The following is a 465210-nucleotide window of genomic DNA, read 5'->3' as shown; positions in this document are numbered from 1 at the left end:
ATGTCTCTGGACGGAGGGAGGAAGCCGGGTACTCGGAGCGAACCCACGCATACACGCGGAGAACATGCAAACTCCATATTTTCCATCACATGGTCAAATGTCTCAGTTTCATCTTCTAGCATGTTGTTTATCTTCTACTGGGAATAAATGAATTGTGTTTTATTATCATCATAATAAAAATGAACTTAAACTGAAACCTTCTTAGTTCCAGGATGATATTAGAAGTTAATAAATTCTGTGTGAACCTTTCCGGTTGTCTAACGAAGCAAACAGTCTTGTGTTTGTCCTCTTTGGGACAGCGACCTGCCTCAAGGCTACAGTTTCCCTCCAAGCTGACACCCTCCTCTCCTGTTTCCTTCTTGTGCAGAGAGCCAAGTGTAATGGAACAGCATGACTCAGAAAGTACATACATATACGGAGCCCCTGGGGATGAGCTCCTCGCTGCAGAGGAAGCCAGGACATTCAGGGACATTCATAAAGATGGACACAGACTATTTCAAGAGAATTCACATTCATCATTAAATAAATAAACTGAATCCTGATTTTTCCCTGGATTTTTCATGTTTCCTTACAGGACTCTGTTCTTTTTATTATATTTCTTGTTTTTGGCTATTTCCATTGACCTGGGGATGCTGTAGACAGATGAATCTCTAGTAAAGGACACGGCCCATCATCAGCATGTGGAGAACATCACAATGAAAATAATTTAACTAGTTCAGACACTGGAATCATGTAATAAGCATGAGCAGGGGCTAGAATAGGATGTGTAAGGGAGCAGTTTCAGGGTTGCGTTGGGTGTGCAAAGACAACAAAATATCACTGGATGGAGGAAATAAAAGAGATGACGCACCCATCTGGTCTAAACGCCAACCAGAATGATTCAGGGAGCAGCTGATAACAACACAGCTCGCTCATGTTCGAGGAACATTCATCGTTGTCGTACTTGGACGTTTCTGTGGCGCCCCCCATGGGTCTTTATTAGGTCCAAAACTGTTTATACTTTATACAAATGGCATATACAGAGTTTCAAAAATATAAATATTTGTGTTATTCACAGACGGAAGTTGTAGTTTTTGTTCGGGGGGGATTTACACGAACTACTGGGGAGGATCACTTCTGATGTACAAACTGAAAATGTGGTTTGACAGAAACAAATGATCGTTAAATTTAAGTAAAACTAAATTCATGTCATTCTGCAGTTGCAATAGGAGTACACAAGTACAGATACAGACGTTTTTCCATCCAGAGCTGTTGCAATCCGAAACCTTTCAGATCATCTGATCCACCTTGGTCATTGTGCAGGATGTGAGAAGTCAAACGGTGTTTCGTCTGTTAAGTCTTTACACTCTAAAAACTGCAGCAGGTAGGTAAACGCTACTGCACCTGAAATATCACGGCTTGCAGTTCGACGCTTCTGACACCATGCATCATGATGACACGAGACCAAGTAGACTCTTTTGAGAACTCCTTTACTCTGCTTGTTACGGAGTCTTCCCAAGGTCTTATGGGAACCAAGCATCATGAGAACAGTAGTCCTACCGCTACACCACCGAATGCAGTGGATAACAGGACATCAGGACGACCTGCACTAACAGCCTGTGACCTGCTGGTTGACCAATAGGTGAGGATCTGCCCCAGACACATAAATACGTTGGAAATATAGAGAAAAAAAATGCTAAATTTCTGTCTTACTTTAGTCTCTGGAAGTGAGAACAGCTGCAAAAGCACATTAAAGGACCTTTTTACCCTCCTGCTGGATCCGTCACCATAAAACCGCACTCTAGGGTCCAACACCAGGGGCTGAGATGTTCCTAGATGGAAACAGGGTTTATATGAGGAACTGTTCTAAGCTAAAAGGGAGTTCTACATTTATCTGTCAACCCTTGTGTTCAGACACTTTGGCCACAGTTACATGTTGTTTAACTCAGAATGAATTATTCAGAGTTCAATAGTTTGATATTAGATAGATAGAACCTTATTGTCTGTCCCTAGTGGTTTAAAATGGAAATAGTAATTACAAACTGAGGTTTACATTGAAAACCTTCGTTTTATTGGGCTTTAGATGGGGGGGTAGGGAAGGGTTCTGATTGGACGGGCGGACGTGACATAGTTACGTCTACCAGAAGAAAACAAACGCCAGTTTCTGCTTCTTTTCTTTTTGTCTACAACATGGAAGACCTCATAATAGGAACCATTTTCGCTCTGATTGTGATTCTAGTTTTGAAGTAGCAGCTCAACACCAGCATCCTGCTTCTCTTTGGTCAGCTGAAGAAGAGAAGGGGGGAAGAGGACCATATCGTCATGGCGACAGGACAAGGGCATGAGCATGCTCAGAACGAACGGAATTAATTTAAAGCGGATTGAATGTTTATGTGGTTGAGGAATTATATAATTCAGATTTATAATTAGAATAAAACAGCCATTTAATTTAGATTTAAGTGTAATTTTGAATGGCCATTTTCATTGAGAATTAGGTGTTTACAAGGTCATTTTAAAGCGGGTTAAAGTTTTATTGGCACATCAACTTGTTTACTGATCCAATGTTATATTGCTGTATTTATTTTTAATTTGGACAGTTTTGGTCCTCCATATATGTTGATCCATGTCATGGTGAAGAGAGAACTTTTGTTCTGGAATTACAAAGGGCTTAAAAACAAGAACTTATTTTTATTTAATAAACTGTAATTTGTATGGAGTTGAGCTGGCTGGTGTTCTGGTTGTGGAACAGTACAGGTGTAATGTCCCATTGTCCTGGATAATTCCTACATTTGATGGCAGCGATTGCTGCCCCTCATCGTAGTTCATGTCCATCTTTGAATGAGCCAAATGAGTACAGACTATGTGAGAGAGCGAAGTGAGTAGTAACCTTTAGAGCTAACAGCTTATGGAGCTGCAGTGAAAAATGCTGCCAATTATCACATCGACCCTCTCAAAAGAGGTCATTCTGAGTGGCTGGATGATGATTACTGTGCTGATTATAGTGGTTTAGCCATTTCAAGCTACGTAGTCTCTGAACCACTGTAACACATGAAAATCCAAGCACTGAAGGTCGGTACATACTCCGTGAGAAGCGAAAACTTTTTTCTTGCTCTTAATGGGGACAGTTCTCAACACATCAGCTGAGCAGAACTTTCTTCTCATGAGGCTCCGAGAAATATTGTGAGATTGGTCGACATTTGAGGTGGGCGTGGTTAACATGGAAAAGAATGACACGGAAAGTTGTGGCTTCCATACTTTCCCTGATACGAGGCTGAAGGTCCATCCATCCATCCGTCCATCATCCATCCATCATCCATCCGTTCATCTGTCCATCCATCCATCCATCCATCCATCCATCCGTCCATCCGTTCATCTGTCCATCCATCCATCCATCATCCATCCATCCGTCCATCCGTTCATCTGTTCATCCGTTCATCCATCCATCCATCCATCCATCCATCCATCCATCCATCCAACCATCCATCCACCATCCATCCGTTCATCTGTCCATCCATCCATCCATCCATCCATCCATCCATCCGTCCATCCGTTCATCTGTCCATCCATCCATCCATCCATCCATCCATCCATCTATCCGTCCATCCGTTCATCTGTCCATCCATCCATCCATCATCCATCCATCCGTCCATCCGTTCATCTGTTCATCCGTTCATCCATCCATCCATCCATCCATCCATCCAACCATCCATCCACCATCCATCCGTTCATCTGTCCATCCATCCATCCATCCATCCATCCATCCGTCCATCCGTTCATCTGTCCATCCATCCATCCATCCATCCATCCATCTATCCGTCCATCCGTTCATCTGTCCATCCGTTCATCCATCCATCCATCCATCCATCCATCCATCCAACCATCCATCCACCATCCATCCGTTCATCTGTCCATCCATCCATCCATCCATCCATCCATCCATCCGTCCATCCGTTCATCTGTCCATCCATCCATCCATCCATCTATCCGTCCATCCGTTCATCTGTCCATCCATCCATCCATCCGTCCATCCGTTCATCTGTTCATCCGTTCATCCATCCATCCATCCATCCAACCATCCATCCACCATCCACCCGTTCATCTGTCCATCCATCCATCCATCCATCCATCCATCCATCCGTTCATCTGTCCATCCATCCATCCATCCATCCATCCATCTATCCGTCCATCCGTTCATCTGTCCATCCATCCATCCATCATCCATCCATCCGTCCATCCGTTCATCTGTTCATCCGTTCATCCATCCATCCATCCATCCATCCAACCATCCATCCATCATCCATCCGTTCATCTGTCCATCCATCCAACCATCTATCCTTGCATCCATCCGTCCATCCATCCATGTATAGCTGTCCGTCCGTTCATCCATTTTTTTGCTTAGTCCAATTCAGGGTCACAGGGAAGCTGGAGCCTATCCGGAAATTAGCGGGCAAGAGGCAGGTACACCTGGATAGGTCACCACTCCATCACTGGGCGTGAGGCTGAACTGACATTTTTAATGACCTGATCGAGGTGGAGAGAAAGTACATAACTGTAAACAACATGTGGGATTTAAAGACATGGACCAGAATGCGTTGCAGGTGAAGATCCGGTAGCCAAGGAAACAGGCACGCCCACCGCTGCCCCACACCAGAGCCGGTATCACAACAAATTTATTTCTCGGCACTCATTAAATGAATGTGTGTGACTGTACGGATGTATTAGTGGAGTAAACTGGTGGCCTGTTAGTTTACAACAACAAATGTAATGGTGTTTGGACCAAGCGAATACTGTGTTTGTCCTAATAAACCCTTTAAATGACTATCAAATTCATTTATTAAGTGAGAACACTCACAGAACAAGTGAGAAAACTGCTGCTGCATGGTATTTGTTGATTAATGTAGCTTTTGTTTACATTATGTTATGCTAACGAAAATTAGCACTAGCATTACAAAGTATAGCAACTTACTGTGTGTGTGAATCATCTTCACTCGTCATCATGATGTTTGCTGGCGCTTTGTTCTCCATCCTTCATAGACTGTATAAAAGAACTGTCCGCTCACAAACCGCCAACCTACAGAAACTCTCCGAAGAGGAGGAAGAACATTTTTCTCTTTCGACTGCAGGTCTGATTAGAAACACTAGGTCTCAATGCTACTTATTTTGCTTTTAAACTGTCTACATTTCAACTTCAAGCTTCATTCAAAGAGAGAAAAGTTGTGCCCGTGTGTGTGATGTGTGTGTATCACGGTGTTTGCATGCATGTTTTCAGAGGTGGGTGGAGGTGAGTTCACTGCAAGTCTGCAAGCTTTCCAGCAACACTTGCAGCACAAAATGTGGTGAATTCGGTACACCTGATGCAGCATTTGGAAACTTTTCTTCTGTTGAGGGATCCAACACCATAGCAGGAGTGGCTGGTGCATTGAGGAGGGGCTTTCTCCTCATGACATCAAGGATTTCCCTAACTCCTCCAAGAAAAGTCTTCTCCTGTATGGCTTGTTATGGTACCAGGAGGGATCAACAGCGGTAAAGAGGATGAAGAAGTTGAAGGCAGAGACATCAATCATGTTTTGGAAGATGAAGTGACCTGTGTGTGAATGGCAGCGATTGCCTACTGAGTCATGGATATCATGACCAGATATCCCTCCGCACTGACAGTATTGTCTCAAACCAAGCCACCAATCTCAGGCTGCATGCTGCTTCTGGGGTCTTCTTCTCAATGATTGGGATAAAATCTGTAAAAGTCTCTACAGATCTAATGTAGGCCACAGCGTAATGCACCTCTGAATTATTTGTCAGTGTCTTGATCTTTCTGAACGAGACAACTTTTGCATTTCCAGTGTGCATCATTTAATTATTGAAAATAGCTATTTGAATAATTCAGTATGTACTTGACATGACTCTGTGCTTGATGACTGGATGGTTTGAAAGCACTCTGGTAAGCTTTATATACATACATGGCAACTTTGATTAAAATAGACTTTTAAAGGCTTATGTCAGTTTTTAACAGAATATATAAAAACATACTGCACTAAAACAATCAGACCCCCACTTTCACTTTTTGTAGTTTATTTTCAGGGACAAGCAGCTGCAGGTTTTTGGGGGTTTATATAAATTGACACAAGTACACTAAAACTCTGAATAATGACAAGGAAGTCTCTGATTATTGTTGGTGACATCTAAACATGTTTTTGTTTCTTTCTTTAGACAATGACAGCTTTTCTACAAACACAGTCTCTGTAGAGTGGATGATTTAAAGAGATCTGGCGGACAGACAGTCCGGTCCTGAGGATCATTGCAGATCTCTTTGGCCTCTTCGTTATTTCTCCTAAACCCTAAAATGAGCTCTGCAGACTCATGTATTCATGAACTTTGACCGGTAGTCTGTTACATCGTTACAGTGTGAATATGACACGTATGATAACAGAAGATTATTCAAACATCATGTGACAGCTGCACTCTGCTGGTAGGTCACATTTTCAAACCTCATCATGGATTAATTTCTATAAATGACTGAAGGACCTAGAAAAGTCCACAAGCCTCATTTATCAACTGTGTGTAGAAAACGTTCTAAATTCTTGCGTAGGACTGAAATGTAGAAGTACAAAAAAATCTATGTGCGTATGAACTCTGTGTTGATTAATCCCACCCGTTCTAAATAACCCATGTTCATGCATGTTCAGGCTCATTTGCATTCAGGAACGCCTCCCACTGACCGTATATAAAAAGAGAAATCCCTTTAAGGATGCGTGAATGGACAGTTTTTGTCTCTTACTGCAGAGAGTGAAGAAGAGGAATTTCTTCAACACCCAAATTAAGGTACTTGTAGGACAAGTAGAAAGAAGCAGAAATTCTAGTTTAAAACACTTAATGCAGGTGTGACCAACAAAAGAAAATCAACAGCTTGGTAGAAGGTAACAGCTGTTGTTAACTGTTGGATCAGAGGAAAGAGTTGTCTCAGAAATAAAAAAGAAATGGTTTGACATCAAAGTCAAAGTGTGCTCCTGCAGGGTCCTTGGGTTGGCTACGGGGGCCACTAGCCACGGCTTCAGTGGATATCCCCGATCACCTGTAGACATGCTGTAATAAACCATATGAAGCACAGAAATGAATCTTGAAATGCTGTAACACCAATCACCCTCAGCAGCTCCTGCTTGGAGGCAAACGAAGAATTGAGCTGTGCTTCCTCCAGACCAGGGGTGTCAAACTCTGGTCCTCGAGGGCTACGGGGTTTTTATTTCCTTGTTCCAACACACCTGAATGAAATGGATCCAACAGCTTCTTGTCAATTTCTTCAAAATAACCCATTCATTTCAGTCAGGTGTGTTAGATCAGGGAAACAATGAAAACCTGCAGGACTCCGGCCCTTGAGGACCGGAGTTTGACACCCCTGCTCCAAACCATTGGGAAACAACATTTAACAGAAACTTTGGGGATCGCAGATTAGTTGGACATTAATGAAATAAAACTTTCCTGTTCGTGGAGCTGAATTCATTGTTTGATAGTGCTTTTATTTAGCTGTGGGTGCAATCTATGGCTCCAGTTATGTTTGGGAATCCGGCAATGGCTGAAATCCTTGTTTAATTTCAGCTTCTTGGTGAGGTCTGTGGGGGAAATGGATGTTAAGTTGGGGCCAGAGAAATGTTTGCATCCAACACTGCCAGCATAGTTTTGCTTAGTGCCGGCTGTGAAATGCCGCATATGTCTCTAATCTCCTGTTGAAATGTACCGGAGGCCAAGAATCCCAGAGCAGACAGGAGCTGGACGAGCACTGGAATGGCTGTGGTGCGTTTTGTCTCGCTCCAACATGGGTTTTGTGCTTAAGCATGGTAAGAATTGTGCTTAAATTCACACATTTTCCTACACACAAGTACAAGTTGATAAATCCCATACTTTGCTTGGGAATGTTCATACGCATACACTACGCACACTTCTGTATGTACACATAATTGATCAATGAGGTCCCAGTGATGAAGTGAATAAAGGCGGGTTTACTGAGGTTTTTCTTCCTCTCCATCCTCTTCCTCTTAGCCGGTGTTCAGGACCTGCAGACTTTCCTGCTTATCTTCCTTTGTTAACAACAGGAGCAGAACACTCTTCCTCTCCTCCCTCTAATGTAGCTGGTCCTCTCTGGCCTCTATCGCTCGTCTGAGAGGCACCTAACCAAGAGGCATTGTCTCCATCTCAAAACTGAGATTGGCATCAGGCTGCAATAAGCAATACATTTTAAAAAGTGTTGTCCAAGCTAGTGAACAGGTGAATGGCTAAAGAAGTTAATGAAGGCTAACGTTACAGGACTGCAGTACTGATTTGAAACACTGGATGTCGTTACATAGATTGTCTTTAGTTACAAAAAAATTAATGCATTAAAAAATGCATTTTATCGCAGTTTGAATTCCAAACAAGGCGGAACGGGCCAGTAATCATTCAGCCCTGTGATGGCAGTTGTTTTGGGGACAGGGATTATGGTGGCAGTTTTCAGACAGGTGGGAACTTTGGCTCGTAGCAAGCAGTTGAAGATGTTAGTGAATACTGCAGCAAGCTGATGAGGGCATGATTTCTAAACCCTCCCTGATACTCCAGCTGTTCCTGGTGCTTTGCTCTGCTGGTGGTCACTGCTACGCAGGGCCTGCAGTACCTGGTAGTGTTGGAGAGTGAGGGGTTTGTCATGCTCTGTTAGGGTCAGGTGGGTGTCCTTTGCCTGTCTGCTGTCCTCCTCAAAGCCTGAAAAAAAAAGGTGTTAAGCTGGTCAAGGAGAGAGGTGTCTGCAGGGGGGAGGGGATTGTGGTATTGTTTGTAGTCTGTCATGTTTTGGAAACCCTGCCACATGGAGCAGGGATTGTTTTTCCCTGAAGTTGGCCTCTATCTGCTCTTTGTACTTTACTTTAGCAGCCTTGATGCCATTGTTCAGGTCCACCCTAACCTTCTTGTAGGCCTCCCTATCTCTCTGACCTCAGAGCTGAATCCCTGGTCCGGAGCAGTGCTCTGATAGTTGTGTTGAATCAGTGTTTCTAGTTGGGGAATAGTTTGACCTGTTTCGTTGTTACATTGTCCATGCAGAAGCTGATGTATGTACAGCACAAAGGTGGAGCTCAATGTCTGGATGTTCAGAGCTTCCATGTGGTGTCATCAAAACGGTCTTGCAAGGACAGCCTGGCCTCCTCAGTCTAGCACTGCACTGACCTGTGCTGTGACTTGGACCTGCAGATGTGGGGCTTGTAAGCTGGTTGTAACGAAGCAGAGGTTCGTTACCTGGACTGTAGAATAATTATTGTAATAAGTCTGTTTATGCACCTTTATGGACTTTAATTCACAGTTTGGCATTCAAAGAATCAGTCACACACAGAATGTTTATATATTGAAGGGAGTACTAATATATCTGATTTTTGTCTTGCAGATACCTGTGAAAGACAATTATTAATTAAGGAACATCGTGTGTAGATGTGAAGTGTTTTTAAAGGTAAATTAATAGTGTAATGGTGTTGACTCACCTGACTCATGTTCTCTCCAGGGCAAATGGGTTTCCGGTGGCCTGGACACTCTTTTATGGTTTGGGAGAGACCATGAGACCAGGGAGTTAAAAGCAGGTTATTTGTATTGGTTTTGGGTTTACTTTGTTTTTGGGTTATTAAATACTTAGGGATGTAAATATTGTTAGGATTTTGTATGGGATAGTTTTAGCAGAAGAGGTTTGTTTTTATAATTGAAGAAACACCTGTTGGAAGTGGTTCAGTCCAATCAGCAGCAGGAGATAAATTTGGGTGTGGCTGGTGGTGGTGACGTAACTGCTCTGCAAAAGGAAGGAGTGAGTTCCTGTCAATCTATGTCTGGTAAAAATAAAAAAAAACTTTTTGTATTGGATACTGTGGTCATTGTGTCACTGTTTCCAGCCGCTCACACAGGCCAGGGCAAGGTGGTCAAGAGGTCCATTTATGCTTCCTTACATACGTAAAGAGCAATGTCCGTTTCAGATGGTGTCATATGTCACCATCCTCATACTTCCATGCGTCTTTTGCATAGCCATGGTTGTTTAGTCAGTTCCTCCACTAGTGGGCAGTGCTGAGTTCACTCTTGTGAGCTGACGTCCGTTTTAGACACCATTTAGCGGAGTTAATGCATTGCTATAAAGTTGTTTCCAACCACCCAACACGCCCTAAAAACTTGCATATATTCTTTCTTCAAAAGCTCTTCTTCTTCTTCTCTGGTTTGTTTCTTTTGGTTGCATGTCAGCTATTCTGCTCAGCACTGCCCCCAAAGTAACGGATAGCTAAGCTCCCTGAAAACAGACCAAATTACACATGTAACCAACACTGAAGATGGATGAAACTGTCTGTCTGTTTGCATATCCGTCTTCTGTGTCGAGCATAAATGGACCTTAAGTGTCTGAGGTGGGGGGAGGGTCAGGCTTTGTAGGCTCCAGAGATGATCGTGTAGACCTGATCTACTAGTGTTCTGCCCTCTCTGGTTTTATTGACCATGCTCTTGTCAAATCTGGGAAGCACAGTCTTCAGAAGTTTGCTGTTTGCTGATGCTGTCTTGTAGCTTACGCATTAGCTCGTGGGTGGATGTACACAGTAGCTACAAACACAATTGTGATTTCTCTTGGCAGAAAGATCTACCCTTAAACAGTAGAAAATCCTGGTCTGGACAACAATGTCTCTCAATGACAACAGGGTCTGTGCACCAGCTATTGTTGATATCGACACACACACACACACACACACACACCTCCTCCTCTTGTCTTACCAGAGTCTGATGTCTGATTTTACTGGACGATTATAGCTCCACAGCTTTGTCCAGGATGTTTAGGTGCAGCCAGGTTATTTGTTTGCTAGGCAACGGGTATTGGTGAGGAAAATGCTAGAGATGCTAGGGGACACAGTTAGCCTAGCTCTGATGCTTGCTAGCCCCACTTCTTTCACAGCACCATCGTCGTTTTCTCTCCATTTGTTCTCCTCTGCGTATTGTCTCCGGGAACAAACCCTTCTGGGTCCAGTCAGTCAGTTTCAGGGTGACAAGTTTGGTTTGAGTGTAAGTCCTTCTCAATAAGTCACTGCTAACTGAAGAAGAGCGCCGGGTCACTGCATCTACGCGCGCTGATTAGATTCAGGTGAGATGACTACATTTAGCGTTCAGCCAATGGCTGCACGGTGCCCCTCACATATATGATTATGTTGTTGCAGTAATGTCGGGCTCGCTCTGCAATTGCTTTGGCATTGGAAACCGAAGGGGAACCTGCCAAAAGATCTCCTCCTGCCCTGGTATCTAGAAACGTTGGCTTGACTGGTAACTGCAGTCAGTGGGTTGTGGCCAAAAGCTTCCTTCCAGGTGGAACCCTGTTCTGATCGACACAGAGGACCCAGGTGGACACCTGCTCCAGTAGTACCAACAATCCATTCTGCCTTCGGCTCCCACAAGTCAGTTGCTGCCCTATGTCGCCCTGCCTACATGAGATTTGCTGCTTTGCCCTGTTGACGGTCTGGCAGGTGGTCCGTTTGTCTGTTATGTCCTGGCGATCAGCTGGCAGGCTACTCTAAGGACAGCACTGGAGTTTTGGACTTGCCGGACGTGGCTTTTAAAGGCTGCTGTTTTTATATACTTTTTTGTGGAAGTTGTTTTAATTTTATTGACCATGTTCTGTTAATTTTTTGCAGCTGGGTTTTCTCTCCAGGTGGTGGACAGGCCTTCCTGGTGGTGGCATCTCCTTTTTGCTGTGAGCATTTGAACGACACGAACTGGTGTTGGTGGCACTGAGTGGTTTATTGTGGGGTGAGTTTGTTTTGTTATTTTTCCTTTTTGTCATTCATTCAGTTAGTTATTTGTTGGATGCCCTTAATTTTTTGCCTGCTCCACAACCAGCAAGCCTGGCTGCATTTTATCCTGGTTTTGTTTCACGATAAATTAATATATATATTTTTACACAGAACTTGTCTCCAAAGTCTTGTAAACAAACCTGAATACCGTTGAGGTAGATTTCCTTCGGTGAAAGTCCCAAGGTGGTCTTGTCTGACAACTGCTCACTGGACACGTCACTTACCACACAGTCAAACCCTCATTGACCTTCAGCATCTTTCTCCACCACTCTGGGCCTAAAACCAGCTGTAACATGTCAGGAAAACGTAAAGTACTATATGAACCTCATAAATATAGCCCAAATGCTTCATGCTCTAGCCAATATGGCAAAAACTCAAATATCTTATATAAAACAATGATCTTTCCATCACTTTTCAAGACATGTGAATCTATGGTAAGAGAGATTAACAGAAAAGTGTCCTGCTGAAACCCGTCACAAGTATCCTCGACATATTTTCTGATCCAATCCCTTTTTATTTATCTGTTTTAACCAGCCTCTCCTCTGTTGTAATTTCAATCTTTCATCTTTTAGGTTTCCATAGCAACAGGGTCCATGTCTCAAAGTACATGGTGGCAAAAAAAAAAACAAAAAAAAAAACTCCAAAGCTCTGTGCCTCACATCCAGCAGCCAAACAGGAACAGCTGTTGGAGAAAATAGACAATGCCTGAATTTTAAGTACAACAGAGGTAAAACCGAGTTCGTTTCTGTTCTCACATCCCAGCAATCTATAAATAAATAATGAAAATACACAATGTTGGCTTCTTTTGTTGTAACCTTGGTATTGGAACTGTGAGCTTAATGGGACATTTATATAACCTGCAGGTTTAACTTTTAGCATAAATGGATAAGAAATGTGCTCGTCTTCCTCTCCTGTTCTTCCTCTCTGGCTGAAATGCTGAATAAAAACAACTCAAAACATTTTATTTGCTTGTGGAAATGGACAGACTTGTGTCTGTCTTTCCTTCTTTCTGACACAAAGCACAGCAATCCTAATGAAATCTTTCTTTCATGTCTGCACCAGGTTTTGTGTCAGATGGATCAGGACTAAGTTCCAACAACATCTTGCTTTCTAGCAAAGTACAGTATACCAAATAAAGGAAGTCATTTATTTGCATTGATCCATACGACACAAGTTAATATCCAGCTTTAGATGCTGTATTTAACACAAACGTGCAATCTGTAGTGTGCTTTGTAGATATTCTGTATTTCCAGAGTCTGAACGCTTCTTGGTGTCTCAGTTTGACCCAAAGCTCAGAGCTTCAGTCGCCTCAGGTCGTCCATGTGGACCAATGCTGACATCTGGTGGTCCAAGCTTGTACGGAGCGAATCAGGTGAAATCAGCACTGACATCTTTACTTTATGTTCATAAATTATTCAATCCCCAAAATTGTATGCATGTATAAAATTGCCGGTCAGAAGTGATGTTTGTTCTCTGTTTATAACTATTAATATAACTATTTTAAATCTATTTTAATTTTTATTTGGATATATGCTAAAGTTTTTATTTTTATTTTTCCTGTCTGAAGGTTTGGTATTTTTTGGTAAAACAGGACTTGGTAGTATTGAAGTACATGTTTGGTCAGAATGGTGATGATCCAGTTATTCATCTTTGTTCCTACTCAGCTACTCCTTATCTGTGGTTGAACTGGAAAGAAAAACTTTAAATAATTTTTACAGCTTTTTAAAATGTTAGCAGAATACAATGAGAAATAAACTTTTTTACCTTAATAAAAATAAATATAAACACTGCCTGCTCTGCACACCACGAACATCTACTATTACAGGTGTAACCCAAGTGGAAGATGTTTTTACAGAGCTGAAAGTCAAAAGGAAATGCCGAGGAGAATCCGGTATGGTCTCCCTCCCATCTCTTTTCTGGGATCTCACCTTTTTTTTAACTTGCCCTGTCCAGCCTCATAGCGGCAAAATGGGCACCTCCCCCTATAATCCCCCGAACCCCACTCAGCCCCCCTTCAAACGCCTACACGCCTCCTGCCCTCGGGCCATACCCTGGGTCCCAGGGCGGCAACCAGACACCAGGTCATGCACCAACCCATACCATGGCAGCACATCCGGGCCGGCCCAGGCCCCTGGCACATACGGACCCCACCACCTAACAACGGCTAATCCGACATAATCTTCATCCTGTTTTACCTCTGAGATCACCTCTAATGATGTCTATTTCGGCATCATCTTCAAAAAGTGATGCTCCAGGATAGGAAAAAGTAGTGAAGTGTGGTTTCTGAGTCTTGGCACGCTGCAACACAACGGCAACTCCAGTAATGTACATAAAGGATGTCAGTGTGTCATCGAAAATAAGTCAGAAACTCAGAGTTTTAACGTCAGAAAGTTAACTAGTGCTACTGTGACAGTTTTTAACATTTTGAATTCCTATGCTGATTAGTTTGACTGTTTATGCATCAGATGGAGACAGCTAGCAGAGGCTGCTGTATGCTTTGCTTGTGTTAATCTATGTTACATTTTCCCTCACTTATTACAGATGACCAGAACTGAGCGCTGGTGTTTCATTCTTTCAGTATACCCCAATATACACTGTGAAAAACATCTAACGTGTTATTTGTAGCTTCGTTTCCTTTGTTTAACTTATTGCATGTTCTAGAAAATGTGTGATTTATACTGTTGTGTTATTAATCTGTTTGGCTTGTTCTGTAAAAACTTTTTTTCTGTGGCTGCATATGTTTTTTATGTCATCAGACACACACACACACACGCATATGTATATGTATATATATATATATATATATATATATATACATATATATATATAATTTATATTCTGATGAACTGGGGTGCCAAAAAGGGGGTGTAAAGGAAGATTCTAGGGCTCCCCCTCCTCTATATTTCCCTTAAATGGTTCAGTCCACCTGCTCCATCACCTGCTCCATCAGCTGCTCCATCAGCTGCAGCAACAGACAGACAGCAAGTGGATGGTAAAACGTCAGGATGCCTCAAAAATGGGGAAGTTTGAAAAGAATAGAAGAAGCTGAGACTGGAGAGAGAACAGAGGGATGGACAGTACGTCACCCAGTTCTTTCAGAGGCGAGGTGGTCCGTTAGCTCGTCTGATGGAAAGTTGTGGAACAGCTTGTTGTCTCTTCTAAACTTTGACCATATAAGCTAGCTCACTTTACTCCATATTAGCTCATATTCCTGAAGAAAACTCTGGATTTTATTCATTTCACTGTTTTAATCAAATAATCAACGCAGGTAAACGATTAGCAAGCTGCTAAAAAACATCACGCATGTTCGAACAGACACGAGAGCAGCTGAAGCAGATGCTGCCTGACCCCTCCCCCCCGCCCCACCTAAACATGTCTCCCCCCTCCCCTCCCCACCTCACCTAAGAGGTGAGCAGCTGAGTGCAGAATTAATTGATGATTGTAGAGAAAAACATGATATAATAGAAAAATTGTTCTGAATTATTAATATTAAATAAAAATAGTTTGCATTTATTTTCCAGGTTTTCTAGGTCAGGTCAGTAGTTTGGACTCATCCTCCTGCTTTGCAGTAGGAACAGAGACATTTCTAGTGCAGCAGACTGGGTGACTGCTTTCAATCCAACCAAAGAAATATTTACATTTTCTAGATATCAGAAGATTAACTAGCAACAACCATATACCATCATATATGTTTCCCCACTAATGCTTCACCTGTGCGTCTACAGATCTGGAGATAAGTTAGACTTCATGGGTTGCTACATGAGGAGACGATGACGTGGAGGATTGGTAGTCAGATCAGTTTCCCTTCACATTGTTGGTGAAACCACTGAAAGCACCTTTAAGTAAAACAAATAGTGGGAGGCCCCCAGAAATAATGATTGTGATTTTGTTACACATGACATTACATGATTGGAGATACTATATGATAGAACAGCTGATAGAACAGAAAGCTGGACTTCAGGACTTGATAAGTGGTTTTCCAGGGAGAAAACTCCACGTTGGGCTCTTGGTTAAAAAGGCTGAGCAATGAGATTGCAAAAGCTTGACTCAGCAATAGTGCACCTTTACCACTCCTTGATATCTTACACAAAGTTCTATCTTTTAAAATGTGATTATTTAATTTTAAAGATGCTCCCAGCCGTTGTTCGGCTGTAAATCTCCACAGAGGTTTGCTTGTGACCGTTTTACATTCAGTTCATATAAAACAATAAACCATGTGAGGTCCTGCTAGTTTTTGTTTATGAGCCTACCTAATTTATTTTACCATTGGCTTCTGATTTAATTAATAATTTATTTTTATTAATTTTTTGTTGCCTCTTGTTCAGTGATAATGTTCAATGATAACACTCACAATACAATAAATCATAAAAAATGAGCTGCCATTTTGTTTTTGATGGTGTTTTAGTTGAGATTTGATTTGTTTCTCCACAGATTATAAATGCATTTCATTTTCATGGAAGAGGTTATTTTGTATTTAAGTTTTGTATTTTAAGTAATTGATCTTGAGATAATTAATTGTTTAAGTATTTAAAAAAAGAGAGATGGGTTTTTAAATATAAAGTAGTAAAGTGCAGCAAATAACTGAATCTAAATGAACTTCATTGTATTTTTAGTAGAGATGGGATTTATGGCTCTTTGAAGGGAGCCGGATCTTGAGGAGCCGTTCCTTTCAAAGAGCCATTCAAAAGACTGGCTCGTTCTCACAATATCTTACAAAATTTCACAATATATAAGAATGACAAATAATCAAAATATGTACCTATATGAAAGCTACTATGCAAGATTAAATAATTATAGGAAAATATATATTAAAAAAGGATAAACCTGAGCAGTCAGTGTAAATTCTAGTAAATGTTTTGGATAGAACTCACAGTATTTGTTTCCAAACAATACTATCTGCCCATAGATGCTTCACATGAATGGAGCGTGTTGGACATCAGACTTCTATGATGTCACAAATGTTATTTATTTTATTTTCATTTTACTCAACTGTACTACTTCTTATTTACTTATTTATTCATTCATTCATTTTTAGCTCAAAGGGGGGTGGGGTGGGGTTGGGCTTGGTGTGTGTGTGTGTATACGTGTGTGCGTGTGACTGTGTGAAAGATTTATTGAGTGTTTTTATTCTTATGTTTTTAATCATGTAAAGAACTTTGTGTTGCATATAGCATGAAAAGCGCTTTATAAATAAAGTTTTATTTGATTTCATTTGATGAAGGCAGTGTAAAAAAATTGTATTTAAAAAGAATGGTTCACAAATGAACGGCTCACAGAATCGGTTCCCATCGTTCATTTAAAAGAGCCTTTCAAAAGAATCGATTCGTTCATGAACATCACATCTCTAATTTTTAGTGCTTCTCCTACCAAGTAGCCTCACTGTCATGTTTTTCTTTTCACAAATATAGGTATGATGGTCAAAATATCATTAAAATTGCTAATTTATGTATTACAGTATCAAAATTTTCAGAGGAGGGGCCCACTTCAGTTTCTCTTCATGGGGCCCAAAATCTCTGGCAGCGCCCCTGCTGATGAATACTATATATACTGTATATAAAGTCATAGTTCATAGTGAAAGTACAAACTGAAGAAGCAATTAATGACAATTTAAGGTTACAAGACTGGAACACTAAATGCAAAGAAACAGAGAAAGAAATAGCTTAAAATAACTTTATTGAAATATTTACTTCTCTATATAATAAGCACTGTCCCGTCAGATTATTCATACTCCCTGATATCTGCTTTTTATTTTATTGTTTAAAAAATACACTTAACAAAAATTGATAATAAATAAATTTAAAGCTTATTGATCTGATCCATGACAAATCCATAACATTGAATATAAATAGCTTATTAATCATCATAAAAGCTGATATAATAATAATAATGAACTTAATAACTGATCAATACAATAATAATAAGTATCATTATTATTATACTGATAAGCTAATCAGTTGACCTGTTCCTAGTCTCACGGAGTCATGTCAGCCCCATTATGCAGCTGTCGTCACCCTTCAGGTTGTAAACAGCTAAGCTAAGCTAACAGGCTAACATCACTTCCAACAGAGTGCTGCTGTGCTGACAGTGCGGCTCGCGCAGGTGTGTTACCGCCTACAGTCTGCACGCGCAGGTGTGTTACCGTCTACAGTCTGCACGCGCAGGTGTGTTACCGTCTACAGTCGGCACGCGCAGGTGTGTTACAGTCTACAGTCGGCTCGCGCAGGTGTGTTACCGCCTACAGTCGGCACGCGCAGGTGTGTTACCGTCTACAGTCGGCTCGCGCAGGTGTGTTACCGTCTACAGTCGGCTCGCGCAGGTGTGTTACCGTCTACAGTCGGCTCGCGCAGGTGTGTTACCGTCTACAGTCGGCTTGCGCAGGTGTGTTACCGTCTACAGTCGGCTCGCGCAGGTGTGTTACCGTCTACAGTCGGCTTGCGCAGGTGTGTTACCGCCTACAGTCGGCAGGTGTGTTACAGTCTACAGTCGGCTCGCGCAGGTGTGTTACCGTCTACAGTCGGCTCGCGCAGGCGTGTTACCGCCTACAGTCGGCAGGTGTGTTACAGTCTACAGTCGGCTCGCGCAGATGTGTTACCGTCTACAGTCGGCTCGCGCAGGTGTGTTACCGCCTACAGTCGGCTCGCGCAGGTGTGTTACCATCTACAGTCGGCACACGCAGTTGTGTTACCGCCTACAGTCGGCGTGCGCAGGTGTGTTACCGCCTACAGTCGGCAGGTGTGTTACCGTCTACAGTGGGCTCGCGCAGGTGTGTTACCGTCTACAGTCGGCACGCGCAGGTGTGTTACCGTCTACAGTCGGCTCGTGCAGGTGTGTTACCGTCTACAGTCGGCACGTGCAGGTGTGTTACCGCCTACAGTCGGCTCGCGCAGGTGTGTTACCGCCTACAGTCAGCTCGAGCAGGCGTGTTACCGCCTACAGTCGGCTCGCGCAGGCGTGTTACCGCCTACAGTCGGCTCGAGCAGGCGTGTTACCGCCTACAGTCGGCTCGAGCAGGCGTGTTACCGCCTACAGTCGGCACGCGCAGGCGTGTTACCGTCTACAGTCGGCTCGCGCAGGCGTGTTACCGCCTACAGTCGGCTCGAGCAGGCGTGTTACCGCCTACAGTCGGCTCGAGCAGGCGTGTTACCGCCTACAGTCGGCACGCGCAGGCGTGTTACAGTCTACAGTCGGCTCGCGCAGGCGTGTTACCGCCTACAGTCGGCTCGAGCAGGCGTGTTACCGCCTACAGTCGGCTCGAGCAGGCGTGTTACCGCCTACAGTCGGCTGTCGCAGGTGTGTTACCGCCTACATTCAGCTCGCGCAGGTGTGTTACTGCCTACAGGCGTGTGAGAAGCAAGTGGAACTGGGCCGTGAAGCAGACAGAAGGAGCCGCTATATCCAAACCATCACTTTTCACTGAACTTTCTGGTTGGGGCTGTAACCTGCTGATTTATCCTCCAGTTCACCATGTTTTCTTTTGGAAAGCTGGTCGACTCCTGCTAAAAATCTCCACATATTTACCTACTTCATTAGCTTTAGCTAAACAGTAAACAGAACTAAAACAGTGCAGCGCATTCTCGTGTCACATGCGAGTGTTTGCGTCAGTGCCTGTTTGTGTACGTGCGTGTTGTTCATACATGCAGACAGCAGAGGAACATAAAGAAGAAATCCACCAAAAGGAGACTGAAAAACATGGCTAATTTGATACAAACATTTACTCGCCATTTGGCGGATACCCTCTGAGATTTACTCGCCAAACAAAAAATTTACTCACATTTTGCACCTGGCAAGTGTTAATTTTGAACCCTGATAACACCTCTAACACGCTTCAAAGTGGTTTTATTCCAAGAAAAATGAAAAATTTTAGTGTCATACCAGTGTATAAAAATGGAAATAAGCATGAATTCACAAATTACAGACCTGTTTCACTTTTTCATCAGTTTTTTAAAATCCTTGAAAAAGTATTTGACTGCTTGTTAAAAAAAAAGAAATGTAAATAAGCACAATTTAAATAGTGAAGACCAGGACCAATAGATTCACCTCAATGGCCATAACTGATGCTTCAGAAGAAATATCTAAAGCCCTGGACAATAAAAAATATGTTATAGGAATTTTTATTGATCAATCAATCATAGATGTTACTTAAGAAATTAAAACAATATGAAATACGGGGGCTGGCTGGGAAATGGGTAAAAAGTTATTTAAGCGACAGAATACAATATGTTCAAATTGAAGATCTCTCTTCCAGACGTCTTGACATTGCTGGTGGTGTCCCCGGGGGTCTGTATAGACCCTAAGCTAAGCTAAGTATTAAATTGAGAAACACAATTTTGACTGACTCATTAACACTGTAAATTAGTAAAATTAAAAAAAGGTTAGAAAGTAATAAAATTATCCTTAAATTTAAATAAAACTAAAGTGATGTTATTTGGAAATTATAAATCAAACACACACACAAACCAGTTGATATAGATGGAGAGCAAATTGAAAATGTTTCAGAAATAAAAGTTTTAGGTTTAATGATAGATCTTCAGCTAAGCTAATACTCATCTGGCCATTTCCTCCAGAAAAACTGAGAGAAATGGCCAGACAAGCTGGAAGGAAGTGGCAGGTGAAAGGGAAAGTCTGCCACCTCCGTAACCCAAACTTAGATTAACGGAGGAATGTAGATGGATATCAGTGGTGAAAGGACACATGCACACAAAATTATGTTATTAGAGAGCAAAACTTTCATAGTTTAGCAAGAAATTGTAACTTTTTTTCTCATAAACTTTGTCAGTTGAATCCACATTTTACAAAGTTTTCTGACTAAATAGACAGGAAGAAGGAATGCGCTGGCATGATCATTGGATTTGCTACAAATAGGTGATGAGAATACATTATGTTTAAAGAAAAAAGCAACTTATTGCAGGCCAGTGAACAGGACAACTGTGTGCTGGTGTTCATTATTTAACTCTTCCCATTATTACCCTTTTTAAGGGCACAGCACTACTTTGATGAATACCTTGTACAAACTTCAATCATTTGATCTAATAAATGACACAAACAGCAGAACCAGCTGTTTTCAGAGAAGATCTGGACAGTTTTACCATGAACACAACCCACATACTCACCCTGCTGCTTACACACATACATTTTCCTTCTACATGTGGCTCCATTTAAAAGGGGTATACAACCCACCAAACACTCATTTACTGAGTTTCTGATAAGTTTAGGAGTGCTGAGGTCAGCTCTGGGAACCACCTGAGCACTGGAAGGTCACAACTGGTGACACATCATATGTCTTTTTCTGATGTCTCAGACTGGAAGAGGTTACTGTTTTTAGGGGGGACACAGGGGACATGTCTCCTGCACTTTTTCAAAAGGCCGTTTTGGTCCTCTGCACTTTTTACTGTCCAAAAACAATGTTTCGCTATAGTAAACAGAGACCGGTCAAGCACCAGGACCAAGCGAAAAAACGGCTGCTCAAGCTGAAGCCTGTTTTCCTTAGTTTAGACCGCCCACAAGCTCCTCCATTCTTCTTGTGTGATTGGCTGTCCCCGCTGTCACTCCACCTTGCTTGCACACCTAGTCTGCGGTCAGGAGTCCGCATGCTGCTGGAAGTTGTGTGTTTGTTCTGCCTGGATCACGTCAGCTGGAAGGATGTAATATCAGAAGTTTCGTTTACAATCTGTGTCCATGTGTGCATGTGTTTGTGTGCATATGTGTGTTTGGTAATTAGGTGCAGCCAGGATGTCTAAAAACAGAAAAGTGGACGTACAAGACTTTTTTAAAAGTCAAAGTGTAAGTTACTCAGAGAAATGTGTTACACCCATTCTGCAAAACCTTCATTGCCTCCATAAAGCAGCAGATCCACTTTAAGATCCTCCTCATCATTTACAAAGCTCACAATAATCTTGTAAAGTGTATTCTTTCATTGGAAGTTCTGATAAATAAAATGTATTGTTATTTTTATTATTTAAAAGGGAAAAATATAATATATACAAATGGGATTTTTATACATCCAAACTAATGATAATTGTGAAGTTTTTCCTCTTTAACTGTATCATCAAAATTGGTGATTGTTGCTGCTCAAGTTGTCCCACTGTTCATGTCGGCAACATTATATTTTTGTCAGGAGACGGATAGTAGAGATGCAGCAGTAGATGCAGGAGGAAATGCTGGAGGGGGGAGAGTAGGAGAAGCTGGAGGAGATGGAGGAGAAGAAGCTGGAGATGAAGAAGAGGCTGGAGGCTCAGAGTTGAGGTTGAATGAATGAACATGTTAGTCATGACATTAAACGTTCTGACAAATTAAAGTGATGATAATCTGGATCAGAGCTTCCAAAGTTCAAACACCAGACATCCTTAGAGGTATGCTGCCTAAAGTTGGAGGTCTTTTTGACCAGGTGGAGGTCCTTGTTAACCAGGTGGAGGTCTATGTTTACCAGGTGGAGGTCCTTGTTGATCGGGTGGAGGTCCTTGTTAACCAGGTGGAGGTCTATGTTTACCAGGTGGAGGTCCTTGACCAGGTGGAGATCCTTGTTGATTGGGTGGAGGTCTATGTTTACCAGGTGTAGGTCCTTGTTGATGGGGTGAAGGTCTATGTTTACAAGGTGGAGGTCCTTGTTGATTGGGTGGAGGTCCTTGTCAACGCGGTGGAGGTTGATATTTACCAGGTGGAGGTTTATGTTTACCAGGTGGAGGTCCTTGTTTACCAGATGGAGGTCTATGTTTACCAGGTGGTGGTCCTTGTTGATCGGGTGGAGGTCCTTGCTAACCAGGTGGAGGTCCTTGTTGACCAGGTGGAGGTCCTTGTTAACCAGGTGGAGGTCTATGTTTACCAGGGGGAGGTCCTTGTTTACCAGGTGGAGGTCCTTGTTAACCAGGTGGAGGTCCTTGTTGACCAGGTGGAGGTCCTTGTTAACCAGGCGGAGGTCTATGTTTACCAGTTGGAGGTCCTTGTTGACCAGGTGGAGGTCCTTGTTAACCAAGTGGAGGTCTATGTTTACCAGGTGGAGGTCCTTGTTAAGTAGGTGGAGGTCCTTGTTGACCACGTGGAGGTCCTTGTTTACCAGGTGGAGGTCCTTGTTAACCAGGTGGAGGTCTATGTTTACCAGCTGGAGGTCCTTGATTACCAGGTGTAGGTCCTTGTTAACCAGGCAGAGGTCTATGTTTACCAGGTGGAGGTTCTTGTTAACCAGGTGGAGGTCTGTGTTTACCAGGAGGAGGTTCTTGTTGACCAGGTGGAGGTCCTTTTTTACCAGGTGGAGGTCCTTGTTGATCGGGTGGAGGTCCTTGTTAACCAGGTGGAGGTCCTTGTTTACCATGCGGAGGTCTATGTTTACCAGGTGGAGGTTCTTGTTGACCAGATGGAGGTCCTTGTTAACCAGGTGGAGGTCCTTGTTTACCAGGTGGAGGTCCTTGTTTACCAGGTGGAGGTTCTTGTTGACCAGATGGAGGTCCTTGTTGATCGGATGGAGGTCCTTGTTAACCAGGTGGAGGTCCTTGTTGATCGGGTGGAGGTCCTTGTTAACCAGGTGGAGGTCCTTGTTAACCGGGTGGAGGTCCTTGTTGATCGGATGGAGGTCCTTGTTAACCAGGTGGAGGTCCTTGTTTACCAGGTGGAGGTCCTTGTTAACCAGGTGGAGGTCCTTGTTGATCGGGTGGAGGTCCTTGTTAACCAGGTGGAGGTCCTTGTTGATCGAGTGGAGGTCCTTGTTAACCAGGTGGAGGTTCTTGTTGACCAGATGGAGGTCCTTGTTTACCAGGTGGAGGTCCTTGTTGACCAGGTGGAGGTCCTTGTTTACCAGGTGGAGGTCCTTGTTGACCAGGTGGAGGTTCTTGTTTACCAGGTGGAGGTCCTTGTTAACCATGTGGAGGTCCTTGTTGATCGGGTGGAGGTCCTTGTTAACCAGGTGGAGGTCCTTGTTAACCAGGTGGAGGTTCTTGTTGACCAGATGGAGGTTCTTGTTGACCAGATGGAGGTCCATGTTTACCAGGTGGAGGTCCTTGTTGACCAGGTGGAGGTCCTTGTTTACCAGGTGGAGGTCCTTGTTAACCAGGTGGAGGTCCTTGTTGATCGGGTGGAGGTCCTTGTTGACCAGGTGGACGTCCTTGTTGATCGGGTGGAGGTCCTTGTTAACCAGGTGGAGGCTCTTGTTAACCAGGTGGAGGTCCTTGTTGATCGGGTGGAGGTCCTTGTTAACCAGGTGGAGGTCCTTGTTTACCAGGTGGAGGTCCTTGTTAACCAGGTGGAGGTCCTTGTTGATCGGGTGGAGGTCCTTGTTAACCAGGTGGAGGTCCTTGTTGATCGGGTGGAGGTCCTTGTTAACCAGGTGGAGGTCCTTGTTAACCAGGTGGAGGTCTATGTTTACCAGGTGGAGGTCCTTGTTTACCAGGTGGAGGTCCTTGTTAACCAGGTGGAGGTCTATGTTTACCAGGTGGAAGTACTTGTTGATCGGGTGGAGGTCCTTGTTGATCGGGTGGAGGTTCTTGTTAACCAGGTGGAGGTCCTTGTTAACCAGGCGGAGGTCTATGTTCACCAGGTGGAGGTCCTTGTTAACCAGGTGGAGGTCTATGTTTACCAGGTGGAGGTTCTTTTTGACCAGATGGAGGTCCTTGTTTACCAGGTGGAGGTCCTTGTTGACCAGGTGGAGGTACTTGTTTACCAGGTGGAGGTCCTTGTTAACCAGGTGGAGGTCCTTGTTGATCGGGTGGAGGTCCTTGTTAACCAGGTGGAGGTCCTTGTTGATCGGGTGGAGGTCCTTGTTAACCAGGTGGAGGTCCTTGTTATCCAGGTGGAGGCCCTTGTTAACCAGGTGGAGGTCCTTGTTGATCGGGTGGAGGTCCTTGTTGACCAGGTGGAGGTCCTTGTTTACCAGGTGGAGGTCCTTGTTAACCAGGTGGAGGTCCTTGTTGATCGGGTGGAGGTCCTTGTTAACCAGGTGGAGGTCCTTGTTGATCGGGTGGAGGTCCTTCTTAACCAGGTGGAGGTCCTTGTTTACCAGGTGGAGGTCCTTGTTAACCAGGTGGAGGTCTATGTTTACCAGGTGGAGGTCCTTGTTTACCGGGTGGAGGTCCTTGTTAACCAGGTGGAGGTCTATGTTTACCAGGTGGAGGTCCTTGTTAACCAGGCAGAGGTCTGTGTTTACCAGGTGGAGGTTCTTGTTAACCAGGTGGAGGTCCTTGTTAACCAGGCGGAGGTCTATGTTCACCAGGTGGAGGTCCTTGTTAACCAGGCGGAGGTCTATGTTTACCAGGTGGAGGTCCTTGTTGACCAGATGGAGGTCCTTGTTAACCAGGTGGAGGTCCTTGTTGACCAGGTGGAGGTCCTTGTTAACCAGGCGGAGGTCTATGTTCACCAGGTGGAGGTCCTTGTTAACCAGGAGGAGGTCTATGTTTACCAGGTGGAGGTTCTTGTTCACCAGGTGGAGGTCCTTGTTAACCAGGAGGAGGTCTATGTTTACCAGGTGGAGGTTCTTGTTGACCAGATGGAGGTCCTTGTTTACCAGGTGGAGGTCCTTGTTTACCAGGTGGAGGTACTTGTTGATCGGGTGGAGGTCCTTTTTGATCGGGTGAAGGTCCTTGTTAAGCAGGTGAATGTCCTTGTTGATCGGGTGGAGGTTCTTGTTGATCGGGTGGAGGTTCTTGTTGATCGGGTGGAGGTCCTTGTTAACCAGGTGGAGGTCCTTGTTGATCGGGTGGAGGTCCTTGTTGACCAGGTGGAGGTCCTTGTTAACCAGGTGGAGGTCCTTGTTTATCAGGTGGAGGTTCTTGTTAACCAGGCGGAGGTCCTTGTCGACCAGGTGGAGGTCCTTGCTAACCAGGTGGAGGTCCTTGTGAGGCTGTTGTTAAAGCTGAGAGGAGCTCCAGCACTGAGGAGGTTAAAGACCTGCTTCACACCTGCATGAGGCAGAAACACCTTAACGTGGCCGTTGGTCACCAACATGAAGAGTTGATCCTTGAAGACGAAGAACCTGCCAGGAATTTATTTCTGCCAATGATCGCAGACAATATGTGTTTGGAAACTTTGGTTGAGGTCATCATGTTGACCCTTATGTGGTTTGCTGTTCACTTTTCATTTACAAAAAAAAAATAAATAAATATTTCAATGGTTCTGTGTTACACCTTTTTAAAATAAAATTTAATACTTGACTACTTACACTGAATACTGGACATTTTATTAAATTTCTTCCCTCCTGTGATGCCAGTTTGACCGGCCCACCATCGGGTGGAGCTCTGTAAATGATAATATTCCATAAACAGGTAGAACTGGAGGTACTGAGTTGGTGTGAAGTTGACTATCAAGGTGAAACATTGAACTGGGTGATATAGTTTTGCCACATGCTTTACAACCAGTCAAACCAAAAAAGGAACATTAAGCTTAAAAGTAGCAACAGAAAACTAGAAGAACCAGTAGAAAACACGGTGAGCTGAAAGATTAGTTTAATAAAAAACACTTCTGTTCTCCCCTGAAATCAATTCTTCGTCCCTGCTGCTGACGTCTCTCACTGACGGGGAAACACTGACGTAGATGACGTTCTTCATGATGATAATATTTGCGACAGTGTAAGAAGGTGGAGGAGGGGTTTATGGAGCGTAGTGTATCTTTGCATCTATCTGTAGATTTACAGGCGGGCTGAAGCTGTGGGCTCCCTGACAGCCCAGGATGAGACATTTTATGACCATGGTGATTGGGTTTGTACAGCTGAGCGTGGAGCTGCTCTTCAGGCACCAGGTGTAGCTTAATGCTGGTCAGAAATGTGTTTGTGGTGGAGCATTTTTCTGCTTCTATCTTGAGACACGACTGACATGTGAAAGTGACGACTGTGGCCCTTCATTTGGTCTGATGCTCCTCTTCCTGTCTTTGATGAATGTGATGACTGTGGTTGGGGTGCCCAACTGTTGTTTTGTAAGGGCTCTATCTTTAGACTGTAGCAGCTAAAACACTTCGTTTCACTTCAGTTGTTGCCATAGGAACAGGACTGCCAGACCAACTGCTCTGTACAGCAGTTCTACTGGTGATGATGAGAGTGAGAATGGTGATGAAAAAGACTGAAGAATGAGTGAAGCAGGGTCACTTTTCAGGGTTTTATGAGAACAGGTTAATAATATACCATAATGAACCCTGAAACTTCAGTATGTGGCTTTGAAGAGAATTTAAAATTCTGCACATGTACTTAAACAACATTTTAAGGACAAGGATGCAGAAATGTTGATGGATTCTCTGATTCCTTCGCATTTATTCATAAACTCAGCATTAAAAAAAGCAAACTACTTCAAACCGTTCCAATGCCATGAGCTGCATTTATATTAGAGTACGTTGGATTTCCTGCTCGGCCCTCCTGCGTGGGGCCGTGGGCGACTTGGAGAAGAACTTTTGACAGAAAGACATCTTCAGCAAATCTGCCTCCACACAAAACAGGCCACACCAACTTTCTATGGCAATGAAAAGAAAGCTAAAAACACAAATACAAGCCAGTTTAGAAGAAATTGGTATAGATTATTTTTGGCTATATATTTATATATATTTGCCTATTTATCTCTCTTATTGCTTTTAGTTTTTACTCATCATGGATTCATTGATTGTGTTCTCAGTTTTGCAATTTGTGACCACAGATTTGTAAATTGTCGTCTTAAGTAGTAAAAATTGTGCACTGATGAGAGACTACAGTAAAGCCAGCCGTCCAGCAGGCAAATACTGAACGCTGTTCTTTTTAACAGCAGTTTCTTAAAGCAAAAACACCATGTCTCTTATATTATTTCAGATTTTAAAAGTAAAATTCACAATAGAAAATGTTGAAGCAGTAAAAAGAAATAAAACAATATTGACTTCAAATTTTTTAAAAGTTTGTTCATGACAGACCAAATGAAGTCATTTTATCTGCTTTCAACGTCAAAAATCAGTTCGTCTTGGCCCTTTAACTCAGAGTGTTGGAGGATGAGCGGTGATCTGTAAGGGTGTCCACCAGGTTCCTCTTTTCTACAATGCAAGGATCATTTTCTAACATTTTCTGTTTCCTTGGTTACCGCGGCCATCCGAACCACCACGCCCCTACCCACATGCACACACAGCTTCATTTGACAGAGCAACAGTCCTAATGCTCACAAATAACCATCCTTTATTAGTCCCACAGTGGAAAAAATTCTTTCTCTGCATTTAACCCATCCTAGTTGCTAGGCTGCCAGATTCCGGCGCCCTGGGAGCCGTTGGAGGTTAAAGACCTTGCTCAGGGACCCACAGTGCTTTTTACCCAGTTGCCATCCTGGGGACTTGAACCCAGGTTCTTGATCACACCTCTGTAACCACTGGGTTCAATTTATTCAACAGTTTTTCTGCAAATACAGTCTATTTAGTGCGATGCAGGCCGGCAGACAGATAGATAGATCGCTGGGCCTGCACCGACCCACCCCACTGCGGCACATTCAGGCAATGCCAGCTAGCGTGGACTCTCCAGCTAGCATGGACTCTCCAGCTAGCATGGACTCCCCAGCTAGCGTGGACTCCCCAGCTAGCGTGGACTCTCCAGCTAGCGTGGACTCTCCAGCTAGCGTGGACTCCCCAGCTAGCGTGGACTCTCCAGCTAGCGTAACAAAAGCAGAGGCCAATGGCCCATCTGCTACCGGGCCAGGGCAACTGGTGGGCGGGGTCAAAACTCCAAATGACCACACATGATAAACCGGGACAGCCTAATACCTAAATTTGTTTGTCACAACATAGCTGCCAGACCATGATTCTGCTGCCACCATGCTGGACAGGATAAGTTAGGAAAAAACAAACAAGAAACAAACAAACAATATAGTACCAACGATAGCAGGACATCCGGGGCATTATTGGAGCATTTGGGAGCAATATACAAAACTACTTATTATTTTGTCCATGGATTCTGGCTTAAGTCATTATTTTGACACCTCAGCTTTTATATTACATATAAATTTCTTTCTTATCCACCTGCAATAAATAAAGAGAAATAGAATAGAATAGAATAGAATAGAATATGATTTATTGCTATTGTAAAATACAACAGTACAATGAGAGAATATTAGCAGCTCTACCATATGACATGGTGTTTAGCTGTAGTGTGAGAAAATAGCCCCGATCTTTAAACTCCAGTGCAACCAGTTCAGCTCCGTTACAATAAAAGCCGCCTACCAGCACAGTTAGATGCCATAGTTATCCTGAATGCTGTCATGTATGTCTGAGATTTCTGGTCTGGCCTACAGGAACTACCAGATCTTCAGTATCCGGCAGACCCTGAAACACTGCACTCTGATTTAAAGTTAAAGGCATATCTGAGAGGTTCCTGTGGGTTGAATAAATTATGCAATGGGACAGAACCCAGGAAACCCAGATTTGGTGAAAGGAATCCAGAAGTTGGAACATTTTTTTCTAAACAGTTAAGGTAAAAAAAGGAGAGTACTCTGATTTGTTCCTCTTCAGGATGTACTCTCTCAAAAATTAGATCTGGTAGGCATGTTGTCTCGCTGGGATAACAATGAGCAAATTTCAAAGTAATGTTGCTATGGCAACAGCAGCCTCTCCAATTAAAGCTTTTATGGGAAGCATTAGAGAGGGAACCCGACAGGAGAGAAGCTTTTCTATCGTTGTTGGACTGATGGGCTCAGCTATAAGGAGCCCAGAACTTCCAGTGAGGCTGCTGACTTCATGAAAGCAGGAATGTTTCACCTGTTTTAAGACTGAAAGAGGATGACAAGCAGACGAGTGGACATCCACACTTCTCTGCTATATCCAGTAATGTGTTTCAGTAATTATAAGTCAAACCTGACATCTATGCACGTCTATCTGAGCCATGGGAAGCTAAACTTACACACAGTTATTCACTTCTGATCATATACTGATCAATATTTTGTCTAGTGATGCAAACTCAAATAAAATAATTTGCATATAGTGCTTGTCCTCATTTACAGATGCTAAATGAGTGCTTAGAATCACTAATACTGATAGAAATATCAAAGCATACATAGAAAAAGAAAATAATATGACTACATATATGAATTTCCCTCCAGGCCTACACTCCCACACAGCACACCATGCATGGCTGTAATATGACTCCATGGTGGAGGTGCAGCTGGCTAAAAACTAAAAACTTAACTTTACCTTTTTTTACTCGCTGCACACACAAATTCTGCTGTCATATGAGCTCATTTCAAAATGTGTGGATCACCAGAGAAAAGCTTCCATGAGTCGTAGTAACAACTGTAATTGTGCCAAGAAGAGAACCACAGGGGTAAGTTACACTCTACAGATTCAGGTAGCCTTACTTAGCAGTGAGGCTACAAGCTCCTCAGGCAGATATTTGTAGTTCCTAAGAGATTTCATCTTTCAGGTGAAGTAAACAGAAGGTAGCTGCATATAACCTTCAGGATTTAAACCTCACTTTTTCTGACTCATGATGCCACACTGAAATTTATTATGTACATTCATGGAGCCATCATTAGGTGCGTTCCTTTACCCCTAGAACAGCATAAATATCGCAATAAAAAACGTAGCAGAAACACCTACATTTCCAAAAACCTCTCAAATATGATCAAAAAGATATACGCTCTCATGAGGTGGTTTTTCAGGTGTGTCGATATAAAAGTATCTCGCAAAAGTGTAATGAAAACTCTTTTAATGCATTTACACGTTCCTGGACGTTTCCAATTAGAAAATCTCCTTCCTCCTTAAAGTGGAGCCTTGCGGGACGAGATTTTTTACCAGAATAACAGCGCTAAACGCTGTTCAGTGGACACGCCATAATTGCACTTTGTCAAAATTTAGAAATGTTGCTTTTATTTTGTGAAATACTGTAAATAAAATGCAGCTTTTGTTCTGCAGCATCCCGAGGTTGAGAAAGCCTGGAGCATCACTCTGCTGCAGCATGTTGTGTTACGGCTCCAACTGGAAATCAACACGCCTCCCAGTTTGAGCGCGCTGTGGCTGATTCAGCAAAGAAACACATAAAGCCATGATCAGAGGAAGAGAGGAAAAGAAAGACAGCAAGAGATCAGACGAGAGGCGACACCAGACTGGTTTGTTTTGGGTTTTATATCTTGTTATTTTGAGTTTTGTCTTTCGAGTTTTATTTTGTAGGTATTTTCTGTTTTGCTTGCTTCCTGTTTGTCAGCACACTTGGTTTAATCAGCAAACTCACTTCACCTGTTTCTTGTTAGTCGTCCTCAGTATATTTATACCCCCTGGTTTCAGTTTCCTTTGGCAGATCAGCTGTGTTTTCCCAGGGTTTGTCCTGAGTAAGGTCTGTTCTCGGAATTAAAACTTTGTTTCTACAGTCCGGATCAACCATGGACCCAGCAGACTGTAATCTGGAGCTGGACCCCGTGGTCCTCCTTTCTTCTGAGGACTTCATGGCAACACAAAGCGTAGTCAAAGCCTTTCTCGACACTCTCGCAGAGGACATTGTGCCCTGGGAAAGATGGCATGAGGCCGAACACTTCATCAAACTGCTTCTTACAAGACCTATGCTTCTGTGTTCTCTGGATGCTGCTGAGCTTGTGGAAGAGGTGAGGGTGGAGCGCAGCACTGCTCTGACAGAGATCCAGCTCCTCTCTCCCCGGCCTCTGTCTCCATCGCCCCGGCCCACGTCTCCTGTCATCTCCAGTGCTCCAGCGTTCCATGCCGGCACCTAGGTCCTGTCCGGTGCTCCAGCAGCCTGCGTCCAAGCCCTGGTCCACTTTGCCTCCTGAGCTTCCTGTTCGCTCAGGGACAGGAAGTTCCTGAGCTTCCTGTTTCTGAGGGGATTCTGGGATGGGATGGTCCTCCAAGCTTTAAAGGGTTAATCAGTCCTGGCTTCCAGCATCAGTCCCGGCTCCCAGCATCAGTCCCGGCTTCCAGCATCAGTCCCGGCTCCCAGCATTAGTCCACGCCTTTGTTTTTGTTAATCTGAGCAAAACAGAAAGTGAGGTCACTTTCCATTAGGCCACTTCCTCCAAAGCATCATTTTCCTTGAGATCCAGACAGGAGCAGCCACATGTGCCCATCTGTTGCCATCCATACCTTCACAAGTTAGTAACATCGTCTGTAAGTTCCATCTTCATTGGAACAACATGTTTGTTGGGATATTTGTTCAGGAAAGTGCTGCATTTTGTAGTGTAAATCTCACTTGGAGAAATGTGTAACCTAAGATAATTCTGCTTCATTTAACTCACATGCCATGTAATTAGGCCCGAGCACCGAAGGCGGTACGAAGGCCTGTTGTAATTGTAGCTTTTTTTTTCCATATTCTTATTATTTTTCTCCTTAAAAGTTGATAGCATTTTAGGGGACCTGAACATGCACAAAAACTCACCAAATTTTTCCTAACCCCCCCTGAAGCAATGCAAAAATTTACGTATTTTGCGGTGCTCGGGACTGTTCGGGCACAACTGAATCATCCGCCACCTACTTATGATGCTCCGCTACTGCATGTCATCAATCTTTATAAAATTCACAACACATATTCTAAATGCTGTGGGGAACAAAAAATCCTCATGGAGTATTAGCCAAAAACCAAAAGGAAGTCGGCCATTTTGGGTCAAAGTCGCCATTTTGGCATTTTACTGACGTCGTTTAAAATCTACCTCCTCCTAGAGATTTCATCATACCGCCACCAAAATTGCTCAGGATGTTCAGAAGGCATGTGTCTTAAAAAGTTATCAAAAGTTTTCCAATAGGAGAAAAGGCATAGAGGGGGCACTATCAACAGGAAGTGCTTTTTTTTCAGACACCAGGGTCCTTCTGCTCAGGAATGAAACTTACACATTTGAAAGTGCTTCACAACAGGTCAAACCATTTCATGATAGCACAATAAAAAACTCAAGTTCCTTCACCAAACGTAACCATGGCGAATAGTGGTCCGGTGCCATGACTGTCAGTTACAAGTCCTTGTAACTGACCCATTGTAATGTTGATCTCCACCAAACTCGCCAGGGAGGAGTGTGGTCCGGCCAGGAACTCAGCTACATTGACATATTGCTGGACAAATTGCAATATGGCTCTATAGCGCACCCTGCAAATATTTAATTGATCAGAACCGCCCACAACATTGACCGATATGGCTGAAATCCGGCATATTGATAGAACTTGGAAGGATGTACAAAACGCCTCTTGGACCTATATGATAACTTCAACAGAAAGTCGGCCATTTTGAAAAAAGTGTCACATTTGGAATCATTTTTGCATGTTTCTTTGCCTTGCATTTAATCTAACTCCTCCTACAGATTTTATCATATTTACCTCAAAATCAGTCTGAACACTTCAGAGGCATGTATGGTCAAAAGTTATCAAAAACTGTGTAATAGGATGTGGCGTTCATCAGCGGCGCCTCATCAAGTTTTCATGTTTCTGCATCAAGCACCAAATCCATTATTTCTGAAATACAACACTCATTCCGCACCAAACTGCACATGTTTCACTTCTGTTCCATGTCGACCACATCTACATGTCCAGATGTTGTCACCTGGACATTGCTCAACGCTGCATGGCGAGACCGTGGCGCCATGACAAGGTTGGAAGGGATGCCGTGACATCATTAATCAGTTTAAATCCCTCAATTTTCATCCAATCACCATCACACTTACTGTGATTAATAAAGGTCTGCTCCTGAACAGATACATACAACTACTTCTGGTCTTGTCCTAAGCCCCGCCCCCTGGAAACAGGAAGTCCCATCATTTTAATTCTTTAATACCTGTAAAACCAATTCAAACTCATTAATATCATCCTTCATGAACTCATGGTTGAAAATATGACTGACCTCTTGCACCGTCATTATTAAAATGGCTTCCTGTGATGGTTATATCATTCGCCATGAAACAGGAAGTGGCTCTAGCCCTGCCGTCTGTTCTCATTAGAGTTCCAACCTGAACATGGTTGTACATGAAAAACGAGCATAGCGCCACCTAGTGGCCATGTGGAATTTTCCTCTTTATAAAATCATGCTGTGGTTTGTGAGAATTCAACACAGTTTGTAAGAAACAAGGTCATGAATGCTTCAGATATCATCACTGGTCAGACTGAGGTGCAAGTTGATCCTCTCATGAGGAAAATCACCGTTAATGCATAAAACCTCTGGAAGAATGGGCATACATCTGAGGGCGAGAGCGGTGGTGCTGTGGGAGGGAGGTTGCCGGCTGATGGGGCGGTACAATAGGCCGGAGCGGCACCAGAGATGCGAGGGCCTTCATCGCTGCTTGCAGCTTAAATTTTTTTATGTTTGATTGTATGTTGCATGTTGTCAGAACATTTTGATGCGATACTTCAATGGAAGAGTTTTTAACCAAAGAAACATTATATTGTATATTGTTGCAACTTTTGTTTCTGCTTTGTTGGCAATGTAACACTTTGACTGATTAAACCATCCAGCTTAAGACATCAGCGTTAGCTGTCTGCCATGTTCAGGGGAACAACACTTAGTGAAGACTGTTGGTTTTTGTTGCAAATATTGTTATGCAATACAACTTTGATCAATTGAGATGAATTAATTACAAAGCCCTAATTAATAAGATACATGTTTTTTTAATCGAGTTCCACCCCTAATCTTTACATAAAAAGTCTGATATTTTTAACCAAATGTAACCAGTTAAAGCCAATCATTGTCTAAGACATGGGTTGTTGGGTTAGTTCCGCCTTTGTAATATATTTTTTGAACCAGGTAAATCAGTTGAGAACTAAGTGCAATTTAAAACAACGGCTGCACCAAGAAGCTGCAGCAAAGGGCAGATTATACAAATTATACATTAACATAAATCATTTTTAATAAAACATCAAAAGCAATTAAACAATTAAAAACTATGATAAAACATAAAACACATGACATATTTTCCATTCAGAAGGGAAATCGATTGAATAGATTATAGAATGTAAACAGGAACGAAGGTTTGAAGTTTGTCCAGTTGGTGGAGGTGGGTTTTTTGTTTGTTTTGTACCAGTGATATGTATGTAAATGAACTGGTAACAATGAAACAATCAATCAAACATGTTTGATATTGTCGCAGATCCAAGAGAAAGACTGACGTTAAACAGCCAGATTACCAGCTTACACCCAACGACTGAGATGACGGGGGCGCTGGGACTCCAGTAAAACTCCTAAGATTTTCTAAAGACTTCCGTTTTTAGTCTGCGATCGTGAAAATCGTTTGGTGTGAGCCCAGCATTAGTTGGCAACACTGCACACACCGTGTCGGTGTGAGTGCGCCCCCTTGAGGTGAGGCAGTACTGTTTACTGTTTGCCTCACCTGCTGAATTTTCTCTGCACCTTATTGTACGATAAGCAGGAATATTTCCCTCACAAATACATTAACTATGCTAAAGCAACCCGACTCTGGATAAATGGTAGAAGATGGATGGATGGATGGATGCTATAGCACTATAGTCCACTCGCTCCACTCGAAGCTGCTCAACCTGTGTGCCTGGATCCTGACTTCCTGTCAAACAGAACTCAGGTGGTGCAGGTGGGTAGACCCACCTCCAGCCACCGAGCCCTCAACACCGGACCTCCACCCAGGTGAAGAAGGCAAGGCAGCGCCTCTATCACCTCAGACAGCTGAGGAAGTCTTTCTGTCCATCATGAGGAAGTGCTACATCATCTATAACATCCTGCAGCTCCATCCATCCCTCCATCATCTATAACAACCTGCAGCTCCACCCCTCCATTATTTATAAATTATCTTCCAGGTTGGTAATCGTCTAAATTCTTCCTGGGAAACTTTAGAATCACCAGTAAACCCAACATGTATGTTTTTGGACTGGGAGAAATCCAGGCTGAGGGTTGGACCAGAAAGACCCCAAACCTGGAGGTCACCACTTGTTAAGTTAGACGCTTCATTGTCTGGACGGCATTTTTAATGACACAGGCCATATAAATTAGCTTTTATAATGGGAACAGTTTGAGATTGTTGTCTTTATGTGAGGCTAGTGTCAGAAATCTCACCAGAAATAGAAATCTTTGTAGACGTGTTGAAACAGCAGCGTGTGCATGAACTGTGCTTGCGTGTGTGAGCGTGGGGAGTGGTCGCAGCATTTGTTTGGCAGCGGTATTTCAGGCACATGGCCTGGCATCACAGAGAGAGAGAGAGAGAGAAAGTGAGAGAGGGAGGGGGGAAGGAGAGAGTCTTCCCAGTCAGTCTCAATGTGTCTCAGCCTACACAATCTCCCGGTGCAACCTCAGTATGTTGGATAAGCTGTGAGAGTGAGCTCTACCTCCAAACCACTCCACTGCTTGAGGAAAAACCACCAACTGGGTGAGTACACCTTCATTTCCCTGCTGCTGTTTGCTTCATCTCCAGAGAAATGAGGAGATATAAAATGTCAGATTCACAGACAGATTTTCTCTTGTTTCAGACAAAGCTCACAGTACAGTAAACTACTGTCAGTACATAGTCGGTACCGTCCGTCAGTAATCCAGACATTACTTGTTCATTTGGAGATAACATAAGGAACAAGGGTCTCTCCATTCCATAATCTTTTAATTCCTTTAAGCTGCTAGCTGTTTGCATCATCCCAGCAGGGGTCTGGTTTTAACTAACAAGTATTTTTACTCATGGATGGACAACATGTCATCGTTTCCCCTTTAGACATTAGAGTTAGGAAGATATTTGAACCTGACAGGAAGGTAAGCAGGGCATGTCTGTGGGTGTGATTAATACATGTACATCGACACAAACGGGCTCCCACGCACACTCTGCTGCGTTTGGCTGCCTTCAGAGAAGCAGTCACCCACTACCCTTTCCTTCTCGCTTATCATCGTCAGATAAACATTTCAGCACATGTGGCAGAGCAGGGAGCAAAGATGCTAATGAGGCTCCTTCATCAGCACCTGAGCTCACACGGCTGCTCTTCAACAAGATGAAGTAGTTTCAATAACTTCAGATTTCATTCAGATTTACACAATCCAGCGAATACTTCCTGTAAAAGAAAAGGTTTCTCTTTCTGAGTTAGATACACTCCTGTGGTTAAAAGGTATGAGTAGCCTAGCTTAATAAAGACTGAAAACATGGCAAGCGGTAAATTAATGGTTTTAAAAATGCTCAAAGTTACCTAACAATGAATAAAGAAGACACCTGTCTGTATATTATCCCCATCTTGAAACTAGATTTGTACACTCAGACGTCCTGAAGTCAGCTCTGTTTCATACTATTTACACTGGAAATGGAGAGTCAAGAAAAACCAGAGTGACAATTCATCATTTACAGTTTGTCTGTTGCTCTAAAGAGGAAAAAATAGAAATAATAAGCGAAATATCCACTTAGTACTCCTCTACTTTAATCTGTGTTGCTAGATGACATGCTAATCAGTAGCATATTACCCAGTCCAAGCTTTGGTTATAAGTCTAAATTAGTTTACTTTGTCCCCGTCTCCACATGTTGCATCACCATCAGCTGACTCGCCACGCCGCTGACATCCAGTGTCCTGGCAGCAGCACTTGTGCAGATATTCAGGAAGTCAACTTATTAATGACTCTGACGGGACTGAGTTAACAGCACGTGGTCATCTGGATGGAAAAACAAGAAGAGTTATGTTTGTTACTTCACTGTGAAGGATGCTGTCGGAGGGAACAATAAAACCAGCCTGAGTGGTTTCCATTTTAGGATTTACTGCAGGCTGTATGTTAATCAGGCTAATTTCACCTTGATAAACTGGTGTTTAGCAGACAGAGCGAAGACATATGCTGTAGTCTGTGAACTGTTAATCCATAAGAGATGGGATTAAGGCAGGAGGAGCAGGGATTAGAAGTCAGGAGGACGTCGGCTGAATGGCCAGACATGCTGGAAGGTAACAGGGTCATGGCTGTGCTACTAGGGTGTGGGATCATAACAAAACCAGTGAGAGGAAAATCTGTCAGGATTTTACCCGAACTCTGCAGGAAACTATGGGGAAAGACTTGTGAGGTTGTATTTATTATTCTGTGTGGACGAACATATGAAGGCAGAAATCATGTTCATACCAAGAGGGGGTTACTGGAACTAAAGAAAGAAGGAAACATCAGGGTCTCACGTCATCCAGTGGCACGGTCCTGAGACATTTCCAGTCTGCAGGACAATGACTGTAACTCTGAGATGCATCACTCAGTGTTACACAGTAACTCACAGACAATGTACAACATGCTTTCAGTGAAGAAGGAATCTCACGCTTGTGAAGTTGCTGCATATTATTATAACTAGTCAAATCTTCCTTCAGAGACACCTGGATTATCATGAAATTTTCAGTCTCAGAGTCAGTTGAAGAATGACTGTTGCATCTAATCAGAAAACATTAGTTTAGCAACAGTCAGATCAGAGCAGGAGGGGAATTCATCACTAAAAAAATAACAAAGAAGAAGAACTGTCCCTTTTCCTGCTCCAGCCTTGAAAAGCGTTTGGTTTTACCAGGAGGTATGATTTCGTTGTGATTGGTTGAAGGCAGCCGGGGATGGACGGTCATTGACAGATGGTTCAGCCAATCACATGCCAAGTATTTTCTGAAAGTGAAAGCTTCCCAGATGGCTCAGAATGAACCATCTGGCTTGTGGGGTTAAGTCATTAAAATGATTAAAATGCAGCCGGAGTTACAGTTTTCTACAGTTTCTGTTAGGGTTGTTCCTCCACACACATGAACATTTGGAAGCAGTAAAAGCAACAACTACTTCTCAGTTGTTGTATTTTTAATTCCCCACAGATATTTCTGTACAAGCTGAGATTTTAACTATAAATACATTTCAGAAGTTGAAAATTATCATTGATTGGGGTCACAGCAATTTGGTCTCAAAGCCAGACCAGTCGAGAACCACTGATGTAGACCTCATCATCTGCACTACATTCAGGCCAACGAAATGATGGAAACAACCCAAACGGCTGCTGCTTGCCTGCCACCGAGCTTTTGGCCGTCTTGAGAGCTGAAATTAACAGTTGTACAGTAAAGCGTCCACCAGAGCTGGCTTTGCCATATGCCAGTTTTATTTATTTATTTACCTGCTTGTGTTCTTTTTTTTATTATTTATTTATTTACCTGCTTGTGTTCTTTTTTTTTATTATTTATTTATTTACCTGCTTGTGTTCTTTTTTTATTATTTATTTATTTATTTACCTGCTGGTGTTCTTGATTCAGGCATTGCATCAGTCAGACTTCCCAGGATTACTGGCGTTTTCTAAACCAGACCTTTACCTTCGGACTCTTCTTTTAACCATTGGAGTTAACTTTAAATTCATCTTCATGCTTGGTAAAATGTGTTTGTGGTGTGTTGAAGGATTTTCTCTCCCCATCATTTCTTTTTAAGGAACAATATGTGACCTACTAGAGAGATACAAGCAGGCTGCTCATGCATGTGTTGTCAGGCTGGTCCAGCTGTGAGCCAGGCAGTGACTCTATTTTCAGCCATGCAGGATCAGACCTCCATAGTGTCAACAGGTGGGAAAACTAACCAGCAGTGTGACCTTCAGATTGCTATCCCCACCTCTCCTTCCTTCTTTCATGCAGTTTGAAGTTTTATGTCATCTTAGATCATGCATAGTCCTCAGATGTTTCACACAAACAGAATTATAGAAGAATCCTCCTTACAGTGGAAAACAGTCCCACAGTTTAAACTGTAGTTGAATAATATTATCAATCTCTTAAAATTATTCATTAATATTACAACCCGGTACCAAACTTACCTTTAAGAAAAACTTAATTTGAGGGTTAATAAAATATATTTTCTTTTTCTCATAATTAAAATGATTTTATTTCTACATATGGTACATATGGTTAGCGTTAGTGTAGATGGATGGACGGACGGATGGGTGGATGGATGGACGAACTGTGACATATAGACTCTGGACCTTTTTCCATGCATTGAAGTCAATCTTGTAAAATAAACTGAAATTTACACCTGACACAATAAAAATGGGAAAAGAATCATTTCTTTAATCTGAACATTTCATTTGGTATTTTAAAAAGAAAAGAAATTTATTTTCATGCGTTATGTCAAAATTATTGTAGTGCCAAAGGCATCCACAAGGGGGCAGAATACAAGTATCAGATTGTATACAGCAGGATTTGGAGCAAAGTATTTATTATAAAATGATGCAGTAGGTCTCAGAAACTGTGTGGATGATGCATAAGGCTTTAAGGGTTAAAGCCAAGGTCACAATAAGATGTATTTAAGTTGTAATTTACAGAAAAAGAGAGACCTAAAAAATCGAATATGTTGTTGGACCACCTTTAGTTTTGATTACAGCACAAATTTTCCCCACATTTTTTGGATAAGCTTATTTAATGTCACAGTGTTCATGTCCATCCAGGTTTGCATTTTCTTGTGTGGATGATAGGAAAGTGAGATATGTCGTCTTCTGCAGTGCAACCCAAACATCCCCAGTAGGGTTAGTCTGGACTAAGTCAGGAATACAAGGTAAAGGTCTTACTGAGACAGAACTGAAGGAGTCGGTTGGAGGGACAGGAACCGGGAACAGAGAAGGGGTGAGTCCATGAAGTGCGTAGGTTTAAGGTCTGACAGGGAGTGACTGAGGTGCTGGTGTATATGAGGACCAGGAGACAGGTGTGACTGGTTGGGCTTGATTATGGTGAGCGGATCAAGACCAGGTGTGGAGAATCTGAGATGAGTTGCCGGAGGCCTACCAGCCCTGGCCAGGTGAGGTTGTAACAGTACCCCCCAAAAAGGCCGGATTCCAGACGGCCCAGGAGGACGGACGGAAGTCCGAGACCAACAAGATGCAGAAGGGGAAGATCACTGCAGATTTGGCACGGGCAGTCATCCAGGAGGACGGGCAGATGTGGGCCGGGTCTCTGGAGGACGGGCAGACGTGGGCCGAGTCATGGAAGGAGGACCCGGAGGACGAGCTGACCTGGACCGGATCTCCAGAGGGCGACCAGGAGGACGAGCAGACTTGGGCCGGGTCATGGAAGGAGGACCCGGACCGGGTGGCATGCTGACAGGAGCTGGATCTTGGGAAGGCGCGCTGACTGGAGCTGGAACACAGGGATGCGCGATGGGAGCACTGACTGGAGCTCTGGAAGACATAGATGTTAATATGATGCCCGGAGGGCAACCAGACAGTCGCTGTATGAGGCCCAGAGCCACTGGGAGGCGTGCTGACTGGAGCTGGAGCTCAGGGAGGTGCGCTGACTGAGGCTGGAGCGCTGGAAGACAGGCACAATTTATTAATTCTGGCGGCCGACCAGGAGGTTGCACAGACAGAAGCAAAGTCTCTGGCGGGCGACCGGGAGGTCGCACGGACATGAGCAAATTGTCTAGTGGGCAACCGGGCTGCTGTATGGACGGAAGCTCTGGGAAGCTCAGTAACGCCTCATAGCGAGCCCAGGTGCCAGAGGCCGAAGAGAAGCCATCTTCTCGGCAGGGTGAACCACAGACCACAGTAGAGGAGCGTCTCTCGCCGAGACCCCCTCAGGGCCGGAATCCAAGGCTGGAGGCTGTGGAGTAGGACAAGACTGGGGGGCAGGCATAGGAGGCTGCAGGACCGGAGCTGACCGTGGCTGTGGTGTCGGACGCTATAGAGGCGGGCTGGACCGGGGAGCAGGCGTAGGAGGCTGCAGGACAGGCGCTGACCATGGCTGTGGCGTCGGACGCTGTAGAGCCGGACAGGACCGAGGAACCTGAGGCGACCCTGGGGACGTGAGCCTGGGAGCAGGGGGCGACCCTGGAATGAGGCCTGGCTTCCAGGTTAGGTGACTAGGTCCACAGCCACACGTAACCTCTCAGTGAGCCCAGGGTACTTAGCCATCTTGTCCACATAGGCTTTTAATGCGGTGTGGACCACCCTGTAGTCCTTCGGGAAAAGGAGGACCTCCAGGTCCAGCAGCAAGTCCTCAAAGATTTGTTTTCTCTAGCACATTTCAGTTGTGGTCTGACCTTCTGTTACGTAGGGACTCCACAGAGACATAGGCAGGTTAATGATACTTTATTCTCAACCAGGAATACAAGGTAAAAGTCTTACTGAGACAGAACTGAAGGAGTCGGTTGGAGGGACAGGAACCGGGAACAGAGAAGGGGTGAGTCCATGAAGTGCGTAGGTTTAAGGTCTGACAGGGAGTGACTGAGGTGCTGGTGTATATGAGGACCAGGAGACAGGTGTGACTGGTTGGGCTTGATTATGGTGAGCGGATCAAGACCAGGTGTGGAGAATCTGAGATGAGTTGCCGGAGGCCTACCAGCCCTGGCCAGGTGAGGTTGTAACAGTGGTGGCCGGTCCATCGTCCTTCAGCTCTGCAGTCTATCTGACATCTGTTTACCATCATTAAATTTCTAAACATTTATTATTGTACATTTTTTCTTTGCATAAAATAAGCAAAGAAAATCAGCTGAAGCTGTTCTGGAAAAATGAGATCATGTGGTATGATTTTTTTTTTTCTTTTTAATAACAAAACTAAAATATGTCTTTTAAATTCTTATTACTCAAAGGAAAGCTTTTCACCTTAAGGGAAATTTAGAAAGGTGTGTTACAATCATGAGTCTCATGACTAAAATAAAAATATTACTGCTGTCAGAAGCGGTGTGAGCAAAATATCCACGCTTCTGTAATTTCATGATGCACTTTAAAGAGGCGCTAATTGCAAAATTCCCTGGAGCTTTAATGAAGAATAATAATGTGGCAACAAGCTGAGCAGGCTGGTATTTTGTTGTGGGAATGAAACATGTCAGATCCTCCCTGAGAGCCGTGAATGATGCTGCTGTGTTGGCCGTGGAGTGAAAGGCGGCTTTGAGTCAGGCTGTGTGGGAGTGTGGGGGGGCTGAGCATGATGGGAAAAATGTAAGCTCCTCCGTGTACAGAAAAGCTCTGCATTCAGCTGGAGAGGATTCCTCGTAGATAATAACACTGTGGTCTCTGTTGATGACATTTCTTATGATCCTGCATGTTTTATTGGTCCTGTAGAGGCATACTTGTTTTCTTTTTACAATGCTTGTAGATTCATAGAAAAACCAGACTGAGCAGAAATCCACCCATCAGTTTTCTATTCATGAGTACAGCCACATTAAAATCTAAGTTGAAGTGCTTTGGGTACTTAAAAATAAAAGTTTTATCTTTAGCTGTCATGGTTTGCGGGTTTTGCTTCAGCTGTTTGATTTTTATGTTTATTTCCTGTTCAATATACATTCTCTCTCTCTCTCTCTCTCTCTCTCTCTCTCTCTCTCTCTCTCTCTCTCTCATATATATATCATATATGTATATATATATCATATATGTATGTATATATATATATATATATATATATATATATGTATATATATATATATGTATATATACATATATATATATATATATATATATATGTATATATATATGATGGTTATTTTAATCAGATTAATTACAGCTTACAAATGAATCATGATTAACGTCCATGTGTGACTCTGCCTGAAATCTGCTTGTTTTTACTGCATCGTATCACCAGAACGAGCCGATGCTACAAATATTTACTGTTAACTGAGCTTCTCTTGGGTAAATGTCAGATGTCCAAAGGTCAGTAAATGCAGCATGTAATGTTCTTCTATATGTTCTAAATCATCTCTACCATGTTCTAGATCATAATTCAGAACTTATATAACATCATCTCACCAACCGTCTCCATGGTGATAATTTCTGTCCTAAATGCAGCAGATGTGACGACTGAAGTTAAACAGCCGACATTGATGAAGAAACTCTGATAAAACTGATGATCTGGATAAAAACAGCTTTTTCTTTTATCATTAAAGTGTGAGTGTTTGTGCAGCAGTGATAAAAGTCCTACAGCAGCATCACCCAAAGTAAACACCTGCTGGTAAAACACATCATTGGCTGTTTGTTTTACTAGATGATCACTTTAGTTGTAATAATCGGTTCAATATTTCATAAAATCTAAACCTTAAAACAAGTCTCATATGCGCCCCCCTTTTCCTGGTCAGTGCTCCTGGCCCCCCATCAGAACTTTTCCAGACCCGCCCCTGCATAGCTGAAGTTTAAACCCTACCACCAGCAGCTACTGTGTTAGAGAAGGTCCTGCCAACAAGACTTTGTTGGTGAATATGTGACGGTGTGAACCATGAACGCTAGTTTTCTCCTTCTCAGCTGATCCATAAACACACGCAGCAAGAGAGAAAAGCCGATCAGCTGATCACCGTCAGCTGTCATGGTTCACAGAACAACATGAGAGGAGATATATACATTTTTTAACATGGCTAATCCAGCATTGTCTTCATTCTGTCCCTCTGAGCTCTCTCTAGTCAGTCTGATGTTGTCCATCTCTTCCTTTCCTCCCTTTCCTCTTTACCTCTGATGACATCTTCTTGGTTTTCTGATAAATCAGCCATGTTGTGCGTTCAGAACGGCCAGTGTGTTGATACTGAATTCTTACCATGTGACGCAGCACCGTAAAGCAAAGCACAGATGTAAGGTGACGCAGCGTTTGAGACAAATAAGTAGTGAAATGATTTCTCAGCCTCAGGAGGCTTCAGTAACGTCCATAATAAAAGTCGCTGCAGCTTCGTCGGAAATGAGTTTTAAGGCCAGAAAGTCACATTGCGCTGCTTCCAGGCTTCTGTTTTGTTTTGTAACAGCAGAGGCTCCTCACAAGCAAACCTATATGATGGTATAGTGAGAACGGGCTGCTCGGAGGATTGTAGTTTTGCAGATTTGCAGTAAAGATTTCACTAATATACAACACGGATAAAATCGACAGAATAACTAGTACTGTAATATTCTCTGATGAGAATAAACGGAGAAGATCAGTGACTCCAGTCTGGGTTGGAATGGGACCAATGTCTTTTTTCTTACTTAAGTTTCTTAGAGAAGTGATGGGTCAGGATCTTTAATCTTAGACCCAACCGGCTGTGGATCAGGTGAGAGTCTGAAACAGCTTTGTGATACCAAATATCTAGAACCCAACTTAATCTTCCCACGACCGCTTCGGCTCAAGTCTACGTGGAAAAATGAAAGATTTTCACTGTACTTTCAGACCCGTTTGTACGAGTATTTATGTACAATTAACATGTGGGAGGAGCAGGCATCATAGATGCAACAGAAACAGATGTTTCTAGGGGAGATGCCAGAGTCTAAAAATATGAGGTCATTCACATCTACCAGAATACTGAAACATAAGAGAGATTTTCACAGGGACATGCTGAAAATTCCAGACATAGTTTACTTGATGTAGTCACCACCATGTTGTACTTGGACTGGACATAAACCCCAGTGACCCTTTACAGAAACAGGAAGACTGAACACCAACAGATTTCCAGTTACCTGCTGGGATCATGTCCTGGACGTTTAGCACGTCTGTAGACTCTCTATACCCCACTCACTTGATAAGGTGCTACAGAATGAACCAGTCACTGCAGCTACATCCTGGATCTAGAACTGCTTCATCCCAGCATGGCAGGAGCTTCTGCTTCCACGTGCTGCTTCATGTTTACTGAAAATCATTTTATTCCTCTGGATCTGGACAAACTCTGTTGCTATTTGCCGCATTAGTGAGGACTTTAAAACATTGTGAGTCATTGAATTCGGGACTTGGGTGAAGTGGGAGTCATCCCATCTGATGGAAGGCTGCTGCCTGTTCTTTATGGCTCTTTGATGATCACATCTCCCTGATGGTGCTACAGTATAAACTAGTTATCATACCTTTAATGAACCCAAATTTAAACATGGAAATGAGTCCTCGTCCAGCTGAATATGTAACAGCCTGGTGCACATTTACATTTTTAAACAAGAGAAAATGAAAGCAAAAATAAACCAAACAAAGTGTTTAAAATGATGTTTTTTCCCCGATGATAGCTTCTATATAGATAGGGGTAAATGGGGGCTTCTGCCATCAGTGTGTGAATGTGTGTGGAAATCCATAATATAAAACGATTGGGCATCATTCCAGGTACAGAAAAGCACATAATAAACACAGACCAGTTACCATTCTCCTAAATAAAGTCTGCAGGTTAGGGTTACGCGCGTTAGCTTGCAGCTAGAGGACACATTAGCATCATAGCTGTCTAAGCAGGGAAACCCAGACTTCCCTCTCCCCGGCCACATTCACCAGCTCATCCGGAGGGATCCCGAGGCGTTCCCAGGCCAGCCGAGAGATGTAGTCTGTCCAGCGTGTCCTGGGTCTGCCCCGGGGCCTCTTTCCGGTGAGACGTGCCCGGAACACCTCACCAGGGAGGCGTCCAGGAGGCATCCTAACCAGATGCCCGAGCCACCTCATCTGGCTCCTCTCGATGTGGAGGAGCAGTGGCTCTACTCTGAGCCCCTCCCGGATCACCGAGCTTCTCACCCTATCTCTAAGGGAGAGCCCGACCACCCTGCGGAGAAAACTCATTTCGGCCGCTTGTATTCGCGATCTTGTTCTTTCGGTCACTACCCACAGCTCATGGCCATACGTGAGGGTAGGAACGTAGATCGACCGGTAAATCGAGAGCTTTGCCTTTTGGCTCAGCTCCTTCTTCACCACGACAGACCGATGCAGAGTCCTCATCACTGCAGACGCCACAAGAGCCAAAGATGCTGATATTAAATACAACTGTAGTGCATTCACTGTAAACAATATCAGAGGTTTGTTAGCTGCGTAGGACTGCTGGGTAACTGTACCACATGTATGAACATGTCATCTCTTCCTTCACATGCAGTTCTTGCTCGTTGCATGGTGGGAAAAGCCCACTGCAGGAAAAAAACAGGAAAACAAACATTTTTATTTTAGTTTTAGAGAAGTGTTATTGTTTGATGAGGCCAGGTGCATCTCTACCTCCAGTACTACTGTGATTTATTGGCTTGGCTTAGACCTGAGAGCCAGCACTATCATGTTACAGTCATTGTTCCATTCCTGAGACAGAGATCCATCATTCCTCTGACATGTGACACAAACGTGACACTTCTCCAGCCGACCCCCCTGACATGGCACAAACATGTAAACCTATATTGTGTGTATAATGTACATAGTAAATCATGTGTGGCAGGACCAGACCCTGCTCACGTAGCTGCTTCCAGTGACTAAACCATCCTATTATTATCTGACCAGTGACAGTTTGACTCATCATCTCTAACTTTCTCTGGAGCACGTTTTGTCTCCACCAGACTCCATGTGCTGCTGGAAAATGTATAAATTCATATCTAAACAACTTTTTTAGTCCCACATGGATCAGTTAAAGGCACAATGAACAGTTGGTAACACACATTTCAAGATTTTAGGTAGGTTTAAAATGTAATTATTCATTTTTTTTTTTTTTTTTTTTTTTTTTTTTTTTTAACCTGTCTTGTCCAGCATTGTTGCAAACAGAATGATTGTCTGGCTGCTGTCTGGTGCTGGGCAATTTTACTCTATCAAGCAGGGATTTATACTACATGTATAAAGTCCCTCTTGATGAAAAACTTTATTAAATCAGACTCTTAATGCTGGACTCGACCGGAGGGGACAGAGAGAGAGAAAAGAAAGTAGAGAGAAGAGGGAGGGGAGAGAGAGGGACAGAAAGGGTGTGGGGAGTGCGGGTGGGGACTTGAAACATCATACAGAAGACCATGTAATCCATACTACTTACAACATATATAGCTACGATCATCCTAGCCAGTAGGTCATTACACAACTAGTTGATAATAGTAACAATAATAATAATAAGAGTAAGAGTAATAATAATAATAAGAACAGAAATAATAAAAAAAAGAAAAAAAAATATGATAATAGATATAAGTGAAACTGCTGTATTCAAGAACACGCGCAGAGAAACCTGTGTGGATGTGTTGGAGAACTCGGCCACACGGCGACGCAAAGACTGTGTGGAGACGTTCAGGAAGGAGTGACCATGCAGAGTGATCATGCAGATGCCACCTCACTTGAACAGAGGCCAGAGTCAGGCCAGCGGTCCCGAGACCCAGGCCACCAGCCCCCCCGCAGGCAACAGATCCCGACCGGTCCACAGAGACGACCACTCGCCTGCCCAGGAAGGCAGCAGCAGGAGACCCCAGCAGGAGCCGCCCCGCGGACCCAGGGCACTGGCCCCGGCGGGCCGAGGCCAGCAGTCCCCGACCCCCCCGGGCACCGGCCGCCCGGGACAGACGGGGCAGAGGGCCCGGGCCCAGGAGCGCAGGGACACCCCCCCCCCCCCCACAGGCCGAGGGCCAGCACGCCACCCGGGGGGACCCGGCCCGCCCAGACGGCCACCACCAGAGGCCAGCCCCTCACCCCAGCGCCCAGCCGCACACCCCGAGAACCAGTCCTGCCCCCCCCCAGACCAACACACACACACAAACACACACACTCTCCTTCCACTCCTCCATTTATCCTCCCACGCATACACCATTCAACCCTCACATACTCTGTCCTCCCACACACACACACCATCCTTCCACCATCCATCCTTCCACACACACACCATCCTTCCTCCCACACACTCACCATCCTTCCACCATACACTCTCCCACACCTACCCCATCCTCCCACACACACATCATCCCTCCACCACTCATCCTCCCACACATACACCATCCTCCCTCTCACACACCATTCATCCACCTTCACACCTCCCATACACACACACACACACACACACCTTCCTTCCACTACCCATCCTCCCACACATACATCATTCTCCTACACCAAACATCCACCTTCACGTACCCCATCCTCCCACACACACACACCACCCCTCCATCACCCACTCTCCCAAACATACACCACTCCCCCACACACACACCATCCTCCCTCCCATACACCATCCATCCTTCCGCACACACACCATCCTTCCACCATCCATCCTCCCACACACTCCCCCATCCCTGCACCATACATTCTCCCACACATACCCCATCCTCCCACACATACATCATCCCTCCACCATTCATCCTCCCACACCCACACCACCCCCCCTCCCACACACCACGCATCCACCTCCACACACCCCACCCTCCCACACACCATCCCTCCACCACCCATCCCCCCACACCCACACCACTCTCCCACCCCCCCCCCCCCCACCCCCCATGTAATTATTCATTATTAATCAGTCATCTAAAAACAGTTGTGAGGCTCACTCAGATGTCCTGAACTTCACACTGTGTGGATTTATTATCTATACATCAACATGTAAACCTAGCACAAAAAGAAAGGTAATGAGTGTTTGGTGGGTTATTTCTGTCCTTTAATAAAACCAGCTGCTGTTGTCTTATACACGGACGAAAAGCCTGATCAGTCACCATGACAACCAGGTAGAGCTGCTGAGGATGGCACTCCGGTGAAATGAGCAGCACAGCTAAACGTGTGGGTAGACCCCTCCACACACACAAAAAGTATTAAAATCTCTGTTTAGTTTTGTTCAGTCACCTGGTTGTCATGGTGACCAGTCAGGCTTTCCATGCGTGTATAATACACCATCAGCTGGGATTATTACAGGGGAGAACCCCCCCCCCAAAAAAATAAATAAATATATCTATATGTGTGTGTGTGTGTGTGTGTGTGTGTGTGTGTGTGTTAGGCCCAAATATAAACCATATCTGCTTAAATGATATGATTGTTCTTCTTTTCTGAGCTTAATTTCTCTTTTATTCTCAGGTTTGTGAACACGCTGCAGAAACAGTCTTCTATTAAAAAAAAGTCTGCGTGATCTCATTTTGAGAGATAAACTTGCCATGAGCAGAGTGTGTGCAGAGTATATGTCTTTTATGTCTTACTTAGATACTTTATCTTAAAAATAGTCATTTTACATGCATATTAAGTAAAATCATCTCACTGAGACTCTGTTTGAGAACTTCTTTTCATCTTTTTTTTTTTTGTTTTTAAGATCTTTGCTGCCAAAGTGTGAAAGAAACACTGAAAAGAAGCATCAACAGGCTGGTTTTCCACTTTTAAAGAACTTGAAGTGACTGTTTCATGGCTGCTTTTAAGCTGCTTCTCATCTGTCTACAGGCCGTTTTCTTATTCTGGTGTGATTGTCCTGCACTGGGAGATTATTTCACTTGTGTTCAGAACGTTTCCCAGTTTAGGTCTTTTTTTACTCACATGACCATAGATTATTTTTGCCGTGCACATTCACACACGTGCACAACGTTTCTGGTGTTAGAGCCTGTTTAATAAAATCCTTCAGTTTTCACTTAAAATTTTTTTTCTGGATAAAAAGCTTGTTGTAGAGCAACTATTTTACTGGACACCTTCTACTGGACCTTTGCTGATGTAACAGGGCAGCACCATCTGCTGCTGGAGAACAGCATGGCTTCAAAGATAAACTGCACTGGCAACTGGTCAGAAATAAGCCTGGACTGGTTTCCCTCATTCACATCCCAAGAATCTTAGCTTCCCAGTGGTGTATGACATGTGGCGGCACTGGGAAGTCATGTCCCGCCCACGGGGCGTCTGGTACGCGGAGTTAAATGACACTGGATGTTGGGTGGAGCTGGAGATGATCATCCATCCATCATGTGTGATGAAATCGTGCACTTATGCCCAAGATGATATTGTTTGATGAAATCCTGATCTTGTATTTATGACTTACACAAAACTAAAAAAAAAAAAAAAAAAAAAAAAAAATAAAACAATTAAAACAAATTATATGTACAGCCTCTAGAACTACATGACAGCACCTGGTCCACCTGGTCCACCTGGTCCACCTGGTCCACCTGGACTCCAGCAGTCTGACTACAACTAAATGATGACGTCCATCTTGTTTGAATTCTTGCTTGTGTTGTTCTTGCTCTCAAATGTAAGTCGCTTTGGATAAAAGCGTCTGCTAAATGACTGTAGAATAGAATAGAATAGAATAGAATAGAATAGAATCCATCCATCAACCATCATGTGTTGTGTCTGTGTGCAGGTCGTCATGGAGGAGGCTGACCTGCTGAAGGAGCGGCTCCAGGCAATCACGGTAAGAATCACATCTGTGTTTCTATACAGCAGGTTGTAGATGTTATCCGTGTTTATCTGTCGGAGGTGAGCTCAGATTTTATAAACTGGTTAAAGATTTTAATCTTTGGTAAGAGAACACAGTGAATAAAAGAGATTATTTGCTTCATGCATTTTTCCATAATATTTTGAATACATCTCCAGAAACACAGCTGAGTTTCTTCAAACCCTAAACACGATCCCAGAAGAGTAAAATCCTCTTCCAGACTAATACTTTCCTAAAGAGACTGGTTTGCTTCATGTTAGAAAGCAGTTTATTGTCTGTGAAATTAATGTCTTATATTCAGATAAATAAGTGATGAAATAAAGTTATGGTTTAAAAAAGAAAGAAACTCACTGTGTATTGTAATGGAAAATTTTATACACATGCACTTTGTATTGTTACAAAACCTTGTCTTGTGTTTTACTGAGGAAGGAGGATGACTTGTACCCAGATAAGAATTGAGTGAGCGCTCCACTTCCCCTTCCAATCTCCTAACATTCCTTTGAAACAGAGGACTAATGATTTACCTTGATGTGATCAGCTCATGCTGGCCTTTATAAACCAAACCCAAATGCATCTGTTCAGACTCGTGCAGCCAAAACTTCGTTGACTGTGGGATTCTCATTGCTGATCAGCTCTTATTAAAATACTTTGTTTGAGTCTCACTTAGTGTGTGATCTTTGATAAATAAAATTCCACTACAGTATTCACACTTCAACATCTGTGAACTAAAAGTTTACTCTTATAATCACCCTGAGCATAATCTTATTTTCCTAAAGTAAACACTTTCTCCTGGATGGATTTATGTTTGAGGTGTGAAGCATCAGATAAGGATGGTCAGGGCTTTTCCCATTACTGATGACAAGGAGGAAGTTCCTGTGTGAGACTGTGAGACTGTGTGAGGAATAATTTATCCATTTAAAACCTCTATAAAAGTCAGGACGCTGTGACGTCCTCTTTAAGATCATTTTTCTGAAATTGTTCCAGTTTTAGATCCAGTTTGTCTCAGATTGGTGAAGCTCTGTCCATCTTTCCCTCTGAGAGACTCTGCCTCTCTGAAATGCTCCTTTTATACCAGTCATGTTACTGACCTGGTACCAGGTAACCTGGTTAGTTGTTAAATGCTCCTCCAGGTGTTTCTGGGTTGTATCAGGTACTTTTCCAGCCTTTTGTTGCTCCTGTTCCAACTTTTTCCAGACGTGTTGCTGCATCAGATTCACTATCAGCTCATATTTCCATCACATGGTGAAACGTCTCAGTTTCATCCTCTGATATGTTTATTTTCTACTGGGAATAAAATATAGATTGATGGGGTTTATAAATCATTATATTGTGTTTATATCTACATTTTAAACTGTACCAACGTTTTGGGGAATTTGGGTTATAAAATGAAAGAAGACATTTTATACAGTGACACTGATGATGAGCTATTAGCTGAAAAGTGGTTTATATACAAAGTGAAGCAACACGTTCAGCAAATAATCTTGTTTCATGTAATTCATGTTTAATATTCCTTTATTCCAGACTTGGTTCAGAGCTGTGATGTTTGTCTGATATGATGCAGCACAGACTCAGGAGTTACCAGGCGGGGTTTAGCTGCTCAGTTGCAAAATAACAGTTGATGGAAAGAGGAAACCTTCTCAGTTTTGTGTGTCCAGGAAGGTCAGTTTGGAACACAATCCAAACAAAAACACAAACTGAAGGTCCCGAGTTAGGAATGTCGGTCAGCACATTCACTCCCATCTGTCACACATCTGGTTTCCTTCACCAGGCTTCTGTCTTCGCTGTCCTTTATATCTTTACTCTATATGTCATCAGTTCTACATTCCTTTCTTTCCACATTAATGACAACCTGAACTAGTCTGCTCCTCCTGAGCCGCCACCTTACCGGAGTTTGTGTCCTGAAGATCCTCGGAGCTATACGATGCTAAAGGAAAATATGTCAAATTTTACTCTGTTAAACTCCAATATACCCCACATACTTTCTAACACAATAGACATTGTTCTTAATTCTCCTAAGATTCTGCATTGAATCTTCATTTGAGGCTTGTAAAAAACTTCTAAACTTCTTTGTAGATGAACATGAGGACTCAAATATCTTCTCCTATCCCCGATCCATCAGCCTCTGTCTCTGCTTCTGCTGTCTTTCATGCGTTTGAACCGGTGTCAGAGCTGACCAGCGGCTCTGGACGTGCCGAGGACGCGGCGTCAGCTCAGAGGGGACCGGCCTTTTGCAGTGGCAGCTGCTCGGTTCTGGGACTTGCTGCAGCTGCATGTTAAACAGACCTCCTCACTTCCATCTTTAAATCTCTGCTTAAAACCCATTTCTTGTCTTAGGCCTTTGACCCAGTGTAAGAGTTGATTTAATTATTATTTTAACAAATATTTTTAGGTTTTCAACTATTTTTATTTTAGCCTTGGTCTTATTTTACAGTGTTTTATTATTGATTTATACTTTTATCTTACCTCTTTCTAATCATTTTTAGTCTTCACCATTTTTATGTATTTTATTATTTTTGCGTATGTTCCTCAGAGGGAGCCCTCTGAGCCGGGGTCGTGTCGGCCATGCCTGGGGGGGGCACCTTCCCTGGTTTTGGTCTTTTAGCTCCTCATGCAGATGGCTCCTGTGATAGTTTCCTTACCTGGCTCCTCTGTGCTTGGCCACATGTTAATCCGAGCGTATGTGTGTGTGGTGATGAAGAAGTGGTGTTGAGATGGGTGGAGGGTGTATAGTGGGAGGGCTGCTTTTTTTAAATCTGTAAAGCATTTTGTGCTACATTTTGTTTATGAAAAGTGCTTCAAAAATAAAGTTTGATTGACTGATTGTAGTCAAACTGATCAACAGGCAGCTGTCATAGAAAAGTACAGGAAATTTTAGGGAATTTCAAGGCTTTTACAAACTTAGACAATCTCTCCGTCTCCAACAGTTTATTGCTGAGAAAAACGTTTATTAGATTCTAGTTGTTAGTAGATTTTTCTGCAAATATTTCATAACAATAAAACAACTTTATTCTGCTTATCTTTGATATCTGGACATAAGAGCCTTAATTCTGCAGCATGATGCTGATAGGAGACACAGAGACATAAAGAAAATATTAATGAAGTGATTTTAAGTTTAATTTAAAAACATAATAATAATAGGAGGTTTTTAAGAGAATTTGGAGATTGAGACTCCTCTGTCTCACCACTCTGTCCAGCAGAAATGAGGGAAAACAAACCCAGTACACTCCTCTCAGTTATCAGGATGCCATCCGTCTTAGTAAAAGGATTTTCAAGGTCCAGACATTTCAGCATACTGACGTAGCCGAGTCTGACAGAGGGGGTTATAAATACCAGCAGACATCATCAGGGAGATCCACTTTCACTGGGCTAAGAGCCCAGCTGACCCTGGATCCTGCATGGAGCTAACATTAGCCAACAGTGACCCCCCTCAGAGTGACATCCAGGAACACACTTTACTCTGAATTACTGGCTTAAAACAAGGTGTCGTCTGTTACTATCAGGGAATTAAATATAAATGAGTTAACCTTTAATTCTTCTGACTTTTATAAAGAAAATAAATAAACTGATTGTGTTTTCTGCAGGAAATGTTTGTGCTGACACACACTGAGGACAGGTAGAGTCAGGTCGCATCACCTGTGGCATTTCAGCTGTTTGTGGCTTTTGGTGGGAGGCTGCCAGCTGAAGGTCGAAGCGTCAACAGGTGGAAAACTTTCCGTGCAGTAAAAGCTACACATGCTGGAAACATGTCCTCTGTCCCCACAGGACAAAAGACGAATCCAGGAAGACATCGCCAAGAAAAGGAGGCAGATCGAAGAGGAGAAATTAAAGCTCCAGTATATAAAGGTATTTTCATTATCTTTATTAAAGCCTGAGCTGGTGGAGCGTCCACACTCCTATAAACTGAAGGACAACGAGACAGTTTGTGGAGCTGATATGAGATGAAAATGATGCATTTTACAAGATGACCAATAAGCATCTTTATTTATTCTATTATACTACAACACAAGTTTCTTTTTGGCAGTTATTAACTATTTTATGTAGTTTCAACCCCATTCATTTATTATGAGTAACTATTTAAGATTAGAAATACAGATTTTTTTACCACTCAGTCTCAGCAGCTGGTTTTTATTAACGTGGCGGCTGCTGAACTTCAGGGCGGTTAGCAGCCACGTCGTCCACGTCATGACGGAGGAATTATTGGGAGGTTCACCTCTGTCGGGACTCAGTTTTCTAAATGAAACCCTTACAACATCTTTCTGTGGTAGTAGTTTGAAGCCTGTTGCCTGAACATTAATAGGTTAAAAAAAACACATTTATTAAATATTTAACAGAAGAAACACTAAAAGAAAAAAAAAACAAAGGAAAAATACCACAGAGTTGTTTTCAGGCCACTGTAGTCAGAAGATGTTAAAACTGACAAGGCGGGAGGCAGACGGGTGCAGGAACAAGATTTAATAACAAAAAACTCAACTAGACTACGAGGATGGAAAATAGCATGAAGGCTACAACGAACTGGCAAGATGAAGCCAAGGAGGGTAAATACACGACGAGGAACAGAAGGAGCAAATCAAACCAGGTGCAGTAAAGACAGAAAACAGAAAACACAAAGAAAGAACTACAAACCGAGACCAGGAACAGCCTAACATGACTAAAAGATGCAGATTAAGTATATGACATAATAGATAATGAAACTATCTATTTCATCCTAAGCACATGTTAGGATGCAGGGTTAAACGTGTCGTATGTGTGCTTCTTCCTCAGCAGGAATGTGTCTGACCGAACGGCCAGTCTGCAGACTCCCATGAGGAACTCTAGTGTGGGAGTTTTTATATTTCATTTACTTTCTCAGAGCTAAAAACACCACATCCATCTGACATGATGGGAATTATCCTTTAATCTTCCTCCTTTGTCATTTCAAAGACATTAAGTTGTTTTATTCTGCTGTTCCAGTCCAACCCAAAGAAAAACAGGTGTTTTAACTTATTATCTACATTACTGTCAGAGTGAAGCTCAGATTTTCTCTCTATACGTCATCAGACTGAACACTCTGTAAACAGCAGCTTTCCACAAGCTTCCAGATACGAAGACTAAACTAAACTCTGCTTTTCTGTGTGACCGACAGAAGAAAGCCCTGAGGGAGCAATGGCTGATGGACGGCCTGAGTCAGCAGTCGGAGGAGGAGCAGGAGGCCATGAGGCTTCAGGCTCGAGACGAGCAGCAGCAGAGCGATCAGCTGCAGAGCAACATCCTCAGGTGACCTGAAACCCACAGAGTCCCTCCAGAAACCCTCCAGTCCCACGGCAGACCCGGCATGTGGGTGGAGACTGAAGCTGGTAGAGCATCAGAGATCCGGGCTGCGAGCAGCTTCATTTCTGTTGTACAGCTGGATCTTTTTTTAATTAAAACAGCCGATATCGAGCTGTGTGAAGCAGTCCAGACTCAGCTCCCCCGAGACAACTTCGACTATCTTCTGTAGTGTATAGAAAGTCTGTGAAGCATGAAATCTTTCATTTGCTGTCTCAGTTGATCAATTAGCAAATATCCTGTCGCTGGCCTTCACCTTTCTGCCTGAGCCGTGTAATAAAAACTAAAGCTGAGAAATAACCTAAATGTCCATCATCCAAACTAAAATCTCTCAGTTTCTCTTTATTTTGATTTGAGAAAAAACATCTGGAATCATGAAAACACTACAGCCCAGCAGTAAATGATAAACAGCTTCACCCGGCGGACTCGTCATGGACCGTTTTCTCCGGTTTCCTCCACAGTTTGAACTGGATAAAGATCTGGGCTGTTTGCAGGCATTGATTTTAGGCGTCTTTCTGCAAGGAAAGTTTTCAGTTTTTGCTCTATGACAAGATTCATTATCATCCTTAAATTATCAGCCCCTTTCAGCTGATGGAACAAGAAGTGTCCAAAACATCAATGTAAACTAGTATTTACTGCAGATGTAATGGCAGCCATCTCCCCGGTGCTTTCACCTGACACACTGCCCATATCACCAATGCCTGTGGAAATTTGCATGTTTTCTTCAGGCTGGAACGGCACCAAACAAGAGTTCCAGCATCACCTGCCCATTTCCAGCCCCTTTCCCAGTCCCACTGTAACCTTGTTTAGTCATGTTTAGACGGTTTCTTAAAGCTCGGCTGGAGGGCCAGGACTCGACCTGGATGAGCTGCTCAACCAGCGGAGCTACACGCTGCCTGAACATAGCGGCCTTACCCTCCATACCATAACTAATCCCTGTCTGGTTACGTTAATCTGGACACGGAGAAAAACGGATGCGTCTTCATTAATTAACCCGGTTCGTTACTGTCTTTTACAGAATAGAGAAAGAGGTGGAAGAGTTGGAAACACAAGAACTCAACATCTCTGCCAAAGAGGAGGTGGTGCTGAAGCGCTTGAAAGAAGTGGAGAGGACGGCTGAGGACATCATCAAGGTAGGTCCCCTCCCTGCAAGCCGCATGTCCTACTTACGCCCATCTGATCGTACTGATTGATTAGCAGCAGTATTAATAATGAAGGCTTTCACCTCAGCACAATGAATGATGATGAAAATAAAAATCAGGTGGGACTCAGACTAAGCCGTTTCTTTAACTCTGCTGTAAATGCAATGAATGGACAGGCGAGCATAACGCCACATTTCTACTGAATACATGAAAGAATTATTCATCGTCTGTACTGAAAAATAAACTCAGAGCTTTGCCTTGTTCATGAAGACACGTGAGTTTAGAGATGGTAGACAAATACGTTCTTATCTGATTAAAATGCTGGTTGGTTTGAGGACAGTTCAGTTCAGCTTCATTGGTTCAGCACCTGTTCGACACAACGTCGTCTTAAAGGACCTTAATAAACAGTTCATTCCAGTCCAGTTATAATCCATTAAAACAAACCGTATGATCCACATTAGTCCAATTCATAATAACTGTGTGTATAAAGCAGTTCATAGTTCAGGAAGCCAAACTGGGATCCAGTTCCACAGAGAGGGGTCTGATAACTCAGGTTCTGTTTCCTTTTGTCCACTTTAAACGAACCCTGGTCCACTTTCACAAAGAGTACGAAGCTACGATTTACACTCTGGTTCGGACCAAAGAAGTGAACTTTGGTCCTCTTAGAAGCCAGAGGTCTCCTTGTTTGACACTCTTCCAGTGTGAAAGCAAACAGAGCATCCAGTGGACCAAAGACAGGAAGTGATGTAGATCAACATGGCGGATGTCTGGCTGCTCATGCTGGATAGATTCTGGTGAAAACTGGATCAGGTGTGAGCACTAAAGTAAAACCAGACTGTAGACATTTATTGTTGTCCATTGTTTACTGCTACTGGGATATTTTCAGTCCTGGCCAATCAGTGAACTGGATCTTCTTCGTTCCTCCTGGTCAGTGGTTGTTCCAGGGAACATCTCCCCCTGGTGAGCAGATGTTGTAACTGCATGACACTGACCCGGTGGTTTGGTCTGTTTTAGCAGGATGAAAGCCAAACCAAAGGAAGATGGGACATTTGTCAGAATTCCCCGGACTGTCCTGGTGTGAAAGCACCGAGATCCAACAGATCTTTGTCAGCGATGTTTGCTCTGGAGTGGAAACACTGCAGCCATGTGTATTTGTACAACACTTTTCTCATCTTTTTGCCACTCATCGTACTCTGTGACTACACTTCACATCCACCCATTCATGCACGCTCTCACACAGCACTTATTAGTAATTATCTGTGTGGAGATGACTACGTCAGGGTGATGGTGTAGATGGTGCCTCTGCAGGTCGTATTTAAGGGTTTAAACTTTACAATATTTAATTTTTACTGTCAGATTATCAAAGCCAAAAGCCTTCAGAATAAAATGTTATCATGATATCTACAGAAAAGTGAAATCTGTTTAGTGTTATCAGAGTAACTCTCTGCTTTCTGAGTTTTTTTGCCTCCTTTTTGGCAGTTGAGTTATGATTACACACAGAGAGGAAGGAAACAGGAAAACATGTTCTGGTCTGCATATTGATTTCATATGAGCAATAATCCACCTTTCACCATAGTTTCAGTGTCTACACAACATGTTCTAGACTTAAACCCAAAACGGCCCCACGGCATCCAGAGCCTTAAGGAACTCCAGGTGGATCGCGTCCACCCCCGAGGCCCTGCCACTGAGGAGCTTTTTAACCACCTCGGTGACCTCAGATTCCTATCAGAGAGAGCAGAGCCCACACCAGGGTTCCCTGAATCTGCTTCCTCGTCGGAAGAAATGTGTGTGGGATTGATGAGGTCTTTGCTGTATTCCTTCTACCAACCCACAACGTCCTGAGTCGAGGTCAGCAGCCCCCCATCCTCAGTGTACACAGTGTTGATAGTGCCCCCCCCAAGCTGCCTGATGGTGGGCCAGAATCTCCTCAAAGCCATCCAAAGCCATTCTCCATGGCCTCTCCAAACTCCCATGCCTAAATCCTTGCTTTGCCGACTGCTGAAGCCGCGTTCCGTTTAGCCTGTCCGACACCCATCAGCTTCTGATAGGACTTCATCAGCATCCCTCACTGCCAGCATCCACCCACAATTCCGGGGTTTACCCCTGTAACAGGCAACAATGACCTCAAGGCCAGAGACCTTCTCAGACCCTCACACCATGTTTGGGTCTGCCAGGACTGACCGGCATCCTCCCCCACCATCTGAGCCAACTTACCACCAGGTGAGCTGACAGCTCCGCCCCTCTCTTAACCCGAGTGTCCAAGACATGCGGCCGCAAGTCCGACGATACGACTACAAAGTCGATCCAACTGCAGCCTGGAGTGTCCTGGTGCCAAGTGTACATGTGGAAACTCTTGTGCTTCTTATCCAGGTCTCACACTCCAGAAAGGGTGGGTGTTCTTAACTGGAGTTTGGTGCATAAACACAAACAATAGTCAGGACCCACCCCCACCCGAAGGCGGAGGGTGGCTACCCTCTTGTCCACCAGGATAAAGCCCAACGTCGGGGGGGATGAGTATGGCCACACCTGGTCAGCAGGAGCAACTCCAGAGCAGAAGAGGGTCCATCCCTTCTTATTATTTATAATTGACTTTATATATATTTATTGTTATTAATTTATTTAATATTAAATTATATTATATTCCAGCATATTTATTCATACTTTTCTCCCTCATTTTTACTGTATTGATTTTGTTTTAATATAATTGTAAATAAATGTGGGCGTTAGGGGGTTAATTAGAAATGTGTGTGGTGTTAAATACAGCTGTAAACATAGACTTGTTCATATTTGAGTTTTCACATGCACATTTTATTTATTTAATATAAAAATGATTTATTATAAAAACATAATGAACTTGAGGAAACTTCGATTAACTTATGTGGAGAAGCTGCAACAATTTGGGAGAATTTCCCTCCAGAAACTTTGATGATGAATCTGAATCGAAGCAGATTTCATGTGTTACCGTGGTGACTAAATACTGAAGCTCTGCAGTGTTCTTTAACATGGAGGTGCTGCTGGTCGGTAGAGGAAGTTTTATTTTTTCTACTGCTTTCTATCAAAGTAATCTACAGAGTCAGTGCTTCCTGTAGCTCTGCCTCTAATCTCCACTTGTTTCTAACAACGTGCATTCAGTGTGCGGTGGGCTTTGTTTCTGCAGAGGCTGCTTCACCTGTGCAGGTAAACACACTCCTGGCTGTGCGGTGCCACGACTAACATGCATGATTTCATTTTGGTTGCTGTCTGGATCAAGGACTTCTTTTTCTAAACATCTCTAACACGAAGCTCTGTCATCTTGACTTCTTGCTTTGACCCACAACTACTCTGTCTTCACCTGTAGGACCTGAACGCCGAGTACCAGGCAGGTAAAATCCACTTCAGCATTTCTTTCTGTTATGCTTGTTTTTTTTAGTTGCTTCATATCTTATTCTATTTTTATTAACCTTTTGGTGAGAATGGAAATGTGTAAGACCACACTGTGTTGAGATATTTACGATTTTAATCATGTATTATTTATTATTAACGTGGACATACTGACCTTTAAGCCTTTGCTGATGTAATTAGACACTAACGAGGGTAAGTAGCTGCTTCGTGTATTTAGGGTCATTAATTTCAGATCATGAAAATATGTTAATAAATAAATAAATACTCCATCCTCATTACAGCACACCTGAACAAGTTGAATAGCTACCTTGTAGGTGATCTACGGAGGTTTTCAGGCATTTCTATCCCGTCCAGCAGGTTTACAATCCAGCCACTAAATGTAGTTTTATTCAGAGACTCTATCTGGTAAATCCACAATGATCCATGATAACAGCATTATTTATCACATTTCATCATAAAAACATCACCATCACTACTATGTTGCTAAGAGACCTCTATTTAGACCTGGACATGATGATGAAGCCACTTCCTGTCAGACTTTCCACCAATCAGAGAGCTTAGATTGACGGTAACGTCCAATCAGGAGCAGCCAAAGATCAACCAGTGAGCAGAAAGTTCTATGTGTGTGTGAAAAGAAGAAAAATAATGCTCCTCTATGGCTGGAATAAAGCCAAGAAGACGTTTCTGATGCACGGTGGCGCCACAAAGCAGCTGAGCTGGAGCTGGTTTAGTGAGGATAGCAGGTAAATAGTAGCAGGAATAACTGGAAATGAGGAAAAAGTGGAAACATGGAAATAGTTTCTGTTGTGCGTTTGTTTCAATAACAATATTTTTTCTCCTGAAAGCCAAGACTTGAGAGAACGATGAGATGAGAAAAGGTTTGGTCACTGTTGATCTGTGTGTTATTTCTACAAAGTTCTGTTAGTAATAAATTCTGCTTTCTTCTTCTGGTCGACCTTTATGCTGCTAAATCTATTCATACATTCATTTTACATCATACAGACCAAAAATAGCAAATGGCTCGTAGTTTTAAGGGTTAATAAATGGCAGAATAAAACTATTGTCAGTTTTAATCAGCAGAGCCGAGCTGTTAAATGTTTAACAGCTTTTCCAGTTCAGTCTGATAACAAACAAACATGTTAATGGTAAACAGTTTCCAGATGTGGCTGCTGGTCGTGCAGAAGGCTTTTTACTGTGTGAGCAGGGCAGGAGCACCGTGGTCTTATCTCACTGTAAACACAAAAGTAACTTCTAATTTTCCAACTTTCCTCATTAAGCTAAAGTTCCTGTAATGAAATGAAGGGCTGAAAGTAAACAATAATAAATTAAAGGACTAACATCATGTTACTGACATCTTTAAAAACTACCCAACTCTTTTTATTTCTTTTCTTTTATCTGCTTGGCTGCTCTTTGCTTTCTACAACTTAAATTCACGCCTATATTTTGCAGATGTGATGCATCCCTCTTCCTCGGCATTCCCAGACATCCCGTTGTTCTTCCCACAGACCCAAGCTAAAACCCGTCCGGTCCGGGAGCCTGGTAGTGATGCAGCAAAACGAGGTACGACAGCTGGATACGCTGAAGAACAGAACGTGTTTCATCTGAAGAATTTCTTTAGAGGAAATTACTTAAAAGCAAAAGACAGGGAAGAAGTGGAAGCTGCTTGTTACGCCATCAGTCTGTCGTTATCCAGACATCCGACGCAGCAGGTGACCAGTCGCTCTGCCTGAAAATGCCTCTCGCTTCCAGTATATTCCTTTAAGAGCTGTAATTCTCTCCAGGATGTAAATGATAAAGCAGCAGGTTTTTATCAATAGAACAGAACAGAACAAGCAAAGTTTTAATAAGTGAGAAGAAAAAACTGGAGCACGCCAGGAGATCTGCAGCTTCTGTAGAGCAAACTCACATTTAGAGAAATTATACACGAAAAATCTGTTTCTTATTAAGGTAAACTAGTTTAGCTGAGGTAAAAATCTCATCAGTCATGAGTTATTTGCAAAGCCGCTGAGCTTTAGTGGGACATTGTGCAAGAGCCTCAACTAAACATATCAGAAACAGTCAGTAAATGAGTGTTTGGTGGATTTTATCTTTATTGTAACAAAGCTTCTTGGTAATAAATCTGATAAAGCTGAAAAGTCTGTTTATTTCCTTTTAAATGGAGCCACATCGGTGTTTCTAGCAGCACAGGTGAGTTTGTGTGTCCAGATCTTCTCTGACAAACAGCTGATGTGGACTCTTGTCTGGAGCGTTTAACCAGTAGTGATCCTATTCCTCCCCAGTCTGGGACTGAACTCTGTCCTCCAAGATGGAACAGGTTTATCAGAGACTGCCTCCAGAGGATGGAGGACCTGCCTGCAGTCCTGATCTCAACTCCACTAAACATTAGTGGAATAATCTTGGGCTGCTGTTGGTACCAGAGAGACCAACACAACCATACTGGCTGACTGATGACAGATGTGGGTTGAAGAATAGGATGCCATCCCCCAGCAGTGTGGGACCAAGCTGATGACCAGCATGAGGAGGAGGAGGTACCAGGATGTTGTGGCTGCTCTGGCTAATCCAGCATCGTCTTCCTCCCGTCTCTTCTCCGAGATCTCTCCAGCCAATAAAAGTCAGTCTGATGTTGACTCTTGTCTGATCTCTTGCTTTGTCATTTTCTTTCTTTTCTTCTCTTCCTGTGATAATGTCTTCTTGGCTGTCTTTGATAAATCAGCCATGGCACATGCGTTGATATCCAGTTGCTGGCGTGTGGTGTGGTGCTGTAAAGAGAAATGCTGCTGTAAAGTGATGCAGTGATTTAGAAGTGTGCTTTTCAGCCTCAGAATGCTGCTGGGCAACAACAGCTTCAGGAATGTACGTAACGAATGTCGCTGTGGCATCACAATGTGTCAGAAACAGAGTTTTAAGGTCCAAAGTCACGTAGGAAACTGTTAAATTACAAACATGTCCTGTTTCTTCAAACTTCAATCATCCAATAAACCTTAAACATGAGTCAACAGAGGAAGATCTGGACAGTTTTTCATGGAAACAACCTACTCAACTCTGCTGCTCACCCTAGAAGTTTTCCTTACAAATGTGGCTCCTTTTAAAAGGGAAATAAACAGACTTTCCATCAGTATCAGATTTATTACCAAAAAGCTTTGTTACAATAAAGAAATAATCCACCAAACACTCAATGCAGTGTTTAAAGCTGTCTCTTCTGACCCTCTGCTTTCCGCAGGACAAGAAAAAATCGGTTATTTTCTCCCAGATTAGTTAATAAACTAGTTAAATGTCTCATTTCTAATTTTATGCTTAACAAATATTTACATTTGAAGTCTTTGTCTTCAGGGTTAATCTGTGTCTTTTCTTCATTTCAGCAACTTTTGCTATTGAGATCAGTGTAGAACACAATAAGAGAACAGGTAAAAGTCAGGTGGTGTCTACCGCAACCATAAGCCCAGAAACCATCCAGGAGAAGGGTTTAAAGGTGTATGACGATGGCCGCAAGTCTGTATATGCCCTGCAGTCAGAAGACGACCAAATACCCAACGGAGTAGTTGGAGAAATGACACCCACAGAGGTGGAGGAGCTTCTGCATCAGGCCACAGAGGACAGGGTGCCCACAGAGGTGCAGTACCATCCACCCGTCTACTCTGTTCCCTACACAGGTAGCAGCAGACCGTCCACACCTGGGACACCGACTAAAACACCCAGACAGAGTGCAAATTCACTTAAAAATGGCGCTCAGCTTCTCAAAGAGGAAAACCAGCAAATTCAAGACCTGCAGGAACAGAAATCTTCACAAAAGATTCAGGCCAAGGATGAAACTCCAAGCTCAAACCTGATGAATAAGAATGCCACAAACTCAGCAGCTCCCGTCTCCGTTACAGTCAGGACCGAAGGAATGCCTGCTCCCATGCAGCCAGTTTACAAAGCTCTGGAAAGACATGGTCCTCCATCAGGTAACCTTACACCTGAAGCCGATGTCTCACTGCAGAGTTCAGGAGATTTTAGCAGACACCGGAGTAATGGCTCTATTAACCTGGTCAGCACACTGCCAGAGGAGAAAGAGTCAGAATCCATCACCATGATCTTCATGGGCTATGAGAACGCTGTGGAAGAAGAGGAAGATGGCATTCAAGCTGAGCTGGTTGTTATAGGCAACAGTGATGATGAGGATGAAGGTGAAGCAGAGGGATATCTCTCCTACCATCCAGAGGGGTACACAAGCAAAGTCTTCCAGCCCAAAGTGGGTTTAGCCAAGGTTACAAGCAACAGAGATGTTTCTGAAGACATCTACACAAACTGGGAGGAGTTAGTGCTCCACAAGCCAACGTTCACCCACAAGCCTGGCAAGCACAGCCCCCACCTGCAGAGGCCAGGGGGGGGCGAGTCTGCAGACACAGGAAGCATCAATCTGGAGAAGATGAATCTCTGTTCCACCATCAGATGAGATTTCTTTCTTTCTTTCTTCAATCCTTGTGCCTTTGACATTCAAACAGCTTTATGGCCCCCTGCTGGTCAATTACGTTCATTACATGCTCTGATGAACTTCAGTCAGTTTTAAATAACAGCTAACACTTTCTAAACTCTGACTCTACAGATGATTCAATGGTTTATGTATGGTGATATATGGACAATAATAGGTTAAAATGAATAATGTTATTAATGATTATTAAACTATTTGATTCAACTCGGATGAGTTGCACACAGTGATGTTTTAGAAAATAGTTTTTCTTTTACCCAGAGTGAGATCTAACCCTGAACCACAGCCTGGACGTGTCCTGGAGAGCCTGGCGATGTTTGTAAACCAGCATGGTAACACAGATGGTGTCAGAATGAGTTGTTCATGTATTTTATTTAACATCGGTGAAGCATGTAGAAGATGTTTGAGGTGAAGCTTTATGAGTCATGATTCTTGTCCAGATAAAGCACTGTGAGCAAATTTCAGCTCTAATAGTCAAAATTAACTGATCTCGCTTTAAAATAAAGAAATAAAATACATTATCTAACTGTGACTGCATTTTTTATATCAATTTTTTGTCAGTTTCATATAATCTTATTAATACTACTTCATAAACAGACCCAACAGCTAACTCCATCAGTAGGCTGCAAGGTAACGGTACAGTAACGCCACAATCTGAGAGTTTGCTTGTGTATAACTAGATGAATGATTACGTTTAGCAGCTATCAGCTGTAAAGTGGGAGCTTTAAATCTGGTTGGTGACGTGTGATGTTCTAGAGCAGCATCCTGCCTGTAGGACCCGACAGCTGGAGAACACAGTGTTTCTACCGTCCTTGCTGGCTTTGTCTTCCTCTCTGCAGCATTATGAGGCTACATAGAGAGCAGGGAAAATATACGGTTATGTAACAGCAATTTCTTATTCAGGAAGGAAGAAACCATGGCCATCATTATTATTACCATCACCAAACTCAACGTTCAAACTGAGTCTCTGCTTTCTGTTCTCCTGAAACGCTGTATGAATATATTCTTTTCTCTTTTTTATCTTTTCTTTTCTATAGTGTATATTTTTTCCTGAAGAGAAAAGAAAAATTCAGCCCTTTACTGCTCCACCTTCAAGCCCTTTACTGCTCCACCTTCACACCCTTTACTGCTCCACCTTCACACCCTTTACTGCTCCACCTTCACACCCTTTACTGCTCCACCTTCCAAACTATCTATTTTCCGCCATCCAACCCTTTACTACTTCATCTTCCAACCCGTCACTGTTCTGCCTTCAAACCCTTTACTGCTCCACCTTCAAACCCTTTACTGCTCCACCTTCAAACCCTTTACTGCTCCACCTTCAAACCCTTTACTGCTCCACCTTCTAACCCTTTACTGCTCCACCTTCAAACCCTTTACTGCTCCACCTTCAAACCCTTTACTGCTCCACCTTCAAACCCTTTACTGCTCCACCTTCCAAACTATCTATTTTCCGCCATCCAACCCTTTACTACTTCATCTTCCAACCCGTCACTGTTCTGCCTTCAAACCCTTTACTGCTCCACCTTCAAACCCTTTACTGCTCCACCTTCAAACCCTTTACTGCTCCACCTTCAAACCCTTTACTGCTCCACCTTCAAACCCTTTACTGCTCCACCTTCAAACCCTTTACTGCTCCACCTTCAAACCCTTTACTGCTCCACCTTCAAACCCTTTACTGCTCCACCTTCAAACCCTTTACTGCTCCACCTTCAAACCCTTTACTGCTCCACCTTCTAACCCTTTACTGCTCCACCTTCAAACCCTTTACTGCTCCACCTTCAAACCCTTTACTGCTCCACCTTCCAAACTATCTATTTTCCGCCATCCAACCCTTTACTACTTCATCTTCCAACCCGTCACTGTTCTGCCTTCAAACCCTTTACTGCTCCACCTTCAAACCCTTTACTGCTCCACCTTCAAACCCTTTACTGCTCCACCTTCAAACCCTTTACTGCTCCACCTTCACACCCTTTACTGCTCCACCTTCACACCCTTTACTGCTCCACCTTCACACCCTTTACTGCTCCACCTTCTAACCCTTTACTGCTCCACCTTCACACCCTTTACTGCTCCACCTTCCAAACTATCTATTTTCCGCCATCCAACCCTTTACTACTTCATCTTCCAACCCGTCACTGTTCTGCCTTCAAACCCTTTACTGCTCCACCTTCAAACCCTTTACTGCTCCACCTTCAAACCCTTTACTGCTCCACCTTCTAACCCTTTACTGCTCCACCTTCAAACCCTTTACTGCTCCACCTTCAAACCCTTTACTGCTCCACCTTCCAAACTATCTATTTTCCGCCATCCAACCCTTTACTACTTCATCTTCCAACCCGTCACTGCTCTGCCTTCCAACTCTTTACTTCTCCACCTTCAAATATGTTACTGCTCCACCTTTCTGTTACCCAGCAGTGGTGCGTGGATTAAAGGTGTCCCCGGTTGGTCTTGGGGCTTTCGTGAGTTCCGGGGGATGAACCTCATAGTTGAATAACGTTCCACCGTTTTGGTTATTTATTGGTTGGGTTATTTAGTTTGATTATTTGAGAAATTTGGGTTTGTGTAAATATATTTATAGTCTCTGTAAAAATTGTAATCTAAATATTTTTATTATTTCTTTGTATAAAGCTGTCTTTGGGAACCTGTGGGAATGGTATGGTCCAGTTAAGCTGGTCTATAAGAGCAGTCAGTTTTGGTCCTCGGGCTGGTTGGTGGTGACATCAAAGTAATGGAAAGGTCATGTCCAGTGGTTTTGCTTCTTTCGTGCTTTCTTCATGAACATTTTGTCCATCCTCTACATTCAGAGCAAATAAAAGCTATAAACTACAGTACTTAGGAAAATTCTAATCTGGGTCCAGATGGAATTTTGTTATTTTATATGCCAGGAGCATATTTATTAATCTGAATAAATTTCCATGTTCATCTCCAGATTTTCAGTAACAGTGGAGAGGGACAGAGCATTTATCTACTGATGATCAGTAATGTTGGAGAGCGGAGAAGAACAGATTTTAAATTGCTTGGATGTGTCCTGAGCAGGCCAGGAGGCAGATTACTCATCACAACGAAAACTCATTTACGGATCTAAAACATCTCAAACGTGATTCCAGGCAGAACAAAACAAATGAACGTGTTTTCATACAACTCTTAAAATTTTAAATGATCTTTTATGTATGAACCAAACTGTAACTGGAAGAGTTTGAACTTATAAAACCGTCTCTGCTCCTCCAATTTCTCCACATTGAGACGGAAGCAGGTGGCAGAAATCAGCCTCTCCGTGGAGCTGTGAGCATGAGAACATGATTAGCTTGTATGAGTGTGTATTCATCTCAGAAAGCCCAAGTATTGGCTGCCTGAGCTAAACCCCCCCTTTGCACCCATCCAATCAGAACAAGCAGCATCCAGGCAGAGCTGCCAGTACAAAGCTGCAGTCAGAAACCCAGCAGAGTCCTGTGCATCAGCTGTCTCAGGTAGGTCTATTAACACACACACATCCAAAGTTTACAGATTTTCCTCTGTTGCGCATCGATCTGCTTGGCGTTCCCGGCTGCAGCTGCTGAAATGGAAATGACATCATGTGTTTAGTATTGATTTGGATGGAGGGATGCTGCAGAGCTCAGAGTGGAGCAGTTACTGGGCTGATAATATGCTGTGAATCGACTATCTGAACATGTGTGTGTATGAGTGTGTGAGGTTAAACTGTCTGTTTGCAGAGGAGAATGAAAGACATGATATTTTCAGTTTGGATGTGAAGGTCGACATCGGCTGATTAAAGTAGCTTTGAAGGTCAGAAAGAATTCAACATTTAACCTCACAGTTATTATAATTTCACTGCAAATGTTTGAGCTGGATTTAATTTCATATAATCAGTCTGTGAGGGTCGACATTCCAGTTTTTCTTAATCTGTGGAGTTCAGGATGAGCGATGAAGGTAGAAATTTCAAATTAAGAAGCTGTTTTTGTTTTTTATGATCTTTTTTAATCCTGATGGGATTACCAGAAAGCTTCACCTTGCACATTGAAATGTGACATGTGATATGAATAGCTGGAGACTTAAACTCTTTAATGCCCAACCCAAGAAACAATTCTATTCTATTTTTATTAATCTGACATTTTCATTTGACCCTTTAACAAAATTTTATTTTTACCTTTTTTCTGTGCAGTCAGAATTGTTGTAGTGCAAAGGGTGTCCACCAGGGGGCATCAGATTGTGTACGACAGGATTTTGAGCAGTTTTTACCATAAATTGATGTAAAAGGTCTCAGAAACTATTTATCAAGTATGATCATGCAGCATTAAAGGATTAAACAACATTATCCTTACTGGTTAGTTTTGTTAGAATCCATTAACCAGAACACCGTGTCCAAAGATACCAATCATTATCCACATCAATCAGCTTCGTCCAGTCCAAAGTGCTTCACATACAGAAACAAGATTAAACTCTAAGTCAATTGATCATGTTCAGGATCACAAAGATGTCACCAGCCACTCACTCCTGAGTGGGCTGTATTACCATGGCAACTTAACCTGTAACAGGTTTTCAGATGAGAGATCTACATTTAAAGAGCACCGTCTTAAATAATAAAAACCATAAAATACTAAAAACTATAAAAAGATATGACCGAGTGGACAGAGAGAGACACTTACATGTGTTTTTGCTGAGGTGTGTCAGCAGATTGCTCATTTAACCTGAAACAGAAACTTTTATTGCTCTAAATCTCATCTGTGATCATTTTAAAACATGTAAAATTAAACAGAAATGATTTCCAGCTTTTTTTCGTCTACAAATGCTCTTTTCAGACAATCAAACTCACACATTGCATCAACTTATGTGTAAATATTATTCTTCTTCATACCCAGTCAGTATCAACTAAAAGCCTTTTAAATCATAAATCTGACAGAAATGAACTTACAGTAAGCCCTCTGACTGGTTTGAATGGCCTTGATCCCACATAGACCAGATCTGTTCATGTTTAATGACCCGTTTGGCTGCAGCTGTGTAGCTTTTCGTTTTTCACCCAGCTAGAAATATATGAATGGGATTGGAAATCTGCTACCAGTTCCACCCACGTCACAACCCAGATTCTCCATATCCAGACTGGGAAATCTGATCTGACTTATCAGCGTGATAACTGGCTTCATACCACAGTATAAGATCTCCATTGTTAGAGTTAGTTAAGCCAGATGAAGATGATAAGAATACCCTGGATATGTTAAACTGCTCTGTAGTGCAGGCTACAGCTTTGTAACATAAGAGAAAAACACAAAGCAGCATGTTTCTGTTGTCTTAGGCTGAGAATATTACCTTTAATTACATACACATTTGTTTATCAGGGCTGATTTGTGTATTCTGTTTGTTTGAAGCATCATTTGTGCATGTAACCAGATATTAACGCAACACTAAGAAGCTGTAATATGAGAGTAACCAGTAGGGGGCAGTGTAGGGACCGGTTAGACTAGATGTGAGGTCACAGGGTTGAGAGATGATGGAAAGTTTCTAAGACAACGCAATGTTCTTGGTTTAGGATCCTTACGCACAATCTATGACACCACAGCTAGTGTTTTTTCTGCTGTGATCTTGAAATAAATCAAATACTAACCTCCTCAGTTATCACTATGGTTACGGTTTGGTTTCCATCTTTCAAACTCAGCATCTCTATTTGGTTTGAGTTCTCTAATGTGCCCTCTAGTGGAAACATCTAGTAACAACTGTAGTACACCCGTAGCACATGTCCGTGAAAGTCCAATACCTGGAAGCAATCAGATTACTGTAACAATCAGATCTGTCTACATCCAGGTCTGAAATGCCATATTCTAGAAATCCTGATCTACATTTTCCAGTCAATTATCAGATTTTTTTTCAGATTATGCTACGTTAGTTAATGCTAATGTAACAGGTAATGTTTGTTGTGGTAGGTAATGCTAACGAACTGGGTAATGTTTGTTAGCTAGTTATTGTTAAAGCGATGGGAAATGTTTGTTATCCTAGTTAATACTAATGCAGTGGGTAACATTTGTTGTACTATTCAATGCTAACACAATAGGTAATGTTTCTTATGCTAGTAAATGCTAACGCAAAGGGTTTGTTATGCTAGTTAATGCTAGACGCGCCGCGAATATATTTAGCAGAGAACTGCAACAAGGTGCTTCTGGGATGCTTCTGATACACACCGTGGCGCCCGGTGGGAATCAAACTATTGACTAAAATGGCTGCGAATAGCTGTGGAGGCCGCAGCACAGCCATAATGCGGCGTTTACAAACTGGTGGAAATTGGCCTCAAAAGGCCAGTACCAAAGGACCTCAGGGTCCATAAGGGCTCATAATTTAAAAGATAAATAAGGAGGCCATATGAAGGCCCAAGACCATTAAAACATTTAAAAACCAGTAACAGAACCTTGAAATCAATCCTGAAACACACAGTGAGCCAATGCAGTGATTTTAAAACTGAAGTAATGTGTTCCCACATTATCTTAGTCCTTCTCAGTTCTTCTGGAGACATTCCTGGGCTGCTGGGCTGAAAATCTCCATCAGTAACTATTGCAGACATCTGCACATTTCTATGGTGGCTGTGTAGAATCTCAGGAAGATTTCAGAGCTGCATTACTTGCATGGAAATGTCTTCAAGTTATGAACACCCACAGAAAATGGCAGCGTTAAAGTGCTGCCTATAGATTACTGTCACCTTCACCTCAACTTTTTGCAGACTTACTTTTTTGCTGCAAAAAGGAGGCAGTTTTATAGAATGTGAATGTGCAAACATTTGCTTCAACAGCAGCAGTATAAGCACACACACACACACACACACACACACACACACACACACATACACACACAGATGTCTGTCAACCTCCAGAAAATGTATTCTGCTGAAGTTTTTGCATTACCTCCATTATTCTAGCTCCTGACTTTGAGACTGGAGTGGAGGAAGGAGCAGAGTCGTCGTCTGCATCCCATGGTGGTTTCTGTGTGATGCGTTCTGTGTTTATGAGTGAGTGGGTGTGTGTGTGGGTGGGTAAGTGAGGTCGTTATGAGGAATTTTCTACTTGTGGCTGCTGTGAAAACAAAGGAAGAGCTGACAGCTCAAAGGGAAGAAGAGCATTTTAAGAAAATGATGTTTTTATTGGTGAAATCCAGTTTGTGTTCCCCTTAGTTTAACCTTATGTTAACCTTAATGAGTCAGGTAGAGAAACTGACGTTCGGAAGTCCTTCCTCCATTCCCGATTTATCACTGATTACATTTCATCTGCATTTGATGTTTGATCTGGTGCAAAAATTTTCCTGCTGCATGTTTTCAACATCAATCTTCTACAAATAAAATATTTCCAAAGAAGATACAAGAGATTAATTAAAACCCGAACAAACTAGTAGATATGTGTAGCTGATGTCTATCAAGATTCCAACTAGAGAGAAATCCACTGTAACACTTCCAGGAAATTCTCATTTTGATCCAACGTGCCACAATACTGAACAGACTATTAAAATGCACCTTTTTTTTATACCTTTGGAAGAGATTCTTTTAGAAAAACATCAGCTGTTTGTGAGTATTAACCTTTTGATGCAAGAATAATTGAAAAATGAAGTAGTAAGTAAGTAAGTAATTATTAATTCTTTTTCATTTAAGCAGGATTTAACAAAGCAAGTAGGTGAACACCTCCCACTAGAAAAGCCATTTAACTCTGAACTGATGCAGTGAATATCTCCTCATTCCTTAAACATTTCTGAAGACAAATCTTGAGAGCAAGGTGTTCCTCCATCTCAGAAGGGTCAGGTCGTTAAAGGTCATTAAAACTCCAGCTTTTATCTGGACTGTTACCTGAAGGATAAAACAGAAACATCTGACTCTTGATTAAGAGACCTTCATGGCAGTTTTCATTTCACTGGTTCCCGCCTCACCATCAACAACCAGAGGCAAGGTGGGGTTCACACTGGTCTTCTGTTTGGATTATCATGACCTGGATGAAGGAAAATCTACACCAACATAACGAGGAGTTCAGTATCTTGCCCAAGGCTACTTTGACATGTGCCAGGATCGAACCACCAACCTTTCTCTTATGCAGATGGGTCCAACGGTCAGCTGAGTAAAACTAATCCTCCAGACTAGGCGGGTTTACTAAAGTTATCTTTATGCAGTAAGCTACCAGCTGAAGTGGTGGATATGAGTAAGTCCTACTAATGGCTAGAGAGGGCTGGACTGAAGGACAGCACAGAGGTGCTAATCATGGCAGCACAGGAGCAAGCCTCAGGTACCAGGGCTATCAAGGCCCAGATCTACCACACCAGGCAGGACCCCAGATCAGGGATGCCCACAGAGATTTTTTTAGGGGTGGCCATATGGTGGCCAGAGGAAATAGCAGGGTGGCCAAAGGTTATTAAGTCTATGATGTGTAACTACACAAGTCCATGTAGTCTGCTGAACAAAAACATGAAATGGGTCAGTTTGAGTTTATGGCACATAAGAGCTCCTGATCAGACGTGTTCCTAGAAAAAGACTAAATGAAATTATCTGCCATTATCTAGGGACTGCTATTTTCATTTATTACAGCCTTGGTTGTGTGGGTGGGGGACCAAATTCAGCTAGGGGGTCTGGGGGCATGCCATATGGGATAATATAATATTATTATATTATCCCATAATGGCATGTTGGGAGGGACATTTTGGGCATATCTGAACAGACTTGTTCCTCTTAATGTATATGGCGACCACAACGTTGAACTACTCAAACAACCTAAATAAACATTAGCACACTGACTCTTCTCTCCATTAGATTGTACATTTATTATCAATTTGCATTTATTTACATTCTCGTGTGTTTATTTCATCGATATTTGTGACCAAAGACAAAATTACAGGGGCAAAATGGCAGAGAGAGGGCAAAAACTCACTCACTCACTCACTCAGGGATCTGGGTGACCAACAAGCAGTAAACATGGAAATTATTATACTCTAACCACTTATGAATGGAGAACTACTTGTAGTTGAAGCCCCATCTCCTGTTGTTGTACACAGTCCAAAGGGTAAACCTTTAGATATGGCTGTTTTGGTCCATCTGCTCGTGACTGGGACATGTCTAGAATAACAGCGAAAAGCAGTCATAAAAAATATAATGACAGGACCTTCTTTCAGAACTGATCTTCTAAACATCAATTAAACTACCACCAGGAAAACATCATCCTCACCTGCTAGTCCATAAGCAGGTCCACTACCTGGAGGCCTGGGCTGGTTGGGAGCCAGCTGTTCTGAGCCCTCTACTGTAAAAGATATCGTTCATCAAATACAAATAAACAGAGCCTGCTGTTTCTATAAGATGATTTAGTCTCCGAGTGTTTACACATCAGGATATCGTTTTTAACTATTACTATTCATCCCCAGAGGAGAAATTCTTGTCATCACAGCACTACACTCTAAAGTTAACTATCATTAAAGACAAGCTGACAAGGTTGTTAGAAATGTTCTCCATCTAACGAAGATAAGGTTAATAATGTTATTAACTACCTAACCTGTGCAAACGTTAACTTGTGAATGGCTTGATTTGCTGAACATTGGCTAACGTTAGCTTCGTAGGATTAGCGCATGTAACCAGAACTATATTGCCATTCATTCCAGGTCATCTACATCCACATGTTAGTACTAGCCATCATCCCTGTGATTATTTAAACCCCACCAACAGCTGGCAGAAAACCATTAAACTTAAGTACTTGTGGTTTTATCATATACTTACTGACGAGCCTTTTGAGCTGATTGCGTCCATTCTATTACCAATGGCAACATCGCTATTTGATCTTCCCGCTTCAGTGTCCTTGCTCTAAGGCCCTTTCAGTAGGCCCTCTGTATGCCTAATTAAAATACTTTTTATTTACTTTTTTATTAGCTTTTGAAATAGTTTGACATTCAAATATAAACAAAGTGTGCTGTGCCGTGTTAATAGTAAAAAAATAACTAAAAATAAAAATAGAATATTTTCTGGGGTGGCCAGTGGGGTGGCCAGCTTTTTGTTCAGGGTGGCACTGGCCACCACTTGGGGGCGTCCCTGCCCCAGATCCACCACACTAGGCAGGACCCCAGATCCACCACACTAGGCAGGACCTCAAATTCACCACACCAGGCAGGACCCCAGATCTACCACACCAGGCAGGACCCCAGATCTACCACACCAGGCAGAACCCCAGATCCACCACACCAGGCAGGACCCCAGATCTACCACACCAGGCAGGACACCAGATCCACCACACTAGGCAGGACCCCAGATCCACCACACTAGGCAGGACCTCAGATTCACCACACCAGGCAGGACCCCAGATCTACCACACCAGGCAGGACCCCAGATCTGCCACACCAGGCAGAACCCCAGATCCACCACACCAGGCAGGACCCCAGATCTACCACACTAGGCAGGACCCCAAATCCACCAAACTGGGCAGGACCCCAGATCTACCACACCAGGCAGGACCCCAGATCTACCACACCAGACAGGACCCCAGATCTGCCACACCAGACAGGAGCTCAGATCCACCACACCAGGCAGGACCCCAGATCTACCACACCAGGCAGGACCCCAGATCCACCACACTAGGCAGGACCCCAGATCTACAACACTAGGCAGGACCCCAGATCTACCACACCAGGCAGGACCCCAGATCTGCCACACCAGACAGGACCCCAGATCCACCACACCAGGCAGGACCCCAGATCTACCACACTAGGCAGGACCCCAGATCTGCCACACTAGGCAGGACCTCAGATTCACCACACCAGGCAGGACCCCAGATCCACCACACTAGGCAGGACCCCAGATCTACCACACCAGGCAGGACCCCAGATCTACCACACCAGGCAGGACCCCAGATCTACCACGCCAGGCAGGACCCCAGATCTACCACACCAGGCAGGACCCCAGATCTGCCACACCAGACAGGATCCACCACACTAGGCAGGACCCCAGATCTACCACACTAGGCAGGACCCCAGATCTACCACACTAGGCAGGACCTCAGATCTACCACACCAGGCAGGACCCCAGATCTACCACAGCAGGCAGGACCCCAGGTGCAGGCTGTGCAAAGAGGCCCCTGAAACAATCCAGCACCTCATAGCAGGGTGCAAGATACTGGCAGTTAAAGAATACATGAAACGCCATAACCAAGTAGCCGGCATAGTGTACAGAAACATCTGTGCAGAATATGGACTGGAGACTCCTAGGTCACAATGGAAACACCTCCCAAGGGGGTGGCGAATGAGAGGCCTAAAATTCTGTGGGACTTCCAGATACAGACCGACAACATGGTGGTGGCCAACCAACCGGATATAAGCAGCAACGTAAAGCTGTAGGGATGGATGTAGCATCCCCAACAATGGAAATATCAGGAAAAAGGAACATGAGAAACTAGCGAAATACCAAGGACTCAAGAAAGAGCTGGAGAAAGCCTGGAAGGTGAAGGCAACAGTAGTAACAGTGGTCATCGGAGCACTGGGGGCCGTGTCCCCCACACTGGAGAAGTGGCTCCAACAGATACCTGGAGAACCATCAGACATCTCCATCCAGAACCCAGCCCACTCAGGGAAGATGGGAGGTTGGGTGAGGGAAGGGTTTTATATATATATATAGCCGGTTACTTACTTACTGGCAAAAAACAACATTAACGCATGAATAATTTATTTAATATTTTTTTCTTTCTTAATGGACCATGGTATAAGCGGAATAATGACTGACGAGGTGGCCATTATCACAAATTAATGGACGACGCAGAGGCAACCTTCCTCCGCTTCGAGTTGGACGGTTCACACCTCTGCGTCGTCCATTATTCCAGCTGTTTCAGAACAGTAATGTGCAACCTGAGCCTATGGACCATTCACAGTGACATTGCACTGTTCATTTCTGCCACCATGTTCGGTGGTAAAAAGTGAGCTGGGACCCGCTTCTACTGATTATTAACTGTTTCTCATCAGGGATGACGCTAGCGGACTGAACATTTTCCAAACCAGTTCCGCTCTAATGTGGTCAGACAGGGATATTTAGAAAAACATGCGCTTGTTGGTGCTGAAAATCAGTATGATTTTCCAAATTCCTGGTTAAAAAAAACTCCAAAACATCCAGCTGACAGAGAAATTGCTACCTGAGTTACCTTACCTTGACATTAACAGCTACCTGGTCAATGGACAGTCGCACTTCACTAGGGCAGAATTTGTCCAGCTTTTCATTACCACTGAAAGCTGCCGTCACCATGGTGATCCGCGGTGGAGGTCAGATTATTGGAACGTCCACCCGTCATGGTGGTGATCCGCGGTGGTGGTCGGATTATTGGCATATCCAACCAGTTTCACCGCAGTCACACGTCCACTGGGAGAAACTGGAGAATGTTTTGTTCATTTGCTGCTTCACATAAAACATGACTTCATAAACTTCTTTTTTGACCGTCCTCCGGGTTACACATGAACAACGTTTTTGGATTTCTGGGTGAATGAACCGGAATCTGGTCAAGAATTAAACGTATGAACGAGACCATCTTTATAAACTTAAATGCAATTTGTGCTCTTCTTTATTTTGCTTGCTGTCGTCCTTCAAACTTTTCCAGATCATCTTTTTGCCTTCTTTTCTCAGGAGTGGAGACAAACAGGAAGATGGACGGGACATAGGCTTCCAGTTTCCTTTCTTGGAGCTGGATTTGTGATTCCAGAACAGGGAACACAGTCTAATCCAGGCTCTGGGGATGTTATGTTTTTGCAAAGCAATCTGGGTAAATGTGTCTGATAAGACTCAGAGAAAGTTATTAGAAGTATTTTCAGTCCAGCTGCTAATAAACACGTTGCAGTTCAGGTTGCGGGTTATAAATCAACGGGTTGGGTCCAGACATGGCTGAGAGAAAACCGTGGGTAATGGGTTGCTTGGTGCATGAGGCGTGGGTTCGGGTTGAAAGAACTGGACCTATGCTGAAATCTGGTGGAAGCTGGAGGTTTCTTCCATTTAGCTTTCCAGCTGCGTGGCTGAGATGGAGCAGTTTAACATCATTCATAACCTCCTCTAGTTCAGGGCTGACTTGTCTTTTTATTTAGCTGCAATTCCTGCTGGCGGGAACCAGGCAGGTTTTCATCTTTCATCTTAAAAGTTTTATCTTTTAAGATTATCATTTACTGTTATACCAAGAGCAAGTTATCTGCCTAGTTACCCATTTCTCTGTCTCTCTCTCTTTTCTCCCTATGAAGTGGTTTGGTTCAGTAAACTCTGATCTCTGGGCTGCAGTTTTTCTTCTTCTTTGGTTTTGGCTGTTGGCAAACAAGTTGGTGCGTTACTGCCATCAAGTGGTCTGGAGTGTGGACCAGAATGTTTCCAAGAGCCCACATTGTCATAACATTAGTTTGTCCCAATCCCATGCCCCCCCCCCCCCCCCCCCCCCCCCCCGTCATGTTGCTGAGCCCTCCCTGGGAGGCCCATCCCCCAGTTTGAGAACCACTGAAATGAACTCATTTTTCTAGCCTGAAACATGAAGAGGTGAAAATAGTGCAACATGTAGGTGATGGAGGAAATAAAGGAACATTGATAAATACTCTTTAGGAGATCTAATGATAAAACTGATGTTTTTAAGGATCTGTTTATCATGTGTGATACAGCAGCAGAGAACACGAACATTACGCCGCATGTCAGTAAAATGCATTGCTGAGGTTTCTATCAGACTCCGGCTGCTTAGAGGTGACACACTTTTTGTTGTGTGTGGGTCATCAGGACGCAGCCTGAGGGGAGCTTCATTTCCACCCAGACTCATCCTAGTGGCAGATCTGCCGATACTTTCTCTCTGTGTGAGTTTAACACACAACGCTGTCAGACATCCAGCTGAGACGGAGCTGCTGTTTATCAGCAGGGTCAGAGCAGGTTGTTACCTGGAAGCTGGACATGATTTCTGCCTGGATTATCTTCCACATGCTGACCGTAAGTACAACTGAGCTTCTCTCTGGGCTGGGCTGGTTGTCGGGGCACAGTTAAATGATCAGGAGCTCAGGGTCAGGACTTCTGCGGGTTGACGGGCTGTGGTTGGAGTTCAACTGAAGGTCAGCACAGGTCGCTATCATCATCCTCATCTTCATCAGCATCATCTGAAAAAATCTGGAAACTCCACATTTCTTTCTTCAATAAAATCCAAAGTTTCGATGCTGGAAAATATTTGGGAATTTAGTCTCTGCTACACAGTTTGCTTGTATTTCCTCTCTGATCATCAATCAGTCAAGTGGATTTGACATATTTAGAGAAAATGTTAAATTTTATTGTGCTGCGTCTGGAAAACTGAGCACGATGTAATTAAGTTTGTTCCAAGGTTATAATAGTTTTGGATTTTTTATTAGTTTGAGTTTTTATTTCGTTTTGACTTTTATTTTCAAATTCAGTTAGTTTTCATTAGTTTTTAGAGCAAATTTTCTAGTTTTTATTAGCTTTCGTTTTTTATAATGCTTAGTTTTAGTTTAGTTTATATTAGTTTTAGTTTTTTGCTGTTTTTTCTAAATTTGGGTATTTGTGCAAAATTCAAAACAATCAGAATAAGCACTGTATAATAAAAACTTACAATTTTTAAAAACTGGATCAGGAGGAAACATGAACAGCATCAACAAATCAAACACAACAGCCCAGAAAACAGCAGCCTTAAGTAAAAAATGTGTCTGGCTGTGGTCCCTGAATGGCCCGGTCATGGGGGGCGGCCTCTCCTGGCCTCTCCTGCCCTGGGGGGCCTCCTGGGGAGCAGGGGTGCCTAATGCCACTAGAGGCTCATCATCCAGAGGGAAGTTTGCTTCCCTCTGGACGTACATCCCCGGACCCCTCTTACTTCCCGCTCTCTCTGTCTCACACACACACGTAGGGAGTTGGGAGGCGTGGAGCCATGCGGGGTGGAACGGAGGAGACCATTCAGTGGTCTCCTTGGATGCACCCCGTGGCTACTCGCCTCTCAGTTTTAATTGCACCGAGACACCAAAACACAAGAAACACAACACACAAACAACACCTGGGGGGCATGGCATGCGGTGCATGGCGGGCGGGGCCACTTAGGTGGCCCGGCTCCCGGCTCATTGCAGTCACTGCCCCTCAATTTTAATTGCACACAATGCACACTACATAAACAGTCAGGAGCGGGGAGGGAGAAGGTATTGGGGACCTCTTACACCCCTGTTCCCCCTGTGTGTGGCTGGGGGCGGGGGGTTGGCCCGGGGTCGGCTGCGCTGGTGGGCTGCTGGCTCTGTGGGTGTTGGGTCAAGGGGGGGTGCTTGGGGCTCGCTGTCCTCTGGTCCGCCTGGGGTGTCCCCCACGGGGCATGGTGGGTGGGTTGTGTGTGGCGTGACTGTGTGGTGGGGAGTGCTTGTGGGTGCGGCGCGGGGGAGGGTGTGAATGTTGGGTTATATGGGGTGCAGATTGGCGTAGGTGGGGAGTGGGGGGAGGGGGTCAATGGCGCCCTGGTTCCCGGGGTGTGCGGCTGGAACATCAGGGTGTGTGCTGGCCTACGCCGGGTGGCTGTCTGGGGGGGCCTGGTCCTCCTAGGCATGTTGCAGGCCCTCTGCCTTTGGGGGGTGGGGCGGCTGCCTCTGGGCTCCTGGGGCCCTGGGCCCTTCGCTTGGGCTGCCCTGGGTGGCCGGTCCCTGGTGGGGCCGGCGGCTGCTGATCTTGGCCCACTGTGCCCCGGGACCGTGGGGGGCTCTTGCTGGGGCTCTCCTCTGCTGCCCTTCGGGTGGGGCTGGAGTCGTCTTCGTGGTGGGGTGGCTTGGGTTGGTGCTCCGGGTCTGCTGCTGGGGGCCCAGGCCTCTGGCCCTGGTCTGCCTCTGGCCTCCGTGGAGGCGTGGTCGCATTTGCATGATCTCACTCACCACTCTTCATCACTGATCACTCCTCTTCCTCATGCTCTGCATGCTGACACAGTCACTGAGTTGTCCAGTTGTTTAGAGATAATTTTTTTTTGTATTTTTCCTGTGAGTTAGTATCTGGTCGCTGTTATGTCTTTTTGATTTCGTTATTATTTAAAAACTCTTAATGACTAGTGTTTTTTCTGTGTGTGTGTTTTTGCTTTTGTAAAAGTTGTATGAAATTTTCTGGTGTGTTCATGTACAGGTGTAACAGTTTGTTGTCTGGTGATGGTGTGGATTGAAGGGTCGTTTCCTTCTGTCTGTGATCTTTTTGTCTCCTTTCTTCTTTCCCTTTTGCTCTTTTTGCTATTTTCCATCTTTTTCTGTCCCCTCCGGTCAGGTCCAGCAAGATTACAAAGATTCGGTGATTCAAAATAAATAAATAAATAAATTAATCACATTATCAAGAGGAGCCTTACCCATAGGCCTCCCCTTGGCAGAGCAAATTTGTTCAGCATGATACAGCAATCAGATTATCATTTTGCTGCTATGATGCTGGACAGGACAGGTTAAAAAAAAAAAAAAAAAAAAGTAAAAAATGTGTGCAATGCTGCTTCTGAGATAGTGTGCTTGGTAAAAATCAACATAACCAATATACTAAAGACACGCATCAACATAACATGACTCCATTCAAGAGACAGTTGGGAGTCTAAAGGAGCTCAATCTGACTTATCATGAACCTCAACAACCCAACAACCTCTAGACCAGGGCTTTAATTCATTCAGATTAAACAACTCATAGTTAACTACATAAAGAATTTCACTAGAGTTGCAGCAGCTTTAGTACAAATCACTGCAGCTGATTAACAGAACCTCACATGTTATACTGGACATGGTAAAGCTGCAAATATTTTACACACTGAAAATGAACGTGTCTGGTAGAACACAGAACCAGCAGCTGGTTAACATACTGATGGATCTCAGCAGAATTAAAAGTTTAATCTCCCAGAAAGACCAAGAGAAACTCATCCATGCATTCATCTCCAGTAGGCTGGATTACTGTAATGGTCTTTTAACAGGACTTCCTAAAAAGAACATTAAACATCTGCAGCTCATCCAGAACGCTGCTGCTAGAGTTTTAACCAGGACTAAGAGATCTGAACACATCACACCAGTTTTAAAATCTTTACACTGGTTTCCAGTTTATACTGGTTTCCAGTCACAGAATAGATTTTAAAACCCTTCTGATTGTTTACATCCCAGAATGGTTTAGGCCCAGAATACATCTGTGATATGTTCAGAGAATATAAACCTAGCAGAACTCTTAGATCCAAAGACTCTGGTCAACTAGTCCAGACCAGAGTCCAGACCAGAGACCAGACCAGGGTCCAGACTAAACATTTATTATTTCTTAATATCTTTAAAGCTTTTGTTTTTTGTAAAGCACTTTGAATGGTCCTGTTCATGAAATGTGTTTTACAAATAAACTGCCTTCTATTCTAAACATACTGTAAACAAAAACTAATTTAAGCCTCTCAAATTCAGCTTTTCAAGATTGTGTGTGACTGCGTGTGTAAGTCTGTTTGTGTGTGTGTGTCTGTGTGTGTGTATGCGAGACTCTGTGTGTGTGTAACTGACAGTGTGTGTGTGACTTCCCTGACTCAGTGTGTTCCCTCCCCATCCTACTTGGCCTGGCTGAAGCTTCTCTTTCCTGGTAGGGGGGCAGAGAGGCTACCTGGTCCAGGTGCTCCTGGTTAACCTTCATGTGCAGCTTTTCAAATGGACTTTCAGATTTGTGGTTTTCCTTCCACATATTGAACCACCTGCTTCTTCGACAAGGCACTTTTATCTTTGACATGGTCATAATGAAAGAAATCCCAAACAGGACTCTTTCTCTTAACTTTCTCCGTAGCTTCAAGCTAGCCGGCGCGGGCGTCACGCTGTTGACACGTGACGTCACGAACCTTCAGATACGACGCAGACACCTGGCGTAAATCCTGCAGAGCGAAGTAAACAGATTTCATATCAACCCCGAGGCCTTATGTATGAAATAAATGTACAAAAACAAAAACGAAGGACATTTTTGCTAAAATTTTAGTTTGTTTTGTAAACACACAACACTGTTTCAGTTAGTCTCTGTTTTTTTTTAAACTCTCGTCTTTATTTTTATTTTAGTTAACGAGAATGTTTTTTTAATTTTAGTTTTCATTTTTTCGTTAGTTTTCATTAACGATAACAACCTCGGTTTGTTCACACCACCCCATTTCCACCGCAATCACAAGATTCTCCAATTCTCCTGTGATGTTGTGGATCTAGCTAGGCAGTCTGCAGTCATGGACGCTCTGCACCTGACACGCTCCCGGTGGAAATGAGTCATAATGCTCTGCAACAGAAAACAAAGACCAACACTAACTGGCTGGTTTTCACTTTTATAGGAGTCTAAGACCTAAACAGTCAGCATGAACATCGACATCCTTATACTTGTTAGATTCAGTCACGTTAACATGATTCAGTCTAACCAGACGGGTCATGTGATATCATGAGATTATACAAAATCCCAAACCACCACAGAAACGGGGCAGCAGGCCTGAAATGTAAAACAAATCTGTCATCGTCTGTCTGAATGAAAGGTCACTTATGAGCAGAAAGTTGTCACTATTTATTATTTTCAGCAATGTTTGTTTACTGTCATTTGTTTATAAGCCAGCTGTTTACTGTATACTGTATAACACCTGAAATGAAAGGAAAAATACTTCATTAATCCCAGAGGGAACACACAATGTGGGGGAAATTTTTATAAAACGTCTTTGAATAAACATAGAATCATGGAAAGAATTTAAAAGTTTTATCTTAAAAGTGGAGACGTGAGGAAGATGTATTTAGAAACACATATACTCTTAAACCAAGAGCAACATATCTGCCCTCTTTCATCCCAGTTACCTGTTGCTCCACGTTGTGGTGAATGTGTGCTCAGACAAGGCTCTTCTTTCTGAGGAAACTTAGATCTTTTAATGCGAGCAGAAACCTTCTTTCTGTGTTTTATCAGGGAACTTTAGCCAGGGTTATTCCCTGACTCTCTGGACCTCACTCTGGCTACAAGAACCAGGTCCAAAATAGAACAATTCCTTGAAAACCGTCCTCTACATGATGTTTTTAATAGTCTGAAAAGCTGTTTAGTGAACGTCTTTTCATGCCTCAGTGTTCTACTGAACGCTTCAGAGGGTCTTTTGTGCCTGCAGATGGCAGATTTTTCAATGAACTGTATTTATTTCTTTCTAACCATGTTTTTAGTATATATGCATACTTAAGGTTTTTGTCATGTTTTTTCTCATTATGAATGTATGAGATGTTTAGTGCAATGAAATGACCCGTTTAGGGGATGAATAAAGCTTATCTTATCTTATCTTATCTTATCTTCTCCTATCTTATCTTATCTTATCTTATCTTATCTTATCTTATCTTATCTTCTCCTATCTTATCTTATCTTATCTTATCTTATCTTCTCCTATCTTATCTTCTCCTATCTTATCTTATCTTATCTTATCTTATCTTATCTTATCTTGTCTTATCTTCTCCTATCTTATCTTCTCCTATCTTATCTTATCTTATCTTATCTTATCTTATCTTATCTTATCTTATCTTCTCCTATCTTATCTTATCTTATCTTATCTTATCTTATCTTATCTTCTCCTATCTTATTGAGAGAACGTAGGAGATGAGAAAAGGTTTGGTCACTGTTGATCTGTGTGTTATTTCTACAAAGTTCTGTTAGTAATAAATTCTGCTTTCTTCTTCTGGTCGACCTTTATGCTGCTACATCTATTCATACATTCATTTTACATCATTTACCTCCCAGTCTGACAGCTGCTACACGCTGGTTTATACTGGGATTAAAAGCTGTTACACACTGGTTTATACTGGGATTAAAAGCTGTTACAGACTGGTTTATACTGGGATTAAAAGCTGTTACACTCTGGTTTATACTGGTATTAAAAGTTGCTACAGACTGGTTTATACTGGGATTAAAAGTTGCTACAGACTGGTTTATACTGGGATTAAAAGCTGCTACAGACTGGTTTATACTGGGATTAAAAGTTGCTACAGACTGGTTTATACTGGGATTAAAAGCTGCTACACACTGGTTTATACTGGGATTAAAAGCTGCTACACACTGGTTTATACTGGGATTAAAAGCTGCTACACACTGGTTTATACTGGAATTAAAAGTTGCTACAGACTGGTTTATACTGGGATTAAAAGCTGCTACACACTGGTTTATACTGGGATTAAAAGCTGCTACAGACTGGTTTATACTGGGATTAATAGCTGCTACAGACTGGTTTATACTGGGATTAAAAGCTGCTACACACTGGTTTATACTGGGATTAAAAGCTGCTACACACTGGTTTATACTGGGATTAAAAGCTGCTACAGACTGGTTTATACTGGGATTAAAAGTTGCTACAGACTGGTTTATACTGGGATTAAAAGCTGCTACAGACTGGTTTATACTGGGATTAAAAACTGCTACAAACTGGATTATACTGGGATTAAAAGCTGCTACAGACTGGTTTATACTGGGATTAAAAGCTGCTACAGACTGGTTTATACTGGCATTAAAAGTTGCTACAGACTGGTTTATACTGGGATTAAAAGCTGTTACAGACTGGTTTATACTGGGATTAAAAGCTGCTACAGACTGGTTTATACTGGGATTAAAAGCTGTTACAGACTGGTTTATACTGAGATTAAAAGCTGCTACAGACTGGTTTATACTGGGATTAAAAGCTGCTACAGACTGGTTTATACTGGGATTAAAAGCTGTTACAGACTGGTTTATACTGGCATTAAAAGCTGCTACAGACTGGTTTATACTGGGATTAAAAGCTGTTACAGACTGGTTTATACTGGGATTAAAAGCTGCTACAGACTGGTTTATACTGGGATTAAAAGCTGTTACAGACTGGTTTATACTGGGATTAAAAGCTGCTACACACTGGTTTATACTGGGATTAAAAGCTGCTACAGACTGGTTTATACTGGGATTAAAAGCTGTTACAGACTGGTTTATACTGGGATTAAAAGCTGCTACAGACTGGTTTATACTGGGATTAAAAGCTGTTACAGACTGGTTTATACTGGGATTAAAAGCTGCTACACACTGGTTTATACTGGGATTAAAAGCTGCTACAGACTGGTTTATACTGGGATTAAAAGCTGCTACAGACTGGTTTATACTGGGATTAAAAGCTGCTACAGACTGGTTTATACTGGGATTAAAAGCTGCTACACACTGGTTTATACTGGGATTAAAAGCTGTTACAGACTGGTTTATACTGGGATTAAAAGCTGCTACAGACTGGTTTATACTGGGATTCAAAGCTGCTACAGACCGGTTTATACTGGGATTAAAAGCTGTTACAGACCGGTTTATACTGGGATTCAAAGCTGCTACAGACTGGTTTATACTGGGATTAAAAGTTGCTACAGACTGGTTTATACTGGGATTAAAAGCTGCTACAGACTGGTTTATACTGGGATTAAAAGCTGCTACAGACTGGTTTATACTGGGATTAATAGCTGCTACAGACTGGTTTATACTGGGATTAAAAGCTGTTACAGACTGGTTTATACTGGGATTAAAAGCTGCTACAGACTGGTTTATACTGGGATTAATAGCTGCTACAGACTGGTTTATACTGGGATTAAAAGCTGTTACAGACTGGTTTATACTGGGATTAAAAGCTGCTACAGACTGGTTTATACTGGGATTAATAGCTGCTACAGACTGGTTTATACTGGGATTAAAAGCTGCTACAGACTGGTTTATACTGGGATTAAAAGCTGTTACAGACTGGTTTATACTGGGATTAAATGCTGTTACAGACTGGTTTATACTTTGATTAAAAGCTGCTACAGACTGGTTTATACTAGGATTAAAAGCTGCTACAGACTGGTTTATACTGGGATTAAATGCTGTAACAGACTGGTTTATACTGGGATTAAAAGCTGCTACAGACTGGTTTATACTGGGATTAAAAGCTGCTACAGACTGGTTTATACTGGGATTAAAAACTGTTACAGACTGGTTTATACTGGGATTAAAAGCTGCTACACACTGGTTTATACTGGGATTAAAAGCTGTTACAGACTGGTTTATACTGGGATTAAAAGCTGCTACAGACTGGTTTATACGTTGATTAAAAGCTTCTACACACTGGTTTATACTGGGATTAAAAGCTGCTACACACTGGTTTATACTGGGATTAAAAGCTGCTACAGACTGGTTTATACTGGGATTAAAAGCTGCTACAGACTGGTTTATACTGTGATTAAAGGCTACTACAGACTGGTTTATACTCGGATTAAAAGCTGTTACAGACTGGTTTTTATTGGGATTAAAAGCTTCTACAGACTGGTTTATACTGGGATTCAAAGCTGCTACTGACTGGTTTATACTGGGATTAAAAGTTGCTACAGACTGGTTTATACTGGGATTAAAAGCTGCTACAGACTGGTTTATACTGGGATTAAAAGCTGCTACAGACTGGTTTATACTAGGATTAAAAGGTGCTACAGACTGGTTTATACTGGGATTAAAAGCTGTTACAGACTGGTTTATACTGGGATTAAAAGCTGTTACAGACTGGTTTATACTTTGATTAAAAGCTGCTACAGACTGGTTTATACTGGGATTAAAAGCTGCTACAGACTGGTTTATACTGGGATTAATAGCTGCTACAGACTGGTTTATACTGGGATTAAAAGCTGTTACAGACTGGTTTATACTGGGATTAAAAGCTGCTACAGACTGGTTTATACTAGGATTAAAAGCTGCTACAGACTGGTTTATACTGGGATTAAAAGCTGTTACAGACTGGTTTATACTGGGATTAAAAGCTGTCACAGACTGGTTTATACTTTGATTAAAAGCTGCTACAGACTGGTTTATACTGGGATTAAAAGCTGGTACAGACTGGTTTATACTGGGATTAAAAACTGTTACAGACTGGTTTATACTTTGATTAAAAGCTTCTACACACTGGTTTATACTGGGATTAAAAGCTGCTACAGACTGGATTATACTGGGATTAAAAGCTTCTACAGACTGGTTTATACTGGGATTAAAAGCTGTTACAGACTGGTTTTATTGGGATTAAAGGCTACTACAGACTGGTTTATACTGGGATTAAAAGCTATTACAGGCTGGTTTATACTGTGATTAAAGGCTACTACGGACTGGTTTATACTGGGATTAAAAGCTGTTACAAACTGGTTTATTCTGGGATTAAAAGTTTCTACAGACTGGTTTTTATTGGGATTAAAGGCTACTATAGACTGGTTTATACTGGGATTAAAAGCTTCTACAGACTGGTTTTTATTGGGATTAAAAGCTGTTACAGACTGGTTTTTATTGGGATTAAAGGCTACTACAGACTGGTTTATACTGGAATTAAAAGCTGTTACAGACTGGTTTATACTGGGATTAAAGGCTACTACAGACTGGTTTTATTGGGATTAAAGCCTACTACAGACTGGTTTATATTGGGATTAAAAGCTATTACACACTGGTTTATACTGTGATTAAAGGCTACTACAGACTGGTTTATACTGGGATTAAAAGCTGTTACAGACTGGTTTTTATTGGGATTAAAAGCTTCTACAGACTGGTTTTTATTGGGATTAAAAGCTGTTACAGACTGGTTCATACTGGGATTAAAAGCTGTTACAGACTGGTTTATACTGGGATTAAAGGCTACTACAGACTGGTTTATAGTGGGATTAAAAGCTTCTACAGACTGGTTTATACTGGGATTAAAAGCTGTTACAGACTGGTTTATACTGGGATTAAAAGCTGTTACAGACTGGTTTATACTGGGATTAAAGGCTACTACAGACTGGTTTTCATTGGGATTAAAGGCTACTACAGACTGGTTTATACTGGGATTAAGAGCTCCAGCTGCAGACTGGTTTAGATTTAAGAAAAGACAGGTGGACCAAAACGAGCAAAAAAAACTTTCTTGACATTTTGAGGGTTACATTTTTTTTTCTTTTAGTATTAAACACGTTTGTTGGATTAAATTAATAATATTAGGATTAATTATTTTTCTCCAATACAATTACATTATTGTAGAACTTTTGGGATCAGATGTAGTACAGTAGTTAAAAAACTTGACTGAGCTGGACCGAAACATTTTACGTTTAAAAGACTAAAATATATAACATTTCATAAAGTCCTAGTAAAAAAAGTTGAATCAACTTCACTCAATGAAGTTGGAAAATCCAAGTTGTTCAATGTTGAAATAAATTAATCAAGTGGAAATAGATACTTGTTAGAATTCATAGTTGAATTGAATTGAAGTTTTTTATTTTGAATGTGCAAGAGAAAAGAAATACAAAAAAGAGAAAAAAATACAAATATATATTCAAAAAGGAGTGAGAAGTAGAACTTTTAAACTCCCACCACTTCTCCTTAAATAATAATTAACAATAATAAATTTAAACCTGTCTAGATGCTAATTTTAGATACTTACAGTTAAATAAGATTTATTTCTAGCCGTGTATTGAAAACAAAGAAAGTAAATGTACTCAGATGTAAGTAAGAAAGTGTATTTTTCTTTTTACAAGCGTTTTGTAATCCTTTAGTCACCCATGGCCACCTGCTATGCATCTTTTATATTTCACAATTGGACAATACTTTTTATGTAATCTGGAAAATATTTTTAGAAACTCGTTGCAGGTCGACATCTTTTTCTCTGTGTATTATGTCCCAGTCGTAATAATTCAAATAACTCCTTTTTTTAGTCCTTTAATGGATCCCTCAGTTACAGTCTGAATCCAAGTCCTGAGCCAAATCAAGTCCATCATGGTGTGATCCGTGTATTGGAATACTTCCAGCTCCAACTGCTGATATTCACTTATCCTCTGTATGAAGTGTCTATTCCCCAGATGTAGAGTTAATTCTGTCTTCCTTTGTCATGTTCTTGTTCTGGTGGTTACCTCACGAGTCCAGTTCAGTTACCCATGGCGATCATTGGTCCAGTAGTTGTAGTCCAGATCCTTCCAGTCTTTGAAATTTGTCCAGTTCAGCGATGTTCCTGATGCTGTGGCTTCCTCAGGGGTCCCCATAAGTTTTCTGAAGATTTGACTGTTTTGTGTTTTCCTCTGCTTCCTGAGCTGACTTGCTTTTCTGGCTGTCAGCATTGTCTCTGGTGCTCATTCATGAAGACATCTGTTCCCTTTAGTTTTTTTTTTGTTTTGTTTTAGAAGTGCGACCTTGTGCTTTCTGTTTATAAATCTCAGTATTACTATTGTCTATCACTGGCATTTCTCTTGTGCAGAGGGTGGCATGCCTTAATGTAATTACTGTCCAGCTTGATTCCCTTTGACTGTAGGAAATCAGTCTCCTGATGCTCTGCAGAATCCTCGTCCAGCTCATCAGACTCCCTCCGTCTCCCGTGGTCGAGTGTATGACCAGGGCTTTATTTTGAGGCCGGGGATGATCACATCATTGACCTGAGTCTGCTGTTCCAGGTCTGCAACTCTGCTTTCCAGATATGTGATGCACTTATTGTTTTCGGTGTTAACCACAGAGCCGTCACCTCCTGAAGCTGTTCCAGTATGTTCTCCTGCTGCAGCTGAACAGCACACACTCCCTCCATTATGAAGTCAAGCGATTTTTTAATATTGCCGACTTCTTCAGCTGTCGGACTCTTCTTGGGCCCATATCACCAGTTTTCTTGGCACAATAAAGTTGTTTTGCCAAATGTTTGTCAGTAAATCTGCTGGCAACGGGTCAACAGGAACAGAGTACAAGGTTAAGAGTCAGTAGTGCAACAGGACAGTAGAACAGTCCCAGTGGAAAACCTCATGTAGGATGGATCTCAGACTTGGTTCTCCAGAAGAGAAGCTATCATCTCAAACCCCTCAGACTATCTGTACAAAGATCTGTGGACAAACCGCTGAACAGGCTGAACTGGCTGCTGAATGTTGATGTTGTGATGGAGGTAGATGAAGATGCTGAGGATCGACTTCAGCTGGCAGAGAAGCTTCTGATGTGGACATAATGGAGGTCTGAACCCTTCTGCCCTCCTAAAATTTACTCCCTCTGGACACCTTTGTGGCCAGACTGTCCAGCAGGGATCAGCAACTCTTGTCCTGCAGGTTTTAGATGTTTCCCTGCGGCAGATGAACCGCCTGTGGACCATAGACTGTATATTAGAGATGGACAGAGCCTCTCTGACGTCACTCGTAGGTTTCTGAAGAGCTGAATTATAGCTCATTGGGCGGTTCCCACCATCACCATCTTGGGAGTGTCACGTGTGTCATTATTCCAGGAAGATCCAAACATGGGCAAAGAGGTGGAGCTGAGAGGGGGACTGTGAAGGTGGGGGTGGATGATTAACACCCATCAAACTCCGAGCTGCCTGTAGCTAAGAGCTAAACGAGCTAACGGTAGCTAACCAGCTAATGGAGGTTGGTGGGCTAAAACTAAGGCGCACTGCAGTTGTGCTGCACTCTCCGGTCTTGCCAGGGATATTTGATACCTATCAATCAAAAGGACACGCCCCTAATTATGCCTAATTTCAAGATTAAATTACATCCAAACAGATGAGTTAGAAAAAAATTCATCCCCTCACAGTTGTCATGAAGGTAAACTTGACCTAATAATCCTAAAATAGATTTTTGTACCAGGCTTTAAACATGTTTATTTCTACTGTGATGTTGTTCTTTTTAACATGGGAGTCTATCTTTTATGTACATGCATAAAATTCAGCAACAAAATCCTCAAACATCAGGATTTTTATCAAATATTCAGTCATTTTTAAGATTTGCCAGTTTAATTGTTCAAATGATCTGTTCATTACCAAAAAACACAAAAAAAAAACTTTTTTATTGTAATAAAATAATAAATGGGGGACGGGGCTGTGGTGGGGATTAAAGTCTTAGATTTCTTAAAGACTAACAACAAAAATGATCTGATGTCTTTAGTATTTTCTCTGTAGTGTGAGATCCTCCTTCAGTTATATCCAGTTATATTATGGAGTCATGTGACCACCGGGAGGCCCCTTAGAGTCATTTGTTTCTGTTGGTATCAAGGTTGAAGTTGTTTAACAGATTAATAACAAAAAAATAATAATAATAAAAAAAGATTTGATAGCAGTACATGTACATTTTTACCATGAAGGTGTCCAGAGTGTGAAAAATACATTAACAGAGTGAAAGAAGCTTAAAAGCGAAAAAGACTGGATCTTTTAATCACTAAAAAGAAGAGATGTTTCAGAAATTCCTGCTGCAAGCTGTAAAAGACCATATTGCCCCTGAAGAAAAGGCTGAGGAGGGTCAATGCGTGAGTCACTGTAGCCCTGCAACGTAGTAAAAAAAAAAAATTTATATATATATATATAAACTGTGTAGCTAATATACTTAATATGCACAGTTTAGACAAACGTACATGCTTCTCATAATTATTTAATTAAACTCCAGTTGAAATGAGTGGATTAATTAGGGCGGCGTGGCTCAGTGAATAGTGGTCATCTTATAGCCTGTGGGTCGCTGGTTCGATCCTCGGCCAGGAGAGCTCATGTTGAGGTGTCCCTGAGCAAGACCCCGAACCCCAAATTGCTCCTGATTGGTCGTGGTTAGCACCTTGCATGGCGGCTTCCGCCATCAGTGTGTGAATGCGATGTATATTGTAAAGTGCTTTGGGTAAAAGCGCCATATAAATACAGACCATTTAAAATGACTGGGCTTTAATTGTTGCTTTGGTACAGAAAAGTGGAACAGATTATCCGTTTTCCTACATGATTCAGTTTCCTGAAGGAGTGAAACTTCTTACTCTGGCAGAATTTGACTCTGACTTGGCTTGGATCATTATCTCTGTCTGGAATCTTCTGGTGCAAACACAACTATTTAGCTGGATCTTTAGTCGTTACTGGTGGACTGAATCAGTTGTCTCATCTCCAGCGTTTCAGACTATGTGCATGTTTAAGTGTTTTCTCATTTAAAGAGTCGGTAAACTACATTTCCAGTCTCACTAACGTCCCTGGACTGCAGCAGACATTCATCACGCCAAGAAAATTTAGAAGTAATGTTATTTGAAACTCCTGCCTGATTTTACCCACACATGTGATTTCATTTGCTTTTAATCAATATTTAAATTGTTTACTGGTTTGCTGTGTACTTGCAGCCCTGCTCCCCTCTCATGTAGCAGTCTGCTGATGAGGTGGTGAGGAGGAGGTAGAGGAGGTGACAGCTGAGCAGTGCACTAAGTGTCAGGCCTGCTGACGGTTACCATGGTGATCAGTCTGTTGCAAGCACGTGTCTCCGTAGGAGTTTGTGTGTGTAAATTTATTTGTGTGATAAATCAACATTATCTAGAAGAATCCTCTGAGATGAAGCCCGGTCGTAAATGTGAAGAATGTTTTATGGGCTCCTGTTAAGGCTAGAAAATGAGGTGTGTGTGTTCATAGATGCCTTAGTGAAAGCATCTCCACTGGCAACATGTTGAGGATTAAAAGAGATGGAAAAAACATGAAGTGTGTTAGTGAAGAAATATCACTAACACACACTTTCTCATCAACAGCTGGTTAATCTGCTGGTTTAGGGCTCGTTTCTGCTCATTTTATGTATGTAAATATCATAGACTGTATATTAGAGATGGACAGAGCCTCCCTGACGTCACTCGTAGGTTTCTGAAGAGCTGAATTGAAGCTCATTGGTCGGTTCCCACCATCGCCATCTTAGGAGTGTCACGCGTGTCGTTATTCCCAGAAGATCCAAACATGGGCAAAGAGGTGGAGCTGAGAGGGAGACTGTGAAGGTGGGGGTGGATGATTAACACCCATCAAACTCCAAGCTGCCTGTAGCTAAGAGCTAAACGAGCTAACGGTAGCTAACCAGCTAATGGAGGTTGGTGGGCTAAAACTAAGGCGCACTGCAGTTGTGCTGCACTCTCCGGTCTTGCCAGGGATATTTGATACCTATCAATCAAAAGGACACGCCCCTAATTATGCCTAATTTCAAGATTAAATTACATGTTATGACATACTCCCCATACATGCTGAACGTTGGCATGGTTGTTAGTACATCCCAGAAAAGTTCACAAGTCGTTCTTCGCAAGTCCAAGTCTAATCTCAAGTCACTTTTAGTTGTAATGAGTAATCTGCTGACTTGACTAAAAGATGCATTATAGCATCCCAGGAATTTAAAATGTTTCACTGCCACATCACACCTGGTCCACATCATACCTGGTCCACATCATACCTGGTCCACATCACACCTGGTCCACATCATACCTGGTCCACATCACACCTGGTCCACATCATACCTAGTCTACATCACACCTGGTCCACATCATACCTGGTCCACATCATACCTGTTCCACATCATACCTGTTCCCCATCATACCTGATCCACATCATACCTGGTCCACATCATACCTGGTCCACATCACACCTGGTCCACATCATACCTGGTCCACTTTACACCTGGTCCACATCATACCTGGTCCACATCACACCTGGTCCACATCACACCTGGTCCACATCATACCTGTTCCCCATCATACCTGATCCACATCATACCTGGTCCACATCATACCTGGTCCACATCATACCTGGTCTACATCACACCTGTTCCCCATCATACCTGATCCACATCATACATGGTCCACATATACCTGGTCTACATCACACCTGATCTGCATCACACCAGATCTGCATCAAACCTGATCCACATCACACCTGGTCTACATCACACCTGTTCCCCATCATACCTGGTCTACATCACACCTGATCCACATCATACTTGGTCCACATATACCTGGTCTACATCACACCTGATCTGCATCACACCTGATCCACATCACACCTGGTCCCCATCATACCTGGTCTACATCACACTTGATCCGCATCACACCTGGTCCACATCACACCTGATCCACATCATACCTGGTCCACATCACACCTGATCTGTATCACACCTGATCTACATCACACCTGATCCACATCACACATGATCCGCATCACACGTGATCTGCATCACACTTGTTCCACATCACACCTGGTCTACATCACACCTGGTCCACATCACACCTGGTCTACATCACACCTGTTCCCCATCATACCTGATCCACATCATACATGGTCCACATATACCTGGTCTACATCACACCTGATCTGCATCACACCAGATCTGCATCAAACCTGATCCACATCACACCTGGTCTACATCACACCTGTTCCCCATCATACCTGGTCTACATCACACCTGATCCACATCATACTTGGTCCACATATACCTGGTCTACATCACACCTGATCTGCATCACACCTGATCCACATCACACCTGGTCCCCATCATACCTGGTCTACATCACACTTGATCCGCATCACACCTGGTCCACATCACACCTGATCCACATCATACCTGGTCCACATCACACCTGATCTGTATCACACCTGATCTACATCACACCTGATCCACATCACACATGATCCGCATCACACGTGATCTGCATCACACTTGTTCCACATCACACCTGGTCTACATCACACCTGGTCCACATCACACCTGATCCACATCACACCTGATCTGCATCACACCTGATCTGCATCACACCTGATCCACGTCACACCTGGTCCACATCACACCTGGTCTACATCACACCTGGTCCACATCACACCTGGTCCACATCACACCTGATCCACATCACACCTGGTCTACATCACACCTGATCCACATCATACTTGGTCCACATATACCTGGTCTACATCACACCTGATCTGCATCACACCCGATCCACATCACACCTGGTTCACATCCCACCAGACTCACATCACACCTGATCTGCATCACACCTGATCCACATCACACCTGGTCCACATCACACCTGGTCCCCATCACACCTGATCTGCATCACTTCTGATCTACATCACACCTGGTCCACATCACACCTGGTCTACATCACACCTGGTCCACATCACACCTGATCCACATCACACCTGATCTGCATAACACCTGGTCTACATCACACCTGATCCACATGACAGCTAGTTGTGTTGCAGCAAGTCAACATGTAAAACCTGCAGGACAGGTGGCTCAGCAGGTCCATAGATGGTGATCCTGCACGAGTGCATCAGAAAAAACCTATTTTTTTTAAAAAAAGGGCGTCAAACAGCTGTGTGAGATGAGGACAGAAAATGTTCATTCTAAACTTTTTAAAACTGAATGAAAGCTTAATATTTTAATTAATTTAGATCCAATACTTGCAGTCCAAATAATATTCCTCACGTTCCTAAATCACAAGAGCTGAACTTGTCTAAAAAAATAGACCCATTAAAACCGCATTGTTTACACTGGGTCTGGTCCCAGGTTGGTTCCAGGTTAACGTCATTTTGATGTTTACACTGGGTCTGGTCTCGGTTTGTTCCCAGCTTAACGTCGTCACGGTGTTTATGGTGGGTCTGGTCCCAGTTTAACATCATCATGGTGTTTACAGTGGGTCTGGTCCCAGTTTGGTCCCAGCTGAATGACATCACGGTGTTTACGGCGAGTCTGGTCCTAGTTTGGTCCCAGTTTAATGTCATCACGGGGTTTGGGGTGGGTCTGGTCCCACTTTGGTCCCAGTTTAACATCATTGTGGTGTTTATGGCAGGTCTGGTCCCATATTGGTTCCAGCTTAACGTCATCATAGTGTTTACACTGGGTCTGGTCCTAGTTTCGTCCCAGTTTAACGTCGTCACGGTGTTTACGGCAGGTCTGGTCCCAGTTTGGTTCCAGCTTAACTTCATCATAGTGTTTACACTGGGTCTGGTCCTAGTTTTGTCCCAGTTTAATGTCGTCATGGTGTTTACGGCAGGTCTGGTCCCAGTTTGGTCCCAGATTAATTTCATCATTGTGTTTATGGTGGCTCTGGTCCCATATTGGTTCCAGCTTAACGTCATCATAGTGTTTACACCGGGTCTGGTCCTAGTTTCGTCTCAGTTTAACGTCATCACGGTGTTTACGGCAGGTCTGGTCCCAGTTTGGTCCCAGATTAATTTCATCATTGTGTTTATGGTGGCTCTGGTCCCAGTTTGGTCCCAGCTTAACGTCTTCTTTTATTGGAGCAGGTCTGATGGTGTTAACATTATTTTACTACAAGACAGTCACAAGCTACCGTTTACACCACTGTGGCTCTATCTCGTTGCTAACATAGGTGCTAACATAGATGCTAAGACAGAGGCTAACATTAGCTTCATATTAGCCCTTTAATGTTCTCTCCAAGAAAAAAACATTGTAAAATTCTCTTTTGTGTACTTTTTATGTTATTGGGTCACTAATAACAAAAATTAAAATAAACATTTTTGATAGACCCTTCTGTTTTTTAAATATAGGTCTCTACCAAATGGTTGAGATGTAGCTTTATGGTAAAAATAACTTAAACATTATTATAAATGTATAATAGACATTATATGATCTTTTAATACCTACAAATATTATATTATTTCTAAATATCTGTAATGTCTTTGTTTTATGTAAAGCACTTTGAATTGTCCTGTACATGAAATGTGCTATACAAATAAACTTCTATCTAAGTTGAAACGAGATCCAGGGTGCCAGTAGTCTTCCATGGCCGGGAAGTCGAAAACACCCATCAAAAGTAGCATAGCCAGGAAGTCTTCAATATCATTAGGGTTAGTCTTGATTGGATCCCCCAACTTCTGGGCAGAGTACAGATTGGTTTGATGAGCAATATGTTGAATCATCTCATCAGTGAAGAGCATTTTGAAATACTGAAAGGGTGTCTTGACAGCATCAGGGGGTGCAAAACTGGAATCAGGAACCTGGAATTCCTCAATATCTACATGCTTCCAGATTCTCCAGGCATGTTTTTCTTTCTTTTCTGACATTTTCTTCTTCTTTGAGCCTGGGGGTGACCTAGGCGTGTCATCCAGCTCTTCCATGACTATTTTTAGGGTATTTTTTACCTTTTTTCTTCCTCTTAGCAGATGTGCTCATGGAGGGCATCTCTTCCTCATCTATAGATTCAGTGGAAAGATTCCCAACCACCTCTGCTTGTTTGGGCAGATCAAATCAGGATCCCCAATCATGTCATCATCATTATCGCTCAAATCAGCCTCAGAGTCTGAGGATCTTCTGGTACAAGGGCCAGGAAATTCCATGGCCTTGAACCATAAAATGATTTAGTATCCATCTTTTATTTGTAAAACACAAAATAAGAAAAAGGGGGAAAAAGATACACCATTATATATAAATGTCAGCATGTTTGTTAGATAAATGCAACAATCATACTGTAGCTCAGAGGAAGAGCAGTCGTCTTTCAACTGGAAGGTAGGCGGCTCGATTCCAGGCTTCCACTAACTACATGTCGAAATGTCCTTGGACAAGATACTTAACCCCATGTTGCCTCCCGATGTGCCTGTCGGGGTGTGTGTGTGTGTGTGTGTGTGTGTGTGGGTGAATGTGATAAGTAATGTAAAGCACTTTAAGTGGTTAAACTGACTGGAAAAGCACTATATAAGTACAAGTCCATTTACCATATTAAAAAATTTACGTGTAATAAATCTATAATTGTAACATAACAGTGTATAAACAGAAGTGTTTTTATTCCATAGAAACTAGTTCATTTTATTGAAATTAGCATAATTTCACTAAACTGTTACCAAACGGTTGAGTTGTCACTCCACGCCAAAGTTTACCATAAAGTGACAACTCAACCGTCTGGTCGAACACATTTTTAAAAAATTATTTGACTCTTATAGGTTGTTTTCTTGTTGCAGCAAGTTACACTTTTTCTTTAAGTAACATGTTAGATGATATAATATGTTAGAAAACTAAGATTACCTTTTAAATTGTAGCCCAAAACAGTCCACATGTGAGGAGTGATTTTTCAGTTTCCAACTTGCTAGTAGCAGGATGAGTGAGAAGTCCTAACGCCAAAAAATAGAGTGCCCTCTAGTGGATGTTTTAAGCATTACATACCTCAACCAAGTTGTAGAGATGTCCCAAACAGGTTGAGTCGAGTTCAGCGCATTTTCCATTAAGATATAGTAACTCAAAATGTGCTCTACCAAATGGTTGAGCAGGACATTTAGAGTGACTAACCTCTCCGGGGGCCTTATTTATAAAGCTGGTGTAGGTACAAAAACCGGTGTACACCAAACATAATCAACTTTTGGGATTTATAAAAACCAAACTTGCCGGGAAAATGTTCCTGCCTCCACGGAAATTCTGAACCAAAATCTGGGAAAACTGAAAACTGCAACACCAACGGTTCAGAATAAAATCAAGAAATGATGAGGTGGAGAGTCCGCTGCTACATTTACCAGTCAGTAAGAGAAAACGCAAAAAGTAAGCTTTGGTCATTTATTCTGAGATCCAGCAGAGTGGGACAGACTGGAGCATTTAGAAGTGATGCAACACTTATGAAACACACAAGAGGTAGATTTCCTTTATTTATTTATTCTTACACAATGCTTTTATTTCCGTCAAGACCGTCTCCATTTCGACAGCTCCTTCTCCACCTGGTTGATAGCGGTGATGGTGTCCCTCTGCACCTGCAGGACTTCCTCTGAGGACACGGCTGCTGCGGTGCTGCAAGTCTCTCCAACCACAGCTGCAGCACCGCCGAACCAGTCTGAACACCCAGTAACTATAAATAAAGAAACATTATTTAACACTAAATTAACTGCTACCAGTCTCACATGTATCTGTACATGTTTATTTTATACATTAAAACCAAAGACCACATTACCGGCATCATTACTGTCATCTAGCAGCTTTTCTCCAGAACATCTACTGTGGGCTGCAGCGTCTTGCTTAAGGTCCCAGATTTAAAATTCAGTCACCTGCATGGCAGACGGATGCTCTACCGACTGAGAAATCCAGCTGTATGGTCTGATTCCTCTGGCGTGTCTTCCTTCTGACACTGTGATGACAGCATCTCCACCTGCTGCCACTATTCTGCCTTTCTGACACCAGTACCGTCCACGCCGTGTCCACCAATTAAACATTTTTACATTTTTCACTGTGGCCCATCAGGATCTCTGTCTCACACCCCCAAAAATTCTTCCCTCTTTTTCCCTCCGGAGCCATCATGCAAATGATGTGATGAATGTGTATTACATGCGTCTAACTGACCATTTATAGCCACCATGAAGGCGTGGGAAGGCGTTCCCTCATGTGCGCCCGCTTTAGAGTTGATTCTGATTTATGAACAGAAACAGTGCGTGCGCACTCTTTCATAAATCTGAACGTAGAAGTGCGCAGCATTTCCTTTTTTGTGCAGCAGACGCTGTCTGTAGTTTGCTTTGCTACGTACAGTTTTATAAATGTGGCCCCTTTTGTCTTTTATGGTGGATGTGGTGGACTCCTGGATTTTTATACCACAGATGTTCCAGTTTGCTGATCTTGTTTTGGTCCCTTTTCATTAAGGTTTTTAATACTTAAAAGTAGGGCTGGGCGATTGATTAATCGATAAAACTGATAAATCAAATTTTCCACTTCTGAAGATTTATTTGTATGAAGATCTGGATTTTTTTCCATAGTTAGTTAGCAGCAGACTTAGCCCTCCCTCCACACCAGAACGGTGTTTGTCTGACAGATTTTCAGTGAAGTGGTCCTTCACTCACGCCTGGGATTTAGCTGTGTGTATACCTGCAGCAAGAAATGCTGCTCTCTACGAGATGCAGAAGTCAACTTAACCCACAAAGAGACGACCTTCATCAGGGGAATTATTCCTGCAGTGGATCCTGTATGAAAAGGATCCAGATGGAAAGAGATCACGGATGCATTGTGTCTCATATTTCAATGTAAGATATGAAGTCATTTTTATGGTGGAAAAGCTATGACATTATATGCTTTATTTTTGCTGGCTTTCATCTATATAAACAAATAAATGTTTTTAATAAGTTTATTTATGTTTTGTAAAAGAAAAGAAAAAAAATGATTAAAATCAGACATCATATTTGGCTATAAAAAAATCTGAGATTTTATTTTTAGGCCATATCGCCCAGCCCTACTTAAAAGTTACAGCGGTGCTGTTCACCGGTGCGTGCACCGTGGGCGTGCATGTGTGACGTTACGTCAGAGTTACGTCTGGGAAAATGACAACAGACCAGAGATCGAACAGAGAGGAAATCATGAAAATTTAAAAGATTGTTTATTGTTTAGGTCTCAAATCTCACAGTTTGAGTTGAATCTCAAGTCTTTTGATCATGAGTCCGTGTCGAGTCTCAAGTCACTGGAAATGCAACTTCAGTGCTACTTGAGTCGGAGTCCCAGTTCGAGTCCCCATTTCTGGTACATCCACTAGAGGGCAGTACAGAGTCCTTAGTTTCAAATAGCAATATACAACAGCAAACATGGCAGCAGGGGAGGATGTCATGGTCAGAAAATAAAGTACCTATTTGTCCCTTTAAGGAACTGTTGTACCCTCCTCATTTATACTCTTGCAGTTTTCCTGCCTGTCACCTCGTAGCAGCAGGGAGAGACTCCACCAACACTAAACATTAATAAGTTCGATCGTTACAATCAGCTGAACAATGAATGAAGCTCAGGTTTAGATGTTTCCACCTGTTTCAGTCTCAGACGTCTGTGTTTACGACGTGTTTGGTTGAAGTTCCCACACATTGTCATAATTTTAAAAACTAGCGATCATTAAATGTTCATACAGACATTTTACAGCCAGATGGATTAAAACCTGCGATTCCACAAACTCTCGGCTGCAGCTTCACCATCAGATCCATCATTTATAGGTTCATTACATGTTTATTGTTCTGATATTTTGATTCTGATAACAATTAAATTATCTGTTCATCTGTGTGGATTAATTTCTGATCAATTAATTTATTCTGGTATTTGTAAGGAAAAAATCATCATTTAATCTGCTCAGATTAGCATAGAATAAGCCCACCAGAGCATATTTTTACGTTTTTGCGTGCTGTAGTTTCAAAATTTGGAGCATTTTAACTTGCTATACTTCAATACAACCCGTATACTCCATATTTGAACAATCTAAATAAGTTAAGTCCATAATAACCAATAAAACTGCTAAGAAAGCGAAGAAAACCACCAACAAAAGAATTAAAAATCAGCAGTTTATTTTACATAATATAACATTACATTACATATAATTTTCTAAATAGAGGTTTCAAAGCTCTCTCTCTGCATCCTTCCTCTCTCTCTGCATCCTTCCTCTCTCTCTGCATCCTTCCTCTCTCTCTGCATCCTTCCTCTCTCTCTACATCCTTCCTCTCTCTCTGCATCCTTCCTCTCCCTCTGCATCCTTCCTCTCTCTCTGCATCCTTCCTCTCTCTCTGCATCCTTCCTCTCTCTCTACATCCTTCCTCTCTCTCTGCATCCTTCCTCTCCCTCTGCATCCTTCCTCTCTCTCTGCATCCTTCCTCTCTCTCTACATCCTTCCTCTCTCTCTGCATCCTTCCTCTCCCTCTACATCCTTCCTCTCTCTCTGCATCCTTCCTCTCTCTCTACAACCTTCCTCTCTCTCTGCATCCTTCCTCTCTCTCTGCATCCTTCCTCTCTCTCTGCATCCTTCCTCTCCCTCTACATCCTTCCTCTCTCTCTGCATCCTTCCTCTCTCTCTACATCCTTCCTCTCTCTCTACATCCTTCCTCTCTCTCTACATCCTTCCTCTCCCTCTACATCCTTCCTCTCCCTCTACATCCTTCCTCTCTCTCTGCATCCTTCCTCTCTCTCTGCATCATTCCTCTCACTCTGCATCCTCCTTCTCTCTCTGCATCCTTCCTCTCTCTCTGCATCCTTCCTCTCCCTCTGCATCCTCCCTCTCCCTCTGCATCCTTCCTCTCCCTCTACATCCTCCCTCTCCCTGTGCATCATTCCTCTCACTCTGCATCCTCCTTCTCTCTCTGCATCCTTCCTCTCTCTCTGCATCCTTCCTCTCTCTCTGCATCCTTCCTCTCTCTCTGCATCCTTCCTCTCCCTCTGCATCCTTCCTCTCTCTCTGCATCCTTCCTCTCCCTCTGCATCCTCCCTCTCCCTCTGCATCCTTCCTCTCTCTCTGCATCCTCCCTCTCCCTCTGCATCCTTCCTCTCTCTCTGCATCCTTCCTCTCCCTTCGCATCCTTCCTCTCTCTCTGCATCCTTCCTCTCCCTCTGCATCCTTCCTCTCTCTCTGCATCCTTCCTCTCCCTCTGCATCATTCCTCTCTCTGCATCCTTCCTCTCTCTCTGCATCCTTCCTCTCCCTCTACATCCTTCCTCTTCCTCTGCATCCTTCCTCTCCCTTCGCATCCTTCCTCTCACTCTGCATCCTCCCTCTCTCTCTACATCCTTCCTCTCCCTCTGCATCCTTCCTCTCTCTCTGCATCCTTCCTCTCTCTCTGCATCCTTCCTCTCCCTCTGCATCCTTCCTCTCACTCTGCATCCTTCCTCTCTCTCTGCATCCTTCCTCTCTCTCTGCATCCTTCCTCTCCCTCTACATCCTTCCTCTCTCTCTGCATCCTTCCTCTCCCTCTGCATCCTTCCTCTCCCTCTACATCCTTCCTCTCTCTCTGCATCCTTCCTCTCCCTCTGCATCCTTCCTCTCTCTCTACATCCTTCCTCTCTCTCTGCATCCTTCCTCTCCCTCTGCATCCTTCCTCTCACTCTGCATCCTTCCTCTCTCTCTGCATCCTTCCTCTCTCTCTGCATCCTTCCTCTCCCTCTGCATCCTTCCTCTCCCTCTACATCCTTCCTCTCTCTCTGCATCCTTCCTCTCCCTCTGCATCCTTCCTCTCTCTCTACATCCTTCCTCTCTCTCTGCATCCTTCCTCTCCCTCTACATCCTTCCTCTCTCTCTGCATCCTTCCTCTCCCTCTGCATCCTTCCTCTCCCTCTACATCCTTCCTCTCTCTCTGCATCCTTCCTCTCCCTCTGCATCCTTCCTCTCCCTCTACATCCTTCCTCTCCCTCTGCATCCTTCCTCTCTCTCTGCATCCTTCCTCTCTCTCTGCATCCTTCCTCTCTCTCTGCATCCTTCCTCTCCCTCTGCATCCTTCCTCTCTCTCTGCATCCTTCCTCTCCCTTCGCATCCTCCCTCTCCCTCTGCATCATTACTCTCCCTCTGCATCCTTCCTCTCTCTCTGCATCCTTCCTCTCCCTCTGCATCCTTCCTCTCTCTCTGCATCCTTCCTCTCCCTCCGCATCCTTCCTCTCTCTCTGCATCCTTCCTCTCCCTCTGCATCCTTCCTCTTCCTCTGCATCCTTCCTCTCCCTCTGCATCCTTCCTCTCTCTCTGCATCCTTCCTCTCCCTCTGCATCATTCCTCTCTCTCTGCATCCTTCCTCTCTCTCTGCATCCTTCCTCTCCCTTCGCATCCTTCCTCTCACTCTGCATCCTCCCTCTCCCTCTGCATCCTTCCTCTCTCTCTGCATCCTTCCTCTCCCTTCGCATCCTTCCTCTCACTCTGCATCCTTCCTCTACCTCTGCATCCTTCCTCTCTCTCTGCATCCTTCCTCTCCCTCTGCATCATTCCTCTCTCTCTGCATCCTCCCTCTCTCTCTGCATCCTTCCTCTCCCTTCGCATCCTTCCTCTCTCTCTACATCCTTCTTCTCCCTCTGCATCCTTCCTCTCTCTCTGCATCCTTCCTCTCTCTCTGCATCCTTCCTCTCCCTCTGAATCCTTCTTCTCTCTCTGCATCCTTCCTCTCCCTCTGCATCCTTCTTCTCCCTTCGCATCCTTCCTCTCCCTCTGCATACTTCTTCTCCCTCTGCATCCTTCCTCTCCCTCTGCATCCTTCCTCTCTCTCTACATCCTTCCTCTCTCTCTACATCCTTCCTCTCTCTCTGCATGCTTCCTCTCCCTCTGAATCCTTCTTCTCTGTCTGCATCCTTCCTCTCCCTCTGCATCCTTCTTCTCCCTTCGCATCCTTCCTCTCCCTCTGCATCCTTCCTCTCTCTCTGCATCCTTCCTCTCTCACTGCATCCTTCCTTTCCCTCTGCATCCTCCCTCTCCCTCTGCATCCTTCCTCTCTCTCTACATCCTTCCTCTCTCTCTACATCCTTCCTCTCTCTCTGCATCCTTCCTCTCCCTCTGCATCCTTCCTCTCTCTCTGCATCCTTCCTTTCTCTCTGCATCCTTCCTCTCTCTCTGCATCCTTCCTCTCTCACTGCATCCTTCCTCTCCCTCTGCATCCTCCCTCTCCCTCTGCATCCTTCCTCTCTCTCTACATCCTTCCTCTCTCTCTACATCCTTCCTCTCTCTCTGCATCCTTCCTCTCCCTCTGCATCCTTCCTCTCTCTCTGCATCCTTCCTCTCTCTCTAGATCCTTCCTCTCTCTCTACATCCTTCTTCTCTCTCTGCATCCTTCCTCTCTCTCTGCATCCTTCCTCTCTCTCTAGATCCTTCCTCTCTCTCTACATCCTTCTTCTCTCTCTGCATCCTTCCTCTCTCTCTGCATCCTTCCTCTCTCTCTACATCCTTCCTCTCTCTCTACATCCTTCTTCTCTCTCTGCATCCTTCCTCTCTCTCTACATCCTTCTTCTCTCTCTGCATCCTTCCTCTCTCTCTACATCCTTCCTCTCTCTCTACATCCTTCCTCTCTCTCTGCATCCTTCCTCTCTCTCTACATCCTTCCTCTCTCTCTACATCCTTCTTCTCTCTCTGCATCCTTCCTCTCTCTCTACATCCTTCCTCTCTCTCTGCATCCTTCCTCTCTCTCTGCATCCTTCCTCTCTCTCTACATCCTTCCTCTCTCTCTACACCCTTCTTCTCTCTCTACATCCTTCCTCTCTCTCTGCATCCTTCCTCTCTCTCTGCATCCTTCCTCTCTCTCTGCATCCTTCCTCTCCCTCTGCATCCTTCCTCTCTCTCTGCATCCTTCCTCTCCCTCTGCATCCTCCCTCTCCCTCTGCATCATTCCTCTCACTCTGCATCCTCCTTCTCTCTCTGCATCCTTCCTCTCTCTCTGCATCCTTCCTCTCTCTCTGCATCCTTCCTCTCCCTTCGCATCCTCCCTCTCCCTCTGCATCCTTCCTCTCTCTCTGCATCCTCCCTCTCCCTCTGCATCCTTCCTCTCTCTCTGCATCCTTCCTCTCCCTCTGCATCCTTCCTCTCTCTCTGCATCCTTCCTCTCCCTTCGCATCCTTCCTCTCTCTCTGCATCCTTCCTCTCCCTCTGCATCCTTCCTCTTCCTCTGCATCCTTCCTCTCCCTCTGCATCCTTCCTCTCTCTCTGCGTCCTCCCTCTCCCTCTGCATCCTTCCTCTCTCTCTGCATCCTCCCTCTCCCTCTGCATCCTTCCTCTCTCTCTGCATCCTTCCTCTCCCTCTGCATCCTTCCTCTCTCTCTGCATCCTCCCTCTCTCTCTGCATCCTTCCTCTCCCTTCGCATCCTCCCTCTCCCTCTGCATCCTTCCTCTCCCTCTTCATCCTTCCTCTCTCTCTGCATCCTTCCTCTCTCTCTGCATCCTTCCTCTCCCTTCGCATCCTTCCTCTCACTCTGCATCCTTCCTCTCCCTCTGCATCCTTCCTCTCTCTCTGCATCCTTCCTCTCTCTCTGCATCCTTCCTCTCTCTCTGCATCCTTCCTCTCCCTTCGCATCCTTCCTCTCTCTCTGCATCCTTCCTCTCCCTCTGCATCCTTCCTCTCTCTCTGCATCCTTCCTCTCCCTTCGCATCCTTCCTCTCTCTCTGCATCCTTCCTCTCCCTCTGCATCCTTCCTCTTCCTCTGCATACTTCCTCTCCCTCTGCATCCTTCCTCTCTCTCTGCATCCTTCCTCTCCCTCTGCATCATTCCTCTCTCTCTGCATCCTCCCTCTCCCTCTGCATCCTTCCTCTCTCTCTGCATCCTCCCTCTCCCTCTGCATCCTTCCTCTCTCTCTGCATCCTTCCTCTCCCTCTGCATCCTTCCTCTCTCTCTGCATCCTCCCTCTCTCTCTGCATCCTTCCTCTCCCTTCGCATCCTCCCTCTCCCTCTGCATCCTTCCTCTCCCTCTTCATCCTTCCTCTCTCTCTGCATCCTTCCTCTCTCTCTGCATCCTTCCTCTCCCTTCGCATCCTTCCTCTCACTCTGCATCCTTCCTCTCCCTCTGCATCCTTCCTCTCTCTCTGCATCCTTCCTCTCCCTCTGCATCATTCCTCTCTCTCTGCATCCTCCCTCTCCCTCTGAATCCTTCTTCTCTCTCTGCATCCTTCTTCTCCCTTCGCATCCTTCCTCTCCCTCTGCATACTTCTTCTCTCTCTGCATCCTTCTTCTCCCTCTGCATCCTTCCTCTCTCTCTACATCCTTCCTCTCTCTCTACATCCTTCCTCTCTCTCTGCATCCTTCCTCTCCCTCTGCATCATTCCTCTCACTCTGCATCCTCCTTCTCTCTCTGCATCCTTCTTCTCCCTCTGCATCCTTCCTCTCTCTCTACATCCTTCCTCTCTCTCTACATCCTTCCTCTCTCTCTGCATCCTTCCTCTCCCTCTGCATCATTCCTCTCCCTCTGCATCCTTCCTCTCACTCTGCATCCTTCCTCTCTCTCTGCATCCTTCCTCTCTCTCTGCATCCTTCCTCTCACTCTGCATCCTTCCTCTCTCTCTGCATCCTTCCTCTCTCTCTGCATCCTTCCTCTCTCACTGCATCCTTCCTCTCACTCTGCATCCTCCCTGTCTCTCTGCATCCTTCCTCTCCCTCCGCATCCTTCCTCTCACTCTGCATCCTTCCTCTCTCTCTGCATCCTTCCTCTCCTTCGCATCCTTCCTCTCTCTCTGCATCCTTCCTCTCTCTCTACATCCTTCTTCTCCCTTCGCATCCTTCCTCTCCCTCTGCATCCTTCTTCTCTCTCTGCATCCTTCCTCTCCCTTCGCATCCTTCCTCTCTCTCTGCATCCTTCTTCTCCCTCCGCATCCTTCCTCTCCCTCTGCATCCTTCTTCTCGCTGCATCACTCCTCTCTCTCTGCATCACTCCTCTCTCTCTGCATCACTCCAGGGTACAGGGGGCTTCAGAAGAGCAGGAGACCTCAGTTTTCTTCTCATCAACATCTTCATCACTGCACACAGCAGTTTCATGCTGTGTTAGATGTTCAGCATGACAATAATAATGACGTGTATTTGGTACATTTTTTCTTAACTTTTCTGTAAAAAACAAACAACCCAACAACAAAAACCATTATGTAAGAGACCAAATGAAGTCAGCCAGAAGCTAATCAGAAGTTAATGTACACGTCCATCGGTCTGTGGAGCATCCGCCGGTCTCTACAACATGTCCACTGGTCTCAGGGACGCATCCACTGGTGTCTACGACATGTCCGCCTGTCTCAGCGACATGTCTGCCGGTCTGTGGGATGCATCTGCCAGTAGATATGGGATGTTCATGAACGAATGAACCCCCCTTCCAGCTAAAAATGACTGAATGAATAAATAAATGAATAAATAAGTAAATAAGAAGTAGTACAGTTGAGTAAAATGAAAATAAAATAAATATTTGTGACATCATAGAAGTCTGATGTCCAACACGCTCCATTCATGTGAAGCATCGATGGACAGAGAGAATTGTTTGGAAACAAATACTGTGAGTTCTATTTAAAACATTTACTAGAATTTGCTGTGACTGCTCAGGTTTATCCTTTTTTATTTATATTTTTCCTATAATGTTTTTAATCTTGTATAGTAGATTTCATATAGGTACATATTTTGATTGTTTGTCATTCTTATATATTGTGAAATTTTGTAAGATATTGTGAGAACGAGCCAGTCTTTTTAATGGCTCTTTGAAAGGACTGGCTCCTCAAGATCCGGCTCTCTTCAAAGAGCCATAAATCCCATCTCTATCTGCCAGTCTCTAGGACATGTCCGCCGGTCTCTAGGACATGTCCGCCGGTCTCTAGGACATGTCTGCCGGTCTCTATGACGTGTCCACTGGTCTCTGGGACGTGTCACTGGTCTCTACGACATGTCCACTAGTCTCTGGTGTAAGATACCAACCCACTGACAATCCTTTTTGTGCCCAAAGGTACAATCAGGTACTTTATTTTACCTTAGCTATGCTCTGTGTTGTCATTAAATACATTAAATTCTTCTTTGTTCCTTTCGCTGGATGAACGTCAGCTATTCTGCTCAATACTGCCCCCCATGGTTTCCGGTGGTACTGCTCTGTTTGCTGTGTTTGAGGAAGGACAGAAAAGCCCTGTTCGTTTAACATTGAGCATAAATCTACCCTTACGAGTTAAAGCAGACCCTAGTTGGATGGTAATGTCAGACATTTTTTCCAGAATGAAAAAAAAAGTGTTTCACTTTTGTTGACTTACATTCACGTTCCTTCCATCATCTTAGATCTGTGAAACATAAGAAGTTACATTGGAATTTATTAGAAAAAGAAATAAATATTATGAAAAGAAAGACTGCTACAATTATTAATGCGTTTACATTCAGGTTTTCCTTGTTGCTGCAGCAAAACTGCCAGTTCGCTGTGTGAAGAGACATACTCTCTGCACTCATTTATCCTACTAGAGATAACCAGCCAACAACTTAATTAATTTACCTGCATCTCAATCACATGCTTCACTAAACTGGGTCAGAGTTATCAGAAGCAGACTTAATGTAGGGAATGTGTCTACTCTGGCTGTTTTAAAGAGATGTGTGGAGAAAGAGGAAGGCTGAGGGATCAGACACTCAGTGGAAGGGGACCGGCATTGTAGAATTTGATTTTTGGAGTCAGCAGCCGTGGGTATCCCGTTAAGTACTCTGAGCTTAGGACTCAAAAAAGCGACTGAGCTGCTGGGCCGAGACTTGGCAGCAGGAGAACATGACCTCAGCTGCAGGACGATGTAGCTCCAACCACAGGTTTCTGTACAGAAGAATAACACATACAAAACATGCAACATAAAAATGATGCAAACAACTGAATCTCTATGATAATAAAAACAAAGAAATCCTATAAATATTACAGCTAAAAGGCATTTTTAATTTGAGGCCAAAAATATGTAAAAAAAATAATAAATCCTGAGACATGAAAAGAATATTTTTTAAAAATTAAGTTTTTTTAATGCTCAAAAACTTGTGAGAAATTTGTGAAAAACTAGATTTACTGGAAGGAGGTACGTAAGTAAACATCCCAGAGCCGCTGAGTCCTTCAGGCTAAGACCCTGTGTACAAATAATAAAACTATGTGAATTTTTCATTTTAGGATTTTATCATCTGCGATAAATAGAACGAGATGATGAGAATCTGAAGATGTCCCTCTACACAAGGCTTAAACCAAAGCTTGATAACCTTTAATGTTTAATTTTATTCAAATGAATGAAATATTGAAATAAAGCCTGCTGCTTGCACAAGTTTACTTCAGAAGAGCAATTGGGGTGGATCATTACGTTCTTAGTTTTTGTCAGGCCTCTGCATGGCTTTTCCGAACACGGATCTGCTCCATCCTAGCGATGGAGATCATCTTGTAAAACTAGGGGTTGAAGGAGACTTCCAGTTCAATAAAATCGTTTTTTTTTTTTTTAGCTCAAGCATTTTGAAAGCCTTCCTTCGATAGAAGGGCAAAGTTATTGTTAATTCTCAACATCCACATATGGTTAAAGTCCAGTCAGGTTACAAGTTTAATTTGTAGTGATGGAACCTCCTTAGTATCTCATGTCAGAAGATGTGCAGAACTGGAAGATGCCAAAAAAAGATGTGAAGGATCCTTCGTCAGTTAAAGGAGATACTAAGTCAAATATTCTACTAAGTTTAAGTTTAGAATAATGCATTCTGTGTACTGAGGGAGATGGTATTTCTTCTGAAGGTGAGGTAAAGAGGCAAGGGTGTCACGAATATAAAGATCTTCAATCTTCAGTCCTTTCTCGCTCCATTTAAAAAAAACACTGTCCATAATTCCTGGTTTAAAATGAATATTTTACCCTAATGGAGCGGGTAATAAGATAAGAGTTTTCCCTATTTGATTAAATATTTTCAGTTTCTCAAAGTTTTTAATTTAAAAGTAGGCTTTATTTTAGCAAAGAGCAACACTGTAATGTTCCTACAACCACTTTTTAGAAAGCTTATTTGGCCAATCATAGAAAGAAGAAGCAGCTTCTATTTCCTGATATCAGCCCTAAACTTATCCATCGCATCCAAAACATTTAGTTTGAATAAAAGATTAGAGTTTTTGGAAATCTTGAGACTGAGGTAAGTAGATAAGACTTATATTTACTTTACTAAATGTAATAGAGTTAAGAAATGTATGAGTAAGTTATTTGTTAGGGGCATAAAGTCAGATTTGTCCCAGTTTATTGTAAATCCTGACAGTTCTTCTAAATGAGTCAGTGTAGTTTTTAAAGATTGGGAACTGAAACTTCTGGATCTGAGATGGATATCAATAAATCATCTGCATATAAATTAACAAGGTTCTCATTAATCTGGATGATGGGATGGTTTCTTATACTCTCAATAGAGTTCCTCCCCAGCCCCAATTGTCTGAGAGTCTCAAACATGTAAGGCCTTTCAATCTGGTCATATGCTTTTTGAGCGTCAAGCGATAAAGCAGCAATTTGTGTATCATTTTCAAGAGACTAACGGGTCTGTAACATGCAGGGTTACTCTTCCCTCCCAGCCTTCAGAAGCCGTCTGGGCCAGCAGCCTTCCCGGACCCTGACTTGCACTCAAAAGGTCTGCCCTTGGGATTGGGGTATCTATTTCAACCTTTAATGCAGTGTCCAACTGAGGAATATATAAATGGTCCAAAAAGATTTAAGAGGAGATTGCTAACACATTTAACCCGTAAGAGTAACATTTTGGTTGAATTTATGGTATAAACTTTGCTCAAAATTCTGTTGAACACAATCTGATACTTGTCTTCTGTCCCCTAATAGAAACCCAGAAACAAAAAACCATTTTATAATATTTTTAATATGTCACATGGTAATAAATGGTAGATATGCCCCCCCCCCCTAAAAAAAAAAAAATTGTTAATTTCTGTGTTACATTTTGTTAAAAGGGCCAAATAAAGACCTCATATTTACAAAATTGGACTTTTCTTACCATTTTTTTCATGGGCCGGGCCCTAACAGCATATGATAGTATTATATTTAGTTCATATTTCCCTTTCAAAATCTTTTTTATAGCCAGTCTGTCAAAGGGAGGACTTTTATGTTTCTGGTAGCATCCTTTCAATACTAAACTCTTATCTAGTTTCTTCTTCTTAGAAGATTCAAATGACCTTTTATTACAACGTTGAATGTTTCCCAGAGGGTGGAGTCAGAGACTTCCCCCTTATCATTAGTGATGATAAAATCTATGTATAACTTTAAATGTTTAATAAAAGCCTGATGCTGCAGGAATGGATTGGACAGAAGCGCCAGCTATATTTTATATCAAGAAGGTAATTTTAAAATGACTGAGACTGGACAATGGTCAGACTCAACAATATTAAGTAGAGTTAGTTCAAAGTTCAAAGGATATCAGAAAATAATCAATTCTACTATAAGTTTTATGAACATGAGAGTCAAATGAGTATTCCTTATCAGTAGGATGCTGTAGTCACCATACATCTACTAAATTTTAAGTTTTTATCAGATTGTTCAGATTGTTGACGTATAGCTGGAGGGGGTTTTGTTGAATCTAAATAGCAATGGCAATATTAGAAGAAGATGTTGGTATTAAGCTGAAAACCTTCAGAAAAACATCAGGATTGCTAGTATTTGATTCATATATATTAAGCATTGCTACTGGAAGGGAGTGTAGCTTGAAATCATTAGATGTCTACCTTGTGGATGTGCAGTCATAGAAGCTAGATGGAATGGTGAAGTTTGTTCTTTCTAAACAGAATGGCACCACCTCTGGCTTTACTAGTGAATGCTGCTTGATAAACCTGGAAAATCCAATTTGCTCTCGGCCTTCGTTGATGATTGACATTGATGAGCGTTTCCTGGGGGCAGAATGATGTCAGGTCTCAATGATTTAAGATGTGAAAAGACCCAACCTCTCTTAATTATATGTCCTAAGCCCTTTACATTCCAGGAGATCACTGTTAAATTATTCGTGCTACTACATGCATTACTGTGCTATACTGACTTCGTACCTCAAATGATGACGCTCTGATATCCACCTCAAACAACACAGAATCAACTGGAAACTAAATATAACACAACTTACGAGATACACATAAAAACACACAAGAGCCAACCCATGAATAACACACCCCACCCACCAAGCACTTCCCCAAACGAAGCACTGACGTCCGTCTAGACCCGGGAACACTGTGCACGTGACTTGTGACTTAGCCAACTCGCTATAAGAATGATAAGAAGCGAGCTGCTCTACTTCGTGGCTAAACATCACAGCCCCCAAAAAGTGAACTAATATGACAGTCTCTCTTAATAGGAAATAATAATAATATTAATATTAATAACAACAACAATAATAATAATAATAATAACAACAGCAACAACATCAACAACAACAGCAATAATAATAATAATAATAATAACAACAATTATTATTATTATTATTAAAGACAAAACAATCAATAATATATAATAACATAATAATATATAATCCTGCTCCCTCCGCAGATGTATTTTCCTTTTCCTGGTAGAAGTGAACTCGAGCAATGACTGGTCTAGACCTGGCTCCCTCATGGGGTGGCGGTGTACCCTCTCAGTGGTCACCGGTGATTTGAAATTAATGCCTCGATGAATTTTGCAGGTCTGAAACTTCCTTCCTTTTCTGAGATCCCAATTATCTTAATGTTATTACTTTGCGACCGGCTTTTCAAGTCATCCACCTTGAGCTTGAGCACACCAGTTTCATCCTCCAGGTCGGAAACTACCTTCTCAAAGCGGCTTAAGTGGCTATCCTGGTCTACGACTTGCTTTTCCATTGATTTGACCTTCTCTAACTGTTCTCTTTGGGAGCTCTGTAGCCCCTGAAGAATTTGCTCCAATTTAATCAATCGTTAATATGTTTCAAAATCTTATCAGGGACTTTTTCCCAGCGGTAGATCCTCCATATCGCTGTTGCTCCAATCACATTTGGGGAAGTTAGCATTAGCTCTGCCGCTATTAGCTTCAGCTGAAGCTGTGGACCGTGGAGGGGGGTTGACAGATTTCGATGATTTCTTCGGTGTGTCGTGATGTGAGCCTGGTCACTGAAATTATATTAAAGTCAACTATTTTCTCAAGACAACAAAAGTATAAAGTTGGCATGGAGGAGCGTCCAAGAACAGGTCTACTCCGAGTGATGCTCACTATATCTCAGCATTTAAAAATTCTTAAAACAGTGTTGTAAGTAGCTCATTCATCGAAGACAAGTCAGCTCAAGTTTTAGCAAATTCAGTGAAAATCATTAACTGGACAGGTTTCAGCACCATGAACATCCACATGCTTTCTTTAGACAAATAAAATCCTGTAGATCTGTTAAGTTTATGACAACAGTTATTCACAATAATCTTGTAGAAATGTATGTGGCATTAAGGAAGCGTGTGATAAAGCTTAGAAATTACAGAATAAATATAAACATCTGTGTGCGACATGCATGTATGCAGTTGTGTCCAAGACTGAATAAGAAGTGGGGGCTCAGTTCATCTCTTAGCAGGGACAGTCATGTTGCAGTGTGTAGGAGTCTGACCCAGTCCTGCAGCCTTACATAAGAGCAGACATAATGTCTTTTAATCCGGCCTTTGATGTTCTGCCTCTTTCTGCTCATAACCCACTTAGAGAAACATTCAGTCAGCATAGCAACAGCACTCAGAAACATCACCCCCCTCATTTACTAATAAGAATTCTCTGCCTGGCAGATTATGTAAGTGATGTCCATGAACACCTTTAAGTGCTCAATGCATTTCTAGAAGACTTGGCAAAGTCGCACTGTTATGATTGTTCTCACAGTAACAAGCAAGCGTTAATGAACCGGTCCAATGTTCCCGTCAATGATGACAAGCCTGATGATCACTGACCAAGATTACTGCAACAATCCAAAGTTTCACTCTAGCATTTCAGGGTCCAAGCGGTTTCCGGATTGTTTGACAATAAATATCAATACTGTATATATAAAGTAGTTAAGTGGTCCACAGACAGTAATACTGAATAATGTCCAACACCCTCGGCCTGTTGACAATAGAATGATTTATTTTTTTGTTTTGTTTTAATATAATATAATTGTCATAATATATATATGTTCTAATATTGAAATGAAGGTATATAGTGAATACCGTCATCCTATCTCAGCTGTATAAATGAAAATGGCAGCAGAGTAATTATTCTTCCCCCTCCCTGAAATAAATGTCTTTTTCTTTTTTCTCTTTTTTCTCAGAAAGCTACCTTGGTGAATACAGAGGCAGATGAAAAAGAGCTGAAAGAAGGCAGCAGCACAACTGAGAGTCACAGCTTCATCTCTGTCACCATGGAAACCATTGAACAATCAAAGTTGGTGATGGACTGTGAAGTGGAGGTCGTGGCTGATTCACCTGAGTGCAGGAAAAATAACAATGATGAGCTAGTATGGTTAGAGAAAGACGTATCAGCTCCCCAGGGGGAGGCGGGTAGCTCTTCATCAACCGACATGAGTGAGATTGACAAGCGTGACAGCTCTGAGACCAGCGTTTGCTCTGAGACGCCTCCTCAGGATCAAAAAGAAGCTTTGATAACAGAACAAGGACGTGAAGAGCTCAACAGGAATGAATCAGTCACGTCTTCAGTGTCTGATACCCCCTCCAGTGTTGACAGCGTATATGAGAACGAGGCCCACCGAAAGAGACGGGAAACACCAGAACAGGATCCTGAGCATGGACCTGAACCAGAACAGGATCCTGAGCATGGACCTGAACCAGAACAGGATCCTGAGCATGGACCTGAACCAGAACAGGATCTTGAGCATGGACCTGAACCAGAACAGGATCTTGAGCATGGACCTGAATCAGAACAGGATGCTGAACCCAGAAAGGACCTAGAACCAGAACCTTATCCAGAGCCCAAAGAAGATTATGAGACGGAGCACTACCCTAGCCCAGAGGAAGAACCTGAACCAGAACACAAGAACAGCTTTGGAATGGAACATTACTCTGACCCAGAGCAAGACCCTGAACTGGAGCAATACTCTGAGCCAGACCCCGATCTAGAGTGGTGCATTGAGCCAGAACCCGAGGCAGGTGACAATTTCCTCAATCCGGAAGAAGATGCTTATCAAACTCTAGAAATGTTTCCAGATGAAGGCCCCGAGGCCGATGAAATCATGTTTGAACCTCCTTTTAAAGAGGAGTCGATATTGGAGCAGTGCATCAGAGAGGAAGTAATGTCCGATGTGTCGAACGAGTCCTGCCATCAGGACCCCAATGAAATGGATGAATGCCTGAGGGTTGAGATTGCAGCAACTTTGTCAGATAGTGAGGCAGATGAGAAATGGAGAACAATATTCTCCTCCTCTATAAATAAAGAAGATGATGATTCGTATCTGGACAGTCTTCAGCTGAGTGCCCAGGACCTCTTTGTACAGAAAGTTGACATGACAGACTTTGATGAACAAGACGGCAACAACTTTGAGGAGGTTCGTTTTGAGGTCCCTCAGGTAGAAGAAATCCTGGAACAACCTGAGGACATCATTTCCTTTCCCACACCTCCACATGAGGTTAAATACAATCCTTTAGGTCTTCAAGGTTTATCCAAAATTTCTGAAGATGAGAGTGAAAATTGCAGAGATGCTAATTACAACCACCAACAGAACATCAACGCTGATCCAGCCAAGAAGCTGCCTAAAGACTTCTGTGTTATACAGGAGACAAAGAGCGAGAATGTCAGTACAGAGCATGTGGACTTCCAGCTGGCTCGTAAACAGTGGAGAGAAATGGAAGAACAAATGAAAAACAAGATTATCATACCAACAACCAAGCAGCCGAGTTTCCGTGGCAGCCACAGCTTCATGTACACACCAGTTCGTAACATTGACAGGACGCACAAGAAAGCACACGATCTAGAGAGTTTAAATCTGGTTGGAGATTACCCTCACACCCAGTTCAGCCCTTGCTCGGAGGATTCTGGGCTGGATGACTCCAGTTACAGGTCCCCAAACGATGACCTAGAAACACCCATCGAAAGGGAGATCCGTATATCAATGGAAAGGGAGGAAATCTTCAAAAGAGAGAGGGGGCTCTCCAGAATGGGCAAATCCACTGACTGTGCTCCATCACGAAGTATCCCCAGATCCATCAGCACTCCACTGACACCATCATTTATTATCACCTCCTCGCCCAGTAAAGAACCACTGAAACACGAAGTGTCAGCAAACAACGTCATCATTCTCGAACCGAGGAATGACTTTACCTCCAGCCCCAAGCACGGCAAAGACAAGCCACCAACTCGGTCTGGTGAGTGGTGCTCTGAAGACAGCTCTTCCAACCTCATCATCCTCGAGACATCCAACCTGATTATTCGCAGTGCCTCGGATTTCTCTCTCAACAAAGCCTGTGACCAGCCTCAAGAGAAAATGTTCCTCAACAACCCATTTTTCAAACTGCGCTCCAGAAGCTCAGTATCACTGGTGGACGAAGAGATAAAGATGGTGAAGAAGAGAGAGGAAGAGCTGAGGAAAGAGAGAGCTAATCTGTATGGAAAAGACAGTTTTGGTGCAGAGAAGATGTCAACCCACATGGACACTTTGGCGTTTGATAATTCAGGTAAATCAGCACAAAGTCTGCATGAGGCTGTTCTGTGTTTACAGCAGTAATCAAGCTAATCAGGTGTGTTTTTGTTTTCAGCTGATGCACCAGTGAAGTGTAAGTCGTCCCCCTCATCACCAATGAAAACAGCCTACAGGATGGATCGATCTGTTTTATCCTGTGATCACCGAGTAAGTTTCTCCTCAAACTCTTTAAAAAAGACTAAATTAACTAATTACACTCAAAACATGCAACCAGAATTATGTAAGTTCTGTATTTTAGAACAAAAATGGCAGCATGTCTGGTTGTGTGAAACATCCTGGAGAGTATAGGACAGGGATCACGTCTTGGACCAGGTCCAGTTTCCCTGCTCCAACACACCTGATTAAAATGAAATTAATCCAACAGCCTATGACATACGGGACCCCTCACAGGAAGAAGAAGAGAAAAGGAAGATAAAAGGGAGTAAGGAATGGGGAGGAAGGCTGGAAAGATAAGGAGGGTGGAAGGCTTGACGAAAAGACAGCAAATAGGAGCAATAGTGAAGGCAGAATGGAAGATGTTGAGAACAGGGAAAGGGTAGGGTTGAAAGAAGTGGGTATAAGAAGGCTCGCCAGATGATTAGGTGATGTAAAGTGCTTTGGGTATCATTCCAGGTACAGTAAGGTGCTATATAAATACAGACCATTTACCATTACAGGTGTGGTTGAGACATGGCCCCAGTCATGAACCTAAGTTAACTTATTAGCGTCATTAAATTAATTGCACTATGCCCTTTCCCCTTCCAGCACATGTAAGAGGGAAAGATGGAATATTCAGTTCTTCCAGGAGTTTGCCATGTTATTACTGGAACTATTAATGCAACATCAGCCAATGCTCATGAATTCAGCATGTCTGTAAAAATTTCAGAACTGCAGCTTTAATGCAGCTTTAACAAACCACAGGTCTCTGCGTTATCTGACAAGCATAAACATCGCATCCCCGACCCAGAGAGGACCCCCTTCTCTTGCTGGGTTGCAGATTTGGAGGTACTGATCCTAATCCCAGCTGCCTCATTCTCGGCTTTGAAACACTTTGGTGAGAGTTTAGGATCACAGCAAACACCAGAAACCCAAATGAGTCCACCAAACTGGACCCTCTCAACAGCCCAGCTGCCCCTAACAATTCTGTTGTGGTGGTGTGCATCGATTGGCTCAGCTGTAGGTGGGAGGGTGTGGTTAAGGGAGCAGTAGCAGGTGGAACATCTGACAGCTGTAGCTACTTGCTAATCGCTGTGCTTTTATACTGGCAGTAGCGGGCTGAGCCTGGTCCATACAAGAAGAAGATGCTGGTAAAGCCAGTGAGAGGCTGGCTGTCTTGGAAAGACACTGAAAATATTGAAAAAAAAACATTAAACTTATTTACTGTGTGTTTGGTGCTGGTCTGCTGAAGCGAATCCTGGAGAGCAGCAACAATGCTACGTTCGCCATAAAAGTTACGAACAAATTCTGTGACAAAGAGGAGCCTTGTGGAGTCCAACCCGCACTGGAAACAGATCTGACATACTGTTGGGGGACTGAACCACCCTTAGCAGAAGGGCTGGTACCTCATACTCCTGAAGCACCTCCAAATCTGAGACCATGGTTTTCAGCTGGAGAAGGGTATAGTGTTTTCTCTTGGTCGGGAATGAGGTCCTGCCCCAAGTGGAGGGGTTCAAGTATCTCAGGGTCTTGTTCTAGAGTGAGGAATGGATGGAGCAGGAGATCTACAGGTGGATCGGTGAGGGGTCTGCAGTGATGTGGACTCTGCATCCGTCTGTCGCAGTAAAAAAAAAGCTTAACTGAAAGGAGAAGCTCTCGAACCTCACCTATGGTCACCAGCTGTTGGTAGTGACTGAAAGAACGAGATCACGGATTCAAGCGGCTGAAATGACTTTCCTCCACAGGGTGGCCGGGCTCTCCCTTAGAGATAGGGTGAGAAGCTCAGTCATCTGAGAGGGGCTCAGAGTAGAGTCGCTGCTCCTCCACACAAAGAAGATTCAGATGAGGTGGATTGTGAAGCCAGTCAGGATGCCTCCCAGGGAGGTGTTCTTCCCAGGGGAGGCATGTCCCACTTGGAGGAGATCCTGGGCAAGACCCAGGACAAGCTGGAGAGACTACATCTCTCGGCTGGACTGGGAACACCTCAGGATGGATGGATGGGTGGATGGGTGGATGGATGGATGGATGGACTTTACTTTTTTTCTGATGCTGTATATGCAGATGTTTGTTTGAGAAATGTGAGCTGGACCACATCAAATGGTACATGGCAGCAACACGCCATAGACATGTCTAACCTTTGGCTCAACCCAAAGAAGAAGAAGAGAAGCGTGAAGCATCTGTTGTCTAGAATCATCACCAAAGACTGTCCACTACATAAGCCCAGAGTCCTCCATGAAAGTATAGGTCGAAGATAAATGAAAGCAGTCACCTGACAAACATTTTTCTATGGAAAAACCTGTCCAGAGATGAGAGGACAGACGAGACTCATCATCATGACGGAGGTTAGATTGTCCAGTTCTGCTGAAGACCATCAAAGAATCTGAATTTTATTCATTTATAAAATAACTTTTAGAAAAGCAGCCACAAATTCAAGAATTTCAGGTTGCAACTCTCACAAAAATATAGCAGTGAAATCCTGGAGGGACTGGATATTACCCTGATTTCCAAGCTGTGGATTAGATTCATAACCAACCTTGATGCTGTTATTCTGAAAAACAGAAATAACACATTTTAACTAGAGTGTTTTACCAACATTTCACCAACTGCCAGCTTCTACGTTATTCACCCTTTATGGCTTAAATTGCAGCTTTAGAGTTACCCTGCTCTTCAGAAACTGACACAGCAGGCTCAGCATCAAGCATCAGTATGTTTAGGCTCCCTCTGGTTAGTTTTTGTAGAAGAGGAGCAGCTGCAGTATAGTAACACAAACATTAAGAAAAGTTGTTTTCTAGTAAATTTGCAGTCCTCCTTCCATTCAGTAATGGTACGGTTACCTTCTTTAGTGTTCTCGTGAAGATTTGCTCTCAGAGAAATGGACAGCAGAGTCTCAGAGGTCTCAACCTAACATTGTTTTTCAGTTTCCTGAGGCCTACGCTGGAGGAAGACGCAAGAGTGCCATGGCTCTGCGCTGGGAGGCGGGAGAGTTTACAAAAAATGACTGAGGTGGTGCAAGTCAACAGTTCATCAGCTGTCAGTGCTGTTTTCGTCCCAGTTTGAAGCAATGTTGCTGTTAGTTGTTTCCTGTGGTGGCATAACCTGATTTCAGCTTCTGTGATGCTTACGGAAAAACTGTGGGAATGTTTGTGCCACATACGTTTCCACCCGGCCATTTACAACTGAAACACAGTGTTTTACAGAGTGGATATGATTAATGATAGAAGTGAATGTGGGAACAGGCTGAGCATTACCACAGCCTGACAGCCACGAGGATTTGACCTTTTTCAGTCAGCTCCAGCTCTTTCAGGGCTACAACCTCAGCACACACACACACACACACACACAAACTTTCTATTCATACAAAATAACCAATAAAATGCTTTTATTTGACTGTCACTATGAGTCTTGGTATTAAACGAGATAATCCTCTATGATCTGTGCGTGTACTAAAGTCATAGATGTTACAGAGTCCAGGGGCTGTCGGCTTATGTGTAATGCAATAATTTCCAATGACTTTAAGCCCGTGTAGGCTATCTCTTCTCTCCTGACAATCTCCTCAAGCCAGAAGCCCAGAAACTTAAAAAATGCACCTGGAAAACAAAGAAGTGAAATTATTTTAAGTGATAGAAATATTTCACAAAGCTGTATGTGAGCTGAAAGAGTTCTTGATCCTTTTAAGAAAGAAAGTGCAGTTGAAACGATGAGCAAACCTCAGCCCTTTAACATGTCTACTGGCCACCAGGTGTGAGTTTTTCTCTGTGTAAATAGATGTTGTTGCTCTGGTTTTATTGTTAGCTTTTCCTCAGTGTTTCTGTGCAGAAAAGTTGAAGATTAGGCTTAAATTTGGTCCTTGTTAGTTGATGATTTGATGCCACAGAGGCTGCTGATGTGGTGGGCTTGGCCTCTGCTTTTACATCAACATAGAGTCCGCTCTGCAACCTGTGCACATGACTTGCATTTGCATGCATTTCTACCTATGCAACAATGTGTGCAGCCATGCAGTTAGACAATAAGTTAGCTGGTGGAGGGATTTTTATGCCAGTGTTTTCAGCTTCTTCAACACACAACATTCTTCTAAATTCAACATATGTTTGTGCGTGCCTTATCATGCATGAGTGTGTGTTGTAATAACCTGCAATTCCACTCCATATAAGGAGGATTACAAGGAATGGAGGAAAGTTTAGGTACTTTAATTGGGGAGACCTCTGTTCAATTTCAGCATGAAACTTTTTTTTCTATGGATGATTAGCAAGTCCTAGGGTTTTCTACATTCTTTTTCATTTATATACCTTGGCACCAAACTACCTTGGCTAAGCTTTAACAGGAAGAAGAGTCAGGAAAAGATCATTGTTTGGAGTTGCTGCATATTTTCACCAAAAGGCAGCATGTGAGGAGGCGGCAGTGACACCTCTGCATGTGCCGAATGAGCTGATTTGTTATCATGTTTGTGTATCCATTCAACTTCTGGTTTGCTCTTAGAAGTTTATTACTGCTCTGCTGGGTGTAGATGAGCAGGTAAGGCGGGGGTCCCTAAGTCCGGTCCTCCAGATCTACTTACCCGCAACTTTTACATGCATCGCTTCTCCAACATACCTGGAGTAAAGGCTCGTTATGCTCTACGCTACATGTGCATGCAAACAGACAGTCTTCTGCCCATATAATCCTTTTTATGTGTATTTTGGTCAGTTTTCAGACAGCTTGCGGATGCGAACCCCAACATACACTGTGAAAACAGAATAGTTAAAACCACTTAAATGAAGTGACTGAATTATGTTTATCTAAGCTCATTTAGAACAGACCAAAAAACCAAAACACCAAGAAGCTAAAATAATGAGAGCTGAGGGGAGCTGAAGACCTCTGATGATTACAGGCTATGATGGTTTATCATTTTCATTACCCTTGATGTTATTTTATGTTGTAAATAAGACAGACGACTTATCTCTGTGTGACTGCAGCAGGGACACACCAGGATAAATTTAGCTTTTAACACCGTTTTAACTGCACTCTAATAGATTTTTAAGCTAGCGTGTGGATTTCGTTGCAGCGTGGCCAGTAGGAAGGATTCTGGGCTAAGAACTGCTTCAGCAGAGCATACATGTGATATTATTAGAGATGAAACTTGAATGTATCTGACTGCTGTAATGTAGATTCACTTTTTGCTAAATTTTCTTGACAATACAGATGAAAGCATATTTGAAATGATATTTTTGGTGTTTCTGTGAGTCTTAATGAAAAGAAAAAGCTCCCACATGTTGCTTGGTGTATATATGCTTTTCTGTTGTAACTGCAGGGTGGGCTGGGTGGACATAAACATACAAATTATATACACACATTTCATAGAAAAAAAATACTGCTTAATTTAAAAGGGAATAAAAACAAACACTTATTTAATTTTGTAGTTGTATCAGAGATTATACGTATGGGTACTTCTTTATTGTCTGAGCTGGTGTCGCATCATTCAGGGCCAGCAAATAAAGATATTTTTCAACAGGGAACTCGTTCGGATCAAAATGTCCATGTCAAGATTAAAAGCATGAATATTCCTAATAACACAGATTTTCAGACATTTATTTACTTGATATTTGCTATAAATAAAAGATATGAAAGAGAAGTCAAATGCAGACTATTTAATAAAGAACATGACCACGTTTTCCAACAGGAATGAAAACTATTTTAATACAAGAAAAAAAAAAGATGCGTATTATTGTTATTTACATGACCTCGATGTTTCTTACTTCTCTAAAAAGCTGTTAATCAAAGCTCGGTAGTTTCTGGACCATAGATTCTTTAAACTGCTTCCTTTTGCATTTCCTGTTTGTATGCCTGTTGAAGTAGAGCTTACTGCTACTACTACTACTACTACTACTACTGCTACTTCTACTACTACTACTACTACTACTACTACCACTGCTGCTGCTGCTGCTTGCTGGTGTTTTGTGGATCGTCCCTAGCGTGGCTTTTGGGGGGATAATTGGGCTCTTTAAGACTAAATATGCAGGGGCTTTTCACTGTGTATTCTTTTGTGTATTAAAGAGGTGAGTGCAACAATAAAAGTATATATGAAGGAAACTGACTGCCTTTTTTTCTGATCTGCTGAGGCGCTTTATTTAGGTGCAAATATAGTATTTAGCTTGTAGGTTGCACAAGACGATCCTTTGGAGATAAGCCATTTGAAAAAAGAAATGTGAATAAAAACTGTTTTCTTTAGCTGCTGGTGATGAGAAGAAAGCATGCTAACAGAGCGTAACTCAGGCTCATGCAACACTCAGTAATTACATTATCATGACTGTTAACCCTACAGTACAGAAATATATAAATCACAGATACAAGACAAAGATAAAAACTGCTGGTCATAATCACACATTTGCAATGAAATTCACAAATGCAGCCCAGAAAGCTGTATTTCCAATCAGGAACACAAGCAGCACCATCTTCTGGACTTTAGCGATCTAAAAGAAGCAACAGTGAGGAATCAGGCACACGAGGAACAAATGGAAATAAAAGCCAGAACTGAATAAAACCAGAGAGCAAAGTGAAGTTCGGGGTATCACCTCTTCACGCTGCTGCCTCTCCATCATAATAATGTCTGTTTCATCTGTGTCGCTGCTTCCTGTGGACACAAATCTAATGTTTAGTTTAAAATGTACAATAAAAATCATATAACGACATCATTTTAAAAGACTAGTATGTAAAAGGCTTAATTTAGTGATGGTATTCTGAGATTACCCTTTTCTTTCCTTCCTCAATGGACACATAATATTAATATATGGACACGTAAGAAGCTTTTTTGTCCAGGCCTGTTCCATGAGTTTATTTTTTTAAATAATTCTGTTGACGCATGTTTGAAAAGCAATGTCTTTCACTGGCTAAATTTCATAGAATTTTTATTTATTATTACTTTTTTCAGATTCAAGTTATTTCTGTGACCATTGTGAGTTTTTCTTTCATTAACCGAAGGGTACCAACACTTTTATCCACGTCTGTATCACGGACGCAGCCAATAAGAGACTATATAATAATCTCACATTTGCAGCCAGGAAAAATATCCTGTTACAGGGGTCAGCGATGAAAGTCCCTCGACTAGTGGATGGCGTAAAATAATATTTGTGCTGACTCTCCTGGAATATCTTACTAACAGTTACTAGCTCAGTTTTACAAAGTGTGGCGTCCTTTCCTGGATAAGATTGGACTCGGCCTCTCTTCATTACTGTTGGATGGCTTCATGATTCATCAAATGAGGTTCGGATTTCCCAGCTGTCCCCGAACGCATCACCCTTTCACCCAACCTGATTACTGATGCACTCCACCTGCACGGTGCTCTTTAAATACCTGTGTGTGACAACTTCTCTCTGCCAGATCGTCTTGGTTCATCCCTGCACATATCCAGCCTTTGTTTTTCTGCCTGCCATCGACCTTGTATTTCTGGACCTGGATATTCATTTCTGCCCGCTCCCTGACTGGTAACTCTGCCTTGTTTATTGATTGGATCTCCTTGATTACTAACCTCTGGATTGCTCTCAGGATTTGGATTCTGGATCACGGACTTGGCTTTTCTGCCCCGACGGAGAAACACGAAAGTGCCCTAGGACTCCCTGATCTCCACCTGTGACATCATCACTAACCTCTTCTTTATTAAGCAGTTGTCAACCCCAATCCAGTGGGATCCCTCCAGGTTCCTCTGGTCCTGTGCCCGGTTCTCACTCACCACCTTACGCTGGACGCAAAATGACACCTGGTATGTGGAATCATATTGTCCTGCATCCATAGCCACAGACTTCCTGCCTCCTAACACCTGTTCTTGTACCCCCACAAAGAAGCTGACCAAGAGTGACAGGATTTCACATCTTATCATATTCACATTGTTCAATAAAACTCCTTTACCTATCCCTGGGTTCCTGATATTTAATGAGTCCAATCTCCGGGTCTGTGACAGATGGATTGACATCCCCTTGATTTAACTTGTATTTGTTAACTCTGTGAACTTGCTCTCCCACTCCTGTTTGTTGATGGTATTTATATCTAAACTGTAACTTTTTTTATGTTCATTTATGTGTATCATTGTTTTAGTTCCGTTATTTTATAACAAGCTACTATCTTCCATCTGTGAGGACGTGTCTGCTCTGAACTTCATGACCAGGTGAACTAACTTCACCAGTAGTATCAAGGTGTTCAGAGTGGAGGTCTGACTCTCCTTACTCCTTAAGAAGCATAAAAAAGGACTGTTGACAGAGTCACTGTTACTGTTTAATGTTTGCATTGTGAGGTATTCGTGTAGACTTGTAATGTCCCGAACACTTGGTAATGGATTAAACTGGATGTTACTTTGTCTTGCCATAAGATCACTGGATGCCCCTACTACCAACAAGGATTACGTACCTTTACTCCTGATTCTGTAGGTGTGGATTAGTAGCAGGAGGTCTGCCAGTAAGATCCACAGTAACCAGCCAGCCAGCACTGCAGGGGACCAAGGACTGGGTAAAAGTAGGAGCTGCTGATTAAAAGCCAGGAACACGCACACCACTGGGAGACATACATAACTCTGTTAGTATATAATCATTCATGTAGCTCCATGCTTCCATTGTTACTCTATTTGCATGCATAGCTATGAACTCAAAAAGTGTGAAAAGGGTAAGGAACCAAACGCCCAGAACCCACTAAAGGCAATCAGCAAGACCACCCTTATAAAGGAACTGTCTCTCGGTTTCTCTGTCTCCATCCTTTCTGGCTGGTTTTACTCATGTTTGCACTCTGCCAGTGTCCTCACCACTAGAGGTAACATGAGGCGTGTGTGCAACCCACAGCTGTTGCTCAGGTAGATGCTTACCATGAGACAGGCCAGTACACCAGGAGATGGGCCAGAACACCAAGAGCCGGGCCAATACACCAGGAGACGGGCCAGTAATCCAGGAGACGGGCCAGTATAGGAGATGGGCTAGAATAACAGGAGATGGGCCAGTAATACCAGAAGATGGGCTGGAATACCAGGAGACGGGCCAGTATACCAGGAGATGGGCAAGTAATCCAGGAGACGGGCCAGTATACCAGGATACGGGCCAGTATACCAGGAGATGGGTCAGTACTCCAGGAGATGGGCCAGTACACCACGAGACGGGCCAATACACCAGGAGACGGGCCAATACACCAAGAGACAGGCCAATATACCAGGAGACGGGCAAGTACACCACGAGACGGGCCAATACACCAGGAGACGGGCCAATACACCAAGAGACAGGCCAATATACCAGGAGACGGGCAAGTACACCAAGAGACGGGCCAGTAGTCCAGGAGACGGGCCAGTACACCAGGAGATGGGCCAGTATGCCAGATAGGCCATTATACCAGCAGATGGGCCGTTATACCAGGAGATGGGCCAGTAATCCAGGAGATGGGCCAGTATAGGAGATGGGCCAGAATACCAGGAGATGGGCCAGTAATACCAGGAGATGGGCTGGAATACCAGGAGACAGGCCAGTATAGCAGGAGATGGGCAAGTAATCCAGGAGACAGGCTAGTATGCCAGGAGATGGGCCCAGAATAACAGGAGACGGGCCAGAATACCAGGAGACAGGCCAGTATACCAGGAGATGGGCCAGTAATCCAGGAGACAGGCCCGTAATCTAGGAGACGAGCCTGTATACCAGGGGACGGGCCAGAATACCAGGAGACAGGCCAGAATACCAGGGGATGAGCCAGTCTACCAGGAGATGGGCCAGTATACTAGGAGATGTGGAGGGGGTTGTAGGAGGACAACAACCCAGCAGCAGGATCTCTATCCGCTCCTTTGTGCATGAGGAACAGGAGGACTGTTCGTTCTGCTGCCTGCAACATCCTCCAGCATGGCTAGTTTGGCAGTGGGTCGGTGGGTCTGCGGAAGCAGATCCTTGGAGGGCAGCACAGACCTCCATGTTCTAGCCAGAAACAGCCTGACTGCCATTAGGGACTGGGATGAGATCCTCGGACCTATTATCAGACCAGATGCTGCTACAGTGGGACCTGAATCCTTCTGATGCAGGACAATTCACGGCCTCGGCATTTCCTGCTTAAAGAAGCCATTTACTGCGATGGACTGGCCTGCATGTTCACCAGATCTGAATCTAGTCCAGCACCTCTGGGACATTTTGTCTCATTCCATCCACAGCCGCCACACCTACCACAGACTGTCCAGGGGTTGACTGAAGCCCTAGTCCAGATCTGGGAGGAGATCCCTCAGGAGAACATTGGTGGTCTCATCAGGAGCCCAGATATTGTAGAGAGTGCATATGGGCAGGTGGAGACCACACCCACTACTGAGCCTTATTCTGATTGGTCAGAAGGAATTTCCACAGAAGTTGGGTCAGACTATGATCTGATGTTTTATCCTGAGTCTGAATCCAGACCTTCATGGGTTCATGATTCTGATTTCTATTCATCATTCAACACATTCCACTATGTATGAATTAGGGTTTTCAACTGAAATATTTCATTTGAACTCATTTCATTTTGAACTGAGTATGACATCGAATGACGTGTTTATGTTTTGTATTATACACTTATCCATTCTTTTGTTTTGCAGGATTTTATCAGAATTGTTCCAGATGGGTGTCAGCTTGCATGGAATGAGTGAATTATTCCACCAGGCTGTCAGAGAGCTGAGCTCATGTTCCTGAATATTTGAACTAATAAATGACAGCTCAGAGATCCCAAATCACTGCACTTAAACAAGTATTTTTTTGTGGGGTGATCTGCACCGGTAGGGGCTCTAACGTCTAGGAGGAAGGTGTGATGGGTGTCACTGAGTGAAGATAATTGACTTTAGGTAGAAACACCATCTTTATGTTGACAGCTCTCCCCATGCGTGATCTCGGTAAGGACCGTGACAGATCACCCTCTACCATTTTTATAAACTGGAGATTATTTAGCTTAGGAAATCCTGTAACGTCTCATGTTTCCTGAGTGGAGTATTACTAATGTACTATTACTTTATCATCATAATCAAATTTAACCAAATTCTGTGCTATCATCACCTAATTTGGATTTTAATATTATTCACAACAATATCTACAATATTGAGTTATTTTGCCAATGATACTTATAACATAATTCTCTCTCATCATAGTTTTGACTTAAATACGTCCCTGTATTTACAAAAAATGCTAAATAATAATTGTAGATATGTAAAGGAATGTTGGTGGAAAACAGGTGGATCTCCACTTAATGAGAACCTTTCTAATCAATCCTCTCACCAGCGAGAATCTGAGTAATAGTGCCCACTGCCAAGTGCATCCTGGTGAAGATGATCCTTCTGCAGTTGTAGAGACACAGAACATGGTATGATTTAAGTAAATGAAAACATTTATATTAAGAGCTAGTGTTACTCTTTGAATGTGGTAGTATTTGGTTTCAGGACCTACCTGGAGGATCGTGGAGACGGTCTAAGAACTGCCATACCTGCCTGGATGACAGACAGTGTGATGACAGCACAGCCGATGTAGGGATGAGAACCTGCAGACTACAAGAATTACAAGAATTAAAGGACTACTTTACTCATTATATGCTTTATAAGGTAATATATATACAGTATATATATATATATATATATATATATATATACATTATATACATTCTTAATTAATTACAAAAACAACTGATGCTCTTTATCACAGTTTGCGTTCCAATTAACGCGGAATGTTTGTGCACGGTTTCTGGTGCACAGATTAAATTGAGACACATCAGAGATCGGCTAAATTAGTGTTGCTAATTTAGCCACTTTGAACCTATGCTTAGCAAGTTTTCAGACACATCAAGTGAGTTTATTTCAAAGAAGCAACCAGCAACAAATCTAGAGACTTTTTCTGGTGTTATTTGCAACTTTTGAAAACTGAAAGTAGTGCTTCAATAGGCCCCTCCCCCTTTCACAGGCCCCTCCCCCTTTAACAGGCCCCTCCCCCATCCGTTAGCTTCCAGCTCCAGTCAGAGCAGATGTTCCCCTCTGCTCCAGGACCAGACTGGAAGCTGCTGCTGGCTGATCCCGTCCTGGCTTACGGTCACATATTAATGCCTGTTAATGAAGCGTGTGGAGGAAAACATGTAGAAGGCTCTGTAGCATGTTGTAGACTCCTAACCAGAGAACAGCTGGAGCTGCTGTTTAAAGGACTTAAAATGTCACTTTAACTTTAGGTCAGTTCAGTTTTGACAAGGGATATTTTCTATTTCTTTTTCTACTGTTTTAAATTGAAATGCAATTAAATGCATTTTTCCAGACATCACTAGAGCTGAGTTTACAATATTCAGTCGTCCACTAAAATCCATTTAAATAAAACAAAGTTGCTTTTTTTGTGATAATAATGTCATGCGATCAAAATGTGATTAATCAAGATTATTGATCAGTAAGCCTGTAATTAATTATATTAATTATTTTTAATCGAGTCCCACCCAAATTATATTTTATACACACAGGCAAATTAAAATAAAATAAGTTCAACTGTTTTATATGAGAAGTAAGGTCATTAAGTGTTTTTTTAACTGTGTTTAATTATTAATTATGAACAAAATATGAAGTTTTTCAGCATGTTCATTGTTTTTCCTGACTCAGGCTCAGCCTGTGGTGAGTCAGTTTGACTAAATTTAACAGAGTGAGCATCTTCCTGCATGTGACCAACACGACTGAGTCATTCACACAAACACAAGCAGAACAGAGAAACACATAAAACACAAGAAGAAGCTGCTTAACAGGAACACGATGCAGGTTAGGGAAACTTCTAAAATGCAGCAGCGAGTCCAAGTCATGTTTTAATAATTACCACCTTATTTTCAGAAATGAAGATTTTGCATAATTCAGTGAGTAAGAATCTCCTGCTATGTACGCCGTCACTGCTGGTGTATGAGCCATCGTTTTACCGTTCGTGCTTTCACTGAACATTTTGTATGCAAACTAAACGAACCGTACAGAAAGCTGGCTCCATCCTGAGGACTCCTCTGCAGCCCTCAGAGATGACAAGCATCCCAATGTAAAGAACAGCATTCCACACCTTCTCCCTAACAGAGTCATTCCTGCCCACCACGTTTACCTTCCAGTTCACACTGCATCGCTACTGCTACTGTTCATTTAACATAAGCTGAGATTATATCTTCCCTGCAAGTATTAATGAAAAATTCATCAGTTTAGTTCAACATAAGGGTAAAATCAGCTATTAATAATTACAGACCAAAAAATGTCCATTTTTTTAGGTTCTTTTCATCCAGATTTTTATTTCCTTTCCAAACACACTTTATCCAGATCAGAGGAGCAGAGGGAGCTGGAGCCTATTCCTGTACCCTGACCAGGAAACCGGTCTAACAGGACCAAAACAGAGACAAACAAGATGATGCATGCTCACACTCACTCCTGTCACCACCTTAGAATCACTGATAAACCTAAGATGAATGTTTGTGGACGTAGGAAAGACTTGCGAGGAAGTGGGGTACTTTGAAAGGTTCCATGCTGGCAGAGGGAGAATTTCAGTTTTTATAGAAAAATATGTTTTGTCCTGAACTAAATGAGCCTACTGCCAGCTTCAGTCCTCAGACAGGACGCCCCACTGATGTGGAGCACAGAGTCTTTGGCTCAAACACTGTCCGTCCGAGCCGTACCAGTGATGAAACCACAAATATAGAATCCCTTGTTTATTGTTGGCACTCCAGGAAAGACCGCTGAGGTTTCTAATAGGTCCTAAACAAAACCGTAGGCGGTGTGCATCTCTTTGGGTTTGGAGAGGTTACTGAAATCAATACTACTAACCTCTCCATCACGTAACACCTCACCAGAAAGATGCCCATTATTTTTTATTATTATTATTATTATTAATATTATCCCATCCAGCCTCCACCCCTCACCAACCTCTGAGGAAGCAGCCCAAGTGGGCCAGAGGGCAGGGAGCCCCAGACAGCCACATCAACAGACAACCATACACACTTCCACTTCATCCATTTTGTCCATCCATACCCACATCCAGATATATTTACCCCAAACTAGTGTTCAAAACAGACGCCCACACAGACACAGTATTTACAGGGTCCCTCGGGGATTGCACGCCATTTAAGTGACAGTACAATATATCATATATCATATATCATATTCACAATCTAGGATATTCATATCACTGTGAAATGTTGGATTTAGGGTCAGCAAACAGTCTTTGTGTCGGAGTCAGTTAGGTAACATTATTAAATATATACATGTGCACTGGCTATAACTTCAATAAACATTGAGAAGTAATGTAAAAAAAAAAAAAGAAAGAAAAGTTACAAAGTCTTAAGCAACAGTTCCACCGGGTGCGTGTTCGCCACGTTATGGCTGCACCACGGTTTTGTTCTGGCCTCTGTGGCGTGTCAGTCCACACTAGGGGCGTGTCACCTCTCACCCGCTGCACCAGACTGTGGAGGGGCTGAGCAGCTCCTTCAGCAGCAGACTGAGACACCCTCAGTGTAGGAAGGAGCGCTACCGCAGGTCCTTCATCCCCACTGCTGTCAGACTGTACAACTTGTCTGTATAGTCATAATACTGTGTAATATTTATTTATATTTTACTGTGCAATACCCCCCATTATCAATGTCATCATATTCTTCATATCCCACCATCACCATGTAAATATGTATATAGTCTGTGAGGTTGTTGTTATATTTTATTTTATTTTATGTATGAATGTAGTGTGTGTGTGTGTATGTATATATATGTATGTATATATATATATATGTATATATATATATATATATATATATATATCTTTATATTATAATGGTACATATTTTTGCTTTTCTTAGACTTGTAAATAATTTCTATTGCACTTTCTTGCTGTGATGCATGTTCACCTTATTTTGCCTCTCTGTACTTTATTCTATAACAAGAGCTGCTGTAACAAGTGAATTTCTCCACTGTGAGATAATAAAGTCTAATCTAATCTAATCTAATCTAATCTAATCTAATGTGTGGAGCGCCCATGAAAGCAGTCTCCCTACTTTACTCATTTCTAGGATTACTTTACTCATTCCTAGGATTACTTTACTCATTTCTAGGACTACTTTTCTCATTTTTAGGATTACTTTACTCATTCCTAGGATTACTTTACTCGTTTTTAGGATTACTTTACTCATTTTTAGGATTACTTTACTCATTTCTAGGATTACTTTACTCATTCCTAGGATTACTTTACTCATTTTTAGGATTACTTTACTCATTCCTAGGATTACTTTACTCATTTTTAGGATTACTTTACTCATTTCTAGGATTACTTTACTCATTTCTAGGACTACTTTACTCATTTTTAGGATTACTTTACTCATTTCTAGGATTACTTTGCTCATTTTTAGGATTACTTTACTCATTTCTAGGATTACTTTACTCATTTCTAGGACTACTTTACTCATTTTTAGGATTACTTTACTCATTTTTAGGATTACTTTACTCATTCCTAGGATTACTTTACTCATTCCTAGGATTACTTTACTCATTTTTAGGATTACTTTACTCATTTCTAGGATTACTTTACTCATTTCTAGGACTACTTTACTCATTTTTAGGATTACTTTACTCATTCCTAGGATTACTTTACTCATTTTTAGGATTACTTTACTCATTTCTAGGATTACTTTACTCATTTCTAGGACTACTTTACTCATTTTTAGGATTACTTTACTCATTTCTAGGACTACTTTACTCATTTTTAGGATTACTTTACTCATTCCTAGGATTACTTTACTCGTTTTTAGGATTACTTTACTCATTCCTAGGATTACTTTACTCATTCCTAGGATTACTTTACTCATTTTTAGGATTACTTTACTCATTTCTAGGATTACTTTACTCATTTCTAGGATTACTTTACTCATTTTTAGGATTACTTTACTCATTTCTAGGATTACTTTACTCATTTTTAGGATTACTTTACTCATTTCTAGGATTACTTTACTCATTTCTAGGACTACTTTACTCATTTTTAGGATTACTTTACTCATTTCTAGGATTACTTTGTTCATTTTTAGGATTACTTTACTCATTTCTAGGATTACTTTACTCATTTCTAGGACTACTTTACTCATTTTTAGGATTACTTTACTCATTTTTAGGATTACTTTACTCATTCCTAGGATTACTTTACTCATTCCTAGGATTACTTTACTCATTTTTAGGATTACTTTACTCATTTCTAGGATTACTTTACTCATTTCTAGGACTACTTTACTCATTTTTAGGATTACTTTACTCATTCCTAGGATTACTTTACTCATTTTTAGGATTACTTTACTCATTTCTAGGATTACTTTACTCATTTCTAGGACTACTTTACTCATTTTTAGGATTACTTTACTCATTTCTAGGACTACTTTACTCATTTTTAGGATTACTTTACTCATTCCTAGGATTACTTTACTCGTTTTTAGGATTACTTTACTCATTCCTAGGATTACTTTACTCATTTTTAGGATTACTTTACTCATTTCTAGGATTACTTTACTCATTTCTAGGACTACTTTACTCATTTTTAGGATTACTTTACTCATTTCTAGGATTACTTTGCTCATTCCTAGGATTACTTTACTCATTTCTAGGACTACTTTACTCATTTTTAGGATTACTTTACTCATTTCTAGGACTACTTTACTCATTTTTAGGATTACGTTACTCATTCCTAGGATTACATTACTCATTCCTAGGATTACTCTACTCATTTTTAGGATTACTTTACTCATTCCTAGGATTACTTTACTAATTTTTAGGATTACTTTACTCATTTTTAGGATTACTTTACTCATTTCTAGGACTACTTTACTCATTTTTAGGATTACTTTACTCATTCCTAGGATTACTTTACTCGTTTTTAGGATTACTTTACTCATTCCTAGGATTACTTTACTCATTCCTAGGATTACTTTACTCATTTCTAGGATTACTTTAGTCATTTCTAGGACTACTTTACTCATTTTTAGGATTACTTTACTCATTCCTAGGATTACTTTACTCGTTTTTAGGATTACATTACTCATTCCTAGGATTACTTTACTCATTTTTAGGATTACTTTACTCATTCCTAGGATTACTTTACTCATTTTTAGGATTACTTTACTCATTCCAAGGATTACTTTACTCATTCCTGGAATTACTTTACTCATTTTTAGGATTACTTTACTCATTTCTAGGATTACTTTACTCATTTCTAGGACTACTTTACTCATTCCTGGAATTACTTTACTCATTTTTAGGATTACTTTACTCATTTCTAGGATTACTTTACTCATTTCTAGGACTACTTTACTCATTCCTGGAATTACTTTACTCATTTTTAGGATTACTTTACTCATTTCTAGGATTACTTTACTCATTTCTAGGACTACTTTACTCATTCCTGGAATTACTTTACTCATTTCTTTTATGAGGAGTTAACATTTACATTTTCTACTGTGTTGCAGGTAAATTTACTCTCATGTCTATAGTGATGTCACACGTCTCAGCTTTCTGCAGAGATAAAAATTAAACATATATCGCTTGTAGTTGTGATGACATGTACATTTATTTTTGGTGTGTCGTTTCTGACTAGAGGCTGAAAAAAGAGACCTTTTAAAGAAGAGGTTAATGCTATTACTGTTGTACCAAAACAACAAATCTGCAGGATAAAATAACTTGTGGCGCTTGATGTTCTAGTTTCTGATCCAGTTTCAATATAAATCTTCACAGTTTGTATAAAAAAGAAGAAACAGCTCTGACCCGTGAGGTGGAGCTGTGATTGTTAAGGACAAACATGAAGTTAGGGATTCAGAGATGTCAGACATCTGGACAGATGGTGGGACAGGTGGACAGGCATGAAGGAAGGAAGCAAACATAATTACCTTGCTCCAGCCCCTCCTGTATATGAAAGGCAAGATGAAAGCCACACCAGTCAGGACTACAGACAGCACCATCATGGTCCGATGAAGCTTCAGGGAGGAGAGAGAGGGATGAATTATTTGTAACCCTGGCTAGCATCCCTATAACACAGCCAGTGATGGTGACGTAACCTCAGCAACATTTACCAGATAACTACTTTCAGTTTGATGTTTTAAACTGGTAAATGTAAATGAATTTAGCTCCACAGTTAGTCGGCTGAACCAAACAAGGAAGTAAAGAGTTGCGGAAGCAGTGGGTACCAGAAGAATTATAGTAAATATTTAGTAAATAATGATACCTACAGATCCAGTAAACTGGAAAAGAAATCATTTAAATAATTTAAAAAGATATTTCTACCTGGTTGAGGATATAAAGAAACCCTTGGAGTACCTTGACTGGTGGTTTATGTAAATGTTCAATTATTCTTCAGTTATTACCTCCGCCTTGGCCGAGGTTATGTTTTCATTCTTTTGATTATTAGTAGGCAGACAGCTGTGACAGTTAGTTCAGTTTTAATTCAATTCAGCTTTATTTGTACAGCCCAATTCACAACAAAGTGCCTACAGGCACTTTAAATATCCAGCCCAAGAAAACTAGCAAACCTAGTTATCTAGACTGCCATTGTTGTTTTCTAGTTTTAAATCAAAACTCAAAACCCTTCCGTTTAAAATGTTACTCCCTGTTACCAGTTGCTTTATATATTAGTTTAAAATGTCTTATGTTAATGGATTTTAGGGTTAGGGTTGTCATTGTATTTTATTCTGTTTCTGGACAGTGACCTTGAATATGAGAGGCGCTCAGAAATAAAATGTAAAATTATTATATTTAGCAAAATGAAAATAGTTTCAGAACTTCTGTGGAAGCTGAACTTTGCAAATAAACTTTAAAGACATGGATCAAGTCCCAAACGCAACTACTGCTGCAGGATTTATGGCAACTTAATGACATGGAGACGAATCATTCATTAAAATGTTGAAGCATCTATTCTTGGACTTAAAGGTGAAATTGTACAGAAAATTAGAGACATGTCCCTCTCTGCAAAGACCGTCAAGGGCAGGACCACTAAAATGACAACGAACATCACAACCCAGCAAACAGATCCAGCTCAGTGGTTCAGGGAACAGGAGCCATCATGTTCACACATGGATTGGCCACCACAGAGTCCAGACCTGAACCCCATGGAGGATCTTTGGGATGTGCTGGAGAAGGCTTTGTGCAGTGGTCGGACTCTCCATCATCAATACAAGATGTTGGTGAAAAATAAATGTTGTGGCCAAATATTAGTGTGTGACCTTTTTTTGGTCAGACGGTGTGTTGGTCTACGGTTGCCGTTGCCTTTATTGCCATATTTCTAACTATGGTAATGCCAGTTATGAGGATCTTTCCCCAGCAGATGAGTCACTGAGGAAAAACAGTTAGAAATGTGGACATGTTGGTGGGGAACCACAGGCTGAAGTTTATGGCTGTTTCCTTCTGATATCCTAGAAGCTGCTGAGCGAACCCAGTATGTGTCTGGTAGTCTTTATTAACCACACAGTGTCAGTGTTCTCACCTGAAACCAGAGCCTTTGTCCCAGCAGAATCGCATCGAGCTGTTTGTAGTGGCGAGCGATGAAGACAGCTGTGTTTACAGTCCACATCCAGGCAGTCAGCATCAACACACCTGAGGGGATAGACCTCTGGTTCAATGGACCAGAGAGATGTGGGAGCACATATTGTATTTTCACAGCTTATAAAGTATGTTGTCTGAGGTATTCTATCTGTTTAGGTACAGTTTTCAGTTGGTCCCAGGTTTGTTTTTGGTAGGTCATTCTCTGAACGTCCATTTAGATAAATAGAGGTTAAACTGTAAAAGATGTAATCATCGTAGAGTTTGTAAATTTCCAGGCTGAGCAGCTGTTTAGTCTGATTTATACAATCAGCAAATAAAACCAAAATGGGTGAGTAGGAGTGTCTGAAGTTAAGTTTTTCATAGCTACAGCGATTATACAGATGTGTCCTTAGTCATTAGTCTTAACTCTTAGATCTATGTCAGTAGATGTGAACTAACCATGAATCTTGATCAGCAGAGGGGAGCGGGAGCCTCGTAAATCCTCTGGAAATCCAGTAATCACCTTCTGACTGGAGGAGATAAGGGGCTGACGCTCATGTCGGTGAATAAAGCCTGAAGGAATCAGAGTTTTTATAACTGCAATGGTTTTATGCAGGGTTTGAGTTACGGGGGAGTTAAGGGTCCCTCTGATAACACTCACCTGAGATTCTAAGGAGGAGCTCTGAAAAACAGTCTATATTTAATTTAATCTTCTTTAAGAATCAGTTGCATACAGTCAGCTCAGTGGTCACCAAGTCCAGTCCACCAGATCCACCATCATGCAGGTTTTAGTGTTTCTCTGTGGAAACACACCTGACTTAAATCAACAGCTTCTTGACAGGCTGGTGCAGAAGTTGACAGGTTGTTGGGGAACCTTTTCATTTGAACCAGGTGTGTTGTACCAGAGAAACACTCAAACCTACAGAATGGTAGATCTAGTTGGTGACCACTGGTGTAGCTGAATGTTTTTGACCACACTTTCGTGCACTAATGTATATGCATTTGCACGTGACTTGTGCAGTTGTGGTGCACGCCCAAAAATAAGACTACCCCAAAAGCGTCTGTGTAATTCAAGCCCTGATTTTATGACGTACAAGAACAACAAGGCTGAGGTATGGAAGCAACTTTACCACTGTTTTTTAATTTATCCAAACACTTTTTCAGGAGGGCCCCCTTTTCATTGACAACAATAATGTCAAGTCCCCCCACCACCACTGCCATGTCCACCCCAACACTTACATTGAAAGCTATTCAGAAATGCACCACAGAATAGTATAGTTTAGAAGAGAAATAGTCTCCTAGGCTCCATATATAGCGTTTTTCAGTGGTCAGCTTAGGAATGGTTTTTGTAAACATATATAAGGAGGGCTGATACAGACAGCAAGGGGGATTCTCGACATTGGCTTAGAGACCTTACAGATGCTGCAGATCTGTTTAAGATGTCACTTTTTGTAATAAAATCTTTTTAAAATGAATCAAGCTGGAGTCCGGAGTTCTTTTTACCTCCAGCTTTTTTTGCCACTACACCTGATTCGAGTAGTTGAGATCTAAATGTTGTCATGAACCAGAAAAAAGGTTCATGATGACAACAGTATCATTAGTTTACTGGCTGCTACTTCAGTTAAAGCCATATCATTAGTGGAGGAAATTATTAATTCCTTGGCTTTAGTGTGAGGATTCTCAGACCAGGAAACTTCATGTGAGGTAAGTTTGATAGACGCTGCTTTAGTGAAACAACAGCTATTTACCACAGCTGAGTTTATTATGAGTAATCAAGAGGATTTTCTCCAAGTGGTGTAACTTGTTTGGTTTCACACCATCAGATGCTGAAGTATTAAAACAACACTGATCTTTCTTCATTACCCACCATGGTGAAGCCCAGGAACAGATGTGTCTTGCCTTGTCACAATCTTCATCACAGCAAGTGTGATGGGTTGATATAACATAGGCATACCCCCCTCCTCATAACCACAATTTGTATTTTCTTAAGATGGGGTAAATAATTCATAAGGCGATTTCATTTTAAAAGAGGTAAAAAAAGTTAAAGAGTAACAAGGTTTTCAATAAATAGTGAAACATAAATAATTCATTTAAGAGTTAAATAGTAGTTAAAAATCTGTTCATCTCATATTTCGTTTATAAGGATTTTGTCATTTGTTCAATGTAATCTATTATGCATGGGTGAGCAGCTAAAAGGCCTTAAATCCTGTTGCTCTGGGATCAATTGGTTCACCTACCACTAGGGGGAATTGCAGCGCTGTTTCCTAATTGCAATAAACCCACCGTGTGAGGGAAGGAGTATTAATCACTCTCGTGATTCTTTCTACCCTAATTCAGGTAATGGTGAATAATATAAATGTCTTCATGGTAATTACATTGTTTAAACTTGTTATAGCTTGTTTCATGCTAGTTGGATGAAGTGAAATTAAGGTTTTATATTGTTTTGGGACATAATTGCTTTACCTCGACACGTGCCTTTGCCTCGAGGGATATAGCAGCCGCCTACTTTTTTTTTGTAGTCTTTATGCAACATATCTTGTTTTTGTAACATTCTCTTCTGTTGATTTCATGGTATATTTGTTCAATATTGTCTACTTGTACAGTGATTGCAATAAACCCACCGCGTGAGGGAAGGAGTATTAATCACTCTCGTGATTCTTTCTACCCTTATTCAGGGGTATAACACAAGCGCTAGCTTTAACATATTTGGGGTAAACATTAGCCCAGGCAGGAAACACAACTAGGGCCAATTTAGAATAATGAGCTGGGATTTAAACCTGGAACTTTCCTGCTGTGAGGCATCCGTGCTTACCACCGCACCACATCCATCCCTGTATTTTCTGTATCTGCCTGGTTCCGTCAATTATAATTAAAACAAAGTGATTTTATTCAACCATTTCTAATGTTCTACAGAAGATGGACATAGATTTATTCCATCTTATGATTAATATAAATATTTCTTACACGTATAATTGTGTTTTTAATGAAAGTAATAGTAAAATAACGTTTTCCTCTCATGGTTCAGAAAGTATTTTTTGGTCTGATCATCTGGAAGTATTGTGTTAAATAAAATCTTACAGCTCTTTCTCTTGTCATGTTCTCGCCTCTTCAGTTCATCATATGACTGGTGGATACATGACTGACTCATTCTAGTAAAGGAACATTTTCACCACTGTCTCCAGATATGAAAAGCCCCTCCCATTTTACCTTGGTGAGATCTGCCATGTGCAAGAAATATGTAGTAGCTCTGGTTCAAGTTAAATCTGTTAGGAAGGATGCTGTTTCTATGGAAACGGCATTGGATGACTCCTTCAGCCATCCTCGAGGTTTGACCCCACAGATTGTCCTGAAAACAGAGGACAGTGGCAGATTATGTGTCTGATAAGTGATTGAGCTGATGGTTTACATGACCATCGTCTGAGTTTACCTCTGCTTCTAACTCAGGGTATGTTCGTCCGGAGGAGTATGCAGCACTGATGGTAACTCTGCCTCCGTTATTTATGCACAGATACATGTCATCATTCCCCTGCAATGACAGAAACACATCTTAAAGTTAAATTTTTATCATGTTCAGCCTCTAAACATCAATGTAGTTGTAATGGGAAAGGATTCTGATAGTCCTCAGTAAGAAGACAAACATGCATCACTGCCAGCATCACAAGAAATAACTGCAAGGAAAATCTAAAATTTCCCAAACCAATAAGTGATACATTTCAGGCAGCTTGAGTTATTTAACATGTGCTCTGTTTGGTCTGGTCAGACAGTGAGATGTTGCTTATTGCTGAAAAGGTTTAATATTGGCACTCTATCTTGCTCTTTTGGTCACTACCTGCAGCTGGTGACCACGGTGAGGGTGGGAACGTAGATCGACCGGTAAATCGAGAGCATCTCTTTTCAGCTCACCTCGTTCTTCGTCATGACAGATGTATACAGAGTCCAGATCACTGCAGGCGCAACACCGATCCACCTGTAGGTCTCCTGCTTCATCCTTCCTGAACGAGACCCAGAGATACTTGAACTCCTCCACTTGGGGCAGGACGTCATTCCCGACCCCGAGAGGACACTCAACCCGTTTCCAGCTGAGGACCATGGTCTTGAATTTGGAGGTGCTGATTCTCATCTCAACCGCTTCACACTGAACCGCTCCAGTGAGAGCTGAAGATCACGGCCTGATGAAGCCAACAGAACCACATCATCTGCAAAGAGCAGAGACCCAATCCTGAGGCCACCAAACCAGATCCCCTCAACACCTCAGCTGCACCTAGAAATTCTCTCCATAAAAGTTATGAACAGAGCAGCCTCGGCGGAGTCCAACCCGCACTGGACACTACTCTGACTTACTTCAGCAATGTGGACCAAACTCTGGCACCGGCCATACAAGGACATAACGGCCCTGTCGCGTGGTACTACAACCAACCATCGAGGGGTTCATTGACTGACCAATGAGCTGAGAGCAGGCTAGATAGCACAGTCTGCAAACACTTCCAACATGGAGGATCAGCTGTGTCTGACTTCCCAGATTTTGCACATAGATTATAGAGATTTAAATAAAAAGGCAGCCGCATGGCGCCAGCATGACTTTGTCTGAATGTAGGTCCTCATTATCTGGATCAGGATATTCACCAATAGAGTCAACATCAGGATTTCTGTCAGTTCGAGCTAAATCTTTTGCTTCTTCATCCTTCACACCTTGTCTGTCACGGACTGCTGTGAAAATGTCAAAATTCCCTCCAATATCATAACCAATCACATTTCTTGGAGAAATGCAATCTCAGAGCGTAATGCCCCTGCTGCATGACCCGTCCCACGAGTTCGATTTCACTTTGGTGGCGATGAGTTTTACCTGTCGTTGTCTTGGTCGCCTCCCGTGTGTTGAGCCCATAAGTCCACAAAGCACACGCAGACTAGATGCTTGAAGATCCATAAACTCTCCAGGATTCTGATGAGAGTGTAGAGCTGGTCCACTGTCCCACAACCATGAAGTAAACCACACTACTCTTCGTTAATCAAATGTTGGAATCCAGGACTCTGCTGAGAGTAGCTGGTCCATGACCAGGACTCCCATCACACTGCTCCTCCTTAAACAAATGTTGGACTATTTGAAGGACCCTCCTTTCCAGGTTTCTGTTGCGACTGTAGAGCTGGTCAACTGTCACTATTTTACATTTTTTAAATGCATGCAGTGTGTATGTTAAGCATTTTATAAATGCACCCTCATTGTATTTAAATGGTAAATTTCCTGCAAACTCTATTTGATATTAGAGCCCCTGTCCAGTCTCATTTGTTTCTCAACCCCGACATAGGAAACCAGTTGGGACAGGTATTATACTAGACCATATGGTGCTGGTTTGTATGTGATATGGAAAATATTTTCACAAAGTAGAGGAGAACAGCTGTGTGTTTACCAAAGCTTGAAACAGTGGTCATGATGGTTAAACAACTAGAAATGAACTATTTCCTGCTTTAAACAGCAGGGAATTATTAGGAGGCTGTCAGTCCCACATCTACCTCCTCCATATAAGAATGAGCGCAGTCTATTCAAAAGATCTAAAAATATATGAATAATGCATTTAAACACAAGATTCATCCACTCGGAAAAAATAAATAAATAAGGAACATAAAAAGTTTGGTTTTGTGGTTTGTAGGAACTTAAAATGGCAAAATATTTTCTTAATATCTGGTTTTAAAAATCAAAGATTATCTCTTCTCCCCAAAATGCTCCTTTTATGACATTTGTGAATGCAGGCAGATATTTGTTCTGTATAGTCTATAACCAGTGTTGGGCACGTTACTTTGAAAAAGTAATTAGTTACAGTTACTAGTTACTTCTCCCAAAAAGTAACTGAGTTAGTAACTGAGTTACTCCACTATAAAAATAACTAGTTACCAGGGAAAGTAACTATTTCATTACTTTTTTAAAGTTTAAAAATGTCAAAGAAGTTTGATTTTTTTCAGAAGAGGTTTCACAGGCCAGGTGCATAGAGTAGAACAGCAAAGACTGGTACCTGAACAGAGGTTTTAATATTTATTGCACCTCAAAAGACCACAACTGGTACAACTGTACTTCAAGAATTTTCTTCATCATTTCCACCTCGAAAACGCCGTCTTTCCCTGAGACTCCGGACTCGCCATCTCTGATTTTTTGTGTGTGTGCTTCTATGTGCTGGGTTTGTGTGTAAACATCCGCCCACCTGGTGTCTCTGATTGGCTTATAAAATTTTCCTCCAATCATCATTACTTAATCGCTTACCCCTGTTTTCACTACAGGGGAAAACACACACACATTTGGAGCTCCTGTGTCTGTGAGCCAAGCTAGCGTTAAACCAAGTGGGACGACCACTTCGTAGCTTCACTCAGTAACTTGTAGTAACGGCATTTTGGTAATGGTAACGGCGTTGTAACGATAGAAAAAGTAATTAATTAGATTACTCGTTACTAAAAAAGGCAACGGCGTTAGTAACGGCGTTTATTTTAACTCCGTTATTCCCATCACTGTCTATAACTAATTTGAAAGAATATACAAATTTAAAATTCTTTTTGTAAATTATTGATTTATTTTTTGTCTTAAATTTCTTTTTAGATGACTGAAATAATCACAGCTAATGATGAAGAGACAGCATGTGTCACTCAAATTGTTGTCATAATATTAATTACATAGAAATTATGCACACACAGTTTTTCTTAATAAACAAATCATTAATAAAAGCAAATATATTGGTTCAATATATTTGTAAATTGCAATGTATACAGCAGATAAATAGGTAAGCTTTATTTCTGTTTAGTGTTGTAGAAATCCTGTTTTTTAAATGTGTTGATGATGAAACTCACCATCCATTTGTCCAGAGACAGGGCAAATGAGAGATAACCTTCTGCAGGCCCGCTGAGTTCAAACATCCCACTGTGTCCGGATCCATCAGTGGTAAATGACAGGAAGAAACAGTGGGGGTCTGACTCAGGGTGACAGTCCACGGGGTCTCTGAGGCAGGATTTACTGTGGCCACATCCCACAGAGCTGAACTGGGGAAGAACAAGACAACTAGTGGCTGTCATTACTTTTCTGAGTTACACTTGTTATCCTGGACTACAGATGCTTACCGGAGAAGACAAAGCAGTGGTGGTTTCTGCAGGAGCAACAGTGGGGAGACAAGGAGTGGCGCCTCTTAAAGACACCACAGGATCTGCAGTCCACACCCAGTAAACCTTATACTCCTGCACCACGGTCACTCTGCAGCAACAAACCAAACACACATGGAAATATGACACGGAGGGAAATAATCTAAACAGTGGTTCCCAACCTGGGGTCCGGGACCCCCCAAGGGGGTCCCCCAAAGAGCACAGGGGATCCCTGAGGCTTTGAACATTAGAGCAATTGTAAAAAATTGTCCACAAATTGTCCCTATTTTTTTAAAAAAAGTAAAGCTATATGTTGCTCATTTAACTTTGGCTTTATCAAAGGACAGGACTCAACTAGAACACATTATTCATGGTGTGAATCTCACTTTTGAAAGCCTAAAACCAGCATGGTTTCAGCACAGGGTGGGGCAGGGGGTCCATGGCTTTATAGTATATGGATGAAGGGGGTCCCCAAGGAAAAAAGGTTGGGAACCAGTGCTCAAGAACAAGGCCAGAGCGTCAAAATAAGAGGAAACAAACCTATAGGGAAAGGATTTAAATAAATAAGTAAAGTTTATATATACAGCACCAACCATAAACACTTGTCACGAAGTGCTTCACAGAGAAGATAAGCCAATAAAATTTACAACATACATTAAATAAAATAGAAAAATAAACTATAAAAGTGGCCATAAGCATCCAGGTCAAACTACAAGCTTATTGGAAGAAAAATGTCTTCAGCTGCTTTTTAAAAACATCCACAGGTAAACTAGGTAAAGGTAGAGTCTGATCATTTCAGTCTGGGAGCTACCTCTGGGAAGGTTCGTACTTCTCGAGTCCTAAAGCAAGTGCGAGGACCATTAAAAGGTTCTGATTGGACAACCTCAGACTGGGGCAGGGAATGTACGGCTGAAGCAGCTCCGCAATGTAAAGAGTCTGACCATGAACAGCTCTGGAGGTTAACTCACCAAGAGCCTAAAATAGATTCTAAGATGAACTGGTAACCAGTGAAGTGATAACAGGTCACAGGTTGAGGTGGAGGTAAGGACCCAAACACAGGCTGACGAGGGTGGAGCCAAACGTGTGCAGAATAAAGGTTATAATTACATGAACAAACCAGAGGACACACGGCGGTAGTAGGACATAAAGTCTACATGACATAAAGACTACAATGAAATGGCAGATATAAGTGAAACCAGGGGGTACAGAGGTGAATTAACAGGGGGCAGGTAAAAACAAATCAGGTGTACTAATGATCAGGAAGCAGAAAACAAAACTGAATACAAAAGGGAAGGAACTTCAAAAATTAAGCAGGGAAACAGAACTAAACTTGACATGGGCTTTTGTGTTTGGGTCAGAAGTCTCTTTGCAGAGTTTTGGACCACCTGAAGACGGGCGAGCTCCTTCTGACTGAGACAAGTGAATGCACTATGACGGTAACCTAATCTTGATGAGATTAAAGCATGTATTATCACCTCTAGCTCATTTTTTTGACACCATTGTTCTTAGTTTTCAGATGTTCCTCAGATGAAAGAAGCAGTTTCTTATTAAATGTTGTGAGTGATGTTCTAAAGATAAAAACTACAGCCAGGTTTCTGAGACTAAGCTTCTGTGATGCTCTTTAAACACCCAGCTTGTGTCTAATGTCAGGGATGGCATTGCATGGTGCACTAATTAAAGTTTCAGTTGAAGACGGTTGTTGCTCCGACTCCGCTTAATACTCATCAGGAGTTTACCTCAGTTTTTGAACCTCACAGGGTTTAAATGAGCAGTACAGGTGTATATAGTCATAGTCAGTCAGCACATAGTCACAGAACCGTTAAATTATGCGTAATTTCGTTGCACTTTTTGTTACAATGACAATAAAGTTCTATTCTATTCTAAGCATATGAAAAACAGAATAGGTCCCAGAACGGAGCCCTGAGGAACTCCACATGAGATGATCCAGACATCCCTACCAGATCCCTCAGTGTGTTTATCACTGAGGAGAGGTCTAACAAAACCAGGACTCTTTATTCTCCAGAATCCACTGATATCTTAACGTTACTGGAAACGTTTAGTCATGCTGTCTTACAGAAAGCAGACTGGAAGATATCATGGATGCCATTTTCCTCAAAGTAGGATGTTTTGTGATGTTTGATTCATTCTGGGTTTTTAAGCTTTGGTTCAACCGTAACATGTTTAAAAAAGCAGTCAAAGACTTTGATAAAGAACTTAGGGAGTACGACAGAAGGGCTGAAGAAGACTTCACTTTGGCTATGAGAGCAGATCTAATGTCCTCTGATCTGCGCTAGAAAAGGAAACTGTGTTCAGACTGTTTCAGCCTACATGTGAACTAAACTGGCCTGAGACTAACTCAGCATGAGTACTCACAGAAACTGAACCACTGGCGGAGGGTTTTGTGGAGACACCCAAACTGCCTGAATGTACGTTTTTCTGGAGCTTCCCTTGTGGCTCAGAGCAGATCCCTTCAGAGAAACAAAGAACATCCATCAAACACATTATCTTCATTCTTTATATTTACTAAGATGGCATAATAAGATCAGCTGCTTTAATTAGTGTGTAAAAGTTAAAAACATGAGAGTAAGTGACGTCATGAGGTAAGTGACACTGGTGAGTGAGAGACGGCAGATTGAGACAAGGCCCTAAATAACAAATTCATTTATTCAATTCTGTACCATCGCCAATTCACTAACCCTGTAAAAACATTGTTTTTTCTAAAGAAGGAAAAAGGAACTTATTAAGAGATACTCTGGAGCACAGCGGGGAGGATTTGGCTAGCCTGACAAGTTACATAGATCAGTGCTACGAATTAATAGTTATGGGGAAGTCAAACAAAACTTCGACTCCGTCCACCTCTTCAGCGGCGAAGCGACAGCGCGATGAGGAATCACCTGGATCCATCTCTCCTCCGAGCAAAGACTCAACGGATGTATTAATATCAATAGATAACAAGCTCTCCAGCTTTGACGCCCGTCTGAGCTTGTTGGAGATTCTCCACCGAGAGTTCCAGGCCGTCCGAGAATCGCTGGAGTTTAGCCAGAAGCAGGTGGAGGCGCTAGCGACAGAGAACGTCAACCTTAGGGAGTCGGTGAAATCCCTCACGGAGGGAGTGACCCGACTCACAGTAGAAAATAGAAAAATGAAAGAAACGGTAATAGACCTACAGGCCAGGAGTATGCGGGACAATCTGGTGTTTATGGGAATCCCAGAACAGACGGATGAGGACCCTGAAGCCACTGTAAGAAGCTTTATATCCACCAAACTTAAACTTCCTGCAGAAGTTACAAATGATATACAGTTTCACCGAGTCCATCGTCTGGGAGGAAAGAAGCCCGGAGCCCGAAGACCGCGGCCTATTGTTGCAAAGTTCGGGGATTTTAAGCAAAAGGAAAGACTTAAACGCCAGGGCCGAGAACTAAGGGGAACCAACTTTGGAGTAAACGACCAGTTTCCAAAGGAAATTCTTGACCGGAGAAGAATCCTTTTCCCGATTAGACGAAAATTCATCACGGAAGGATCCCGAGCAGTCATCGCAGTGGACAAATTATTTATTGACGGCCAGCTCTACCGGGACCCCAACATCACGCCGTGGCTCTTCTGATCCCAGGTGCTGTAAGTCAATCTCTCCAAATGATCACTCTTAACTCGCCATTATAGATCACTGACAGTAGAACACACCGCTCGTCCTCACCACAGCCTCTACACCTAGATCGATGTATTTTTTTTCTGTTTTGTTTTTCTCTTACACACAACCACTCTCACTTTTCACTCTCTTTCTATTTCACGCCTTCACTGTTAATTGTAATCCAGCTCGTAATATCAGCAGCGCACGCAGCCGGTCGAACACCGTCAGGACGCACAGCCGCACCATACATGATACATATAAATACTCGCGTTTTATGTATGAGAGAACACGCATTAAGGTACATATACGGACATTTAACATACGGACAAACGCGCGCAGTCAGGCTGCACGCAAACACGCGTGAACACGCAGAGGGGCGCACAAAGACACACGCGTCAGTAACACGCATGAAGCATTAAACCGTTCACAATAACCATGTTAAAAATCGTCTGTTGGAATGTACATGGAGCCGGTTCCAGGGAGAAGAGGTTGAAGATCTTTAATAAATTACAGGAGCTGCAGGCTGACATTGTCTTACTACAAGAGACTCATTTAACAAACTCAACCATAGATCTTCTTAAAACAGCTCAGTTTCCTCATGTTTACTCAGCTTGTTACAATTCTAGGCAGAGAGGAGTAGCTACTCTTATTAATAAGAGACTAAATTTTGACATAGATAGCACAGTAGTGGATCCGGAAGGCAGATTTCTGATAACTTTATTATCTATTTGCAATATCAAATTATGTATTACCAATGTGTACGGCCCCAATGCAGATGATCCCTCCTTTTTCCACTCCCTGTTTGCTACACTCCAGAATTATTCAGATAACAGAATAGTGTTAGCTGGTGATTTTAATGTAGTCTTGACTGAACAAGATCGCAGCAGCACATCAGGCAGTCATCGAGTCTGGCAGTCGTCAGAAACTATCAAACAGTACATGAAGGATTTTGGTCTTTGCGATGCTTGGCGCTCTCACCATCCTAAACTAAGAGAATACACCTTCTTCTCTTCAGTTCACCACTCCTTCTCTAGAATAGATTATATTTTAAATAGTAACTCACTAATGGGCGACATTTCAGAGACTCAGATACATCCAATCAGCATCAGCGATCACGCACCAGTTTCATTCACTCTGAGAAACAAAAATAATAAACCGATTGGTAAAAGCTGGAGATTTAACACCTCTTTATTGAAAGATCCTGAGTTTACTGATTATTTTAAAAAAGAATGGTCAATTTATATAGAAAAAAATGACATGCCTGAAACTTCAGCGTGTCTCCTTTGGGAAGCAGGAAAAGCAGTAATGCGAGGGAAAATAATTTCCTTCTCCTCACATAAGAAGAAGAAGGAAACAGCAAGAGTTTTAGAATTAGAACTCAGGATTAAATCATTGGAGGAGGCTTACCGCATTTCCCCCGTAGAGCACACAATGAATAATATAAGGAAAACTAAATTGCAACTTAAAGAAATTATAGATAAAAAAACACAATTTTTAGTGCAAAGACTTCGCTTGGAGATCTTTGAACATAGTAACAAATCTGGAAAGTTTTTAGCAAATCAACTAAAAACAAACAAGGAGAAAACAACAATCTCCTCTGTTAAAGATCAAGACGGAAACATCAGCCATGACCCAGACAAGATAAATGACACGTTTAGAAGCTTCTATAAAACATTATATGAATCACAGATTAATCCAACAGATGAACATATTGAACAATTTTTAAACAACATTAATCTACCAAAACTAAAAAATGAAAATAAAATAACTTTAGATGCACCTATTACTGTAGATGAACTCCACGAAGCTCTCCAACATATGCCCAACAATAAAGCCCCGGGTCCAGATGGTTACTCAGCAGAATTTTACAAGGAATTCTGGACAACGCTAGCTCCTACATTTTATAATATGTTGTTAGAAATACAGGAAAAACAAAAGATACGGCAAAATATGAACTTAGCTAATATAACACTATTGCTAAAACCAGGCAAAGACCCCACACTTCCATCCAGTTACCGTCCCATATCTTTAATAAATCTAGACCTGAAAATAATTAGTAAAGCTCTTGCCAGAAGGATAGAAAAAATAACCCCTCTTATAATACATCCGGACCAGACAGGTTTTATAAAAGGTCGACATTCATCTACTAACACGCGTAGACTAATTAACCTCATAGATTACTCTACTTTACATAATCTAGAATCCACAATCATTTCTCTAGATGCAGAAAAAGCCTTCGACGGGGTAAACTGGAAGTTTCTATTTGCAACACTAGACAAATTTGGGTTTGGACCTGCTTTCATAGAGTGGATTAAAATATTATATAATAACCCAAATGCATGTGTGAAAACCAACGATCAAACTTCTCCAAGCTTCCGCTTACAGAGAGGCACCAGACAGGGCTGTCCACTCTCCCCCTCACTTTTTGCCATTTTCATAGAGCCGTTAGCAGCTGCTATTAGACAAAATATAGAAATTAAAGGAATCCAGGGCAAAAACACAGAACATAAAATAAGTCTTTATGCAGATGATGTATTACTCTTCCTTCAGAACTCACAAACATCACTCTCTCAGACAATCACGGTTATTAATAAGTTCTCATCAATATCTGATTATTCCATTAACTGGGCTAAGACTACAGCCATGTCCATCAACTGTGACCTACAAAACATCCCTAATATCAAAATACAGACAGGAAACATTAGATATTTAGGTATAAATATTTCCCCCAGATTATCAGATTTAACAAAATTAAACTATGTTCAGCTACTAAAAACAATAGAAGATGATCTCTTACGGTGGAGGCGCCTACCCATCTCACTAATGGGGAGAGTTGCCACCATTAAGATGATGATCCTACCTAAAGTTAATTACTTATTTTCAATGATAACCACTAAACCCTCCACCAGTTGGTTTAAATCTCTGGACTCTTTCATATCCAAGTTTCTTTGGAAAAACAAGCCATCACGTATCAGTCTTAAAACCTTACAGCAGACTAAAGATAGAGGAGGACTGGACCTACCAAACTTTAGTCACTACTTTATAGCTAACAGGCTGCAGTACATCTCCAAGTGGCTCAAACCCAGTTATCTGGATGAGCCGTGGCTAGATGTGGAGCAGGCTTTGTGTGAGGATGTGTTTATCTCTGACCTGCCGTTCATCAGCTCAACCATTAAACCATATAAGTGCTTTAAAAGCCTTAACATCCGTTTTTCCTTAATGGCTTGGTGGGAATTCTGTAAGATAACCAGATCTTCCCTCTTTCCATGTAGACTTACACCCATCTGGAACAACCCTGACATCCTGCAGAACAAAAAGATGATAAACTTCACTCAGTGGAAGACTAAAGGAATACAACAGTTAGGACAGATAATAGAAAATGGAAACTTGGTATCTTTCAGCACAATAATCTCACAGTATGGAATCATCAGTAATAAATTCTTAGAGTACCACCAACTAAAATCAATTATATATAAGAAGTATACCCCTGTACAGTTAGACTTGCAGCTTCCTGTCAGAATAGCAGAATTCATGAATCTTAATACTCCAAAATTATTATCAAAAATATATAGATTACTTGCAAAGCTAGAAGACAGGATATCTCTCCCAACTTCAAAATGGGAAGATGATTTATCTAATAACTTTGATCAGAAAAGATGGTCACAAATATGTTTAAACACGTTTAAAATGACTCAGAATTCAAATATACAACTAATACAATTCAAAATTCTCCATAGAACTCATTATACAGGACACAGGATGTTCAGGATGGGCCTTTCACCATCAGATATCTGCCCACACTGCTCTGAGAACACTTCTGATAGCTACATCCATGCGCTGTGGTCCTGCACACCTGTCCAAAGGTTCTGGATTAAGGTGTGTGAAGATCTCTCAAAATGGTTTAAAACCAGTTTTTCTGCAAACCCCACACTTTGCCTACTGGGCGACCTGGGTGACACTAACATAGGAATACACTCCATAAACTTGGTCCTCGCAGCCTTATGCATCGCAAAGAAAACTATTCTTGTGAACTGGAAAGATAAGAATAATTTGTCTATCCAGCAGTTTAGAAATCTCCTGTTAGATCACATCAGCATTGAGACAATGTCTGCCTCCTCCAGGAACCAATCAGATGACTTTCATTCCCTCTGGTCCCCTGTGACTGGCTACATCACTTAATGTAGGTGGAGGATTGCGGCTTCGCTGGGATGACGGTGGATGTGGGTGGGGGGGTCCCTGGTGGCTTCGGGTCTCCGGTTGTCTCCTGGGTGGGGATCTCGGCTGCTCCACTGTTGGGTCGGCTGGGGATTCCGATCTGGGCGGGCGGCATTGGGTGGGCCCCGGGGTGGGGCTGCCTCGTGGCGGTGGGGGGTGGCTGCCGGGGTGCCTGGGTCGGTGTCCGTCGGCCCCTGGCCGGGTGGCCGGTCGGGCCCGGGGTGGGCCGGGTGGGGGCCCCGGGCTCTGGGGCGTCGGGTCTCCCCCCACTTCTGGGGGTGGGGGGTCTGCCACTACTGGGGGGGGCTGGGCCCGTCCGGATGTGCCGTACCGGGGGCTGGTTGGTCCGTGCCCTGGTGCTTGGTCGCAGCCCCAGAACCTGGGTGGGGGTGTGTGTATATATAGGTGGGTGTGTGTGTGTGTGTCTGTAGGTATGCTTGTGTGTGGGTGGGTGTAGAGGGATGTGTGTGCTGTACGTGTGTGTAGGTGTGTATGAAGGTCTGGGTGTGTGCGTCTATGTGTGTGTGTGTGAGGGGTGTGCGGGTGTATGTGTGGAGGTCTATGTGGGTTGTATGTGTGTGTGTGTGTGAAGGTGTGTATATGTGAGTGTGTGCATGTGGAGGTCGACGTGTGTGTGGAGGAGTGAAGGTGTGGGTGGAGGCGTGAGTATGTATGGAGGTGTTTGTGTGTATATGCAGGTATGTATGTGAGTGTGTGTGTAGTGGTGTATGTGTATGGAGGGGTATGAGAGTGTGTGTGCGTGTGTGTATGAAAGTTTCCATGTGTGTGTATGGAGGCACCGGTGTGTGTGTTTATAGGTATGTGCCTGAGGTGTGTGTGTGGAGGTATGTGCACGTTTTGAGGTGTTTGTGTATAGAGGTGTGTGAGAGGGTGTGTGAGTGGCTGGAGGAAAATAAAAAAAAAAAAAAAAAAGGGTGTGTGTGTTTGCAGGGCTTAGGACGTGTCCTCTGGGGGGCGCCCTGGCCGGGTGTCGGGGGCGTGGGCCTGGGGTTCCCTTCCTTCGCCTCGCCCCCCTCCCACTCAGAAAGAGGAAAGTGGCCCTTTGGGCTGGTGGCTGGCCCCTGGGGGGGTTCGTGGCGTGCCTGGGTTGGGTGGCTGCTCCGGGCCTGTGACGCCCTTCGGGGCCGGCGGAGGACGGGGGCGCCCTAAGCCGCTGGCGGGTCGTCTTCCAGGGGGGAGGTTTACTCCCCTCTGGACCTACATCTCCTGACCCCTCCCCTCCCCCACTCTTCACTACATACACAGGTAGGGCTGTGGGAGGTGTGCTTGTTGCGCTGGGCGGGGCAGGGGGGTCATCATAGTGGCCCCATTGCTTCGCCAAGCGGCAGCATGCCTCCCAGCTTTTAATTCCACTTAGTCACTGAGCACAAATAACATTTGCAACATACAAACACGTTTTGGGGGGTGGAACATGCGAGGTCAGGTGGGTGGGACTGCTCAGGTGGCCCCACCCCCTCCTCAATGCAGTTACTGCCCCCCAATTTTAACTCTTTTAATTGCAAACAGCACATAATATATTCCCTCACTAGTGGGGGAGGGAAGGGGGATGGGGTCTTTAAGCGCCCCTGTCTCCATGGATGGCCCGGGGGCGGGGCGGGCCGGGTGGCCTGTCGCATCGGCCCGGGGCGTGGGCGGGCTGTCCCGAGGGATTCTGGCTGCTGGCCCTGGGGGGAAGGTGCTGTTTTGGGGGTGGGGAGTGGGGGGCTGGGGCGGTGTGGGGGGGTGGGGGCCTGGCTCATGTCTCCTCGCCTCCTGGCTGAGGCTGTCCCCCCGGGACATAAGGTGGCGGGAGGATGATGGGGAAAGGATGTTGATTGTGTGGGAGGAAGGTGTATGTGAGGGAGGATGGTGTATGGGTAGGAGAATGGTGTGAGGATGGGTAGTGGAAGGATAGTGTGTGTGTGTGTGGGAGGATGGGGTATGTGTTGGAGGATGAATGGTGGAAGTATGATGTATGTGTGGGAGGATGGGGTATGTGTGGGAGGATGGATGGTGGAAGGATGGTGTGTGTGTGGGAGGATGGATGGTGTATGAGAGGGAGGATGGTGTATGGGTAGGAGAATGGTGTATGTGTGGGAGGATGGGTAGTGGAAGGATAGTGTGTGTGTGGGGGGGAGAATGGGGTATGTGAAGGTGGATGTATGGTGTAGAAGAGGGAGGATGGTGTATGTGTGGGAGAATGGTGTATGTGTGGGAGGATGGGTAGTGGAAGGATAGTGTGTGTCTGTGTGGGAGGATGGGGTATGTGAAGGTGGATGTATGGTGTATGAGAGGGAGGATGGTGTATGTGTGGGAGGATGGATGGTGGAAGGATGATGTATGTGTGGGAGGATGGGGTATGTGTGGGAGAATGTATGGTGGAAGGATGGTGTGTGTGTGGGAGGATGGATGGTGGAAGGATGGTGTGTGTGTGTGGGAGGAAAGAGTATGTGAGGGATGGATGGTGTATGCGTGGGAGGATGAATGGAGGAGTGGAAGGAGAGTGTGTGTGTGTTTGTTTGTGTGTGTGTTGGTCTGGGGGGGGCAGGATTAGTTCTCGGGGTGTGCGGCTGGGCACTGGGGTGTGGGGCTGGCCTCTGGCGGTGGCCGTCTGGGCGGGCCGGGTCCCCCCGGGTGGCGTGCTGGCCCTCGGCCTGTGGGGGTGGGGGGTGTCCCTGCGCTCCTGGGCCCGGGCCCTCTGCCCCGTCTGTCCCGGGCGGCCGGTGCTCGGGGGGGGGGGTCGGGGACTGCTGGCCTCGGCCTGCCGGGGCCGGTGCCCTGTGTCCGCGGGGGGGCTCCTGCTGGGGTCTCCTGCTGCTGTCTTCCTGGGCGGACGAGTGGTCGTCTCTGTGGACCGGTCGGGGTCTGTTGCCTACGGGGGGGCTGGTGGCCTGGGTCTCGGGACCGCTGGCCTGACTCTGGCCTCTGTTCAGGTGAGGTGGCATCTGCATGATCACTCTGCATGGTCACTCCTTCCTGAACGTCTCCACTCCGTATATTCGGTAAGTTGACACAGTCTCTGCGTCGCCGTGTAGCCGAGTCCTCCAACACATCCACACAGGTTTCTCTGCGCGTGTTCTTGAATACAGCAGTTTGACTTATATCTATTATCATATTTTTTTCTTCAATATACCTTTTCTCTCTATTCTTATAATTATTCTTAAAATTTTATTATTATTTCTGTTATTATTATTATTATTATTACTCTTATTATTATTATTATTACTATTATTATTATTATTATTATTATTGTGATTATTATTATTGTTACTATTATCAACTAGTAGTGTAATGACCTACTGGCTAGGATGATCTTAGCTATATATGTTGTAAGTAGTATGGATTACATGGTCTTTTGTATGATGTCTGAAGTCCCCACCTGCACTCCCCACACCCTTTCTGTCCCTCTCCCTCCCCTCCCTCTTCTCTCTCCCTTCTTTTCTCTCTCTCTCTCTCTGTCCCCTCCGGTCGAGTCCAGCATTAAGAGTTTGATTTAATAAAGTTTTTCATATCATCAAGAGGGACTTTATACATGTAGTATAAATCCCTGCTTGATAGAGTAAAATTGCCCGGCATCAGACGGCAGCCAGACATTCATTAAAAAAAAAAAAAAAAAAAAAAAACATGAGAGTTTACAAGCAACATTAAACTACTAGTGGACTCTTCTGCACCTGTTTGGTTTTCTGTGAAGACTTTTTCCTGAGCTGTTCGCAGCTGTTCGAGCTGAACTGCACAAAGAAGAAAGTACAGCATGTGATGAAGACAAGGACCTGGTACGATTTCATTTTGCTTTATTTGCTCTACAACTCGACCTCCATAAACGAAAGCACGGTTGTTCAGTAGTACACTAACACTACCCTGGAGGTGACTGTGGGAACATTTTGGTCTCTGAGGCACTTTGCAGGTGGTGTTGGGGTGGGTGTTGACCCACAGTGGGTTGTTGTTCGGGAGACCCAGTCGGTCCTTTCAGGTGCTGACCGAGGCCTCTGTCGAGGAAGTGGGTGGTTCTCGAGTTCTTGGTCCTGGGTCTATAGCTGGTGCCTGATGGTGCTGGCGGAGTGTCGTCTCTGGTCCCCTGGGGCTTGTGCTCCATGGCCATGGGGCCCAGGTTCCATGCTGCCCAGGCCTTGGGGCCGTCTTTGTCTGTTTCTGATCCGTGGAGAGGGTGGCTTTGCATGTGCACAGCTGCACCCATCAACACAACTCAGGCATACTGATATGCTTTCTATATACTCACTGTGTGGTCCTGCAGATTTAATAAAAAAAAACATCTAAATTTTGGTTTTCATGTACTTTATTGTACTTTCTTCTTGTTTTTCTCATTTTGTCTTCCTGTAGGTGCTCCTGGTGATTGTCTGCTTTGTTTTGAGGCTGTAAGATGTTTTCTATTTCTTCACAGTGTGTCAACGGCTTGTTGTCTTTTCTATCTTTTTTTTTATCTTTGTCTCCTTTTCTCTCCTGTTCATTCTTTGCTTTGTTTTGTTCCTTTTTTCAGGTCCAGCATTAATATAAAACTCACCAATAAACAAGAAATAAACAAATAAATAAATCATAATGCTTAAGTATCAAGGGGTGCCTTATATATATAAAATTGCATTTCCTTTTATCCATAAACCTTCTCTTGGTAAAGCAAACAAGTTTGGCCTCAACATGTCAGCCAACCATCAATTTGCTGCTAGGACGCATTAACAATATTAGTAAGTATGTAAAGTTTATTCATATAACATCCAGTTATATAACAGTGAAGCAGCAATGGCAACTTTTCTAAGTCATAATTTAAGATCTGCATCATCATTGTATTAAAGTGTGAAATACTGTGAACGTAACATGTTTGATGTAAAACCTCTTTCTACCTGAGTGTGGTCGCACGTCAGCAGCCGAGCTTCATGTGAGTCTGTCAGCTTGAAGAATCCTACTGCTGGGGAGTTGAGGTTAGCAGCATCCCGAGCTTCTATCAGGAATCCCCGGAAGAATATGGGCCTGGAGGAGGCTGTTTGTAGGGACACTGTGAAGGATTTAATGTGAGGAAAGAAAATTCATCCACAAGGAAAAATAAAGTTTATAGTTTAAATGACTTGCTCTAACTTACCTGTAATGCGGTCACCTGGACTAAAAGTGGATTTATCCAGAGAGAAGCGGTAAGGAGGAGAATCTTGTCTGGGTTTATAACCATGTTGAGGTACCATATTTCCACAAGCAACGCTCACTTTCCCACTACTGTAGCATCTAACTGAGTCAATCAACGCTAGCAGAAAGTATACACACAGCATGGTTGATGCTACACCACGAGAAGAGAGGAAACACGTCCACCTGGCATGAAATGTACGATTTAACTCATCCAAACATATTCTATGTCCCTCCAGGGTCACGGGGAGTTACCAGAAGAAAGGCAGGGTCCACCTGGACAGGTCACCAGCCCATCACAGGTCCAACACACTGAGACAAACAGCTATTCACTCCTAGAGAGAATGTAGAGTGATCAAATAACCTAGCATCTAAAGCTGAATACGATATTTAAAAAGATGTCTGTTTGGACTCACCAGAGAGGAATCAGAGACTCACTGATCCAACCAAATCTCCTGAGAAAGAGCTGTAAAACAAGACTGTAAAATAAGTCAGACATGCAGCTGACTCAGACTAAAATAATCTATTTCAGGGTAGACAGACTGACACACAGTCAGCAGCTCCGAAGAGTGATCAGCTGATTTTAGAAAAACTTATGACTGCTACAGCTGGAGTTCTAGGATCTACTTTTCTGGTCTTAGTGAGGCCTGGAGTTCTAGGATCTACTTTCCTGGTCTTAGTGAGGACTGGAGTTCTAGGATCTACTTTCCTGGTCTTAGTGAGGACTGGAGGTCTAGGATCTACTTTCCTGGTCTCAGTGAGGACTGGAGGTCTAGGATCTACTTTCCTGGTCTTACTGAGGACTGGAGCAGCAGTATTCTGGACTAACTGCAGGTGTCTGATGGACTTTTTAGGGAGACCTGGGAGGACAGCATTACAGTAGTCCAGTCTACTAAAGATAAATCCATGGACCAGTTTTTTCTAAATCATGCTGAGTCATCAGTCCTTTAATCCTTCAGATGTTCTTTAAGTGATAACAGGCCGACTTCACAGCTGTCTTAATATAACTGCTAAAATCCAGGTCTGAGTCCAGGACTACTCCCAGGTCTGAGTCCAGCACTACTCCCAGGTCTGAGTCCAGGACTACTCCCAGGTTTCTGGCTTGGTTGTTGGTTTTGAACTTTGCTGTTTGAAGCTGAGAGCTGACTTTTAATCTTTCTTCCTTTGGCTCCAAAAACTATTATTTCAGTTTTTTCTTCATTTAACTGAAGGAAGTTCTGGTACATCCAATATTTAATTTGATCCACGCAGGTGATCAGAGTCTGAATGGGACTGTAGTCTCCTGGTGAGATGGTTATGTAGATATGTGTGTCATCAGCATAACTGTGGTAACATATTTAGTTGTTTCCAAAACATGAGGAAGTGGCAGCATGTAGACGTTGAACAGCAGTGGTTCCTTCCGGTATTTTTTACGTTTCTATTGAAATGTATTTCACCTCAATAGAGATAACATCATCAGAAGCTGAGTTACCTCTGATGTTTTTATGATTTCATCATCTAAAACCAGACAAATTCATTACAGAAGATAAATTCTGGCTAACACTTCTCTGGGAAACTCCAACATATTCTGTGACAGCTCAGATACCAACTCTACCCTCAGTGCTCTTTAATCTTCACCCGGAATGCTGTTAACACTGAACTTCTACAGAATAATCTGGAAAGTTGTCTCATTGTACTTTTTTTACAGCAAGTAAATGTGCTGACGAGACATCATCCAATAAGGAGAAATCAACCTGACAACTTTTCATGAGCATCAGATGTAAACGTGATGTTTGACGTCATCCAGACACTCACATTTCCACTAAACTCTCAACAGGAAGGTTAAACCACTTCTAGAACCTTCCGCTGTTCCTCATTAAAGCATCAGATTTTTACTTTAGGTTTTGTGAATATTTGGTTTACAGTTATGAGTCATTTTCCTTACAATGATGGTATTTCCTCCTCCTGCAGCTTTTTTGGTTTAGGAGAATATGAGTGAATATTCTGGAATAAATTCAGGCTAAAGCATTTTCTTCAGGTAGTCTCTTCTTTGTTCTTTATTTACTTTTTTCTTACTCAGTGAGCCTTGTACACCCGCCCTGAATAAAACCACTACAGATAGTAGTGTAGTAATGTTAAAGAGCTCATCCTAACTCATTTTATCTGTTAGACATTAGCAGCAGGTACGATTGTTATTATCTGTGCGGCTGGAAAAAGATCTGCTTGGGATCATCTCTGCACTGCAGGTGAACCATCAGGACATCTTTCATTTTACTAAGTGATCCATGGTGGTTGACTTCAGGAGGGAGAGGAGTTAAGTAAAGCTCTGTTTCCATCCTGGGAGAAGAGGTGGAGGAATACAAGTACAGAGCAGACTTCTGGAGGAAGCTGAGATCTTTCTACATCTGCACCATGATGTTTCATATCTTAACTTGGAAGTCAGAATAATAATGTTTAGGATGTTGGTAAAGTGTGTTCTGGAGCTTAGCTCTGCTGATGCTGCTTCCGGCAAACATCCAGATTACTTTCACTGAAACCAATAAAATACAAAAGATATATCCTAAGTGATTTCCAGTTCCAGATTTTCCAATGAAAAAAAAGAAGAAATTAAAAACTCTGTGAAAATTCAGGAAAATACTGTGATCTAGAGAATCATTCTAGAAGTGTCTCCGGGCCAGGGCGTCAGTCTTTCCTTCAGCTTTTTTTAAACCAAATTATTTGATGATACCCAGACTAGTAACGTTCAGGCTGTACATATTGATACTAATATTTATATAGTGTCCTCACGTTTCATTGTAAAAGGTCTGTAACAGGAACAGGAATTAATGTTCATGTTAAATGATTAAAATGTTCGTTCTGAGGAAAAGGAATGTCTCAGATTACATAATTATTACATATTATACATATTATCCTCAGTGACATGAAACTTTCCTTCACTTCTTTTTCAAAGTGACCATAAATATTTTGTCCTCTAGCTTCATCTGAGTTATTGATACTGTTTAATAATTTCTAACTGATGAGGCTTAAAGTCTGCAAGAAGGACTTTACTGAATTCAAAAACTAACTTGAGTAACATGAAGCTATTAAATGTCTCATCCCACTTTATCCATGTCTGTCCTTATCTGCTGTGTGTGGAAGCAGCTCTGTTACTGGACACGTCTCTGACCAGGTAAAACTCCTCCTCCCGGTGGGAGGACCGATCGGCACATCCTCTGCTCTAATCACCTCATGGGATAATAAAACTCTGCTGCCATCATGTGGCCATCAACAAACCTGCCTCATCACTGTTGTGTTGTTGGTGTTGCCATGGCAACAGTCCCTTGTTGCCTTGCACAGGTCACCAGGTAAAGCAAACAACAGAGCTGAGGAGAAACAGGGAGGAAAGCAGCTGGAATATGGACAGGTACTGTTTCTATGCTTCACTTCATCATTGAGGTGTTTTACATGGTATCATTTCTCTGAGTCGGGTCTTCTGGCTGATGAGGCTCAACATTTCTATAACAACACATCCTGCATACGTCCTCATCGTCTGAATGCTTGATGTTTCTCAGGAACGAGACCCAGATGAAGAACATGGAGCAGACTATAAAACATGCAGAGAAGAACCTGGGAGAGATGTGCTCCCTCCTGGCCTCCTACGCCAGGAAGACGGCGAAGCTCAGAGACAAGGCAGACCTGCTGGTAGCTCAGCTCTTCGACTTCTCCAGCACAGAGGGCCCCGAGCTTCAGACTGGTCTCAAACATCTGGCTGAAGATATGGCCATGGTTCAAGACTACAGGCAGGCTCAGGTCAGAACTTTCTAGAGCTTCATGTGTCAGCATGCTCCATCTTCTGAAATAATCTGTGATCAAACACTTTCATTACAGGTAGAGAGATTAGAGACAAGAGTTGTGGCTCCTTTAAAGGACTATGGAGACATAGTGAAGAATAAAAAGGTGAGTTTGTACCACATGTGTGTGCACCAAGTAAACAAGGTTAACTGTGAAATCTTCTCATCAAGAAAAACAACTACAGAAAAAATGTTTCTCTGTGTACGAAAATAATACAAATTGTTTTATGTTAAATGTTTGAGATAATGTGTCGCTTGACCAAACAGCAGAACGGGTCATTAAAAAAGCTTCAACAGTTCTTCCATCATTACTTGATACGGTGGGTTATGACTCTTTTTTTTTTTTACCTTGTCCTGTCCAGAATGATGGTCTGGCTGCTGTGTTGTGCCAAACAAATTTGCTTTCCAAAGAGAAGTTTTGTGTGTACAAGGCTGCTCTTGATACCATGATATTTTTATTTTTTAAAAGTTTTTTTATTTATTTGGAAATATGGAATTGATGTAATCTTGCTGGACCTGGCTGGAGGGGACAGAAAAAAGGAGAATAATGAAGAGAAGTAAAAAGGAAAGTAGAAAAAAGAAGAGGAGACAAAGCTCCAGTAGATAGAAGCAACAAGCTTTAATCCAACCTAACATCAGACAAGCAGCTGCTACACCTGTTCAGAAACACAACAGAGAATTTCCTACAGCTTTTACAGGTAAACTAAGCTGACAATCATCAGGAGTTCCTAAAAAAAATAAGCAAGACAACAACAACAACTAAAATAAATTAAATAAATAAATAAACAAACATGTATAGCAACAACCAAAGTACCAGAAACAAAGAAACCTGAACCAAAGTATCTTAGTGTATAAACCAAGTGGACACCTCAGTGACTGAGTGATCAGAGATGAGTGTGATCCTGCAGATGTGACCACGCATCTACGGAGGCTAGAGGCAGACTAGGGCGGCCCAGAGACTCGGACCATTAGCAGCAATGCTGGAGCACCAACTCAAGCCCCCCACCACAAAGACCACTCCTGACCCACCCAGAGGGCAGCAGAGCAAGGCCCCAGCCAGAGTCTCCCACGGTCATGGGGCACAGGCCCCGGTGGGCCAAGCTCAGCAGCCGCCAACCCCACCAGCCACCGGCCATCCAGGACAGCCAGAGTGCCCTGGCCACCCCAGACAACCACCCAGTGTGGGCTAGCACCCACCCCAGCTGCATACCCAGGAGCCAGGGCACCATCACCCACTCCTCCCTTCCTTTCTTCATCCACCTCCTGGATTAAAAGTAATCAAATGAATAACAGGCCTACCATAACGTTTACCTTAATATGCTGATTTAATTTTACCAAGTACTTGAATATTGCTTCTTTTTATTTTTTATTCTTATGTACTGTATGTTGTTGTGTTGACCTGCCAAGAGACTACAGATGAAAATTAGCTCATTTGCTAAATGGTACATTTTTATTTTGAATTCAAATTGAAATGTTGATTAATGGGCATTGTCCATCGTGAATGAACTGAATGAATGTTGGATGTTGGAGTCTCTGCTGATGTCTTCGTACCTCACATCACAGATGAGGCGAGCATTGTTTTTGGCTAACATTGCAGCATATTTTCTGCTCAGACTCATCTAAAGAAGCTCATTGTTGACCTGAATAAAGAACAAAAGGAGTTACAGAAACTTGAGAAAATTCGACTGAAGAACCCAGCAGATGGACAGAGCATTGTATCCTTTACTTATATTGAGATTTTTTGGTCACCAGTATACTGATCCGTGGGGCTAAAGTTACTGACATGTGGAAATTAATAAAATTTTTGTCATGTAAATAACTGTGTGGAATAAAATGGGTGTTTTTAATGTTAGAAACTTGAAAATACAACAATATTTCCCTGACCACACCTTTCAGTCTCAGGTAACGTAGTCTCATTACTAACATCGTTAGTGATGTTTCTGCAGCTTCTCAAGTAAACATGGTCCAACTTCCACTCTGTTTGACAGGCAGAGTTATTGGCTCAGAAAGCCTCCACCAATGCCCAACGCAGCATCAGACAGCTAGAAGAGACCATCACAGATTTCCAGAGACAGAAACTGGAGGACGTCAAGGTTTGTATCACACATGGACTCTTCTGCACACACGTGCACGGGTCTTTTTATGTTGTCTTTTTTTCTTTTTTCTTTTTTTTTTGCAGAAGATCTTCACAGACTTCATCACAGTGGAGATGGTCTTCCATGCTAAAGCACTGGAAGTTTACTCACATACATATCACAGCCTGGAGGACGTGGATACGCAGAAAGATCTGGAGGTAGGTTATATAAGTAAAGTAGTTTATATAACACACCAAAGGTTGGTTCACTGTGTAACAACATAATAGATAAATCTTTATTTGTATAGCGCTTTTAAAAAACAAGGTTTACAATATGCTGAACAGCACACAGCAAAGTAAGGTAATAAAATCAACAATGAAAAGGCACATGCACGAGTACATTTTGAAAATAAATAAGTAAATAAAAAGGTTATAAAAAGGCCAGTCGATAAAAGTGTGTTTTAAGAAGTGACTTAAAAGATGAAACTGATGGTGCCAGCCTTATCTCCTCAGGCAGGTCGTTCCAGAGTCGAGGGGCTCGGAGCCAAAAAGCTCGGTCACTTCTGGTCTTGAGTTTGGACCCTGGCACAGCTAAAAGGGACCTGCCTGAGGATCTAAGGCTGCGGGGAGGCTCGTAGGGTGTCAGTAACTGTCATGTAGCCGGGTGCCAGACCTAAATTAGCTTTAAAAGTAATCAGTAAAACCTTAAAATCAATTCTAAAGCGTACAGGGAGCCAGTGCAGGGAGGCTGAAACAGGGTCATATGTTGTCTTCTGCTAACACCAGTGAGAAGCCGAGCTGCTGCATTTTCAACAAGTTGGAGGCAAGAGAGGGATATATTGTCAAGACCGGAGAGAAGGGAGTTGCAGTAGTCGAGTCTGGAGAAAATGAGAGCATTGATAACTTTTCTAAATCGGTCTGAGATGCCAACCCAGGTTTTAAGATGATCAATTAAAATATTGTGATCAACGGTATCAAATGCAGCACTCAAATCTAAAAGAATTAAAATGCTGCTCTCTCCTCTATCTGAGGCTAAAAGAAGCTCATTAGAGACTTTGAGGAGAGCTGTTTCAGTGCTGTGTAGAGCTTTAAAACCAGACTGAAATTTCTCAAAGATGTCATTTTCATTTATAAAACCTAAAATCTGATTAGAAACAACTTTCTCTAAAACTTTGGATAAAAAGGGAAGCTTTGAGATCGGTCTAAAGTTGTTAAAATCATTGATGCTTAAATTAAGCTTTTTTGAAAGAGGTTGAACCACAGCATGTTTAAAACAAGGAGGGGACAACACCTTCTAACAAGGACAGGTTAATGATGGATAAAATGCTGGGCCCAACTGTGCTAAAAACATCTTAGAGGAATTTGGTGGGTTTGAAATCAAGACTGCACTTGATTGTTTTTTAATGTGAGATAAAACATCAGCTAAAGAGGAGAGAGATGAAGGAGTAAAATTAGTAAAACAATTAAAACACTTGGGAAATTCTCTTCTTACAGTAATGGTGTGACTCGGAGATACTATTTGATTTCTTATGTCATTGACTTTTTTAACAAAGTGATTTAAAAACAGTTCACACAGTTCTGCAGATGCATCATTAAAATTACAGGGCTTTGGGTTAGTAATTGAGTCTAAAACCTTAAATAAAACTCTAGGATTGGACTGATTTTGTGTAATAATGTTAGAATAAAAAGCTGTTCTTGCTTCTTTGACTGCTTGTTGATAGGATTTAAGACTTTCTTTCCAGAGTCTTTGGATCTAAGCACTCTCCTAGGTTTATATTCTATGAATATATAACAGATGTATTCTGGGCCTAAACCATTCTGGGATTTGTAAACCATCAGAAGGGTTTCAAAAATCTATTCTGTGACTGACTGGAAGCCAGTGTAAAGATTTCAGAACTGGTGTGATGTGTTCAGATCTCTTAGTCCTGGTTAAAACTCTAGCAGCAGCGTTCTGGATGAGCTGCAGATGTTTAATGCTCTTTTTAGGAAGTCCTGTTAAAAGACCATTACAGTAATCCAGCCTACTGGAGATGAATGCATGGATGAGTTTCTCTTACTCTTACTCGGAGACTAAACTTTTAATTCTGTTGATGTTTCTGAGCTGGTAAAAAGCTTCTTAGTGAAGCTTTGATATGGCTGCTGAAAGTCAGATCTGAGTCTATCAACACTCCCAGGTTACCAACTTGGTTGGTGGTTTTAAGAGCCCGAGTCTCCAGGTGTTTACCAATGCTGACCCTCTTCTCTTTGCTACCAAACAGAATAATCTCAGTTTTGTCTTCATTTAATTGTAGAAAATTCTCCTTCATCCAGGTGTTTATTTTCTCCAGACTCTGACACATTAAGTCTATTAGACTGCTGTCATCTGGTGACAGAGACACATAAAGTTGTGTATCATCAGCATAACTTTGATAACTAATGCTATAGTTCTGTAATATTTGACCCAAAGGGAGCATATACAAGTTGAACAGAAGAGGTCCAAGGACTGACCCCTGGGGGACTCCACAAGTCATGGCCACTCGCTCGGATTCATAGCTGCTGATCGGAACTAAATAACTCCGGCCTTCTAAATAGGACCTGAACCAGCAAAGAACCGCTCCAGAAAGTCCAACCCAGTTTTCCAGCCTGTGCAACAGGATTCTGTCATCTACAGTGTCAAACGCAGCACTGAGATCCAGCAGAACCAGGACTGATACTAGACCAGAATCAGTATTCAACCTAATGTCGTTTAACACTTTAACCAGAGCTGTTTCAGGGCTGTGATTTCTTGGTAGATGGTGGTCGCTGGGGTTCAGACCGGGACAGAGACATCCTTTGAAGACCTTGGGTGATGTGGAGAAGAGGGTCTGGTGAAGGGGGGAGAGCTGGGAGTTGATCGCTTCTCTGCTGTGTCCTTCGCTCTTATCTGTACATCATGTTTGGGTTTGCCGTCCCAACAGCATGACGCAAGTGTGCACCAAGTAATCTGCATCCAGTTAGATTTGGATGCACACCATCAGGTCTGAATCGCTCCTTACAGTTCCAAAAGATATTGAAGTTATCAATGAACTTTATCCCATGGGTGATACATGCGTTTGATAACCATGTGTTCAGGCCAAGAAGTCTACTGAAAAGTTCAATTCCTTTACCCGCTGTAGGAAGGGGTCCTGAAATGTAAACATGGTGCTCCAAACTGACACAGTCTCTCCAACAGCAGAGAAAAGTCTTTCTTCAGGATCTCGGAGCCAGTTTTCTTCCTCAGAATATCAAAAGACCCTGTGTGGACAATAATCTTCATACCATCTGGATGTGAAGACAGAATGGTCGGCAACATCTCTGTCAGTTCCCTGACTGATGTATCAAAAAATGTTAGATTTTCCGTCTTTGCCATCCTCACATGTTGTTATAGAGTCCCCAATCAGAATTGTGTCTATTTGTTTTTGTATGGAGGCGCACATCATATTTATTATGCAGTGAGACTTCAGGTGGTGGAGTGAGTGCTGGAGCTTTAAATTTCCTGCTGGATTTACCTCTGCCACGAACAACATCAGACCAGGTTCTGGCCGGGGTTGATGACTTTGGTCTGGCACCAACACTGTTCCAGAAGGAGAGATCAGTCTGATGGTCCGGTTTGGGATTTTCCCAGCTATTCCAGTATCATTTGAACACATCCAAGGAAGGGTATCAGCCAGGTCTGTAGCGGGAGGCTCCACGTATGAAGATTTGACTCAATCCATTTGATAACTCAGTAACTTGTACAGAAGCTACTACAGAGTCAATAAATTCTTCATTCACACGAATGTCTTGCAGTGTTTCAATCCTCTTCTCCAGCTGTGTTATCCTCAAAGAAAGTTGCTCACACTCAGTGCAGCTCACTGATACTGCAGGGTTAGGAGACATCATTCCACTAGTTCTCCGATGGCAATAAACTAAATTTATCAAAACATATATTCGTCCCAGTGATTTATAAGTGACCAGGAGTCCTTGTTCCTAAATTTCTTGCCGGTAAAGATAAGAAAAAAAGAAGAAAAAAAAGAAGAAAATGCAAGCAGAAAGGAGAGCAAAGCAGGAAGCGTCTGCACAGCAGCAAAGCAGGAAGTAGTAGTGCCAACGTTTTTGGAAATGAGGTTGTACATCGTCATTGCCAGAAGTCTATTGTGTTTCCAGATTACTTCTGTGTTTGTGTTTAGATTGTTTTTTCTTTACCCTCTGTAAGTGCTAAAAGAACCGTATAGTTTTTAGGTTCTTTGTTAAAGAATTCTCAGTGGAAATCAGCGTTTTAATCATTTTGAGTGTCTGGATGCTCATTCTAGTATGACACTGTCTCCATGTTTCTTCCAGTTGTTCATCAGTCGAATTACAACGTCTGAGTCCCACGCTGTGAATCTGGACAGCCCTCTCAGCAACCACTTCTCTCCTCTCAGAAACCATTTCTCCAGCTCTCATTTGGCCTCCTCAAAAAGCCAAGGCCTCAGTTCAGTTCAGACCTCTACTGCAGGTCAAAGCCACAGACAGCGACATAGCCATTTTAAAGACGTAGCTAGGAGGGTAGGTTTTGTTTATTCCATGCTGTTAAAATGAGAATGCTAGCCAAAGGTTAGCTTTAACTGTGCTCTGGTCTGTCTTAAACTGTTGTCTTCAGTTTTAACTTGGCTTTATCTGCAGTTTCACAGCACATTAAAACATCAGAGAGGTGTGGAGGCAGAGCTGGAACCGCAAGAAGAGGATGAAGATGAAGAGGAAGAGGAAGAAGAAGATGATGAAGAAGAGGAAGAACAGGAGGAATCTGAATTAGAGATGGAAAAGAGTGGACATGCCAGCCGGCAATCTTATGCCACTAGATATGCCCTGCTGCACAGATAGCATGAAGTCCAGTCGTCTCTGGTCTGATCAAGTTAATCTGATTCTATTCTGATCCACCAACATACAAACATATACATACGGCTGGAATATTACATTAGAATTAATATAAATAAACATTTAAATGTCTAGTGTATGTTTTTATTATTTAAATGCAAGTTATCCTGGAGGCATGGGCTGGGTCTGAGGCATGCGTTTCAGAGGGATTGGTGAGTTGGGGATTAGGGTCATCGTGGTTACTCAAGTGCTTGGTCAGGGACACTGGGGTGGGCGCCAACCCATCTGCCCAACACCTGCCCTCTCAGGTGACCACTGCCCTCCTGGTTGGGCTCTGGCTGTAGCCTTCCTCTGCCTCCTTCTGGATGGGTGCATGGCCATCCCTGTGGTGGACTGTCTCGGTTCTGCTCTCTGTGGTCTTTGCTGGCTGTCTGGTACTTGGGACCCTCTCGGTCTGCTTCTGATCCTTTCCTCTGTATTTGCATGGTCATTCAGCACAACCCACCACTAATGTTTAGTACACACACCTACACACACCCACGACCCTGCACCCCCCAACATAAAATTTAAGATTCAAGGGGGACCCCAATCCAAAAGGCTTCTTTTGACAAAGTAAATATGTTCGGCACAGTACGGCAGCCAGATTCTGCTGTCCTGATGCTGGACGGGACAGGTCAAAGAAAAAAAAAAGGGAAAAAAACCTGGAAAATTTAGACTATTCTTAACAGAATTCAGTAACCTGTGACGTTAACTCGTTAACTTAGGTTCAGAAGTAAGGCCATACCCCTGATCACCTTTTGAGTCTTCTTATACCTGGTCCACACCTTCTGTGACTCTTCAGATGAATTACTAACTATATTCAAACTGTTGACCTTAATTCAGAAAATTTAAAATTCCCATTATGATGTAAACATGAGTTTTAGACTCACTGAATGTGAATTTATTCAGGTTAAAGTGATCAGAAAACACTGTTTCTTTTGGTAATCTTTCATTTTTTGCAACTGACTATCTATCTATCTATCTATCTATCTATCTATCTATCTATCTATCTATCCATCCATCCATCCATCCATCCATCCATCCATCCATCGCCTAACTAACTAACTAGCTATTATCAATAGAGTATGGGATTGAAATGCTTGTTAACAATAAATGGCACGTTCTGCCATTCATTATAAATGAGACAGGAGTGGCTGCAAGTGATTTTTTTTCTCCCAAACTATATTTATTAATTCAACAGTTAAGACCTGGTCTGTGGACCCTTCAGAGAAAATGGACCCCATTAGGAACCTGCTAGTTTGGGATCCTGATAAGCATTATTACAGGTATATGTGTGTATGTGTGTGCTTTGTTGTTTGAAGAAAAGATGCAAAGTGTGAGCAAATTAAGGAGGCGGAGGTATAACTAGTGGAAATGACCTGTAGTATCAGCTGGAGAGGTGCTGGTCAAACCGGGATTACTTAATATTTTTCTTCCTCAGTGTTACATGATGGTGAGTAAGACTTCTATGTTCAGAACATTTTATAGAAGCATAAGAAGCTGTTTCTGTGTTCATTCGATAAATGTGCCACAAAATACAAAATGAATGCCTGAGTTTATTGTTGCAAACCATAAAGTTGTTGAAATACATGTATGGGGGTTAAAATGCTCACTTATGTAAAACTTTTTTTTACACTCTCATTAATTCTGTATCAAATACACTTATTTGATCCTAACATCCTAACCTCTGAATGGTTAAGAAAATAGAGGCATCTGCTGGATGTATTTGTGTTTTAAGAATCTACTGTTGATGAGGCTGTCCTGTTCGTTTAGAAATGAGGATGGGGTAGGAGTTAATAAGATTAATTCTTCTTCCTACTCCAATTCTCTCTGTTTTTTTTTTTTTTTTTTTTGTTTTTTTTTTTGTTTTTTTCTCTCTTTCTATGGAATGTATTACAATTGTTGTATTTAAAATTAAAAACATCCCGGAGAATATATTTCTACACTCTACCTCACAGTTTTGTTATTTTGGCTTCTTTTTCTTCCAGCTTCAGTTTTAGTCCAACTGATTTGAAATCTTTGTGAGTTAATGAGAATTAAAATCTGCTGGTTGAACATTAGAAGCCATATTTTGCCATACTTACCAATGAGGTTGTTTTCCAGTGTGCACCATCCAATTCAAGTGTTTCTGCCTGCACCATCATAGTGAAAGCCCATGCAAATTGCATGCAAATAGTGGTTGAGAAAATCATGGGCAACGCAAATTGTCCATTTTGCCTCTGCCCACTCCTTTGCCTTTACCCTCAACTAAAACGATCTATATTACCTTATTGTCAGTAAACAGAAGCCATGATAAGGTTAGTCAGTCAGTGTAACAGCATTAAATTTGGGCTGTTTGTCAATATCAACTGCAAAAAGAACAGACCTGCATACCTGGTAGTATGGACTCTTGTGTACTTACGGGTAAGTTTGACTCATGAGTTTGCATGGAGATGATTACAGGTAATACGAAGCATGTTTTGTATGATTGTTGTGATTCTAAAACTTGCTGCACAAGTTACAGCAAGCTGCAGTAGGTTTGATCATATTGTGATAATATTTATATCATTTTCATATATGGTGTAGTTGGATATTTTTTTATTTAAAACACTTAAGATAATTATTTTCTTATTTGTTTTAACATTAAACTGGTTTAGAAGACATGCTACTAGAGATATTTGTACCTTGGACACTTGTAAAAACACCAAATTCTCGGCATGTTGATTTGGAAATGTAGAGGATGCAGCACAGGAGCAAATCAGAGAGAAGTGGAGGAAATTTAAGCTAATGCCTCCCTCCATTATCTTGGTAAACATAAGATCTTTAGAAAATAAAACTGACAAGCTTGAAATGCTGGTGAGGACACAAGAAAAAATGAGAATGTAGTATTATGTGTTTCAATGAAAATCTCCCTACACTGCTTAGAGACAATATATCAGATTAGGACTTAATTAGGAGAAGAAAATGTAGAAAAAACTGCTTGTTACCAAGAGATGATGATTATATGTAACTGTAAACGAGAGAATCTACACCTGGAATGTTAAAATGCTAGTTTTAACTTTATGTCCATAATATTTATGTAGAAAGTAACTTACATAAGTTCTTCTGAAAGTGGTCTATGTTTCACCTGGTACAACTACTGATGCTCAGACGTCATCAGCTCAGTCACTGCTGGGCTTCAAACACAACATTCCAATACATTGATGGCGATATCTGAAGATTTAAACCAAGCTTCCCTCTGCAACTTCACCATTTCAACAGCTTGTCAGCTGCTCCGCCAGAGAAAATAACCAGAGATGTTTGACTTATTTTATGCAAATGTTAAAAATACATCCAGCTCCTCTGCCTCCATAATCTGGTTCTTCTTACCTCCACCTACAAGCCCATCGTTCAGCAGCAACCCTTCATCACACAGATTATTAAAAGCTGGTCTAATACAGCTGAAGATGCTCTGAGAGGTGCTTTGAGGCCACAGACTAGAATGCCCTCTGAAACCACATGGAGATGCCATGACTGAGTGTGTTATATCAACTTCTGAGTGGACAGCATCATCCCAAAAAGAACAGTGAGGTGTTTCCCCAGTAAGAAACCCTGTATCACCAGAGACCTGAGAAAGCTGCTAAACATCAAAAAGAAAGTCTTCAGGGATAGAGACAAAAATAACTTAAAACAAAGATTAAGAAGTGGGAGGAGGAATGCAGGAAGGAGTTAGAAAGCAGCTCCAGCAGAGCAACGTGAGGGACGTGTGGTCAGGAATGAAAACGATCACCAATGCTACACCCCCTCCACACACCCCACAAGATTTCCTGCTACGCCTCCACTCATGTTTTTTTTTTCTTTTGGATAAAGGCAATATTAAATAGCTGTCCTATGGTCTTATATCACATCGTTAGAAACATGTCTTTCCCTAACTGCACCCAGTGGTTCAAACTGGGACCTCCCCTTTAAATGAACAGCAGTCATTACAGTGGACGTCTGTTTTCCAGTATCTGCATGGGTGATGAAGAGACATTCCATACACTGCTCCTCTTACTACTCGAATTAATTAGGAAAATAAACAAGAAAATTACTTTACATGTCCTTGACTTGACTTGCATGAGAGGACCCTGCTATGTTTCTCATGCTGCTGTGTCCCTGCAGACCCTGTGGAGGAACCTCCATGGTAACGCTGAACTGGCTCTGGACATAGAAGGTAAACAATATCTTCCACCAGACTTGTTAGTGGGGGTGTTATGGTCTCATCATCAACAATAAAATAAAAGATTATTCTGATATATTCAGTACAGCCTGAAATTTTCCAGCAGTAGCTCCACAGTTCGTGCTGCTTGACTTGAACCATTAACAGTCATTATTTGTTACATAAACTTGGATTTAGGGCTCAACAATTGGAGCCCCCTTTCCAACTCCATGGTATAAACTTTCCTTGGGAGTCTGAGTAGTGTGATCCCCCTACAGATAAAACATGTCTGCGGCAGCTGGGGTCTCGTGTACAAAGACTGGCATGGATTTCCTACTAAAACATGGCATAAAAAAAAATCCAGATGTATGAATCATAAATCCAACCTAATTTAGTTAATTCATTAGTTAATTTAGTTAATCCATAGGTCCACACCCCTATTTAAATGCACAAATCATATTTAAATGAGCCTGCACCTGAGATTTCCTCTTTGCCAGGAAAAGCTGAGGCTGCTTAGGACATTTTACACTTTATCCACGGGTTTATTAACAGAGTTCTTTGCACAAAGAGACAGTCAAGACTTGTTAGAAAGATCTTAAACTGTAGTTTAACTGGCAAAAATAAACAGCAGTGATGCTGTTTATCAATAACATTGATGCCTCCTCTGATGATGATGAGTCTCCTCCTGCACAGAACGCTGTTTTTCGAACAGTTTGAGGGTTTTTCTCTGTCTCTGTTCCACATGCCGAGTTAGACCAAAGTTACCAAGAATACACAGTTCTTTGGTCCCTCTGTCCTCCGGGTTATTAGCATGAATGTTGAAATCACCAAAAATAACTACACAGTCAAAGTCCATCCATCCATCATCCATCCATCATCCATCCATCCATCCATCCATCCATCCACCCATCATCCACCCATCCATCCATCCACCCATCCATCCATCATCCATCCATCATCCATTCATCCATCCATCCATCCATCCATCCATCATCCATCCATCCATCCATCATCCATCCATCCATCATCCACCCATCCATCCATCCACCCATCCATCCATCATCCATCCATCATCCATTCATCCATCCATCCATCCATCCATCCATCCATCCACCCATCATCCATCCATCCATCATCCACCCATCATCCATCCATCCATCCATCCATCCATCCATCCATCCATCCACCCATCATCCATCCATCCATCATCCACCCATCCATCCATCCACCCATCCATCCATCATCCATCCATCATCCATTCATCCATCCATCCATCCATCCATCCATCATCCATCCATCCATCCATCATCCACCCATCCATCCATCCATCATCCATACCACTTCGTCCATTATGAATCACATGGAAGCTGGAGCCTTTCCCAGCATTTAGCAGGTGAGAGGCAGGGTACACCTGGACGGGTCACCAGTCCATCACAGGGCAGTCAAAGCCAACTTAGAGTATTGACAGCAGTTCAGCATAGTCATCACAAAATGTTTAACAGTATTTATGTGGCCTGTAAATGCTAAGGAACAACACAGGAGAGGGGACGGTCATCTGACGCATATGAAACTTTGAACCAGAAGTGGTGTGAGCAAGGAAGAACTAGGGGACTTCAGGTTTGCTTTAACCTAGTAAGTCAACAGCACCAACTAAAGGGTCAGTCTACTCTTCAGTAATTTACAGCAGAAGAAGAATAATTACAGGTTGGAATTATGCACCTGGACATAAAAACAAAAACACAAAAAAACTAAACATATTTTATTAACTGATTCAAATGAGCACACCTAGATAAAAAAGAAAAAACACTATACACAATAACTCCCTCTAAGTAAAACAAAACAAACAAACAAAAAAAAAAAACAGGATTCACTCAAAAGTGATAGTCAGGTCTAAGCTCCCCCCTGAACTTGGTAGGAGGGGCCAATGTCTCATCGGCCGCTGGACCAGTTATCCTGATGAGCCAAGTGAACGAGCGCACAATAACCGCGTTGTGCGCTCGTTCACTGGCCTACAGGAACACACACAGATTCATATTTATATTCAGCGCCTGGAATGTGCAAGTGAGGAGGAGGAGGGAACCAGGTAAAAACCTTTCCCACCACACATATGTTGTGTCTTACAGCTCTTTCAGTGGAGTGGGTGCAGTCCAGCTTTCAGTAACTGGGACAAGTTCCAGTCAGGAAATTCAGGTACCAGTACAACATACAAGTTTGACAATATGCCACCAAACAGCACAAACATACACACATGTACATTGTTACAACCAGCCGTACGGTTATAACAAAACAACGCCGAACAACCAAGAAAACCAATTATAATTATTTATTAAACCAAAACTTAAGACAAAATAATATAATCATGAAGTGTGATTGTCTGCAATATCAGTAATGTCAGGGCGTGCTTGGTTGTGTGTACAAATATAATGCAGGCAGTGTTGTATGATGTAGAACTAAACCAAACACAAACGCGAGGTGCAACGGCGCAGGTCCGGCCTGGGAGCGGAGCAAAGAAAGAAGAGACCAGGCCGATTGTAGGCGGGTCTTATATACGCCCCGCCGAATACTCCAGCTGCACCTGCACACAAACATAATTAACAAAGCCACAAAAGAAGAAGGGGTCGTAACACCACCCCCCATAAAAACGGGGGTCATGGGGAGTCATCCCCGTGAACCACCGAAACAAAACCAAAACAAAAACAAACGTGTACAAACACCCAACCAAATTTACCCTCACCATCACCTCCACCGGCACCTAAAGGGGAAGAGAAGGTGAGAAACAGGGCAACCACCACACACCAGGGAACCCACAGACCGAACCACAGGAGCCCTCGACAACGCATCAGCTCTAGCAATGTCACGCCCCGACCGAACACAGCAGGGGTCATCCGGCACCGGAACGGACGACCCGGCACGTTTTAAGAAAAACAGACACATCTTTTTTCGCCCCCGGCCAGAAAAAATGCCTGCGGAGATGCAAATATGTTTTCCGCACACCAAAATGACCAGAGTCGTCATGAGCAACTCCGAGGACAACAGTGCGAAATATAGATGGAACCACCAGCTGAAACACAACCTCACGCGCCCGGTCGCCCCCAAATGTCCACTTCCGAAACAATAAACCATCATGCACAAAGTACCCACTCGCCACGCTTGCTATTGCCGCCCCTGGGACAGCCAGACCAAAGGCCACTGTCAAAGACGGATCAGCACGCTGTTCCCGGACCAACTCCTCGTGAGACACCTCAAGAGGAAAATCTGCCACAGACAAAGCAACGTCCTCCCTCACAGCGACCGCATCCAGCGAAGCCGCGCACATAGCACGCATATCGGCACACGCTGGAAACACCCTAGGAGGCGGAGACAACCCACCCCCCTGAACAGACGGACACAGCGCAACCACAGGGGAGGCTGTCACACGAACACCACTGTCACCAACAAGCGAACCGGCAGCGCGCAGCAAGAAGGGATCAGCAGACCAAACACGGCCGCCCGCCAGGCCATTCCCCAAAATAAAATGAATTCCATCCACGGGCAACGCGGCCCGCACGCCCACAGACACTTCCCCACGCACCAGCTCACAGTCCAAAACCACTCTATGCAACGGAGTAGGCAACGTCGTCAAGCCCATGCCACGACCCACAACATAATCACCAGTAGCCGAACGGGAAGAGAACGGGAGGACCGAACCCACGACATACGAATCATACGCACCCGTGTCTCTCAGAATCCGAATAGGAGTCTTCGCGCCACCTGTCAAGGACACGAACCCAGTCCGAATAAAAGGGGCATACGAATCCAGCGCGTCGGGGACATGCAAAGGAAATGAAGTGCACACTCCAGCAGCGGCAACAGGAGAACCACCCGGATCTGCAAACGCGGTCGGATTAACATTCTGTGCCGAGGTTTTCCCCCTAGATGACAACACAGGACAATCCCCCTTCCAGTGGCCCCTCTCACGGCAGTAGTGGCACACGTCCGCCCCGGCACGCGCGTCAGACGACACATCCCCACGACGCACGGACGCAGCTCGGCACTCACCACGCCCACTACCCGGAGAAGGCCCATCACTATACAGAAACTGGGACTTATGAGTCAAAACATAGTCATCCGCCAGCGCCGCAGCCACAGCCACCGTCTCGGCCTCTTGCTCACAGATGTACGTGGCAACCACACACGGCACCGAATCCTTCAGCTGTTCCAAGAGAATCAACTCACACAGCCGCTCAAAATCAGCCACTTTCGCAGCTGAGCACCAGCGCGTGAAATGCAACTTCAAATCCCGAGCAAACTCGAGATAACTCTGCCCAGCGGCCTTTCCGCAAGACCGAAACCGCTGTCGGTATGCCTCAGGCACCAGCTCATAAGCCTGCAAAACAGCCGCCTTCACCTTAACATAATCCTGGCTATCCGACACGGACAGCACAGAAAACGCCTCCTGAGCGCGGCCCACCAGAACGCACTGCAACAACAGAGCGCGCGCCGAACTGTCCCACTTACGTGCGTCGGCCAACCGCTCGAAAATCAGGAAAAAAGAGTCCGGATCGTTCTCCTGAAACTGAGGCAAAAGGCGCAAGTTACCAAGAACATCAAAAGTGTCGGCAGCAGAGGAACCCGACAACGAGCGCACCGCAGCGTCACTGTGCCTGCTTTCCCTTATTGACTCCAGCTTCACGCGTTCAATCTCAAACTGTAAGCGCAGCAATTCCTTTTGCTGCTCAAACGTCAAACCCGGCGGTAACGAAACCGCACCCGGCGTCAGCGAAGCTGCACCCGGCAAAGAATCCGACGGAGGCTTAGCCAAAAAAAACACCTTTCTCCGTCAAATTGGCAATCAGGATGGCCTTAAAATTCTCCTTAAGACGTTTGCTATCAATCTCAACGCCATAATAACGACCAATCTCCAGCAGCTGATCCTTTGTACACTCCTCCAAAAATTCCAGCGAAGGAGAGCGAAAAAACTCCGACACAGTCACCATGATTTCCCCACACAACACAAACACCGCAGGCCAAACGGCAAAAACGGCACCAACAAACAGCAGCAGACCCAATGCCCCGCTACCACACCTGCCTAACAAAACTTACCTAACCTAACACCAAGCTCAACCCTAGTCTTCACGCAGGCCAGCGGCGGGTACTTACGCACTGAAAACCAGCGGGGACGCGAGGCAATCTACACAGATCACCCCCTCAAACCCCGCGGACGTGCCCCCGAGATCACTGCTGGCGCAGCGAACACTAACCGCGTCCCCGCGACACTAACAAAAAAAACACAGACGAAGCCCAAAGGAGCAACGTCTCCACACCTAACCGGGGCACCGAGCCTGCAACCGACCGGCTAAGCCGCAAAAAGCAATCAACTCACCCCGGCCAAACGAAACTCCACTCCCAGCCAACGACGTCACCGCGGGCTCTTCCCTCCGCCAACAAAGACAGCCGCAGGCGCCAAACACCAAACAAAGAACAACCAAAACAAACCACCCAACGCACACTCAAAAGAACAACCACGGCGCACCCAACGAGAACACAAAAACCCGAGAACAAGAAGGACGAGCCCCCATTTGTTACAACCAGCCGTACGGTTATAACAAAACAACGCCGAACAACCAAGAAAACCAATTATAATTATTTATTAAACCAAAACTTAAGACAAAATAATATAATCATGAAGTGTGATTGTCTGCAATATCAGTAATGTCAGGGCGTGCTTGGTTGTGTGTACAAATATAATGCAGGCAGTGTTGTATGATGTAGAACTAAACCAAACACAAACGCGAGGTGCAGCGGCGCAGGTCCGGCCTGGGAGCGGAGCAAAGAAAGAAGAGACCAGGCCGATTGTAGGCGGGTCTTATATACGCCCCGCCGAATACTCCAGCTGCACCTGCACACAAACATAATTAACAAAGCCACAAAAGAAGAAGGGGTCGTAACAACATAGAATAAAGTTCACATGGAGACGAGTTTCGGTGAATCAGCTAAGTTATTATCGTTTGGATGTTTTGTCCACATTGATTATGTGTTTATTTGAGCCTGAAAACACTATTTTATTTACCATGGGTCCCCAAGTCAATTAATCTGAAAAGCACCACTGTTTCGTCCCTGAGTTTACAACCTATAAAAATGTTTTCTGAACCAATGATGCACAGCTCCTGCAAAAGCTGCAACAATGGAGGACTGCAGTTGTTGGTTCAGCAGAAAGCTTCACCATGAGCAACATGTTTACATCGCACCAGTTTGTGAGCATGCTCCACATCTTCATCTTCAGCGCTGCTTACAGGCCTGGCTGGTATCCTGCAGCATTTTCAGAGTTTAAAGACTCGATCTGAGAGTATATGCACCATATCATATAGTATGATGACAGGATGATAGTATATGTGATAGTATCACACATTCAGGCCTTCACGATGCTCTGCTACTTGTTCTCCTTTTTTAAGTGTGATGGATCTTCTCAACCTGTGGAACGACGACCCAGAAGAGATCCTCCTGGATCTCGGCTTCGGCTGCGATGAACCTGACCTCTCTGGACGCATTCCAACTAGATTTCTCAATTTCCAGTCTCACGCAAGAGGAATATCAGTGCAGGTGTTTCTGGAGGCCCAGAAGGAACGCCTAAATCTGGAAAACCCAGATGTTAGCAGTAAGCTTGTTTTTTACAGCTACAAACAGGAGGAAAGACTCCCATGATGGTAATACAATGTTAAAACCTGCAGAGTCATCAGTGAATATCAGATAAAGTTATATGTTTAAAGTCTTATCTTTAATAACAGCCTACAGTGTTTTATTTCTGTTGTTATTCTCAGAGCTCTTCTTGTCTTTCCTTTTTCCTCACTCATTCAGATCGTTTTAGGCAGCTTGAGGTCCTCCAGCTGGTATCTAAGGGGTTTTCCAGTTTAAAGGGGTCTACCTCCCCCCTTTTTAAAGGAAAAGACTTGCCTTCAGGTGTCCAGGAGAGGAGGAGGCGCATAAGCGCAGCATTTAGACGAGCATCAAAGATGTCACTTGACCAAATCAACAACCATAAAAACCAGCATGTGAGTAAAACTGCTGCAAACTCTCATCAGTGTGTTTTAACTAATCACTGAAACCTCTTAGACAAAATTCCACTTGAAAAAAAATCTAAACCTGGATATCTGGAGATTGTGTGTATTCCTTAGAAGCTCAATCCCAGCCCAGCCTAACGGCAGACACACACCTCTCATAGAAGAGCGGTAGTTTAAGCCAGGTCAGGGAATTATCTGAAAGAAAGTAAGCAGGGTTCCCTGGAGGAGTAATAGATAGATGCTGCCATAAAGGCCTAATTTTCCTTTTTCCTCCACAAAAATCAAACAACATACAGCATCCTCCTGTAAGAAGGTCGCTGGTTCGAGCCTCGGCTGGGGGGAGGTGTGAACAGTGGCCTTTCTGTGTGGAGTTTGCATTTACAGTTTTTCCTCCCACCATCCAAAGACATGCATGTTAGATTCTCCCTAGAAATGTGTGAGTGGTTATTTGTCTCTGTGTGTGCTCTGTGATGGACTGGAGACCTGTCCAGGTGTACCTGTCCAGGTGTACCTGCCTCTCGCCTGCTAATTGCTGGGATAGGCTCCAGCTTCCCCGTGACCCTGAATTGGATGAAACAGTACAGGAAATTAAATGAAAATAAAAAACTAGTAAATTGTGTTTCTTGATTTAAAATCATACAGGACTCATTCTGGTGGAGTGAATTCTGGTGTGACTTAGGCTGCTTTCAAACCAGGATAGTCCGAGTCTAGACTCAGTATGATTAGGGACTTAGTTCAGTTTGGGGTGCCACATTATTCCAGAACATGTCCACATTCATCCTGCACTACTCAGACAAATCTGACCTTTTCAATAATGTGTTCCACTCTCCACCAATGGTGGCGCTGCACCAAGAATTACTGAAAGAGAAGACGAGACAACCAACGAAGAATGAAACTGTTTCATTTATTTTTTGATGCAGAACAACTTTGGTTTCTAGGGCATAACAGCTAAACATGGATCCTAGCAGTCTTGGGGTGATCAAATTTCTATCAGAACTTTTACCATCCTGACCAGGATCCTGACATTGTCCCACATGCAGCATCCTTATTTATCCAGATTGATACTGCACCTGGACAAATAAGAGACAAACTGTGGGTGCTTTGAAAGGTGTTTTCAAATATAATCTATTACTATTAACATTATTTCAATCTAAAGTCACTCACTACAAACCCAAAAACACTTAATAAATGTACGTTATTTTCAACTAAACGTATCAGTAAACTATCATTACTTGGTGAGTACTTGCATTGGACTGCATTAGTGTGTTTAATAGAGTGAGGTGATAACTCCAAAGCTATTTAAATTATTCTCTGCTGTACCCACAAGTTTTTACATTTTATGAACTTTATGTCATTTCATGTATTATTCCAGACCCAAAGGATTGAAAGTGGTGTTCCTGGAGGCTCCACAGGAGAAGCAGGAAATTCAGGTAGGTCTTAAAGCATGTCAACCTACAGCATCCAAAGCTTTAAGGAACTCCAGGCAGACCTCATCCACCCCCGGGGCCATTCCTTGGAGCAGCTTTTTAACCACCTCAGTGACCTCAGCCTCAGAGATAGGAGAACCCACGCCGGGGTCCCCTGACTCTGCGTCCTCATCTGAAGTTCCGGAGTCGGTGGGTATAGATGGAGCACTGCTTCCCCCTCCTGAGCGATTGAACAGTGGGCCAGAATCTCCTCAAGGGATTCTCCATGGCCTCTCCAAACTCCTCCCATGCCCAGGTTTTTGTCTCAACGACCGACAAAGATGCTTAGCCTGCCAAGTCCCACAGGCCAAAAAGTCTCGATAGGACTCCTTCTTCAGCTTGATGGCATTCCTCACTGCTGGTGTCCACCAACGAGTCCAAGGATTTCTGCCACGACAGACACAGACAACCTTACAGCAACAGCTCCGGTTTACTGCCTCAACATTAAAGGCCCACTCGGACTCAATGTCCCCTGGCTCATTTGGGACATGGTTGACGCTCTGCTGGATATGCATGTTGAAACTCTTTCTAACAGGGAACTTTGGCAGATGTTCCCAGTAGACCCCACAAAACATTTGGGTCTGCCAGGCCTGACCGGGATCCTCCCCCACCATCTGAGCCAACTCACCACCAGGTAGTGATCAACTGACAGCTCCGCCCCTCTCTTCACCCGAGTGTCCAAGACATGCGGCCGCAAGTCCGATGATACGGCTATAACGCTGATCATCAAACTGCGACCTAGAGTGTCCTGAGCACATGTGGACACACTTATGCCTGAACATGGTGTTCATTTTAGACAATCCATGACCAGCACAGAAGTCCAATAACAAAACACCACTCAGATTTAGATCGGGGGGGTGGGGGGGGTTCCTCCCAATCATGCCACCTCCAGATGTCACTGTAACTACCCACATGAGCATTGAAGTCCCCCAGCAGAACGAGGGAGTCCCTGGAAGGAGTGCTCTCCAACACCCCTTCTAAAGATTCCAAAAAGGTCAGGTGCTCTGAACTGCTGTTCAGTGCATAAGCACAAACAACAGTTAGGACCCGCCCCCCCACCTGAAGGCAGAGAAAGGCTACCCTTTCATCCACGGGGGGAAAGTCGCAGGGAGGGGACCATGTCACCTATATCACCCTCTTTCAGGTTAAGGTCCAACTGGGCTCCATGGGCAAAGTTCCTGCCACCAGGCACTCGCCTCCACACCCCACCTCCAGTCCTGCCTCCAGGGGATGGCTGGGGTGTCCCGCGTCTGGGCAAGGAAAATCTGGATCCATTGTTTTTATTTATCATAGGGGTCATTTGAGCTATGGTCATGGTTATGTTCCTAAGCCAAAGAACTTGGACTAGATCTATGTATACTGAATATTATCATAAACAATTCATAAAATAAGATACTGACTATCTTACTCTTAGTTTTTCTGTATTTCTTCTGTGTTTGAGCAGTGCAGAGTTTGATACCGACCGAGAGCTACCAGTCAGGTAGCAGTGGTTCTCTAGAGGAGCCCTTTATCTCCACCATCCCTCAGCTGGCTTCACCAGGACCAGATCATGTTAAGGTCTCCTCTTTTTAATGCATGTTATCTTCTCTTACAACTATCTAAATTTAAATAGATGAAATGTTTAACTGTGATACCCCTTTTAGTGATTCACAAAAAGGACCAGACTTGTATGCTGGTGCAGATTCATGTTGAGAATCACAACAGATGAATCTGTGCTGGAAAGGTCAAATAAAGTTTGTTGCTTCTGTTCTAGACAGAGCATGGAAATGGGAACACCGGATTGGTGGTTTCACACTAATTGCTCTTCTTCATAGATCTGGTCCAGACAAAAGCTGAGTAGCTAAAATGGTCTGGATGTAAACCAGTTTTTTGTATGGATGTTTGACTGTCTGTTGTCTGACTGCAGGTTCTCTCAGGCTTGTCAGTATGGACCACTGACAACCAGAGCCATGAGAATCCGGGAACTTCTCCATCTACTCTTTCTGTCTCTCTTACGTCCTCAATCGCTGAACATCTCCCATCCTCACCCGGTTCCTCACCAGAATCCTCACTGTCTTATACTATGGACTTGTTGGACATCCCAAAATCTGACCAAAAACCTTTAAACAACAAGTCACCAACCATTCAGATTCAGCCTCCACCGACTTCACCATCCAAACCTGAGTCTTCATCAGACAAACCAAAGAAAATGATTGACTCCCAGTCTGGAGTTCAGGGTCCTCAGGTCCAGTTTACTTCTGTCTCATCTGTTTTCTCCACCAACAAACCTGCCTCGCTGATCTCAGAGGAGTTCCAGAAAACCCAGTCCACCACCATCTGTGCTGTTTCTCATGATTCTGAAGACACAACATGCTTTGCTTTTTCTCTTTTCTCTTCCCCTGACTCCTCTCTGTCTTCATCACCAAATTTCCACCAGTGTCAGTTTTTTGCCTCCACCTCTACACCATCGACACAGTCAGACTTATCTGGGAAGTCATGGAGCAAACATTGTGCTGAAAATTTTCTCTCTGCCTCTGCTTGGTTATCATCTCTGTGTCTGTCTTCTCCGTATTTACATCCTACTTCTCCCAGTTTTCTTTGTCCACCCTCTATAGTCCCTCCGACACTGATCAAGTCTATCTCAGACAATCATGGAGACAATCAGAAAGATTTTCGTCCACTTCAACCAGATGGAATCGACCTCTCAGACGATTCTCGTCAGTTGAACATCAACAATGATTTTGCTTCATCCTCAGACTTTCTGGACTGCTCTGTGTTAGAGGATGGGAATCCCACAATGACCTCTGTTGCTTCTGCACCTTCTGTTAATCCAGATAGCCTGATACATCCACCTGATGGAAGTTTTTCAGATCTTACAGACCACCCCCAACTGGTTGGGGGAGCTTTGCCACTAGAGGAAATAAGAGCTTGTGATAATTTAGGCTCTCCTCCAACCTCCTCTGTTGATAACATTTATTTTAAAATGGATCCCATATCCCTGGATGAGGATGACACACTGCAGACAAGCTGGAATGAAGATGGAGTTAATGAGGGGAAAGCTGACATTGTTCAGACATGTACACAAACAGACATAAAACCAGCCATCCAGTCCTGCAGTTTGCATGATGAGTATTCAGTTAAAAGTGAAAACTCTGAAATGGAAATGAACGGCACACAGAACGATTCTCCCTCCAGTTCCTCGGTTTTATACGACCAGTTGTCACAGGTTCACTGCAGGACTGAAGAAAAACCCAGCCATGGACAGACTGAGGGCTTAGTTCTGGTATTTGAAACCTCAGTGGATGACTCAGACGATGAAAATGGAGATGTGGATGCCTTTTGTCAGCAGCTTGATACCGATGATCAAGTCTACTGGGCAGAACCGGTTCATGTAACCCCCATATCTGAAGGGTTGAGCAGCCATGAAGATTCAGACAGATTTCAGTTTCTTTGTAACCCTGCTGCTCCAGATTCGCTTCCAGCCACCGGTGAAGCTCTGACCTTACCCAGATCATCCTCAGCAATGTCAGTCACTGATAAAACCACCAGAAATACAACTGGTGTTTCAGATAAACCCTCCTCCGTCACTCCTGCCCCATTCCCATCCCCATGTCCAACCCTGAACTTCAAACAACCAATTCCTTCTGTCTCTGTTTCGATGTCTTCAGTTTTGTCCTCTCATATCGTCAGTAGGAAGGACGTTCCCTTCCGGACTGAGTCACATCTCAATATTCCCCACAGAATACTCCCATTGGACACTTCCACCCCGCTCCGTGCTGTCCAGTCGTGGGCAGATCTTCGCATTCAACGCATCCCTCTCACCAAGAACTTATCACATCGGTCTGTTCAAACTATCCCAAACAGTCTGAGAGCTGCAGAAGCAACAAAATCCCCTTTAGGGTCATTCCTTGTACCCCAGCCTGGCCCTCTGATGTCTAATGAATGGAGGTCACATGAGTTCATCTCTAAGACAGGTCAAAACAATGAAACAGTCTCTGTAAGTACACGACTCTGGGCTGATATCCAGGAGGATGTGGGCACAAATAAAAAAGACCAGAACAAGCTTTGGGAAGCTAGCCAGACGGTGACCAGAGCATGCTGCTGCCACTGTGACCATCGGTGTCCACAGAAGCCTCACAGCAAGCAGCATTCAGGAAACTTTCCTGTGAGTAACTGTTTCTGTGAAGATTCATTCATGCTGAAAACTTTTAGAAGCTGTTGGTCTTCTTTTCCATGTTTTATTAATGATTGAATTTGTGTATACAGCACATTCACAAACAATTCAATTCCATTTATTTTAATTCTTTATTGTATAGCGCCAGTTCACAACAATGTCGTCTCAGGACACTTTACAGATAAATTACTTCGAGTCAATTCATAATAAATAATAGACTAGTTAAGGAAAACCAACAGGCTGTATCTAGTCCTGACTTCGATCCAATCCCCCGACAAAGTTGGTCATAGGCTTCACAGTCAATGAAAAAGGTACAGTCAAGAGCAAGGTGATGATATAATAAGATGTTTGAACTCTGTAGAGGATCTTTATGTTTAAAGCTAGATTTATACTCTTGCGGCATGTGCGTACAGTAGGGTCTGCGTAGCTGACAGCAGTGAAATGTGCTCTTGCACGCAAGCGTATGGTTACGGCTTCGTGTTGCAGTAACAACACAGATTCAGCAAGAAGCTCCAGAAATCTGGAAACACATAATCACCTGCTGAGAGCTGCTGAGATTCTTATACCAACAAGAATCTCACCAGCTGCTCCAGGCACTCGATTAAAAATGACGCCATCGCTGGCGCCACCAGATGTTGAAGTGGTTGCTCAGTCCATCTGTAAAACCAGAACAAGTACCTCCAACCATCAAAAAGAAAATATGAGGAAATCTTCTGAGCTGGCAGAGGATTGCTGCAGACAGGGGTGGTGTCACAGTTTTTGCCTCTTGATGTGGGAGAGGCTTTGCTGGACGATCACAGTGTAAGGCCTACAGGCTCGCGGGCAGAACTGGAGCAAGCAAGAGAAAAGTTATAGATGCTTTGGACGTAGGGACAGGCAGTGGGGGATGTTTCTTGGACACAAGCCTCTCAATCAGGTTCCCTGGTTTAGGAGGTTGGAGGTTGAAAGACCTGAAACCCCCTATGACTCCAGGTACTTCACTGGTGATGTCCAAGTGCATCAGGAAATGCATGTTACAACCACAGCTGAGACTTATCTGAAAGAATTTCTGTCTTATTGGGAACAGATAATAATGATCCGGTATATTCTTGTCAAACAGAAAACTCAGAGAAGTGATGAGAAATGTTAAATTAAAGGTAATGTCATCACCACCTCAAAAATAAAGACAGAGGTCCGTGAATGTGAATATATTTTACTGTGTTTCTGTCATTAATGTATTTAATTGTGCAGGTTTATTCTTTGTTGGTGCAAGTATTTATTAATGTTTGTATTTATGGACCCATACTGTAGAATGATGGTCCTGTTTATTTTCCATAGTACTCTCTGGATGAACTGGAGGAGATGATGTTGTGTCTGCAGCAGTTTCGTTCTGTCTTCAGTGACATTGAGGAGCAGTCCTGTGAAGACCAGGCAGCAGTTTACAGTGTCTTCTCCACCACCGACAGGTATAAACAGCTGGTCCTGCACTGGTCCCCTCAAAAACCTCCGCCCATCAACATTCGCTCTGAATCAGGGGCTTACTAATGAAACCAGCTACCAGAGCTGGACAACGTCCTGTTTGACTTCATTTCTGGGTAAAGAAGCCATTAAATATACAGAATTTATCTAATATCTCCTGATTCAGTCATTCTGTTCAACATATACTTAATTATGATTGGCTGGATTCATAAAATGATGAGAAGTTGTTACCTGATGAAAGCAGTAAGGCCTAAAATAAATGATTTGCCCAATATTTACAATTTAATAATCAGAAATTCACAAGAATTGTTGAAACTGATCAGCTGAGGCAGCAGTTTAGGACCCAGCAGGTATTTCTGTTTCTTTTCCTCTATGGCTGTTTTTTTTTTGGGGGGGGGGGGGGTGAACCTGTGGTTGGTTCATTCGTCCAGGCACAGAGTTAAAGGAATTATTTGAGATTTCTGCTTCAGAGCAGAGTTACGGTGTTACAGGAAGGAAGGAAGGATCCTGTGGCGCTCCGTGTTGCAGCGAGGTGGAGTCAGTCTGTTGGTGAACGCCTTCCTGAGGCTGTCCAGCGTGTTGTGGAGAGGATGGGAAGGACTTTCCAGTATAGTTCTTAGCTTGGACAGCATCCTCCTCTATAACACCATCCTCAGAGAGTCGTGCTCCACTCCAACAATGTGACCGGTCGCCTTCAGCACTGCTGCCCCAGCACACAGCAGCATGAAGAAGGGCTCTGGCCACCACATGACATACCCTGAGCATCATCCGGCAGATGTTGAAGGACTTTACTCAGGAAATATAGGCGGCTGTGGCCCGTCCTGTAGATGGCATCAGTGACTTTCTGGTTGGTGGACATCCGCTCCTCCTCCTGAGCTACAGCTGCCATGTTACCTGTTAACTTGGAAAAGTGCTTATTAACATGGACGTTATTGTGAATTCATTTCTGTCATGTCTGGTATTTGATCATGTAGAATGGATCCGAGTTCTTTTCTTGTTCATTTTTAAATTTATATGGATTATTGATTCATTTCAGTTCATGTTTCTGGAGCAAATCAATGGAATATGTTTAGAACAAATAGTGCATGTGAAGTGATCACCTGTTGTTCACTGATGTGAATCAACTGGTTTATTTCACATTTATATTTTCTTTTTATTATTATTTGGTGTTTAGATAATTTCATTTGTTAGTGTTGTATCTGACAGAACGAGGACTGATGAATCTTTCACTTTCATTGAAAAGATAGCCAGTAAATCCTGTTTTTGACAGAAATGGTTATTTATGTACATTTCTTAGTAAAAGTACACATTATACACATGTGCTATAAGAGAAGACTTGCTTCTAGTTTTATTATGGTGGGTAGTTCACAGCTGTTTACTGAACCATTTGTATGCACTGGAGCAAAATTGTCAAAGGACGCCTCAAAACACAACTCTGTGTGTGTGTGTGTGTGTGTGTGTGTGTCTGTGTGTGTGTGTAGGGAAGATGCTCAGAGTTTAGAGAAGCTGAGATGTGCAGTGAAGCTGGAGGCTGGAGAACTGGAGATGCAGCTGAAAGAACTGGCCCATCACTACGATGAAAGCCTGAAAGCGGTAAGAAAACACTGAATCCTGATGGTGCTGATGGTGCTGATGGTCCATCAGCGCAGCGCACACAGACCTATCAGAGAATGCATCATGATCCTCACACAGCTGGAAACTCGCTGTAAATTCTGGTGGTGACGTAAAGGTAGCCGTCTCTGCCCGCTGAGCACCCAACTGGCCCACACGTTGCACCATGGTGTGGATTGCTGCATGCTATGGGTTGAGGAGACGAATTTGATTAGAAAATCATGAACAAAAGTCCTCATGGACGGGAAAACCAGGACAGAAGACGGCTTTAGAGAGCTGAGGTCAGACGGGTTCAGTGGGAGGAAGCTCTTTGGACTGGACTGAGTTGAGTTTGAGGTGTTTTACTTTGTTCTGACATGTTTGTAGCTGGAGCGGTAAAACTGTTAGCATACCTGAGCTGGAACAGACTCCAGCCATCCTGGGACTCCTGACTGGATTAAACATGGAAAAGGAGTGAAGTCTGACTACTTAATTGTTTGATTTCTTGCTTGTGTTGTTCTTACTCTCAGATGTAAGTCGATTTGGAGAAAAGCATCTGCTGAATGACTGTAGAATAGAATAGAATAGAATAGAATAGAATAGAATAGAATAGAATACATACTTCTGTCGGTCGGATTGTCCATTTTATCACCTGACTTTTCTTATTAGTAAGATTTTAAAGACACTTTTGATAACGTATGTTTTCTGATTCTGTTGTTGAGCAGAAGATGCACACCCTGTTGGATGAGCAGCATCTACTGTGTTCTCAAGTTTTACCACCACAGACTGCCCCCACATCAAGTCCTGGCCCCAACAGGACAGTTTCTAGTCCAGACCGCCTGCTGCAGGATGCAGCCTGGAATAAACACAGCGGGAGTTCAACCACACAGGTACCTCCTGCATCCATGGACATCTCCGAGAGTCAGGGTCCTCCTCCCTCTGCAGCAGACAAGCTGGACTTCCTCGGCCTCCTGCAGAGAGTAGGAAAATCATGTATTCATTAAAGCTAGAAGACAGCTTGTCATATGTTACTCTTTTTAACGTGTTTCAGGGTTGCTTTACCAGAAGCTGAGGCTTCTGGTAGAAAAAAAGATATTTTACAGTCTAAAATATTCTAGAAAAACCAGAAAGCCATTACTGGTCTGTTGTGTCAGTCAATATTAACAGTAGAGCCTAGAAAACACACGGAAGACATTATTATTATTATTATTTCATGACAAATATGAGGTCATTTTGAATTTAGGCTGTAAAAGGAAGCATTAGAAAACAGAAACAGCTGGACGAACATGTTGCAATGACATAACTGATTTTAGAAAGAGTACCTTAAAGCAGGGAACCCCATCTCCTGTCATCAAGGCCCACTTTCCTGCAGACTTAATTAGAATAAGGTGTGTTGCAGCAGGGAGACATCTAAGACCTGCAGGATAGTGGGCCTTGAGGCCCAGGGCTGGGGACCACTGCCTTAAAGGGTTCAAAGCCTGTTTTTCTTTGTTTTCTGGCTTATTGACTCTGTTACAGCTACACTACTCAACTTGTCAGATTTTTTCCCTAAAGTCGGCTAATCAGGCATAATTTTCCTCCTTTCTCTTCTCTGAGATCTCTCCAGCCAGTAAAAGTCTGTCTACTGTTGACTCTTGTCTTTTCTCTTGCTCTATTCTGTTCTGTTCTTGTTTTCCTCTCTTTTCCTGCAATGATGTCCTCTTGCCGTTCTTTGATGAATGAGCCAGGATGAGTGTTCTCAGGTGTAAATAATCAGTTGCTGGCGTGCGACATGGAGCGTAAGGTGAATTGCTGCTGTATCATGCTGCTCTGGGCTGGAAGAAAAGTACTAAAGTGGTTTCTCAGCCTCAGGACGCTCAGAACTTCAGGAATAAGCAGAATAAATGTCACTGTGACATCAAATCGAGTCATAAACAGAGTTTAAATGTAGATTTAAGACAAAATGTAGGTAGGTTTTGATGTGAGAGGAGGAAGGCTTCCACTACATCCTGATTTAATGTCTACAGAGTCTTTCAGTTTTCTGTTCCTTTAGGTGAACATGGTAAAGGTCAAGATCCAGAATGTGCCTCAGTTTTTTACTTTTGATTAATCAGACATGATTAATCATACCCGACTGATCAGGAGGAAAATTACATCTTAATGGAAGTGATTGTGGTTAATCAGTAAACTACGTCTCATATCAGATCCTGAACGTGATCTAATCATAACGTAGCAGAACTTTTAATATTGGCAAACATAATATAATCTAAATATTTTACATATCCACATCACATGACGCATTCCCAGATATCCGAACTGGGATCTGCTACACGGTAGTGGTAGCCATCGCCTTCTTCCAAATTTAAGGTTCAACATGAGCTCATGATTTTTATTAAAGAGCAAAACATTTTCATTTACGTTTTACAGTGTCCCATCTTGTATGGAATTGGGGTTGTAAAATAAAGTTGGAATAATTTTGTCCTCCAACCCTACGGGCAGAGTAAAAAGGAGCCTGTGTTTTATATGTTTCATCTAATGAAAATAATATTGTTTGTATTATTTTTCTGAGGAATTTTGTCTTAAATGCACAAATGAACAAAAACTTGTCCAAGATTAAAAGTGGTCCAGACTGATCTTTAAAGTTTTTTGTACAAAACAGTAACTTTTATTTCCAAGGCTTAATGTATAATGTGCTATATATTTATATATATTCTAAAATCCTGTGGACTACACCAGATCCCCTAGATGTGCCATGATGGGTGGAATTATAACAGATCCAGGACGAAGAGGCAGACAGGTGCAGGACTAAGGTTTTAATCAAAAGAACTGATGGACTTAGATCAGTTCTTCAGGGGAAAGACGACGATGATCTGGCCGGTGATAAATGAAACCAGTGGATACAGAAGTGACTTAACGGAGCAGCTGAAGCAAAAGAGCAAATTAAACCAGGTGTGCTGACAAACATGAAGTAAAGTAAACAAAATTCACACTGAGAAAATTCTACAAAATAAAACAGGAAACACAAACCCACATATCACGACAAGGTGAGGAAGGTTTACTCAGAGCAAGCAGAGTTTAACCAGCATTCAGCTTGGAGTTCTGGTGTATGAGGGTGGGGGTCTCTGGTCTCAGGGTTATAAAGTGTGCATCATTTGTCTGCAGATCAGGGCCTGCTGCTAAGACCTTCTGGATTCAATAGACTGTGTTCATGATGAGGTGATTGTTTCTGACCAATTCTCTGCACTCAGCTTCTGGTCCATCACTGATCCTCCACACAGCTGCAGAGTAATCAGAGTATTTCTGCAGATGACAGGACTCAGAGTTGGACTGGAAGTCTGAGGTGGACAGTGTGAAGAGAAGTGGTGAGAGTACAGACCCTTGTGGTGCTCCAGGTCTGCAGACCTCCATCTCAGACACACAATCTTCCAGTCTCACAAACCCTGTGGTCTGTTTGTTAGGTAAATCCAGGTGGAGGTGGAGGTTCCACCTGGAATTTGTGGAGCTTCTCACGTAACAGAGCAGCTGAATTGGGCTCTCTGCAGCAGGTAGATGATGGCATCGCTGTACGCCATGATGAGCAGAGTGGGGAAAAGAGCTCACATAAGACACTGAAATACGTATATATATAAAATTCTCTCTCCCTCTGGTTGTTGTTCCCTGGTCAACTCTGGATCAGGGTGAAGAAGATGCAGCAGCATCAGTCAGAGGTAAAAACAGCACCAAACTTTTTATCTAGGTTTGAATGGGAACTCCCACCCAGAGGACTAGAATCAGTCCCTAGCAGTGGCTTCTCTAAGCCAGAGGGGATCAGCGCTGTGTCTCAGACCTCTGGAGAGACAAAAACAAGCTTACAGTTCACACTCGCACTTCACCTTTTATTTGTCTTCAGTAAAACTCATGACAAAGTTCTCAGAGCTCTTATATTTACAATTAATCAGCACATGATTCATATTTTTATTCATTCAGTCTTTATTAAACAGACTCAGGGTCATAAATACACACAAACAGGAGGAAAGAGAGAAAAATATGAAATCAAGATCTATTAAGTAGAAATAAAAGTGCATTAAATACGTTTGAACATTCAACACTAAACAAATATCAGGATGAACTTCAGTTCCTTTCAGTAGATTTTCTTACTCATCGTGTTATTGGGTCGTCGTAGCCGAGTAGATAAAATGTGGTGGATTTAGAGATGGTTTGCTGGTGTGCTCGTTCAAAGGAGGTTGTCCTTCAGCTGCTCCAAGTGAGTCTAAAGCCTGACGGTAAGGTGGGCTGCTGGGCTTGGAAGACTACATAGACGTGGTGGGAGGAGGATGTAAATGGAGCGATGTCGGTTTCCTAAGCCACAGACAGGACAGGGTTAGGCCTTACAGGGTGTGGAAAACATCCAATATTGTTGAAAAAAGAAGTAGTTGTGAAAAAGGAAGGTTCAGTGGGCAATGAGGAGGTAACAAACATAATCCTTTTCAAGAAGAAACCTTATATTATTCTAGCATGAAATTATACATTTTGACCTTGTAAACCGTTCGTCTAATTTACTTTACTGGTTCTGAAAACACTTTCAGGTCATAACTTGAGTTACTTACCAATCCACAATAAGGTCCAACAGGTGGGGAGGAAGTGTCTGGGCCATCATACAACTTCAGGAAGTTGTTCTGACAATCTCCTGGGTCATCAATACTGATCTGGGCAAAGGTGACGGTCACCACCCGACCTCTGGGTGCTTTGATGCTCCACTCACAATGGCTCATGTTAGGGTAGCTTCCGGGGTAGTTGGGGCTTGCCACTGAGCCATGGTCACCAAACAGAGTACCACCACAACCTGAGGAACACAGGCAGAAAACATCCAGCCGTCTCTGTAAACAGCAGCACGGACATAAAAACAGCTTTATTTTTTCATGTTGAAATGAGATTTCAGGTTAACCGGAGACAAATGTGGAGTTAAAACAATCTGGATAATTGATGGAGACCTGGTGTAAAACTACGTTCTATAAGCTGTGTAATTCTCACTGTGAGGAGAAGATGTCCATGTGGCATCAAAACCATCTCGCGCCATGGAAAAGTCACTCTTGAAGCGCATGTAGAGCTGGTTGGATTGTGGAAAGATGGGGTTGGGAAGGATGCTGCCACAGAAGCGACCAATCAGAGGAGAGTCTGCTGTACTTCCATTACGGATCTGAGTAACAACACAAATCCACAAATCAGAGATCACACAGAGATCAGAGTCAGTACTACAAACTGTAATACGCTGGCTGGCCACAAAAAAGATCAGATTTGTTCGGATCAGGCTTTCCATCCATGTATAAGATAACACGAAATGGTTGTATTAAAGGAGAGAAATAATCCAACAAAAGTTCCTTCAACTTACTGATGAATCTACCCTGTAAATGTGTCTCTCCTGCTCACCTCCAGATAGTCGAAGCTACAGCTGCTGTGGCTCTCCAGATCAAACTGGTTGAAGAAGAAAGAGATGTAGCTGTTCTGTGGGGCCTTCAGGATGATGGTGCAGTCCATATTGTGGGGGTAGATGTCAGGCCAGCCTGGACTCTTCAGGTAGCCATATTCCTGTTCATAGGTCCGGCTACAGCCTGGAGACCAGCACAACCTTCGTTAGGCAACTGATCAGAGATTAAGTGCAATACCTTTCACCGTTCTCTCATTCTAAAGCACACTGTGCAGTTTTCAAAGGGACTACTGCTTCAAGAGAAGAAAAAGCTCTAAATGTCAGACTAATCTTATGTTCTAGTGTCAGAAGTGTACCATGGAGACTTACTGGCGATTTGATAGCTGAAACTGAGTCCGTTTCCTGTCATGAAGGTGTCAGATTTAAAGTGCACAAGGACTGTTCTGCCATAGCTATAGAAGTCTGGAGGATGAATGTCCGATGCACAGAACTTATGTGACTGCCCGTAGTCTCCCTGGAAACACAAGAAGCTTATTAGACTATCAGCTGTTCCACAAACTGGTGTAGAAGTCTGGTTTGGACTGGAGTCAAAACTGTCACAACTTCACCAGGTTTAATCTTTCAGGAGGTTTAGGTCACCGAGCTGTCAGTTTCACTCAAAACTTCAGATCCAAAACTCTCTCCCAGGTTTTGTTTTGATGCTCATAGACCATATAAAACCAGAGACGTGATGGGTTGAAAAATATTTATCCAGGCATAAAAAGTGGGATGGGAGGGCATGGCTCATTAAAACATGAGACATCCTCTCTTCTTAGAAGTTGGGTCTGGTCCCGTGTATGGTCCAGTGTGCCTGAAGCAGATATAAATGGTTCTGGTGCTGTGACCATTGCAGTAAGCACAACTACAGCTTTCCCATTTTAAAATGGGAAAATTTGCACAATATGAACCACGTTACAAAGACTGGGAGATGCATCATGCATGACCTGTCAAAACCACCCAAACCAAACCAAAACCAAAGAACCAGGAACACCTGGTATTGGGATGTTTTGTAGAAAACCTCTTCATGACCAGCACTTCCTATTATCCTTCTCCTTTTGGTCCAGAACACATGTGAACTCACCAATGGCCAGTCGTTCATCTCCAGGTAGTTTGTGGAGCAATCCTGCGTGGGCTGAAGGACGAAGGTCTGGACTGAAATGTTGATGGTTTCCTGGGGTGGAGCATCCAGGATCCAGCGACAGTTGGTGTAAGGAGGATAGACGCTGGGGAAGGAAGGTGAAGTCAGGGTCTGTATGGTTGTTGTGGCGTTCAGGGTCCCGCCGCAAACCCCTGAAGGAGGACAGACATGGATACGATTCAGAAATGCCCAAGTTTAAAACATACGCTTATGTACACTTGATATATTTTAGTTAAACTATAGTCCTCTGTCCTCTAGACATGGGCACAGTACTGGGCTTAGAGTTATATTTACTATGCCCTTATACCTTTTGAAAGAGAATTTGTGAAAGATGAAACTTACTAGGCATTGCTCGGTAGGTGGCATTGAATCCTGACCTCTGAACCACGCTATCAGTGACAAACTGAACCGTCAGGAAGTTTCCACTCGACACGAAGTAACTCGGGATGGAAACACCACAAAATTTTCCAGCCAGGGGGAAGTTCATGTTGTCACCGTCATAGATCTGATGGAGAATACAGACGTATTTAAGACATTAGAGACGTGATGTTCGGGAACGAATCCATTCTTTTGAACGGCTCTTTTAAATGAACGATGGGAACCAAGTCACAGCTGTGAGCCGTTCATTTGTGAGGCATTCTTTTTATATATAAATTTTCCACAATGCCTTCATCACATTTGTGACATGATAGACGTCTGATGTCCAACACACTCCATTCATGTGAAGCATCGATGTGCAGAGTGTTCAGAAACAAATACTGTGAGTTCTGTCCAAAACATTTACTAGAAATTGCACTTTCCTTAGGTTTATCCTTTGTTTATCTATTATTTTACTATATTTTTAAAGTCTTGTATAATAGATTTTATATAGGTACATATTATGATTGTTCGTTCTTAAAAATTGTGAAATTTTGTAAGATATTGTAAGAATGAACCAGTCTTTTGAATGGCTCTTTAAAAGGAACGACTCCTCAAGATCTGGCTCCCTTCAAAGAGCCATGAATCCCATCTGTATGAGACATTACCAGAAAACATCACATAGAGACAACGGGCCTCAGTCAACAACGAAGAAATTTGTTCTTAAATTACACTTACGAACATTTTACCAAAATCTTTCATAATCTTAGCTAAGAACAAATCCTACGAACACTTCCAGGAGTACATTATGAACATCTGCAAGCCGACACGTTTGAATGAAATAAGCATTTTTGTTGTTTTCTGCTGTTCTGTTAATTAAAATACAAAAATAGCACTACAGTCATGTTTTGTCAGATTTTTAAATAACTTTGGTTAAGTATAAAATTTTCTTATTTAGATAAACACCAATATTTCAGATCCAAACATTATAATTTCCTTCGAGAGGAAATTAAACTATTTTTCATCCATTTCGTTCATTCAGGAACAAGTTGCAGATAAGATGGATTTAATTCTTTTGCGTGTCTTTCTAACGCCATCATTGTAAACAACTGCAAACACGCCCGGTCCCTCAACCACAAGAACATCACTCCATAAAATCCAGATCCACCTGCTGAATGTGGTCTTTAATAATTTAAATTTACTACAACTGTGTCTTTTCATTATAATAATTAGTTTTATTAAGAAATCAATTAGAGCAATTAATGACCAGTTTGTATATAAAGCTGTTTTTAGATTATTTGAAGGTCACCATGTAATTATTTATGTTCAAGTAAACACTTTAAAAATGAGGAAAATCAGGCTTCGTTGCACTTATTTATGTTTCTTTCTTGTTGTGTTTTAATCAGTTTGTCGTTCTATTATTTTAACCTCATCTGTTTCTCTCATGTTTGCACACGGGAGAGTCATGAACTTTATGCAAAGTAGGACTGGCTGGTCCGTCCTTTCAACTTTCGAGAGATTGGTATTCACCGATCTAAGAGGAACGATTCGAACAATTCTGCAGTCTAAGAACATGTTCATCTGACGGTGGGTATTTGCAAAAAAAAACATCTCAAGTAAAACTTAAGTATAAATTTAAGAAGGTATTGGTGAATGAGGCCCATCGTCTACACTTCCTGTTCATTTTTTAACGTTATTATAATCCTGCAGAGAACAGATGGTTTTTCCTCTCGTATTAAAGAAGCAGGATGTGCAAATATTAATTCATATTTAAGTGACTTCACCTTGACATAGTCGTAGTAGCAGTTAGACGAGCTCTCCAGATCAAAAGAGCTGAAGGTCAGGTTTATCACCCTGTTCACCGGCATCTCGATGGTCCATACGCAGTCCATCATGGGCTCATAGCGTCCATCCAGGTTTGGATCTGGTGACCCAAACATGCCCATAGGCATGGAGAGGTAGCCACCACATCCCTGTGCTGGACCTGGAGGCAATTCAGAAAAAACAACCACTTCTTCAATCAGCTGTATTTGGGCTAGCACCGCCCAAGGAAGAAAACCACGTCTGGGCGATTTTACAATGCAAGTAAAACCAGAATCAAACACCAAAGCAGGTCCTTCATCTGAGATCATACTTGACTTACCAAGTGTTTCGTGGTAAGTAGCTCTCCAGCCGATCCCATTAATGGAGGCGTCTGTCCTGAATACGATGAATAACTGGTTGGTGGAGGAGCGCAGGTTAGGTGGGAGCACTGTACCACAGAATTTCCCCAGTAAGGGTGCAAAGGTGTCTGGTCCATCATAAACAGCAACATGGTCATAGATACATGAAGAAGATGCCTCCAGATGGAAAGTGTTGAACCTGTGGACAGAAAGAAGAAGGCACAGCAAACTAAAAGTGTTGCTTAAAGGTTCAGAAGCCGAATTTCAGAGTTCACTGATGGGGCCTGAGTACAACATAGCTTGTTAACTCTGGTTCAGGAACAAAGCCACACCTCATTCACTCCTTTACTGACCTCCTTAAATCTGGTTGACCCACCCAGGATTCTTTCCTCTGCATGTTCCTTGATCTAATCACCTAATGAGTTTTCTCTAACTCTAACTAGAGATAAGGGCATCCCTCACCAGTCCATCACACGGCCAACACTGAAAGAGACAAACACTCCGAGGGAGAATTTAGAGTGACCAATAAACATGCATGTCTTTGTAGGGTGGGAGGAAGTAGGAGTACCCTGAGAGAACCCACGCATAGACAGGGAGAACATGCAAACTCCACACAGAAAGGCCATCACCTCGCCAAGTTCCAACTTCTCTCCCAAGCCAAGGCTCGAACCAGCGACCTTCTTACTGTGAGGCCACGATGCTAACCACCACACCACCGTGTACCTAGCGCAGTGGTTTATAAACTTTTTCTACCTTGCACCCCTTTGGTGGAATAATCTCTGGTCAGTTCTTCTTCTTTATATTGTTTGGTGGTTGGCAAACACGAATTGGTGCATTACTGCCACCAAGTGTTCTGGATTGTGGACCAGAATGTTTCCAAGAGCCCAAGTTGTCAAAACATTAGTTAGTCTGCTACATTTTCCCAAACCACTGACCTAGTCACTGACTCTCCTGAGCTATGGTGGCTCGTCACGGTTGGGCAGGTAGCCTCCGGTGGTCATAGTACCGTCAGATACTGGACCATGGACCACGTCTTCAGCAGGCTCTGAAGCAAAAAGGCTTCAACCACTGATAAAAATCTAGGATGTTTCTTCTCATCAGCCAAAACAAACTTCATACTTCCTGTATCCTCATCTCAGCCACCTTCCTCCAGGGCCATTACCAGGAACATCATGGCATCGCCTTCTCTGGACCCTTGGTCACCAACACTAACTCCCCTTAACTGATTTCTTCCTTCTTGTCCCTGTGTTTGCACAAAATCACCCGTTTTCACACCCGTTACATGTAATTCCTGCAGGGCTCCCTCTCACCCAGACACCACAGCTGTCATCAAGAGATGATCTGGTACATGCTCTCAGTTCCTCTCTCGTCCTACGGGTGAGGTGACGCAGGAAGACTTACTTGAGATCCATCACTCTGTCTGCCTGGACCATTATGTGGTAGGTACAGTTGATGTTGTGGTGGTAATTGGTCATGGAGAGTCCCGCACTGCTCACTGTCCCTGAGGTGCTGTTGAAGAAACCACCGCATGCTGCACACACACACACACACACACATACACACACACACATAGTATAAATATGTGTACTATACAGTAATATGAGTAATATGCCACAGCTAATAAAATCATTCTGCACTGAAGCAAATTTCCTTGGTTACCAAGAGCTAACACTGGAAGGTCATTCCCTAGTCATCCCTTAAGCTAGGGATGTCCATTTCAGGTCCTTAAGGGCCAAGATCCTGCAGGTTTTTACATGTTTCCCTGCTCCAACACACCTGGTCCAAGTGAATGGATCATTTAGGCTTGAGCAGGAAGAATGCTGACTGAACATTATCGCTGCAGTAATCATGTCGTAATCATGCACAGAGACCCAATAACTGCATTTTAATTGAACTTTTAATTTAACCGTCTGATCTTTGGTAGGAGGGAGGGGTAGTTGCCAACTCAAGTACTCATGAGATTCCTGTATAATTCTTCATTCTTTCATCCTCTTTACTTACGGATGGCTCTGTATTCTGCCATGAAGCCACGGTGTGTGATCACAGAGTCTGAGTAGAAATGAAGTAACATGGGGCCAAATGTGGAAAAGGGCCCTGGAATGTTAGTGCCGCATACAACGGCAATAGCAGATCCACCAGTGGCCAGGTTGTAGATCTTCAGCCCATCATAAACACAGGTGGAGTGTGCTGAGAAAGAAAATTTCTTTAGACACATTTTCCATGAGAGTAAAGGACACACAGCTTCTGCTTGTTATTCTTCATCCATACTGCTGATACAAGCCTTTACCTTCTGTTTGGAAGACGTTAAAGGTGAGGATGATGACAGTCTGCAGCCCAGCATCTATAGTGTAGTTACAGTTGGAGAAGTCAGGGTAGTTGTCTGGATAGTTTGGAGAAACCACCCGACCAGTAGGAGCTGTGAAGTTGGCACCACACCCTGGTGAACAGAAGAGAAGAAACTGTGTTCGTGGGACTCTGGTGCTGCTAGAGGACGAGGTCCATAATCAGGTCAAATACTGCAGCATATATCCGCTGCAGAATCTCAGTTAGTGCAAATCAGCTTAATCATTTAATGCCACGCTGGTAAAAATGAGTTTGTTTCTTTCTTTACTGATGACATTCAGAAAACCAGGCAGTCAGTCAGTGCTTCCATGCCAGGGGAGGACATATGTCCCTGTGTCCACTCAGAGACATGAACACCATGACACACTCTTCTCCAGTCAGTCCTACAACCCTGGATGAGATCATCGGCCATCTGAAAACCACCACGTGCTCTTGACGCCCTGCCAACCGGGTTTTTAAGAATGTTTCCCTCCCAGCGACAGCATACACAGGTATATAAAATGGAAGGGCAGTATATATATATATAGAGGGGTTCTGAATACTTTCTGGAGCTTTGAATGTCTGGAACCGGACATTTAAATGTATTACCTTAACCATGATCACTTTCAGTAACTGCGGTTTAGTCAATGAATCTTTCCGATTCTTACTTGTAGTGAAGGAGAGGGAGAAACCCTTGCCAGGCGCTTCAGTAGACTGGAATCGACTTGTGATGATGTTGTATGGAGCGACGACGGGGGCCGGGGCCACTGAACCGCAGCCAGTCACCAGAAGATCATCAGTATTCTCAGTCTGACCCGACCACACCTGCAGACAAGAAAATAGTTTTAAAATGATGAAGACCATTTCACACATCGTGAATTCCTTCAGCCGGAGCAGCATCCATGATACAAGACAAACTCAGATCCTCCACCAGAGGACTGAGGGTTCTCTACAGTATCTCAGCTGTTCCCGGGACTCCTCCTCAGATCTGCTGGAGTCGCGCTCCCAGTGCTTGGATTATCACTCCCCACCGCCTCCTTTAGTTCTTCGTATGTTTCCAGATTCTCATCTTTCTTCTTGATGTTTCTCTTTCAGGATCTCTACATCTGTCGCTGCTGCCTTCATCCACCACGCTGTCAGGCTGGTTTGCATCACTGGTTTTTCATCACCAGTGGGATCTGGAAGTCCTTCAGGATCTCAACTCTATCACTCGCTGTGGTGGTCTCATCCTGGGACAGATGTTGCTGTACTCTGTTCCTGGTTATGTTATGTCCATGTCTGCCTTACCTCCCTCCATTGTCCACCGTGCAATGTTCTGAACTCTCTTTGAGACCTCTTTGAGCAGCCTCTAGCTGGGGTCCTGTCTGGTGTGTAGACCTCGACCTCCATCACTCTCATGCTCACCTCCTGTTCCTGTCCAGCCATGATCAGAGTCTCTGTGCTGTCTGTCAGACCAGCCTTCTCCAGACACTGAGAGGACTCCTTGATTAAGCCACTTCTTCAGTCTGTCGATGGTACACCATGTAGGGTTTATTCCTCCTTCATGGTTCCTCCTCTTCCTCCTCCATGCTGGGTTTCAACTGTTTGTCGTTTACCCAGACCTTCCTCACTGGACTCCATCTTTCTGATGTACTGATCTTTAATGTTTCATCCTGGTCACCCTCCTTCCTCCTAGTCTCCAGACTTAGGCTGCTGGAATTGGGTATAAACCCTCCAGGCATTGTGAGAAGCTTTCAGGTCTTGATATCAGTGACTTCCATCCTCTCCTTTGGCCAGTCTATTATATTAGATGGTGTCTGATGGCTTCTGGTCATACGTGTTGATGAATTGGACTTTATTCTTTCCATTCAGCTTACCCTTTAGGACCTGCCTTAGTGTCTGTAGGTACTAGGTGTTGTCTGCCATCCTTACGGCCACCTCATGGTTATCATTAGCCTGTGGTATCCCAGGGTGTTTGTAACTGTCTTCTGGTAGTTCAGCCCCTCAGGATGGGAGGATCTTCCTGCCTCTCTTTCGTACTATTCAGCTGCATTTATCCAGTCTGAATGACATCAGTTAATCAGCGTCTCGCTCAGTTCTTACGTACAGCTTGATGTTGTCCATGTAGAGGAGGGGGCTGATGGTTGCTAGACTACAGATTTCCATACCCACTCTCAGTGTTGATCTCACCGAGGTGGGCATGTCATAATACTGCTCGTGATGGAGGCTAATGCAGTTATGTGTCTACACTTAGAGAAATCTTGGATTCTTATCTGGTGAAGTTCTTTTCGGAGATGAGTGGCTTACCTTGATGTAGCTGTTCTGGCAGGTCCCGGGAATCTCAAACTCATTGTTGAAGCTCATCTCTAAGTGGTTTCCCTCATGGGCAACAATCCTCCAGGAACACTCCACATTAGCTGGAAAGTTCTGGGGATAGTTTGGTGACTTGATTGTACCTGTATCGGCATGGATCACCCCTCCACAGCCTGGTGGAAAATGCACATGTGTGAATGGAGAGTACATGTAGAAAGCCTTCTTTAAAGACCATCACAGTTAAAGTTTCACCCACCTGAAGAGTCTGTAGACCAGGACGCTAAAAATCCACCTTTAGACACAATATGGTCAGCCAGGAAAACTACAACAAGTTTATTGGAGCCAGACTGGATGACTCCTGGGGAGGTGGTGCCACAGTACTGGCCAATAACAGGAGAACCAGGGGAAGCTCCGTTGAAGATGGTGACAGAATCCCAGCCACATGTGGAGTGGGGCTCCACGTTGAAGTAGCTGAAGGTCAGCTGAAGGAAAGACATGCAGAGATGGATTACAGAAATCCCAGCCTCAGCAGGAATCCTGAGTCAGAAGTCGTTGCTTTCTGGATGGTTTTTAATTTTCATCTTTTGTTGTCTCACACCACGTCTGCCTGTTAGTTTCTGTTCTAGAGATTTCTGAATGATTTACACCATCTCATCAGGTCCCTTCACACCAGACTGGGTAAAGATTAGGGATGGGCAGATCGATAATAATCAAAATTGTGATGTCTGTTGGTCAAACTATCAGATTTGATCATTTTTTAAACCACAATGCTGATAGAAAACATTTGTTTTCGCTTTGGAGTTAAAATTAAGTTGGAAAAGTTAAAGTTGTATTCATTCCTTCACAGGATCATGGCAGCCAGTCAGATGTTACAATGCTGGTGTTAGTGATGATGATGATGATTATGTGTTTTAATATTTTAATCTGGTGTAATGCAGGTTCTTGAGCATTATGTTTTATTTTTTTCTTTATTCTACTTTATTAATCCCAAGCTGGGAAATTCTTTCTCTGCATTTAACCCATCCTAGTTGCTAGGAGCAGTGGGCTGCCAGATTCCAGCTCATGGGGAGCAGTTGGGGGTTGAGTGTCCAAATATTTCAAGACCTCACTGTAATTGTCAGATCTTGTTTCAGTCAAATAAATCCATAAATAAGATAAATATGGCATATTTACTGGCTATACTGGTGTACTGGATCCATATCAGAGCAGAAGGCTGTGTCACAGACTCACCGTGATGGTGTGTCCTGCTGGAGCTTCAAGCAGCCAAGCACAGCGACTGGGGCTGGGGTAGAGGTCGGGGTAGTTAGGGCTGGAGATCAGCCCTCCTTCACCCGACTGCCAGCCCCCACATTCTGCACACACAGAATTAGATACATAAGAAAAGAAAAGAAAAGTATAGTAATATTATCACATCTAGATTAGAAAAGTGTTAGTGATCTTTTTTATAATAAAATATATGGTATTAAATGTCCTGATCCTGGTCCTCGTGAACCCCTGGGACGGTTCCCTGTTCCAACATACCTGATCCAAATGCATGGACCACCTTATCCACGAATAAAAATTTTCATTTGACTTTGTCAACATTCATTAAGAGACACAGATCTGTGGTTTTATGAAGGTATTAAAGTTATTTTACCAGGAAACATGTACTTGGCCTTGAAGCCCAAATCTCCCTGCTGAGAATCAGTCTGGAAATGGACCCAGAGGTGTGAGGTGGAGACCACAATGGGAACTGGAGGGATGGTTTGTCCACAAAACCTGGCCAACAGCTCCCCATGTGAGTCACCTGTGGAGAAATGCTGACAATTTTATTTAAAAAAAAGACAAGGAAAGAACAGAAACTGACAATTAACCCACACATTTACTTTATTTTTCCTGCAGATGTCCAACTCTGTTGTTGACCTAAACGTCCACTGTTCGGTCTATCAGAGTGGGAGCGGTTAGAACTGGAGCTATAAAGCTACGGGGTTGCCGGTTTGAACCTTGGTGGGTTTGTTTTTTCCTTCCCATGCACTCTGTCCTACACTCACCTAAGCGGAACTGGAGGAAATCAGAGTCACAGGTCTGATGGTTCTCCAGGTGTAGATCTTCTATGAGCACCACAATCGAAGAGTTGACCTGACGTGGGTTGTGGATCAACCACTCACAGTTGAGGTTGTTGCTGTAGTTAGAGAGAAGGTAGCCAGGGGAGGTGAAGTTCCCGCCTTGTGGGTTGTCCAGGATACCGCCACAAACTAAAGGCAGACAGCAGCAAAAAGTCATTTAAAGACAAAACCTACTGCAGCAGGTTTGAAAATATCCAAACTTTGGTCTGATTTTTCTGACCACAGTCATCATAAAAATAAATCTTACCTGCAGGCTCATCAGAGGAGTAAGTCGCCATGAAGCCGCCGTTGGACACAGAAGCATCGGTCCTGAAGACGATGGCCATGGTGTTACCTGAAGAATGCACCTGAGTACCTGCTGATACTGTACCACAGAATCTCTGTAGGTGGGGGGCATCAGCTGCCAGCCCATTCAGGACCTGGAGAAAAATAGATGTTTGTAATCATTTTTATTGTCCCAAACTCAGGAAATGTCACACAAGGCTGATGGGAGGAGAGAGGGGTGACCCAGCCTCACGGAGCATTTTAATACCAAGAACCTTCCCTTATGCCTCCAGTCTGGTGTCCAGCCAGTACTCCTGGCTTATGTTAGGACCCATCTTCTACTGGGAATAAAATCCTTATTCATGGATTTGTCATTTTACCTTTGCTGCCTCCATGAAATACCAAGTTTCTTCAGCCTACAGTCCCCAACACACTGACTGTCTGCGTTAAAGATTTAATTTGTTGGCTGTATAAAGGGTGAAGCCTCAGTATTTACATGGCACCAGGTTAGCTGAGCCTGGTTCTTCCGTGTCTACTAAGCACTGAATTTCCAGCTCTATGCATCAGCTACTTACATGTACTCACATGTTCCTATAAGCCCAAAACAAAAGAAGAGTCAGAGCATGTGTGGAAACACCAGAAGATGTGTGTGTGTGTGTGTGTGTGTGTGTGTGTGTGGAAGGTAAAGGTGAACGTGGTGGCCGAACCATTGCGTAAACAATGAACTGCAGCGTAGATAACATCCTCTACCTCTACCTACATGACACCAGCTACCAGAGGAAAAGGATGGTTGGTTCATTTGAATTACTTTACATCTTTGCTGCTCTCGTAGTTTCTGTCCTCGCCCACTAACAGGGATGGATTCTCAATGCACTGGTTTCCTTTAACGCAATGCTTCTGTCAGACTGGAGGCAGGTCTGGAACTGACTGAAACGTGACCTAAGATGCTGTGATAGTTTCTGACTTGAGGTCATTATCGAACAGATGATGTCATCAGATAAATGTAAATAAGTTAGAGACGGGATCTGTGCGGTGACTTGGCCTTGATTTGCATGTACGGTGATCTCAGAGCGACGAGGAGCATGTGCAGGCTGCTTCCTGTGACAGATCTCTAGCGAGGCAGTAAATCATCCGGTTGGCCGTGTTGATGTTATTTTTTACTCCACTGCATCACAGAGTCCATTTGTTTGTTTTACTGTGTGAGAAAATGGAAACAAGCGGGTTGTTTCTATCAAGCTAGCGACAACAGAGGAAGCGCATTCTTCTCCAAAGTCTCTGGGAAAAAACCCTGAATAGTTAGTTCAGCTCTCTTTTTTTTGTTTGGTTGTTTGCAACTAATTCTAATGTATTTAGAACTGGGAGAAAAGGCTCGGCTCTACCTAACTCCACCTAAGCTAGAACTGGTTCATGTGTTTCTCCAGCGGCTTTAACCACGTCTCTCACTGCAGCACTTCCAACTGGTCAACAGCTCCAGCAGAGAACAAGAAAAATGGACTAATTTTTTCTGACTGTCAGAGATGCTGTCCCTTCCTCTGCCAGCAGAAGCAGCTTCATTTTTCAGCCACAGCCCAGAACCCAGAATGATGAAAACCTGGTGAATGTCAAAACAGAGTTAAAATGATGAAAGGTAAATTCAGCCTAAGAAGGAGAAACGTGTTCAGTAAACCAGCTGCGAGAGCAAACCGAACTTTCCTGCATCTACAGGTCCGGACATGAAACGTCAGTCCACAGGAAGATTTGTGGTTTGTTCGGTTTTATGGTTTCTACTCTGCCTAAATATCCCGATGAAAGAATCAATATTTACGTTACTTTTGGCTGATTGAACTTCATCCTGAACTCATTGCTAACTGTGAAAGCTTTAACTTTGTGTATTAAATATTCACTTTTTTGATTAAAATTTTAGTTTGGAAATGAAATAAATGGTCGGAAACGTTAAAACGACCCTTTAAGGCCCGATGGGTGGAAACAACATGGCTGCGTGGGTTCCTCCAACAACCAGCCCAACATGTGTTTTTTTTAAGTCTCTGGAAAAAATAAAACCTCACAGGAAATCGATTTTACTTCAGAAGTCTAATAAAAAGAAAAAGAGCCCAGAGAGGAGCAGAGACACATCTGCTCTGAACAGGGCTGTGAGGCGATGATGCTGTGATCTTCATCTACTTTCATTTCATTCAGACTTCATGAAACGGTGTCAGCGTCTGAAAAAGGAGCATAAACTTACTGACAATTTACTGTTACAGGACGCTCTGCTGTCATAACACCTCAGGAATCCCATCACACTTATTGGGGCAAACTGTGGTAGCAGCTGTAGTCTGGACATGTTTGTCAGGTTTACATGTTTATTACAGATTCACTACCTAAAAACAAAAATTAGTAAAGGTGTTTTTTTTGTTAGTTTTTAAAACCAATCTAAAGAAAATCCTCCACAAGTAATCTGTTACATCTTAGTTAAATCTGAATTTTTGTGTATTTATAAAGTGATGAAATAGAAGAAAGTCTGAGGAGAAAGGAGCTCACATCAAGGTAGTCGAACACGCAGGAGGTACCAGAACCTTCCAGCCTCAGGTCGTTGATGGTGAGCGTGACCCTGCGGCCCGGCGCCACCACCACCTCCCAGCGACACACTCGGCTGTGCGGGTACAGATTGGGATAATTGGGAGAGGAGATGGTTCCTGAGGGTGCATTCAACTCCCCTCCACAAGCTGCAGAGGAAAAGAAGATAAAGACATTTTTACAAACTCTCCTGCATTAGCTAACTCAGTTCAGCTGATTTCTATCCAGCTAATTAACAAGAAATGATGTCTCAGGACATCTTGTTTAGCTTAGAAAACCAGCAGAGTGTATGGAGTTTTAATTTCAGTCCTCTGAAGCTCTGGACTGCAGGCAGGCCAGTTCAGCAGCCGGACTCTTCTCCTGTGAAGCCATGCTGCTGTGATGGATGCAGGATGTGGTTCAGCATCGTCTTGCTGAAATCTGCAAGGCCTTCCCTGAAAGAGACGTTGTCTGGATGGGAGCAGATGTTGCTCTAAAACCTCCATGTACTTTTCAGCATTGATGGAGCTTCACAGATGTGGAAGCTGCCCACGCCATAGGCACTAATGCAGCCCCATCCCATCAGAGATGCAGCTTTTCACCTGTCCACTGATAACAAGCTGGATGCTCCCTCTCCTCTTTAGTCTGCAGGACACGCCGTCCATGCTTTCCACAAACTAGTTCACATCTTCATCCAGGTTTCCACTTTGCCTCAGACCATTTTAAATGAGTTTTGGTCCAGAGAAGACGGAAGAAGATGGTTCTGGATCCTGTTCACATCTGGCTTCTTCTCTGCATGATAGAGCTTTAACCTACATTTGTGGGTTTCAGGGTGAACTGTGTTCACAGACAGTGGTTTCTGGAAGTCTTCCTGAGTCCATGCAGTGGTTTCCAGTAGAGAATCATGTCTGCTTTTAATGCAGAAGATCACCAGCATCCAGCCTTGTCCCTGCATACAGAGATTCCTCCTGATTCTCTGAATCCTCTGATGATATTCTACACTGTAGATGGAGGATCTTCAAAGTCTGAGGAACATTTTTCTGAAATTGTTCCAGTTTTAGATCCAGTTTGTCTCAGATTGGTGAACCTCTGTCCATCTTTCCATCTGAGAGACTCTGCCTCTCTGAAATGCTCCTTTTATACCCAGTCATGTTACTGACCTGTTGCCAGGTAACCTGGTTAGTTGTCCAATGCTCCTCCAGGTGTTTCTGGTTTGTACCAGGTACTTTTCCATCCTTTTGTTGCTCCTGTTCCAACTTTTTCCATCAGATTTACTATCAGCTCATATTTTCATCACATGGTGAAACATCTCAGTTTCATCCTCTGATAATTTTTTTTATCTTCCACTGGGAATAAAATATGACCTGATGAGATTCTGTTTTTATTTACATTTTTTAGAGCTGAGTTAGTAATTTATAATAAAAATGAGATTAAATCCACCACACCATTGTGCAGCCCTATTCTGACTTTATTCATGCAGATATAACTAGAATAATGTCGTATTAGTGGCAATCCTTGTGTGACCGTACCTTCAACGCTGGCTTCAAAAGTCAGTCTGAATCCAGCTGCGTTTATACTTGTGTCGGAAACAAACTTGACGTAAGCGAAACTGTCAGACGTGTCCAGAGGAGCTGGAAGATTACTGCCACAGTGTCGGCCCAGCAGTTGTCCTGAGCAGTGAGATGAAAAGACGTCTCACCGATTACTGTTTCATGACTGAAAAATGAACTGATCTTTCTTTTCCTCACCAGAAGCATTGTAATCCCTGATCTCCACGTAGTCCGCTGTGCATTCTGAGGAGCTCTGCAGGTTGAAGTTCTCATAGCTGAGGGTGAGGTAGTGTCCAGTGGGCCCCTCCAGGTACCACTCACAGCTGGAGCCATCAGGATAGTTAGATCCTGGGAAGCCAGGACTGTGGAGCGATCCGCTCTGACCGAAATAAGTTCCTCCACACGTTGCTGAGAGGAGATGAAAAGCACAAGAGAGCCATTACTGCTTTACAACTCCTCTTTAAAAAGAGGTTTTCCATTATAAGCATTGCACATGTCATAGTTTAAATGCATATTTATTAACCAGAAAATCTCCAATAAAATCCAGTAAGATTGATAAGTATATGATATAATATCAGTTCAGTTTAATGTTTGCCAGTATCATAAACTCTCAAAACAAATATTTTTCTACTTGGTTACAGTGACTAGGTAAGTCTGACTCTATCACAGCTTCATATATCCACATTTTCCTCATCAGATTACAATCAGACATTTTAGAAATAGAAACAATTTCAAATGGAGAAGGTCTGACAGACAATTGCTGGATCCATCATTGATCCAGATCTTCTGTTTGGATCTATGCTGCTGGCTCATTAGTGAAGGCTTCCTGATCACATTAAATGTCCCAGACATCTCAGACAGACTGAGCTGGTATGTTTCCTCTGACCTCTGAGATCCACAGACCTTAGTAGTTCTGTAGTTCCTGGGATATGGAAGCTGTCTGTACTGGGTGCCTTCAGGAAAACTGGTGGCCTTTTAGTTGCCATTATAGGCAGCTCTACTGTGTGATTGGCTCACAGGAAAGTTTCATGCTCTCTTTCTTCATTAGTGCATATGACAAAGTTCAGTAGCTTAACTGGAGTAGACTAAAGCTGAGGAAGAAAACTGGAGATTTTATCCAAAGGGAGAACAAATGAAGGTGGGTTAGTGTGTTATTGAGTTGGATGTACCCTCACTGAGTTCTTCCACATCAAATGCCAGCCTCTGAATTTGAAAATCTACTTCCAGATGTGTGGTTGATGTTATCTTCTCACCTATGGAGTACTTTGCCTTGAATCCTTGGTGTGTAACACTGTGGTCTGTACGAAACCTCAGCAGCATGGCAGGTCCTGTTGAATGCTGGGTAGATGGTCGGGTGTTGCCACAGAGCCGAGAAATTAAGTCAGAGTTTAACGTCGAGCCATCTCGGAGCTCCAAGTAGTCATAGGAACAGCTGAGGGAAAACAAGTCCAGACAGGAAGAATGGAATAATAACCGACCTACGACCTTCTGGTGGAATAATAACTGACCTATGACCTTCCAGAGGATTAATAAACGACATACAAACTACTGGTGGAATAATAACCAACCTACGACCTTCTGGAGGAATAATAACTGACCTATGACCTTCTGGTGGAATAATAACAGACCTACGACCTTCTGGTGGAATAATAATCGACCTACGACCTTCTGGAGGAATAATAACTGACCTACGATCTTCTGGAGGAATAAGAACCAACCTACGACCTTCTGGTGGAATAATTACCAACCTACAACCTTTTGAAAGAATAATAACGAGCCTACAACCTTCTGGAAGAATAATAACTGACCTACAGCCTTCTGGTGGAATAATTACCAACCTACAACCTTTTGGAAGAATAATAACCAACCTACGACCTTCTGGAGGAATAATAACTGACCTACAACCTTCTGGAGGAATAAGAACCAACCTACGACCTTCTGGTGGAATAATTACCAACCTACAACCTTCTGGTGGAATAACAATCAACCTACAACCTGGGAATAAACTAACCTGGATACAGGCTCGATGTAAAAATCCTCAAAGTCGATTTGGACGGCTTCTCCGTTGGGCACTGTGATGACCCAGATACAGTCGATGTTCACGGGGTAGTTCTGAGGATAGTTGGGTGAAGTGATGTAGCCGGGTGGATCATTGTCATTGAGCTCAATGAAACCTCCGCACGCTGTGCAAACACAGGAGGAATAAATGTCCACATCATTTTTATCCATTACAACATTCAGTCAGCTCACCAAACTTTAACTTCAAAAACTGAATTAAGTAAAATAAAAAAGGTAATTGAAGAGGATAGAAAACAGTTCCCGTACCCTGACTGTGAGCCTCGAACGTCAGCTTAAAGCCGCTGCCCTCGTTGCTCGAGTCAGAGACAAATTTAATAAACATGTTGTTGTCGGTGGTCAGGAGGAAGGACGGGGGGGTTGAACCACACAAACGTCCTCCGAGGAGAGGAGATGAAGCATCCGGACCATTTCTGACCTGCACAAACACCACTCAGTAAATAAAACACCAGAGTACAAACACATTTACCGACTCATCTGTGACCTCAGACGTTGAGTTAAAGCTGAAAACCAACACAAACGCAGCCTGAATGAAGATTGTTAACCCTTCTGCAGCCGTGGGGCGGTGATCAAACGCTCGTGCTTACCTCCAGGTAATCTCCGGTGCTGCATCCAGTTCCATAGCCCTGAACCTGGAAGGGACTTTCAAAGGTCACAGACACCTTAAAACCAGGCTCGACCATCACATGCCAGCCACAGTCCAGACCAGGAAGGTAGTTCTGGGGATAGTGGGGACTGCTCACTACACCTCTGTTTACATGCAGGAGACCACCACAACCTGAAACACCAGAGAATGACACCATTTCTGGCAAGTCTTTTAATTGCATGATGTTTTCCATTAGATATAAGTATTACCAGTCATACTGAATATCATTATAGTAGAAAAAACAAAGGGAAAATAGAAAACAAACACTTCTATATGAATATTTGTTTGTCTTTGTGATATTGAAACATCCAACATATGAAGTGACTTCCTGTGGACGTCAGGACAGTAGTTTTTGTCCCTACAGGTACAAAAGGATTTTTTTAGGAGTTCGGATTTAGGTTATGTTTAGGGGTGAGGATTAGGATTTTTGTTTAGGGTTAGGTAAAGCAGAATTAAATCTGAGTTTGGAACTTTGGAAGGTTACTGGGGGCAGCGTTGTCTTTAAAACTTCGTCAAAGAAAAAGATTTGTTCTTTTCTTTAATCTACAGTTAACTGGATGAACTGCTGACGGAGCACATTGTCTTTCTTCTGTGAATGAAGACGTTTATCACTAAAAGGAAATGGACTGAATAAACCAACAACATGGGCTGTTGTATTACTGTGTTGTAAAATTCCTCCCTTTTTAAAGGTTTCCAGTCTGGACTGATGTGTATAACAGCTGAGAGTCATACATTTGTGATTTCTCTGTATGTTTTTAGGTGAACAACCTTTGGAGTAGGAGGCATTGAAGCCTTGTCCATTCACAATGCCGTCTGAAGAGAAGTGGATAAACATGGAGTCTCCTGTGGAGTGGAGAGGACCAGGAGGAACTCGACCACAGACACTGGCCAGGACAGGGGATAGACTGGTTGCACCTGGAAACACCCAATCACAACTAAGAAGTGGTCTGAGGTTCATTCAAATACAGTCTATGATCTGACACAGGATATATCTGACCTGTGTCATCAGTGTTATTCTCACTACTGTTGTGGCTTACCATCTCTGATAACAATGCTGTCATAGTAGCATGGTGGGCTGCCCTCCATGTCAACAGACAGGAAGTTAAACTCCACTATGGAGTCCGGAGAGCGGATCAGCCAGGTACACTCCTGGTTATGAGGGTAGTTTTCAGGCCATCCAGGAGAATACAGGAAACCAGGAGTCTCCCCTGTCATCGCCATTCCACCACATGCACCTGAAACACACACTTAAAGGTTAGTACATGGGTATTCCCAGAACCCACCACAGCACTGCTACACCACCTTTTTATCTGTAGGTGACAAAACTGCTTCACATAAGCTGACTGGAATTCATAAATATTTCATATAGTTCTACCAGTTTCTAAGAGACAGTGCTGTGCGTGTCCGATATGGGGGAGAAGTTTTATCCTGGCAGGCCTTCACCTGATCTTTAGTTTGGATGCAGAGAGTGTCATGGTTTCTGGGTGTTGGTGTGTGTTATGTTCATGTTCTTGGTTTTCTGGTTATATTTAGTTAGTTTTTTCCCTGATGTTCTGTGGTTTTCTGTTCCTGCCTCGTTAGTTCATCTGGCCTGATTAGTCATCCACTTCACCTGTGTCTTGTTATTCCCTCTGTGTATAAGTACTCCTGGTTTGCTGTTATTCCTTGTCAGATCCTTACATGTGGTTCATTCCCCTGTCGTGTGTGGTTCCCTGTCCTGTGTCCTGAGAAATAAACCTTGTCACCAGCACAGTTCTGCCTCCTGCCTTGACTGTCTGCATTTGGGTCCTCACCTCCTCCGTCGCCCGCCACTCATGACAGAGAGTAGTTTTCTGCTTCTGTTGTAGCTTTACAGATACTAAAACCTGACATTATCTAATAAGAAACAGCAATTTTCCTGGGAAAGTGTGCACAGACGAGTAGGAAAAAGTCTGTGCTAATTCCTGGACTGAATGTTTCTCACTAAACTCCAGACCCACAAAACGTTGATGTGGAATTTATGTTGTTGTTCTTGTAAATGGTCACTAGAGGGCGATATAAGACAATGAAGAGCTGTTTAACTGTATGTAAACAGCACAATTACAAGGAAATTAGTGTTTGGTGGATTATTTCTCTTCTTTAATCAAGCCAGTTGTGTTATACATGGATGGAGAGCCTGATTAGTCACCTTCACAAGCAGGTGGAGCTGGTTAGGACGGTGCCTTTGTGGGATGAACAACACTGCTAAACATGTGGGAAATTACCCCAAAAATGCCTCAAAATTCCCCATGTCTCTGACCTGGTGGGATAGTGGGAGGTGGTCCAGAGTCCTGCACAGCAGTCCATTCTACCAGGAAGCCTCGTCCTCCCATCACTGAATCTGACAGGAACTGCAAGGTGACCGAGCTTCCTGAACTTCTCACAGGAGGAGGTAGGTCCAGACCACAGAACGTACCAATGGAGTAATGATTAACATCTGGGCCATCAAATATCTGCAGAGAAACAGCACAAAGGTATCACAGTGACGTTTAACTCATTCACTGATGAAGCTGTGCCTTCCCTAGGAGACGCAAAATGGTCCTTTTACACAGAGTCCTAAAGGACTTTGCCAGTTCTTGATTGTTTTCTCAATGAATTTCTGCCAGTGTAAAGAGATTAATGGCAGAGGACTAGAAAGTTTCTCATTGCTGTTATGGAAGATAAAACAAGACAGCTCTTCTACCGATCCTCCATGGAAAATCAGATCATCTGGTGCTTCTCCCCTCCACCCAAACATCCACTGCTCAGTGCCCACCTTTTACCAAAAGGTCTTTAAGGAAATGAAAACATGAAGCTGAAGAAGCAGCTTTGAAATCAGGAAGCAGACACATTCTCTACCTTCAGATCAGGTGACCCTGATCCATCCTCTAATCCTGCTGCTAGAGACTGAGGCAGCTGGGGGACGTCCCATGATGCACCGGGCTCCTCTATGCTGGGGGACGTCCCATGATGCACCGGGCTCCTCTATGCTGGGGGACGTCCCATGATGCATGGGCTCCTCCCTGCTGGGGGACGTCCCATGATGCACTGGGCTCTCTTTACTCTCCATGTAGAAACATCTGCTGTTGTTGTTCATTTGTGTTTCTCTTCTTCTTTCTCAGCTGGATCAGAGTTCTGCTGCTGGTTCATCCCACTTTCCTGTCCTCTCCACCCTGACCGGTCGAGGAAGATGGCTGGTTCTGATGGAGGTTTTCCTTCCTGGTTTTGGTTCTGATGGAGGTTTTCCTTTCTGGTCCTGGTTCTGATGGAGGTTTTCTTAGCTAGCTCATTATTTTAATGAACTGCTCCATGTGAACTCAGTTATTAGAAACTGGACTGATGGGATCATATGATGGATTTGTTTTAATGGGTTTATAATAAACTGGACTGAATTGGACTGGATCTGTGAAAATGTATTGAATTGACTTTGTTGTGAATTGGCGCTGTAAAAAAATAAAAAATAAAATAAAATACAGGAAAATTGGAAATTAAATTTTTTCTTTCTTTCTTTCTTTCTTTCTTTCTTTCTTTCTTTCTTTCTTTCTTTCTTTCTTTCTTTCTTTCTTTCTTTCTTAATGCTACTCTTACAGTAACCTGGTGTCCATGTGGTGATCTCAGGTATTGATTAACATAGTTCTTGGTGCAGCAGCCTCTCTCAGATGAGGCTTGGCTTTACTCCATTCAGGCTTTCTGTGACCTTCATGTGTTTACTGGAGGTCCATGTGAAACCTTCTCTGTGTTATTTATATCTCCAAAGTAGTTTTTTCTAATAATCGTGTGGGTCTGAAATACTAAGCTGTGTATATTGATGTTTTCTGGGTTTGTACTTTGTGTACCACCCTGTCATTGTGGTACTCGGGGGCTGTGTGATGTCAAAAAGTTTAAATAAAGTTAACTGATAGAAAGTCTTGTTTATATGTTTCAACATTACAGTTTTTCATGGTAACTTTGGATCTGGATTCATCTTAAATCAGCTGAAAATTGGGACAATCTGATGGTGCATGCAGTACGTTATCTTACTTTCAGATGGTCATAGTAGCAGTCATACAGGTCCTCTATGTCCATGTCCACGAATCGGATCTGGATGAAACTGTCTCCGTCCACAGTTATGGTCCAGCGGTAGTGGGCATTATTGGGATAAGTCCTGGGGTAGAGTGGGGATGCGATCTCACCAGACTCGCCAACCACGTCAATGCCGTACACTGCATACCAGGGAGGACGTGCAGACTTATGAAACAGGTCACCAACTTACAAGTTACACTCAATAAGGTGGTAATGACACATAACTGCAGTAATTTCTGGTTGTATTTTACCTGAACGGGAAGCCCAGGAACAGCAGGTTCCTAAACAGCATTAGTTTACTTACAGAGTCATAAATGAACCAAACAGAGGAACTTACGATGAGCGAACGTGGCTCTGAATCCTGCTCCACTGTCCGATGCATCGGAGACGAACTTCACCCAGAGGACGTGGCCAGTCACAGAGGTGTAGTTGGAGGGAAGAGAGCTTCCACAGAAGCGACCAACCAGAGAGCCGCTGGAGTTACCTTCTCTGATTTCCACATAGTCATTTCCACAGTCTGAGCCTCCCTGAAGGTGAAACATGCTGAAGGAAACACAAAAATCATCTCTTACTGCTATTCAATGAAAAAAAAAGCTTCAGAAATGAATAATTACATAAAATAGGAATCATCTAATTATAAAGGGAGGAAATAAAGACCTCCATTCTGGCACATGTACACGCTTCTCTCTGGAGCCTACGGACTGAAAACGGTTGGACGATGCTTCGTCCTGAAACATTTAACCCCTTTTTTTAATCATACGTGCAGAGCATGTGCACGTTACGACGCCCATCAATCATGCACAGCTCACTAAGGACACAGGAAGCCCAGAAACTGCTCCGATGTGAACCACGAGATGAAAATACTTCACACTAACATGAATGAGAGCTGGACGCGGTTTCCAGGTGAACTTGTGATGGTCCAGACACACTCCATGTTCGGAGGGTAGGCATCCGGGTAGTTGGGACTGTTGAACGCACCAGTCTCCATCAACAGATCTCCTCCACAACCTGATGAAAGGCAGGGAGAAGAAGATCCAGTCAGCAAGCTGAACCACCTGAGCCTGATCTGTGATTGGAGGCTGATGGCGTACTGGAGGTGGAGGCGGTGTAGGTCGCTCTGAACCCTTTCTTAGAGACCGAGTGGTCGGAGGTGAAGTTGACCACCAAAGAGTTGCTGAATGATGTCACCGGATGAGGCAACTCAGTTCCACAGTAGCGCCCTGACAACAAATCAGATCATTTATTTATTAGATTTATTTTTGTTTCCGGTTTAACAGATTCGTGACGCACCAGCTAAACCTGGGCCTTACCTATAGAGGGCGCCTGGTAGTTGTCTCCATCCAGGATCTCCACGGCATCGTGTGAACAGTTGCTGTTGATCATCTCCAACTCCAAGTCAGTGAATGACAGGGTCACATGGTTGACTGGTCAGAAAAGCACAAGTCAGCTGTTTGTATGCAACATAAATGTATTTATAACATGAACAAAGACCGACGTTCAGCTCACATGGTTCCTGAGCTTTGATGATCCAGCTGCAGTCCAGGTCCGGTGGGTACGGTCTTGGGTACCGCGGCGATGCTATGGACCCACCATTGTCGTCTGTCAAGATGGTTGCACCACAAGCTGTTGAACAAACGACTCAGTCAGAAGAGGCCACGCCTCTCTGAACGCATCTCCAAGACTAAATCATTCATTTAGATTCACTTCAGATTACTAAACTGTTTAGTAGAATTTTCTGTTTCTCACTAGGTTTTTATCTGGTTTTGGGAAATAAAAGTTATAAAAAGTTTTCTTTACTTCAACCACTGTTAATATTTGTTAAACTGGACCAGAAGATGTGGTTTTGACTGAAAGCTGGAGACCAACCCTCTGAGAAGTGAGCGCTGAAGCCCCGGTGGTTGCCACTGGAGTCAGACCTAAAGCGAACATAGATGGTGCTCTGGGTGGAGGTGATGGGGGGCGTACTGGTACCACACACTTGGGCGAGCAGAGGGGAGGACATGGTCGGACCATCATGGATCTGTAGATGGAGACACTTTCACTTTTAATAGACAGAATTTAGCTGCTTCTCATTTGTTTCTTCTGAGACCAGCAGGGCAGCCAACCCATCACTAAGTTCTGAAGATTAAAAGTTAATCTCATCAAGTTTAACTTTTGTCCCTGTGAGCAGATAACATGGAGAATTAGATGTTTGTGAACAGCAGAAAGGCTGAAAACCCATAAAAGAAATAAAAACTGGTGTGATTTCTCCAATTTACACTAGTATTCAAAAACAGCTATAAAAACTCTGTGGTCCTACAAACTGGACACATCAGTACTTTAGTGGTTTCCCAGAAACCCCGTTTCTTCACAGAGACCACCCACATTTATATCTGGGTTGTTTTTCTTAGGAAAACTCCTTCACATCCGTCCAGTTCTCAGAAAGACGTCCCCACAGGTTGATGTTTGTGATTGTAGGGATGAACAGACAGATCTGGATTTTAATGAGTCCCCGGATGTAATGGTGGTCCAGTTAAACCATGAAGGTGAATGCTGCCCAAAGTTGGATTTCTAGCTCGGAAAGTTACAGAGCCGCTCGGTTACTGATTCACACCCAACAGGACTGTGTGATGTTCAGTCCTGTACGGTCTCCTGTTTAAAAAGTCATTCCTGTCGGAGTTGTGCTGGCTTAAAACCTTCATCTCCCTCCCAAAGCCACAAGCAGAGTCCGGCAGGCCCGGACTCGGCTGCACAGTCCTCCTGCACTTAGAGCTCGTGATCCTCAGTCTTGTTTGACCAGCAGGCGAGAATCTGCCCTCCAATACACCCCTTTTAAAAAACCGCCTCCTCATTTACATAATGAGGCAGACATACACACAGAAATGTAAAACATTAGGCAGAAAAATAAATAAGCTTGGAAAAATAGACGGAGGAAGAAAAAACAAGACTGGAAATCATGAGGATGTAGTGATATGTACGTCTGAAAACTTCATAGACCGTTTCTTCTCACCGCGACGTAGTCCCAGAGACAGCCGCTGTGATATTCTATGTCCAGGTCGGTGAAGTTGAGGAAGACGCGGTGGTTGGCGTCCACGCTGACGGTCCAGGAGCAGTCGGCATTGTTGGGGTAGCTGCTGGGATACAGCGGAGAGTGGATCTCCCCAGACGGAGCTGTGACCGGACCTCCACAGCCTGAAGAACAATCACAGCTTAGCTGAAGCTACACGGGGAAAATACTGAGAAATTACAGCATAATTCTGTAATAAAAGTACAGTTTATACTGTTCATGTTTTATTCTACACTTTTGTTTGAGTTTGGCTTTTAAAGGTTTAATGAAAGACGTTTAATCTGTATCGTAATTCCATTTGTTTCCAACATGATGTGTATAATAACCACATATATAGAAAATAACAGTAAAATAAGTGTTAACAGGATTAAACCTGAATTTAATTGCTGAACTATCTTTTTATAAATTACATTCAGTGAAATCATATTTTAGAAATGTATTTTAACAGTTTTTTATGAAAAAATGAAATTATATTTCCCTAAAAGAAAAAAGAAATTTTGTGTGTTTTTCTTGTTATTTGACATTAGACGTGTAAATTTTTGGTCTATTTCTGTATCTGACTGGCATTTCTTCTCATTTAAAAAAAAAAAAGAGAAAACTGTGAAATACTACAAAACACACTGTAATATTAGAGATGTGTTTTTACAGTGTAGAGATGCTTCCGGATGAATGATGATGTACTAGAACTAGTGATGACGGTGGAAGTAGAAGGAGTTTGAGTTATTTTTTAGAATTTTCCAGGATTTATTCATTAAAATTGTTTGACATCATCAACATCTAACGGAGGATGTTGCCGTTAAAGGAGCCTCATTGGTTGTTTCCAGTCTGGCCTTGAGGGATATTTATAGTAAAAGCATGAAAAGTGCTGCTGGTTGTGTCATTAGGTTGCTCATATTGTCTTTATATTGTGACTTGGATGAAGATAAAACCAAAAATACTTGGCAGTAATCCTGATAACTCCAAACTGTAAAAGCTTTCCTTCTACTAAACAACAGATATAATAACTACATGCAGCAGATAAATTAGCCTTAAAATAGACAGTCATGCTTGTTAACTGATTCTAGGATAATGTTTGAGACGGATGGTTTTATGCTGATGTGTTTCATATTTTATGGTATTCTACGGCATCTGTAAATAGTTATGTTGTACATTAATAATAATAAAAAAACTCCTCATGAAGCAGATGTATGCACGCCTCACCTCCTTGGACTTCAGACCAGCTGGCGTTGAACCCTCGACCGCTAACGTAGGCGTCAGACTTGAAGCGCACTGTGAGGATGCTTCCAGTGCTGGAGACCTGCATCGGCTTTGACGTGGTGGTGCAGAGTCTGGCCAACCGAGGGGCTGACAGGTCTGGGCCTCCATACACCTGAAAAGAATCCAGAGATGAAACTCTGAACATCTGGTGTAATGTTCCGCGTACATTTCCTGTCTACATGTATTTACTTTACCAAAAGAGGGAAAACGTTTTCACTGCATGTAAAGAAGCACAGAAGATATTTGTTGGTTTGTTTCTTACTTCCAGCACATCATAGTTGCAGTCTTGGTGGAACTCCACATCAAACTCGTGTATGGTGAGGGTAATGCTGCTGCCACCTGATGTGGTGATGTACCAGATACACTCGGTGTTATCAGGGTACCTGCTGGGGTAGCCCGGGCTGTTCAAAGAGCCGTTGGGGCCAGAGAGGTCCCCACCACAACCTGGACCAGACACACACCAAGTCACAGATTTAAACACCATCTTCACAACAGCAATTCCTAAACCTAACAACATCTAGATCATGTTGATAGAAACTATAAATCCAGGAAGTGTTTAGAGGATGATCTGTTAGCGTCTCTGAGGTAACTCATGTGAAAATCACAGGATTAAATGTCATTTTGTAACGTTGTTTAGCATTTCCAGGTGAATGTTTTTTCTTTTTAGTATTCAAAAAAAGAAAAGCAAAAGCACTGAAAGTATGAGAAATCTGGGATGGCTATATTTTCTTTATTCTGTATATTTGACGCCTTTGTTTTAAAGACATAAATGATGATGCAGTGCCGTGAATCAGGTATTTAATTCACATAAGGCCCCCAGGGTACCTGGGTTACCTGGGTCACCTGGGTACCCAGGTGATGTAGCTGCTGAAACTCAGTCACATGACCACCAGGCATTTTCCTTGTGTGGCCCACAAGGAAATTTCCATAATCTATGTCGAGTAAGGCTTCCCATATAAGGACCACTTCTGGCCCACAAAATCAATCAGTCAATAAAAACTCTTGCTGTAATTCACGTCCAGGTCAACAACCGACATCTGTACCACATGTGGGCCACGGGAGATTTTCTATAATCCAAGCAAGGCTGGTAAATGCCATCTAGTCCACCTCTAGTCAAAACACAACACTTGCCAGTGCTGTAAATAAGCTATGAGTGCGAAAAGTAGCCCAGATTTGGCCCAAACATGCTTGATAGTAGTGAATGATCCCAGTTTATACTGACACACTGATCATGTTTAAGTCTCTTACCATTCTGGTACCACATCATCTGAAATCCAGTCCTGGTTATTGAATAGTCGGATCTGAACACCATGGTGAGGGTGGAGTGTGTGGTGGTGTTGGCTGGAGGTGGAGTATATCCACAGAATGTACCGACCAGAGGAGCTTGCTCGTTAGGCCCATCATAGAGCTGAGTCATATTTGGAAGGTTTTATTAGTAAAAAGATGAACAAACAGAACAGAAACAGTAAAAATACACTGCAGTAACATGAGACGTGGAGCGTTATCGGAAGACACTTTCATTTTATTTCATGCAGATGTTTGTTTTTTGAAACCATAACTGAAGTTGTTCCACTGCACGTTCCTTCAGTTGAATCGTTTCTAATCCTGCCTCTAATGCTGCTCCCAGGACCTGCACACCATCACACTACCTGGTCCATGGCGGATGAACATTTCAACCACATTGCTTGCCTTACATCAATACAAGTGATTTACCTCAAGGAAGATTTATGCACTAAAGTGGTCTACAGACTCAATAATCAACCTTGGACCCATCGTGTCGTATCATGTCAAATCACGTTGTGTTGTATCTTTTCATGTCATATCCTATCGTGTCATATTGTGTCGCGTTGTATCGTGTCATATTGTATTGTGTTGTATCATATCTGATTGTGTTGTATCGTATTGTGTCACATCGTATCATGTCGTTTATTATAGTATGTCATATCGTGTTTTCTTGCAGCGTATAATGATGTACCATATATCATGTTGTATTGCATTATGTCATGTTGTTTCGCGTCATGTCGTATCATATAGTGTCATGTCATATCGTACCATGTCGTCTCATATAGTGTCATTGGTATCGCGTCATGTCGTATCATATAGTGTCATGTCGTATCGCGTCATGTCGTATCATATAGTGTCATGTAGTATCGTACCATGTCGTCTCATATAGTGTCATTGGTATCGCGTCATGTCGTATCATATAGTGTCATGTTGTATCGCGTCATGTCGTATCATATAGTGTCATGTTGTATTGTGTCATATTGTGTCAGTGTCATAATTACAGTCTGTTTACCATTTATTATATCATATATATGATATAAAAGATGAAAATTAGCCTTGCTGTAATCTTGCGTGTTTACCTGCACATGTTCATCAATATGCATTGTCCCTTTAAATAAACAAATATAAATATCATGGTATATATTTTATTGTATAATATACATTGTATTATATATTGTATCATATTATATATATCGTATCGTATTGTATATATTGCATTCTTTATATTGTATCCTTTAATTTATATCATATTGTATCGTTTCACATATACTTTATTGTTTCACATCAATGTGACTGAGTGAGGAACTTTGCAACATCAATTTATTATTATTATGAGAATGTTCCTCTGGTTCTTTCCTCTATTGATATCATTGACTTTTGCATGTCTACTTACCTTGACGTAGTCATGGAAACAGTCGCTTCCAAAGCCCTCTAACTCAAAGGAAGTAAAGGTGTAGTTGATGGTGTTTCCACTGGTGGCATGGATGGTCCAGCTGCACATGGAGTTGTCTGGGTAGTTGTTAGGAAAGTTCAGTGACTCGATCATTCCACGGTGTCGGCCTGAGATGATTATGTCGTGACATTCTGGACACAAACAAACATGAGTAAATAATATCAGTACAATACAAAACTAACGTAAAGCATTTGGAATCAGATTCATTCTGAAGTACAAATTGAACGACTTCACAAAAATTGGGCAGCGCTGGTCTCTTAACAGAGAAACCACGTAGATTATTCTGGCAACTAGCACAGGGAGAGAGGTGGGGTTACAGGGTTATGTGGAAATGTGGGACAGGAAAGTACCAGGAAAGGACTGGCCGGCATCCATCCATCCATCCATCCATCCATCCATCCATCCATCCATTTTTTCCGCTTATCCAGAGTCGGGTCGCAGGGGCAGCTGTCTAAGCAGGGAAACCCAGACTTCCCTCTCCCCGGCCACATTCACCAGCTCATCCGGAGGGATCCCGAGGCGTTCCCAGGCCAGCCGAGAAATGTAGTCCATCCAGCGTGTCCTGGGTCTTCCCCGGGGTCTCTTTCTGGTGGGACGTGCCCGGAACACCTCACCAGGGAGGCGTCCCGAAGGCATCCTAACCAGATGCCTGAGCCACCTCATCTGGCTCCTCTCGATGTGGAGGAGCAGCGGCTCTACTCTGAGCCCCTCCCGGATCACCGAGCTTCTCACCCTATCTCTAAGGGACAGCCCGACCACCCTGCGGAGAAAACTCATTTCGGCCGCTTGTGTTCGCAATCTCATTTTTCCGGTCACTACCCACAGCTTGTGACCATAGATTGCACCGATCGCTCAGAAAGCAGCTGCTCGGTTGTTTACAGGGAGGAGGCGACGTGGTCACATGACCCCTGCTGCTACTTTGCATTGGCTTCCCACTTTAGGACTCAATGTACAAAATGTTACTACTTGTTTTTAAAGTCTTAAATAGTTTAGCTCCTTTGTATTTATCAGAGCTGCTGCACCAGCATGCTCCAGCCAGGACTCTGAGGTCCTCTTCACAGCGCCTTAAGAAGGTCGGGTCCTACAGACTCAGATCCAGGGTGCCAGAGCTTTTTCAGTTGTTGCTCAAAAGTTGAAGAACAACTGGATTTCACTGGCTTCCGAACATAGCTGAGCCTGACATTTCCTTGCTTTTTTATCCCGGTCTTATGTCATTTGTTTGTTTTTTTTTTACAGATTTTTATTGTTTATTGTTTTACTGTGTAGTGTTTTATGCTGTAGTTGTTTTATTGTTCAGCACTTTTGGCAGCTGGGGTTGCAGTAAATGTGCTATATAAAACAACTTGAACTTGAACATACTAACAGTTAGCAGTGTTCAGTAGTTAACTGGTTGTCTTCACTAGTTACCTGGTCGTGTTCACTAGTTAACTAGTCATGTTCATTAGTTAACTGGTTGTCTTCACTAGTTACCTGATCGTGTTCACTGGTTAACTGGTCGTGTTTACTAGTTAACTAGTCATGTTCATTAGTTAACTGGTCGTGTTCAGTAGTTAACTGGTTGTCTTCACTAGTTACCTGATCATGTTCACTGGTTAACTGGTCGTGTTTACTAGTTAACTAGTCATGTTCATTAGTTAACTGGTCGTGTTCAGTAGTTAACTGGTTGTCTTCACTAGTTACCTGATCGTGTTCACTGGTTAATTGGTCATGTTCACTAGTTAACTGGTCGTGTTCAGTAGTTAACTGGTTGTCTTCACTAGTTACCTGATCATGTTCACTGGTTAACTGGTCGTGTTTACTAGTTAACTAGTCATGTTCACTAGTTAACTGGTCGTGTTCAGTAGTTAACTGGTTGTCTTCACTAGTTACCTGATCGTGTTCACTAGTTAACTGGTTGTGTTTACTGGTTAAAACAGCTTGTTTTTTTATGTCTTCCTGAACTAAATGAGCTTATTGAAAGTGAGATCATTTTTTGGTGGGTTTGTTATAAAACGTATCACTTCATGAATTATATTTATTTTTCAGGGTGTTTTTGCTTACTGGTTATTTTTTGTGTATCTTTTATTCTTGTCTGCAATATTGTCTTTAAAGAAACATGTTGTTGTCACTGAACTATTAAATAATGCTTCCCAATAAACAGATCTGAAAGCTGTTATTGAATAAAAAGAAGAAAAACATGCCTCAGCTGAACTCTGACAGGGTTGATGAGAGTTTGTGGTGAAAATACAAGATAGTATGAGTGTGTTTATACTGGAAGAGTAGGATCCGATGAAGCCTCCAGCGTTGACGCTGCTGTCTGTCCGGAGTTTGACGTACAGCTGATTGTTGGAAGAGTTGATGGAGCTGGGCAGCTCACTGCCACACAACCTAGCCAGCTCTGGAGCATTGCTGCTGCTTCCATCAAACACCTGAAAGCACACACACCCACACCAGCTCACCAAAATGACAGAAACTCCAATTAAAACAGCATTTTTGCTACATTTGCAATAAGGAAATAAAAACTGTTTGGTCAGTTGTTGTAAATATGAGTCAGGGAAAGAAAAACTGGTCTTCCTCTGTGACTGCTGCATGTTTTCTCAGATTACACTGAGTTACTTACAGGCATTATTCTGCCTCGTTAATGATCACCAATGATGCCTGCAGCCCTCGTCATCCTTCATGAAATTATGGGATGGTCACATTGGCTGTACGACCCCAAACATTAACCCGGTTCATCTACAAGCTCTTTGGGATAACTACTGTTGAATTTGCCAGCATTGCTGGACTGTCGTCTCGGGTTTTGCTACAAATTGGTTTATGACCTTTTAGCCAATTTCTCGTCTGTTTTGTAAAAGATTTTCATACTTTAGTGCATTGGATACTTGAATAATGTACTTTTAGAGTTCTTACTGAATGTTACTTTTACCAGGGGGTTATAAATACTGTTTTAAACCATTATTTTGTTCACTGATATTATGAAAGATGGCTCATGAAAAATGAGCCAGCCTTCAACATATTTTCATTTGAATAAAGGGGCTAAACGTTGTGTGTGGGTACAGAACTGGGTAGGGACATGTCCTGAGTTGGCCCTAACATTTTCCATCTCAGAAACAACAAGATCAGTCCTCTCTGTAACTGTCTGCAGCAAGGACGCTGCTACATGTCCCGCCTTATAATCATTTCCAACTGATTTGATTGGCTCGGCTCGTTTCCTCTAACATGATTGGCTGCCCCTGCTGTAGCGCTAGTCTTGGCTAGCTCCAGATAGCGTTCGTGTCTTCAGTCAGAACTTCAGGAACAAAGAAATTAAAAGAGAACATCAAGAGTTATTTAGAGTGAGTCAATGTTAAAGTTACAGTTTAAGTTACAGAGAAATGATTTTCTTAACTTCTACTGAGTCAGTAACGGTGAAGATAACAGTCACTGAGCTTAAAAACCTTGTCTTCTAAAGGAATGTGTTATTTTATCACCTGGAGGAGAAGAAGGCAGATAGAAAGGAGGACAGGAAGGAGGAGAGGAGGGAGGAGAAGAAGGAGGAGAGAAAGGCAGATATGAAGGAGGAGAGGTTAATGAACAATAAATCTTCTCAGGCAACATTTATTTATGCTATCCTCATATACTGAAATAAAAATCCTGCGTCACAGAACTGGCTCTTTATTGGTGAAAAAACAAAAAGAAAAAACATCCTTGATCATCTTATACAAACCAAACAGAGGAAGCTCATCACTGTGGAACTACAAATATGGTGGACACACTGACTCAACAGGTCTAATGACTTAATGAATGATGCTGATACATAAAGAATATAATATTCAGCTCTCCATGGCAACCACTGGCTGTTTGACCTTGTTTCTATAACAACTATTTCTGAGTTTATCACAAGCATCCCTATCACATCCTCTCCCACGTCAGATGATCCAGCTATGATCCCTGCATGTGCAGTACTTACAGCCACGTAATCAAAAGTGCAGGAGGAGCTGGACTCCAGGTGGAAATCGGAGAAAGAGAGCTGGACCTGGCTGCCGTGGCTGGTCTTAATGGTCCAGTAGCACTCAGCATTAGGATGGTATGGCAGGGGGTAGTTAGGAGAGGAAAATGTTCCAACTGCAGTTGTTAATGTTCCTCCACAGCCTTGGGGAGGAGGACAAACGAAGGATTAAACTAAATAAAGGAAATAAGACAAATATTTATGATGGCAGTTATTACAACACTCACCAGTCTGTGTTCCATCCCAGTGGGCAATGAATCCAGGATACGTGACTGAGGCATCAGAGTGGAATCTAACCCATAGACGGTTGCTATGGGACACCAAAACTGGAGGCCCCTGATTGGCGCAAAACTTCCCAATCAAGGGTGAGGTCTCATAGCCACCGTCCCTGCAGTCAGTGGAAGTTAGAAAAGTCAGTTATCTCAGAAATGTAGTATTAAAGTGTAAAGTTACTGGCTGTGTAGGAAGGTGAGCTGTTATATAAACAGCTCAAAGAAAGTAAGCAGACATTTGTTACTGACAGGCTTCAGATTACAGGAGGAGTCGGATGATATTCTCCAAACTTTTACCTGATCTCCACAAAGTCAAAGTTGCAAGAAGGAGGTGAGCCCTCTAGATTAAAGCTGGTGAAGTTGAGCATGATCTGCATGTTGAGCTGCACGGTGATCTTAAAGATGCAGTCTCTGCTGCTGGGGTAGTAGGCAGGATGGTTGGGGGAGGTGAAGACGCCTGTCGGGGAGGTGAAGGACTCGCCACAGTCTGGTGAGGAAGGAAGGTCCACAAGCTACCTTAGAAGCTAAAAATGACTGTCCTAAAACAAGCATCTAGTATTCTTTGGATTTACCAAAAACCTTTTTTACGTCACTAAACTAAACAGATATTCTCATCAGCAAAGTTATAAACTGGACAAAAGTGGATTTGTTTAACTGGACAACAATGAACTGGAGTGAATCAGACTTTCTTTTCTCAGGGAATCTTTTTTTCTTTGTTAGAAATGATGTATTGTATCTTATGAAAACGTGTTAAGTATTCATCAGCAGCCTGTTGTGTACCTGTGGAGGCATTGAAGGAAACATAGCTGGCAGAGAAGCCTTCGGTGGATAAACTGGAGTCCGCCACAAACAGCAGGGTCAGCTGGTTATCGGAGCTTGTGATGGAAGGAGGAACGGACCGCCCACAATACCTGCATGTACGAAACACAGGACACGTTTACAGCTGCCTCAAGTATTTACCTTCACTTCGTTGTCTCGATCAATTTCTGTCCACTTCATCCAGTCCCAGCTGCAACTGGAGTCCAGGGACCGGCTGGACAAGAGGAGCCCGGGGACAACCTGGACAACAGGAGACTGAGGACAGGCTGGACAACAGGAATCCAAGGACCAGCCTCTGGACTGTGGGAGGAAATCTGTGCGTGCACCATAGTACCACACCATGCTGCATCACTTACAGCAAAGCAACAACCGAGGTTAGGAGCCGTCGGTATTCGGAATAAATGATGTTCACTAGTTCACAGATGGTGTGTGACATGGATAACACACATCATCTCATTATTGATTATCATAAACGTCTCAAACAGCTGTGCTCCGGATGTTTTGTCTCCTCCATCTAAGCAGACTCTTAATTCTTAAAATTAATAAAATCAGCGAGTTAAAAAACGACCAGAACTAGCTTGTTTCGCACCAACATGTCTGATTTTATATGTCACACTACAACCATACTGCACTGTGTGTGTGTGTGTGTGTTGTACCGGCCAATCAGGTGTCCGGTCTGCACTGTCCCATTGTCGTAGACTTCCAGGTAATCATAGTTACAGTTAGCATGATACTCCAGGTTAAATGAGGAGAAGGAGAGGCGTATCAGGTTGCCCGGGGCAACAGTGATGTACCAGGTACAGTTAGCACCATGAGGGTAGTTGGTGGGGTGGCCGGGGCTGGTAATGGTGCCCGAAGGACCAGTCAGGGTTTCTCCACAGCCTGGCACAAGAAAGAAACAACAAACTTTAGGAATCACGACACCTTAAAAAAACGTGAACAGTCTCTGAGGATAAAGAAATCATGACTGGCAGCATGAATTAGAGAAACCTCAGAATGAGTTCATTAATCTACTGCTGCCTTGTTGCTTTCAGTATGCAGATTAAAAATAATATAGCATAGCATTATTTAATATTATTAATCTGGGAATTATTTATTTCAGGTATTTAGTGATCCTGGAATCCACAGAGAAGTTTAGCATTTCCGATTAATATTAGAGAACATATCCTAAAGATGGCTGACTTTCCCTAAAAACGAAGTTTAAAAAAGAGGACTAAAGGAAAGAAGGACTGAAGTGATGTTTCTGTTATTCACTCTTCAAGAACACCCAAACACCTGATCTATAATATGTGATTTATCCAGTTTCTGAGACCAATTTAATCACCAGGTGGTAGAAACTCTGAATCCTGTAAAGTACTACCTAACATCTGCCCCCTGCTGGATACCCTGTGTAAATGGTAAATGTTCCGTATTTATATAGAGCTTTACTGTACCTGGATTGATACCAAAGGACACCTGAACATGAACTCGACTTGGCCGAGGATTGAACCGGCAACCCTCCAGTGACAAGACGACCGCTCTACCTTGCTGAGCCACACCACCCCTGTACTACAATCATGCTGACATATCACACTGTACATTTATGCAAATTACTATCATTTTCTTTTGAAATTTTGTAAAAGATTTCAAAATCTAAGAAATGCTTAAATATCTTTCTGTCTATTATTTCTTGCAGCTGTCATGTTAGGCGCTCAGAGGGTCGGTCTATACGAACAGAAACACTCGCTCCAATGATTACATCGGAAATGTGATTTGTTGTCTATATTTGTATGCACATGTTATCATCTCACCCTCCATGGCAGCATCGTAGACCGCTTCGAAGCCGAGGTTGCTGAGAGAGGAGTCGGTCCTGAATCTGATGTACATGGATCTCTGTGTGGACTGCAGGGTCGCAGGAATTTCACTTCCACAAAACTTCCCCAGCAAAGGAGAGCTGGACGTGGACCCGTCCCGGACCTGGGAGAGGAAACATGCTCCACTTTTACTCATGAGGATTACACCACAGGACAACAAACAAATGCTGTTTAAACTTCTGTCTCTTTGTGGTCTGATTGTACTCTTCATGAGCAGGATGGCTGTAACTCAGCTTTCTGTCCATCATCATATCTGTTGCCTGCATGAAGATCTGATAAAACCTGAACTCAGAATAATTCAGCCATGTGATGCACAGTCTCCTGCTCAGAGGTTGTTGGTTTCATTTCATCGAGACCATCACTGGTAGCTGAGGGATAAGGGGAAAACACGAGTTCATTCATTTACCTCAACAAAGTCAAAACTGCAGGAGCCTCCCTCGATGTCAAAGGACAGGAAGTTAAGGGTGACCACATAGCCGGGCTGCTGGTTGATGACCCACTCACAGACCTTGTCGTGGGGGTAGGGATTAGGATGGTAGGGAGACTGTATTGTCCCAGTCCCAGACAAAGTACCACCACAAGCTAGGAAGGAGGAGACGTGGTTGGACATGGTGGTTTATATGAATCTAAATGAATCATGATATACTCAACATGAACGCTCTCCCTGACAGAAAAACATTCCACTTCTGTCCTGCTTCATCCACCAGCTAAATAATAAATGACTGTACATACCAGTCAATGCAGGATAAACTAAGCGAGCAAATTCAGACATTTTTTATCATAAAAACTTTAAATTATTCATGACTGACAGCTTCCCCAGACTTCCCAGATGCTGGTTGGAAATACACATGAAGCTGTATAAAGCCACTCAGATAGCTGAACCTGATGTGTGAACATCTGTAAACTCACCAACGGTATAAACGGCCCTGAAACCGGCTCGGCTGACTGAACTGTCAGACTTGAAGCGAATCCACATGGAGTTGGAGGACGAGCGAAGGGGAGCTGGTAGCGTACTCCCACAGTACTTCCCTATCAGAGGATCATCTTCCATGTTTCCATCACGGACCTGACGGGAAAGAAAGCAGAACAAACATGTGGAAAAGTGGGAATTAAAGGAGTAAACCTTTGTTATCCAGCATGAGGACTTCCAGGATCAGGATCAGGGTCCACCAGCTAGATTGTTCTTTATGTTTATATACTTCCATCCACCAGGATGTTCGCTCTGATGAAGACAACAGACTGGGTTCCTACAAAGAATCTAGACAACGATGGAGTGAAACCACCGTCTGCCATAGCAACAACGCCACAAAAACACCAAAAGTGGTCCTTCCAGTAGCAGACAATGCTGCTTCCACCATCCACACACCAGGAAGTTCTGGTCTTCCAAGATTTTCCATCTGCTTGGCCGTGCAGAAGCTGGTATGAAGCGGGAGGTAGTTCCAGGTACCAGGAACCGGTCCAGAAGCCGGTCTGAAGAAGCAGGTGGCTCCAAGTACCAGGTACCGGTCCAGAAGCCGGTCTGAAGAAGCAGGTGGTTCCAAGTACCAGGAACCGGTCCAGAATCCGGTCTAAAGAAGCAGGTGGTTCCATGTACCAGGAACTGGTCCAGAAGCCAGTCTAAAGAAGCAGGAGGTTTCATGTACCAGGAACCGGTCCAGAAGCTGGTCTAAAGAAGCAGGTGGTTTCATGTACCAGGAACCGGTCCAGAAGCCGGTCTAAAGAAGCAGGAGGTTTCATGTACCAGGAACCGGTCCAGAAGCTGGTCTAAAGAAGCAGGTGGTTCCATGTACCAGGAACCGGTCCAGAAGCTGGTCTAAAGAAGCAGGTTGTTCCATGTACCAGGAACCGGTCCAGAAGCTGGTCTAAAGAAGCAGGTTGTTCCATGTACCAGGAACCGGTCCAGAAGCCAGTCTGAAGCTGCAGATGGTTCCATGTACCAGGAACTAGTCCAGAAGCTGGTCCAGAAGCCGGTCTGAAGTGGCAAATGGTTCCAGGTACCAGGAACTGAAATCTTTCCTGGATAATGTAGAAGGATCTATGACATCACATACATCAACTTTATAAGGTTCCCAGAGCTGAACCCGGATCCGAACTGTGGAAAAACTCCAACCATGTCTCACATCGTCAGCTCTTCTGGTTTGATTGACCAGCACTGTGTTTACTGGAGGTGTGCGAGTCATAGGATTCAACACGAGCAGGGTACAGGTACTTCAAAACCAGAGGTCCCAAACAGACCACCAAACTAGGCTAAAATGTCCATTCCAGAGACGTCTCCTGAACTGTACCGGTACTAGGACCTCTGATTCAGTTCTGCTTCACTTCATCAGAGCTGGTCAGAGAAGATGGTCACATGTTGCATCTGGGATTGGTTATCGGCCAGATGATCCATTTGTTCTGTGTGCCATCCTCATTTCTACTGATATTTCCTCCAGAAGGGTTCATGTAGACCTTGTGGTTGCAGAGATGCATTTACTGCTGCTGAGGTTTGATTGTGGCTTTTAGTTCCATCAGCAGTGGTGAGGACTTTTCTAGGAAGGCGACCAGAAAGGGAGGTTAGCCTGCTGCTGTTTGCTAGCTTAGCTTTACAACAATCTTACCTGTTACCCTGCAGGTGACGATGCAGGAGAATACAACCGAAATCACTTCATTTGGTTTGATTTGTTTTAAACCTGGAATTTGGACTCATTTAGTTATAAACGTGGTGCAATCCTTCGGTAAGGTCGTCTACATAAATCATCTTATCTAACTCATTTAATCATAACCACTTAAAAGGCTGACATTTTATAACAAAGTCATTAATCATGATGAATATTCATCCAGACGAATCAGGATTAACTCCTGGTTGTGGATAAATCGTGTCCTACCTCCACGTAGTCAAAGGAGCAGCCGCTGTGACTCTCCAGGTCCATGTGGGTGAAGTTGAGGGAAACCTTCCCACCTGATGGTAAGCTAATCAGGTAGATACACTGGCGGTTGTGGGCGTAGTTATTTGGCCAGTTGGGGGAAATGATGATGCCCTCACTGTCTGTGAATGTACCACCACAACCAGGGTCACCTAGAAAAACACAGTAAAGTTAGCACAATACTTCTGGGTAATTACATGGAGCTGCAGGTATTCCATTAGCATCACCTTGTGGTGCAAATATACTATTTTATACCACCAGCAGGCGGCTGGTTCTTTACTAAGTCGTCATAATAATTCATCCCTGAGTTAGGAGTCAGAAACAGACATTCTTCTGGAAATGTTGGTCAAAGGACTCAACTGGAGCAAGTAGAAATAGTCCCTCAGAGAGACCACTTGGAGTCTGGCTCCTCAGCATCTTCAGCTACTTACTCGGTGATGTTGTGTACGTGATGTGGAAGCCTCTGTCAGAAACACTGAAGTCGGAGTGGAAGTGGATCCATGCGTTTGGTCCAGTGGTCTGCAGAGGTGGTGGTGAGGCAGTAGTGCAGTACTTTCCAAGAACAGGGTCTACAGGTAGAAATCCGTCTCTGATCTACAGACACACATCACAGATGGATAGAAGCTGCGCTGCAGTGGAGCTTAAACCACCTCAACACCAAGGCCATCAAGCCAGGACCAAAAACCTGTCAGGTTAGACTGTTGATACAGGAAACAAGAGCAGTTCCCACCTCCAGAAAGTCATAGCTGCAGTCTGGATGTGATTCCAGACTGAGGGTCCCGAATGCAAAGGTAATGAGAAGGCCAGGCGCCACCGTCACCATCCAATAGCAGTCCCGGTCAGGGGGGTAGTTTCCAGGATAGCCTGGTGAGTTTATGCTGCCGTAGGGGGCCGTTAGCTCACCTCCACACACTGAATACACAAGACATTTCAAAGAAAAACGGGCCATTAATCAAACTTTGTGCTTGAAAAGGTTTCTAATGACCAACCAGCTTCTAGCCAAGATGTTCCAAGTGGTTCCCTGATCATCTTAACTCATCTGGGTTACCTGGATCCTGAGACTCCCAGACTACTGTGAAGCCTCCACCACTGATTGAATGGTCCGAGCGAAACCAGAAATATAAAGAATTGTGTGAGCTGAGGAGTTCTGCTGGGTTATTTTCTCCACAGTATTTTCCCATCATGAACGCAGAGGCGCTGTCTCCATCATGCACCTGAAGAAAGTCGTAGTTGCAGTTGGCGCTGTTTTCCAGATGGAAGAAGGGAAATGTGATGCGCAGGATCTGCAGGGGACAACAGGCTGCATCAGAAACATAAGCACACCAGTAACAAACCTTTATGGGATCTGTTTGTGTGAGTGAAGGACCCCTCCTGGACCAGAGTTTGGGGGACTGACCTTATTTGAATCAGTGCGGATCACCCATGCACAGCTGACCTGGTGATCGTACTCATCATGACCCGGGGTGTTTGGATAGCTGAAAGAGCCAGCGGGGCCAGTCAGGCTGCCTCCACACTCTGCAACACACATTCAGACGTTTACCTCTTCCACGTGCTTCACCGCGAAGGTGACTGTCTGGTGACTGTCTTTACAGACAGAAGACAACTCCAGCAAAGTCCACGGATCTTAACCCTCTGCTGAGTTTACTTCCTCAAGTCATTAAACATCTAATCCATCGCATCAGATCCACCCAGTTTCTGAAACCCATTTCATCGTTTTATGGTAAAAATTCCTGCTGAACACAATCTGGAGCTGGTCTACTGCCCCCTGGTGGAAACCTACAGTAATTCTGAGTTACACGCAGTCATTCTTTGTTTTGGTTTTAGGTTTTTGCTTGCTTTGTTTTCTAGATTTAGTTAAAGGGCCAAATGAAGAGTTCAGATTCAAACTGCTATTTGAAGGGTTAAAAATCCTGATACTCAGTTGACATTTTAATTTTTTTGATCAGGACTGAAGTTGATCAAAATATTTAACCCAAAACAGCAGAAAAAGTTTGACCTCGTAAAGTTTCAGTCAGGCGGTATTTTGGCACACATCCAGAACTGAGTCTGTAAAAGTACCTGATGAGACTGATGCTGTACCGTTTATTACCGTGTGATTGGTCAGACATATTATCTAACATATATAGATTATTTGTAGTTTAATATTTGAAGTTTCTTTTATTGTTTTTATCTTTTTATGCCTAAAATGGAGAACTTGAGAAATCAGGAGTAAAATCTGGAATCATATTTACCCCTCACCCCCGAGTTTTAGAAGAGGGCTGCATAAAGTACAACTAATAATCTACATATTTGAATCAGTTTTTCCTCGCTGTTTACATCCCCTTTACTGGACGAGGCTTGCCCCTCCCCCTACACCTTGCTGCAGGTTACCTTGTTGCTGGGTCTGGCAGAGTGGGCCGGTCCACTGGGACGTGCAAGTACAAGTGAACCCATTTACGCCGTCGACGCAGGTCCCTCCGTTTTGACAAGGGTTGCTTGAGCATTCATTGATATTCTGGTCACAGATGGGTCCTTGCCAGCCCGAGTTACAGTTACAGATGTAGCCAGGAGCCGAGGAGGTACTCTGAAGAAAACACAGGAGACAAACTTCTAGTAAAGTTTTGTAGATTAGTATGAAGCTGGAAACTATAGTAAGAGAAGTCTCATGTTGTTTCATTATTATCTTTAAAGAAAGCTCCTGAGAACATCTCTAACCTTTAACATCCTTCAAGATAAGGAAAGTTTAGGAATTTAAAGTAAGAACAAAGATTTGAAGATGCTCACGTTTATACTCCAACATCTTGCTTAAATGTCTACAACGATCCAGACGAGAGCTGCAACGGTAACAGAAACACACTCTTACCACACACTGTCCGTTGACACAGGGGTTGTTGGTCTGACAGGTGTCGCTGGTCGGGGTGCAGCCAGTTGGACCATAACCATTACCAGCGTACCCTGGTGGGCAGGTACATATGGGCAGGCTGGAACCTGGTGGAGATTGCAGTGTGTTAATTTCAGTGTGTAAATCCAAATGCAAGCAGGTGTCTCCTGGTATCACCTGGGGCGGAGGAGCAGGTAGCTAACGGGTAGCAGCCTCCGTTGTTGGAGGAGCAGATGTTACTCTGTGTGCATGTTTTTCCATCTCCTTCATAACCTGCACAGACAAGAAACGTCCGCGACATGAGGCTGGTCATGGTTTCAGTTCTGTCCTCTTTATCTAGAGATCTGCAGCCCTACAACCAGACCTGGAGGACAGGATCCACAGTGGAAGGAACCCATGGTATTCAGGCATTGAACCAGTGGAGCAGTGGAGCAGCCGCCATTATTCGTCAAACATTCGTTCACGTCCTGACAGCTGTAGCCGTTGCCTTGCCAACCTGAGACGTATTCAGAACAATCTTATAGACACAGGCTAAGGCTGTGTTTGGGTTTTCTGTGTTAATCTGAGCCAAACTGGTGAACTAGATGTCAGATAAACCAGTGTTACCAGCAGGACAGGCTCCACAGTAGAAGGAACCCTGGGTGTTGTAGCAGGACACAGGAGGGTTGGCTGAGCAGGGCTTGGTGGGGAGGTTACACTCGTCAACATCAGCCACACATGCCGGGTTCCCAGCTGGAGACTCCCAGCCATGTTCACAGATGCACTGGTACTTGGGCTGTTCGTTGAAACATTAGAGCAAGAATAAATACTGGTCCAAGTATTTGAGTGTTAGAGTTGTCCAGGTAAGTTACCTGTCCAGGTGTCACCCGATCTGCATCGATGCATAAGCCATGAACACACAGGTCCTGTCCAGCGTTCCTACAGTCATCATAGCGAACAGTGCAGAGGGTCCCGGACCATTCTGGAGAACAGGTACAGCTGCAGGTAGAAAGGATCTGTTACTACCATCCAGTATCATCAGATTCTACACAGGACATGTTACTGGAAACTGTCTCAGTCACCGATCGAGGAGAAGTCATACAGCTGTGGAAAAAAGAGCGTTCAGTCAGCAGGATGGTGATCCCACATGATCCCAACATGATCCCACATGATCCCACATGATCCCAACATGATCCCACATGATCCCAACATGATCCCAACATAATCCCACATGATCCCAACATGATCCCACATGATCCCACATAATCCCACATGATCCCAACATGATCCCAACATAATCCCACATGATCCCACATGATCCCAACATGATCCCACATGATCCCACATGATCCCACATGATCCCAACATGATTCCACATGATTCCACATGATCCCAACATGAGCCCACATGATCCCAACATGATCCCAACATAATCCCACATGATCCCAACATGATCCCACATAATCCCACATGATCCCAACATGATCCCAACATAATCCCACATGATCCCACATGATCCCAACATAATCCCACATGATCCCAACATGATCCCACATGATCCCACGTGATCCCAACATGATCCCAACATAATCCCATATGATCCCACATGATCCCAACATGATCCCACATGATCCCAACATGATTCCACATGATCCCAACATAATCCCACATGATCCCAACATGATCCCACATGATCCCACATGATCCCAACATGATCCCAACATAATCCCATATGATCCCACATGATCCCAACATGATCCCACATGATCCCAACATGATTCCACATGATTCCACATGATCCCACATGAGCCCACATGATCCCAACATGATCCCACATGATTCCACATGATCCCACACGATCCCACATGATCCCACTTGATCCCAACATGATCCCACATGATCTGGTTTTCACGTTTCAGCCATTTGCTGAACTCTGAGGAGATTATAATTAAGTGTGGCATCAACACAAAACTTTTTATGTGTTTGTCTAGAAACCCCCCAGAAAGACTTACGTGAAGGACCCGGGGGTGTTGTTGCATGTTGCTCCATTCTGACAACTCTGAGATGTTCCTGCAAAAGTCTGGCATTCGTTTACGTCGGTGGTGCAGGTTGGACCCTGATAACACACACAGGAGCAGACAGGAACAGAGTTACCACATGGCAGCATATTTCTATCTGCTAGGATTTAAGGTAGAGCAGATCCAGTCATGTCCACGCTCGCTGGTGGCTCCAGCTAAGAGGAAGGCAGGCCCTGCCATGACGAGTGCCATCTGGTTCTGCTTGGGTGCTGTTTGATCATGGTTCTTTCTCCTGGAGACCGGCCCTGCCAGCAGCCTCCAAGGAGGAAACGGTCCTGGAGGTGGTCTGATGCCAGACTCGGGGCAGATGGCCAGGCTGAGACCAGGCTGGGGCCAAACAGCCATCATGGCCTCCTCCTCCTCAGGCACTTCCCTTTGATGGATCTTGTTTTTTATTCCATCAGGGTTTCTGGTCCCGTCCTCACTGGTTTACCCCCATAAGGGGGCTGGTGGGGGAGCCAGCTCTATCAGGAACAACCCGTTCCTAATAGAGGTGGTCCTCACTTAGAACTTACTGGGTGGTACCGGGCTGTAGGTTACTGGGTGGTACCGGGCTGCAGGTTACTGGGTGGTACGGGCTGCAGGTTACTGGGTGGTACGGGCTGCAGGTTACTGGGTGGTACCGGGCTGCAGGTTACTGGGTGGTACCGGGCTGCAGGTTACTGGGTGGTACGGGCTGCAGGTTACTGGGCGGTACCGGGCTGTAGGTTACTGGGTGGTACCGGGCTGCAGGTTACCAGTAGCAGATGTAGTGATCTGACCTGGATCAGATACAGTACCATCATCTGGATATGATTATCTGGGTTTCAGACCAGTTCTTTACCAACAGATCTCTGAACAGTAATAAACTCTATAAAACTTGGAAAGTTCTCTGAAATGTAACAGAAACCCCATAACTTTTACACACAAGTAGAAGAGAAACAGTTTCCATCATCTTGCTGCTGTAGGTTTTGTAGAATAATATCTCACATTAGCCTGATAAACATCCACCAGCTTCCAGAAGACGTCCATGTTCCCTAAAACAAGCTTAAATGTTGTCAGTGTCCTCCCGTCCATCTGAGATGAGCTGAAACCCAGAACTGGACCTTTACTAATAGGACCAGTAGTACTGGACCTTTTTGTCCTCCCAGTTCCAATGAATGTTTTCCTAGTTTAATCCCCTGGAGACACTGGAACACTTCCAGTCTTTACGAAGTTTCATTGACATGATTGTCCGATGGAGCCATGACCAGTCCTGATTGGAGGTCTTTGCTGACCAGTGGAGCTAACTGGTGAATTAAAATAAACCCGGATCAGTAAGGTTTTCTCCCAGCACTGCTGAGACACATGAATCCTGTCCATTTGTGTTGGATGCTGATTGGTTCAAACCCCTAAACACATGAGATGAAGCCTGGAAAGATGGATCCTCTAATGATCATGAGCTGGTGAGGATCAGATGGCCTCATACGGTTTGTAGAGTTGTAAATAAAATAGACTCAGTAGTTTCTGAGTAATGTGAGGTGGTCCTAACTGTAACCACCATGATGCAAAGGAACAGCGGGAACTTACGCTCCAGCTGTTGGGACAGAGGCAGTGGTAGGAGTTCAGCAGGTTCAGACACGTTCCTCCGTTCTGGCAGGGGTTACTGCTGCAGGAGACCTTCTGCACCGTCTGCAGGAACACATAGAAGAAGCATGATCTGTCTGCTCCAGTCCTCCGTCCGGGCGGGAGCAACAAACCTGTTCACAGACTCACCTGCTCAAGAGAATTCACCTGAGTCTCCAGCGCTGACACCTGGAAAACATCCGGAAAAAAGGCTTTAGTGCACATTTATGATCACTTTGAGATGGACAGAGTCAATGATAAAAAGCCTTATTATTAGGATTAATTACCCTCTGTTCTTTTGGGATTAAAACTAAACTCAACTGAACTCAACTAAAATAAAATAAAATAAAATAAAATAAAATAAAATGTGTGTGAGTATAAATGAGCAGAATTAAATCAACTAAAGCAAATATTTTGCAACATTTTTATATAAACTACATCTAAAGTTATTAATAATGGATTTTAAAATAAAATATCAACCATTAAATGCATGAATAATAAAAAACTACCACATTTTGTTCACATATAATATTTTACTTCTACATACATGCAGAGTGATGCTTTTTCATTATTTAATAATATTTTATATATGAAATATTTATTAAAATAATATGTTACATTATCTATACTATATAAATATTCTATAAAGATATAGCTATCAGCTCATCCAGGTTAAAGACCCCCTGTTCTCTGCTGCATGTCAGCAGTTGTTATTTAAAAAAGTCTAAATCTGCATCTGTTTCTTTTAAGCTGGAACTTTTAAACATAATATATATAAATAGTTTTTATCTAATGTTTCTTTTTCTTTGTTTTTATTGTTAAATTCTGCTTCTTATTTTCTGATGTTTCTGTAAAGCTCTTTGAACCACCCTGGTTCAAGCATTTTAAACTCAAATACAGAAACACAGAACTGTGTTACTAATGTGATTATTTCCTCTCATGTTACATGTGCATAAATAAAACTTCTCCCATCAAAAGGAGGATCTGATCCTGATCCAGAGGTCCTGAAATGATCCCATGTCCTGCCCTCCATCCAAGCAGAGGTAGCTCCTCCCACCTTGGTGTCCAGCTGGTTTAACCGGTTGGTGACGTCGCCTCCTCCATGAGCCTTGATATCATCTATTTCTTCTTTGTTGGTTTTGATCTGAAATCAGACATTTTGGATATAAACTGAATCAATGCTGCTGGAGGAACTCGTACATCATCGTGGCCCCAGTCCTGAGACCCATGAGGATCCAGTTTATCCAGGAGGAGTAAAATGCCACACAGAGCAGCCGTATAATCTGGTCCTCCTGGAGTTAAAGATTATTAAGAGACCACCACCCAGTCCAGAAGACCGGTTCCAGACCCCACCGTAATGTTGCAAAGGACTTTCAGTCTGGATCACCTGGATCCCCTTTTACCCAGGAGGTCCAGCCAGCCAAGGGACATTTATACTGTTTATTTATTTTACTACAAAAACAAAAACAAAAAACAAACAGGAAGCAGAAAACGTTTCTTCTCTTATTTTCTAGACTTTGGGGTAAAAATGGAAAAAAGGAGGAAAAACACAAACCCAAGTCCCACCTGCTTCAGTACCTGCTCTTTGTTTCCCAGGTGGACCTTTCAGACCTTCTGTCTGGTTTTCATGCTCCTACAGTTATTATTCAATCAATCTTTATTTAAACCAAACCTTTCACATGAATGTTAACAGAAAGATGAACACAGACATTTAATAAAGTTGCTGTATTCAAATGATTTATTTTATTGATTTATTTCTATTTATTTACTAAATTTTATGTATTCATTATTAGATTATTTATGTAATATATATATTTTTTTTTTTATTTAATTATATTTCATTTTATTCCTTTTATTTTTGTTTATTTTTGCCTGTTTTTACTGGGTTCATTTTGTTTGATATAACTGAAAATGAATTCCGGCTCTAAGGGAGTAAAATGATTTCCAGTCCGGTCTTAAAAGTCCAGCTGGTGAAGATAAAACCTGTTCCACGTCTTTGTGACTAGACTGGACCACTGGACTGGACTTCGTGTCGAGGTTGTGGGGGTGAGATGAGGCTTTTATTCATTTATTAATCTATATATTTTAACTGTGTCTGTGTTTCCTCTTTTATGGTTTATTCTTGTTTAATGCTTGGTGTTACATTCATTCTTTATTCTCTTAAGATGGTAAAAGTGGAACAGGACTGGAAAGCCAGGTGGAGGTTCTCCATTAGCTTTTTCCTCTACAGAAACTAAACTGTGTAATGAACAGGAAGCAGGAAGAATCTGGAAGAATAAAAAAAAATAGTATAAAAAATGCTAACAAATAAAGTTGGATTGAAAAATTAAATAAGATGTAACTCAGGTTTGAAGTGAGTCAGTGTGTTAAAATGTCAATATTAATTTTAATTTAAATCTAAATCAGGGTCCAACCCTCAGGCCCCTTTAAAAAAAACTTGCACTCTTTGCATTGAGATACAAACATGGTATCCTTCGTAAAAGTGTTACAGAAACATAAAAAAAAAATGATATATATAAATATATAATTTATGAGAAAAACATTTTCATCTGTCGGGATAATAGCATATAAAAAATATGTGGTTATAATGGGAATCAATGGGACCAAATTGGCTCCAAGAGCAAAGAGTGTGTGTCTTGTTCATATCTCCTGTCCTATACATCACACAAAAAAGGAATCGTGGAATTATAGACATAATAATAAAAGAAACATTTTTGACAAGTTTCATAGAATTAGGTTTTAAACTGAAGGACATACTGAACTGATAAAACAGAAAATACATATTTGGTGTCCTGAGGGTGACTGTCGAGTGATGGTGCCGTATCAGTATTAATTCTGTGTCTTAAACATCTGAAGTTGTTCTCTCCTGTGTTGACTTATCACATCTGTCTGCACAGTTTGCAAACTTTCAGGTAAAAACAGCAGATTTAATTAGAATATGAAGTTTGTGACCGTGTGAAATCATCATGATAAAGCCGTGAGGTCAGCTCGCTGATCTTTGGTCCTGCTGTGTCTGCGTCCTGACCTCTTAATCATTCACCAACTCATGTGAGAGGCAGCAGGCTGTGGCGGAGTAAAAACTCGTAATAATGTTATAATGAGTGAGCTTTACTGCATAGTTTGGATCATTATAATAAGGCGTTGTTGTTGGTGAGATGCTGAGTAAACAGGATAAAAAAGGAAAACAACCCAGCCAGCATGTCCATCTGGGGCCCATAAGGGTTAAATCTGGGCTGCAGATAAGGGTCCCAAGTGGGTTTGTCCACGGTTTCCATGGTGACCTCACCTTCAAATTGGTTCTGACTGGGTTTCAGCTGGGGCCCAACTTGGTGAGGGTTTGTTTAAATTCACCCTGTTTATGCCCATGCCCACTCAGTACACACATAGCCCAAATCGAACCCTTTTGGGCCCCACATGGAGACGCTGGCTGGGAAGCAGCAGGAAACATGTCAGGAAACGTGTGGCTTCTGTGTAAACATGTTCATGGAGAGACTTCACGTGTACCTCCTTCTGTTAGCATCGTTGTTCTCACAGTCGCTGTTTAACCGTTTAGTTAAACTGTATTTTGCAATGCATTGTGGGTACAAAAGTACTACAGTGGTTCACAGGATTAGTAGCTTGGATTTACGTTACAGGCAGACTGTGATCTGCATGTTGGAGCCACAATATTCCAGTTAAATACTGCTGCTATGAGAGTGTGTCGGACAAAGCAGGGGGAAGAGAAGTCAACACGTCAGCGGCTTCCATCCACTTACCTTTAACACCTGAGCCAAACTTAACCTTAAAATGTTGAATTTTTTAAAGAGTTCTACCTCAAGTCCAGACCTCTGACTGGACCTTTAAGCCTTGTGTGTGCATTTAAAGGTTTATATGAGAATGTTTAAATACCTGTTTATGTTATAGCTTTAATATTTACTGATTCTGAGTCATGACCAGCACAGAGCATGTCTTTTATAGCTGTAATTGTAAATACATTATTTTGAAACATATATGACTCTGGTTTTATTTAATAGGTGATTTTATATAAAAGTTTTGTCTGAAGTAACAGAGGCTAAAAGACAAAAATCTACTGTAAAAAATTTTACAGCATCATGCTGTGTTATTAATTAATCACAGCTTTTTAAAGTTGCCAGGTAACGTCTATAATTTTAATAAAATACCATAAAAATGACTGGCTTACAGTTAATTGTTGATTTTCTCCCCCACAAACTCACTTACAATAAAAATATGTTAAAGCTTCCCAGTATTATACTGTAATATGTAATGTTTACAGTAATTAATGGTGGTTTTTACAAACTCTAATCTGCCAGGTATTTACTGTAAAAATGAGTTTTTTATAGTGCAGGGAGATCCGTGATGAGAAATCATGTCTTTCCTGTCATACAATCTCCACTGAGGTCTAACTGCATCACCTACCTGCTCTAACAGCTGGGTCAGGTCTTCATCCCCGACTTTGACCCGGCCAGATCCGGAGGGCTGGAAGCGAATGTCCTTACTGTCTCCAGGTGTGAAGACAAGGTGGCCGTTATCTGACAGGAGCCGAGGCCTACGAGTAAAAACACAACAACATTTAATGGAGTTAACGTCATCACACCATCACAAGCATGCAAACTCTTCCAGACTGGTTCTAAATGATGGACCAGCCCCACGTTAACATGTTCATCAGTAACAAAACTGAAGCTAATGACATGGAAAATACTTTGTTAAACCCAGAGGGAAATTATGTTGTAGTAGGCTTTTGTTTTTATAAATTATTATTAACCTAATGTATCTGAGCCAGACTCACTGTGTCTGCTGTCTGCTGTCCTTCGGCTCTCCCTGCAGGGCCACCAGGAGGAAGACGAGTATGAAGAAGAGCCATGAGAGCTGCAGGGTCCCAGCCATAGAGGACGGATGTCTTCATGAACACTGACTGACTTTAACGGCTTTCGAGCACAGCCCGACTCTAATACCGACTCCTCAGACTTTGACCTGGCTGTGTGACCATTTTAACTCAGTGAAGTGGGTAAACTGGTTTATTTATTATGGTTTACTGTGGTTTAAGGCTGCTGTATTGTTGAGTCAGAACACCCTCACCTGACTGTGGGAGATGAGTAACCTGCTTCATATGACCAGCAGAGGCCGAACGTCATAAATGAGAAGAAAGTCTGTTTCCTCAGGCGGATCAGCAGAAACCAGAAACTGGTTTCAAACACAACCAGTTCATCCGATCAAACATGGAGGAGGCGTGAGAAGGCTTTATAAAGCTGCTGCCTCCATCTCTAAAACTTTTCTCCTCCCTTGCCCAGCTGATGGTGGTCCTGCTCAGGGGTGCAGGTTACTCACATCAGATCATCACACCATGAACATGCACACATATTTTCACACAGTTAACTTTATTTGACCTTTTCTGCAGCTTAAGTCCAACAACAATAATAATAATAAATCAGTTCATTTATACAAGAATCACATAATTAACTCATCAATAACCATAATATCTGTTTCAATTTACAACCCCAAGAGGCCTGGTTTCTGTGTAAAGCAGAATCCCATCAACTCACATTTTATTCCCAGTAGAAGATAAAGATCAGATGAAACAGACGTTTCACCACATGAGGGAAGAAATGAGCCAACAGAGAATCTGATGCAGCAACACGTCAACATTTTAATGTGACCGATGTCTCGATGAATCGTGAGATCTGTGAAGGTGATGAGGACAGAAAGTATAGAAACACAGAAAATTAGCTGGTTTCTGTATGATGTCAGAATGAAGCTAAAACCTGTTCAGGTGGACTTTATATACTTATTCTAAACTTTACTGGTGAAGTATTTATTATAAAACATGCTGTGAGTTAGTTTTTATGTTTGAAATGAATATTAACTAACACCATTATTAAATAAAATAAAAGCCATAATGAGGCGATGATGTTAGCAGCTGACTGCAGCCTCCGTGTCCAGTCATCGTAATAAAACCGTTTAGTATTAGAAAGGCAGGAGGGGAGTTTAATGCTGTTTTATAACAGGATGATCAACCACAAAAAGGAGCTTCTGAACCATGAATGCAGCACTAAATGTCCTGGACGGTCCTCTTCATCCTCCTCTTCATCATTCTAGAATGCGCCGCTAGGTGGCAGCAGCAATTGTAGTAGCTCTGTTTTTAACTTGTGATTTTTTGCAATATAGCCGTCTTTTTTAAGACATCAGCTGTCAATCTGTGTCTGTTCGGGTAGATTTTTTCGCGCTGGTCAGAGGCTGTGCTATACGGGAGATTTTTCTGAATATTTTTCTTTTTTGCAAGACTTGTTATTGTGAGTCTCCATGGCAACGAGACTTGTTTACCATCGGGATCAACTGATAAAACTCTCCAAACTCAAGATTATCAGTGAAACAACACTTCAAATCCCAACGGAGTTGAAAAGAAAGAGAAGAGGATGCAGGGCAGGAGCGAGGCAGAGAGAAAAACGATGGCGATTCAAACCGTTTCTTCCAACGGTTGTTATGGGAAACGTCTGTTGTTGAAAGTGCAATCAGCTTTGCAGCAATCTGCTGGGGCAGCGGCATCAGAACCAGAGACTTGAAAAGAATTAACAAACTGATCAAGAAAGCCGGTTCTGTGCTTGGAGTAACTCTGGAGCCGCTGGAGTTGATCATCAAAAAAAGAATTCTGTACAAGCTGACGAAGATAATGGAAGATCCTTCACACCCTCTACACAACGCCGTGACGAAACAACAGAGTGTGTTCAGTGGGAGGCTTGTTCAAGTCCGATGCAAGACAGAGAGATACAGAAGATCCTTCCTTCCAGCAGCTATCAGGCTGAAGAACAAAGCCCTTAATTAATTAATGTGATTGTTTTACTAAAAAATTACTACTACTACAATATTGAATTTCCCTTTGGGATTAATAAAGTATTTTTCATTCATTCATTCATTCATTCATCTTCAGACTGAGACCACAGCTAACACGTTATTCATGTTGTTTCCCCTCCACTGCTGGTAGGTTAGCTCCAGGTGAAGGAATTACATCATTATTCTACTTCAGTCATCATATAAGATCAGAGGAGCATCAACTTTATATTTTCTGTAAGTTTCACATGAAAGTTAAGTATCCCGAACTTTTGAGTCATAACCAGACTGTGCCTTTTCTTTCGTTTTCCCTTCGGTGGTTCCTGCTGGTTTGTTGTTGTTCCAGCTGAATCGACCTTTGTCCCGAGTCCTGGGGAAGGACTTTGGATTATTATCTGGACTCTTGGACTGAGCTGGAAGACACTGACATAACCTGGAGAATAAAACAATGCAGCTTTTATTAAAAAGTAAAACAAGACAGACAGAAAATTACTAAAACATACTTTTTATTCTCACAATAAAATAATAAGAAACAGAAACTCATTTTCAGGGTTTCGTCCTTCATTCATCCAGAAAACATCCTGAACACATTATCAACCCCATCCAGTGGACTGAGACCACCCACTCATTACTGTCCTTCTCTCTCCTCCTGGAGGACGGAGCCGTTAGCAGACCTGGGTGGCGTTACGTGACCTGGGTGGTGTCAGCAGACCTGGATGGCGTTACGTGACCTGGGTGGTGTCAGCAGACCTGGATGGCGTTACGTGACCTGGGTGGTGTCAGCAGACCTGGGTGGTGTTACGTGACCTGGGTGGTGTTAGCAGACCTGGGTGGTGTTACGTGACCTGGGTGGCGTCAGCAGACCTGGGTGGTGTCAGCAGACCTGGGTGGTGTTAGCAGACCTGGGTGGCGTTACGTGACCTGGGTGGCGTCAGCAGACCTGGGTGGCGTTAGCAGACCTGGGTGGTGTCAGCAGACCTGGGTGGTGTCAGCAGCAGCTGAATAAGTTTGGACACCACCACCACATTGAGACTGTTTCCTAAGACTCTGTATTTCTGGATGGTAGAAATCTGCTGTGGAAAGGCTGAAGACAGAAAGAGAGAAGACAGATAAATACTGAGGAAGAGGATAATCCATCAGGATCAATAATCAGATTAAAGTTGCTATAATTGAACAGAGTTAAATCTCTATTGGACAGTTTCTTCCTTCAATCATTTGTGAATGATTGACAGCCATCAGGAAGGATGAGGTGGGACATCCGGACATAAATAAGTCCAAATAAAACCAATGGACTAATGATTTAATATTAAAATAACTCAGAGCTCTGATTCTAATACTAATATAATATAATCATCATTCAAAGATCAGACTCATGTCACAGATTCACATAAGATATGTATGTATGTGTGTGTGTGTGTGTGTGTGTGTGTGTGTGTGTGTGTGTGTGTGTGTGTGGATGGATGGATGGATGGATGGATGGATGGATGGATGGGTGGATGGATGGGTGGATGGATGGGTGGGTGGATGGATGGATGGATGGATGGATGGATGGGTGGATGGATGGATGGGTGGGTGGATGGATGGATGGATGGATGGATGGGTGGGTGGATGGATGGATGGATGGATGGATGGATGGATGGGTAGATGGATGGATGGATGGGTGGGTGGATGGATGGATGGATGGATGGATGGATGGGTAGATGGATGGATGCATGGATGGATGGATGGACGGATGGATGTGAAAGTGTTTGAACATTTAGTTTTAGTCCTGATTCTAGATCTAGATGTTATGGCTGCCAGTGATGAGATAGTAACTGGAAACCAATTAAGGATTTTAAGCAGCTAAACCAGTAAAATCTCTGTGGGATTTGAAGGAAGACTTCTCATCCTGTCTCTATGCAGGAATCTGGACCAGAGGCATAGAGGTAAACTGGTTGGACTTACAGAAACTGTGAGGGAAGCCCATGAGGTTCGCTACTTCTCTGGGAGTAAAATAACGGAGCTTTAGTTTCAGTAGCTGCTGGAGTTTTTCCTCTTCAGATAACTGGTCCAGACCCGAGAACACAGCATCAATCTGGTAAACACACAAAGAAACCATCAGAATCACCAGGGTTCAGTTAACTGGATGCCACTTTCTTCTGATTCATTTCCCGGTCTTCAACCTTCGTTACGGACACAGATTAGTAACCGGTTCATCATTTATTACGTCAAAAGATGCAACTGGAGAGTTTGGAAGGTTTCACCTGTTCTGGAAAAACAGAGAAAATAAATAACTGAGCATCAGTGTGAAAGTTAAAGGGGTAGTGCACCCAAAAAGGTGTTTGAGCTGTAAAAAAACAGTATTACTTAATTGTGATGAAAACCACATATGCTGTTGATAAAATTAGTATTTTTAAAATTTATTTAGTGGGATTTTGTGGGTAAAAATTGGCTCATAGCGACCTCTACAGGGTAAAACCAGGTTATGTTTTTCGTGACATAGGTTATCTACATCATGTGAAAATTTTAAAAACCCTACAGCCCCTCCCTCCTGATGCAGGTGGGCGGGTCCTCGCCTTGCAGGCATAGGAAGCCACGTGCTTTGTGCTTCTGAGGGTGTAAAAGTAACACCAGACTGTATTCTTTACCTGCTGATCCTCATCTGGCGACAGACAGCAGCTCAAATCGTAGCAGCAGCAACTTCCTGCAGCTGCCACAACCTGCCGCGAGTCTCCACAGCTTTCCAGAGCTGCTGAAAGGCAGCTAACAGCGCGAACAGCTCACACTGATATGATCAGGACCACCTGGTTCATGTGTAGCTGAGGAGGTTCAGGAGGGGAAGTCTTCCACCTCAAAGATGCTCTGTGGCGTAGCTGCTTCGTGAATCTCACTTTGCATCCTGCCAGTGAGCTGAGCTGCTGTCTGTCAATCATTTCTACCTGTGCATCCAGCCCCGCCCACTCTCCGCCCCCGATCACCCCACACCTCCCACCCCAACCCTGCAGTTTTAGGGATTTTTTAAAATGGCAGTGGGTGGAGTTACGCAAAACGTAGGGGGTGGAGCTACACTTTAATGAATGATGCTGCACATATGATGAAGGATTCATTGTCCGGGGTTATACTGGAGGAGGTAGAGTCGGACAGCACGATGGAGGAGGTAGAGTCTGACGGCACGATGGAGGAGGCAGAGTCCACAATGGAGGAGGCAGAGTCCGACGGCACGATGGAGGAGGCAGAGCCCATCGTTACGATGGAGGAGGCAGAGTCCATTGTTACGATGGAGAATGTAGAGCCCATCGTTATGATGGAGAAGGCAGAGCCCATCGTTACGATGGAGGAGGCAGAGCCCATCGTTACGATGGAGGAGGCAGAGCCCATCGTTACGATGGAGAAGGTAGAGCCCATCGTTACGATGGAGGAGGCAGAGCCCATCGTTACGATGGAGAAGGCAGAGCCCATCGCAGAGCCCATCGTTACGATGGAGGAGGCAGAGCCCATCGTTACGATGGAGAAGGTAGAGCCCATTGTTATGATAGAGGAGGCAGAGCCCGACGGCACGATGGAGGAGGCGGAGTCCGACAGTATGATGGAGGAGGCAGAGCCCGACGGCACGATGGAGGAGGCGGAGTCCGACAGCACGATGAAGGAGGCAGAGCCCGACGGCACGATGGAGGAGGCGGAGTCCGACAGCACGATGAAGGAGGCAGAGTCCGACAGTACGATGGAGGAGGCAGAGCCCATCGTTACGATGGAGGAGGCAGAGTCCGACAGTAAGATGGAGAAGGTAGAGCCCATCGTTATGATGGAGGAGGCAGAGCCCGACGGCACGATGGAGGAAGCGGAGTCCGACAGCACGATGGAGGAGGCAGAGTCCGACAGTACGATGGAGGAGGCAGAGCCCATCGTTACGATGGAGAAGGTAGAGCCCATCGTTATGACGAAGGAGGCAGAGTCCGACAGTACGATGGAGGAGGTAGAGCCCATCGTTACGATGGAGGAGGCAGAGCCCATCGTTACGATGGAGGAGGCAGAGCCCATCGTTACGATGGAGAAGGTAGAGCCCATCGTTACGATGGAGGAGGCAGAGCCCATCGTTACGATGGAGAAGGCAGAGCCCATCGCAGAGCCCATCGTTACGATGGAGGAGGCAGAGCCCATCGTTACGATGGAGAAGGTAGAGCCCATTGTTATGATAGAGGAGGCAGAGCCCGACGGCACGATGGAGGAGGCGGAGTCCGACAGCATGATGGAGGAGGCAGAGCCCGACGGCACGATGGAGGAGGCGGAGTCCGACAGCACGATGAAGGAGGCAGAGCCCGACGGCACGATGGAGGAGGCGGAGTCCGACAGCACGATGAAGGAGGCAGAGTCCGACAGTACGATGGAGGAGGCAGAGCCCATCGTTACGATGGAGGAGGCAGAGTCCGACAGTAAGATGGAGAAGGTAGAGCCCATCGTTATGATGGAGGAGGCAGAGCCCGACGGCACGATGGAGGAAGCGGAGTCCGACAGCACGATGGAGGAGGCAGAGTCCGACAGTACGATGGAGGAGGCAGAGCCCATCGTTACGATGGAGAAGGTAGAGCCCATCGTTATGACGAAGGAGGCAGAGTCCGACAGTACGATGGAGGAGGTAGAGCCCATCGTTACGATGGAGGAGGCAGAGTCCGACAGTACGATGGAGGCAGAGCCCATCGTTACGATGGATGAGGTAGAGCCCATCGTTACGATGGATGAGGTAGAGCCCATCGTTACGATGGAGGAGGTAGAGCCCATCGTTACGATGGAGGAGGCAGAGTCCGATGGTACGATGGAGGAGGCAGAGTCCGACGGTACGATGGAGAAGGTAGAGCCCATCGTTACGATGGAGAAGGTAGAGCCCATCGTTATGATGGAGGAGGCAGATCCCAACGGCACGATGGAGGAGGCGGAGTCCGACAGCACGATGAAGGAGGCAGAGTCCGACAGTACGATGGAGGAGGCAGAGCCCATCGTTACGATGGAGGAGGCAGAGTCCGACAGTACGATGGAGAAGGCAGAGCCCATCGCAGAGCTCATCGTTACAATGGAGGAGGCAGAGCCCATCGTTACGATGGAGAAGGTAGAGCCCATCGTTATGATGGAGGAGGCAGAGCCCATCGTTATGATGGAGGAGGCAGAGCCCGACGGCACGATGGAGGAGGCGGAGTCCGACGGCACGCTGGAGGAGGCGGAGTCCGACAGTACGATGGAGGAGGCGGAGTCCGACAGTACGATGGAGGAGGCAGAGCCCATCGTTACGATGGAGGAGGCAGAGTCCATTGTTACGATGGAGAAGGTAGAGCCCATCGTTACGATGGAGGAGGCAGAGCTCATCCTTACGATGGAGAAGGTAGAGCCCATCGTTATGATGGAGGAGGCAGAGCCCGACAGCACGATGAAGGAGGCAGAGTCCGACAGTACGATGGAGGAGGCAGAGCCCATCGTTACGATGGAGGAGGCAGAGTCCATTGTTACGATTGAGAAGGTAGAGCCCATCGTTACGATGGAGGAGGCAGAGTCCATTGTTACGATTGAGAAGGTAGAGCCCATCGTTACAATGGAGGCGGCAGAGCCCATCGTTACGATGGAGAAGGTAGAGCCCATCGTTATGACGGAGGAGGCAGAGTCCGGCAGTACGATGGAGGAGGTAGAGCCCATCGTTACGATGGAGGAGGCATAGCCCATCGTTACGATGGAGAAGGTAGAGCCCATTGTTACGATGGAGAAGGTAGAGCCCATCGTTACGATGGAGGAGGTAGAGCCCATCGTTAGGATGGAGGAGGTAGAGCCCATTGTTACGATGGAGGAGGCAGAGCCCATCGTTACGATGGAGGAGGCAGAGTCTGACGGTACGGTGGAGGAGGCAGAGTCCGACGGTACGATGGAGAAGGTAGAGCCCATCATTACGATGGAGGAGGCAGAGTCCATCGTTACGATGGAGGAGGCAGAGCCCATCGTTACGATGGAGAAGGTAGAGCCCATCGTTATGATGGAGGAGGCAGAGCCCAACGGTACGATGGAGGAGGCGGAGTCCGACAGCACGATGAAGGAGGCAGAGCCCCACGGCACGATGGAGGAGGCGGAGTCCGACAGCACGATGAAGGAGGCAGAGTCCGACAGTACGATGGAGGAGGCAGAGCCCATCGTTACGATGGAGGAGGCAGAGTCCGACAGTACGATGGAGAAGGTAGAGCCCATCGTTACGATGGAGGAGGCAAGAGTCCGACAGTACGATGGAGGAGGCAGAGCCCATCGTTACGATGGAGAAGGTAGAGCCCATCGTTAGGATGGAGGAGGTAGAGCCCATCGTTAGGATGGAGGAGGTAGAGCTAGGGCTGGGTGATTAATAGAATTTTAATCACAATGACGATCTGGGTTTTCAACGATCATAAAAACGAAATGTCTAGAACATGACTTTCTTCCACCAGGTTGGGATGTTTGTTGTTCTCTGATTAACAGGAGTCCCAGTCTGGTTCCGTCACAAGTTCAGGACTGTTTACTGGTTTCAGAGTAGAGCTGCCATCAGATCCACTGAAGTTTTTTGTATATTTTATTGTTCTTCTCATGAATAAATCTATTTCCTTATATTTTTCATTGTTTTCATATTCTTATAGCTTCTTTTTCAAGATGTAACGCCCAGAATACATTTTTTAGAAATGAATCCACACAGATGAACAGATCTCTTGTTTTTTTTAGAATAAAAATATGAGAACAATAAATGTTTAATGAAGCCATAAATGATGAGTGTGATGGTGAAGCTGCAGCCGATAGTTTGTAGACTTGCAGGTTTTAATGCATCTGGCTGTAAAATGTCTGCATGAACATTTAATGATCACTAGTTTATGAATCGATGACAGGTGTGTTTACTTCCACCAAACACCAGGTAAACACATCAGAGACTGAAACAGGTGGAAACCTGAGCTTCATTCATTGTCCAGCAGATTGTAAGTTATTAATATTTAGTGTTTCTGCATCCTAACGACTTCATCTCTGGTTACAGCAGTGAGGACGTTTCTCTTCTGCCTGTTTTAACGTGTTTTTAACACAGTTTACTGGTGAGAAACCTGAATGTGTGGATGGAAACTGTGTAACATGGTGGAAATGGAGGGAAATGAGAAACCTGGGCTACATCACAAGGTCATGTAGTTATATCCTCTTTCATTTGTTTCACCAGGAAGGATCATAAGTCCAGACTGGAGTAGAAAACAAAACCCCAGTAGCAGATCCTGTTAGCTGGAACAAGATGGTGGGCAGTATGGTGGGCTGTTAGCTTCAGTATGAAGGTTACCAGACTATCCATGTTTCAGTACAAGTATACACAGTATACAGTGTGTAGTATATACAGTACAAACACACATCTATACGTACGAGAGGAAACAATGATTACATGTATATTCCTGCTGTGTGGGATCTGATTCTCCTGAAGCAGCGGCCAGAAGGCAGGAGCACAGTTTTAACGACGGCTGGATGGGCGATCTTACTCCTCTATAGCAACGCTGTTCAGTGTTATATAGTCTGGGTGGGTCTGTTCCCATCTTATTACCTTTCCTCTGACAGAAGCTACAGAAGCATTTATACATTTGCTAGTAAAAAATACAATGAAACTGCATTTTAACAGCTAAAAAACAGAACGTAGACATAAATTCTGTCATCTTCGGCTTTTTAAGTGGGCAATACCTACCTGAGTTTCCATGCAGGTCTGGAGCACCGAGCCAGTTCCCTCTACGTACCGACCATAGCTGTGGATCCAACACAGGGACACATCATGTCAGGAGCAGGTTTATAAAGTCTCCATGACAATGTAAAGATGTGAAACCACACGGTAGAAAACATTAAACAACATATAAAACGGGTCCATTCGGCACCCGTTTCCATGGAAACATCTCAGACAACATGGATTCTTTATTATTATTTTATCTGTACTGTCACCACACTGGAGGAAAATAAAATGGTAGAATAACAGGTGAACGGACCCTTTGGTGAAGCACACGGACCTCCTGCAGTTTGGCTGAACGATGTCCAGGACCGGAGCGTACCGGAGCAGAGTTTTAGGGGGGAGGAGATAAGGCTCCATGTTGACATCCATCTGAGGCTCCAGGAAGTCCTGGATCTGCCTGACTGAAGGGTCGTTGTTCTGAACCAGCTTCTTCTCAACTTCTGCTGCCGTCTCACGTTTGTACAGGACGTGGTCGCCGTGCACTTCCTCCTCAGTCTGACCAGAAGTCCTGCAGGTAGGACTCAGGACCGAGGGCTGCTGGGGGGGGGCACTCTCAGCCGGGGGAGGGAAGGCATCACAAATCTAAGATGAGAAACTCTGTCAGAAACCTGAGAAACACACTGGGAGCATACAGGCCGTCCGGCTGCACAGGACACAGATTTACTCATGTCCTCTGGTCTTTTGTCATATAAAAGACAAACTGGTTAAACTGGTTTAATCCCATCAGTCAGGGAGTATTTCTCATGACCCAGACAAGGACTGTCCATCTAATGAGTGTGAGGGAGGGGCTGCAGATAGACACTGACATGGAGACACACCTACAGTATGATGTATATAGTGTGTGTGTGTGTGTGTGTGTGAATGAGAGAAGACGGTGCTGGTACACAGACACTGAATGAACCACTGACGTCCATTAGAAACAATAAAAACTGTGGATCGTTCATTAAATCCATCCTGTTGCCCTGCATTGCTTTATGTTAGTGTGTGTGTGTGTGTGTGTGTGTGTGTGTGTGTGCGATGGCGGGTTCACGCTGCAGGATAATCTGAGTTTTGTCCCGATCTGCCCCTCGCGATCAAAGCCAGCAACGGCCCGACTGTCTGCTGTTTGCAAACGACCAGAGTGACTTTGTCCGGTCTGACCGGCTCGGAAGGAGAGATCGTAGATAATAAACGTGTGTGTGTGGTGCTCCGAGAGGAGCTGAACACACACTGCGGATTCTAGATAATTTAAACTGCTTTGTCCTCTTCAATAAACACTCTGATCATTTGTTTGCATTAAAGTGAATAACTGGGACATTTCTGAGTGAAACGAGACGGGAGGAGAGTTTTAGTATTTTAGACCCACGGTTCCGGTTAAATCCAAGAATTAAACAAACTACCTGCTAGGCCCGTTTCTACTGCTGTCCATGTTAACAGCCAGAACGGTTCCTAATGGTGGTTTTACTGCTTCTTATATTGTGTAGTTAGCTTTGGCTCACATCACACGTATGCATGTGTAAACGGTGTACAGTCCTTTAAAAAATACATGCAATTACTCAAACTACAGTGTGTGCAGAATTATTAGACAAATGAGTATTTTGACCACATAATCCTCTTTATGCATGTTGTTCTACTCCAACCGGTACAGGCTTGAAAGCCTACTACCAATTAAGCATATCAGGTGATGTGCATCTCTGTAATGAGAAGGGGTGTGGTCTAATGGCACCAACACCCTATATCAGGTGTGCATAATTATTAGGCAACTTCCATTCCTTTGGCAAAATGGGTCAGAAGAGAGACTTGACGGACTCTGAAAAGTCAAAAATAGTGAGATGTCTTGCAGAGGGATGCAGCACTCTTAAAATTGCCAAGCTTTTGAGGCGTGATCATCGAACAATCAAGCGTTTCATTCAAAATAGTCAACAGGGTCGCAAGAAGCGTGTTGAAAAAACAAGGCGCAAAATAACTGCCCATGAACTGAGGAAAATCAAGCGTGAAGCTGCCAAGATGCCATTGGCCACCAGTTTTGCCATATTTCAGAGCTGCAACATCACTGGAGTGCCAAGAAGCACAAGGTGTGCAATACTCAGGGACATGGCCAAGGTAAGGAAGGCTGAAAAACCACCACCACTGAACAAGACACACAAGATAAAACGTCAAGACTGGGCCAAGAAACATCATAAGACTGATTTTTCTAAGGTTTTATGGACTGATGAAATGAGAGTGAGTCTTGATGGACCAGATGGATGGGCCCGTGGCTGGATCAGTACAGGGCAGAGAGCTCCACTCCGACTCAGACGCCAGCAAGGTGGAGGTGGGATACTGGTATGGGCTGGTATCATCAAAGATGAGCTAGTGGGACCTTTTCGGGTTGAGGATGGAGTCAAGCTCAACTCCCAGTCCTACTGCCAGTTTCTGGAAGACACCTTCTTCAAGCAGTGGTACAGGAAGAAGTCAGCATCGTTCAAGAAAAACATGATTTTCATGCAGGACAATGCTCCATCACACGCATCCAAGTACTCCACGTTAAGCATCATCCTGCATTAGATGGAGCATCCCTCTGTTTTACCATGCATGCATCTGGATATTAAAGTATAATTTAGGTACTTTACAGTCTACTACTTTAGTACCTTTTACATTCGGAAAAAAATCCTTTGCTCATCTGTGATTTTGGGTTCGCTCTGGGCTCAGACCAGCACGTTCCTAAAGGCTGGAAACAGTCTGTAATGTGTGTCAGCCATGAGGTCAGCCACGAGTCAGCCTCATTTCCACCGGGTGCCTGTGCGCCGCAGGTGTATCTGCTATTCGCGGCCGTTAGCCAATGGTCTGGTTCCCGCTGGGCGCCGCAGCGCCTCAGAAGCAACCTGCAACTTAAACATACATGCGAGTCTATTTTTGAAGGAGCAAACACTCAGAATGCGTCAATTACCGCAGTTCAGAGAGGGGCAGACAGGAAATCAGACATGGGAGCAGAGTAAAAACTTCCAGTATTTTTCAAAATAAAAGCCCCTGTGCAGATCTGCGCGTCTGAACCATGAAAACATGACGTCATTAACCGGTCAGGGAGTCGCAGTGATTCTTTTCAAAGTAGATGAGACGTTCATCCTAGAAGTGGAGAATCACACCGATTTCGTGATCGGACTGCACTCGCAGGCGCTCCCGGTTTGGACTGACGGTCCGGAGGTCGGAACAAAACTGCGGAGCAGCCGGGACGCAGGGCGCACGCACCCGGTGGAAATCAGGGCTCAGAGCTCCCAGATGAGTGAGGACTGAAATAACCCCTCCAACAACCACGAACACCCGCAAACTGAACGTATAAAAACAATTCTTGAGCCCCAGAAGGGTTAGTCCAACACTTACATTTCATTTTTACTCTTGCAGTTTTTTTCTTGTAGTTTTTATGACAAGTTAAGAACATCCCTCATCTCTGGAGTTGAACAGAAAAGCTGAAAAAAGTATGAGGTTTAATGGAGCAAGAGTGGGTGTGGCCTCAGATCGGAGATGTGACGTAAAGCTGTAAGACACATCCCAATGTGGATTATACCAGATGAAAACCAACTAGAGACAAACTTTTTTCAGAAATTATCTGAATATTTTTTGGAACAGCTTTGGACATTTTTCCTGAAACGTAACCTGTGATTGTGTCAAAACCGTAAAAGATATGGAAATGTCCTTTCAGTCCAAGTTTTATCTTTTGTGACCCTTTAAACTTTGAATGATGTTTGTATGGGATGAGTCAGCATGGCTGACTGCAGTGCTGGAGTGTAGTCTGCCTGGCTCAGGTACTGCTGTAGCTGGTGAGCACTGACGATTGAATGGAGAGCTCCATCTAGTGGACAACCCGAGAAACAACATCATTCTGAACAACTGACCCTGGACAACATTTAATGTTTTATTAGAAATTAAGAAACTATGATTATTTTGAAAAGGGCTGAAATCGGCCGATTTAATTGGCCGGCCGATCAATCGGTCGGGCTCTAAAAAATATCCATAATTAAAGTTTTTTCATTCGTTATGTGCACCACTTAGTCCAGTTCAGTTTTCCTATCCCAACATTTAGCAGGTGAGAGGCAGGTACACCTGGACAGGTCGCCAGTCCATCGCAGGGCCAACACAGAGACAAACAACCACTCACACACACTCCTCGGGAGGATTTAGTGACCACGAGGCCAGAGAGAACCCACACAGGGGGAAGAACATGCAAACTCCTGCAGCCCAACAATCAAGTCAAACAAAAATATCTGCTGCAGGTTTAAACTGGAGGCAAACCGGATTTTTGTCCACAAACCTGTGAATTTATCTGGACGTCTGAGTCTCCTGCTGAACTCTGAGCCAACAGGAAATAACGCAGTCTGGAGTTTGGAATCCCGACCTGGATAATGACAAAGACGGAGATACGATTCATCTCATCTGAATTCAGGAGTGGTGAATGAAATAAGTAAGAAGTCTTTCTTACGCTTGTGGGTGAGACCATGATCTCCTGGAAAGTGTATCCACAGTTTGTCAGAGTTTTCAGCAAGCGCTCTCTGAAGAGGAGAAGAGGCTAGACATGACTCCAGTTAACGAATGAAAAGTCGCGCGTTAAATAAAGTTTATACACAATATTTACACGTTTGTTCTGATGGCACATGCTGATGCTGACGCCTCATCAAACACAAGAAAGTTCACATTTTCTTTTCTTCTTATGCAACGTTCAAAACGCATCAACATTTCAGAAAAATGGCTGATCAAAAATATTAATATGTCCAAAAATGAACAAATCCACCTTCACACAAATGTGTCCAAAAAGGCTGCGACGCTGTGTGAGATGTTAATAAAAACAGAATCCAACTGATTTCCAACTTTTTCACATGAGCTGCCTCGTTCTGTCGTTTTCTACATGCGTTTCCCCTGTTACGAATTTTTATGTCCTACTAGAGATAAAATATAAGTTCATGTTAAATTAAATCATTACATTCTGTTTTATTTACATTTGTTGTCCCATTTATTTACGTGGGTTGTAAAGAAAGAACAAATTAAAGAAGCTCTTGATCTCAGAATAGATCTGAGGATGTGCTGTAGAAACACTCAATAACAGCCATCGTCATCACCATCATCATCACCATCATCACCATCATCACCACTATCACCACCATCATCATCACCATCATCACCACCATCGTCATCATCACCATCATCATCATCACCATCACCATCACCACCATCATCACCACTATCACCACCATCATCATCACCATCATCACCACCATCGTCATCATCACCATCATCATCATCACCATCACCATCACCACCATCATCACCATCATCATCACCACCATCATCACCATCACCATCACCATCATCACCACCATCATCATCATCACCATCATCATTACCATCACCATCATCATCACCACCATCACCACCATCATCATCATCACCACCATCATTACCATCACCATCATCATCACCATCACCATCATCACCATCATCATCATCACCATCATCACCACCATCATCACCACCATCACCATCACCATCATCACCACCATCATCACCATCATCACCACCATCATCACCATCATCATTACCATCACCACCATCATCATCACCATCACCACCATCATCACCACCATCGTCATCATCACCATCATCACCACCATCATCATCATCACCATCATCATTACCATCACCATCATCATCACCACCATCACCACCATCATCATCATCACCACCATCATTACCATCACCATCATCATCACCATCACCATCATCACCATCATCATCACCATCATCACCACCATCATCATCACCATCACCATCACCATCATCACCACCATCATCACCATCATCACCACCATCATCACCATCATCACCATCATCATTACCATCACCACCATCATCATCACCATCACCACCATCATCACCACCATCGTCATCATCACCATCATCACCATCACCACCATCATCATCATCATTACCTGGCAGAAGACGTCTCAAAACCTTTGACGTTCTCCAGCAGGATGAAGCGGGGGAGCTTTTCCAGTCTGGTCACATGATGCAGTCGGAGGAAAAGATGACAGGATGAATCCACATCTCGTACCTCCACCAGCTACTATAATCAATACCTGATCAATATTTAAAACACCTGTGTGGAACTTTTGAGGAGGAAATATCTGTGGGACTTAAAGTGATGGTCATCTGGTTAAAAGCTACTTCCCACAAATCCTAAATACTAACAGTCTAAACTGTTCTGATACAGTATCAGTAAAATGTTATTGGTCTTTTATCTGAAACACTCAGTCGTGTCTTGTTCCTTCAAATATCCACAAAAACATTCAGTGATGACTAAATATTCACAGAGAGCAGGTACCGGGGTCATTCTTAAGGCTGCTATGCCAAGAAAGAAAACATTCCTATTTAAAACAATGAATAATCATTTTGTTCGATCCCGTGTGGGAAACATGACGTTGTGTTTGGGATGTAACACCTGGGTAAAACATCAAGGATGTAGAGGAAGCTCTTTGTTCTGCTATCAGAGACGTCGCCCTGAAGTCCGATCCTGAAGGAAACAAAACATGAATTATTATTATTCATTGGACCCGTTATTCATCCACTCCTCATTCATACGTGGTGAACGTCCGGTTGTCCGCTCTTCCACCTGAGCCACTGCCAGCCCAGTAAAAACCAGCTACTCCCCCTACTGGTGTAAACTGGTACAGCAACCACACTGACCCTTTCCTGGAAGGCATGAAATGTGTTGGAAACTTGCCCACAGCCGTCACTGTGTGGACACATGCATCACCCCACTCATGACCCACCACTGCTGGTCTGTGTGCAGACAAAACCAGATCAGACCTACCTGGTGAACGGCTGGCAAGGAGGACTCATCGTTATCATGTCAAAAGACAACTTATTGAAGTCATCTAACGTTATGCCCTAAAAAACAAAAGCAAAACGTCTTAGTTTCACAGACCAGCGCAGACTTTATTCCTGGTTAGGATCAGGCGGAGCATCCAGTCTCCACCTGGATCTGGATCTGGGACAACATGTTGATGTTGGACAAAGATGAAACAGACAGAAAATAAAACTAAAACAACTAAAACCTCTTTTAGAACCATTTCTACTTCATTTCCTGGAAGGTATTAACCTTAACTACAGACTGGAGACCCGTCAGTTTGGTTCCCAGGTAAATAAACAGAAAACAGGTGGAAATGAACGTAAAGACTGAGAACCAGCAGATCCAGAACCAGGTGGAAGTGAACCAGTTTACAGACATGGACTAACCATCTATGACCAACCTCGATGGTCTTGTTCCAGAGGGGGGTCTCAGGGAAATTGTGCTTGTAGATTTGATTAGCGATGGTATTGATGTCGACAGCAGCCACTACCTGGGCAGGTACGCCACTCTCTGGTGGAGGAGAAGAAAACTGTTCAAATCCAAACTCAAAACACATCTGTTTAAACTGGCATACTCACTGTAATACTTCACACTGCTTTAATTATTGTTTTATGTATCCGTTAATTTATGAATGTATTTATTGATTTGTTTTACTCTTGTGTTTTATCCTGTAAGGTGACCTTGAGTGTCAAGCAAGGCGCCAACAAATAAAATGTATTATTATTATTAAGAGTCAGGTACAGGTACGGGTGTCAGACTGGACTGGTTCTAACTGGAATATGAGAAATATTCATCAATGTAGTTGTAAATACTGGATCTTAAACGTGGTTACCACACTTCACACAACATGTAGAGAACTAGTTAACTCCAGATCCAGAAGACTGGATCAGACTAGTCCTGACTGGATCATGACCCTGGTACTTCTGCTGTAATAATGATCCTGGTACTACAGCTGTAATAATGATCCTGGTACTACTGCTGTAATAATGATCCTGGTACTACAGCTGTAATAATGACCCTGGTACTACTGCTGTAATAATGACCCTGGTACTACAGCTGTAATAATGACCCTGGTACTACTGCTGTAATAATGATCCTGGTACTACTGCTGTAATAATGACCCTGGTACTACTGCTGTAATAATGACCCTGGTACTACTGCTGTAATAATGACCCTGGTACTACTGCTGTAATAATGATCCTGGTACTACAGCTGTAATAATGACCCTGGTACTACTGCTGTAATAATGACCCTGGTACTACTGCTGTAATAATGATCCTGGTACTACTGCTGTAATAATGATCCTGGTACTACAGCTGTAATAATGACCCTGGTACTACTGCTGTAATAATGATCCTGGTACTACAGCTGTAATAATTATCCTGGTACTATTGCTGTAATAATGACCTTTGTACTACAGCTGTAATAATGACCCTGGTACTACAGCTGTAATAATGACCCTGGTACTACTGCTGTAATAATGACCCTGGTACTACTGCTGTAATAATGATCCTGGTACTACTGCTGTAATAACGATCCTGGTACTACTCCTGTAATAATGACCCTGGTACTACAGCTGTAATAATGACCCTGGTACTACTGCTGTAATAATGACACTGGTACTACTGCTGTAATAATGACCGTGGTACTACTGCTGTAATAATGATCCCTGGTACTACTGCTGTAATAATGACCGTGGTACTACTGCTGTAATAATGACCCTGGAACTACAGCTGTAATAATGACCCTGGTACTACTGCTGTAATAATGACCCTGGTACTACAGCTGTAATAATGATCCTGGTACTACAGCTGTAATAATGATCCTGGTACTACTGCTGTAATAATGACCCTGGTACTACAGCTGTAATAATGATCCTGGTACTACTGCTGTAATAATGACCGTGGTACTACTGCTGTAATAATGACCCTGGAACTACAGCTGTAATAATGACCCTGGTACTACTGCTGTAATAATGACCCTGGTACTACAGCTGTAATAATGATCCTGGTACTACTGCTGTAATAATGACCCTGGAACTACAGCTGTAATAATGACCCTGGTACTACTGCTGTAATAATGACCCTGGTACTACTGCTGTAATAATGATCCTGGTACTACTGCTGTAATAATGACCCTGGTACTACTGCTGTAATAATGATCTTGGTACTACTGCTGTAATAATGACCCTGGTACTACAGCTGTAATAATGACCCTGGTACTACTGCTGTAATAATGATCCTGGTACTACTGCTGTAATAATGATCCTGGTACTACTGCTGTAATAATGATCCTGGTACTACTGCTGTAATAATGATGCTGGTACTACTGCTGTAATAATGATGCTGGTACTACTGCTGTAATAATGATCCTGGTAGTACTGCTGTAATAATGATGCTGGTACTACTGCTGTAACAATGATAGTACTACTGCTGTAATAATAATCCTGGTACTACTGCTGTAATAATGACCTTGGTACTACTGCTGTAATAATGATAGTACTACTGCTGTAATAACGATCCTGGTACTACTGCTGTAATAATGATAGTACTACTGCTGTAATAATGATCCTGGTACTACTGCTGTAATAATGACCCTGGTACTACTGCTGTAATAATGATCCTGGTACTACTGCTGTAATAATGACCCTGGTACTACTACTGTAATAATGACCCTGGTACTACTGCTGTAATAATGACCCTGTTACTACTGCTGTAATAATGACCCTGGTACTACTGCTGTAATAATGATACTGGTACTACTGCTGTAATAATGACCCTGGTACTACAGCTGTAATAATGACGCTGGTACTACTACTGTAATAATGACCCTGGTACTACTGCTGTAATAATGACCCTGGTACTACTGCTGTAATAATGATCCTGGTACTACTGCTGTAATAATGACCCTGGTACTACAGCTGTAATAATGACGCTGGTACTACTACTGTAATAATGACCCTGGTACTACTGCTGTAATAATGACCCTGTTACTACTGCTGTAATAATGACCCTGGTACTACTGCTGTAATAATGATCCTGGTACTACAGCTGTAATAATGACGCTGGTACTACTACTGTAATAATGACCCTGGAACTACTGCTGTAATAATGACCCTGGTACTACTGCTGTAATAATGACCCTGGTACTACAGCTGTAATAATGACCCTGGTACTACTACTGTAATAATGACCCTGGTACTACTGCTGTAATAATGACCCTGTTACTACTGCTGTAATAATGACCCTGGTACTACTGCTGTAATAATGACCCTGATACTACTGCTGTATTAATGACCCTGGTACTACTACTGTAATAATGACCCTGGTACTACAGCTGTAATAATGATCCTGGTACTACTGCTGTAATAATGACCCTGGTACTACTGCTGTAATAATGACCCTGGTACTACTACTGTAATAATGACCCTGGTACTACAGCTGTAATAATGATCCTGGTACTACTGCTGTAATAATGACCCTGGTACTACTGCTGTAATAATGACCCTGGAACTACTGCTGTAATAATGACCCTGGTAGTACTGCTGTAATAATGATCCTGGTACTACAGCTGTAATAAGGACCCTGGTACTACTGCTGTAATAACGATCCTGGTACTACTGCTGTAATAATGATCCTGGTCCTACTGCTGTAATAATGACCCTGGTACTACTGCTGTAATAATGACCCTGGAACTACAGCTGTAATAATGACCCTGGTACTACTGCTGTAATAATGACCCTGGTACTACAGCTGTGATAATGATCCTGGTACTACTGCTGTAATAATGATCCTGGTACTACTGCTGTAATAATGACCTTGGTACTACTGCTGTAATAATGATAGTACTACTGCTGTAATAACGATCCTGGTACTACTGCTGTAATAATGATCCTGGTACTACTGCTGTAATAATGATCCTGGTACTACTGCTGTAATAACGATCCTGGTACTACTGCTGTAATAACGATCCTGGTACTACTGCTGTAATAACGATCCTGGTACTACTGCTGTAATAACGATCCTGGTACTACTGCTGTAATAATGATCCTGGTACTACTGCTGTAATACTTACCCTGGTAATACTGCTGTAATAAGGACCCTGGTACTACTGCTGTAATAATGACCCTGGTACTACAGCTGTAATAATGACCCTGGTACTACTGCTGTAATAATGATCCTGGTAATACTGCTGTAATAATGACCCTGGTACTACTGCTGTAATAATGACCCTGGTACTACAGCTGTAATAATGACCCTGGTACTACAGCTGTAATAATGACCCTGGTACTACTGCTGTAATAATTACCCTGGTAATACTGCTGTAATAAGGACCCTGGTACCACTGCTGTAATAATGACCCTGGTACTACAGCTGTAATAAGGACCCTGGTACTACAGCTGTAATAATGACCCTGGTACTACAGCTGTAATAATGACCCTGGTACTACTGCTGTAATAATGACCCTGGTACTACAGCTGTAATAATGACCCTGGTACTACTGCTGTAATAATGACCCTGGTACTACAGCTGTAATAATGACCCTGGTACTACTGCTGTAATAATGATCCTGGTACTACAGCTGTAATAATGATCCTGGTACTACTGCTGTAATAATTACCCTGGTAATACTGCTGTAATAAGGACCCTGGTACTACTGCTGTAATAATGACCCTGGTACTACAGCTGTAATAAGGACCCTGGTACTACAGCTGTAATAATGACCCTGGTACTACTGCTGTAATAATGACCCTGGTACTACAGCTGTAATAATGACCCTGGTACTACAGCTGTAATAATGACCCCGGTACTACTGCTGTAATAATGACCGTGGTACTACTGCTGTAATAATGATCTTGGTACTACTGTTGTAATAATGATCCTGGTACTACTGCTGTAATAATAACCCTGGTACTACTGCTGTAATAATGATCCTGGTACTACTGCTGTAATAATGATCCTGGTACTACTGCTGTAATAATGATCCTGGTACTACTGTTGTAATAATGATCCTGGTACTACTGCTGTAATAATTACCCTGGTACTACTGCTGTAATAATGATCCTGGTACTACTGCTGTAATAATGATCCTGGTACTACTGCTGTAATAATGATACTGGTACTACTGCTGTAATAATTACCCTGGTACTACTGCTGTAATAATGATCCTGGTACTACTGCTGTAATAATGACCCTGGTACTACTGCTGTAACAATGATAGTACTACTGCTGTAATAATGATCCTGGTACTACTGCTGTAATAATGATCCTGGTACTACTGCTGTAACAATGATAGTACTACTGCTGTAATAATGATCCTGGTACTACTGCTGTAATAATGATCCTGGTACTACTGCTGTAATAATTACCCTGGTAGTACTGCTGTAATAATGATCCTGGTACTACTGCTGTAATAATTACCCTGGTACTACTGCTGTAATAATGATCCTGGTACTACTGCTGTAATAATGATACTGGTACTACAGCTGTAATAATTACCCTGGTAGTACTGCTGTAATAATGATCCTGGTACTACTGCTGTAATAATGACCCTGGTACTACTGCTGTAATAATGATCCTGGTAGTACAGCTGTAATAATGATGCTGGTACTACTGCTGTAACAATGATAGTACTACTGCTGTAATAATGATCCTGGTACTACTGCTGTAATAACGATCCTGGTACTACTGCTGTAATAACGATCCTGGTACTACTGCTGTAATAACGATCCTGGTACTACTGCTGTAATAACGATCCTGGTACTACTGCTGTAATAACGATCCTGGTACTACTGCTGTAATAACGATCCTGGTACTACTGCTGTAATAACGATCCTGGTACTACAGCTGTAATAACGATCCTGGTACTACAGCTGTAATAATGACCCTGGTACTACTGCTGTAATAACGATCCTGGTACTACAGCTGTAATAACGATCCTGGTACTACTGCTGTAATAACGATCCTGGTACTACTGCTGTAATAATGACCCTGGTACTACAGCTGTAATAATGACCCTGGTACTACAGCTGTAATAATGACCCTGGTACTACTGCTGTAATAACGATCCTGGTACTACAGCTGTAATAATGACCCTGGTACTACAGCTGTAATAATGACCCTGGTACTACTGCTGTAATAACGATCCTGGTACTACAGCTGTAATAACGATCCTGGTACTACTGCTGTAATAATGATCCTGGTACTACAGCTGTAATAATGACCCTGGTAGTACTGCTGTAATAATGATCCTGGTACTACTGCTGTAATAACGATCCTGGTACTACAGCTGTAATAACGATCCTGGTACTACTGCTGTAATAATTATCCTGGTACTACTGCTGTAATAATTATCCTGGTACTACTGCTGTAATAACGATCCTGGTACTACAGCTGTAATAATGATCCTGGTACTACAGCTGTAATAATTATCCTGGTACTACTGCTGTAATAATTATCCTGGTACTACTGCTGTAATAATGATCCTGGTACTACTGCTGTAATAATGACCCTGTTACTACTGCTGTAATAACGATCCTGGTACTACTGCTGTAATAACGATCCTGGTACTACAGCTGTAATAATGATCCTGGTACTACTGCTGTAATAATTATCCTGGTACTACTGCTGTAATAATGATCCTGGTACTACAGCTGTAATAATGATCCTGGTACTACTGCTGTAATAATGATCCTGGTACTACTGCTGTAATAATGACCCTGTTACTACTGCTGTAATAACGATCCTGGTACTACTGCTGTAATAACGATCCTGGTACTACAGCTGTAATAATGATCCTGGTACTACTGCTGTAATAATGATCCTGGTACTACTGCTGTAATAATGATCCTGGTAGTACAGCTGTAATAATGATCCTGGTACTACTGCTGTAATAATGATCCTGGTAGTACAGCTCTAATAATGATCCTGGTACTACAGCTGTAATAATGACCCTGGTACTACTGCTGTAATAATGATCCTGGTACTACAGCTGTAATAATGATCCTGGTACTACTGCTGTAATAATGATCCTGGTACTACAGCTCGCACACGGCCTGGACTTGTGGCGAGGACAACCAATCAGGCGTCAGGATCCGCCCCCTGAGTTTGACTGAGGTTGACAGATAAACTAACCTGCAACACAGGACCATGAAATAATTAATTAAATAGTGAAATTACATGTTTTTACACATATTAATTTGTATTTTAATGAATTAATGATACATATAATAAAACTAATGTATTTAATTATCATTTTAATTATTTGATGGCACATTTAAGTAACTATTTAATGATATATTTAATTCGTTCATTGTGTCTCTTTACCTCTTCCTAGTGATGGGACGAACGACACTGGTGCGTCAGCACTGTGCCGAGTGCACAAGTGTGAAACCCCGTATTGGTGCGTGTATCGCTTTAACAAAAAATCACGTGACCGATACAGGAAGCGTATCGTTTGGATGTGCCGCGCCAAATTGTGTTTATAAGGAAACAAACTGTATCAACATGTCGTGGGTTTGTTGGATGGAGATTGCGGTGTTGCGGTGCCTGTTGGATTGTTTGATTGGCTTTGCTTTGCTTCTACTCATGGATCGTTCAAGAAAAATGTCTCAAGTCTGGAATCATTTTGATCTTTTGACGCCAAATAAGGTAAATCTTTTCCTCCTTTGGGCATTGTTTACTGGTAGTTTTTAATTCAATGTTTCTACTCTTTTCTAGTAAGAGGTTTGATTTGTTTTCTGGTAAATTAACTTTTTGTTTTATTGCAGGTGAAGTGTCGGCTCTGCTCAACAGAATTGTCATACATCAACAAGAGCACGTCATCAATGCTGAGGCATTATAGAGCTCGGCATGGCAATGAAGAGTTGGCAGACACTCCTGCTGTGAGTACCCCAGGTATGATGAAATTCTCACAAACTTTGAATTTTCAAAAATACTTTATTACACACAAAAGGCTTTGCGTGACTGTAATATTATTTGTGAAATTACAGTCCTTTAACAAGCTTCAAACCAAATAGTTCTTTTTGGCTTGCAGTTCCTAACAAGCAAGCATTGGATGAGGCTGTGATCAACATGATCATCAAAGACTGTCAGCCACTCACCCTCGTAGAAAATGAGGGATTCAGGGCGCTCATGCAGCTTGTTGCACCCTCATATGTTCTACCAAGCAGGAAGGTATGTGTAAGAAATGTATGGTTGAATTAATTAATGAGTACTGTCGATAGATAAATGCACAGACAGCCATGTATGTATTCGTAAGGTATTACAATATTTGTATGGTTATTTTTAGACCGTCAAGGACTTGGTGGACCAGAAATATGAGGAGGAAAAGGAGAAAACAAAAAAGGACCTCCAGAGCGCCGTTGCTGTTACTTTAACAGCTGACATGTGGACCTCGATTAATGTGGAGGCATATCTTGCTGTTACTTGCCACTATGTGGACAAGACAGCCATGAATTCCGTACATCAGTCTTAGGAGTACAGCATTTTCCACAGAAACACACTGCAGAAAACATGGCCATGGTTAAAAGGACCCTTATGGAGGAGTGGGACATAGCGAGCAAGGTCAGGTGTCTTGTCACTGATGCAGCACCAAACATGATTTCATGTGCTCGAATACTACAAATACGGCAAACTATTTGTATTGCCCATACCATCAATTTAATTGTGAAGAAATCATGTGATCAAATTACAACACTAACAGAAATACGCAACAAAACACGGCAAATTGTTACATATGTTCGAACAAGCACCACGGCCAAAGAAAAGCTCACTCAAATGCAGCAACAGCTGGGAACACCAATCCATAAATTAATAAATGAGGTGCCAACACGATGGAACAGCACCTACCACATGCTGGAAAGAATGACTGAGCAGAAGGAGGCAGTCTGGGTGTCACTGGCCACATTAAAAAATGAAATTACTCCACTGACTCCTGAAGAATTTGAAGTCATTGAAGAGATGCTCAGGGTGCTCTCTCCTTTTGACCAAGCCACAAGAGAACTCTCTGAGGAAAAAAGAGTCTCGGGGTCAAAGGTTATTCCACTGATGAGAATGATCCACATTGAGCTTCAACGTCAAGCCTCAGCATTAACAAAACCAGCTGCTCAAGAACTGGGTGCAAATCTGAGAAGGCGGCTAACTGAGTCCATCTGCAACATGGAATCACTCAGTGTGATGACACTGGCAACACTGTTGGATCCCAGGTTTAAAACAGTTGGCTTCTTTAGTCCACAAAGAGCAACGGAAGCTGTTAAGAGGCTGAAGTCGGAGTGTGCTGCTGAAATGAGGAGCCATGAGCCTGACCCAGCAGAAGAACCGAGCTCTTCACATGGATCAGAACCCAGTTCAGGTATGACAACACATTTGTTGTGTGTTTATATGTATATTTCTGTGGGTTATCATAAGTGTATTACCACATGACAGAATTTGTCCAAACATATTTCTTAGGACACAATCTCTGGAAACCTCTGGATATGGAAGTTGAGGAGAGCCGGATGACATCGAATACAACAGCAGATTCCATAGTTGAAGTCCAACGCTACTTGGCAGAAAGCAACACACCCAGAACACAAGACCCGTTGCAGTATTGGAAAAATAACCAGAAAACATATCCACACCTTTATCAACTGGCGCTTAAATATTTATGCACACCGTCTTCATCTGTTCCCTGTGAACGAGTATTTTCTAAGGCAGGGGAACTGGTGTCCAAGAGGAGAAAATGCCTTGGAGCAAAGACACTTCAGAAACTTTTGATTCTCAATAAAAATGTATGAATGAATCCATTTTTAGTGTGTTATTTCATATGATTGAACACTTTGGTTAACAAGGATGAGGTCATATTTTAAAGACTAGCAATTGAATGAAGATGAAATATTATTTCACAGGCTAACGTTGGGTTGACAGCATGCAAGATTTTCCATCTTTTCATTTTCTTTACCTGCAATGATTTTAAATCTACAGCAGAGGTCACTATTGAGTGACCAACACAGTGTCAATACAGTGTCAACACAGTTTGTGTAATGTGTCAATACACTCCTTAAGGCATCGTCAACCCATCCCTACCTCTTCCACAGGTATCAGAGTAACGTAAAGTAACAGGTGGATATTTCAGTACTGAGGCTGCTCAGGTAAACTAGTTTGTCCTGGTCCTGGCCAGAGCTGCAAACTGAGCCAATGAGGAACATTTTATTTTTAAAATGTGTGTGTTTATCTGGCTGTAAATGATGTGACTGAAGTGTTAAATGCTTGCTGGGTTATTTTTCTGCATGGAAGATGTGGTGGGTCCTGCTGGACCAAACATACCTCCACAGGTGGGAAGCTGCATGGAAAAGTGTGGGAACTACTCTGAAGGCTGGACAGTCTATTCTAAGTTGAGCTGCCTTTTTCATTTTCTAATGTCATTAGAATCGCATCTAGCAGCTCTGGACCACTTCTTGTTTTTACTGTTGCAGAGAATGTTATATTGTATTCATGGTAAACTGGCTAAATTATGGTAGAAGATGTGTAGTATAGGAGTTAGACGGCCTGGGGGAGCGTACGACTCCCGGCCTGACTTTGTCCCAGTCCGGCCCTGTATTTGGACCGAACCGGTTTCTACGTGGTAGTTCTGTATGGGCAGAACCAGCAGCAGTAAAATCCGTGCATCTTTATTAAATCTTTCAGGGTTCGGGTCTCTGATGTTACTCAAACAAAACCCGGTTCCGGTCCAGACCTACCTTTAAAAGCATAATGCATCCCTCCGATACCGCTGTACAACTCCAGAACCCGAACTTCACCCATCATAGCGCCGAACCTGGAGGATCCGTGGCTCCTCGGCTTGCAATTCTTCTTCTTCGTTTCCTGCTTCTTCGTCTTCTACTGCCTCTTTCCTGTCCGCCTCAGACCGTCCAGGAACCGTTTAGTGCATCACTGCCACCTAGTGGTGGAAGATCCGACTCTTTTCTTAGACAAAGCTTCCTTATTTAAAAAAAAAAAAAAAACTTGCAAATGTTCTATTTGCCTTAATAATAAATTGTTAAATTGAAATCCAGAAATAATCAAAACCAAACTTTTATTGTGTTTCTACTGCACCGGAAACTAAAGTCTCAGGGCTAAAGTTTCAGGTCTGAACCAGGTCTGAACTGTCACACAGTCCACAAACTAAAACCATCTACAGAACTTTTAGCTGTCTGAAAGGACTTTTGATGAGGTGATGAGGTGTGGCTGCACGCGCAGACTTCATTCCTGACTACATCCAGGCCGCGCGCAGGAACAGGAAATGTCCTAATATGGATTGAGCTCTGTCAACCCGACTTCCGGTCGGTTTGGCTCCAGAGGGGAAGTCAGGGGTCTGAATCCGGAAGTCTGACAGTTTGTGTCAGATCGCTGTGTCCTCGCGGTGAGTTTATAAACTGCTTGTCTCTCGGACTGCTGGATGAAAGCAGGAAGCTTCTCTCTGACGTTTTTTGTCTGTTAGGAGCTGATCGCTGTTTTCCAGGAACATGTCCAAGTCTCTGAAGAAGATAGTGGAGGAGAGTCGAGACAAGAACCTCCTGGAGGTGGACCTGTGCGATAGGGGCATCGCCAACATGCTGGACATCCCGGGACTGTGTAAGACCGGGTTCTGGTTCTGTTCAGACTTTGGGGTGTAGTTTGGATCAGGAGACAGGGTCCATGTTTCTGCCGGCTCCATGTTGGCTGGCTCAGGCAGACAGAGGAGGGTGTTACAGAGATGATCCTCCGACTTTCCTCGAGACTTTTAATCAGTCATGAGGTCAGTTAAAGATGCTAAAGTAATTAATTACCGAAGAAGAGAAACGAGCCGCGCGAAGATCCACCCTCCTGTTAAACTGTGGGTTGGTCAGCTGGTGGTAAAGATGGTCTACAGCAGGGCCGCAGCCAGCTGTTTGAGGGCCCTAAACACACCGCCCCTTTCCTTCCAGATCCAGCCCACAGCCATGTAGCCACCACCAGCTGCACAAGTGATGCCATCCTGTTTTAACTTTTAATGTTTTATGTCATCGGGTTAAAAATCAGCTCTTATTTTCCATGAAATGTTAAAACGTCTCATTTCAACACCTGATGTGTAAAATCTGGCTTGATGAGGCTTTAAGATCATTGCTATCGTTCTCTAATGAAAAACTATATAGACACACACACACATATATATATATATATATATATATATATGTATGTGTGTGTATATATATATATATATATGTGTGTATGTATATATATATATATATATATATATATATATATATATATATATATATATATATGTGTGTGTATATATATATATATGTATATATATATGTGTGTGTATATATATATATATGTATATATATATGTGTGTGTATATATATATATGTGTATGTATATATATATGTGTGTGTATATATATATATGTGTGTGTATATATATATATGTGTGTGTATATATATATATATGTGTGTGTATATATATATATATGTGTGTGTATATATATATATATGTGTGTGTATATATATATATATGTGTGTGTATATATATATATATGTGTGTGTATATATATATATGTGTGTGTATATATATATATGTATATATGTGTGTGTGTATATATATATATGTATATATGTGTGTGTGTATATATATATATGTATATATGTGTGTGTGTATATATATATATGTATATATGTGTGTGTGTATATATATATATGTATATATGTGTGTGTGTGTATATATATATATATATATATATATATATATATATATATATATATATATATATATATATACATATATATATATATATATATATACATATATATGTCTAGACATCGCTTCGTTTGACCAAATCAGAGTAAATAATTTGCACTTCGTGTCTTTTCTCTGGTAAATCCTAAAGCATCGGTGTCCAAAGTGGGTCCTCGAGGGACGCTGTCCTGCAGATTTTCCAATGTTTCCTGTTTCAACACACCTGACTCAAATGAAATGGATCCAACAGCCTGTTAAGCTTTGCACAATGACTCATCAGTTTGAGTCAGGTGGTTTTGGAGCAGGGACACATCAAACCTGCAGGATTGTGGCCTTTGAGGACCGGAGCTGGGCACCCCTGTCCTAACGGTTCTACCCCCCTGCGATGTGTGCTGACATGTCAACAGTAGAAAATGGACTTTGCCGCTTATCAGGACCAGATCCTGCAGGCTAGCTGGACTCTGGGTTAGCATCTGAAATGGGCTCATAGACGATAGAAAAACCACCCGACTGAAACGTTGGGTCCTTTTCCAGTTTTTTGGGTGCTGCATCACAACACAGCTGTTAGCTTGTTTTTCCGTGTGGCTCAGATCTCTTTATTCCTGCACTCTGATGGTGATGAGGATGAACCTGGGTTCTAATCCAGATGCAATGTACCCCTGAGCTGCTTCGGTTCTCTGACTGCTTCAGGTTAAAACGTGTCACTGACTTCCTGTTCATGTCGTTTCAGTCACCCTGTCTAACATCACCCAGCTGGTCCTCAGCCACAACAAGCTCACAGGTAAGCGGCTTCCTCAGCAGGGACACCTGTGGCGTCGCATCCGGCCGCGTGCTTTAACCAGACAGATGTCTTCGTCTGAACCCTGAACACTGGTTTTTAGTGAGAATTATTATTTAAAACATTCCTTCTGAAAAGAGCTGCATGGGAGGCATGTGCAGGAGGAGGTACCTGAGGTGGCGTCCTTTCTTCAGATGGGTTTCCAGTTTAACACAACGTTTTGACTCCTGACCCAAACTGTTTGTCTTCTCTGTCCAAAATGTGGACATCAGTGTCCTTAGAGGACTGTCCCTTACTGTTGGGATGCAGATGATGAGCCGAGACCTGAGCTGAAGAAGTGGTTGTTCCTCCCTCCTGCAGAAACATCAGAGATGACCGTGTTCTCCGATCTTTTTAACCCTTAGAGGCCCACGATCTCACCGGAAAACCCGGATCAGCTGCTGTCAGAGGGCCGATTTTAAATTCCAGTTCATCTCTGTGTAGACGTAGGATGGGATGATCAGGTGTTTGTCGTTAATCATGAAATCCGGCTCTCCCAACGTCTTCTGTTCAGGTTTGATGTTTGTGACCCGTTAAAGTGGAGGAATCCTTCCACTCTGACGTCCTCCTGCTTCTGTCTTCCAGCTGTTCCTGCCAACATCTCTGAGCTGAAGAACCTGGAGGTCCTGAACATGTTCAACAACCAGATCGAAGAGCTTCCCACTCAGATCAGCAGCCTGCAGAAGCTGAAGCACCTCAACCTCGGGTTTGTGCTCCTCTTGGAAGCTGATGATGAAGCTAAATGTTGATGTGAATAAATAACAGAAACCGTGATCCAGACTGAAGAGGATTGAGTGAAGACCAGGTTTCCCAGCAGGTCCAGGATGAGGAATTCAGTCCTCCAGATCAGAGGAGGAGATTCTCTGATGTAGGATGAATGTCACCCTGTGGTCCACGATGAGAACAGGAAACCTCACCACTGGTTTCTGGTCTTATCTTTGGGTAAAAACTCTTCCAGAGGACCTGGGCTGATGGACCTGGGAGGAGGGAGCGTTTAAAACCGTGGGAGTACTGAGATCTGTCTCTCTGATCTCCGTCAGCATCTCTGCTGCTGCATGTCGACATACCTGCAGGACTGTTTCTCAGTCCGGGTCCTCAGGACCCACTGCCCTGCAGGTTTTATGGTAGCCCTCCTTTAACACACCTGAATGAGGTGAATCGTTAACAGGCTGCAAAGACCTTGATGAGGAAGTCCATGAACCTGAATCGGGTGCCTTGGACTGGGAACAGGTCTACGTGCAGGGCAGGGGTCCTGAGGCTGCAGCACATTTCTGATGCTCTCCTCTTTCTTGTCACAGTGCTACAATAATCAATCGTCCGGGTAATAAAGGAGAGTTGTGGAGCGATTCTAGACCAGGGATCCCCAGCTCCGGCCCTCCAGTCTGCTGTCCTGCAGACCTTCCTGGCATCCCTGCTGCAGCACACCTGCAGCACCAGCTGGTCAGAGATCCACTTCAGGTGAATCAGGTGTGTTGCAGCGTGGAACACCTGCAGGATGGTGGATGATAAAATGAAGAAAAGAAACACAAATGAAAGACGACAACGTCAGAGCAGTGCATCATGGGACGTCTCCGGCTTTCTGATGTTTCTTTATTAAACCAGCAGCAAGTGTCCAGTAAACCGGGATCAGTACTTGCCCTTCATCACACGCTCCGCTTCGTTTTATTTGGATCAAAGTTTCTTTGTTTAGAAATTCTTCCATGTTTGTGTTTTAGGATGAACCGACTCAACAGCTTGCCCAGAGGATTCGGTTCATTACCTGCTCTGGAGGTCCTGGACCTGACCTACAACAACCTGAACCAGAGCTCCCTGCCTGGAAACTTCTTCTACCTCAGTTAGTATACACACACACACACACACACACACGGCTGTGGTTGAGGTGGTACAGGGGTTGTCCAGCTGGTTGGTCAGCAGTTTGATCCCGAAGGAGGCAGGTTTTACACCAGAAGCCAAAATAATAAGATGAAATCCTCCCAGTTTCCCAGTAAATAAACACATAAATCATGAGAACACGTGGGTATTAAAGCTCTTCTTCCTCCCTGTACCGTGTGAAAACCAGGTGCTTTTTAAACTGGGTCATTCCTGGACGATGCCGGAGCTCCACATCCGAACTGGTCCACACCATCCTCCACTGACCTGTTCACTGAAAGTCAAGCAGCCTGAATCTAGTTTTGAACAGTCAGCGATACAATAAACAGTAAACTCTGCCTCTCCAAGACTTCTTATCTCACAAGATAAGTTCAGAAGCCAGACGTGTGCAGGAAGTAGACTCATCCTGGTACAACACAGACTTCTTCATAGTTCAGCCTCAGCACCACAGAACGCCTTTCAGTGGCCTCCTGATACAGTCTGACCAAAGAAGAGGTCACACTAATATTTCATTGGACCACCATTATCTTTGATACCAGCAGCATTCTATGTGTCAAGATCCTCCATGGGGTTAGGGTCTGGACTCTGTGGTGTCTGATCCATGTGTGGAAATGTCTCCTGTTCCCTGAACAACTCTTTCACAGTCTGAGCCCCATGAATCCTGGTACCGTGCCATCAGGGAAGATGGAATAACCTGCTCATTCAGTAGATTCAGGTATCAGCCGACCTCATTGTTTGTACACATAATGTTGCTGAATCTAGATTTGAACCCAGACCTGAATCTAGACCTGACCCACTGCAGCAACCCCAGATCATAGCCTGCCCCCACAGGCTTGTACAGCAGCACTAGACATAATGCTGCTTCCCTTCATCCTCCTCTCTTCTTACCCTGATGCTCCATCACCGATCACCATCATTCAGGATGTTTTTCTGACCACGTTTCTTCCTGGAAGACGATGGTTCCCACCATCCTTCCAGTTTTAATGATGGTTGGACAGTTCTGAACCCAGTTCTAGTAGTTTCTGCTTCTACTGAGATGTTTTCTCTGCTTGATGTCGATGACCTGGCCCTTCTGGAACAGACTAACATCTTCTCCATGACCGCGGATGTGTCTTTCCACGTGGTTGGTTAAGAAATGAGAAGCTGCTTATTGCATCAGTTGGGGTTAAATAACTTGTTGCAGCTGGAAGACGATCACCCTGCAGGAATTATACAATAGGAGGCTCCGACCTTCACCCATCAGCTTCATGAACATAGTTTATCCTCCAGACTTCTTCTGTTTCTGGCAGGTTGGAAGCAGCTAGCAGGTCCCATCAGACCAGGAGCATCTCTGGAATCTCCAGCTCTCTTCTTGTACCGTGTGATTTATACAGTTCATAGATTTTACATGAATGTCAGGGTGTCTTACTGTACGCAATCCAGGATCTATGTAAGTTAACTAAATGTAAACAATCCCAGACCAGATGTTTGCTGTATGAAGCTGATGATGTTCTCTTCATGGTCGTGCTTCCCCAGCCTCCACCGCTAACAGATGTTTATGTTGCAGCCACTCTTCGAGCTCTGTACCTGAGTGACAACGACTTTGAGGCTCTTCCTGCGGACATTGGAAAGCTGACCAAGCTACAGATAGTAAGTTAAACTGCACAGACACACACTGACCAAGCTGAGTTTACCGCTTTGACTTGTTTGAGTCTCCGTGCTGGAGAGGATTACGCTGATGGCTGCTTTCATGTCCATGTATGACGATCGGTTATTATCTGGTTACAGCATGACGTCATCACGCATCAGTTTGCTGTTTGGTCTTGGATGAAAATAAAATAAAGTTGTATTTGTCTTTACTGGCCTTCGTGACGTTAGCCGGTGAGGATGCAGTGACGTGATCCGGATCCTGACTTTGTTCCTGTGTTTCTTGTCCAGCTGAGTCTCAGAGATAATGATCTGACCCTGCTGCCGAAGGAGACCGGGGATTTGGCTCAACTCAAAGAACTTCACATCCAGGGCAACAGGCTGACCGTGTTACCCCCTGAACTCGGTACTCACCCCCACACATGTCCACACGCCCCCCATCACGCTCCCCAACAGAGATTTAGTCCAGTAATCACCTGACGATGGGATTTAACCTGATTTTAACTGAACTGTCGTCCATCCAGTCAAACTCATCTTAGTCCAGCTCAGTCTGGTCTCCGGTGGGTCAGACCAGTAAAATAACCGCACGATAACCTACAAATAATAAAAACTTTTTAACATTTTTAGTACGTCTACTATATTATCAACATGTTTACGTTTAATGAACCGTCCTTTTAGAAAATATAATGAACAACCTGAAATTTCTGGAGAAAATGAGTAAAGTTTCAGTTCATATTTTACCTCAGCGACGTGTTTCCGTGTGTGTGTTACAGCCAGATCAGCAGGGATAGACCAGCAAACATTCAACTCCGGGTATCTGGAAGGGAAAAAATCCCGTTTTTCACATGATCAGAGGAACTTTTCCACATCTAAAAGTACATTTCCACATGTGTGTAGTAATCCTGACCGCATGAACTGGCTCAGCTCATCATACAAACTGAAGTCACGTCTATGAAGCCAGAAAGATGGAAAAGATGAAACCAGTTCTCCTCCTGCCCTGGAAACGCTTCACGTTAAACAGAAAACATGAAACCTGGAAACGTTAGAGATTACACCTACTTTTATTACAATGTTAGTTACTTTTATTACAATGTTAGTTACTTTTTATTACAGTGTTAGTTACTTTTATTACATTGTTAGTTACTTTTATTACATTGTTAGTTACTTTTATTACAATATTAGTTCCTTTTATTACAATATTAGTTACTTTTATTACAATGTTAGTTACTTTAATTACAATGTTAGTTACTTTTATTACAATATTAGTTCCTTTTATTACAATATTAGTTACTTTTATTACAATATTAGTTACTTTTATTACAATGTTAGTTACTTTTATTGCAATGTTAGTTTTATTACAATATTAGTTACTTTTATTACAATATTAGTTACTTTTATTACAATGTTAGTTACTTTTATTACAATGTTAGTTACTTTTATTACAAAGTTAGTTACTTTTATTACAATATTAGTTACTTTAATTACAATATTAGTTACTTTTATTACAATGTTAGTTACTTTTATTACAATATTAGTTACTTTAATTACAATGTTAGTTACTTTAATTGCAATGTTAGTTACTTTTATTGCAATGTTAGTTTTATTACAATATTAGTTACTTTTATTACAATATTAGTTACTTTTATTACAATATTAGTTACTTTTATTACAATATTAGTTACTTTAATTACAATGTTAGTTACTTTAATTACAATGTTTGTTACTTTCATTACAATATTAGTTACTTTTATTACAATGTTAGTTACTTTAATTGCAATGTTAGTTACTTTTATTACAATGTTAGTTACTTTTATTACAAAGTTAGTTACTTTTATTACAATGTTAGTTACTTTTATTACATTGTTAGTTACTTTTATTACAATATTAGTTCCTTTTATTACAATATTAGTTACTTTTATTACAATGTTAGTTACTTTAATTACAATGTTAGTTACTTTTATTACAATGTTAGTTCCTTTTATTACAATATTAGTTACTTTTATTACAATATTAGTTACTTTTATTACAATATTAGTTACTTTTATTACAATGTTAGTTACTTTTATTGCAATGTTAGTTTTATTACAATATTAGTTACTTTTATTACAATATTAGTTACTTTTATTACAATGTTAGTTACTTTTATTACAATGTTAGTTACTTTTATTACAAAGTTAGTTACTTTTATTACAAAGTTAGTTACTTTTATTACAATATTAGTTACTTTAATTACAATATTAGTTACTTTTATTACAATGTTAGTTACTTTAATTACAATGTTAGTTACTTTAATTGCAATGTTAGTTACTTTTATTGCAATGTTAGTTTTATTACAATATTAGTTACTTTTATTACAATATTAGTTACTTTTATTACAATATTAGTTACTTTTATTACAATGTTAGTTACTTTTATTACAATATTAGTTACTTTAATTACAATATTAGTTACTTTTATTACAATGTTAGTTACTTTTATTACAATATTAGTTACTTTTATTACAATGTTAGTTACTTTAATTACAATGTTAGTTACTTTAATTACAATGTTTGTTACTTTCATTACAATGTTAGTTACTTTAATTACAATGTTAGTTACTTTTATTACAACATTAGTTCCTTTTATTACAATATTAGTTACTTTTATTACAATATTAGTTACTTTTATTACAATGTTAGTTACTTTTATTGCAATGTTAGTTTTATTACAATATTAGTTACTTTTATTACAATATTAGTTACTTTTATTACAATGTTACTTTTATTACAAAGTTAGTTACTTTTATTACAAAGTTAGTTACTTTTATTACAATATTAGTTTCTTTGATTACAGTGTTGGTTACTTTGATTAAAATATTACATTTAATATTTTAATATTTAGCTGATTCATCCGGCAGAATAAACTGGTTTAGCGGTACGACGAAGCTGGTAATCAAGCCATATTTCAACCCAGGGTTTTCAGTCTCACATAAAGGGGGCGGAGTTTGCAGCGTCTGACCAATCGCAGACATGGAGACCCCCTGCTGAGCAGCTACTTCACCCTGGAGGAGCAGACCGTTACTCTGGAGGAAATATGAAGAATTAAACACACCATCAATGACCCAGTTTTGTTGTACAGAAAACCCCGAAGTTCTTTCTGGGAACAAATGCAATTCTATAAACTCAAAAATCTATAAAACCAGTATTTTTTCATTCCTTGGCCCATGGCAGGATAAAATCAGCATTTAATTTGAAGGTAAGTGGTCAAATTTGGTGTGGAATAATTAGGAAAAATTGGGAATTTGATCATTTCTGTTACACTTCAGGATTAAAGGCCACTGGGTCAAAACAACTAAAAATAAAAAATACTCAGAGTTCTTCTGTATGGTAGTAAGGTCTGCTACCAGCATGTTCAGGACCACATGTGTGTGTCATCAGATAACTGGGCTGCAAATTCACGCTTCCTTTATTTCATTCCAGATTTCAGTGAAAAGAACAAACAGCCAAAACAACCTCAATAAAAGCTTCCCACAAGAACTCAGTCTGACTGATGCCAATGACTTCAGTTTGAATCCGTGCTGGGTGTTTATTTAGGGGGAAAAGAACGGAGTTGTGTCCCTTCCACTTGTAGAATGTACTGCACATGAAGCTCAGACAGCTGTTGGGAAGAAGTGTTTTTCCAGTCCTGTTTCTGTGTCTCCCTGTCTGCAGGTAATCTGGATCTGACCGGTCCGAAGCAGGTGTTCAAAGCAGAGAACAACCCCTGGGTCACTCCCATCGCAGACCAGTTCCAGCTTGGCGTCTCCCATGTTTTTGAATATGTTCGCTCAGAGACGTACAAGTAGTAAGTACTAACGTAGTAGTATCTCTTCATTTACCATCTTTCTTTTCTTGTACACGTTTCACACTAATGTAGGTTTCTGCCGGTTCATGAGCCTGTGAGTCTTCATACCATGACACCTGAAAATGGTACTAACACGTCCAGCATGATCCAAAGCTCAACATCGGCGGTGTAACCACGTTTCATGTTGTACTTCAGAAGGAGCTGCTTGTAGTAGATTGTAATGTTGAAGAGTTTGGTTTGGTCGCTTCGGGATCTGATTCGGGATCGTTCCAACTCTGGAAAGAGTGATTAAGTTCTAGGTTTTCTTACAACCAGATGGCGCACACTAGTTTGAAAGTTGGGGCAGCTGGAGGTCCAGCTGGACCTCCAGCCGGACCTCCAGCTGGACCTCTGTCCATAAGTCTATTATGATGCTAACAGACCAGGGGCCTCATTTATAAAACTACAGGCGGTGTCTGCTGCGCAAAAAGCAAATTCTGCGCACTTCTAATTTCAAATTTATCAAAGCGTGCACACGCACGTCCTCCACCTGTTTCCATTCATAAATCAGAATCAACTCTAACGCGGGCGCGGTGAGGGAACGCCTTGCCCCGCCCACATGGAGGCTATAAATGGTCAGGAGGACGCCTATAATACATATTCATCACATCATTTCCATGACGGCTCAGCATCGGAGAAGGAGGGATAAGTGGAATTTTTCAGGGTGTGAGACAGAGATCCTGATGGTCCACGTTGACAAATGTAAAAATGTTTAATTGGTGGACACGGCGTGGACGTTACTGGTGTCAGAAAGACAGAGTAGTGGCAGCAGGTGGAGATGCTGTCGTCACAGTGTCAGAAGGGAAGAAACACAGGAGGCATTGAATGTTGTGGTTGGATATCTCAGTCGATGGAGCATCCGTCTGCTATCGGAGATCGAAGTTTGAATCTAACGGGTGAATCACTTCACGAGAAAAACGTCTTCTAAATGACAGTAACAATGTTGGTAATTTAGTCTTTTTGTTTTAATGTATAAAATGTGTACAGATACATCTGAGACTGGGCGGGGCTCCAGCTGTTACCAGACCTGATCTGGACCCGTTACCAGACCTGATTCTGGACCCGAAACCAGACCTGATTATGGACCTGCTACCAGATCTGATTCTGGACCTGAAACCAGATTTGATTCTAGACCTGTTACCAGATTTGATTCTGGACCTGTTACCAGATTTGATTCTGGACCCGTTACCAGACCTGATTCTGGACCCGAAACCAGACATGATTCTGGACCTGTTACCAGACCTGATTCTGGACCTGTTACCAGACCTGTTACAAGACCTGATTATGGACCTGCTACCAGATCTGATGCAGTAATTGTCCTCGGATAGTCCACATCCACAAGTCCTCGTTACTCTGCCTTTCGACCAATCAGAAGACGCTTTAGTATTCTCTGGATTTGATTGGGAAAGTACTCGTAGGAGAAAGTTGTCAGTCCGTCTGAAATCATTCCAGCCTGTTTGGACCTCTGATGTCCTGAACATGAAGAATTATCTGAGTGGAGATTTATTTGTATAAAGTTTTTACTCTAGAGTTGGACTCTAAAGCCCTCGGTGTAGTCAGCCATTAAAACGCAGGACCTCTCAGGATCCTCAAACTGTTGCGTGTTACTGGAGTTGTATGTTTGTATGCTCAAGCACATATATGTAAGTGTAAGGCTTCTGTCTGGCGTGGTGCTCTGTGAAGCAGAAGGCTGCTATTAATTCTTTCCTCCCAAGCAGCAGGATGCTGTAAATCCTCTGTGTGAAGGCTTCAAACTGCTGCTCTGAGCCATGCTCTGGAACTGATCCCTCCGCTGTGTGACTCTGAGACAAAAAGACCTTGCTGCCTCCCCTTCTGCTCTCTGCTGACATATTTATGTGCATCTGTACATATCTTGCTCTAGTGCAGCAGCATAAATAAATCTGAAGTCTTAAATGAGAGAAAAACAATAATTGGTTTATTGATTTTTTTTTTTTTACTGACGTATTTATATATCAAAGAATTCTAGAGCAACCATTAATGCTTACAAGGATGCTCAGCATAAAAAAAAGCAAGTATGAATGCAGAGATTACCGATGTCCTCAGGCTGCATGTAGCTCAGTCCTTATGGCACCAGCTTTACAAAGAGGAGCCAATGCACCTCCGTCTGTATGGAGTCATCGAGGCGCACAGCAGGAGCAGACCTCCCGCCATCGCTGAGGTGGCATTTCTGTGCATGTCAAAGCAGAACAGATGAGAATCTGACTATTTTCTTAATGTCAAGGAAATCAGGAAGAACTTGTGTCTGTGACTGTTTGAGCAGCAGTGGAAAACTTTAACTGTGGTAAAAAAAAATAAGGCTGTCAGAAAGAACGCGGCAGTAGCTAATTGAACTGTGTTAAATTTTTAATGGAGACGTGTAGCGGCTATGTGGAACAAGCTAGTTGGCGCTGTGGAAGGATTTGAAGGCATCACACGTGTGGGGGATGAGGATGCTTCAACACATTTCCTGGAGAGAAGGTTCATCACCCACACTGTTCCCACGTTTTTAAAAAGAAAGTTTTATACAAGCGCTGCTGTTCTGTCCGGCGCAGCCGCCTCCTCTCCACCCCCCCTCTCCTGTTGTGAATCTTGACAGCTGTTGGTGATCAGCTGATCGGCTTTTCTCTGATTTGTTTATTGCTCAGCTGAGAAGGAGGAAACTAGCGGTTCAAGGTTCACACGGCACATATTTAACTAGCGGATTGTTTTTGGACGTGCTAGAAATAGTAAATAGCTAAATTTATCACTGTGCTGTGATAAACTGGTGCTGCAGACTAACAACCATGCCACGTTCAAAGTCCCTTCAATCCTCCTCCGTCCTCGTTCTGACGCTCAGTTTAAACTTCATCAAGTCGTCTTCATGGTTAAATGCATTGAGTTGCTGCCATCTGATTGGCCGGTTAGATGTGTGTGTTAACAGGAAGTTGAATAGGTGGAGCTGATAAAGTAGACGATGAGTTTATGTTGTGAAGGCCAAGCGGACGGTTTGGACGGTCATGTTGTGGGTTGTCTGGTGGTGACGTCGTAGTGATGCTAACAGCAGAGCTAACATTGCTACATAAGACACGAGAGGTTTTTATGGAGGAACTCAACACTGATCCGCAGATGTTTGATAACAGTGATGATGAGCTGCTGAACCATTTCAGAGTTGTGCATGATTTGCCAAGATGTTGTTAGTAGGTGTTAATGAGATATAAATGAGTGTGTGTGGAGATGTATGGCAGACAGATGAGACGTGGACACACACCTAGCAACAGCCTGTCCAGTAGACAGGTGTTAATTTAGTCACAGCTTCATTTACACCTGATTAATTGTGCTTCACTTTCCAACTGTCAACACACACACACACGCCTACACACACACACACCTGTCTACACCCCAGTTTCTGCCTTAGAAAAGTCTTCATTCAACCTTGAACGAGATTGTAGGAGCAGTCCAAGGAAGTTATGCTCATCTGTAAATGTCCATCTAGGGGATGTAGAGAAATCAGAACCAGTCCTGACTTGCTGTTATAGACATCTGTCCCCATGACGATTAGCTCAGCTAAGAGTTTTTGTTGTCCAGGACTCGCTTGGACTTACACAGAGCATCTCACACATTGTTGAAGCCCTGCTGAAGGCTCGAGTGGCAGAATGAGCAGATTTAGCACAGCACCGCAGCGATGGGCATTACAATTTCTACTAGAAGCTGTGGTGTTGATAGAAACCGTGAAAATGACGGGACACAGAACGGATAAAAATACAGAGCATTCATTTACCAGCCTCACATCACTCTCTGTGTTAATCCGGAAACCAGTTGCAGGGTTGAAAATCTGCTTCCTAAGAACATGAACAACTGTTTATACACACCCCATCCAAAAAGTCCCCACCTAAACTGAACCAAGTCAACAGATTAAAGCCTCATATTAGCTAATTACTGCATGGATGAGGATGATGTTTCAGCAGCAAAGTTTTTTAATCCCAATGAGCAGCTTCTCATTTCTTAACCAACCACGTGGAAAGACACATCCACGGTCATGGAGAAGATGTTAGTCTGTTCCAGAAGGGTCAGGTCATCGGCATCAAGCAGAGAAAACATCTCAGTAGAAGCAGAAACTACTAGAACTGGGTTCAGAACTGTCCAACCATCATTAAAAACTGGATGGATGGTGGGAACCATCGTCCTCCAGGAAGAAACGTGGTCAGAAAAACATCCTGAATGATGGTGATCGGTGGTTCAACGTTTGGTGGAACCAGATGGAAGAAAAACAGCAGTAGAACTCAGGACCATGTTTAATAGTGAAAGTTCACAGTCATGTGGTCTGATGAGTCCAGATCTACCCTGGTCCAGAGTGATGGAGCATCAGGGTAAGAAGAGAGGAGGATGAAGGGAAGCAGCATCATGTCTAGTGCTGCTGTACAAGCCTGTGGGGGCAGTCTATGATCTGGGGTTGCTGCAGTGGGTTAGGTCTAGATTCAGGTCTGGGTTCAGGTCTAGATTCAGGTCTGGGTTCAGATCTAGATTCAGCAACATTATGTGTACAAACAATGAGGTCGGCTGATACCTGAATCTACTGAATGAACAGGTTATTCCATCTTCCCTGATGGCACGGTGCCAGGATTCATGGGGCTCAGACTGTGAAAGAGTTGTTCAGGGAACAGGAGACATTTCCACACATGGATCAGACACCACAGAGTCCAGACCCTAACCCCATGGAGGATCTTTGGGATGTGCTGGAGGTGAGACTCTCCCACCTGGGTAGAAATAAATGTGACATTGCAGAAGCTTATCAAGACGATTCCACTGAGAATGCTGCTGGAATCAAAGTAAAGAGGTGCAACGAGGTATTTGAGCGTGAGTTTGCTTTGGATGGGCCGTGCATTAGTCAACAAAGACTTGTATAATGAGGCATTGTCTTTATATAACACAGGGGTAAAGTGCTGAAACACCAACTGAGGGTTGATTGATGTCAAAGAACATTCAGAGGAATCTTTAGTACAGACAGTTAACGCAGAACCTCATCAACACTGATGAGTTCTAATCAGGAGTTTTATTACGTCCAGAACAGGAAAGTCTCCGCTTCGTCTACTAACAGATGCGACCCAGTTTTTGAGCTCTGTGCCCAACGTTTAGACATCTTTTTACTAGTTCACCTTCAGCTTTAACTTTATTGCATTATGACAAGCAGATGGGGCTAACCGGACTTCAGTGTTTCACTGCACATAAACCATGACGGTGCAAACAATCAGTGAATAATGAACTGGATATATTCAGGCATTGGCAAGTTACACAACAACACCTTCCATCAGTAATGAGACATATTTCAAACATCAGCAAATACTGATCCTTGGTTGATTGATTTAACATCCATAACTGCCTCCCTGTGACATCTGTAGGACTGTGGCGTCCAGCTGCTTCAGCTTGGACATTTACATGTTTTTTTCTTCTTTTTTTTAATCCAACCAACTCACTAAATGTTTTGAGTTTTAGGTTTTTTAGTTAGTTTTTCTCTAACAGTTTCCAGAAATATGTTCATGCCACATGATATGTAAACCTCCAACCCATGGCTTTACCAAAGCAGGGGCCTGAACCACATCAGCTGGATTGTTTTAATGTGACGGATCAGCTTCTCAACCCGTACAAAGATCGGATCTCCTTGCTGTATCCGAGGGCTGAATTATACGTCAGCGTCTTGTTTCGTTTTCGTTGCCACTTAGATCTTGTGAAATGGACTGAAAAGGAAAGTACTGTCGGGGTGGCTGTAGCTCAGAAGGAATAGTAGTTATCTACCAACATGAAGGTTGGGGGATCAATTCATGGCCTCCACAAAACAATATGAAAAATTGTCCTTCGACAAGCCATAGTTGAGTATAACAATAATTACTTTGTCCCGTTTCGGACCCTCGGCTCTACATTTAACCACAAGCCTACCACTGTCTAGTCGTAGCTTAGTGCTAGCCTTGTAGTAGCCCGGTCCTTGTTCCCAGCTCGGTCGGTGGGATGGCATCTTATTCTTCAAACATGGTGACGTGTGGACCAAACATCATGAAGTCACAACAGCTGCTCACTAGGTGTGCTATTACCCGAAAACTCTGACAGAAAAGAGGAAACCTAGCACACGGATAGGTCAGAACACCTCCAGTAAACAATGGAGCAACAATAACTTTCTGCAGTCTGGTTTCTGGTTTAAACCTGATCCAGTTTTCACCAGAATCTGTCCAGTATGAGCAGCAGGAGAGGCAGCCAGATATCCACCATGTTGATCTACATCACTCCTCTCGTTGGCTCACTGGATGCTCTGTTTGGTTTCACACTAGAGGAGAATAAGGACTACCCCCCCCAAACCAGTTTTCACATTCATGTCTGTGGACGACATGTGTGTCCACATTACTCCAGACGAACCAAACTACCAGTGGAAGTGGACCAAACGGTGGTGGTGTGGTGTGGTCACACCCTGAGTGTGATGGATGATCATGGACGAGGAGGCTCAGCAGTTTCATTATCCTGTGGACTGTTCTGGTCCTCTGATAATTTACTCCTCCCTCCAAGAAATAAACAGGTTGTATGCTGTAATCAGCTGGTAAATGTGTATGTGAGAAATCTGCTGCAGTGTTAAAAAGAGCTATGTAGGAGCACCCATTTACCATTTAGACACTGTTCATATTCCTCGGAGTTGTGTGGGTCAGCAGGAAGTGCTGCTAACTAATGAGAAGGACAAAGGGCTTCGGAGAAAGCCTGTTTGTCATGACTCTTTATCGGGACCTTTTCACTGCCATTTCTCCTCATGTCCATCCTTCCTTCCTTCTGCGCGCTCCTCCTCCTCGTCTCCTACCCACCAACATTTCTGTAGCTGTAAAGAAGCTTTTAAACAGTAGCTGTGAAGATGAGATAGCCACAAAAGGAAGATCCACATCAGATCAATGGCCTTTGGCCTCCAAGCACATTCATCACACACACAGTTTTCAGCTTTTTAAAACACAGACTCAGTCAGCGGTAAAGGCAAGCACAAAGCAGCATCCCTCCTTTTTGCTCGTGCACACACACATGCGCAGAAACAGAGCTGTGATTAATTAAGCCGTGTGGAATAGCAGAACTCCATAAAGACATCATCAGGAATCTGAATCCATTCCCCGTTCTTCTGCTTTTAATTGGCTCTAACAGCTCATCACTGGAGCTGCACATGAGCACACACACTCATAATAAATGGGAAATAGTTGTGTTGTTCTTTAGCTAACTCTGTGAAGTCTCAACTGCTTGTTGGAAAAAGCTTAATGAAACTTCAGGTCACTGCTTTGTGGCTGTTTGGAGTGTTTAGCTGCCTGGATATGACATGTTCTTTTGGGTTCTTGCATTTTCAGCACACAAACTCTCAGAACAGGCTGTAACCATCCACCGTATGAGCACTCGGTCTGTATGGTGTCATATATATTTATTCCTTTTATTTGATCTGTTCCACATCCTCGACGGTGTTCACAGTGAGTACAACAATCTAAAGTACACACAGTGCACACACAAAGGCTGGGAAGGGTACCAGAATATCTGAGCCAAACCATCCCACTTTTTTTAACCCTTCCGTTGGTTCCCAGCATGTCAATCTGGCCCTAAAGGGTGGAGCTTGACATGCTACAATCCACTGATTGGTCAAAACAGACATCACTTCCTGTGTGACTCGGCAAAAAGAACAAAGCAGGAACAGCCCCATGTTTTTATATACAGTGTTTTTTTTTGTTTCAAGTCCACAAACTTATGGATGTCCACCATTTTCCTCCTTTGTTTCTGTGCTGCGTTCTTCCTTACAGTTCAGGAAAGGCTTTCCACAGCTACGACGTCACAGTTACGTAGCATTTGATCCCTACATGTTTTACTGTTACTGTACATCATGAAGATGTACACCGATCAGCCGTAACATCATAACCACCCCCGGGGTTTGGAGTAGGTCCTCCTCATGGACCGTCACGGTCGAGGGTCAAAGCGGCGTATCCGAGGATATGAACACAGAACATTCAAAAGCCTAAATATGAAACATCAAAGGAAAGGAACGAAGGACACCAGAGAAACATCGGAGGAACGTCGGAGGAAGGAATGAAGAGCATCAGAGGAACGTCGGAGGAAGGAATGAAGAGCATCAGAGGAACGTCGGAGGAAGGAATGAAGAGCATCAGAGGAACGTCGGAGGAAGGAATGAAGAGCATCAGAGGAACGTCGGAGGAAGGAATGAAGAGCATCAGAGGAACGTCGGAGGAAGGAATGAAGAGCATCAGAGGAACGTCGGAGGGAAAAAAAAGTGATGGGTGTTGAGTCATTGGTTACCTGGTTTACCTGGTTTAGGTGGTTTACCTGGTTTACCTGGTTTAGGTGGTCCATGCTGACAGGCAATCTGCTGCACCAGAAGTCACCAGGAAGGATTGTTGTGAACATGATCTAACTGTGAATGTTAAACCAACACATGCTGCACATGCTAGGGATGGAATGACGCCCTTAATGACCCACTGAGTGATCTTCCTCCTCCTCTTCCTCCTCCTTTTTCTACAGATCCTTTTTTTCCCTCCACTCATCCATCATTGCTGGGAACGACCCACAGTTATGCAAACAGCAGCTTGTTATGACAGCACCAAGTATGTATTATTGGCTGCTTATTGACCAAATGAATAATCACTTTTCTTTAAAGGAGCGTGCACGGTCAGTCGAAACGATCTGGAATCTTCCAGCAACTACGGTCCAATATCTGCCTCTGAGTCCGGCCTCCGCCTTTAGGTGGAGTACCACAGCAGTTTGCATGCAGCTGGACATGTACACAGTTAAAACGTTGATGTCGTTTTCTTTTTTTCTTACAAATCAGTTTAAAAGTGACTGACCCAAAGAGATGAAGAGAGGAATAAATACTGGTCCCTTTTATCTCACGTTGTTATACAAATTATTTGACAATATTGATTAAAAACCCACCCCGGTATGCCAGCTCGGCTTTTCTTTGAGGTTTTAAATTGGTTTTGATTGAATTCATACTGTACTGTCCATCTGTGTTCAGCCTGCACGCTGTGGACGCTGTCGTGTTTTTCTTTTGTACCTTGATGAAAACTTGGCAGTTTGGTGGATTATTTATTATAACAAAGTTTCTTGGTAATTGTTACGGCCCCCCCGCTAGGGATCGGGGAGAACGCAGCAAAAACAATCAAGTCCAGATATAAAAGGAAACAAGTATTTTATTTCCACACAACACAAAACAGAACCCACAGTCACAAACCACACCGGGAGCCTTAAAGATAACAGAAATGATCCTATGAAAGAAAAACCCGGAAATATCTACAATTACAAATAAACAAACGAAAAGTGTCCTTTTTCAGGTGTTATATTTAAACAGTAACCCAACAAAACAACCAGAAAGCCTGGGAGTATTACTCTATGAAAACAAACAAAGAAACACCGCTAACAAACGCAGGGCATCTTTAACGAGAATCAAACAACTAAACAATTAATCCCAAAAGCAAAGGTTCATTCAAGAAACACAAATTTGAGAGAGTCTTTTCACCTCACACAAACAAACTAGAAAGCTCAGTATCCAATGTCAGCATTTAATGCTTTAACCATCCAATTCACACAGTTTCTTTCTCAGTCCAAAGCCACCCTTGGCGCACTGGTGTTAACCAACCACACAGCCTCGCCGACAGGATGACACTGTCTGGCTTTTATGGGCAAGCAGTCCATCAGGGCCGGCCCTCCGGGGGAGCGTTGGCGTCCAATCCGGCCTTCGAGGGGAGGGAACCAGGAGAGAGTCGGCAGCCAATCCTGGGAGTGCTGCAGCACAGCAGCTCTGCACACTCTGCAAACGCTGTCCAGGAGGCCTGGGGCCATAAAAGTAATGAATCTGATTCTGTCTGGTTGTTTCCATGGAGACATCTGGAAGGAGAATGCATTTGTGGGATGAGCAGCAGAGTGAAGTCCGGACTACAGGCCGGTCCTCCATCCTCTGGAGGTGGTCTCTGGTAAACCTGCTCTGTGGGGCCAGCGTTGTTGTCCTGGACGATGGCGTTCCGTCCCAGGCTGGGGAGATGGGGGACGGAGCCTCTGCTGCTCATCCCACACATACATTTTCTTTCCAGACGTGCCATTAAAAAGAGAAAAAACAGGATGAGACTTATTACCAAGTAGCTTTGTTACGATGAAGAAATGATCCACTTATTTACTGCTTCCTGATGCTTTTATTTGTTCTTTGTGTTGGATTTTTAGTGCTGAATGTTTCTGAATAAATTGACCTTTTTTTGTTAATGTCTTAGAGTTTGAGCAGGAATCCAGTCTCTTGACTGGGTGATTAGTTGGGCTGTAAATCACAGGTTTGATCACAGTGTCATATTTAACAGCTGTTTGCTGATATCACAAATTCAGCCACGATACAATGTGGTGTAAGAAACGACGCAGCCCAGCGTTCAGTGTCACCGATGAATATCTGATCGATCAGAAGCACAGCAGGCTGCGATTCAGCTGCTCGGATCGGGACTTTTAATGCTCCGGTCTCTGGACATTTCAGTACTCAACCCTAGTGATTTTAATTCATTTTCTTTCTTTGACTTTTTTCCTTTACATACATACAAAGAAGACATTTCTATTTGTAGACATTAAATCAGGATGAAGTGTTATTTTAACCAGGTTCGACTATCACACACCTTCCCCATCAGGTTCCAGTCAGATGGTCTAACATGGTTCCTGATCCATGTTTTCTGTGTGGAGCAGTACTCTCAGGTTGGTGAATCGGATTTACTGACGGTTTGTGGGCCTACATGAACGTATAAACATGAAGCTGATGAAGGTCAGATAGACGGAGACTGTAAATGTTTTTTTCATGGAAAATGTCTCCGTTTTTAATCTGAGTTAACAGACTTTAGTCTGTGCCTGGAAAAGACTTGAAGTTGGTCTGTTTAAGACCCGGACTGAGCGTGAAGTACAGTAAGAAGAGAAATAACGAGGCTGTGGAGAGGAGAGACGGACCGGGCTAACAAAAGTCTTTTCCACCCCACTGAACTCTGCTGCTTCTGTGCAGCCAGAGACGCCCATGGGGAGGAAAAGTGACAGACGGAGGTGGCATGAGAGACATATATGTGTGTGGAAAAGACACTAATAAGTAAACCACAGTGAAAGTGGACAATTATTACAGAACAAGACTCTGCAGCTGTGTGTGTCGGCTGTTAATGAGCACATACGTCTGTGGTCAGGCCATTAATAAACCGGTGAGGATCACGCTGCCGGGGCACCGGTGGACCGTTTTTATCCGTCTGTGATGATTGGCTGATGGATGGCTGTGGAAAACAGTTCACGTTTGCTGATGCTTCATAACGTCTTGGTACAAAAGCAGCGACTCAGAGAGATTTCTGCAGTTTTTATTGGACAAAGTGATGGATTTATTTCCTGGAGATCTGTCCAGAGTGTTCCCGCTGGCTCACCGGCTGACAGCTGGGACAGGCTCCAGACATCCCCTCCTTGACCCTGAACATGATGGAGCGGGGAGAAAACGGATGGAAGCATCGTTACAGTGATGGACAGCCTCAGAGATCCTCAGTTTGATGTGTGGATCAGTGTTTCAGGGAAACCCGACTGCAGGTCGCCCGTTTGGGGGGATAAATTCTTACTCAATTTTAGTCCTTTAAGAATTTTCTCTTTAAAATCAGGATCATCTTTTTGTTTAGTGATGGCTCAGGAACCAAAAACAAAGACTAAGTACTAAATATACAACCCCAGTTTCTGGATCCTGTTCACATCTGGCTTCTTCTCTGCATGATGGAGCTTTAACCTGCATTTGTGGGTTTCGGGGTGAACGGTGTTCACAGACAGTGGTTTCTGGAAGTCTTCCTGAATCCATGCAGTGGTTTCCAGTAGAGAATCATGTCTGCTTTTAATGCAGAAGATCACCAGCATCCAGCCTTGTCCCTGCACACAGAGATTCCTCCTGATTCTCTGAATCTTCTGATGATATTCTACACTGTAGATGGAGGATCTTCAAAGTCTGAGAAACATTTTTCTGAAATTGTTCCAGTTTTAGATCCAGTTTGTCTCAGATTGGTGAAGCTCTGTCCATCTTTCCATCTGAGAGACTCTGCCTCTCTGAAATGCTCCTTTTATACCCAGTCATGTTACTGACCTCTTACCAGGTAACCTGGTTAGTTGTCCAATGCTCCTCCAGGTGTTTCTGGTTTGTTCCAGGTACTTTTCCATCCTTTTGTTGCTTCTGTTCCAACTTTTTCCATCAGATTCACTATCAGCTCATATTTTCATCACATGGTGAAACATCTCCGTTTCATCTCTGATGTGTTTTTATCTTCTACTGGGAATAAAATATGACCTGATTAGATTCTGGATTTTTTTTCTGCTTATTATTTATATTTTTAGTGTAGTATTTTTAGAGGGTTGGAGGGTAAATGAGAAGTTAAAGTCTGATCATCTTTCTCTCGTCCTCAGCCTCTACGGCCGACACATGCAGGCTAACCCTGAGCCTCCGAAGAAGAACAATGACAAGAGTAAGAAGATCAGCCGTAAACCGCTGGCCGCCAAGAACAAGTGAAGAGGGGAGGGTGGAACCCAACGTTTGCTTCCCAGCCAAACTCACTGCATGTGCCTTTTCCTTATTTTATATTATGTGTACAGTTAAGAAGCGAGCTTCTGCATATGTACTTTTTAATACTACATGGACTCAGTCCAGCTGAATATTAGTTTTAACACGTTGTAGTTTGAGTTCTTCTGTTCCTCACATCAGACATGGAGGTTGTACCTGGATGAAGACCAGCTTAGAGCTCATTTAGACTTCTACATGCTGCTGGACTTCACAAAATCCCTGATGCTGTTTTCACACATGAACACTGGAGATCTTCAGGAGAAAGTCCAGACCCTTCATCTGGTTTTCACTGTAGCTGTTGAGCTGGAAACGGGCTCTCCTGGCTGGTAACGTGAGGGAAGAGGGGTCTGCAGCGGTCAGCAGGAGGCTGATCATGCCTACGAAGTGTAAGGTTGCAGCTCCAGAACATGTAGAACATGTCAGGACTCCAGGTCACGTGTGAAAGCAGCTTACGTTAAGCTGAGTGGGGCTTTTTCTCATGAAGAAGGCGTAGGATGGACCGGGCTTCACTTCTGTTGTCATTAAATCAGAGTCCCATCCAGCTGGTGTGGCCCGGAGGTCACCGTCCCATCAAGTCCACAGCAGAGAAAGATTGTTGGGATCAGAGTGAGGAAGCAGGTTCAGGGATTGTTTACGTCCAGATTCCTTTCACTTTATCTTGTTTCTAACTATGTGTGCCTTAAGTTTCACTTTATATCTGAGTTATTTTTCCAGTATTTAAAGAAGTATCGTCACATTTCAGCATGATGCAAAAATAACTGATGTAAGCCACGTTTTAAAGTCCTCTCTTTATTGAACCTTTAAAATAAAGCAAGTATCTGATGTTTAACATTTTCAAAGAGGAAGTTTTCTGTTGTTTTGTGAGCTGTAAACAACACAGTCTTAATTGTGATGAAAAGCATCTATACAGTTGATAAAATTTGTATTTTTTATTTTATTTATTTTGTATTTTGTGTAGATCCGCTAGTTTCAGACTGAGGGGTGTAAAAGTAACACCAGACTGTATTCTTTACCTGCTGATCCTCATCTGGCGACAGACAGCAGCTCAAATCGTAGCAGCAGCAACTTCCTGCAGCTGCCACAACCTGCCGCGAGTCTCCACAGCTTTCCAGAGCTGCTGGAGCTGCTGACAGGCAGCTAACAGCGCGAACAGCTCACACTGATATGATCAGGACCACCTGGTTCATGTGCAGCTGAGGAGGTTCAGGAGGGAAAGTCTTCCACCTCAAACATGCTCTGTGGCGTAGCTGCTTCGTGAATCTCACTTTGCATCCTGCCAGTGAGCTGAGCTGCTGTCTGTCAATCATTTCTACCTGTGCATCCTGCCCCGCCCACTCTCCGCCCCCTGATCATCCCACACCTCCCACCCCAACCCTGCAGTTTCAGGCATTTTTCAAATTCGGCAGTGGGTGGAGGCAAAAAGTAGGGGGTGGAGCTACACTTTAATTATTTCAGAAATGCAAACTCTATACTCACCATCCTTTTCACAAGGTCCACCTTCATTTACTGGGTCAGACGTCCTTTTTAATCCTGGTGCGATAGATGAAGCAGGTGGTGGAAACCTCCCTCAGAGGTTTTCTCCATATTAACATGACAGCATCACACAGTTGCTGCAGGTTTGTCGGCTGCATCCATGATGAGAATCTCCCGTTCCACCACATCCCAAAGCTGCTCTACTGGACTGAGATCTGGGGCCTCATTTATCAAACTGTGCGTAGCAAAGCAAACTACAGGTGTGAAATGGAAATGCGGCACACTTCTACTTTCAGATTCATGAACATGTCCCACGCCTGTTTAAATCAGAATCAACTAAAGCAGGCGCACGTGAGGGAACGCCTTGCTCCACCCACAGGGTTGCTATAAATGATCAGGTGGATGCCTGTAATATATGTTCAACACATCATTTCCATGATGGCTCCGGAGGGAAAAAGAGGGAAGAAGGGGAATTTTTCAGAATGTGAGACAGAGATCCAGGTTGGAAAGGGCAGCAGGTGGAGATGCTGTCTTCACAGCGTCAGAGGGAAGACACACCAGAAGCATCAGAACATACAGCTGGATTTCTCAGTCGGTAGAGCATCCGTCTGCCATGCAGGTGATTGAATTTTAAATCTGGGACCTTAAGCAAGACGCTGCAGCCCACAGTAGATGGTTCTGGAGAAAAGCTGCTAGATGACAGTAATGATGCCGGTAATGTGGTCTTTGGTTTTAATGTATAAAATAAACATGTACAGATACATGTGAGACTGGTAGCAGTTAATTTAGTGTTAAATAATGTTTCTTTATTTATAGTTACTGGGTGTTCAGACTGGTTCGGCGGTGCTGCAGCTGTGGTTGGAGAGACTTGCAGCACCGCAGCAGCCGTGTCCTCAGAGGAAGTCCTGCAGGTGCAGAGGGACACCATCACCGCTATCAACCAGGTGGACAAGGAGCTGTCGAAATGGAGACGGTCTTGACGGAAATAAAAGCATTGTGTAAGAATAAATAAATAAAGGAAATCTACCTCTTGTGTGTTTCATAAGCTTTGCATCATGCATAGACCTCCAGCCTGCTCATCCGGGGGGATCCCGAGGTGTTCCCAGGCCAGCCGAGACCTGTAGTCCCTCTAGCGTGTCCTGGGTCTTTTCCGGGGCCTCTTTCCGGTGGAACGTGCCCGGAACACCTCACCAGGGAGGCGTCCAGGAGGCATCCTGACCAGATGCCCAAGCCACCTCATCTGGCTCCTCTCGATGTGGAGGAGCAGCAGCTCTACTCTGAGCCCCTTCCGGATCACCGAGCTTCTCACCCTATCTCTAAGGGAGAGCCCGACCACCCTGCAGAGAAAACTCATTTCGGCCGCTTGTATTCGCGATCTTGTTTGTTCGGTCACTACCCACAGCTCGTGACCATAGGTGAGGGTAGGAACATAGACCGACCGGTAAATCGAGATCTTTGCCTTTTGGCTCAGCTCCCTCTTCACCACGACAGACCGATGCAGAGTCCACATCATTGCAGACGCCGCACCGATCCGCCTGTCGATCTCCCGCTTCATCCTTCCCTCATACGTGAACAAGACCCCGAGATATGTAAACTCCTCCACTTGGACAGGACCTTATTCCCAACCCAGAGAAGGCACTCAACCCTTTTCCGGCTGACGACCATGGTCTTGGAGGTGCTGATTCACATCCCAGCCGCTTCACACTCAGGTGGAGATCCCGGCTCGATGAAGGCACCAGATGTAAATGTAGCTGAAATGGAGACTCATCAGACCAGCAGCGTTTCTCCATCTTCTATTGTCCAGTGTTGGTGAGTCTGTCTGAATTATAGCCTCAGTTTTCTTGTTCTTAGCTGGCAGGAGGCAGGTGTGGTCTTCTGCTGCTGTAGACCATCTGCTTCAAGGTTGGATGTGTTGTGTGTTACATAGTAGGTGGAGGACAGAGTAGGTGGAGGACAGAGTAGATGGAGGACAGAGTAGATGGAGGAAAGAGTAGGTGGAGGACAGAGTAGATGGAGGACAGAGTAGACGGAGCACAGAATAGATGGAGGACAGAGTAGGTGGAGGACAGAGTAGATAGAGGACAGAGTAGATGGAGGACAGAATAGATGGAGGACAGAGTAGATGGAGGAAAGAGTAGGTGGAGGACAGAGTAGGTGGAGGAAAGAGTAGGTGGAGGACAGAGTAGGAGGAGGACAGAGTAGATGGAAGAAAGAGTAGGTGGAGGACAGAGTAGATGGAGGACAGAGTAGGTGGAGGAAAGAGTAGGTGGAGGACAGAGTAGATGGAGGACAGAGTAGGTGGAGGACAGAGTAGATGGAGGACAGAGTAGGCGGAAGACAGAGTAGATGGAGGACAGAGTAGGTGGAGGAAAGAGTAGATGGAGGACAGAGTAGGTGGAAGACAGAATAGATGGAGGACAGGGTAGATGTAGGGCAGAGTAGGAGGAGGACAGAGTAGGTGGAGGAAAGAGTAGGTGGAGGACAGAGTAGGTGGAGGACAGAGTAGGTGGAGGACAGAGTAGATGGAGGACAGAGTAGGTGGAGGAAAGAGTAGGTGGAGGACAGAGTAGATGGAGGACAGAGTAGGTGGAGGACAGAGTAGGTGGAGGACAGAGTAGGCGGAAGACAGAATAGATGGAGGACAGGGTAGATGTAGGGCAGAGTAGGAGGAGGACAGAGTAGGTGGAGGACAGAGTAGATGGAGGACAGAGTGAAGAGGATGAGAGGGAAGGGGAGGTTTGTGTGAAACAAATTGCTTCCATTTTATTTTATTATTTTATTTATTTCTTCCTTGTCCTGTGCAGCACGGTAGCAGCAGAATGATGGTCTGGCTGCTCTGCTGTGCCGAACACATTTGCTTTTCCAAGTTCTAAGTTTTTACTGGAGCAGTAGAGAGTGGTGTCATCAGCAAACAGAAACACTGCAAATGTTGCTGAGATATAATATAAATAATTTAGGGCCTAACACAGACCCTTGAGGAACCCCACAATTTACCTTCATTTCATTTGATTTTACATGATTTAATTGCACATCTTGATGTCTATCATCCAGGTAACTTTTCACCCATATGGATGCTAACCCTCTTATACCATGTCTGTCTCATCTATTCATTGATAAACCATGACCAATTGTTTCAAATGCCTTTTTTAAATCTATAAAAACACCAACAGAATATTCCATATTATCTATTGTGGTAGATATCCTTTCTACAAGGTCCATCATTGCCATTGCAGTGGACCCTTTTGCTCTAAAGCTGTACTGGTTATCACTTAAAAGATAAGGTTTCTCTCTATATTTATCAAGTCTATGAGCAAATAATTTTTCTAAGATTTCTGTGTGATATTGATCTAGAAATGGTAAACCCATATCTTTCTCCATTTTCATACATGGAAATAAGTTTTGCTGTTTTCATTTTTCATGAAAACATACTAGTTGGAAAAGCCAGGTTACAGATATGTGTGAATGGCTGCACTTTTTATTCTATAATATTTTTAACTAATGCCATTTCAATATAAAAAAAAATCACAGGACTTTTCATTGGACACACGACAAGCGTTTTCACATTGTCGAGTATTTATCGCTTCCAGCACCAACAAACATGGAGGAGGAATGTTCAGTAATATGTTTACTGTTTCATTATTAATTCTTGGCTCAGGAATTTATTTTGCTTAATTACAGAAAACATGTACAAAGAAATCATTAAATTAATTTGCTATTTCTTTAATTTCATCAAGCACAATATTTTATATTTATTAAAAAATATTCTGGATATATTTTTTTAATAATACTATTCATAACTCTCCATGTTTCTTGTGTGTTACTCCTGTTCTGCTCCAGTAATGTGTGGTAATATTATTTCTTGTTTTAATGATATTTATCAATATATCTTTATTAGTGGTTATAGGTTTGTCCTCTGTTTTCTAAATCTCTTATATTGTGTCAGAGATTTTTCTCTTTACTCCTCTATCACACTTTGTGATCCATGGCTTGTTTGATTTGTGGAGCTTTTGAGTGATTATCATTAAAGTTCTCACATAGTGAGAATAAAAATTAAAGGGTTCGTAGTGATAAATTCTTTGTTTTAGCAAACATTGATTTTGTCTGCTTGTTATAATGTAAAGCACTATGTGCTACTTATGTATGAAAAGTGCTTTATAAATAAAATTTGATGTGATATGCCTCGTCATATTTGTTTGTTTTTTGTGTGTTGAATGTTAATTATCTTTGTTTGCCTTTTGGCACTTGCACAAATTTGGCCATGTTTTGCTGGCAGTACAAAAACAATAAGTTTTATTTAGGCTAGCTGCCTTCTGCATTCTTCCTCATTCTGATGTTCAGTTTGACCTTCAGAAAATCATCTTCACCATGTCTACAAGACTACATGAGCTGAGTTGCTGCCATGTGATTGGCTGATTAGATATTTGGGTTAACCCTATAAAGCCTGAGCCAATAGACAGAATTATATTTTTATTATCTGTAGTCTTTATCAGTTTTCACAAACTGTTAAAAAACTATATATATATATATATATATATATATATATATATATATATATATATATATATATATATATATATATAATTTTCATGTACTGTTTATTACCGTGATGCCAGAATGACTGGAGTTCAAAAGATTTCCACCAGGGGGCAGAAGACAAGTGTCAGATTGCAAACAATTGAGCAAAGTTTTTACATTAAAATGATGCAGTAGGTCTCAGAAACTGTACGTATCACATATAAAACACACGGTGTTAACAGGTTAACATGCAGTTAAACAGATGGACCTGATAAGGTGAACAAGAAGCAACATTTAATAGATGTAGATGATGCAGAAGACAAGGTTTCTGTAGTGGCCCACAAAAAAAGAGCATTATCATCATCATCATCATCATCATCATCATCATCATCATCATCATTATTATTATTATTATTATTATTATTATTATTATTATTATTATTATTATTATTATTGTCAGTGTGTGTGAGACAGGATGTTGGATAAAAACATGAACTCTTCAGCCACTGGTCAGCTCCATCTGCAAGTCTTCTCTAACTAAGTCACTGCTCCACTCTTGTGGTTCCGCCTAGTTCTGTTTTGTTCTCACTTAATCTCAATTCACCTCACACTTTTCCAGGGACACAATAGGTCCCAAGCTAACTAGAAGCCATCGATTCTAACAAGCTGATTTATAGGTGGTGTGTGTTAGGGCAGGCTTGATTGTCTCAGGGAGGCTGCAGAGTTCCTCTTTAATGAAGACGCTGACAGAAGCATCCTAATCAGAGGGTAACTTGTTATCATGTCGCTTCTGTTTTACACAACAAGCAGAGAAACACAGCATGTACTGAGAGAAAAAGTAAATAAATCTGACTTTTATATCTGGTACAGTTCTCAGACTTTATTTTCAGGTTTATTTTCCTCTGCAGACAAGATCGTAACAAATGGGACATTTAGAGTGGACAGCAGCATTTTCTTCTGTGGGTTTATGGTATAAAACCAGTCTGACTGAACATAAACAGGGTTACACCTGATGTATCCTGACCAACTACCAGTCAGGCTTACAAGTCGTTTTATACAAGTCCATGTCAAGTTTCAAGACACATTGGGGTGAATCACTGTTGAGTCTCTCTTATAAAAGGTGCTCTATCATTTTAATTGTTGAAAGATTATGATCCCTCTATTCGTCTATGTGTTTTGGTCCACTTGCCATTTTCCAACAGGTGGGGCTTCCGGCATCTCCGTGTCTCACACAATGAGGAAAACTACAGCTATGTGTAAAAGCCAGCAACTTATTTATCCCACCACAAAGACAAGGTTGTAACATGAAAAGTGATATTTCTCCTACTTTGTCCAAAATCAGCTTCTTTTTGATTTTTAATCAAGACGCCGGTTAACCAGCCGTACATCAGTGGTACATTACGGTACCATAATATACTGCATATCAGCACAAAGCTGCACTTCTCAGCTTTCAGAATCTCTTTAAATTTTGTCAATAGCATAGATGATTGAAGAGTTACCGATCTTTCCCTGCCAGCCCCTGCTGATGCCCTAGTTGTTGTTCGGCCCCACCCCTTATTCTTCCTTGTCGGCCACAGTCAGAAGTTGCCTTTCTCTGCCTACTCAGCCAGCTCTTTCATGGCTTTCTGACACCCCGCCCCTATGCATGCCATTTCGCGGAGTAGGCCAGCAGTTGAGAAACCTATGAAGCACCTGCACCCCACTTCCCTCCACTCTGCCACCTGGCCTGCATACTTGGCTTGCTTTCTGCTCATTAGCATCCTCCAGATCCTTTTCCCATGGGACAGTGAGTAAGACCAGAAGGACTGTCTTGCAAGCCTCTAACCACGTGACTAAGTCTGACCGGAGCAAACCAATATTTACCCGGGGAACTGGAGCTGTTTCCCCAGGTTGAGCCTCATGTTCCACTCCCTGCCCGGTGAGAGGAGTGTTGCTGCATCTCTCTGAAGGGAGGGTTTGACATTCTCCTCACCTCCTGCAAACTGGGTGGAATATCCACCTGCGGCGGAAGGTCTTCTGTTTGCTTCCATGACTCTGCCAACTCTGGCAGCTTTTTCCACACCAGGTCGGGTTTTGGGGACAAGGTGTCATACGTTGCCTCTGATCAGGAAGCTGAACCTAGCTTGGGGGATCTTCCAAAGGTCAGACCATGACTTGGGCCTGGTTGTGAGACCTTCCCATGATGCCCAGCATCTTTGCTGGCCCTGGGACATGACTTTGATGTTTAGGTGTTCCTGTTCAGTTCTTGCCACCTCTGCCACCACCATAGCTCTTCGGTCTTCTTTGGAGGCCTTTGACCAGAACAAGGGAGTCTTGCCTCTTCCGAGGCCTGTTCGCCCCTCCCGGACTCTGCCGACCACCTCGTTGTGCTTCAGTCTACTGATTGCCATGTCAATTTGTACCTAGGCTTTCCACTTCCTTCGTGTCCATATTTGGGTGTCTGTTGTTCTCACCAGCTGGCCAGAGGATTCCCTAAGCTCCAGCACCAACCGAGCCTTCTCCTGCTTGTATCCCAAGCTGATGGATCACAGTGGCTGTTGTAGCATGTTCCTGCCAAAGGAGCCTACGTCTGGCAAACATCTTGGCAGTCCCGACCACATCCTGATGAACTTCTATCTTGCTTACCACTGTGGAAGGCATTTCGCTCATCTTCGGAGGCCACATCACCTTGGTACAGTATGGACTGGTAACACCATACTTGGTACTCTCTGGGGAGCTGACTCTGACTGATCCTGGCCAGGCCATCTGCAAGCTGCTTCTTCACCGTCTCCCCCATCTGTCTGTCACAGAGCTCTGCCCTGTAGGTTAAACCCAGGCTGCGAATGGGTTGACTGCAGCAATGGGATGTCCTCACCACCTGCAGGGTTTGATCTTCATCCTTGTCCAGCCCACCAGCTCGTCTATTCTCTGCAGCAGTCTCATTGTACATGCTGCTGTCTGGAGTATGGTGGTGATATCAGGTATATAGCCTCTCACTGCTGGTAGCTTTTGACCTGAAGGCAGTTTCACTCCTCCGACCATCTTCCTAGCCCCTATGAGGATGATCTCAAAGGCTGCAACAAAGAGGATGAAGAAGATTGAGCATCCCATGGCAATGCCTACTTCCAGCTGTTGTCAATCTGCTATGAAGTCCTAATGGGTGCAGCACATCTGGAGTTCTTCAAAGTATTTGGCAACCAGGGCTCTGATGCAGATCGGGATGTAGAAAAACTCCAAGGCAAACTTGATGAGTTGGTGGGGGACTGACCCATATGCATTGGGTCACAAACATCCAAAGACGGCACAGATCACACAGAGGAACGACTGGAAAACGTAACTAACAGTGACGTTCCAGTAAAAAAAAGTAATCAAATAAAAGTCATCAATCGTCCACCTTCACATACAGTTAATTATAACTTACCTCTGTGAAAATGACTTGAACAAATAAACAGAGTCCAAGAAAAGTTATTGAAACCATGCTGCCTTGAGACATCAGAGATGTGGGCGCCGCGGTTTTGATTCCAGGCTGGAAAAGTAAAAAACCCCAAACCATGTTGCAGTGGTCTATTACGGTCCTGAGAACAATTATGGCAGTTCAAAACACAACAAGTCCTCTCCTGAGAAATATAACTGAAAAAGTTCACTGCAAACCAGCTGTGGCTACAGTGCTGAAACTGAGAACACAAATAGTTTTCTTTAATGGTTGTTTTTCTGATGAGAGTGCTGTGTATGTGGAGTACCACAGCAGAGCTGTTTGGGACCGTAATTGTTCTCTATTTTTACTAAAGACTGACAACTTTTTCAGAATGTTTGCTGATTTTTCAACCTTATATGCCTCTACACTCACAACTGCTAAGTTAAATCAGTTTAAAAAGAAGATTTTGAAAGCAGTTATGAACAGAGTAAAAACAACCAACCTGTTTTGAATGTATCTGAGATAGATACATTCAAACAAGAGATATGTACTAAGAAGTGCAAACAAAAAGTCAGGAAGCCTTATTCACCAATACCTTTTTATGAATCTTTTTATATTTATTCTTAAGTTGTACTTAAGAAAATTTTTATGAAAACCCTCAGATTCACGAACATGTCTGTAGACTGCAGAACTGTTAGTAACTTCCCTCTTAGCTTGGTGAATACCAGTCTCTCTTAAGTTGAAAGGACAAACCAGCTGGTGCTACACGCCCAAAAAATGCCCAGAAAAGGTCATGACTTGCAGGCTGTATGCCAACAGGTGAGGAAAAGTAAACATAATGACAAAATTAGTCAGTCAGTCAGTCAAGCAATCAAAATTTTATTCATATAGCACTTTTCAAAATTAAAAGCAGCACAAAGTGCTTTACACAAAATAACAGCTAAATATCAACAAAACTGAATAAAACAAATATAATTCAACCAAATTACAAACAAAAACACCCATCCAATTATCTCTCACACAGGTAAAGCAGACAAAAGCACCCCCACCTACCTATCCAACCACTAATCCCATACCCCACAGACAACCCCAATCCCCAATATCAGGCTTCCTGCTGCTATGAGGAAGCAATATCTCGGGGATCCGTCCACACCAAGGGCTCCCCCACCCACGGCCACAGAGGCCACCACCACAGGCTCCACGCAAATCATAGCTGGCTGGGTCCCACACCTCAACCTTTATGATGCAGTGCAGGATGGCACAAACCCCCCAGACAAGGGTGATCACCACACCAGAGAACCAAGACCAAGCAGGCAAAACGCTGGCTTGGTAGATCCCAATAAAGAAAAGGAAAACACTGGGAAGTTCAATTTAAAAGGGATCAAATAAACTTTCCATAATAATAAAAATAATAACAACAACAACAATAATGATAATAATAATAATAATAATAATAGTAATCTAAATAAATAAATAAATAGGAGCAGCTTGTAAAAAAGTAGATGCAAGCAAACAAAACAATCAAATCTGAAAAAAAGCTGAATTAATGTGTTTAAAATAAGTACATAATTAAAAAACTAACCCATAGGTATTAACAGTAAAATAAATGAGCCTAAAATAAAAAATAAAATAATATAAAATAAAACAAGGAGAGTAAATGACTTTCATTAAATGAATTTCATAAGAAACCCGTCTAATTAAAAGCCTGGGTAAAAAGATAGGCCCGAGTTTTAAAAACGTTGGCCGTTTTTAAAGTCCTGTAGCAGACTGTTCCACAGATGTGGAGCATAAAAACTAAATGAGGGCTCACCGTAAGCTCTTGTGGAAAATGTTTGGAATTTGTAAAAGTCACCTGTTAGAGGACCTGAGTGCTCTGGAGGGTTTGAAGTTTGTTGTTTAGTTTCTCTCTCTCGCAGTTCCAGTGCCAGAAACGAAGCCTCAGTCTTTTCCTGGTTGAGCTGGAGGAAGTTTGCTGACATCCGTGATTTGATTTCTAGGATACCGTTAAAAATGGCATCAGGTGGTTTGGTGTCATCAGGAGACACTGCAACATAAAGCTGTGTGTCATCAGCATAGCCGTGGAAGTTCATGCCATGTCTCCTGATGATATTGCCCAGAACTGAACCCTGTGGGACACCATAGATCAGTTTGTAGCTCTGAGAGAAACATACATCAATGTTTATAAAACAAAACTCTCTATTACTCTATAAATATGATTTAAACCAGTTAAAAACTGTGCCTGAGTCCAATCTCCATGAGTCTGTTTAGAAGAATGGAGTGATCTACAGCGTCAAAGGCAGCACTGAGGTCAAACAGAACCAAATGATGAATGAAAACAAGAAAGAAAAATAAATAAGTGCAATGAAGGCTTATTTTCCTAGTTTTTAAAGTGTTTACTTGATCATAAATAATCACATGGTGAACTTCAAATAATATAAAAACAGCTTTATTTACAAACGGGTCATTAATTGCTCCTGGACTTGGACAGCAGCCTGCAGTCTGGTCCATGAACGCATCACGACCAACATCCTTGCAGTGGCTGAAGAGGAAAGCCGTACACTGTAGAGTCCAATTTCATTACAAAGCCTACTGCACCTCTTACAGTTTATAAAGCTCATTTCCACCTGCTTTTAAGATGTGGTTCATCTACGGAGTGAGTGCTGCATCTCGTCAATCCTCCAGGTGAGTCTGATAGGTATTAACCAGGAAATGTCCTTAATTTCTTAATAAAACTAATTATTATAATGAAAAGACACGGTTGTAGTAAATGTAAATTATTAAAGACCACATTCAGCAGGTGGATCTGGATTTTATGGAGTGATGTTCTTGTTGAGGGAACAGACTGGATGTGTTTGCAGTTTTTTACAATGACGGCTTTAGAAAGACCAGCAACAGAATTAAATCCGTCTAATCTGCAACTTGTTCTTGAATGAATGAAATGGATAAAAAATAGTTTAATTTCCTCTCGAAGGAAATTCTAATGCTTGGATCTGAAATATTCGTGTTCATCTTAAATAAATAAATACTGCACAAAAAGTTATTTTAAAGTCTGACAAAACATGACTGTAGTTTTATTTTTGTTATTTAATGAACAGAACAGCAGAAAACACTAATGCTGATTTTCTTTGAACATGTCGACTTCCGAAGATTTTGATATGAAGATTTTTGTTGTAAAATGTTTTTAGGAAGAACAAATCTGTTCGTATTGGTGAATGAGGACCAGGGAGAGCAAAGCAGAGTCAGGATGCGTATAACTAAAGATATACTTGTGTCACATAATTAAAGACAAAGATTTTACACAATTGCTCTAGAATTTGATTGCAGATAGAAAGTTTTTCTTTATTCTTTGTGTCTTTCCTGGTCTTTTTCACACAAATCTACTCCCATACATTTTCTCTTATTCCTAGGAGACATCAGGGGAAGTTTGACATGTCTAAAGGACACTCAGACATGTGGAGTGGCTGGAATCTAACCACTGACCTGCCATGTGGACTTTGGCTGCTTTTCAGGAGCTCCAACCATGAGAGGTTCATTCTGTCCTCAGACCTCAGAGCACTGGTATTGATCCACGTTTGGTTTCTGACCTTTAACATCAGGACAACGTTCAGATTTATTTAAACCAGGTTTATCATCTTTCAAGACATCTCTGATCCACAGTCCACTTTATCTACCTGTTATTCTTCATTTCCCCTTTAAATTTCACCTTTTCTTTCTGTAAACCTGTTGGCATGGCAACCACACCTCCAGGGTCCTGATGAGGGAGGTACCCCGAACTTCTCCTTACCCACATGTCAAGCAGCAGGGGGCATCAGACCGTCCATCTGATCTGAGAAGCTCCATCCTATTCTCTTTAAACGTTTCGTTTATGGATTATTCCACAGAGGAATCCATTTAATCCGAATTAAAAAACGAATTAAAAGAGTCTGATGTAAGACAGAAAACCTGAAAGGTTGATTCTACTTCTTCATCTGTTCTTTCATTTGAAAAGTGAAACATGTTTTTCTCTGTTCAGTTCACTGTCTTTGTTTAGGACATAAAAATACTGCCTTTCTTTTCCAGATGATAGAAATCTGAATCCTTTAAACCCCAACAGCACCTGATCCTGGTTTAAGGACAGATTTTGTCATGAAGACATTATTCACTCATAAAGTTAATAAAATTGTTTAGTGTATTATTTCTTCTTTCTGTTCCTTGACAAATCTAAATCTGATTAAAAGGCAGTATCATGAGCCGGTCTCTGACCCGGTATCACCAGCCGGTCTCTGGCCCGGTATCACCAGCCGGTCTCTGGCCCGGTATCACCAGCCGGTCTCTGGCCCGGTATCACCAGCCTGTCTCTGACCCGGTATCACGAGCTGGTCCCTGGCCCGGTCCAGCCTTTATAAGGCTGAATCCAGCCATTCATCAATCAGCTCACTCATATTGAGAGAAATGCCGATCCAGTGATCCTCTGTTACCTTCATGCTGTCTTTTCAGGGACATTTTTAAGCAGACATTTGGAGGACTAGTGAAGACAGAGAAGCGCAGACCGGCTTGATTTTAGTGGCATTATTACTCCATCACGGCCTCCTGCGACCATGAGTCGGATGACTTTGTTAAAACTCCCACAAATCTCTTTAAAGGGTTTGTTTGTTTGTTTGTTTGTTTGTTTGTTTGTTTGTTTGTTTGTTTGTGTCAGGTTTTGCTATAAGGTCTACACATGAAGGGCTAACCTGAGACCTGCAGCGGAGCAGCTACAAATAATACAATGATTAACCGTTTTAATAAAAACAGAAATAATAAAAAGATGAGCGCGTGCAGTTGTTTGGATGAGCTGCTCTGTTTCTATTGGATGAGAAAGATACAGCACCTCTCTCTCTCTCACTCACTCACTCTCTCTGATCCCTCTGCTGTTGGACTTGATCAGGAGGACCGTCTTAGTGGTCCTGATCTGTCTAGAGGGTTGTTCATCTAAGAGGACGCGGACAGGACCGGATATGCCGACATGAGACCGAGCAGCTGAACTTTGTCCCGGACCGAAGACGCAGCGCTTCAGGAGACGTGTGTGGAGGAAAGCGCCAAAGGAAGGGGGTCTTTAAACAAGTCACTAGAACCTCTCTTTTCTTCTTAGAACGGCTTCCTCTCCAGCCAGCAAGATTTCTCCCAAAAGCAGGCAGCAGGACCGACCTGCGCTGTCGCGGCTGGTCGGCAGGAAGCGGCTGGTGGCGGCGGGAGTCCTGGGGGTCGTTATGGTTCTGGTTTTGGTCATCCTGATTCCGATTTTGGTCAACTCAGCGGGAACAGCTGCGCACTACGAGATGCTCGGTACTTGTAGGATGGTGTGCGACCCGTACGGAACCAGGTCTCCGACCAGCACCGCCACGGCGGACGCGCCTCCTGATAGCGGCTTGGTTCAGTCCTTACCCACCTTCATCCAGGGTCCGAAAGGAGAACCGGGACGTCCGGGAAAGGCGGGTCCAAGAGGAGCTCCAGGTGAGCCGGGACCACCCGGTCCTGCTGGGCCACCTGGAGATAAAGGTGAACCGGGTAGACCTGGTTTACCGGGACCTCCGGGACCGAGCGCGGCCGCGGGAGCGATCAGCGCGGCCACGTACAGCACCGTGCCGAAGATCGCCTTTTACGCAGGGCTGAAAAAGCAGCACGAGGGCTACGAAGTGCTGAAATTTGACGACGTGGTGACCAACCTGGGGAACCACTACGACCCCACCACGGGAAAGTTCACGTGCTCCATCCCCGGGATTTACTTCTTCACCTATCACGTCCTGATGCGCGGAGGAGACGGGACCAGCATGTGGGCAGACCTCTGCAAGAACAACCAGGTAGGAAACATTTATTTGTTTATTGGTTTGGGTCGACGCGCAGCAGGATGAAGAAACTCTGAACAAACTTCACACAAAGAAGAGGATTCAGCAGGTTTCACCTTTCATACTAGTATAAACATTTATTTATTAATGATTAAAGAAGGAACACAAGGTAAAATCCGAATGATCATATTTGAGGTATTTACAGGCCTGTCTGTAAATCTGTTTTCAAAGAGGGTTTTTTTCTCCTCTGGATCGTGATGCAGTTTTTAAATTGTCACTCCATAAAATTTGAAACTTCTCTCTACAGTTTGTTGTTAAAGCTGCAAAATGCAGCATTTTAAGTTTCTGCATAAAAACAAAACAGATTTCTAAACACATGAATTCACTACAGCAGCCCTGAAGACAGAAGGAAAGAAACATGACACAGAATGCAGCTAAGGTGAGGAAGCCGCTTCAGATATAAACCAGATCACGTTCAGGGTCAGGTTTACATGATGTCACACTTTCCTTTATAAATAAAGTTTTTTAACCTGCTTTTTCTGGGCTGTTCTGATCATCAAACGCTGGAACCAGTTCAGCTTCCTGGAACCAGTTTAAGGCTTCTAGATTTAAAACGTGGCTAAAGGGAAATGTTTTGTTTTGTTGCCTGAGAGAAGACGGAGGGATTTCTGGTTGGTGGACAGAACCAGATCCTTCAGAAGTTTCCTCGGTTGCTACACTATTAGATGAGTTGACATGTCCTCCAATAAACACATTATAGCTGATTTTCTCCCTAACAACGGCTAAGCCAGCATCGTCTTCCTCCCGCCTCTCCTCTGAGATCCCTCCAGCCAGTAATAGTCAGGCTGGTGTCTTGCTCTGTTACCCTCTCTCCTTCTTTTCCTCACTTCCTCTGATAATGTTCTCTTGGTTTCCTTTTTTTAATTCTTGTTGAATAGCCATGATGAGTTTAGGGACCTCACGATCACGGATATTCTTGGTACAATTATTGTCAAAGAAATAATTACGATTTTACAATTTTCACGATTATTATGTGTAAATTAATTTCCCAGCACTATAATGTGTAAAATCACCTGAACACTCCTCATATGTCTATTAGTTTTTGTTATTTCTGCATGTAAAGTAAGTAGGAAGCTGAATCTCAGTGACGGCGCCTCCTGGGCTGCTTAGAAATGTTCCATCTTCATCAGTCATGTTGTTGTGTGACCTTCATTTAAATTCAATATGTAACTGATATTAAAATGATTCCTTATACAACCTCTGGTTATTCTGTTGTTCTGTTCAGAAGCTGCAAAGTTACGTCCCAGTTATCTCTGTGTCCTCATTAGACCTCTAGTGGACACGGATGTTTTCAGATGGTCGACAAATGAAAGTTGATGCCAAACATTAACCAACAGTCTGAAACGATGAGTGCAAAATGATGGATTTATTATCACCTTATTATTATTTTTACTTGGGCTGTCAAAAATAACGCGTTAACAGCGTCAATTAATTTATGTAATTTATTGTGTTAATTTTTTTTTTCTGTTATGACTGCGGGACGTGGAGATGCATGATGGAGAAGTTCAGCTGGTGGTTCTATGGATGAATTTGAGAATAAATCAGCGTTAATGGAACAACATGGACGTCGCCTGCATGGAGAATGTGGTGTTTTAACACACACTCTTTTCCCGGTGAGAGGGCTCCACACCTGCACTCTAGAGGATCTCTGGTGGTCTCTGTGCAGTGACAGCTGTCGGTGATCAGCTGATCGGCTTTTGTTGCGTTCAGCTGAGAAGGAGGAAACTTGAGGTTCATTGTTCATATCGTCACATATTTACCCCAAAGTGTTTATTTTGGCAGGACACAGCTTAAAGGATGTAGCTGTAGACAGGATTTATAGTTCAGATATGAAGGGGCGGGTCTAGAAAAGTTCTGATGGGGCCAAGCAGGAGCACTAACCAGGAAAAAAGTGTAAAACCTGTAGAACAAGCAGTCAATGATGTATTTTACCAGCAGGTGTTTACTTTGGGTGATGCTTCAATGATAAAAGAAAAAGCTGTTTTTATCCAGATCATCAGTTTTATCAGAGTTTCTTCATCAATGTCGGCTGTTTAACTTCAGTCGTCACATCTGCTGCTTTTAGGACAGAAATTATCACCATGGAGACGGTTGGTGAGATGATGTTATATAAGTTCTGAATTCTGATCTAAAACATGGTAGAGATGATTTAGAACAACATATAGAAGTACATTTCATGCTGCATTTACTGACCCTGGGACATCTGACATTTACCCAAGAGAAGCTCAGTTAACAGTAAATATTTGTAGCATCGACTCGTTCTGGTGATACGATGCAGTAAAAACAAGCAGATTTCAGGCAGAGTTGCGGATGGTGATTAAATATTTTGAAATTATTTGAAATTTGACTATTTTTATCATGATTTTTACTCTGAAAGATCCATGCTTCCTTTGTTCTGGCAACACCTCTTCCCACCAGTAAACGCCTCCCCCTCTCCCCCACTCGCCATCATCCTCAGGTGTGCAGCGTTGTGTAAGTTCATGCTTCTCAGTCAGTTTAAAATGAAGTTCATGTTCATAGTTCACATTTTCAGTTTTGAACTAGTTCATAGTTCAGATCATTTCAGCTGTTTTAACCTGAGCCTGAACCAGAGAAACCTGTAACTAACCAACTAACTAACCAACTAACCGTTGCTGGGAAGTCAGACCCCTGACGGCTGCAGGCAGTGTGTTTGGCTCGTTCAGGGCTGTTGGTGGGGGGGGGTTGCCCTTTCCTAATGGCTTTTTTTTATTGGCGAGGACCTGCAGATATCCTGAGGACACTTTTACTTGTAGATTGATGAACTCAAACCAGCAGCCTTCTGAGCGACAGATGATCCCTCCACCCTGAGAGCTGCAGCTACTTCTTATAGAAAAAATACTGCCTCCCAAACAGTATTTGGGCTGAAGTGTCATCAGGGTACAGTAAGCACAGTGGTCATGGCAAATATCTGAAAACTGCATTTATTTATTTATCCATGCATGTAGCTGGTGATCACCACTTCATGTTGAGTACTATTTAAGACACTAGATGCTCGTGATGTCGTCTGTCGGGTTGCATCCACCATCCAGTCATCTACCAGAAAGTTGAAACATCCTCTTGCTGAGGCTGGATGGGGTTGTTAGAGCTCATCTGATTGGTCGGTTGCTGTGATGGGACCCTGATAAAGATCAGTTCATCTGCAGCCACAGTTCGTCTTTATGTCTGGAAATGAACCGGCTTCCATTCACATTAGCTCATTTAGAGCTTCTTTTCCTTATTTACAGGCATTAAGAAATAATGTTTTATTTCCACAGTTTTACATTAAATAGTATCATGACTGTTTGTGTCAAATATTTAAAACACATTCTTATATGATTAGAGCCATTTTTCAAAGTCAGAACCCTTTAAAGTTTTTACAGAAATCACCTGGTCTAGTCCTGATGGAGAAGCAGGTAAACCTCCTAACTGGGTTGATAAAGGAGGATCTCCATACATGGATACATCCATCAGCCACACAGAGATCCAGGAAAACCTTCTTCAGATGGCTGCTGTCGTCATTCAGAGGTCAGATGTGTGACTGAGGGCAGCTTGGACGATGAAGACTCAGTAAAGACGTCTTCCTCGGGCTCTTTAGGTAAAAACAAGCATGAGAGAATTTCCCATCATGTGAAAATATAAACACACAAAGACTGAACATCAGACATGAGAAACGACCAGTAAACAAACGCTTGAAAGGAAGTGGATTTTCTGTCCAACTTTCATGGCGTGGTGATCAGAATTTGTGGTTAAAACAACGGGGGAGGTACAGGGAGGGGGGCTCCCATCTAAACTCCCCGCTGGGGCATCAAGAGGGAGATTTAAAAATGGTCCCCTCACAGGTTGTGTTTTATTTCCCATCAAATAATCTAATTTTAAAAAGCATCCATTTCTCAGCCTTGTGTGTTTATGCATTTTTAAAATAGAATTTAGATTAAATTTAGATTTATTATGTTTTTCCAGTTTTATAGCCCAAACCACTGTGGTCTCTACTGGCTAAAGGAGGCTAATAACCAGGACTGACCTCAGTCCTGCTTAACATTTGTGCATTTTAAGATTTAACGATGATGCAAGTGTGTTTCTAAACTAAGATATATTCGATCTGTTACAATGAGCCGACTCGATTCAGGAGATGTTGTTTCTGCAGACCTTCTGTTATGAGCCGCCACAGCAGGGGCTAATAATCGGCTATATGTGGCTGTTAGAAGAATTTTCTGATCCTGATGGACTTTTAGACATTTTTTCCAGTATAAACCGTACACTAAAATACACGTGTGTGCTGGTGATGTGGGAAGTCATGGTGCATGCCCCAAATTTAGACTCCTCCAAAAGCTCCTGTGTAATTTAAACTGTGTCAGAATTAAAAAAAACCTTCAGTAGACGTCCAGACATAAGACCAGACATTAGTCCAAATGTACATCCAGACAGCAGACGAGTAAAAAACAAAACAAGTAAACAATAGTACAAACTTAATTTAAATTCTCCAGCTATTGGAGTTTGACCATATCTCCCCTTTAATAGTCTCCAAATGGTTTCCAAAAGTCTTCATACAAACTCAGTTTATTTTCTAACATGTAATTCTTTATATGTTAAAATTCTTTCCACTCAGCCATACATTTGATTCAAGCTCCTCTTGCAGGCTGTTTGCTTTGTCTGTAATGAAACCATATTTTATAAATCAGCTTCATAATTCTGTGGTGAATGTCTGGTGAATAAAATTGTTTTGGGGTCGAGTGGAGAATTTACAAACATATATCAAATTTTTCAACGTTGTCACATTCCCAAATGCAGTATATTTGTACATATATTGTATGGACCTACGTACCTTTTGCTTCGTTCCATAAAGCATGCGCCAGGTATTTTCTTGTTGTATGTATTGAGCCTGATGGGTTATACAGGTCTACATTAACCCCTTAATTTAGAGTCATTTAAGTTAGTGTTTGCTGTTTGGGACGAGCTTCTGTATGATCCAATCATCATTTGAATGATCCGTTTTTAGTTCTTCCCTCCATGTGTTCTGTCCAGTCACTGATGTCTCATTCGAACCAGATGGCAGATAATTTTATACTGATGAGATCCAACCTGCACTGTTATGCTTTTTAGTGAAGCTTTCCTCAAGAGTTCCTTTCCAAAAATGTAAACACAGGAATTTCTAATGTTTTATTTTCCATAGAGGACATAAAACTCTGTACCAGTCATTTATAATATTTTCAAATATTATATTTATAATATTAGTCCCACATCTTTGCCCATAGTTTGAACCCAGCATCCAGCGTACCTGTTTGAAATGAGACATTAGCCCAAATCAGATTAAACTGTGACAGTTGGTTTAATATTTTCATATGTTTCTTTACTGTAAGCCATACCTTAATCATATTCACTATAATAGGATGAGCTGCATTATTTTTCAGATATTTTAAATCTGCTGAGTCCAAATATAAATGGAGAGGTATCTGTGCATGTTGTGCTAACCAGGTGTGTACACGCTATAGAAACAACTAGCAGTGCGCACAATTAACATCAGATTAAAACACAGTATTCACATAAATGCTGTACAGCATCATTAATATTAATAATCACAGTAATGTAACAGTGATAATAATAACAGTAATGATAAGGAAATAAAAGAACTTTGTACGTTTTTATTTTGTGACTGTACACTGTTAGACCTGCTAGTGTTCACCGGTTAAATCCAAGCATGTGGGCAGCGATGGTTCAGTGTGAGCTACGGGGAACAGAGCTGATTGTCAGGTCTGACAGCTGCAGGCAGGAATGACCAGAGGTGTCTCCGTCAGACAGGACGGAGCTGTTCAGTGACGTCACTGTGGCGTGCATCGGGTGGAGAGCAGATGATCGCTTGGACATTCGCTCTCTACCTCATCTGCATCTCAGGAGCAGCCTAGCACAGAGCTGGCTTTCCTCACCAGTTCGTTCAGTCTTTTCTGGTCTGCAGCTGTAATGCTGCAGCCACACAAGATGGCTGATGCTACCACTGAGTCATCAAAGCTCCTCAGCAGCGTCCTTTGCACCCCTCAGCTGATTCTGACCCTTTTTATAGAGAGCCTTGGTGTTATCTGTCCAGTCCAGTTTGTTGTCCTGGGGAGCACCCGGGTATTTCTAAGAGTTCACAAGTTCCATACCTGTTTCCTGGATGTCCGCTGGAGTGGGGGAGAGATCCAGACAGAAGTCCAGACATCACATGACCAGACGTAAGTCCAGTCCAAATGCAGAAAAAGCCTTTCTGAGTGATGCTTTCCTTCTTTCTTTCTCCTCCTTCTGTTCTCTGACCATATTAACAGTGATGAGGAGATTTTAATCCCCAGTTTTCCTGATCTGGTGAAGCTATCTTACCTGTCCAGGTGCTTGATGACTTCACTGACATTGATTCTTACACACACCCACATGGTTCTCATCTTGGCCTAGATGATTATGTTTATTGTTGGTGTTTCAGATGGATGTAGAAGCTGGAAGCAGATATCTGCCCCGTGTCTCCATCAGCTGGTAAGGACCATGAGGACGAGATGTCGACGCCGTCCTCAGAGACAGGAGCTGTACGCCTACTAGGGAGTTTACTCTACTCCAATTTTACACGTAATCCAGACACCTATAATAATGCCACAGGGGCCCACTCTGGCACCACCTGTGGATTTATGCTGAAATCTGATTGGCTCCTGATAATGTGCTCCTGTCCAGTCCATGGTTGGCTCTAGAGTTGAGTACAAGTAACAACCTTAAACCTTAACCTTAAACCTGAGACTGGGACCAACCAGTGGCTGGAAATAACCAAATAAAACTAACACTCGTCTGTACATGACCACATAACAGCAGCAGTAGTTATTCTGCGAGGACATTGAACACACCACCACTGGTCCTGTTGCTCCAGCATCTTCTTTGTTGTTTAATGTAGTTTATTCCAATGAGTTTATGGCCTTTATTACAATCAAACAGTACTCAGTATTATGATTATGATGTCTATAAGCCATGGCAGGTGAGAAAGATGCTGTTAACATGCTCGCTAGTCGTGTGGTAAATATACGTTTCCTGCTGATCTAAGTTGAAATGAAGTTCTGACCCAGGATGTCAGGATTTAGTGGTGGGATGTCGGTACACGTGTCAGGTCTGCACAGAAAGAGCGTTTCGTTCTTTTTCTAATCAGATTTATGATGGTTTTCCTTTTTTTCTGCCTTCGTGCTGTTAATGCCGCATCCGAAGAAAACCCAGAAAATGTGATTTGTTTCTCAGATTGTAATCGGACCAGACAGCTCCAGGTGATCAGATCAGGCTGATGGCCTGATTTTACTTCATCTTTATTACAGCGTGCTGTTTTCATAGCTTGATGATTTCCTTTTCTTCTTTTTTAACCTTCCCCTTGTGTTGGCGTTGGCTCCAGCCCGTTCTTAGGTTTTAAATGTGTGAAAGAACCACATAAATATGTCTGTTGCACAGAGGCTTTTTGACTTTGTCAGGAACCTCTATTTATTCAAAATAAAGCAAAAAAAAAAAAAAAAAATCTCTTCATTATAAAACACTCTTGATGAAATTATAACCTTTGTGTTGTTAGGGTTGGTTTTGACCCTGTTGTAAAAATAAGATTATAAAGCAATAACTAGTCATCCAACATGCTGCCAATCATCGGGGCTTTGTTCTCTTTTTGTGTAGTTTTCACCTGCACACATGTCCAGGTACACCAGCTGGGCGTGTACAGAGTTCTGTCGAGAACATGCAGAGTGCAAGTCTGTAATGTTTTTTGTAAAAGTGAGCAGCAAAGCGATGAGGATGTGCGGCTTTCTGAGAAAGACGGTCAAATCTGTCAGGACGGCATGATGCAGGTCAGCTCTGCAAATGTCGTCATGATGGAGTCACAAGGTTTGCAGTTAAGAGGCAGTGACATCAACACATGTTTTGAGCTGTTTATGTCAGTGTCAGTAAAGCTTGGAGAAACTGAAAGAAAAAAAAAACTGTTTTTTGTCCTTTTTTTTGAGGCAAGTGTTTCTGGGTCAAAACTGACCTGTAACACCATAGATGCTACTATAGTTAATAATACTAAATAATAATAATAAAAACTCATTTATTTAATAAATATGTTCTAATACCCCTCAGTAATAGTCAGGTAACACAACAACCTTTTACTCATTTATATGATGCTCGTGAGATTCATTTTACCATCTTTTTTTTTATTGAAACTGAGGGGCAAATTGACCCACAGCAAAAACATTCAAATCAATTTTTTCATGAATAAGGACGACTGACAAGGTAACCAAGAGATAAGAAAGAAACTGGATGATAGATAATTGTTTTTTCTGTATTTGCAGCTAATTCAAGACATGGGTCAAACTGACCCATTAACATAAGAGATGATGGAAAACTAACACAAGAGGAAGGTTAACTTGTCCCGTCCAGCTTCATGACAGCAGAACGGTGGTCTGGCTGTCGTATGCCAAGACGAGCTTTATGAGGCTGCTCTTAATACTTCATTATTCATCATTTTTACATTTACCTACAAGAAAAGAGGATGAACAGAAGAGAACAAGAGAGGGAAGAAAAGGACCCAGCATCAGCTGATGTTTTACAGACCATAATAAGAGTGTGAAATTGTTCTCAGGAAGTGTGACGCTGCTCTGCAAATAATTTAATTTTTAAAAAACGATCAGGTCTCAACTTCCTGTCTGGTTCTACTGCGGCCTGCCGGAGAAGAGACGAGGCCGTTTAAAAAAGTTTGTTTTGGTTCGATAAATTCATACTCCACGAGAATCTGTGGCCGTGAGTGTGTGTGTGTGTGTGTGTATTATGTGGTTAATATTTAACGTGAAGCTTTGCCGGTGGCAGGGCAGGGTTGTCTTTAAAAGCCAAATATGATGTAAAGATTTTCCTACTTTCACAGAGCCTCAATCAGCTGTTTGTTAAGTGTAATAAGAGACTGCTTCTCCCTCAGGTTAGAAAACCCTAGAAGAAACGTACGGACACAAATTCAGCTGTTCTGTGTGTAGTTCAATAACTTGCCTTTCCAGATTAAATATTTGTTCTTGATCTTGGATTTTGTGACATAATTTTTAAATACATGTGACTCACAGTCCAGTGTGACTTAAATATATCCCAGAGGAGATATCTATATCTAAATCTATATCTAAATCTAAATCTAAATCTAAATCTAAATCTATATCTGTATCTATGTAAAATACTTACAGTATAACCTGTTTCAGAAGCGATGGTTCTGTCATAAACGCCTGTTGTCCTTTTTTCATGTAAACGTCTGCTTCGTTTCATGTTCATATGACTGGAAAACACTGCTGCATTTCACTTTTACATCACGATTTGCACGTCAGGGCTGCAGTAATTTATAAATAAATGAACATTTAGTAAAATCTCGTATCTCTGTCTTTGCCATTCTGCTAAATGTTCAAATGGTTTCCACTGATAAAAAATGCAGCTAATGCAGCTCATTAATGATAGTGGGCACAGGACACACACCCAGAGGAGGGCTGTTCTGGCTGCTGTCTGGTGGTGTCTTTTCCATGACAATGTCCTGTCCTGTGCGTGTCTCCGTGGTGATCAGCCTGTCAGCAGCAGATCTAATCTGTGGGGTAAAGCAGTGTTGCAGCGCTGCTCTGCCAAGCACATCCTTCCTCCTGCCTGTCACTCACACTGTAATACTGCTGCAAACATCTCTGAGATTAGACTTTTTAACACGTTCAGAGGGGAAAAAACCTGCTGAGATTACTCGTCTGCAAAACACTGACGTATTTATGCAGCCAGCAAAAGCTAAAACTAGGGCTGTCAGTCATTCAAGAGACGTAATCACGATTAATCGCATGAGTATCCCCAGTTAACTCGCGATTAATCACAGATTTATTATCTGTTCCTGAATGCACCATAACAGGATATTTATCATGTTTTTAATCCTCCTGTAAGCAGTTACGTACCTGCAGGTATAGAATGAGGCACTTTGGTTAAATTTACTCACCTGAGGTTGAATGACTTTACACACTCACACACACACACACATTTGAGACGCGTCGTACTACGGTGGTGACTCAGTTCACATCTACAGCAGATAAAATGACCGCAGTCTCGTCCAGAGAAGCATCTTGTCCGTGTAAAAGACCCATTCTGTGTCTGCTTCTTCTTCAGAACAACAACCTAATTTCTGCATCACTTCCTGAAACTACACCTGCGCTAATCACACGTCCAAAAAAATAGCATGTCATTAACATATCACTAGCGTGTTGACTTTGACAGGCCTAAATAAAATAAAAGGTAAATGTAAAAATGTTGTTTCTTATCTATAAATAAAAGAAGTTAAAGGCAGGATGAGCTGGGAGCAGTGTTAGGTGTCTGAAACATGGCTGGAGGAACTTAGACTGGAGTCTCCGCCTGGTTTCCAGCCTGTACGAGCGGCAGAGACATCAGAAGTAAATAAACTGTTAACACGTTGACCACCACATCTCACATTCACCCATTCCCCCACACACAGCACTTCTACTGTTCATACCTGTTTAACTATCACACTCATCCACACCCAGATAGACACATTGGGAGGCAACAGAAGGTTCAGTGTCTTTCCCAAGGACACTTCGACATGTACTCAGGGAAGCCAGGAATCAATCCACCAACTTTCTGGTTCGTAGACTACCGCCCTGCCTCCTGAGCTACCGCTGTCCCAGTGACAAAAGTCAAAACCGAAGTGGTAAAAGTAAGGGAGGAGGTAGTGGAGTAGCTGTTAACAGCCGTGGACATGTCCCTACCGAGGACAGAATCTGTGTCCAGGATGCTGAACTTAAGCTGAGTTTCCATCCACATCTTGTGGGTCTTTACAGTTAATGAGAAATAAAATCAAATCCTGATCTCCTTTCACATTTACATGTGATCACATGCAGGACATGTCTCTGTAAGAAACTTCCTGTTTAGAGGTGAATGTTTTGCTACCAGCTTTAACAATAAACACCACACAGCTCTGCTAGTTCCACCAGAGTCCCGAGTCTGCTTCACCTCTGCTGGGTAAAGTGAAGGAAGCTAACCCTGAAGCTAGCTGCAGCTTCACCCAGGCGGAATCACCTCTCCTCCGCCTCCCGACTCCGGTTTGCAGGTGGAAAAAGGAAAGTTTAGCAGCTGTCTCTGGCAAAGTTGTCCCCAGTAGTGGAGGCAGCAGACCAGAGCAGCACGGCTACTAAACCCCCAGAAATGTTACTTTAGGAGCAATAAGACAGATGGAAAGATGAGGAAAATAACTTTTGTCTTTTTCTGTGGGCACAGTGTTTAGTTCACCTTAAAGCAGAGAAGCTGCAGGTTCAATACCGATGTCTCTCTGTTCCACTTTCTCATCTACTTGCTACACTATAAAGGACACTATAGCCTACAGAATGTTGAATGTATCAGAAAGTAAAGAACACTTCCATATGGAACACACACACATTACACAAATAACATCTCAGACATGGTGACACCTGATCAATGGCCAGAAAGTGTTGTTCGGAAACAACACACTGATGTCACTCAGCTTTATACTTTTTTCATTTTTTCTATATATTTTTAAAACCATGTACAGTAGTTTTAATTTAGGTACATATTTTTATTATTCTCATATTTTGTGAGTTTTGTGCCTTTCTAAAATGTCATTGTGTGGAACACTTGGGAGTAAAGTTGCTTTACATGGAAGTTAATTGTAGCCTGCTTAGTTTTCGTTGTGCCACAAAGTTTTTTCCAAAATAGTGATCTCGCTGTCACAGCGTGGGGATGACGAGGTTAGAAACAGACATGCTGATCTGCGTATGTAAAGGCAGAAGGTGAAAATCTTCATGCATGGAAGATTTTAACATCAGGAATATTAGTTAAAAAGAAACCGTAGAGCCGAGCATTTTATTGTTGAAAGCAAAGCTTTCTAGTTTTTAAAAGATTGATTTTTGTCAGAGGATCATGATCCCAGTTCACATGGGGAAAGATTATGATTCACATGCAGTCCTGCCATCATGTCCTGACAGACTGGTGTTATTCTGGTAGCTGTGCCCGTAAGGCTCTGAATGATGGTGGGCTGTCATGGCTGACATGTCTCTATACATGGCATGGAGGTCTGGGACAGTGCTTATGGCAGCCCGGGGTGGTCTCCCTCTTTTTAAACAGAGTACCAGAAGCTGTTTTCCAACTAAGAAGGATCACATTCTGAGTCTCGCTGGGAAAATCTTTGCTGGGGTGTTTTAGAAAAGAGCGTAGCAAACAGTTCATCCTAATATTTAGGAGAAACTGTGTGGTTTTCAGCCTGGTCAGGGAACACAGGACCAGTGTTTCACCTTTACAAGACTCATAGAGATATGTTTGTCCAAGAAGTCTTCATGTGGACTTTGAAAAGACTTACAACCATTTCATAAATGCATTGTCCTGTGAAAAGGGGTAGGGAAAATTCTGTATATAGCTGTGAAGGACATAGTTTCTACAGCTAGAAGCTGGAGGGCTTCTGGTTCAGTCACCACCTGTGCTTAATGGTAACGATGGGGACGTGTTGACTTTCAACAGACTTCCAACAGGTGTTGTGGTGATTTGCAGGTGAGTGTGAAACAGCTGGGATGAAAATGACCACCTCCAAGTCTGAGGCCATGGTCCTCAGTCAACTCAGGTCAGAGAGGTGCTGCCACCTGCAGAGGAGTTGAAGTTGTCCTGGGTTGTTCATGACAAGGGCAGGAAGAAGTAGGAGACAGGGGAACTGGTGCAGTGATGAGGACTTCGTAGTAGTGTCCTGGAAAGAAAAGGCTGAGTTGGAAGGCAAAGATGTTGATTTTCTAGGAGTTTTACACCTCCAACCTTCACATGTGGTCATGAGCTGTGGGTAGACACTGAAATAATGAGGACAACATTTAGAAATGAGCTACTAAGGGGTGGCTGGCGGGACGTTTAGGACAGGTCGAAGAGACAAGTCATCCAGTTACTGCTGCTCCTTATAAAACATAAACCAGGAGAGGTGGTTTGGGAATCTGACCAGAGACCTTCCAGATGCCTCTCAGAGGAGGTGTTTCAGACATGCCTCACCAGGAGGCATATCCACGACCCGGTGGCTGGCTTGGGAATGCCTTGGTCTGGGATCTTTGCTTTGTTCCTGCAGCCCAGTCGTAGACAAGGTTCAGAAAATTGATATACAGGTGAGAGAGTCCTCTTGAGATGGAAACAGGACTGTATGCGTTATAATTAGACTTTCACGGGTTGCTTTCCACACATTATGAATCGTGCTGTCAGAGCTTTAACTCATCTATAAAACCTGAGGAAACTAAAACAAAGATATTGTCACATTCAGGAGTTAAAGGTTCTTGCTTCTTCATAGCTGTTACCTGTTACTGATTTCTTTATGTTCAAAGTGGACATGAAACACTTGTGGTTAGGACCAACCCTGAATAACTCCTGCCAGGGACTCTATGAGACATAGGGCACTACTGGGGCACAGGCCCCCCATTCAGATCAGTTGTTTTTATGAAGACCTGAGTAGAACGTTATGCTCTACCTGCTTCCCTTTGTTAAGTCGACTGGCACTACTCCTTCTAAATAACTGCTCCGAATATTATAAATATGTTAAAAAAATAAACTATTAAAAAAAATTAGGGCTGTCATATGACAAAATTTTATTCAGATTAGTCACAGCTTACAAATTAATTAATCATTATTATTCATGATTAGTCACCATTTGCAGCTCTGCCTGAAATCGGCCCGTTTTTACCATGTTAAAGCAACAGAAGAGCCGAAACTCATGTGGGTTTTTCTTCCATATTTTACATTCGATGATCACTTTAGTTGCAATAATCAGAATCATAATAATAATTAATAATCAATATTACATAAAACCAGGACCTTAAAAGATATCTGTTTTCTGTGCCAACCTTTTCCTGATCAGTGCACCTATCTGGCCCCCCATCTAAACTTTTCTAGACCCGCCCCTGCATAGCTGAAGTATGGATGTGTGCATGGCTGTTTGCTGACTAGTAGATTTTACAGCTGGGTCACTAATAAACTTCAGTAATACTGAAAAGTTATATGATTACCAACCGGATAGGGAGGAGAGGAGGAGGCTGCCGCAGACAAAGAGACAAAAAGAACAGCGACGTTTGTACAAACTACATGAAAGGTTTTTTTTTAAAAATGCAGGTGTTGAACCTTCTCACCAGGAAAAGCTGTGACGCCCTCAAATCCATCCACAGAGCCAACCATCTTTTTCCATTTTGACTTTAGACACCTCCATGTCTCGCCGTCCTTAATGACGGATGCTGTGCATACATTAAATGCCTTTAAGATTTTAACAGAATTAATTACATAAATTATATACCACTGTTAACGCGTTATTTTTGACAGCCTTAAAAATATTGTCTTCCTTTCTGTGTTGTCAACCAAATCAAAATAGCAATCTCATCATGTGTATAAATTAATATGGATTGAAGTTAGAAAACTTTGAATGGTTGTAACTGCAGTTAGACGATGTCATTTTGAAATCACCTGAATTTGTAGGTTCACCTTAAAAAACCAGCAGAATAAAAGTTAAACATTCAGACTTCACCCATCTTTATTTACATCAGCAGGAAGAGATCACCATTGGGTTGCTACGATTTGAGCTGCTGTCTGTCGCCAGATAAGGATCAGCAGGTAAAGAATAAAGTCCGGTGTTCCCGTCCCATCACAGGAACATTTAATCAGAAACTCTGCGAAAGAACAGAAGACTGAAACTAGCAGATCTACACCAGATAAATTTGCATCCCTTCATCTGCGTTGGTGGGCGTGGTTTTCAATGCCTGCAAGGCGAGGCCCCGCCTACCTGCATCTGGAGGGAGGGGCCATGAGGTTTTTTTTTTTTTTTTTTTTTTTTTTCTTTTTTTTTAACTTGTCTTGTCCAGCATCGTTGCAAACAGAATGATTGTCTGGCTGCTGTCTGGTGCTGGGCAATTTTACTCTATCAAGCAGGGATTTATACTACATGTATAAAGTCCCTCTTGATGACATGAAAAACTTTATTAAATCAGACTCTTAATGCTGGACTCGACCGGAGGGGACAGAGAGAGAGAGAGATAGAAAAGAAAGTAGAGAGAAGAGGGAGGGGAGAGAGAGGGACAGAAAGGGTGTGGGGAGTGCGGGTGGGGACTTAAAACATTATACAGAAAACCATGTAATCCATACTACTTGCAACATATATAGCTAAGATCATCCTGGCCAGTAGGTCATTACACAACTAGTTGATAATAGTAACAATAATAATAATCACAATACTAGTAATAATAATAATAGTAGTAGTAATAATAATAAGAGTAAGAGTAATAATAATAATAATAAGAACAGAAATAATAAAAAAAAAAAGAAAAAAAAATATGATAATAGATATAAGTGAAACTGCTGTATTCAAGAACACGCGCAGAGAAACCTGTGTGGATATGCTGGAGAACTCGGCCACATGGCGACGCAAAGACTGTGTGGAGACGTTCAGGAAGGAGTGACCATGCAGAGTGATCATGCAGATGCCACCTCACTTGAACAGAGGCCAGAGTCAGGCCAGCGGTCCCGAGACCCAGGCCACCAGCCCCCCCGTAGGCTACAGATCCCGACTGGTCCACAGAGACGACCACTCGCCCGCCCAGGAAGGCAGCAGCAGGAGACCCCAGCAGGAGCCGCCCCGCGGACACAGGGCACCGGCCCCGGCAGGCCGAGGCCAGCAGTCCCCGACCCCCCCGGGCACCGGCCGCCCGGGACAGACGGGGCAGAGGGCCCGGGCCCAGGAGCGCAGGGACACCCCCCACCCCCACAGGCCAAGGGCCAGCACGCCACCCGGGGGGACCCGGCCCGCCCAGACGGCCACCGCCAGAGGCCAGCCCCACACCCCAGCGCCCAGCCGCACACCCCGAGAACCAGTCCTGCCCCCCCCCCCCCAGACCAACACACACAAACACACACACTCTCCTTCCACTCCTCCATTCATCCTCCCACACATACACCATCCAACCCTTACATACTCTGTCCTCCCACACACACACACCATCCTTCCACCATCCATCCTTCCACACACACACCATCCTTCCACCATCCATCCTCCCACACACTCACCATCCTTCCACCATACACTCTCCCACACCTACCCCATCCTCCCACACACACATCATCCCTCCACCACTCATCCTCCCACACATACACCATCCTCCACCTTCACACCTCCCACACACACACACACACACCATCCTTCCACTACCCATCCTCCCACACATACATCATTCTCCTACACATACACCGTCCTCCCTCTCCTACACCAAACATCCACCTTCACGTACCCCATCCTCCCACACACACACACACCACCCCTCCATCACCCACTCTCCCAAACATACACCACTCCCCCACACACACACCATCCTCCCTCCCATACACCATCCATCCTCCTGCACACACACCATTCTTCCACCATCCATCCTCCCACACACTCCCCCTCCCTGCACCATACATTCTCCCACACATACCCCATCCTCCCCCACATACATCATCCCTCCACCATTCATCCTCCCACACCCACACCACCCCCCCCTCCCACACACCACACATCCACCTCCACACACCCCACCCTCCCACACACACACACCATCCCTCCACCACCCATCCCCCCACACACACACCACTCTCTTCCCCCCCCCACATACACACACACACACAAACAAACACCATCCCCCCACCACCATCCTCCCGCCACCCCACGCCGCGGGGGGACAGCCCCAGCCAGGAGGCGAGGAGACACGAGCCAGGCCCCCACCCCCCCCACCCCGCCCCAGTCCCCCACTCCCCACCCCCAAAACAGCACCTTCCCCCCAGGGCCAGCAGCCAAACCCCCCGGGACAGCCCGCCCACGCCCCGGGCCAACGCGACAGGCCACCCGGCCCGCCCCGCCCCCGGGCCATCCATGGAGACAGGGGCGCTTGAAGACCCCATCGCCCCTCCCTCCCCCACTAGTGAGGGAATATATTATGTGCTGTTTGCAATTAAAAAAAGAGGGTTAAAATTGGGGGGCAGTAACTGCATTGAGGAGGGGGTGGGGCCACCTGAGCAGTCCCACCCACCTGACCTCGCATGTTCCACCCCCCAAAACGTGTTTGTATGTTGCAAATGTTATTTGTGCTCAGTGACTAAGTGGAATTAAAAGCTGGGAGGCATGCTGCCGCTCGGCGAAGCAACGGGGCCACTATGATGACCCCCCCTGCCCCGCCCAGCGCAACAAGCACACCCCCCACGGCCCTACCTGTGTATGTAGTGAAGAGTGGGGAGGGGAGGGGTCAGGAGATGTAGGTCCAGAGGGGGGTAAGCCTCCCCCCTGGAAGACGACCCGCCAGTGGCTTAGGGCGCCCCCGTCCCCCGCCGGCCCCGAAGGGCGTCACAGGCCCAGAGCAGGCACCCCAACCCAGGCACGCCACGAACCCCCCCAGGGGCCAGCCACCAGCCCAAGGGGCCACTTTCCTCTTTCTGAGTGGGAGGGGGGCTAGGCGAAGGAAGGGAACCCCAGGCCCCCGCCCCCAACACCCAGCCAGGGCGCCCCCCAGAGGACACGTCCTAACCCCCTGCAAACGCACACACTCCCTTTTTTTTTTTTTTTTTTTTTCTCCCCAGCCACTCACACACACTCTCACACACCTCTATATACCAACACCTCAATACGTGCACATACCTCCACACACACACGTCACGCACATACCTATAAACACACACACCGGTGCCCACATACACACACACTCTCATACCCCTCCATACACATACACCACTACACACACACTCACATACATACCTGCATATACACACAAGCACCTCCATACATACTCACGCCTCCACCCACTCCTTCACTCCTCCACACACACCTCGACCTCCACGTGCGCACACTCATATATACATACCTTCACACACACCCACATCCCACATAGACCTCCACACACACACCCGCACACTACTCACACACACACATACACGCACACACCCAGACCTTCATACACCCCCACACACACATACGGCACACACGTCCCTCTACACCCACCCACACACCAGCATACCCACAGACACACACACACACACACCCACACACAAACACACCCCCACCCAGGTTCCGGGGCTGCGACCAAGCACCAGGGCACGGACCAACCCCCGGCACGGCACATCCGGACGGGCCCAGCCCCCCCCAGCAGCGGCAGACCCCCCACCCCCAGGAGCGGGGGGAGACCCGACGCCCCAGAGCCCGGGGCCCCCACCCGGCCCACCCCGGGCCCGACCGGCCACCCGGCCAGGGGCCGACGGACACCGACCCAGGCACCCCGGCAGCCACCCCCCACCGCCACGAGGCAGCCCCACCCCGGGGCCCACCCAATGCCGCCCGCCCAGACCGGAACCCCCAGCCGACCCAGCAGCGGAGCAGCCTAGATCCCCACCCAGGAGACAACCGGAGACCTGAAGCCACCAGGGACCCCCCACCCACATCCGCCCCCATCCCAGCGAAGCCGCAATCCTCCACCTACATTAAGTGATGTAGCCAGTCACAGGGGACCAGAGGGAATGAAAGTCATCTGACTGGTTCCTGGAGGAGGCAGACATTGTCTCAATGCTGATGTGATCTAACAGGAGATTTCTAAACTGCTGGATAGACAAATTATTCTTATCTTTCCAGTTCACAAGAATAGTTTTCTTTGCGATGCATAAGACTGCGAGGACCAAGTTTATGGAGTGTATTCCTATGTTGGTGTCACCCAGGTCGCCCAGTAGGCAAAGTGTGGGGTTTGCAGGAAAACTAGTTTTAAACCATTTTGAGAGATCTTCACACACCTTAATCCAGAACCTTTGGACAGGTGTGCAGGACCACAGCGCATGGATGTAGCTATCAGAGGTGTTCTCAGAGCAGTGTGGGCAGATATCTGATGGTGAAAGGCCCATCCTGAACATCCTGTGTCCTGTATAATGAGTTCTATGGAGAATTTTGAATTGTATTAGTTGTATATTTGAATTCTGAGTCATTTTAAACGTGTTTAAACATATTTGTGACCATCTTTTCTGATCAAAGTTATTAGATAAATCATCTTCCCATTTTGAAGTCGGGAGAGATATCCTGTCTTCTAGCTTTGCAAGTAATCTATATATTTTTGATAATAATTTTGGAGTATTATGATTCAGGAATTCTGCTATTCTGACAGGAAGCTGCAAGTCTAACTGTACAGTATACTTCTTACATATAATTGATTTTAGTTGGTGGTACTCTAAGAATTTATTGCTGTTGATTCCATACTGTGAGACAATTGTGTTGAAAGATACAAAGTTTCCATTTTCTATTATCTGTCCTAACTGTTGTATTCCTTTAGTCTTCCATTGAGTGAAGTTTATCATCTTTTTGTTCTGCAGGATGTCAGGGTTGTTCCAGATGGGTGTAAGTCTACATGGAAAGAGGGAAGATCTGGTTATCTTACAGAATTCCCACCAAGCCATTAAGGAAAAACGGATGTTAAGGCTTTTAAAGCACTTATATGGTTTAATGGTTGAGCTGATGAACGGCAGGTCAGAGATGATTAAGTCCTCACACAAAGCCTGCTCCACATCTAGCCACGGCTCATCCAGATAACTGGGTTTGAGCCACTTGGAGATGTACTGCAGCCTGTTAGCTATAAAGTAGTTATTAAAGTTTGGTAGGTCCAGTCCTCCTCTATGAGGTTTTTAAAATCTTCTCATGACGTAGATAACCTCTCTCTGTCACAAAAAACATAACCTGGATTTTCCCGTAGACGGCGTTATGAGCCAGTTTTTACCCACAAAATCCCTTTTTTTTAATTATAAAAATACAAATTTTATCAACAGTTTATGTGGTTTTCATCACACTTAAATAAAACTGTGTTGATTACAGCTAAAAAACACACATTTCTGGGTGCACTACTCCTTTAAAGGGACATTGTGTTGATTATGACCTCCACTAATGATCTGACACATTCTCGTGAGCCAAGAATTTTAGAATTGTTCATACATATGACGGGTAAGCCGGTAGGGCAGCGCCATGACGGTCTGCCATCTTGAAACTATGGCAGCTGGCAAGGGACAAATAGCACCACCTACACGTTTACCCTCGAGCCAGCACACAGTGAGACAAAGGAAGAGAAGATAAACAGGAGGCTTACTAGTCAATAAATCTGACTCAGATGTACAAACAGTAGGTCAGATAATAATCAGACAGTCTTATTCATCATTCACTATGGTCTTAAAGTTTGAATTTTCTCCTCCTCTGTTTCATTTGACCAATTTTAGCCCTCTGTAAAATGATGGTAGATAGTCGGTGGAAACGTTATGGTTATTGAGGTCTTCTTAATCCTGAAAGTACAAGTAATCTATCGATAATAAATATGTCACTGGAATCCAGGTTCTACGTGAATCCAAACCTGATGCTGTGATCAGGAGATCTGAAAGCTAAAAGGCTGCGGAGATTCCTGCAGGTCTTTTCGACTTGGACATGTCACAGTAACAGAAAAGATCTGCAGCTGTTAGTTTGTGTCCATATTATCTTTGAAGAATCAGGATCTAGAAGGTCTGATTGTGTCCTGGGGACTGATCTGGATCCTGGAGCTGCTGGGCATGATGGAGGATTCTTCGCATCCTGTGTGTTCAGTCAGAGGCTTCTTCAGGTCTCTGGAACACAGGAGGACAACCGCCATACTACAAATTTTACCTTCAAGAGATTTTTTATGTTTCTCTAAGTCTTGCCATGTGTTGGCTTTGCGGTCAGTCATTTAGATAATGAAATCTCGTGTTACTGGAAGAATAATGGGAGCTTTCACTGAGGCTGCCAGTCCAATCTTAGTTTGACTCATCGCAAAGTCCAGTTTTAAATTTTACTATATTTTAACACACCTGACGGAAATGAACGGCTCATTAACAGGCCTACAAGGAACTTGATGAGCAGTTCAATTAATCTGAATCAGGTGTGCTGGAAGCATCTAAAACAAGCAGGGCAGGGGTCCCAGAGGAGAGGACCAGGGGTCCCAGAGGACCAGGATTAAGAAACGCTGCTCTGAGGCTCATCAGAGAAGTGAACTCTCTGCCTGTAAAACAGCTCCCAGCTCTGCTTTTCCCCGTTTAGGGTGTTATTACGTGTTTGCTTTGTATTTCCTGGCCGTGTTAAAGTGGTCACAGCTGCTGTTGTCTTGTGTCTATGCTTCCTTTTTGACTGGCTCCACTCAAAGAAATGATTTGTTGAATGAACTTAAAAAATCATGGAAATAATTTCCATACAGTTAAATTACCATTTGTTTTACTCTTTTTTTCAACATTAAACAATTTGTTTGGGTCAACCTGATTTATTTGAAACTGTTCAACTTATTTTTTTCCTTTTAGTTTAAATAATTTAACATCACTTTGATTTAAACTAGAAGTTTGGGTTAATTCAACATGAATTGAATGGGCAAAATTAACTAAAGGGTATTTAAAGAAGTTAAAAAGACATATCTGTGCAGAATCAGACTAAACCACGAGAATAAGTCTGATTAACCCTGATTTATTTGGTTGCCCTAAACCAAGGATATTTGGTTTAAAGATCTAAGATGCTTATTGTTGAAAATAAATTAATTAATTATATGTGATTCCATGATTTCCATGATTTCTTTAAGTTCACTCATCAAAATCAAAACAAAACTTTTAATTTGTGGTAGGAATAAAAACAATTTTTATATGTTTAGACCTATTTGAGCAAAAAAAAAAAAAAAATAGTTTAACATGTTGACACTGGCCTTAAAAAAGCTGCATAATTACCTTATAAAGACGTTTAACACAAACCTGCAGCGCGCCATTCTGTTTGTTTAGCGCAAATTTCTAGTGCTTACTTTACAAAACTAATAAACACAGGTCCAACAAAGACAAAAAACCTTCAAACAAACAATACTCGTAATGGAAGTCCCAGTTGTCCAGACAGGATGGCTGTGGGTCTCCACCGGACCTGGGTCCACCGAACCTGGGTCCACTGTCCTGCAGAGATGTAGGTTTGGGTGTTTGACCCCTAATACATCATGAACCGGATCTGAGAGGATCTGCTGTATACAGTTTTTATGTATTGATATGTGCATGATGATCCAGTGTCAGGTTTTATTTATTTACGTTTAAACAGTTAACTGTCATTTTATTTTTTTATGTTAACATTTTATGGGTTTTACAAGATAAATGTAGACATACAGTAATGACATATGCATACGCTTACATACAGGGACAGTACCTACATACACATGCACATGTCAACCGGTATGAACACCCCAAGACGACAACAACTATACCAAATCAGGAGAGTCGGTTGGGCAACCAGAAAGAGCTAAGGGGAGAGTAACACAGAGAAAGGGGGGAAAGGAGAAGAAAAAAACGTTATTAAATGATTGACACTGGTGAGGGCTGTTATGTTACAGATTAGGGCTGGGCTGGCCTACAACTGACATCCCGATATTTTGGTTTGCCATATCCCGATACACGATATATATCGCCATGATTAGAAATCTCCTGTAAAACTCTGTAAATGATGAATTCAACAGAATCAGCATAAAAAGACACCTGTAGGATTTAAATGGACTAAATTTAACTTCATTGTGATTTTTCTCTTTCAACAAACTTTTTATATTGAACCAGGACACTTGATAAAAACAGTTCCATCTGATCCAGGAATAAGGCGAACCACCTTACAAACTGGCCAGAGTGCTCTGGGTAACTGTCAAGTATCAAAAGCATCGGCTCCAGCTGCAGGTTGTCTGTCTTGAGTGTCCACTTCTGGCGAGACTGGAAACTGGGAAGGTAGTTTTTCACAAAGTGATTCCAAAACTGTTCTGCTATTACCTGGCTGTGCCTCCTGTGTTGTCGGGTCAATAGGTCAGACTCGGGATAGATCACCTGAGAGAGTGCAGAGTCCCGCCGCCCCATCAAGAGGTAATTTGGAGTTACTGGGTCCAAATCTGCCACATCTGATGACACATAGCCAAGTGGTTTTGAGCTTAATATCCCTTCTATCTTGATCAACACAGTCCTCAGAACCTCTTCTGTGACAGTCTGTGCTCCAAGAGATACTCTGAGTGCTGACTTGATTGATCTTATTTCCTGTTCCCATACTCCTCCGAAGTGCGGTGTTCCGGGTCGGTTGAAACTGAACTTCATTTGTTGTTTTGCCAACTGTTCTTGCAAGGTGGGGCACATCTCTCTGAAAGCATCCCTCAACTCCCGTTCACCTCCCTTAAAATTTGTTCCACAATCTGATGACAATTCTGAAGGATTTCCTTTTTGTGAGACCAAGCGTCTGAGTGCCATTAGAAAGGAATCAGTGCTGATTGTGGTGAGGACGTCAATGTGAACTGCCCGTGTCGTGAGACATTTGAAAAGAATACCCCATCTTTTCTCATTTCGTCTTCCAATTTTCACCAGAAATGGACCAAAACAATCTACTCCACAAGAAAAGAACGGAGGTTTGAATACCTGCAGCCTAGCAGGAGGAAGATCTGCCATCTGTGGAAGCACAGGTTTTGCGCACCATCTCTCACAGTTTTTTACATTTTCTTTGAAGTCGTTTGACTGCTTCTCTTCCCTTGATGACTCAGTAGTGTCTGCGAAACTCAGCAAACACTCTTTCTTGACAAGGATGCTGCAGTTTCGCGTCAAAGCCCTTGATGATCAGTTTGGTAACAGGATGGTTGCAATCTAAAACAATAGGGTGCTTTTCCCGTGCATTAAAATAGTCACTGTGACGGAGACGTCCACCAACTCTTATAATGTTCGTGTCTCTGTCATATTCAGGTGCTAGTTTCACACGTCTGCTTGAGGGTGGTACAGTCTTTCCAGACCGTAGTAGGTGGAGTTCCTCAGGAAAGCAGTCCTTCTGTGTTTGCTGCAGTATTGTCAACTCTGCTGCTTTATAGTGATCAGCTGAAATGGAGAGTGTAGGGTCAACTGCCCCATGGTTTGCTGCTGCTGTGAGCTCAATAAGTTGCTGAAAGGAGTGGGCCACCTCTGCCTGTGGCACAGAAATCACAATTTGTATTGTTACTAGAGCTGCAACTAATGACTATTCTGATGGTCGATTAGTCACCGACTATCAAAACTACTAGTCGACCAATCGGATTATGTATCTCATGATTATTATAAATGGATCTTATTTCACTTTCAGCTTTGAAATTTTGCATAAGGTTGTTAAGTCTGACGTTCCTCCTCTTTAAATGTTCGAGCATTACAGACGTACTTCCGTGGTACACAAGGTCCGCTTTACAAATCTCACATTTATTTTAATTATTTTGTAAGTTTAATGTGAAGTTATCCCAGACTTTTAACGTTTTCTGCCGCCGTTTTCTTCCCTAGTCTGCCACTACGATTTTTCCCCTGGCGTACTTCACTGCGCATGTACAACTCTCAGCAGAGATTAAAAAAGAAGACGATGTCTCACTCTGTATTCCCCCCCCCCCCCCCTTGCATTGTGCAACTCTCAGCAGAGATAGGATTAGAAGACGATGTCTCACTCAGTAGTTTTTTTTTTTTTTTTTTTTTTTGCCGACAATAGTCGACGGCTAAAGTTGTTGTCGACTTTTGTCGACAATGTCGACTAATCGTTGCAGCCCTAATTGTTACTCCACAGAAAGCTACTCCTTTGAGCTCACTGTCATTTGTGTCAATTGACTCAGGAAAAGTGAGCCAGCTTGCCTTTGAGAGCAATAAGAAAGGTGGTCCTGAACTCCACCTGTTTTCTCCACCTGCAGAGACTTTCCTCTGGTTATATCATCTGCAGGGTTGTTTGCTGAGTCCACATATCGCCATGACATGTTGCTGGTAAGTTCCTGGATCTCAGTCACTCTGGTTCCGACAAAAACTTTAAATCTGCATGAATCTGATTGGATCCACTTCAGTATAGTTATAGAGTCACTCCAAAGCACAGTTTGTTTAATGGCTTTGGTTAATTCAGATATTAGCAGTTTTGCCAGTTGAGCCTCAGTTAGTGCAGCACACAGTTCAAGTCTGGGAATAGACAGTTGTCGTTTGGGAGCTACTCTTGACCTTGCTATAATGAAAGCTGTCTCCACATTCTCATGAGTATTCTCTGTGCAGAGATATGCAACCGAGCCGTAGGCTTGTTCAGATGCATCGCAGAAGATGTGAATTTCTCTGCTACTGTCTTCAGTATCCATCTCACTGCTACCATAGCATCGTGGTATGGCTACAAGGGACAGATATTCTAGTTCTCCTTCCCACCTATTCCATGCTTGAAGGAGGTCATCAGGCAGGTGAGGGTCATCCCACTCTCTACATTTTTCCCACAGATGTCTCACTATGATCTTGGCTCTTGTGGTGAGTGGGATTATGAAGCCAATAGGGTCACACTGTTTTGCTAGGACTCTAGATGTAAAGCATTGTGGGTTTATTTGGCACAGAATGGTATCTGTAACCTAGCTCGTCTTTCTTACAATGCCAACGGAGCCCAAGTGCCATTTCCTGCTCTTGTAGATGGTTCTGTGCTAGCCACTGTTCATTGTTGCCACTCTTGGCTTCTTCTGGCAAATGTGCTATAACATCAGGCACATTGCTTGCCCACTGCCTAAGCTCAAACCCACCTGAGCTGAGAAGTGAGTGAAGTCTGTCCACTAGCTCGATGGCCTCCTTTACTGAGTTCAAGCTGTACAGGCAGTTATCCACATAAAAGTTGTTCTCTACAACACCCCTTGCCTCTTCTGCAGGGTTGGTGTTTTCCTTGGTGTGCCGCTGTAGCGCATAGACAGCACAGCATGGGCTGCAAGCAGTGTCAAATGGTAGAACTTGCCATTCAAGTACATCAGAGGAATGCTTCATTTGAACATCTCTCCACATGAACCTCAGGAGTGGCCTGTCATCAGGGAGCAGGCGGACCTGATGAAACATACCTTTTAAATCGCTTGAGATGGCAATACTGTGCTGTCTGAAGCGCAGCAATACTCCTAAACGTGTGGGTCCAAGATGAGGTTCAGGTAGGAGGTGATCATTCAAGCTCTGTCCCTGATATGTAAATGAGCAATTAAACACAATCCTGTGTTTCCATTGTCTCACAGCCTCGGGTTCAAGCTTGGTGACATAGCCTGTACTTTCCAGTTTTGATATTTCCCCCTTCCACTTTCTTAGCGTCCTTTATCAGCCTTTTCTCTGTATTTCTTAAGAGACCCAAAACAGCTCCTTTGGGGGCATGAAGAGTGGGCATATCACAGGTACGTAAAAGAGGAGTTGCATACCTCTTTACTCCAGCTATGTTCACTCTATATGTTTTGTTTTCCAGCAGATGGATAGCATGTTGATCTTTTTTAGATCTGGTAACAGCTTTCTCATTACGAAATGGAAACACATCCAGTTGGTCCTTAGCAAGTCAGACTCTGGAGACTTTGTGGAGGTGGATAAACATTGCACCTGAGTGGGTAGCTGATCCTTTACTGCACTCATAGGACCCTGTAATGTCCATCCCAATCTGGTCTTTATAGCATCTGGTTCTCCGGGAGGTCCGAATCGCACAGGTTCGATGGGGGTGATTGTGGATAGTCCGATCCTATCAGTAGAAGTGGCTTTACACTGTCGAATGTATTAAGGGGGAGGTTTCGCAGATGAAGGTATTTTCTTTGTAATGTCACAACAGGGTGTGAATGTTCTGCTAAGCCTAAGTGTTCTGCAGTAAAGGCTCCCTTTAATTCATAGGTTTTGTGAGGTTGTGAGGCTGAGGTTATAGTGAATGACACTGACTGACCTTGAATTACTCTAATGTCTTGTCTAACTGTTTTCAGTGCCAAATTCTCAGGTTCGCCACAGAGTTTAAGTTGTTTGGCTGCAGCAGGTAGGAGAAGGGTCCTTTCTGATCCATCATCCAGAATGGCGAATGTCTCCATCTTGTATTTGCCATTATTCAAAATGACCTTATTGAGCTTAAGGAGGACTCAACTAGAAGAAGTTGGTCTGTTGACATACAGGACTTCACCTGATGAGCTAGAAGGGCTAACATCTTTAGCTGGTCTAGCATTCAGATCATGGAGAGCTTCCACATGTTTGCCACTGCATGCTTTGCATTTGCCTTTTCAACTTACACTGTGCAGCTTGGTGGTTTCTTCCACATCTCCAGCATTTCCTGTTATTACGAATCCATGCTTCTTTTTGCTCTTTGGTGAGGTTACTGAAGTTAGTGCACTGATTCAGGTGGTGTTGGTTGTTGTTGCAGTAAGGACAGTATATTTTGTTTTTCTGGACCACTGGGACCAGTGTTAAGCAGAACAGTAGAGGACTTTGGGTTTGTACGTTTATCTTGATAACACTCTCTATCATCAGCATCAGTGGGTAAAAGATTGTCCAAAGCCAACTTTAGTCTGGAGAATTCTCTGAGATCATCTCACACAAAGGGGGGAATTGTAGGTTTAGGCCCTCTGTACATCTTCTCTTGATTTTCAGCAAAATCACCAAAATATTGTCTTCAATCCTGAGAATAAGGAATCTCACCAGGATCAAAGGAGTGATGCTTTACACTGTGGTGAGCTGGATTATGAGTGTCACTAGTGGGCTGATATTGCTCTGGTTGACTGAGGCTCTGATGATACAGTGGTTCTTTACTTGGCAGGCTCAAAGATACCGGTCTTTGACTAACATACTGAGTGCTGTCATGCTTGCTCTCTTCATGACTATGGTGAGGTACGAAGAATGAATGTGACTGGTTTGGAATCAGTGAAGGTTCTGAACATGGGATGTGTTCTGCCTTCTCCTCTTCTTCATCTTTCTGATTCCATTCAAACTGAGATATCATGTCTGACTCAGGGTCTGATGGATGCAGGGAGGTGGCTGCATTCATGGCATTATGTGGTTCCCTGTGGGTATCATTGGAGGATGGTTGCTGTTCTTGGAGTTGGGCAGGAGGAGCTTGCTGTAATTGACTTATTACTTTTGTGAGCCGCAACATGTTCTCATGCAGCTGCTTATTCTCCTGTCTTATCTCCCTTATTGCGGCAAGGACAGCGTCATCTTGTGCTTGGTTAATATGAACTGCAGTCATTCTGTCACCTGCAAAACCATGTGTGGGGAGGGGTGTCATCCTGGCAGGTCCCTCATAATGTTGTGGACGCTGGCTTAGAGAAGGGTAATACCCATCTGTGTTAATAGGGCTACTCATACTGAGTTCTCTATATCTGACAGCTTCTTGGCGTTCACAGTGAGCTGATGCTCTGTGCTGACTTGCATAGTCCACATTGAAATCCTCAAAGTAAAATGGTACACACATCTATCTAGGGCCTTTTCAACATTATTTTTATGTTCTGTAATTAATTAATATCTGATATCTTTTTTCATTCAATTATTTTATATTTAAATATTATTCTATTTTTTTAAGTTATTTTAATTTTGCCAGCACTTTTGCCAGCAGAGTGCAGATGGAGAAAAAACAAATCTACAGGTTCATTATGACATGTATAATGAGAAACTTCACTCACAATTTACACCTGAGGAATGCAGGAAGTCCTATTTCTCTGACATTATTAGCAGAAACTGTCATGAAGCTCGGGTCTTATTCGCTATTGTTGACAGATTAACAAACCCTCCTGTGTCAATAGCACCTGAACTTTATTCCACCGAGGCTGCAATGAGTTTGCCAAATTCTTTACAGAAAAATCCAGAATATCAGACAAGCAGTTCATTCATCAACAGCAGGTTCAACAGACATACTGTGTCCATTGAAAACCAGTTTAAGCACCATGACACAGTTTAATCCCATTAACAGCAAAGATCTGGGCGACATCTTACATCAGCTGAAGTCCTCCTCTTGCTGCTTGGACATCCTGCACACAGGTTTCTTCAAAAAGGTCTCAAAGACTCTGGTCCAGATTGTGAATGTATCTTTAATTTCAGGCATCTTGCAGAACTTCTAAAAACAGCTGTAATCAAACCTCTGCTAAAAAGGGACAATCAAGACACAAATGAGCAATTACAGGCTGATCTCAAATCTTCCTTGTATGATCATCGAAAAAGCCGTTTTTCATCAACTAAATGACTTTTTAACACAAACAACTGCTACGATGTCTTCCAGTCAGGTTTTAGTGGCACCACAGCACTGAGATGCTCTGACCAAAGTCTTTAATGACATATGTTTGAATACAGATGATGGAAAAATGTAAATATTACTCCCGACTGGAGGACTGGATGGGCCTTTCTACTACTACTGTGGTTTAAATCTTATTTAGAAAACAGGAAGTACTTTGTGTCAATAGGTAACTTTACATCTGAGCAGAAAAAAATTACATGTGGGGTTCCCCAAGGTTCCATCCTGGGGCCTCTTCTGTTTAACATCTACACGCTCCCACTGGCACAGGTCATGAGGAAAAACAACATTAGTTACCATAGCTACGCCGATAACACACTGATATATATTTCAATGTCACCAGGAGACCGAGGCCTCGTACAGGCTCATGGTAAATGCATTGAGGAGATTAATGACTGGATGTGTCTGAAATTTCTTCAGTTAAACAAAAACTAAACTGAGGTGATTGTCTTTGAAGTCAAAGAGAAAGGATTTAAGGTCACCATAGAGCTTCAGTCTATACACCTAAAAACCACCAACCAGACCAGAAATCTGGGTCTAGTGATGGACTCAGACCTTAACTTTGAGAAACGCATGAAGGGAACCACAAAATCAGTCTACTATCAGCTTAAGAACATATCAAGAGTAAAAGATGTGATGTATCAGCAGGACCTGGAAAAACTAGTCCAGCTTCCATCTTTAGTCGGCTTGATTATTGTAACAGTGTTTTTACAGGTTCTACCTAAAACATCAGTCAGATCACCTGCAGCTGATCCAGAACTCTGCTGCTCCAGTCCTCACTAAGACCAAGAAAGTGGACCACATCAGTCCAGCTCTGAGGTCTTTACACTGGCTGCCGGTCCGTCAGAGGATGGACTTTAAAGTTCTGCTGCTGGTCTAGAAAGCTCTGAATGGTTTAGGACCAAAATACATCAGAGACCTCTTGACCCAGTATGAACCTACCAGAACCCTCAGGTCATCTGGATCCAGTTTCTTATCAGTTCCCAGAGTCAGAACCAGACATGGAGAAGCTGCATTCAGCTTCTATGCTCCACATGTCTGGAACAAACTCCCAGAAAGCCTCAGATCAGCTGAAACACAGTTTATTTAGATCCAGGTTAAAGATCCACCTGTTCTCTGCTGCATGGAACTAGTTTTATTTAGAGTCTTTAAATTGGTGTAGGTGATCCATGCAGATCTGGAAAGATGTTTCTGTCCTCCTCCAGTGACCTGTCAATCACCTGAGGTGTCCAGTCAGATGGCCCATCTTCTAGCTCCGCCCCTGAGGGAAACTTAACAGACAGAAAACAGAAAAATGAAAGGACGTATTGTGTAAAAGAGAAAGTGCAGCAGTGGGTGATAATGGTTAGAGAATCTCACGAATAAACAGTCCTGGAATAGACAGAGAGCAGAAATACTTTTTGTGATGATGTAAATCCAGCAGTGTGTTTGTTTCCATCTCCCTGCAGGTGCGGGCCAGTGCCATTGCCCAAGATGCAGACCAGAACTATGACTATGCCAGTAACAGCGCCGTGCTGCATCTGGAACCAGGAGATGAGGTCTACATTAAGCTAGATGGTGGCAAAGCTCATGGAGGAAACAACAACAAGTACAGCACCTTCTCTGGATTCATCATCTACGCTGATTAAACCGTCCACCACCCGGTTTCCGGCCATCTGATTCAGTCCCTTCAAGGAGAGTCTCTTAGACATGTCTGGACTAACTCATAAAAGCGTGCATATTAGCTTATTTTCTATATTATTGTTATTAAGACAGCATTATGAGGGCAGTAACATGGTGAGCTATTAACAAACAGTATTTTTAATAATGAAATAAAATAAGAGGGTATCAAACTGAAACAGAGTCCAGTCTGCAGATGGAGGCATTTTAAACATTTATGGAGTTTCTATCTTAAACCTTAATCACTAAATGAGTGTGAGGTTCAGTGCAGATAAAACATGAGCTCATAAACTGGAAACTCCACACAAATGGAGAACATGTTGAATCAAATCTGAACAAACAAGTTTAAAGGACACCCAACACTGATGGAGGCATTCAGGGAAGTTCTAATGTCAAAGTAAATGTTCATGTGCAAACTACACAAAGTAAATAAAATAGTCCCCTTCATTTCTTTACCGGTAAATAAGCTCCACCTGATGCAAACACCTGTTTAAATCAAACCTGCTTCTCATGCCAAACCTCTAATTACACAGTTGATTTAAGCTCAAGTTCTACTTTTTATTTCTACATAGAAACCCTTCCTAAGCTTTTACATAAACTCAGTTTATCTTTACTTATATTTCAATCATTGGAGATCGTGATGAGTTCAGGTACGTGGCAGAAATACGCTGCTTTGCAGGAGAAGACTCTTATGACAATGTAAAAACAATCCAAAAACCCTCTTTGGGCCCAAACAAATAATCTAGCCTGTTTTTCAAAATGGCTTCCTGAAATTTTTTTTCTCTCCATGATAGTAATTCCTTTGTGCCTCTAAAAGGCTTAAATGTAAATTTGTGGATCTGGTAATATGCAGGTCACCCTGCAGATCACCCTCACCCTTACATGAAAAAGACCAGCACCAGTCATCTCCAAGTGCTGGAACACAAAGAGCTGTGAAAGCATCCAAAACTCCACCTGGTGCTTATTGTACAAGGATTAGTTGATTAGCTGGTAGAAAGGAACGAAACAGAAGTCTTCACAGTACGTTCCATCTCACTTCACCTCCTTCTCTTGTTCTCGGCTGCTTGGGTCTGTTTCCTCTTGACAGCAGAGAGAAATTTACGAACTGACCGAAAGACACACAAACACACCGAAAACAGACAAGGAGAGCAGCGACACAACAGTAGAGACCCCCTTTCTGAGTAAAAATCTTTCCATTCTTAGCACAGAGATAACAGCAAATAATTCCAGCTCTGCTAAGATTGGTTCTTCAGGTTGCTACAACTCAGTGGTATCAGACTGGACACGCTCAGTCAGGAATGTTTATTTATATTTTACATGTTAACAAGGCTGAAATATTCTGTTTGGTCAAATCATTAAGGCAAGAAGGCAAGCGAACAGGAAATGCGTTTTGACCGGTTTCCTGTGAAAACAGCAGCGAGCAGCCTGGATTCCGTCCATTTGGGCAACGTTGCCCAGGAAGGTTACGCTGTGCTGACTTATAGGCTCGACACACGGGGCGACCAATGCCAGGCGAAACTCAACGCCACCCGGGTGATGGGCTCGGCACACAGGGTGATCAATGCCAGGCGAAACTCATCGCCACCCGGGTGATGGGCTCGGCACACAGGGTGATCAATGCCAGGCGAAACTCAACGCCACCCGGGTGATGGGCTCGGCACACAGGGTGATCAATGCCAGGCGAAACTCAACGCCACCCGGGTGATGGGCTCGGCACACAGGGTGATCAATGCCAGGCGAAACTCATCGCCACCCGGGTGATGGGCTCGGCACACAGGGTGATCAATGCCAGGCGAAACTCAACGCCACCCGGGTGATGGGCTCGGCACACAGGGTGATCAATGCCAGGCGAAACTCAACGCCACCCGGGTGATGGGCTCGGCACACAGGGTGATCAATGCCAGGCGAAACTCAACGCCACCCGGGTGATGGGCTCGGCACACGGGGCGACCAATGACAGGCGAAACTCAACGCCACCCGGGTGAAACCCATGCTCCAAACAGCAGCGATGGTGGCAGCGTCGTGCTCTCATTGGTTATGATACTGGAGGGAATTTTGAGATTTTCAAAGCAGTCCTTGACAAACGAGACATGAAGAAGCAAAAGATTTAGCTCAAACTGACAGAAATCTTGATGTTGACTCTACTGTTCAAAAGAGAACGACAACCTGGGTTCATCCTATTTTACAGACAACGAAACAGTGTGGAGAATATCCTGATCCAGATAAATCAGGACCTCCGTTCGGAGAAAGTCACCCTGGCTCCACGCGACTGCCTTTTTATTTATATTTCTACAATCTCTGTGGGAACTCTGGGAAGTCAGACACAGCTAGAATGATCTGATCCTCCATGTTGGACATGTTTGCAGACTGTGCGGTCTAGCCTGCTCTAAGCTCATTGGTCAGTCAATGAACCCCTCACTGGCTGGTTGTAGTACCAGGCGACAGAAACAAAAATGGAACATTTTTCTATTTTCTTGTGTCGGGTCACAAGCCCCAGTGTGCACGTCTACGTGAATGAGCCCAATGTTTCACATGCACGAATGTCGCCTGTGGCTTGGCTGGAGGATGGCAGCGATCTTGGCCTCCGGTGTGTCGAGCCCTTTAGTCCATGTAGCATGTAGCATGTAGCAGAACCTTTCTCTTCTCTGTCCTGTCTTTAGTGACATCACACGGAGAAAGTCGGCACTGCCAGGCAAATGTTGTCCGGCCGATCGCACGAAGTCGCTGTTGCTTCTTCACGGGAAACGTCCCTGTTCGTCGGCCTTCTTGCCTCAATGGTTTGAACAGTCGAATACAGAAAACTTTCCGGAATCTCTCTGATTTACTCGGGAAGATCCGCTGCATATTTCAAATGACGGCTTAGCTTCCTAACTGGCAGAAGCAGGAACAAACATGCAGGAAAAGACGAACATCATCCACCACTTAAACTTTATGTCCTCCAGGTTGTTCATGTGTTCTGCTGGAGCGTGGTCAGGATGTAAACAACCGCCATGAAGACCACAGCTGATCCATGTCTACATGGGTTTACTCTTGCTGATGTGTTAAAGAAATAAACTTGAAACTTCCTAAAAGTCCATTTCCAGAAAAGTTGGAAGAAAAGCTTCATTCTGTAGTTTGTAAGTTAGAACTTTGGTTCTTCAGCATCTACAACAATGGACATTTCAGGGAGTCTGAGTGGATCTGGCAGAGTAAAGGTCCGAGTGTGGCGTCAGACACAGAGTTGTGTCTACTGAAGTCCAGATATGTCTTTTATTGAAAGTGTATGCCACATTAATGAAACGGGAACCACATGACAAGCATGGACATTGGCCAGCTGAAATCTTTTAAGACTACAGTTATGTTAACATTTACCTGCTGCTCTTCATGTTTTTCTCTGTTTGTGTTCCTGTAGGTGCTCCTGATGAGTGTCTGCTTTGTTTCCTCACAGAGGCTCTAGGATGTTTAATGTTTAGTTTTTTTTGTTTTGTTTTTGGTGTTGTTGTTTTCTATCTTTGTCTCTTTCTCTTGTGTCCATCCCCCTTTCTTTCATTTCATCCGTCATGTTCAGAATTAACCATTTAGGTGCTGGAGTCTGGAGTTTCCATGTCAAACTGTAAATGAGAAAAATGTTAAATATGAACCAGCATTAAGATGGCAGGAAAATTACGCTTATTTCATTTGGTGGCATCACAGGTTGGCAGCCTGATAGATTCGATAACTATGACTTGACCAATATAATATATATACAGACACTTCCTCCCACCATCTAATGCATGTTAGATAAACTGGTCTCTCTAAATTCTCTCTAGGAGTGAGTGTGAGTGGTTGTTTGTCTTCCTGTGTTGGTCCTTTTTCCGTTAAATAAAGGTTCAGATGAAGACATTTTGTTGTATGTCAGAAAAACGTCCAACTTTTCTGGAAATGAGGTCCTTGATTCTGCTGTGGTTTGGTAAGCGCTGTGGCACGTTAGCATGTCTGTTTTCTTTCAGGTAGACAACCAAAGACAAGCAGGACAACAGTAACAGCAGCTGCTACATTATGTCAGAGTTAAATTAAATAAACAGTATTTTCTGGATGTGGGATGTTTTAGTTGGTTGTTTTGTTCTTTCGTAAAGTCTCAGTTTTTTTTTTAAGTTGCATCTTCTTCAGTGAAGTTTGAATGTAATATGAGATGAACTTTGTGAAAGTTTCCAGCCTGTAACATCTGTAATCCCATTATTATTAATACTACAGCTGTACTGTACTTTTGAGCAGCATGTACCACATACAACCACCAGTATTCAAAGGTCTCAGTTAACCCTGTTGTTTGTAGATTCATTTTAAAGTATTTATTCTTATATGACTGAAAAGCGCTGTATGCGCGCGTGTGTGTGTGTGTGTGTGTGTGTGTGTGTGTGAGCGGGTGAACGTGAACGCTGTAAAGTGCTTTGTATAATCTAGACAAGGTTAAAGATGCGCTCCATAAGCGTGGTATAAAGTTTTAATGGATATATTTCTGTTTTTCTTGCATATTTACTGTGTGTTTGCTGCAGTGTGAAGTTGAACCACTATGCAGAGGTTAGGGAATAATCAATAGGATAGTCTAAAATGGATTTTAACATACTGTAGTAATACAATTGCTATTCTTTTTAATGTTATATTTTTTGCCTATCTGATGTAAAAAAGGAAAAGTAAATGATTTTAAAGACTCAACTATTCCTTCAATAATTCCTGTCTCCAAGTTATAGCCTGACCAATGTATTGATGTGAGAGGAATATGTATGGTAGATACAGTGTGTGCAATATTATAACATCTTTCCAGTCTTCCTGTCTTACAGCTGTCCTCTGTGTACCTCAGACATGTCTCTATTAAATGGACAAAAATAACGTTTTGTCTGTCTCTTAATCTGAGGAAATTTGAACCAATATAAACGCAGTTAATTGGTTCAGACATATAGACCACACCTCCTCATCTGATCACCTGGTGAGCTTCTACCTGCTTAATTCATCTCATTCTCTCAACCCCACCCTCTCTATCCCACTCCTCATTCATCTTACATCCATTCAGCTGTACTTACCCTCCCATATTCATTCCTACTCTCCTCTCAAGCCTCTCTCTCCTCATTCATTTATCGATTCATCCTTATATTTCCCTCACCAATCCTTCCATCCTCATATATATATATATATATATATATATATATATATATATATATAAAATAATAAAAATATATATTATAAAATATAATATATATAAAATAAGTTTAAAAAATAAAATAAATAAAAAAATGTAAAATAAATTAATATATATATATATATATATATATATATATATATATATATATATATAAAATAAAAAAAATAAATAAATAATAAAAAAACGGCCAGTCAGTTTTCTTTAAAAACAACAACAGCCGGTTGTTATATATACTATTATTGTAAGCTTTCAGTTGAAAACCTTTATTCATACATAGTGGAATGTGCCCAATGATGAATAGAAATCAGAATCATGAACCCATGAAGGTCTGGATTCAGACTCAGGATAAAACATCAGATCACAGTCTGACCCAACTTCTGTGGAAATTCCTTCAGACCAATCAGCGTTTCTGACCCTGGTGATGACCACGCCATCCTCACCAGATAAAACCTGTTCTAGTTTTTCAACGTGGTCCATCAGGATCTCAGTCCCACATTCTGGAGAAATCCTCTTCTTCCCTCTTTCCCCTCCTGAGCCATCATGGAAATGATGTGATGAATATTCATTATAGACGTTCACCTGACCTATTACAGTGGGCGGGGCAAGGCGTTCCCTCATGTGCATCAACTTTAGAGTTGATTCTGCTTTACACACGGAAACACGCGTGAGATGTGCGTGCGCATGCTTTTAGAAATCTGCATTTCCTTTGTTCCCTGCGTACGCCACCTGTGGTCTGCTTTGCTACGCTCAGGTTTATAAATGAGGCCAGCAGGAGTTGTCCCGCTTCTCCGTGGGCCGGTCCGGGCCTGCCAGGGTGCATTTGTGATGGAGGGAGAAGAGAAAACATGAGCAGCAGCTGGTAAGTAAAAATCTGGTGGTTGCTGCCTTGTGTTCACAAAATGAATACTAAAGGCTTTTTCTAATTTAAACTGAGGCCCACATTTGAAAAATGAAGAAATTGTTATCATCTGATCCAGTAAACAAAACTAAACTCAGCTATTTTAAACTCATATTCCTTCTCAGGCAGCTCTGATCATGCACACGATGATTTTTCCCCACTTTTCTGGCTGTATGACAGTTTTGGCTCAAACGTTGTGGCTCAAACCTGCAACCAGGAACATCTCATGTCTGTACAATCAAGCCTTGAAAATAACGGAGAAAAAACATCACTGTCATGTACTAAAAAGGTAGAATTTCCTTCATTTTGACAGCTTCATTAGCCTATGATTGTCAAATTTCTAATCTAGCCCCAAAACGTCTTTCCAGGCACATACAGCAAGTCAGGGCATGGCAGGAGTAACCATGGAGAACGGGATCTGTAAAATACCACATCCTAGATCCATGCGTGGACAGTCTGATGTCAACACGATGACATCTGAATACCAGATATATTTACAAGAAAGCTTAAAGAAGAGCAAAACTATTCACATTAAGTCTTTGTGTCCTGATAGAAGTCACCTCAGATCACTGGTCCTACCCCAGCAACCAGCAGGTAAGAGGCAGGTACGCCCTGGACAGGTCACCATCACAGGGCCAACAAGGAAGAGACAAACAACCATTCACACACTCCTAGGGAGAATTTAGAGTGGCAAATTACCCTAACATGGATGTCTTTGGAGGGTGGGAGGAAGCCGGAGTATCTGGAGAGAAGCCACACATACACGGCCACCGTCCTCCAGGTTCAACCCCCCAGCCGAGGCTGGAGCCAGCGACCTTGCTGTGAGGCCGTGGTGCTAATCACCAACCTGGAGCCAAATTCAAAATAGATACTCAAATAACTAGAAACTGAAAAAAGTCACAATAAATAAAAAAGAAGAAACGCTAAATTATAATTTAGTAAAACAAGACGTTGCTTTTGAATTGTGGTTGAAAAGAAAAGTGAAAAACAAACAGGAGCACTTTGCTGATGAGCAGTGGGCCAAAATACCTGTCGACAGGTGCAGAAGTCTGATTGAGAGTTCCAGAAAACACTTGATTGCAGTAACTGCCTGAAAGGGTTGTTCAACAAAATATTAGTTTATGGCTCCCACCATGTGTTCTAGCTAGTAAACACAGCTAGTTGTGTTTACTAGCTAGAACTACTTTACTCCTTCTCACTTGTTAGTCATCCAGAGAGCATCACCCTCTCTGTTAGTCATGTTATCATTATTATCCAGCTTGTTTGGATCCTTCCCATGCGAGCATGTACGTAACATTATCTTTCTATCATTTACTTTCTTTGTACCACAACTTTACTTTAACATGAGATTCCTAAACCTGTTTTATCACAGCTGGTGTTGTCATTCTTTTTTGTCTAAAAACTCCTAATATTTATGTTTCCATCACACTTTGCTGTGCTCCTCTTGCTTTCCGGCTCCCTCTCATCAGTGCAGCTGCTTTCACCTGCTGACATCATCTGCTTTCCATCTCCAATTAAGCGAGTATAAAGACAGGCTGTTTCACTCATTCTCTTGGCACAAATGACCCCACTCTCCCTATATACCACTATGCCTAAAACTGACAGACTGATGTAAAGTAAAAAGCTTTTTAACATCTCTGCCTTTGAGTTTGCTCTCACCTGATGATGTTACTGTTGTGAGGGAGTCGGTTAGTAGCGGTCGGGTGTTGCCTGCCTTCGCAGAGAGAAATTAGGCTAAATGGCTAAATAAATGAAGAGGAGCAGGAGCTCTGACAGATCATTCTCATTCCCTGGGCTTCTCCTTTGCCTTGCTTCCTTTCTCATTGCCTCCACTTTCCCTCTCTTACCTCATCTTCTTTCACATAATGCTCTTCAGCTCCTGCTCTCCAGGCCAGCCTCCCGTTTACACCTCACTGCCTCCTGCTCGGTGCTGCTGTTCCTCACTTCGGCCTAACCGTCTACAGACTACTCCTTATTCAGTGGATATCTGGCCCTTCTCCTACGTGGCTCTTTGCTAATTAAATGTGCTGTACTCTGTCAGGAGAATGTCACAAATGATTTTTCATGTGGAAAGTCGGTTAATTCTCAGAAACTCAGTCCCATCTTGCTTCCCAGTCAAACTCATACACCTACACAGATTTATAGGTGAACACTAATATGTTTGTCTAAGAAGAGACTTGCTTACTCTGCTCAGCAAAGCCTGCATTGCTAACAATTCTGACCCTGCTGACACCATGTTTCATGATCTTGAAGAAAGGATTTGCCTCCGGGTACAGTCTTTGTCGATACACTACTTCAGGAACAAGCTAATAGAAACTTTTAGTTCATCCAGTGAGACTTTGATGAACTACAAATATACGTCACATTAACATAAGATAAGACACAGAAAACCATCTAATTATTACATGCACATCAAAAACCTCACCAGTATCGGATTTCCACAGTTGTCAGATTACTCATGTAGACAGAATAATCCGATAAGATTCATCAGATAACGCGGTTATCTGATTAACACACATAGATTATCTTCCTACATGTAGACCCATTTATCTGATTTATCTAGCGTTTTTAAATCTGATGAGCACAAAATAAGTTTTTAATGTCTTCTGTTAGAAAAACATCACACAGTGGAGGACAGAAGGAAAACAGGCTGGGATGCAGCAGCCCGTGTTACCAGCTGCTCAGTAAGGAAAGCAGCTATTGGCCACCCTAAAAGTTGCTAGACAACACTAAATGATGTCATTGTTGTGATACCACAAAGCAAGCATTCATTTGTGGGCACCTGCTTTGATCCTGGAGGACCTGGATGATCTGGGATCAGAGAGTTTTCCATCCAGAATCTGGAATCTTCTCAAACAAAGAAAAGTTTTCCTCCAAGAGAGCCACTTGTTTAGCCTCCCTGCTAACCTTTCCAAATGAGATGAGATAGATGAAGATGGCGCCGAGGATGGCTGCTGCATCTCAAGCTCTCTCCCCACCGTTATTTATTCTTATTTATTGTTCTTATTATTTATTCTTTTCTCATATGCAACCTGCTACAGTAAGCCCTATCATACAATATGACAGAGATAATTACTATGCATCAGGACGGTGGTGGAAAAAACTTTTTATCTGCACCACCACCACCACCAGCTCACAATAGGGAATCTCCATGGTGGCGGTGGAGGAAAAGAGGGTCACGAGCTGGAGTCCTGGTCCGGCTGAGGAAACGGGGGAGTCGGCCTCCTCTACCGAGTATTCTTCTGCTAAATGTTCAGTCATTGGACAACAAGCTGGATGAACGTCGGAGCAGGATGGCGTTTCAGAGATTAACACCTGCAACGTTTTTGCTTTAACGGAAACTTGACTCGACCCCTCGATCCCGGACTACAACATTGTTCCTGAGGACTCTCTGTTTATTGGCTGGACCGGACTATACATTCAGGAAAGAGGAAGGGAGGTGGTGTCTGTTTCATGGTGAACAACAAGTGGTGCTCAGATGTGGGAATTATTTCTACGGGCTGTACTCCGGACCTGGAACACCTCATGATCAGATGCCGACCTTATTATCTTCCACCTGAGTTCACATCGGTTGTCATGACAGCAGTGTATGTTCCACCACATGCTGAAACCAACGAGGCCATGGAAGAACTGTTTGAAGTTATCGACAGGGCAGAGACTTCATGGCCGGAGGCTGCGTTTATTGTAGCCGGCACAAGGCACTACAACCAATCGGTGAGGGGCTTCATGGACTGACTAATGATCTGAGAGAATACAAGACCGTCTGCAAAGACACACACACATACTGGGTTTTAGAAGTTAGCATCAGCGTTAGCTTTGCATTGCATAGCTGAGCATGGTCAGTCTAACTGTAAATGATTTACAGTTTATTTATGGTTTTCATTGACTTTTTCTTGAGTTTGTGTTGTTGAATTTATAGGTTTATAGCTCTTGCATGCTGAGCTAACAACTCTGTCTAACATGTTTGTATGTAATGTAATGGAAACTGTAGGAGAGGATTACGTTAATGGGAGAGACAAAAAATTGAAAAACTAAAGTTCTATAATATCCTCAGAGGAGAAAACTGAATGAATCTCCACGGAATGAATGAATCAAAATGTGATGGTGGAAGGCTTAAATCAAGCTACAACCTTGGCGAAAAGAGAAAGAAATGGGAGAAAAAGAAAGGAGGAAAGCCTAGAGAGAGAGAGAGGTGTGACAGATTTGCTTGTGATATCAAGCCCCCGCACCCTCATCCTCAACTAAGATCCAAGATGAGTCTTTTTCCACCCGACAGCGAAAGGAGATATCAGTGATATTAAAACAGACAAGCCTCCTTTAACCTACTTGGAACAATTTGTTTGGCGTTAATAGTCTGTTGTTGGGGATTTGATCAGCAGTGAGGCGAGTGTTTGACATCCAGTCTGAGCAGCCCACGGTCGCTGTCACTTCTTATCACATCCTCCGAGCTGATGCAGCAGCTCGCTGAGAGGGAGGACACGTGCTGCTGCATCAGACTCTTACCGTCCAGGTCAGAGGTCTCTGGACCTTCCACGATGCCTCTTAATACACGTTAAAAATGCTACAGAACTAACCACTGCCTTTAAATAAAGATGTAATAACTATCCAGTCTACTTTTCTTGTCATTAGGTTGGAAACTATGGAATTTTATATATATCCCATAGAAGAAAGTCTGTCTATCCTCTTTTTACAAAACGTTTTCTGTTTTCTTTATTTTAAAACCTAAAAATAGAAATAAAAATGTGGTTGGTCAACAATAACAACAAATTTCTTATAGGAGACATTTATCAAAAATTATAAGTTGTCTTTTTTCAACAGGTCTCGTAACATCTGCGTCTCTAAAGGAGTTTTATTTAGCTGGCTGAGGGAAAAATGGCTGCAGATCCCTGGTGTAGGTGCTTGGGTGTTGTTAGTGGTTCTCTGGGTGGTGTGTTGGATGTGGTAAGAAGTGGAAGAAATTACTGATATAGAGCTGTTCATGATGCTGCCCAGTGAGCTGGTTCAGGTGGGACCAGTTCTGTTCGTCCTGGAAACCAGTGATGTGTGATACCACTGATTTTCTTTCCAATTCGATTTCTTATAAAATTCAAGGTGGTATCGGTGATACCGATCCAATGCTGATACTATAAAATCTTAAATGTGTTTAAAAAAATCCCTGATAAAGCAGATTACACTGAGGGGAAAAGAAGTAGTAGTTACATTTTTCTAAAATACTTTGTGACTCAGTCTGAAAGTACTAGTGAAATACATATCTATCTATCTATCTATCTATCTATCTATCTATCTATCTATCTATCTATCTATCTATCTATCTATCTATCTATCTATCTATCTATCTATCTATTCTTAGTCTTAAGAATGAGGGAACTTATTTTGTTAGAACATCAACACAAGAACCTGAACAAAGCAGACGGATGAAAACAGATATACAGCTCCACATTTCCCCCCTCTGTAACTGAATACTGGATAGTACCTGATATTACTTGAAAAGTACCAGGATAGTACCTGAAAAGTACCTGGATAGTACCTGATAGTAACTTGATAGCACCTGCTAGTACCTGGATAGTACCTGCTAGCTGGGGCACCAAAAAGGGGGGTAAAGGAGAAGGATTCTAGGGGCCCATGATTGACAGGGGCCTAGAAGGGCCCTCAATGCAAATTGTACTACTAACAAAATTATCTGGTACACAAACACTTTAGTTACAATGCATTGGTATCACTAAGTTTCTTTGTTTTGGAAAGACAATGTTCTACCTTTTAAAATGAAATTATTTATTTTAAAGATGCTCCCAGCTGTTGTTCGGCTGTAAATCTCCACAGAGGTTTGCTTGTGGCCATTTTACATTCAGTTCATATTAAACAATAAACCATGTGAGGTCCTGCTAGTTTTTTCTGAGCCTATTTAATTTATTTTACCATTTGCTTCTGATTTAATTAATTAATGCCCCTGCCTGCTAGTACTTAATAGTATTAGATAGTACCTGATAGAACCTGGATAGTACCAGATAGTACCTACTAGTACCTGGATAGTACCTGCTACTGCCTGATAGTACTTGCCTGTAGCATCTGTCCCTTTCCTCCTCGTCATCATAATTCATTAGTTTTCTGTGTTATGATGGATGACGGATGTCTATGGAGGTGTTTGGTGTTGCTATAGTAACCTCTGTATGTTCACAAACACACGTGATGCTACGGACTGAGTGAACGTGAGACGCAGGCTGCTGCACCGTTACGCTTTACCCTATTTCACTTATGACTGTGGCAGGCGAAAGAAAAAGTAGTTCCTACCTACTGGGTACAATTTAGATAAGATTCTGATATTATAGTTACTTTCCACTGTATTCCAGTTCATGATCAAGTATATATTTATCCCAAGTTACTGAAATATCAACATTCTAACATGAAATTGACTCTAAAAAATAAAAAGCTGGTATTGGAGGTATTTCCGTATCAATCCGCACACACTACTGGAAACACTGGATGTTACGTGGAGCCATGTTTTCATGTTTCTATGCTGTTTTTATTAAATAGAGATGGACACACAACCAGAGGTTTTATTATTTTTTTCCATTCATGGTTCTAGGAAACACGGCTGCACAGTCATGCCTCCTGTGACACATGACATGGAAAACCCTGACACACATGAAGAAAACAACCCTTCCTGCCTTCACCTGCAGCTGATGAAGGTATGGAGTTATTTTGGGCATGTACACGATATCTACTGTGTGTTTTTCAGTGTTTATCTCTGGTATTAAGTTGTTTACATCATCCAGCAGATATGCATCAAGCATTGATACAGTGTGAAGGTGATGCAGTGTGACAACCCTGTCACGCTTCCTCCAGAAGCTGGAAACAGTCGGACTTTATCTCCTCATCGCTTCAGTCAGATTCAGCTGCTTTAAATCAGAAAGAAAGCTCTTTAATAACTTTTAACAGCATAATGCTGCTCTGAGCTCTGTAAATGGTCTAAACCAGGGAACAATATTCATTTATCTGCTGTAATTAAGATGAACGAACCATTTGTATTAAAAAAATATTCCTGTTATCTGACCAATCACATGGCATGCCACGTTCCTCCAGTCACACTCATATTGTACTTCTATGAATAAATTCAAGTGCTTCTCTACACATTCATACCCTGATGTGACCATCAGGATGCAGCGTGGTGTTTGGTTCCAAGGACACTCCAGTCTGATCAGGACGTGATCCATCACCCTTCCAGTTAGTAGACAGCTGTTCTTCCTCCAGAGCTGCAGCTGGCCATGAACAGCAACCAAGTACAACCAAAATAAACTCATCAGAAATAAAGTGTTCGGTGGATTATTTCTTTATTGTAGCAAAGCTTCTTGGTAATGAATCGGATACAGATGGAAAGTCTGTTTATTTCCCTTTTAAATGGAGCCACACGTGGGAGGAAAACGTGTGTGGGATGAGCAGCAGAGGTGAGTATGTGGGTTGTTTCCATGAAAAATGTCCAGATCTGCTCTAAAAACAGCTGATTCTGCTGCTGACTCTTGTTAGGAGCTTCTGGTACGTCAGGTGATGATGATCCGCATGGACCTGCTGACAAAACACGCAGCAAAATGCTTAGCAAAGCTACACAACTCAGTCGCACGCATTTTGTAACTAACGTACAAATTATTTTCTCCTTATTGACAAACAAAACAAAATCACACTGAAACACTCTAAACGAACCAAACTGCTACAAAAATGATAAAAAGCTCAAAATAAATAAAATTTAGTTAAAAATGAATAACTTTTAGTTAAAAATAAATAACATTTAGTTAAAAATAAATATGATTTAGTTAAAAATAAATAACATATAGTTAAAAATAAATAACATTTAGTTAAAAATAAATAACATTTAGTTAAAAACTAAATAACATTTAGGTAAAAATAAATATAATTTAGTTAAAAATAAATAACTTTTAGTTAAAAATAGATGACATTTAGTGAAAAATAAATATCATTTAGTGAAAAATAAATAACATTTAGTTAAAAATAAATAACGTTTGGTTAAAAACTAAATAACATTTAGTTAAAAATAAATATAATTTTGTTAAAGATAAATAACTTTTAGTGAAAAATAAATAACATTTAGTTAAAAATAAATAAAATTTAGTGAAAAATAAATAACATTTAATTAAAAATAAATATGATTTAGTTAAAAATAAATAACATATAGTTAAAAATAAAAAACATTTAGTTAAAAATAAATATACTTTAGATAAAAACTAAATAAGATTTAGTTAAAAATAAATATACTTTAGTTAAAAATAAATAACATTTAGTTTAAAATAAATATGATTTAGTTAAAAATGAATAACATACAGTTAAAAATAAATAACATTTAATTAAAAATAAAAACATTTAGTTAAAAATAAATATACTTTAGATAAAAACTAAATAAGATTTAGTTCAAAATAAATATACTTTAGTTAAAAATAAATAAGATTTAGTTAAAAATAAATATGATTTAGTTAAAAATAAATAACATATAGTTAAAAATAAATAACATTTAATTAAAAATAAAAAACATTTAGTTAAAAATAAATATACTTTAGATAAAAACTAAATAAGATTTAGTTAAAAATAAATATACTTTAGTTAAAAATAAATAACATTTAGTTAAAAATAAATATGATTTAGTTAAAAATAAATAACATTTAGTTAAAAACTAAATAACATTTAGGTAAAAATAAATATAATTTAGTTAAAAATAAATAACTTTTAGTTAAAAATAGAAAACATTTAGTGAAAAATAAATATCATTTAGTGAAAAATAAATAACATTTAGTTAAAAATAAATAACGTTTGGTTAAAAACTAAATAACATTTAGTTAAAAATAAATATAATTTTGTTAAAGATAAATAACTTTTAGTGAAAAATAAATAACATTTAGTTAAAAATAAAAAACATTTAGTTAAAAATAAATATACTTTAGTTAAAAACTAAATAACATTTAGTCAAAAATAAATATACTTTAGTTGAAAATAAATAACATTTAATTAAAAATAAAAAACATTAAGTTAAAAATAAATAACATTTAGTTAAAAATAAATAAAATTTAGTTAAAAATAAATATACTTTAGTTAAAAACTAAATAACATTTAGTCAAAAATAAATATACTTTAGTTAAAAATAAATAACATTTAATTAAAAATAAAAAACATTTAGTTAAAAATAAATAACATTTAGTTAAAAATAAATAACTTTTAGTGAAAAATAAATATCATTTAGAGAAAAATAAATAACATTTAGTTAAAAATAAATAACATTTAGTTAAAAATAAATATACTTTAGTTAAAAACTAAATAACATTTAGTTAAAAATAAATAACATATAGTTAAAAACCAAATAACATTTAGTTAAAAATAAATATAATTTTCTTAAAGATAAATAACTTTTAGTGAAAAAAAATAACATTTAGTTAAAAATAAATATAATTTTGTTAAAGATAAATAACTTTTGGTGAAAAAAAATAACATTTAGTTAAAAATAAAAAACATTTAGTTAAAAATAAATATACTTTAGTTAAAAAATAAATAACATTTAGTCAAAAATAAATATACTTTAGTTAAAAAGTAAATAACATTTAATTAAAAATAAATATCATTTAGTTAAACATAAATAAAATTTAGTTAAAAATAAATAACTTTTAGTGAAAAACAAATATAATTTAGTGAAAAATAAAAAACATTTAGTTAAACATAAATAACATTCAGTTAAAAATAAATAAAACTTAGTTAAAAATAAATATACTTTAGTTAAAAACTAAATAACATTTAGTCAAAAATAAATATACTTTAGTTAGAAATAAATAACATTTAATTAAAAATAAATAACATATAGTTAAAAATAAATAACATTTAATTAAAAATAAAAAACATTTAGTTAAAAATAAATATACTTTAGATAAAAACTAAATAAGATTTAGTTAAAAATAAATATACTTTAGTTAAAAATAAATGACATTTAGTTAAAAATAAATATGATTTAGTTAAAAATAGATAACATATAGTTAAAAATAAATAACATTTAGTTAAAAATAAATAACATTTAGTTAAAAACTAAATAACATTTAGGTAAAAATAAATATAATTTAGTTAAAAATAAATAACTTTTAGTTAAAAATAGATGACATTTAGTGAAAAATAAATATCATTTAGTGAAAAATAAATAACGTTTTGTTAAAAATAAATAACGTTTGGTTAAAAACTAAATAACATTTAGTTAAAAATAAATATAATTTTGTTAAAGATAAATAACTTTTAGTGAAAAATAAATAACATTTAGTTAAAAATAAAAAACATATAGTTAAAAACTAAATAACATTTAGTTAAAAATAAATATAATTTTCTTAAAGATAAATAACTTTTAGTGAAAAATAAATAACATTTAGTTAAAAATAAATATACTTTAGTTAAAAAATAAATAACATTTAGTCAAAAATAAATATACTTTAGTTAAAAATAAATAACATTTAGTTTAAAATAAATATGATTTAGTTAAAAATGAATAACATACAGTTAAAAATAAATAACATTTAATTAAAAATAAAAACATTTAGTTAAAAATAAATATACTTTAGATAAAAACTAAATAAGATTTAGTTCAAAATAAATATACTTTAGTTAAAAATAAATAAGATTTAGTTAAAAATAAATATGATTTAGTTAAAAATAAATAACATATAGTTAAAAATAAATAACATTTAATTAAAAATAAAAAACATTTAGTTAAAAATAAATATACTTTAGATAAAAACTAAATAAGATTTAGTTAAAAATAAATATACTTTAGTTAAAAATAAATAACATTTAGTTAAAAATAAATATGATTTAGTTAAAAATAAATAACATTTAGTTAAAAACTAAATAACATTTAGGTAAAAATAAATATAATTTAGTTAAAAATAAATAACTTTTAGTTAAAAATAGAAAACATTTAGTGAAAAATAAATATCATTTAGTGAAAAATAAATAACATTTAGTTAAAAATAAATAACGTTTGGTTAAAAACTAAATAACATTTAGTTAAAAATAAATATAATTTTGTTAAAGATAAATAACTTTTAGTGAAAAATAAATAACATTTAGTTAAAAATAAAAAACATTTAGTTAAAAATAAATATACTTTAGTTAAAAACTAAATAACATTTAGTCAAAAATAAATATACTTTAGTTGAAAATAAATAACATTTAATTAAAATAAAAAACATTAAGTTAAAAATAAATAACATTTAGTTAAAAATAAATAAAATTTAGTTAAAAATAAATATACTTTAGTTAAAAACTAAATAACATTTAGTCAAAAATAAATATACTTTAGTTAAAAATAAATAACATTTAATTAAAAATAAAAAACATTTAGTTAAAAATAAATAACATTTAGTTAAAAATAAATAACTTTTAGTGAAAAATAAATATCATTTAGAGAAAAATAAATAACATTTAGTTAAAAATAAATAACATTTAGTTAAAAATAAATATACTTTAGTTAAAAACTAAATAACATTTAGTTAAAAATAAATAACATATAGTTAAAAACCAAATAACATTTAGTTAAAAATAAATATAATTTTCTTAAAGATAAATAACTTTTAGTGAAAAAAAAATAACATTTAGTTAAAATAAATATAATTTTGTTAAAGATAAATAACTTTTGGTGAAAAAAAATAACATTTAGTTAAAAATAAAAAACATTTAGTTAAAAATAAATATACTTTAGTTAAAAAATAAATAACATTTAGTCAAAAATAAATATACTTTAGTTAAAAATAAATAACATTTAATTAAAAATAAATATCATTTAGTTAAACATAAATAAAATTTAGTTAAAAATAAATAACTTTTAGTGAAAAACAAATATAATTTAGTGAAAAATAAAAAACATTTAGTTAAACATAAATAACATTCAGTTAAAAATAAATAAAACTTAGTTAAAAATAAATATACTTTAGTTAAAAACTAAATAACATTTAGTCAAAAATAAATATACTTTAGTTAGAAATAAATAACATTTAATTAAAAATAAATAACATATAGTTAAAAATAAAAAACATTTAGTTAAAAATAAATATACTTTAGATAAAAACTAAATAAGATTTAGTTAAAAATAAATATACTTTAGTTAAAAATAAATGACATTTAGTTAAAAATAAATATGATTTAGTTAAAAATAGATAACATATAGTTAAAAATAAATAACATTTAGTTAAAAATAAATAACATTTAGTTAAAAACTAAATAACATTTAGGTAAAAATAAATATAATTTAGTTAAAAATAAATAACTTTTAGTTAAAAATAGATGACATTTAGTGAAAAATAAATATCATTTAGTGAAAAATAAATAACGTTTTGTTAAAAATAAATAACGTTTGGTTAAAAACTAAATAACATTTAGTTAAAAATAAATATAATTTTGTTAAAGATAAATAACTTTTAGTGAAAAATAAATAACATTTAGTTAAAAATAAAAACATATAGTTAAAACTAAATAACATTTAGTTAAAAATAAATATAATTTTCTTAAAGATAAATAACTTTTAGTGAAAAATAAATAACATTTAGTTAAAAATAAATATACTTTAGTTAAAAAATAAATAACATTTAGTCAAAAATAAATATACTTTAGTTAAAAATAAATAACATTTAAAGAAAAATAAATAACATATAGTTAAAAATAAATAAATTTTAGTTAAAAATAAATAACTTTTAGTGAAAAATAAATATAATTTAGTGAAAAATAAATAACATTTAGTTAAAAATAAATAACATTTAGTTAAAAATAAATATGATTTAGTTAAAAATAAATAACATATAGTTAAAAATAAATAACATTTAATTAAAAATAAAAACATTTAGTTAAAAATAAATATACTTTAGATAAAAACTAAATAAGATTTAGTTAAAAATAAATATACTTCAGTTAAAAATAAATAACATTTAGTTAAAAATAAATATGATTTAGTTAAAAATAAATATACTTTAGTTAAAAATAAATAACATTTAGTTAAAAATAAATATGATTTAGTTAAAAATAAATAACATATAGTTAAAAATAAATAACATTTAGTTAAAAACTAAATAACATTTAGGTAAAAATAAATATAATTTAGTTAAAAATAAATAACTTTTAGTTAAAAATAGATAACATTTAGTGAAAAATAAATATCATTTAGTGAAAAATAAATAACATTTAGTTAAAAATAAATATGATTTAGTTAAAAATAAATAACATATAGTTAAAAATAAATAACATTTAATTAAAAATAAAAACATTTAGTTAAAAATAAATATACTTTACATAAAAACTAAATAAGATTTAGTTAAAAATAAATATACTTTAGTTAAAAATAAATAACATTTAGTTAAAAATAAATATGATTTAGTTAAATATAAATAACATATAGTTAAAAATAAATAACATTTAATTAAAAATAAAAAACATTTAGTTAAAAATAAATATACTTTAGATAAAAACTAAATAAGATTTAGTTAAAAATAAATATACTTTAGTTAAAAATAAATAACATTTAGTTCAAAATAAATATGATTTAGTTAAAAATAAATAACATATAGTTAAAAATAAATAACATTTAGTTAAAAACTAAATAACATTTAGGTAAAAATAAATATAATTTAGTTAAAAATAAATAACTTTTAGTTAAAAATAGATAACATTTAGTGAAAAATAAATATCATTTAGTGAAAAATAAATAACATTTAGTTAAAAATAAATAACGTTTGGTTAAAAACTAAATAACATTTAGTTAAAAATAAATACAATTTTGTTAAACATAAATAACTTTTAGTGAAAAATAAATAACATTTAGTTAAAAATAAAAAACATTTAGTTAAAAATAAATATACTTTAGTTAAAAACTAAATAACATTTAGTCAAAAATAAATATACTTTAGTTGAAAATAAATAACATTTAATTAAAAATAAAAAACATTTAGTTAAAAATAAATAACATTTAGTTAAAAATAAATAAATCTTAGTTAAAAATAAATATACTTTAGTTAAAAACTAAATAACATTTAGTCAAAAATAAATATGATTTAGTTAAAAATAAATATACTTTAGTTAAAAATAAATAACATTTAGTTAAAAATAAATATGATTTAGTTAAAAATAAATAACATATAGTTAAAAATAAATAACATTTAGTTAAAAACTAAATAACATTTAGGTAAAAATAAATATAATTTAGTTAAAAATAAATAACTTTTAGTTAAAAATAGATAACATTTAGTGAAAAATAAATATCATTTAGTGAAAAATAAATAACATTTAGTTAAAAATAAATATGATTTAGTTAAAAATAAATAACATATAGTTAAAAATAAATAACATTTAATTAAAAATAAAAACATTTAGTTAAAAATAAATATACTTTAGATAAAAACTAAATAAGATTTAGTTAAAAATAAATATACTTTAGTTAAAAATAAATAAGATTTAGTTAAAAATAAATATGATTTAGTTAAATATAAATAACATATAGTTAAAAATAAATAACATTTAATTAAAAATAAAAAACATTTAGTTAAAAATAAATATACTTTAGATAAAAACTAAATAAGATTTAGTTAAAAATAAATATACTTTAGTTAAAAATAAATAACATTTAGTTAAAAATAAATATGATTTAGTTAAAAATAAATAACATATAGTTAAAAATAAATAACATTTAGTTAAAAACTAAATAACATTTAGGTAAAAATAAATATAATTTAGTTAAAAATAAATAACTTTTAGTTAAAAATAGATAACATTTAGTGAAAAATAAATATCATTTAGTGAAAAATAAATAAGATTTAGTTAAAAATAAATAACGTTTGGTTAAAAACTAAATAACATTTAGTTAAAAATAAATACAATTTTGTTAAACATAAATAACTTTTAGTGAAAAATAAATAACATTTAGTTAAAAATAAAAAACATTTAGTTAAAAATAAATATACTTTAGTTAAAAACTAAATAACATTTAGTCAAAAATAAATATACTTTAGTTGAAAATAAATAACATTTAATTAAAAATAAAAAACATTTAGTTAAAAATAAATAACATTTAGTTAAAAATAAATAAATCTTAGTTAAAAATAAATATACTTTAGTTAAAAACTAAATAACATTTAGTCAAAAATAAATATACTTTAGTTAAAAATAAATAACATTTAATTAAAAATAAAAAACATTTAGTTAAAAATAAATAACATTTAGGTAAAAATAAATAACTTTTAGTGAAAAATAAATATCATTTAGTGAAAAATAAATAACATTTAGTTAAAAATAAATAACATTAGGTTAAAAATAAATATAATTTTCTCAAAGATAAATAACTTTTAGTGAAAAAAAATAACATTTAGTTAAAAATAAATATAATTTTGTTAAAGATAAATAACTTTTAATGCAAAAAAAATAACGTTTAGTTAAAAATAAAAAACATTTAGTTAAAAATAAATATACTTTAGTTAAAAAATAAATAACATTTAGTCAAAAATAAATATACTTTATTTAAAAATAAATAACATTTAATTAAAAATAAATAACATTTAGTTAAAAATAAATAAAATTTAGTTAAAAATAAATAACTTTTAGTGAAAAATAAATATAATTTAGTGAAAAATAAATAACATTTAGTTAAAAATAAATAACATTTAGTTTAAAATAAATATGATTTAGTTAAAAATAAATAACATATAGTTAAAAATAAATAACATTTAATTAAAAATAAAAAACATTTAGTTAAAAATAAATATACTTTAGATAAAAACTAAATAAGATTTAGTTAAAAATAAATATACTTTAGTTAAAAATAAATAACATTTAGTTAAAAATAAATATGATTTAGTTAAAAATAAATAACATATAGTTAAAAATAAATAACATTTAATTAAAAATAAAAACATTTAGTTAAAAATAAATAGACTTTACATAAAAACTTAATAAGATTTAGTTAAAAATAAATATACTTTAGTTAAAAATAAATAACATTTAGTTAAAAATAAATATGATTTAGTTAAAAATAAATAACATATAGTTAAAAATAAATAACATTTAATTAAAAATAAAAAACATTTAGTTAAAAATGAATATACTTTAGATAAAAACTAAATAAGATTTAGTTAAAAATAAATATACTTTAGTTAAAAATAAATAACAGTTAGTTAAAAATAAATATGATTTAGTTAAAAATAAATAACATATAGTTAAAAATAAATAACATTTAGTTAAAAATAAATAACATTTAGTTAAAAACTAAATAACATTTAGGTAAAAATAAATATAATTTAGTTAAAAATAAATAACTTTTAGTTAAAAATAGATAACATTTAGTGAAAAATAAATATCATTTAGTGAAAAATAAATAACATTTAGTTAAAAATAAATATAATTTGTTAAAGATAAATAACTTTTAGTGAAAAATAAATAACATTTAGTTAAAAATAAATAACACATAGTTAAAAACTAAATAACATTTAGTTAAAAATAAATATAATTTTCTTAAAGATAAATAACTTTTAGTGAAAAAAAATAACATTTAGTTAATAATAAATATAATTTTGTTAAAGATAAATAACTTTTAGTGAAAAAAAATAACATTTAGTTAAAAATCAAAAACATTTAGTTAAAAATAAATATACTTTAGTTAAAAAATAAATAACATTTAGTCAAAAATAAATATACTTTAGTTAAAAATAAATAACATTTAATTAAAAATAAATAACATATAGTTAAAAATAAATAAAATTTAGTTAAAAATAAATAACTTTTAGTGAAAAATAAATATAATTTAGTGAAAAATAAATAACATTTAGTTAAAAATAAATAACATTTAGTTAAAAATAAATATGATTTAGTTAAAAATAAATAACATATGGTTAAAAATAAATAACATTTAATTAAAAATAAAAACATTTAGTTAAAAATAAATATACTTTAGATAAAAACTAAATAAGATTTAGTTAAAAATAAATATACTTTAGTTAAAAATAAATAACATTTAGTTTAAAATAAATATGATTTAGTTAAAAATAAATAACATATAGTTAAAAATAAATAACATTTAATTAAAAATAAAAACATTTAGTTAAAAATAAATATACTTTAGATAAAAACTAAATAAGATTTAGTTAAAAATAAATATACTTTAGTTAAAAATAAATAACATTTAGTTAAAAATAAATACAATTTTGTTAAAGATAAATAACTTTTAGTGAAAAATAAATAACATTTAGTTAAAAATAAAAAACATTTAGTTAAAAATAAATATACTTTAGTTAAAAACTAAATAACATTTAGTCAAAAATAAATATACTTTAGTTGAAAATAAATAACATTTAATTAAAAATAAAAAACATTTAGTTAAAAATAAATAACATTCAGTTAAAAATAAATAAAACTTAGTTAAAAATAAATATACTTTAGTTAAAAACTAAATAACATTTAGTCAAAAATAAATATACTTTAGTTAGAAATAAATAACATTTAATTAAAAATAAAAAACATTTAGTTAAAAATAAATAACATTTAGTTAAAAATAAATAACTTTTAGTGAAAAATAAATATCATTTAGTGAAAAATGAATAACATTTAGTTAAAAATAAATAACATTTAGTTAAAAACTAAATAACATTTAGTTAAAAATAAATATAATTTTCTCAAAGATAAATAACTTTTAGTGAAAAAAAATAACATTTAGTTAAAAATAAATATAATTTTGTTAAAGATAAATAACTTTTAGTGAAAAAAATACCATTTAGTTAAAAATAAATAACATTTAGTTAAAAATAAATAACATTTAATTAAAAATAAAAACATTTAGTTAAAAATAAATATACTTTAGATAAAAACTAAATAAGATTTAGTTAAAAATAAATATACTTTAGTTAAAAATAAATAACATTTAGTTAAAAATAAATACAATTTTGTTAAAGATAAATAACTTTTAGTGAAAAATAAATAACATTTAATTAAAAATAAAAAACATTTAGTTAAAAATAAATAACATTCAGTTAAAAATAAATAAAACTTAGTTAAAAATAAATATACTTTAGTTAAAAACTAAATAACATTTAGTCAAAAATAAATATACTTTAGTTAGAAATAAATAACATTTAATTAAAAATAAAAAACATTTAGTTAAAAATAAATAACATTTAGTTAAAAATAAATAACTTTTAGTGAAAAATAAATATCATTTAGTGAAAAATGAATAACATTTAGTTAAAAATAAATAATATTTAGTTAAAAACTAAATAACATTTAGTTAAAAATAAATATAATTTTCTCAAAGATAAATAACTTTTAGTGAAAAAAAATAACATTTAGTTAAAAATAAATATAATTTTGTTAAAGATAAATAACTTTTAGTGAAAAAAATACCATTTAGTTAAAAATAAATAACATTTAGTTAAAAATAAATAACATTTAATTAAAAATAAATATACTTTAGTTAAAAAATAAATAACATTTAGTCAAAAATAAATATATTTTAGTTAGAAATAAATAACATTTAATTAAAAATAAATAACATTTAGTTAAAAATAAATAACTTTTAGTGAAAAATAAATATCATTTAGTGAAAAATAAATAACATTTAGTTAAAAATAAATAACATTTAGTTAAAAACTAAATAACATTTAGTTAAAAATAAATATAATTTTCTCAAAGATAAATAACTTTTAGTGAAAAAAATAACATTTAGTTAAAAATAAATATAATTTTGTTAAAGATAAATAACTTTTAGTGAAAATAAATAACATTTAATTAAAAATAAATATACTTTAGTTAAAAAATAAATAACATTTAGTCAAAAATAAATATACTTTAGTTAAAAATAAATAACATTTAATTAAATATAAATACCATTCAGTTAAAAATAACCTTTAGTACAACAATCCAGGATAAGAAATGGCAGAAGTGCAAATGCTAAAACAAAGTGAAACCGTGCAATCAAAACACACATTAAACTATAAAAACTGCTACAATTATGATAAACAAAACAAAATAATGCCACTATGTGAAAACTAAAAAATACAAAAAAGCTATGAAATTAAATTTTTGAAGCATATTTCATGTAGTAAGTTGTAACACAAAGTGGTTTAGTTATTAAGATAATTCCCTCGTGTCCTTCCAGCCACTCAGAGACAGTCTGCCTGTATTCAGTCATCTCTATGACATTTCATCTGACATTTGCTGGTGGATTAGAGGGATGGTCGGGGGGGTGGGGGTGGACCTGCGGTCATGTGCGTGTCTCTGGGGTGCCTAGCCTTGGTGCTGTGTTGGTGTAGTGGTTTTGCCTAGGGCGGTCAGGTTCGTCGAGTTCCTGGGTGGGGCTCTGGGTGGGGAATGGGTGGCCCTTGGATCTGTGGGGTGTCCACTCTCTGTGCCCTCTGGGCCTGCTCACCATCGTCCTGGGCTTCTGGGAGGCTCCGGTCTGGGGGCTCCTCTGCTCTGGGCTGAGTGGGCCGCTGATCTCTGCTTTGGCCGTCCTGTGCTCTGTGGACCTTGGTGCCCCCCCCCCCCCCCCCCCCCCCCCCGGATTGGGGTACGGCGTGGTCACGGCCCTCTTGCAAGCACACGTTTCATTCTTGTTGCATGGTCACACATACATGTTCACGTTCACACGTACATGCTCACAAACATGCTCGTCTCTCTCCAATTGATGGCTGATTTAACCATTATTCTATTTTCTTTATGTATCATGTAGTACTGTGGCAGTTTATATTGTTTTTGTGAATAATGATGTGATTTAGGCCTAGACAACTTTTATTTCCACATATCAATTCTGTCCTTTTCTCTTTTTCTCTCTTCCTCTGTCGCCCTGTCAGGTTCAGCAACATATCAAGAAAATAAGATTATAATAAAAATAATAAAAATATTACAAACATCAAGGGCAGCCATTTATATAACATGTCTGCCTTGGTAGAGCAAATCTGTCCGGCAAAATGTGGCACACAGACCACCGTGTGCGTGTGTGTGTGTGTGTCTGTGTGTGTGTGTGTGTGTGTGTGTGTGTTATTTATTTATTTATTTTAATTTGGCGCCCCTTCCAACAGATGGTTGCCTATGTTCAGGGCCAGCCCTGTGGTCACCAGTCTGGAACCTCCAGACTGTCGAGTGAACAGCAGAATCAGCTGTCTGGAACTGGTCGGTACGGGACTGGACTGCTCCTCATGTCACGGGGACAGCTGCGTACGAGACTGGTCGGCACAGGACTGGTTCGGATCGCTGGGTATGGACTGGTTGGTATGGGAATAGTAGTAGAGCTGTAATAGATGCATTAGTAGTAGTAGTGGTGGTAGTAGTAGTAGTAATAGTTTTCTGAGTATGTTACAACTTAAAAGATGTTAAAATGTCTGAAGTGTTTTTACTTCAACAAACATCATGGTGAACTTTACAGTTTAGTCATTTTTGTTCAGATTTCCAGGTTCATGAAGTGACCCTGGATGTACCTGAAGCCTCATTTCCACCAACGGGTCCACCTGCTCCTCCTGGCCAGCAGTCACCAGTCCAGCACCTGGATGGCAGCTGTATGAAGCACCGAGAAGCTAAACGCTGGCAGGTTTCAGACAGAGAACGGTTCAAGATTTATTACTAAGAAATGTTTACTACAGAAAAAATCACCCGAACACTCATTTATTCTCTTTTCTGATAAGTTTGCTCTAAAAATCCTCGCTGCTCTTAGAGATTCTTACATTTTTACATTTAATTTGTTAGAACCTGTAAAAACCCAGCACATAGTCCGTACTCAGCACGATCCTACCTTAAAACAAATCCTGATACCACTTCATTCACACATGAAACACAGCACACAGGCCGGTTAATCAGGCCAGCGTGCTGGATTTTATCTGGAGCTGGTCTTTAACTGCAACGACCTTCAGGACTTGGAGGGAATTACACCTTCTGAGTCGCTGAGTGTTTCAGTTCTTTCTGTAACAAAGCCACGTGATGATGGTACATGTCCCGGTCAGCTGTAGAAAAGCAGACATGCATGAAGAGAAGCCAGCGGCCGTAGATGAGACACACTCAGGCAAACACAGCACACGAATGAGGTCAGGATTAAAACGAAAGAAGTTCGGAGCATAATTGGACTGTTCTCAGTGTTTTCTCTTCCTGTCTGGATTACAGAGAGAAGTCAGGCAGGATTTGGGACTTCAGATAATTATCCCACCTGAGATCCAATCTGTGACTCCCTGTTTTGCTGCCCCCGCTCTGTTTTCTAAACTCTCCCCAGCCCTCTCAGCTTAAGTAGGATTGTCTTCTCTGCTCTGAGTCTCGGAGGTCAGGGAAACAAGCTCGGCTTCTGTGTCACAACAACACAGGATTTTAAATGAGATGCTCTGCGATTCCTTTCAGCAATGCTCCGGCTTTTTGGCTTTTCTGTAGCTTGTAATGTGAACGTTTGTTTCTCTATCAGAACAACGTTGTTTCCAGGACAAGCTTCGCTGGTAATGATCAGAAAACGTGATACTGATGAAGTCAGTTTAACAGGAAGACTGGAAACCATTACCAAAAGAAGTTGTGGCTTTTGTCTTGTTGTAAATATTTATCTAATGAAATGAGCAATGAGGTAAATTGCCGCTCCAACCTCATCATCGCGATTCATGTCCTCATGTAAACACAACTGATCACTTTATGTCTCGTCCATGTAAACCTGGAGCTGGAATCTCTGATCACACCCATTTCAGTCTAAATGTGGCCTCGTGTCAGGTGAAGGAACCAAACAGCCTGTGTTTAAGTTTTCTTTTGTAGCTTTTAGGCCTGAATGTTATTTCTAATGAGTTTATTCAGTTTGAAGCATTTATAATTTCCTTCAGTCGTTACTGATTTTAAACATTCATGTATGTTAAAAATAATTTACATATAGTTTTAACTGTCTTTCTTCTTAACAACCACCTTCTGTGTTTCTTTCACTTTCTCTCTAGTTCGTCACACACACATTTCTTCATTGACAGTGTGTGTTCTGTAGTCTCCATCCTAACCTTATGCATCCCTACTGAGCATCTAGCTCTGACCCTAAAACCCCGTCTTACCCCTAAAAAACCCTGCTGTATCCATGGCAACATACTGTAAATGCTGTCTCCATGTCTACAGGAAGCCCTCATAAGTTGTTTTTTTTTAGTCCTTATAGTGTGTGAACACACACCCTCAGCATTCCAGCCAAAGCTGCAGGACCAGTTAAACACATGACAAGCCTGAAACCCGACACGCCTCTCCAGTCCCTCTGGCACGCTCCTCATGTCATCCTGATCTCACTCATCGTCTCTTCTCCAGGACTTTGTAAAGGAGACGGAAGGGAAGAGGACTTCACGGAGGGGCGGACTGGAGCAGCGTTTCAGGTAAAGGTGACACCAGAAACATCACACACCTGCAAACCAACCGCAGTAGAAGCAGAATTTTCCTGCTCCCTTGTGGTGGTTTTACTTTTGTTTGGTGTTTTCTCATTTCAACATTAGGAAAAAAACTATTTCTTTAATTTTCACTTGAGTCAGATGAACAAATCCAGCGTGTTTGAAAGGAGCCGTCAGCGCTGGGCGTAGTTATTCCAGTTTCAGCCTCATCTACACCTGCACAGCTCCAGCTGGCTCTGCTGGACTTTCAGGTAAATCATGAACTTTTGCTTTGTGCCTCCAGTTCTGAGCACGACTGTTTCAAAACAGCCCAATAAATTTACCAAGGTTCAGTTTAGATCATCACAGGTTCTGAAATTTAGTAAATTGTGTTCACTGCTGATTCTAGCAGGAATGTCCCACTCAGCCCTGCAGTGACATCAGCTCAAACAACCTGGAAGCAGGTGTTTAGGCTGTGCATGTGCGTGGCGTTTAGCACCATCGCCTCACACCAAGAAGGTGACTGGTTAGAGCCTCGGCTGGCGTGGAGGGTGGTTTATCCTCCGAGGATGTTCGGGTTCTCTCCTGGTCTTTCGGCTTCCTCCCACAGTCCAAAGCATGATGTTAACTGGTGTCTGTAAATTCTCCCTGTAGTGAGTGGCACTCTGTGCTGAACCATATGCATGAAAACATCAGCTGGTGTTTGGGTGCAGCCTTCACGTCTGCCGTGTCTCCTCTGGAACTGGATTTGGGGTCCCTGGGGTCCCACTAAGCAGTTATTTCTATGGCTAAACCATTTGCTCTGAAATCGTTTCTCTGAAGGAAAACACTGTGTCTAGTGCTCCATCAGGGCGGTTTACATTTCGGATGTACCTTTAGCACACAGCGCCTCCACGTTTTCACTTAAATCACAGGACCATTACCTGCTGGATGTGAGTGCAAATAAGAAAAGTAAACATAATCAGTTTATGCTTTAAAACTCTCTATAGCAGGGATGTCAGACTCTGGTCCTCGAGGGCCAGTGTCCTACAGGTTTTCATTGTTTCCCTGATCCAACACACCTGACTGAAATTAATGGGTTATTGTGAAGAAGTTTACAAGAAGCAGTTGGATCCATTTGATTTTATTCAGGTGTGTTAAATCAAGGAAACAATGAAAACCTGAAGGATGCCGGCCCTTGAGGACCGGAGTTTGACATCCCTGCTCTATCAATATATTGTAGTAGTCAAGCTCTCTAAGAGAAATCAGACACACACAGGCCATTTTTATGTTTAAATGCTAAACAAACTTTGCTGGTAGTTTTAGGGTTTTGGGGGATTTTTTTCGTCCTAACCTCATCTATGGACCCATAGAGCTGTCACCCAAATAAAAAATATGGGACCTTATCACGCTGTCACATGACCAGTTTTATTGTAAAAACATTAATGAAAGTAGCTTCTGTGTGCAGATGTTGTTACCACCTAGAAACATTGGAGTAAAATACATCTTATGGAAAAACTCGTCAAGCAGAAACTTTTCAGTTCTTTTAGTCGAGGATTAATTGTTCTGCTCTGATTTAGTGTTGCACACAGGAATGTGGGACAGAGTGTGTGTGCTGCTTTTGGTTAATAACATTACAAGTGGTTACTCCTATAGCTGTCTTCTGAAAACTAAAATCCTGTTTCAGTCCTGTACATGAAATGTACTATACACACAAACTGCCTTGCCTAAAACGAAAATTATACAAAAACAGATATTATGTTAATATTGTAAATTCACTTTTAACTTTCATCAGTTCATGTAAAAATCTGATGAAGGGTCAAACGCTGACTCCTCAGTGTTGCTGCTGGAATTTCAGGTAAAACAACTATATGTGCATTTATTACATATTTTATTACATATTTCTTATTTTTACCTATTTTGTTTCATATTTTATAGACCTCCTTTGTATCTCAAAGATCTTAAAGATTTTCCCAATGGAGGAATTGGCTCTGAGACTGCAGGGAAACTGTACATATAGGTATATGTAGGGCCAAATCTGCCAGGTGAGCTGAATACAGCACCTGGAGTGGAAAATCTGGCTGAATCCTGAAGCATGCAGTACAGACCATCTGTGTGCATGCTAAGAAGAACCAATCTTAACATGTAGCATACTGTTTTACCTTCGCTCTTTTGCAATTTAAACTCATATTCCAGCTGAAAGGCTCTGCTAATCTACTCCTTTGACTCTGTGTTTGTTGGACATGGATAACAAAGTTCCAGGTTATTTAAGAAATTAGGTTATTTAGGATAGTGTCACCTCTTCCTGCAATATACCACCTGTAGGTTCGCGTCTTTCTGGATCCTCATTTGGTGTTTCTAAGGTGAAATTGGGCTGGGCGGATTGATCCAAATATTGAAAGCATTGATACCGAGGCTATTATCAGTATTGTTCAATACCAGCGTGATGAGATCAATATTTTTCTTGCACAGGGATTTAGGGGCAAAAAGCCACACAATGTGAATGAGAGCCAACAAATAGCAGGTTTTGCTTTTGTTTAGCTAATTTACACTGTTGACTTTATTTCGTCTCAAACAATAATGGCCAATAATTAAATGTGAAATTTCAGGCAAAAAATATCAGTATTGTATCAGTATGGTATCATATTGTATCATATCATATCGTATCGTATCATATCGTATCGTATCGTATCGTATCATACCGTATCGTATTGTATCGTATCGTATCGGCAATACTTGCCCTGGATTTACTTGGTATCAGATTGATACAAAAATTTCCGCCCACCTCCAAAAAAGTTGCTCCCATCAGCCCCTGAAGTTTTCTGAATGGCCCCTGGGGGGATGTACTGCCCCTGTTGAAGAAATTATTAATCGGACTAATGAATTTGTTGTAATTGAATTAGAATGGGATTATAATGAATTGGACTGAATTATAACAGAATTGGACTGCATAGCTGAAGTATCATGAGTAAGAAGATTGTGTTGTGATGCACATTAAGCTGAGTTAAATCTAATCATATGTATAATTTCTATCTGTGATATTATATTGCTGTAACTAGTTGTTGTTATTGACTTTACCAGCTTCATGCAACAGAACTCTTTGTGGCATAATTGGAATAAATATATAATGTTTCCAGTCCACTGTACTCTGTCTCCGTGTCATTAGAGCTCATTATTACTGTATGTAAGAGACTCACTGTTAATCTTTCTTTCTACAAGAACAAACAACAGACTGGTGATAGTTAGAAGAGAGATCTCAGAGATCTCTCACTTTATAATAAAGAGGTAGTTATGTACAGTACCAGACACACGTGTAGATGCACCTACTACATTTCGAATGAATTTATGTGTAACCCTAACCCTGTAGTTCCCAGGCTTCTAAACAGAACCACTCAGAGGAAAGTCCAGCTTAATTCCTTTTTAAACTGAGCCCTATTTGTAGGAAAGACGGTGGGATGAGCAGCAGAGTTGAGTATGTGGGTTATTCCCATTGTTTAACTTGTATTGTTTAACCATACAGGACCTATTGTGTTGAAGTGTGGGGGGAACACATACAAGACAACATTAAAATCTGTCTTTCTTCTTCAAAAAAAAAAAGCCATAAGAATAATTATTAACTCCATCGATACACAACCAACCAATTCTCTGTTCATCAAATTGAAAATAGTTTGAAGACCTGTTAAAATTCAAGATTCTTCAAATTATGTACAAAGTTAAAAATGATTATTTGCCTAACAGTATCCAAAAGCTTTTCCAGGTAAGGGAGAGTAAATTCAGCCTGAGAGGAACAAACATGTTTAAAAAAACAGCTGTAAGGACAAACCCTAAACCAACTCTGGAACAGCTGCAGTGAGGATATAAAAACATGTCAACCAATAGGAAAATTCAAACAAAAGATAAAAGATGAGATAATTAAAGGATATGAAGCTAATGACGATATCTGTTGAAAGCTATGTATATTGTATATTATGGTTTATTGTGTGTAGTAATATTGTGTTGTTGTGACATAATGGGTAATATTATTCAGAGATGCTGTGAAAGTGTCAGTATTAAAGTTGTTATTGACAAAAGGGTTTTGGACTAGATAAGACTAGATAACTTCTTCCAAAACCCTTTTTGAACTTTGAAAGCTTGTTTTTGTAACAAATATTGACTTTGTTTTTAATTTTCAGTTCAAAATAAAGAAGAAGAAGAAAATAATTTCTCAAACAGCTGATTCTGCTGTTGCATCTTGTTCTGGGACCCCAGCTCAGTCGTGAAGCTCACATAGAAATGATGTGAACAACCACGCGAAAAAATCGGATTTCATTAAAAAAAAATGCATCTGTGTGGAGTTTCCATGGTTACCAAATCCAAAAACATGATGTTTGGTTCTTTGAGAATTGTCCTTTGACAGAGCAAGAGTGATTGTCTCTGTGATGGACTGGTGGCTTGCCGGGCTGGATCCTGATCCCAGCCCGATGAGACACAGATGAGCTTCCCTGAAGTGGAATAAGTGGGTATAGAAAATATGGTTCCATTTTAATAGTAATAATGGAACCGTAATATAATGTTGATTCAATGGCATATTTTCAGTATTTAACAATAAATACTTTTATTTTATTTTAAAGCTTTGCTTTACAACAGATTTTCCGTTTCAACCAAAAATCAACCAGTTTGACCCAAAACGAAGGTTAGATTTTCTTTTGAGAACCGGTTTTGGGTTGGACCCCAAGAAGAAGAGCAGCAGCAATGAGCTGCAGCTCATGTGAAACCACAACAATAAACAAAAGATGAATCGTATTTCCTCTCCGAGTTTATATGACTCAGTTCAGCCACCACACAATTCAAAGTGCTTTACATCAAACAGGAAATTAAAAAAACTGTAGAAAAAAACAGCTAACAGTGATGGTTACAGTGTTATCATAGTTCTTTCTTTTTCACTCTGGGTAAGATGCTGCAGTGTTTGTTTTTAGGATTTTCTCAGCCATCAATCAGGGTTATTGATTGGCTTCCAATCCTTGACTGTGTGTCTGCTACTTTTCAGTATGGGCTCTAACCAGAGCAGCAACAAGCTCCACTGTAATCGTTATCTGGATGGACAGGGTCCTCCATCACTAGAACAACAAGGTCCATAGCTAATTCTTTGGGTTTGCTATGATTTCTATCATTAACTACTCATTACTTCTAGACTATTAGGCTGAAAATATTCTGCTTTCTGTGCAGTAAATGAGGCATTGAAGAGCACCTCATCACACAACTGCCAACCTCAAGGCCAGATGACCTGGGTTATTCTTCACAGAGACTTACCAGGATACCCTAAGGACAACACCCTGCAGATCAGCTACACATTCCCAGACGGAATACAGGCGGTAAGAGGCGCTAACATCATGTAGCACAGGTGCAACCTCAGGTGATTGACAGGTGAGGACAGAAACATCGTCCCAGACCTGCATGTATCACCAGTATCATTACACCAGTTTAAACTAAATATTAAAGTAGTTGCCTTTAGAAATATTAACATGTGGCTACACATTTCTAGAAAACATTTAGTCCCTGTGCAAGTACAATTATGTAAGGCTATTAACCTGATGTTAGCATGAAGCTATGTAGCATGCTAATCTAGTTCTATGCTAGCATTAGATCATTTTTAGGATAATGTGGGGAAACCAGGTTGTATTTAGTTATTTGATATTCAGTGAATGTATTTAGAGACTACACATCACCCAATCAGGATCTCCACATTGGAGCTGAAAATAAACTATAAAGATGCTCAAAGAAAAGCTAAGTGTACATGTAGCACTGACTAAGCTAGCTAGCGATACTTGATCCAGTTTCATTTAAACAGGCTAGCAAGGCTGCTAGTTGGTAGCACAGCATGTAAGTGTGGAGAAATATATTCTATAACTGGTCTGATTTTGTAGAGGAAGGTATAAGAATGAAGAGAAAGGGAGATATTTCTGACTTTTTAGTAAAAAGAAAGGACACAGATCAGACCCCAGCCAACATGGAGCTAACCACACAAATCATGCATGTAAACTGGTCCGTGCTCATCAGACCAGTGCATTCACGTTAAAACATTTGCCTGCACAGGAAGCTTTTTGAACACAAAACGATCGCAAGGGTGAAAATCTGTGTCCAAAATATCATAATCATAATTTATGCCTTTCAGTTTCAGCACTTGCATGTGACAACAGATTACAGCTGGGCATTTTTCATGTCTTCCCTTTTCAGATCATATCAAACATGATATAAAAACTCTATTTATGTCCATCACCATAAACACAACTCGAACACGCAGTGGTTTCACCACAGCAGTCCCTCAGTGGGAAAACTAAGCCTATGCAGTGGAGTCTCGGTTTGTTCAGGGACACAGGCCATAACACATTCACCTCCACAGTGTCAGTGAGTGACAAGCCATTCACAAGATGTGGGGTTTAGTCCATTGTAAGGCATGTTTCAAGTCCCCATGGGCTGGTGTGTCCGATCAGAGTCCAGAGAGGAGCTTCCCTGTCAGAACTCACCATCAGCTCCCAAATGAAAGAAAATCTGTCATGCTTTCAGTAAAACTGTGTATCCTCAAAGGCAGACATTTGCATACTCTTTTTGTTTTCACTCTACATGTTGGTTTTGCTAAAAAATTTCAGACATTGTGAAATTATATGCAGGAGGGGGGAAAGACAAGAACAGTCCTGGTACTGATGGAAGACTGAGTCTTTGGTTTGGTTTATTAAGCAACGACAGATGTTTTTTCAATTTTTGCTTTTTCTCGGGGTTACATTGCTTTAAACATGTGTATACACATGCTCAAAAAATGCACCTTTTTGTTTTCTTTATCTGTGTGCGGGAAAAGGTTTATGCCTCATTGATGCATCTGGTCTCTGATTGGAAGGCTCCACTCAGAGTGGGTGTTTCCCAAACCAGTCTACATTTTTTATGGGCTCAGAATTGGGTTATGACCATGTCCTTCTTGGTGTCCGGTGGGAGGTCGTAGTAGGGGGTATCAGAGGGGTTGGTTCATATTCCCAGCTGTAGGTTGGACTCATTTCACAGGGAGTGAAGTTTTGTCATTAATCCTTTTTATAAAGTTTATGGACTAAATTTCTAGTGCCAGCGAGGATGAAGATGGTTTCCAGCTAGGTAGAAGTAACTTGGTGTGTGCAGCAGTAAAGTTGCTTACACCCACAAGTTATGACATATCAGCTGTATGCAATGAGCTCGATACACTGGGAACGATGGTGAGATTGTACCAGAAAAAGCAGATAATACAGTCTGCTGCATACAGCAAAAAACTAAAGAAGTGATCCTTAGCACACTGTATGGTGGCATGTAGAGGACAAGCACCTTTACATGGGTGGGTGGGTAGGTGGGTGGATGGATGATGGATGGATGGATGGATGGATGGATGGAGGGAGGGAGGGAGGGAGGGATGGATGGATGGATGGATGGATGAGTGGATGGATGGATGGATGGAGGGATGGATGGATGGATGGATGGATGATGGATGGATGGATGGATGGATGGATGGATGGATGGATGGATGGATGGATGGATGGATGGGTGGATGGATGGATGGATTTATGTGAATCATCTGTGACGAAGAGGCTATTTGATCCAGTAAGATTCATGTTTTTAATTTTATCAATTGATACGTTTTGAGCCATTTTAATAGAAAAGATTTTGGAATTTTACAAAAAAAAGTAAAATGATAAAGTGTTTACATCCTCTGGTCCTAAGTTAAAAAAAAGTAAAAAAATGTCAGCATGCATCTTCATGAGGTGACCTTACAGAGTTCTGATTGGACAAAACTCTGTATGGTCAGCTTCACATCCTCGACCCAAACTGAACAAAAGTTCAGTTTTAAGTCATTCTTTAGGTTTACATGAAATCTGATATTTTACTGCAGTCCAAACAGCTTCCTACAGCTTTGTTTCGGACTGTTTGTGTGTCAGTGGACATGAGGATTGATCTCCTGGAACAGCTTTAACCAGGTATCTAGCTTGTAATGGAGCACATTAAACTTCTACATGTCAAGTGTAGGAATAAAACTGAGGACTAGCTTATTTTGTTCTAATTAACATAAAAAACATCTGCTTTCCTTTGGACCTGCAACACAAAGAAGGCTCCTTAGAACCGACTGCAACAGAAAACCCACCAGAACTAAACCAAACACCTGTAAACCATATTCTAAACCTGAAGATCTCATAGAGAACTTCACCTCTGAACCTTGTTTTTCTTGCTGCAATAACTTTTTGTAATTTAAAACGGTAATATGTCTGTCCTCTGAGCATCCTCATGATTAAATCCAGGTTCATCATCGCTCTCGTCATAGAGCTGTGGAGCATCCAGGAGCCTCAGAGAATATCTGCCTTTCTGCATCCAGATCCCGTCAACTTATTTTCAGACTTTCAGCATTCAGTTACATCAGCCATGTCTGTCAGAGAGGAAAATCCTCCTAACTGGCTCCTTCTAATCTGACTTCACAACGTTTAGATGGTTCATGGACCATTCTTTCATTTTCATTCCCTGTATTAAACATGTTTGGGTTTTTTTTGTGATTAATTCTGTGATGCTTTAGTTGTATATCATTAATAAAAAATAAAAAAAAACTGATCAGAAATGAGTCTAACAGGAAAAGAAGTAAAGCATTGTCAGAGGAACTGGTGAATCCTATAACTGCTGGGAAAAGATGAGATCATTTTCTGGAGACAGTGTTTGAGATGATGGAATTGAAGTGACTTTTCTTCCTGCAGGACAAACACCCTCACCCCGGCCAGCCTTTTGCAGGGCAGACGCTGTTGGCATACCTGCCAGACAACCATGAGGGAAGAGCAGTCCTGAAGCTGCTGGAGAAGGCCTTCCACCAGCAGCTCCTATTTACCATAGCTACCAGTAAAAGTGGAGAAGATGTGATAACGCCTGCTTCCATTCCACTAAAGACACAGCCAGAAGGAGGAGCCATAGTGTGAGTTAACATTTCTCCCAATTTTCTATGAATAAAATGTTGGGAAAAAAGAAGAGAAACACAAATGAATGAACAACAAAGTCAGATATTTCTACATGGAGAGTTAAGAGAGCAGAGAGGAGCCCGGTGCATCCTGGGCCGTCCGCCAGCAGAGAGGAGCCCGGTGCATCCTGGGCCGTCCCCCAGCAGAGAGGAGCCCGGTGCATCCTGGGCCGTCCCCCAGCAGAGAGGAGCCCGGTGCATCGTGGGACGTCCCCCAGCAGAGAGGAGCCAGATTTATCGTGGGACGTCCCCCAGCAGAGAGGAGCCCGGTGCATCGTGGGACGTCCCCCAGCAGAGAGGAGCCAGATTTATCGTGGGACGTCCCCCAGCAGAGAGGAGCCAGATTTATCGTGGGACGTCCCCCAGCAGAGAGGAGCCCGGTGCATCGTGGGACGTCCCCCAGCAGAGAGGAGCCCGGTGCATCCTGGGCTGTCCCCCAGCAGCCTCAGCCTATAGCAGCAGGACTAGAGGATGGATCAGGGTCACCAAGTCAGACCTGCTATAAGATTTGTCAGGAAGGAAAGTTTGAAGATTATTTGAAGGTGAGAGGGGGTCTGATACCTGAAGCCAGACTGGGAGCCGGTTCCACAGAGAGGGTCTGATAACTGGAGGGTCTGCTTACCTTTCTACTTTTAGAACCTCTAGGATCCAGCAGTAAACCTGCAGTCTGAGTGAAGCTCTAGTGAGAAAATCTGGAACTCTGAGATCTCTAAGATCCAGTGAATCCTGGTCTCTAAGAGTTTTATATGTGAGGAGAAGAATTTTAGATTCTATTCAGGGTTTTACAGGGAGCCGGTGAAGAGAAGATAAAACTGGAGAAATATGATCTCTGATGATGGTCCTCATCAGAACCCTCGCTCCATCTTGGATCAGATGGAGACTTTTCAGAACAATAATCAGGAATTATGTCGTCTGATCTGAAAGTAACATCCATGGACCAGTTTTCCTGCAGCACTCCGAGACAGGATGCTCCTCTTTCTGGGAATATCATGTAGGTGGAAGAAGGAGGTTCTAGAAACCTAGTTTATATGTGAGTCCATCCATTAACCAGGGTTATTAGTTCTTCATTGTGGCTCTGATTTAATGTGATCTTGAACACTTGTATTCATATTTCCAGGCTTGTTCTAATCTTCCGGAGCTGCTCACTTGTTACAGAACTGAGACCACCACATGCGAGACGTCCTCTTTATCTGCTTCTTAGCTTTATATTCAGTTAAACTTTACGTCATCTTAACTTTTGTTTTCATCACGTTGAAAATACACAGTTTATATAACCTAAATCAAACTTTATAAAACCTTCATACAACAAGGAACAAAGTGTGTCTCTGTCAAAATCCGTTTTGCAACCATGAGGCTGTAGTGCAGGGACCCCAGACAAGAACATCACCATGGCAACGACCCCGTAGTCAGAGCATGGCCTTTAAGGCTCCTGAATATTTAGAAGAGCTGCTACATAATGAGCCTCGCTGAGCCCTCAGGTCTTCAGGTTGTGGCTCTCTAACTTCACCCAGAGGGACATTTTAGCTGCTAGGGTCCCGGCTTATGGACCAGCCCGAGGACACACCTTTCAGCCTGGCTTTTACCTAATTTAATTTAACATCCTTTTATTCAATATCCTTTAATTTATTCCTTTTAACCTGTGTTTTATATGGTTTTATTGTTTTACTGATTTTATTCATTTACTTATTTACTTTATTTTATTTGTTTTTACTCTCATCGTTTGCTTTTGATGTTTTTTATTTGTGTAACATTTTTAGATCTCTGGCTTTTCCTCTGTACTGGGTGGTTGGGTTGGGGTGACTTGTTGGCATAGCAACCTGTTTTGTTTTTATTTTTGTAGATCCCTTTGAGCTATGCTATGTATGAAAAGTGCTATATAAAAAAGATTGAATGAATGATGCGGAAGACAAGAGAAAAAAAATGATTAAAAAGTAAATAAAGAAGTAATAGTAATAAAATGTTTAAAAAAAGAGAAATCAACCTTAAAACTAAATCAACAATGTATAAAAATAGACATAAAAAGTTCATAGTGACCATGTGCTTTGGTAACATAGAAAAAATATTTTTTTTAGAACATGATAAAAAAACTAAAGAAATAAATAATAATTAAACTGAATAAATAAATAATTGAGTAAGAACAAATTAGTTTAAAAATAAATCTGATAAAAAATTAGTCAAAAACTAAGCTAACAAGCTAGGTCTGGAGCCATCTGGCCAAGTTTGGGAACCTCTCCTCTCAGTGTATGGTCCAGTCAAGGCCATTTAGATCCACATTTACTAAAAGTTTATACATATGTCATAAACATCTGTCAACACCACCTCTGTGCTTTGCTTCTTTCAGTAATGGTTACCCAGACATTGACTACCTGAAGACTGTGAAGAAGACACTTAAAGAAAAAGGCATCAAGTAGGACGATCCACAGGAGGGACGATGAAGGCAGAAACCTGGACAGCCAGAGAACCTCGAACAAATGCTGACGTGTAACTTAGATGTATTCAAAAATAAATATATTATAAAAACTTTAAATAAATGTTTATTTTGTGATTAATAATCGTTTTAGTTTGATGCAAAGTGTTCATTCTGAACGTTGGTGGTATTTAAAATGAAACCATCATTTTAATTGTGTCATTGTAAAAATAATGTAATAAAATGTGAAAATGCACTGATAATATTCGTTATGTCTTTCTGAGAGGAAAGTGTTTTTCTTCTGAGCTACGAAGCAGATCTGTTAGCGCCGGGCGCTGGAGACTGAGACTGAGGTGTTGTAGAGCCTTGCCTCTTTCTGGCCACCACCGTCGTCCATGCGGAGGCAGGAGAGACGGGCTTTCCAGGTGGATCCAGCTCCAGCAACATGCCCACCAGTTCACTGACGGATGCATGGTGAACCTTGAGCGCCTGCTCCTGTTAGACCCAGTGGGAAGTCTATGAGACAGCACAAGGTCAGGTTCTAGGTACCTCAGGTAACCTACTGCAGCCTTCCAGTGAGGAAATTTAAAAAAAAAAAGTGTTTCTTCTTGTGTCTGGGAAAGTCTGGGTTTTCTGTTCCAGAAAGTCGAGATAGATACTCCCAGACTGTTACCATGGTAACCTCCTGGCTGGCAGGTTCACCGTAAAGAAACCCTGAGTTCTACCTGTCTCCTCCCACCTGAAGCAGCTGTCAGACGTGAGTTGTCCAAAGCAACATGATTGCAGAGATTTAGAAGCTGAATTAATACACCGATGTTTCAGAACTCGAACAGACGTGATTTCCTGATCATTATCTCATCAAACGGCGCTGTTTTATACACTCAGATTCTCCTGCTCCACACATTAAACGAGACCCACTGTGGCCATTAGGTGACGTCACAGCAAAATCTCTAGTTTACGCTGCCATTCGTTTAAACTGCCTATATATGTGTGTGTGTGTGTGTGTGTGTGTGTGTGTGTGTGTGTGTGTGTGTGTGTGTATAAATCCAGGACCTAACATATTTTTTTTATATAAAATTCAGAGATTTGTGTATTTGTTTTTAATTATCCCATAATTTACAGGTTTAAAAGACACCTGAGAATCAACATTTTCCCAATATGTTCAATTTTTAACTTAAAAAAAAATTAGATTTTTTTGAAGAGAATCTATTTCCATCAGAAAAGAATCTTCCCTTTGTCGTTATTTGAAGTCTCATCTGATGATGGGCCAATGACAGCAGGGATAAATGAAGATTATTTGTTCTCATTAATGTGCCCGGTATCTTCCTTCAGCTGCTTGACATTTAATCACGGATAAGTTGAGCCAGTCAGTAATAACACCTCCTCCAGTTCAGGTAAAATTTTAATGAAATACCTGCATCTTCCTCAGCTGCTCTCTCTTACACACACCGGTCATTTCTCTGTGGTCAGTAATTGTCAAGAAAGTAATCATTACATTCACATATTAATCTCTGTTGCTGGACCGGTGCAATGAATCAAACTGCCCAGCCCCCCCTCAGCACATTACAATGACAAATTAATATAATTCCCCTTCTCATGACAGAGGGCAGGATGTGAGGCGAGACCTGCAAAAATAATTTGGAAAAAGTGCAGGACGACGTTGACTTTAGTTAAACTGCTGAGTCGACCAACAAAGACCAGACCTACAGACGTGAGGGATGCTCTACATGTATGAGGAGCAAACCAGACTAAAAAGGATCATGGGAATGAAAGAATACTAGAGTTACAGAAACTTCATGATAAATAATATGAACATGAATGAGGAAATATTAAGTTTAAAATGTGTCAAATATCTGTCTTCTTTGTTAATGTGCTGAATTAATTCATGTAAATGGTTGTTTTTGTCTGTATTCTTTACATTTCTTCTTGTGTCTTTATTAGTTCATTTTCCTCACTGACTCACAGGCACAGCCTAATTTCCACTTATTTGCTTCAGATGCCCCCCCCATCATGACAGATCCTCTATATCTATCAGGCAGTGTGAGACACTGGGGCTTGTAGGCCTCTCCAGGTCTCCGTTTAACCATAAAACCACTAGATGTTGGACTCAGAAAAGACAACCTTACCCTGTCTTCTGTCAGACCTCAGCCTGAGGTCTTTGCTTCTCTCTAGTTAAGGTGAGTTTCGCATGACTCCAGTCCTGCCAGCGGGGGCCTGTTTCCAGCTGTTTGGTTGCGTGTTTGACGGTCACTTGATGTCAGCTGTTGGTTCTTGAGTGACTGCTTTGTCGTCATCTTGTTCAGTTCAAAGTTGTTTTTGCTCTAGGAATTTAATCTTTGGTAGTAATTCGGGTCGCGCTTAAGCTGATGCCCCTCCCAGCATTTTAACGGATGAGAGGCAGGTACACCTGGACAGGTCACCAGTCCATCGCAGGACCAACACAGAGAGACAAACAAGCACTCACACTCACTCCTCGGGAGGATTTAGACTGACAAGTTAACCTAACATCATGTCTTTGGATGGTGGGAGGAAGCCGGAGAACCCGGAGAGAACCCACGCATACACAGGGAGAACATGCAAACTCCACACAGAAACAACACCGCCCCCCCGGTTCAAACCCTCCCCCGGCCGAGGCTCGACCTAAAATATTTGTATACATACATATATGTATATATATGGGCACAGGTGACCATCTGTTGAAAGGGGCACCAAATTGCTGCCATATATATATATATATATTTGTCCTCGTCTTCCTCCTGTTCCTTTTCTTCTTCTGTGGTTTGTTCCTGTCTAACTATCCAGCACTGAACATGGTTTCCGGTAGATTTGCTTTGTTTGCTGTGTCAAGAGACAGATCTGTAAAATGAACTAAATTATGCACATAAATGACAGAGAAAATGGGCGAAAGGTTCGGTTCGTCTGCGTATTCGCCTTCTATAAATGGGCAGTGAAACAGTTTTTTATGGATGAAGGACTTGTTGTGGAGTAACTGTTTTACTGGACTCTTCCTGATGTCTGGCTTCGAAGGTAAACTGCTTTAGGGACAGGTTTGAAAGTGTTTACTAGATGGTATTCATCACTCATATCTCCGGATTCTGAGCTTTCCAGTGGAGTATAACGTGTGAAGGGTGTTGGAAGGGAGACTGAGTAAAATACATATTTATTTGTCATGCTCTGCCCACGGTACCTCTGGTACCAACAGGTTAAAGAGTAGAAAACAGGACAGGATGTTTGGACTTAACCATGTGGCAAAAGGAACATGACCCTGCCTGTGGAGTCTCTTTATTACTTCTCATCAAGTCTAGTGATAAACCAAGATCACTCTGCATTTTTCACATGTGAAAATCTTTAGTATCAGATGGTTTGCAGAAAGATGTGAAAGGCTATAGACCTTTAGAGGCGAGTCAGAATAAAGCTGCCTTTACATCCCTCTCCTCTCTCTTTATTCCTGCTTTCTAGCTCATCACAATGCTATCAGAGCCGTAGTTGCAGCCACCCAGACAGCCAGCTTCCCATGTGTTCTGACTTTGTTGCCTCAAAAAGACTTAACAATGGCCACCGAGACGTATTGTAGAGAGCTGAGTGGACTCCTGCAGAGGCTGGGGAGTGGGCTCAGAGGTAGATCAGACCAAGTTATACACGATCTTCTTTCAGTGGAGAAGATCTTCATCTTTACTTTCTGTTCATGGCTTAGAGGAGAAAGATGTGATTAATATCAGAATATTCTGCAATCTGCACCCTCCAGCCCGTCCTCCTCCATTCAGCCCAGTAACAGAAAGGAAATGTGGTCTTTGTGGATTTGAGATGAGATGATAGGAAGCTTTTGACAGTTTGAAATGGTTTCCTGCATCTGAATAACAAAATATTTTTCATCCCAGGTCCTAAAAGAAGAAAATTTCCTGATGATAAAACTGTAACGAGGAATAAAAGCGTCTTTAACGAATTTAGACACAAGACAACGATAAGTTCTGTGAGTCTCTGCTCCCAGTAAAATGATGTTTTATACATTTCTTTTGACATTATTTAGGTAAATGGAGGTGGTCCTGCAGAAATATGTTTAATAAGTCTCCCGATCAGATGTTTTGTTGGACAGAAGGTGAGTCTGAATCTATCTGCTGATGTGACTGAAGAGATGAGGGCGGCTGTAGTGAACCAGAGCCTGGCTGACTGCCTTTATGTCTCTATGGTAAAAATAAAAACACAGAAAACTGTGTGTTTATCAGTGACGACGGGGCAGCCATGTTTGCATTAAACACACACAGGTCAAATCCTGGAAATGATTTCTCCTTACTGAGCAATATACGTTTCAATCATGGTCATTTTTTCAGGTTGCACAATCATGTTGGCTCCTCATTCTGACAACACCATTAATCAGTAGGACCAGTATAACCAGTATAACCAGTATAATGCCTCATCAAAAGCTTTAGTGCTTCACGGGTGATTAGAGTGCTACAATACTAACCTGTGTGGATCTTTCATTTTTACTATTACCTGTGGAATTAATAGATTAAAACAGAAAAGTTGGTGCTCATAAAATCCAAACGAGTAATAAAAGCTTATTAATCTTTTTATTGCATTTTCATCACATTTGCCCCAAAAGCAACTTTTTTTTTTTTTTTTTTTTTTTTTTTTAAACTGGATTTTAGTTGATGACTGAATCAAATGACAGACATTACCACCGTGAACGGGAATGTTCCATTCTGGTCCGATCAGTCTGGACCTTCGTTGTCTCATTTAGGTCATTGTTTAATTTACACACAGTGTTGCTGTAATATATTTTACACAAACACATCTCCAAGCTGTCAGGGCTTTCCGACCAGAACAAGGTGCTGCTAACAGGACCTGCTGTAATGGTTTCTCCTGAAGACCCGGAAATTCAGCCTCACACAGATCTTAAGGTTTGAACAGAATATGGTTTATTAAAGCAGGAGGAGTCAGAGAGAAACTGGAGTCGTCTGATGGAATATGGCAGGAGGATCTGGGCTGACTGTGTGTCGCCGTGTTCTGAAAGAACTCCAGGCGTTACAGCATGAATCCAATATCCAAAAACGTGGTCAAGAGGGCAGGCAATGGTCATACACAAAAAGGCAGATATCAGACTACTTATCAAAGGGGGCAGGCAAAAACTCCGTGGTCATTCCAAGCAGGGGTGAATATCCAGGCAGGCAACCAGCAGGGAGAACAATCTGACATGGGCAGGGCAGGAGCAAAATCCAGGGACGTGACCGGGTCAAAAAAGGGGAGGTCTGCAAATACAAGGAAGCTCAAGAACAAGACAAGGTTAGACAACCATCTGGCAGGGAAGCAGAGACTGGAGTGTGTTTAAGTAGGGTGGGGAGCAGGTGTGGAGAATGGGCAATCAGGGCAGGTGGAGCAGATGAGCTTGATTGCAGTGCTGCAGCAGAGCAGCAAACATGACACCTGCAGGTCTGTTTGCATCTCTGTAGATCTGGAAACTCAGAGGACCCGAAGTCTCTTTCATTTCTGGTCATGGAGTTGCTCAAACAGCCTAAAGGTGACGTCTTTTCTACGCCTACGTGGAGTCCTTTATGATAACAAGTTCCAATCTGATCCTTTGGTTTTCCTGAGTCAGTGTTTCTCAACCACCCCTGCACGTTTTAGATGTTTCCAACTCCTGATTGATTTATTGATTAACTGAACCGCCTCTCAAGTTGTTTGCAAGCCTGATAATTTAATTTAAGTTGTGTGTGTTAAAATATGGAAACCTCTAAAACCTGCAGGGCATCCCTGAGGACCAGGACTGAGATTTCATGCAGTATCCAACTGTTCTTCTCATGATTGCATCATTATATTTACTTTATTCTACTACAAATAATAATAATAATAAATAATAATAATAATATAAATAATAATAATAATATAAAAATGATAATGACAATAATAATAATAATAATAACGTGAATGCTGGACTTTTAGCCATCTCCGTCTGCTGCCTGTGCTTCAGACCCATGCAAAGGAAGGATTCTCACTGTTCCAGCAGGAGCTGTTGGGAAGAAATGATTGTGGTTTATTGGGCTTATTTTTCTCTTCTACCTTTATCCCTTACCAAACGCCTGGCCGCTGCCTTATTGGTCTATATTGCCAAGTATGAACTTTTCCATTTTAATGCAGGCCTGATGTTCTCTTCAAACTGAATTACAGCCAGGTCCCAGCACTGACAATAACATCTAATCTGATTTGGGAGACCTCTGTCATTCAGGAGCCTTTTAAACCACTTTCTCCTGGACAGTATTTCTCTTTCTCTCTTACACACACACACACACACACACACACACACACACACCAAAAAGAAAAAAACAAAAAAACAAAAAGAAAAAAAACTATATATATATATATATATATATATATATATATATATATATATATATATATATATATATTTCCCCCACCGGCAGGTCACACTGGCTGTCAGATTTGTCTTCGGTTGAAACACACATATCAGGGATGCACAACTCTGTGGTGTCATAGCTTCAGGGTCAGTTGTTCAGCCAATCTCAGAAGATGGAAAAGGAGCCACATCAAAACTGGGCAAAGTCTATAAACCTTTCCTGCACTTACTCTTTAGCTTTAATAGGAAATACCCAGCTGGCTTTATACTAGAATAAAAATCTGATGAACTTGCATAACAAAGAAAATCTGAACTTGATGGTAGAGGCAGAACTAAAATGATCTGAATTTTTTTTGCACACAACCTCTTGCCCCTTAAACCCCTAAATACTCCACAGCCCATTTTAGACCTCCTACACATACCCGTTGTTGTGTGTCTTTGATAACCAGGCACTAAAATACACCAAACAAAGTGCAGCCCACCTGCAGGAGACATGGCTGTAGCTGGTCTGCTGGAGGACCACCGCCAGGCCCTCTCTGCAGACTTTAAGCTGGACATTTTTAAAATATTGTACTTCAGGCTAATGGAAAGTACTGTTCAACAATTAGCCAAAGTATACCACCTCAAATCCCAGCCTACAGATCACCAGGTTGGCCAGCTTCCTTGGTCTATCAGAGGACCTTAACCCACCACCAACTGCGTGGAGCTGGCAGTGGAAGCTTGTGACAAGGACTTCCTGGTTTCCTGTTGTCCCTCAAAGTTCAAAGGACTTCCAAAAATCCAGCGGTTACCATTAAAATTCAGAAACAGTGTGGTTTGCACAGAGCTTCATCTGAGGCTCCATTTATTTTACCTTCCTGCCTTCCACATGTAGTATGGTCCATGGAAAGAGTCTTCTTCTCTTTTAGATTAGATTAGATTAGATTAGATTAGATTAGATTAGATGATTAGATTAGATTAGACTTTATTATCTCACAGTGGAGAAATTCACTTGTTACAGCAGCTCTTGTTATAGAATAAAGTGCAGAAAGACAGAATAAGGTGAACATGCATCACAGCAAGAAGGTGCAATATAAATTATTTACAAGAAAAAGTCTAAGAAAAGCAAAAATATGTACCATTATAAATATAAAACATATATATATATAGTATATATATATATATACTATATATATATATAAAATATAACAACAACTTCACAGACTATATACATATTTACATGGTGATGGTGGGATATGAAGAATATGATGACATTGAAAATGGGGGGTATTACACAGTAAAATATAAATAAATACTACACAGTATTATGACTATACAGATAAGTTGTACAGTCTGTCAGGCACCATCATTTGGTTTGGTAACAAAGCCCTTCCACGCTCAGCATCTCAGATAAATAAGAAGCTGCGAGGCCATTAAGAGCTTTACAAACCAAAATGGACTGGAAGCCAGTGGAGGGAATAAAGGATTGGAGTGATGTGCTCTCTTCTCTTACTGCTAATTACTGTGTGATGAACCAATATGGTTCACTCAATATATTTACACCATAACAGAGAAAGTATATTTTAGTCACATGCACCATTTCAAATGGCCAGTGTATTGATATATTATTATTCCTTCTAAAAAAGTGACTGATCTGTGGGATGTGGGATGTTGCTTGTTGCATTACTAGGTTTAACTGGTGGGCGTAGCAGTGAACGTAGTAAGCGTTTTCATAGATGTCCTGGACCTTTCGCTGAACACCGCCGGTGGCACCCCTCATCACTGATGCCCCATCATAAGCCTGGGCGATCAGCTTCTTTTCTTGTCCCTCGGGAAGGATGGTGCGCAGCCTTTCCAATAACTCACCGGCAATTGTGTCCGTGCTGGCATTTTTGAGCTTAATAAACTCAAAAAAACGTTCCTGGACATTGTGTGTTTTGTCAACGTATCTTAGCACCAGGACTAACTGACAGTGTGTGGAAATGTCAGTCGTTTCATCAGCTTGAATGGCTAGAAAGTCAGCTGCTTTCACTTCATCAAAGATTTTCTCTCTCAGAACTGCCAGCATACAGTCCAGTAACTCGTTCTGCACCGTCTTTGAGGTGCCTCTAAACACGGTTGCATTTTCAAGGTGATCGTTCAAGTCCCGGTCAATGGATGCCATTAAGTCGACCAAACCCCTGAAAATTCCCGGGTTTTCTGAAGAATCCCTTTCATCGTGTCCCCGCAATGCCAGTTCAAAAGCACCACAAAACTTAATGCAGTCAATGAGCTTAGATAAAATATGCCGATTCTTATCAACCTCTTCATTGTGTCTTCTTACCGCGACGCGGTGCCCGTCATCCAGCTGTGCTGCTATGCTAATCTTTCCTAGCACTGCTAGCTTGACGCAGTTTTCCATATGAAGACTTGAACGTTCATGCTTCTTGATCCGTTCAGAGAGGTGCTTCAAGTCAGTTTGTCCTGACTGTGTCCATGTCAAATCACATTTGTCACTTTTAAACAGAAGGCAGGGAAAACAGAAAAGTGCATTGGCTACTCCGCAGCCTGTCAGCCATGACTTGCGCTCGAACCAACTCCTACAAAAACTCCGCTTGTAGACTTTACTTTTCTCCTTCGCCTGTTGACTGATCACAAGGTCGGGCTTGTCGGGTCCTAACTCCTTAACTTGGACTTTCTCTTCCATTGTCCTTCTTGCAAATGGATACATCTGTAAGGATCTCACCGAATTAGGGGGCAGCAGCATCTCGCTCGTTAAGTTCGCCATCATACCTCTGAATGAAACCACACTATTCTTTTTTTTTATAGCTAAAATCTCACGGCACTTGCTGATGAAGGGGCAATATTTTCAGCGCCCCAAGCGCATAAAATTCTGCGACACCGATTGGCTATATTTTTTATTAATTTGCCCTAGCAACGGTACGTGACTGGCTATTTAGCTGCACTGCTCGGGCGCTCGGACTTAGCGCCCCAAGACAGAAAGGGTTCAAATCTGTGGATTTAATGACTCAGTATATGGGAAAGTATTTTAAATTATTTGAATTGCATATAGAAAAAAAACCACAATGTAAAACTTACATTTTTTAACAAAATTAAAATAATGAAAAAAATAATAATCTAGAATATATATTGGCCATCCCCCTTTCCCCCCCTTCTTATCAGGGGAGCGGCGCCCTAGCGCCCCCTATAGGCCAGCCGCCACTGCCAGCAGTGGGAATGAAGGACCTGCGGTAGCTCCTTCCTACACTGAGAGTGTCTCAGTCTGCTGCTGAAGGAGCTGCTCAGCCCTTCCACAGTCTGGTGCAGCGGGTGAGAGGTGGTGTCCATGATGGATGTGAGCTTGGCCAACATCCTCCTCTCACCCACCTCCTCCACAGAGTCCAGCGGGCAGCCCAGGACAGAGCTGGCCCTCCTGACCAGCTTGTTCAGTCTCTTCCTGTCCCGGTCAGTGCTGCTCTCTCCCCAGCAGACAACGGCGTAGAGGACAGCAGAGGCTACCACAGAGTCATAAAATGTCCTTAGCAGAGGCCTGCATACTCCAAAGGACCTCAGTCTCCTCAGGAGGTGGAGGCGACTCTGGCCCTTCTTGTACAGGGCGTCTGTGTGGTGTGACCAGTCCAGTTTATTGTTGAGGTGAACACCCAGGTACTTGAAACTGTCCACCAGGTCAATGTCCTTCCCCTGGATGTTCACCAGTGTGTGGGGTAGTGTCCTTCTCCGGAAGTCAATCACCATCTCCATGGTCTTACTGGTGTTTAAGCACAGGTGGTTGCGCTCACACCAGTCCACAAAGTCCCTGATGACTGACCGGTACTCCAGCTCGTTCCCCTCAGACACACAGCCCACAATGGCTGAGTCGTCAGAGAACTTCTGGAGATGACAGCTGCTGGTGTTGTAGGTGAAGTCCGAGGTGTAGAGGGTGAAGAGGAACGGTGAGAGCACTGTTCCCTGAGGGGCCCCCGTGCTGCAGACTACCACCTCAGACACACAGTTCTGCAGACGCACGTACTGTGGCCGGTTGGTGAGGTAGTCGATGGTCCACGCAGCTAACTTTCCATCCACTCCAGCTCCTTCCAGCTTCCCCCGCAGCAGCACCGGCTGGATGGTGTTGAACGCACTGGAGAAGTCAAAAAACATGACTCTCACGACGCTCCCAGCGGTCTCCAGGTGAGCCAGCGCCCTGTGCAGTAGGTAGATGACAGCATCATCCCCCCCGATGTTTGGCCTGTAGGCAAACTGCAGCGGGTCCATCGCGGTGCACACCACGGAGCGGAGGTGACCGAGGATGAGCCTCTCCATGGTCTTCATCAGGTGGGAGGTCAAGGCGACGGGTCTGTAATGGTTGGGTTCCTTCGCGTGTGATATCTTAGGAACCGGAACCACACAGGAGGTCTTCCACAGGACAGGGACCTTCTCCAGGCTGAGGCTCAGGTTAAAGATGTACCTGAGCACCTCACAGAGCTGGTCTGCACAGGTCCTGAGCAGCCTGGGGCTGATGCCATCTGGTCCTGCAGCTTTCCTGTTCTTCAGCCGCCTCAATTCTCTCCTCACCTGGGCCGATGTAAGGGAGAGGAGGGAGGTGGAGGGCAGTGGGGGGCTGGTGGTGGAGTCCATTGGTGTGGAGTGGAGATGGGGGGTAGGTGAAAGTGGAGGTGAAGATGAAGGTGGTCGGGGGAAGGTGATGGTTGACGCTGGACTGGGGATGTGTGAAGAGGAGGGAGGAGGGGCAGAGAGAGTGGGGTTAGAATCAAATCTGTTAAAAAACAGATTTAAATCATTGGCCCAGCGCTGGTCTCCATCAGCTGTCCCTCTGGCACCACTACATATTTAACCCTTTAGACACCAATGTTTTAAAAGGTTTTAAGGCGTACTGTAAACTTCATCAACTCCAAACTAGCAAAGATTTACCCTAAACACAAAAACGCCTGTAGTCATTGTAAACAACCACAAGCAGTTACAACAACTCAAGGCCAGAAACGTTCTGGTTTCACAGCCTTACAGTTTTTCTCAATGGCTGAAACACTAAACCCTGGTGTCTGAAGCAAATGCTCAGTTGCCTGCATCCACTGACTGAATCAGTCCCTCTTTTGGCAAAACCATCAGCACTTTTCACGTGTTTAGACACAACAGCTGACACATTTTCATTTTAATGCACCTGTCAAAAGTAAAAAAAGTCAAAACACAACTAAAGCACAGGTGTCAACACAACAAGTCAAAATTGATCACACCTGGCTTTTGTTGACGTATATATATATATATATATATATATATATATACATATACGTATATATGTATATCATACAGTATGTGTGCATGTGAGGAACGTCTATAAATTTTCATTTGATGTTCTTTTAGAGAATATTTATTTTTAATCTATGTAACTAGAACCTTGAAATGAGCTGGTATTTGTTTTGCTCTTGACATCAGACATTTAGTCTACAGTGAACAGTAAACATTTGTTTTTCCAGCTTCATGTCCTGAGCATTGTGTTTTCTATTTTTCTATGTAGTGTTTAGTGACTTTGTCGCCCAGGTGGAAAAACCTGAGTAAATTAAAGTAAAGAGAGACTGAATTTATTTTCTTTAATCTTTATCTCATCATAATGGCAAAGCAGAAATATCCTGTAGCACTTAAAGGCATCACCCAGTTCACTCAACCCCATGTGTGATACTGATCCCTTAGTAGCCAGCCAGGAGGTCTAGGCACGTTTCTCTTTTGACTTCTTTTGATTCAGCCACGAGGAGAGAAACAGCTACTTGCTAAGAAGGCTCAGAAAAGAGGAAACACCAGCTTTTATCTGTTGTGAGTCCGGAGCCGAGCGGTTAGACGGCAGGAGAAAAGCTATGTTGGTAAAACAAGTCAAATACCTGTTAAAAAGGAAAAATACTTACCGTCGTGCTAATGCTAGCTCTGTGTTTTGCAGGCTAGTTCCTTACCTTCCATCTTGTGAACTGTGTGAGTTGAACATAGAGCAAAGGTTAGAGACGTGTTCTTTTAGTTGCTCTGCATTATTTATCTGTGTGTGCTCAATGTATTAAAGAAAGTTATAGTAGTAAGTAATCCAGAAAATAATTTTTAGTGCAACTTCTTTATTGAACTAGAAGGCCTATTCAGAGTAATTAAGCACACTTGTCAATGCCTCTGAACATTGCTGAAAGTATATTTCTGTATTTTATATCATTTCAGTTATGATCAGCCAACATAATATTGGGTGAAGATGTTGATCACTTACTGTGAAAAGAAACTATTGAAATGCTTGTATTTAAATAGTAGGACATGTACGTTCTTAAATGTGTAATTACATTTGAACAGAGTGCCTTGAAGACCAGGGTTGAGAATCAACATCTTAGATTATTGTGTTGTGTTATTTTCTGTTGGTCCGTATTAAACAGAATCAGTTGAGGTGATTCAGATTTCTGATTGGGATTTGTCCTGGTTTGTTTGATTGTTTATTTATTTATTAGATCCCCATTAGCTGCTCTCATTTCACAGCAGCTACTCTTCCCGGAGTCTCCACAAAATCATTCACTCAATAGATCCATTAATTAAGATACATAACATACAGGACATTACCATACAAGCACAAAGACACTTGCTCAAAATACAAAAATAACTTTTATAACACAGAAAGCTAAACAATGGCACTGTAACTGCATTTCCTCTCTCCAAACTAAGGAATTACCTTATCTCGCCACTCTCAAAACAGTGTAAAATAAACATGTCTGGTAATGCACTCCATGCCACCGTTGCTCTGTAATTCATTGTCTTCTGTTTGAAGTTACAGTGCCTTGCAAAAGTATTCACCCCCTTGGCCTTTTTCTGAATTTGTTACATTGCAACCTCCAATTTGAATATTTTTCACAAATCAGAATTTTATTTGATGGATCTGCACAAAATAGTTTTGAAGTGAAATGAGAAATATAAATACAAAAAAGATATTTCAAAAATAAAAAACTGAAAATTGCCATGTGCATATGTATTCACCCCCTTTGTTATGAAGTCCCTGAAATTCTCTGGTCCAACCAATTACCTTCAGAAGTCACACTACGAGTGAAACAAAGTTCACCTGTGTCCAATCTAAGTGTCACATGATCTATCAGTATATATACACCTCTTCTGAAAGGTCTCAGAGGCTGCAACATCTAATGAAGGGGCGCCGCTAACCAAACACCACTATGAAGACCAAAGAACTCTCCAAACAAGTCAGAGACAAAGTTGTTGAGAAGTACAAGTCTGGGTTAGGTTATAAAAAAAATATCTAAATCTTTGATGATCCCCAGGAGCACCATAAAATCCATCATCATCAAATGGAAAGAACATGGCACCACAACAAACCTGCCAAGAGAGGGCCGCCCACCAAAACTGACAGACCAGGCAAGGAGGGCATTAATCAGAGAGGCAGCCCAGAGACTGAAGGTAACCCTGGAGGAGCTGCAGAGTTCCACAGCAGAGGCTGGAGTATCTGTCTATAGGACCACAATCAGCCGTACACTCCACAGAGCTGGGCTTCATGGAAGGGTGGCCAGAAGAAAGCCATTACTTTCTGCTAAAAATAAGAAGGCACCTTTTGACTTTGCACAAAGGCACGTGGGAGATTGTCAAAATGTTTGGAGAAAGGTGCTCTGGTCAGATGAGACTAAAATTGAGCTTTTTGGCCATCAAGGAAAATGGTATGTCTGGCGCACACCCAACACATCCCATCACCCCAAGAACACCATCCCCACAGTGAAACATGGTGGTGGCAGCATCATGCTGTGGGGAGGTTTTTCAGCAGCAGGCACTGGGAAACTGGTCCGAGTCGAGGGAAAGATGGATGGTGCTAAATACAGAAGTATTCTTGAGCAAAACCTCTATCAATCTGTCAGTGATCTGAGACTAGGACGGAGGTTCACCTTCCAGCAGGACAATGACCCCAAGCATACTGCTAAAGCAACACTTGAGTGGCTTAAGGAGAAAAATGTAAATGTGTTGAAATGGCCTAGTCAAAGTCCAGACCTCAATCCAATTGAGAATCTGTGGTCAGACTTAAAGATTGCTGTTCATAAGCGCAAACCATCAAACCTGAAGGAGCTGGAGCAGTTTTCCCTTGAAGAATGGGCAAAAATCCCAGTGGCAAGATGTGGTAAACTCGTAGAGACTTATCAAAAACGACTTGCAGCTGTGATCGCCGCAAAAGGTGGCTCTACAAAGTACTGACATTGGGGGGGTGAATACATATGCACATGGCAATTTTCAGTTTTTTATTTTTGAAATGTCTTTTTTGTATTTATATTTCTCATTTCACTTCAAAACTTGGACTATTTTGTGCAGATCCATCAAATAAAAATTCTGATTTTTAAAAAATATTCAAATTAGAGGTTGCAATGTAACAAATTCGGTAAAAGGCCAAGGGGGTGAATACTTTTGCAAGGCACTGTAGTTCTACATGGAGGCAACAGAAAACGACCTGCTGACATTTGCCTTGTTAAATGATTGTGTACAATAATTCTGGTGTTTGGTCATAACTACCTTTTTTTATTAAACATAACAGTGAACATTTCATCCTACATTCTACACTCAACCATGATAGATGATGATTCATAACGCTGACACTGCAGAACAAGTCGAGCAGCTTTGTTCTGATCTACCTGCAGCCTGGCCAGGTTTCGTTTAGTTGTTTTGACAAGACTAATGCTTGTGTCACTTTTTTAATTAAATAGCATAAATTTCCAGCAGTATTTAATGACAGCCATAGCTCTACCCATTCTCTGTATTATCTTGTCAACTTGGCTGTTCCAGGACATTTGACAATCTACAATTACCCCCAATAGATTCACTTCTGTTACTTGTTCTATCACTACATCACCTATTGCTAAGCATAGCTTAGCATCTTCTCTCAGTGAATGTTTTGAACCCAAAACAATACTTAGTTTTCTTTTTGTTCTGAACCAATTTGTTACTCCTCATCCATTTGTCTATTAACTCTAATTCTTCCTTTGCTGGTGTATAAATTGTTGAGTCGTCAGCATACATTGCAGTTGTGGCATGATTTAAAATTAAAAGAAGGTCATTAATACATTTTGAAAACAAAAGCAGACCCAAAGAGGTGGCAGGTTTGGGCTGTCCGGGCTGAAGAGCAGCATTCGGACCCGGGAACCGGAGAACCCGGAGGGAGAAGCTTCATACCCCCACGTGAACCTGGTTGCAGTGGGGACTGCGCCCACAGATGGCCCGGCGGAGTCCTGGAGCGACCTGACCCAAAACTACAATCTTCCTATGGCGGATTCTACTATCAACGAAGCGGAGAACGTTGAACTGGAGAAGGATTTAAAACTACTTAACGCAAGGATCCAGAGACCACGCTCTTTAGAGTAAGACTGGCTCCATTAAAAGTAAAGTCACTATAACCCATAAAGCCAAGAATAAGCTAACAAACAGGGTCTGGTCTTCAACCAGGCACAAAGAGCTCATGTCACTCCATCTCTAATTGCTCTTCACTGGCTTCCAGTTGCAGCATGCATCAAATTCAAAGCTCTGCTTCTGGCTTACAAAACAATAACCCAAACGGCTCCGCTCTGCCTTCACTCCTTAGTCCAGAGCTACACTCCCTCTCCACAGTTACGCTCTGCCAGTGAAAGACGCCTAGTGCTCCCACCACAACGTGGCGCAAAATCAGTAGCTAGACTCTTCTCCTCTGTTGTTCCCCAGTGGTGGAACCATCTAACTCTGTCCGATCCGCAGAGTCCTTATCCACTTTTAAGACCAAGCTAAAGACTCAGTTGTTTAAGGAGCATTTCCACACTTAGCTTAACTAAATGAGTTAGAAAGATTTATCCAGCTCTTTGGCTCAACCAAGTACTGAAGAAGCTGCGTGCACTTATGCCCAAGTTGATATTGTTTGATGAAATCATGCACTTATGCCCAAGTTGATATTGTGTGATGAAATCGTGATCTTGTATTTAAATAAAATGACTTAAAAAAAACAAAAAAAAAACAATTATATGCACTGCACTAGCACTACATGACAGCACCTGAGTCCAACTGGACTCAAAGCAGTCTGACTATCACTTAATTATGATGTCCCATCTTGTTTGAATTCATGCTTGTGTTGTTCTTACTCTCAGATGTAAGTCGCTTTGGATAAAAGCTTCTGCTAAATGATTGTAGAATAGAATAGAATAATAGAACATCCTAGTAGTGTATAACCCACCATCTAGCTGCTTACAAACATTTTGATCAAAATTTAGAAAAAATACTCAAAGGTTTTAAATCCAACAGTGAAGTGCTTATTTATGGGGACTTTAATGTTAATTGATTGGATAACTCTGGTAGGAAACAATTTAAAGAATTAACATTGAAATGTGATTTTCATCAGTTTATAAATGGACCAACTCGCCTAACAAAAACATCACAGAACGCAATAGATTTAGTGTTCTCAAATAAACCTGAAAGAGTCTTAAAAACATACAATTTGGTGTGTAGTTTATCAGATCATAACATGATATTAATTTCCAGAAAACTCACCAAAAAGCATCTAACTGAATATAAAAATAATCAGAAGGTACTAAAGTTAATAATTCCACGCAAGGACACTACTAAGTTTGAGAATAAGTAAACAAACACCAATTGGGATGAAGTTTTGAAACATAGTCAAGTGAATGACTGTTGTGATATATTTACCTCAACTATAAGTAATATTTTAGAGAAGTTCTTAAAACTATGTAAAAGACCACAAAGAAAACTACAGCTTCCATGGGTAAGTGTTACAAAACGAGACTTTGCTCTAAAAACCTATCTCAAGACCAGATATGACACAGATTTATTATTATTTAAAGGCTTACAAACTCAAGTAGTAAAAGAATTACAGAGTTCAAAAGCAAACTATTACATGAAAATTTTAACTGAAGCTAAGGGAAACTGTAGAGCAATATGGAAACAAATTAACAGTCTGACTAAACCTAATACCAACAGAAACAACTCATACGAACTAAAATTTGAAGAAAAAAACATATCAGACCCCTAACCAAGTTGCTAATGCTTTTAATAAATTTTTCATTAAATCTGTACAGGATCTTGCTTTTAAATTTTCAGATGACGAGCCCAATAGTAACAATTTAAGTATAATACCAGCAGTAGATGAGAATTATTTTAATATCAGAGAAGTGGCTTAGTCGATGGTATTGAAAGCAATATCAGACCTGAATACCACTCTATCTGAGGACATGTATAACATAGACACAGTTTTTCTCAAAAAATATGCCCAAATTATTATCTTGCCTTTGACCCATATTATAAATGTTTCTGTTAAAACTTGGAAAAAATCACTACTTAAACCCATCTTCAAGTCCAGGGATACCACAGACATCAGTAACTATCGACCAATAAGTCTAATTCCAGTGATGTCAAAAATATTGGAAAAAGTAGTTTCAGAACAGCTAACTCAATATTTAGAAACACATCGCTATGTACATCCACAACAGTATGGTTTTAGACAGAATCATTCGACTGAATCAGCCGTTTGCACATTATTAGAAAATATTGTGCAGCCACTTCATAAAGGAAACATGGTGGATGCAGTATTCCTGGACTTGAAGAGGGCATTCGATACTGTAAACTACAGACGTCTTATCTCAAAACTGTCATCTTCAATATGTCACACCAGGCACTCTCATGGTTCGAATCATATTTAGAGTCGAGAACAATGTGTAGTCATTGATAATGTAAAATCTGCCCCATGTAAAATTAATACAGGGAACCATACTGGGGCCTATTCTTTTCAGTCTGTATGTGAACGAACTGCCTGATGTGTGTCCTGAAGTTGGCCTACAAATGTACGCCGACGACACTGTGGTTTATGTGTCTGGGAAAACTCCTGCTGCTATCGGCAGTACATTGATTAAAAGTCTTGAGAAAGTGTCAACATGGCTAAACAACTCACATTTAACATTAAATATAAAGAAAACTAAATCTATTTGTTTTTCCATAAAAAGAATTTGAACATCAAATAACCTAAATATCAAAATGAATGGTGTATTCATCGAACAAGTAGAGCAAGAAAAAAATTTAGGAGTCATATTAGATTCTCAGCTAAACTTTAAATATCATATCAAAAGCATCTCAAATATAATGGAGGCCAGTATAAACTGTTTCAGAATGATTAGGAGCTGTCTGACATTTGAATATGCTCATGTCTGTCTCAACACAATGACCCTGTCTCATCTGTTGTACTGCACCACTGTTTGGTCTCAGACCAGTCAAACCGCCCTAAAGCCTATTGAGAGGCTTTATAATAGAGCCTTCAAAATTTTAGATAAAAAGCCCATTCAGTTCCATCACTGCAATATTTAAATAAACACAAAATCTTAAACTTTACTAATTTTGTTCATTTTAGCCATTTAAAGTTGTTCTTTAAGTGTTTGACTGGACTTGCCCAGACTGGAAAACCTCCAGAGCAACAAGACCAGCTACATGTGGAGACCGTAAAGTTCCATTTTGTAAAACATCTTTTGCCCAGAATGTTTTTTTCTGTGAAAGGGACCAATCTGTGGAACTCTCGGCTAATATAAAGACAATAACTAAACTGTCCACCAACCACCAACAAAATCCTGGCTCATAGAGCAACAGCAGTGTAACCATGTGTATGTGTGTGTGTGTGTGTGTGTGTGTGTATGTGAGGTGTGCATATGTGTGAGCTTGAGTATGTGTGTATATATATACCTCATGGACTTTTGCTAGTGCTAACTGGTCTCAGGATATTTTATTGTATTTACTGTTAATTTTCACTTTTCATTTAATCTTACTGTTAAAAGCCCTATTAGGGACAGGTGTTGCGAATTAGCCATGGCTATAAACACTGTGATACATGCATCAGATTATTTTAACACAATAATCTATGTTTATTGTATCTGTCCCTATTAAATAAATAATAATAAATAAATAAATTATTCTGTAAATTGTAATGAAATGACTACTCGTTACTGCATTTGAAAAGTAACGTCACTACTTATTACTTTACCATTTCTTAATTCACCGTGTAGACATGGACCAACATCATAGCCGAATCATCGCTGCTTGTCTGCAGAGTTTATTGTGTATTGTAAACAAAACTTCTTTAAAACCACAAGTACAACATCCCTGTCTGTGGGAAGAAATGGACACACTTGTCTCATCATCATTTTATCTAGTATTTTTCTAAACCTGGCGATTCAATAGTCAACAGGGGGAGCATGTTTCCTACAATGAACCTGCAACTAGCTTGTTAATTTCTGTCTTACCGGCTGCTGCGCTCCAGGAAATGTTGGAAAAAGCTTAGCTTGTTTAGGCGGGTCGGCTGCTTGTTTAGGCGGGTCGGCTGCTTGTTCAGGCGGGTCGGCTGCTTGTTCAGGCGGGTCGGCTGCTTGCTAAGGTGGATCGGCTGCTTGTTCAGGCGGGTCGGCTGCTTGTTCAGGCGGGTCGGCTGCTTGTTTAGGCGGGTCGGCTGCTTGTTTAGGCGGGTCGGCTGCTTGTTCAGGCGGGTCGGCTGCTTGCTAAGGTGGATCGGCTGCTTGTTCAGGCGGGTCGGCTGCTTGTTAAGGTGGGTCGGCTGCTTGTTTAGGCGGGTCGGCTGCTTGTTAAGGTGGGTCGGCTGCTTGTTTAGGCGGGTCGGCTGCTTGTTAAGGTGGGTCGGCTGCTTGTTCAGGCGGGTCAGCTGCTTGTTTAGGCGGGTCGGCTGCTGAAGGACTCCGTCCACTGACCGGCGAGCAGGATCTTTTTCCACAAGTTTGGACTGAAACTGGACTAAACTGGAAATAATGCGAATATCGCCACTGACCAAAAGCCCCTGTCTCTGTCTCCAGCTCCATTTTCCTTTTTCCTTGGTTGGTGCAACAATCAGCGACATTGTAAATCAACCTCTATGGCAACGTGTCCAGGTAAGCACACACACAGGCAGCAGCATGCGTGTACCACTTAAAGCAGATAAGAACTTTACACATAGGCAAACACGGCTCGAAAAACGCAGAAAAACACGTTACTGTAGTCCAGTAAAGTCATTTCATTACTGATATTTTAAGTGTAACGCACTTCTTTACTTCGTTTTTCAAAAAAGTAACATCGTTACTGTAACGTGTTGCTTTGTAACGTGTTTCTCTCAACACTGGAGATCGGTGAGAGGACGCTGAAGTTACTGTACCAGCCTTCGTCCTCTGGTGATCCTTGGATGCGAGCAGGGCTGCTGTTCCTTGGAGCCGGGGGGGAAGGGAAGTGCTACCTTGATCCTTGATCCATATTTTCAAATATGAAACTATTTTAGACAACTGGAAGTGAAAGAACAGTCAGATTTGCTTTTCTCTACTTCCATCTACTTATTTAAGGTCACATAGAGAACAGGTCCAGAAGGGAAAACCAGACATGTCTTCACTAGGGGTTCCCAGGTCTGGTTTGCCCTGGGGTTTCCTCCCAGTTAGATGTGTCTGAAAAAGGAAGCAACCAAGATCTTATTCATATTCTCCAGCCACTTCAGCGGACTCATTGGTTGGTTTGATCTTCTCACTGTACCTGTATGATGTGGGCTGGTATGAATGCTGTATGGTTGGAACAGTGGCTGCGAACATCTATAGTGAGTATGGGTTGGGAAGTCCTCAGTCAAAATGAAAGACGGTGGGCAGAGACAGAGCTCCTGATCTTGCAGGACTCCCAGATCCAGATTAACAGGTGTTACCAAACTGACTGGGAAACAGTTCCAACTAACAGGAATATCAAGAAGAATTAAAAAATCCTGAAAACTCATTCAAAATGATGTCTTCTTATCTTTTGCTCATGTGCCCATTTTCAGTGTGCAACTGAAAGTCTCGGGAAGCCGTCAGTTCAGCACTCAGTAAGGCAGGAAATTCCTGGCACACCCAGAGTTAGACTGTGAGGAATTTCAGCAGCTTTGTCCCTGAGAATCTGGTAGTCTATAAAACACCAGCCACACAGAAAAAGCCTCCTAATTCTGCTGCAAACATATTCATCTAACAGAGGTAAACTAACATGCTGGTGAACTCTGACAGGTTTCACTGATTTAAAAAAAAGATATTTGTGTCTAATCACTAACTCTGGTTATCAGAATTACGTTGGGAGACTGTAGGAGTTCATCTGACTTCAAAATAGCCTCAGCTTTCAGAGATCATTTTTAATTGACAGTTTTCTGTCTGTCTGACATGTTTTATCTGCTCCTTCTGTGTCTGTATGTGAATGCATTTCACTCCACTCCCATCTTTCCAATTTAAGGACTACTTTGCATGCAGTGTGCATGACTGTACACATCAACATTGTTTATTCAAAAGGAGTAAGACAAAATATTTGGGTATGTCAGTGTTATTGCTCCTTTTTTCTAATTTTATACAACAGAAAAGATGATAAAGAACTTCACATCCATCCACACAAACCTCCTCCTTCCATTTTCCTGCTCTTTCTTTCAATGTCTGCCTCATCCTTTACTTTCCTCTCAGTCTGTCTTTAGTTCAAAGGCGGCCAAATCCTTCTCAACCCAATTAGGGTGTATGTAAGGCCCTCAAGGGGCCCTGTGGTGACAGTACAGGATACAGAGTGGCAAGAGGTCTGAGGAGGCAATCACAGTCTGCCCTATTCAACAATATCACAGAGCAACAACAATAGCAGGCCATAAATCAGCCATAGAAGCGTGAGTAGACACTGACATGTTGGATGCTGGGAGCTAAGAAGCTGGATGAAAGAGGAAAAACACTCAAAAAAATAAACACAGCTCCCACAAAAATTATACACCTGCAGGATCACAAAAAAGTTAACAATGGCCTCCACTGAACATATATATGAATTATCATTTATAAATATATCAATATAAGTTCCTCAAAGCAACCAGATTTAAATGTGCCACAATGAGCTCACGTTCTCCATTAAATAGTAAAATGTCAGAGAACTCAAACAGAATTTACTAATTAATAATAACTTGTATACCTCTTAAAACTATCTTTATATTGAATTCATATTTTTGGTTGCAGACAGTGAAAACAGGTAGAGATCAAACTGACATTTTTAGGTTGAAAATAACTTTTTATTACTATATTATTATATAACTTACTACAGTTATACATATATATATAGCTATATCTATCTATCTATCTATCTATCTATCTATCTATCTATCTATCTATCTATCTATCTATCTATCTATCTAAATAGAATATATGTCAGAATCATCATCATAGTTTTTCATCATCAACTAACGGTGGAGGATGATGTGTTGGATTTTAACATGAGGCAAAGCAAAGTGAAAGGTGTCATCTGTTTTTCATTCCAGTGTGAGGATAATATCCGGCTTTGATTAGCTGTGGTTCCACCAGCGACAATGTCAGACAATCTGTTCTGGAAGTGAGTGGCGGTGCTGCAGAGGATCATGCACATCAGGGTCCGATTCCAGTAAATGCCAACCCTAAGCGAGCACTGGAAACCATCATTAACACCATGGGTGAAACTGAGGCCAAATTTCCAGCGTTTGCTCACAGAGTCGGCTGAGTTCTGATTAGAAGAAGGTAGTGAAGCAGAAAGTCAGAGCAGTTTACATGTTAGTATCACGTGTATTACAGCTGACACCCATCTGCTGGAGTCCAGCTCATCAGCAATGAAGCAGCGTTCGGTGTGTGCTGCCATCTGCTGTGCAGCACAGGTACTGCATCACCTGTGCAACTCCAGTCGGCAGCTTGTAGATGGAGATCCACCACCAGGATCAGTCCCTGGAAGGTAACGTGTTTTCCCATTCATATGAGAAAAACTGAGACTGGAATCCAGTTGAGTTACACTAGAATGAACTTTTAAGGGAAATATATTTGTTTTTTTCTGCCACTGAGGTGAATTAAGATGGATGTGTGCATCTCCATCTACAGTTGTAAATAAGAAAATAGTAAATTCTTGTCTCAGTGTGGTTTTTTGTGTGAGTGTTAAAAAGTTATAACTTGAAAATCTGAAGGTAAATTTCTGGCTGTGGTTTCGTCATCCTGAACACGTCACGGGTCACAGTTGGGTCGTTTATTTAAATCAGACTCTTATCTTCATACCCCGGAGTCAGGAAGTCCATTTTTATCTTGAATGAGTGGCCAGACCAGAGCACCGGCCTGCAGGGTTTACTCTGATCCACGTGAAGGATCAACTTCTGCAGAATCTATTTGAAGACCTGTTAATGTGAATGAGGTGATCTAATGCAGGAAGCATACACAGCTTGTCAAAAATAAAGTCACCTGGATTTAATAAACAGGTAGGAGCCTCCTACTGGATAATTCCTGCAGGGATGATGATGTTTCAGCTACAACACGTTATTCAACCACCTTTTTTTTTTTTTTTTTTTACTATGCACACCAGTAGATGAACATGCATGTTTACTTGTACACACGTTAATTAGCAGTTATCTTACTGCATATTAGAGGTTTAAAGTAGTGATGGCTGAGTGAGGCTTTGTTGAAGCTTTGGCACTTGACTAAAAAAGACGGCTCATTATCCAGTGACATGGTGCTCCAGTAGGACATCTAAAACAAAGAAGTGCAATGGAGCCTGTTTTTCTTTAACTCTCGGTACTCTAGATCAAGGGTGCCCAAGTCCGGTCCTCGAGATCTACCATCCTGCAACTTTTAGATGCAACCCGTCTCCAACACACCTGAATCAAATGACTGGTTCGTTACCAGGCCTCTGCAGAGCTGAACGACGTGAAGATGACATCTGTGAAAGATGAGGATTAAAAACCCAAATTTGGGTTATTAAACTACTAGCAATTGGGTGAAAATGACCCAACAGATTATAAATCAGCATTTACAAGTGGCAAAAAATCATAAAACACATCCTGTTTTAGTCTTTTTTTAAAAAAATGGGCAAACCATCTTAGTTTGTAAAAATGTGCAAAAATACAATGTGTGAAATCAAAATGAAAAATAAAACACATGATTATTAATCAAAATTAATTTATTTTATATCTGGTTTTGTGTAGCTGATATACAAGACAAAATGTTCTGAAAACCCATCAACTGCACTCAAAATAGATGGATGTTCAATGGCTGCCCCATTTATTACCAGACATACTATGGTAGCCCAGCACTCCTCTGCCAGCATAAGAAACCCCTCTTCTGTTCCATCAGGTAGTCCACCTGTTTTAGTCCAATCTGAGGAAAAGCATTAAAAAGAGCATAACAAATCTTGAAGCTAACTATCAGTTTTCAGTAGGATGTCAGATATTAGATGTTACAAGCTGGACGTCAGCAGGAGCTGCAACTCTCCAGACCTCTGAGTAGCAAAATACTTCTTCCCGCTGGTTGGACACAGCTGGAGGAGCAGCCGCTGTAAAGCCATGTCATCTTATCTGTAAAATTAAAAATATTTGTCAGACTTCCTACAAATGTACATGTAGTGTAAAGTAAGTCTGTACGTTATACACATGGAGGCCCAGTTGGGCCTCTTGTGTATCTGCAGCATCTTGTTATCTTGTTTTATCTGTAGGGATGAAAACATTTAATAAACTTGCTTCACTCACCTTCCCCCTCAGTGGCTTGATCCCCAACGGAGACACTTTGGACCTTCCACAGCGTGTTGGCCAGCTCACCTCCCTGCTGGTCAGGGCATGGCCAGAGACATCCCGAGCTGTATCACAGGATAACACGTTTGTTAGGTTCAGTCTGGTTCTGTGTCAGACTGTTACCAGAACCCTCGATATACGAGCGGTCACGGAGCCTCCAGTAGTTCCAAACAAACCCTGCGCTGCTAGACTCTACTACGGAACAGACAGCAGCCATTAGATTACTGAGGGTGAAAACTAAATTAAAACATACACGTTTGTCACTGAATGAATTATTATGTTAATGTTGATTTAAGTGATGATCAAGTCATGTTTGACAATAGATTAAATAAGTGTAACCAGCACAATAATTTTATACATTTATGGAGGGAAATATTCATCTCAACCAACAAGCTAGCATTTATTAAAGACCAGACATGATGGTCCTCATTAGCCTCTATATTTCTTACTGCTAACCGTCCTTACAATTTACTTTAGTAAGGTTAAATGATTAGCTTGTTACGGCTTAGTTTCATCTATTAAAGCCAGCCGTGGTAGCATGTAATGTCCCAGCAGCATGGACTTAAAGTCAAAGACACAATGCAGACAAGAAGATCCCCTTCAGACAGGACTCTGTCTCTCAGCTGCATTTCAATGGTTTGTATTTAAAAGTCCAAATCTGCACCGTCTCTCTTAAACTGGATAAAAAAAAAAAGAAACTTGATCATGCTTAGTTTATGTTCTTCCCTATTTTTCTTGTTCATATTTTTAATTATGCTTCATATATTCTTATGTTTTTAATGTCTTTGTAAAGCCCTTTGAATCCCCATGTTGTTGAATTGTGCTGTACAAATAAAGTTGCTTTGCTTTGAATGTAAAAGAAAACGTCTCACTGAGTAACAACTTGGTTTAACTAAAAACTCACCAAACCTACTGGTGGGACTGGCACCGACAGGACAAGAAAACAAGGGAAACCTTTCAAAAAACAAACTTTTTAATGACATTAGACAACAGGACAAGACAATAAAGTAAATAAATCAGTTTCAGTAGCATAATGAAATGATAAAAATGAAACTGACAAACTGATGTCCGTGTTCCTGCCTGCTGCTCCTGAATAAAGAATTTTTTTTTTTAAATGACAGTAATGGCTAAATTAGCAACAGAACGTAAATGTAGAACAGCTGTAACATGAGCTGATATCAATGAGTTTTACCAAATAAGTCAACAAGTATGTGTGAAAGAGTAAAGAGGGAAGATAAAACAGTGATAATGAGTAAGTATAATAAGAGAGATGCACAGGGAATCGCTGAAACATAAGTTAATTAGGAATCAAATGTAGGTGCTTATTACTCAGTTATTGGTGAAACATGGAAAGCAAAAGGGGACACGGTAGTTTTAATAAATATTTAAACAGTTTAAATAAAATTTAATGGAGAAAAGCCAGTGGGCTCTAGATAAGGTCACAGGTCAACCACTCTGTGATTTTCTACTATATGTTATGGTTATAGAACATTTTACAGACAAGAAAACAGTCAGTCATGGTGAACTGTGCAGCATTTGGATGCTCCAACAGGTCGGAGAGGCTTCCCAGTGTACGGATTCCTGAGGGACCCAGAAAGGGAGGAAGAGGCGGCTTGTAACGGTCGGCAGGAAGGATTTTAATACAGCGGCACGAATAAGCAACAATAAGAAACTGTGTGAGGTACATTATATCTACAAAGGTGACAGAAAAATACCTTTTTATTCATTTTTAATATGTTTCCACTAACCTAAGTCATACTGAACATCAAATTCTATGAGTCTATGAATAACACTCGATCAGTACACTGGATTCTTATGGGGTTAATGAAGTGTGTACTGGCTGGAAAACAACAGAGCCTTGTGTTATTTTTTATTTAAACTGTCGGTATTGTTAAAGAAAACCTTAAAAAATGCACCGGTAATAAAGACCAGGTACTTCTTCCCACAGTACTAAGTAGGTACTAATTTCCCACTTCCCTAATTAATATAGGTACTGTTCCACACAAATATCTTTACCTGAGATTTCCCTTCCACGCATGTTCATTGATTTTGGCCAGTGAAAACAAACAACTTCTCTCAAATTAAGATATTTATTTTTACAAATAATTGGAAATGTTACATAATTCTGGGTTCTGAGATTATTTTACCCTCTCTGGTTACTGAGGAGGGATTTGTGCTGCTGATGGCCAAAATCAGAACCTCGCTGTTTCCCTGAACCCAGTAATTAAACCTTGTCTAAGCTAAACAGTGATTGGATGCTATAACTAACTAGTCAGCTGTTGCAAGGCAGATTTTTTCTGCATCTTCAGCCTCGTCTGTCTGCTTCGGCTTCATCTGAGGTTCTGGTTTCCTGTTTCTGTAAAAACAGAAGTACGACCAAAAGCATCCACATGTGTCAGGCCAGACATTTCCCTAATACCAGTTTGAATCTTTATATGTCAGCTTCTCCTTTTCTTCACTTAGAAGCAGAAAACAACATGTTAACCCACGCTCACACACTGTTCTTGTTAAGTGTGTCTTATTTTTCCCCAACTTGCAAAGTTTTAATTAAATAATTTAAGTACGGTCATACACAAGCTATACATTCAAAGACAAATTAAAATAATATCTAACAGTGTCAACGTTCACTGGTCCTACAAGTAATTTCAGAGTGTTGCTGCTATGGGACGTTCTTGTTGACTAAGTAGGCTGTCCCATTTCACCAACGTTAAGCAGAGATCGAAGTGTGTAGCCTACGGAGGACACTCTGTAGCCTAAGGAGGACACTCTGTAGCCTAAGGAGGACACTCTGTAGCCTAAGGAGGACACTCTGTGGCCTACGGAGGACACTCTGTAGCCTACGTAGTCCCATGGTAACTAGTGCTGGAGAAGAGTCTGCTCCGGACCAGCTAATCCAAGTCTCGTCTCAACAAATATCTGACAGGTGTTGGGTGAAGACCTTAAAAATGCACAAGTAACAAAGAACAGGTACTTCTTCCCACATCATTAAAATAGGCAGGTACTAATTTCCCACTTTGCTACTTAATCAGGTACTGTTCCACATAAATTTCTTTTTACCTTCTTTCTTTAGGTTCTTCTCCTGCATGCTCGTTTTGATGGAACATAGATGAGAAACTACTACTCTCAGTTAACAATTTATTATTTTACAGGGTATGCAAATGTGCAAATTACGGAGCCCCGGGTCCATATGTATCCCTGGAAAACAGACATAAGAAATGTCCTGCTCGCCGCTACAGACAGGACCTCCACTCTGTCCCTGGACCCTTTTATGTTACAGATCCTGCTTTCTATACAGTTTTGCTGACTAATGGTACAGTTGCAGGAATCGGATCAGCTGCAGTCACAGGTCCTGTGACCCCCACCCGCTTGTGTCCTAAAAAACAGGAACAAGAAGACAATAAACAGACAAGCAGGAGATTTCCTCTGAACTCTGGTTAACTTAGACATTTCCTTTAAGAGTAACATTCCACATGTTGTTTTACCAGCAGACACAATTAATCAGCCCCTCACGTTATTCTCACTCCCCCCATATGAAGAGTCTCATTGTTGCTAAAGCACACTGTTAGTAAGTATATGAGCTTAAAGATAAGAGATATTTAATATGATTAATAGAGTAAGAATATAAATGAAAATAAGTCGCACATTTAAGGAATTTCATGATGAGCATCCCAATAAATTTATTTACACAGGATGAAACAGAACTTCTATAAGGGCGTTTCTCCAGGTAAATTTTGCACTAACGCTGATCACATCATGTCACAAGATAAAATCACAACGAGGGGCAACATACGCTTTGTCATTTGTCAGAAATCTTATTTCATGGACTGGAACAGCTTACCAAACGTCTGCCAGGATTTCTAGTGACTGAAAGCACAGATTTAGCTCCACTAAGAAGGTGAACATAGTGAATCTTATTTATTCTCTGTAACTTTATAGAAAAACAAACTAATATTTTGGGGTTTGCAGTTTTATAATTCACTTTTTACCAGACGGAAAACAAATAAAACAAAAGATTTTACTAGAAAATGGCTGAAAAGAGTCAACTAACTAAAGAATATTTCCTCCTTATGTTCCAAATGAGGGTGTTCTGGTTGAAAAGCCTAGGAGACATTTAAATGGTCTTTGGACATAAAGTCTAAATTTGGTAAAGAAGTAAAGGCCCTGGAGACATCAGGTGTGTCCCAATTCAGGGTCTGCTAACTTGAAATGGGACAGCCTACCTAGTCAACAAGAATTTCCCATAGCAACAACACAGGACGCTGCATTTAAACCTCTGACATTACTCATAGGACACTTCAGTGGACGTTTAAACCGACCGGAAACACCGACAGTAAAAAAAAGGTTGTTGTTTTCCAGCCGGTACACGTCATTAACCCCTTAAAAACCCACCAATATCAAATATTACCAAATTTTAACGTCACCGTTTAACATGCCTTTAATGTACTTGCTTTTGCGACGTTTATACTAAAGTGCAGTAAAAAAAAAAAACTACTTTTTTTTAAAACAAAATTTTATTTAAACTTAATATGTACTCTGCTGAGCTCGGTTGCATCCGTCTTGTGTGCAATGAATTCTGGGAGAAAAGAGGCTGCGAAGGATGCATCACCAACAGCCTTCGTTTGAGGCCGAACGAAGTGCGGATTTGAAGGGTGGATTCGAAGGCTCCTTCACATTCTGTGAATTGGGACAGTACATCGTGCACCACAATGACGTATGTGGCCGACGAATCCGCACTTCGAAGTGTGCAGACCCTGAATTGGGACACACCTCTTGTCTCAGCCAGATGATTGCATTGAGCCATATAATAACACTAAGCTCCCCATGTGGGACTCAAACCCACAACCTCCATCCCATTACCCTCTTTTCACGTCCTGGTCCCACAGCTATAAAACCAACCAGCAGGACTGTATAACAGCCGTCTTCCAGCAGCCTGTCGGAGGTCTTTCTGCATCAAAGTAAATCATTAGTTTGTTTCCAGCTTCTGGCTTTGTGTCTGAGGCATCTTCTTATCAACAGTCTTTTCGGTTCCACAGGAACTGAAACAGATCTCAGACATTCAAGGGCAGATTAAACATTTTTCAGTAAAGTCTGAGATGAATCCAGATTTGGTGCTCTGTGTGATTTTATCAGGATTTACTGACTTCAGTGTTTTCCAGAAGAACTGAGCTGCTCAGCCTCAGCGTGATGTACATGTAGCTGCAGGGTCTCAGGACTGAACGAGGACCGCGAGCAGTCAGATTCACCCTGCCTCTCCTCTTCCTGCTCTGGTCTGTGGTGGTCTCTCAGCGGCATCTGGTGGTCAGATCGCCATCAGCTGACAGGACACCACCAATCAGGCAGCTTTCACCCTTACTCTCTTTCATGCTGAAGGAAGGTATGAAGATGTGAGATTTCCAACGCGGGTTTATTGTCAGGAGCTGCATCTGATTTGAAAATAACTGCTTTCTGTTTCAGTTTTACACAACATCCCTTTTCAGCTGCTCACCTTATCACAGTTTCACTTCAGATTCTGTGCTTTACAACATGCCGCCTGAAGGTAAGATTTCCTTTTGGACCAAAGGGTTGTCCTGATCAGGAGCTCAGCTGATGAAATAATTTGTCCAGTTCCCCGATGTCTCGGATGACCAGGACCTTCGTTGTGGGTGTGTTGCTCCAGATCTGCTACTCGATTCTCAAGAAAGGCGATCCTCTTGCTTTGATCTCCTCCTCCAGGATGTTCCAGCCATTGTGCTGTACTGTCATTGTTATGACTCGACTTAGCTTACGCAGCAACTGGCAGCCGGTTATCGAAGTTATCTTTCATAAATTTGTGTCGCAGTCCAGGCATTGGTCAAAACCACCAATCTCTGGCAAAATTAATTTGTAAAATATTGTAAACCAATTAGCAGAAAAACTTATTTACACAATCAAACCTAATATCAGTGAAACATGTTTGTTTGACTTCATATAAGACAATTTATTAAATCATCACAGCCCCAACCGAAGATGTGCATTTTTTAATTAAAATTTATCTGTTTTTGAAACATTAATGAGCATCTCTCTGCAGCGGCTCTCTCTCTCCTCCTCCTGCCTTATCCTGCCTACAGTAACCCGGAAGAGCTTGTGAACGCTGGTGATGTTACGCTTGAGCCCGTCTGCTCGAACACGTGTCGGGCATGTGACACGGAAGTGGCACAAGCATTGCTCCACATTGATGATAAAAGTCATGCAACCACACCAACGTCATTTTGCTAGCAACCATTCATCGTTTCGGATGGAAAAAAAGCCTCACATTAAAAAGATATTAGCTTTTGGAAAACAAACATCTGTGGGAGATGCTAACTGCTGAGTAAGCTCGGAGAGTGTGAAAATGGAGCAGGCTAAATTTCATTTTCTTTAAATTGTTGTTATTTAAATAGCCTTGCAAAAAGCAGACTTTAGAGTTAAACATATAAACTTCATCTGGAAGCATCAGAGGAAACGTCTCGGTCTGCAGCTGCAGCGGAAAGCCACAACCTGCTGGACCTTCCACACCGAGCTGGTTTCTGATCACCATCAGCAGAGATTTTTAAGGATTTCAAACTTGGTTAATTGCAATTTAAATCTTGTGTTTCTTTCAGAGTGTGTACCAGAAGAGGAGCAGACTGAAGCCTAACATTATTGTGGAAATACTTTTTAAAGAAATAAAAAAGGTCACACTGGGATCTCTTTCCTCCGCTTTTGAAATTTAAGCATTTAAGTTGAAGTTCAGTAATGACCGTACTCCGAGAATGATATTATATTGGCACGAGTTTGATGCTTGTGAGTGACTTTGAAGTCGTGGTGCTCTCACGAAAATAAAGCTCCCCAAATAGTTTTTAAGTGACCACTGACATACAGCATGGTCTAACAGTAGGCTATTAATAACTTTTATGCAACAAGGACTATATACATTTACAATATAAATACAGGCCGAGGTTGTAAATAAAATTACATTAATCCTCTCATTATACCATCTGGTTCATGCCTGGTGCAGGTTGCAGGCACTTCTTATTTATTTATTTCTAGTTTTTCAGAGTGTGAGTTTCAGAGTTTCAAATCAAAGCGGCGAGAGAACGCTGCCAAAAATCCCCCCATCGCAACTCGCAGCGGTGCAGACGAGACTCCAAAAAAAGGAAGTTGCAAAGTTACAAGCGCAAAAGTTCATCCGCCCAGATTTCAAAGTAAAATTTAGTCCTTACAAAATGATGTTTGGGGAAGATTTTAACATTTAAAAACTCAAGTTTCAAGGTTTCAACATTTTTTGCAAACTAATGTGGTGGGAAAACGATGCCATATCTGAAACTCTGAAAATGTAGACTTGAAAACAGCAAGGTTGCAACAAGAGGTTTAAATCTCTGAAAATGTGAAGCTGAAACTTTTCAAGGTTTCAAAACTTATTTTTTAGACTTGCAAAACTTTATTTCAGGTTTTAAAATGTCAAACACTGACTTTGAAGGTTTCAAAACGTTTTCTTTCAGTTTCAGATTATGACAGTGTTCTCATCCCGTACCTTTCATGCTACCACATGGCTGCTTTAATAATTAGATGAAAGTAAACCGTAACAAGCTAATCATTTAACCTTAGAAAAGTGAAATGTAAGGACGGTTAGCAATAGAGGTTAATGAGGACCATCATGTTTGGTCATAGATATATACACGTAGATGCCACATTCAGGCTTGTCAGGCACGTCAACATGGCCTCCATCTTGGGTCGGGGTTTCAGACCCGGTCAGATCAGTCAGACTGTGTGTGTGAAACCAAAATGCCAGATTTTTGTGCTGCATACGGATGTTCCTGTGAAAGAAACACCAAAAGCAAGAAACAAGGGATAACATTTCACAAGTAAGAAGTGGTTTTATGTTATTTAACTGTAATGAACTTGTTGAATTTGACATATTTTTAACATAAATGAAACCGGCTTATGTCAGGACAAGAAAATAAAAAATGTTTTTGTTAGTAAGACAATGATTATAGAAAGATGATTTAAGTGACATTTGGCAATCAGCCACTTCATATAATTGTGCTAAGTAGGTCATTTTAACTATCTATTAAATCAGTTTCATGGCGCTAACATGAACTTTAACTGCTGACCTGCAGCTACAGAAGAACTGAGAACTGAGTGATGTTCAGATGGATGTTTTATATGTTTCCAGAAGATAAATGTAGGAGGCAGCATGGGTAGCAGCGCTCAGGAGGAGAGACTTTGTACCGAAGGACTGTTCAGTCGTCTGCAGCCTCATTTTAACTCAGAGGACTTTAACAGGACTGGACGGTCCACTGGTTTAAAGGAAGACGTGATACCATCCATTTTTAATTTTCCTGACCATCTTTACAAAGTTAGTGTCATGACAGTTTCTCATGTAATCCTGATATTTCACTAACACAACGGAGGCCCCTCTAAATGATAATAAAATACACTATTAGAAATGGTTCCTTTTGAATGGACCCTTCAGTACTTGTTGAAATTGGTCTTGAATTCCATGTTTATGTTATTTTCTTTGACGTGTTAAAAAAACGTGTGTTTTATATTAGTGATGTGTTCTTTGGGACCTTTATCAGGTTCATTACTTGTTGGGCTTCACATCAGAGGTAAATGTGGGTTTTTTATTTTATATGAAAATGACAAGAAGAACAGATGTAACTTTAACTGAGGTATTTTATTTTGTGCCTGTTTTGGTAAATGTTTAATTTAGGCAATACTTTTTTTTAATTTTATTTATTTATTTTTTTGAATGAGTGTTTGTTTTTAATTTTTTAAACTCATGCATTTATTTTAGAATAGAATAGAATAGAATAGAAATACTTTATTAATCCCTTTGGAGAGTCCTCAGGGAAATTTGGGTACCAGCAGCAATACAACACCAACAGTAAAGCAGGACAAGCACAAGACACAATAAATACAGGTACAAAGCAAAATAGAGGCAATAAGGTGCAAGAAAAGCACAAATAGAATGCAATAAATAACAATAAGATAAGTTAAATAAAACAATATAAACAAGCATTGCACACAGTAGAGGTGGTACAGATTCCCAGTTCACTATTGCACGTATAAGTTATTGCAACTGTTTGTATATATATCATATTATTTATATGATCTGTTGTATTATAAACATGTGGGACTTTTCTAATAAACCAAACCGATTGAAAATGGGTTGAAAATTCAGCGAGTTATGGTGATTTTAATCGTTGAAAGACCTCTGCCTCTATTGACTACTGCTGTAAGTAGACGCGGCCTACCCCGGCCCAAGATGGCGGCCGTGTTGACGCATCGTTCCTATGGACAGCAGCGTCAGAGGCGACATCTATCTGTATATATCTACGGTGTCTGGTCTTTAATAAATGCTAGCTTGTTAGTTAAGATGAATATTTCCCTCCAAAAATGTATGAAATTGTTGTGCTGGTTCCTCATATTTAATCTATTGTCAAACATGACTTGATCATCACTTAAATCAACATTAACATAATAATTCATTCAGTGACAAACGTCCATGTGCAGCAATAATATGTTTATTTAGTTTTCACCCTCAGTAATCCGATCGCTGCTGTCTGTCTAGCAGCGCGGGGTTTGTTTGGAACTATTGGAGGCTTCATGACCAACGTGACCGCTCTTACAACGAAGTCAACAGATGTGGCAACTCTGGGTATATGGAGGGCGCTGAGCCTCGGTAATCATATGTTTATAGCTGCATTATAGTTACATTCAATCTTAAAACTGCTGGCTTGGCCAGGACACTCTTATAAAGGAGATTCTTACTCTCAGTGAGGTTTTTCCTGGTTAAATAAATAAAATAAATAAAGTAAACGCCACCGTGATTACTTACAGATTTCAAAATGAGGCCTCTCTCTTTCTCTCTTTGTGTCCGTCTTGTCTTAGGCCACTTCAGATATTTCATATTGTTGTGTAATAGCCTTGATATTAATATGAAAATTAATAATCCTCATTTGTATAAAATTTGCCTTGTTTTGGAGCACCGTCCTTCTTTCTGGTCACTCGCACGGTGAAGAAGAGAAACCGTAAGTTGATATTTAATCAGGAAATATTTAATCTCTTATTTACTAAAGACGTAAATTCTGTCTGAATAGACAAAACCTCTTCCAAAATCACCACAAAAATAATCCCAAATTTCAATAATAAATTCAATATTCATAACACACTGTTAGTAAAATATATAAGCTTATTAATAAGGAATGTTTAACATGACTAATAGAGTAAGAATATAAATTCAAATAAGTAGCACACCTGAGTAATTCCTTAATTACTATACCAATAAATATATCTGCAATAGTGACAGTACTTCATAGTATTCTTGTCAGCAGTTAATGATATACTTAGTACAGCAGTATAGGCTCTGTGGACTACTTATTAAAGAAATTAATTTTATTGCACTTCATAGTTAAATAAAAACGCTTCTTTTAGCTTCTTTTAGACTTTAACAACAAAAAAAGAGCACACAGTAAAAATACTTCATTCAATTTTTCAATTAGTTTCAATGAGAAATTCATTTTATTCAACTTCAATTTCACCAAAAATGGCTGTTATTACTTATTACTATCCATAAGGGAAAGCAGAGCTGAAGTCCACGAACAGGATCCTGGCGTAGGTCTAGGTGCTGCAGGATGAAATGGACCAGGTTGATTGCGTCATCTACAGACCTGTTGGGCCTGTATGTGAACTGCAGCGGGTCCAGGAGTTGGTGGTAAAGGATTTGAGGTGGGGCTGGACCAAACACTCAAAAGACTCCATGACTACAGGCTTCAGTGCCATGGGCCTGTAGTCATTAAGTCCTGTGATCAGTGGCTTCGTGGGAACAGGGACGATGGTGGAGGATTTGAAGCAGGTCAGCACATGACATGACAACAGCCGCTGTTGATGTAGAAGCCGACTCCACCGCGTTTGGTCTTGCCGAAGAGCTCCGGGTCCCAGTCCGCTCGGATCAGCTGGAAACCCTCCACATGTAATGTGCTGTCCAGGGTCTGTTCATAGAGCCACGTCTCTGTGAAGCACAAAACACACTCATTTTTCAATTAGTTCGGGAAGTGTTCAGTCCAACTGTCCAGGTTTTGTGAGCTTCTTAAAGAAGAAATTAATTTTATTAAAATCTTGTTTGGAGAGCTTGAATGGCATCCAGAATACCATTAAAAACTTGATTTCCATGAGGGAACCTGCACAAAGGAATCAACAAGTTTTATCTAATCTAAATAAATATGTTTTCTTTTGTTTTTTTACTTCCAATCTACATTTGCTTTGTAGTACGGAATTAAGTACAGTTTCCCCGAACAGATGATAAATAAGAGCCCGAGTTTCATTTTCTTACCGCCTTCGGTATTATATGTTGGCCGTTCTGTGTGGCCTCCGGCTGGAGAGATCTGTGGTTTGAACCGGTCTGGTTGTCTCTGGTTTTCGGACCTGTCTTGGCACCAGATTGCCAAAATGATGCATGCCCCCTCTCTGTCGCTAGGCAACATCAAAGCTAGTTTGACCTGCTGACCCCAGATGAAAACCTGCTTATCTGAGATTTCATACCATATTTTTTATGCTTTTTGTCCTGAATCAAACTTCAGTAACGTTAGAAGTTCATCATAAGTTAAAACAAAATAATTTGAAAGATGTTATTATTCTATTAAACTGTTATTATACGTCACCATGGAGCTTTTAAAATTTTATTGTGTTTTTAAATCAATATTTTTAATGTTGAAATACACCCATTTGTACACAAAGTCAGAAAATTCCTGTCAGCGTTACCTCGGTTTAAAGTGTGACACAGCAGAACTAAGAATATGAAGCAGCAGCTTTAATAACAAGTTGATCTCATGTCTGTAAAATAAACAGACTTATTTAATTTTCAATAAACTGTTTGTAACTGCTGAGTTGTGATGTTTGTTTGTTTCCAGTAAATAATGACAAATCTGTGATCCAAAAACAGCTCACTATATGTATATGTATATATATACATACATTTAAGTGGCGATTTAAGTTGTGTTTATACTGATTTAGAATGAATGAGTAAACGTAACTTACCCTTTATGCTAGTGCTGTCTCACTCCTGTGTATGTTTGCACTCTTTAAAATGCCCATTCGGCCCATTAGCATGGTCAGGATTTAGCATCCTTTAGCTAACTGAGTTTGTGTGACTTAATTTGGCATTACTTTCAGTTAACCTCTGTATGGTATATGATTAAGTGTTCTAGCAGCACTGATGAAATGTTCCTTTAGGACACTGTATGTAATTTACAACAGTACACACTGATAAATCAGTCCTTTTTTCTTGTTATATATTTTCAGAAACTGCTCTCTACCCAGAAGACGCTGCTGTATCCATACAGTTCTACAGTAAACAATATAAACTTCACTGAGGGTTCACGTGCTTTCTGATCGAAGCCCTGCAGAGGTCAGTTAGACAAAAAGTCAGCATCAGAGGTCTTACATTGGACAACCTAACCTAAACACTTTTTTATTTTGGAACCTTAGTAATAGTTAAAATTGGCCAGTACTAGTTTTTATTTTTTTTATTCGGTTAATCATTTATTTAAAAGAAATGCAGCTGCAGGTCTGCGACGACTACAAAGTCGATCATTGAACTGCAGCCTACAATGTCCTGGTGCACATGTGGACACTCTTATGCCTGAACATGGTGTTTGATATTAGATTGGATTTTTAGAGTTGGAATGCCCTTGGATTAAAATGAACATTCTGCCTTTTTCTAGTAAGGTAATCAATTAATTAAATGGATGATTTTCTTTCTTTATATGGACAGATGAGACACCATGTCTGAAACTGGTGCACTACGCCTCCTTCCCGAACAGGGTGGTCTGGACTTCCCAAATATTAACTTAGTGCTAAGATGCAGCATATGAATGATTGGTGTCAGAGACTGTGGTTACATATTGAGAGTTCCAACTCAAAGATTCTCTTAATAATTATTTAATAAAAAGAATAAATCTCTGAAATTTACTTGCCAAATTACTCTTCTTTAGGAGTTGCCTTCATCTGGCTGCTGTTTTGAAGCAAGATGGGAAAACATTTTTTGGAGAGTAATTTACAATCTTTAATAGCTCAAAGAAACCATAAAATGGTTTTAAAAGTGTTGTGGGAATGGGATCTAAAAGGCTGGTTGTTGGGTTTTAAACGGGAGAAAACTCGGCCAAGTCCCTTAGCATCAACCAGTACAAAAATCTTTCCTGGCTACGAAAGTGCAACACTTTCGTTGTAAAACTGTTGTTGTATTTGGAACTTTTGTTTTATTTTGTTTGCTTTATTCTGTATTTCTGGTGCTGAACTGCTGCTGTAAACTTTTGATTTCCATTAGGAAACCTGCCCAAAGGGCTCAACAAGTTTTATCTAAACTAAACTAAATATGTTTTCTTTTGTTTTTTGTACTTTCAAGCTACATTTGTTTTGTAGTACAGAATTAAGTACAATTTCCCAGAACAGATGATAAATTAGAGGTTTTGTCTTCTTTTCGCCTGCAGTATTATACGTTGGCCGTTCTGTGTAGCCTCCGGCATGCGGTAGGAATCTATGGTTTGAAAAGGTCTGGTTGTGGTTGGCTCAGGTCTTTGGACCTGTCTTGGCACCAGATTGCCAAAAGGATTCATGTTTTGAGACGGTCTGGTTGGCTCTGGTCTCTGGACCTGTGCTGGCACCAGATTGCCAAAAGGATTACTGTTTTGAGGCGGTCTGGTTGGCTCTGGTCTCTGGACCTGTCCTGGCACCAGACTGCCAAAAGGATGCATATTTTGAGGCGGTCTGGTTGGCTCTGGTCTCTGGACCTGTCCTGGCACCAGATTGCCAAAAGGATGCATATTTTGAGGCGGTCTGGTTGGCTCTGGTCTCTGGACCTGTGCTGGCACCAGATTGCCAAAAGGATTCATGTTTCGAGGCGGTCTGGTTGTCTCTGGTCTCTGGACCTGTCCTGGCACCAGATTGCCAAAAGGATGCATATGTTGAGGCGGTCTGGTTGGCTCTGGTCTCTGGACATGTCTTGGCACCAGATTGCCAAAAGGATTCATGTTTTGAGGCGGTCTGGTTGGCTCTGGTCTCTGGACCTGTGCTGGCACCAGATTGCCAAAAGGATTCATGTTTTGAGGCGGTCTGGTTGGCTCTGGTCTCTGGACCTGTGCTGGCACCAGATTGCCAAAAGGATGCATGTTTTGGGGTGGTCTGGTTGGCTCTGGTCTCTGGACCTGTGCTGGCACCAGATTGCCAAAAGGATTCATGTTTTGAGGCGGTCTGGTTGTCTCTGGTCTCTGGACCTGTGCTGGCACCAGATTGCCAAAAGGATTCATGTTTTGAGGCAGTCTGGTTGGCTCTGGTCTCTGGACCTGTGCTGGCACCAGACTGCCAAAAGGATTCATGTTTTGAGGCGGTCTGGTTGGCTCTGGTTTGCTGAAATAATGCATGTTTTGGGGAGGTACCTGCTGTCTGGACCAGTGTTCCTGAGGACATATCTGTGTAGGTAAAGGTGGCATCTTCTGAAGGGGCTTCTCTGCATTTTTGACCGTTTTTCCTCGAATGTGGGCATAGATGTTCTGGTGCCAGAGACTTTTTGAAGTGTCTCCAAAAAGACGTCGTCTCTCGTCTTTCTTAATCCACATTTGTTTGATGCCCTTCTTCTTTTTATTCAAACGCTCCTTCTTTTGACACCACGTTTCTTTGGGGAACTGAGGCCTCTGATTCTCGGGATCAGAGACCTCAGGAATATCGTCAGTAAACTTGAAATTTACCAACATCCTAAAATATTCATCAGAAAACATGTCCTGATCGAAGTTGTTCTGAGATTTTTGCAAATTAGATAGTGAATTTCTGTGAAATTCCACCCTCTGCCTCAGGTCTGGATCAACTTTGGAGAGCAATACCTCCATCATCTCTTTCTCCAGTTTTAGTTTCTCTTCAAAGTGCTTGTTCTTAATTACCAGACCTCTCAAATTCTTTTTCAGTGCCGTGATCAACCTCTCTTGGTAGCTAAACTTGCCTTCCGAATCAACCCTTTTTTTCTTCTCCAATCTGATAAATTTATTTTTCTGCTTCAGCTTATTCTTTAGATTAGTGACCTGAGCTTGTAGGTCACGGAAATGCTGGTTGAATTCAAGTGGTGCCATCCTGCGACCATTGTGTCCCAGATTTTGGTGCGATGCCCCAGTCCGTTGGTTACGAAAGGTGGCAGCTCTTCGGCTCTTTGTCAGGTTGTGTAGACGAGAAGCATTTAAGCTACCAGCACACATTTTGCTTTCTTGATGGGTTTAGAGTTTCTAAAATAACTTGTGACAGTATTGACGGTAACTTGTTAAATCCTTCCACGTGTTTTTGTGTTAAAGGATGTGATGATTTGTAATAAATCTGGATGCTGTGGTTAGTAAGATCGTACTAAAAGATTAAAACTAATCTCCACAATGCTTACCTGTAAGTTCTGCTCTGGACAAAAACTGAACTGAATGGAATGGAGCTAGGTGGCCTTTTATAGTGCTGAGTCATGTGACACATGATGTCATCATATCCCTTGTGATTCACAAGGCTTCTGTCCTTTGATTTGAAAACCAACATTCTGCCTAGCAACAGGGGGAACCACACGCCCCCTTTCTGTTGCTAGGCAGCATCAAAGCTAGTTTGACCTGCTGACCCTGCCTAGCAACAGGGGGAGCCACACGCCCCCTTTCCGTTGCTAGGCAGCATCAAAGCTAGTTCTATTATTATTATTATTATCATTATTATTATTATTATTATACGTCACCATGGAGCTGTTAAAATTTTATTGTGTTTTTAAATCAAGATTTTTAATGTTGAAATACACCCATTTGTACGCAAAGTCAGAAAATATTGAAGATGTGATGCAGCCCACATAAACAGTAATGTGGAAGCAAGGTGGCCTGGGTTTGTGCACGACTCTCGGGTCTTTCCTGAGTGTACACTAAGCTCTGGAGTTACCCTTTAATATACATTAAAATCAATATTTTGTTGGATCTGTCACAACTAAAAAATGTAATATTGTATCGTGTATTATAGGAGAGTTTGATGGTTACCTGCTGGGTGACAGCAGGTACCACTGCCAGCCTTATTTGCTGACCCATTACCCTGATCCTGAGCCCGGCCCGCAGCATCGTTACAACTTGGCTCACTGCAGGGCTTGAGCCAGGGTAGAGATAATTATTGATGCTTAAGGCCCGCTTCCAGTGCTTTCATAGGCTCAGACTCGCCCCAGATAGGGCATGTGACATTATTGTGGCATGTGTCATTCTCCACAATATTGCCACAATGAGAGGAGAGTGATGTCCGACTCAGCCACTGAATGCAGCTGATAATGAACATTCTGACAACCCGCTGATGCACAAGATGGAAGAGCAGTCACAATATGCCACCATATTCATCATTTTGAGTGACCCATTGCCTCCCCAGTGTCTAACAAAGACATAAAGAAATAAATGCCATGCAAACATTGTATGTCGCTGTCTTGCTTTGGGGGTTTCAACTTAAAAATATTTCCACACTGCGGACATGTTGAATGAAAAAGTTCGCTAACCTGAGTGCTGCTCAATGCTAACCAGCTGCAAACTGCACAACGGATTTCCTGAATGGAGGCGTGTCTCATTGGGACGCATAAACGATGCCTCGCCAACGTTGTAGACATCATTAACGGATCGGAAATTTCCGATCCATGAATTAAGATGGTATCTTAACTAACTATCTGATGTTTCAATAGGAACAGTGACTGAAATGACATCTGGATTTAGATATATGGGGAAACATCAGACATTATGGTCTACAGCACATTTGATGACCGTGATGCTTGTGCATTAGTACAGTATGCAAGGGAAAAGAGAGCAACTCTTCCTTATAACTGTTCCTGTAGGATGTGATCAGACACAACAAGAACAATCTGCCTGCAATCAGGAACATTCCAGCAGGGTTGGAGTGCATAAACAATTACAAAACACCAAATTAAGAAATATTTTTTGAGAATTTAATGCCAAGATACAATGAAGCAGAGATACAAATGTTTAATAAGTGCAACAGTCGAGATAAATACTACTACTCACGCATTGACTCGGTCAGCTGTTTTCTGCCAGCTCACCTTGTTTTGCTGCTGTTACGTCCCTAGGGACGTGAGACAGTGGATTATTGCTGACAGCTGGGGCGCATTAAACATGAAAAGACCGGGCCTTGATGTCTCTTCGGACTGGCTAGATCAGATGCCCATCAATCTTCTTCCCGCTGATTGACTCTACAACCAGCCAATCACCTTGCAGCTCAGTAGAATCCAGGAAATAAAGGACGGTTGCAGGGATCATTCGGGAGGGAGAGGCTGGGCCGTGTGGGCTGCCTCCCCTCACATTTGGAGGGTGAAGCTAGACTGCGGGTGCTGCTTCCCCTCACCTTCAACCATCTGGGCAGACTTATGGTGGCGTGCTGGCAGCACTTCCTTTTTGTGTTCTGCCACTTTGTTCATTTTGTGTTAAAGTTTATATGTGTTGTGTTGGGCTAGATTAGGCCATATGTGTTGATTGTGTTTACACTTAGTTTATTGGGACTGCTGCCCTTTTACCAATTATCACGCCAAGTTAAGAGCACCGTTTTGTTTGTTGTATTTGAAAGGGTTTACTTGGCGGGTTTCGTGTATAATTTGTGATTTAACTTTTGCTTGTTCTTTTCAGCAGTTCCGCTAACCCCAACACTTGGATCTCGGTTAACTTCCTGTTTTATCCCCTTTACAAATCTACGATCCAAAAACAGCCCACTATATATATATATATATATATATATATATATATATATATATATATATATATATATATATATATATATATATATATAATTTAAGTGACGATTTAAGTTGTGTTTATACTGATGCAGAATGAATGAGTAAATGTAACTTACCCTTTATGCTAGTGCTGTCTCACTCCTGTGTATGTTTGCACTCTTTAAAATGCCCATTCGGCCCATTAGCATGATCAGGATTTAGCATCCTTTAGCTAACTGAGTTTGTGTGACTTAATTGTGACTGATGAAATGTTCCTTTAGGACACTGTATGTAATTTACAACAGTACACACTGATAAATCAGTCCTTTTTTCTTGTTATATATTTTCAGAAACTGCTCTCTACCCAGAAGACGCTGCTGTATCCATACAGTTCTACAGTAAACAATATAAACTTCACTGAGGGTTCACGTGCTTTCTGATCGAAGCCCTGCAGAGGTCAGTTAGACAAAAAGTCAGCATCAGAGGTCTTACATTGGACAACCTAACCTAAACACTTTTTTATTTTGGAACCTTAGTAATAGTTAAAACTGGCCAGTACTAGTTTTTATTTTTTTATTTGGTTAATCATTTATTTAAAAGAAATGCAGCTGCAGGTCTGCGACGACTACAAAGTCGATCATTGAACTGCAGCCTACAATGTCCTGGTGCACATGTGGACACTCTTATTCCTGAACATGGTGTTTGATATTAGATTGGATTTTTAGAGTTGGAATGCCCTTGGATGAAAATGAACATTCTGCCTTTTTCTAGTAAGGTAATCAATTAATTAAATGGATGATTTTCTTTCTTTATATGGACAGATGAGAGACCATGTCTGAAACTGGTGCACTACGCCTCCTTCCCGAACAGGGTGGTCTGGACTTCCCAAATATTAACTTAGTGCTAAGATGCAGCATATGAATGATTGGTGTCAGAGACTGTGGTTACATATTGAGAGTTCCAACTCAAAGATTCTCTTAATAATTATTTAATAAAAAGAATAAATCTCTGAAATTTACTTGCCAAATTACTCTTCTTTAGGAGTTGCCTTCATCTGGCTGCTGTTTTGAAGCAAGATGGAAAAACATTTTTTGGAGAGTAATTTACAATCTTTAACAGCTCAAAGAAACCATAAAATGGTTTTAAAAGTGTTGTGGGAATGGGATCTAAAAGGGTGGTTGTTGGGTTTTAAACGGGAGAAAACTCGGCCAAGTCCCTTAGCATCAACCAGTACAAAAATCTTTCTTGGCTATGAAAGTGCAACACTTTCGTTGTAAAACTGTTGTTGTATTTGGAACTTTTGTTTTATTTTGTTTGCTTTATTCTGTATTTCTGGTGCTGAACTGCTGCTGTAAACTTTTGATTTCCATTAGGAAACCTGCCCAAAGGGCTCAGCAAGTTTTATCTAAACTAAACTAAATAAATATGTTTTCTTTTGTTTTTTTGTACTTTCAAGCTACATTTGTTTTGTAGTACAGAATTAAGTACAATTTCCCAGAACAGATGATAAATTAGAGGTTTTGTCTTCTTTTCGCCTTCAGTATTATACGTTGGCCGTTCTGTGTAGCCTCCGGCATGCGGTGGGAATCTATGGTTTGAAAAGGTCTGGTTGTGGTTGGCTCAGGTCTTTGAACCTGTCTTGGCACCAGATTGCCAAAAGGATTCATGTTTTGAGGCGGTCTGGTTGGCTCTGGTCTCTGGACCTGTGCTGGCACCAGATTGCCAAAAGGATTCATGTTTTGAGGCGGTCTGGTTGGCTCTGGTCTCTGGACCTGTCTTGGCACCAGATTGCCAAAAGGATTCATGTTTTGAGGCGGTCTGGTTGTCTCTGGTCTCTGGACCTGTACTGGCACCAGATTGCCAAAAGGATTCATGTTTTGAGGCGGTCTGGTTGGCTCTGGTCTGTGGACCTGTGCTGGCACCAGATTGCCAAAAGGATTCATGTTTTGAGGCGGTCTGGTTGGCTCTGGTCTCTGGACCTGTCTTGGCACCAGATTGCCAAAAGGATTCATGTTTTGAGGCGGTCTGGTTGTCTCTGGTCTCTGGACCTGTGCTGGCACCAGATTGCCAAAAGGATTCATGTTTTGAGGCGGTCTGGTTGTCTCTGGTCTCTGGACCTGTGCTGGCACCAGACTGCCAAAAGGATTCATGTTTTGAGGCGGTCTGGTTGGCTCTGGTTTGCTGAAATAATGCATGTTTTGGGGAGGTACCTGCTGTCTGGACCAGTGTTCCTGAGGACATATCTGTGTAGGTAAAGGTGGCATCTTCTGAAGGGGCTTCTCTGCATTTTTGACCGTTTTTCCTCGAATAAGCAGGGAAACCCAGACTTCCTTCTCCCCGGCCACATTCACCAGCTCATCCGGGGGATCCCGAGGCGTTCCCAGACCAGCCAAGAGATGTAGTCCGTCCAGCGTGTCCTGGCTCTCCCCCGAGGCCTCCTCCTGGAAAGAAAAGGACTAAAGAGGAAAAATAAAGTATAAAATAAAATAAAGTATAAATACTAAACAAATATAAATAAATATAAATTAAAGACAAAAATGGCGTGACTTCTTAATAATTTTTCTATTTATAATATTAACAGTATTTGTGACAGTTTATTGGTTGAAAACCTCTGAATTAATCTAAATTATTGTTATACATTCCTTATTTCAGTTTTAGAGACTTAAAGTAATAATCAACTTCAGTCAAAAACAGCTTAAATACTGGAGATGAATTTTGAAAGTTACTTTTATGAATGTGGAGTTTTTCTAATAAAATATAAAGATTGACAACAGTGCATCATTTTTTTTCTTTGGATTCAGAATAAATAATGATGTTCTTCCTTTCTGTGTTGATTTTATGAGTTGTTTTGTACTGTATTCTCAAGTTCGTTTCAAAACGTATTACTGTGTTGGAAACCATAAAACAAGCGAGTTACACTTTCAGGTTCAGTTTTACAAAAGGTGCATTTGTTACTAGTGTCACCAAATCTTCAGATATATGTGTTAGACGGGCTTATGTTGTGTATCTTTAAGTGTAATTCTCTGCTTTTGTTTGAGATACAGAGTTTAAAAAGAACAAGCCAAGTTTTATGCCAGTTTTTTTTCCCAAAGCTAGCATCCAAGAAGAATTTCCCTCTGTGTTATTTTCCCAGCATTATAGAAATGTTCTATGTTTATTTGCTTAAGATGTCAATACTGTTTATATAAAGAGTGCTACACTCGGGGTTTGTAGCTTTTCATTATTTCAAAAGTCTTTAAAATTGGATGGGAAATGCTTGTTCTTCCAGAAAATCCTTATAGATGAGTAGCTGGCCACTGGAATTAAATACGTTTTTAAATAAAGCCTATTTTTAACAATCCAATTTGTTCCTTTTACTGATGAATTCGTTGTTCCAGATTATAGATTTATGTGGAGAAAAGTTATGTGAATAGCACAGTGTCCATGCTAACAATGCTTGTTGATAAAATTCTGACATCTTAACAGGTAACTTTGAGATTTATAATTACATGTCAATAAGAATTGAAGACCTCCAGCGTTTTTCAATATGTTGTGTGGAATGAAATACCATAATGATTCTGGAGCTTTTAGTCATTCTTTTAGCCATTTCACCGTAGATGTATAATTTAAGTCCATAAAGAGTAGTAAATCAAAGACACAGAAATGGTCCTCCTGAGAAAGGCAGACATGTTGCGATGATAGGAGTAATTTCTCCCTCCATCCACTAGAGGGCAGTTATCTCCTGTAGGTGGTTAGGCCAGATACCATGTAGTGTTTCTACCTCTGCTGCAGTTGGCTAATAAAGCCTGTTAAAAGAAGCCAATTTCTTTAATAACAGACTTTCCACTGGGAGTATCATCATCTTTCTAATGATGACAGCAGCTGAACAAAACATCTGCCCTGCTACAGTTCTGCTCTGACTGGCTGCAGCCTTCTACTGCTTCTGGATCTTTCTCCACACTGAAAACATCAGGATGTGTCCGGAGTTTCTGTTTGGATCCAGTCTGTGATCAAACTGATGCTTCTGCTGGTTTTAGCTGCTTCAGAAACACAAACCACGTCCAGGTTGCCAGGGCTTGTCAGCGTCAACAGAAACTGCTTCAGATAAACTGAAAGCAGCTGCAGGTGAGCTTCTTCTGTTACAGCGCTGTGGGAACATGATCCCATCTGATCAATGCAGATCATCAGAATGTTTAAAAACTGATCAACGGCAATGATCTGATTCTCTTTAAAAAAATAAACAATAAAAAAATAAAAACATTGAAATATTTTCATATAAAATGAAACACTATAGTGACCACAAGCCGAATTATACATGTTGCACCCAGAAAAAGAGCATTTTAATTACTTTGATCAAATAAAAGTGAACACATGACCTGGAAGAACCAATCAGAGATGGTTTCGGTTCTGATGATGAAGAAAAATGAGCTTTCTCCCAGGAAAACTGCTTTAAAGATGAAAAGACCAAACATCCTCAAATCTCTGTTTCACTTGTCTCACTGAGTCTAAGGGTCCAGGTCCAAGTCTGGAGGTTTACCTGAGTCTGAGGGTCCAGGTCCAAGTCTGGAGGTTTACCTGAGTCTGAGGGTCCAGGTCCAAGTCTGGAGGTTTACCTGAGTCCCAGGGTCCAGGTCCAAGTCTGGAGGTTTACCTGAGTCCCAGGGTCCAGGTCCAAGTCTGGAGGTTTACCTGAGTCCCAGGGTCCAGGTCCAAGTCGGGAGGTTTACCTGAGTCTGAGGGTCCAGGTCCAAGTCTAGAGGTTTACTTGAGTCTGAGGGTCCAGGTCCAAATCTGGAGGTTTACCTGAGTCTGAGGGGCCAGGTCCAAGTCTAGAGGTTTATTTGAGTCTGAGGGTCCAGGTCCAAGTCTAGAGGTTTACCTGAGTCTCAGGGTCCAGGTCCAAGTCTGAAGGTTTACCTGTGGACCAGTCACTCTTCATAGACAGCTCTTCTCCATCCATCGTCTGCAAACACAAACATGGTGTCGTTCACGATTATCCGTGAGACTCCAGCTGCTGTTAGATGACAGTCATTTAACTGAAGATGATTCTGGACTTTTCATCTGGCCGAACATTTTAAAAGCTTTACAACATTTTGTATTTGGAGAAAAGTTTAGAAACTGAACGTTTATTGTTCTTTCTTTGACTTTTGGGAGAAAACAACGGTTCAATGGTTCAACTTCTTCTTTTATTTTTATCACCGTTGCTGAATTATCAGCAATATTTATGAAACCAAAATATTCAGCTTTAAGTGTGATGGGAACTCTGCTGGTTTAACTGGCTGATGATACGATGCTGTTTTTAAAAACATCTCACAGATTCCCACAGTGTTGTCTGAGATTTTATTATTCTCTAAAGCCTCCAGAATAATCATTTTAATAATAAAAATACGAGAATATGCAAAAATTCAAAAAGATCTTAAATAACTGGCTTCAAAAAGACTTCTTTGGCTGTATTTTATTAACTAATTGAAGGCCTGTGGACTAATTTACCTTCATAATGTCTCCATATATCTGGTATTAAAGAAATAAATCAAATTCATTTTAATTTTATTTGGTTAAGTACACATTATTATATCAGGAAGAATGATGTAGTGAAATCATTTGAGGAAGGAGGTCTAAATATGGCTGACTTCGGATCAAAGAACAGTACCATCAAACTAGCCACTTATTTAAAAATGGGACAGTTTTTACTTATATTTCTCTCAGTTTTTGACAACTTTGGTGGAATTAAATTTTTTGTGAATTTGGGATGTTCAACTTTCCTATGAAGTTATCAGAGTTTCATAGACAAGTTCTCCTATACCGGAAAATTCTTTATAAAGGCAGCGTTTCTCCACCTTATCTCAACATGAAACAATAGATGCATTTTAAAGAGGAAATCCTTTTTTGTTGTTTTTTGTTCTTTTACTAAGATTAAAGGTCTGAAAAGTGATTCTAAAAGAGCTTTAATGTATTCTTATTAAATAGTCAAAGAACCATTTTTAATATTCAGTTTTGGATATATATATGTGTGTGTGTGATGTGTTAGTGTGTGTGTGTGTGTGTGTGTGTGTGTGTGTGTGTGTGTGTGTGTGTGTGTGTGTGTGTGTGTGTGTGTGTGTGTGTGTGTGTGTGTGTGTGTCAGATAGCTCCAGAACTGGAACTGAAGCTGTGATCAACACACGCAGTTCCATCAGAATTTAAACTAAAGTGGTTAAGTTAGGATTCTAATGAATAAATAAATAGACAAAGAATGTTTATTAAATGTTTTAAAACTGTACAGTTTTAAACTACAGTTTTAACACATTTAATAGTGTAAAATCTAGTTTAAAAGAAGCATTTGTTATTTTATGTTCATGTTTAACACACCAGGGGATTTTAAAGCAATGCTGCCCAATGCTGTTTCTTTTAGGTATAGCTGGAGCAGCTTTTTCAGTGTAAATAAAGTTTATTTTCTACGTATTAAGATGCAACAGTCACCTGCACATTCAGCCTGTCATTGATGTCTGTCAGCAGTTTCTTCTCTCAGCTGATGCTTTACATCAAAGCTCAGTTTTACATCTATAAATGCTCCTGTGTGTCAGAGAACAGGTCTATCATGTGGTTCTATGCTAGTTATTAACTACTGTGTAAAACAGTAAAACACACAGTAGGGGAGACCTCAGAGAAGAGATGAAGACGATGCTGGATCAGACGTCATTAGGGGAGACCTCAGAGAAGAGATGAAGACGATGCTAGATCAGCCGTCGTTAGGGGAGACCTCAGAGAAGAGATGAAGACGATGCTAGATCAGCCGTCGTTAGGGGAGACCTCAGAGAAGAGATGAAGACGATGCTGGATCAGCCGTCGTTAGGGGAGACCTCAGAGAAGAGATGAAGACGACGCTGGATCAGCCGTCGTTAGGGGAGACCTCAGAGAAGAGATGAAGACGATGCTAGATCAGCCGTCGTTAGGGGAGACCTCAGAGAAGAGATGAAGACGATGCTAGATCAGCCGTCGTTAGGGGAGACCTCAGAGAAGAGATGAAGACGACGCTGGATCAGCCGTCGTTAGGGGAGACCTCAGAGAAGAGATGAAGACGATGCTGGATCAGCCGTCGTTAGGGGAGACCTCAGAGAAGAGATGAAGACGACGCTGGATCAGCCGTTGTTAGGGGAGACCTCAGAGAAGAGATGAAGACGATGCTGGATCAGCCATCGTTAGGGGAGACCTCAGAGAAGAGATGAAGACGACGCTGGATCAGCCGTCGTTAGGGGAGACCTCAGAGAAGAGATGAAAATGACGCTGGATCAGCCGTCGTTAGGGGAGACCTCAGAGAAGAGATGAAGACGATGCTGGATCAGCCATCGTTAGGGGAGACCTCAGAGAAGAGATGAAGACGATGCTGGATCATCCGTCGTTAGGGGAGACCTCAGAGAAGAGATGAAGACGATGCTGGATCAGCCGTCGTTAGGGGAGACCTCAGAGAAGAGATGAAAATGACGCTGGATCAGCCGTCGTTAGGGGAGACCTCAGAGAAGAGATGAAGACGATGCTGGATCAGCCGTCGTTAGGGGAGACCTCAGAGAAGAGATGAAGACGATGCTAGATCAGCCGTCGTTAGGGGAGACCTCAGAGAAGAGATGAAGACGACGCTGGATCAGCCATCGTTAGGGGAGACCTCAGAGAAGAGATGAAGACGATGCTGGATCAGCCATCGTTAGGGGAGACCTCAGAGAAGAGATGAAGACGATGCTGGATCAGCCATCGTTAGGGGAGACCTCAGAGAAGAGATGAAGACGATGCTGGATCAGCCGTCGTTAGGGGAGACCTCAGAGAAGAGATGAAGACGATGCTGGATCAGCCGTCGTTAGGGGAGACCTCAGAGAAGAGATGAAAATGACGCTGGATCAGCCGTCGTTAGGGGAGACCTCAGAGAAGAGATGAAAATGACGCTGGATCAGCCGTCGTTAGGGGAGACCTCAGAGAAGAGATGAAGACGATGCTGGATCAGCCGTCGTTAGGGGAGACCTCAGAGAAGAAATGAAGACGATGCTAGATCAGCCGTCGTTAGGGGAGACCTCAGAGAAGAGATGAAGACGATGCTGGATCAGCCGTCGTTAGGGGAGACCTCAGAGAAGAGATGAAGACGATGCTGGATCAGCCGTCGTTAGGGGAGACCTCAGAGAAGAGATGAAGACGATGCTAGATCAGCCGTCGTTAGGGGAGACCTCAGAGAAGAGATGAAGATGATGCTTGATTAGGCGTTGTTACGGGAGACCTCAGAGGTGGGGTGGGATGAAGATGATGCTAGATTAGGCGTTGTTACGGGAGACCTCAGCAACGGGGTGGGATGAAGATGATGCTAGATTAGGCGTTGTTACGGGAGATCATTTCTGCCCACTGGAGACCAGATTCATCATCATTTTAGCCTTGATACACAGATTATTTATTTCTAGCTGTGATTTTCACAGATTTAAACTGAATCAAGTCTGGAAACTTTACAGTTAGTTATACTTTCATCTGTATTTTTTATGTCCAGGATTATTTTCAGATTTTCCTGTTTTTGATAGTATGACTTATTTAATTTATTCTTTATAAGTTCAAACAAAAACAAATAAATGATAATCAGAAAACAACACAAATGAAAAGGAGCAGAAAGAAAATAAATCAGCTGACAAGTGTAAAACAAGACTTGTGTCTGTTTCCCTGCAGGCTGCTCACAGAACCTCAGATACAATCACGTTAATGTACAACAGAGATTCCTGATCCAGGAATTCCTGGTTTTCCAGGACAACAACACTCCAGCAGCCCAGAGAGGAATCTTACTTTATTTATACCAAGTTTATGTAACACATCTGCATGTTGGATGAGCTGGACTGTGGATGTAATGTCTGATCAGTCCAGATCAGAAGCAGAACCAGAGCCAGGACCAGGACCAGGACCAGGGGACTTCCTTATTAAAACAGTGGATCAGAACATGGTCCACCTCTATAGTTTCTCTCTCTCTCTATCTCTGTGTGTGTGTGTGTGTGTGTGTGTGTGTGTGTGTGTGTGTGTGTGTGTGTGTGTCTGTGTGTCTGTGTGTTTGTGTCTGTGTAGGTGTGTGTGTGTGTGTGAATGGACTGATGATGATGATGATGATGATGATGATGATGATGATGGAGAGTCTGTATATCTCAGAGTCTAAGTGATGTTAGATCAGGGAAGCAGCTGGTGTCCCGGACTCTTCACCTCCATCATGCTGCTCCTTTCATCTCAGCCTGTGTGTGTGTGTGTTTGTGTGTGTGTGTGTGTGTGTGTGTGTGTGTGTGTTTGTTTGTGTGTGTGTGTGTGTGTGTGTGTGTGTGTGTGTTCTGGCTTTTTGGATGTATTAGGACCTTCTCTGGCCTTGGTGGGACCAGCCATCCTTATGAGGACCACATCATTTCTGAGGTTCTTTGTGTCTGTCCATATTTGTCCCTCTATTGTCCATCTTTGAATGTCCATCTGTTGTTTGTACATGTCTCCTGGACATCATCCGTTTCATACAACAGAATCTGTCCCAGCATCAGGAACCGCTGAGGTGGAAGATTTACTCACCTGTTGTTCAGGTGTAAATCCTCAGAAATGAAGTCTGTCCTTTCTCTGGGTTTTTCCTCCTCTCGGCTTTCATCTTCACTCTCACCTCCTTCAGGTCTCTCCTCATCCTCCTAATGCCCTCTTGTTCTGTCTCAGTGCTTAAAGGCCACCTGCTCACCTCCTCTCCACCTTTTCATCTCCTCCTGTTTACCTTCTTTCTTCAGTGTCAGGGTGAAGCAGCATCCACCCCAAATATTAAAGCTTGTCTCTTTCATCGTATTGTAGTTTTCTGACTGCAGCCTGAGACACGTTTTTTATACTCCTGATAAAATCAGAAGATAAAATTCTGCCATCATAAAAGTTTGATTCTGAGGGAAAAATATCTGTTTTTATTGGGCTGTATGTGGAGTATGGTGGGTAGCATCACAGCCGGCCTTTAGCCTAGACCAGTGTTTCCCAATCCCGGTCCTCGGGACCCCCTGCCCTGCATGTTTTAGATATAACCCACTTTAACACCTGAATTCAATGACTGGCTCATTAACAGGCTGCAAAGAACTGGACGAAGATCATTAATTTGAATCAGGTGTGTTGGAGTAGAAACACATATATTAATTTTAACCCGTGTTGAATGTTAGATCTGATAGACCCTTTTCACATGCGCATGCTTGTAACTGCTTCTGCTAGTCAGAAAGTTGAGCAATCAGCTGAAATATGCCGAGGCTCTGTCTTTATTGACTTAAAATCACTAAGACGAGAACACATGCGAACAGGAAATGCGTTTTTACCTGTTTCCTGTGAAGAAACACCAGCGAACAGCCTGGATTCGGGCCAGGAACCAGGAACCAGAAACCGGATGCAGTGCTGACTTTGTCTATATACTTCCTCAGGCCTTTTTTCTCGTGTATTTACTGTAATATTGAGATACTTTTATTTGTGTATGTTGACTTTGCTGCTGGTCTGTGAAGTCTTGAATAGTTCAGGACCAACTGAAATGTCAGACCTGGTCCACAGTGATCCTCCTGAACCAGCTAATGTCTGCAGGATTCAGTCTGGACTCAGCTCCCTGGTTCCTCTGGTCTCATGTCTGAAAGACTGAAACTCCAGTTTAAATAAAGTTTAGATTGATTTACTAGGAAGGAAAACAAGAATCAGGAACCAGTCCTTTCAGGAAACACAGAGGAACAGAAGACAGCTTGTAGAAGACTCTCCTGAGTCCTAGTCTTGCTTGGACACCGGATAGTTGCTGCAATGTATCATGGGAGGCGGCCTGTACTCCAAACAACCCCAAATACTGTTCCACTGAGAAACAGTCCAGGTTCAGGTGCAGGAGAAAGTGACAGCTTCACTTTGTTTACAGACAACAGGACGAGGACAGGTGAGGCATCCAGGTGTGTCCCAGCTTCTCAGGTTACCTGGGCAACCGTCCACCCTGTTTAGATCAAACACTGTGCTTGTTGTGTGTTTCCACTGGCTCATTAACTCCAAAGACACAACCGTCTCTCTGTCCGTCTGAGGACAACATGACCGTCCCATCTCTCTGTCCGTCTGAGGACAGCACGACAGTCTCTCTATCCGTCTGAGGACAACACAACCATCCCTCTGTCTGTCTGAGGACAACACGACTGTCTCTCTGTCCATCTGGGGACAACACGACCATCCCTCTGTCTATCTGAGGAAAAACGACCATCCCTCTGTCCGTCTGAGGACAACACGACCATCTCTCTGTCCGTCTGTGAACAACACGACCATCCTTCTGTCCATCTGAGAACAATATAACCGTCCCTCTGTCCGTCTGAGGACAACACGACCGTCCCATCTCTCTGTCCGTCTGAGTACAGCATGACCGTCTCTCTGTCCGTCTGAGGACAGCATGACCATCTCTGGGTCCGTCTGAGGACAGCACAACCCTCTCTCTGTCCATCTGAGGACAACACGACTTTCCCGTCTCTCTGTCTGAGGACAACACGACCGTCTCTCTGTCCATCTGAGAACAATATAACGTCCCTCTGTCCGTCTGAGGACAACACGACCGTCCCGTCTCTGTCCGTCTGAGGACAACACAACCAACTCTCTGTCCGTCTAAGGACAGCACGACCATCCCTCTGTCCGTCTGAGGACAACACAACCATCTCTCTGTCCGTCTGAGGACAGCACGACCGTCTCTCTGTCCATCTGAGGACAGCACAACCATCTCTCTGTCCGTCTGAGGACAACACGACTGTCCCGTCTCTCTGTCCGTCTGAGGACAGCACGGCCGTCCCTCTGTCCATCTGAGGACAACACAACCGTCCCTCTGTCCATCTGAGGACAACACGACCGTCCCTCTGTCCGTCTGAGGACAACACGTCTGTCTCTCTGTCCGTCTGAGGACAACACGACCGTCTCTCTGTCCGTCTGTGGACAACACAACAGTCCTTCTGTCCATCTGAGAACAATATAACCGTCCCTCTGTCCGTCTGAGGACAACACGACTGTTCCGTCTCTCTGTCCGTCTGAGGACAGCACGGCCGTCCCTCTGTCCGTCTGAGGACAGCACGACCATCTCTCTGTCAGTCTGAGGACAACATGACTGGACTGTCCCGTCTCTCTGTCTGTCTGAGGACAACACGACCGTCTCTCGGCCCGTCTGAGGACAACACAACCGTCTCTCTGTCCGTCTGAGGACAGCACGACCATCTCTCTGTCCGTCTGAGGACAGCACAACCATCTCTCCGTCCGTCTGAGAACAGCACAACCATCCTTCTGTCCGTCTGAGGATAACACGACTGTCCCGTCTCTCTGTCTGTCTGAGGATAACACGACCGTCTATCTGTCCATCTGAGAACAACATAACCTTCCCTCTGTCCATCTGTAGACAACACGACCGTCCTATCTCTCTGTCCGTCTGAGGACAGCACGACCGTCTCTCTGTCCGTCTGAGGACAACACGACCGTCCTATCTCTCTGTCCGTCTGAGGACAGCACGACCGTCTCTCTGTCCGTCTGAGGACAACACGACCGTCCCTCTGTCCATCTGAGGACAACACAACCATCTCTCATTCCGTCTGAGGACAACACAACCGTCTCTCTGTCCGTCTGAGGACAGCACGACCGTCTCTCTGTCCGTCTGAGAACAGCACGACCGTCTCTCTGTCCGTCTGAGGACAACACGACTGTCTCTCTGTACGTCTGAGAACAACACGACTGTCTCTCTGTCCGTCTGAGGACAACACGACTGTCTCTCTGTACGTCTGAGAACAAAACGATTGTCTCTCTGTCCATCTGAGGACAACATGACCGTCCTTCTGTCTATCTGTGGACAACACAACTGTCTCTCAGTTTGTCTGAGGACAACACAACAGCGTCCTTCGCCTCTTCTGCTATGGTTTTTACATGACTTCTTCTGTTGTTATAACAGTCCTTTATTTCTTCTTCTAGGGTTCTAAAAAGACGAAATCGCTTCTACTGCGATTCTAACAGAAGTTAATTATCCTGTGAGAGTAATTTGTTGTACAGTAAGCAGTAAAAACAATCAGTCAATAAATACCTAAAAGGACTATACATATATATATATATATATATATAAAAAAACAGAAGAGCTACTTTTTCAGCTTACTCATCAGGGCCATGGCTGCAGGGACAAAATAATATCTGCTGGTGCTGAATCTTGGTAGGATGTACCTGCAGTGTCGATGGAAGTGTCAGGAACTCATGAGCCAAGGGGTGGCTTTGCTCCACAAGAATTGAACAGGCCGTGCTTCGGACCTTGGTACTAACAGGACCTCATTCCTTCTATGGTTCTAACAGGACTTCATCTCTTCTTCTGTGGTTCTCACAGAAGTTTATCCTATCTTCTGTGGTTCTAACAGGACTTTATCTCTTTTTCTGTGGTTCTAACAGGACTTTATCTTTTCTTCCGTGGTTCTAACAGGACTTTATCTTTTCTTCTGTGGTTCTAACAGGACTTTATCTTTTCTTCTGTGGTTATAACAGGACTTTATCTTTTCTTCTGTGGTTCTAACAGAACTTCATCTTTTCTTCTGTGGTTCAAACAGGACTTTATCTTTTCTTCTGTGGTTCTAACAGGACTTTATCTTTTCTTCTGTGGTTCTAACAGGACTTTATCTCTTCGTCTGTGGTTCTAACAGAAGATTATCTCTTGTTCTGTGGTTGTAATAGGACTTCATCTCTTCTTCTGTGGTTCAAACAGGACTTTATCTTTTCTTCTGTGGTTCTAACAGGACTTTATCTTTTCTTCTGTGGTTCTAACAGAAGATTATCTCTTGTTCTGTGGTTGTAATAGGACTTCATCTCTTCTTCTGTGGTTCAAATAGGACTTCTTCTCTTCTTCTGTGGTTCTAACAGAAGTTTATCTCTTCTTTTATAGTTATATGGGGCCCCTATGTTGCCATCTCGCCCCCATCCTTCCTCCTTGTTGTTTACTAACAGTCAGCCGATCACAGGGTTGATTATCTGATCAGAAAGAGATTTTTCTTCTTTGAAGACATCCTTCAAAGAGAACGTATCATAAATTGACATCAACAGATAACCTGCTCATCTGACAGAGGGGTTGCTGAACAGTTGTGACATGATGTCACACCAAAGGTCACATGGAGGATCGGAGAATCCAGATGTTACAGGAAGAAAACCATCAAAGAAGAAACATAAACAACATTCAGTGCTGCAGCTTTGTTATAGAACAGATGAGTCTGGATCAGATGCAGTCCAGAATGCTGCTGGATCAAACCAGAACCAGACTGAAGGGCCTGAAACATTGTTCTGGATCGATCCAGTTCTCATGGTTGAGATGTTCAGCCTGAATCCGTGAGATATTGAACACTGATGGCACTCGGATAGTCAGAACCAACATTGGATCAGTCCATCCTTCAGTTTACCAGAAAATCCTGAATCAGGTTTTCAGGTCCGAATGTGATCTGAGAAGAAGAGAGGAAAGAATGAAGAATAAAGTTCTTAACATAAAGTTCAGACAAGGAAGCTCAGATCTGTAGAGAAGGCAGTAACTGAGTAAATGTTATGATTACTTACAGTCAGAGAACTGACCTCAGTAGACCAGACCAAACTTTTCCTAGACATGCTTTTCTCTTTTTTTCAATTTTATTTAAAACATTTATTTGAACAAATAAAATAAAATAAAATGCGTCTTTGTTCAAATGTGAGTGGGGAGAAGCCAGCGCTTGTTCAGTCCCGCCCCCGTAGCCACACACCATTAACTGCCTCATATATCCAACGTTCTGGATTAATATGAACAATAATAGTTATAATATTATTTTCATAATCAATAATAGAAACAATACTTATGTATTCAATAATAATAATAATAATATTAATAATAATAACAACATGACCAATGAAAATCAGTTCCCCTCATTTTTACACTTTTGGATGATCGTGTCCTTAAATGATGATGTAAATAAAAGTATATTTGGTCTTTGTTTGTCCTCCAGCTCATTCCACACTTTAACCCACACACACAAAACACACAGACACACGAAAACTTTTCCTTCTGCTTCTCACCAAGCGTATTTTGAATACTGCATTCCCTGTGAATTATGACTCTCTGGCTGAAAACATTTTGGATGTTGAGTGGTAGTAAATGCTCTCTGACCCTAAGTTTAAGTTTGACTGTAAACACAGAGAACTTGTATGATCAACCCAGCACTGTGTAAAATACCGACCGCCCTTTTTTTTGCAGTATTGACAGTGAGTACAAAGCATTTTTATATTTGTTTCCCCAGATCTTATACAGTAGGTGAAATATGAAAGAACTAACGAGATATACAGAATATGGAGGTAACTGTAATCTAAAAATCTAAAAAAATCTAAAAGCTGAATTATTTTATTTATGACTGTGATATTTTTTGCTTTTTTGTTTTGTGTGTGTTGATGTGGGGAGTTTATCATCTAGTATCACACCCAGAACTTTAATTTCCTTTACATTTCCAATATATTACATTATACATTTTTATATATTTATTATCTTCCTTTTTATAATGCCAAACTATTATTACTTTAGTTTTCTCTATTATCAGTTATAATTATTTACTATCCATCCATATTTAAATTTATGTAGTTCATTATTTATAATATTAATTATGTCATAATCATTTCCAGAATATAATATATTAGTATAATCAATTAACAGTTTTCATTTAAATAATTTAAAGACTTAAAGAAAAATGTCATTCATATATAAATAATTTAGGACCCAGTATTGACCCCTGGGGGACCCCAGCAGTCTCCATACAGACGGTCGTCTCTCAGACAGATAACTCGTCCAGATGCCGCACAGCTGCAGGTTCTTAATGAGTATTAATGGATTTATCAATACTTCCTTAAAGTCTATAAATGTACCAACTGCATGTTTTCTTAAACTACTTTCTTATTTCTTCTGATGCCTCCATCAGTGCGAGTGATGAATCTGTACCGACTCTGGTTCAGCATTTCATATTAATTTAGGACGTTTTCTAATCTGTTGTCAAAATGTTTTCCAGGATATTTGAAAATTGTGGGAGTGACACTGGTTGGTGGTTTATTTAAACGTTTATTTCCTTGCTTGAATAATGTTTTACTTTTATATTTTCTGTTGAAGTGAGCTGGTTTGGTTTTATTTTGAAAGATAACTTGCAGATGTAAGTTAATGGTTTTAAGATGCCATCGATAACTTTCTTAACCGATGCCAAATCAGTACCGTTGCCATCTGTAGAGAATGAGTTATTACCGTTTTTATCAGCTGATTTAACCTCCAGCTCATCCACAGCTGAGCGAAAGATGGAGGGAGGATTACTCTTCATCCGTGCTCCAGACATGGCGTCTCCTCCTTGGCCTGAAATATTTGCTGCCCACTCTGGTCCCACATTCACAAAAAAGCCATTAATTCTATTAACGTCCTTATTCATGTCATAAATATCACCATGGTTACCATTTTCTTTTATTAGCTTGTTAATATGTCCCAGACATATTTAATTATCATTCTTATTCCTATTTAACATGTTTCTATAATGTATTTTTTACCAGGTCTTATTATTTCTGTTAACTTGTTTTATATCTATTTTTTATAACTCTTTTGTTTTTAATTTAATACATTTTCTATTAATAGAATTTTTCTTTTAACAAGCATTTTGTAATCCCTGGGTCAACCATGGGCAAGTTTTATATTTATAACTTATTAATTACATTAATGGGACAGTTTTTATCATATAATGATAAGGCTTTCTGTGTGGAGTTTGCATGTTGTCCCTGTGATGAATGGGGTTCTCTCCGGGTACTTGTCTCTTTCTTCATGAGGCTTGAATCCCATCTAAAATGACATATACCCAAAATAAGTGAAGTATATCTTCCCATCTACCGGGGCTGTGTGTGTAATCTTGGTCTCTACAGAAAGCTGAGACATGTGAGATTACCACAGCAGTGTCAGAATAAAGATATGTGTTAATGTAGCAGGTAAATTCACCGGGAACACAGTGAGAAAAGTGCTTCTAAATCTCCTTCTAAAAGAAAACCACATTACTTTCAGTGAAAACTGAAACTGAAAAGTGGATAGCAGTGTAATTAATTAAGGAATTAGTAAATTAATCGCAGAAATTAGCAAGAGATTCATTTGAAGTCATTCAGTATACTAGGAATACATTAAACTGTTCTAGGAATTAGTGAAGAAGTCTTAGGAATTAATAAAATAGTCCAGGATATTAATTAAGTAGTCCTACCAATGAGTAAAGTATTCATAGGAATGAGTAAAGTAATATCTGAGGAGGAACTGTGCTACAGTAGAAGGTAAAAGTGAACCTGAGCATGTTTCTAGGTGTTTAATAGAGGTAAATATCTCAGGAAGCCATCGGCCGATGATGATGATGATGATGATGATGATGATGATGATGATGATGATGGACACCTTCATTAATGGTCAGTCAGGAGGATCCATGGATAGCCCCACATTCACCTTAGAAACACCATAAGGATCCAGAAAGAGAAGCCCAAGATAGTCTATGATAGGAGGAGAGAATCCTTCTCTATAAAACCTCCTTCATCTCCATGGAAACCAGCAGGACCTTCATGGTTCATGTCAAACAAAGTCAGAGTCGTAGGAGAACACGTTAGCAGAGTTTTTAGAGCTGGAATCAAACTTTTCACCACAAACAGCAACAGTAAGACCTGGTTTCTGGTTCTGGCTGCTAGCTCCAGAGTTTCTGTCCCACCGTGATGAGACAGACGTCTCTGGAACCAGCAGAGTCTCTGCTGTCATGTGACTCCTGGTTTGTGTGGAGAAATGATCAGAAGCTCTAAAGTGGACAGAGATGTTCTCATGGTTTGAACTGCTGAGGTTTGAACTGTGTTTGGTTTGGAGGCCGATGCTTGGTGGAGTCTTTTAGCTGAGTTTCTCCCGTCATGTTGCTATGCTACATGCTAGCATAGCTGCTTCCTGATGGCTGCAAACATCTTCTGGACCGTAGGATCGCATGCTGCTTCCTGTACTGTAGGATCTGTGATGAAGAGGTTAAAATTTATTACCTCTATCACGTCATTGCTTCAGTGCACACCATGTTGACTCTTCACATGCAGTTGTTGTCATGCCCACCAGGGGTCACATTTTGTTGATGAGTTTTTGTTCTCTGCCTGAAGATGCTGACCCAAGTGTTGGCATGGTCCTGACTATGACTCATCGTGTGCTGACAGTAAACATGATGACTTTGCAGAATCACACTGACCTTACAGACTGTAACCTTCACAGGTGAGAGACAGGTGTGTCCATGTATGTTCTTGCAGAGAGGCTGCAGTCAGTCATGTGACCTGAGGTGTGTGAATGAGTGAGCGAGCAGCATGGTGCTGGGATGTTAACGTAGCTAGCATAGCTGACATTCCTGCTGTGGATCAGTGAAGAGGACAGAGAAACAACATCCATCATGTGATGGCAGGTAAGACACCTGAAGCTGATCACAGGTAACTTACACACCTGGATTAGCACCAATGGTGTGTCTGTGTGTGTTAGACACTTTGATTCAACATGAACACACATACAGAAAACCATTAATTTATAGAGACGCACCTGACAGACAGGTGCAGTGGTACATCAACAGGCAGGCAGATCTGGGGTCAGATCAGGTGCTTCATTATAAACAAGTGAGTCAGAGATCTCAGGTGAGATCTGACAGTCAGCAGTTTCTGCTGAACAAACACAATGACACCTAAGTCACATGGCACTTCATCTTCCTCCAGCTTTCAGAGCTATAAGGAGAGAACAAATGTCCCATCATACCTGTGGATTCCTGGATGACACGTGCAGGTGGAGGCTGGAAGGATTTGGTTCTGTCTTGCAGAACTGGCCCAACCCACTGCAGTACAGCCTGGTTCAGACCAGCAGAGGCAGCAGTCGGGTTTTGAACAGGTCATGGAGCTCATCTTGAGATGGTGATAAAGTTTTTTGAACGATCTGCCATCTGCATCCAACTCTTCCAATCTAAAACCAATCTAAATCCCAACCACCTGAACCAGGTGACTACAGACCAGTTGTCCTAACATTTCACATCATGAACGTCCTAAAGTGAGTTTTTGGCTTGAAATCAACACCTTTCAGGACCCATTACAAGTACTGGAAAACCTGGGTTCGAGCCCTGCTGGCAACTAAGGTCAAAACCAAAAACGGTAAAAACTGAGCAAGGCCCTTAGACCCCGACTATCACCGGGCGTGGATCTGGCGGCCCACTGCTCCTAGTGTAACTAGTGATGGGTTAAGAGTAGAGGAAGAATTTCGGTGTGTTTTGCAAGATATGTAAATAAAGTTCACTTAAACTGAAAACATCCATCTTTCGTAAGGCCATTAATGACCATCGTCAACCCGGAAACAGCTGCAGGGTGTGCACTGCAATTCGCCCACATTAGCACACACGGTGGACACCTTGTGCCTAATGGAAGCTGCCATGGCCATGGCTCAGTGGGTAGAGTGGTTGTGTTGTAGCCTGAGGGTTGCCGGTTCGATCCTCAGCCTGTCAAGCTCATGTCAAGGTGTCCCTGAGCAAGACGCAAACCCCAAAATGCTCCTGGTGGGTCATGGTTGAGCGCCTTGCATGGCAGCTTCCGTGTGAATGTGTGTGTGAATGGGTGAATGTGATGTATGATGTAAAGCACTTTGGGAATCATTCCAGGTACAGAAAATCATTTTATAAATACAGAACATTTACCATTTACCATTTTATTTGATCTATATGTCTTGAAATGACTTTGTGATGTGGCACTATACAAATAAAGCTTAACTGAATTGAATTGAATTTAACTGAATTGGATTGAATTGAATTGAATTGAATTGAATTGAACTGAATTGACATTAATTGAATTGAACTGAATTGAGTTGAATTGAATTGAATTGAATTTAACTGAATTGGATTGAATTGAATTGAACTGAATTGACATTAATTGAATTGAACTGAATTGAGTTGAATTGAATTGAATTGAATTGAATTGAATTTAACTGAATTAGATTGAATTGAATTGAACTGAATTGACATTAATTGAATTGAATTGAATTGAATTGAATTGAATTGAACTGAATTGACATTAATTGAATTGAATTGAATTGAATTGAACTGAATTGACATTAATTGAATTGAATTGAATTGAATTTAACTGAATTGGATTGAATTGAATTGAACTGAATTGACATTAACTGAATTGAATTGAATTGAGACAAAACAGGCTCATGGGGGGTACTGAGCCTAAGAAAAACTGAGCTGTAACAAAGTGATCAGAGTGATTTTCCTTAAATTGTCCCATGAATTAAAATTAAATAATCTCACAAAGTTAAGCGGTTTTCTGCCAGCATTTTTTCCTGACTGTTGCTGTGGCAACAGTTTTGTTTTTGACCAGGATGATGTGTTTAATTCTCCATAGTTCCTCTAGAATAATTGTCGGCTCCTCCATGGTGAAGTAGCTGCAGAGGTTGTCCATGTCTGTCACTGGTCAGGAGCTGCAAACTCTGCCCCTTTTATGTGAGCGTGCACGGATTAAAATGGAAAACCCTGGGTTGAATTATCGAGTTCATAACCAGCTTTGTTGTACCACTTATCTATATCCTAAATGTCTGGGTAAGTCAACCAGGTAACAGAGATAAATCCGGGGTATGTTAATCCTGCTTCGTCATACTAAAGAAAACCCGCAGTCTTCATCTACCTACTTCAGAGAACCCAGTCTCATCTCGACCAGTCAGGCAGCACTTTGAGGATCATGTTCTTTGGCTTCTTACGTGCTGCTCTGTTATGTGAGGAGCTCCATAAATTGATGGATTTATGAATAGCTAACAAACAGAGCACAGTTTGTGAGACTGAAAGGTTGTGTGTCTGAGATGCTGGTCAGCAGACCTGGAGCACCACCAGGGTCTGTACTCTCACCACTTCTCTTCACACTGTACACCCCAAACGTCCAGTCCAACTCTGAGTCCTGTCATCTGCAGAAATACTCTGATTACTCTGCAGCTGTAGGGAGGATCAGTGATGGACCAGAAGCTGAGAAGAGAGAACTGATCGGTCAGTTTGTGAGCTGGAAAGGAAACAACCCCCTCATCTTGAACACAAACAAAGTGAAAAACATAATTGTTGCCTTCAACAAAGCAATGTTTATAGGGCTGGATATCAGTTTGATTAAATCCGATTCAGTATCGATTTAAATACAGATATCTATGTAACAAAATCACACTTAGCCTGTTTACAAGACCATCAAAATCAGTATGTGGGAGTAATCAGATTACTGCAATGATCCTATCTGATGGGTCTATAATGATGTCTACATTGACTGGCCAGTGTTTCCTCCTGGTTCGCAGCCAGAAATGCTGTGATTAAAAGTTAAAAAGTTTATTTCATTTAAATAATTGATTTCAACCAAATAAAGAAGCTACAGGTGTTATGTGTCACCATGTTTCTGATGGTTCAGATGAAATTTTACAGTGCTCTTTCTGTTTCCATGAAAAGATTTCAAATGTGAAAAAGATTTTCACTCTACACCTACATGGAGACTCAACCACCGATCTAGTTTTTACTCTAGTTTTTAGTCCTGTACATCAGCCAGACCTCTAGATGGTGCTGTAACAGAAATACACAAAAAACAGAGAAGACATGAAGCGTGCTAATGATGGTAAAGGATTAGAGGATTTAGTTGTAACATTTAGTAGGAGCCAACTTTATAATCCTCCACGGTTGGAGCTGTTGGGGGTTGTTAGGTGCAGGTTAAGGTAAGGGTGGGGTAAAAGAAAGATGGGTTTAGGTTGTAAACATGGAGATAAACAGATTTATTCACCTCAGAACCCAGTTTAAAAACCAGAAAAACAGAAGCACAGCAGAACTGAGATTCTGACCCCGCCACAGCTGACGAAACCGAACCGATGAGGTTCTGGCCTCCTCAGGTCTGACCAGCTGGACTTCAGGCCCACACAGACCTGAGCAGCACCTTTTGGCTTTGATGGTGCGACTCTTCTTCTGCTCTGATGTTTGTGTTTGGCAATGAAGTGAAACCGGATCTGGCCGATCTGATCCCCCATGTCTCTAATCTGCTAAATGTTTCCATCACTGTTTACTGGATCTGGATTACATCTTTAATCTGTTTGCTACAGAAACCAGGTCCAGGTCCAGGCAGCGCCTTCTGCTGAAGGACTGAACTGCTTCATGTGTTTGCACCACAGAAGAAGAGCCAAATGCTGCAAAGACTAAATAATTGGATAAGGTTCAGGACCAGCTCCAGACTGTCAGATTTTGAACCAACACTTCCAGGACACTTTGGTCCAGTCCAGCTGTTGGGTACAACAAGGACCTGGAACCTGATCCTAGAGGGTCAGACCTGTTCTGGAACCGACCCGGTTCAGCCTGTTTGATTCAGAGCAGTAATAACTCAGTCACAACCCAGAAACAGTTCTGGTTCATTGACTGGACTTCCAGATTATGTCTCTCTCTCTCTCTCTCTCTCTCTCTCCTTTTTTTTTTTTTTTTTTTTTTTTTTTTTAACTTGTCTTGTCCAGCATCGTTGCAAACAGAATGATTGTCTGGCTGCTGTCTGGTGCTGGGCAATTTTACTCTATCAAGCAGGGATTTATACTACATGTATAAAGTCCCTCTTGATGACATGAAAAACTTTATTAAATCAGACTCTTAATGCTGGACTCGACCGGAGGGGACAGAGAGAGAGAGAGATAGAAAAGAAAGTAGAGAGAAGAGGGAGGGGAGAGAGAGGGACAGAAAGGGTGTGGGGAGTGCGGGTGGGGACTTAAAACATTATACAGAAAACCATGTAATCCATACTACTTGCAACATATATAGCTAAGATCATCCTGGCCAGTAGGTCATTACACAACTAGTTGATAATAGTAACAATAATAATAATCACAATAATAGTAATAATAATAATAGTAGTAGTAATAATAATAAGAGTAAGAGTAATAATAATAATAAGAACAGAAATAATAAAAAAAAAAAGAAAAAAAAATATGATAATAGATATAAGTGAAACTGCTGTATTCAAGAACACGCGCAGAGAAACCTGTGTGGATATGCTGGAGAACTCGGCCACATGGCGACGCAAAGACTGTGTGGAGACGTTCAGGAAGGAGTGACCATGCAGAGTGATCATGCAGATGCCACCTCACTTGAACAGAGGCCAGAGTCAGGCCAGCGGTCCCGAGACCCAGGCCACCAGCCCCCCCGCAGGCAACAGATCCCGACCGGTCCACAGAGACGACCACTCGCCCGCCCAGGAAGGCAGCAGCAGGAGACCCCAGCAGGAGCCGCCCCGCGGACACAGGGCACCGGCCCCGGCAGGCCGAGGCCAGCAGTCCCCGACCCCCCCGGGCACCGGCCGCCCGGGACAGACGGGGCAGAGGGCCCGGGCCCAGGAGCGCAGGGACACCCCACACCCCCACAGGCCAAGGGCCAGCACGCCACCCGGGGGGACCCGGCCCGCCCAGACGGCCACCGCCAGAGGCCAGCCCCACACCCCAGCGCCCAGCCGCACACCCCGAGAACCAGTCCTGCCCCCCCCCCCAGACCAACACACACAAACACACACACTCTCCTTCCACTCCTCCATTCATCCTCCCACACATACACCATCCAACCCTTACATACTCTGTCCTCCCACACACACACACCATCCTTCCACCATCCATCCTTCCACACACACACCATCCTTCCACCATCCATCCTCCCACACACTCACCATCCTTCCACCATACACTCTCCCACACCTACCCCATCCTCCCACACACACATCATCCCTCCACCACTCATCCTCCCACACATACACCATCCTCCACCTTCACACCTCCCACACACACACACACACACCATCCTTCCACTACCCATCCTCCCACACATACATCATTCTCCTACACATACACCGTCCTCCCTCTCCTACACCAAACATCCACCTTCACGTACCCCATCCTCCCACACACACACACACCACCCCTCCATCACCCACTCTCCCAAACATACACCACTCCCCCACACACACACCATCCTCCCTCCCATACACCATCCATCCTCCTGCACACACACCATTCTTCCACCATCCATCCTCCCACACACTCCCCCTCCCTGCACCATACATTCTCCCACACATACCCCATCCTCCCCCACATACATCATCCCTCCACCATTCATCCTCCCACACCCACACCACCCCCCCTCCCACACACCACACATCCACCTCCACACACCCCACCCTCCCACACACACACACCATCCCTCCACCACCCATCCCCCCACACACACACCACTCTCCCCCCCCCCCCCCCCCACATACACACACACACACAAACAAACACCATCCCCCCACCACCATCCTCCCGCCACCCCACGCCGCGGGGGGACAGCCCCAGCCAGGAGGCGAGGAGACACGAGCCAGGCCCCCACCCCCCCCACCCCGCCCCAGTCCCCCACTCCCCACCCCCAAAACAGCACCTTCCCCCCAGGGCCAGCAGCCAAACCCCCCGGGACAGCCCGCCCACGCCCCGGGCCAACGCGACAGGCCACCCGGCCCACCCCGCCCCCGGGCCATCCATGGAGACAGGGGCGCTTGAAGACCCCATCGCCCCTCCCTCCCCCACTAGTGAGGGAATATATTATGTGCTGTTTGCAATTAAAAAAAGAGGGTTAAAATTGGGGGGCAGTAACTGCATTGAGGAGGGGGTGGGGCCACCTGAGCAGTCCCACCCACCTGACCTCGCATGTTCCACCCCCCAAAACGTGTTTGTATGTTGCAAATGTTATTTGTGCTCAGTGACTAAGTGGAATTAAAAGCTGGGAGGCATGCTGCCGCTCGGCGAAGCAACGGGGCCACTATGATGACCCCCCCTGCCCCGCCCAGCGCAACAAGCACACCCCCCACGGCCCTACCTGTGTATGTAGTGAAGAGTGGGGAGGGGAGGGGTCAGGAGATGTAGGTCCAGAGGGGGGTAAGCCTCCCCCCTGGAAGACGACCCGCCAGTGGCTTAGGGCGCCCCCGTCCCCCGCCGGCCCCGAAGGGCGTCACAGGCCCAGAGCAGGCACCCCAACCCAGGCACGCCACGAACCCCCCCAGGGGCCAGCCACCAGCCCAAGGGGCCACTTTCCTCTTTCTGAGTGGGAGGGGGGCGAGGCGAAGGAAGGGAACCCCAGGCCCCCGCCCCCAACACCCAGCAAGGGCGCCCCCCAGAGGACACGTCCTAACCCCCTGCAAGCGCACACACTCCCTTTTTTTTTTTTTTTTTTTTTTTTTTTTTTTTTTTTCTCCCCAGCCACTCACACACACTCTCACACACCTCTATATACCAACACCTCAATACGTGCACATACCTCCACACACACACGTCACGCACATACCTATAAACACACACACCGGTGCCCACATACACACACACTCTCATACCCCTCCATACACATACACCACTACACACACACTCACATACATACCTGCATATACACACAAGCACCTCCATACATACTCACGCCTCCACCCACTCCTTCACTCCTCCACACACACCTCGACCTCCACGTGCACACACTCATATATACATACCTTCACACACACCCACATCCCACATAGACCTCCACACACACACCCGCACACTACTCACACACACACATACACGCACACACCCAGACCTTCATACACACCCACACACACATACGGCACACACGTCCCTCTACAACCCACCCACACACCAGCATACCCACAGACACACACACACACACACCCACACACAAACACACCCCCACCCAGGTTCCGGGGCTGCGACCAAGCACCAGGGCACGGACCAACCCCCGGCACGGCACATCCGGACGGGCCCAGCCCCCCCCAGCAGCGGCAGACCCCCCACCCCCAGGAGCGGGGGGAGACCCGACGCCCCAGAGCCCGGGGCCCCCACCCGGCCCACCCCGGGCCCGACCGGCCACCCGGCCAGGGGCCGACGGACACCGACCCAGGCACCCCGGCAGCCACCCCCCACCGCCACGAGGCAGCCCCACCCCGGGGCCCACCCAATGCCGCCCGCCCAGACCGGAACCCCCAGCCGACCCAGCAGCGGAGCAGCCTAGATCCCCACCCAGGAGACAACCGGAGACCTGAAGCCACCAGGGACCCCCCACCCACATCCGCCCCCATCCCAGCGAAGCCGCAATCCTCCACCTACATTAAGTGATGTAGCCAGTCACAGGGGACCAGAGGGAATGAAAGTCATCTGACTGGTTCCTGGAGGAGGCAGACATTGTCTCAATGCTGATGTGATCTAACAGGAGATTTCTAAACTGCTGGACAGACAAATTATTCTTATCTTTCCAGTTCACAAGAATAGTTTTCTTTGCGATGCATAAGACTGCGAGGACCAAGTTTATGGAGTGTATTCCTATGTTGGTGTCACCCAGGTCGCCCAGTAGGCAAAGTGTGGGGTTTGCAGGAAAACTAGTTTTAAACCATTTTGAGAGATCTTCACACACCTTAATCCAGAACCTTTGGACAGGTGTGCAGGACCACAGCGCATGGATGTAGCTATCAGAGGTGTTCTCAGAGCAGTGTGGGCAGATATCTGATGGTGAAAGGCCCATCCTGAACATCCTGTGTCCTGTATAATGAGTTCTATGGAGAATTTTGAATTGTATTAGTTGTATATTTGAATTCTGAGTCATTTTAAACGTGTTTAAACATATTTGCGACCATCTTTTCTGATCAAAGTTATTAGATAAATCATCTTCCCATTTTGAAGTCGGGAGAGATATCCTGTCTTCTAGCTTTGCAAGTAATCTATATATTTTTGATAATAATTTTGGAGTATTATGATTCAGGAATTCTGCTATTCTGACAGGAAGCTGCAAGTCTAACTGTACAGGGGTATACTTCTTACATATAATTGATTTTAGTTGGTGGTACTCTAAGAATTTATTGCTGTTGATTCCATACTGTGAGACAATTGTGTTGAAAGATACAAAGTTTCCATTTTCTATTATCTGTCCTAACTGTTGTATTCCTTTAGTCTTCCATTGAGTGAAGTTTATCATCTTTTTGTTCTGCAGGATGTCAGGGTTGTTCCAGATGGGTGTAAGTCTACATGGAAAGAGGGAAGACCTGGTTATCTTACAGAATTCCCACCAAGCCATTAAGGAAAAACGGATGTTAAGGCTTTTAAAGCACTTATATGGTTTAATGGTTGAGCTGATGAACGGCAGGTCAGAGATGACTAAGTCCTCACACAAAGCCTGCTCCACATCTAGCCACGGCTCATCCAGATAACTGGGTTTGAGCCACTTGGAGATGTACTGCAGCCTGTTAGCTATAAAGTAGTTATTAAAGTTTGGTAGGTCCAGTCCTCCTCTATCTTTAGTCTGCTGTAAGGTTTTAAGACTGATACGTGACGGCTTGTTTTTCCAAAGAAACTTGGATATGAAAGAGTCCAGAGATTTAAACCAACTGGTGGAGGGTTTAGTGGGTATCATTGAAAATAAATAATTAACTTTAGGTAGGATCATCATCTTAATGGTGGCAACTCTCCCCATTATTGAGATGGGTAAGCGCCTCCACCGTAAGAGATCATCTTCTATTGTTTTTAGTAGCTGAACATAGTTTAATTTTGTTAAATCTGATAATCTGGGGGAAATATTTATACCTAAATATCTAATGTTTCCTGTCTGTATTTTGATATTAGGGATGTTTTGTAGGTCACAGTTGATGGACATGGCTGTAGTCTTAGACCAGTTAATAGAATAATCAGATATTGATGAGAACTTATTAATAACCGTGATTGTCTGAGAGAGTGATGTTTGTGAGTTCTGAAGGAAGAGTAATACATCATCTGCATAAAGACTTATTTTATGTTCTATATTTTTGCCCTGGATTCCTTTAATTTCTATATTTTGTCTAATAGCAGCTGCTAACGGCTCTATGAAAATGGCAAAAAGTGAGGGGGAGAGTGGACAGCCCTGTCTGGTGCCTCTCTGTAAGCGGAAGCTTGGAGAAGTTTGATCGTTGGTTTTCACACATGCATTTGGGTTATTATATAATATTTTAATCCACTCTATGAAAGAAGGTCCAAACCCAAATTTGTCTAGTGTTGCAAATAGAAACTTCCAGTTTACCCTGTCGAAGGCTTTTTCTGCATCTAGAGAAATGATTGTGGATTCTAGATTATGTAAAGTAGAGTAATCAATGAGGTTAATTAGTCTACGTGTGTTAGTAGATGAATGTCGACCTTTTATAAAACCTGTCTGGTCCGGATGTATTATAAGAGGGGTTATTTTTTCTATCCTTCTGGCAAGAGCTTTACTAATTATTTTCAGGTCTACATTTATTAAAGATATGGGACGGTAACTGGATGGAAGTGTGGGGTCTTTGCCTGGTTTTAGCAATAGTGTTATATTAGCTAAGTTCATATTTTGCGGTATTTTTTGTTTTTCCTGTATTTCTAACAACATATTATAAAATGTAGGAGCTAGCGTTGTCCAGAATTCCTTGTAAAATTCTGCTGAGTAACCATCTGGACCCGGGGCTTTATTGTTGGGCATATGTTGGAGAGCTTCGTGGAGTTCATCTACAGTAATAGGTGCATCTAAATTTATTTTATTTTCATTTTTTAGTTTTGGTAGATTAATGTTGTTTAAAAATTGTTCAATATGTTCATCTGTTGGATTAATCTGTGATTCATATAATGTTTTATAGAAGCTTCTAAACGTGTCATTTATCTTGTCTGGGTCATGGCTGATGTTTCCGCCTTGATCTTTAACAGAGGAGATTGTTGTTTTCTCCTTGTTTGTTTTTAGTTGATTTGCTAAAAACTTTCCAGATTTGTTACTGTGTTCAAAGTTCTCCAAGCGAAGTCTTTGCACTAAAAACTGTGTTTTTTTATCTATAATTTCTTTAAGCTGCAATTTAGTTTTCCTTATATTATTCATTGTGTGCTCTTCGGGGGAAATGCGGTAAGCCTCCTCCAATGATTTAATCCTGAGTTCTAATTCTAAAACTCTTGCTGTTTCCTTCTTCTTCTTATGTGAGGAGAAGGAAATTATTTTCCCTCGCATTACTGCTTTTCCTGCTTCCCATAGGAGACACGCTGAAGTTTCAGGCATGTCATTTTTTTCTATATAAATTGACCATTCTTTTTTAAAATAATCAATGAACTCAGGATCTTTCAATAAAGAGGTGTTGAATCTCCAGCTTTTACCAATCGGTTTATTATTTTTGTTTCTCAGAGTGAATGAAACTGGTGCGTGATCGCTAATGCTGATTGGATGTATCTGAGTCTCTGAAATGTCGCCCATTAGTGAGTTACTATTTAATATATAATCTATTCTAGAGAAGGAGTGGTGAACTGAAGAGAAGAAGGTGTATTCTCTTAGTTTAGGATGGTGAGAGCGCCAAGCATCGCAAAGACCAAAATCCTTCATGTACTGTTTGATAGTTTCTGACGACTGCCAGACTCGATGACTACCTGATGTGCTGCAGCGATCTTGTTCAGTCAAGACTACATTAAAATCACCAGCTAGCACTATTCTGTTATCTGAATAATTCTGGAGTGTAGCAAACAGGGAGTGGAAAAAGGAGGGATCATCTGCATTGGGGCCGTACACATTGGTAATACATAATTTGATATTACAAATAGATAATAAAGTTATCAGAAATCTGCCTTCCGGATCCACTACTGTGCTATCTATGTCAAAATTTAGTCTCTTATTAATAAGAGTAGCTACTCCTCTTTGCCTAGAATTGTAACAAGCTGAGTAAACATGAGGAAACTGAGCTGTTTGAAGAAGGTCTATGGTTGAGTTTGTTAAATGAGTCTCTTGTAGTAAGACAATGTCAGCCTGCAGCTCCTGTAATTTATTAAAGATCTTCAACCTCTTCTCCCTGGAACCGGCTCCATGTACATTCCAACAGACGATTTTTAACATGGTTATTGTGAACGGTTTAATGCTTCATGCGTGTTACTGACGCGTGTGTCTTTGTGCGCCCCTCTTGCGTGTTCGCGCGTGTTTGCATGCAGCCTGATTGCGCGCGTTTGTCCGTATGTTAAATGTCCGTATATGTACCTTAATGCGTGTTCTCTCATACATAAAACGCGAGTGTTTATATTTATCATGTATGGTGCGGCTGTGCGTCCTGACGGTTTTTCGACCGGCCGCGTGCGCTGCTGATATTACGAGCTGGATTACAATTAACAGTGAAAGCGTGAAAGATAGTGAAAAGTGAGAAAAGTATTTGTGTGAAATATAAAAACAAAACAGAAAAAAATACATCGATCTAGATGTAGAGGCTGTGGTGAGACGAGCAGTGTGTTCTACTGTCAGTGATCTATAATGGCGAGTTAAGAGTGATCATTTGGAGAGATTGACATACAGCACCTGGGATCAGAAGAGCCACGGAGTGACGTCCGGGTCGCGGTACAGTTGTCCATTAATAACAGTTTATCCACCGCGATGACAGCGCGAGCGCCATTAGCCATAGATTTCCTTCTGATGGGAAACAGGACTCTCCGTCGGTCCAGAATCTCTCTCGGATATTGGTCGTTTACTCCGAAGTTGGTCCCCTTCAGTTCGCGGCCCTGGTTCTTCACCTGCTCCTTCTGTTTGAAGCTGACGAACTTCGCTACTATGGGTCTTGGTCTGCTGGACCCGGGTTTCCTCCCGCCGAGCCGATGGACTCTGTGAAAGGAGATGTTTTTCACCGTTTCCTCCGGGAGCTTCAGGTGGGTTTTGATGAAGTTTTTCACCGTGGTCTCGGGGTCCTCCTCCGTCTGCTCTGGAATCCCTGCAAATACCAGGTTCTCTCTCATGCTCCGCGCCTGCAGATCGATCACCGTTTCCTTAATCTTCTTATTTTCATCTGAGAGACGGGTCAAGCCCTCGGTGAGGGATTTTACTGTCTCTCTGAGACCGGCATTTTCTGCAGCCAGACTTTCCACCTGCTTCTGGCTGAATTCTAATGATTCACGTAGCGCCTGGAACTCTTTGTGGAGAATTTCTACCAGACTCAAACGCGCATCAAAACTACTGAGTTTCTTATCTATGGAGATCAGAACATCTGTTGAGTCGTTCCCCGGTGGTGAAATAGCTCCAGGTGAATCCTCATTTCGCTGTCTCTTGGATTTAGATGAGGTGGAGGGGGTGGAGGTGTTGTTTGGTTTCCCCATGACGATTCTGTCGTAACAACGATCTATAAAATCTGTCAGGCTGGCCAAATCCTCCCCGCTGTGCTCCAGAGTGTACCTTTTAAAGACACTATAGTCCTACTTTAAAGAATATTTTTTGATTAAGTTGGCACAAAATACAATCGAATGAAAGTAGAAATGTTTGGGCGCGCCTAGTTTGAATCTGCCGTCTCCCCCGGAACTACGTCACCTACAGCATTAGCGTCACTTACCTGCCCTGTGTGCCCTGCTGTGATTTTTTTCAATAATCAAGTTCTAATCAACTCTTTGTGATTGTGGCTTTTGATGAGCCCTCTTCTTTGAATCTGAGCCCTCTTCTTTGAATCTCTCTCTCTCTCTCCTTATGTGCAGCAGTGTCTCTCACCCTCAGGTCCAGACTCGTTCAGTCAGTCTGGTTCTCGTCTCTTCAAAGATAAACTTCAATGTAAACCAGCTTCATTCTTCGTCACTCAACCAGAAAGACTTCCTGTTCTGTCAAAACAGCACTGAGCCAGCTGCTGCTGCTGCTGCCTGCACTCAGTAAACACTCACTGATCTCACCCTGTCCTGGTCCTGGTCCAGGTCCTGGTCCAAGCCCTGCTTCTGGTTCTGCAGATTCTGGTCCTGGACCTGGTCTGGGTCCCTATCATATAATGGACTTTGTTTAAATGTTCTTGTATGAAACAATGACTTATTGTCTTACTACTTCTCTACATGAGAATATGATCCAGACCTCAAATAAGCTGAGTCCTGATAGTCATATCCTGGTACCAGGACCAGTACCAGTTGGTTCTGGTACAAGAACAAAAAGAAAAACAAACTAGCAGAACATTGCTGTTATCCTCTGGGATAAATTAAGCCTCACAATATCCCGATACTGACTTAATAATGATCTTTCCACACTAGGTCCTGAATCTAGACCTGGACCTGTTCTGTGTTCTTGGTTCTGGTTCTTTCTGTACAGAGTCTGTGTTGTTTCAGAACTGCTGACTTTCAGTGTGTGTATGGAGGAATGAAGGCCTGAGCTGCAGCCGTCTGCTCAAAGTCAGACCCCTGACTGAACCTAAACCGTCAGAGTCCACCTGCCTCACCTGTGTTACCACGGCTACTAGTGTTTAGTCTGAGATCAGGTGCTGACAGAAATATGAGCCAATGAAAAGACAGACAGGTGAGTTAATCTGACAGAGACAAGAAGCAGAGACAGACCCACAGCAGCATAACTCTGAAACTGGAGCAACTCAGTAATAGTCATGTGGCAACTACGACAACTCGACAACTAGAGCAACTTGACAACTAGAGTAACTCGACTACTACAGCAACTCGACAACTAGAGCAACTCGACAACTAGAGCAACTCAACAACTACAACAACTCGACAACTACAGCAACTCGACAACTACAGCAACTCGACAACTACAGCAACTTGACAACTAGAGCAACTCGACAACTAGAGCAACTCGACAGTCACACGAACACTAGAATGAAGCAACACTCGCAGGAACACTAAAACAATACAACAACAGTCACATGGACACTAGAACAATTTTTTTCAGTTTTCAATTCTTTTATTGTTCAATGCAGAAAAATTAACAGGGTAAATAAATAAAGATACACAAAGACACACACATTTCCCTAGCTACCCTTTTTGGCTATTAAAAAACATAAAAAGGGAAAAACAAGTTTAAGAAGAAGGTTTTTACCTGAATAGACTTAATGCAACAAGCAAATATGGGCAGCAATGACAAAGGAAAAACAATCTAATTCACAGAAATTCCAATTCTACTGGAAACTTCCATTTTTTAAGGGCGTCTTTTTTCGTTTTACAAGTTTTGTCCCTGGCCATGTTTTCTTTTGCCACATTCATTAAAGACTTAATCACACTTGTTTCAGGGACACTGAAGTTCTTAAAAATGAAAATGTTTCTCGCTTTTCATTAACACGTCCTTCACACAATTCACAATCACCCAACAAATGTAGGTTTTTCCTGCACAATCATTTTCAAAACAGACAAATGATCTTTTCTCATAACACAAGGGGCAGTCATACAATTCATGAGTCCATGTTTTCATAAGAGCACATATCCTCTAGCTCATATCCTCTTAGCATAAGGGCATGTCCAAAACAAATGACGAGTCATCTCATCATCACCACAAAAAGGTCAAGTTCCTCCTCTTTAAAAAGGACCGAGTCAGCAAGCACTGATGTACAACACAAGGTCCCTACGGAGGTTTGATAATGCCTTACAATTCACATTTTCCATGTTATCTTACACAAGTTTTCTGTCAGTTTTTCAACTGGTGTCATTCTTTGTACATTATACAGTATTTCTTCAGTTGTTTTTCTCGTGATTTTTCCTGCTGGAATCTGAGTAAGATCATGTTGTAAGTTTTTTAAAACCATGTCATAAATTATGGGACTGTCTGCGGAGTATGGGGTATTTAGATTTACTGTCATTACCCATTCCCTCAACCCAAAACCTTGCATAATGTGCCCACATTGGTACAGCTCTGTTAGCCAGACAAACCTTGAGGACAGGAGTCATGAACATGCCATGTAACTTTGATCCTATCTCCTTTATCCAAAGGTCTATACATAATTCCCCTACTTAGTCTTCATGTTGACCGCCCCATTTGAAACAGAAGGTTGTTTTTCTGAGTGGCTATTATTGTACGAGACGGAGGAAGAGTGGGCGCAAGCTGGGCTACCAATGCAATAACTTATGTTTTCACTGAAAGAGTTTTCCTTGTAATTTTGGTATTTTTGCATGTTTTTTGTTTCCATATCTTTCCCGATTTGAACTCCCAATATTTTTATTGAGTCCGTTTTAATTGCCAAACCTCCCAAATCTCTTGGCTCTCTCCAATTAAGGTATAGTACTTCACTCTTTGATTTATTTATTTTTGTGCCTGATGCCAAAGAAAAATGTTCACTGATTCGTAGTGTCTCACTGATGGACTTATTATCAGACAAAAGAAGAGTTACGTCGTCCATATGTAAACTCAATTTAGTAATCTCACCCATACTACCTGGGGGGGAAAGGCCTTTTATGTTTTCTGCCTGTCTAAGAGCACATGCCAAGGGTTCGATAACCAAAACAAAGAGAATTGAAGAAAGAGGGCAGCCCTGACTGACTTTATATCAAGTGCATCAGTAAGGGAGCCGTTTATCAATATTTTACTGACGGAGTCTTTATACAGGATGTCCAACCATTTCCTAAAATCCCCACTAAAACCGAATCTATCCAGAGTCATTTTTATATATTTATGGCTTACACTGTCAAAAGCTTTTTCTAGATCTAATCCTAAAATGCAAAGAGGAAGATTTCTCCCTTCACAGTATAGGAAGGAGTACCTGATCAGTGCAAGACTGTCCGTTATTTTCCTTCCTGGGATAGCAAAGGTTTGTTCTCTTCCTATTATCGATGCAATAACTGTTTGCATTCGAAAATAAAAGGACTTTGACAATATCTTTGTGTCTACTCCAAGTAAGGATAAAGGTCTCCAATGTTTTCTTAAACAACAAAGTGATTACACCAATATGCAAAGACTAGGGCAATATGCCTCTAGAAAGGGATTTCGTATCCATACATGTCAGCTGATGTCACTGCATTCAAACGCTAGCCGCCATATTGAGTACCTGCACTGTGTACCTGAACCACACAGGTCGTCGGAGATGCTGTCAAAGTGCAGCGCAGTTGGGTGTGACAAAAAGAAAGGAGACCTAGATATATCTTTTTATTGATTACCGAAGGAAGAAGAATGTCGTCAGAGATGGCTTTCAGTGATTAGGAGGGCTAACTGGACACCGACTGCAAGTAGCCGTCTGTGCAGTGTATGTTTTGTATCAGGTGAGTTTCAGTGCTCATTCACCCAACGCTTGTAATTCTAAAATAGTTTATTTAGGACCTTAACATCACTCTTACATTGTTCATCAGTCTTGTTCTATAATTCGGTAGATTATTTATATTGTGGTAGCCTCCTCCTGTGCAGCGCTAACAGCTACATAGCATTAGCCATTGCTTCACACACCATCAACATAATTTCCACAAGTGATGTGGTAAAATATTTAACCACCAATGCAGAGAGCAAGGCTGTGTATAGGAGCAGCACAGCAAAATGCACAGTACTTTGGACCAAATCAAGTAGATCTACCCTTGCATCAGAAACAGTGGAGGAAGTCAGCAAAAGAAAGCTTCTGGTACCAACATCCACAAGGTGGAATTCCTTTTTTCATGCTGTAAAGAGAATTTCGGAAATCCCCATGAGTGAGCTGAATAATCTGCGCACCAAGCTGAGAGTTAAGTGCTTCAAAGACAAAGAGTACCAGTTCCTGCATGAGTACTGCACGGCCATGAAGCCTCTGACTGCAGCACTGGACATTTTACAAGGTGACTGTCCTTATGGGACTTTACTTCCAGCACTCCAGTTCTGATGCAGAAGACCTGGCTGTGAAAGGATCCCTCTCCAGGGTGACTGCAGGCCTTCCAGATGCTATAGTGCAGGTATGTTCCATCTTTAAGATAGTTCAAATTTCTTGCATCACACTATTCATGAACATGGAACAGAATATTCATTATCATTGTAAAAGAAGATTAAAACAAATACAAATGTTAGTAAGTAACCTAAAACAAAATTAAATCCATAATGTTGGTCCCACATTAGGCAAAGCTTGCAAGTAATTCAATAACATAATACATAATAGGCCTTACAGACAAAAGAATATCAATTCTATTTTTTAGGCTATCCAGACTTGTTTTGCCAGTGTGCTGGACGACAAAGATGCTCTTCTCACAGCTGCCAGCTGTCCAAAATTCAAACTCCGATGGCTGAGAGATGCAGATAGGAGGGACCGAGTAAAAGAGCTTCTGATAGCAGAATGCAGCACAACTGCTCCTGCAGCACAGGGCCCCGCAGGTGTGCCCACCACATCAGCCAGCCAAGGCGAGATGGACTTCTTCACTTTTGAGGCAGAACCAGAGGAGAACACCTACTCTGCAGAAAAGGAAGTAATGGACTACCTGAGGTCGGCCTATGACGTTTAGATTCTGCATCAGTTTTCAAACATAAAAGACATTTTCTTGAAGTATAACACTCCAACCCCATCAAGTGCTCCTGTGGAGCGTCTTTTCAGTCTGGGCGGTTTGGTGCTCAAGCCTAGAAGAAATAAACTTTCTGACAAGAGGTTTGAGAAGCTTCTGTTAATGAGATACAACCACTGGTTTACCCGCCCCACTCTGCTGTTTCACTCCTAATGTGTGATTACAACATAAGATTAGTCCAAAGTAACAAAAGTAGACAGCAGAGCTTACATGTGGTGTTATGCACTGTTTAGTTTTGAGGAGCCACTTCCTGCTGTAATGCTGTAAAATCAGGTTCAGTGTTCATAAAACATGTTGAAAAGAATTTAATAGTTACATTTATAAACAATGTAGATTATGAATGGCAAGTTTTGTCATGTGTCAGGTCAAAAAAGTAATTATGTTTTTCAAGGTAACTGTGGAAACACTGCACATAAATTACATTTCTTTGGGAGAGTACAGTCTTTGGTAGAATGCTCATTGCTGTCACAATTTTTGCTATGAGTAATGTCACATTCTGAGGCTAAATGTGCCTGAGAGCCGCATTTTCTACAGGATTTCGGTTGACCAGGATAAAAGACATATCCCCTAATTGATCCCAGTTGTATAATTTGGGGTAAATGAATAATATTACCAGTAGTGTCATCTGTCCGCAGTTGCACATAGAAGCTCCTTGCCCGGGTACTAATCCCATCTTGGTCGCAAAGCTCCATGCCTCTTAAAACTTTGCATTTAAGGGACAGCCAAGTTTGTATGTCCTCTGTCCATACCTGCTCCCAATACGTGATGTCATTGTCATGTTCTTTAAGTAAGGTTTCTCTTTTCGCTGACTTTCAAAGGCTTTTATACAGCTCTCAAAGAGGGGGTGAGTGCGAAAAGATCACTTCGAAGGTCTTCTTCCCAGGAAAGGCAAAAATGTAGTACAAATGCGCTGGTGTAAATCCCAATCCTTTCTGGATGACAATCCTGCTAAACTGTAGACGGTCCATTTCAGTATCTCCTAGCAGATCAAAATGCATTGCGTTCCTCCTGGAACCAGTGGAAATAGTTGAGATTTTTTCAGCTGATAAAGTCTCTCAAGACAGCAAAACAACCAGTGAACCAGTCACATGGACACTAGAGTGTAAGTCACGTTGGCGATGTGGGCCACCACCGCCACTGTGGTTTCTTTTCGGCCACACTAAAAAGTAAAAAAGGTATTAAAACAATTTATTAATATCAAAAGGTGCGCCATCTCCCAGTCTCCAAAATGTTCACATCTTGGGCCTTCAAGAATTCCATGGAGTGTCCAGGCATGCAGCTTCTGGCAGCGTTCTGGACGGGATCTTGGCAATCACGCGGACACTAGAGCAATGCAACAGTCACACGGACACTAGAGCAATGCAACAACAGTGACACGGACACTAGAGCAATGCAACAACAGTAACATGGACACTAGAGCAATGCAACAACAGTTACGGACACTAGAGCAATGCAACAGTCACATGGACACTAGAGTAATGGAACAGTATTACAGACTCCAGAGCAATGCAACAACTGTTACACGGACACTAGAGAAATGCAACAATCACATGGACACTAGAACAATGCAACAACAGTCACACATACACTGAAGCAATGCAACAACAGTTACGGACACTAGAGCAATGCAACAGTCACATGGACACTAGAGTAATGGAACAGTATTACAGACTCCAGAGCAATGCAACAACAGTTACACGGACACTAGAGAAATGCAACAATCACATGGACACTAGAACAATGCAACAACAGTCACACATACACTGAAGCAATGCAACAACAGTTACACTGACACTAGAGCAATGCGACAACAGTCACGGAGACTAGAGCAATGCAACAGTCACATGAACACTAGAGCAATGCAATAACAATTACATGGACACTAGAGCAATGCAACAATCACACGGACACTTGAACAATGCAACAACAGTTACACGGACACAAGAGCAATGCAACAATCACATGGACACTATAGCAACGCAACAGCAGTCACATGAACACTAGAGCAATGCAACAACGGTCACACGGACACTAAAGCAATGCAACAATCACACGTACATTTGAGCGATGCAACAACAGTTACACGGACACTAGAGTAATGCAACAACAGTTACACGGACACTAGAGCAATGCAACAACAGTTACATGGACACTACAGCAATGCAACAACAGTCATATGAACACTAGAGCAATGCAATAACAGTTACATGGACACTAGAGCAATGCAACAACAGTTATACGGACACTAGACCAATGCAACAATCTCATGGACGATAGAGCAACGCAACAACAGTCACACATACACTGAAGCAATGCAACAACAGTTACACTGACACTAGAGCAATGCGACAACAGTCACACAGACACTGAAGCAATGCAACAACAGTTACACGGACACTAGAGCAATGCAACAACAGTTACACGGACACTAGAGCAATGCAACAACAGTTACATGGACACTAGAGCAATGCAGAACAGTCACATGAACACTAGAGCAATGCAATAACATTTACATGGACACTAGAGCAATGCAACAACAGTTACATGGACACTAGAGTAATGCAATAACAGTTACATGGACACTACAGCAATGCAACAACAGTCATATGAACACTAGAGCAATGCAATAACAGTTACATGGACACTAGAGCAATGCAACAACAGTTATACGGACACTAGACCAATGCAACAATCTCATGGACGATAGAGCAACGCAACAACAGTCATACATACACTGAAGCAATGCAACAACAGTTACACTGACACTAGAGCAATGCGACAACAGTCACACAGACACTGAAGCAATGCAACAACAGTTACACGGACACTAGAGCAATGCAATAACAATCACATGGACACTAGAGCAATGCAACAACAGTCACACATACACTGAAGCAATGCAACAACAGTTACACGGACACTAGAGCAATGCAATAACAGTTACATGGACACTAGAGCAATGCAATGACAGTTACATGGACACTAGAGCAATGCACCAACAGTTACATGGACACTAGAGCAATGCAGAACAGTCACATGAACACTAGAGCAATGCAATAACAGTTACATGGACACTAGAGCAATGCAACAACAGTTACATGGACACTAGAGCAATGCAATAACAGTTACATGGACACTAGAGCAATGCAACAACAGTTACATGGACACTAGAGCAATGCAGAACAGTCACATGAACACTAGAGCAATGCAATAACAGTTACATGGACACTAGAGCAATGCAACAACAGTTACATGGACACTAGAGAAATGCAACAATCACATGGACACTAGAACAATGCAACAACAGTCACACATACACTGAAGCAATGCAACAACAGTTACACTGACACTAGAGCAATGCGACAACAGTCACGGACACTAGAGCAATGCAACAGTCACATGAACACTAGAGCAATGCAATAACAATTACATGGACACTAGAGCAATGCAACAATCACACGGACACTTGAACAATGCAACAACAGTTACACGGACACAAGAGCAATGCAACAATCACATGGACACTATAGCAACGCAACAGCAGTCACATGAACACTAGAGCAATGCAACAACGGTCACACGGACACTAAAGCAATGCAACAATCACACGTACACTTGAGCGATGCAACAACAGTTACACGGACACTAGAGTAATGCAACAACAGTTACACGGACACTAGAGCAATGCAACAACAGTTACATGGACACTAGAGCAATGCAGAACAGTCACATGAACACTAGAGCAATGCAATAACATTTACATGGACACTAGAGCAATGCAACAACAGTTACATGGACACTACAGCAATGCAACAACAGTCATATGATCACTAGAGCAATGCAATAACAGTTACATGGACACTAGAGCAATGCAACAACAGTTATACGGACACTAGACCAATGCAACAATCTCATGGACGATAGAGCAACGCAACAACAGTCACACATACACTGAAGCAATGCAACAACAGTTACACTGACACTAGAGCAATGCGACAACAGTCACACAGACACTGAAGCAATGCAACAACAGTTACACGGACACTAGAGCAATGCAACAACAGTTACACGGACACTAGAGCAATGCAACAACAGTTACATGGACACTAGAGCAATGCAGAACAGTCACATGAACACTAGAGCAATGCAATAACATTTACATGGACACTAGAGCAATGCAACAACAGTTACATGGACACTAGAGCAATGCAATAACAGTTACATGGACACTACAGCAATGCAACAACAGTCATATGAACACTAGAGCAATGCAATAACAGTTACATGGACACTAGAGCAATGCAACAACAGTTATACGGACACTAGACCAATGCAACAATCTCATGGACGATAGAGCAATGCAACAACAGTCACACATACACTGAAGCAATGCAACAACAGTTACACTGACACTAGAGCAATGCGACAACAGTCACACAGACACTGAAGCAATGCAACAACAGTTACACGGACACTAGAGCAATGCAATAACAATCACATGGACACTAGAGCAATGCAACAACAGTCACACATACACTGAAGCAATGCAACAACAGTTACACGGACACTAGAGCAATGCAATAACAGTTACATGGACACTAGAGCAATGCAATGACAGTTACATGGACACTAGAGCAATGCACCAACAGTTACATGGACACTAGAGCAATGCAGAACAGTCACATGAACACTAGAGCAATGCAATAACAGTTACATGGACACTAGAGCAATGCAACAACAGTTACATGGACACTAGAGCAATGCAATAACAGTTACATGGACACTAGAGCAATGCAACAACAGTTACATGGACACTAGAGCAATGCAGAACAGTCACATGAACACTAGAGCAATGCAATAACAGTTACATGGACACTAGAGCAATGCAACAACAGTTACATGGACACTAGAGCAATGCAATAACAGTTACATGGACACTAGAGCAATGCAACAACAGTCATATGAACACTAGAGCAATGCAATAACAGTTATACAGACACTAGAGCAATGCAACAATCACATGGACGATAGAGCAACGCAACAACAGTCACACATACACTGAAGCAATGCAACAACAGTTACACTGACACTAGAGCAATTCGACAACAGTCACACGGACACTAGAGCAATGCAATAACAGTTACATGGACACTAGTGCAATGCAACAGTCACACAGACACTAGATCAATGCAACAACAGTTATACGGACACTACAGCAATGCAACAACAATCACACGGACACTAGAGCAATGCAACAACAGTCACATGAACACTAGAGTAATGGAACAGTATTACGTACTCCAGAGCAATGCAACAACAGTCACACAAAGATTAGAGCAATGCAACAACAGTTACAACGACACTAGAGCAATGTAACAACAGTCACACAGACACTAGAGCAATGCAACAATCGCATGGACACTAGAGAAACACAACAACAGTCACACAGACACTGAAGCAATGCAACAACAGTCACATGGACACTGAAGCAATGCAACAACAGTCACATGGACACTAGAGCAATGCAACAACAGTCACATGGACACCAGAGCAATGCAACAGTATTACGAACTCTAGAGCAATGGAACAATAGTTGCATTGCTGTAGTGTCCATGTAACTGTTGTCGACCTCTTCTGTCTCCACCTCTATCCTGTGTGTCTCCTGCAGGTGAAGAAGAAACTAGAGAGACCGAATGAGGTTTCAGGTCCAGATGGTGTCTGCCCTACGGTTCTGAAAGCCTGCTTAGAATAACTATGTTGTAATTATAATAATCATAACTGATATTTTATTAACCTTTTCTCTGCATTTCACCCATTACAGGACCAGTTACTGCCATAGAACATTTGGGTTAATGGCCTAGCTCAGATGTTCCCTTTCATTGCCAGTCCAGGGACATGAACCTGGGTCTTCAAGGCCCCAGCCTTTTGTTTTTGTTGCTCAATGTTTGGTCTCTGTTTCCTGTTGCAGATCCTTCCAGTGTTGCTCAGGTTGCTGTGTTTGCCCTCTGCTGTGGTTTACATTAGCATGTGCACTGTTGCAGCACATCTCATTCTCTGTTTTGAAGCCACTTCAAAGCTACCAGCATGTTGCTCCAGTTGCTGAAGTTGCTGCTGGTTGGCGGCCATGACGGTGTTAATGCCTACGTGATGTTTCTGCGAGTCCTGACAGCGAGGTGATGAAGAGATAAAGATGAGATAAAGGCAGACGCTGAGGATGGACAGATGGATAGAATAGATAGAGGATGAGCACAGATTAAAAGGCAACAGGTACAACTGGTTTCAAATAAACAGCCAGAGGTCAGGTGATGTTTCCCAGCATGCATTGGGTGATGACACCTTGAGGGTATGTGATTGGCTATGACAATAAGTTCATGGAGTAACATTTCTTTTCTAAATGGCCAGTTAATGTAGACAGAGGGAGGAGAAAGTTTGAACAAAGAAGCTAATCAAGAGGCAGATACCAACAGAGGAGTCTGACTTCCAGCAGAATGATCTCTGAAGCCCTCGTATCCACATGTCAGCTGTGAGAGGACAGACCACAGTCTCACCAACACGTCATTGGACCACTCAGAACATCTATCCAGCTGCTGAGCTTCTTATCAACCTCTGAGTCATAAAAAGGTCCTGATTTTCCAGAGAGCTGCAAACATCATCCGGCTGAGAGATGTTATCAGGGCGCGATGCTCCCAGCACAGCCGATAGAGATCGGACCGGCACTGTCATGCCTCTTTAAGAAGACAGTACATTTCTCTGGCTCGTCCAGAGCTGATAAGACCTCTCATGGCACCAATAACAACCAGGATGAATGCACTAAATGCAACACGCCAACAAGTACATACATGCAGCAGGTTACAGGAACACACACACCATGACACACCAGTCCATCCCTGCAGGTAAATCCTGCTGTGTATTAGTCTGGTTTGATAGTTTTTATCTTTCATCTTTGTGCCCATGCTTTTGCTTCTTTGCCTTTGAAGCTGATATGATTTTCACTTCTTTCTGCAGCAGCATCTTGTTTATAGGGGTTACCTTCTATCATCCACCATCCCTCCATCATCTGCCCATCTTTTGCATCTGTGAAATCCTTTCATTCCACCCAGAAACATTTTCACTCTTCTCTCTGAAAGTTCAGAGCAGCAGCAGCTGAACAGCCTGGACAGTCTGCACCCTCTGGTGATGGGCAGAACTGAAATTGTTTACCTCACGCTGCAATGACTCCACAAGTGAAGGCAGGAGAGGTGACTGCTTGGAACCAGATATTAGTCATGTGACTTTATAACCCATATCAATCAAGGAGAGAAAAGCAATGAGCACCTGAATTCCAACAGAGGCTAGATTAAAAGAAAATCCTGGTGCCCACCAGGTCATGAAGTCAGTCTGGTCTGGTTTCAGCAACATCATCAGCCCAAACCTGGAGTTAGCTGAGTTACCTGGTTCTCCTTCACTGATGGTACACACATGTTCCAGGATAGTAAATGGTCTATCATGCACTGGCGCTAACCACGATAGTCCATGACCCATCAGGAGCAATTAGGGGTTCCATGTCTTGCTCAGGGACACCTCGACATGAACTCGACCGGGCTGGGATTGAACCGGCAACCCTTGTACCCTTGGCTACAGGACAATCACTCTACCCACTGAGCCATGCCATGGTGAGCCATGGATACAGGATACTACCCCAAGGATAGTGCTGTTATCATCTTCACAACTGGATCAGCACCACAGAGTCCAGACCACCTATGTTTGATTTTAACCCTTGTAATGTGTTTGGAACACATCTTTAGTGTTGGTGGGTCAAATTCTTTTTTTTTTTTTTTTTTAACTTGTTCCGTTCAGCATGGTCCAGAATGATGGTCTGGCTGCAAACGGGACATGGTTGAAGCTCTGCCAGATGGGAATTGAAACTCTTTCTGACCACGGTCTCCTCCAGATGTTCCCAGCAGAC

At 41.9% G+C, this 465210-nt stretch overlaps 11 protein-coding genes and 4 long non-coding RNA genes across 30 annotated transcripts; 9 read left to right on the top strand and 6 right to left on the bottom strand.

Annotated features, from left to right (window-relative positions):
• Window positions 1–29600: 29600 nt before the first annotated feature.
• On the bottom strand, window positions 29601–40295 carry LOC121628856. Its single transcript, XR_006008285.1, has 3 exons — window positions 40109–40295; window positions 37009–37014; window positions 29601–29611 (listed from the first exon to the last, which is right to left on the bottom strand). It is a non-coding gene; the product is annotated as an uncharacterized LOC121628856 (long non-coding RNA).
• palmdb (palmdelphin b) lies at window positions 35856–120632 on the top strand. Of its 3 annotated transcripts, XM_041968158.1 has the most exons (9): window positions 35858–36004; window positions 50509–50559; window positions 54346–54426; window positions 55706–55836; window positions 56906–57020; window positions 114926–115387; window positions 115418–117281; window positions 117363–117454; window positions 120361–120632. In XM_041968158.1, exons 2-9 carry the CDS (start codon window positions 50515–50517, stop codon window positions 120442–120444), a joined length of 2874 nt encoding a protein of 957 aa, XP_041824092.1. In that variant the 5' UTR covers window positions 35858–36004; window positions 50509–50514; the 3' UTR covers window positions 120445–120632. The 3 variants fall into 3 exon arrangements, with proteins under 3 accessions (XP_041824093.1, XP_041824092.1, XP_041824090.1); XM_041968159.1 differs by lacking the exons at window positions 114926–115387; window positions 115418–117281; window positions 117363–117454; window positions 120361–120632 and adding exons at window positions 60367–60391; window positions 61860–61970; window positions 63770–65404 and having other exon boundaries at window positions 35856–36004; XM_041968156.1 differs by having other exon boundaries at window positions 114926–117281.
• Window positions 66044–66867, bottom strand: LOC121628857. The gene is made up of 4 exons (XR_006008286.1): window positions 66850–66867; window positions 66574–66688; window positions 66137–66320; window positions 66044–66067 (listed from the first exon to the last, which is right to left on the bottom strand). It is a non-coding gene; the product is annotated as an uncharacterized LOC121628857 (long non-coding RNA).
• Window positions 120633–122261: 1629 nt separating the features above from the next.
• On the bottom strand, window positions 122262–157487 carry frrs1b (ferric-chelate reductase 1b). Of its 4 annotated transcripts, none has more exons than XM_041968191.1 (16): window positions 157401–157487; window positions 156950–157319; window positions 156714–156865; window positions 146391–146485; window positions 144000–144129; window positions 143733–143921; window positions 140332–140430; window positions 140112–140250; window positions 137364–137477; window positions 136867–136976; window positions 135278–135364; window positions 128830–128927; window positions 128662–128720; window positions 125816–125959; window positions 123991–124049; window positions 122262–123888 (listed from the first exon to the last, which is right to left on the bottom strand). In XM_041968191.1, exons 2-16 carry the CDS (start codon window positions 157128–157130, stop codon window positions 123796–123798), a joined length of 1749 nt encoding a protein of 582 aa, XP_041824125.1. In that variant the 5' UTR covers window positions 157131–157319; window positions 157401–157487; the 3' UTR covers window positions 122262–123795. The 4 variants fall into 4 exon arrangements, 3 of the variants coding, with proteins under 3 accessions (XP_041824125.1, XP_041824124.1, XP_041824126.1); XM_041968190.1 differs by having other exon boundaries at window positions 123797–124049; window positions 156950–157170; window positions 157240–157319; XM_041968192.1 differs by having other exon boundaries at window positions 123797–124049; window positions 156950–157105; window positions 157240–157319.
• Window positions 157488–159930: 2443 nt separating this feature from the next.
• On the top strand, window positions 159931–167785 carry LOC121628834 (CBY1-interacting BAR domain-containing protein 2-like). Of its 2 annotated transcripts, XM_041968211.1 has the most exons (9): window positions 159931–160366; window positions 160515–160752; window positions 160831–160899; window positions 162407–162508; window positions 162690–162695; window positions 162782–162886; window positions 162973–163086; window positions 167185–167391; window positions 167509–167785. In XM_041968211.1, exons 1-9 carry the CDS (start codon window positions 160359–160361, stop codon window positions 167704–167706), a joined length of 1047 nt encoding a protein of 348 aa, XP_041824145.1. In that variant the 5' UTR covers window positions 159931–160358; the 3' UTR covers window positions 167707–167785. The 2 variants fall into 2 exon arrangements, with proteins under 2 accessions (XP_041824145.1, XP_041824144.1); XM_041968210.1 differs by lacking the exon at window positions 159931–160366 and having other exon boundaries at window positions 160444–160752.
• A 6568-nt stretch (window positions 167786–174353) lies between these two features.
• Window positions 174354–175785, top strand: LOC121628841. Its single transcript, XM_041968222.1, has 2 exons — window positions 174354–175639; window positions 175712–175785. The coding sequence occupies exons 1-2, from the start codon at window positions 175020–175022 to the stop codon at window positions 175719–175721; spliced, it is 630 nt and encodes a 209-aa protein (XP_041824156.1). The 5' UTR covers window positions 174354–175019; the 3' UTR covers window positions 175722–175785.
• A 7594-nt stretch (window positions 175786–183379) lies between these two features.
• On the top strand, window positions 183380–188638 carry itprid1 (ITPR interacting domain containing 1). The gene is made up of 4 exons (XM_041968197.1): window positions 183380–184542; window positions 185869–185996; window positions 187491–187602; window positions 188325–188638. Exons 1-4 carry the CDS (start codon window positions 183535–183537, stop codon window positions 188601–188603), a joined length of 1527 nt encoding a protein of 508 aa, XP_041824131.1. The 5' UTR covers window positions 183380–183534; the 3' UTR covers window positions 188604–188638.
• A 2813-nt stretch (window positions 188639–191451) lies between these two features.
• Window positions 191452–242763, bottom strand: cubn (cubilin (intrinsic factor-cobalamin receptor)). The gene is made up of 67 exons (XM_041968231.1): window positions 242666–242763; window positions 242296–242425; window positions 238937–239023; window positions 238030–238068; window positions 237844–237945; window positions 236230–236333; window positions 235090–235216; window positions 234845–235013; window positions 234603–234734; window positions 234416–234511; window positions 234221–234345; window positions 233749–233941; window positions 232775–232893; window positions 232427–232661; window positions 232109–232290; window positions 231810–231972; window positions 231340–231530; window positions 229385–229541; window positions 228882–229057; window positions 228413–228578; window positions 227279–227504; window positions 226584–226714; window positions 226101–226290; window positions 225759–225919; window positions 225493–225674; window positions 223816–223972; window positions 221505–221695; window positions 220076–220235; window positions 219090–219271; window positions 218771–218939; window positions 217514–217695; window positions 216391–216544; window positions 216031–216147; window positions 215835–215948; window positions 215616–215744; window positions 215400–215532; window positions 214862–215067; window positions 214483–214664; window positions 212744–212936; window positions 211503–211700; window positions 211234–211380; window positions 210407–210597; window positions 210069–210237; window positions 209755–209926; window positions 208997–209175; window positions 207942–208151; window positions 207723–207863; window positions 206179–206363; window positions 203645–203816; window positions 203323–203526; window positions 202929–203078; window positions 202523–202644; window positions 201549–201774; window positions 201287–201465; window positions 199669–199825; window positions 198966–199115; window positions 198680–198865; window positions 198080–198209; window positions 196660–196877; window positions 196301–196500; window positions 194502–194664; window positions 194103–194311; window positions 193352–193496; window positions 192985–193166; window positions 192589–192754; window positions 192165–192400; window positions 191452–191916 (listed from the first exon to the last, which is right to left on the bottom strand). The coding sequence occupies exons 1-67, from the start codon at window positions 242761–242763 to the stop codon at window positions 191809–191811; spliced, it is 10845 nt and encodes a 3614-aa protein (XP_041824165.1). The 3' UTR covers window positions 191452–191808.
• Window positions 242764–245195: 2432 nt separating this feature from the next.
• Window positions 245196–270740, bottom strand: trdmt1 (tRNA aspartic acid methyltransferase 1). 8 transcript variants are annotated; one of them, XR_006008272.1, is made up of 12 exons: window positions 269995–270740; window positions 259678–259787; window positions 259239–259315; window positions 258867–258938; window positions 258358–258423; window positions 256854–256923; window positions 256686–256769; window positions 252675–253000; window positions 252383–252440; window positions 246646–246775; window positions 245547–245785; window positions 245196–245489 (listed from the first exon to the last, which is right to left on the bottom strand). XR_006008272.1 is itself a non-coding variant. In XM_041968206.1 (12 exons), the coding sequence occupies exons 1-11, from the start codon at window positions 270059–270061 to the stop codon at window positions 245652–245654; spliced, it is 1194 nt and encodes a 397-aa protein (XP_041824140.1). In that variant the 5' UTR covers window positions 270062–270740; the 3' UTR covers window positions 245196–245375; window positions 245623–245651. The 8 variants fall into 8 exon arrangements, 5 of the variants coding, with proteins under 5 accessions (XP_041824140.1, XP_041824139.1, XP_041824142.1 ...); XR_006008273.1 differs by having other exon boundaries at window positions 245196–245413; XR_006008274.1 differs by having other exon boundaries at window positions 245196–245375.
• On the top strand, window positions 268024–269338 carry LOC121628837 (zinc finger BED domain-containing protein 4-like). Its single transcript, XM_041968216.1, has 2 exons — window positions 268024–268628; window positions 268727–269338. The coding sequence occupies exons 1-2, from the start codon at window positions 268055–268057 to the stop codon at window positions 269050–269052; spliced, it is 900 nt and encodes a 299-aa protein (XP_041824150.1). The 5' UTR covers window positions 268024–268054; the 3' UTR covers window positions 269053–269338.
• Window positions 270558–293584, top strand: rsu1 (Ras suppressor protein 1). The gene is made up of 9 exons (XM_041968218.1): window positions 270558–270656; window positions 270735–270868; window positions 272724–272774; window positions 273396–273516; window positions 274526–274644; window positions 276226–276308; window positions 276597–276711; window positions 279995–280127; window positions 292590–293584. Exons 2-9 carry the CDS (start codon window positions 270760–270762, stop codon window positions 292690–292692), a joined length of 834 nt encoding a protein of 277 aa, XP_041824152.1. The 5' UTR covers window positions 270558–270656; window positions 270735–270759; the 3' UTR covers window positions 292693–293584.
• On the bottom strand, window positions 275844–302574 carry LOC121628852. Its single transcript, XR_006008280.1, has 3 exons — window positions 302561–302574; window positions 290132–290136; window positions 275844–275909 (listed from the first exon to the last, which is right to left on the bottom strand). It is a non-coding gene; the product is annotated as an uncharacterized LOC121628852 (long non-coding RNA).
• On the top strand, window positions 284194–291609 carry LOC121628864. The gene is made up of 3 exons (XR_006008293.1): window positions 284194–284379; window positions 286766–286771; window positions 291597–291609. It is a non-coding gene; the product is annotated as an uncharacterized LOC121628864 (long non-coding RNA).
• A 4459-nt stretch (window positions 302575–307033) lies between the features above and the next one.
• c1ql3a (complement component 1, q subcomponent-like 3a) lies at window positions 307034–338737 on the top strand. Its single transcript, XM_041968219.1, has 2 exons — window positions 307034–307944; window positions 338476–338737. Exons 1-2 carry the CDS (start codon window positions 307354–307356, stop codon window positions 338653–338655), a joined length of 771 nt encoding a protein of 256 aa, XP_041824153.1. The 5' UTR covers window positions 307034–307353; the 3' UTR covers window positions 338656–338737.
• Window positions 338738–366966: 28229 nt separating this feature from the next.
• On the top strand, window positions 366967–378716 carry dtx3l1 (deltex E3 ubiquitin ligase 3L1). Of its 3 annotated transcripts, none has more exons than XM_041968224.1 (6): window positions 366967–367097; window positions 367251–367360; window positions 372094–372176; window positions 372273–372418; window positions 375800–376011; window positions 378395–378716. In XM_041968224.1, the coding sequence occupies exons 3-6, from the start codon at window positions 372095–372097 to the stop codon at window positions 378462–378464; spliced, it is 510 nt and encodes a 169-aa protein (XP_041824158.1). In that variant the 5' UTR covers window positions 366967–367097; window positions 367251–367360; window position 372094; the 3' UTR covers window positions 378465–378716. The 3 variants fall into 3 exon arrangements, with proteins under 3 accessions (XP_041824158.1, XP_041824159.1, XP_041824160.1); XM_041968225.1 differs by having other exon boundaries at window positions 366970–367097; window positions 367247–367360; XM_041968226.1 differs by lacking the exon at window positions 367251–367360 and having other exon boundaries at window positions 366986–367097.
• Window positions 378717–465210: the final 86494 nt, after the last annotated feature.

The sequence above is a fragment of the Melanotaenia boesemani genome, chromosome 18, assembly GCF_017639745.1.
Source record: "Melanotaenia boesemani isolate fMelBoe1 chromosome 18, fMelBoe1.pri, whole genome shotgun sequence".
In the NCBI taxonomy this organism is placed as follows: Eukaryota; Metazoa; Chordata; class Actinopteri; order Atheriniformes; family Melanotaeniidae; genus Melanotaenia; species Melanotaenia boesemani.
Note: the sequence above shows the minus strand (reverse complement) of the source record. Positions and strands in the feature narration are given on the sequence as shown.

Bases quoted from the DNA above. Each gene is read 5' to 3' on its own strand.
- palmdb (XM_041968156.1), top strand. From the start codon at position 50,515: ATGGAGGAGGCTGACCTGCTGAAGGAGCGGCTCCAGGCAATCACG. The intron at 54,427-55,705 runs GTATTTTCATTA...TGTGACCGACAG, and splicing joins TAAAGCTCCAGTATATAAAG to AAGAAAGCCCTGAGGGAGCA. The intron at 55,837-56,905 runs GTGACCTGAAAC...TGTCTTTTACAG, and splicing joins CTGCAGAGCAACATCCTCAG to AATAGAGAAAGAGGTGGAAG.
- frrs1b (XM_041968190.1), bottom strand. From the start codon at position 157,130: ATGCTGTGTGTATACTTTCTGCTAGCGTTGATTGACTCAGTTAGATGC. The intron at 143,922-143,999 runs GTAAGCATCTGT...GTTCTTCCCCAG, and splicing joins CCACTGCTTTGTCTTCTCCG to TTCAGCTCTGTGGGATGTGG. The intron at 140,431-143,732 runs GTGAGTTTCATC...CTGTCATTGCAG, and splicing joins TGTCTCTGGACAAATGGATG to GGGAATGATGACATGTATCT.
- LOC121628834 (XM_041968210.1), top strand. From the start codon at position 160,504: ATGTTTCTCAGGAACGAGACCCAGATGAAGAACATGGAGCAGACTATA. The intron at 160,900-162,406 runs GTGAGTTTGTAC...TTTTCTGCTCAG, and splicing joins ACATAGTGAAGAATAAAAAG to ACTCATCTAAAGAAGCTCAT. The intron at 162,887-162,972 runs GTTTGTATCACA...TTTTTTTTGCAG, and splicing joins AGAAACTGGAGGACGTCAAG to AAGATCTTCACAGACTTCAT.
- LOC121628841 (XM_041968222.1), top strand. From the start codon at position 175,020: ATGCACAAAGTACCCACTCGCCACGCTTGCTATTGCCGCCCCTGGGAC.
- itprid1 (XM_041968197.1), top strand. From the start codon at position 183,535: ATGGAAATGAACGGCACACAGAACGATTCTCCCTCCAGTTCCTCGGTT. The intron at 185,997-187,490 runs GTATAAACAGCT...GTGTGTGTGTAG, and splicing joins GTCTTCTCCACCACCGACAG to GGAAGATGCTCAGAGTTTAG. The intron at 187,603-188,324 runs GTAAGAAAACAC...GTTGTTGAGCAG, and splicing joins ACGATGAAAGCCTGAAAGCG to AAGATGCACACCCTGTTGGA.
- cubn (XM_041968231.1), bottom strand. From the start codon at position 242,763: ATGGCTGGGACCCTGCAGCTCTCATGGCTCTTCTTCATACTCGTCTTC. The intron at 225,675-225,758 runs GTGAGTGTTGTA...CTCCTCCCCAAG, and splicing joins CTGGGATGGAACACAGACTG to GCTGTGGAGGAACATTAACA. The intron at 219,272-220,075 runs GTAAGAGACTTA...TGTCTGGTCCAG, and splicing joins GATGATGTGGTACCAGAATG to GTTGTGGTGGGGACCTCTCT.
- LOC121628837 (XM_041968216.1), top strand. From the start codon at position 268,055: ATGCAGCAACAGCTGGGAACACCAATCCATAAATTAATAAATGAGGTG. The intron at 268,629-268,726 runs GTATGACAACAC...CATATTTCTTAG, and splicing joins TGGATCAGAACCCAGTTCAG to GACACAATCTCTGGAAACCT.
- trdmt1 (XM_041968205.1), bottom strand. From the start codon at position 270,061: ATGATGGGTGAAGTTCGGGTTCTGGAGTTGTACAGCGGTATCGGAGGG. The intron at 258,939-259,238 runs GTAGGTCTGATC...TGTTTCCTTCAG, and splicing joins CCTTGCCAGCCGTTCACCAG to GATCGGACTTCAGGGCGACG. The intron at 246,776-252,382 runs GTAGGTATTGCC...TGTGTTTACCAG, and splicing joins AGACCTGCATGGAAACTCAG to ATTGATGCTGTGTTCTCGGG.
- rsu1 (XM_041968218.1), top strand. From the start codon at position 270,760: ATGTCCAAGTCTCTGAAGAAGATAGTGGAGGAGAGTCGAGACAAGAAC. The intron at 270,869-272,723 runs GTAAGACCGGGT...ATGTCGTTTCAG, and splicing joins GCTGGACATCCCGGGACTGT to TCACCCTGTCTAACATCACC. The intron at 274,645-276,225 runs GTTAGTATACAC...TTTATGTTGCAG, and splicing joins TGGAAACTTCTTCTACCTCA to CCACTCTTCGAGCTCTGTAC.
- c1ql3a (XM_041968219.1), top strand. From the start codon at position 307,354: ATGGTTCTGGTTTTGGTCATCCTGATTCCGATTTTGGTCAACTCAGCG. The intron at 307,945-338,475 runs GTAGGAAACATT...ATCTCCCTGCAG, and splicing joins ACCTCTGCAAGAACAACCAG to GTGCGGGCCAGTGCCATTGC.
- dtx3l1 (XM_041968224.1), top strand. From the start codon at position 372,095: ATGGGCTCTAACCAGAGCAGCAACAAGCTCCACTGTAATCGTTATCTG. The intron at 372,177-372,272 runs GTCCATAGCTAA...CTTTCTGTGCAG, and splicing joins TCCATCACTAGAACAACAAG to TAAATGAGGCATTGAAGAGC. The intron at 376,012-378,394 runs GTGAGTTAACAT...TGCTTCTTTCAG, and splicing joins CCAGAAGGAGGAGCCATAGT to TAATGGTTACCCAGACATTG.